Source organism: Moschus berezovskii, chromosome 9, assembly GCF_049115385.1.
Source record: "Moschus berezovskii isolate FMDL1 chromosome 9, NW_MosBer_1.0, whole genome shotgun sequence".
NCBI lineage: Eukaryota > Metazoa > Chordata > Mammalia > Artiodactyla > Moschidae > Moschus > Moschus berezovskii.
In genome coordinates this window covers 20,138,974-20,715,689 of record NC_142468.1, presented here as the reverse complement: position 1 = coordinate 20,715,689, position 576,716 = coordinate 20,138,974, and the positions used below count along the sequence as shown (strand labels likewise).

The following is a 576,716-nucleotide window of genomic DNA, read 5'->3' as shown; positions in this document are numbered from 1 at the left end:
TCATTTGCAAAGACCCTGATGCTGGAAAGGATTGAAGGCAGGAGGAGCAGAGGATGAGATGGTTGGATGGCATCACCGACTCAGTGGGCTTGAGTTTGGGTAAACTCCAGGAGTTGGTGATGGACAGCAAGGCCTGGCGTGCTGTACTCCATGGGGTCGCGAGGAGTCAGACACGACTGAGCGACTGAACTGTATGACAGATGGATTGCCTGAAAGCCTTTTTAAGAAACCATTCAGTTTCAGTGCCCAGTAACCTGTGCTGAAAGGGAAAGGTCATCTTTTAGTCCAGGGTTCCTTTTTGCTGCCAAGGACACTGTATGAATACACAATAACTGGACCCCTGTAAGGATGCTCCAGGTTAGCGCCATCCTGAAGCACAAGCACCCTGACTTGTTTTTATCAGATAGTCACCATCCCAGGACAGCAGTGAATTTAGTCAGATACCAAACAGTGCCCCTGTGCTTTTAATTCTGTTAATGGGTTTGCGCTCACATATCCCCCACCACTGCTTGGTTGTGTACCAGTTAGTAATACAGTGTGTCCTGGTGGGAACTCAACATTGGAACACAGATGGCTTATGTGAGGTATACCTTTATTTAGACACCATGCAGGTTGGTCTGAGTTATAAATGCAGGGTGACTCCTTTTGTACAATTACATTATGAAACTAAATAGTTCTAAAATATTTACTTAAGAAGCCTACGTAGCAAGAAAGAAAACAACCCAATTCAAAGTTCCTGAAACAGAAAATCGGCTTACTATAAAATGAAAGGTAATCTGGGCTTTTCAGATTGGTTAATTCACGTTATTCTGTCTCTGTATATCTGTGATTTTCTCAACTCTGCCTTCATATGTATGCTGACTTTCTTTTCAGACTGGAACTGTCTATTTCTGGACCTCATTCCATACATACTATCATTTAGAAAAAAATACTTCCCACTACCTCCCTTAAGTGGGAAAATCTCCCAAAGCCTTAGCATGTGTCTCCTTGCATCTCATTAACATAAGAATGTAAGATTTGATCTATGCAAGGTTCTTAACCTGCCCCTGTGTCCTGATTTTCTGAACCAGTCACTGACAAGAACAGTCACCATGACTGGCTCAGGCAGATCAGAGAGCCCAGAACCCAGACTCTACTCCACTAATAGCACAGCTGCTATACAGTGTGTGCAGAGGAGTTGGCCAGAGAGTCCACAACAGGTCTGTACATAGCTTTTCAGAACTTGAGTGTTGTTTTCAATACTCAGTACTTGAGTACTTTTCAATACTTGAGTTGTTTTCAGGCCACCTATGAAATAAAGTGTTTCTTTTAGGATGCCTCTGTAGCAGACGTAGAATAAAAAGTCAGCAGGAACTGAGATGGATTAGGTCCAAATGTTTGCTCTCTTTCCTCAGGGATTTCCTTATGTCTCATCATGCTTCTGCTTTTCTCCATGTAAAATTGTTTCCTTCCTTGTTGGGGAAAAAATACTAAACACCTCAGCATAGAATGATCTTTAGAGAAAGCTTTTAATGATGGATTCAGTTTCTAAAGGACTATTCAGAGTTCCTTTTTTTTTTTTTAGTTTGAGACTGGTGCCCATCATCTTAGTTTTTTGAATGTTGAGTTTTAAGCCAGTTTTCACTTTCATATTTCACCCTCATCAGAGACTTTTTAGTTTCTCTTCACTTGCTGCCATAAGAGTGGTATCATCTGCATATCTAAGGTTGTTGATACTTCTCCTGGCAATCTTGATTCCAGTTTGTGATTCATTTAGCCCAGCATTTTGCACAATATACTCTGCCTATAAATTAAATAAACAAGATGACAATATATCACCTTGTCATATTCCTTTCCCAATTTTAAACCAGTCATTTGTTCCATGTAAGGTTCTAACTGTTGCTTCTTGACCTGCATACAAGTTTCTCAGGAGACAGGTAAGGTGGTCTGGTATTCCCAACTCTTTTAAGAATTTTCCACAGTTTGTTGTGATCCACACAGTCAAAGGCTTTAGCATAGTCAGTGAAGCAGGAATAGATGTTTTGTTTGGAATTCCCTTGCTTTTTCTATGATCCAGTGGGTGTTAGCTCATACATCTAGAAGTTCTCAATTCACATATTGTTGAAGCCTAGCTTGAAGGATTTTGAGCATAAACTTACTAGCATGTGAAATGAGTGCAATTGTATGGTAGTTTGTATATTCTTTGGCACTACCCTTCTTTGGGGTTGGAATGAAAAGTCACCTTTTTCAGTCCTGTGTCCACTGCTGTTTCCCAAATTTGCTGACATATTGAGTGCAGCACTGTAACAGCACCATCTTTTAGGATTTTAAGTATCTCAGCTGGAATTGCATCATCTCTCCTAGCCTTGTGTGTAGTAGTGCTTCCTAAGACACATTTGACTTCACACTCCAGGATATCTGGCTCTAGGTGAGTGACCACACCATCGTAGTTATCTGGGTCATTAAGACTTTTTTTGTATAGTTCTTCTGTGTATTCTTGCCACCTCTTTTTAATCTACTTCTGTTAGATCCTTACTGTTTCTGTCATTTATCCTGCTCATCCTTGCATGAAATTTGTTGTTCAGTTGCCAGATCGTGTTGGGCTCTTCCCGATCCCTTGGACTGCAGTATACAGGCTTCCCTGTCCCTCACCATCTCCCAGAGTTTGCCCAAGTTCATGTCCTTTGAATCAGTGATGCCATCCAATCATCTCAACCTCTGTCACCCTCTTCTCCTGCCTTCAGTCTTTTCCAGCATCAGGGTCTTTTCCAGTGAGTCAACTCTTCGCATGAGGTGGCCAAAGTTTTGGAGCTTCAGCTTCAACATCAGTTCTTCGAAGAGTATTCAGGGTTGATTTCCTTTAAGACTGATTTGATCTCCTTTCTGTCCAAGGGACTCTCAAGAGTCTTCTCCAGCACCACAGTTTGAAAGCATCAATTCTTGAAGTTCTGCCTTCTTTATTGTCCAGCTCTCACATTCATACATGACTCCTGGAAAGACCATAGCCTTGAACATATGGACCTTTGTTGGCAAAGTTATGTCTTTGCTTTTTAACACACTGTCCAGGTTTGTCATAGCTTTTCTTCCAGGAAGCAGTCGTCTTCAAATTTCATGACTGCAGTCAACCATCCACAGTGATTTTAGATCCCAAGAAGAGGAAATCTATCGTTGTTTGCACCTTTTCCCCTTTGCCATGAAGTGTTGGGACCAGATGCCATGATCTGAGTTTTAAGCCGGCTTTTTCACTCTCCTCCTCCACCCTCAACAAGATTCCTCTTCGCTTTCTTCCATATCTGAGGTTGTTGATACTTCTCCCAGCCATCTTTATTCCAGCCCAGCATTTCGTATGATGTACTCTGCATATAAGTTAAATAAACAAGGTGACGATAAACAGCCTTGTTGTACTCTTTTCTCAATCCTGAATGAGTCAGTTTTTCCATACAGGGTTCTAACTGTTGCTTCTTGACCTGCATACCAGTTTTTCAGGAGGCAGGTAAGATGGTCTGGTATTCCCATTTCTTGAAGAGTTTTCCACATTTCGTTATGATCCACATAGTCAAAGTCTTTAGTGTAGTCAATAAAACGAGGTATATGTTTTTCTGGAGTTCCCTTGCTTTCTCTATGATCCAGAGAATTTTGGCAATTTGATCTCTGCTTCCTCTGCCTTTTCTAAACCCAGCCTGAACATCTGGAAGTTTTCAGTTCACATAATGCTGAAGCCTAGCTTGGAGGATTTTGAACATAACTAGCACGGGCGATGAGTGCAGTTGTCCTGTGGTTTGAACATTCTTTAGTACTGCCCTTGTTGGAAATTGGGATGAAGATTGACCTTTTCCAGTCCTGTGGCCACTGCTGTTTTCCAAATTTGCTGGCATATTGAGTGCAACACTTTAATTGCATCATTTTTTAGGATTTTAAATAGCTCTGCTGGAATTCCATTACTTCCACTAGCTTTATTGCATGAAGTGTTCCCTTGATATCTCCAGTCTTCTTGGAGAGAACTCTAGTTTTTCTCATTCTAGTGTTTCCTCAGCTTCTTTGCACTGTTAATTTGAGAAGGACTTCTTATCTCTTCTTGCTGTTCTCTGGAACTCAGCATTCATTTAGGTGTATCTTTCCCTTTTGTCCTTGCTTTTTGCTTCTCTTCTTTCCTGCATTACGTGTAAAGCCTCCTCAGACAACCACTTTGTCTTTTTGCATTTCTTTTTCTTTGGGATGGTTTTGGTCACTGATTCTTGTAAAGTGTTACAAACCTCCATCCATAGTTTTTCAGGCTTTCTGTCTACCAGATCTTATCCTTTAAATCTCTTCATCACCACCACTGTATAATCATAAGGAATTTGATATAGGTTATACCTGAATGGTCTAGTGGTTTTCACTACTTTCTTCAATTTAAGCCTGAATTTTGTGTTAAGGAGCTGATGATCTGAGCCACAATCAACTCCAGGTCTTGTTTTTGCTGACTGTATAGAGCTTCTCCATCTTCAGAATATAATAAATCTGATTTCAGTACTGACCATCTGGTGATGTCCATGTGTAGAGTAATCTCTTGTGTTGCTAGAAGAGGGTGTTTGCTATGACCAGTGTGTTCTTTTGACAAAATGCTGTTAGATTTTGCCCTGGTTCATTTTGTACTCCAAGGCCAAACTTTCCTGTTACTCCAGGTATCTCTTGACTTCCTACTTTTGCATTCTAGCCCTCTATGTTGAAAAAGACATCTGATGTTAGTTCTAGAAGGTCTTGTAGGTTTTCATAGAACCATTCAAGTTCATTTTCTTTGACATCAGTGATTGGGGCATACACTTGGATTACTGTGATGTTGAATGGTTTGACTTGGAAATAAACCGAGATCACTCTCATTTTTGAGATTGCACCCAAGTATTGCATTTCAGACTCTCATTGACTATGAGGGCTACTCCATTCCTTCTAAGGGATTCTTGCCCACAGTAGTGGATATAATGGTCATGTAAATTAAATACACCTATTCCTGGCCATTTTAGTTCACTGATTCCTAAGATGTTGATGTTCACTCTTGCCATCTCCTGCTTGACCACTTGGAATTTACCTTGATTCACGGACCTAACATTCCAGATTCCTCAGCAATATTGTTCTTTGTACCATTGGACTTTACTTTCACCAGCAGACACATTCACCACTGAGTGTTATTTCCGCTTTGGCCCAGCTGCTTCATTCTTTCTGATTGTTGTTCAGTTGCTCAGTCATGCCCAACTCTTTTTGACCTCATGGACTGCAGCATGCCAAGCTTCCCTGTCCTCCACCATCTCCTGAAGCCTACTCAAACTCGTGTCCATCGAGTCAGTGATGCCCTCCAACCATCTCGTCCTCTGTCGTCCCCTTCTCCCACCTTCAATCTTTCCCAGCATCAGGGTCTTTTCTAATGAGGCAGCTCTTCGCATCAGGTGGTCAAAGAAGTATTGGAGCTTCAGCTTCAGCCCGTCCTTCCACTGAATATTCAGGACTGGTTTCCTTTAGGATTGACTTGTTTGATCTTGAAATCCAAGGACTCTCTCCACTCTTCCCCAGTAGCATATTTGACACCTTCTGACCCGAGGGGCTCATCTTCCTGTGTCATATCTTTTTGCCTTTTCATACTGTTCATGGGTTTTTCACAGCAAGAATACTGAGGTGGTTTGCCATTTCCTCCAGTTAATCACCTTTTTTCAGAACTCTCCACTGACCCGTCTTGTCTTGGGTGGCCCTACACTGCATGGCTTACAGCTTCATTGAGTTACCCAAGCCCCTTCACCTCAACAAGGCTGTGATCCATGAAGGGGGTTTTGGAATACGATGACTTTTTTTTTTAATTGAATCCCCCTGCCCCCCAACCAAAGAACTTTTATTTCTGTAAAAAATACTTATTGATACTTATTACATTAGAAATTAAAGCAGCAAATGCTAAGGACATTTCTAAATGAATTAATAAACTCATTACATGTTAACACATTTTTATTTTAAATGGTGCTTCCAAATTTTAAAAATTGAATAAAACGTGAATTGTCTGCTTCTACGTACAATGTGTTGTATTGCATTATTTTGATTGAAGTATTGAAGAAAATCTGACTTCTTACATATATGTAGCTGGAAAAGAGGAGTATTTGAATAGCCTTTTCCGATAATTGTTAATATTTTTGTTTCAGTGCTTGACTAAAATGTTAAGTGATCATTTCTTAAAGGTTAATCTCTCTTCTGAGCTAAGTGAGATGAGTGTTTAGATAAATAAAGTGGTTTATCAACTGAAAACCATCCAGTCCAGAGGCTTATGACTCATTTTCTAAGACCTTAGACTTTTTTCTTTTTTTTCAAATGTGGGGCGAGAAAATACTTCACTTGGATAATATCTTTCCCTTTCTGGAAACCAAAACGGTATCCAGTGCCACGAGTTCTAACATGTTCTAGTTAACATCTCTCTTTCTCAACCCTCTGGGAATGCAGGTCAGAAAGAAAACCTGTAAGTTATGTAGGCCATGGGTGAGAGGGCCAAAAAAAAAATGGTAAGTACTGAAGCAGGGAAAGCTCTGGTATCTCCAGGAATTAGATAGTGAAGTGTCACCACCAAGGTAAGCGTTGACTCATCTGCCCGTGGCCAACACAACAAGCATAATTGGGCCTAAAAAATGGAACATCCTCAGCTCTTGTACTTCTGCAGAGCATGAAGAATAAAGTCAAATTTAGGGTGCATTTTTTTCATAATAAAGTTTTCACGAGCATCACTTTATAGCTAAAGCTGCACAGAGTATGTTTTAGATAAAAGTGTAAGATGCCTTGTGAGTTAGAATTAATGTGGAGAGAGGCTCTGAAGAGAGGCAGATTGCCTATTTAAGTATGCTTGGGTTTGGAGTTTTTTAGGCGTTAATACTTGATATTGTCAGAATGTATGTTTTTTAGGAACTTGATTTTTTTTCTCAGAACCTGAATTAAACTCAGAAAGCAGCTAATGATAATGAAAGTAGTAGAAGGCCAATATGTTGATGACAATGCCAGTGTATTGATTTGCAGTTCTGGAGATTGGGGCATTCCCAGCCTCGCTTCAGAAGGTTTGGTCATCAGAAGTTAGTTTATGGACATAGAATTAGAGCACAAGGACCTGCGTAATTCTGGACATCATTTTTTTTCCTGGCTTGGAATAGCACACTTTTGTGTTTTTTCTCCTTTTCTAACGATGGAGTATTTATGTCCGTCAGGTTTAGTGTCTTCACTGTGCAGTAAACACTGTCAAACTTTGGTCTTTGGCTTCCTTTTTCTAGGCTCCAAGCAGACCACGTTTCCTCTGTTGTCACACTCTTGCTTCAGGTGTGTTAACACGACTGTGCCAGGTCCCAGCTTTCTCACACTCAGTGGATTACGCAACACCTTGCCCTTCCTGCTTTGATCGCAGAGAATTGGTCTTACCCACTGGGGTGTGAAGTTTACTAGTTGGAACATGGGCAAGTCCCTTTACTTTACAGTTCCAAAGATATAAATTTACTACACCTCCTACTTCATTACATTTCCAACTAAGAATAATTATCTTCTCCAAATACACCGTTAATTTGGGGAAGGGAAAAATGTCTGCCTCATGACTTTTAGACTAAGAGCAAACATGTTTTAAGAGATTAAAAGCAAAATCCAATTTTTAAAAAAATTGAAGTTCAGACTCTGTTTAGCTTGAAAGGGACAGTTGTAAGTTGATCTTTGATAGTCAGTGTTCAAGAATGGTGGAAGATAATAAATGACACAAACTGATTAGACACAATCTAATAGTGAAAAAACGATGCTGACGTGTCTGTGGCAAAGAGCTGGCATATTGGCACACTTGCCAAACTAAAGATTCTGGAAAGTAAATTATATTCCCATTGCAAATTTCAGCAAAAGGACTCTATATAAAGCTGTAATGACTTTCTTTGAAAACTGTTTATTGAAGTAAGCATGTGAGCCCCCACTGCATGCCAGATAAATTCACAAGAAACCTGCCAACTATTTTTACCATCTTGTAAATGTGGAAATTGAGGGTTAAAAGATAGTTTCCAGGAAAAGATTAAATCATGGTCCTCAGATATAAAAATGTACACATGTTCAAGACTTCATCTGAGGCATTAATCTGGAGAACTAACTGCATGTTGTAACACACTTAAATTTAAAATGTTTTAAAAAGAGCACAAATGTATGTGGAGTAACGGAAAGTTGAATTGTTAACACAGAGACCCTTTTTTTGTTGTTTTGAGAAGTTCATTGAACCTCCACTAGACTGGACAGAATTTACATATCTTACTATCAAATAAGACCTACATTTTACAAAGTTATAAAATAACTCCCACAGAGTCAAAGCCTGGTAAGACACAGGATGATGCATAGTCTTCCATTGATGTTCATGTTTTGTCAACCTCATTTTCAGCAATTGGCCTGAGATAGTACACATAATAAGTGGCATGATGGAGGTAAGAATGGGGGAAATTCCTGGGGAATGGGGGGAGTTGTCCAGGACATTCAAATTGCAAGGGAAGCCCTGAGGAAACCCTCAGCGATTCAGCCTTGAGGCAGTGTTGACTGTGGCAGTAGCTTTTGTGGAAGCAGACCCAAGCCTGGTGTCTTTGCACAGGGAGTTTATTGAGAGTGCTCTTCAGGAACAGCACAGGTGAGGGAACCAGAAGCTGGCTTGATGAACTATTGATGTAATTACAACCAAGGTATTAGTTAAAATCCATGGGAAGACCTGGAGCAGGGGTGGCCCTTCTGAGATGTAAGGAGGATACATCTTGGGGTGGCAAAACTCCTGACAGTGGGGGGAGTCATTATCTCCATCCTGAAGTGGAATTCGGGCAAAGCACCCAGCACCCACCACAGTGCTTGCTCTGCTCCTATCCACGTGTCTTCCTCCTCTACCACCCTCTTGATGAGCACCTCTGCTGCTGCTAAGTCACTTCAGTCGTGTCCGACTCTGTGTGACCCCATAGACGGCAGCCCACCAGGCTCCCCCGTCCCTGGGATTCTCCAGGCAAGAACACTGGAGTGGGTTGCCATTTCCTTCTCCAATGTATGAAAGTGAAAAGTGAAAGTGAAGTCACTCGGTCATGTCTAACTCGTAGCGACCCCATGGACTGCAGCCCACCAGGCTCCTCCATCCATGGGATTTTCTAGGCAAGAGCACTGGAGTGGCTTGCCATTGCCTTCTCCGACCTCTGCTGCTAGATAACCCAACTCCCTCATTCTCGAGAGCCCTGAGTCTCTGGTCACCATGCTCTTCTCAAGCAGTGACTGCTGTACCTGACTGACCATTTTTCATGTAAATTGGGTAAGGGATTACCAAGAGACTCCAGTGCATCACCTGGGTGCCAGGTGTGCCTTTTCACCCCTCATTGCATGGGGGAGGAGCCCTGCCTCTCCTGATTTCCTTTCCACCAAGGAAAGAACATGATGGTAATTTCTTGCTCATTGACTTCTTAGCACAAAGGACCCAAAGTGACTGGGTGATAGCCATAGCTTAAAACTGAATGGGATTCTTGCAAATCCTCTGATGGAAGATTTCCACCTTCGGAAACCAGGTACTTTAGATCCACTGAGCCTAAAGTCGTGGGAGCAGGAAGCACAAATTCTCCAGTGGGGTCATCAGTAAAGATGGTTAGTGGGACCATTCCCACTTCTATTTGTTGGTTCCAAGTCTGGTATATTCCACCAACTGGGGTCACTAGAATGGTCATGAATTTAAGATATACCCTGCATCCTAAAGGGTGGTGCCCCATCCTCACAGGATGTCATTTCAAAGCTGGCACCTCAGCTGCACCTTTAAAAGGTCACTCAGTTGTTCTATCAGACCAGCATCTGACAGGGCCAGTGGACTCTGTGGCCATGTGCCCACTGTTTGACTCTCTTTGCCATAAAGTCTCATGGTCCTATTCAGTGCCATGTGAATCTGACACTCTGCAAACACTCATACAACCATTATGCTGATACCCTGTAAGCAGGAGAGGCAAAATCAATGCCCATAACATGTCAGTGCTGGTCAAGATAATTAGTAATAACAGCCCCATTTAGAGTAAAGGATTCCAACGTAGACAACTTGCCATCAGGTGGATGCTGATTCTCTTTGAGGGGTGGGTATTGAGTCAATACACAATGTACAGCAGTGATCTCCATAGCACTCAGATTAAACATTTGGCAACATCAGTAGTTAGATCATCCTTGGTGAGTAGAATCCCGTTGTGAAAAGACCCTGATGCTGGGAAAGATTGAGGGCAGGAGGAGAAGGGGACGACAGAGGATGAGATGGTTGGATGGCATCACCGACTCAATGGACACAGGTTTGGGTGGACTCCGGGAGTTGGTGATGGACAGGGAGGCCTGGCATGCTGCGGTTCATGGGGTCGCAAAGAGTTGGACACGACTGAGCGACTGAACTGAACTGAGCTGCCATTGCTGCCACTACAGCTGATCTTTTCATGCATACATTTTGCCAGCTCAGCTCAGCTCAGCTCAGCCGATCACTCAAGCCGTTTGCTACTCCCATCAATTCATGATTTTTTTTTTTTCTGGCTTTGGACTTGTTCTATTTTCACACAAAGTAGATGATTGGATAGCCTAATTTTTGCCTCACAGTGATTTTTCTTCATCCCTATTAAAGGGCCACCTGAATGAGGCTCTGTTGCAGCAACAGTCAGCTTTTGGCTTGCATCTACCTACCAAATGGACTCATCTGTGAACCAAACTTGGCTCTTTTCCTTTTGTAAGTCTGTTAAAAGGGACACATTCCCACACCATTGGCCATAGGTATGAATTGAGGGAAAGGCACTCACGCAGCAGTGGTGCACGACGTGGCAGGGAGTCTGGACCACCTGCTCATGTAGCCCACCCACGCCCTCTCTCCCGTCCAAAGCCCTGTGTACCACTTCCATCTTCAAATGGCTTGCTGCCGGACCTACTCAGTCTTATGTCTGACAAGTCACATGGCCAAACAGTCTCTACCAAGGCCAGCAGCAAACCAGGAGCTGGTACAAATGCCATGGCCTTACTCCAGAACCCTAGGGGTCTACATTGTGCCTCTCCAGTCAGGTCTACCATAAACCCTATACAGCATCTTGTCCCATCCCAGATATTTTGAATATCATAAGATCTACCAAATTGTGTTAACCAAGTGGCAAGACTGCTTACATCACATCCTGGCCTGGCTGCGGAGTGACTGTGCTTTGGGCCCGCTCAAAGCTTTCCATGTGACTTGAAGCCAAGTTTGGTTCACAGAGCAGTATTCCTACAATTGGACTTTAGAATCCACATTGATCTATGGGCATTTTGAGTCCTGTTTAGTGATGGGAGAAATGAATTCTTTATGTCAAAGGGGGTGCGCAGGTTTCTGAATTTGTATAGGCTTTATCTCCTATTATACTTGCTCCTTCTTGCTCGTCAAGTCTGATTGACATGTTGTCATCGATGCGGACCAATGTGATTTTCTACAGCACGTCTACACAAACAGCTTTCTTCAGACAGTCTTTTGATGGAGGACAGAAGACCGTAAGTATACAGTGTTGCCCACCTCCTATGAATGCATTCTACTTCTGGCCTTCATTTGCAATAGCGATGGATAAGAATACATTTGCCAGAGTGACCATATACCAAGTGTTTGCATTTGTCTGTTTTTTGTAGGGACTTGACTAGTGAATCAATTGGGAATATGAGAGCCACTGCCCTCTCTTTTATAGCTCTTCTCATCCCCACAGGTCAGTTGTGTCTTGGGTGGAGGGATGGGTCGGGGGGAGTTTCATGGGTTTCTAGCTGGCCTCTCCCAGTGTGGTTGACTAGTTTGTTTCCCTGACTGCCAACTCTGTCCACTCTGATTATACATTCAGGGACAAGGGGAAAGCGCTGGGCAGGTCTAAGAACGCAGTCCTAGTCCTTCACTAGGACTTTATTTGTATTTTATTTACATGGTCCCCGTTTGTCTCCCTGACCTGAATTCTTTAATTTTTTTTATTTTAAGCTGGAGGATAACTGCTTTACAATGTTGTGCTGATTTATGCCATACAATAACGTGAATCAGCTGTAGGTATACATATATCCCCTCCCACTTGAACGTCCCTCCCACCTCCCTTCCCATCCCACCCCTCTAGGTCATCACAGAACACCCAGCTGAGCTTTCTGAGGCCATACAGCAGCTTCCTGCTAGCCAGCTATTTTGCCCATGGTAATGTATACATATGTCACATAATGTATACATATGTATACATATGTAATGTACATATGTCAATGCTGCTCTCAGTTCATCCCACCCTCTCCTTTCCCCGCTGTATCCACAAGTCCTTCTATTTCCTTGTCTCTATTCTTGCCCTGAAGATAGGTTCATCAGTACCATTTTTCTAGATTCCACTGCTGCTGCTGCTAAGTCACTTCAGTCATGTCTGACTCTGTGTGACCCCGTAGATGGCAGCCCACCAGGCTCCTCTGTCCACGGGATTCTCTAGGCAAGAATATTGGAGTGGGGTGCCATTTCTTTTTCCCTAGATTCCACATATATGTGTTAATACATGACGTTTGTTTTTCTTTTTCTGACTTACTTCACTCTGTATGACAGACTGTAGGCCTGAGCTGCTTTCTGACAGGGATCACAAAGATGCTTCCAGTGTCAGCTCAGATTCTGTTTCTGTGTCCAGCTAGTCCTTAGAATCTCTGGTTTTTCACCTGGGCCCTCAGGGAAGGACAGGGAATCATCCTGAATATGCTCTTGTGCTGTTGCAGGACGCTTTCTCCTGAGGGTCTGGCTTTTCCTGGCCTGAAAGCTGACCCAGGTCCAGAAACTAGACAACAGATTTTAAGTTCTTATTGGGGTACTTCCCTCAGCCTCCTTAAGTTCTTTTGATTGTATAGATTGTATGAGAACCTTGTTGCCTGCCTGCCTGTGAACCTTGCCCTTCTGAATGCCATGTTCTCCTAACCATTTCCATGTTCCCTCTGAGTCAGGCCCCCCAGCCACCATGCTGACTCTGCTCCTTATCACAATCATCGCAACCACCTTGCTTCTGATGCCTTGTGCCCTCTGGCCTCTCTTAATCTGACACTCTATCATCCCACTGCTATCAAGGAGTCTTGCTCTATAACAGTGTCTCCTAGCCTCAGCCCTGGCCACAGAGAGCCACCCCCACTGAACTTTCTCAGTCGTGCTGGTGCCTCTCTCACCAGCATGTCTTACTATTTTGCTAAACAAAGTGTCCTTCTGACCCTCCTTCCCGTGGAACATAATTGGTGGGTTCTCTGACCTTTTGTAATAATCCCATTTTAGCATGCTCGCTTCTCTGGGCCTTGGATCCCTTCTCTACCACTTGGCCATGGCAATCCTGGCATTTCTCTTCCATTTAGTATGGATTATTGCTTTTTCCAGGCTTTGGGGAACCAACCTAGCAGCATATTTGAATAATCTTTCAGGGGCTTTGCCAGGGTATCAATCTTCTGTCAAGGAGCATGTTCTCATGTTGATAACGTCTCTCTCTGCCAACTTCATATTCGGTTTCTCTTGATTCGGCAGCCCCCAGACCCAGTCCCATCTATATTCTCCTAGCTTCTGTCAGTTCACACTGGCGGGGCTCACAGCTCCTTCATCCCATAGTCCTTCCTTCCCTTAGCAGCCTCAGCACATCCCTGGCCAGGTGATGTTGTGACCTGACCAGTTATTGACCAGGCAGGGGAGGGTTGTGACTTGACCAGTTATGGGCCCAGGAGGGGAGGTGGGAACAGATTGTCTTCAAGCAGCAGAGACAGACTCACACCTGCAGGCCAGTATTTGGGGATCTGGCAGGGTTTCAAGGTTGTCAAGAACGTCAAGTTGAACTGCAGTGCAGGTACAGCAGGGCCATCATCCGGCCCCACAGGGAGCTCCAGACACGTCACGATCCCTCTCTAAGTCTAGCCTGTTCCCAGGCAGGCCCTTGTCCTTGGCTTGCACACCTGCCAAATCGAGAATTCGGTCCACCCTGGAGCTCTGTTCCCTCCCGCTGCTGCCCTGGGCCAGGCCTCAGCTGCTCTGCCCTCTGGCTGAAGGAGATAGAATCTCTGTGTGCTACCAAGGGTGCCCCTCTAACTGTCTCTTTGCCTTAAATAGGCAGGTAATTGTCCTCAGTTTCTTGCTGTCTTTGGCTGTCGAGACTGCTCATCCTTGGAGGGGTGAAGGGTGCGTTCTGGGCAGAGGGAAGTGTGATGCAATCACAGTGAGGCCTCAGCCCGTCCCACGGGAAGCTCTGGGGCTTCGATGGCCCTTCCGAATTAGCTCAAATTGAGGGACAGAGGCTGGAGCCACCCCTGCCAGCACTGACTTGTTACTGCTTGTGCGTTACCTCCAGGAGCTGACTTAACCTTGGTTAGTTACTTCCTGTGGAAGGAGGGCAGTTCCTGGGGAGGGCTTTAGGTTTGGGCAATCAAGGGGTAAAAAGCACACGGCATCCACTGACCTTGAGTATAAAGAGGAGAGCCACAGACAGGAGAATGGCTCCTGGAAGATGAATTGACAGGATCCTCTGACCCGAGAGCATAGAGGGCTTTCACTGCAGAAACATTCAACATTGCCTCTGTGCTCAGCCCTGTGCTAGATACAGATTATAGACGTGAAAGGTCCTTGACCTTGAGATTGAAACAGATGCCAATGGAGGAGTCAGGACGTGCCAGGATTTCAGTCTGCAGCCCGAGCGGAGGGATGTGGCTAAGCAGTAAAGGAACCCTTTGGTGTAGTTGGAGCCTTCTCATTAGCTTCAGAACTTGTATTTTTCCTCCCTCAAGAGATGCTCAGATCCCCGGCAGAAACAGACAAATTTCCTGGAGCACTGGGAAGGACAGAGCTGCTCCGTTGGTACCTGACCCATCAATGGTCACACACTCACAGAGTCCCCACTCCCCTGCCAGCTTGTCCTGTCTCCCTGAATTGCACTGCATGTGGGGACCGGACATCTCAGTGGTCCACGGCAGGGATGGTACATCCAAGAAGAGGTAAGGCCCTCCCAAGTGACAGTGATGGGCTGAGAGGCCTCATCTTCTGTCCATGAAGGAAATGCCAAGGAAGCCCCGGTGTGTGCTACGTCACTTCAGTCATGTCCGACTCTCTGCGACCCCATGGACTGTAGCCCGCCAGGCTCCTCTGTCCATGGGGAGTCTCCAGGCAAGAATACTGGAGTGGGTTGCCATGCCCTCCTCCAGGGATGCTACCCATGTCCCTAAGGTCTCCTGCATTGGCAGGTGGGTTCTTTACTACTAGCGTCACCTGGGAAGCCTAAGGAAGCCCCCAGTCTCTACAAACAGAATGTAGGAAGAGTCCCCATGTAAGCTGCCACCAGATGGCAGCAGGCGCTCAGCCCAGGCTGGGGAGAGGTTGAGTACTAGGGTGTGTTGGGGTCCCAGAGACAGATGCCAGTAGAGGTGGGAGGAACAAAGAACAACTAGTGACCACGCTCTTGGAGTCTGTTAAACCAGGGGGTCGGCGTGTGGGTAGTTGCCCTGGCTCCGTGTTCTTGGGTTCACACATTTACTGCCTGGTGTCTGTGCCCCTTCCCGCGGTCCCATGAGTCCCTGCCTATGGCTCAGTGTGGACCCTGCAGTCACAAACCTTAATGTGAGGACTGCCCCTGAGAACATCCCAGGTCTTGCTGAGCCTCACAGGAGCTGTCCCTTTGGCTGTGAAGTTGGGCCTTCTCCTGGGACCCATGGGGACACTCTGCGTCTCAGCCCCTCAGTCTCTTGTCTCAGGAGAGAGCAGAGGGGGGCCTCACCCTGATTCCACCTTGACAGGCAGGAACGGGTGACCGTGATAAGTTCAGGTGGCTTCCTGCTGAGCACTGCGTGCTTCTCACACCTCAAAGTCCTGGGCGGTTTCCTGATGATGACACAGGAGCAGCCTCTAGGCCAGGGGAGGAGCCTTGGGGGTCCACCCCCACCGCCATCTAGAACCCCAGAGGGAAGCCACGCTCAGTGACTGGATGGAGTGTAATGTCCGGCACTGATGCAGTAGTGAGGGGAACAGAGTGGACGTGGCACAGGGCCAGGGGTCAGGGGAAGCCTCCACCCCAGGCAGGAAGCCAAGCAAGAAGTGGGTGCTCAGGCCTAGCGGCTGGAGCTCAGGCTGGCCTCCTGGAGCTTTTGTGGCCTTGCCAGGGCATGACCACACGTATGATGCCAAGAAACAGCTGGCGAAGAAATGGATTCAAAGTCAGGAACTGTCCTTCCCCCAACTCCTACCATCCTGTTTCCCCCTGGCCCTTCTTGTCAGAGCCTAGGACAGAGGAGAAAGGTTATATGTGGAGTGGGGAGGGGGGTTGGGAGCTCACAGATGACCCACCAGCCACCGGCTCTGCCCCGCATTGCTCAAGGTAGGCCTGGGGTGCGTTATGCCAGGAGAGAGGGGTGTCCCCCACAAGGAGAAGGGGGCGGAGGTCTGCAGGCTCCTCACAGTAGTGCGCAGGGGTGTGCAGGAGAAGAGAGTGTTCATGGAGGTGTGGGGAGGCTGGAGCCCCAACCCTGCACTCCTGACCACAGCCAAGATCTGAGGGCTTCCTGGGGCTCACACAGACTGGACGGGGGCCTCCCCCAGGGAAACCCTGGACTGTTTGCAGCCAGAGGAGCCTGCTGGGACGTCTGACCCCAAGTAAGACCCCAGATTCTCTGCTCATCTTTGGGGGATCAGGGTTTGTGGTCCAAATTCGTCTGATTGAAGGAAAATAACGTAATATGAAATAGTTAACAAACCCAGGTTTGCAGAGAAAGATCCTTCTGGCTCAACTGACGGCTGTCCACTGCTGTGTGCCCGCAACACGTGGACCTCACCCTCAAGCCGTTTGCTGCGTGAGTGGTCATCTGGGTGCTTCTGTGTCAGTAACCGGCTTCTTTGGCGAGGTGTCGGGAATTCAGGGCATGATAAATCCTCTCCATATAAACTACATAAAAGCCACAGCTGCTATTTATCAAGAGCTGCTCTGTACCAAGTGCTTTACTCCCGGGCTCCTCAGCCTCGGCACTGTGACTTTCTGGGCCCCACATATTGTTGTGATGAAGGCTGAGAGCAGCTGGATAGAGAACCATTGATTTATACTACTCATTTATTTCACCCTCACCACCCTGCACTGTTGCCCCTCCTCATTAAAAAAAAAATTACTTAAAAAATTATTGTGGTGGCATACACATTACATAAACTATCATCTTAGCCATTTTTCAGTACGCAGTTCAGTGGCATTAAATACATCCACTCTGTGATGCAGCAGCCGCCACCATCCATCTCTAGACCTCCTCCATTGTGCAAAACTGAGACTTTACCCATTGAACATGGACTCCTCATCCTCTCCCCGCCAGCCGCTGGCTCCCACCCCTGGGCTTTCTGTCGCTATGAATCTGACTGCTCTAGGTACCTCACGTAAGTGGAATCATACAGGATTCGTCCTTTCACTTAGGATGATATCTTCAGGGTTCATCCACGCTGTAGCATGTGTTACAATTTCCTTTCTTTTTAAATCTGAATGATATCTGTTGGGTGGATATGTCACATTTTGTTTATCTATGCATCCACCAGCAGACCCTTGGGTTGTTTCCACCTTTTGGCTATGATGAGTAATGTTGCTGTTATTACCCCCTTTTGACAGAAGCAAAAATGGAGGCAGAAGGAGTGAAGAAAGTTGCCAGAAGTTCCCCAGCTGGTAAGTAGCAAAGCTGGGACCACAGCCAGGCCGTCAGCTTCAGGGACGGTGCTGTTGACCACAATGAGCCCAGCTCGATGCGTGCAGGCAGCCACCAGGAAACACATCTGCTTCCGTTGTCATCTGATCAGCTCAGACCCATCACTCTTTGCTGGGAACTGACTCAGGCTGAAAATCTGGAGAGATGGAAAGGTGTCGGGAGTTGGAAAATGGTAATTTTTCTGGTTTCTGCATCAGACCGTGAGTCTCATTTTATCCCTGTAAAGCCTAGGTCAAATCAAGAGGTAGAGAGAATTCTTCAGTAATGAGTCCTGTACAGGAAGTTCCCAACATCTCTAGGCTCCCACCGTCAGTAACCACACCGTTCCCACTCAGTTGCCTGATAGGGGATGAGGACTGGGGCTCAAATACTTCCAGGTACAAAGAGAACACCTACTCTGCATTCCTGTAAGGCCTTCCATTTGAAAAAAATCCCTAAACACGCTCATTAATAAATTCTTCCTTGTAGGTTGATTCCATGGCATGAGCATATTATAAAAGATGAATGTGTTCTCTGTAGGGAGGGGAAAGAAATAAGTCATACCGTTGTTTCACCCAGTGCTTATCAAAAATGTCTAATAAAGTTTACAGAATTTAGAAGTGAAACATTTGTGGTTTGGGTCTTTACGTAGAAGTCCACCACACTTCTGGATAAGTCAGCTCTTTGTCTGGATGTCACCTGTTTATCAGAGCTTCATAAGAAGCCCCTGACTTCTTCAGGTCTGCAGGTTTCCAGATACCAGTTTTCTAAAACATAGAACAGCCCGTGGTTTTACCACTTCCCTCGGTGTCCGTAGATTTCATTCTGAGTGAAGACAGGAAAAGGCCCCTATGAAATCTCACCACCGCCAAAAGCAGGAAATGTATGAGCCGAGTCCACAGTCCCTTCGTCTTCGTGCCCACAGCTGAGAAGACTGGCCTGGTGGGCTGGCTTCCTGCCTTCTCTGTTGGATTCTGGAAGATGTAAATGACTCGATGAGAGAAGACAGCCTCCTGCCCTCCCTCCCTCCACTCAGCGTCCACATGGCAGTTTGTAGAGAGAAAGCAAACAGTTGTTCTCTGTCTGCAAATCGTCTGGTTGCAAGGCAAGAAAGTAAAAACTGCAGTTTGCTGTGTCATCTCTGCAACTCTTACAAAAAGCCTGGCATCTGGAAAATCTGATAGCCTGGTTGCAGCATCATAAGTTAATGGAGGCCCCCATACCACCTATATCCTGTGAAATATGAGGGCCCCCTAACCATACAAGACACCTTGTGCTGCTGGGCTCTTGTCTCCTGACTCAAAAAATCTTCCCCTTCAGCCCAGGACGTGTAGTGCTTGCAGTTAACCTGTTGTGGGAACATACAGAGTAAGTATGTGGTTTTCGTCCCCAGTGCCTGACAGATCCTCAAAATCCTTGGAATTTGCTGTCTTATATGCTAATGAGATGATTCATGGTGGTGCGGTGGGGGGCAGATGATGGCTTCGGGATATGGTCTGGTCACCAGAAAAATCAACCATGTGATTAGAGGGTTAGAAATTCAGCCCCACCCCTCACTCCCAATCTGAGGGAAAGGAAATGAGCTGGAGATTGTGTTCAGTCACCAGTGGCCAATGAGTTCATCAATAATGCCTGTGTAACACCACCTTCATTAAAAACCCTAAATGATGGGGTTTGGAGAGATTCCGGGTTGGTGAGCACATCAACAGGCTGCAGAGGGGCGGGGTGTGCCCAGGGCGGGTGTAGACACTTTGCACAGCCCCCCATCTTGCCCTGTATGTCTCTTCCGTTACATTTGGCGGTTCCTGGGTTGTATCCTTCATAAGAAACCGGTAAATGTAAGTCAAGTGTTTTCCTGTGTTCTGTGAATTTTTCTAGTGGATTATCAAAGCTGAGGGGAGAGTTGTGAGACCCTCTGAACTTGGAGCTGGGGGATCGAAAGTACAGGTGGCCCCTGGGACTTGTGATTGGCATCTAATGTGGGAGCTGTCTTGTGGGCCTGAGCCCTTCCCTTGTGGACTGACTCCAGGTAGTTACTGTCAGAATGAAACTGAGCTGTTGGACACCCAGTTGGTGCCAGAGGTTTGCTCGTTGGTGTGGAAAAAAAACCCTCACTGTTTCCTATGAAACTGGAATCTGTTTTACTACCTCCTGTTTTCTCCTTGCAGTTGCATATTTCCTGGAGGCCTGGGTGATCAGCCTAGACTGTTCCCTGCACCCACTGACAGCCAACCACACTGACACTTGAGGCGTGACGGCTCTCTGCCTGGTATTTAACAAAGCATATTTAGCAGCATCCCTGAGCTCTACCCACCGGGTGCTGGTAGCGCTAACCCACCCACAGGTCTCTGACTTTCCGAACAAATGTGATCTTTCCCTCCTGCTGAAGCTGGATCTTAAGAAAGGGTCATCGAGTCGCAAGGAGAGACCTCGGGTCTGGTCCTGGCTCTGGTCCTAACTCCCTCTGTGACTTTGGGCCGGGCAGCCTCGCCTCTGAGGTGGCCTCAACTGTAGACTGAGGGTCTGGCCAGATCAACCCAAGTTGCTTTCAGCAGTTAAAAATGTGACACTGCTGGGCATGTTTCCCTCAGAACGTGGAAATTCAGCTCGTTAAAGGTAATAAGTCAGGCTTTGACCTGTTTCTTATTTCATTAAGGCCTGAATTCCCATCTGTCTGAATGACTTGACCCCCGATGTTCCATGTCACATCCTGAGGTCTGCAGGGGCCTGACAGGGGGTCTGTGTTGGGGTCAGATGCCACTGACAACCTGAGGAGAAGCCACCCTGTGACTTTGGAGTTAACTGCAATAAAGAGTCTCGTGGGCTGAGTGAGGGCACTTTCTCTGCCCAGAATGGTGCCTTTGCAGGATGTGCATGCACGTGTGTGTGTGTGTGTGTGTGTGTGCACGCGCGCACAGGGGGCGGCGGTGGTGGTGGGGGATGATATGGGAGCCCAGAGGCACCGCAGGTGAACACCCAGGCAGGGGTCTGAAGCCTGGCCTTGCTGCCTGCTTGGTCCCTGTAGGGTCAGCAGCCTCACGGTCCAGCCTGCTCTGGGCTGACCACAGTCTGGAGGCAGCAGTCACCAGCCGCTCACCTTTCTGGGGTTCTGTCCTTCAAAGAGAGGCTTCTATCATTTTCAAAGATAGAAAACCTGAGCTCAGCAGGCAAGAATAACATTGCAAGGAAATTCCATTCTCTAAATTAGATAGCACAACACAGAAAGTAGAAGGAATTAAAGTCAATTGCAATGGTGTCTGTGCTACCTGTTATGAGGGTAATGAGAATAGAAACACTTAAGAACTTAGAAAAAAAAGCTTGGTGCTTAGAGATAGTCTCAGCCATTTATATGAAGCATTTCATTTAATTCAGAAGATGGCTGTAAATTTCACTCCCATTTTACAGATTGGGAAACTGAGGTTTTAGACTTGGAACATCTTTCCCAAACATGCTTTCAGTCAGTTCAGTTCACTCAGTCGTGTCCAACTCTTTGTGACCCCATGGACTGCATGCAGCACGCCAGGCTTCCCTGTCCATTACCAACTCTTGGAGTTTACTCAAACTTATGTCCATCAAGTCAGTGATGCCAACCATCTCATCCTCTGTCGTCCCCTTCTCCTCCCGCCTTCAATCTTTCCCAGCATTGGGGTCTTTTCTAATGAGTTAGTTCTTCACATCAGGTGGCCAAAGTATTGGAGTTTCAGCTTCAGCATGAGTCCTTCCAATGAAACATGCTTTAATGATTTCATCCTCCCAGGCATGCAAACCCTCCCCCATAAACTCCGTCACCTTCCTTCGGCAGCAGACTCACTGCGGGAGCATGAAGGTAGCCTTGTTCCCCTGCGTTGGGCCCTTTCATCCCCATCTTTAGTTACTCCTTACCTAGAATCTAGGCTAGACCAGGCCCAGATGCACAGATGAATCAGACACATCCCTGCCCTCGAGGAACTCTCAAGGCTGGTGGAGGGGCTGTCTGGGTTTAGGAACACCTGCCATAGAGCTGAGAATTGAGAAGAGCACAGGGACGGTGGCCCAGAGAAGATGATGCTGGAGACCAAGGGCAGGGACGGGGACTGGAACATTCTCTGTGATGAGGAGCACCTGGGACAGCAGCTCAGGATGGTGAGAAGCCTGCTGTCCTAGGGGAGGTGGAGGAATTCACCCAGCTGCCAGGGTTCAAGGTTCACCTCCACCGCTCACTGCCTTCAGGGTGGGGCTGCTTACTGGCCCCCTGAATTCAGACACCCCCCCTCCAGTTGCACAGTGGGGAGTCTCTGGCTTAGGGCTGTGGTCCGTGAGATGAAGTGAGAGGGCAGAACAGTGCCTGCCCAGAGTAAGCATTATGCACACATTCCTGATGTTGTGACTGTTCTCCCCTGGTGTGCCCAAAGAGGCCAACACCAGGCTGCAGACTTTCTGAATGAATGAGCCACTGAGGCTGGAAAGCAGGATCCATATGCAGGTGTACACGTCACAGGCTTGTGAGCTGCAAGAGTGTGTGGGATGGAGTGGAGCCCCAATAATAAAAATATAGGTATAATTGATGGAATTTCTTCTATATGCCAACGACTTTGCGTTTATTATTTCTCCTCTCTCCCTCTCTCACATACACACACTCCCCTCAAATATTCTAAGCTGTAATTAGGGAAGGGGTGGCCCAGGGAAGTGGTTAAGAATTTGCCTGCCAGTGCAGGGGCACGGGTTTGGTCCCTGGTCGGAGAGCTGGGATCCTGCACGACTTGGAGCAACTAAGCCTGAGCACCACAACTACTGAGCCTGGAGCCCTTGCGCCTGAACAAGGGAGTTCAGGGCTCTCTCCACAACCAGAGGAAGCCTGTGGGCCGCAACAAAGACCCAGTGTGGCCAAGAACAGAGAAAGCGTCATTCCTCTCTACGTAAAGGTGAGGCAGCCGAAGCCAAAAGGCACCTGCGCTTCCCAGCAGGATGTTGTTCTCTTTGCCTAGAATGTGGGGTATTGATGGTGATGCTGTAACTGTTATTTGGAAAGATAATGTTCTCTGCTGCTGCTAAGTCACTTCAGTCGTGTCCGACTCTGTGCGACCCCATAGACGGCAGCCCACCAGGCTCCCCCGTCCCTGGGATTCTCCAGGCAAGAACACTTGGAGTGGGTTGCCGTTTCCTTCTCCAATAATGTTCTCTACAGGGGTTTAATAAACCAAACCAAAGGGAAAGTAACTTTCTTTTGAAGATGCTCATGAGAAGGTCAGGTGGGGGTGCTCCAGAGGGCCCAGACAAACTTGCCTGTGGAGGCCGATTTGGCTGCCTGGGCCCCCAGTACTTGTTCAGGTGGGGAGGGGTGGGGAGGAAGAAGCCCTGTCAAGGGCTAAAGTGTGAGGCAGGAAAGAGAGTCTGGTTTCTTGTCGACAGTGAGTCCAGCCTGGCTTCAAGGCTGGCTCCATCACTTACCAACTGTGCCAAGTTGGTTGACAAGTTACTTGACATTTCAGAGGTAACCTAAATGGAGACAATGATACCAATCCCTAGAATTTCGATAAAGATTGAAGATAATGTATAAAAAGGCTAATCAACATAGGCAAAGGCTGACATTCCATCATCATTAATGCAAATTTTTAAATTATGAAAATTTTAAATTCTTGGGCAAATATTTTATGCTTAGTAATGGACAATATTGGTAAGGGTGTGATCAAGCAGGCACCTTCATATAGTATTGATAGCAGTATAATTATTACAATAGCTGCAAAAGACAGCTAGGCATTAAGAAACAGTTTTTTAATGCATATACTTTTTGATATAGCAATTCCACTGCTCTGAATTAAGCTTATGAATATATCAATTTTAATTAGGATACTGGATTGATTGCTATAGTACCCAAAATAACAGTGGCTTAAATACAGTAGAGACATATTTCTTTCTGGAACATAACAGCTCAGCTTATCTAAGGCTGGGATGATGTGTGTAGGAGAACAGAAGGTTGTGATTCTGTAGTGTTGAAAGGTCTATGTTCCATATTTTTTGCTCTACTATTTTAGAATGCTGCCCTCAACTGCATGGCAGAAGGCAGCACCTCACTACATGGGAAAGGAATGGGGGACATACCCCTTCTCTTTCAGCCACAACCCTAGAGTCCCATTCATCACTTCTGTTATATCCCACCAGCTAGAACTTAATCATATGTTCATACTTAAATGCAGGAATGTTGGGAAATGTAGTCTTTATTCTGGCCAGCCATGTGCTACTAAAATCCAGGGGCTATATGACTAAAGAAAGCAGAGGAGTTTGGTTAACAGAGACCAATCTCCGGTACAACACTCATGTACGTAGGCCTAGATGTAGGTATAAGAGTATTCATTGCAGCATTTTTTATAATTGGAAAAACCCTAGAAACAATCTAAATGACATCTACAAGTCCAAGACTGATTAGAGAATGAAACGTTTACTCAGTGGAATATTATACAGCTATTAAAAATGAAAGCGGCAGATATTTGTCTACTAATGAGGAAAGATATCCAAGATATAGGAAGTGAAAAAAGGGGGTTGCAAAACTATTAAATAAAATGTGAAGATACATATATGTGAATGAGGTGCTCACAATTAATGGAAGTATATATTTCAGAGCAAAATGAAAGGGACAGTCGGGCAAATTTCATGTTCCGTTTCTCATCCTTCTGACTAAAGTTCTTCAGTTCAGTTCAGTTCAGTTCAGTCGCTCAGTCGTGTCCGACTCTCCGCGACCCCATGAATCACAGCACGCCAGGCCTCCCTGTCCATCACCAACACCCGGAGTTCACTCAAACTCATGTCCACAGAGTCGGTGATGCCATCCAGCCATCTCATTCTCGGTCGTCCCCTTCTCCTCCCGCCCCCAACCTTTCCCAGCATCAGAGTCTTTTCCAGTGAGTCAACTCGTCGCATGAGGTGGCCAAAGTATTGCAGTTTCAGCTTCAGCATCAGTCCCTCCAATGAACACCCAGGATCGATCTCCCTTAGAATGGACTGGTTGGATCTCCTTGTGGTACAAGGGACTCTCAAGAGTCTTCTCCAACACCACAGTTCAAAAGCATCGATTCTTCGGCGATCAGCTTTCTTCACAGTCCAACTCTCACATCCATACATGACCACGGGAAAAACCATAGCCTTGGAAATAGAGTAGTCAAACAAATAGGGCGTTCTCCTAGAATGTTAAATAATCCTTGGGTGAGCCCGGTAAACAGTGTTTCAGTGTGGCATTGAAAGGACACACAGATAACCCCTTGGCCTTGTTTTCAGGTTTGGGGTAGTTTTTCTTATGCTTGTCAGGTAACCCTTACAGCCACAGTACCTAGTTGAGGGCAGAGCCTCGTTGGCCTGGGGCAATGACTGAACACATCCACCGTTGTCAGGCAAGCCCTGGAGAAGGTGCCCAAAGTGGCGGCAGGGCAGCAGTGGAGAAGGGTCAAACTTTCCAGTTCTGTCCACAAGGTCCAGTGCTTTGACCACAAGGCCTCAGTGCATGCTAAGTCACTTCTGCCACGTCCAACTCTTTGGGACCCGACAGATTGTAGCCCGCCAGGCTCCTCTGTCCATGGGATTCTCCAGGCAAGAATACTGGAGTGGGCTGCCATTTCCTCCTCCAGGGTATCTTTCCAACCCAGGGATTGAACCGCTTTCCTTGTAGTTCCCTCATTGCAGGCAGATTCTTTACCGCCAAGCCACCAGGGAAGCCCTGACCACAAGGCCCTTCCTGGTTAATCAGACAGTCCTCCTGCCGGTCTGCTCTCCAGGCTCCCCAACTTCTCCCAGCTCAGGGCTCAGAAGATCAGTTCCCTTTTCTGAACCCCTACATGGCTCTGAATGTTCCTCGTGGCCTTTTCTGCCAATGACTTATCTATAATTAGGATGCACACATGTGCTGTCATTTAAGAGTATTGGCTTTTTTTTTTATTTCCTGCAGCCTCTACAGCATCCACAAAGTGCCCAGTTCAGTTCAGTTCAGTTCAGTCGCTCAGATGTGTCCGACTCTTTGCGACCCCATGAATCACAGCACGTCAGGCCTCCCTGTCCATCACCAACTCCCGGAGTTCACTCAAACTCATGTCCATCAAGTTGGTGATGACATCCATCCATCTCATTCTCTGTCGTCCCCGTCTCCTCCCACCCCCAATCCCTCCTAGCATCAGAGTCTTTTCCAGTGAGTCAACTCGTCGCATGAGGTGGCCAAAGTATTGCAGTTTCAGCTTTAGCATCAGTCCTTCCAATGAACACCCAGGATTGATCTCCTCTAGAATGGACTGGTTGGATCTCCTTGCGGTACAAGGGACTCTCAAGAGTCTTCTCCAACACCACAGCTCAAAAGCATCAATTCTTCGGCAATCAGCTTTCTTCGCAGTCCAACTATCACCTCGATACATGACCACAGGAAAAACCATAGCCTTAACTAGACGGACCTTTGTTGGCAAAGTAATGTCTCTGCTTTTTAATATTCTATCTAGGTTGGTCATGACTTTCCTTCCAAGGAGTAAGCGTCTTTTAATTTCCTGGCTGCAATCAGCATCCACAGTGATTTTGGAGCCCAAAAAATAACACTGTTTCCACTGTTTCTCCATCTATTTCCCATGAAGTGATGGGGCCAGATGCCATGATCTTTGTTTTCTGAATGTTGAGCTTCAAGCCAACATTTTCACTCTCCTCTTTCACTTTCATCAAGAGGCTTTTGAGTTCCTCTTCACTTTCTGCCATAAGGGTGGTGTCATCTGCATATCTGAGGTTATTGATGTTTCTCCCAGCAATCTTGATTCCAGCTTGTGCTTCTTCCAGCCCAGCGTTCCTCATGATGTACTCTGCATATAAGTTAAATAAGCAGGGTGACAATATACAGCCTTGACGCACTCCTTTTCCTATTTGGAACCAGTCTGTTGTTCCATGTCCAGTTCTAACTATTGCTTCCTGACCTACATACAGGTTTCTCAAGAGGCAGGTCAGGTGGTCTGGTATTCCCATCTCTTTCAGAATTTTCCACAGTTTCTTGTGATCCACACAGTCAAAGGCTTTGGCATAGTCAATGAAGCAGAAATAGATGTTTTTCTGGAACTCTCTTGCTTTCTCCATGATCCAGCGGATGTTGGCAATTTGATCTCTGGTGCCTCTGCCTCAAGTGCCCAGCATGTAGCAAATGATTAGCAGACGTGATTGATACACACCTCTGTGCATCATTAGAGGCCCCAGGTGCCTTCTGTAGACGTGTTCTTCCTTCCTTCTCTGCCTTTCCTCCCCTTCTCAACTGCCCTTCCTTGTCGCAGCTTTTCTCCACCCAGCCTTCGAGACTCCATCCTATGATGCATCCTCCAGGGAAGTTTCTTCTCCATACTGACAAGGCATCTTCCTTTCCCAGATTTTTCTCTGTACCTGGGCCTCCCCCTCCCCCTGCACTGTCACAGGTCATTCACACTTCATGCTGCCAGCCCAAGGATTTTGGGCTCCGAGAAACACGGGCCAGGTCTTAATCACCTCTGTGCTCATTGCTGTGATTTGCACCTAGTGATGCTAGGCGAATGCTCCTGGGCTCAAAGAATAGCCATGTGAGTTCAGGGGTGGCTGCTCCTGACTTCAGCAGCAAATTCTTCCTGGTTTGCTGTTGGCAGTGCTCCAGGGTCCATCCATCACCTTCAGGAGTTGGGCCTCAGAGGAGTTTAGGGGGGCAGATGTCTGTCCTCTCTTGCACTCATGGGGGACCTGTGGTCAATGGTCAACCTCAGCTGAAGCAGGTCGCTTCCTGCTCAGTCAGCAGCTCATCTCTTTCTCAATTGGGGGAGGGGATTGGGAAAGGCACCTGCTGCCTTTACTGTAGGGCCAGCCTGCAGCCGCCACAGGACACAGAGCCTGGATCTGATGCAGAGGAAAGCATCCCTCAGTGTACTTTTGGAAAGCACATTGGCACCATTGAGCTTCTGCTCAACAAAGGCCAGCCTGCCCTTCCCCTGCATCTGGCTTCTCCAGGGGAAGCAGCAGGCCTTTGTGGCAGAGGAACCCTAGATACAAGTTACTCAGCATGTGGTCCATGGACCAGCAGCATCAGCATAGCCCAGAGCTGCTGAGAGATGCAGAATCTAGGGCAACACCAGACATCCTGAATCAGAAGCTGCAATGAGGGAGATCCCTGAGTCGTGCAAAGGCCAAGAAAGTGTGAGAAGCAGGCTCTAGCCAGCCCCCAGGCTCATCAGTAAGTGATGAGCCCCAGTGGCCCAGGCCCAGGAGCTGAACTTGTAACACCTGCCGTGGAAAGTCCTGACAATTTGATTGGGAGTGCTCTAAGGTCCTAACACTGGAGGCTGGATGGTATTTTGATTGCTTTATGGCAGGAGACCGGAAATGCTTAAATGCTGTTCTTTTCTTTATACACAGGAAAGAGGAATCAATACCCCACTTTATTAATAGTTGGGCTGTGACCCAGTATCCTGTTTGCAGAGCTGGGGTGAAAACTGGTTAGGAGCCTGCACCCACCATCCCTCATCCCACTCCTGAGTCCCCACCTCAGGATGCACAGGAAGACGAAGCTGAGGGCAGAGCTGAACTCCAAGGACTGTAATAAACTGATGAGGATCTGGATTCGGTGAGCCACAGCATCTCCCTTGGAGCACAGGTTGGGTGGGGTGGGCGCGGCAGAAGCAGAGTCTGCTGGCAGAGCGCTGAGCCCTCAGTGGATGTCTTGGCCTTGTCTGTTCGACTGTACACAGAAACCTTCTTTTGAGATACTTTCATTTTCTTGAACTACTTTACTGAGGTATAACTGACATACGATGACATTCACCCATTTTAATTGTACAATTCAGGGACTGTCAGTATCTTTACAGGCTTGTGCACCATCCCACAATCCAATGTCGGAACATGCCCACTACGCCAGAGAGGAACCTGATGCCCATTGCAGTCACTCCCCTTTCCCACCCCTGGCCCCTGGCACCACTAATCTCCTTTCTCTCTCCCCTTCTCTCTCATCTCCTTCCCTAAATGTCCACAACAGTCTGGGTTCAGTCACTTTTCTCACCCAGATTTCCCAACTTCCCCCACAGGGCTCAGCACTGGATGCTTTCTCCTATCAGGGGAAGGAATGATTTAGAAATGCCTGGAATTTAGATTTCGAAGATAATTTAGAAGTTCTTGGCACGCAGTAGACGTGTCACACATATTTTAGAAGGAAAACAAAATATCTGCCTTTTAAGTGTTTTCTGTGCCTTTTGTGAGCATTTTTGTACATTAAATGTTTCAAGTGCGTTTTGTAAGAAGGGGGAGCGGTGAGCTCAAAGGAATGAGCCCTTGAGTGGGGATGTTTCAGACCCGGTGGCCTCCACTAACCACATCAAGCATGAGAGAGCTGATGAGCTCGTTGCTCACCAGGACATGGTGCCTCCTGTCAGCAAGTCGTCAGAGCTAGAAACATGCCACCCAGCTTCCAAACCCTGACTCTGGGCCAGGGCGGTGATGGGGGCGGGGGTGGTCATGGAAGGAGCTCCTGCCTTGCCTGGGCCTCCTGCTGTCACCAGCCTCTCTCTGGCTCTGCAGTTTCCCTTTCCCTGTTTCCACCACTGAGCTCCTGTCCTGTTTCTGCAGCCTTCCGGGCCCTCTGCCGTGGACGTTTATTGCTCTGATTGTCAGGCATCTGCTTCAGCCCTCTATTCAGAAGTCAGAAACCTCGTCCTGCCTTTGGGGCACACTCACCTCCCTGTGACATGTATCAGGTGATCGCCTTTCTACTTCAAACTCACCCTTTCCTGTGGTGCCTTGGGACTCCACACCTTCCCTGCTCACTTATGCAGAGAGGAGGCATTGAAGGGACTCTAAGAAGGGTAAAAACCTGTCTTCTTGCTTCCCTTCCCCCCAGCTTTATTGAGGTTATAATTGATATTCAACATCGCGTAAGTTTAATGTGTACGACGTGTTGATTTTAATACACCCATATCTTGCAAAAGAATTACTACCATAGTGTTGGTAAGCACCAGTATCATCCTTATTTTTTTTTAAACTTTATAGAGGTATAATTTACATGCCATAAAATTCACATGTGTAAAGTGTACCTTTCAATAATTGCTAGTATTATTGACAATTGTGAAACCATGCCACAATCTTATCTTACCGCATTTCCATCTGCCCGTAAAGAAGCCAGAGCTGGTGAGCAATCGCTCCCCACCCGAGACAAACACCAGTCTCCTTTCTGTCTCTGGATTTATCTTTTCTGGACATTCATAAAAACAGAAGCACACAATCTGTGTTCTCGTGCGTCTGGCTTCTTTCGCTTAGTGTAGTATTTTTGACGTTGTTTCGTATACCAGCAGGCAGCAGGACTTTGTTCCTTTTTTACTGTTGAATAGTATGTACTCCAGGTGGAAATACCACGTTTGTTTATCTCTCAGCATCAACACCGTCCCTATGGCAGGAGCTGAATCCATTAGCAGTTTTTCCAACCCTAGTTGAACCAGCTGTATTGTATCCTCTTCAGAGATACCAGGGCTTCCCAGGTGGCTCAATGGTAAAGAATTTGCCTGCAATGCAGGGGACATGAGTTCGATCCTTGGGTTGGGAAGATCCCCTGGAGAAGGAAATGGCAACTCACTCCAGTATTCTTGCCTGGGAAACCCCGTGGACAGAGGAGCCTGGTGTGCTGTATAGCATGGGGTCACCAGGAGTAGTAGGTGTCGCAAAGACACCAACGACCGAGTGACTGACCAACAGCAGAGACGCCAACGGGCTGGCGCCCCCTCCTCAGAAGCCTGGTTCCCAGAGCCCAGGATCCCTTCTTTCAATTTCTGAGCTTAAATAATCTCAATATCTTCCTTTTCTTCCCCGTCCCTAGGGTTTAGCGGCTATTTCAGGCAGTTGCTAACTCCCAAACCCATTAGAATTCTCCTTTTATCTTCCCGTTCCGTTCCGTTCCATTCAGTCGCTCAGTCGTGTCCGACTCTTTGCGACCCCGTGGACTGTAGCCTACCAGGCTTCTCCGTCCATGGGATTCTCCAGGCAAGAATACTGGAGTGGGTTACCATTTCCTGCTCTAGGGGATCTTCCTGACCCAGGGATCGAACCCGGGTCTCCCACATTGGAGGCAGACCAGGGCCTCACTTAACAAATCTGTGAGAGTTGGATTCTAAAGAAAACTGAGCGCTGAAGAATTGATGCTTTTGAACTACGGTGTTGGAAGAGACTCTTGAGAGTCCCCTGGACTGCAAGGAGATCCAACCACCCTAAGGAAATCACCCCTGAATATTCATTGGAAGGACTGACGCTGAAGCTGAAGCTCCAATACTTTGGGCACCTTATGTGGAGAGCCCGTTCATTAGAAAAGACCCTGATGCTGGGAAAGATTGAAGGCAGGAGGAGAAGGGGATGACAGAGGATGAGATGGTTGGATGGCATCACCAACGCGATGGACATGAGTTTGAGCAAGCTCCGGGAGTTGGTGGTGGACAGGGAGGCCTGGCGTGCTGTGATTCATGGGGTCGCGGAGGGTCGGACACGACTGAGCGACTGAACTGACGCATAGAAACAAATTCCTCACCATTCATGGAACTGCAGCTGTTGTGATTTCAACCTGTGGTCTGAGAGGGAACAAACAGCTCTGCTGCCTCCTGCCTCCTCGGCGCCTGTCCATCCAGAGGTGAGCGTGGCCGTCAGGTGGACCACTCAGAGTCCTTCCCTGTGGTTTTGTTTAACTGAAGCTTCGCTAAAGGAGTGAGTGCTGTATTCTCTGTTGGTGATGTGGGTGATGGTCGGCCTGGGAGCTGTCTGAGCCTGGACAAAGCAGGCCTGAAAGGACGCAACTGGCAACAGGGGCCGGAGGGGTGCAGATCTGAGAACCTGCAGAAAATGCCTCCTCTGCATCCTCCTCTGAACTGAATCCCCAGTTCCAAAGGGTGATCCATGGAGAGGGCCTGATTCTGCTTCTCAAGCCTGACTGTGTGAGCCAACCTCAGTGTCTTTCTACTGAACTCCACCCCCTTCCCTCACGCCCCTAACCTAGCCACGTTGGAAGGAAGTTACCAGGCACAGTCTATGCCTCCTTGAAGGCAGAGCATTCCTATAAATTATTTTGAAATTCTTCTGCATGGAAGGTTTTTCTCTCCTCTCCCATTTATTTATGTTTCTAATAATTTCTTTTACTTTTTTGGTGTTACTTTGCAGTCTGTTTTTTGAATTTATTGAAGTATAGTTGATTTATAATGTTGTGTTAGTTTCTGGTATACAGCAAAGTGATTCAGTTACATATATATATATATATATTCCTTTGCTTATTCTTTTCCATTATGTTTTATCACAGGATATTGAATATAGTTCCCTGTGCAATACAGTAGGACTTTGTTGTCTGTCCACCATTCTCTATATAATACCTTGCATCTGCTAATACTAAGCTCCCAATTAATCCCTCCACTACCCCTTCCCCTGGCAACCACAATCTGTTCTCTAATCGTTTCTTTATATCAATATGGACTCATGGAAATTTATTTCATACCTTGGGTTATAATCTAGCACTATAATTTTTGTTGTCATGTTGTGCCAACTTTGCTCACTGGGAGTTCTTTCACTTCCCTGCTCTGTCCCTTTTATAGAATCCCCCATCTCCACCCTACCCCCGTCATTGTGAGTTGGGTAATTTTTGCTTTATTTTGCTTTTTTAGTACTTCCTTACTTTCTGGCACTGCAAAGTGCTTCAGGCTTATCTCGGAAATTTCCTGCTGCAGTCCTGGGATCAGCCCTTTTTCTCCTAGGAGCCCTTGTTCTTTTATTAGACACGAGTTCTAGCCACCAATATCAAGGAGCCAGGTGTGCTCAGGTAGTTAGCATTTATCCCTACGTTACAGAGAAAGAAACTGCAGCTTGGTGAAATTAAATAATTAGCACAAAGTCATATGGCTACTTTACTCCTACCGCTCATTAGAAAGCATTTGTCTGCCTCCCCTTCCTAATTATTAATCTCGAACTAAGCACAGTGTGTCCAGTGGGGCTGCAGGAGAAGAGAGGCTGGACCCACGCTGTTCCTGCTCCTTGTACACTGTAAAGCGCTGTGCTCTCATGGGTGTGGTTACTCTTATTACTGCCTCATGTTGTTCTTTTACGAAAGAAAGTCCCTGTGTGTGCCTGCTCCGGAGCCCCAGGCACATGCCATGGGCTGTTGGGATTTTTTTCCAGCTTCCTCCATGTTCATCCCCAGGGGGACCCAAGGTGCTCAGAGAGTCTCCGGCAGGCGCCAGCAGCCCTGGGGTCACAGTGGGTCAGCACTGCCACCTGCCATCTGGCCTTCCTCTTCCACCTGGGCTGCAACCCCCTGCCGGGGTGGGAAGTGGGGCTGACGCCTGGAAAGTGCTAGAAGGCTGTGCCTCATGATGAAGTGAAGACAGGAGACTCAAGAAATGAGAAGCCGACCAGCCAGAGGAAGTGGGAGAGCTGCAGGCCCACAGGCAGGGCTGGGGTCTCTGCTCCCTGCTCGCTGACTCCTGCCCAGGGCGGACTGCCTCCTCAGGGCAGCCTTGCAGCCCCTGAGCTCATCAATCCTCCGTGGGCCCTCGGGGCTGGGTGGCCTCTCTCCCAGTAATTCACTTCCTTCCAGCCAGGGCTTTCCTCGGCTTCTCATGTTTTACACAGAAGAAAGGCTGTGTCTGAGCCCTGCAGCCTTTGAGAAGCCCCCAGACTCGGACCAGCTCTCTCCATCCACCCCAGCCATGCCATGCCCTCAGCCCAGAAGGTGGCCAGAGGACTGAGTACCACAGTGCAGAGCCTGGGTGTGGGTAGCGATGGAGCCCAGAACTCTGGGATGACTGCTGTGAGCAACATGGAGACCAAACCCCTGCAGGACAGGCATTTATGAGGCAGGTGGCGCCATAGAGGTGTCCTTTCTCTGCTCAAGCCTTCTGTAGTATGGGACAACGTTTCTCTTCCTTCCCCTGTGGCTCAACTGGTAAAGAATTCGCCTGCAATGTGGGAGACCTGGGTTTGATCCCTGGGTTGGGAAGATCCCTTGGAGAAGGGAAAGGCTACCCACTCCAGTATTCTGGCCTGGAGAATTCCATGGGCTGTATAGTCCATGGGGTCTGAGTCAGACATGACTGACTGTCACTTTCTCTTCATACCAAGGGGATACTCCAACAGAAAGAGAGCCAAGGACTCATCAGGCATGAGGGAGACAGACCAATTTTCAAGCAAAGTTTTGCCAAGAAGACAGGGAGCTAGCGGCCAGTGGAAGCAGCAGCTGCAGAAACCTCTGGGCAGAAAGCTGTTTGGGATAGTTCACCCCTCCCAGCAAAAGGCTCTGACCCTAGTCAGCATCGTCTGGGCTGGCAGGGTCTGAGAGGGGGTCCCAGGTCTTCTCCCCTCCCCATTTGGGGATGGAGCCTCCTCCTTGGCTCAGGGCGGCCTGAGGAGCACCTCCTGCAAGCCCGAGGTCGGGATGCAGAGACTGCACCAGCACCCGGCCAGGGCACGTGCCGAGCCCGTCCCCTGTGTTCTCTCTCCTTCTCCGGGACACGTATTCTTTCATCCACACATTCCTTCCTTCTCCAACCATTTGCCAAGAGCCTGCTGTGTGCCGGGCACAAAGTCAGGTGCAAATGCATCTTCCTTTCCCAATCACGTAGGAGTGCCTCTTGCCACTAAAACAGGTGGTTCTCAAGGGTGCTTGGCGTGGACTTCCTCGTCTTTGAGCTTTGGCTTCTCTAGTGGTCCCTGTCCCCCAGCCCTCATCTCACAGCATCACGCTGGGGACTGACTTTTCATGTCGCAGGGGCAGAGGAGAGTCCGCTGTGACAAGCCACCAGCATCCGTGGGGCTGGGAATAACAGAGCCAGGCAGTCCCATTCTCGCTCGCTGTATGGCACCAGCTGCCACTTCCGAGTACCCTGTACCACCTACCACTGGGCTGCAGCTGGGACAGTAAGGAGGGGTCCTGGGGTTGGAGACCAGGGCGAAATTCAAGCCAGAGGAGTGAGTTAGGATGGAGGGAGGGGTGTCGAGTGTCCCTCAGGTGTCAGGGTGGGAGCAGTCTTCTTGAACACTGAGGACAGCATCCTTCCGTGCCAGGCCCACTCCCCGTCTGAGCTGGGCAACCATGCACATGGAACAGGGGCCCAGCAGGGAAAGCTCACACATTCAACACATGGAATTGAGGAGTGAACAGGCGTCTGGGGACAGAAGAATCCCCTGTCTAGAACCCTCTTCAATCCACCCTGTTAAGTCCCCAGGTGTCACCTTCTCAGAAAAGGTTGTCCTGAAGCCTGCAGTCTGTCTTTCCTTTCATCACAGAGGTGACTCTGTGTTCCTCTCCTCCATGGAACTGATCCATTTTTAACTATAAGTGTTTAGTGTCATTATTTGATGGCAAGTGCCGAGAAAGCCGGAGAAGGCAATGGCAAGCCACTCCAGTACTATTGCCTGGAGAATCCCATGGACGGAGGAGCCTGGTAGGCTGCAGTCCGTGGGGTCGCTAAGGGTCAGACACGACTGAGCGACTTCACTTTCACTTTTCACTTTCACACATTGGAGAAGGAAATGGCAACCCACTCCAGTGTTCTTGCCTGGAGAATCCCAGGGACGGGGGAGCCTGGTGGGCTTCCGTCTATGGGGTCACACAGAGTCGGACACGACTGAAGTGACTTAGCAGCAGCAGCAGCAGCAGCCGAGAAAGCAGACATCTCTGTGTTTGCTCATCCCTGCATGTAGCAAGTGGAATTTCTCAGCAATTAATGAAGGTCACATTTCAGGACCCTTTGCTGCACGGTCCCCTATAAGGGCTGGGAGTTTCAGATTGTTCTAGTGGAGCAGGCTGTTAGGAAGCAAGCATTTCTATTTAAACATGGCATGCCGTTGCCCAGGGAAGCCTCAGAATAAAGGAGCTCAGGGTCCAAGACATCAAGACTATATTGTAATTTCTCATTATAAATATTCATTTTGTATTTGATTTTTATTTGTAATTTTTCTTACAGAAGGTTCCCCAGTAAGTGACCCCACAAAAAGTTATATCTGCCCTTGAGATAATTCAGTAACATTTTATTGAGTGAATAAATAAGTCAATCAAAAATAATTAGAATACAATACTGGTGTAGGATAAAACAGTTCACGCGCATCTACTCCCCTCCTAGCCTCCAGGGCTGCCTGGATGTTCCAAATTTAGCCTGACAGCTCAGCTGGGGGGGTCATCCACCCTGCCAAATGCTCTGAGCGTTGGAATCTTAGAAACTAAAGTCCATGAGGAGCCCAGGAACTGGGACCTGCCTTCCCAACTTGCCCCACCAGCTCTCCTGTCACACTGCTAATTGTATGATGTGGCTTGGAAGAGAGCGGTGAGGATCTGAGTTGGCTGCTCCTCCCAGGGACCTTCAGACCCTGGGGGAACAGTAACTGGCAGTATCCTGGGCCAGTTTCAGTTTTCCTATCTCTGAAATGGGTCAAGAATCCTACTTTATATGGGGCTATTGTAAGGATCAGAGTCTCTCTTGAAATCCCACGTGGTTAATATGTAGCAAATGCCAAGTAACGTCTACTCCTCTCCCAATATTCCTTGGAACCTCTCAACTGCCACCTGATGGAGGTGAAGTTTGATCCCATGGAACCAAAGAATTGGCTCAGTGTGGGGTGGTTGCCCACCTGGCTCACCACTCAGAAAACTGCCTTGCCTACAGATTGAAACTTGCTTGGCCATGTGCCTGAGGTGGGTCAGTCCAGCTGCCCTTCTCTCTGTTCCTGCTAGAGTCCAAACAATGGAGAAGGAACCGTGTATCTCACCCAAAGAACTTGTAATAATTAGGAACACTGCGGAGTTGCAAAAGCCCTGTTTCTCCAGGTGGAATGTTGCTCTACAAGTTACAACACAGAGGAATTCTGTCGGTTGGGTTGGCAGGAACTGGGCTTTTGTTCAAGGCTCATGGTGGTACTTCTGCAGTGCCAAGAACTTGGCCAGCCAGGGTCCTGAAATGAGAGAAAAGAGAAGACCACAGGTCCAAGCGTTTTCTGGGCAGCAGAAGAGAACAAATGTGTTTTATGGTACTTCATTGAATAAATGATGGATTTTCACTCTTGCAAAAGCATTTTAACATAGCTGGCTAATTAGGTTATTTCCAAATTTTGCTTTTTGTAGATATTGTTGCCACCAATATTCTTATATATAAATTTTTACTCTATCTCTATCATTGGACTGTATTTCTAGAAATGTCTTTCTGTTTCAAAAGATATGGACATTTTGCTAAGTATGGCTACTTCTGCCTTTTGGAGGCCCATTATTAAGAGAATACCCGCAACAAAATAGCAGGCTTGCCAACATTGTAAATCATTGTTTTGTGATAACTGTTGGTCTGCTGGGTCCCAAATTCTTTTTTCCAAAACGTCATTTAGTGAAAGCTTTTAGAATCAGCTTATACTTTCTGCTTTATTATTCCTAATGACATTTTCTCAGAAGCCTCACTCTTTTGATTTTCCTGACCCCTTACTCATTTGTCATGGAAACATACCCCCATTTGAGATGGAATCCTGTGCTCAAAGGTTACCCCAACATGTTCATCCAGAGCTAGTTTTTCTAAGGGCAAATTTCAGCCAGGCAACATTTACTAAATGCCCTCAGCCTGAGCAAGACATCACTATCCAATGTTGAGCTGGGCCATGTCCAGGGGAAGCTGGGTACCGTGAATCTCATGGGAGGCAGGTAGGTGCCTGTGATGGGGGCTGGGCAGACCAAGACAAGCAGGGTCTGGGAGAGACGCTTGGTTGAATAGATGATGGCAGGAACTGGCCAACTGTCAAAGGCAGGACTACGGGCATGAACGAAGTCAGGAAGCTATTTCCCATAACAAGCAGGCTATTGTAGTGAATGATAAATGCAATAGCTGTGATTTATTGTTTAATGTTTGCCCAACATTTTTATATGTATTTTAGGTATATTATTTTCCTCAATTCTTACAGTAACTGCAGGGGATGTATACTACAGATGGCCCTGACTTAAGATTGTTTGACTTAACAATTTTTTGACTTTACTGTGATGCAAAAGTGATACACATTCAGTAGAAACCGTACTTTGAATTTTAAGTTTTGGTCTTTTTCTGGGCTACTGACATCAGGTTCGGTCCTCTCTCCTGATTCTGGGAGGTTGTAGCAAGCTGCATCTCCCAAACAGCCATGTGGTCACAAGGGTAAACTACTCAAAACCTACCACCATTCTGGACCCAGATAACCATCCTGCTTTTCACTTTCAGTAAGGTAGTCAGTAAATCACATGAGGTATTCAACACTTTACTGTCAAATAGGCTTTATGTTAGATGATTTTGTCCTAAATGTAGGCTAATGCATTTTGAGTATGCTTAAGGACAGGGGAGCCTGGTGGGCTGCCATCCATGGGGTCGCACAGAGTCAGACACGACTGAAGCGACTTAGCAGCAGCAGCAGCAAGGTAGGCTGAGCTAAGCGATGATATTTAGTAGGTTAAGGGTACTTCATGCTTTTTCAACTTGAGGATATTTTCAACTTACAGTGGGTTTACTGACCATAACCCCATTTCTAAGTATAGAAAGATCTGTATTTATATCCCCATTGTACAGAAAATGAGGCTGAGAGAGGTGAGATCACTTTCCTGATGTCACCTAGTGAGTAAGGGGCCAACGTGGGGTCTGAGCTTGTAGAGACATTCCACCCCCTCTCCCAAGGCAGGAGCAATGGCTGAATGAAGCTGCAGTTAGTGGCAAGCACAGAGGCCACGGTGTCAAGTGTGTAGGGCAGAGCCATCTCCCAGAGCTCTTCAGGGTGGACTCTCCAGGGTTCATAAGAATTAGGTCCTGGAACTGTGCAAACAAAATTATTCCAAAATCCTCATAATCTTTACTTACATTCTTCCATCCCAATGACGAGAACCACAGGTCTCTCTCCAAAGCCCTTGGGGAAACTCCTACCTTCCTAGTTCTGTTCTCTTTACACTTCTATCAGACTTTCACGAGGTACATTGACACACTCTCTCAATAAAGTCTTCCTTGCTTCTCCCATCTAATTTGCTCCCCTTTGCCCGTTACAAAATGGGTTTCTTTGCCCAAGACAACAATCATTTTGTCTGGGCAGGTTCATTCTTTGGAGAGCTGGGGGCAGGAGCAGGGGAGGGAGTAAAAACTCACAGGCAGAACTCAGATCCACCGGAATGCTCAGGGGGGTTGGGTACAGCCCAGGAACATTCACATCCCATTGCATTACAAAACAGGGAAATGTACCCAAAGTCAGCGGCTCCTGTGGCAGGCAATTAGCAGCCAAGCCAATATCTATCCCCTCACCTCTTTTTCTTGCAAATACAACCCTGATTTGATTTAACCAAGGGACCAGATGCAGGTGGTGAAAACCAGATTCAGTGATTGTGCTGTGCTTAGTCACTCGGTCCTGTCCGACCCTTTGTGAACCCAAGGACTGCAGCCCACCAGGTGCCTCTGTCCATGAGGATTCTCCAGGCAAGAATACTGGAGTGGGTTGCCATGCCCTCCTCCAGGGGATCTTCCCAACCCAGGTATGGAACCCAGGTCTCCCCCACTGCAGGCAGATTATTTACCGTTTGAACCAAACGTGGTTAGTCTTAGCCAATCATGATCTTCTGCTCTCTTTCACAGGCTAATTGGCTTATCAATCTCCTTTGCAACTGGTGGTAGCCCTGGGATCTGGTTTGGCCAAGGATGCTGTGGTAGGCAAAATAACAACCTCAGAAAGATGTCTGCCTCCTAATCCTCAGAAATTGAGAATATGGTACTTGATAAAGGGGACTTAAGGTTGGAGAGGGAGTTAAGTTTGCTAATCAGCTGACCTTTACATCGGGAAAGTATCCTGGGTTATCCAAGTGGGCCCAGTGTAACCACAAGTGTCCTTTAACATGGAAGGTGGAAGCCAAAGAGTCAGTGTCAGTGTGATGCAGTGGGAGAATGGTTCAGCCAGGCATTGCTGAATTTGGAGATGGAGACAGGCCACACTTGCCCCTAAAAGCTAGAAAAGGTAAGGAAATGGATCCTGCCCTAGAGCCTGCTGAAGGAATGCAGTTCTGCTGACACCTTGGTTTTAGCCCAGTGAAAGGCATTTCAGACTTCTAGTCTCTAGAACTGGAAGGTAAATATGTTGTTTTAAGTCACTGAATTTGGGGTTATTTGTTACAGGAGTCTTATGAAACTACTACAGACATAAGAGAAGCTCTGTTGAGGGGTTTCTGCAAAAACTTTTGCTTTTCTGATTAAAAAAAAAATCACTGGTTCCATTCTTTCTGCTTGAAAATAGACATGATAGCAGGGGCTGTGACAGCCCTCTTGTGACCATTAGGTCACAGCATGAAGATGAAAAGACATTTAATTGAGAGTCAAAACAAACAAACCTGGGATCTTGATTACATTGTTGAGTTACCAAAATAATCTGAGAACTGTGACCTTCCACACTCTGTTAGGTGAGAATGACACTGTTTAAGCCCTGTCAGTTGGATCTGGTTACTTACACAGTCCATCAAATTTTTTATTGTAGCAGAAAATGGGAATGAATCAAAAGAAAAAGGAAATACCATATTCTGAGCACTTACTGTCTGTTATACATTATAGAAAGTACTTATCTGATCTCACTTCTATGACCTAAGTGGGAGAGGAGACAAGGAGGTGGAGGATACAGAGCCCATTCTCAGCCCCGAGGCTTTAGGGAAAGCTAGGTAGCCCCCAGATCTCAGTCCTTCCTTGGAAAGCCTGATCCCTGCCTCTGGAGTCTGGAGAGGAAGTGGGGACTTCTGGCAACCCTCACACCTGAGGAAACAGCCAGACTTTCCTGGGCAGGGGCTGAAATATGGACTCCTGCCACCTGACCTGAGCTTGAAGCCATAGACTGATTTCTGAAGGATTCACTGAAGCCGCTGAAAATTTAGAGAAGCAGAACTAGCACGTCTCTGTGACCTTCTTCAGAGACTGGGGAGCAGGGAGGGAGGGTGGGTCTTGTTCTCTCCAGGCTGAGCAGAAGGCTGCAGTTCAGGGCAGGGCTATGGTGATGGAGACATAGGGCTGCAGCTCCCAAGGCTGCTTCCGCAGATGCTAGGGGAGCCCTTTCACACCGCGTACCCGCTGGAGGGGCAGGAGGTGCTGAGTCTGCCCCCGCCTTAATGCTGGCCAGCAGTGCGGTTGGTAATAACAAAGCAGTCACTCTCCCTTGAGCGCCTGGCAGCTGTGGGTCACAGCTAGGTGCAAAGTAATTAAATAGAGCCCCAGCGTCCCTTCCTGCTGGACAGGATGGGAGCAGGACAGAGATCAGAGAACAAACCTAATACCTGTTTAACACTGTGATACATGATGTATAAGAAAGGTAGGCATTGTTTGCTGTTTGTCCCCGCTTCTGGCCCAAAGCTCCTAAAACCCTTGAAATTTTCTGTGAAGAGAGACGGAAAGGTGTCTCTTGTTATGTTAATGAGGTGACTTTTGGTCCTGCACCTGAGGATGCTGCTGCTGGCTACTGGGAGAACTACTCACTTTCAGCCCCATCCCCCTGACCACGGGGGGAGGGGAGAGAGGCTGGAGGCTGAATCAGTCGATCTTGGCAAATGATTTCATCCAGCGTGCCTGTGTAATGAAGCCTCCAAAGAATCCTGAAAGGATGAGGTTCTTGGAGCTTCCTGGGTTAGTGAACACGTGGAGATACAGGGAGACTGTCTAGCTTTGAAGACATGGAAGTCCTTCCCACATCCCCTGCCCTACTCGCCGCTTCCATCTGACTGTTGCTGAGTTGTATCCCTTTACAACGAACAGGTGATATGGTGAGTAAAATATTCTCTGAGTTCTGTGAACTGCTCTAGCAAATTATTTGAACCCAAAGAGAGGGTCATTGGAACCTCCAATCTATAGCTGGTTAGTCAGGAACATAGGTGGCAACCTGGAATTGTGATTGGCATCTGAAGTGTGTGTGTGTGATGGGGAGGGCAGTCTTATAGGGCTGAGCCCTTAACCTGTGATTGGCATCTGAAGTGTGTGTGTGTGTGTGCGCGCGCGTGCGTGCGTGTGATGGGGAGGGCAGTCTTGTAGGGCTGAGCCCTTAACCTGTGGAATCTGATGCCACCGGTGGGTTGAATGTCAGAAGTGAATTCAACTGTAGGACACCCAGCTGGTGAGGGGCACTTGCTAGGATGTGTGGGACTCCGCCCCGCTCCCCCAGGAACACATGCGTTGAAAATTGGTGGCTAGAATCTTTAGTTGGTGATCAGAAGTGGGATCAGAGTCAGAACACTTTGAATACTCTTGTTAAGGGTCTGCCCTGTGCCAAGTATTTGAAATTCCAAAGAAGAATGAGCGAAGTCCTGGTCTTAAGGACCAACAGTAGATGCTTTCTACTGCTAAACAGTACTACTGCTTCTACTGTGGAGAAACAGTAGATAAGAATGACTCCAGCCAGGCAGAAGGTGAACAGCGCCATGAGGAAGACAAAATAAATTCCTGAGGGGACAGAAAGGATTATAAGCTCACTTCAACCGAGAGGCCCTGGAGAGCTTCCTGGAGGAGGTGCTATGAGGAGGCGGCCACAAGGATGCCACTCTAAGTGGAAAAGATTGTCGTGAGAAGAGGAAACGTGGGAACCCAAATGCAGCCTGACTGCAGCGCAAGGCCCAGGTAGGGTGGTAGCTGATTGTTGGGCTGAGGAGACAGCATAGAGTCGGAAGCGAGTCTGGAAAGCTGTGTGACAAGCCATCTGCTAAGTCGCTTCAGTAGTATCCGACTCAGTGTGACCCCATAGACGGTAGCCCACCAGGCTCCGCTGTCCCTGGGATTCTCCAGGCAAGAGTACTGGAGTGGGGTGCCATTGCCTTCTCTGGTGACAAACCATGGAAGGCCATTAATAGGGAAATAACCTGAATAGAACTATGTTTGGGGGATTTAACCTGGCTTCAGAAAATGAAGAGGGAGATCTGAGAGCCTTCCCGAAAGAAAGGAGTGCCTTGCGATCTTCCAGCCAGAAACGGAGAATGCAAACAATGGTAGGAGCAAGGGGCAGAGGGGACGATGAGGGCCGATGCTAGCCCTAAGGCGCCCACCCTGCCCGCCAGACCCTCTGGTCCCAAGTATGACCAAAAGAGCTCATTTTGCTGCGCAGAAAGGCATACCTTCGTTCATCACCAAGCAACGCTTTCTTTGACAAGACAAACCAAGTTTAAAGTTCTGGAAAGTTAAAGCAACATAAAATATAAAGAAGAATTCTGTCATTATAAAAAAGATGCTTTTGCTTCAGACAGACCCAGAGTGATCTGTACTAGGACTGAGCATTGAATGCAGGGGTGGACGTAGGGTCATGTCCCCCCAACCCCTCCCCGCTTCAAGTCACAGAGCGCCTGAGTGCTCTCTCTTCAGGCCCGCACACTCAGCTGGGAGGTGCCCTTGCCTCTGTTCACGCGTGCATGGACTCAGCTCTGACACCACCCCTCAGGTGGGGGAACACATCCTCTGATGAAGGGGCAGTGACGGGGACACTGAGCAGCACCGTCACGTCTGAGACCAGCATCCAGCGGATGCCACGGTGTGTGAAACCAAGCTTTTGCAGGCTTTTCTCTCTTGGCTATGTCAGGTCTTCGATGTGGCACATGGGGTCTTGCTGCATTATGCAGGGTCTTTTCATTTGTAGCGTTCAGAATTGTGGCATGTGGGCTTAGCTGCTCTGCAGCACGTGGGTACTTAGTTCTCAGACCAGGGATCAAACCCACATTGCCTGCATTGCAAGATGGATTCTTAGCACCAGACTACCACGGAAGTCTCCTGCAGGCATCTTTTGTTGAGCTAAATGACCCAGGGTTACCAGAGTCCGAGCTCATACCACTATTCACATGACAGGCCAATAAATTGAGAGAAGAGTTAGTGGGGCAAGGAGTAGCAACTTATTTGGAAAGCCAGAAAACTGAGAGGTGCTGGACTAGCATCCCAAAGAACCACCTTCCCAAAGTTAGAATTCAGGCTTCTTATATTCTAAAAAGGGGTGGGATAATGTCCTGGTTTTGGCCAGACTCAGAGATGTTTTTCGTACAACCATTTACAGGTGGGCTTGGTCAGGATGTTTCCTGTGAGCTGAACAGAAGAATTTTAACTTAACGCTCATTACCTGGGAGGCAGAGTTTGTAGAGATGGGTGTTATGTTGCTTGTACGCAACATCCCTTTACTGATTAACCTGTTCAGTTCAGTTCAGTCGCTCAGTCGTGTCCGACTCTCTGCGACCCCATGAACCACAGCACGCCAGGCCTCCCTGTCCATCACCAACTCCCGGAGTTCACTCAAACTCATGTGCATCAAGTCGGTGATGCCATCCAGCCATCTCATTCTCTGTTGTCCCCTTCTCCTCCCACCCCCAATCCTTCCCAGCATCAGAGTCTTTTCTAGTGAGTCAACTCGTCGCATGAGGTGGCCAAAGTATTGGAGTTTCAGCTTCAGATTAACCTGTAATAGAGGTCAAAAGTTCTCCCCTGTTACACTCCCACTTAAAGTGGACAACTAAATGGTTTTTAGTGTATCAAAATTTGCACAATCACTACCTCAATCACCTTTAGAGCCTTTTATCACCCAAACTGAAACTCTACCCACTCAGTTCAGTCGCTCAGTCATGTCTGATTCTTTGCGACCCCATGGACTGCAGCACATCAGGCCTCCCTGTTCATCACCAACTCCCGAAGTTCACTCAAACTCATGTCCATCACGTCGTTGATGCCATCCAGCCATCTCATTCTCTTTTTGTCCCCTTCTCCTCCTACCTTCAATCTTTCCCAGCATCAGGGTCTTTTCAAATGAATCAGTTCTTCACATCAGGTGGCCAAAGTATTGGAGTTTCAGCTTCGGCATCAGTCCTTCCAATGAATATTCAGGACTGATTTCCTTTAGGATTGACTGGTTTGGTCTCCTTACTGTCCAAGGGACTCTCAAGAGTCTTCTCTAACACCACAGTTCAAAAGCATCAATTATTCAGTGATCAGCTTTGTTTAGAGTCCGACTCACACATCCATACATGACTACTGGAAAAACCATAGCCTTGACTAGACAGACCTTTGTCAGCAAAGTAATGTCTCTGCTTTTTAATATGCTGTCTAGGTTGGCCATAGCTTTTCTTCCAAAGAGCAAGCATCTTTTAATTTCATGGCTGCAGTCACCATCTGCAATGATTTTGGAGCCCAAAATAAAGTGTCACTGTTTGCGTTGTTTCCCCATCTACTTGCCATGAAGTGATGGCAAATCGCTTCATGTACCCACTAGCTGGTCCCCATTTCTCCTTCCCTCCAGCCGTATGCAGCCAGTCTACTTTCTGTCTGCAGATTTGTTGATTCTTAACACTTCATATACATGAAATGGGGTAATATGTGGCCTTTTGTGACTGGCTTCTTTCAGGTAACTTGTTCTCCTGATGCATCCACACGTGGCATGTGTTGGTAGCCTCTGTAGCCTAATGTTCTACTGTGTGAAATCATCACATTTTTATCCACTCACCTGGTGATGGATGCGGGTTGCTTCCATTTTTCAGAAGTTGTGGACAGTGCTGCTGTGAACATTTGTGAACACGTTTTTTAAGCAAAGATGTGAAGGGAACAAAGGCATTAACCACACACAGCTGTGCAAAGGCCCTAAGTCAGGAGCCTGCTCGGTGTGTTTGAGGAAAAGCGAGGAGGACGAGATGAGGCCAAGAGAAACAGGTGGTGAGTCAAGGGAGGTGCTGGGGGCCGCTTTCAGGGTATGAGTAACGCGCGGGTCCCCGGGTGGCCTTGAACAGGGAGACACATGGCCTGACATCTGTCTAGCCCTCTGTGTTGTATCAGCATGTTTTCTGAGTTCAGGGGAGGATGAGGCTGGAAGAAAGAGGGGGAGAAAGTAAGGAGGGCCCCGAAAATACCAGGAAGGCCCGGGGGCAGAGGGGAGAGGCCACACTCCCCACCACCCAGGACCTGAAGCCTGGCCAACGCTGGGACGAGCCCGAGGCGAGACTGGGCGTCTCTGAGCAGGACAGGCTTCCCCATCCCCATCCTCCTTGGACGCACGCTGATGCTTCTTTCTCCAGAGCGTGCCTCTGAGAAGCACATCCTCTGTCATCCTGCGGTGGGCAGGTGACAGGAGGTGGGCTGCCACTGTCACTCGCTCAGGAGTCCCGCACCGTCTGACATCGGCTCGCCCTCCCTCTGACAACTGCCACCCCCTCCCTCACTCACAGCAACTTGGCTTCCACCCCAGGAACTCTTCGGAACAGTTGTTTTGAAGGCAATCGGCTAAGATGGTTTGAGAAGCACCGTTTTCTCTGCCCATCTTGAGGGGGGACGGCTCCTTCCGCCACTTGGTCAAGTTAAGGAGTGGGGCCGCTGTTCTTTGACATGACTCTGTCCCCCCAGCCTCAGTGACTCTTGAGCAATGTGTACAATTAAAGTAAAAACCCTGGATTTTCCCTCTCCTGCATCCACAGGCTTCAGAGAGTGGAGCCTGGGTCTCTCTGCGCCCAAATGATTCGGTGGAGTAAGTGTCGCCGTCCAAGGGAGAGAAAGTGAAGCCTGGAGTACTAAGCGTCAGTGCTGTTGGCTGGATACTCAACCAGACACTGAATCGGGGCACTGTGCCTTTAAGACAGATGAAAACACATCCTGGGGGGGGTGGAGCCCGGCCCAATTATCCAGGTGTGGGAAGTTGCTGGGGCCTGCCTTTGTTAGGGTCAGGTTTGGTGGTTCTGGTTTGCAGTTCTGGCAGCACCAGCCCTGCTTCCCTACTTCCCTGCCACCACACCACGAAGCTTTGGCAGCGGTGAGCACCCCGCCCACCCACACACCCACAAGCTCTCTGTCTTTCCAAGCCGTGTTGACAGCTATCATTTTCAAACTCCTCTTCAGGCCTTTTTTCTTCTTCCTTTCAAATTCAGGCTCTTCTATGGTTAAAATTATCTCTTCTACATTCTCCCTTTCCTACCTGTCAGCCTGTGCTGGGGGAGCAAATGAAAGTAAGGAAGAAGGCTGACCTTTGAGGGTGAAGGTGAGGTCACCCAGTCTGTTGGCTGAGCAAATGTTTCAAATCCTGTGTATGACTGTGTGTCTGTCTGTCGTCTGTCCTGAGCTAGAATTGGTGACTCTCTGAAAAGAGGGTCCAGGCTTCCCATGCCTCCAACCCCCACCTGGTATTCCAACGGCACACAGTAGGTCCTTGATAATAACGGGCAAAGGTTAGGAAAGGAAGAGTATTGGCAGGAGAACTGGCCAGGGAAGTTACGACACTTGGGTTCTAGCTCCGACTTCACCTGAAGCTTTTTCAAAGCTCCTTAACTTCCCCAGCTTATCCACTTTCTATAAGAGAAGTCAATAATTCCACCCTCACCTCCTCTGGCTACTGTGAGACTGATGAGATAATTGAGCAGACGTTTTCTTCCAAGGACCAAAGAATAGAACCAGCTGGGCAGAAGTCATAAGGGGGCAGATTTTAGGTCAAAATCAGGAAGAGATTTCTATTAACCAAAGTGCCCTCTAGAGGTCCCCTAATTGAGCAAAGAACCTTCTGTTCTGGGAACTGCTCAAGCCAGACAGATGGACCCGCTGACCCCTGGGCTGTAAGGTCCCTTTGAAATGTGAGTGGCTCCATTTTGGTGGATGTAGAAGGGCTTCTGAAAGAATCTCCATGAGGCTGGAAGTAGGTTGGCTTTTCTGCACGTTTCCCAGAAGCCTGGCCAAGTTCAGGTACAGGGGGTGGGCACCAAAATCAGGGGACAACAAACTGACAGCCTGGGCTCTGGTGTCAGAATGGCCTTGCCATTCCCGCCAGCCCTCGGAGTCCAGAGCTGCTGCATCTGCCGAGGGCACTGAGCAAAGACACAGGCCCTTTCTGCTGGGGTCCCCGCCATGGGCTGACTCCAGTGGGAACTGCCTCTCTGGACCCGCAGAGCCCAGGCTCCTCCAGCTGGGCCACATGCTCCCAAGGGAGGCGGCCAATGGTAGGACTGGCCCCTCAAGGAGATGCCAGTGTCCAGAGAGGGAGGCCTGATACCCTCCACTGTGAAATCAGACCCTGTAAAGCTGGTACAGGGGGTGCCTACCCAGGAGACAAACCCACCCTTCCTTCCTGGTGGTTCTTGGCTATAAACTTTGATCAAAAGAAATGCTATCTTGCACATCTTTCCAAGCCTACCCTTCAGCTCCAAGACTAAGAATTAGACCCTCTCCTTTCACCTCCGAAGGGTCCTTTGGGGAGGATTCTCTTCCTTTCCACAAGAATTGACTCAGTGTGACTGGGCGGACAGCTCCTGCCGTTGGTGCCCCTGCAGGAGCCCGGTCATCTTTTCCCTTCCATATACACCCTCTGGTCTCTGCTCGCCCACCCGTCTCGCAATGGAAATTTTCTTCTGTAACTTGGGGAGGATAAAATATTTTTGGCAGGGAAAGGTTCCGAGAAGATGAAGGGGTATCAGACATCCCTTCTCTTGGTTGGTCCTGTGGACTGACATACAGCCCAATTTAGGAGTTGGGGGTGGGTAGGGATGTTACGAACCAGGGCTCTTGGCCTTTCCCAGTCAATAGAAATTGACGAGAGGACAGACCAGAAATTCGAGCAAGGCTCTATTGGGGCCCCTGCTGCAGCAGGAGGGAGAGAGAACAACAGATTCTCTTGCTTGCTCACTCCGAGAGGGGAAGGGGAACTTGTTCCTTATATGGGGTGAGGGCAGGGACGTGTCTAGGGGTCCGGCGGAGGCTTTTGTCCACCCTTTAGGTGCTGGTTTGTGCAAGGGGCATGCTTAGTGCCCTGTTTTTGCTCCAGACTCCTCAAAAGTAGCAGCTGAGTTTTTGGATCTTTGTGTATCTTTGGGGGCCAGAATTTGCCCTGACTGTGCATGCACACAGTCATTTTCAGTCCCATACAGTTTCTTTGCATTTTGTTGCTTGAGGAGTGGTGTTTCAGGTGCAAGCACTGCAGCAAAGGGTCCTGGGACTCAGCTTGTCTAGCGGAGGGCAAAGGTTGAAGTTGAGGAAACCCTGAACACAAGTACAACGGCTCTGGGGCTCAAGAGGTGTGCAGCTGGGACTCCCCTACTTGAAGCCCAGCTCCCTCTGGCACCCCGAGGACTAGACGTGTCAGAATATCTGAGATAGTCACAGGTGTTGACGTGCCCATGGTGGATACCAGCAAGGGGGGAGCTGAGTGGAGCTGGAAGAGGAGAGATGCTGGGCAGCATAGGGAGGGATCTGTACCCCTTGGGAAGGAAGAAAAGAGAGAGAGAAAGTGCAAGCTGCTCTGAGAAGAAGCTTTGCCATGAGGGAAGGAGAGTAACTAGAGTGGAACACATGTTTGGTTTAGTTGTTGTTGTTGTTGTTTTTTTAATGTGGGAGAGACAGAAACATGGTTATAGTCTGAGGAGGAGAAGCTCACAGAAAAGCAGAAGATGAACCATTAGGAGGATGGAGATAATTAGTGGATCAAAGACAGGCGAGGGGAGGGAAGGGATCTTGAACACAGAAGGGATTTTCCTGAAACAGGACAAAGGAGGAGAAAGGCAGGAAGGAGGTGGAGACCCACCCAGGAGCCTTCATCCCACGCCTGAAATGGGAAAGTCCCTCACTGTGCCCTCTGCAGGCGAGGGCTGTGAGGAAGGGCCAGGTCCCAAGTGGCTGCAGTGGGTCTAGGCTGGGGGTGGTGCTGCACAGATGGAGGGACCTGGGGGCTTGAGGATGTGCCAAAGCCACCACAGCCAGGCGTGAGCCTCAGCTGGGACTGCATAGACAGGACAATGGGAAATGGCCCGAGAATGACCAGACTTTCACCACCCCAGGGAGGGCTGGCCTAAAGACTCCAGAGGCCCCCTTCTAGCTCTGTTCCCAGGACACCATAATGGATGGATGTTGGAGAAACTGGAAACTCTTGGGGTTTCCACTGTCTGATTGGTGGATCACCTGGCTTAGTTGATGAAGGTGGGGAAAGCTGACTAAAAACTCACTGTGGCTCTTGGGAAGAGCAGAGTATGTCTTATTGTTTTATTCATTTTGGGCTGTCCTGGGTCTTCACTGCTGCGTGCAGGCTTTCCTGAGTTGTGGTGAGCAAGGGCTACACTCCAGTTAACATGCTTGGGCTTCTCCTGTGGTGACTTCTCTTGTTGCAGAGCATCGGCTCTAGGGTGTGGGCTTCAGTAGTTGTGGCCCACAGGCTTAGTTGCCCTGTGGCATGTGGGGTTTTCCAAGACCCGGGATCAAACCCATGCCTTCCCGATTGGCAAGTGGATTTTTAACCACTGGACCACCAGGGAAGCCCCAGAGTATGTTATTAATTGCGCCACCCACTGCCCCAGAGAGCAGATATTGAAGGCAAAGCCAGTTGCTCAAGACTCATCAGATTGTTTCCTTGCGATGCAGAGTCTAGTAGAAAAATGATGAGAGATTAGTGCTCAGGATATTAGGAGGCCAGCCTGGCTCTCGCCTCTGAGAATGGTGGGACTTTGCTCAGGTCACTGGCCTTAGTTTCCTCCTCTTCTTGGGGTGTATTTGTGGTCATGTTGTGTGGTGAGGGAGCAACTTCACAGGAATTAGAGCAAGAAGAATGAAGGGTCGGGGTCTTGTCTCTTCTCCCCACCCCACCAGTAAGCACAGATTTCCCATGGATTTTAGGAGGATGACCTGCGTGGACCGGTCCACCTAGTGCCCAAGAGCCCTGTGTGCCCCCCGACAACTCCCAACCTTGCTGCTGCCATCGGAAACAGGCAGCAGGGGTGGGGAGTCTGTCATCCCTTGTCACCTGCTTAGGTGGCTGCACCTGCATCTTTGTTGCTGATCTCCAGCCAGCTCCGTGACCAGAACAGCTCAGGCTGTGCGCACCGACCTGGTATCTGAACCCAGATGCGTTCCCAGCTCTCTGGTGGCGGGCGGCCTGTTCTCTGCCCCTCCAGGGATCGATTTAGCCTGTTTCCGTGGCAGCGCAGGTTGCAACGGCAGCCTCTGCCTCCCTGCGAGGCTGGTTGAGTCACGACTGCCCACGCTCACCCTCCGCAAGCCTGGGGAAATCGGCAGGGGTTGCCAGAGTGCTCTGCAGGGCTGGTGGCTTCCTGCCCTGGGTCTCAGGCCCAGTACAAAGAGAGCACTGGGCACAGAGCCCTGGACCAAGCTCACCCACCCAGAAACCTAGTGGGCTTTGCCCACAAGAGCTGTTAGATCTGCTCCGACTGACTTCAGAGTGGATACTTTCTTGCCTGCTGCCGGCAGCTGCAAGGCCTCATGGGAGAGACCTGCAGGTGTTCGGACTGCAAGTCTAGTGGTCCTTTCACTGTCCGACCATCGGCTCTCAAACTTGTCTTTCTCTGCCCACCTCAGCACCCAGGTTGCTTCCGCTCTCCTCCCACAGCCTCCCTTTGTGACACCCATCAGCCCTCTCCTCTGAACAACAGGCCTCATATTGCATTCTTTCCCAGGTCTTCTTCTCCCTGAAACTTACCTTTTCTTCCTCCTTTCCCCTTTTCTAATCTGGGTAAGCTGAAAAAATACAAAACACAAACAAAAAATAAACCCGAGATCATTTTATATCATTAAGGCTAATAGCAGTTATAAGGCTCATCTCAAAGGTATTGCTTTTTACCCTTGGCTTTGAGAAGCAGAACATCTATCTAAGGCAATAGTTTCTCAGAATATAATCCTTGGACTGGCAGCATCACTGGGGAGCTTGTTAGAAAGGCAGAGTCCCCACCAGAGTGCCCTGTGTCAGAGACTCTAGGAATGAGGGCTGACAGTCTGTGTTTGACAGGCCCTCTAGCTGACTCAGATATCTGCTGGAATTTGAAAACCCTGGTGTAAGGAAGTGGAGCTATAGCAATGGGGTTGGAGTGTTTTGGTCCACACTCTGTCTGTGGTCACAGCACAGCTGTCAGTGTCTATTTTGTTTTAAATTTATTTTATTAGAATGTTTTGGCTGCATTCTGGGTCTTCATTGCTGCACACTGGGTTTTCTCTAGTTTCGACGGGTTGGGGCTACTCCCCGATTGTGGTGTGCGGGCTTCTCACTGTGGTGTCTTCTCTGGCTGTGGAGCACAGGCTCAGTAGCTGTGGCACACGGGTTTAGTTGCTCCGTGGCATGTGGGATCTTCCCGGACCAGGGATTGAACCTGTGTCCTCTGCAACGGCGGGCGGATTCTTAACCTCCAGACCACCAGGGAAGTCCAAGTGTCTCTATTTTGTGTGAGCCATACTGACAGGCTTGGGTTAGACAAAGACCCCAGCTGCCCCAACTCTGGGGGCCCAGAGTTTTCCTTGATGACGTCCTCCCTCCAGATTGTTTGTATCAATGGAGAGAAGCTGGCGTGTCTTTTCCTCTGTGGAAAGCGCACCATTACCCTACTTACCACAGAGAGGGCGTTGAGGGGGTCAAAGGAAGCCCACTCATTGGAAATGAACAATCCAGCCATTGTGGCCTGGGACAAGAGGCCCCCAAGCACATTTCTTAAGACCTAAAGAATTCCAGCAGAGGAAAAGCACTGGTGATGCTTGTTAATCAACGCGCATTCCTCTTTCGTCTCTTAGTTCTTGGCTGCGTGGGGTCTTGGCTGCATTGGGTGGAGTCTTTCGATGGACGTGGACCCTCCAGTTTGGGTGCGGGGCTCCGGGGTGTGCAGGCTCAGTAGCTGTGGCACTTGGCTTAGTTGTTCCACAGCATGTGGGATCCTACTTCCCCGACCAGGGATCAGACCCTGGTCCCCTGCATTACAAGGCAGATTCTTAAGCACTGGACCCCCAGGGAATTCCCAAGCACCGGGTCGCTTTGACCCAAGTTGGGTCAGGGAAGCTATCCTGGTTATGCCTGGGGAAAAACTCAGATCCAAAGTTGATGGACCTCTGGAACATGGGTGATCTGCAAAACAGCTGAAGGACCTTGTTAAAGTTCCTGCTCTGGTGTGTTTTCCTGCTCCCCACACTGCTGCTGCTGCTGCTAAGTTGCTTCAGTCGTGTCCGACTCTGTGCGACCCCATATTCGGCCCTGGAGAAGCCCAGGCAGGAACACTGGAGTGGATTGCCATTTCCTTCTCCAATGCATGCATGCATGCTAAGTCGCTTCAGTCGTGTCCGATTCTGTGCGACCCCACGGACAGCAGCCCACCGGCTCTTCTGTCCACAGGATTCTCCAGGCAAGAATACTGGAGTGGGTTGCCATTTCCTTTTCCACTCCCCACACTATTAACTAGCAAATCTTTGTATTTGTGCAACAGTGCAGTTTTCCAGCAGCTTTCCTGTGTGGCTAAGACCTAAAAGCCCCCCGGACACCCAGCCTGAGGACTTGGTTGGCTTCTGGTGCTGCGTTCACTTACGGTAGGGGGTGTGGGATGAATCTTTTGTTCTGAGGCTGGAACGTCTAGTTCTCCCTGCCTGCTCCATCTCGCAGCACATTCCCCCACCCAGCTGCCCCAGGACTGCCTTGCAGGGCAGGTAGTGCTTCCGAAAGGCGTCTGCAGGGAGGATGGGAAGGCTCTGCTACAGCAATGATGAACACAGAGAGGTGGAGGATGCCTACCTTCCCCCGCAGGCAGGAACGGGACCCATTATTTTGAGCTTGCAAGGGAACACAATGACATAAGCTTCCCATCTGGCTCCCCAAACACTTTGGAAACAATTCCATCACAAGTCCGTTTTATGGGGGCTCTAAAGGCAGGCCAGAGGTACCATTTGTCATCTGGAGTCTCCGTCACTCTCACTCAGGCTCTGTCACTGCATGCCCTTCACCCCTGCCAGCTGCCTCACTCCTGCCTCTCTGTCCTTTTCTCTCTCACCTGCCCACCTGCCCCTTTTGCAAACCTCTCCCTAACGTGGGTCCAGCGAGGGCTCCATTCAGTCTAACAAACATTTTTAGAGTGTCCGCTCTGTGCAAGATCCACACTGGGTGTTGGAGATTCAAGAACGAGCAGGACAAAGCCAGAACTTAAGGAGCTTGCTCTCAGTGGGTTTAGTCCAGTCGTGACACCTTCCTCAGATGCCTGCTTCCATCCTGTTCCACCTTGCACCCTCTTCCTCTCACAGGACACTTGTCTTCCTCAGATTCTCCTGTGTGCCAAGAATGCAAGAATTTCCATGCATTCTTTCACTTACACGTTCACATCAGGCAGACTCTATTATGTCTATTTTCCAGATAAGGACATGAAGGCTTAAGAGGTGATATGAATTGTCCAAGCTCACACAAGAAAGGGCCAGCTGGGATCCCTCCTAGATGGACTGCCTTCAAGACCCAGCTTCTTTCTACGCTACTGTGTTGTAGCCACCAAAACTCATGCAGTTGGCTATCCACAATCAAAACAAAAAGAACGAAGAAGTGTCCAGGGCTGTGGCTCTCTCTTTACCTCTCTTCCTTTTGACAGTTGCGGGGGAGGGTTTGTTGTTTTGTTTTCAGTCTAGGGATTTAGAGATCATTGTCTCATATCCTTAGAGCTTTAAAAACTGGATGTTTTGATCATTTCTTCACTCTCTAGGGGGCTTCCCTTATAGCTCAGTTGGTAAAGAATCCACCTGCAATGCAGGAGACCCTTGTTCAATTCCTGGGTTGGGAAGATTCACTGGAGAAGGGGTAGGCTACCCACTCCAGTATTCTTGGGCTTTTCTTGTGGCTCAGCTGGTAAAGAATCTGCAATGCAGGAGACGTGGGTTCGATCCCTGGGTTGGGAAGATTCCCTGGAGAAGGGAAAGGCTACCCAATCCAGTATTCTGGTCTGAAGAATTCCGTGGACTATATAGTCCATGGGATTTCAAAGAGTAGGACACAACTGAGCGACTTTCACTTTCACTCTCCAGAGCATGGTAGAAACCTCTTCTGACACACCACTTGAGCACCGTGGTCTGGCCTCTGTCTCTGAAGTCATCTCTAGGAGTCCTGGAAACAGCATGGATGCTGAGCTGTCTTTTCACATCATTGGAGAGGAGTGTTCAGTGGTCGAAGAAATGGTTCACACTGTCAGTCTACTTTCAGCCTTCACTCACGGCCCTCTCTCACTCTGACCCCCATGGAGATTTCCAAGGGGTCCCAGCCAGGAAAATGGACAGCCATGGAGGGCCATCTCTTAGGTGTCGTGTGATTTGCATGTTGTGTGTGGTTTTCAAGCATCTCACAAACTAGCCAAATATCTACGGCAGGATCCACAGTAAGATTTTCTTATCCTGCTGTTTGAAGCTGTCAAGTCTTAACTCTTTTTGGTCCTTCATGTTGTGTTAGTCGCTCAGTCCTGTCTGACTCTTTGCGACCCCATGGACTGTAGCCCACCAGGCTCCTCTGTCTCTGGGATCCTCCAGGCAAGAATACTAGGGTGGGTTCCATTCCCTTCTCCAGAGGATCTTCCCAACCCAGGGGTCAAACCCAGGTTTCCTGCATAGCAGGCAGATTCTTTACTGTCTGAGTCACCAGGGAAGTGAAGGCCAGGGAAGGCACCATGGGAGCCACTCGCCTCCCCACTCAAATTCCCTGTGCCTCTGTATGGGCAGACAAGGAAGTCAGGAAAAACGTAAGCACTCCTACGTAATCATTTGGGGTCACTCTGCTTTCCCAGGCAGTTTTGGTGCCAACTGTCTCCAGGAACAGTGACTCGGTCTCTCATCACATCGCTCCCCACCAAGGCTCTGCAAAGCCCTCACACCGAACTTGGTTTCAAAGGCAGCCTTGGTGAAGTAGTGATCTGACTCCATCAACCACAGCAGGAAGAGGGCAGATGCAGAGCTTAAGGCGTGGCAGCTGGGGATCCAGGAAAACGCTGGAAGTCACGTGTTGACATCAGGAAAGTCTCCCAGAAGATAGTGAAGCTTAGGACATAAGCCCAGGTGCAGAATAAGGATCTCTGCCCCGAGAAGTCCAGTTCTAGAAAGACTGAGTTACCGGGGAGGTTACAAGAGTGGGAACTCATAAAGTGCAGGATGAAGAACTATACTCAGTTCCAACAATCCAGGTGGAGATTTGTTTTCTCATCCACGGCTTACTTTTGAGAACTGGGGCTTAATATCCAAGTCATAGGACTGCAAAAGTAACTCAGTGCTGAGTGTCAGGACCTGGAGTTGTGCTACTGAAATCTCTCCAGCTAAAGGCAGAAATACTGAACACATGTTTTTGTCTGTCCTGTTCTTCCCCACCCCCACCCACCCCCTGAGAGTACATAATCCACACAATTACCTTCCCCACACGGTTACTACAAAATCCTCAGCTATTCTGTGTGACTTAACTCGGCCCCCATGGCCCTGATTGACTGGCCCAAGGGTGACCTCTGACCCAGGCCCTTTCCAGGGATGTTTGAACTTGGGACCCACACCTTGAGACACTTGCTCTGTGGTGACTCTTGTCATTGCCCAGCACATGTCCCCTCACCTTCCTCTGTGCTCAGACTTCATATGACTCATCTCCTGTAATGGATTCTCTATTGACCAGCACGTTCTCCAAATGGTTAATGTTCCTGTTTCTTTTCCACATATGCCTTACTCTAAAGCCAAAAGATCAAGAAAGACTTAGTAATTTTCTTCATTGGGTTTCACACAGCTTCTTTCAGAGCAGTCAAAGATTCTGATTTCATTCTGAAGCTAAAGGATTCCTTTCAACACCTCAGATCTCTTGCCAACCCCTGGAATCTTCTGGTACTCAGAGATTCTGAGTGGCCCTTTTTATACCAGATACCTGAGCCAAACCTTAGCTAATTTCAGTTTAACTCTTCAAGTTGAGAGTTAGGTGAACTTAAACTGTCTTTTTAAAGAAACAGACTGATTCTGTAATAGAATCATGTTTAGTTATTTTTGTTCTATGCACTTATTTCATCTAGTAGTTTATAAACATTTGGAGGAGACTTAAATGTTAAATATTTTTGCATCCCTTGGCTCATAGCCATGCTGCTGCTGCTGCTGCTAAGTCACCTCAGTCGTGTGTGATTCTGTGTGACCCCATAGACGGAAGCCCACCAGGCTCCCCCGTCCCTGGGATTCTCCAGGCAAGAACACTGGAGTGGGTTGCCATTTCCTTCTCCAGTGTGTGAAAGTGAAAAGTGAAAGTGAAGTCACTCAGTCGTGTCTGACCCTTAGCGACCCCACGGACTGCAGCCCACCAGGCTCCTCCATCCATGGGATTTTCTAGGCAAGAGTACTGGAGTGGCTTGCCATTGCCTTCTCCGCATAGCCATGCACTTATTATATATTCAGTAAATACAAGTTTAATACGTAAGTGAATCATTCAATTTTATTTCTTATGTTAAATATAAAATTGATGATTTGAATATCATTACATAGGTAATCCCACTAGGATACATTTTAAGGTACACTGTTATATATTAGAATGGCTTTATTTATTTTTATTTTCTTATTGAGTAGCTGATTTGTAATGTTATTACTTTCTGGTATACAGCAAAGTCATTCCGTTACATACACATATATACATATTATTCTTCATATTCTTTTCCATTATGGTTTATTACAGGATATTGAACATAGTTCCCTGTGCTGTGCAACAGCTCCTTGTGAACTGTAGCCTGCCATGCAGCTCTTATGTCTCCTGCACTGACAGGCAGGTTCTTTACCACTAGCACCACCTGGGAAGCCTCATTTGGGTCATATTTTAGAATCAACATGTAAGATGTCATATGGAATTTGTCTTTTTCTTTCTGACTTACTTCACTTAGTACGATAATCTCTAGGTCTCTCCATGTTGCTGAAAATGGCATTATTTCATTCTTTTTATGACTAGGCTATGGTTTTTCCTGTGGTCATGTATGGATGTGAGAGTTGGACTGTGAAGAAAGCTGATCGCCAAAAAATTGATGCTTTTGAACTGTGGTGCTGGAGAAGACTCTTGAGAGTCCCTTGGACTGCAAGGAGATCCAACCAGTCCATTCTAAAGGAGATCAATCCTGGGTATTCTTTGGAAGGACTGATGCTGAAGCTGAAACTCCAATACTCTGGCCACCTCATGCGACGAGTTGACTCACTGGAAAAGAATCTGATGCTAGGAGGGATTGGGGGTGGGAGGAGATGGGGATGACAGAGAATGAGATGGCTGGATGGCATCACCGACTCGATGCACATGAGTTTGAGTGAACTCCGGGAGTTGGTGATGGACAGGGAGGCATGGCGTGCTGTGATTCATGGGGTCGCAAGGAGTCGGACATGACTGAGCATCTGAAATGAACTGAATACTCCTTTGTATATATTTACCACATTTTTTAATCCATTTATCGGTAGATGGACATTTAGGTTTTTTCCTGTGTCTTGGCTATTGTAAACAGTGCTGTTATGAACATTGGGCTGCACATATCTTTTTGAATTACAGTTTTGGCTGAATATATGCCCAGGAGTGGGATTGCTGGATCATATGGTGACTCTATTTTTAGTTTTTTGAGGAAACTCCTTACTGTTTTCCATAGTAGCTGTACCAATTTACATTCCCACCGATGGTATAAGAGTGTTCCCTTTTCTCCACACCCTCTCCAGCACTTGTTATTTGTAAACTTTTCAGTGATGGGTGTTCTGACTGGTGTGAGATAGTACCTCATTATAATATTGATGTGCATTTTAGAGTGATTTTATAATAGACCCAATGTTAATAAAATTGGGTAAAACTAATTGACACTTTCCTTTCACATATAACATACCCTTCTGCTAAGAGACCAGTTTCCAACATGTGTCCTATATCGGGAAGATCACCTGTCTTCCCAGTCAAAAGTTGTTTAACCCTTTGATGGAACAGGGAAATCTCACTGGCAAAGCAGAAATGGAGGTTGTTGAAGGGAGTAGGGTGGAGGCGGGGGGCATCCCTTGAACTGTCATTGAGTATTTGCTCTGTCTGCCGTGGGCTAGGGATCAGTTAGAAGCAACTTATGAGTGCTGTCCCCCTGCCCCAATCCAGAAAGCAGGGGTCACAACACCCCTGACAGATGCTCAAGGAAGAACCCATTGGAAGTGGGCACAGAAAGGTCCTACAGAAAGGTGGTGGGTCTGGTAGGTCGTGAGTGGGGACAGAGCAACCCTGTAGAGAGAAGTCGTAGCCCCAGGGTCAGTGTGAGCCCCAAAGCCTGGGACACAGGGTTCCCCCAGCCTCTGCTTTGCTGCACCCAGACTCCTGCACGTGGCAGGATGGCTCTCCAGTGTGAAGTCTTCTTGTAGTCCCCAGATATTTTGTGTATCGGAAGGGGAAGGCAGTCTACTCTCAGAGGAACAGAGGTATAAGGGCATAGAAATTTCTACTGCCTTATAGTCAAGAGAGGACATTAGAAGGCCCAGGGTGGAGCAGAATGTGTTATAAATTTACACCTTAACTCTGCTGCTTGCTGGTGACCTGGGTGAAATACACACACACAGATGACCCTATAGAATTGCAGGTGGCTCAGGGGAAGCATAGAGATGCAGTGAGACACCGTGCTCCCTATTACCTCTCCAGGTCCCAAATACCCGGCATTAGAGTAGGTCAGATGGCAAGGTGGCAAGGACATTGGTTGTTCTGGCCTGCCCACTGTCCATTCCACCTTCTTCTGGTGACACTTGATTTTTCTCTGGGAACCCATTCTTCCCCCCACCCCCTCAAGTCCTTGTGGCCTCATACTCCTGTTCTGGAAGTGGACACCTGCCCTTCCTAGCCAAAAAATGGGTTTTGTCTCCTGGCCATGGTAATGATTTAGGAGAGTGGTGTGTGACCCAGCCCCAACCAATCAGGCCAGGGTAGATGGCTGAAGTTGGAGAAAGAAGCACCCTTTTCCCACGAGGGCAAGCCCAGAGATTTGAGGGTGAGTGGAGAAGAAACGGGTGCTGTGTGGAGAACTGGTGCCCGAGAATAGAACCAACATGGCGGGGATGAGGGTCAAATGAGCAACCCAACCCTTATTCAACAGATTTCCAAGCCAAGAAATTCCCTATTCTTAAACCCCTGGAGAAGGTAACAGCTACCCACTCCAGTATTCTGGCCTGGAGAATTCAGTCCATGGGGTTGCAAAGAGTCAGACATGACTGAATGACTTTCAGTTTTCAAGCCAGATAGAGTCGGCTCTTGATGCAGTCAAGAATCCCCTTGGTGGCCACAACAGCCAATGGTCCCATCAATCAGAAAAGGAAACAAAAGGAGGGACCATTACTGAGGTGCCAACCTGGAAGGACTTCACTTCCAGGCCTTTTCCATTTTCTTCCCTGAGATCGGTGCACACAAGGCAATTCTCCTTGAGAGGCTGCCTGCAAATCCCCAAAACCAGAGGGCCCTCGGTTCCTTCCCTACCTCCCACCCGCTGCGTCCCAATGTCACAGGGGATGGGTGGGTTTCCATGTGTGCCCTTCACCCGCAGAGCCATTTTTAGACCTTGTTTTCTATCGACCAGAAAACTGCTGAAATTAGAAGCCATTTGAAGTGGCTCTTCATCAAGCCCGAGGAGATTTCTGTGGTTGCTATATTTGAAAGCCCGGCAGCAGGTTGTTTGGGCTTACGTCCTGCTGTTATGTAATAAACATAATGTTAAATTTTGGAAGCCTGGAACACGGGTTGGGAGGGAGGAGAACAGTAGCCTCACAATGATGTGTGCCCTGCAGATGCTTTGTAGAGGTTGAGAAGAAGATAATATAGTTTCTGCGTTAAATGGTGTTAAAATAACAACGTGCACAGAGCAGATTTGAATTACTATGTAAATTCCCAAAGGAAACAGTAGGGGGGAAACGACAGAAGAAAGAAAAGAGGTTGTGTATTAATATACGGGAAAATGCAATCAACAGCCAAATAGAAGCTGTTTTTAGTAAGATAAAGAGACTCAGAAATGTGGGCTGATCTGCAGAAAGGATATTGTATTGGTTTTTCAGGCCTTGTAACAGATTACCATACATATACTGGCTGAAAACACTATGAATTTATTATCACAACGTTCTAAATCAGAAGTCCGATCATGGTGTGACTGTGTTCTCTGATCAGGGTCACACGAGGTGAAATCAAAGTGTCCTCCAGGCTGGGACCTCACCTGAAGTGTGAGGTCCTCTTCCAAGCTCGCATAGCTTTAGGCAGAACTTAGTTACTTTTCGGTGTAGGGTCCCCTTCTCTTTTCAGCTGTTGCTGGGAACTGTTCTTAGCTCTTAGAAGTCTCCTACATTTCCTCACCATGTGATTCCTTCCGTGAAAGTTGCTCAGTCATGTCCGACTCTTGTGACCCCAGGGCCTGTACAGTCCATGGAATTCTCCAGGCCAGAATACTGGAGTGGGAAGCCTTTCCCTTCTCCAGGGGATCTTCCCAACCTAGGGATCGAACCCAGGTCTCCTGCATTGCAGGCGGATTCTTTACCAGTTGGGCCACAAGGGAAGCCCCTCCATAGGCCCTCTTGAAACATAGCTGTTAGCTCCTGCAAGGCCCCAGGAAAATCTCTCTTGCATTTCCAATCTCTCTGACTTCTTCCATCTGTGGCTGCTAGACCCTCTTTAAAGGGTTCACCCGATTAGGTCAGTCCCACTCACCTCAAGGAAGGGGTTTACACAGAATATGCACACTATGGGTTGGGAATCTTGGGACCCATCTGAGAATTCTGTCTCCCTTCAGTTCAGTTGCTCAGTCGTGTCTGACTCTTTGTGACCCCATGAATCACAGCACGCCAGGTCTCCCTGTCCATCACCAACTCCCGGAGTTCACTCAAACTCATGTCCATAGAGTCGGTGATGCCATCCAGACATCTCATTCTCTGTCGTCCCCATCTCCTCCCACCCCCAATCCCTCCTAGCATCAGATTCTTTTCCAGTGAGTCAACTCGTCGCATGAGGTGGCCAAAGTATTGGAGTTTCAGCTTTAGCATCAGTCCTTCTAATGAACATCCAGGATTGATCTCCTTTAGAATGGACTGGTTGGATCTCCTTGCAGTCCAAGGGACTCTCAAGAGTCTTCTCCAGCACCACAGTTCGAAAGCATCAATTTTTCAGCAATCAGCTTTCTTCACAGTCCAACTCTCACATCCATACATGACCACAGGAAAAACCATAGCCTTGACTAGACGGACCTTTGTTGGCAAAGTAATGTCTCTGCTTTTTAATAAGCTGTCTAGGTTGGTCATAACTTTCCTTCCAAGGAGTAAGCGTCTTTTAATTTCATGGCTGCAATCAGCATCCGCAGTGATTTTGGAGCCCAAGAAAATAAAGTCTGACACTGTTTCCACTGTTTCCCCATCTATGTCCATACAGAAGCAGAGACCCAAGACATGTTATCTCTTCTTTTTTAAATGTGTTATTTATTTGGCAGTGTTGGGTCTTAGTTGTGGCGAGCGGGATCTTCATTGCGCCCTGAGGGTCTTTCCTGGCAGAGCAGGGACTCTAATTAGGCACTGGGGCTCGGTGGTCGTGGCATGCTCCGAGAGTGTGGGCTCGGTCGTTGCAGCGCGTGGCCTCAGTTGCTCCGCAGCATGTGGGATCTTAGTTCCCCGACCAGGAATTGAACCCACCTCCCCTGGATTGCAAGGTGGATTCTTAACCACTGGACCACCAGGCAAGTCCCCAAAACATGTAATCTTAATACGCTACTGACAAGGACTAAATGTTTACATCTGACCAGAATTCATATTTTGAAGGCTTAACCCGTCAATGTGATGATGTTCAGAGGGGAAGCCTCTGGGAGGCGATTAGGATTATTTGAGGTCACAGAGATAGAGCCCTCCATAATGGGATTGGTGTCCTTGTAAGAAGAGGAGGATAGACCAGAGCGCGCGCTCTCTCTGCCATGTGAGGATATAGTAAGAAGGCAGACATCTACAGGCCAGGAAGAGGCCCTCTCCAGCACCTGAACTTGCGAGCACCTCAATCTTGAATGTCCAGCCTCCAGGACTGTGAGAAATAGATGTCCATCTGTAGTATTTTGTTATAGCAGTCCGAGCTGACTAGGATGACCACAACACTGAAGGCTGCTCTCGGTTACCTCCACATGAGCCTTCTGGAAGACAAGGTATTCACAGGCTGCGAAAACATTCAGGATCTAGGGCTTTCCAAGGACACTCCTTCTTCTACAGCTTGTTTGTGGGTTTGTCCATTCAGTGACTGGGGGCCTCTTCTCCCCTTGGCGCTGTGCTAGATCCCAGGGCCGTGTCTGGGGTGAGACCAGTGAGGCACCCGAGGACAAGATGCAGCCCTGAAGGTAACTGCCCCCTGAGATTCTGCAGACTAGCTTCACAAGGGCACAAAATTTCCCCTAAAGAACACAATTAAGTACAACTGGAAAATTGACCCCTTCTGCCCCTTAATGAGTCCATAAAGGTACAGCGTCATTTCTAACACTATCAAGATAAAATCTGACGCTAGGGTAAATTCAGTGCTCCATTTCATTGAATTATAACTCTGATGAAAAACCACCACCACCTGATGCTCCATCAAAATGTTTGTGCGATTTTCTCACATCCTAGGGAGAAGCCATGAGTCCTGGGAGCATCCTTGTATCTTTTTCACCTCTTGTTCAAGTTTTCTTTCTCATATTTGCTATTTCAGCACCAGCTGGAGCGCCTGTTGGAAGACTTGCATGAACCTCTATTTTTACCCTTACTTCCATCCACAATGGCTCATCTGCTGAGCCAGTCATCAGAATCTGACTTGCCATCCTGTAGGTTGTCCAGAATTTCATCTGACTGAGAAGTCCCTGGCTCTGTTCTGAGTGCCCTGGGAGCCTGGCCGGTCTATGGTACAAAGGCCAGCTGAACCTCGTGACCTCAGCCCTGAAGCAGAGCGCAGGAAAGGAGAACACCCCCAAAGCATCTTGTTTATGACCTTTCAGGCTCTTTGGTGAACCATTCTCTACCCACTATTCTCTGCTCCCCAGCTGGGTGGGAAAACAAGCCACACGATTACAATCTTGGGGCTGGGAGCCCTGCCATGTCCTTGTTTAGATAAACGTCTTTAAAGAACCAAGAACAGCCCTGAGTTTAATTTCCTAGGGCGTTTCTCTGTGCTGAGTGCTCAACTAGAGAGAAGGTTAAACAGAGTACTGAGCTGATGGCAAATATCCATGACCGACTCCCAAACCTCAGCCATGGAAGGGGTTTGAGAGGCTGGATCTTGGGGCCCCTGTGTGCTGCCACAACCCAGATCTGCATCTTCTAGAATTCCTTGCACAACAGCAGACCTATTGTGAGGACTGTCTTTCCTCCTACCCTCATGCCCCAAGCAAGGCAGATGTTTACTTCCAGCACTAGAAGAAGGAGGGGGTGTGGGCAGAGATGGGAGGAATGCTAACCAGAGCTAACCTAAGTCAGATCAGCAGACTGGCCACTAGCCAGCCTCTGCCTTGCCCTCTGGGGACAAGCTGGGTCTCTGTGCCCTGCTCTGTAGGTTAAGGTTCTGATTCAAGGCTCAGTCACTCCCCCTCTGATGCTTTTAATATTATTAATCATCCCTTTGCCAAGAAGGTTACTCATATAGACAACAAAAGAAACTTGAGACTGACCCTTACCTAGAGGCTGCCAGAACCAAAGGAATTTCATGTATTTCTTTCTACCTCAGTTTCTTCATTCAAAAAAGTAGGAGTAATTGTATGACACCACCCTTATGGCAGAAAGTGAAGAGGAACTCAAAAGCCTCTTGATGAAAGTGAAAGAGGAGAGTGAAAAGGTTGGCTTGAAGCTCAACATTCAGAAAACAAAGATCATGGCATCTGGTCCCATCACTTAATGGGAAATAGATGGAAAGACAGTGGAGACAGTGTCAGACTTTATTTTTTTGGGCTCCAAAATCACTGCAGATGCTGATTGCAGCCATGAAATTAAAAGACGCTTACTCCTTGGAAGGAAAGTTATGACCAACCTAGACAGCTTATTAAAAAGCAGAGACATTACTTTGCCAACCAAGGTCCGTCTAGTCAAGGCAATGGTTTTTCCCGTGGTCATGTATGGATGTGAGAGTTGGACTATGAAGAAGGCTGATCACCAAAGAATTGATGCTTTTGAACTGTGGTGCTGGAGAAGACTCTTGAGAGTCCCTTGGACTGCAAGGAGATCCAACCAGTCCATTCTAGAGGAGATCAATCCTGGGTGTTCATTGGAGGGACTGATACTAAAGCTGAAACTCCAATACTTTAGCCACCTCATGCGACGAGTTGACTCACTGGAAAAGATTCTGATGCTGGGAAAGGTTGGGGGCGGGAGGAGACGGGGACGACAGAGAATGAGATGGCTGGATGGCATCACTGACTCTATGGACATGAGTTTGGGTGAACTCCGGGAGTTGGTGATGGACAGGGAGGCCTGGCGTGCTGTGATTCTTGGGGTCGCAGAGAGTTGGACATGACTGAGCAACTGAACTGAACTGAACTGAATTGTATTTGGTGTGCAGGATTTTGTTTTTAATTAGAAGTAATGTATACCAGGCACAGTGCTTTTAAACTACTACCCCCTAAAGAAAGGGTTGCTACTGCTGTTACTGTTATCCCCACCTCAGAGAATGTGTTGTTGATCTGGGCTGTGAGTTTGAGAACTCAGATTGTGTGTAGGGTTGATACCAGTGATGGTGCCTGGCATGGCAGAGGTGTGCAATCAATGAATAAGTCTGGAATTTGAGCAAGGGGCAGCAGCCACCAGGAAGTAACAGCAATTTTCTGCTCTATTTCCTGGGTCAGTGGTTCTTCAATTATTTGTGTTCCAGACACATCTGATGGGACTGACATATTCAGACAACTATGAGTCAGTGATAATTGCTCCTCAATCCCTGTTATGAAAGAACCATGTCTCCCAGTATCTGTAAAAGTAACCACTGTGATCTCACCATTTATTTGGATACCTTTCGGCACTGCGACTGGGGGTAGAATGCTTACTGCCCTGACCTCCCTGGCTAACGTACACAAGAAGAATTCTCACATATTCATTTAACCACCATATTTCTTGGAGACTAGTCTGATAACATACCTTGCACCTTTTCCCAGCACTACAGGCTATCGCCGGGGCTTCCCCAGTGGCTCAGCAGTAAAGAATTCACCCGCAATGCAGGGGATGCCAGTTTGTTCCCTGGATTGGGAAGATCGCCTGGAGTAGGAAATGGCAACCCACCTTTAGTACAGACACAGGAGCCTGGTGAGCTATAGTCCATGGGGTCACGAAGAGTCGGACACGATTGGGCAACTAAGCATGCTTGCACAGGATGTAGCCATGGTGTGTTGGTCTGCAGATCTCGGGCAAGCATGGAACATTGCCCTTGGAATTCCAAGATTTAGCTTTGTAGTCTCTTTTCATCAACAATCAACAATCCTGAAGGTCCTTGACATGTAGTCATTTGTAATTTTACTAAGAAGTCAGTTTTCAAAAATTAGCTACTATACGAGTAATATATGAGTATATATATTGCAAACTGCTTATACAGTAGAGAAATACACAAAGGAAACCTGTAGAAGTAGTCTTTTACTTGTATCAGTCAAAGTAGGACACGTTACACTGCAGTAACACACACACAAACACACACACCCCGCCACCCAAAATCTCAGTGGCTTATTGCAACAAATGTTTATTTCTTATTCACAGAACATGTTTTTCACAAGTTGGCTACAAGCTCTGCTTCTTGCTTTTTTCACCCCAGAACCAAAGTTGATGGGAAAACCTAGCCTCTATCTGGAACGCTGTCAATCTGGTGGCAGAGAGAAGACGACAAGACAAATGAGGCCCTGACTTCTAAAACTTTGCACAAAAGTGACCAACATCACTTCTTTGGCCAAAGCAAGTCACATGGCACTCCTGAGGTCAACAGTGTGGGGATATATCCTCCTGCAGGAAAAAGCACAGATGGGAAAGAAAATGGAGAGTTTAGGGAATGAGAAGACATCTCCTTCTATCTCCTCCTAGGATGACTTCCCACCCAGAGGTAACTGCTCTCAACACTTCAGTTCCCTTTCTTAAATATTTGCCTGTGTGTATGTGTATGAAAATATATATGCACATAAGTGTAGAATGTTCACGTGTTGTTCTGCAACTTGCTCTGCTCTCTTAATCTGCCCCAGAGAACTTTACATGCAGTATATATAAGCCTATCCCCACTCCTTCTAACAACTATATGGTACTTCATGCCATAATATATTTAAATTCTTGGTGTATTTTTGAATGTCTTCAAAATGTTTTTCTATTACAATTAATGTTGTGATATTTATCCTTATGCACATGTCTTTGCGCACGTGTATATTTCTGAATAATAGGTTTCTAGAAATTAACTGTTAAAGCAGAGCATGTGTACAATTTCTGATAGATCCTGCCAATTTACCTTGAAAAATGCCTTCATCAGGGTACACAGATGTCAGCAGTGTGCCCGATTTTCCAAATCCTCAACAATTATCAATATTATTATTAAGCTTTTTCTTCTTTGTTGATCTGGTGAATTTTTAAATGTAGTTCATCGTTTTAATGCATTTCCTTGTTTATTGGTGAGGTCAAGTGTTTGTATTTATTGGCTAATTTCACAGTATTTTCTTTTGTGGGTTGTCTGTTTCCTCTCTTTGACCATTTTCCAGTGGTTGTTTTTTCTTTCACATTTGAATATACTGAATTATACTTTTCCTCAACATTGATCCATCATCTTGTAACTGGAATGTGTATCCTCATTTCCCCCTTGTTTGCTTCTGGCAGTCACTGTTCTACTCTCTGCTTCTCTGAGTTTGACTTTTGAAGATCCTACATGTAAGTGAGATCATACAGTATCTGTCTTTCTCTGTCTGACTTATTTCACTTAGCTTAATGCCCTCAGGGTCCACCCATGTTTTTGCAAATGGCAGGGTTTCCTTCTTTTTGTGACTGAAGATTATATATACCATATTTCATTTCTCTATCCATCCCCCAAAGAAGCTTAGGTTATTTCCATACCTTGGCTATTGTGAATAATGCTGCAGTTAACTGGAGTGCAGACGTCTCCTGGAGATGATAATTTCATTTCACTTAAATATATACCCAGAGATGGAATTGCTGGATTATAGACAGTTCTGCTTTTAATGTTGGGGGGAAACTCTACACTGTTTTCCGCATTGGCTGTGCCATTGTTTTTCATTTTGTTCATGGCAACTTTTTGTTGCAAAGTTTGCCATTTTCACATAATTGAATCTCTGCTTGTTTAAAGTTTTCAGGTTTGAAGTCTTGCTAAGACTTTTCTTAACTCAGAAATTCTCTATATACAGATATTTTAAAGTTGATGTTTTATGTTTAGTTTTATGATGTTTTATGTTTAGCTCTTTGCTCATAAGTTTGAAAGTTTAGTCGCTCAGTTGTGTCTGACTCTTTGCGACCCCATGTACCATAGCCTACCAGGCTCGTCCATCCATGGGATTTTCCAGGCAAGAATACTGGAGTGGGTTGCCATTTCCTTCTCCAGAGGATCTTCCTGACCCAGGGATCGAACCCGGATCTCCCACATTGTAGGCAGACGCTTTACTGTCTGAGCCACCAGGGAAGACCTTCTTTACTCATAAGGAATTCATTATTGGATAAAGTGTGAGGTGGGGTAGTACAGGCTAAACTTTCTCTGCCTTAAAGCAGGTAGCTTATCACCCCAATACCGTTTATTCGATATTTCCTCCTTTCTCCAATTGCTTTGAAATGTACCACGAATTAAATTCTTAGCATTTAAAAATTGTATTCTGTATCTTAAGGCATCAGATTTTATGGTGGAGCTGGTGTACAGGTGTGCACACCTCGGGGAGTGTGAGGTTAATTCTAGCACCCACGGACTGACACAAGCATTTCCTGCTCGTTGTAATTATGCTCACAAACATGAAGACTTCCTTGTGTGTAATGAACGATTCTGATAGCTTGACAACTGCTGATGATGCTTGTCAAGGTACTACTGACCTGGGTCCCTGGACTGTTTAATCAATAGAAATTGATAAGAGGCCAGACTAGGAATTCAAGCAAGACTTTATTAGACGTGAAAAAAAGAACAGCTTCCCTTGCTCACTCTCTGTGGAGGGCAGGCTGGTTCTTTAAAGGGGACGAGGGGAGGGGTGGATCTGTGGGTTGAGTCCAGAGGAGGTTTAGGTGGTCTGCCCACCGGCTTGGTGGTGCCACGTGCAGGGACCATGTGCAGTGCCCTGCTTTTTCCTCTGCACCTCAGAAATGGCAGCTGGTTTGGGGGGGGGGGTTGTACCTTATTGTTCATGATTTGTCCCAACTGCGCATGTGTGCAGTTATTTTTAGTCCTTTATAGTTTCTTGGTGTTCTGTTGCTGGAGGAGAAGTTACCCAGGGGCAAGCACTCCAGTAAAGGGATCCCTCAAAGGGATCTAAAGAAGTGAGCGACCATTAGAGTTAACTGGAGTCTTACAGTAATAGATGGGCTTTCTAGATGGTGCTAGGGGTAAAGAAACTGCCTGCCAATGCAAGATACGAAGCAGACACAGGTTCGGTCCCTGGGGTGGGGAGATCCCCTGGAGGAGGGCATCGCAACCTACTCCAGTATTCTCGCCTGGAGAAACCAATGGACAGAGGAGCCTGGTGGGCTACAGTCCACGAGGTCGCAAAGAGTCAGACATGACTGAAGAAACTTAGCACGCATGCCAAGTAATAGAATTATTAAAGTTTTTAAGGGGTCATTTTCATTTTTCAGTTATTCTTTAACACATTTTACTTAGGGTCTGTCTGGGTTTGGTGATCCTCAGAAATTCAGGGATTCAGTAGTTCTGGGGTGGGTCCCTGGAAGCATTCGGGTTCCACTGTGCCGGGAGCTTTCCTGGTGCCTGAGGTTCTCCTGCAACTGATTCTACCTTGAGGCAGGAGCGGGGGAGATTTTTCCAAGTGTTTCCATTCCACACATTTTGTGAAAGAAAAGGCTGCCCTCTGTGCATCCATTTTTCTCACCGTCAGTAGCTCTAATCCAACGGCAACCTGAGTGGCCCTTCTCCACATTTGAGAAATGCCTCACACCGGTCTGGTCAGAAGCATCTGAAGATGCCGGGGTCAGGGCTGAGGAGTGCGAGTCGTGTTCAGAGAATGGCTGACCTCAGAAGGCAGACGCTTTTAGCCTCCTGTGCCCCGGGGGGTGGACTTAGAACAGATAAGTAGCAGATGAGTTGACAATTACCTAAAGAAGAGAGGAACGGGATACAGCAGGAAAGGGGAGTGGGTCAGAGGTCTGCTCTGTCCCATCCCTCCCTCCTCCCTCTACACGCACACTGGCTCCTCGGTGTCCCAGGACGAGCCACTTCATCTATACCCAGAAGGAAGATTAGATGATAACTTAAAACAAGGTGAGCTGCCTGGGCTGAGGAGACAAAACTGAAAGTTACGTGGAGAATGCGGAGAATGCCACAACAGGTAAAGGAATTGCTGGCTGCCAATCTGGGCCAGGGATCTCCTGGCCCTGGGCTGCCTTCCAGCCAGCCAGTAGGTGTCTTCTCCTTTCTCTAGAGAGCTTTCACCTCTGGAGGGCTTCACCAGGCCTGCTGTGCCCCAGCCAGTGTTTCTCAAACTCTTCCTACTAAACCATCCCCAGATGAGGCATAGCCAGCCCCACCCCAGGCCAATATGATTTCTCTGGCGTCTCCACCTTTATCTTTAACACTGAAGCAAGTGTGTCTTCTACATCATGTGTCTGTGCTTGTTTTGATATCAAAATTGCATTTTCAATTTCATGCCTGACCTCCCCTCCCCCTTCCCATCAGGTCCCAGTATAAAACTCAATGCTGCTGTGTACTTCACAGGACTTATCATGGTTTTAATTAGTTTATGATGTGTGTCCAATCATGTATTTGCTGTCTTTCCCACTAGAGTGTAAGCTCCAGGAGGGCAGTGGCTATGTCTGTCTTGGTGGGAGCATTCTCAGGGGCTGGCCAGTGCCTGTCTGTGGCCTTTAGCCTTGGTGGTTAGAGCCTTCTTACGATTAAGCTTCTGTTTCCTTTCACCAGAAGAAAGGCCTGATACCTCACAAAGGGGTTATTGTTTTCGAAGGGTCCAGGTAAGAGGAGCCATCCATCATTCCTGGGGCCCAGCCCAATCACAATTCCTGGCCCCCTCCCAATGAGACAATGACATCATCTCAGAATATATACAAAGGACAGCCTATTCTGTCAGTCTCTATGTGGAGAATTACTTTACGCAAATTCCTGCTGTATTAGGTACATAATATCATAACTCAGAGTTTCCCAGATTTAGTTCAAGGGCATAGATGATTTGGTTAGGCATTTGATTTTTAGAAATGTCATTTCCAAGAAGAATTTGAAATGTGTCTTCCTGAGGGTACAAAATTACCTCGATTTGGGAGAGGAGCTGATCTCTCAAATAAGTAACTGTAAATTGTGTCAACCTCCCTCACCCATGGGTCTAGTTCTCCCATCTCTTACACAGGGATTTTCCGCAACAACCCTTATCTTTATTGCTCTTGATATCCACAGAGCACTGTTAAAAAGATTTACTGGTTAAAAAATGCAAGTTCCTTAAAACAGCAAAGTGCTTGCTCTAAGTTTCATGTGACGGTGTGGTTAAACAAATGAGTCAGCATTTGAAGACAGTGCTAACGAAAAGTAGTCCGAAATCTGAATTGTGAGGTAGTTATTTTTAATCATAATTGCTTACATTTATTTGCACATATATTATGTCAGATACTAAACTGAGTCCTTTGTGTGAATCAGCTCATTTAATTCTCACAGAAACCATCTGATAGAGGGAGAATTTGATTCCCATTTCATAGATGAGTAAACTGATATTAATAATTGGGAGGAAATATGTAACTCTTCCAGGATCATGCCTAGTGGGGAATTGGGCCAGAGCTCTGGTTCTGACTTATACTGTTCTGTGGTCCCAGCTGTTACCACTGGACATGAATAAGTGTTACCCAGTCAGGTCTGGCTGCTCACAGCTTGAAAATCAACATTCAAGAGAGAGATTTTGGTAGAAAGGAAAGTTGCTTTTAATCATAATGCCAGCAACCTGGAGAGATAGTGGATTCAGTGGCTCCAAAAACCCGACTCTGAAGATTCTGCTTGGCTATGAACATTTTTAAAAGGAAAAGGGAAAGTAATCTCAGCTAAATATTGAGATGGGAGGTCAGAGTTGTTGCCATACCCCACCGTGTGCAGGCTTCTGTGTAGGTTTGTTGGCTTCTTGCAATTTTCTTTATATGCTATTGTGTTCACACAGTTTGTTTGTGGGATTACTGAAGGGAAAGCTAGGGAGGAGATCTGGTCACCTGATAATTATTTATTCCTAATTTCTATTTCTTTGATCCATGGAAAGAACCAACAAATTAGGTGAGTTGTTTCCCTGGTGGCTCAGACAGTAAAGAATCTGCCTGCAATGCAGGAGACCTGGGTTTGAGCCCTGGGTTGGGAAGATCCCCTAGAGAAGAGAATGGCAACCCACTCCAGTGTTTTTGCCTGGAGATTCTCTATGGACAGAGGAGCCTGGTGGGCTACAGTCCATGGTGTCAACTGAGCGACTAACACTGATTGTGTGATCAAAAGATTTGAAAGGTGTGTGAGGGCCAGAGATGAGGAGAGCATGGGGGTGCCTGGTTTAAGGTTGGTGGCAAGACAGAGAGTGCCCCCTGTAAAGAGTTCTTTCGGGGCAAAAGCTGCTGACACAAGCAGTGGACATTTGTGTTTAAGAAAGAAAAAATTTTCACCACTCCAAGTACAAGTGCTGGTTAAGCCTGTCTTGCTCAATCCAGGGCCTTACAGATTTGTTTCAATTAACCAGTTCATAATGATCCTCTCTAAGTGGCTCATTGATTCATTCACTTTTTTTAGGTGATGGAAAACCTGTTTTTCCTCTTTAAAATGTTAAGTTTGTTACAGTTTAACAACCTCCAACTTTGTTCAGTTCAGTTGCTCATTCGTGTCCGAGTCTTTGCAACCCCATGGATCACAGCACGCCAGGCCTCCCTGCCCATCACCAACTCCCGGAGTTCACTCAAACTCATGTCCAAGTCGGTGATGCCATCCAGCCATCTCATTCTCTATCATCCCCGTCTCCTCCCACCCCCAATCCCTCCCAGCATCAGAGTCTTTTCCAGTGCGTCAAGTATTGGAGTTTCAGCTTTAGCATCTGTCCTTCCAAGGAACACCCAGGATTGATCTCCTCTAGAATGGACTGGTTGGATCTCCTTGCAGTCCAAGGGACTCTCAAGAGTCTTCTCCAGCACCACAGTTCAAAAGCATCAGTTCTTCGGCGATCAGCTTTCTTCACAGTCCAACTATCACATCCATACATGACCACGGGAAAAACCATAGCCTTGACTAGACGGACCTTGGTTGGCAAAGTAATGTCTCTGCTTTTTAATATACTATCTAGGTTGGTCATAACTTTCCTTCCAAGGAGTAAGCGTCTTTTAATTTCATGGCTGCAATCAGCATCCGTAGTGACTTTGGAGACCCAAAAAATAAAGTCTTGACACTGTTTCCACTGTTTTTCCATCTATTTCCCATGAAGTGATGGGACCAGAGGCCATGATCTTAGTTTTCTGAATGTTGAGCTTCAAGTCTTTATTCAGTTCAGTTCAGTTCAGTCGCTCAGTCGTGTCCGACTCTCCGCGACCCCATGAATCACAGCACGCCAGGCCTCCCTGTCCATCACCAACTCCCGGAGTTCACTCAAACTCATGTCCACAGAGTCGGTGAGGCCAAGTCTTTATTACAATCTCACAAATACAATTTTCAGAAGTGAGTTTGGCCCATTTTTAAAATGCTTCAAGATCCAAATTTCCATTTGACCAGTCATCAAACAGGAAGTTCTGACTAGTGGTACTCTTTTTTAAAAAACAATTTTTTTAATTGGAGAATGATTGCTTTATAGTGTTGTGTTAGTTTCTGCTATACAACAGTGTGAATCAGCTGTAAGTATACATATATCCCCTCTCTCCTGAGCCTCCCTCCCACCCCCTCAGTCCACCCCTCTAGGTCATCACAGAGCTCCCGGCTGAGCTCACTGTGCTTTAGAGCAGCTGCCCACTAGCTGTCTGTTTTACACATGGTAGTGTACGTGTCACTGCTGCTCTCTCAATTTGTCCCACCCGCTCCTTCTGCCGCTGTGCATTCCCTTCATCTGCATCTGTATTCCTGCCCTGCAAATGGGTTGATAGGTACCATTTTCCGTGTGTTGATATTCAAAGTACCTGTTCAAATTCCTGTTCAAGTACCTGTTCAAATTCCAGTATTTATCTTGCTGCAAACATTTATCTCATTTTATTCTTACAGTCACCCTCTTGGTCCCATTTTTTTCAGAGAAGGAAACTGAGGCTCAGAGTGGATGAGCCCGAGGTCACACAGTTAGTGGACTAAGGATAAGGGTTGACTGCAGGTCTGACATCACAGCCTGAGCTTTTAATCCCTATTCTTTAGTCTCTTTCCTGTGAGGGCCAGGGAGTCTGGAGATAGGGGCTGTAGTAATTCAGGAAGATTCCATGGAGGAAGTGGAGGATGAGTTGGATTTTGAGGATTGCATCAGAAAGATGAGAATTACACTGGGGAGGGACTAAGGCAGAAAAGCAAACAGAGCAGGCTCCCTTGCTTTTGTAGAGGAGGTGAATTAGACCATTTTGCGGTTGACATTACCAATTAATTTTCAGTTCAACACCTGCCTTGCCGTTTGAGCTTAATCTTATTATAGCAGATCTCCTTGCATTCCTTTTGTTTGTGCAGATTTTACACGCAGGGGTTTTAAGTCAATCAGTGAGCATCTGTGCTGAAAGGAATTATATTGTGTGCATAAAAATAATTGGCCCAATTCCTCTCTGAACCAAGAAAAACCTATCTAATTCCTGTCTTAGAGGTAGAGTGATACAATAGAGGAACAAAAGCAATTACCTAACTACCTCTCCTCTATTTTCTAGTCCATTCCATGATGTCCAGGAAAATGAATTTATACTGTTTGGAGGAAAAGCTGAGATCAGCATAACTCGTCTGAATTCAGCGCAGAGACTGTGTCCTTGACAGTCATGCTCAGTGTGCATAACTCTGCAAGGTATTCCAATAGCAGAGGAAACAGCTGAGAAACAGGCTTGAACTTTAATTTTCCACACGTGACATCAAGGTATACTACTGTCTTTTTTAAAAATTATTTCCGCTTTGTATCATCCCACCATGGAAATGCCTCATACAAAATATTCTTTCTGAAACATCTGGACTTTTTTTCCAAGTCACTTAATTTCCCCCAGGTTGTTGACCCTGTGTTCTTGTCTTTAAATCATCTACTTCATTCACCATTTCCATCTTTCTTGTCATTTTTGCAGAAAGTAATTTTTTCAAAGACATTTCAATGTACAGTAGGGGGAAATTACTTCATTTTTATTTAGCATCTCCAAAAACTTGCCCTGTTTCAGAGAAAGCTGGAGTCAAGTGATTTTCTCCTCTGTATATCTGGGCAACTCAGTTTCTCTATTTCTTTTTTTTTTTTTTTTTTACCAGCTGGAATTATCTTACTTTAATGTGTGGGTATTTTGCATTGTGATATTTAATCAAGACATTAACATGAGTAGAAGGTTGCTGATTTAAGACAAGTTTGAGATCCACTAAAATTAATTGTTGTATGTTTGTCCTTCTGGTGGCTGTGGAAGCTTCATATTTTCTTTGGACATCATTAGACGTCTTAGCTCTTGAAGTACAACTTTAATGCTATATGAATTTTGCCATTTTGCTAACACTGGTATGCTTCGTGCATCCACCATTCCACTGGAATTATTTATTCCATTCATATTAATTTTGGTTACAAATCTAACTGATGGAGGAGCTTCTGGGTATTTAGGTCCACATTCTACTTTCAGGCTATATATTCTGTTTTCATAATTTGTCTGTGGAGACCGCCATCTTCTCCTGCAGCCCGACGCACCGCTCCAGTTTCTCTATTTCTATACAAAGATAAACTTCACTGGTAGCAGCCACCTAGCCATCGTTGGGTGGGGCCAAACCTACTCTCAGCTCCAATAGATAGCCCTGCCTGGTCTAGGCTCCTGGAAGTCCAGTTGTCATGGTCACAAGCTTTGGCTCAGAGATGAGCCAGTGCAAAGCTTTGAGCTGCTGTTGGTTGGTTGTGAGAGACAAGCTTTCCTGTTACATGAGAATAAGCGTGAATTCCTCCTACAATCATTAGGAAGTTAGCCCTAAGAGGCAACAAACATTGAGTATAAAAAGGAGAGGTAGAAGAACTTGAGTCCTCACATCATTGGGTCATCAAAATAGTGCCTTTACCTCTGGGCTCTCACTTAGCCATTAAATCTCTTCTTCTTTGTGAGTTCCAGTTAAGTTTTCTGTTACTTACAACCAAAAACCTTTTATCTGATATACCTGACTATTGGATTGAACAGAAACATTATATTACACCTCAAAGGGCTAGATAGACTTCTGTGCTTCCACTGGAGGAAGTACATATTTGATCCCTGAGCAGGGAAGTTCAACACGCCACATGATACAACAAAAAATAAAGCGGTTTATCCAGTCTACCCACCTAACAATAGAATATTGGGTAATTAAACTGCATCTGATGATAATGTATTAGCTAGGACAGACGAGGCTTTTGTAACATTGACCTAACAGTTGGAAACAATCGTGTGCCTGGTCAGCAGCTGGCTTTGCTCTGCATGGTTTCATTGGCTTTTCAGGAACCTAGGTTCCTTCCATCTTTTGGGTCTCCCATCCCTTAGGGCCTCTCATCACCCTCATGGATCTGGCAGAAGGAAAAGGAAGATGAAGAAGACAACCCTGCTTCTTTAAAGCCTTGGCCCAGAAATGGGACAAACTCTTTCCACTTTCCCTTGATGAAAACTGGTCACTCAGGCACATCTAACTTCAAAGAAGCCCAGGAAGAGGAAGTGGATTTTTGGTAACTAGTTCCTAGTCTTGGCCCAGATAGGATATTTTAGGGGATTTCCCTGGTGGCTCAGTGATAAAGAATCTGCCTACCAAAGCAGGAGACATAGGAGATGCTGGTTCGATCCCTGGGTTGGGAAGATCCCTTGGAGAAGGGAATGGCAACCCACTCCAGTATTTTTGCCTTGGAAATCCTGTGGGCCGAGGAGCCTGGCAGGCTGCAATCCACAGAGTCGCAAATGAGTCAGACACGACTGAGTGACTGAACAACAAGGAGATTAATAAATATGCAGGAAAACGCCAACAGAGCATTGTGCCTAGTCAGCCCACATTTTCTAAGGTCGCACGTCTCTAAATGCTTAAGCTCTGTCTCTTTCTGTTCCAGCCCTGTGGCAAGACTCTGTTCTTGCTCTTTTCCAGGCATGTCCATTCATTCATGATGTTCTCAAATGCAAATACACCCTACCATCCCTTGACGAGTGATGTGGATGTCATCTGAAGTTTTTGGAGGGAGACAGAAATGTAATCAAATTCCTCCATGGACATCAGTTCATTCCTCCAAAATTGTCTTCCCTGCTAGTAGGCTCACCTTACTCACTGCTCTTCTCTGTCACAGGCTTCTTTTTCACCATCTCCAGTCCCTGAAAGTGTCTTCATTGCCTGAGTGATTCTACTCTTGGCCTTTGTTATACGTTACATGTTTATTATATGTCCACTCAGCAAAACACAAACCTGATATTAACCCTAAAACCAAACAATATATATTTTCTTTCAGCATACCCCTCAGGGAAGTTGACAAATCATTCACTGAACAAAAAAGTTCTCTTCTTGGGGCAGGTCGGGGTGGGGAGTTGCCAAATAAGAAAATGAATTCTATGTAAAAATTCATTTTCATAGAAAGACTAGAAGGATATTTCCAAAATGTTGACAGTGTTTATCTGTAGGTAACTGGATTGCTAGTGGTCTTTTCCCTCTTGTGTGTTCTTATACTTTAATTTTTGTTTCCCCTATCTTTCAAATTTTCTATTGTACATGATGTATTTCTTTAAGGTAAAAAAAATGATAAAGAAAATTTTCTTTTGTTCAGTCTTGCTTATCAGGAGGGAAATACAAGTAAAAAGCACAATGAGATACCACTTCACCCCAATTAGGATGGGAATCATGGGGAAAAAATAGAACAGAAGCTAACAAGTGTTGGCAAGAATATAGTGAAATTAGAACCCTTGTGCATGTTGACAGGAATGTAAAATTGTGCAGCCACTGTAGAAAACAGTATGATGGTTTCTCAAAAAAATAAAAACAAATATAGTATTACCATATGATCCAGCAACCCTACTTCTCCCCACACAAAAGAATTGAAAGCGAGGTCTTGAAGAGACAGTTGTACACCCATGTTCATAGCAGCACTGTTCACAATAGCCAAGAGATGAAAGCAACCTACATGTCCATAAACAAACGAATAAATAAAATATGGCATATATGTATGATAAAACATTATTCAACTTAAAAGGAAGAAAATTTTAATATATGCACACAGATGATCCTTGAGGATATTATGCCAAGTGAAATAAGAAGTCACAAAAAGACATTGTAAAATTTCACTTATATGAGATAACTGTGTGTGGGTGCTAAGTCACTTCAGTCATGTCTGACTCTTTGTGACCCTGTGGACTGTAGCTGGCCAGGCTCCTCTGTCCATGGTTTCTCCAGGCAAGAATACTGAAGTGGGTTGCCATGCCTGCCTCTAGGGGATTTTCCTGACCCAGGGATCGAACCCATATCTCTTGTGTCTCCTGCATTGGCAGGTGGGTTCTTTACCACTAGCACCACCTGGGAAGCCCATATGAGGTACCTAGAGTGGTCAGATTCACAGAAACAGAAAGTAATATGGCTGTTGCCAGGCACTGGGGAGTCAGGGATGGGCTATCAGTGTTTAACGGCTATAAAGATGAAAGGTGAAAATGTTCTGGAGACGGATGGTGGGGATGGTGGCACAGCAGTGTAAATGTGCTTAATGCCACTGAACTGTACACTTAAAAATGATTAACATGGTACATTTTATATTACATATATTTTTCACAATTTTTTAAAAGATGAATTTGTGTTTCCATAGGCAATTTTACAAGAATTCTTGACTTGGATGGCTTGTGATCTCTTTTGAAAACCAGATAGTTTCCTTGTTTGGGTTTTCCACCTACACAGTATGCCATTTTAAATGCATTTGTAAAAGAAGAAGAAATACTTATTATACCCATATTACATAAGGCTCATGGATTAATAAGATATGACTTCTCCAAAGTTTTGCTATCTAATAAGTGGGCAAGACTGGTGAGCAACTAACTATAATCCACAGGGAAATGCAATAGTGGCCAAGTGCAGGGAGGTGCTGTGCTAAGTCGCTTCAGTCGTGTCCAACTCTTTGTGACCCTATGGACTGAAGCCCACCAGGCTCCTCTGTCTGTGGGCTTCTGCAGGCAAGAATACTAGAGTGGGTCGCCATGCCCTCCTCTAGGGCACCTTCCTAACCCAGGGATCGAACCTGTGGCTCCTGCATTGCAGGCAGATTCTTTACCACTGAGCCACCAGGGAAGCCCTACTATAGAGACACAGGCAGTGAATTCTGCCTGGGTAAAGAGACTTTTCAGAGAAAGATGTGTTTAAACTGGACCTTGAAGAACTCCTAGGAATTTACTAACGGAGAAGAAGGGGTGAACATAGGAGGCACTTTGAAAAGTGACCTAGAGGTGGGGGACAGCATGGACAGAAGGAAATCAATCACCCCAGTCTTGGGGCATCAGGGGATCCTGAACATGCCTGGCTGAACACTGGCAGTGGGGCAAGCTCAGGCCTGGACATGGCAGTGTTGCCTTTCCTGGAGAGATGACCCAGGATGTGGACTGAACTCAGAAAGCAAAGTCCAAGCCAGCCATGTGTCAGGGCCAGAGCTGAGACTCTGGCTGTGTGGTATGATTCTAGAGGGACATGGAGCATGCCACGGCTTCCAGAGCAGAGAAACGGCTCCCCAAATGTGGGTGCCTGATTGCATGCCACTGTTGGTTTTGCAGCCTGACAAGGAAAGGGGTAGAAGTGCTTTCCATTAAATGTAAAAGCTTATGTAACGTATCTTGTTGGCATCTTGAACTTGGCCAATCTACAGCATGTCGCCCCCCAGTACCCATGTGTGTGGACAATGCAGGGCAATGGTGTGCAAATGATGCACAGCTGGCCCAGGCAGGGGGAGCACAGAGCATGTTTGTGAACTGGAAATCTGTGGGTGCCATGTCAGTCATTCTGAGTCAAGGGATGTGGCTGGGTTTGTGGGAGGAGATCGGCTTGTGAAAAGGAGACGGAGGACTTGTAGAATTATATCTTGGACCTGAAAGATGGTCAAGGTCAATTCATTCACTAGTTTGTTGTCAGCTGATGTGGGTCATCCTTGTCATTGCAGCTGCTTCTGCTCTTTGAAGCCTCTGCCATGTGTTGGTCCTGCCTTCTGCTGGGTACTTCTGTTTCAGGCAACCAAAATGATGGTTGTCACACCTCTTCTCCGTATCCTCAGGCTCCCCTAAGAGGAATTTTAACCCTCCTCCCAAGGCCACAAGAGTGTCCAGGATCCATGAATGTTCACAGCCAACTCTCATCTGGCCATGGCGGGGGCACAACGTGTAGGGGACAGGTCATGTGGAGAATCCTACAAGTGTGCCCAATCTCATTTTTCAAGTTCCCAGGATCCTATCACTTTCCTGGGGTCAGACCTTGACTCTCTTACCCAAGTAGCACATGAACCTCCACCTGCTTCCCTTCTTGGAAGCCTCCTTAATTCCCCAGGTGGTCTGACTCACAAACAGTTGGAAATTCCCTGCCTGGGGCCAGGACACCCAGGTTTGGGAACACAAAGCCCTGGCTGCCTTTCCTGGAAGGGAAAGGGAGAAGTTATCTTTCCAGTGTTTTTGCTGATACAGATCAGAGTAGCACAAAAGATAAGTTGTAACTAATTTCTCAGTATCTCACTTTGTTCACATGGATGGTCTCACTTGCCTGAACACCTGGAGACAGGTGAGCTGTGTTGCTCAGTCAGGTGGAGCCATCGGCCCTAACACTTGTTAGTCTGTTCATAAGTCTTTGTTGACTCCTCAAGATGTAACTCGTGGATACTTTTCAGTGGGCCATTGATGGCTACTTCATTTCCTTTTCTTTACATTGACTGCTGCTCCTGTATAGCAGCACCTCCCATCTCATCCCAGCTCTCTCTCTCGTCCACTCCTAGTCATTCTCCTGCAACCTCAGGCACAGAGCCCCGGGGCAGCTGATCTGATTTTAGGGCAGAGTCCCACTGACGGAGCAGGACCTAACATTACAAAGCAATGACTGAGGGCTGGGAATCTAAAGTATGGCCTCCTTTTGTTGTTGTTGTTTAGTCGCTCAGTCATGTCCAGCTCTTTGAGACCCCACGGATTGTAGTCCACCAGGGTCCTCTGTCCATGGGATTTCCCAGGCAAGGATACTGGAGTGGGTTGCCATTTCCTTCTCCAGGGGATCTTCCTGACCCAGGGATCAAACCTGAGACTCCTGCATTGGCAGGCAGATTCTTTAATGCCAAGCTGCCAGAGAACCTCCTTACACTCAAACAATTCTAAAGCTAGTTTTGAACAAGGAATCCTGGCATGCCTGACCCAGAGGAGTACTGTCATTTGTGACAAGCCAGCTGTCCCCAAGCCCCGGTCAAGAACCCCTGGGATCAAATGGCCTGAACTCTGCTAAAGGGACAAGGTCCTTCTTTTCTGGGCTCTGAAATGATTAAGTGGCTCAACAGAAGCACTTTTCTTTGTTCACTGAAGGAAGGGCCTTGTTGGTTGGCTTTTTCTAGAGTGTCCTTTAAGGAAGTTCGCAACCTGCCAGATGCTCTATGTCTGATTTTCCATCTTGTCTGGGTTACTAGTGAAGCTGAAGCCAATCTTCCCTCTGATGTCCAAATGTAGGGAATTGACAAGCTCTTTACAATGGAAGATTTGTTAACATCAGGGCCATTCCTTAGGCGTCAGTTTCCAGCCACTCCCAGCAATCTTTGAGCCTGAACTCCACGTCTGGTGTCTGGGATGTACATCAACAGTTTTAAGACCTCTTCTGCTTGTCAGATCCTGCCCTCCTTGCCCACCTTGCCCACCTTTCCCAGGTCTGGAGGCTCTGTCCTTTAACCTCCTCCTGGCTGTAGCCCCCAGAGAGTTTGCGGGCATGTCACCGTGCCTGCTGCAGCAGCCTATGTGCACGAACAGATATAGCATCCAACAATCTGATTTATGTTTTCCAGATTTATCACATCACTCGCATACCCAGGCAGGCTGATATTTTAGGAGCGTGAATCAGAGTGTCTGGCAGGGTTCCCTCTGCAGCCGAGCTCCGGCTGCAGGCATAATGAAGTTGGAGGGGAGGGGGAAGAACTCAACTTATCGGGGAGCAAATGTGTGTCAGTAACAAGTCTGCCTGGCAACAGCACCAGGAGAGATCCCAGGACCAGAGTTAGCATTTCCACATTGGCGGAGCAACATCACACAGTGCAATTTTCCTCCTTAGTGGGCTGACAATCCTCTTTAAAAAAAAAAGAAAGTAGGAATTTTGGAGAATGCATTCTCCAAAATATTCCCTAACCTGCCACCAAACGGGAAGACTGTGATAAACTGAAATGTCACCCAGCTGGGGCTGTCCACGCAGATGTTATACATGAATAGTAAGAGATGAGCTTCTGTGATGGAATGACGCAAGAAGATGAAGCTGAAAGAGGCAGAACTAACTGACTCTGTGAGACTCTGTAGGACTCTGCTTGGGATAGGGCTCAAGACTAGGGACATTGGGAAATATTCCTTTATTTTTTCCTAATCTCTTAGGTATGTGCTCTACATATAGTTTCCTATTTCTCAAGGAGTCTATTCAGAATGAGGGAAAAAATGGAACAAGGACTGATCCGGCCATCTGAACATGTGCAACTATGTCAAGAGCGGTGGTTCTTTTCTTTTTTCTCACCTCTACATCCCAAAGCCTAGAGCAGCCATAGACGCCAAATAGCAGCTTCCTACAGGTGTGTTGAACAAAAAACATGGACTCTGTACTTTGAGTGCCCTTGAGTGTATCTCTTCCCCACTCCAGGCATCCTTCTTACCATCAGGAAGATGAACTGATCTCTTAGGGATCATCCCAGGTCCAACACTCTAGGCCCCCAAGGTCAAAATGAGTTTTACAGTTTTTTAAAAAGCAGGAACTTAAAAATATTCCCATAAATGTTTATATCTCAAATGCCTGATCTTCAGGCTCAGCTTTATTATCACAGTGTGTGCATACAAGTCTTCAGGCTTGAATGTTCCCATGAATGCATCATTCAGTGGTATCTGGGATACATTTACATTTTTAGCATCAGTGTAATTCTATTTGGTTTTATGCCATAGGAAGTTCAAGCCTGATTCAATTAAGGGGTTTCATAAAGCGAGTTTTTAAAAGGGAAGGACAATGCATTGCACATGTTATATCATTGTACTTTGCATTGTTATCCAATCAGGCATGTTGCGGGGTGGCTCATGCTTCAGTCCAAGAATCTGTTAGCAATACGTAAAGTTGAATATTTTACCATCTTATTTGGAAGCATGGAATTTAAGAGCTGGAATGAATCTTTGAGGTAGGCAGGCTTCACCTACTAAAATAAGGGAAGAGAACTTTGCGTGCATTTTTGCATACCTCTCACCGCCTAATGTAGCTTTCATATTGTCGGCCTGAAAAACAACAGAAAATCCCTGGGTGCTAAACCTGGGAACGAGGCGAGGGTCAGGAGCATCAGCGAGAATGGCATCCAGTCTGAGCGTGCTTCCCTTTCATAGAAAGATTGCAATTCCTGTCTGTCAGAGAAGGGGCAGAGGTAACCATGCAGGTCTGCACAGAGGGAGAATTCTTCCCAGGGAACAGCTGCAGCCGCCTGGTTCCACAAAGCACACGCTGAAGAGAAGCAACCTTCCATGGAAATAGAGTTGAAGTCAATCCAGATTTAACGGGGGGAGAACATTGAGTCAGTTCAGACAGACTGAGGAGTTACAGCAATTAGCTAAAACATCTGGTCTGAGTAAGCAGATGTGGTAGCAGTAGAACCCAGAAGGGAAACTCAAACCGAAAAGGATGAGAAGCCAAAGTCCTGAGATCACCCAAGTGAGTTATGAGATGAGAGGAGAAATCACAGGGATATTTTCCCAAGTCCTACTGAGGCTGTGTAGTTGCGGGGAGACCCCTAGTCTTAACCAGTCAGAAGTGTAAGCTGTAATGGAGAAGGCAGGACTCACCATCAAACCTGAGGGTGAGGGGAAGTTGAATCCTGGAGACTGAAAAGAGATGCTAGAGGCAACCTGGGAGAATTGAGGAAAGGGAGCAGATTCAGAACAAAGACAGTGAGCCTTAAACTTCTGGAGTTCTTTTATGTGATGCTTGATCCATGGCTAGGGTGACCGTTTAAAGGAACTACATCGAAGTTTGGACAAATAAAAGGATTCACACAGGATTATGACAAAATTATTTCCTTTAGACAATGTCCTTAAATATTAGGAGTTAATACTAGAACCACAACTATATGTATCTATCTTCATTTTATTTTGGCTACAACAATGTTACCCCAAAACTGGGTCCATCTCTCGGTGGGTGTCACGCCAGGAGACAAAACAGAGCCAAGATTTGGAGAAGGAATAATTTATTATTCACAGCAAGAAAGAAGAACACCAAAAAAAAAAAAAAAGAAGATCACCAGGGAAGTTTTAAGTTAAGGGTACATGCATGTTTGGGGCTTCCCGGGCACTCAGTGGTAAAGAATCTGCGTGCGATGCAGGAACCGCAGGACATGTGGATTCAATCCCTGAATTAGGGAGATCCCCTGGAGGAGGGCATAGCAATCCACTCTTGTATTCTTGCCTGGAGAATCCCATGGACAGAGGAGCCTGATGGGCTATAGTCCATAGGGTCACAAAGAGTCAGACACAACTGAAGCGACTGAGCACACACGTGCACACACTTGCACACTGATGAAGCGGCTTGAGCAGAGGAGAATTCAACACTGAACTCGGACAAAAGTTGACAGAGTCCAAGTTTTAGTTGACTGAAATCACAGCTGTCAGAAAAGGCCCTTGTCAACATTCCTCAGGTTCTGCCCTAAGGGGTCTTAGGTCAGTAGTTACCATGCTTCACCTAAGTAGGGTCCTGAGTGTGTGCAGAACTCAAAGACGTGTATCAGATTGTGATACATATCCCTTGAGAAGAAGATTGGACTCTGTTTTATTGCTGAACTGTTGCTTCTTGACTGCTTTTCATTTCTTTGTTCCCTCAAGATCATTAAATACAGAGACCCGCTCAAGGGCAAGCATTGTGGCAAGGCTCAGCTCACAAAATGGCTTCTCTTATGTCAAGAAGCCATGCCTGATTCTCTTTCTCTGGGGACCACCCCTCCCTATCTACTAACAGTAACAGAAAACCCAGCAGAAAGAAAGTTTAACATTTGTTATCTGATAAAACAGGAAGCTAGGTGAGATATGGCAATTCCAGGGTTCTTCCAATCAGGGCTCCCTAGCCTTCTGCAAGAACCTAATTCATTCCGTCTGTCCTCTCATCCTCAAAATGGTGTCCTCTTAGGATGGCTCTTCTCATGGCTTCTGTGGTTTTAGGCATCCATGTAGATAACAATGTTCAAGACAGGAAAAAAAGAAAGTCCCTCATTTGTGTAATTTCTTAAGAGCAAGGAATCCCTTCCCAGAAGTATCTCTCACAATTTTTCCTCACATCTTTTCAACCAAATTGCATTACATTCCTATGCAATTGCCAAAGCAATCTTTTGGCAAGAGAAGCTAGATAAACAGGCTAGTTGAGACCGATGAAGATTCATTCTTTGAGGCCTTCCCCTTACTACTTTGAATGGGAGTTTTTTTTTCACTTTCTCTTTCAGGTATTTCATTGTTAATGTATAGAAACACAACTGATTTTTGTATGTTGATTTTGTATCCTGTTCAGTTCAGTTGCTCAGTCATGTCTGACTCTTTGTGATCCCATGGATGGCAGCACATCAGGCTTCCCTGTCCATCACCAACTCCCGGAGCTTGCTCAAACTCATGTCCATCGAGTCGGTGATGCCATCCAGCCATCTCATCCTCTGTCGTCCCCTTCTCTCCTGCCTTCAATCTTTCCCAGCTTCAGGGTCTTTTCCAATGAGTCAGTTATTTGCATCAGGTGGCCAAAGTATTGGAGTTTCAGCTTCAACATCAGTCTTTCCAATGAATATTCAGGGCTGATTTCCTTTAGGTTAGACTAGTTTGATCTCCTTGCTGTCCAAGGGACTCTCTAGAGTCTTCTCCAACACCACAGTTCTTTGGTCCTTAGCTTTCTTTATGGTCCAACTCTCACATCTATACATAACTACTGGAAAAATCATAGCTTTGACTAGATATACCTTTGTCGGTAAAGTAATGTCTCTGTTGTTTAATACTCTGTCTAGGTTGGTCATAGCTTTTCTTCCAAGGAGCAAGTGTCTTTTAATTTCATGGCTGCAGTCACCATCCATAGTAATTTTGGAGCCCAAGAAAATAAAGGCTGTCACTGTTTCCATTATTTCCCCAACTATTTGCCATAAATGATGGGACTGGATGAAATGATCTTAGTTTTCTGAATGTTGAGCTTTAAGCCAGCTTTTACACTCTCCTCTTTCACTTTCATCAACAGGCTCTTTAGTTCCTCTTCCCTTTATGCCATAAGGGTAGTGACATCTGCAAATCTGAGGTTGTTGTTATTTCTCCTGACAATCTTGATTACAGCTTGTGCTTCATCCAGCCTGGCATTTTGCGTGATGTACTCTGCATGTAAGTTAAATAAGCAGGGTGACAATACACAGCCTTGATGTACTTCTTTCCCAATTTGGAACCAGTCCATTGTTCCATGTCCAGTTCTAACTGTTGCTCCTTGACCTTCATACAGATTTCTCTGGAGGCAGGTCTGTTGGTCTGGTATTCCCATCTCTTGAAGAATTTTCCATTGTTAGTTGTGATCCACACAATCTAAGGCTTTGGTGTAGTCAATAAAGCAGAAGTAGATGTTTTTCTGGAACTCTCTTGCCTTTTCTACGATGCAGCGGATGTTGGAAATTTGATATCTGGTTGCTTTGCCTTTTCTAAATCCAGCTTGAACATCTGGAATTTCACGATTCACATACTGTTGAAGCCTGACTTGGAGAATTTTGAGCAGTACTTCACTAGCGTGTGAGATGATTGCAATTGTGCGGTAGTTTGAGCATTCTTTGGCATTGCCTTTCTTTGGGATTGGAGTGAAAACTGACCTTTTCCAGTTCTGTGGCCACTGCTGAGTTTTCCAAATTTGCTGGCATATTGAGTGCTGCACTTTCACAGCATCATCTTTTAGGATTTGAGATAGCTCAACTGGAATTCCATCACCTCCACTAGCTTTGTTCGTAGTGATGCTTCCTAAGGCCCACTTGACTTCACATTCCAGGATGTCTGGCTCTAGGTGAGTGATCACACCATCATGATTATCTGGGTCATGAAGATCTTTTCTGTATAGTTCTTCTTTGTATTCTTGCCACCTCTTCTTACTATCTTCTGCTTCTGCTAGGTCCATACCATTTCTGTCCTTTATTGTGCCCATCTTTGCATGAAATGTTCCCTTGTTCTAATTGTATCCTGTCGCTTTGCTGAATTTATTTATTCTAAGAGTTTTTTGGTGGAATCTTTAAGGGTTTTCTGTACATAAGATCATGTCATCTGCAGACAGAGATAATTTTATGCTATCCTTTCCAGTTTGGATGCCTTTATTTCTTTTTCTTGTCTGATTGCTTTGGCTGGGACTTTCAGTGCTATGTTGAGAAAAGCAACAATGAGAGTGGTCACCCTTGTCTTATTCCTGATTTTAGAGGAAAAGCTTCCACAGTTTTTTCAGTTTGTTTTTCACAGTTGAGTATGATGTTAGCTAAGGATTTTTCATATATGTCCTTTATGTTGAAGAATGTTACTTCTATACCTAATTTGTTGAAAGCTTGTATCATGAAAGAGTGTTGATTTTGTCAAATGATTTTACTGCGTCAAGAGGATCTCATGACTTTTATTCTATTAATGTAATGTATAACATTTACCTTTTGGTTTGTATATATTGAACTGTCCTCACATCTCATGGATAAATGCCACTTGGTCATAGTACAGAATCCTTTAACTGTGCTGTTGAATGCAGTTTGATAGAATTTTGCTGAGAATTTCTGCACCTATATTCATCAAGAATATTGGCCTATAGTTTTCATTTCTTATAGTGTCCTTATCAGTTTTTGGTATCAAGGTAATGCTGGCCTCATAAAATGAATTTAGGAGGGTTCCTTCCTCTTCATTTTTTTGGAAGAATTTGAGAAAGGTTGACATTAATTCTTCTGTAAATGTTTGGCAGAATTTACAAATGATCATCTAGTAAAAGGCTTTTCTTTGTTGGGAGGTTTTGACTACTGATTCAATATCCTTAGTCATTACTAATCTGTTCAGATGGTCTGTTTCTTGATGATTCAGTCTTGGTAGGTTGTGTGTTTCTAGGAATTTATCAATTTCTTCTAGTTATCTAGTTTGTTGATATAATTATTCATAGTTACCTCTATGATTCTTTATATTTTTGTGGTATCATTTGCAATGCTTCCTTTTCATTTACAGTTTTGTCTGAGACAACCCCCTCTTACTCTAGCTAAAGGTTTATTAACTTTAACTTTAAAAAAAATTAACTTTTAGTTTCATGATCTTTTTCTATTGTCTTTATACTCTCTGTTTTATTTGTGTCTGCTCTAGTAGTTATTATTTCCTTCCTTATGCTAATTTTGGACTTAGTTTGGTCTCCTTTTTCTTATTCCTTGAGATATAAAGCTAGGTTGTTTATTAGATATCTTTCTTTTTTAATGTAGGCATTTATTGCTGCATACTTCCCTCTTAGAACTTCTTTTGATGCAGCCCATAAGTTTTCATATGTTGTGTTTTCATTTTAGTTCATCCATTAATCCATTTGTTGTTTAGGAGTGTGTTGTTTAATTTCCGTGTATTTGTGAATTTTTCAGTTTTATTCCTGTCATTGATTACTAGTTTCATACCACAGTGACTGGAAAAGATGCTAGATATGATTTCAGTCTTCTTAAGTTTGTTAAGGCTTGCTTGGTGGCCCAACATGTAATCTCTCCTGCAGAATGTCCCATGCGCACTTAAGAAGGATGTATATTCTGGTGCTGTTGGGTGGAATGTTTTGTATGTGTCTGTTCCATTTGTTGTATAATGTTATTCAGGTCAGAGAAAACTGATTTCACCTTGAAATTAGAAGACATACGCAACATAACGATAAAGATATATAGCCATTTGGTGGAGAATCAGATAGACTCAGTTTTATTCTTGACTCCATTTTCTAGTTGAGAGTCCTTGGGCAGTTACTTAGTCTCTCTAGACCCAGCTCCATCGTCACTATTCCTTTGGCATATAAGTTATATCATGCGAGGCAATGCTGTGAGGGATACCACAGAAATAAATGAGGCATTGGATAAGTCCCCAGAAAAGAATGCTGGTCTCAAGGCTGTGGACAAGAAAGCGGGGGAAACAAATGTCCCTATTTTCTTCTCTTCTCAACCTCTGCTCTCTGTTACTCTTCCCCCAACATGGCCAGACCCAAGAAGAAGCCAAAGGGACAAGAGTGAAAAATGGATGGGGGAAGGGCAAAGGAGACCAGCCAGCACAGTTGTATATACCTGGTACATACTACTAAATGTATGCCTATAAATGAATGTGCTTAGTCACTCAGTCGTGTCTGACTCTTTGTGATCCCATAGACTGTAGCCTGCCAGGCTCCTCTGTCCATGGGGATTCTCCAGGCAAGAATAATGGAGTGGGTTGCCATGTCCTCCACCAGGGGATCTTTCCAACCCAGGGATTGAACCAGGGTCTGCTGCATTGCAGGTGGATTCTTTACCAGCTGAGCTACTATTTTTATTTGAATAATCTTGAAGTCAAGTTTTGGAAAAAAGTAAAATTTCCCATGTATAAGAAACAAGCTTGGTGCCCTAGGCTGTGTGTTAGGAAGGCAGCTGTGCTCAGCCCTGTATCACCAACACTGTACTAGGCTGTGTGTTAGGGACCGTGGCTCCCAGCCTTCTGACTCCTCACTGCTCTCATCACAGATCAAGGCACACTAAAGGAGAACTAGTATCTCCTGAGTTTCCGCTCTTTGAGGAGAGTGGTGAGAAGTGTGTTTTGAACAGTTTCGGCCCATGTAAATGCACTGTGGCTCCCCCTCTCAGACTGTCTGTGCTAAATGAGTTTCTCCCCTCTAACTAAGCTGACCTGGCAGTGGAAGCAGACACTCGATAAACACATCTGACAGCAGCCGTAGTAAAACAACAAGGAAGGCCATCTGTCTTTGGCTGTGATGACAGCGTCAATAGTGCATGCATCTTGAACAGTTTTTCCTGAAGCGATGGCGATTCTAGCCGACCAATCGGTACAGCTACTCTCTCTCCTCTGTTCTCATCAGTGACCAGTGAGTGATGACAGGTCACTATTCCATTTGAAACTCAAGAGCCAAACTTCTGTAGCCTGGTGCAGTTTTCTCCAGCTTGAAGATGAGTCAGTGCCAATGAACTACAAGGGGATCTGATGAGTATGGAGGTTTAAAGGTCCACCCTTCTCACCTCTCCTGTTCCCACCCACTTCACCTTTCTCCATTTCTCTGCACTGCTTCAGATTTTTGCCCTCTTCATCCTCCTTACTCTGTGAATTTGGGTAGGATGAATTCACACAGCCAACCAGACTTCCCTGCCTTAGAGGGGTGCAGCACATTTCCCAGCCACAGAAGAAAACCAGCTTAGTTTTCACAGTGCATCAGTTTTCCTCACTCTAAGTTACTTTGAGACAGTAACCAATATGGCCCCCAATTTTGATTATTTACGACCTTAGGTGCCATTCTTGGTTGTTTATTCCACAAATTACACTCTCTGGTGGGTTGACTCATCACATCGGGATGCCAGGTACTCACCAACTTTATTCCAAGGGAACTAACATGTGAATCCCCTCCCCTGCTTACCCCTTACTCAACTGCTGAATGAGCCAAAGAGAAAGTTTTTTGTTTTGTCTTGGCCTTGAGCGGCATGTGGAGTCTTAGTTTCCCCTAAGCACGTATTGGAAGCACTGAGCCTTAACCACTAGACTGGCAGGGAAGTCCCAAGAGAAAGGAGTTTTAATTGAGTCCCGTTTTGATAAGATTTTTACATGTTGCCTTTAAAATAAACACATAAAAACCTTCCTCTTCTTTTACTCTCCCAGTTTGTAGCAAAATAAATAAAAGATAAACACACTGCAGGGAGAGAGACAGGGGAGAAGACGTTTTTTCAGCAGATACACGTTAATTTGGAAATTTATAGATAATTTCAAAGAGGGGGAAGTTTAGAACAAATTATGTTTCCTGTAAAAGCAGCCATCGCCAGTATTTAATGGATATGTGGAAGAACTTTTTGTCATCTGTGCCTGGATTTATTTGCTTCAATTATCTTGGTGAATGTCAATTTCAACTTTTCCTCCTCCCTTGAAAGAGAGGACATTGTTTATTAAAAAGGAGATCCAGTTCCTTTCTAAAGTATGAGGTACCTGTCATGTCACTAAAGAAAAGCGTCTGTAAGCAGCCCTCTCTGCAGGGGTGGACATAGGATCCTTGCTCAGATAGGATGATTAGATCTTAGCATCACATCTGAATGGGGGCAAGCTTGAATGTCATACCCTTCGAGCAGTGTTTCTCAATTCAGTTTGCACATTCAAATTACCTCTGTGTGTGTGTGTACATACACATACACACAGATTTCCTGGGCCTCACCCTGGAGACTGATTCAATTGGCCTGAGGGCCAGGCATTGGCAGGTTTGAAAAGCTTCCTAGTGAATCTCCTGTGCAGGTTGAGAACCATTAGCTCAGAGTTCTGAGAAGGAATTTTCTCCCATGCCCCTACCTGGATTTGTTGCCCTGTGAGTTTGATAACTTTCTTCTAAAATTCTAAAGGAGATTCTTGAAGTTGGTTACCTGTTTGCAAGTGATAACAACCAACAACAAAAGAGAAAGGAAGTATAACACCTAAGGATCATAGGAAGGACTCTCCTGGTGGTCCAGTGGTTAAGAATCCACCTGCCAATGCAGGGGACACAGGTTCGATTCTTGGTCTGGGAAGATCCCACATGCTGCGGGGCAACTAAGCCCATGCACCACAACTACTGCAGCCTGCTCACTCTAGAGCCCATGCTCTGCAACAAGAGAAGCCCATGCATTGCAACTAGAGAGTAGCCTCTGCTCGCAGCAAGTAGAGAAAGTCTGTACCCAGCAATGAAGACCCAATTCAGTTCAGTCGCTCAGTCGTGTCCGACTCTTCGTGACCCCAGAGCAGCCAAAAATAGTTAATTTAATTTAATTTAAAAAATAAAGGTGATAAAGAAGAAAGTTCTGGAAAGTTAAAATATTAGAATTTGATCACTGGGTAAACAGTGATGCTTCCATCTCTCCTTCCCTGCCCATCCCTACATGCATGCATGCTTGCATGCACATAAAACACACACATGAGTGAACACACACAGAATGACATACTGTAGCTCTATACACAAAACCCTAGCTTTGGCCAACTTGGCACAAAGCACTGAAGCAGCTGATGTCTGTCTGTCAAAATCCTCTTCCTGCTCTTACTGGGCTGTTGGTGGCCTCTACTTACTGACAAGTTCTATTCCATCCTAAGTTTGGAATTCCAGTGCATGTTCTCAGAGAAATGGTGTGATTACAGTGATGAAGTTCCTTAGTCAGCTCAGTACAGCCTGTTAAGCCATAATACATCTGAACCAAAGTGCACAAAAATTCTAGGGCAAGCATTGTGGATTTGGAGAACTGACAATATGTGTCAACCCTGCTCATTCCTGCGACACCGAGGTGTTCCCTGGAAGAATGACAGAGGCAAGAATAGTGACATGAAATGGTAATAATACAGGGAAAGGGGGAGATCAAGAGCAGAACTTTGAGACCTAAGGGACAGATTTCAGCACAATCCCAGGCAAAATTCCGGCAAGTTATTTTGCAGGTATCAATAAGCCAATTCTCAATTTTATTAAGAAAGGCAAAAGACCCAGAATAGCCAACACTACTATAGAAGAACAAAGTCATAGGACTGACACACCCCAACTTCAAGACTTACTACAAAGCTACAGTAATCGAGGCAGAGTGGTGTCAGTAAAATAATTGACCAATAGTTCAAAAACAATTGGCCAATAGTCAAATGAGACAAATTGAGAGCACAGAAATAGAACCATATAAATTTAGCCAACTGGTCTCTGACTAACAATCAAAGGCAATTCAATGGAGAAAGAATACTCTTTTTGATAAATGATGCTAGGGAACTTCTCTCACAATCTACTGGTTAAGACTTCACCTTTCAATGCAGGGGGTTTGGGTTCAGTTCCTGGTTGGGGAACTAAGATCCCACATGCCTGGTAGCCAAAAAACCAGAACATGAAACAAGAAATATTGTAACAAATTCAATAAAGTTTTAAAAAATGGTCCATATCAGAAAAAATCTTTTAAAAAAGTAAATGATGCTTGGAACAACGGCACATCCACGCGCACACACACACAAATTAACACAGATCTGGACCTGAGAACTTTCACAAAATGAAATCAAAGTGAATCATGTTGTTGTTTTCAGTCACCCAGTTGTGTCCTACTCTTCGCGACCCCATGGACTACAGCATGCCAGGCCTCCCTGTCTCTCACCATCTCATGGAGTTTGCCCAAGTTCATGTTCATTGCATTGGTGATGCCGTCCAGCCATCTCATCCTCTGTTGCCCTCTTCTCCTTCTGCCCTCAATCTTTCCCAGCATCAGGGACTTTTGCAGTGAGTCATCTGTTTGCATCAGATGACCAAAATACTGGAGCTTGAGCTTCAGCATCAGTCCTTCCAGTGAATATTCAGGATTGATCTCCCTCAAGATTGACTGGTTTGATCTCCTTGCTGTCCAAGGAAATTTCAGGAGTCTTCTCCAGCATCCAGTTAGAAGACATCAATTCTTTGGTGCCTACTTTACGGTCCAGCTCTCACAATCGTACATGACCACTGGGTAAACCTTGACCATACAGAAGTTTGTTGGCAGAGTAATGTCTCTCCTTTTCAACACACTGCCTAGGTTTGTCATCACTTTGCTGCCAAGAAGCAATCATCTTCTGATTTCATGGCTGCAGTCACCATCCGCAGTGATTTGGAGCCCAAGAAGAGGAAATCTGTCACTACTTCCACCTTTTCCCCTTCTATTTGCCATACAGTAATGGGGCCAGATGCCATGGTGTTAGTTTTCTTTTTAATATTTAGTCTTAAGCTGGCCCTTTCACTCTCCTGCGTCACCCTCGTCAAGAGGGTCTTTAGTTCCTTTTCACTTTCTGCTGTTGGAGTGTGTCACGCACATATCTGAGATTGTTGTTTCTCCCGTCTATCTTGATTCCAGCTTGTAACTCATCCATCCCAGCATTTCTCATGATGTGCTCAGCATGCAGGTTAAACAAACAGGGTGACCGCAGACAGCCTCCTTTCTCAATCTTGAACCTATCAGTTATTCCAGACAGGGTTTTAACTGTTGCTTCTTGACCCGCATACAGGTTTCTCAGGAGACAGGTTAGATGGTCTGGTATTCCCATCTCTCTAAGAACTTTCCACAGCTTGTCATGATCCACACCGTCAAAGGCTTTAGTGTAATCAATGAAACAGATAGATGTTTTTTCTGAAATTCCCTTGCTTTCTCTATAATCCAGCAAATGTTGGCAATTTGATCTCTAGTTTCTCTTCCTTTTCTAAACCCAGCTTGTATGTCTGGAATTTCTTGGTTCGCATAATGCTGAAGTCTAGCATGCAAGATTTAAGGCATGACCTTACTAGCATGGGAGATGAATGCAACTGATGGTCAATTCATTCTTTGGTAATACCCTTCTTGGGAACTGGGGTAAGAATTGACCTTTTCCAGTCCTGTGGCCACTGCTGGGTCTTCCGGATTTGCTGGCATAATGAATGCAAAACCTTGTTGGCATCATCCTTTAGAGATTTGAATAGTTCTGCTGGAATTTCATCGCATCCACTAGCTTTATTAGCCGCAGTGCTTCTTAAGGCCCACCGACTTCACACTCCAGAAAGTCTGGCTCTGGATGACTAACCACATCATCGTAGTAACTGGCTCATTAAGATCTTTTTAACACAGTTCTTCCGTGTATTCTTTCCATCTCTTCTTGATCTATTCAGCATCTACTGGGTCTCTACCATTTTTATCATTTATTGTGCCCATCTTTGGGAAGAATGCTCCCTTGATGTTTCCAGTTTTCCTGAAGAGATCTCTAGTCTTTCCCCTTTTGTTGTTTTCTTCTTTTATTAAACACTGTTCATTGAAGAAGGCCTCTTTGTCTCCCCTAGCTGTTCTTTGGAACTCTGCATTTAATTGCATGTTCTTTTCCCTCTCTCCCTTGCTTTTCACTTCTCTTCATTTCTCCACTATTTGTAAGGCCTCCTCAGATAAGCGCTTTGCCTTCTTGCTTTTCTTTTTTTGGGGGGGTGTTTTCGTTTGCCACCTCCTCTACAGTATTATGGACCTCTGTCCATAGTTCTTCAGGTATACTGTTAACTAGATCTAGTCCCTTGAATCTATTCATTACCTCTACTGTGAATTTATACAGGATTTGATTGAAGTCATACCTGGCTGGCCTAGTGTTTTTCTTGGCTTTCTTTAGTTTAAGCCTGAATTTTGCTTTGAGAAGCTGATGATCTGAGTTACAGTCAGCTCCAAATCTTGTTTTTGCTGACTGTATACAGCTTCTCCAACTTAGGCTGCAGAGAGTGTAATCAATTTGATTTTGGTATTGACCATTTGGTGATGTCTATGTGTAAAGTCATGTCTTGTGTTGTTGAAAGGATATTTGCTATGACTAGTGCATTCTCTTGGCAGAATTCAGTTATTCTTTGCCCTGCTTCATTTGGATCATAGTCCAAAATGGGTCATAGTCTGAAGTTTAAAATATAATAGGAAATTTGGGTGAGCTTGGGTGTGATGATGACTTTTTTGATAAGACACCAAAAAGATAAAATAAAATCCCTGAAAGAAAAAACTGATAATCTGGGTTTCATTAAAATTAAAAATTTTTGCTCTGTTGAAGGTACTGTTAGGAGAATGAGAAGACAATCCACAGACTTGTAGATAATTTTTGCAAAACATACATTTCATGGGATTGTATCCAAAATATACAAAGAGCTCTTAAAACTCAATAATAAAACAAATGACCCAATTTTAAGTAGACAAAAGACCTGAACAAACACTTCACCGAAGAAGAAATGCATGTGGCAAATATGGTATGAGAAGATGCTCTATGTATGTGTGTGCATTTAGTTTGCAAATGAACTGCAAACTAAAATAATGAGACATCATTGCGTATCTATTCAAATGACTAAAATGCAAAGCACACACAACCCAAATGCTGGTGGGGATGTGGAGCAACAGAAAATCTCATTCATTACTGCTTTAGAAGACAATTTAGCAGTTTCTTACAAAGCTAAACAAAGTCTTACCATATAATCTATCAACGGTACCCTTTGTTATTTACACAAGAGTTGAAAACTTGTGTCCATACAAAAACCTGCACACAAATGTGTATAGCAGCTTTACTCATAATTCCTAAAAACCTAGACTAACCAATCCTTTAGGAGGTGAATGGATAAAAAAAATCCTGATACATCCAAACAATGGAATATTGTTTAGCACTAAAGAGAAGTGAGTTATTAAACCAAGAAAAGACACGGCAGAACCTTAAATGCACATTGCTAAGTGAGAAAAGCTGGTCTGAAAAGGCTATACGCATTGTATGACCTCAACCATATAACTCTTTGGAAAGGACAAAACTATTGAGACTAAAAAGATCAGTGGTCACCAGAGGGAGGGATGAAAAGGAGGACTACAGGTGATTTTTAGGGTGATGAAACTACCCTGTATGATATCATAGTGGTGGATACAGGACATTATCCGTTTGTCAAAACCCATAGAACTACACAGTGTAAAGAATGAATCCTAATATAAATTATGAGAGTGAAAGTGTTAGTTGCTCAGTCATGTCCAACTCTTTGCAACCCCATGGACTGTAGCCTGCCAGGCTCCTCTGTCCGTGCCATTCTCCAGGCAAGAATACTGGAGTGGGTAGCCATTCCCTTCTCTGAGGGATCTTCCCCACCCAAGGAGCAAACCTGGGTCTCCTACAGAGCAGGCAGATTCTTTACTGTCTGAGCCACCAAGGACTTCAGTTAATAAAAATATATCCCAATTTTTTAAAGTGTTGGTTATCTTTATATCTTTCTAAATTTGATACACACCAACACTGAGTAGGCCAAACAAACATATCCAAGAGATTCTGGGTTTTCCCCCTGAGTCAACAAAATTCTAAAGTGAGTAGCAAACAACAAAGCTATGTTGAAGTATGGTGGGTGGTGAGCTAGGTATGCCCATCTTCAAGTGACTTCTTTCACATGCTGCTGTTGCGTCGCTTAAGTTGTGTCCGACTCTGCGCGACCCCATAGACGGCAGCCCACCAGGCTCCCCTGACCCTGGGATTCTCCAGGCAAGAACACTGGAGTGGGTTGCCATTTCCTTCTCCAACTCTTTCACATGAGGCAGCTCTTATCAATCCATATTCCTGGAATATCATAAATTATAACATGTCATTGACCTTCTAGGCCACTCATGAGTGGTCAAAACTATGGGTGAGACTAGTTTGCAATGTAGGTAATTCACATTAAATGCCTGTTTGAAGATGAGCCATCAACAGTAGGAGATGGAAAAGCAACTCTCCATGGGACAAAGCTGTGGCTCAGTCAGAAAAAAGACACATCTGCCTGGCTAAAAAGAGAAAAAAAATTATGTATACAATTTTAAATATGTGTATAGTTTACAAATAGAATGAGGGTAATTTTTTGAGAAGGAAGTCACTCCATCTCCAGGCAAGGTCCTAATCAGTTCACTCCAAATAAGCTGAAATCATTTCACCTTCCATGCACTGTGTTCCAGGAGACAAAATGGTCCATGACATTTGCAGACAAGTACATAAACAACTAGTTAGTCACTCAGTCATATCTGACTCTCTGCGACCCCATGGACTGTAACCTGAACAAACGCTTGGATCCTCTGTCCGTGGGATTCTCCAGGCAAGAATCCTGGAGTGGGCTGCCCTTTCCTCCTCCAGGGTATCTTCCCTACCCAGGGGTTGAACCTGGTCTCCCACATTGTGGGCAGATTCTTTACCATCTGAGCCACCAGGGAAACCCAGATAAAAGTCACAGAAGAGGATTCTCTGCAAAGAGAGAGAGCAGGGCATCCACTGGAGAAAATAAAGCTTTCAAGGAAGAGGGATGTTTTGGAGGAGCCTTGAAGGACTGGTAGAATTTTTATAGAAGGAAATCAGAACAAGGGGGACAGTCCAGATCAAAGGGGCATTGTGAGCAATGATCCGGATCAACAAGGACAAATGTAAGTGATGTAGTTTGGCTGAAGTAGGGCACATACAGAAGGATAATGGGAAATATGGCTGAAGGGTGAGATCTGGAAGTTAAGTAGAGATTTCTGAATGTCAGGCTAGAGTATTTGCATTTAATTTGGTGGGCACTTAAGCATTAAGCACTAGCTAGGACGCTAAAATTTTCCTTCTCTTCTCTGTCCTTGGACCTAATACTGATGGAAAATTTCTTCCTTCTCATTTATATTTTTCTTTCTATCCTTGTCTTCTTTGGCTTCCCTTATTCTTCCCTCGCTTCTCTTCTTTCTTACTCTATTTCTGATAAATTTCAGGTCTCCTTCCATCCTACTCCTCTCCTGTAGGCAAGGAGCAATGGCTGCAGCCAAATCTAATTCCATTCTCCTTGGGCCTATTTTTTTTTTCTTTTCATCTAAACTTTTATTTACCAATGAAGAGGTGTGGGATACATGTCGTCACTATTTTCAATGATTTCTATAAACTTTGAGAATAGGAGTTGTAGTCATTTATAATAATATTTTAATTCAGCAGATTGCACTGTTTTAGTTGTATAGATAAGTATTTTTAATTGATCTGTTTGTATTTGTTTTATAAAATCAAATTACAAAATTAAATGAAACATTAAAAATTATGACTGTAAGAGAAAAGATATAGTGTAAAGAATTACTAAATAAACATCACTGCTGCTCAAAATTTCGGGTTGTATTAACAAACACTGAAATTTAGAGAATGAATAAAAGAGGTATATTTGTAGGCTTACTCTTTTTTAAAAATTAAAAAAAAAAAGGTTTATTGGAATACAATTGCTTTGCAATATTGTGTTAATTTCTGCTGTACAACGAAATGAATCAGCTACATTTATCCCCTCCCTCTTGAGCCTCTCTCCCACCCACCCCCATCTCATCCCGCTAGGGGGTCACAGGGCACCTAGCTGAGCTCCCTGTGCTGTGCAGAAGCTCCCCACTAGCTATCTATTTAGACACAGCAGCGTATCCATGTCAGTGCTGTTCTGCCAACTCGCCCCGCCCTCCCCCATCCCACTGTGTCCACATGTCTGTTCTCTATGTCTGTGTATCTATTCCTGTCCTTGGGTCAATTTTTTAAGGACTTTTTCTGGATATTTCTAATAGTTTAACCTAACATATGCCACCAAATAAAATTGAGGCTTTTGAACTGTGGTGTTGGAGAAGACTCTTGAGAGTCCCTTATACTGCAAGGAGATCCAACCAGTCCATTCTAAGGGAGATCGATCCTGGGTGTTCATTGGAGGGATTGAAGCTGAAACTGCAATACTTTGGCCACCTCATGCAATGAGTTGACTCACTGGAAAAGACTCTGATGCTGGGAAAGTTTGGGGGCGGGAGGAGAAGGGGACAACCGAGAATGAGAAGGCTGGATGGCATCACCGACTCTGTGGACATGGGTTTGAGTGAGCTCTGGGAGTTGGTGATGGACAGGGAGGCCTGGCGTGCTGTGATTCATGGGGTCGCGGAGAGTCGGACAGGACTGAGCGACTGAACTGAACTGAACTGAAACAGCTTTCTGATCTCTGACTTTAAAAAATCTTTCTTAAATCTCCAAGTTAACAGCTCCATTAAGAGATGAAAGAACTTTTGCTTTGTGGTTATGAGATGACATATCATCTTGGTGGGCCCAAGGGAGTTTGGTTCCTTTTATTTTCTAGAAGGTGATAGAAATACAAACTTAGAAAAGAAACCAGCATCCAGCCATTAGGTGCAGCCCTCACCAAAAGCAAACAGCTTCGTAGTGGGAGTGTCGTTATTTCCATTTTATTCATTCTGTTATCATTTATCGGGCATCCACTCTGTACCAATACTGTGCAGGTTTAAGGGATAGAATTATAAAAAAAAATGTTTCTATGTAGCTCACCTTCTAGCAGGAGATAAAAAGAAAACATCACAATAGTATGATGATATCTAGGATAGTACTTCTCAGATTTAATGTGTATGCAAAATTACCCAAAGATCTTGTTAAAAATATTTTTTCTTTCAGTAGGTCAGGGGTTGGGTCAGCCTGCATTTCTAATATTTAGTTAAGGACTTACCCATGTGCCATATGTAACTGTTTAATGCATACTATTTATGTTCTTTGCCTTTAATGTGTTTATATTTTCTTTACTGATGTGTAGAGACTCTATATGGCATACATCATTTCAAATTTTCACCCTTTATCACTTGTATTTAGATATTTTCTAATGTTTTTAACATGAGGAATTATTTTTAAAGTTTGTGTAATTATAATTAATAATCTTTCTAAGTGGCCTGTATGTTTTATGTCATATATTCAAAGATTTTTCACCACTACAAGATTATTTTTTAATCCTCCTATCTTTTAATCCACTGGGAAATCATTATGATGCACGGATTGAGGTAGGGATCAAACTTTATTTTTTTCCCAAATAACTAGAAGTCTCCCCAAGGTGCTTATTCGATGATGCTCATAGTTACGGTCACATGATGACGGTGCGCTGGCTAAACCGTGAGGGAAAATGGGGATATCCTCCTGAAAAAGATCGGACCTGAGCTGAGTCTTAAGGAATATGTAGGAGTGAGCCAGACAAAGACTGGAGAATTGAAGTAATTCGTTCCAGCTACAGATTAGAATTTAAGATAAGAAATGACTAGAGATGAGTCTCAAGGGATAAGCAGGGTGGTCTTCAATGCTTACAAATTTGAACTTTATTTTGAAAACAAAAGAATACTATTAAAGTTTTTGAAAGAGAAAAGGTAGCATGCAGAAATTTGCACCTTGGAAAGATTAGTCTGGCAGCAGCTTGAAAATGAATCTGAGTGGGGCAAACCTGAAGACAGCAGAGCCCATTTAAGAGAAAGCTGGCTTTTTGTGAAAGTCATCTGCAGCATATCCCTTGATAAATGAAAGGTTGGGGCAGGTGTGAAACCTACATATTCTACATTTAATTGTTTATTCATAGCTTATACAATGGAGAAGGAAATGGCAACCCACTCCAGTATTCTTGCCTGGAAAATCCCGGGGACAGAGGAGCCTGGTGGGCTGCTGTCCATAACGTCGCAGAGAGTCAGACAGGACTGAAGCGACTTAGCAGCAGCAGCTTATACAAAACCAACAGACAATGTACAGGGAAGTATGAAACCTGCCAATAGGTGGTTTTAATAAGTAACTATTTTAAAGTCCAAATCTCGTGTACTTGAAGTCCAATAATCTCATCTGAAACCTGAGTGTCAGTGATTTCTGTCAGTTCAACTATTGACCCACATAGTTAGAGGAAGTCCAGAGGTCCTTCTCCCACCCAGGACAGGAATCTTTTCCAAAGCACACCCAACAGATGGCCTAGAGAGCCGCTGTGTGAATAACCTTCACCTTCAAAGGGAGCTCCCTGGCCTCCTGTTTTTCTGTTGCAGATCTAAACATAGAAAGTTCTTTCTCATGTTGAGCCAAATTTTTCCTCTCTGTAACTTTCACCAGCAAGCTCTTCTCCCTGAGTCTTTTTTTCCTCAAGGAGACACCATTAGTCTTAAAGAGAGTAGGCATTAAGAAATGCTATCATAATGACATCAGAAAGGCTGAGATATTTAAAATACAGGGTTTTCCAGGTGGTGGTAGTAGTATACCAGTTCATAATGCCACTGAACTGTGCACTCAAAAATAGTTAGGATGATGGATTTTGTGTTATATCTGTTTTGAATAAATTTAAATTTAAAAAATTTTAAAGAATTTTTTAAATAATTTTTTGTTTAAAATACTAGCAATAGCTCACCAGTTAAAAGACTTTAAACTTGAAATGTTGATGTTTTGAACTTGAACTGTTGGTGGTTCTTCAGAATGATACAGACTTTTTGTTCGGCCTCCTTCTAACTCTCTTATTTCCCTCTCCTACTATTGCCGTGGTCTACCCTCATCTGTTCTGTCTTTTAGCCAGAATCTCGGTTTATGTTTAGAACCAGGTCTTTCTGTTTTGGGCTCCACCTTAATTCTGATGGTTCATTGGATCATGTGAACTTGCTTTTAAAAAAAAAAACCTAAATTAGAGTCTAGCTCTATTATTTCACAGCAAAAATTATACTTTAAACTCCGTTGTCCTCATGTTTCTGTAACACGGCTGTAGAGGAGGAAAGATTTTTTAAATATTTTCACTCCAAAATAACAGGATGAGCTTCATTTTTAAAAGAAGAATCTGAGAGAACACTCATGACTGGAGGGAACCAATTATAATAGAATTTTCAACTGGCCCACGTCGTTGTTGTTGAGTCACTAAGTCGTGTCCAACTCTGTGACCCCACGGACTGCAGCACCCTAGGCTCCTCTGTCCTTTCCCTGTCTCCCAGAGCTTGCTCAAATTCATGCCTGTTGAATTGGTGATGCCCAGCTTGCTAATCCATTAACCAGTTATCTGGTTGTAAGACCAGGTTCAATTATGTAACTTAAAAATTTTTGGTCTGCATGAGACGTTAACTATAAAATTTTCTTGCTAAAAAGTGAGCCTGAGTTTTTCCATGGGGATAAAATCTGTCATGACCTCTGCTCATGCAGCAAGCCAGTCCCTGATGTGCTGCTAGGACTTTGAGTCTGCGAGATCACTCTGTACCTGCCACATTCAGCCTCACAGGCTCTATGGCAGCTGCTTCCGCCACAGCCTCAGGAATGCTTGTCATTTACAGTCATAGATAATTTGAGTGTGATGGGATCACCTAGAAGACATCTAACATAGCATTTGACCACAATCTGACAGATTGCATTTAAAATCTAAGACTCTGAATGACATGCAGTCATGCTTCAATCTCTTCAATGTTGGAGTCCTCTATGAAAAATACCAATTTTTAAGCTTGATACAATAGTTTTGTTGCAGGAAGGGGGACCCCTTCCAGGGCCTGAAACTGGGCCCTTGTCTAACACTCAGAAATGAATTGTCCGAGGAGATACATGTGCTGACAAAGCAAGAGATTCTATTGGGAAAGGGCACCTGGGTGTAGAGCAGTAGGGTAATGGAACCCAGGAGAACAACTCTGCCATGTGGCTCACAGTCTCAGGTTTTATGGTGATGGGATTAGTTTCCGGGTTGTCCTTAGCCAATCATTCTGACTCAGAGTCCTTCCTGGTGGTGCACGCCTTGTTCAGCCAAGATGGATGCCAGAGAGAAGGATTCTGGGAGGTGGTCGGACTTGTGGTGTCTCCTTTTGACCTTTCCCGAACTCTTCCAGTTGGTGGAGGCTTATTAGTTCCATGTTCCTTACCAGGACCTCCTGTCATAAAACAACTTATGCAAATGGTTACTATGGTGCCTGGCCAGGGTGGAAGGTTTCAATCAGTGTGCTTCCCCTAACAGTTTGACTGCTTATTCCTTTTCCCGTTTTTTTTTTTTTTTCTCTCTTTTAAAGACTGATGTAAGCACCTCAGAGAGATGAATGTTATTTTCCCATAAAGACATATATTTCCTTAATTTTTATATTCTTAGGAAGTCTTAATTCTTTTCAAAACCACTCTCTTGATCCAGCTTATGTATATCCCTTTCCTATCTTACGATCTTTGCAAGTGGTATACTTTCCAAAAAAATTATTTGAAAGCAAAGTTTGACTTCTAATAATGGTAGAGTAGCTTGGTTGGACTAACTTTCTCATGAGCAATAATTATAAAACCTGAAGAAAATGTTTTAAAAAGCAATTTTTATTACACTGGAGACTGATCAAAAGTAAATGGAGAACAGTCTGCCCTTAAAAACAGAAAATATACCTATGAGATTTGCAAGTTTACAACTTTTTACCTGAACATACTCATCAATTCTCTGTCTTGGGTGGTCAGGGGTAGAGCTTAGGCTGGCAGCCAGAACTAAGGGGGAAATCCTAGAAGAGAGTGAGCTGCAGGAGTGGAACCCCAAATCTGTCTAAAACATCCACACAACTTCTTGATGAAAAGAAAAGAAGGAATGGAAGGAGGGAGGAAAGAAAAAGGATAACAAAAGAATAAAAAGAAAAAAGGAAAAGAAAGAAAAGGCATCAGGTGGAAGCTGAAATAACTGAGTAGAGAATTCAGCTGTTGTTGAGGGCAGGAAAACAGTGTTTGGAACTTGAGTCTAGCCAAGTCAATAAAGATTACTCTTCAAAAGAACATAACAGAATCACGTCTCCACATTATACATTCCTTTACAATCAGCATCCTATTATAAACCACTAGATATGCAAAGTAACAGGAATGTGTGACCTATACTTAGAGGGGAGAAAAGGAATTCTGAGATTATCTAGATGCTCTTGTAATAAATAGACAGGACTAAGGCAACCACTGTTCAAGGAGTTAAGAAAAAAAATGGTCACAGTAAATAAACAAAATAGGATAATTACAGCAGAGAACTAGAAACTATAAAAAACAGAACAAAATGCAAATTTTAGAGCTGGAAAGTACAGTAATTTAAATGAAAAATTCATTGGATATTTTTAACAGCATTTTGGATGCAGCTAAAGAAACAATGAACATGAAGATAGATATTATTCAATATACAGGACAAAAGTCCCAAACATTTGAAAATTAATCAATATATTTATAAAAATCCATAATTTATTTCATAAGGGAAATTTAAAAATATTCTGAATGTAAATATAATGAAAATATAAGATATCAAAGTTCATATGATACAGATAAATAAGCACTCAGAGGGAATTTTGCATCTTTAAATTCATGTATATGAGACAGCAAAAGAGACATAGGTGTTTAGAACAGTCTTTGGGACTCTGTGGGAGAGGGTAAGGGTGGGATGATATGGGAGAATGGCATTGAAACGTGTATTATAATATGTGAAACGAATCACCAGTCCAGATTTGACGCATGATACAGGATGCTCGGGGCTGGTGCACGGGGATGACCCAGAGGGAGGATAAGGGGAGGAGGGAGGTGGGAGGGGGGTTCAGGAAGGGGACCTCGTGTACACCCGGGGCGGATTCATGTCAGTGTATGGCAAAACCAACCAATATAATAATGTAAAATAATAAGTTTTAATACTGGGGTAAAAGCACATTAAAAAAGCCATAAAAAATAAAGAAAAAAAAAGAAATGAAGAGAAAATTAAAATCAATCATCTATTCATATATTGATTAATGGATACATAAAATGTAGTGGATCAATACAATAAAATATTATTTGGTGGTTAAAAGGAATAAAGTGCTGACACGTGCTACAACACGGATGAACCTTGAAAACACGTTGAGTGAAAGAAGCCGATCATAAAAAACTACATATTGTATGACTTCATTTATAGGAAGTGTCCTGAATAGGTAAATTATAAAGGTAGAAATTAGGCTAGTGGTTGTTTAGTGCTGAGGGAGGGACTAGCAAGGGGAGAAGTGACTAACAAAGGTAGGATTTCTTCTGGGGGGGGTTAAAATACTATAAGTTTTTTCTAAATACTGTAAAATTTATTTGACTTTGGTTGTACAACTTGGCGAATATATTTAGAACCATTGTACTGTGCACTTTAAATGGATGAATTGTATATAAATTCTCAATAAAGCTGTTACCAAAAAAAAAAACAACCTAAATCTTTAAGCATAAGAAACTAAAAACAAAGTGAGCAAATTAAACCCAAAATAAGTAAAAATTAGGAAATAATAAAGATAAGAGCACATGTCAATGAAAAGAGATGAACAATAAAGAAAATAAGGCCAAAATCTGGTTCTTTGGAATGATTAGTAAAAGTGGCAAACTCCTAGCAAGACTGATAAAGAAAAAAGAGAAAATATAAATTACCTATATGGGGAATGGAAGAGAGACATATAAGTCCTATAGACATTGTGTGGTTGCATAACTGTATATGTATAGGTGCCCAAATTCATTAAACTATATGCTTAAAATGGGTGAATTTGATCGGAAGCAAGTTAGACTTCAATAAAGCTGTAAAAGAATCAATAGATTAATAGAACAAAGAAGAAAAGCCATGGGATTCTATCAGTTGATGACAATTCTCCAACCTTTGAGAGAGAGGACCCTTGTATTAGTTATCTGGCCGTTGCTTGTTAAGACTGCCCCCATCCATCTCCATCACGAGAGACTGCATATCTTTCAAAGGCCGTGTTGTTTCCTCTCATCAAGGTACCCCATGGTTTGTATTATAATAATCACTTCCACCCTGCCTCTGTCCTTTTTCTTACTCACTTACAAAGGTCCAGGTGGGGACATCCCCGGTTGTACAGAAGACTTTGCTTTCCAGTTCAGGCTGTGCATGTTCAATCCCTGGTCAGAGAGCTAGGATGCCACCTGCCTCATGGCCAACAAACAAAACATAAAACGGAATCAACATTGTAACACATTCAATAAAGACTTTTAAAATGGCCCACATCAATAACAGCAACAAAAAAGGCCCAGGTGAACCTGAAGATTTGCTTGTGCTGGCCACTTCCGTCTTAGCAGGACTCCAAGAACTCATCACTGACTACAGCTACTACAGTTTATTGACCTTGTTGCAACAAAACCACCCCATTCCATCCCATTCAGGGGCTTCTTTTTCCTCCTGTGGCGGTGATGTGCTATAACAAAACAAAGTTCAGTGTCTGCTTCTATGAGTGAACGCCTATCCAAAGAGGATCAAATAGGCAGAGATGGCCCTGTGGGAACCTGCCCTCAGGTCTATGACAAAGAATAGGAAAAGTCTGAGATTTTCTTTAAAAATATTGCCAGAAGTCACAGTTAGTTCCTACTGAATAACAGGAAGAAAAGGTGAAAACAAGTTTCCTTTATTCCTATGTTATTTAAACTGTTGAAAACCATGAAAGAGTAGACTCTTTATGGATGATTCTTAAAGGTTTTCTTAGTGCATAATACTGCTCGGTGGCTTTGTGGTATCTCACCTTATCCTGGAAGACACTGCTTCTACCAAATTCTAGCCTTTGCAATGTTACAGATTGTGGACAGAGTCTTGAGGTACAATTAACAAGTCTTTCCACGTGTTCCCATGTTAGACCAAAGACCCAATGGGAAGAAATTGTAAGGCAGTGGGGTACGGGGTTTAAGACAATGGATTTGGTGTCAGACAAACGTGTATTCCAGGCTGTTTTCTGAATGATGAAGTGACTGGCCTTGGGCAAGCTGTTTGATCTTTCTGAGCTTTAGTTCTTTTTCTCTAGGGTGGGTATAATAATGCTACCTGCCTCATAGGGTAGCCAGGAAAATCACAGATAAAATGATTTTAAGGGCATATGATGGTGTCTGACAAAGAATAAAAGATCTCATGATGCTATTTTTTTCTTCATGTTTATATTTTCTGCTAGGCAAATTGGCACTCTAGAACATTGCTAGTAGGAATGTAAATTGGTACAGCCATTCTGGAGGACCATTTCTGTTTCAGTTTTTAAATCTCATGGGTTTCAACCCTGCAATTGCATTTCTGGTGTCTGCATTAGAGAACTCTTCATAAGTGCATATTTAACTGAAAACTTCAATTTTGTGTACTAATATGCTTTATTAAATGTACTTATAGGAAACATTTTTCTTAGGTCGTACACTGTGTCGTCCTGAACGGAAAGAATGCTTAGATTTATTAAAGAATCAACAAGTTTCTCAGGCTTCCAGGAAAGTCAATCATAGTCTTCTGCTATTTTAGAAATGGAATTTTTTATAAACTCTTAGAATCATAGATTGTAGAATTTTTAAAATCTTAAAAAATAATATGGCTTAAGCATCTCCTCTTATGGGTAAGCAAATTGTGGGGCTCACTGAGATAAGACAACTGCCCCCAGTTATCCAACTAGCTGATAATGGAAGCCCAGCACAAGTTAGTGCCATTGCCAGTATTTGTTCCCAGCACCTGCACTGCCCTTTGCATTGCCAGAGCATTCATTCTTACTTCCTGTCAGTGCAGCAGGCATAGCTAGGTGTTTGTTTAATATCTCATTTTTCCTTCCTAAGATTAAAAGGCACTAACCAACCAGAGTTTCTTGCAACCAGACCTAGTTCTGGCCAGTGAAATACAAACGGAAATCAGCTACTAGTAGAGGGCTCGCTCTACTACGAGTAGAGGGCTTTCAGGAAAGTTATTATTTTCCTGATTAAAAAAGAGCAGGATATATAGCTGGAATGCCATTTCTTTACCCTTCCCTATGTTTCCTCCAAAAAATGAAGACACGCTGTCTGGTGTCAGCTGCCATCTTGTCCCTACAGTGGCAGAGAAAGAATATAGAAGGAATCTAGACATTGGTGACATTGAGAAATCCCTCACCAGCCTCAGATTGGCTCCTCCTGTTGTCTCTTGTTTGGTTAAACTGCTGCAATCCTATTTTCACATTCCCTTTGCTTCCGAAGGAAAACACAGGTTGTGGGATATAAACTCTGCCATACCTAAATTCATTTTGCCTTATTCACTCTTGTCTCAGAGGAGGAAGGGACCATTTTTCTTTCCAAATGTAACCATTTCCACCTCTTTCTGTCTCCTTTCATGTTCTTTTCTTGAGTCCCCGTGTCTCTTTTAATCTCTACTCCTCACTCCAAAAACATCTTTTAAATTTTCCGTCAGTTTTGGCTCCCTTACAAAATGCCATTCTTTTGCTTCACTTCACAGCTTAAAATCTTGGGAGAAGAGACTCCCAAAGCCTGCCATCTCTATGGCAAAAAATGAATTATGGGGGTACTTCCCTGGTGGTCCGGTAGCTAAGACTCTCTATTCCCAGTGCAGGGGGCCCAGGTTTAATCCCTGATCAGGGAACTAGGGGCTTCCCCTGTGGCTCAGCTGGTAAAGAATCCACCTGCAATGTGGGAGACCTGGGTTTGATCCCTGGGTTGGGAAGATCCCCTGGAGAAGGGAAGGGCTACCCACTCCAGGATTCTGGCCTGGAGAATTCCATGGACTCTATAGTCCATGGGTCATAAAGAGTCAGACATGACTGAGCTACCTTCACCAGGGAACTAGATCCCAGCTGCCACAACTGAAAATCCCTCATGCTGTATTGGAGACTGAAGATACTGTGTGCCACAGCCAAGACCCAGCACAGCCAAATAAATAAGTAAATTTAAAAAGTTAATTATGAATACCTGGATCCAACCGACACCTTTCAGTACGCCTCCTATCTGAACTTTGGTAACACTAGACATTGTTGGCCCAGCTTTCCCATCTTGGACTCTGGCATCTCCTGACATCACACTCTCCCATCTCTCTGACCCCATCGCAGCCCAGGCTCTTCCCTGCCCTGCCTTTGGGTGCCGGTGCCCTCAGGTGTCCTCGGAGACTCTCTCCACCTTTCTTTGTGAAGCCTCTCTCACTTGCTAAGTCGCCTCAGTCGTGTCCGACTTTGTGCAACCCCATAGATGGCAGCCCACCAGGCTCCCCCATCCCTGGGATTCTCCACGCAAGAACACTGGAGTGGGTTGCCATTTCCTTCTCCAATCTGTGAAAGTGAAAAGTGAAAGTGAAGTCGCTCAGTCATGTCTGACTCATAGCGACTCCATGGACTGCAGCCCACCAGGCTCCTCCGTCCATGGGATTTTCTAGGCAAGAGTACTGGAATTACCTGCTATTTGCTAATTGTCTACAAAACTACTTACATAGCACCCAGTTGTTTTATTCCTGAACTTTTAGCCATCTTTTGGATGCCCTCCAATACAGGAACTTCAAGCTCAGTATGTCCAAAGCCAAAGCCACAGTTGCCCCATCCCCCTAACCAAACTCCCTTTCAGTAAAGTGCATCATCATAAATCCAGGTATTAAACATGGTCAATTCTATTATAAGCCTAAAATTTTGAAATAATTCTTAAAAATTTTGTTGTACAAAATTGGGCAATGAAAACCATGGAGAAAATGAACACAACATTCAAAGTCTTCATTAGTGACATTTTAAAAAGAGATAGAAACATAATAAAAAATGGCAGCATAGTCTTAAACATGTTCAATGGTTGCAAAACACATAAATAATAGAATAAATGTGGTACTTTCCAAAGACCTGAAGTTTCCTTGTGGACACAGGCTTCAGAAGGCTGCAGTTTGTAGGTTATTGTGAAGTAGTGGATGGATGCTTACTGGAAATCAGGCAGAAGGTTGTACTCAGATATGGATGAGTGTGGCTCATAACCCATATGGTGAAATGAAACAGCTGGTGGATATTTGAGGGTATGAGTGTGTGTGCATACACGTGTATAACATTTATTCCTAAACTAGATGCAGTTTTCTGCTTTCACCTAGTGTTTCTTGAGGGACAAGTACACTCAAAATGTTCCCTAATATCTCAGTAAGGTCAAAACAAATTTGAATTTTCAAACCAAAGACTAGAATTGAACTACTGTGTCCTAATAAACTCTATCTTTTCATCCACAGACACGTGGTCGCAAATTCCCATGCATTTAGCTCCAATAACATCTGTTTCTTCTCCATCTCTGCTGCTCTAATCCAGATGTTCGTCACCTCCCATGGCAACAGCCACCCATGTTCTTTGCACTGCACAGCCCCATCCTGCCCCCATCAAAGGCCTGGCAACTGCCACACCTGCAGTCATATACCTAAGCAAACATCAGTTGGTCAGGGCTTCTGTTACTTAGTCAGTCCATGGTCCCTGATCCGCGGGGCCATTTGTATCATTGTTGTAAGATGGGACAATGATAGCTTTCTAGTAGAGTTGTGCTGAGGATTAAAGGAGGAATCTATATAAACAGCATCAAATCTACAGAAGACATTCAGCAAGTGATTCTTCTTCTTCCCCTTTCCTATTTCTCGATTTACAAATAGGATTTAGGGAATTCCCTGGTGGTCTGGTGACTAGGGTTTTACACTTCCAGTAGCATTTAGCCAAATCCTTTGAGAAGGGTTTAGAAGACCCTCTCAACCTGGATCTGGTAGGCACAGCTTTTAGCCTTGTATTCTCCCAAGTCACCTCCTTTTTGAAATCCTAACTGCCTCCCTCACCCAGAAAAAACTTTGTCTTGCCCCATGAACCCCACCATGCAGTGTACACACACCTCTGGTATGGCATCTCCTTAGATCTGTGTAATAGATGCTGTGTGTCACCTCCTAATCACCCAGAGCTCTCACCCCATTCTCCTTTACTAACAGAAATATTCAGGTATCTACTCCTGCCTCCATGAGACTCAGGGATGGTTACACCATTCTCAGCATTCAGGGTAGAACCTGACTAGTCTGTGCCTATAAAATTTATCATTCCCTTTGCTGATGACTGGAACTGCTGCAGTCATATTGTCTCTAGCCTGGTTTGGACACAAATACACATAAAGCAAGGCAAATCCAAGAGTATTACAGAGAAGAGGAACTGAAATTCACCTGCCGTACTTCTGAACTATTTAATAGTTGATAAAATAAATATCTTCATTGTTCAAGCCAATCTGAGTTAGGTTTTCTGTCGCTTATAGCACAAGACACCTCAATGAAAACTGACATTAGAATTATTTATGAGTCTCTCTCCTCAGTGATGTTGAGAACCCCAAAGAACTTCTTTGATTTTATATCCCCATCACTCGGAAGCACATGCCACTTACTGGATGCTCAGCAAATATTTGTTAGATATATGTATGGACAGATGGATGGATGGTTGGATAAATGAATCTCCTGGCATCCTGCCTGTTTTGTTTTCCAGTGTCTGTTTCCTTCTCAAACATTCTGCTAATTATGGAATCTTGACATTAGATAAAAGGTCTAGGGGATATAAGGTGTTTTGGCAGGAAGTCCAGAAAGCCATAAACAGAAAGGCAGCCAAGATTGGTGTCCTGGGTGTGCCTCAGGGTTATCCAGGCAATGTCCCATAGCTGCTTCCATTCTCAACTCTGGCAAGAGCCTAGAGAAGATAAGCTATATATAGGAAGGTGCCCAGGCATATAATCCAAGTAGCAAGGTCAACTCTGTGTGACAAAATTGGAGAATGATGACCTATATTCCCAAACCACTAAATTATCAACAAGCAGTCACTGAAGGGTCTGAAACACCAGCCAAAATTTCCTTGCAGACAGTAATGTGCTGTGAACCAGCTCTTTGGAAGGAAAGCTATGATCGGTAATGTTTGTCCTCCTTCTGTAAATTCACCCCCATAGCTGATTTTAAGTAACCAAATGCTGAGCAGCTGGCTTGAGGGTATAAACTGGCTCCAGCACACTCTTCCTACAGGGCAGCAGCAGCTCTGCTCAAGGGGCAAAATAAGCATTGGCTGAGGCCCTTGAATTCCAAACCATGTGGGGCTCTGGTTCCCTCTCTCAGGAATGGCACCCCCATCTATCCAGGTACCCAAGGACAAAAGTCAGAGAGAGCTACTCAAAGGCCCCCTCTGCCCACTTCTAAACAGTGACCAGGTCTGCTCTCTTCCAAAATATCCTTCAAACCCACCTGTTGACTTCCATCCCCTCCACTCCTGCCAAATGCAGGCTTTTATCATCTCTGGCCCACACCTGATCTTTTTTTTGTAAATTAATTTATTTTAATTGGAGGCTAATTACTTTACAATATTGTAGTGTTTTTTGCCGTACATTGACATGAATCAGCCATGGGTGTACATGTGTTCCCCGTCCTGAACCCCTCTCCCACCTCCCTCCCCATCCTATCCCTCAGGGTCATCCCAGTGCACCAGCCCTGAGCACCCTGTCTCATGCATCGAACCTGGACTGGCGATCTGTTTCACATATGATAATATATGTTTCGATGCTATTCTCTCAAATCATCCCACCCTCACCTTCTCCCACAGAGTCCAAAAGTCTCTGTTTCTAACATCTGTTTCTCTTTTGCTGTCTCATATGTAGGGTCATCGTTACCATCTTTCTAAATTCCATATATATGCGTTAATATACTGTATTGGTGTTTTTCTTTCTGACTTACTTCACTCTGTATAATAGGCTCCAGTTTCATCCACCTCATTAGAACTGATGCAAATGCATTCTTTTTAATAGCTGAGTAATATTCCATTGTGTGTATGTACCAGCTTTCTTATCCATTTGTCTGCCGATGGACATCTAGGTTGCTTCCATGTCCTGGCTATTGTAAACAGACCTGCGATGAACATTGGGGTACACGCATCTCTTTCAATTCTGGTTTCCTCACACACCTGATCTTCTAATTGTTCTCACTTCATCCACTCTTGCTCCCCTGAGTAAGTGGAGTCATCACATAGTGCCTAACTCATCCTCTGAAAATGCAAATCCAATTGTGTTGGTCCATTGAAGAGAACTTCCAATGACGCACATAGCTTTAGGGCTATGACCAGTCCTCAGCACTCTAGATGCAGCCCCACAGGCACGACCCCTCTTTTACCAGCATTAACCCAATACCCTGGCCCTGGCTTACTAGGCTTCAGCCTCTTTTGAGTTATTATGTTCCCTGCAATGAGTCTGCACTTTTTCATGCCTAGATTTATGCCTGGAGTCTTTCGTGTGTGTGTGCTGGGTCTTCGCGGCTGTACACAGGCTTTCTCTAGTTGTGGCAGGCAGGGGCATCTCTCTCGTTCCAATGCACAGGCTTCTCATGGTGGTGGCTTCTCTAGTTGCAGAGCACAAGGTCTAGGCACGTGGGCTTCAGCAGTTCAGCGTCTGGGCTTAGTAGTTGTGGCTCGCAAGCTCTAAAGTACAGGGGCTTCAGTAGTTGTGGCATTAGGCTTAGCTGCCCCGCAGCATGGAATTTTCCCAGTCCAGGGGTCAAACCCATGTCCCCTGCTTTGGCAGGCAGATTCTTAACAAGTGGATCATCCAGGAAGTCTGCCTAGAGTTGTTATTTGGGTTTTTTGCCTTCCCTGGAAAGCTCTTCCCCTCCTTTCTTTATTTCCTCTATTCCTACTCATCCCTTAAGCCTCAGCTTAAAATCACCTCCTCCAGGAAGCCCTCCCTTGGATTCTCAGACGAGGACCAGATCCTCTTGTCATAGATTCCAAAGCATCCTGCATTTCTGCTTTCCAGTTACCCATTACCTATCTTCCCCACTGGGCCATCAGCTTTCTCACTGCTTATAGTGAAAAATGCTTGACTCTGAAGATGGCATTTTCCACACAGCAGCCAGAGTGGTCTTTCTAAAAGGCAAGTCAGTTCTTGTCGCTCCTCTGTTCAAAATTTCAAATGACTTTGCAGCTCTCTCAACATAAACTTCAAAGTCTGTACCAGAGTCCGATATCTTCTGTCACTCTCGTCATCTCTTACTCTGCTCCAGCCACACTGGCTTCCTTGCTCTTTCTTGACTATGGTAAACATAACCCTGCTACAGGACCTTTGCATATGCTGTTTCTTCTGCAAGAAAACCACAAGGCTCACTCCCTCATTTTCTTCAGATCTCTGTTCACATATTACCTTATCAGAGACACCTTAATGGCTTAACTTACTTAACTCTGATACGTGTTTTCCAACACCACCAAGGAATCTCTGATTCTTAGCAGACACTGATTGGGTGTCCTACAAATTAAGTTCTGATACTATCTAACTGGAGATGGTGTTATAACCCACAGGTTAAGGGCTCAGTCCCACAAGACTGATTCCACTTCACAAGCCAATCACAACTCCAGATTGTTACCTGTGCTTTTGACTGAATGGCTATAAACTGGAGCTTCCTACAGCTTCCTCCTCAGTTTTAATTAATTTGCTAGAGTGGCTCCCAGAAGGCAGCAAAATCCTTACCTACATTTATTACCTTCATTTACCAGTTTATTATAACGGATATTATAAAGAATAAAAACGAACTGCAGATGAAGCAGTACATAAAGTGAGGTCTGGAAACATCCCAAGTGCAGGAGCTTCTGTCCCCATGTAACGGGGATGAGCAGCCCCCGGCATGTGAATGCATTCACCAACTCCTAAACCCATCAAATCTCTCTCTCTTTTATTGAAGTGTAGTTGATTTACAGCATTGTGTTTGTTTCAAGTACACAACAAAGTGATTCAGTTCACACACACACACACACACACACACACACATATATGTCTTTTCAGCTTCTTTTCCTATATAGATCATTACATAATATTGGGTATTGACCTGAGCTCCTCACTAGGTTCCAAATCTCATTGTTCAAGTGTTTTTATAGATCTTAATCTACAGCTCCCTTCTTCCTAGTCCCAGAAGTCAGTGGGAGGGGTTGAAAGTTACATGCCTTCCAATCTTAGTGTCTTTCTGGTGACCATCCTCATCCTGAGGGCCTATCTAGGGGCCCCACACTAAGTCACCTCATTAGCATAAACTCAGGTGGGCACAAAAGGGCTGCCTTTTGAATACAAGAGACACGCCCATCACTCATGACATTCCAGGGCTTTTAGGAGCTTTGTGACAGGTCTTGGGAACAAAGATTAAACATCTCTCTAAGTATACCACATTCCAACTCATCAGCATCACTCCCCTTTGCCTGCTTTTTATACCTTCTTAGCCTTTATCCTGCATGTGTGCTCAGTTGCTCAATCATGTCTGACTCTTTGTGACCCCGTGGACTGTAGCCCACCAGGCTCTTCTGTCCATGGGATTTCCCAGCGAAGAGAATTGGAGTGGGGTGCCATTTCCTACTACAGGGGATCTGCCAGACCCAGGGGTTGAACCCATATCTCTTATATCTCTTGCCCTGGCAGGTGGATTCTTTACCCCTAAGCCACTTGGGAAGCCTTTATCACCACATGACAAATGATTTACTCATTGGTTCATTTGTTTATTTCTGGCTCTTCCCTTCTAGGAGATGAGCTCCAGGAGAGCAAGGACTTCCGTCTATTTCTGATCACTACTGTGCCCCTGCCATCCAGAACAGCACCTGGCTTAACAGTACTTCCTTATAATGCTGTGTGCAATTGCTGCATCCTGGATGGATTCATGGGAAAATCTCAGAATGGCTCTGGTACACTGCTGTTTATTTTTAGTTATACTGCCCTCGGGTGATACATTTACTTGTATTTTCTGGTAAAATCCTTCCAGCATTGGGCATTCTACTTTTCCACTATTTCTTCTTTGTGTGGAAAAAAGAGTCCCCCGGGTCATAGTTCTAGCACTTACCATGCACAGTTAGAAGCAGCTTTTGAGAGGAGAAAATGGAAAGGTTCAGGGACACTGTAAAACCTGCCTGTGGTTTGCCAGGCTTTGAGAAAGAAGAAAAGAGTTTAATACCAAAGGTCAGAGGCATAGTTTATTTTATCTTCTATCCCTCAGAAGAAATTAAAGAACAGGCCCAGGTAATTTCTATCAGTGTGTGCATGCTAAGTTGGTTTAGTCGTGTCCAACTCTTTGTGACCCTATGGACTGTAGCCCGCCAGGCTCTTCTGTCCACGGAATTCTCCAGGCAAGAATGCTGGAGTGAGTTGCCATTCCCTTCTCCAGGGGATCTTCCTGACCCTGGGATCTAACCCCACATCTCCTGAGGCTCCTGCATTGCATCAGATTCTTTACCAAGCCACCAGGGAAGCCCATAAGGGGAATTTGAAAGTGCATAGATTAACACACCCATATCTGCTCAGGATGAGCCAATCAAAAGAGTTTCCTTTGTTCCTTCTTGTCTTAAGGAAAGGAGGGTATCCGAGGGTAGGTGTGGCTTTCCAGGGTTCCTTTGAAAGGCTTTGAAAGAAGCAGATCAGATTTGGAGTGGGAGGTGGTTCCTGTCCACTAGGAAGGGGGAGAAATCAAGTCAGAGACAGAAATAGAGATGCATCTGATTTCTAACATTTCCATGAGAAATGCCAACTCCTGGTTCGCCTAGAACTGAACCACTACCTGCCACAGAGGCTGACTGGATGCTTCTTGGGCCAATTCTACTGGCCTTTGTCCTTGTCAAACTTTGGTTCTGTTCTGACTTGCTGCTTTGGCTGGAGAAGTCCTTTAATGTCCTTCAGGCTCTGCTTTCCTATTTGTAAAGTGCAGCCTGGACTCTGTGGAGTGGAATGCTCAAGGGCACAGGCTCTAGAACTCAACAGTTGGGGTTCTAATCCTGCCTCTGCCAGGTACCAGATTGCTGAATGAGGCATGTTATTTAACTCTCTCACGTATAAAATGAGGACGGGATGTGCCCACCAGTTAAGGTTGTTAGAAGGATTAAGTGATGCCTTAGAACAGTGTCTGGACTTCCAGACTCCTTGGGCAGACTTGGGACAGACAATGTCAGGACAGGCAGGGTCTGGATCCTGGAAGCCATGTGTGTCGTTCTTGTCACCAACTCGTGTATCCCTGGATGAGCTTCTTATCCAGAATCTTTATTTTCTGTCTTTACAAAATGATGAGCAACCATTGCCAACATACCTGCTCAGAGGCTTGTCTGGGTGGGACTGAATCAGTGGGAGCAGGGAAGGGGCTTCCCAGGCAGGTGTAGGGACTGACAGAGAAGCTTGACAATGGTGTGCAAGTTCGCCCTTGGCCTGACTGTGCAATTAGTCCTAGCATGGGGACGGGGACAGTGTTGCCACATGACGATGTCAGGAGATAGGCACACATGTCAGAGATGAAGATTCCCAGACTACAGTCAGAATATGTGCACTCTGGAGGCAAGAAGAAAAAAGCAACAAACTCCCATGCATGCTGTCCTATGGCACCAATACATGTTCTCCAACCACCTGAAGAATTTGCCCGCAGGATACCAATGAAAACAGCGGACTTCCTTGTTGGGCAAGGACCAGACAATGTTTGTGAATGAAGAAAAAAAAGAGGGGGGGGGAAAGAAAGCTTCCAGTTTCCATTGGAAAATGCCATATGTCTCATGAAGGCTGCAGAAGCTCTGGCTGTTGTTCAATGGGAGGGGCTGGTTACAGAGCATCGGGGGGAGCTCAGAGTCCCTCAGAGTGCCAGCTGTGGTCTCAGAGAGCAGCATGAACTAGAGTCAAGGGAATGAGTGATGCTAGGCTGCATTCCAGGAAGACCACATCTCTGCGGGAGGAGGGAAACAGATGCTGGGCCTCTGTGCTCCTTACAGCTGGCAGGTTACACCCCCCTGCCATGGGCACACAGCCGGCTTCTACTGCCCCTACAACAGGCAGAGCCTATAAAGATAACTGCTGAAGCCATCATGTTGTCCACTTGGGGAAGAGACTTGGATTTTAATCAGAGATGGTTGAAGTGCATTAGTCACTCAGTTGTATCTGACTCTTTGCAACCCCATGGACTTTAGCCTGCCAGGGTCCTCTGTCCATGGAATTCTCTGGGCAAGAATACTGGAGTGGGAAAAAAAAAGGAATACTGGCATGTGTTGCCATTCCCTTCTCCAGGGGATATTCCCAACCCAGGGATCAAACCCAGGTCTCCTGCATTACAGGCAGATTCTGTACCATATGAGCCACCAAGGAAGCCTGATGGTTGAAAGACCCATAAATAAATGTGAGGAAAAGGACTCAGAACAAAAGTCCAATGAAGGAGAAGAGGGAAAGGATGGGGATAAAGATAGAAGGAGACGGCATGCAAGTCACAATGGGAACAACTTGTGCTGGTCGCCGAGGGGGAAGAAACTCAGTCCTGCATGAATTAGCAACTCAGGAAAGCTGAGGACACAAGTACAGAATAATGCCAAGACAGCTGTAAAGCAAAATCAACTAGTATAAAATAACGAAAAACCCCAAAGAGGGCTTACACAGAAGGAAGGAATATTTTAAGCAGTTAGTGAAGGCTGCTAGAAGTGAGCTCTGAGCAAGGCAGAGATGAGAAGGAGATGAGAAATGTCCACTGAGAAAGACAGAAGGTTAAGGCAACGTTTCAAAGGAGGTTGACTTTCTTCTTTTAACTCAAGTACAGAAGCTTGAGTGCTAAAGAACTGATGCTTTTGAATTGTGGTGCTAGAGAAGACTCTTGAGAGTCTCTTGGACTGCAAAGAGATAAAACCAGTCAATCCTTAAGGAAATCAACCCTGAAATATTCATTGGAAGGACTGATGCTGAAGCTCCAATTCTTTGGCCAGCTGATGTGAAGAGTTGACTCACTGGAAAAGATCCTGATGCTGGGAAAGAGTGAAGGCAAAAGGAGAAGAGGGCAACAGAGGATGAGATTGTTAGATAGCATCATTGAGTCAATGGACATAAATTTGAGCAAACTCCAGAGACAGTGAGACACAGGGAAGCCTGACATGCTGTAATCCCTGGGGTTGCAAACAGCTGGACATGACGTAACGACTGAACAGTAGCAAAGTAGTTGATTTACAATATTGTGTTAATTTCTACTGTAGAATAAAGTGATTCAGTTATACATGTATATACATCTTTTATTTGTTTTCCATTATAGCTTATCACAGGATATTGAATACAGTTCCCTGCACTTGTAGGAGCTTGTTCTTTACTTCGTTGTTTGCATCTGTTAACCCCAAATTCCCACTCCATCCCTCCCTCAGTTCAGTTCAGTTCAGTCGCTCAGTCATGTCTGACTCTCTGCGACCCCATGAATCACAGCACGCCAGGCCTCCCTGTCCATCACCAACTCCCGGAGTGCACTCAAATTCATGTCCATTGAGTCGGTGATGACATCCAGCCATCTCATTCTCTGTCATCCCCGTCTCCTCCCACCCCCAATCCCTCCTCGCATCAGACTCTTTTCCAGTGAGTCAACTCGTCGCATGAGGTGGCCAAAGTATTGGAGTTTCAGCTTTAGCATCAGTCCTTCCAGTGAACACCCAGGATTGATCTCCTTTAGAATGGACTGGTTGGATCTCCTTGCAGTCCAAGGGACTCTAATTCCCTTTCTCTTTCAAGACCTTCATATAAGCCCATTGTTCAGGCTTTAAGCAGCATAAAGTCGTGCTCTTTCCCAACTGGTAGAGGTCATTACTTGCTCCAGAATTATCTTATGGTCTCAGGTTCTAAAAAGAAAGTAGTTGAAAAGTGAGTGAAAATATAAAAAATGGAGTTGTGACAAAGCAATCATTGTACTTTAACTTCCTGTTTGTCTATTTCTTCCAGCTTCTTGAGAATGGAAACCATGTGTTATACACCCAGCATTCAACTCAGTGTCTGGCACACAGTTAAACCTCCATAAATATTTTCTAAATGAATGGAGACAGGTGAGGAAAAACGGGGAGATGACCAAAGAATTAGATGTGATTATCTGGAAAGCATTTTGAGGAACTGAGTATAAGAACAAAAAAAAACAAAAGCACATAAAGAAGGAAGAGAAGACTGTCTTTAAAAACTGAAGAGGATTAGAAAGACCACCATAAATACATGGTAAATAACAAAAGAAGAGAGAAAGAGAGAAATTGAGAATCACCCCCAACTTGTAAAAGCCACAGGGATTCTGCAACCTAGAGCAGCTGGGTCCTGTGTAAAAGTTTAGAGAAGACAAAGGACTTTTTCAGTTATAGGAGGAGAAACAAGGAAGACACATTCTTTTGTTTGCTTGGGGCAAGATGTGTAATGATTTCAGATGACAGAGAAAACAGAGCTACTGGGTCTTGCAAGCCTCCTGCCTCCTACGCAGAGAGGAAGTTCTTTGTCCTGGAAGGGGAGCTGCAGGAGGTGGTGAGCATGAACAGAAGCCAGGAGTCCAGAGCTCTGAGCATCTCAGGTTGATCTGCATCTCTCAACCCAAGTAAGCTATGTCATCCCAGATGTCAGAAGGAACTCATTGCAGATAAATTTGCTGCTGTCATCTTGTTATCTTTGAAAGGATTGGGGGCAGGAGGAGAAGGGGACGACAGAGAATGAGATGGCTGGATGGCATCACCAACTCGATGGACATGAGTTCGAGTGAACTCCGGGAGTTGGTGATGGACAGGGAGGCCTGGCGTGCTGTGATTCATGGGGTCGCGGAGAGTCGGACACGACTGAGTGACTGAACTGAACTGAACTGAACTGAAATGAAAGACCCGGAAAGCTGCTTTTTTTAAAAAATTATTTATCTGTTTATTTTTGGTTGCACTGGGTCTCCATTGCTGCAAGGGCTTTTTTCTAGTTGCAGTGAGCAGGGGCTCCTCTTCATTGTGCTGCAGGCGCTTCTCATTGCAGGGGCTTCTCTTGTTGTAGAGCACAAGCTCTAGGTACTCGGGCTCCAGTTGTTGCAGCAGGCAGGCTCGGTAGCTGTGGCTCTCAGACTCTAGAGCTTGTACTCGTTAGTTGCGACACACAGGTTTAGTTGCTCGGTGGCATGTGCAATCCCCCTGGGCCAGGGATAGAGCCCCTGTGTCCCCTGCATTGGCAAGTAGATTCCTATCCACTGTACCACCAGGGAAGTCCTGGAATGCTGCTGTTAAACTCAAGAGGAGCAAAGAATAAAAAGATGAAATCTCAATATAGCTCACTCCAGTTGTTTGCAAATTATGTCTCTCAGATCCCTCCTGAGGCTCTTTTTTTTTTAAATGCAGTCTGAAATTACAGAAATCAAATATAGAAAACAGGTCAACGCAAAGATACTCTGGGTGTCATAGGGAAAGGAAGCTGGGAACACCCCCATATTGCCCCCCTCTTTCCCTGGAAAGGGAGTACACCCCAAGGCACTCTAATGAACCCTAGAGTGAAAACCACCTCTTTAGATCAGGAAAGTTGACATTTGCTGAATAGCTCATTCGTTAGCTCCTCTAAAGGAAGCAGCAGACCCTGGAGGCTAGCCAGCAAGGGTTGCCTAGGAGAAAATAAGGACAGACTAGCCTCACTTCCTTTTCCGTAGGCTACGGGTGGAATGCTACAGCAGATTTCATCTAGATTTGAGCAATATGCATCTCAACATCTCTCATGATAATCTTACAAAGTGAAGTCTCTGTGATGATGCCACTGGGTGGATGCTACACTATTAAGACCATCCTCCAAAGGTTGTTGGTTAATGGGTTAATGCAAACCTGGGGGGAATTCCTTTCCTTTTTGATTTTGACTTAAAAAAATTTTTTATAGTTGAAGGGTAATTGCTTTGCAGAATTTTGTGGTTTTCTGTCATACATCAATAAGAATAAGTCATAGGTGCACCCATGTACACCCATGAAAAATGTACAATTAGTTTATTCACCATCACATTGCTAGCAAGTGGAAGAGTGGGGACTGTTCCTAATGATTGCCAAAACTTGGCATTTCGCCAGATGAGGACATTGGTGACACTCATGACATGAAACTATCAAGGATAAGTAATAATTCAGATAATAAAATTGTCATTCAGAAGGTCAACAGCTCAAAATGATAGAGCACATTTAAAATCATGAATGTAAGCAGAATGGAGAACTGAAGGTCTGAAACAAAACAAAAACAGCAAAACAAGCTCAGTTACATAAATCCAAGATGAGAGAGATATGGCTTAACAACAGTGTGTGTAAAGGAACAAGGGGTTTTAATTGAAGATAGACTTGTTATGAGTAAATGGTGAAATACAGCTGCCAAAAATATAAACATGAACTTGAGTCATATTAATAGGCTTAGAGGGTCCCCAACCAAGGCACATCCAAGTCTGCTGGGACCTGCAGTGTTCATTGTCGTACCTACAGGGTTCTGTGCTGGGAATCGCATTATAAGAGGGATGGTGTTAGAAATTCAGTTGAGATGGTAAAAAGTGTGGAAGTAATCTGGGAATACTTATCTTAGAAAGAAGTAGGCAGTGGGAATAGGAGAGCTATTTTCAAGCATATAAAGGGCCACTGCTCAGGTTGCTACTTACAACAGGAGTGTTCTGTGCTTTAGTAGAGAGAACCAGCCTTAGGGACACTTTGGTTTTGTGTGTTTTTAACACTTATGACCAATAGGAGCCCCGGGACCTGGCTACCAGATAGAGTTTCCAAAGCTAGTCTTTGAACAAGTCTTTGGAGAGTTTCAGGTAAAGATGGCAAGAAGAACTGATTCCCTGATTAATATGCAATAATAAGCAAATAATAAAACCTACCCCTCCAAACAAAACCAACCAACTAAACAATAAACATACAAGCAAGCTTCGTTAACAGCAACAAAACAAGGAGACATGCAATGTCTTGCCAGAAATTTTTTAAAGGCTTAAGAATAAAATCCAGTTAGCCAGGGGATGAAGAGCTAAACTAGTAACACACACACAAAACCCCTGCACAGAACTCAATGCTAGGTGACAATAGAACAGTGTTTACCACGTTCTCAGAGAAAAGATTTGTGATTTAACAATTTTATCCAGGTTATCCTTCAAGAACAAAGACAGTAGGCAAATAGCCTCAAGCATGCAAGAGCTCAGTATACTTTACCATGGGTTCTTCTTGAATAATAACTGATCAACAGAGATCAAATTGCCAACATCCGCTGGAAAAGAAGATCATCGCAAAAGCAAGAGAGTTCCAGAAAAACATCTATTTCTCCTTCATTGACAATGCCAAAGCCTTTGACTGTGTGGATCACAATAAACTGTGGAAAATTCTGAAAGAGATGGGAATCCCAGACCACCTGACCTGCCTCTTGAGAAACCTATATGCAGGTCAGGAAGCAACAGTTAGAACTGGACATGGAACAACAGACTGGTTCCAAATAGGAAAAGGAGTACGTCAAGGCTGTATATTGTCACCCTGCTTATTTAACTTGTATGCAGAGTACATCATGAGAAGCGCTGGGCTGGAAGAAGCACAGGCTGGAATCAAGATTGCCAGGAGAAATATCAATAACCTCAGATATGCAGATGACACCACCCTTATGGCAGAAAGTGAAGAGGAACTCAAAAGCCTCTTGATGAAAGTGAAAGAGGAGAGTGAAAAAGTTGGCTTAAAGCTCAACATTCAGAAAACTAAGATCATGGCATCTGGTCCCATCACTTCATGGGAAATAGATGGGGAAACAGTGGAAACAGAGTCAGACTTTATTTTTTTGGGCTCCAAAATCACTGCAGATGCTGATTGCAGCCATGAAATTAAAAGACGCTTGCTCCTTGGAAGGAAAGTTATGACCAACCTAGATAGCATATTGAAAAGCAGAGACATTACTTTGTCAACCAAGGTCCGTCTAATCAAGGCTGTGGTTTTTCCTGTGGTCATGTATGGATGTGAGAGTTGGCCTGTGAAGAAAGCTGAGCGCCAAAGAATTGATGCTTTTGAACTGTGGTGCTGGAGAAGACTCTTGAGAGTCCCTTAAACTGCAAGGAGATCCAACCAGTCCATCCTAAAGGAGATCAGTCCTGGGTGTTCATTGGAAGGACTGATGCTGAAGCTAAAACTCCAATACTTTGGCCACCTCATGCGAAGAGTTGACTTATTGGAAAAGACCCCGATGCTGGGAGGGACTGGGTGCAGGAGGAGAAGGGGACGACAGAGGATGAGATGGCTGAATGGTATCACTGACTCGATGGACATGAGTTTGAGTGCACTCCGGGAGTTGGTGATGGACAGGGAGGCCTGGTGTGCTGTGATTCATGGGGTCGCAAAGAGTCAGACACGACTGAGCGACTGAACTGAACTGAACTGAACTGAAAGTTGAAAAGCAAGACACTAGAAGAGGACTCAAAATGATGTTTAGAAAGGAAAAAGAATCAGAATTAACATTGAATCCTATGGATTTATTCTATAAATGTCAATGTAAATGTTAAAACCTTGACAGGACAAATTTAATATAATCAAAATTCGGTAGCATTCAGAGGGGAACTGGGAACAAGCTATGAATGCATACTAGGAAAGCAAAATATCTAAAATTAAAACATTTTAAGAGCACTTTAACCTGTTAAGTTTTGTTTTGAATAATATATTCATCTCAATTGTAGGGATTCTTTGAGGAAGCAAGATCTTGAGTGGTGAAGATACATTTATCTGAAGTTTGGCGCTTTCCTCTTTTCACTTCAATTTCATTTATTTCCTTTTTTCCTTTTTTTTTGAGTAATATTAAATTTAATGCTTTGGTAAAAATAGCATGGATAGTATGGTAGATACAATAGATTGGACTGTTACATCTCTTCAGTTTCAGTCTACTCTGACTTCTTGTTCTTCAGGGGCTGGAATGATACAGTGGATCTGTATTTTCAGACCCTTTCTCTCTCTTTTTTTTCCACATCATGTGGCATGTAGAATCTCAGTTCCCGGACTAGGGATTGAACCCATACCCCCTATATTGAAAGCACAGAGTCTTAACTACTGGACTGCCAGGGAAATCCCTCTTCAGACTCTCTTGCAGTTCCTAGTCCAACAAAAATTTAGGAGTCACCAATCAAATGCACTTTTGTAGGATGAATTCAGGACAGAGTTCAGTTAGGATAGGTGATGGCATTGGAGCTTCAGCAGTTGCCTTATGGCTCTGGAGCCCACAATTCCACTGGGGGCTCTGACTTCTGCGTTATAGCCAAGGCAACCCCGTGGTTCCTGGAACCAAAACTGAGAAGTAAGGTGATCACTTCTTTGTGGCTGGATTGCACTGGGATAGTATATTAATTTCCTGTGGCTCCTGTAACTAATTGCCACAAATTTTGTGGCTTAAAACAAAAGAAAATTATTGTATTATAGTTCTGGAGCCAAAAGTTTGAAATTGGTATCCCTGGGCTGAAATAGAGGTATCATCAGGTTATTCCTTGCTTCTTCCATCTTCTGGTGGCAGACAGCCTTCCTTGGCTTGTGGCCACATCACTCTAATCTCAGCCTCGGCCTCAGTCACCTTTTTTTTTTTTGTCTGTGTTAAATCTCTCTTTCCTTCTACTTATAAGGATACATTCACTTGTATCCATGTTTTAGGGTCCACCCTGATAATCCTAAATAATCCTCTCTCAAGATCACATCTGTGGAGAGTCTGTTTCTAATAAGGTAATATTGACAGGTTCCAAGGATTAGGATGTGAATATATTTTAGGACTGTCTTTTGGTATACCATAAATGGCATGATCCCGGAGCCTGAATTTGGGGCAGAACCTTCCTGGTTCTCCAAACTCCTAATTGTGGCAGAAGTCGACACTGCCTGACACACCAGTTCTAAAGCATTGTTCTGGAGGTCATACTTAGAGACCCAAGCCAGCAGCCTGCTCCCAGGGCCCTTCCTGAATTCTATTTGTACCCAACTCCCTGTACACTTAAACTGCAAGAGCTTTGTATTACATGCAACTGCTAGTATGATTGTTTACATATTGTTTATATATGATTGTATACTTTTATCTGTACATATACATAGATGAGCTAATCATTCACTCTACTCCAATGCACAAAGAAAAGACACCACTTTGTTTTATTTTTAAATTTTTTTATAAAGTAATTTTGTTTATTTATTGGTCATACCATGAGGCATGTGGGATCTTAGTTCTCCAACCAGGGATTGAACCCACGACCCCTGCATTGGAAACATGGAGTGTTAACCACTGGGCCACCAGGGAATTCCCCCACCTTGTTTTAAATAAATGCTCTGGTGTTGATTGTAAGCTCCTTCACTTATACAGTAATGGTTGTTGTGGTGGATGGAATACAAAGAAGGAGGCACTGAAATTTTACTCCAGGCTCGTAAACTTAACATAATGAACACGTTTATGGAGTTCACTGAGTTCTCAGTCTCTCAGGTACTACTTGCTCCTCTCCAGGGTGGAGTCTGTGGATTGTATGGCTTCATGGTGGCATCAGCGGGGAGGGAAAGACACAGTCCTCCAATCCACACTCAGCTCTTTGGTTACCAGGGGTCTCTGCTTTGCACTGGCAGTTGTAGGCTCTTTCCTAGACTGTGGTTTCTGAGACATCCACCGCTGGCATTTGTGGTACTGGCCTGTCGCCTCTGCTCTTTAAGTCCCCACAACTAGACTTCTGTCTACTGCCTCCAGTCCACAGGTCTTCTGTATTCCTGCCCTCAGACATGTAGGAACTTCTGGGCCCCTTGCAGGACACACCAGGCTATGAGGGAGGAGGAGCATGTCTTCAGGTTGAACTGTCCATCTGGGCCCCATCGGAGGTGGGGGCATGCGCTGCTGCTCTAGAGACTGACAATGTCTTTGTAGGATGGATGCGGAAGCCCACTGGTTCTTGGACTTCTGTTAGCTATCTAGATACTTTAAGATTCCCTCTGTGCACACAAGGCAGGTTGAAAACCAGAACCTTGTGTCTGACCTTCTCATTCTCTGTCTGACCCTTCTTCTCCTAAAATTCCTGGAGTGAGAATTGGGCAGGTTTGGGAGTTTCTTTTTCATCTGCAGCACGTCTGTCTACTGACATGTTCTTCCTAGGGTAGCCAGGCTCATGGCACGGCCATTGCGTAGTGGAGAGACGTCCCCTGCATGCCAGAGAAGAAGCTCTATGATCTAGTTCTCATGTTCAAGGGGGAGATGACATGGCTTAAAAATCCTTTTCTCTCTTGATTACCTCTGATTTTCCTGAATATTTTCTTGTTTGAACTCAAGAGGTCAGGAAAGTTAGCTGTCATCAGTGCTCCCTGATCCAGGTTGTACGTGTTCTTCCCCAGAGGCAATAAGTTATTGGAACTCAACAACTCAACTTTGATGAGGGAAGCCTACTGGGGAACCAATTAAGAAGGAAATTAGAATGGATAAATCTCATATTTAAAAATATTGGCTGTTAATCTATGCACTCAGATATGCCTGTAATGTTATCCACTAAATTTTCATCATGGTTACTTTTAGATTGAAGCAATTGGTAATTATTTTATTCTTTGTACTTTCAGTTATTGCTTGGATTTTTAAAAATAGTTTAATAAAAATATTCATAACAATTTGGTTTGAATCCTTTCTCTGCAACACTATATCAAAAACTGGCATCATATTGACCCTCCATAATTCAGTAGTCACAAATTCATTAACTGGTTGGACATCTGCTGTGCTTCATGTTATACATTAGGCATTAAAAATGAAATAAATAAACATCATGTTTGTCTTCTGGGAAATCTCAATTTCGAAAAGAATTCTAAGTACACAGCTCTAGCACAATCTGATACGTATGATGACACCATTTCTTGACTTTACTTGTCATGAAGACCTGACTCAATTTCATAACACATTTCATTAAACATCCACGTATGAGCTGAGCTCTAAGCAAGGACTGGGGACAGAAGAACGTCATTTCAACTGGAGAGTTTTCCACCAGGAGGTCTCAGGGCTTTCATGTTTACCCTGAAAGTCTGCAGGACAGAGTTCATGAGCTGGAACTCTCTGCACCTTCAACCTCTTGTCGATTGGTCCACCTGCAGGAAGCAAGAGCTGTTGAAAGAAGTCAGCAGCGATGGGTTCTGTGTCATGGATCGAAGAGAACACAGGTGGCGGGATGGGTGGCTGCGTGTAGCTTGGTAGGATCTCCGGCCACCAGGGAGGAAGTAACTAAGGCAGGGAGTTAAGAGTTCTGCTCTGTTCTACACAAGATGATTCTCTTCAAACCTGGTCTCCACATTGAGCTGACTCACCAACTTCCTCTTCCCACGGAGTTAGAGCTGCCCCTCTCCCAACTGCAGTGCTGAGCGCTTGTTTCAAGGTAGATTGTCAGAAACCTGTTTCATTTCTCCCTTCTATTTCTAGGGCTGAGGCTGACTTGTTGAGTCATATTTGGCAAGCTCAGAATCTCTCTTTTCCCATTTTATCCATCTGGATAATACAGTTTATAAAGAGTTCTAGGCATTTTGTTTCGAAAAAGGTATAAGCATGTACAAATAATAGTGTTGTTTACCAGAAGGTTTTTATCAGTACAAAGCTCAATTAAAACATGATCTTACTGCAATAAAAATATTTTTGTCTATTTTATTCTTCGCTGGCATGAAAGCTCTTTGAAAACAAGGACCATGTGTTTACATATTTCTATTCCCAGCACTCGGCACAGTACTATATAATGAAGCCTGGTATTCTCTGCCTGATCCTTGAACCCAGTGGGAAATCCATGCATGTTGATGAGTAGCCTGGAAGTGCCATGAAGTCTTGTGATACATTTGGACCCCTTTTGAGATGTAAGTCTAAGCCAATTAAAAAAGAAACCCAAAAAAACAAAAACAGTTAAAAACCATAAAGGAGGCCCTTTAATATCTCTTTATTGAATGAATGTACAGCTGAAACTTTTCTGTCTCAACATTAGACAATTAATTTTGGTCATTCCTAAGAAGTGCCAGAGTTCTGGAGAAATCTACACCATCTCACAGTATCTGCAATGGTCCATTAATACCAAATGCAAAGGGAGTAAATAGAAAGAAAAGGAAAAGGCAAACACCATGACCATCTTACTGACAAGGAAGAGTATCACTTAATACTATGCTCTTGCCCCAGCTCAGGGTAAATATGCCCAGGTTATCTATTTAAATCACAGCACTCAAACTAATGTAACAGCCTCAACATGGTGTTTAACAAAGAGAAGATACTGCATTTATATTTGATGGTAGCAAGAAGGAAGCAAGATGAAATAAAAGTAAGATACTGTAAGGATGTCACCATAGAAGTTTTGCTAGAACTTAATTGTATCATAAATATTTAGGGACTTGGATTATAAATGTGATTTCTAAATTTATACTCATAAGCTTTTTTAAAAAATCAAATATATTGAAGAGAGCAACCAAAAGTATAATCAATGTTTCTAATTTTATGCAGCTTTATTTGTAACTTTTAAAAAAATCTGCTTCTCCCTAATAGACTAAAAGTGCCTTGAGGTTAGATCCATGTTTTGTTTTGATATGTTCCTTTTTTGCTCTCAACAATTTATACTGAGCACAGGGTTTTACTTCCACTGATGCTTTAATATCAGTAATTTAAATATTACTAATACAGATGAAGGAGAAGTATCTAATTATGAATAAGTTATCAGATGCCTCTCATATATGAGATTGTTCCATTTTTCAGTGATTTATCTAATTTCTGTAGTAAAGCACATCACAACCTGTATTAAATCTTTTTTTTAATTCTACAATTTTTTTTAGTGACTAAACAACAGCAATTTATTAATAGAGTATAATGATTTAAATATGTTAGTTTCTGCTGTACAGCAAAGTGAATCAGTTATACATATACATGTATCCACTCTTTTTTAGATTCTTTTCCCATATATGTCATTACAGACTATTGAGTATAGTCCCCTGTGCTATACAGAAGATCCTTATTAGTTATCTATTTCATATACAGTATATTGAGTCTTGAACTAGAATATAGACTATGCAAAATATGAGACAGACATGTCACACCTACTTTCTGGTTTTGGAATGTAAGGAAATCACTCAATTGGACAGTGAAGATTGGAAGTCTATATATTTGTTTAATTTTGCAGAATTTTAATTTTTAACTATTATAAAAAAATTACCAAAGAGCCACCTTAAAATGTATAGTTTAATGAATTATTATATGGCTGACATTCTTATATCCAACACCAAAGTCAAGAAATAGAACTTGACCGGCCACCCCAGAAACCCTTCTACATATCCTATCCTAATTACAGTTCCTTCATTCTTTCTCACTTTCCTATCCCAAATACCCACTGTCCTGACTTTTATAGCAGTGCTTTTCTGAGAGTGGTCTCTGGACCAGAGGTTTCATCACTACCTGGGGAACTGATAAAAATGCAAATTCTTAGGCCCCATCAGACCTACTAAGTCAGAAACTCTGGAGGTGGAAACCAGTAATCTGTTTTGTGAGAAATTGTCTAAGTGATTCTGTTGTGTTTTTAGTTTGAATTAAGCAAGTAGCAGGGTACAAGATTAACATACAGAAATTGGTTGCATTTCTTAACGTGCATGGGTGTGTGCTAAGTTGCTTCAGTCATGTCATGTGCTACCCTATGGACTATAGCCTTCCAGGCTCCTCTGTCCATGGGATTCTCCAGGCAAGAATACTGGAATGGGTTGCTGTTGCCTCTCCAGGGGATCTTCCTGACCCAGGGATCGAACCAGGGCCTCATGTCTCCTGAATTGGCAGGCAGGTTCTTTACCACTAGTGCCACCTGGGAAGCATTTCTTTACACTAACAAGGAATTATTACAAAGGAAATGTAAAAATAAATCCCTTTCACAATCACATATAGAAAAAAAAAACTTCAGAATAAACCTGAATAAGGAAGTGAAACTACGCTATGCTGCAAACTATGAAACATTAATAAAGGAAATTGAAGATGATTCAGGAAGTGAAAGATTTATATGCTGCAGACTATAAAATATTAATAAAGGCAATTGAAATAGAAAGCTATCCCATGCTTTCAATTGGATTGGAAGAATTAAAATTGTTAAAATGGCCATATTACCCAAGGCAATCTACAGATTTAACATAAGCGCTATCAAATCATCCGTGACGTTTTTCAAATAATCCTACAATCCATACAGTGTGGTACTGGCACAGAAGGGCTTCCTTCATGGCTCAGTGGTAAAGAATCCACCTGCCAAAGTAGGAGACGCAGGTTCAGTCCCTGAGTTGGGAAGATCCCCTGGAGAAGGATATGGCAACCCACTCCAGTATTCTTGCTTGAGAAATCCCACAGACAGAGGAGCCTAGTGGGTGACAGTCCATGGGGTCACAAGAGTCAGACATGACTTAGCAACTAAACAGCAACAACAACAATTGGCACAATTGGATATGTGGATCAGACACATGGATCAATGGGACAGAATAGAGAGCCCAGAAAAACCCACATACTTACTGTTAGTTGATCTTTAACAAAAGAGGCAAAATATATACAATAGAAAAAAATACAATCTCTTCAGCAATTGGTGATTGGTAAGTTGGACAACTGCATGTAAATCAGTGACATTGGAATATACCCTCACATCATACACACCATACAGTAAAATAAATTCAAAATGGCTTAAAGACTGAAATAGAAGATATGATATCATAAAAATCACAAAGAACATAGGCAAAACATTCTCTGACATAAACCCTACCAGTGTTTTCTTCAATCAGTCCCCCAAGGCAACAGAAATAGAAGCAAAAATAAACAAATGGGACCTAATCAAAATTAAAAGCTTTTGCAGAGCAAAGGAAACCATAAGCAAAATGAAAAGACAATGAATGGACTGGGAGAAAATATTTGCAAATGACACAATGGACAAGGGGTTGATTTCCAAAATATACGAATAGCTCATTCAATCAATAACAACAACAAAATAACTCAAGCAAAAAATGGGCAGAAGACCTAAATAGACAGTTCTCCAAAGACCAGATGGTCAACAGCTATATGAAAAGATGCTCATTATCACTAATTATTAGAGAAATGAAAATCAAGGCTACAATGAAATAGGTACCAGCTCGCAGTGGTCAGAATGGCCATCATTAAAAAAATCCAAATAACAAATCCTGGAGAGAGTATGGAGAAAAGGGAATCCTTTTTCCTATCTACAACCCTACACTGTTGATAGGAATGTAAGCTGTTATAGTCACTATGGAAACCAGTATGGAGATTCCTCAAAAAACTAAAAATAGAATTACCAAATAATCCAGCAATCCCACTCCTGGGCATATATCCAGACAAAATCATAATTAAAAAAGATACAGGCACTGCTATGTTCATAGCAGCAGTACTCACAATAGCCAAGACATGAAAACAGCTCAGATGTTCATAGACAGAGGAATGGATAAAGCTGTGGTACATATAGACAATGGAATACTACTCAGCCATTAAAAAAGAATAATGCCATTTGCAGCAATATGGATGGACCTAGAGACTGTCATACTGAGCAAAGTAAGTCAAAGAGGAAATATTGTGTGTCATCCCTTATATGTGGAATCTAAAAAGAAATGATACAAATGAACTTACTTACAAAACAGAAAAAGACTCACGGACTTGGAGAAGAAGCTTATGGCTGTCAGGGGATGGGGTAGGGGAAAGGGATAGTTAGGGAGTTTGGGATGGACATGTACCCACTGCTATGTTTAAAATAGATAGCAGACAAGGACCTAATGTATAGCACATGGAACTCTGTTCAATGTTGTGTGGCAGCCTGGATGGAAGGGGAGTTTGGGGAAGAGTAATACATGCGTATGTATGGCTGGGTCCCTTCACTGTTCACCTGAAACTGTCATAATGTTGTTTGTTGATTGGCTATACCCCAATATAAAAGTTTTTTAAAAATGAAAGACAAATATGTGGTATTTGTCTTATATATATATAAGAAATATGTGGAATCTAAAATATTACGCAAATGAACTTATCTGTGAAACAGAAACAGACTCATAGACATAGAGAACAGACTCATGGGGGAAGGGGGGGTTGGGAGTCTGTGATTAGCAGCACCATACTATTATATCTAGAGTGGGTAAACAGCAAAGTCCTACTGTGTAGCACTGGGGAACTATATTCAATATCCTGTGATAAACCCTATGAAAAAGAATGTGTGTGTATACATATATATGTTTACATATATATGTATGTATATATGTGTGTATGTATACATATATATATGGATAACTGAATCACTTTGCTGTACAGCAGAAATTAGCACAACATTGTAAATAAACTATCAGTTCAGTTCAGTCCCTCAGTTGTGTCCAACTCTTTGCGACCCCATGAATCACAGCATGCCAGGCCTCCCTTCAGTTCAGTTCAGTTCAGTCACTCAGTCGTGTCCGACTCTTTGCGACCCCATGAATCACAGCACGCCAGGTCTCCCTGTCCATCAACAACTCCCGGAATTCATTCAAACTCATGTCCATCGAGTCAGTGATGCCATCCAGCCATCTCATTCTCTGTCGTCCCCATCTCCTCCTGCCCCAATCCCTCCCAGCATCAGAGTCTTTTCCAGTGAGTCAACTCGTCGCATGAGGTGGCCAAAGTATTGGAGTTTCAGCTTGAGCATCAGTCCATCCAATGAACACCCAGGATTGATCTCCTTTAGAATGGACTGGTTGGATCTCCTTGCAGTCCAAGGGACTCTCAAGAGTCTTCTCCAACACCACAGTTCAAAAGCATCAATGCTTCGGCATTCAGCTTTCTTCACAGTCCAACTCTCAGATCCATACATGACCACGGGAAAAACCATAGCCTTGACTAGACGGACCTTGGTTGACAAAGTAATGTCTCTGCTTTTGAATATGCTATCTAGGTTGGTCATAACTTTCCTTCCAAGGAGTAAGCGTCTTTTAATTTCCTGGCTGCAATCAGCATCTGCAGTGATTTTGGAGCCCAAAAAAATAAAGTCTGACACTGTTTCCACTGTTTTTCCATCTATTTCCCATGAAGTGATGGGACCAGATGCCATGATCTTAGTTTTCTGAATGTTGAGCTTCAAGCCAACCTTTTCATTCTCCTCTTTCTCTTTCAACAAGAGGCTTTTGAGTTCCTCTTCACTTTCTGCCATAAGGGTGGTGTCATCTGCATATCTGAGGTTATTGATATTTCTCCTGGCAATCTTGATTCTAACTTGTGCTTCTTCCAGCCCAGCGTTCCTCATGATGTACTCTGCATATAAGTTAAATAAGCAGGGTGGCAATATACAGCCTTGACGTACTCCTTTTTCTATTTGGAACCAGTCTGTTTTTCCATGTCCAGTTCTAACTGTTGCTTCCTGACCTGCACATAGGTTTCTCAAGAGGCAGGTCAGGTGGTCTGGTATTCCCATCTCTTTCAGAATTTTCCACAGTTTATTGTGATCCACACAGTCAAAGGCTTTGGTGTAGTCAATAAAGCAGAAATAGATGTTTTTCTGGAACTCTCTTTCTTTTTCCATGACCCAGTGGATGTTGGCAATTTGATCTCTGGTAAATCAACTCTACTTCAATAAAATAAATTTTTAAAAGAAGTTTGAGAACCACAGTTTTATAGTAATTACTTCCTTGTTTCTCTTTATAGTTTCATAAACAAACATGTACCCCTAATATTGTCCTTTATTCTTGCCCATTTAAAAAAGTGATTTATTTATTTTTGACAGTGTTGGGTCTCTGTTGCCGCATGGGCTTTTCTCTAATTGCAGTACATGGGCTTCTGATTGCTGTGGCTGCTCTGGTTGGGACCAGGGGCGCTAGGCGCTTGGGCTTCAGTAGTTGTGGCTCGTGGACTCAGTAGTTGCGTCTCATGTGCTCCAGAGCACAGGCTCAATAGTTGTGGTTCACAGGCTTAGTGGCTCCACGCATGTGCGATCTTCCCAGACCAGGGATCGAATCCATGTCTCCTGCTTGGCAGGCAGATTCTTTACCACTGAATCACCAGGGAAGCCCCTAGTCATGCGCTTTTTAAGATTTAATGTGTCTTTTACATCTCTTTTAATCTAAATATTTCCCCTTTAGCCCTTTCCTTTCAATCCCAAGATTTCTTTTTCTTACAATTTGTGTATTAAAGAACTCAAGCCATCTAACCTGTAAAGTTTTCCAGGGTTTGCACTTTGCTGATGGAATACATGAATTTGAATTTGAATACATGAATTTGCTGATAAATACATGAATACTCATGGTGCAGTGCAGCATATGCAACATGTCCTCTGTATTTCCTTTAAATTGGCAGCTGGATCTAGAAGCTTAATTGGACTTCAGTTTGATCTCATTGGCAAGCTTATAGGGAGTGTTCTGTTCTTTCATCAGGAGTCACATGAAGTCTGGTTGTCCCTCCTTTTGTGATATGAGAAGCTGATGATAATGTCTAACTCCATTAATTTATCAGGGGCTTTGACTGTGTGGATCACAATAAACTGTGGAAAATTCTGAAAGAGATGGGAATACCAGACCACCTGACCTGCCTCTTGAGAAACCTGTATGCAGGTCAGGAAGCAATAGTCAGATCTGGACATGGAAAAACAGACTGGTTCCAAATAGGAAAAGGAGTATGTCAAGGCTGTATATTGTCACCCTGCTTATTTAACTTCTATGCAGAGTACATCATGAGGAACGCTGGGCTGGAAGAAGCACAAGCTGGAATCAAGATTGCTGGGAGAAATATCAATAACCTCAGATATGCAGATGACACTACCCTTATGGCAGAAAGTGAAGAGGAACTCAAAAGCCTCTTGATGAAAGTGAAAGAGGAGAGTGAAAAGGTTGGCTTGAAGCTCAACATTCAGAAAACTAAGATCATGGCATCTGGTCCCATCACTTCATGGGAAATAGATGGAAAAACAGTGGAAACAGTGTCAGACTTTATTTTTTTGGGCTCCAAAATCACTGCAGATGCTGATTGCAGCCATGAAATGAAAAGATGCTTACTCCTTGGAAGGAAAGTTATGACCAACCTAGATAGCATATTCAAAAGCAGAGACATTACTTTGTCAACCAAGGTCCGTCTAGTCAAGGCTATGGTTTTTCCTGTGCTCATGTATGGATGTGAGAGTTGGACTGTGAAGAAAGCTGATCGCCGAAGCATTGATGCTTTTGAACTGTGGTGTTGGAGAAGACTCTTGAGAGTCCCTTGTACTGCAAGAAGATCCAACCAGTCCATTCTAAAGGAGATCAATCCTGGGTGTTCATTGGAAGGACTGATGCTAAAGCTGAAACTCCAATACTTTGGCCACCTCATGTGAAGAGTTGACTCACTGGAAAAGACTCTGATGCTGGGAAAGGTTGGGGGCGGGAGGAGAAGGGGACGACAGAGAATGAGATGGCTGGATGGCATCACCGACTCTGTGGACATGAGTTTGAGTGAATTCCGGGAGTTGGTGATGGACAGGGAGGCCTGGCGTGCTGTGATTCATGGAGTCGTGGAGAGTCGGACACGACTGAGCGACTGAACTGAAAAATGCTATCATTTCTTTGTTAGCTAGAATACTTTTACATAGATATTTCTCTCATCTATTAATCTGAAGGTACAATTTATATAGAAAAGGCAATAAATGTTTGATTCCTTCCCATTTTTAAAATCAGATTTGAAGATAGTAAGTTTGTTCTCCACTATTCTCCAAATGTGATCAATTATTTTTTAATATCATTATGGCTCATGGATTTCCACATATTTGATAGGTCTCAATGCATTATGATTACAATCATTTTTGAAACTCAAATCATCCCATCTTGAGCCAGTGTGAGTCACTTTAAGTTGACTCCTGAGTCCTTCTGTGAGGACCTAACAGACTTTGATAGTTTCCTTACTATCTGGAATAATAAGATGTTCTAGATCCATCTTCTATCTTTCCTACCCTGGACCTGAAATCCTTAATAAGAAGCCCTGGCTCCTTTTAGTAAAATAGTATTTCATGACCATAGTTGGAGCACTAGAGGAGCTCACTAGAGTGAGACATTGCTTTTAGAACTTTTCAGTAAATGGAGACAGTTATAAAATATATATGTGTGTTTGTGTGTGTGTTAGTTATCTAATGCTGTGTAACAAATTATCCCCAAACACAGGTGCTTAAAACAATAAGCATTTCTTATTTCAAATAGTTTCTCTGGATCAGGAATCTAAGAGGAGCTCACCAGAGTGGGTCTGACTTAGGATCTCTTATGCGGTTGCAGTTAAAATGCTGGCAGGCCTGCAGTCATCTGAAGGCTTGACTAGACTAGAAGATCCCCTTCTAAGGTAGGGCATTCCAGACCAGCAAATTGGGGCTGGCTGTTGGCAGGAGGCCCCATTTCCTTACCACATGGTCCTCTTAAAGGGCTGCTTCAATGTCCTTAAGACATGGCAGCTGACTTCCCTCAGAGTAAATGATCTAAGAGAATAAAGCAGAAACCACTATATCATTTATGATCTAGCCTTGAAAGTCACATTCTGTCATCCCAAGTTATTCTCCTAGTGACACAGGAAGAGTCAGGGGAGCGGAACTGAAGACAGAAGGTCATGAACATCCAGAGGACAGAATCACTGGGGACCATGGTTGATATCTGAAGATAAAATACCTCATATACTAACAGTGACACTTCCATTTCACATATAATACTCAGGGTGTTTTTTTTTTTTTAATGTTATATCTCCTTTCTTTCACACTGAGAACCCTAACAATTATAGCTACTTCATAATTACCCTTTTGTTTCCAGGTTAGTTCAGGTCTTTCAAGAGCAAATACTAAGATAGGATTAGACATGCAAAAGATTTTGGAGAAGAAAAGCCTGGAAAGAAGGAAGGGGAGGAAATAAGAATAACAGGGACAATCTCCAGACAATGCAAGTCTAGGACCTGGGAAAGGGACTGGGAAAGGAAGGAGGATGGGTAGGAAGAGCCTCAGACTATAGCCCAGTCTAAGAGAATTTGGGGCCAGCAGATGGGGAGCCCTTAAGCCAAAAAGGTGAGTTGGAGTCCTGCATTCAAGCAGAAATAGGCCTACACTAGAACTCAGCAGTGGCCACAGGACTGGAAAAGGTCAGTCTTCATTTCAATCCCAAAGAAAGGCAATGCCAAAGAATGCTCAAAATACCGCGCAATTACACTCATCTCACACGCTAGTAAAGTCATGCTCAAAATTCTCCAAGCTAGGCTTCAGCAATATGTGAATCGTGAACTTCCAGATGTTCAAGCAGGTTTTAGAAAAGGCAGAGGCACCAGAGATCAAATTGCCAACATCCGCTGGATCATGGAGAAAGCAAGAGAGTTCCAGAAAAACATCTATTTCTGCTTCATTGACTATGCCAAAGCCTTTGACTGTGTGGATCACAATAAACTGTGGAACATTCTGAAAGAGATGGGAATCCCAGACCACCTGACCTGCCTCTTGAGAAACCTGTATGCAGGTCAGGAAGCAACAGTTAGAACTGGACATGGAACAACAGACTGGTTCCAAATTGGAAAAGGAGTATGTCAAGGCTGTATATTGTCACCCTGCTTATTTAACTTCTATGCAGAGTACATCATGAGGAACGCTGGGCTGGAAGAAGCACAAGCTGGAGTCAAGATTGCCGGGAGAAATATCAATAACCTCAGATACGCAGATGACACCACCCTTATGGCAGAAAGTGAAGAGGAACTCAAAGGCCTCTTGATGAAAGAGAAAGAGGAGACTGAAAAGGTTGGCTTGAAGCTCAACATTCAGAAAACTAAGATCATGGCATCTGGTTCCATCACTTCATGGGAAATAGATGGGGAAACAGTGGAAACAGTGTCAGACTTTATTTTTTTGGGCTCCAAAATCACTGCAGATGCTGATTGCAGCCATGAAATTAAAAGACGCTTACTCCTCAGAAGGAAAGTTATGACCAGCCTAGATAGCATATTAAAAAGCAGAGACATTACTTTGCCAACCAAGGTCCGTCTAGTCAAGGCTATGGTTTTTCCTGTGGTCATGTATGGATGTGAGAGTTGGACTGTGAAGAAGGCTGATCGCCGAAGAATTGATGCTTTTGAACTGTGGTGCTGGAGAAGACTCTTGAGAGTCCCTTGGACTGCAAGGAGCTCCAACCAGTCCATTCTAAAGGAGATCAATCCTGGGTGTTCATTGGAAGGACTGATGCTCAAGCTGAAGCTCCAATACTTTGGCCACCTCATGCGACGATTTGACTCACTGGAAAAGAGTCTGATGCTGGGAGGGATTGGGAGTAGGAGGAGACGGGACAACAGAGAATGAGATGGCTGGATGGCATCACTGACTCGATGGACATGAGTTTGAGTGCACTCCGGGAGTTGGTGATGGTCAGGGAGGCCTGGCGTGCTGTGATTCATGGGGTCACAAAGAGTCGGACATGACTGAGTGACTGAACTGAACTGAACTGTACTGGAGTGTGTCGCCACGCCCACCCCTGCAGTGCTCATTCATTGGCTGAGAGGAGGGGGCGTGGCAGTGGGAGAGCCATAGGGTGGAAGCTGGGGCTGTCAATCAACTGTATCCAGGAATTAGGAGATCTGAAAAAGTTCCTCAATTTCATGGATGATACCGCTTTATTCCACATTATATTCAATGGACTCGATAATAATACTTATATTCTCACTGCTAATATCATCACTGAAAAGAGTTTTATAAAATGCTTTTGTACATGTGTGGTAGGAAGGGCGACTGCTTCCAGGGCCTGCGAGTGGGCTCTTTTCTAATACTTAGAAATGAATTGTTCGAGGAGACATATGTGGTGACAAAGCAAGAAACTTTATTGGGAAGGGACGACAGGGCAGAGAATCCAAGAGAACTGCTCTGTCACATGGTTTGCACTTTTGGGGTTTAAAGTGATGGGATTAGCTTCCCCGCTGTCTCTGGCCAATCATTCTGATTCAGGGTCCTTCGTGGTGGAGCACTCATCGCTCAGCCAAGATAGATTCCAGCCAGAAGGCTTCTGGGAGGTTGGTAGGACGTATGGATTGGCATCTCCTTCTCCTGTTAATCTTTCCCGAATTCTTCATGTTGGAGGTAGCTTGTTAGTTCTGCATTCCCTACTGGGACTTTCTGTTTTAAGAAAACTCATACAAGTGGCTGTTAGCTTCCTTTCCAGGATAGGCAATTTCAGTATTTCCCTTAACACATGCTCATTTCAAAATCCCTCTTGTAAAATTATATCTGTGCTTATGATTCAGAATATAGTCATTGCATCCCCTTCTAACCCTCATTTGAGATGCTTATATATTTACAAATCTTTCTGCCAGACTAAAGTTACAGACATCCTCTTCTTTTACTATTTCCTCTGTCCTTAACCGTAATCAGCAAAGTTAACCTGATTTCAGTGTATTATTTTGTATTTGGTGATCTGGTGGCTCAGTTGGTAAAGAATCTGCCTGCAATGATTGGAGACCCGGATTCAATCTCTGGGTCAGGAAGATCCCCTGGAAAAGGGAATGGCAGCCCACTCCGGTATACTCGCCTGGAGAATCCCATGCACAGAGAAGCCTTGGATTACAGTCCATGGGATCGCAAAGAGTTAGACACGACTGAGTGACTAACACTTCTGTATTTGAGCAAGAATCTGAAATTCACAGTCTGGTTATTTATACTGTTCTAAGTAAAATGTAAATAGGTTTATGACATTTGGTCACAAATGTGACCTCAACGCCCAAACTGGATGATCCAGAGCTGATCTGATGGCTCAGTGGGTAGATGCCTGACCGGTTCCCATTCCTATGGTGGAATAACTCACACCCCCAGGGTCAAAGCAGGAATGCAAAACCTATGTGAATTTTTTAGCTAAAACGTGAGATCTTGAGGAGGATGTGCTTTCAAACAGGCTCCATCCAGGACACCTAGCTATCAGGAGAGTATGGGGGCCGAGGCAGAGCATGGGTTCAACCCTTCTGCTGTTGGAGGTACTTCAGTTGAAAAAGTTTGAGAAGCATTGATCTATGTATAGCTCAGGTATTAGGGGGAATCTTCAGCTCTTTAAACATCATTTAAATAACAATAAGTGAAAAGTCATAATGAAGCTGGTGCAGCAGAGCATTTATTCTGGGAGCACAGGTTTTAATCTGGGTTTTTTGTCTTCCTTCTCCTTTCTTATTCATGGCCCCAGAGTTTTCACAATTCAAAATGGCTCTGTAAATCAGTTAAGTACACCAAGACAAATCCAGACAAACTCACGTTCATGAGGAGAATCCCATTAACATCCCTAAGATGAGGGCTTTCTGCAAGAAACTGCCATTGAAGTAACTTTCCGAGAGTTCACCCTAAGATGTACATGCGGAAGTCAACAAAGGATCTCTGGCCTTCAGTATGAGAACAACTGATGCACGTTTTTCTCTCATTTCCTTGATCTTCACCAAAAATTAAGTGAGTCTGGCCTTCCAGACGCTGGTGGTCTGGTCCAGTGTGATCACTAGGCTGCTGTGGAGTCCACTATGGGGCATCTTGCTGGGCAAGGTGGCTGTCCCCTGGCATGAGGGCAGCAACTCCTCAGGCAGAGGAATTCATGTCTAGGGCAATCATGCTCACTCCCAGTACCTTTGCTTTAAGAAGAATAAGAATTTCTTTTTTTTTTTTAAAGCAAGTGGGCTTCTGGCGTTGGCTCCTGATTTCTCCTCTGGGCTAAATTCTTCCCACTCAAACTGAACACCTCCCACCTGCCAAGAAAGAAAAAAAAATTCTGGTGTTTTTTAAAAAAATTCAGACTTGTAAACTGGAACATGGGGTGATTATTTTCAATACAAGAAGTTTTTTTTTGTTGTTTTTCAAGGAGAAAATTTGCCAGTAGTTTCCTTCAAATAACCAATTTCCTTGGCATGTTTGAAAGGAGATATGACTGACAATGGCATGACTCAAGTGGAGCTTTTGGGCAACACAGCCCATACGTGTCATTGGAGTGGCCTTGCCAGACAAGAACAGCGGAGATCCAGGTGAATCAAGGTTGCATTAAAATAGTGTTTCAAGAATCACAGTGGAGAGAGAGAATCTTTGAATACCCAGTCTGACCCAAAAGTTATGAAACCAGGTTTTGTCCTTGGGCTCATCCGTTCAGTGAATACTTCTTTAATTCCATTCGGCCTGCAGTTGCAGTCAGCTGTAGGAGTTTAGAGTATAAACCTTGGAGGTTGACTGCTTGGCTTTAAGTCCCAGCTGTGCCTGTTACTGTTTCTGTGACCCTGGGAAAGTTTATATAACCTCTTTGAGCCTCTGTTTTCTCATCTGGAAAATGGTTCACGTGAAGATTAAGTGTGATAATATATTTAATATGATAATATATGTAAAACCCAATCTACTAGGTACATACTAAGTTAATAAATACTGTTAATAGCTGTTAGATGAGTAGGATGCCATTTCCTCAAGCTCAGCAAATAAGTGTTCCGTTCTGTTCTGATTACATGATCCATGAACAAAGAGAGGGCTCAATATGCAGTTTCTCCTGATACCGAATTAGCACTGAGAGAACAATACAGTTCAGTTCAATCGCTCAGTCGTGTCCGACTCTTTGTGACCCAGTGGACAGCAGCACGCCAGGCTTCTCTGTCCGTCACCAGCTCATAGAGCTTGCTCAAACTCATGTCCATCGAGTCAGTGATGCCATCCAACCATCTCATCCTCTATTGTCCCCTTCTCCTCCTGCCTTCAGTCTTTCCCAGCATCAGGGTCTTTTCCAATAAGTCAGTTCTTTGCATCAGGTGGCCAAAGTATTAGAGTTTCAGCCTCAGCATCAGTCCTTCCAATGAGTATTCAGGACTGATTTCTTTTAGGATGGACTGGTTTGATCTCCTTGCAGTTCAAAAGACTCTCAAGAGTCTTCTCCAACACCACAGTTCAAAAGCATCAGTTCTTCGGCACCCTTTGTTTATAGTCCAACTCTCACATCCATACATGACTACTGGAAAAACCATAGCTTTGACTAGACAGACCTTTGTCGGCAAAGTTAGTTAGATGACACTCCAAACTGCTATCTTGAGCTAATATCTCCTTAGAGTTCAAATGATCAGTATTAAGCAGCTCATCCAGCACATCACTTCTGCAAGGCACAAAGGGCCTTTGACTCCCCCAGGGGACTTTATGGAGATGCTTGTTAATTAAAATTAGAAAATCTTCAAGTGGTGTATCAAGATTTTTCTATGATTAAGACAACTGGAAACAATGGTAGGTTTTGAGATACTCTGGGGAAAGTTATTTGTGTTGTAACCTATACAAGTGGTTCTCAAAGAGTGGTCCCTAGATTAGAACTAGCACCATCAACAGGGAACTTTTTAGAAATGCACAATTTTGGACCCCATCCTAGATTTATGGTTTAACAAACTCTCAGGTGACACTGATCTATAGCATGGATGACATGTAGATCCGTATTCCCCATTGTACTCTTTAAAAAATATTATTTTTTATTTTATTTTTTGACTGTACTAGGTTTTCGTTAGTGTGCATGGGCTTTTCTCTAGTTGCGGTGAGCAGGGGCTGTCTCGAGCTGTGGTGCACAGGCTTCTCATTGAAGTGGCTTCTCTTGTTACAGATCACGGGCTTTAGGGTGTATGGGCTTCCACAGTTGCGGCTTGTGGGCTCTAGAGCGCGGGCTCAATAGTTGTGGTGCATATACTTAGTTACTCCGTGGCATGTGGGATCTTCCCAGACCAGAGATCAAACCCATGCCTCCTGCATTTTAAGGCAGATTCTTTACCACTGGACCACCAGAGAAGTAGCCCCAATGTACTCTTATCTCCCTCCATCTCTGCCAGATAACATTAACGAAACTGAGCATCTTTCCCATTGAGTCTGGATGAAATCTTAGAGTCCTTTTCAATACAGTGAGTGTCGCCAGTCACTACAAATCAAACTGAGTTGGCATGACTGGTCAGGAGATAGTACTCTGAGGTCTCGATTAAGCATTTTAAAAAATATATACATATATTTGGCTGCACTGGTTCATAGTTTTAGCACAAACGATCTTTGGTCTTCACTGTGGCACTTGACATCTTTAGTTGCAGCACGTGGGATCTAGTTCCCTGATCAGGGATCGACTCCTTGCATTAGGAGTGTGGAGTCTTAGCTACTGGACCACCAGGGAAGTCCTTAAGCATTCATTCTATTATTTGAATTCCCCAGAGGGAAAATTGGGGCTCTACCTTAAGAGATCTGAAGACCCTCAGGACAACAAGAAAATAAGTTTTGAGCTTTAATAATCAAATATCCTCTCTGACATATGCATGCTCAATAACTACAACATAAGAAATTTCCCTCAATTAGCAACATAGGCACAATGTCTGTAGCCAGAAAGCTCAGCTTTGGTGTAATTGCCATTCAACTCATTTCAGACCATGTTAAACGTCCAATTGACACAGCATAAAAGTCACATGCTATCTACTTATTTATCTAGTTATTCTGCTGCTGCTGCTGCTAAGTCACTTCAGTCGTGTCCGACTCCGTGTGATCCCATAGACAGCAGCCCACCGGGCTCCCCTGTCCCTGGGATTCTCCAGGCAAGAACACTGGAGTGGGTTGCCATTTCCTTCTCCAATGTGTGAAAGTGAAAAGTGAAAGTGAAGTCGCTCAGTCGTGTCTGACTCCCAGCGACCCCATGGACTGCAGCTTTCCAGGCTCCTCCGTCCATGGGATTTTCTAGGCAAGAGTACTGGAGTGGGGTGCCATTGCCTACTCCACTAGTTATTCTACTATGATACATTTCCTGAAAAGTAGATGACAAAAAATTTGTATACTGTGGCCCGATTAGCTTCTATCCCTTTGGGTTGCCATCAAAAAAATCCTTGAAAAAAAATCCTATCTTTAGAAAAAAGACTTTGAGATGGCTTTCAGTAGGACATATATATGATAAACCAATTAAAGAAAAAATTGAAAATCAAAAGCTCTGCAGAATTTCAGGCCTGTGCAAATACTAGGACCCTAGGATAATGTGGTTATTGTGGTTGTGCATTATTCTCGGCTCTGAGCTGTAGAGCAGTATGGTAGTTTAAATAATCCACATTATCAGTATAAAGCACAATATTCCCATTCTTCAGAGGAGATGCTTTCCTGGAATATAAGTATCAGAATTCACACATGATGTTACCCGATTTGCTATACCCTGTTATTCTTTAATATTTCTGACAGAAATTTCTCTCTTTACTTCTTTAAAGTAAACCTGAAAGCTTAGTCATCAATATTCAGTGTAGATGGCCATACAGCATGAAATCAACCCATATTAAGATCTGTCCTATTTTATCACTGTTGTGGCATTGTTCAGTGTATGAAACTTTGAAAAGTTTCCTTTTAAAAAATGGAACTTCATTTATCTTTGACCACATTGCCTAATAAATTGAAGTTAGCTCACTACAAATCTTCATTGAATGAGGTCATTTCCTTAATAGCATTTCTGACAGATGGCTGTTGCTGTTCGTAACAGCCATTGACATCCTGGGAATTTAAATAGTCAAAGCAATTCAACGTGAATTTATTTAGCAATCTATTGTGTGTCATAAATGGCATGGCTTGAGCTTCAACACATTCTGGGAGTTCCCAGATGGAAAGAGGATTTGAGCTAAAAGTAGGCCGAGACCAAAACACAATCCTGGTCCGAGTTCCAAAATCAAAAAGTCTGATTTGGAAAGGTAGTATGATGCAGACCTTCATGAGAAACAGACAGCACTGGTTCTTAGGGGTCAAGTCTGAGTCCAAGATCAGGCCATCTGTTCAGACGGCTGGAAGTTATAACGGTGCGATGTTTAGAGAGATTAGCTGGAACTAGCTGAGTTCATGGCTTCTGTTCATAGTTGGATTTCAGTTCTAGCAGGAAACTGGTATGGATACTAGTAAGGTAGGGAGGAAGGCTGTAGCTGGATGTATCTGCTGCTGCTGCTGCTAAGTCACTTCAGTCGTGTCCGACTCTGTGCGACCCCATAAACGGCAGTCCACCTGCCCAAAGACTAATTTCATCCCCAAGCACATTAGACATTGGATGATCCCCAGACAAATTAGACGTGGGCCATAGATGACTTTCATGCGCCACATGGCAGACACTGTTACATGCCTCTCTGGTATCCAGGACCTTTTTCTTCCTTCTTCCTTGTTCTGGGCAGCAATGAACCCAGCCCCAGACAGTGGATTGTGAAAGGTCTAAGAAGCTAGTTATAGCAGTCATGTTTCCTGTCTTCCTAGACTCCCTTGCAGCAGTTTAAGTGTCATGTGGCCCAGTCATAGCCAATGAGACAGAGGAGAAATTTATTTAAGATGCTGTGGGGAAAACTTTTGCTTTTCTTTTAGAAGGAACAGGACTGGCACATCCCTTCTTCCTGATTTGCCTGCAACTTGTAACCTAGAATAAAAGGTAAAGAGAATCATGGGAAGGCCAGACCTGCCATCACTGAGCCAGTAAACTAATGCCAACACCCATTTTTGTCCAGACTGCTGTGATGTAAGAATTATAAACCACTTCGTACAAACTATTGATAGATATTCTGTTTTTCACAATGGAAAACATTCCTAATGGATACCACACTCACTATGGAGATGGAAATCCTAACCACTATCACTTTCAGAGACTGGAGTTGAGCATATGTGTGGCAGAAGATGGGTGTAGACATGGCACACTAAGCCTGGGGCCAGGGCCACGGAAAGGAGAATAGCAGTGATTCTGGTTTAAGAACCTTGTAATATGGCTTGGGAGACCAAATTTGTTACATAGTCTGATCAGATCCCATCTGAAATATCTGCTCTAGTTCAGAAGACCATGCCTTAAGATGGACATTATCTAAGATTAACCTTGGATAATCAAGATATTGGGAAATATATCATAATAAAAAAGATTGAAATAAGAAAATTCTAGCAACAAAGATGTTGATAAGTGAAAGGCATTCTTGCATTAGGTGAAGCATGCGATGTCCTTCCACTTTATTATACTTGGCAACAATTTAGCCATCTCTAGACTCACTCATTGGAGAAGACAATGGCACCCCACTCCAGTACTCTTGCCTAGAAAATCCCATGGATGGAGGAGCCTGGTAGGCTTCAGTCCACGGGGTCACTAAGAATTGGACACGACTGAGCAACTTCACTTTCACGCAATGGAGAAGGAAATGGCAACCCACTCCAGTGCTCTTGCCTGGAGAATCCCAGGGACGGTGGAGCCTGGTGGGCTGCTGTGTCTGGGGTCGCACAGAGTCGGACACGACTGAAGCGACTTAGCAGCAGCAGCAGCGGCAGACTCACTCATCACTGGTCAAAATCTGGGTTACAGCCCCTAATAGCCATATGATCTTGACAAGGCTGTTAAATCTCACTATCTCTCTAATGGAAACATGAACTATAATTGATAACGTTATACTTAGCATATTGGATTGGCCAAAAAGTTTGTTCAGGTTTTTCATATGATGTTGCAGGAAATTCGAAACGAACTTTCTGTCCAACCCAGTACAACTGAAATTTGCTAAGAGAGTAGAACTCAAATGCTCTCACAAAAACAAACAAGAAAACCTCACAGTCTCATACCTTGAAACCTCAATATCCTTATCCTTAAAATGAAGACAATAGTAGTACCAACCTCGTAGATATGTGTGAAAAATAAATGAAATAATTCATGTGATACATTTAACTCAATACCTTGAACACAGTGAATATTCAAGAAATATTGTTGGTATTATTTTCAAAAGTGGTTAAGTACATGAACTCTGGAGTCAGAATATGTGTGGTCAAACCCTAAATTCATCATTTTATGGAAATAGGTAAGTCTGTTTCGTTACCTGTAAAATGGGGATAATAAGAGCCACAACCATCAGAGGATGATTATAAGAATTAAATAGTGGAAGTGAAGTTTTTGGCACAACCTGATAAACGTTGGCTCTTATTATTAGCTATACGTTGAGCAATATAAAAACTGGATTGAATTCTTATTCTCAAAATGCTCATTATTTTACTTTCTAAAAACTAATTAGAGAATTCAATAGTGATGCATGTGCAAGAAGAGATCAGGAAGGGAAATAAACAGCTGAGGTTGGCAAGGTTAGAGCGAACCATGGAGGAAGGTGGATTTCAGGTGGGTCTTCTGTGATGGCCAGAGTGGATGTGGAGGGAATGGAGAGAGGATGGGGAATTACCCGTAGTCTTCATTTTCAGGGGACTACTTTATATACATCATTTATTTTTTCCTTCTCCCGGCCTCATCTTTCTAGAATAAACTGAATGTTTTAATAATGTGCCTTAGAAAAACACAGCATGTAAAATAGTTTCCTATTTCACAATTGCTCATCTAAGCACAACCAGTGATTTTTTTTTAAAGTCATCATACAACACACAGTTCAGATCATGTCCAGACTAAGAAACATAAGAACGAGGAGTCACGGAGCTCAGGGATGGTGTGGAGAACCAATAGGACTTTGACCACATGTGTAAATGATGTTTAATGGTGGCGATAACAGAGAAATGTGAAGCATACAGCTGTTCTTCTTTTTTCTGTGAAGTATGGGCTATAACTTTGGAAAAGAATCTATCAAGAGTTCTTTGAACCAAACAAAGAAATTTCTACTTCTGGAATAAGGAATACTGGCTGCAAAGACTTCCGTAGAGGACTCAAGGACTTCCTAACTTGGCCATGACTATCTGGCTAACCTTATCTCCCAACTTCCTTCAAACACTCATAGATGCCAGGACTGGGTGAGTCTCCTGGTCCCATGCTTTGCTCATTAGCAGCCAGTGCCTGCCCTTGAGCAGGTGCCACTGGCAGGAACCACACCCATTTTTTCAGTGTGCTGTTTTGCCAGCTTGGACTCCTCTTCTTGGACATCTCTATTTTGCTAAAACTTAAAAACCCTGTAAGAGGCCTTTTCTTTCCCTAAGAGTTATTACTGACTTCTCTCTTCTCCAAACGACAGCATTCGCCATCTCTGTCATGATTGGGAACCTGTGTCTTCCAAATACTGGGCTTCTAGGACCCACTTCTCTGGTCCCAACTCCTTTCTCATGTTTCCTTTTCCCTTTTCTGTATGAGACAGTTGCATCAGAGAAGAATAACGCAGGCAAAGCCCAGAGGCCCTAAAGAACCTGGAATTCAGGTTTGTGGGTTAATGACTTGATGGTTGTGTCCACCAGGAAACAACCCTAAAAAGCAGAGGGTGAACCAGTTTCTTCATGATCAGAATGATAGCCATATTTTTGCTCCATGAACACAATATCCTATTACAGCGTGACTATCTTTTCCTGCTCTTGCTAGACATCTCAAATCTTAACCAATTGAGACATATCAGTCTATTAAGCTAAGTGCCTAAATGCCTAACCTGTCTGCTTCAGGGTGAGGCAGCCTCCTAGCTGTAAGGCAGCTGAACCAGAAACATTCTCTTCCCTCTTCCCCCTAGAAGATGATGCATGATGGCTCTGCCTTTTCTTTATGATCCGAGCACACTGTTACATAGGGAAGCCTTCTCTGATTTGTGATTGACAGGTTTGCCCAGGGAGATAGCTGGCCTAATGGCTGCCTTACAGATGAGAACGGAAGTCGTTTGGAATTTATCCCAGTATCACTGAGCTCTGGATCACAATTCTTCTTAGCATGTGCAAGATCTGTTGCTCAAAGAAGTCATCTCTGCTATTTATTTTCCCCTTGAACACTTCAAGCTTCAGTTCCACATCACGATTTATTTATATGCCAGGAGTTGTGAGATAAACAGACATTTGAATTATGAGCAACTGGAGATTATTAGGCAGTGAATTTTCCTCTTTTTTTCATTGTAAGTTATCTCCTCCTAAAACGTATTCCTGGTTTACTATCGCGGAGAGTTCCTGAAAGGCTGGGAGGAGGAACTACACAACACATCAGCTTCCCCTGTATGTTGTGGGCTTATTAATGGCAGGGATTGTGTTAACTTTCTTCTGTATTCCCAGAGTTTTACACTGGCCCTGGGCTCTACAGATGTTTGCTATATAACCTCTGGGATGGATTAAGACGGCACACATTCTTTGCTATTCCTCTCCTCTACTGCATGGGCAAGTGACACCACTTCTTGTCAATAGAATATGGCAGAAGTGACATCATGTCAAGTCCAGGCCCAGGCCTTCAGGGGTTTCCACTTCCTGTCCCCCAGAACACACTGAAAGCCTTATCAAGGAAGTCCCACTCCCCTGAGAGAGCTTTGCTGAAGAAGCCAGTTGGCAATTCCAGCAAAGTTCAGCCTCCCAGCCATCCTTGCTGAGGTACAAACTTGTGAATGAAGACTCCAGACTAGCAGCTGGGTACCATTTGCAATAGAGAATCGCCTGGCTGGGCCCTCCCAGAATTCCCTGACCCACAAAATAATGGGATATTTTTTAAAATGGTTGTTTTAAGCCTTTACATTTTAGGATAATAACTTGTTATACCATAATAACCAGAGCAGAATCCTGAAGGAGGCTCCACAGAGTTTATTCACCTCCCCAGACATCAACTTGTGTCCTTCTAGATGTCATTCACCTGACTAGAGCAGGATGGCATATATCTGAGAAGAGTTGGGCTGATTCACTCCAGCTGCTTATATGGCTCAATAAATGTTGCTTCTCATCTTGTGGGCTGCTGGACAGTGTGGAACAGAGAACCAGACCAACCTTAGGACACAGGGATTGCAAATAGGATTATATCTGGCATTTGGAACCCAAGAGGACTCAGTCATCCTAGTGTTTTTTTCTAAGTGTTGGAAGAGATAGCCACTGAATAGAAATAACATTTCTAACAGAATGGGATAAGATGGAAATTAGACAGAAGACCCAGGCTATTCATGGTGATGATGGAGTGAGAGCCTCTGGACTAAATGAATATAATGACAGAAGGCAGATGCCTTTCCTTTCTCATCTTAATGGTAGGTCCAGAGAAGTTCAGTTCAGTTCAGTTCAGTCGCTCAGTCGTGTCCGACTCTCCGCGACCCCATGAATCACAGCACGCCAGGCCTCCCTGTCCATCACCAACTCCCGGAGTTCACTCAAACTCATGTCCATCGAGTCGGTGATGCCATCCAGCCATCTCATTCTCCGTCGTCCCCTTCTCCTCCCGCCCCCAACCTTTCCCAGCATCAGAGTCTTTTCCAGTGAGTCAACTCGTCGCATGAGGTGGCCAAAGTATTGCAGTTTCAGCTTTAGCATCAGTCCCTCCAATGAACATCCAGGATTGATCTCCTCTAGAATGGACTGGTTGGATCTCCTTGCAGTATAAGGGACTCTCAAGAGTCTTCTCCAACACCACAGTTCAAAAGCATCGATTCTTCGGCGATCAGCCTTCTTCACAGTCCAACTCTCACATCCATACATGACCACGGGAAAAACCATTGCCTTGACTAGACGGACCTTGGTTGGCAAAGTAATGTCTCTGCTTTTTAATATACTATCAAGGTTGGTCATAACTTTCCTTCCAAGGAGCAAGCGTCTTTTAATTTCATGGCTGCAATCAGCATCTGCAGTGATTTTGGAGCCCAAAAAAACAAAGTCTGACACTGTTTCCACTGTTTTTCCATCTATTTCCCATGAAGTGACGGGACCAGATGCCATGATCTTTGTTTTCTGAATGTTGAGCTTCAATCCAACCTTTTCACTCTCCTCTTTCACTTTCATCAAGAGGCTTTTGAGTTCCTCTTCACTTTCTTCCATAAGGGTAGTGTCATCTGCATATCTGAGGTTATTGATATTTCTCCCGGCAATCTTGATTCCAGCTTGTGCTTCTTCCAGCCCAGCGTTCCTCATGATGTACTCTGCATATAAGTTAAATAAGCAAGGTGACAATATACAACCTTGACGTACACCTTTTCCTATTTGGAACCAGTCTGTTGTTCCATGTCCAGTTCTAACAGTTGATGGTTGCAAATGTCCACTGGGGATGGGATGAAGAATAAGAGAAATTTGAGCAGAAAGTGAAGAGGATCTAATCATTCTCTGTGTACTTGGAATCTCTGGTTCAAGTAACTGGAAAACATCTTGCCAGCATTTAAAATCTTTCTGAAAACAACTCAAGAATAAAATAATGACAGGATAGTGGCTTAATAAGAAAACCCTTGGGCAAGGTATTAAGAAATCTCCATTTCAGTCCCCAAACTTTGCAAATGATTTGACTTATTCTAAACTCTATTTTCTTCTTGTAAGATGATGCGAGAGACGCCGGCCCCGGCGGCGCAGACGCGACGCGAGAGACGCCGGCCCCGGCACAACAAACCACGCAAAGAGGTGCGGCCGTGAGGAGCTACCCCACGCCTGAGGCCAGGGCCGGCAGCCGAGAGGAGCTACCCCACGTCCAACAGGCGGTGGCTGCGCGGGCGCAGGAGGGCCGAGAGGAGCTACTCCGCGTTCAAGGTCAGGAGGGGCGGCCTCGAGGAGATCAGTCACTCGGTCCTGTCTGGCTCTTTGGGACTCCACAGACTGTAGCCCGCCAGGCTCCTCTGCCCATGGGATTTTCCAGGCAAGAATCCTGGAGTGGCTGCCATTTCTTACTCCAGGGGAATCTTCCCAACCCAGGGGGTCAAACTCGTGTCTCTTGCGTCTTCTGCATTGGCAAGTGTATTCTTTACCACTAGCGTGGCAAGCCACTCCAGTACTCTTGCCTAGAAAATCCCATGGACGGAGGAGCCTGGTAGGCTGCAGTCCATGGGGTCGCTATGAGTCAGACATGACTGAGCGACTTCACTTTCACTTTTCACTTTCACACATTGGAGAAGGAAATGGCAACCCACTCCAGTGTTCTTGCCTGGAGAATCCCAGGGACGGGGGAGCCTAGTGGGCTGCCATCTATGGGGTCACACAGAGTCGGACACGACTGAAGTGAAGCGCCACCTGGGAAGGCTCCCAAAACTTTCATGCAGGTAAACAAATGCAAATCTCTAAGAAGTTGAGTTTTCTTCAGTTATTATGTTGGGAGTCCATGTCCTTTGGGCCCAAAGTCTTGTACTTAAATTGAACACCTGAGCATGTAGTGTTTCTCTTTCCCTCTTTTTTTTTTCCAAATAATTATATTTATTTATTTTTGGCTGTGCTGGGTCTTCAGTGTTGCATGAGCTTTTCTCTAGTTGCGGTGAGCAGGGACTACTCTCTAGCTCTGGTGTACAGGCTTCTCTTTGCCGTGGCTTCTCTTGTTGCAGAGCACGGGCTCTGGAGCACACAGACTTCAGTAGTTGCAGCAGATGGGCTCAGTGGTGGTTCCCAGGCTCAATAGTTGTGGCCTAAGGGCTTAGTTGCTCTGCAGCACGCAGGATCTTCCCGGACCAGTTCTCAAACCCCTGTCTCTTGCATTGGCAGGTGGATTCTTTACCACTGAGCCACCAGGGAAGCCCTCTCTCTTTTTCTTTAAACTTTTGCTTATATATTTATTAGTGAGGTGTAGTTTGTACTGGTCATAGCAAACACCCTCTTCCAACAACACAAGAGAAGACTCTACACATGGACATCACCAGATGGTCAACACCGAAATCAGATTGATTATATTCTTTGCAACCAAAGATGGAGAAGCTGTATACAGTTAGCGAAAACAAGACCAGGAGCTGACTGTGGCTCAGATCATGAACTCCTTATTGCGAAGTTCAGACTTAAATTGAAGAAAGTAGGGAAAACCACTAGACCATTCAGATATGACCTCAATCAAATCCCTTATGATTATACAGTGGAAGTGAGAAATAGATTTAAGGGACTAGATCTGATTGATAGAGTGCCTGATGAACTCTGGACGGAGGTTCGTGACATTGTACAGGAGACAGGGACCAAGACCATTCCCATGGAAAAGAAATGCAAAAGAGTGAAATGGCTGTCTGAGGAGGCCTTACAAATAGCGTGAAAAGAAGAGAGGCGAAAAGCAAAGGAGAAAAGGAAAGATATAAGCATCTGAATGCAGAGTTCCAAAGAATAGCAAGGAGAGATAAGAAAGACTTCCTCAGTGATCAATGCAAAGAAATAGAGGAAAACAACAGAATAGGAAAAACAAGAGAGCTCTTCAAGAAAATTAGAGATTCCAAGGGAACATTTCATGCAAAGATGGGCTCGATAAAGGACAGAAATGGTAGGGACCTAACAGAAGCAGAAGATATTAAGAAGAGGTGGCAGGAATACACAGAAGAACTGTACAAAAAAGATCTTCACGACCAAGATAGTCACGATAACGTGATCACTGACCTAGAGCCAGACATCTTGGAATGTGAAGTCAAGTGGGCCTTAGAAAGCATCACTACGAACAAAGCTAGTGGACCTGATGGAATTCCAGTTGAGCTACTTCAAATCTTGAAAGATGATGCTGTGAAAGTGCTGCACTCAATATGCCAGCAGATTTGGAAAACTCAGCAGTGGCCACAGGACTGGAAGAGGTCAGTCTTCATTCCAATCCCAAAGAAAGGCAATGCCAAAGAATGCTCAAACTACCGCACAATTGCACTCATCTCACACGCTAGTCAAGTCATGCTCAAAATTCTCCAAGCCAGGCTTCAGCAGTATGTAAACCGTGAACTCCCAGATGTTCAAGCAGGTTTTAGAAAAGGCAGAGGCACCAGAGATCAAATTGCCAACATCCGCTGGATCATGGAGAAAGCAAGAGAGTTTCAGAAAAACATCTATTTCTGCTTTATTGACTATGCCAAAGCCTTTGACTGTGTGGATCACAATAAACTGTGGAACATTCTGAAAGAGATGGGAATCCCAGACCACCTGACCTGCCTCTTGAGAAACCTGTATGCAGGTCAGGAAGCAACTGTTAGAACTGGACATGGAACAACAGACTGGTTCCAAATAGGAAAAGGTGTACGTCAAGGTTGTATATTGTCACCTTGCTTATTTAACTTATATGCAGAGTACATCATGAGGAACACTGGGCTGGAAGAAGCACAAGCTGGAATCAAGATTGCCGGGAGAAATATCAATAACCTCAGATATGCAGATGACACTACCCTTATGGCAGAAAGTGAAGAGGAACTCAAAAGCCTCTTGATGAAAGTGAAAGAGGAGAGTGAAAAGGTTGGATTGAAGCTCAACATTCAGAAAACAAAGATCATGGCATCTGGTCCCATCACTTCATGGGAAATAGATGGAAAAACAGTGGAAACAGTGTCAGACTTTGTATTTTTGGGCTCCAAAATCACTGCAGATGCTGATTGCAGCCATGAAATTAAAAGACGCTTGCTCCTTGGAAGGAAAGTTATGACCAACCTTGATAGTATATTAAAAAGCAGAGACATTACTTTGCCAACCAAGGTCCGTCTAGTCAAGGCAATGGTTTTTCCCGTGGTCATGTATGGATGTGAGAGTTGGTCCGTGAAGAAGGCTGACCGCCGAAGAATCGATGCTTTTGAACTATGGTGTTGGAGAAGACTCTTGAGAGTCCCTTATACTGCAAGGAGATCCAACCAGTCCATTCTAGAGGAGATCAATCCTGGATGTTCATTGGAGGGACTGATGCTAAAGCTGAAACTGCAATACTTTGGCCACCTCATGCGACGAGTTGACTCACTGGAAAAGACTCTGATGCTGGGAAAGGTTGGGGGCGGGAGGAGAAGGGGACAACGGAGAATGAGATGGCTGGATGGCATCACCGACTCTGTGGACATGAGTTTGAGTGAACTCCGGGAGTTGGTGATGGACAGGGAGGCCTGGCGTGCTGTGATTCATGGGGTCACGGAGAGTCGGACACGACTGAGCGACTGAACTGAACTGAACTGAAGATGGGGCCTTAAGGGAACTTATGTGGGCTAAATTGTGGGAGAGGCAATTAAGAAGTGGCTTAGAAAGAAAAAAGAAATAAGGCAGGATTAAGAAATATCTATCAACTCTTGAGAAGTTTGGAATACAAACTCTTCAAACCAATAACCTCTTTTTTAAAAAAAAATTAAGATAAATCACTCTTTTACTATTATATAATGCCAGTAGTCATGTATGGATGTGAGAGTTGGACTATAAAGAAAGCTGAGCACTGAAGAGTTGATGCTTTTGAACTGTGGGGTTGGAGAAGACTCCTGAGAGTCCCTTGGACAGCAAGGACATCCAACCAGTCCATCCTAAAGGAGATCAGTCCTGGGTGTTCATTGGAAGGACTGATGTTGAAGCTGAAACTCCGATACTTTGGCCTGATGTGAAGAACTGACTCATTTGAAAATACCCTGATGCTGGGAAAGATTGAAGGTAGGAGGAGAAGGAGATGACAGAGGATGAGGTGGTTGGATGGCATTACTGGCTCTATGGACATGAGTCTGAGTAAGCTCCGGGACTTGGTGATGGACAGGGAAGCCTGGTGTACTGCAGTCCATAGGGTTGCAAAGAGTCAGACATGACTGAGCGACTGAACTGAACTGAACTGAATGCTGATTATTAAGTTTACATAAGATATGAACTGTGGGGACTTCCCTGGCGGTCCAGTGGTCTTCCACTGGAAGGGGCACAGGTTCAATCCCTGGTCAGGGAACTAAGGGCCCCCACACCATGAGATGGTCGGACAGCATCATCCACTCAATGGACTTGAGTTTTAGCAAACTCCGGGAGATAGTGAGGGACAGGAAGCCTGGTGTGCTGCAGTCCATGGGGTCTCAAAGAGTTGGACAAGACTAAGCAACTCAACAACAATGCCATGCGGGATGGCCAAAAAAAGAAAAAAATAACTGTGGTTAGATAATGAAAGACAGTAAATGAACTGGAGAGACACATAAACCGCAATACTGTCTAAGAATTCAACAGACTGTTTCTGCTGTATCTTGGACTGGGTGTAATCTCCTTACAATGAGAAGAAGGTCAGGCCAGCTGCCCCTCTGGGGTTTGGGGACACAAAGGAGCGCCAGGAAGTGGCCACAGTGGCACTGGTTGAGAGCAGCTCTCCTGGGCTGGTAGGCAGCTATTTCACTGAGCTCAGATTCGTAAGTACATCCTCAAAAGGAGTCATTTCTTTCACCTCACAGGCAGTGCGGATACAACAGTGAATCTCAAACTGCACTCTGTAGCTTTGTAGGGTGCTAAGGACTTAGCAGCAGCAGCAGCAAGGATGTCCAATCCTGGGGGCCACCCAGGCCAACTAAGTCAGAATCTCTGACCCCAGGGCCTGGGAACCTACATTTAACAGGCATTCTAGGAGCTGTCTCTGTGCATCCCACAGTGTCAGGCCCGTTGCTCTGCGCTCCGTTCACGGCTCTGTCACCACACACACAGCATGCACTCCAGCCTCGGTTCATTAGTTGCAGTTCCTTCCCCCAGGAACTCCCCATCCTTCACTTCCTCCATCCACTTGTTCACCACATGGGCCAAGAGCCACTGACTTCATGGAGCTATCCCCACCTTCTTGTTCTCTTTTCCATGAACTCTAATTATGCTACTTAATCCTGTCTTCTTTTCACAGCTATTTGTAAGGCCTCCTCAGACAACCATTTTGCTTTTTTGCATTTCTTTTCCATGGGGATGGTCTTGGTCCCTGTCTCCTGTACAATGTCACGAATCTCCATCCAGAGTTCATCAGGCACTCTATCTATCAGATCTAGTCCCTTAAATCTATTTCTCATTTCGACTGTATAATCATAAGGGATTTGATTTAGGTCATATCTGAATGGTCTAGTGGTTTTCCCTACTTTCTTCAATTTAAGTCTGAATTTGGCAATAAGGAGTTCATGATCTGAGCCACAGTCAGATCCTGGTCTTGTTTTTGCTGACGGTATAGAGCTTCTCCATCTTTGGCTGCAAAGAATATAATCAATCTGATTTCGGTGTTGACCATCTGGTGATGTCCATGTGTAGAGTCTTCTCTTGTGTTGTTGGATGAGGGTGTTTGCTATGACCAGTGCGTTCTCTTGACAAAACTCTACTAGCCTTTGCCCTGCTTCATTCCATGCTCCAAGGCCAAATTTGCCTGTTACTCCAGGTGTTTCTTGACTTCCTATTTTTGCGTTCCAGTCCCCTATAATGAAAAGGACATCTTTTTTGGGTGTTAGTTCTAAAAGGTCAAGCAAAGGAGAAAAGGAAAGATATAAGCATCTGAATGCAGAGTTCCAAAGAATAGCAAGGAGAGATAAGAAAGCCTTCCTCAGTGATCAATGCAAAGAAATAGAGGAAAACAACAGAATAGGAAAAACAAGAGATCTCTTCAAGAAAATTAGAGATTCCAAGGGAACATTTCATGCAAAGATGGGCTCGATAAAGGACAGAAATGGTAGGGACCTAACAGAAGCAGAAGATATTAAGAAGAGGTGGCAAGAATACACAGAAGAACTGTACAAAAAAGATCTTCACGACCAAGATAGTCACAATAACGTGATCACTGACCTAGAGCCAGACATCTTGGAATGTGAAGTCAAGTGGGCCTTAGAAAGCATCACTACAAACAAAGCTAGTGGAGGTGATGGAATTCCGGTTGAGCTATTTCAAATCTTGAAAGATGACGCTGTGAAAGTGCTGCACTCAATATGCCAGCAAATTTGGAAAACTCAGCAGTGGCCACAGGACTGGAAGAGGTCAGTCTTCATTCCAATCCCAAAGAAAGGCAATGCCAAAGAATGCTCAAACTACCGCACAATTGCACTCATCTCACACGCTAGTCAAGTCATGCTCAAAATTCTCCAAGGCAGGCTTCAGCAATATGTGAACCGTGAACTCCCAGATGTTCAAGCAGGTTTTAGAAAAGGCAAAGGCACCAGAGATCAAATTGCCAACATCCGCTGATCATGGAGAAAGCAAGAGAGTTCCAGAAAAACATCTATTTCTGCTTCATTGACTATGCCAAAGCCTTTGACTGTGTGGATCACAATAAACTGTGGAACATTCTGAAAGAGATGGGAATACCAGACCACCTGACCTGCCTCTTGAGAAACCTGTATGCAGGTCAGGAAGCAACAGTCAGAACTGGACATGGAAAAACAGACTGGTTCCAAATAGGAAAAGGAGTACGTCAAGGCTGTATATTGTCACCCTGCTTATTTAACTTACATGCAGGGTACATCATGAGGAATGCTGGGCTGGAAGAAGCACAAGCTGGAATCAAGATTGCCGGGAGAAATATCAATAACCTCAGATATGCAGATGACACCACCCTATGGCAGAAAGTGAAGAGGAACTCAAAAGCCTCTTGATGAAAGCGAAAGAGCAGAGTGAAAAAGTTGGCTTAAAGCTCAACATTCAGAAAACAAAGATCACGACATCTGGTCCCATCACTTCATGGGAAATAGATGGAAAAACAGTGGAGACAGTGTCAGACTTTATATTTTTGGGCTCCAAAATCACTGCAGATGCTGATTGCAGCCAGGAAATTAAAAGACGCTTACTCCTTGGAAGGAAAGTTATGACCAACCTAGATAGTATATTAAAAAGCAGACCTTTGCCAACCAAGGTCTGTCTAGTCAAGGCTATGGTTTTTCCCGTGGTCATGTATGGATCTGAGAGTTGGACTGTGAAGAAAGCTTATCGCCGAAGAATCGATGCTTTTGAACTATGGTGTTGGAGAAGACTCTTGAGAGTCCCTTGGACTGCAAGGAGATCCAACCAGTCCATTCTAAAGGAGATCAGTCCTGGGTGTTCATTGGAAGGACTGATGCTAAAGCTGAAACTGCAATACTTTGGCCACCTCATGCGACGAGTTGACTCACTGGAAAAGACTCTGATGCTGGGAAAGGTTGGTTGCGGGAGGAGAAGGGGACGACCGAGAATGAGATGGCTGGATGGCATCGCCGACTCTGTGGACGTGAGTTTGAGTGAATTCCGGGAGTTGGTGATGGACTGAGGCCTGGCGTGCTGTGATTCATGGGGTCGCGGAGAGTCGGACACGACTGAGTGACTGAACTGAACTGAACTGAACTGAATCCTGTCTTATCTTATTTGGTAACCTGCTTGATATGGATAGCAAATTGCCCTTCATGGCCTAATTCCATTAATTCATGCCCAGGGCAGAAAGATCTCACCTTAAATAGTTCCTCTTCTCTGAGAAGACCTGTCTCCCAGCCATCTTTTATTTTGCATATGTGCTTTTACTTTTTGTCTTCCAGGACAGAGGAAGGATGGGCCTACATGCCACCCCCACCATGGCACTGGGTTTCATTGATTAGATTTCAAGAAGCACAAGCTTTCTTCCATCACTATTGATTGTTCTGGAGGGCTTTTTATCCCTACCTTATTCTCCTCAGCATGAAAATCAATTGAAACTGAAGACTTACTGTTTCTGTTTTCTCCCCAAGTACATAACAATGTGTTTAAAGGCTGAAACTTAGACTTAACACTTCTTACAAAACTCTTCTATCTTGCACATTTATTGTTGCCTACAGGACCTCTTCTACAAGAACCGCCACCTCTATAAGCTTGTCATGGCTCCTCTATGACAATTTGAGCAACATGACCCTGGGCTCCTGGTCACACCTGATTGGGCTAGAGGCAGGCACCTGGTTTAAAGCTGGGTCAGCCAGATCCTTCTCTCTCCAGGTGTTTTGTGAACTCAGGAGATACTTGAATTCTGAATTCACCTAGAAGGTATTTCCCTATGTGGACCAAAAAAGTTGAGGAACCAACCCACAAAAAGAGGGAAGGATGCTCTAGAGGGAGATGCAGAGAGAGAAGCTCGTGAGTGATGGAGCGAGCATGGATGACACTGTACAGCTGAGCACTGAATAGGACAGAGGTTAAGGGTGCAGGCCCTCTGAGTAGCTGAAAATGCAATTTTAATTTACAGTCACCCATTGGTATCTTCAGTTGCTCCTTATCCTCAGATCCAACGAACTACAGATGGTGTAGTACTGTAGTATCTACTGTTGAAAATAAACCCACTTATAAGTGAATCTCCATAGTTCAAACCTGTGTTGTTCAATCATCAACTGTATTACCACCCCTGGGTATCTTCTGAAACTCAGTTTTTGGAATAAAGTTCTTATTTTGTGGTAGCTAGTTCTGGAGGCTTCAGGAAGTCTGGAAAAACAAGGAGGGCATGGGAAAAGGGATTAGTGGAAGGTTTTTAGGTAGCCAATCCACACGGTCTAACAAAATGCATATCTCATTTAATCCCACAGTCATGTGTTTTTTTTTTTTAAAGTCCATCCTTATTACTACTGCTGTTTTAAATGTAAGAAAACAAAGGCTTCTAGAGGCTTTATCCCAAAGCCACTTGATTACTGAGGGTGGAGGTGGAGGTGGGATTTCAGGCTAGATCCTTCTGTCTCCACTAGGCTGAAGTGCCTTTAGGTGGGAACCAATGGGTGTGACACTTTCATTTTTGCTCCCCTAATGTCCGTCTTCCCTGGTGGCTCAGAGGTTAAAGCGTCTGCCTCCAATGCGGGAGACCTGGGTTCGACCCCTGGGTCGGGAAGATCCCCTGGAGAAGGAAACGGTAACCCACTCCAGTATTCTTGCCTGGAGAATCCCATGGACGGAGAAGCCTGGTAGGCTACAGTCCACGGGGTCGCAAAGAGTCGGACACGACTGAGCGACTGGACAGAACAGAACAGAATGTCAGTCTGGGCTAGGGGAATGTGAATGAATTCTACAGCTCAGTCCTGAATCTTTGAATTATCCCCAGGGCTTCCCTTGCGGCTCAGCTGGTAAAGAATCCACCTGCAATGCGGGAGACCTGGGTTCGATTCCTGGGTTGGGAAGATCCCCTGGAGAAGGGAAAGGCTACCCACTCCAGGATTCTGACCTGGAGAATTCCATGGACTGTGTAGTCCCCCGGCCGGCAAAGAGTCAGAGGCGACTCAGAGACTCTTACTTCACTTGGCAGGGACTGTGATTTGTGCTGCCCTCTAGAGGAAGTACGGAGCAAGGAACGCATAACTCCCCAGCACCCCTAGGAGATGGAGGCGATTGTTCTGAGAGGCAGAAGCAGCTGGGAGCAGCAGTCCTGAGAGTTCCACTGCCAGCCGGAGCCCCTCAAGTGGGGTGGCCAGTGCCACGTGCTATGATCAGGATCCACTCTAACAGTGCCAACCTCAGCCACCATGAGTGTGCAGCAGGAGGTGACTGTGAGAAGTGTCCGCCCTACCAGAGGAATTAGGGTTGCCCTAGATATCTGAGATGGGGCTGTGGAATGGGGGTGAGGGTAGGGGACAGGAGAGGTGAGGGGAAGGTGGAATCCACGCTTGAAAGGGCAAAACCGGTGGGAATGAAGAGAGTTTCAGGAAACTTTTTCTTTTTCAGAAACAAAAGATTCTTGTCAAGGAGTATAGAGACTCCTGAAAGAGGATAATGCATCAACACATAAACATTTAGTCCAAAGGGATGGGCCCTTAGCCCTCTCCTTTTGAATTTAAAGAAACGGAAGTCCAGGAAAATTAAATAATATTAGAGTTGAGTTTGAGTCCAGAAATCTACACCAGAATCGTAGATCTGCCTCTCCTTCACTGGGTGATAATTTCTTTGTGGATCTACAGAATAAATAACAAACTACATGTATTGTCCTTAGCCATTTCTCATACTTGAGTAAATGTACTAATCACTATTCCTCACCCCACCTTCCCACCGATGAAAAGAATCAGTGGAATGGAAAGACTTTTAAAAGCTTCATCACTAAAAAGTGATTTGGGAAATTCAGGGTGAGTGCTGAGCTGTTTTTTTGTTGTTGTTCAGTCTCTCAGTTGTGTTCTACTCCTTGTGACCCCATGGACTGCAGCACACGAGGCTTCCCTGTCCTTCACTATCTCCCTGAGTTTGCTCAAACTCATGTCCATTGAGTCGATGATGCCATCCAGCCTTCTCATCCTCTGTCGTCCGCTTCTCCTCCTGGCTTCAGTCTTTCCAGGTATCAGGGTCTTTTCCAATGAATTGACTCTTTGCATCGATGGCCAAAGTATTGGAGCTTCAGTTTCAGCATCAGTCCTTCCAATGAATATTCAGGGATGATTTCCTTTAGGCTTGACTGGCTTGATCTTGCAGTCCAAGGGACTCTCAAGAATCTTCTCCAGCATCACAGTTTGAAAGCATCAATTCTTTGGTGCTCAGCCTTTATGGTCCAACTCTCACATCCTTACATAACTACTGGAAAAACCACAGCTTAGACTAGATGGACCTTTGTTGGCAAAGTGACGTCTCTGCTTTTTAATATGCTGTCTAGGTTGGCCATAGCTTTCAAGGAGCAAGCATCTCACGGCTGCAGTCACCGTCTGCAGTGATTCTGGAGTCCGAGAAAACAGCTGTTTTAAGGTCCTGGGTATCTGTGAACTAGCAGCTTTGCTCTCTCTCACATCTTTGCTCTGAGTAAAGGCTAGATGGCTTTATGATCCAGCTGTGCTGCGTGGTGTGCCCACTGAGGGACACTCTCATTACACGTGTCCCCTGCACTCAGAAACACATCAAGTGTGATTCCTCCTGCAGAATCTCGCTGCGCTCTCCTTGGAAGCCTTGAGGCAGCTGCAAGCTCAAGAGACCCTGCAGTTCCTGGGTCCTTGTGAATGCTGCCTCAGCTCTGGCTGGCAAGGGAACAAGCCAGATGGTTCTAGGAGGCCTCAGCCCACCACTTCCAAGTTATGAGCAAGCCTCTTTTCATTTCTAGGGATTTAAAAAAGACACAGGAGTGGAGAGAGACCTTTTTTCCCACCCCCACCTTCTTCCTCTGACATATCCTCAACCATGAAATCTGATGAAAGGACTAAAGAGACAAGGGTGAGAGGAAGGAAATTTCCAGCTCCTACGAGAATATTCAAGTTATTTAAAAGAGCAGAGAGTTCCCTGAAAGAAAATGCAATTGGAGGGGCGAATAAAAACACTTCAAATGATCCAAAGATGATTTCTTTTACAAATGACTGCTGGAGTCATATGTGCTGATGTCTAGAAAAGGGTCAAAAGGATGGATGAACCAGGACTTTGAGTTCTTCTGGGATTTTTACTGAGCCATAGTAACAACAACAACAAATCAGAAAACAAGGAATGGTGTGAACAGCCCTATGGAGTATATTTCAAAAGAAGATACCTATGAGAGGGATGAGAAAATTTATGAGGGTAATTTTAATTAAAATGTGAGTTAATATGATATATCAGCAATTATAAGCTACTGCCCTATTTATGACTCTATTTCTGACCTCTTCTCTGACCCTTGGATTTCTAAATCTCAAGCTTTAAGCATGCTGTAATCTCCTGGTACAAATTTGAATATGTCTCTGCCTTGATGAAAATCCTTCAATGGCTCCCTGTTGCCTACAGAATAAAACCCAAGCTCCTGAACATGTCACACAAAACCCCTTGTGACTAGCCTTTCTTCTCTCTGGCTCACGTGGGTGCCTAAACCCTAGATTGTCTCTGTACCCCAGGACCCCAAATCTTCATGGCTCAAAAAACTCAAGGAAGTTTCCTAATAGCAAGATGCTTTCTTCCCTAATATCTGGTAAAGTCACTTAGCAATTTGGCCTTTCCATCAGGATGGAGCCCTAATTCTCCTTTGCTGTTAAACCTTGTTCATTTATTCCATAAACATTTATTGAATGCCTTGCTTGTCTTAGAAACTACCCTAGAAAGTGGGGATTTAAGAGTAAACAAGACGACACATAGCCTGCCTAAGAGTTTATACACGGAGAAAACTCTTTGTATTTGTTTCCTGTCGCTGCTGCACCAAATTACTACAATTTTCCTGGCTTAAAACAACACATATTGTCTTGCTGTTATAGAGGTCAGAAGTCCAAGGTGGGTTTCACTGGGCTAAAACCAAGCTGTCAGCAGGGCTGTAATCATTCTGGAGGCTCTAGGGAAGAAGTCATTTTCCTTGCCTTTTTCTTGCTTCTAGAGGCTGCCTGCACTCCTTGGCTCATGGCGCCACCCTCCCATGTGGAGCGCGATCACCTCGCTCTCCTGCCTCTGTTTCCATGGTTGGTGCTCCTTCTCAGTCTGATTCTCCGTCTTCCTTTTAGGATTGTATTAGGCCCACTTGGATCATCCAGGGTAATCTCCCGATGGCGAGATCTTTAACCACATCTATAGAGTCACTTTCTAAGATGTATTTAACTTTTTGGCTGTGGGGGGTCTTCGTTGCTGCATGGGCTTTCTCTAGTTGCGGCAGGTGGGGTGTAGCTAGAGAAAACCCACACAGCTCTGGTTGTGGTGTGAGGTCTTCTGATTGTGGTGGCTTCTCTCGTGGTGGAGCACAGCAAGGCTTAGGGCACCTGGGCTTCAGCAGCAGTGGCAAATGGGCTCAGTTGCTAGGCTCACAGTTCTAGGGCACAGGCTTGGTAGTGGTGGGGCATGGGCTCAGCTGCTCCACAGCACGTGAGGTCTTCCTGCAGCAGGGACTGAACTGGTGTCCCCTGCATTGAGGTAGGTTCTCAACTGCGGGACCACTGGGGAAGCCCCATAAAGTAACTTTTGCCATGTAAGGTAACCCAGTCACAGGTCCCAGGCATTCCGACATGGAGAACTAGTTTGCCTACCTTACTCTGTTAAGCCTTTTACTTTGTCTTTACAACAGCACTATTTGCTCATTCAGGAGCATGCATTGAGTGCCTACTATGTGGCAGACACTGTTCCAGGTGCTCGAAACACACCAGTAACAAAGCAGAAATTCTAGATGAGAGACAGACGGTAAACTAGCAAACAATTAAATGTGGCTGGGAGTGATAAGGACTCCAGAGAAGAAGAAACTTGAGCGAGGAGCCTAGGGAGTGGGAGATTGGAGTGGCTCCTATTTCATAAAGGGTGAATGAGTGTAACAGTCAAGTTCCAGTTAGGAGAATGGAAACCAGAATTGATAATTGAAAAAAAAAAAAAAAGGAATTTAACATCGGGGAACTGTTATACAGGTGATAGGAGGGCTGAAAGGCCAACCAGAATGATGAGGCAATCCAAAGATTCTTAACACTCGAAGGCTGTTGTCACCTTTAGGCTAAAGATATCACCAGAGCCAGGGATAGTTCTTACCCAGTACAACCTGGGGCCAAAGAAGAGATACATTAATATCGGCTACTAAGACAGTGCCTGAGGCAGACAAAGAGGAGGAGAACGTTCTGCCCTTTCCATGTGCTTACGTTCCTCTCCTACTTCTCAGCGGATGAACCCAGCCAGCTGAAGGCCCCAGACAAGGAAGCCTGCGAGAGACGACCCAGGGGTGGGGTGTCCACTCCCAGCAAGATATCAGAGAGGAAAGACGGTAGGTGAGAGCAGGACAGCCAGCCACCAACGAGTGAGCTTGGAGCAGACAGCTAAAGGAGCTTGGAAAGCGAGTCACGCAGACACCTGCGGAAACCGTGTTCTGGGCAGAGGAAAGAGCAGAGGCAAGTTTGGCAGGAGGGTGCCTGTGAATTCAAAGAACAGAGAGATGCAGGTGTGACTGGCATGGGGTTGCTGGGGGTGGGAGGAAGGAGTTGAGGTCAGAGCTCTAGATGGGAGAATAAACAGCTCTCCAGGCCACAACAGGAACTTTGACCTTTTCTCTGAGTGTGATGAGAAAGCCTGAAAGGCTTTTGAGCAGAGAAATAACCTGATCTGAGTTGCTTATGCTCCACACTCTGGTCCTGTGTATCAAATAAAATATTGAGAGAAAGAGAAAGAGCAGGAATCGGGAGATTAGTGAGGGAGACTTGTGATAATCCAAGTGAGAAATGACTTGAATCAGAGAGGGTGCATTGCAGAGGAAGATGATTGCATTCTGCACATATTTCAAAGGAAGAGCCAACAGAATTCACTGCAGGTCTAACGTGTGCTCTGAGAGCCATAGAAGAGTCAAGATGACTCTAAGACTTTTGCTCTGAACAAAAACCTCTGAATCTCTGGAAGGCTACCCTTAAGTGAGGTAGTTCACTGTAGGAGGGCACTGGTTTGGGAGGAGTATCTGGAGCTTTCCAGTTTTAGACATGTGAAGCTGGAGATACCAACGCACAACCAATCTGAGATGTTGAGTTAAAGGTGGATGTTCAGCTCTGGAGTCTGGGGAGGTGTCTGAACTGGAGATGTGGGTGGAAATTTCTGGACTGGAAATTTGGGAGGTGTCAGTATATAGATGGATTTTAAGCTATAGGACTGGTGAGATTGCCATGAATTAATAAGAGACCACAATGAGAAGATGTCTAAGGACTGAGTTCTGGGGACTTCTGTGTTTAGAGGTTCAATACTGAGAAGGCCAGAAAGGTAGGAGAAGAATCAAGACAAACTCTTTTTTTAAAAAGTTGAATTTATTTCTTATGTAGAAAAGACTATTTTTAAAAAACTTATTGGCTTATAGTTGATATACAATGTTGTGTTAGTTTCAGTGTATAGCAAAGTGATTCAATTATATATTCACATGTATTCATTCTTTTTGAGGCTCCCCAGGTGGCGTCAGTGGTAAAGAACCCACCCGCCAACGCAGGAGACATAAGAGACTTGGGTTCGATCCCTGGGTTAGGAAGATCCCCTAGAGGAGGGCAAGGCAAACCATTCCAGTATTTTTGCCTGGAGAATCCCATGGATGGACAAGACTGATGGGCTACAGTCCACAGGGTTGCAAAGAGTTGGACACGACTGAAGCAACTTAGCACGCACACACTCTTTTTCAGATTCTTCAATCATACAGGTTATTAAAGAATATTGAGTCCCCTGTGCTATATAGTAGATCTTCGTTAGTTATCTAGTTTATATATAGCAGTGTGTATAATCCCAGGCTCCTAATTTATCCCTCCCCCCCACATTATTATTATTTTTTACAATTTAAGTATAGTTGATTTACAATGTTGTGTTAGTTTCAGGTATACAGCAAAGTGATTCAGTTATATACATTCATATATTCATTTTCAGATTCTTCTCCATGTGGGCTATTCCAGAATATTGAGTAAAGTTCCCTGTGCTATACAGCAGGTCCTTGTTGGTTATCTAGTTTACATATAGTAGGGTGTATACATCACTGATGACAATCACTCATGACAAACTTAATCCAGAAGCCATGTGAAGTGTTTCAAGGATAAGCGCGATCAACCTCTCCCCATAGGATAAGAAGTCAAATGAGGTGAGGATGGGAATTGCCTACTGGATTTAGCAATGAGGCAGTCACCAGGGACCCTGTGAAGACCTGTTTCCCCTGAGTGGTGAATAAGGAAGGCTGCTCAGAGAGGATTCAAGACAATGGAGGAGAGGAATAGCAAGTGTGAGAAAAACTTTTGATGATCCAGTGGCAAACTGAAGCAGTGGAAAGATACGGAATCTAGGAAATGTTTTATTTTTTACCAGGCAGATAGTACAGCATGTTTATAAGCACTCAGAAATGATTCTACGGAGGGAAATTTTCCTGATGCAGGACAGAGAGGTGACAATTACTGAATCAATGTCCTGGAGTCAAAGAACGGGTGTACAGGTGGCGAAGTTAGCCTTGGCTAAGAATATTGAGGATTTATCCTAGGTGCCAGGAGGACGGAGAGTCCATGCAGACAGATGCCGGTGGGTTGGGAGATAGGGAGGAATGGAGTGTGTGCGAAGTTCTCTTCTGATCGCCTCTTCTGTACTAAGGAAAGAAGCATGGCCGGGGAGTTCCCTGGCAGTTCAGTGGTTAAGACTCTGCTGTGCTTCCACTGCAGAAGGCGAGGGTTCAATCCCTGGTCAGGGAATTAAGATCTCACAAGCTGTGCAACTTGGCCAAAATGTGAAAACAAAACAAACAACGCAGTGTGGCGGTTATCTGTAAGTAATAAGCAGGACGTTTGAAGGAGCAGGAGAAAGTATGAACCAATCCTTTAGACGAGTGAGAGAGTGGACAGGAAGTGTAGTAATGTAGTAGTGTAGTAATGTAGTAAGTGTGGTAATTTGCTAAGGAATGTTCATTGATTATAAAGTAGTTGATGTTTCAAACATGTAATAAATACTTTATCTGAAGGGGAGAATGAGGTGTTCTAGTTCAGTTCAGTTGCTCACTTGTGTCCGACTCTTTGCAACCCCATGAACTGCAGCATGCCAAGCTTCCCTGTTCATCACCAACTCCCAGAGCTTGCTCAAACTCATGTCCATCAAGTTGGTGATGCCATCTAACCACCTTGTCCTCTGTCGTCCCCTTCTCCTCCTGCTTTCAAAATTTCCTAGCATCAGGGTCTTTTTCAATGAGTCAGTTCTTTGCATCAGGTGGCCAAAGTATTGGAGCTTCAGCTTCAGCATCAGTCCCGACTAGTTGGATCTCCTTGCAGTCCAAGGGACTCTCTAGAGTCTTCTCCAATGCCACAGTTCAAAAGCATCAATTCTTTGGTGCTCAGCTTTCTTTATGGTCCAACTGACACGTCCATACATGACTACTGGAAAAACCATAGCTTTGGCTAGATGGACCTTTGTTGGCAAAGTTGTCTCTGCTTTTTAATATGCTGTCTAGGTTGGTCATAGCTTTTCTTCCAAGGAGCAAGCACCTTTAATTTCATGGCTGCAATCAGCATCTGCAGTGATTTTGGAGCCCAAGAAAATAAATTTTGTCACTGTTTCCATTGTTTCCCCATCTATTTGGCATGAAGTGATGGGACCAGAGGCCATGATCTTAGTTTTTCGAATGCAGAGTTTTAAGCCAGCTTTTTCACTCTCCTCTTTTACTTTCAAGAGGCTCTTTAGTTCCTTTTTGCTTTCTGTCATAAAGGTGGTACCATCTGCATATATGAGGTTATTGATATTTCTCCTGGCAATCTTGATTCCAACTTGTGCTTCATCTAGCCTGGCATTTCACATGATGTACTCTGCATATAAGTTAAATAAGCAGGCTGACAATATACAGCCTTGACGTACTCCTTTAATTTGGAACCAGTCCACTGTTCGTGTCCAGTTCTAACCGTTGCTCCTTGACCTGCATACAGATTTCTCAGGAGGCAGGTCAGGTGGTCTGGTATTCCCATCTCTTGAAGAATTTTCCACAGTTTATTGTGATCCACACAGTCAAAGGCTTTAGAGTAGTCAATGAAGCAGAAGATGTTTTTCTGAAATTCCCTTGCTTAGGTGTTCTAAGACACTTAGTATTCAGGTCAGTAGAGTTATATCACCTAGGCTGAAACAATTAAACTCTAAGAATGAAATAGCATTAGATATAATTTAATCTTGAGTGATTTGAGGGGCACTTTGGTCCTTCTTTATGGGTGAGTCATTTCTCTGAATATCAGTTAGTAACGTCCTGTAGATGTATAACCAGTAACAGAGGTTATCATGTGAAATGATAATAGGCTGGATAAACCACATTTAAACTGTAAAACATACAAATATTAATCCATGTTTATAATATTAAAAAGATATATTTTCCTCGCTTGGTAAGACTTTTTTGTGTTAAAATTCATTCCATATTTGGTATGTTAGGGCGTGTTGTTGAGTAGAAGTGAATAACAAGAGGAAATGAATTCAACTGTCCATAGAGTTATAACAAACTAAGAAATGAACAGGGAGGGAGTTCTTATCAGAGGAAAGGTTACACATCCCTGGAGCATGTCGGGGAGGGGGCTGGGCAGAGGTGGATAGAGAGCCAACAGAAGGAGTGGACAGGAAGTGGTTGAGATCTAATCTGTGCTTGACAAACTCTATTTTCCTTTCCCTCTCCTGCTGCCCCTTATCTGTTATTTGGAAACTCCAGGAAGGTCAGGGAAGATGCAGACAGAGTGCCTGATCCAGAGAGCCATGAAGCTGGAACCTCAGCTTTGGTGGATTTTGCCTTTTATCTTTTTCAGAAATACTGGTGAAAGTTTCGCCACGAATTAGGGGTAAATAGTTGCCTAGGGTCTTGAAAGAGTAGTTTCTGGTGCCTAGGACAGTCTCTACTATTCCACTATGCATGAAGGTTAGGGAAATTATCTTTGTAATTTGACTCTAATACCTATCTCTTGAGCCTCATAAGAAACACTGAAAAAAGTTAATAGATCTGGCTAGCACTTGGGTCAGTTATTTCAAATGTATCAAGTGGCTATCCGGAAGCCATAAAACAGGTGGCCTTGAAATTGTACTGTGTTTGTGGATACAGATTGGCAGCCATCCTTTAAGGGCAAAATTATGTTAAAAGTTGAGCCAGGGTGAATGAACAACAGCCTATTTACGATACAGTGCTATGTTATGAAAGATAGTTCCTGAAAACAGATCAAAGGGATTGATGGTGATGCTCCAATGTGTTTCTCTGTAAAAATTTGATGTGACAAATACTGGTCTGTGAATTTAAGACTCACTCTTCTTTCCTTTCTTCCTTCGATTTTTCCTTCCTTGGTTCCTTCCTTCTTCCCTTCCTTCCCTCCATCTTTCCTTCTTCTGGTTACTTTTGGAGGGGTATGGATGTATTTAATTTGGGTTTTTGTTTTGAGTTGGCATATTTATTAAATAACAAGAAATCTGTTTTGAGTTATTGTAAAAGCAAATAAAGAACAATGATTCCCTTTGAAATTACTGTAACATGGTTAATTTTTTTTTTTATACTTGAGAAAAGAGAACTTTAAAAGCAACCTGTCAACATGTAGCTGAACTTGGTGAAACTCAGCTACTTTAAAATGAAACACTTATTTTAAAAATTGTTTGACATAAATGGAAAATATCTGTTGTTACTGAAAATTTGTATAGGTCTAAGAGCCATAGACCAGAGAAGGCAATGGCAACCCACTCCAGTACTCTTGCCTGGAAAATCCCATGGGCAAAGGAGCCCAGTAGGCTGCAGTAAATGGGGTCTCGAAGAGTCAGACACGACTGAGCGACTTCACTTTCACTTTTCACTTTCATGCATTGGAGAAGGAAATGGCAACCCACTCCAGTGTTCTTGCCTGGAGAATCCCAGGGACGGGGGAGCCTGGTGGGCTGCCGTCTATGGGGTCGCACAGAGTTGGACGCGACTGAAGTGACTTAGCAGCAGCAGCAGCAGCAAGAGCCATAGAATTTTAAACTGTAATGACCTAACATGTGGACTACATCTCATTTTAGAGATGAAGAATCAGAAAGATTAAATAACTTCTCTAGGAGATTCAATGATTAGCAACACAGAAAAATTCAAATCCTAGTTTCCTGTCTTTGTCCAGTACTTTTTATCACTAGATCACTAGGTTTCTAATATAAAACCTTTCAGTGACATAACATTTAAGTTTGCACCTAACCTAAAAGAATCTTTATGGGTTTCTAGTTCTTGCCTGGAGAATCCCAGGGACGGTGGAGCCTGGTGGGCTGCCGTCTATGGGGTCGCACAGAGTTGGACACGACTGAAGCGAATTAGCAGCAGCAGCAGCAGTTTCAAGGGACTGATTTAAATAATGGTTTAAAAATGATTAAAAAATAATGGTTTTCCCATATTTATGTAAATAGGGATGAACTTTTAAAATTGAGATATAATTCACATACTATGAAATCTATTTTTACTCATTCATTTTGATATAAAAGTTTAAGCTTAACTTCTAGTTACAGTATCCATTTTACTTAGAGTGAGTATATAAAATCCCCTGGAGAGGTAAACAACACACACACTCCCCTAAAGAAAAATTTCTGCATTTTGGAGTAGGGATGATGGCGTCTTAAGAAGCTTCATGATTCCCCTTCTCCATGGTGAAGTTTTTTTTTTTTTTTTGGAGACAAAGATGGAAAAAGAGAAAGGAGGGATTATAAATACTGAAAACAGATAATTCTGTGTAACAGAAAGAGGAGGACAATTTAACAAAGTCAAAACCAAAACTATGTAGCAGAAACTTACAGTCTAGGCCCAGATACTTTCCAGGGAAGGTGACGGTACTGAGGTACTGAGGACAAGTACAGCTTTTTGCGTTCATTCCCCCGCCCCTCCCCCCCGACATTAAATAAATACCTACTATGTACCGAGCCTGTGGAAGCGCTGATGTACAAAGATGGATAAGGCAGATCCTCGAGGAGCCCAGCTTGGTTGGGGTGGGGGTGGGGTTGGGGAAGAGGTGCGGCGGGAAATAGCGTTTGGAGTGGTTGGAGTAGAGTATGGATTCGGTGGAGGTTGGGGGCTGAGGTTGACAGGAAGGTTGAAAACCTGAATATATGGTAGGAAATTGGGGGTTCACAGATGTGTTGACTTCTGTGGCAGAAATCTGTCCCAGGACCTCTTAAATAATTAGCCTCATTTACCAAATTTGGCCAGATGTCATGATGCTGGTCTTCTACAGGTAACCCTCTGGAAGAGGTTTAAAAGTCCTTTCCCCGCTTCCAGCCCTTGCTTTCCCCACTATTATTAGGGCGTCGGGCAAGGGAAGGTGCTGGTTGGAAACCTGCACCCACGTTGCAGCCTGGGCTCTCTGCAGGAGACAGGAATCCAGGGCTTTGCCGTCGTCATAGCAACTAGGAGTTCCGCGGTCCCCTGCCCCCCCCCATCTTCTAACTCGTTCTACTTCCCCCGCCGTCTGGGCTGAGTTGTCGCTTCTCTCGCGAGATTTGAGCGCAGCGCCGAACAGCACAGCGGTGATCTCACCCGAGACTTGGGGAGGGACGGTGGGAGGGAGCGAAGGAGGGGAAGGAATGGGGCGGGCGATCGGGGAGGGCAGGGGAGGGGAAGGGCGAGAGCGGCGCCGGCAACTTTGTGAGCGAGTTCACTGTGTGCGTGAGCAAGTGAGCGAAAGTCAGAGAGCCGCTGAGTCCCCGGGAGGAGGGTCCCCGGGGAGGGCCAGGTCTGGGCTTCAGAGGCCGTCCGCCCCTCCACCCCGGGCCCCCACCAGCCGCTGCATCCTCTCCCGCCTCCGTGGCTCCCTCCCCATTTCCTCCCCCCCAACCCTCCCGGGCCTCCTCGCCCCCCGTCTTGCAGTTACCTGTCCCCTCCCCCCACTTGGCACGCACCTCCCCTTTCCGCGGCGTCCACCTCGGACCTCCCCCCCACCAGCCACTCCGCACTCACTTTCCGCGCCGGCCGCCCCCTCGGCTCCTTCTTTTGCCGGGGGCAGGCGGGTCGGGATGGGGGGCGCTGAACCTCGGAGGCGGCGCGAGCGGGGACCCGAGCGCCCAGACAATAGTTGATGCCCAGGGACTTGGGGGGTGCACCTCCGCCCCCAACTCCTCCGAGAGCGCAACGCCCCCCGCCGGCTTTTCTCCAGCCTGCATTCCGGGTCCCCTTCGGATCCGGGCTCGGAAGTTGGGCTGATTGCGCCCCCGCCTCCGCGCGGCGCCCGACCCGGCCTCGCAGCTTGCTGTTATCCGCAGAGGAGGCGGCGAGTGAGCGCGCGCCGGCCGTCTACACGGTTTCTCTCTCTTTTTCCCCCCCCAGGGAGAGCGCGCGGCGGACGCGCCCGGACGCGCGGCGGCGCCGGGAGGCCGGGCCGACCGGTAAGTGGCTCCGGCGCCCGGGGTTCGGGGAGGGGAGTTGGGGGGTGCAAGACTGTTGACAGCCCCTACCCCATTTCTGGCTAGGGCGCGGGTCCGGGACACTGAGCAGTACACCGGGAGGCCGGTCAAAGTTTTTAATTTCCGATTTGGTGGCGTGCTGATAGCGCAACCCGGCGGGGGCGAGTCCGAGCTGCACCGCGCCCGGCGCGCGCGCGCGCGCGCACCTTGGAATCCGAATCTGCACAACTCTCCGTCAGGCGCCTGAGCGAGAGGCCGGGAGACCCGCGCCCCGGTCGGGTTGGCTGCGCCCACTCAGCCGCTCTCGTTTCCACCCGGCTGACCCTTCCCCTTCGGTCACCTGGGTGAGCGCTTTGCACGCTGTGCTGGAGGGACAGGCCGAGAGGTTTGATCGTGAGAAAGGGGGAAGAGCAGCTCGGTGCCCGTGGGTGGTTCATTTCTATCCCGGGGGTCTGGTGGGGAGCGAAATCCTAGGATGCTCTAACCTGCTTTTTCTTGGAGCAAGTAAACCACGAGAGGGCTGAGGCGTTGTGAAGGTACTGCAAAAAAGAACTTTTCCTTCTTCGCCCCATCTGTTTCCAACTTCGATCCTGACCTTAAAGGAAATTTGCCAAGCTCCCTATCGCTCCACGGCATTTCTAGGTGTAATCTTGTTGGGCAGGTTGAAATTTCATCGGTTCACCATTTGGAGAGCATAGAGACGAGGGAAGTGGCTCACTTTCAAGGAAGATGTTTAATTGAGTTGTTGGTATTCGTTTTGAAGAGAAGCAAAACTAATGGAGCCTAGGATGCCTTTATCTTACAAATTTTATTTTTCTTGACGGGTATTTTAGAGACAGCACTCAGTGAAATTCTTACTACCTGCTAAACGATTACATTTGTAAACTGGGAGCCTGTGATGCGATGCAAATATCAGAGTAGAGGTGTCGACTTTCATCAGGTTCCAGGTCTGTCTGGATGAACTGGGGTTGGCGTTTCCTCTATAAAGCAAACCTTTCATGTTGAAACTCTGACTCAGACTCTTAAAGCCATTGTTTTTATACTCGTACTCTGTGGGAGTTAAGTGTCAACTTTCTCTCATTTTCTCATATGGAATATTCATCCCAGGCAAAGATTCTCTCACTTAATATTTGGAAAAGTACAGGATAAAGTCCTGTAGAATCATTGTCTGCACCCAGTTTAGTAACAGTATTAATTTTCTATATAATCCGGATTTAATGACCTTCGTTTTCCTCTTTTTCATTTTTTCCAAAGCTCCAGTTAAGCCACCTTTACCAGAATTAAAAAAAAAGAAATCTGATGGAAATAATATAGAACAGTGGTAACAGGAATAGTCTTAAATAAAAGGTTTTCATAAAGCAGTTTATGATCACTGAAGTGTCTATTAGATGACGTGCCAGTTCTTAAGGAGAAAATTAATGTTAAAACATTTTTCCCATGAAATAAATTATTTATACATAGGCATTAGCAACTAGCTGCATTTAAAATGCTTTGGGTGATGATTTGCACATAAATGGTTAGGAGCAAAATAAGAGATTTTGAGGGGTGAATGGTATTTTGTGGCTGATAACTTATTTTCTTATCCCATTATGCTTAAGTAAAGGACTCCTGAAGTTGACTGTATCATTATTCTCTGGTTGAGTGAGAGAACAAGTTTGGCAGGTGGCTCAAGACAGTCAGCAGGTGTTGCTGTTAGCTTCTCTGTGGTTGCTGGTACTGCTCCTTGAGTTTGAAATTGCTGTTCTGGTGCAGTGAACTTTTTAGATCTGAAGTGTCAGGCAGTATTAATTGTGACTTCATCATAGGATTCTGTGATGAGGTTGCTGAACTCCTGGTAGTAATTGCAGTGCTAATTGCAAAGCAGCTCACTCAAACGTACGGTAAGAGTCTTTAACTCTGTCCTTTCCCTGTGATTTCCTGGTTTTCTTACTTTGCTTTTGCATTGAATTCAGTTCAGTTCAGTCACTCAGTCGTGTCCGACTCTCCGCGACCCCATGAATCACAGCACGCCAGGCCTCCCTGTCCATCACCAACTCCCGGAGTACATTGAATTAGATGTGTAATTTTGCTGTAAGTCTCTCCAGCCCTATCCCTGGCCACATCTTGAATTTTTTTTAAAACAACTTTTGAAAAATACCTTCTAGTAACTTTATTGAAGCCATAGATTGAGGACTGCTGGAGATGAGCGATTTTGCAGAGACTTTGGAGGACCTTGGTTGACTGTGGTGAGTTGGGAGACGTGTATCTGTTCTATCAGTTAGAGTTTTTCAATGAATGGCTGTTTTCTATCTCTTTGAGCTGTGAAACAGGAGCATGAGGAGAGGCGGAGCATGTATAAGAGTACAGATCCTCTCAATCTTTGCAATTTAGGGGAATGTATGTAGTGATTGATGATAACATGAATATATGCTTCCTGTTGGTCCTCATTGCCCTACCATCATTTCTATTGGTCCATGTCAGTGTACATATGAAGTATACCTAGCCTGAAGATTTTCAGGTGACATTGCAGATTTGAGCCTTTTGGTAAACTTATGAAATTGGACTTTCTCTAAAGGAGACAGACTAACTCATCCCCATAATGTAGAGCTTTGTTGTTCAGTTGCTAAGTCTTGAGTAGATCTAGTCCTCTGATATAGAATGCATCTTTCTTCCTTTCAACTCAAGTCATAGAATTTTATATCTCCAATTCAGAAAAAAAATTTCTCTCCATAATATCTCTGTATTCCTAATCTTTCGAGGTTGGTAGTAAGTCAAACAGTATTTATTGAGTGCCACTGTCTGGAGGCATGCTGTTGAGTTCTGTGATTCCAGTGGTGGATAAAACTGTGTTCTGGGGCTCAAGAAACTTACAGTGCAGTGGGGCATTTGTAGTGACCTTCCCTGGTTTGATGTTCAGATACCCTGAGACCCCTATAAAAGTTGTGCATAGATGGCAATTATTTTTGAATTATAACTTATTTGAATTAATTTTGGAAATAATGGGGTCCAGTATTTGTCTTTAGAACGTTTGGGTTTCAAATTTTCCAGCTATGGGATATGAAAAAGTAATCAAACCTTTTCCTGAACTATGTTTCGAAAAAAATGTATTTCGAAGCTTCATCTCTTTGCTGCAGAAATTATTGAGAATATGTATATGAAAGAAACTTGTAAACCATAGTTTTATTTGCAATTGCATATTCTTACTTTCTGATGAACAGATTCGTAGATTGTTAGAAGGGATTTTGAGAATAAATCATTTAGCCCTTCTCCATTTTCCAGATGAGGAAACAAGCCTAGAAAGTTGAAGTGATTTTTTTGAAGAGCATAGGAGAACTAGTCAGTGACCACGCAGTGATTGGAAGACAAGTCTTCAGATTTAACTGTATTCTTTTGTTTGCTGTTCCCCCTGTCCCCCCATCTTAGAGTTTATTATGTTAAAATTTATTTACTACTTTTTCCCTCCACTCAAGCGTTCAGTATTTATTAAATGTCTAAAATGAGAAAAAGCAAAACTTAATGAGACAAAATGTACATGAAGGTTGAAAAGCCATGAAACACTGCATTGATGTAGTGTTTGGTAACTAAGCTTTAGAGTAACTCAGATTATGAAGTTGTGGAGAAAGAAATTATTGGTTAAAAATATTTACATCATAGCACCTGTAGTTTGTTTTTTTTCTTTTTTAACTCAGAGGATAATATACTTGTATACACTTTAGAGAAGCCAGACTTAATTTGTAGTTGACCGGTTTTTCCTTTCTTAAACTCATTTTTCATTTCTAAAAAAGTTGTTGTGTCCCCCTTATTTCTGTAACCATGGCAACTTCAGACCTTGTCTCTCAGCTGCAGGTAAGGGTTACTGGGAGGTGAGGCTAGGGAGGGTTTGTTAGGTGGAGGTGTAATTGCACATAAAACAGGAAAATGTTGTAGAAGCTTCCTGTTGAAAATGTGAGTGGTATGTATATAGCCGCACCCAACTTCCACTGGGGTAACCTGAACCAGGAGAGGAGAAACATCCGTGCCACTTGGGTGACTGCCCTTTTGACGTGGGACTCCCCCTTCCCCCAGAAGGGTAAAGCCTTGTGTTGCTGCTTCATTGCTCATGCAAGAGTTGGTATCTGTTCCACGTTCAGTTCAGTTCAGTCGCTCAGTCGTGTCCGACTCTTTGCGGACTTGAATCACAGCACGCCAGGCCTCCCTGTCCATCACCAACTCCCGGAGTTCACTCAAACTCATGTCCACAGAGTTGGTGATGCCATCCAGCCATCTCATTCTCTGTCGTCCCCTTCTCCCGCCCCCAATCCTTCCCAGCATCAGAGTCTTTTCCAGTGAGTCAACTCGTCTCATGAGGTAGCCAAAGTATTGGAGTTTCAGCTTTAGCATCAGTCCTTCCAGTGAACACCTAGGATTGATCTCCGTTAGAATGGACTGGTTGGAATAGACGTGTTCCACTATCACTTGAGACTGACAATCCAACAACCTTCTGTCTTTTGTACTTGTTTTGGTCTGGGAAATAAATTGCCTCATTGGATTTTTGTTTTTTTTCTATGCTTAGCTAATTGAAAGAAAAAAAAAGCCAAACAAAACCCACACACTTTTATAGCACTTTATTTTTGAAGGAAGGGTTTTATACAGACTAGGTTAATTATTCTTAGATTATAGCTCATTTATTCTTTTGGTGGGTTTTATAAGCACTGGAGCGAGTCGTAGAAACATAGAGAAGGTCCCCTTCAGCTTGGATCTCTTAAACACAGGTGGTTTGAGTGCGGGTAAATAACACAAGTGTGATCGGGTTTGTGATCACCTGGGTAAAAGAATGCACAGGGAGTATCTTTTGAGGTTAGGGACCGGTCCACATCCACTTTCTCCTTTTATTTCTGCCTGGGAGGAGTGACGTAACTCCAGCTGTGAAGAGGACGTGAGTGAGTGTTTTCTTGAGGATCTAGAGAGATAACACCAAATGACACAGAGGGACGTCAGGGGCTTCTTTCGTTGGACTTTAGTCAACAGCAGTGCCTTGGGGGGTGTGCCACAGAGGCAGGCGAAGCTGTTTCCCTCGGCCTCTGCAGGTTGGGATGAGAATTTTCAGCCTTTGGATTCCTAATTTGTTACTTGTCATGTTGCACCAAGTTCTCCCTCTAATTAGAATTGTAGTATGCCTAACTTTAAATTGTGGGAAACGGGCAATTACATAATGTTAGATCTCCCTTTTTTCAGTTCAGGAGAGGCATGGGGAGGATGTTTGCTTGTTGGAGAATGCTGACCTGGAGATGGAGAGTTACTGATTTGCACAAACACAGGGGTCACTTAGAGGCCACTGGAGCTGACTGACCAGCCAGCCGTGGTGGCCACTGGCTTCCTTTTTTTCTTTCTCCTCCCCTAGAGTAGGTCCAGGTTCAATGATTTTCAAAGACACCAGGGTGAATTTTGGTTATTCTTTTCTCTTATTTTTTCCAGAAAGCCTTTTACGAAAGCTACAAGTATAGACTATAGGCACTGATTGTTTTTTTTGCGGCTCAGCGTCTTGCTCCCTTTTAGAATGAGATTCAGACGTCTCAGAATGAAGCTATTAAGAAATAAGAAGCAAAGGGCTGTGTGCTGAATGACCACATTCCTATAGTCAAGACTTTGATCAGTATCATTTACGTTGGGTCCTATATTATTTTTTTCTAATTCATTTTTTTGATATTCTCAATTATTTGCCTAGATAGGAGTTACAGTTTGATATATTCTAAGATCTTTGCATTTCCTTTTACAGTCTTAGTTCTCACAATTGACTGACTGTTGGTTTTTATAAGTTTTTTTTCATTTTTTGATGCTTTCAGAGAAATAACTGATGACTAAACTGTGATGTTTCATGCATTTAAGAACAGAGGGTACTTATATGGAGATACTTACAGGAGGTATATATAATTGTACATTAATAGAATGTTGTAAAATTTTCACCCAGTTTGGCTAACTCTGATTCCTTGTTTCACCTGTACATACTTAGGAAATAAATGGAAAGGAGTATTTTCTGTATTTTTGCAAGAAATGTAAATATGTTACTTGTGCGAACCATACTGCCTTTTCAGAGACTTTGAAAACAAGTTGTTCTTACTTTTGAAATGAGGGCTAGTGTGTAGCTTTAATTCCTCCCTTTCCCCTAACCGTACTTCTGTCTGCCCCAACGAAGACCTCAGAAGCTTCTGCCAATATATTTTGCTAGAGTCTAATTTCTGAGTAGCTGGAATTTCGCGTGTAAAGAGAGTGAGCTCTGTGTACATATACATATATTTGGGATGGGGTTTGACTCCTGGCTCAGAATGTGCCCTTGGGAGACTCGTTAGGAGGCTTAAGACTGAATGTGGTTCCTGACCCTCATCTCTTTGCTGGTTTGAGAAGTGCCTGTGATTCTTCCAAGAGCCTCAGTGTTACTTTATTTATTTATTTTAATTAGGATATTAGCATTGATACCTTGTAATAGGAAATGGGGTATAATAGTTGCATGACAAAATAATGTTTCAGTAGACACATGATAGGTTTTGGAGAGCTATAGGATTCACAGAAAAGGCTTATTAAGAGAGCCTCAACCTAATAATCACTTTCAATGGGGTTGTTCTGAAGGCTGTCTTCAAGGGAGCATTTAAAAATAGTGATTTTTTCAAGGGTTTGGATCAGATGTGTAGGGGAGGGTGGAGGCTCGCAGTGGGCTGTGGGGTATTTCTCTGGGTGGATGGGACCATTTAAAAATAGTGATTTTTCAAGGGTTTGGATCGGGTGTGTAGGGGAGGGTGGAGGCTCGCAGTGGGCTGTGGGGTATTTCTCTGGGTGGATGGGTGGTTTGAAGAAACTCAATAGGTTTTTTTTTTTATGCTTCTCCACCACTCGGTTGAGAACACAATGGCTTTTATATCATGTTTGGATTTATGCTTGACAATAAGGTGCATGTGGAAACTTCAGTTTGGATGGGTATAGGAGAGCCTCCGATCATGTGTAACTTGGAAGAAATTTGGAAATGACTGCCAGCAGCTGAAAGTATCAGGCTGCTTAGAACTCCTCCAGTGGAGCTAGAACAAGTAAATCCAATTTGGTGGTTGCATGTGGCACTTATTACTGGGGTAAAGAACACATAGTGTAAGATTTACCATCTCAACTGTTAAGAATATAGTTAAGTCATGTTAAGTATATTCATACTGTTGTGAAACAGAAGTTCCGACTGCTTTCATCTCGCAAATTGGAAACTATACCCGCTAAACAACTTCTCCTTTCCCTTCCTCCATCCCTGGCAATCACCGGTCTACTTTCTGTTTCTATGAATTTGACCTTTTTAGATACCTCATATAAGTGATATCGTGCGGTATTTATCTTTTGGTGACTGCTTTATTTCTCTTAGCATGGTGTCCTCCAGGTTCATTCCTATTGGCATGTGGTAGGATTTCCTTCTCTTTTAAGGCGGAATAACAGTGTGCTTTGTGCTCAGGCGTGTCCAGCTCTTTGCGACCCTGTGGACTGTAGCCCACCAGGCTCCTCTGGCCATGGGATTCTCCAGGCAAGAATACTGGAGTGGGTTGCCATTCCCTCCTCTAGGGAATCTTCCCAACCCAGGGATCTAACCCAGCTCTCCTGCATTGCAGGCGGATTCTTTACTATGTGAGCTACCAGGGAAGCCCAAGAATACTGGAGCGGGTAGCCCATCCCTTCTCCAGGGATCTTCCTGACCCAGGAATTGAACCGGTGTCTCCTGCACTGCAGGTGGATTCTTTACCAGCTGGGCTACCGGGGAATACTGTACTGCATGTCTGCATCCCTTTTGTTTACCCGTCCATTCATCGGTGTGCATTTGGGTTGCGTCTACCTCTCGGCTGTTGTGAATAGTGCTGCTGTGAACGTGATGCTCACGTATCTCTTTGAGACCCTGTTTTCAGTTCCTTTGGCCATGTACTCAAAAGTGGGATTTCTGTATCGTATAATAGTTTTATTTTTAATGTTTTTGATAACCTCTGTGCTCATTTTCATAGAAGGTTATACCATTTTACACTCCCACCAGCAGTGTTTCAATGTTATTGCCCTTCTTTGCCAACACTTGTTATTTTGTTATTATTATTATTTTTTGATAGCAGCCATTCAAATGGGCGTGAAGTAATGTCCCACTGTGGTTTCGATTTGGATTTCTCTATTGATAAGTTATATTAAGCATCTTTCATATGCTTGTTGGCCATTTGCATATCATCTTTGTAGAAACGTCTTAAGTCCGCTCAGTTTTTGATTAGGTTATTTGAGTTTTTGTTGTTGAGTTGCAGGAGTTCTTTATATATTGTGGATATTAGCCCGTTGTTGAGTTGTAGGAGTTCTTTGTATATTCTGAATATTAGCCTGTCATCAGGTGCATGATTTGCACATAGTTTCTCCCCTTTTGTACACCTCCTTTTTACTATGTTGTGTCAGTTAATGCATGAGAGTTTACAGTTTAGATGTAATCCCATCAAAAAGCAATCCCTTTTGCTTTTAGCATTGTATCCAAGAAGTCATTGTCAAGTCCAGCCTCATGGAGTTTTCTGTGTTTTTGTCTAGAAGTTTTATAATTGTAGTTCTTACACTTTGGTCTTTAATCCATTTTGAGTTAATTTTTGTATATAGTGTAAGATGAGGATCCGACCTCCTTCGTGTACAGATATCAGGTTTTCTCAGCTGAATATGTTGAAGAGACTGTGCTTTTCTCTTTCAGTGGTCTTACTATCCTTGTTGAAGACTTGTTGGCCATTTCTTGATGGTTTATTTCTGGACTGTATTCTGTTCCATTGATCTATTTGTCTGTCTCTGTGGTACCAGGACTTCCCTCATAGCTCAGTTGGTAAAAAATCTACCTGCAATGCAGGAAACCCAGGTTCAATTCCTGGGTCGGGAGGATCCTCTGGAGAAGGAAATGGCTACTACTCCAGTATTCTTGCTTGGAGAATCCCATGGACAGAGGATCCTGGCAGACTACAGTCCATGAGATTACAAGAGTTAGATATAACTTAGCGACCAAACCACCATGTCAGTACCACTTTTAGCTTTTTAGATTCATTTTGTAACATATATTGAAGTCAGGAAGTTTGAGTGATACTTATTTTTAACTTTTGCTGTTGTAGGTGTTGAGAAATAGAGACGTGATAGAGAAATTGAGAAAACAATTCAAAGAATTCTTCATTTTTTGGGAGGAGACTAGACCCACTTGAAGAATTAAGTAAGATGATTTAAATGGCAGAATGTAGGTGAGGCAGTCAATTGGCAACTAGTTTAATAAGACCTATAGTCTAGCCCTTCCTAGATTACAAAGTGTTTTCACGGATATTGAGTCCTATGATTTGGGAAAGCTTCAAAAAGGTGATGAACCTTGAATTGATCTTGAAGATTGAATGTGTTACCTCAATGGGTATAAATACTCAAACCATCTGTGTCAGTTCTATCATTGTGCTAAAGAAAATTACCGCCAGAGTCTTTTTAATGAAAGTCTCTGATAGTAATCTCAAGATTTTCAAAGGGGGTCAGTTATTATGAGACCTTTCACTGTGTGGTATTTTTTTCTTTGACACTCTTTTGCCTTTCCCATTCCAGTCCAGTAATTGCTGATTTTCTGTATCTGCTCAATGAATAGCAGTGGGCTGCACAAAAATAGAATACTTAGCCACAGTGCTGTTGTATTTTCTAGGATGTACACAGAACATAAAATTAACCTGGCTGAGTTATATAGGCTGAATTGAAGGAGAGAGATTGGACCCCAAACAGCAAACTCAGTGGCTACTTTAGTAAGTAATTTAGGCTACTTAAGACATACTTTCTCATCTTCTTAATAAAACTATAAGGATATTTTGAAAAAGTGTATTACTTGAGGGGACAATTGGTAGAATTTCTATGGAGGAGAGATGTAGTATGCTTGCATACACAGGCACGGCATTGTTTGGGCATCCCAGGTAGTGCTAGTGGTAAAGAACCTGCCTGCCAATACAAGAGACATAAAAGATGTGGGTTTGATCCCTGGGTCGGGAAGATCCCCTGGAGGAGATCATGACAGCCCACTCCAGAACTGCCTGGAGAATCCCATGGACAGAGGAGCATGGCAGGCTACAGTTCACAGGGTTGCAAAGAGTTGAACACAACTAAAGTGACTTAGCATGCACTCATGCACGCACAAGGTATTATTTAGTGGTGACCAAATGAATCTAAGTCTGCATGGGTGGGTCTGGAAGGAGTAATTTACTTACTAATTTACTCATAAGTATTTATTGACTCCTACTACATGCCAGGTCTTCCCCTGTGGCTCAGCTGGTAAAGAATCCATCTGCAATGCTGGAGACCTGGGTTCTATCCCTGGGTTGGGAAGATCCCCTGGAGAAAGGAAAGCCTACCCACTCCACTATTCAGGCCTAGAGAATTCCATGGACTGTATAGTCAATGGGGTTGCAAAGAGTCGGACACGACTGGACAACTTTCACTCACTCATTCACTCACAGGCCAGGGGCTAGTGGGTGCTTCTAGTGGAAAAAGGATGCACAGCTCCTGCCCTCATGTGGCTGATAATCTTCCAGTGACTGATGTGGTCCTTCTCAGCGTTCCATTCCTCTCATCTGGTTGGATTTTTCCTTTTTGCCAAAAGCCACCTGTTTTACTTTTGATGCAAAACAATTGTAGCTGTTTATTATGAAAATAGTCCTACATTAAATATTCTTCGTGTGGAGGAAGAAAAAAACACTAGACAATTCTGCCTCTTGGTTTCCAAGGAGATCTGTCTTGGCTAAATTTATTTTATCAAGTGCTTTTCTAAGTAACAGAACTAAAGGAAACAGGCTTTAATGAATTTTGCTTAAGGTTTTCCTAAGGACCCAGATAAGGTTTTCAAATCTTTTTTTTTTTCCCCCCTACTTCCAAGCCCACTCCAAGGAAATCTATACACCTAGTTTTGGCTACTTCTAGATTTTTCCACTAATTGTCAGATCTTTAAAGAGTCGTATACCCCTTTTGGGCTTCCCTTGTAGATCAGTTGGTAAAGAATCTACCTGCAATTCCGGAGATCCGGGTTTGATTCCTGGGTCGGGAAGCTCCCCTGGAGAAGGAAATGGCAGTCCACTACAGTATTCTTGCCCGGGGAATCCCATGGACAGAGGAGCCTGGCAGGCTATAGTCCTTGGGGTTGCCAGAGTTGAACACGACTTAGCGACTAAACTACTATACCCCTTTTGAATCTTCAGTCATTTGTTCGTTCATTTAATAAATCTTCATTGTTCATTTATTATGAACCAGGTAACCTTTTCATTTGTAGTAGGAAAGTTGAGGGTTAAATTAAATTTCCTTTGAGACCAAATGTTAAAATTCTGTGAATGTATTATTATGTGAAACTGAAATCGCTCAGTTGTGTCCAACTCTTTGTGACCCCATGGACTGTAGCCTACCAGGCTCCTCCATCCATGGGATTTTCCAGGCAAGAGTACTGGAATGGGTTGCCATTTTCTTCTCCAGGGGATCTTCCCAAGCCAGGGATCAAACCTGGGTCTCCTGCATTGTAGGCAGACCTTTTGCCATCTGAGCCACCAGGGAAGACTGTATTATTATGAGTTAGTGAGATTTAGGGCTTTTTTGCAGATAGTAGACATAGTTTTGAAAGAGCTAACGAAAAATTTAGAATTTTTGTTTTTAACTCAAACACTTTAGTGAGAAAATTATATAATGATGAATAATTTTAGTATTAGTTTCACTCTGATCTGAAAATAATCAACAATTTAACTCAGCTGAGAGTCTGTCTTCGTCATTTTGGCAGGAGACAATTCTGAAGCTAGTCTTTCTGATGTTACTTGTAGCACACTAGAAACTCAATTCCAGTTTCAGGTGATTGGTGTAGTGCCAGTGTGTAGAGATTTAGAAACACTTAGCACCTCTTCTCTTAGGTGCTCACTTCTGAGTCTTTTAGAGCTCTTGTCATTTTTGTGTGAGGTGGTCTTGAGATATGGTGGCCTCATGTCACTGTATACAGAGGAGTCACGCAGAAGGTCAGCTGACCAATGCTGTAGTAATAAGCTGGCAGTTGCCCTTGCTGCCCAATCTATAGTATTTAAATAACCTAGTGTGAGATTTCATGGCTTTATACAATGATCTTTTCATTTTAATTTGTTGTTAGAAAATCAGCATAGGATTGATTATGTGTTATAAGATTGAGTTTGGGTATGTATGTGCACTTAGTTGTGTCCAACTCTTTGCGACTCGATGGACTGTAGCCTGCCAAGCTCCTCTGTACGTAGAATTTTTCAGGCAAGAATGCTGGAGTGAGTTGCCATGCCCTCCTCTAGGGGATCTTCCCGACCCAGGGATTGAACCCGGTAAGATTGAGTTATGCAAATTAAAATTTAAGAGTTTTCCCTCATGTGGATTGTTGGCTGTTATAAATCTGGTCTCCATCTTACCGAAGAACATTGGAAGGTTTGTGTTACCCTGGCACTGTGACTTTGGCCATTTTCCTTTGGGCATCTGGTCCCATCACTTCATGGGAAATAGATGGGGAAACAGTGGAAACAGTGTCAGACTTTATTTTTTGGGCTCCAAAATCACTGCAGATGCTGATTGCAGCCATGAAATTAAAAGATGCTTACTCCTTGGAAGGAAAGTTATGACCAACCTGGATGGCATATTGAAAAGCAGAGACATTACTTTGCCAACCAAGGTCCGTCTAGTCAAGGCTATGGTTTTTCCCGTGGTCATGTATGGATGTGAGAGTTGGACTGTGAAGAAAGCTGATTGCCAAAGAATTGATGCTTTTGAACTGTGGTGGTGGAGAGGACTCTTGAGAATCCCTTGGACTGCAAGGAGATCCAACCAGTCCATTCTAGAGGAGGTCAATCCTGGGTGTTCACTGGAAGGACTGATGCTAAAGCTGAAACTCCCATACTTTGGCCACCTCATGCGACGAGTTGACTCACTGGAAAAGACTGATGCTAGGAGGGATTGGGGGTGGGAGGAGACACAGACGACAGAGAATGAGATGGCTGGATGGCATCACTGATTCGATGGACATGAGTTTGAGTGAACTCCGGGAGTTGGTGATGGACAGGGAGGCCTGGCGTGCTGTGCTTCATGGGGTCGCAAAGAGTCGGACACGACTGAGCGACTGAACTGAACTGAATGTTCAATGAACACCTTCTAGATGGCAGATACTGTTCTCATCCCAGAATATAAGGGAAGCCACCGGAGGGTTTTGTCCAAAGGGATTTGATCTGACATATTTTTAAGAGACAGAACGCTGATGTGTAGAGAGTGGAATGAGGGGTGGGGGTGAAGGTCTAGCCGTGGCCTAGGTGAGATATGATGGTGCAGTAGCAGAGATGAGAAGTGGCTGGATTTTGGACTCATCTCAGGTAGGGTAACGTGGTTTGGTTCACAGGAGGGTGAATGGTGTGGAGTGAGAGAGAGTGGGGTCCAGGGTAACACCAAGGTTTGGGGCCTGAGCAACTGGAATGATGGAGGTGCCATCTATTGAAATGGGGAAGGCTGGAGGAGCAGGTTCGGGTGGGGATTCGAGCTGATTGGTACGTACTAGGTATGAGGTAGTGTGGACCAAGTCAAGTTGGCAGCTGGGCAGGCCTATTAATCCTCACAAGCTTCACTTTTCTCTTCGGTGTGAAAAAGGGAAAGTGTTTGCCCTTCTCAGAATTCTTGAGATTAAATGAGAGAAAAAAAAGTTCAGACTGCTGAAGTAATGTCCTGTCGTGGTGGTATTACTTCTGGAAAGTAGACTGGCTACCATCTTATATACTTTGTGGAACTACTTATGTCATAGGCCAGAATGTAATTGGGGAAAGTTGTCATTTTCCCTCCGAAGGCTGGCTTTCTCTGTGGATAGGTGGAAAAGCATTCTCTTTGATCCTGTGATTCCTGATCCTTTGATCCTGTGACCTCTTTGATTCTGTGATTCCTGAGCAGCTTTTGGGAGAACTTGGTGTCAGGGGGCTTCATTTTGTGTAGAGCTGTTGGGGTGGTAAATGGGTGTGTAGTGCCAGACTTGCCCCTTAGTTAACAGAGCTTTTAGCAAAAGTGACTTTACTTAATATGTGGGAGGATGTTGTAGTGGAAAAGAACCCCAGCTGTTTTCCTTTCTCAAAGTCTTTGTTTTATGCTTTCTATAACTTTGAACAGTTAAAAAATTGGGTCTCATAGACCTGATTTATAAGGGGGACCATTCTCTGTGTTTCTTGATTCAGAATGCCTGTTTATGTAATCATATATTTTTGGTTGTTTAAAATTTTCTTATAGTCAGGTGAAATATGTTAAATGTATATTTGAATTCACTGAATTAAAATTTGTTTAGGATCTAAGTAAAAGTGTTGAAAGTGGCTGATGCTGAAGCTCCAATACTTTGGCCACCTGATTTGAACAGCCAACTCATTGGAAAAAACCCTGTGCTGGGAAAGATTGAAGGCAGAAGGAGAAGAGGGTGACAGAGGATGAGGTTATTGGATGGCATCATATATTCAGTGGACATGAACTTGGGCAAACTTTGGAAGTTTGGGAGGGACTCCCACTGGAGAGGGACTCTCTCCATTCGGGAGATGGCGAAGGACAGGGAAGCCTGGTGTGTTGCAGTCCATGGGTTCTCAAGGAGTCGGATGCAACTTGGGGACTGAGCAACAGCAACAAAAAGACCATCAGTCTTATATTTCAATCAGTGGTATTCTGAATGTATTACTCTTCTTTCTTTAGAGGTAGTAGTCAATAGTTGTAGGTTTGAAGTACAGTATTGACTGATAATTGATCTTTTCCCAGCAGTTAGGATGCTGTTTTAGGAACATCTTCATTTGAGAGATACGATGGTGGTTCTTGGTTCTTTTGATCCATAAGGCAGTTTGAAGAGTAATGCTACTGCTGTTTCTTCACTGCCCTCCTGGTTTACACACTTCATTTGGCATCAGTGGTGTGTGCTCGTTGCAGGTTATGTGATGCAGAAAGTGAAGGTAAAGCCATTTTAAAAGGGTTCCTTTGAGAGCCTGACACATGTAGCGAATATAACTTGATGAATAACTGACAGTCTTTGGGAACTTGGTCTAAAAAATATTCTAGGTATTCAATAGAAAGAGAACAGTAATGGCTCTAACAGTGAAGCAAGGCATCAGGTGAAAGAGGAGAGTGAAGAAGCTGGTTTAAAACTCAACATTCAAAAAACTAAGATCATGGCATCCAGTCCCATCACGTCATGGCAGATAGATGGGGGAAAAGCGGAAACTGACAGTTTTTATTTTCTTAGGCTCCAGAATCACTGTGGACAGTGACTGCAGCCATGAAATTAAAAGATGCTTGCTCCTTGGAAGAAAAAGTATGACACGCTTAGTATATTAATAAGCAGACATCACTTTGGCAACAAATATCTGTTATAGTCAAAGCTATGGTTTTTTTTCCCAGTAGTCATGTTCGGATGTGAGAGTTGGTCCATAAGGAAGGCTGAGAGCCAAAGAATTGATGCTTTTGAACTGTGGTGCTGAAGAAGACAAGGAGATCAAACCAGTCAGTCCTCAAGGAAATCAAATTGGAAGGACTGCTGCTGAAGCTGAAACTCCAATATTTTGCCTACCTGCTGTGAAGAGCCAGCTCATTGGAAAAGACCCTGATGCTGGGAAAGATTGAGGGCAGGAGGAGAAGACAGAGGTTGAAATGGTTGGATGTCATCGACTCAATGGACATGAGTTTGAGCATCTCCTGGAGATAGTGAAGGACAGGGAAGCCTGGTGTGCTACAGTCCATGGGGTTGCAAAGAGCTGGACATGATTTCATGACTGAACAACCAAGCCATCAGGGTTTTTCTGTAGGTACTGTGGAGGCAGAGATTATTTGGGTAGTTCTCTGGTTATCTTTCAAGCAAGAGGACATCTCTCCATGTTAGGGTTTTTATCAGGTTCTCAGATTTATAACATAAGTTGACCCATCTGCTCAATAATTGTTAAGTTATGTAATCTTTTTGCTTTTCCTTGCATCTGCTTATATACATTATTTGATTTAGCATCTAAGAAACTGAACTATAGGTATTCAGTACAGAATCACTTGACATAATTGTCTCATAAAACCTTAAATCTTTGTCTTTCCTTTTGAAGTACATTTTAGAAAGCTTAGATCAGTTGTAAGAAATAATTTAAATAATATTTGTATATTGAGTTCTATATATTTTCCATGCTTAATTTTTTTCTCCTAGAAGGAACACAACTTCCTTAAGACTTTCTCAAAACTTTTGGGATTTCCAAATCATATAATGATTTCAAAATTATTTTTACTGGGGAGATAATCTCTAAGCTTCTGAAGTCACAGTACCTATTTAAGCACTACTGAGGTTTTGTTTTTTTAAAATAACCTTTATTGAGTTATAATTCACTTACTGTACAGTTTTCCCACTTGAAGTATACAGTCAGTCAGTAATTTGTAAGGTAACCCCCACCGTAAACAATTTTAGAACATCTTTGTCACCCCAGAAGAAACTCTAGCCCCATTTCTCCCCAATCCCACCCACCTCCCTGTGCATCCCTAGGGTGCTGCTAACCTGCTGTCCATTTTTCTAGATTTGCTTCTTCTGGACGTTTTCTGTCATACAATATGTAGTCCCTTGTGCCTGGCTCCTTTCACCTTGCTTTATCAAAGCTCTTTAACTTTGGTGGCAATGATACGGATTTCAGATCTACAGAAACTACAGCCTGTGCTGGGGCCAGGGAAAATAGCAAACCCTCCCTTAGCTGTGTTTGTGGAGCGAGGAGTGAACTTTGATGTTTCTGTAAACAAAGCCGCTCTGTGCTAATCCACCACTGCGCTCACTGCTCTCCATTGCCTGCCTCTGCCTGACCACTGCCTGCTTCTTTCATGACCTTTTCCGATACCTCTTAGAAGTTATCTTGGATTCTTGCCTTTCTTTTACCTTGGGTCTGGTCCAGGACCAAGCCTTGCCTTGCCTTTTTTCCCCCTTTTGAATTGACTGTTTTCAACTTGTCCTTTTTGTTTTATTGCCACCATCTTATGCAGACCCTTGACCTTTTTTAAAAATTAATTTATTTTGGCCACAGTGCATGCATGCGAGATATTAGTTCCCCATTGAGGGATTGAACCCGCAAACCCTGCACTGGAATCGCAGAATATTAACCAGTAGACTGCCAGGAAGTCCCTCAGGCCCTTGGCTTTTATACCTGGGTGGCTGTAGCAGGCTCCTTTCTGACCGACGTGACTCTTGCTGCCCCAGACTGTCGGATCATTCAGGTACATGTGCCACCCTGGAGGAATTTAAGTGGTTCCAGTTCATCAAACATACACTCTCCTGCCTGCTTATGACCTTTCTCTTGGCTCTCTCTTTCCCTGTTCATCTGATTTCTTTGCCCTCTCCAGGACTCTGTCTCTGCCTTCACACATGGGACCTCTGCCTTCTCCTCTTCCCAGCTACCCTGACTTCCTTTGAGCGTTTGTCACTTTCGATTTTAGTTCCATTCAATTCGAAAGGTAGGTGATAGGTGAAATCAGTGTGCTGAGGTGATTTAGCAGGAAGGTTTTTTATCCACAGCTTTATCTCTACCCCTTCCCTGCATATCTCGCCCCTCACCATTATCTCACCCTCCTTGTCCCCTTAGGCAATTCTACCCTCTGAACAGTTTTATCTGTAATTTTCTCATTCTTCAGAGCCCACCTCCTTCATTGCCATCTTTCTGGTTGCTGTTACTTTGCTGTCTCCCTTGTCTGGAATACTGCTCTACTGTATTGTATACTTAACGAGCTTACAGTTTAATTATTAACGCATAATTCATCAAGGGTGCTTAACCTGGAGAAGACTCAGAAGGAACGTCATCCCTGTCTCAGGGATTTAAAATAAGTCATAGGTTAGGGGGAGAGTTTACCCTTGTTTTCTCAGACCCCAGAGAGTGGAATAGTGAGTAAATACAGGTATTTGAATGAGTATCAGAAAAGACGTTCCTAGTGGAACTGCATGCAAGTGTGCCAGGCTGTGTCTGTACACCATTGCGTGTATAGGTGGGATCATTCAGGATAGGGTCATTGTAAAGGCTTTCATACATTTCACAGGGGCTCAGTGAGATTCATAGTTCTCAGTCTCCCTTGAAGATCAGAGTCATCTGGACAGCATTTTAAGTGCATGGATACTCAGCCTTTGGAAAGTTCAGATTGAGTTGCGAAGCCAGGCTTGGAAACCTTTGAGGTAGATATACAGCTTTAGGCCTAAGATCCAACGAGTGTTGCATTTGTTGACCAAATTTTTATTGAATGCGCGCATTGTATGGCAGTGTAAAATTGTGAGTTTTTGCCTTCTTAGGACCTTTGGGTCAAGGGGTGCGTGCAGACAGACAGTGAAAAACACTGCCTTCTCCTTAGGTAGGTGTAGATTCTTTCAAGATAGGGACCTTTCTCATTTTGTTTGTTTATATGTCCCAGTGGAATGGGCCCATTGACATTCATTCTTAGGTGGTAAACGGATTCACCTGCTGTTTACTGGTTTACTCCCCTGTTGTAAAACTTGTTATGTTCTTCAACCAATCGATTCCATTCAACTTAACTTTTCTCATGCAAAGGAACCCCTCTGTTCCCAGTTGCATGGCAGGTTCAGCCTTTTGATTTTCTTGCATCCCAGTAATGCAATTTACATTGTCTACCATTTATTGAGTACCTAGTGTGCCAGACACTTCATGTCACATTATTGCTAATCTTTATAACAAGCCTGCAAGATAGATATTAGGACTCTGAGTGGGAGCCAAGATGTTGAGTTCTTGTTACAGAATTTCTTCCTACACATATCAACAGACAGGGCAGCATCCACTGAACTGAGGAATTGTCTTGTATAGTCATCTTTTGGGACCAGATCATTGTAGTCTTGATTTGGCTGTGTGAGTCGAAAGTATTTTATTGTTGGAATGCCAGGAAACCTGTCTACATGTAATAGGGTTGCTGTGACCATCACCCTGCGAGTTAAACTTGTAATTTGTTTTAAACGCTGTGCACCGCTGATGATGTCTCTGATGAAAGGCTGGTTTTTCTTGTGTAATTAAAAAAAAAAATTACTTCTTTTTGGCTGTGCTGGGTCTTTATTGCTGCATGGGCTCCTTGTGGTGAGTGGGGACTGCCCTCTAGTTGTGGGGTGCGGGCTTCTCATTGTGGCTTCTGTTGTTGTGGGTTCTAAGTGCGCAGGCTTCAGTAGTTGCAGCACGTGGGCTCGGTAGTTGTGGGGCTCAGGCTTAGTTGCTCCATGGCCTGTGGGATCTTCCCGGACCAGGGATCAAACACATCTCCTACATTGGCAGGCGGATTCTTAACCACTGGACCACCAGGGAATCCCTGCTGGTGTAATTTTTAAGTATGGTAGGTAGTTTATAGTTTATCATTCGTCCGTGGTGGAGAGTCAGGGATAGTTCTTTGTATCTTAAGCCGTGGTCTGGATTTCCTCGAACCGGCATGTGGCCCATTTGGTGGTCTCTTTCCCTGCATCCATTGTAGGACTTTATAGCCTGTCAAGGGCACCTCCACAGTGCTCCATTAACAGTGGTTATGAATATCTTTAGCTGAAATCTGCCCACGAACTGGTTTTATGGTGGGTTCTTTACTGATTCCATCTCATTTTATCCTCTTGGAATTCCTTTGAGGTAGGTATTATCAATATTTAACAGATAATGAAGCTGGAGCTTAGAATGTTTAAATAAGTTGCATTGTTTTGAGACTTTCCTCTGTTTGCACTTTTCTAAGTGACTTGGGCATGGTTTACATAGGAGTTACACCATTTCTTTCCATTTCTTTCACTTCCTCCTATTGCTTCATCAAGAAAACTTGGGTGGTGCATGAGTGAACTTTTAGCAGTTGAAAAAGAGTGAGCATCTCCAACTCCTGTCCAAATTCTCTCCCCTCCAGTGGAGTCAAGATAACAGTTGTCATTGAATATTCTCTCTTTGGTCAGTTTCCTGAGATGTGGGAAGCCACCTCACAAGGGCCCTCCCACCTGCCAGAGAAGTTGCAGGCTTCTATGTCTAGTACAAGTTGCTGGAGGAAATGTAAATATTTATGTTTGTGGTGAAATAAATATAAATCTGCTCAGAGTTTGTAATCACACATGATTTTTTTTTTTCTAGTTAGAAGTCTTTCACTTTACTTCCCAACTTGAAGGCATGACCAGAAAAAGTGAGAAATGTATTTTCTGGGTGAAATGCTTTCCTTTCCATCTTTCAGCATGAGTTCTGCTGGGAAGTCATCATCTTGTCATTGACTTCCTCCTATTTCCCCAAAATTATCATGCTATCATCACATCAACATCTGTTTTGGTTTGAAATAAGTGTCTTTTAAGAGGCTGGAGGCATATTAGAAATACATAGATTAAAGAGAGGTTAATGGAACTGAAGTTAATTGAAAATACAGAAACAGATGTAAGATCAATCTTAGCAATCAAGTGTGTTTCTGAGAAACACACGTTCAATTGATCAAACAATTAAAGTTACTAGTAGAAGTTAATTTAGTTAACTTAGGTCATGGTGAAAGAGGGGAACAGTTTCACTGCCCTGCTATAACTTTTCTGTTGAGTTGTGGGCTTTGTATATTTTATTGAATCTGGCATACCTTTAAACTTTGCGTTCAGGTCATTTCTCCAAACCAAATATTTGATACTTCTCTTTTATGTTAAATCAGTCCACAAGATTTTCTGCTTTGGTTTATTAGATAAGGATTTGGGGTGGTATAATAAGGTGGTTGGGGTGGGTTTATCTTAATCCCCTGTTTGCTTTTGTATTTAGGCTTATTATTTAATCTTAAGGACAAAGATTCATTTTAAAGAGTGTTATTGAGCTTTAGTTCTATCAGGGCCACAATATGCTTACCAAGTGGATGACAGAGCCCCAGGGTTGTTTAATGAACCCAGTTTCTGGTGCTCTGATTTATTGCAGGATGCCCAAGGATCTTAGGTCTGTTCACCGTCCCCATCTTGGTTTACCACTGCTGCCGTGAATCACCTGCAGTCGTTCCCCTCGTCTTCAGGTTTCAGACTTTTCATATTTAACTGCTTTAACTACCTTTAAAATAATGATACACAACTGCAGTAATCCAGGTTCACTAAGAATGTGTTGCATTCATACCTTGATTTGCTCACCTTCAGTTGACAGAGTCTGTTTCTAAATATTACTTAAATACTCACCATTCACTCCATGACTACTAATTGAGCTTTTTTTGTGTCAGGCATCTGCCGTGGATAGGTACTGTGGTGAGCGTTATGCAGATAATTTAGCAGTCCTGTTCTCAAGATGCTGCCAGTTTGTTGGGGAGCTCAGAAAGAATAAAAGAAAATGTCCAGCAGGAGATGAAGGAAATCATTTCAATGTGTAGTCTTCGTTTTTTATTTTAAAGCTTAGTAGAAAATTGGGAGCAACAGTCAGAACTGTACATGGAACAACAGACTGGTTCCAAATAGGAAAAGGTATACGTCAAGGTTGTATATTGTCACCTTGCTTATTTAACTTATATGCAGAGTACATCATGAGGAACGCTGGGCTGGAAGAAGCACAAGCTGGAATCAAGATTGCCAGGAGAAATATCAATAACCTCAGATATGCAGATGACACTACCCTTATGGCAGAAAGTGAAGAGGAACTCAAAAGCCTCTTGATGAAAGAGAAAGAGGAGACTGAAAAGGTTGGCTTGAAGCTCAACATTCAGAAAACTAAGATCATGGCATCTGGTCCCATCACTTCATGGGAAATAGATGGAAAAACAGTGGAAACAGTGTCAGATTTTTATTATTTTGGGCTCCAAAATCACTGCAGATGCTGATTGCAGCCATGAAATTAAAAGACGCTTACTCCTTGGAAGGAAAGTTATGACCAACCTTGATAGTATATTAAAAAGCAGAGACATTACTTTGCCAACCAAGGTCCGTCTAGTCAAGGCAATGGTTTTTCCCATGGTCATGTATGGATGTGAGAGTTGGACTGTGAAGAAAGCTGATCGCTGAAGAATCGATGCTTTTGAACTGTGGTGTTGGAGAAGACTCTTGAGGGTCCCTTATACTGCAAAGAGATCCAACCAGTCCATTCTAGAGGAGATCAATCCTGGGTGTTCATTGGAAGGACTGATGCTAAAGCTGAAACTCCAATACTTTGGCCACCTCATGCGACGAGTTGACTCACTGGAAAAGACTGATGCTGGGAAAGGTTGGGGGCGGGAGGAGAAGGGGACGACGGAGAATGAGATGGCTTGATGGCATCACCGACTCTGTGGACATGAGTTTGAGTGTACTCCGGGAGTTGGTGATGGATAGGGAGGCCTGGTGTGCTGTGATTCATGGGGTCGCAGAGAGTCGGACACGACTGAGCGACTGAACTGAACTGAACTGAGAAAATTGGGAGGGCACAAGAAAGTTTGAAGAGGAGACAAGTCATCCGTCATTTCTGCCACCCAGGAATAACCACCATGAGCTTTCTCTTGGTCCCTATCTTTTAAAAAATGGCTTCTGAAAACAAGTAAAACACAGATTCTTCCAGTAAAAGAGAGCTTTTGGGTGCAGTTTGATGGGGAGTAGGAAAAGAAGCTTTGGGAAAACTACAGGATTTCCAGTGTTGGGGCTGTGACATGGAATACAACAGCTTTGGAGGGGGGTGTCTGGGAGTCCTCATGAAGAAAACACTGGGGAGCAAAATCAGAGCTGCTTTGACCTTAAATTTCTTTTTCAATGGTTTCCAGGTACAAGCATGTTGGGTTCTGACATTTTGTAACGTGGTAGTTGGCGTTCCAGAAGCTTTTCTCCAACGTTTTCATTTTAATCTGTTCTACATCGGGCAAGGCAGAGCATACTCTCTAGGATGGGATGTGAGAGATGATTTACAAATTACAGTGTGTCCACTGCCTGCCCAGGGTTTAAGGCTGAGAGAGTTTATAACAGGAGAAGCAAAGAAAGAAACAGTGTTATTTTCCAGGGTCATTTATGTACTAGGTCTTCTTTTGGATATATTGTCTCATTGAATTTCCGTAGTTACTGTTTGAGGAAGGAGTTTTCCTCATTTTTATAGTTGAGATTTAGGAAATTCAGAGGCTCAGGTGCTGGTCTGTGATACACAGTGTTTCATAGTAAGTGGCAGTGGTTCATATAGGCTTCGGGACCAGGTATTGGGTTCCATCCTAACAGAGTGACCCCTGGTAATTTCTCAACCTCTTCCTTTTTTCTCCCCCCTACTTTTATTTGCATATGTATATATATATATATTTAGTGTCATTTATTTCCCAGGCCATAAATTCTTGTTTCTTCTGGGATATCTTTCTTTTCTGTGCAACTTCCTCTCTGTTTTAGAAGCAATCTGCTTTTTCAGTAAGGATCATCTCAGTATGGCAGGGTGAGCTCAAGAATAGCAAACCATTTTTAGAGGTCACTTAGGGCTGCTTCTCAGCCTCTTTCTTCCTGTTTGAAAAGGGGACAGTGCTGATTTTTAACTCACAAGGTCAAGATGAGAGGAGACGACATATGTAAATAACACCCTTCCCAGAGGTGGGATTTAGTACCAACAGTTGGGAACTCTTAGGATGGTAGTGGGGTGGCAGAATACACAGCGCCTGGCACATAATAGATGTCCAAGAGCTGTTAGTTACCCATCCTTTTTTACAACCCTCCCAGCCTTTCTGTTTTGCTGGTCAGTTTCCCTTGGAATTTTTTTTTTCCCTTCGATTTTTAAAGATGCTATAGAAAGATATATTTCGCTTGGGTTGTAATGGTGGGTTCTTGGATTTATAAAATACAATTTCATGTGCATTACACAGGAAAATCCCATTTCATCAGTAGTTGTCTTTTTTTTTTTTAATATTTATTTGGCTGCACTGGGTCTTAGTTATGGAGCATGACGTACAAACTCTTAGTTGCAGCATATGGGATCTAGTTCCCTGACCAGGAATCGAACCCAGAGTCTTAGCACAGAGTCTTAGCCTCTGGATTACCTGGGAAGTCCCCAGTAGTCTTTGAAAGGTCATCTTGAACATTTCTCCTTGGTGTCAGATGTGGGGAGGTTAGGGTTAGGAAAGCTAAGAGCTCAGATGCGGGGAGAGGGGAGTGTGAACAGAGGGAGGAGTCAGCTTGCTTATTTTCTCAGTTTAATTTGCTCCTTGCCAGCCTCAGCAAGGTCTGTATTGTAGACAAGTGTGGATGGGATTTCTGACAGTGAGCTGAGTTTAAGAGGGCAGGACGGAAACTTGACGGGACGTACTTGGTTCTCCTTGCATACTCAGGCTTCATTCCATCGTCAATCAACAAACAGTTGGTTGAAACTAGCATGTATTAGGGCACTGTCTGTCCTTGGATTCAAAGGTAGCATCCATTTTCATGAGAGCAAGCTAGGCTAACCGATGAGTAACAGAAAATTACAGGTCTTTTTTTTAAGTATTCTGTAGTCATTTTAATTTATCTCTTTGGGCTGCACTGGGCCTTCCCTGCTGCGCGTGGGCTTCCTCTGCTTGTGGCGCACGGCTTCTCACTGTGGTGGCTTCTCCTGGTGTGGAGCGCTGGCTCTAGGTGCACGGGCTTCAGTGATGGCCACTCAGGGGCTTAGTTGCTCCTTGGCATGTGGAATCTTCTCAGACCAGGGATCGAACCTGTGTCCCCTGCATGGGCAGATGGACTCCCATCCACTGCGCCACTAGGGCAGTCCACAGGTTTTAAGTGCCGGGATAGAGGGAGCTTTGTCAAAACATCTTAACATTATTTTTCTGTGTTTGCTTCTTTTGCTAAACCTTGAAGGCCAGGGCTGTGTGTTTTGTGATTTTGCATTCCCAGAACCTAATCTTAAATGCATCCTTGGATATATGTAAGTTCAAAGCTGACACTGGGATAAGATAGTTTATAAACGGTGCATTTCAACTATCTGTATATTCGTGGAAATCTCAACCCTATGAATAAGTACTTGACTTATTGGTCGTTCTTTTTTTAGAAGATAGAAGATGAAAATTGTCACTAACTGATTCATACTTTCGGTGGAAGTGGCTATTTTGTCTTGGGGTTTTGCCATGATGAAGAGAATCTTATGGCCTGGATTTTTAGGAAGAGATTTCACAAACCTCAGAGAACAGATAGTATACCTCTAAGGCCAGCAGAACTATAAAAAGGAGTATGGTTACATGCAGATGGGTGGGGAGCTCCAGCAAACAAAAGTTGTGATTGTAGGATTTAAAATCTTGCTGATAAGCCAAAATGAGACCTGCTTCAGAAGTCAGCACATCTGTTTAAGGCCATTGCAGAGGAAACCAGATTAAAAACAAAACAAAACCAACTTTATTGATATATAATTCACATACCATACAATTAGCCCATTTAAAGTATACAATTCAGTGGTTTTTAGTGTATTCATAGCTATGTGCAACCATTGCGACAGTCAATTTTAGAACATTTTCATTGCCTCGAAAAGAAACCTCCTGCCCTTCAGTAATCACCCAGCCACCTCCCCCACTTCCCTGCCCCTGACGTAAGGAGCTGCTAATCTACTTTCTGTTTCTGTAGATCTGTCTGTTCTGAATGTTTCCTATAAATGGAATCATATATGATCTTTTGTGACTTTTTTCCCTTACTATAATGTTTTCAAGATTCATTCACCTCGTACCATGAGTCAGTACTTTATTGCTCCATGATATTCCATTGTGTGGATATATGACACTTTGTTTATCTATCAGTTAATGGACATTTGGGTTGTTTCCACTTTTAAGGTATTAAAAATAGTGCTGGTTTTCATGTGTAACCTTTTGTGTGTACATATGTTTTCATTTCTTTTGGGTCTATACCTAGGAGTAGAATTTCTGTATCATGTGGTAACTGTTTAACCTTTTGGGGAATTACTAAGACTGTTTTCCAAAGGAGCTGTACCCTTTTACATTCCCACCAGCAGCACATGAAGGTTCCAGTTTACCCACATCCTTGCCAGCACTTGTTGCTATACTGTTTGGCTTTTTTAATGTTAGGTGGCACTAGTCTTAAAGACTCCACTTCCAGTGCAGGAGGTGTAAGAGATGTGGGTTTGATCCCTGGGTCAGGAAGATCCCCTGGAATGGGAAATGGCAACCTACTCCAGTATTCTTGCCTGGAGAATTACATGGACAGAGAAGCCTGGCGGGCTGCAGTTCATAAGGTTGCAAAGAGTTGGACATGACTTAGTGACTAAATTTTCACTTTTTCACTTCAACCAGAGTGAGAATGGTTTCTGTCCCTTCAAAAATGTTGAACTTTCAGTTCCCATAGGGTTGTGGCATTCTTGGTGCCAGGGGCACAAAGTTGAATGTCAGGTTCCCAGTTTAGGAGGTCAGCTTGCAGCAAGTATTCTTTGTGCACGCACACACACACACAAACATATATATACACATTTTTTATTGAAGTGTAGATGATTTACAGTGTTGTGTTAGTTTCAGGTGTGTAGTAGAGTGATTCAGATATATATTTTCCTTTTCAGATTCTTTTCCATTATACAAGATAGTGAATATAGTCGCAAGATAAGTGAATGTGGTTCTCTGTGTTACACAGTTCAGTTCAGTTCAGTCGCTCAGTCGTGTCCGACTCTCCGTGACCCCATGAACCACAGCATGCCAGGCCTCCCTGTCCATCACCAACTCCTGGAGTTCACTCAAACTCATGTCCATCGAGTCGGTGATGCCATCCAGCCACCTCATTCTCTGTCGTCCCCATCTCCTCCTACCCCCAATCACTCCCAGCATCAGTCTTTTCCAGTGAGTCAACTCGTCGCATGAGGTGGCCAGAGTATTGGAGTTTCAGCTTTAGCATAGGACCTTGATATTTGTCTGTGTTTTGGTGTATATATGCTAATCATAACCTCCTAATTTATTTCTCTCCACCCCTAACTTTGTTTTCTGTGTCTGTGAATCTGTTTTGTAAATAAATTCATTTGTATTGCTTTTTCTTTTTTTTAGATTCCACATATAAGTGATGGCACATGATTATGTCTTTCCATTACTTCATTTAGAATAATAATCTCTAGGTCCATCCATTTGCTGCAAATTTCACCCATAGTTTTTGAATGGCTCAGTTGTGGAGGAAACAGTCTGATAAGTAATTGCCAGATGTACGCAGAGTGCCTCTAAAGCTGGTTGTGAGATGTTTTGTGACATTGTGATGGAGAGTGGAGGACATCTTTGAGGAGGTGGTAGTGCTTTTTAGATCTGCACAGACTGAGGGGAAGTGGATGGGGTGGGGAGGGCAGGTAGATGCTGAGACTTGGGTGTAAGAGAATTTCTGCTGTACAGAATGAAATGATTATGAAAAAGCTTTCTGGAAGTGGGAAGGTGTTGCCACTGTGTGGCCTCATAGTGGAAAACTTTGCATATCATGCTGAAGAGTTGGGAATTTAACTGTCAGAAGAAAGTCTGGAAAGATTTTAAATATCCAGGAAGCAGAATGGTCAGATTTGCATTTAAAACATTTGCTAACACATAATGTGGAAAAGGGCTTTCCTGGTGGTTCAGATGGTAAAGAATCTGCCAGCGGTGTGGGAGACTCTGGTTTGATTCCTGGGTTGGAAAGATTCCCTGGAGAAAGGAATGGCTTTCTTGCTCCAGTATTATTGCCTGGAGGGCTACCGTTCCATGGGACATAATTCCACAGCCTGGAGGGCTACAGTTCATGGGGTCGCAAAGAGTCGAGCATGACTGAGTGACTAACTCTTCAAATGTGGAAAATAAAAAGTACTCATCTGAACCTTGGGAGACAGAAAATTCTTAGAAGAGTGAGGTTAGGGATTAGCTGGACCAGAAGACCAAGAAAAGGAGCAGATTTTTGAAGAATTTGGAGAGACTGAAACAAGTCATTCTGTGCTAATCTTGTTTTCTCTCTAAAATAGATTTTAAGAAGGTTTGATAGATTATTAGTCAAGGGACTGCAGTCTTCTGATTGCAGCAGAGTGTTCAGTTTAACAAAATGCTGTCCTGGTGAAAAAGATGGAGAATATGACGTGGCTATTTGATGGGCTTGTAGCTCATTGAATGAGTCAACTTAAAAAACGGTGGATTTAATAGATTCGCATCAGCTGGGAGGGAGCTTTTCCTCCTGTGACGTTGCAGTCTGTACTTGACTTCTGTTGGTTATGACTTTCAGCCTTTTTTTTTTGGCTGCTGCTGGGTCTTCGTTGTTGGGTCTTCAGGCTTTCTCTATTGCAGTGAGCGGGAGCTCCTCTTCATTGCAGTGCACGGGCTTCTCATTGTGGTGGCTTCTCTTGTTGAGGAACTCAGGCTCCAGTGCTCGGGCTTCATTGGTTGTGGCTCGTAGGCTGAAAAGCACGGGCTCAGTAGTGGTGGCACATGGGTTTAGTTGCCCCACTGCGTGTGGAATCTTCCCATACCAGAGATTGAATCCATGTCCCCTACATTGGCAGGTGGATTCTTAACTACTGGACTACCAGGGAAGTCCTCACCTTTCATCTTTGGCTAAAATGGTTTTCTTGTTGACAAATATACTCATGAAGTAAAACTAGAAAGGTACAGTAATGTTGTCGTTGACAGAATCAAGGTTTTCAAGTATGCATATTCAAAGACGTGCAATTGGTGGGAGGAAGGCAGAAGTTTTATCCTTTAATGTTTAAAGCACACAGTACGTAAGTACATAACAGATACACAGTGTAATAGATATATAGTCTGTCTGTGATATTAAAAGTTTCATGTGGGAGAATGATTAGGAAAAAAAATGCCTAAAAAATCTCTTTTGGCAGTGACAGTGAAAAAGGTTGAGAAACACTGCTTTATAGAGAATTCGAGGTTTGGAATAGTAAATAAAATCTTACAGAGGAGGGTATGTAGAGATACCCTAGAATTTATACATTTAGTAACAGAAACTTGAAGACCTCATTATAGGATGGGAATATTTCTTGATGTATACGTTTATGTGAAGGGAGAAAAATTAGAGTTAAGTTTCTTTGGTAATTTTATTTGACCTTAAAGTCGGTATAAGTTGTGTTTACAGGATAGATATGGTAAGAGAAAAGTTGATGTTAGCCTTAGGCTTCATGTGTAAAAACAGACGTTATGGGTTCAGTGTTGTACTTAACACTGGCTGGAACCTGATCTGGAGATGGAAAAATCTTGAACATCCTGAGGGTGATCAGAAAGATGGGCGGTCTCGAAATCAGGTTGAGAATTACACGATTAGAACAGCAACTGGCTTGCTGCTTAAGTATACCATGATGACTGCAAGAATTTATGGCTTGAATCCACAAGCATAATTAAATTGGGCAAGGCTGTATCATTAATAAATTAATTAAATCACTGTTTATTGAGTGTCTGCTCTCTGCCAGGCCTTGTTTTAGGCAGTGGGGGCTCAGTATTCAGGAAAAAGGACAAAATACCTTTGTACTTATGAAATTTGTAGTTTAATGAGTAGAGACGGATAGTAAACAAGATAAGTTTGTAAAACAGACCTGGTATGTAAGATAGTGTGTTAGATATGGACAAGTCCTAAAGGAGAAAAAAATATTGGGGAGTGGTGGAAATTTTAGATAGAGAAGTCATGCTGGAGAAGGCCTTATTGGGAAGGTCACTGAAGAGAAAACCCCTCTGTTGTAGTATGAACAAGCATAGAGAAAAGTGCAAAAACGACAAGCTTGCAGTGGGGTGAATTTTTACAAAGTGAATGCAGTGATGTAGCCAATGCTCATATTCAGAGCAGACTATTATTAGTCTCTCAGAAGTCCTGGTTTCCCTTTCCCAGTCAAAGCATTACCCCCTGACTACTAACACTGTAGCTTACTTTGTGAAGGCCAGTTTCTGTGCTTTATTTTATCCATTTATTTAAATATTTATTTGGCCACACTGGCTCTTAGTTGCAGCAGGATCTTCTGTCTTTGGTTGCAGCATGCAAGCTCTTAGTTGCGGAATGTGGTATCTAGTTACCTGACCAGGGATCATACCTGGGCCCCCTGCATTGGGAAAGTGAAGTCTTAGCCACTGGCCCACCAGGGGAGTCCCCTGAGCTTCATTTTAATATGATCGTGCATAATATATTCTTTAGTTTGTTGCGTCTTTCACTCAGCACTGTGTTTGTGAAACGCATCCATGCAAGTGTGTGCAGTTCATTCATTTTCGCTGCTGTCGAGCATTCCTTTGTATGACGTTACCACCTGTGTTTTCCTGTCTTTGGTTAGTGCTGCCATGACATTCCCGTATATGTCTGTTTGTCAAGACATCTATGGGGATGTAATAGGAGTGGAATTGTTGGGTCATGGGGTATGAGTATATTCACTTTACTCGATACCGAGAAGCAGTTTTTCTCCAGTTTGCATGTCTCATCGGCGGAGGCCGAGAGCTCCGCATTCTTAGCAACACTTGATATTTCCTGCCATTTAACTTGAGCTGTTCTGGTGGGTGTGTAGAACTATTTCGTTGTGACTTTAATTTGCATTTCCCCAAAGACTAAAGCAGTCGAGGACTTTTTCATGTGTTATTTGACCATTTTGATGTCACTTTTAGGGGTGATGGAAACTGTCTTCATTGTGATGGTGAGAAGTGGTTGAATAAGGACCACTGGGGAAGTCCTCCCCTGAGTTTTGATACCTCCCATCAGCCCCCATTTCCACCATCACCAGTCATCTCCAATTTCACTGACCTTTTTCTCATTTTCACCAACCTTGGTAAAGAATCTGCCTACAATGCCAGAGACCTGGGTTTGATCCCTGGGTTGGGAAGATGCCCTGGAGAAGGGAATGGCAGCCCACTCCAGTATTCTTGCCTGGAGAATTCCATGGACAGAGGAGCCTGGTGGCTACAGTCCATGGGGTCACAAAGAGTTGGACATGACTGAGCAACTTTTCAAGGACACATTTATGAGTAAGACTGACAGGCTTATGCTCATGGCCTAGATGTGGAGTGTGAGAGAGGAGTCAGGAATGCCATTAGGTTTTATTTTCTTTACTTTTCACCTGAGCAGCTGGAGGAAGGGGAGTTGGGATGTTGGAGATGGGAAAGGTGAAGATCTGAAGCAGTTGGTACCCAGACTTTGGCATTTTATGCACGTAATGGACATGAGTTTGAGCAAGCTCCAGGAGATGATGAAGGACAGGGAAGCCTGGCATGCTGCAGTCCATGGGGTTGCAAAGAGCCGAACATGACCAAGCGACTGAACAACAACGCACGTAATTAGGATTTTTTATTTGTTAGCATTTTATAAAGAAAGGCCATTTATATACAAAAAGAATAGGAAGGACATAATTTCATAATAAAGGGCAACCCTTTAAATAAGATAGATTATGTAAGACTCATGAACACGTTCTTTTTTTATCCCCTCATTTCTCCGAGGACTTACACATGCCAGTATCGTTTTGCAGGCCAGCTTTGGGAATCACTGATTTGTGGTATTAGGTACACATCCCTTGATTTTGATAGTGTTACTAACTGAACATTGTATCTCTGTCCTTAAATTTCCAGTAAAGATTAAATGGAGTTAGACTATAAATGAACTTCCCAGGTGGCGCTAGTGGTAAAGAACCTGCCTGCCAGTGTAGGAGACATAAGAGATGTGGGCTCTATCCTTGGGTTGGGAAGATTCCCTGGAGGAGGGCTTGGCATCCCACTTCAGTACTTTTGCCTGGAAAATCTCATGGAGCCTGGTGGGCTGTACAGTCCATGGGATCACAAAAAATCGGACATGACTGAAGTGACTTAGCACCCACGCATGCAGACTCTAAATGTGAGAAACCATAAAAAACATCATAGTAGGCCATGTGTCATTTCTAGCCCAGAAAGACTTCTTTCTTTTTTCTTTGAAGAGGGAGAACCAGATGCATCCAGAAGACACATATGGCTCATGTGTAATCATAGTAAAGCTTGGTACTCATCATAGTAACTTCTTTCCTCATAGACTATGAAACGATTGTTTCAAAGATTTTGTTGTGAAGTAGCCTCACTCTTAAGGTTTGTAGTTTTTAATTTTTTTTTTTTAAAGCAAATTGATTTGCCTTGTCCTGAGGGAATATTAGACTTACATTTTAACTTTTCTATATTCCCATTCTCCCTGAAGTGAAGTGAAAGTGATAGTTGCTGGGTTGTGTCCCGTTTTGTGACCCCATGGACTGTAGCCCACCAGGCTCCTCTGTGCATGGAATTCTCCAGGCAAAAATACTAGAATGGGTTGCCATTCCCTTCTCCAGGGGACCTTGCTGACCCAGGGATCAAACCCAGGTCTCCTACCTTGCAGGCAGATTCTTTGCTGTCTGAGCCACCAGGAAAGCCGCCATTCTCCCTCCCAGCAGTGTTATAAAAGTGCACTATAAAGTATTTGATGAGAGCAGTTCGGGGCAGCGGGAGGGGGGTGTGGCCCTGTAGTAACAGAGGTGAAGCTAGCTACTCTGAGTGCCTGTATACCTGTGCTCCAGAGCCATGTTGGCACTGACTTTGGTGGACTGTCTCGAATCTTGTGCTTTGCTTTGAGTTGAACGCGTGCCAAATTGCTTCAGTCATGTTCAACTCTTTGCAACCCTGTGGACTTTAGCCCGCCAGACTCCTCATCCATGGGATTCTCTAGGCAAGAATACTGAGGTGGGTATCCATGCTCTCCTCCAGGGTATCTTCTGACCCAAGGCTCGAACCTGGGTCTCCTGCATTGCAGGCAGATTCTTTACCATCTGAGCCACCATGGAAGCCCACTTTCTATTTGGCACAGCGTTGAGACACCTTATGAATAGTATCAATGTGTAAGTGATCTTTTATATGAAAGTTTTGCCTGTGACTCTTACCTGAGAAAGATTTTGTGTGCTCTCATATACAGAGTAATTTGATTATTCAAGGATATTGAGTGTCCTTTGTGAGATCCTGTGGCCATCTTAAAGAACAGTATTAATAACAACTGATTACATTTCCCCTCTTTGCTAACTGATTTTATGGGACTTAATGTCTTTCTACCAGGAAAAGAATTTTAGCGTGCATAATCACGTCTCAGCGTTTCCAGTCTGCTTTTGGTGTTAGGTAATAATGTCGTATTTTAGTTAGTTGATGTGTCTGTGATTTTAACATGATTATCTGGCCCCCTGAGGGATGGGAGAAAATAAGTGAAAAGCTCATTGCTGCTTTGTGAGGTAGGTTGTGCCTTGGCACCAAGTGCTGATGGCTTTGGCATTCAAACACAGCATTGGATCACCTGTCTGCAGTTTAGAGATGTTCTCAAAGTGCTGCCTGACCCTACAGGAAGCTCCATAAACTTGAGCTGATATAGGAAGTGATGTTTATTGTATTTTGTTCTCAAATAGCTGGCCAAGTTACTATCATCAGACTATTGATAGAAAATTAATTAGGTAAAAAAATCATTTTCCTCCTTTTGCATGGCAGAGATGATGAAATTTAAGAGAAAGTACATATGAGGAGAGGCTGGAGGTGTTGATTGTGGATTTGAGTCTTGGCTCAGAGCAAAGCTCTTTTGATTTATAGTGGAATGTTCTGTGGATTCCTTGTGTCTCTCGGTCTCAGCTCTTGTATGGGGAAATAATGAAAGGAATGTGTGCCATGTGAATTGGTCAGGGTTTTTAGTTACAGATTCTGAGATCTATTCTAGTTAGTGTTAAGCAGAAAGAGGTTGATGAAGGGTGCTAGGTAACTTAGAAAATCATCAGGCGAGCTGAAGAGAGAGACTGGGTATGGCTGGCTGTCCACCCTGCACCATGAAACCCGTCCTCCCAGGAGGCCCCCGCTTGGGTCAGGATACTCCACATCAGAAGCCAGAGCCAAGGTCATCTTGCTTTTGTCTGCGAGCCAAGTAGGTGCCACACGCTCTGCCACCCACCTCACTTTTTCCCCCATATTACTCCCAAACTCCATTCTGAAGGAGCCCCACATGGTGTGGTTGATGGAACGGTTACTGACTTGAGTCTTTGGACTCTTTAATCAGAAGAAGTTGATAAGAAGCCAGAAGAGAAATTCAGGCAAGGCTTTGTTGGGACTTGTATTGTGAACGAGCAGAAACAAGGAAAAGGTTCCCTTGGTTGCTCTCCAAGGAGGGCAGGGGTGAGGGTAGGGGTGGAGCAGTGTCAGGCCGGAGGGCTGTCTTAGGTGGTCTGCTTACCCCCTCGGTGGTGCCGTGAGAAGGGATTCTGCAGGGCCCTGCTTTTGCTCTTTGCATCTCAGAAATAGCAGTTGGTTTGTGGCCTTTTTGTATTATTGTTCATAATTGCCCCAAACTGCACATATGTGCAGTTATTTTTAGTTATAGTTTCTTTGTGTGCTCTTGCTGGAGACTTCTGTCCAGGTTTAAGTATATCCCAGCCTATCTCAGAACTAATTAGTAAGTCAGGCTGTACCAGGGGAAGAGGATGCAGGAAACAGTGCTCCATTCCCAGGATTGTTTATTTGCTTTTTAAAATTCTGCAGTGAGAAGGTGGGCTCTTCAGGGAACTATTAAACTGTGGTGAGAATGGACCAGAGATTTCAGCCCTCCTGAATAACAAATGCTCATTATAGCACCTATTTGAAATAATATCATAGTCACTAGACTAATGGGTTCCAAATAACTTTTAAGGAAGCTTGCTATTTAAAAACATAACTTTGTTTAATTGGAGGAAAATTGCTTGACAATGTTGCATTGGTTTCTGCCACACAGCAGTACAAATCAGCTGTAATTATACACATATCCCCTCCCTGTTGAGCCTCCCTCCCCCCATCCTGCCCTTGGAGATCATCACAGAGCCCCAGGCTGGGCTCCCTGTGTCATTCAGCAGCTTCTCACCAGCTATCCATTTTACACATGACAGTGTAAATATGTTGGTGCTTACTTTCTGCATCAGTCACTCTCTCCCCCATTATGTCCACAAGTCTGTTCTTGCATCTGCATCTCCGTTCCTTCCCTGCAAATAGGTTCATCAGTACCATTTTTCTCGATTCTATATATATGTGTTAATATATGATGTTTGTTTTTCTTTCTGACTGACTTCACTCTGCATAATCTGGGTTTATCCACCTCACTAGAACTGACTCACATTCGTTCCTTTTTAATGGCCGAGTAATATTCTAGTATGTATGTGTGTCTGTGTGTGGGCATACCACATCTTCTTTATCCATTCATCTATTGATGGACATTTAGGTGCTTCCATGTCCTGGCTGTTTTAAATAGTGCTTCACTGAGCATGTGTCTTTTAGAATTGTGGTAAGAAGATGCTTTTAAAAATTGAAGGTAGTGATGCATAAAGAATACATAAAACTCACAGTTTCACTCTTGTGTTACTTTAGAATTTCTTTATTAGTCTGGTCAAGCAAGAATATGTAGATAGTAAACTCGGGACAAGTATATCATCTTTTTGCAGATTCTTTTGCTCTTGGTGAACTAGTCAAGACCCATTCTTGTAGCTATTTTGATCAGAAAGGGAGAGTGGAGATTTTATACACAGGTCAGTATGAATTGACTGTTGTTACTAGGGGCTTCCCAGGTGGTGCTAGTGGATAAAGAACCTGCCTGCCAACCAGGAGACTTGGGTTCAGTCCCTGGGTTGGGAAGATCTCCTGGGGAGAAAATGGCTAATCTCCTGGGGAGAAAATGTCTACCCACTCCAGTATTCTTGCCTGAAAAATTGCATGGACGTAGGAGCCTGGCGGGCTACAGTCCATGGGGTCCCAAAGAGTTAGATATGATGGAAGTAACTTAGCACACACTGTAACTAGAGGAACGAATTAAAGTGTATGGATCTGTGACAGTGGGTTAGCAGAGTCACAAAGCATAGCATTATTATATTTTTTGATACAGGGTTCTTTACCAGAAGTTTTTTTTCCTAAAATGGACTTATGGACTTATCCCTAGATGGGACTTAGAAATCATTTGGGTCAGCTGAGAAAACCACGTGCAGTGCCTTGCTCAAGGTGGAGGAGCAGAGGTCCCACCATGGTAGGACAAGCTCAGTGCCTCCTGGGTTCCTGTACTGAAATTTAAGTCCTGACTTGAAGCCAGGCCATCTCAGTGGGGTTGTTGATTAACTCTGGTGCTTTTTTATGTGTCCAATGAGTGCTTGGAAATTTCTTCTTGAGTTTTGAGGAATATGAGTCACAGAGATAAGCGTTTCGTTCAGAACAGCGCTTGTGAGGGAGGGGAGCACTCAATGAACATGCCTAACTGAAGATGTCAGTTTCACTTGCTACCAGGTGAGCTGCAAAAATGAGGGGGGTTTACACATAGCTTCTTACACTCTTCTGTGTAAGTTTGCTCATACACAACTCTTCTGATAAGGAGCGTATTTCATACATAATTTGTACAAGGTAAAAGTTACTAGTAAAATGAAATATGGTTCACTTCTCAGCTCCTTCAAGTCTTGGCTCAGAGATGTCTGTAATGAGTCTTACCCTGACCTATTCTATTTAAGGTTGCAGCGCATCCTCCCTTCATTCATTCCTGAATCCCCTTATTCTGCCATCCTGGCCTTTTTCTTTTTAAAACTACAGATCCCCTCTGATACTAAATGTATATCTCCCATATTGTTTGTCTCTGTGTTGTGTTTATTGCCTGTCGTGTATTTCCTCCATTAGACTACAAGCTCTGCAAAGGCAGTCTTTTGTCAGTTTGTATATCCCCAATAGGAAGAGTAAATAGTGCCTGCTAGGAGACAGAAGTTTGATCCCGGAGTCGGAAAGATCCCTTGGAGAAGGAACTGGCAACCCACTCCGGTATTTCTTGCCTGGGAAATTCCATGGACGGGGGAGCCTGGTGGGCTATAGTCTGTGCATGATAAGTTGCTTCAGTCTTATCTGACTCTGTGCGACCCAGTGGACCCACGAGGCTCCACTATTTATGGGATTCTCCAGGTAGGAATACTGGAGTGGATTGCCATGCTCTCCTCCAGGTGATCTTCCTGGGCTATAGTCTGTGGGGTTGCAAAAGAGTGGGACACAACTTAGCAATTAAACAACAAACCATAGTATATATTCAGCATATATGTGTTGAATGAATGAATTTGGCAAAAGTGGCTACTCTTTAGGATTCCTGCTAGTAAAATGACAGATTCTCAATCCCAGTGATTATTTTATTTGTGAACTCATTGGGAATGGCAACATCTTCAGTTGGTATATAAAGAAAATAAATTATTTTAAGTGTGTGAGTTGTGTTACATACAGTGTTCTGAAGCCTTCTTGCTTATTTGGCAATAAACAAGGAACTTGGATTCAGATGAAAAAAATCATTACATTTTCAGCTTGAAGCAGTGAAACAAATTCTTTACATATTAGAATCTAGATAACTGATAAAACTGCACACCAAAATTCTCAAATGTAAGTTTGAACCATAGCTGGTTTTAAACATGATTAACTTAAAAGGTTTTCATTTTCAGCACTGAGACCAGAAAAAGGGGGGCAGGTTTCAGAGTCTGAGGTAGCCTAGTAATTGCTGGGAGCCTCCTGGTAATTTCTAGGACATTTTGTCATTTACAAATGCTCATTTTTGTTATTTAAAGAGATATTTGACTTTAGAAATTCAAGAGAAATAACAGTGTTAATTAGGGAAGTCAGACGGGGGGTTATATAATAACCTAGAGAAGTGGGAATGGGTGGGAGGTGGGAGGGGAGACTCAAGAGGGAGGGGACATATGTACACCTGTGGTTAATTCATGTTGATATATGACAGAAATCAAACCAATATTGTAAAGCAATCATCAGTCAATTAAAAATAAATATTAAAGATGGTAATTAATGTCTCAGGAAGTTGTTAAGGAACCTAGAAAATACCTTAAAAATCAAGTATTCTGACTTTTTATATAAACTTAAGGACAAAGCCTGAATTATTTGCCCAATATCATACAACTTATGAGTGGTAGAATTGGTACTGATTTTTGTCACCAATTTTCACTGAAGTATCCTTAATAAGAGAGGAGTGTATAAATCTTTCTTTGGAGGTAACCCAGGAAACACTATTGTGGATTTGTTTAGAGACTTATATTTTTTCTTAAAAATTTCAAAAATTTATACAGACATTTTAATTTATACAGATTATTTTCTCTTAATGTGTGTAGGCTTTGTGTGTATCTGCATGTGTGCAAAAATGTGCTTATTTGAGGAATCGACTTTTGGAATTTGAGGAAATGAGCAGAATGAAAGAACACCTTAGATTATTATTGTCTTAGAAGTGTTAAAAAAATCAGAGTTTTAAAGAAAACTGTAACAGGGAAGTAGCTCTACTTGATCTGTTCTGAAGGTAAATATATGGGGAAATTAATTATAGTGCAGTGGAAATATTTTATTTAGAAAATATTTTAAACCTCAACTTGAGAAAATCGGGTTGCTATTTTTGTCGTTTCAACATTCTGTGTAAGTGCAGTCAGATACGATTCGTATCTTTGTGCTAAAGATACTGTTTTGGAAGGGATCAGTTTTTAAAAAGAGAGAGATGGTTTGTATATAGAATTTGAACATATTTTTTCCCTGACCATAAAATTAGACTGCACTTATATAGAGAAAGACAACCAATCCCACCCTACCCTTTCCCAGCAGGGAATACTCTGAAAGTTTTTAGTTCTTGATCTTTTATGTTCATTGTTTCTTTTGTAACACATGGTTAAATGAGATATTTATTATGCAGTCCAATTGTAACTTGATTTTAATATGCTCCAAAATATTGTTTCCACAGCTAATTAGATAGCAGGATGTGAAAGAAAGATCACAGGGCTGGCATTCAGGAGGTAGTGACTTAATTTTATCGGTAAAGGGAGAGTTTTACAGTGATGAAAGGATATTGGGGTCTCTTTCAGCTCCCAAGAGTTTATGAGCTCTATTTGCTCGTAAGCTGCTTCAGTTCAGTTCAGTTCAGTCGCTCAGTCATGACCGACTCTTTGCGACCCCATGAATCAACAGCACGCCAGGCCTCCCTGTCCATCACCAACTCCCGGAGTTCACTCAAACTCATGTCCATCGAGTTGATGATGCCATCCAGCCATCTCATTCTCTGTCGTCCCTGTCTCCTCCCGCCCCCAATCCTTCCCAGCATCAGAGTCTTTTCCAGTGAGTCAGCTCTTCGCATGAGGTGGCCAAAGTATTGCAGTTTCAGCTTTAGCATCAGTCCTTCCAATGAACACCCAGGACTGATCTCCTTTAGAATGGACTGGTTGGGTCTCCTTGCAGTCCAAGGTACTCTCGAGAGTCTTCTCTAGCACCACAGTTCAAAAGCATCAATTTCTGGGCAATCAGCTTTCTTCACAGTCCAACTCTCACATCCATACATGACCACTGGAAAAACCATAGCCTTGACTAGACGGACCTTTGTTGGCAAAGTAACATCTCTGCTTTTTAATGTGCTATCTAGGTTGGTCATAACTTTCCTTCCAAGGAGTAAGCGTCTTTTAATTTCATGGCTGCAATCAGCATCCGCAGTGATTTTGGAGCCCCAATAAACAAAGTCTGACACTGTTTCCCCATCTATTTCCCATGAAGTGATGGGAAGCTGCTTAGTACCTTCAAAAATGTACTTTCTAAAATTTAAATGTACAAATAACATGCACATTTCAAGTTGTTCATTGTCTCCACACAAAACAGTTCTCTCAAGATGAGTATTTTGGGAGCCAGTGTTCCCTGGTTACGTCTGGTCAGTGGGTTTTTCTATCTGACTTCCAGAGGCATCACTATGTAAGAACTTGCTGATTGGTCACTGGTGGCTTATAGCAAATTCGTCTCTGATAAGCAGGGTGGATTCTGTGAGCCTCTTGACAATTTTTAGACCACCTCCTGAGACACGAGGGACTTTCAGACTGGCCTGCAATCTCATGGAACTGGAACTTGAAGTCTCTGAAATTTTATTGTCTGGTACTTGCAGATTTTCTTGATTGCAGGTGTCGGTGTTGGGAGGCCTGTGTGACAAGTGTGTACACGATGGTCTTGCCATACTAGTACCACCCTAAAGGCATGCTGTTGTGTGTGTTTTCAGTTATGTCTGTGCCACACTAGAAAGTTTACTAGTGCTAGGAGGAGGGGTAGCAGTCCCCTACAGAATTATGAATTCACATGCCATTCTGCAGAGGTATATGTTTAGAAGTTCAAATATGGTTGGTATCTGTTGGCAGGCATGATTCAACAGCTAGTGAGTGAGTGAGCAAGAATTGCACTTCGAGTGCAGATAACCAGGCTGTGGTCCCTAAATACGCAATTATAGCTTAGTAGCCAGGAGAGTCACTTTTCAGAAATCATAGCTCTGAAGTGAGAGAGAGCTTTACAGCCCCTGAATTATTTTGTGATTTATTATTTTGTGAAATCACATTTTTCATATCTTCTTGATTTGAAGTTTTGAAGAACTTGTCAGAGTGCTAAAATATAGTCTGGACAGAATAAGTCCAAGGTTCCCCAAAGGCTGACTTTGAGGCTGAAGAAAGCCTTTATTCCCCCTTTCATTTCACTAAGGTATGACAGTATTAGAGCAGATGGGAGCGAGCGTTTGAGCTTAAGTTGTGTGAAAACTTCAGCAGCCAATTGGCTGACTCTTAGGGTAAGGCAGGAAGAACCACCCACGTTTTCCATTTTGGATTTGAGTCACAGAGAACAGGTTTCCTGCAGAAACCATTTGGCTTTAACAAGTGTACGGAAATTTCATCTTCGATCAAATTGATGTTTTTATCTTCATGGTGCATGTTTCACATTAATTATTTTCCCTTTACAATCCATAGGTTCAGTAAATTTGAATCTCTGACTATAAACTAATTTCCCAGGATTTTTGTCTTAAGAGGTAGATGAAAAGGATTATACTTTCAGGTAAGGATCTAGTTTTACTTTATCTTAATAATACACAGCTCCTTTGACTGAAGTTTAGTGTTCTCCTACTTACCCCCCTCACATGAATAGAAGTGTAGGCGAATTTTTAAAAAAGTGGCAAATTGAGTTCTACAGACAGGTTTCCACCTGTTTGTGATGACCTAAGAGGTGTCAGTCTGCTACTTCGAGCAATTAGAGAAGCAATATGTAATGGTGATTAAAACACACACGTGTTCATTTAAAAGGGCTTGTAAAACTTTTAAGTTTTTTTAGGGGGAGGAAATCATCTTTCTGGTACTTACCACTTCCTTCCTAGGATTGATTGATCAATCTATCATCTGTTTTCTATTTTAAAGCTTAAAGACATGGATAGTTTTAAGATTAATTTTTCTATCTCTGTGGCATCCCAAAGTACTATTAGAGTTCTGGGCATGAGAATATTATCGAAAAAGATCTGTACTCAAAATAATTTGGAATTTATGAGGCTAGTATTTAGGACTGAGTGTTCTCTAGGAAGAAAGAGAATTGTGCAGACCAAAACAACCCCCCCAACCCTCCCAACCCAAATCCAAAAAAAGTCACATGGCCTAGAAAAAAATAGGCTGAGTTGGGATTATCATAGTGGTTCTGGATGCAAAGTGAAGTGAAGTGAAAGTCGCTCATTTGTGCCTGACTCTTTGTGACCCCATGGACTGTACAGTCCTTGAAATTTTCCAGGCCAGAATACTGGAGTGGATAGCCTTTCCCTTTTCTGGGGATCTTCCCAACCCAGGGATCGAACCCAGGTCTTCCGCATTGCAGGCAGATTCTTTACCAATTGAGCCACAGTGAAAGTGCATTTCTGAGATCAATAATTTGGCTTTTTAATCTGTTACTTAATTTACCTGATTGATTTTGAGGTATGGAATCACTTCTAAATTAATTTTTGTACCTATTTAGAATGGTTACTTTTTAAGTTTAAAATATTTAAAACTCAACTGTAAGTTGTTGGCATCATTTGAAGCAGGACAAGACAATTGAGTGAATAATGCAAAAATCACTTAGTAATGCATTGTAGGATGGCTTTTGGTCCAGATTTAGTTTCCTAACTATATTGCTAGTTAAAGTTCGCAGAACATTAACACACCAATAAAGCAACAGCTCAGTAGAAAGACGCTGTCTTGGGATTTAAAACAAGCTGCAGATGACATGTGGACAACATTTCTTTCAAGTGCATCCTGGGATCAGCCTTCCCTAGACCTTTACAGTAACTTCTTATTTATCTGTGGCTGTGCTGGATCTTTGTCACTGCGTGGGCTTTCTCACATTGTGGTTAGCAGGGGTTACTCTCGTTGCGGTGTGTAGGCTTTTCATTGCAGTGGTTTCTCTTGTTGCAGAGCCTGGCTCTAGGTCGTGCAGGCGTTAGTAGTTGTGGCTCCCGGGCTCTAGAGCACAGGTTCAGTAGTTGTGGCTCGAGGACTTAGTTATGTCTCCTGCATTGGGAGAAAGAGTCTTTACCACTGAGCCACAAGAGAAGCCCTGCAGTAACTTCTTAAGTAATTTCCCTGCACCGCTCTTTGTAAAGTTGGATCTCATTATTTTCTGCTTAAAACTCTCTGCTGCTGCTGCTAAGCTGCTTCAGTCGTGTCCGACTCTGTGCGACCCCATAGACGGCAGCCCACCAGGCTCCCCCGTCCCTGGGATTCTCCAGGCAAGAACACTGGAGTGGGCTGCCATTTCCTTCTCCATTGCATGAAAGTGAAAAGTGAAAGTGAAGTCGTTCAGTCGTGTCCGACTCTTAGCGACCCCATGGACTGCAGCCCACCAGGCTCCTCTGCCCATGGAATTTCCCAGGCAAGAATACTGGAGTGGGGTGCCATTGCCTTCTTCGGTTAAAACACTCTAGGGCCTCCCTATTACTTGTAGCAGTGATTTTCAAACTCAAGACACCTTTTATACTGTTAAAAATTGTTAAAGACCCCAGGGAACTTTTGTTTCTGTTGATTATATCTATTTCTATATACTGTACTAGCAATTAAAATGGAGAAAAGTTTAAAACACAAGAATGTACACGCTTACATTCTCATTGTGCCACGTGATGACATCATCAAGTCATGCAGCTTCTGGAAAACACTCGTGAGAGAGTGAGAGTGAAAACAGCATGTTATTATTGTTTGAAAGTGTGATTTATGGAGGTATAATTGTGGTGCTGGAGAAGACTCTCGAGAGTCCCTTGGAGTGCAAGGAGATAAAACCAGTCAATCCTAAAGGAGATCAACCCTGAATATTTATTGGAAGGACTGATGCTAAAGCTGAAGCTCCAGTTGGTCACCTGATGAGAAGAGCCAACTCATTGGAAAAGACCCTGATGCTGGGAAATATTGAAGGCAGAAGGAGAAGGGGATGACAGAGGATGAAATGGTTGGATGGCATCACCAACTCAATGGACATGAGTTTGAGCAAGCTCCAGGAGATAGTGAAGGACAGGGAAGCCTGGTGTGCAGTCCTTGGATTTGCAAAGATTCGGACACAACTTGGTGACTGAACAACAAAAAAGCTTACAGTGTATTCCACACTTTTTAGTGCACAGTTCTCTGAGTTTTGAGAAATTCGTATGGCTGTGTAACCATAATGAAGATAAAGAACATTTCTGTCACCCCCAAATGTTCCCCACCGTTAGCCGCAGCTCCCTCTGACCTGTTTTCTAGCTCTGTGGTTTTGCTTTTGCCTAAATATCGTGTAAATGGAATCATACAGTCTGTAACCTTTTGAATCTGGCTTCTTTCATTTAACATAATGCATTTGAGATTCATCCATGCTGTTGTGTGTATCACTAATTTGTTCCTTTTTACGACTGTCTTACTCCAGTGTATGAATATTTATGTTCATACATAGACAAACATTTGAATATGTTTGTCTGCTTAACAGTTGGAGGACCTTTGGGTTGTTTCTTGTTTTTTGGTGGTGGTAAGTCTTAGTATTATTACTAAAATAGTTTTAACCTCACCGACTCCCTGAAAGGATCTCCAGGATGCCCCGGGGCCCAAGACCTCTCTCTGAGGACCTCTGGCTAGCCTGAACCACTTACTTGCTGGGTGCGGCGTGCTCTCTGTTTGGAATGTCAAGAGCTTGCTCAAGGGTCTGTCCTGTACTGCTCTTTCTAAACCGGCTTCCCACCATTACCCCTTCATGCCCCAGGGCTGGGCTGGTCACCGCCACCTGCTTGGCTGTCATTTGAGTACGTGCCAGCTTCTCAGCTTCTTGAGGATGATGTCTTTCCTCTACATCCCAGCACATGCCAAGTACACAGAAGATGTGCTACTTACTTGTTGGAAGGAATAAATACTGTAACAGTCCCTTACAGGTATAAAGCATTTTATTGTTTATATGAGGCTTTTCCATGTATGATGACTTTCATCCCTCATTTCAACTCCATTGAAGCACGTAACACATGAACTTTTTTTCTAGACAAGAATATTAAGTCTTAAAGCTCTAGTCTTAACCAAACTACACCTTAGAGGAGCTTTTAATCAATGTACCAATGCCTGGAGAACCCATGGACAGAGGAGCATGGTGGGCTACGGTCCATGGGGTCACAAAGAGTTGGACACGACTGAAGCGACTAAGCACACGCACTAATGCCCCAGACCAATTAAGTTCTAATTTCTGGAAGTGAGGCCTATTAATATTTTTTCAGTAGTGTCATTGTTTAATCTCTTGTGTAGCCATGGTCGAAGAGTTTGACTCACTGTGTAGTCTTAGTGGTGATGTAGTCAAGATTAGAACCAGGTTGACTCCCATTCTAAAGCCTTTTCCTCCACATTATGAACTCTCACATGAAGGGAAGTGCTGTGGAGCTTTAGAGAACCTCAGTATAGACACCGGCATTTCAATTTATGGAGGGACTGTAGTGCAAGAGGGCTTCCCTGAGAGCTTAGTGGGTAAAGAATCTGCCTGTGATGCAGGAGACACAGGTTTGATTCCTGGGTCGAGGAGATCCCCTGGAAAAGGAACTGGCAACCCTTTCCAATATTCTTGCCTGGAAAACCCCATGGACAGAGGAGTCTGGCGGGCTACAGTCCATGGGGTTGCAAAGAGCCAGACACGACTGAGTGACTAAGCACACACACATGTAGCCCAAGAAGCTCAGCACTGAATTTAGCCATGTTTCTGTTTGGACTCTGCATTTATTAACTGTAGATTAGTCAATACTTGAATCTGTTCTCACTTGTAAAGGGAAGATACTACCTTAAATTCTAAAAGCTATGATGGGGATCAAATTAGGGTGTTAAAGGATTTATTTAAAGGATTACAAAATCCTTTTGTAAACTTTGAAGTGCTGTCTAATACTTATTTTTACTTGATTTTAGCCTAGTGTATTTATTGGCTAGCTTTCCTGGGGGTTCATAAATTATACAAGTTATATATAAATAGGGTCTCACTGAAATAGTCAAATAACAGAATTATACAGAGTAAAACCAAGAGGTCACTCTTGGTCGCATACTTTCAATCCTTGGTGTACACATTTAAGTGCATAAATATGTATGTATGTAACGTAAGTTATTTTTTCAGTTGTCTTAACATAACTAGAGTCTTACTTTATATGTTTTTCTTTTCTAAAAACTTGACAACATGTCTTAGAGTATTCCATATTAGGATATATAAATCCTTCTCCTTTTTATAGCTGCATATTTTTTTCATACATTTCCAAGTTGATGGACATTTGGCCTGCTTTCCACTTTTTTGCATTTATAAAAAATGCTAATTAACATTCTGAGCTCTTATTAGAACATTAGTTTATTATTATTCAAAGATTTATTCTGTTTTCAATACTGGGAGATGAAGTAGTGAATGTTTTATGTATGAGATCTTAGACATTACCTACTCAAGTCAGACTAGGACTAAAGGGGACTTATCTGGTGGTCTGCACTCTCAATGCAGGGAGCCTGAGTTTGATCCCTGGCCAGGGGACTAGATTCCACATATCACAGATAAGAGATCCTGCATGCCACGGCTAAAGATACCATGTCACAACGAAGATCAGAGATCTTGTGTGCCACAGCTAAGACCTGACACAGCCACATAAATACATAAATATTATTTTAAAAAGGAATAGAACTAAGCTTCTAAAAAAGAATCATGGTAAAGTATACTAGACCTTGGGGAATTTTTTGTGTGTTCTTGTATATTTTTAGGATATTCTTATTTCACTGTTTGGATAGACTTTTAAAGTCTAGTGTGTGTATGACTTAAATTTGGGTATGATTTCTAGATACTCCTAGCTATGTTTCCAGAATTTCACTGAATCAGAGATGGTGCTTTGTATCTATGACATTACTGTTTACTTTCTAAATGACTTATATTTGTATATTTTAATACCAGTAATCATTTACATATATAGAAATAGTTTGTGCTCAGCAGTATCCCATTTTGTAGAAAATATGTATCAATAAAAATAGTCTATTAATGTAACAAGACAAATGCTTATTGAATGGTATTTTGGAGTGAAAAATGCTGCTAAATGGCAAGTTGATCTTGAATTCTATTTATTATCTAACAGTGACCTTGATTAAATAATGCTTTTCCTCACTGGTAAAATAGATCACTTTATGCTTAATCAGCCATCATTCTTGAGGAACATTAGTACGAATAAGAAATACTTGGGAAAACATTTGGCACAGTGATCTAGTTGAGTTGCAAAATGAAATTCTAGTAATACTTCCTTTACATTGAGTAATAAGGAGAACATTTCCGGAAGGGTTTGTTTATTCATAACAAATCAAAAATTAAAATGATCTGTCTCTATTGATGAAAGTACCAGAAGGCATCTTTCAAGTTTTTTTATACACACTGAAATGTATTTATGTTCTTATAAATTTATTCTAGGCATAATTGAATATTAATTTAAGGGGCCACGAGTGTTTATTTCTCAGTAGTGGTTATTGTAAGTGGACTTTCAGCAGAGATACAGTTTTACATACAGTCTTTGTGTATTCTTTCGTCTCATCTTACTTGAATGATAATGTCAAACAGGTCTAGGTGTATGGTCTGGAGCCCACTGATGCCGAGTGTTGGCTCCTTATTCCTTCCTGGGTCTCCTTAATTGGTCTCTCCTGTTCAAGTCTGAAATTCGGCGACCAAACGGTGGAAACAGATCTTTTGGTGAACTCTTGGACTTCCAGACTGAAATCTGTATTTTATTAAGAAGTGAGAAAACATGATACATCACAGTGAAGACATTGTCATACTGTCTCATTCCTGGCTTTTCATTTATAAGCCTTTTTCTAAAAGAAATATATTTGCTGATTGACTGACAGAAAGAGTGCATTTACTCACTCTCCTGTGAGGACTTATTCACTAAAAATTAGTCTGGCACCCTAAGCGTGGGTTTAGATCACAGGAAGCAGCTGAGCGGTGGTGACTTTTGGTTGCTATTGATCATGCAAGAAGTTTCAAATCAATAACCCTAGTGTAATCTACTCAGAGCAATACCTTTAAAAAATGTTCTCAGATTCCTCTTTTCCTCCTGTTTCTAGAATTTCTAATTTGTTTGGCTAGATCCAGAAACAACATTGTCCTTTATTGCCACCTACTTGGAGCTGCTTTCTGAGATAACACACTCCACCCTTCAGAGGAATTCATTTCTTTTTCCAAAATTAGGAATTTGTTATTTTTATCCATGCCCCGTATTTAGATTTCCAGCTTTTAGAATTTAAATACTCATGTACTTTCTGCCCTCGGGACTAAGAAGCACTGTATAAGGATTTCCGTCCTCACCCCTCTGCTTTTCAATATGGGAACATCACATTCGCTGGTCTAGTATTTGTTTTGCATGTGTATTTCAGTGTGATCTTAGCAAGTTCATTCAAGCAGTGGTTGAACTGAGGTTAAGTGCGTTACGGTTGTTTGGCAGGATATGGCCATAAACACTTCGCTTAAAACACAGAATGGCCTGGGGTGACTGTAATGTTCAGTTGCATAATCACAGATTACAAACTCAGGAATGAGCACATGGCTGCATACATCTTCAGTGAGGAATTGCCCCACAGGATGGAGTCTACTTTAGAAACTATCTGTAGAGTTCCCTTAAGTGTTTTCTTAGACAATTATATGAATATTATGCATTTAATTAGAATGCTTCTGATTGGGTAGAACTATGAATAGTTCCCAGGGTTGCCAGAAAGTCTTCTGCTTAACATCTATAGGAATATTGAGCATATTTTTCTAAATTTTATCAAAATTTCTATCCCCTTTTTCCTTTCCCTCCTGATGTTTTTTGCAAACGATACCCTCAAAAGTAATTCATGCTCTAGAGACTGGATGGAGGGGAGTCCTCAAATATTGGTTATGTGTCCATTCAATGCGTCTCTGCTGTGAATGCCAGGAACTGGTCTTTGGAGCTCTTAGGGACTGTAGGAGAATACTCCAGGTTACTGTGGGCAGCTGAAGAACTGAAAGGCCTTTTTGGGCGTATTATATATTTTTTGAAGCTGATGGGAATATATTGAGGAAGTTTTTTTTTTTTACTTCCTTAATTACCACTTGTAGTATTTATAGGAAACTGAATGTATTTGATACAGAATCAGTGTTTCTGTAGTCTTAACTTTTACTAAATATTTTTATTGAACTATTTATTCTTCAGTTTATAAGTAGTTTTTAGTTATTTGTAACTGCTTACATACATTTCGTGTGTGTTTTATTCACACTGGATTTTTCTCTCTAAACTTGTTTACAGAAACCAAATTCAGTTAAAAATATTTCCTTGCTAGTGGCCCCAAGGTTGGACACTCTAGGTTTTTATTTCAAGTGTTCGTTTTAATTTTAATTTTTAGTAAAGAAGTAATATGCCTGGTTTAAATAGTAAAATAGTTAATAGTAATACAACCTTGGAAAAAAATTCTGTCCTCCAACCTTTCTACCTCTCTTCAGAGGCAATCATTTTCAAGTTTTTGTTTTTTTAAGCTAGTTCTTTTGGCATTTATTGCCATGTATCTAAATAATTTATTTTTACTCTTTTCAGCTTGACTTTCCAATTCCTTTTGGGATCTTTTATTTTCTGGATTCTGTGTTGTCATCTTTCTTTGTTCATTTCCTCACTTTGGGAGGGAGATATATGTATGTGTGTGTATGTGTTTGTGTATCTCAATATATACTACTATTCTTATACCCACAAATAGGGCTTAAAAATAAAAGTTTATTTTCTAGATTTTTGCATCAATTTTATATTCTGCAATCTTGCTAAGTTCATTTATTAGTTTTAGTAGTTGTTTTGTGGATTCCTTGGAATTTTCTATTAAAAATGGTCATAGAATCTTCAAATAAATTTTACTTCTTTTTAGTCTTTATGCCTATTATTTATTTTTCTTGCCTTATTGCAATGGCTGGATTCTCTGGTATAGGATTGACTAGAAAGTACTAAATGTGAGCATTCTTGCTTTAGTCTTTATCTTGAGGGAAGTCTTTCTTTCACTTCTGCTACTTTAGGCCATGGCTCATACTTCTGTTGCTGATAAGCAAGCCTGCTCAGTTTTCTGGTTAAGCAAACTTGCTTTCTAGAGTGATCATTAACTTTTTCCCATACTTTTTTCTTAAAATCCCCTAATGGGATTAATTGTTTAATAACCTACTTTGTCCTTTTGCTGCTGCTGCTAAGTCACTTCAGTCATATCCGACTCTGTGTGACCTCATAGGTGGAAGCCCACCAGGCTCCCCCGTCCCTGGGATTCTCCAGGCAAGAACACTGGAGTGGGTTGCCATTTCCTTCTCCATTGTGTGAAAGTGAAAAGTGAAAGTGAAGTCGCTCAGTCGTGTCCGACCCTTAGTGACCCCATGGACTGCAGCCTACCAGGCTCCTCCATCCATGGGATTTTCTAGGCAAGAGTACTGGAGTGGCTTGCCATTGCCTTCTCCGACTTTGTCCCTTTACTCTGTTCCTATTATTGGAGCTGGTGTTTCTGATGTTCTCCTATGGATGGTGAGCTTGATCTGTGACATTTCATTGAAAGTTCTCAGATGACAGTTTCTATTGATCTTTACTTTCATTATGTTTCTCCCTTAAAGAATTTTCTAGTCCTTAAAGAGTTTTCTAGTCTATAAGTTTGAAGGAGGCTGGCTGTCTGCTATTAACTTGATGACCCATATTTTTAATATAGACATTCACTCTGATTTTCAGTTACGCCTGATCAAATCCTCTCATTGAATAAACCTCAGACTCGAGCTGGTAAATTGCCCAGTTACTGGGTTTAAGAATTGATTATTTATTAAGACTCTAAAACCAATTCTTTTTGTTTGGGGCTTCACCCTTTATGTAGTAATCCTTTCTTGAGTTCTGTGGCTTGAATAGTCTTTCTTCTTCCTAGACTATTCCTGGATTTTCTCCTTATCCCCACTAGTTAGGTTTCAGCTTTCTCCAGTTTGCTAAGTCAGTTTTTTACTTATGCATTGGTTTTCCATCTTTCAAAATTTTGTTGGCATCTCTCTTAAATTATTGTTTCTTCTCCCATTTTTTTTTTATTGTTATTTCTTGAGGGAATGGAGGTAAGCATATATTTGATCATACATTTTTATCCTTTAGGTACTTTTTGGTTTTAATACAGTGAGTCTTTTGATTGGCATATATTATTTTTAACCTGATCTTTAGGTAAAATACTAATTCAGTGTTATCTTTTGCTGTCTGTGGGGAAAAAAGAAGTGTGTAGGTGGATGCATTATGTATGAGCTGCTGATTTGAAAACTAATGTATTTCCTTCTATGGATTTCATTTACATTAGAATGTCTTAGTGGTGTTTACTTTCTTTGTGCTTGGTTTGGTAGACATTGAGTAATAATTTGTGTGTTTCTCTTTTTCTAGTTTTCATAGTCATTTTTTGTTGAATGGCTGACAATTGCATAAAATGTTATAAATGATTATCTTCTGTTTTTTTGAGAATCTGTCTTTTTGAGAATTGTTGCCATATTCTTTCAAGTGCCTTCTTTTTTGAAAATGAACACATTAGGTATGTTATGTTAAATAAAGAGTTTGTAGACTTAAGATTCAAAAGTCACTGAGTTACAGGTTTAATCTGGGTAAACCATTTACATACATTTTCAGTTTCTTCACTTGTACATGAGAAGTGTAAACTTCATATGGTTGTTGACAAGAAAGTATTTAAAAAATTACAAAGTAGATTATCTGTCAGGGCTTTCCAGGTGGCTCAGTGGTAAAGAACCCACCTGCAATGCAAGAGATGTAAGGAGACATGAGTTTGACCCCTGGGACAGGAAGATCCCCTGGAGGAGGAAATGGCAACCCACTGCAGTATTCTTCCTGGGAAATCCCATAGGCAGAGGAGCCTGGTGGCCTACAGTCCACAGAACTTGCAAAGAGTCGGACTCGACTTAGTGACTAGCGTGTACACAGGACAACTACCTAAAGCGGTGTATTGAGTATAACTGATGTGTTCTTGGGTAGTTAGGAAATAAACTGTTTGTTTTTATACTCTCTTGTAGATGAATGCTTCTTGCTGATAACTTTTAGTTGAATATTTTTCACAGTGTAAAACTTGTCTTATGTTTTCATAATACTCATTTCGTAATATCTCCATGCCCAGATCCAGTCTTGCATGAAAACAGAATAAACAGCTACCTAAATGCTGTTTTTGTTATTACTTACAGGATGCTCAGAAATTCATAGACCTCTGACTTGCTCCATGTTCAGCCTGGTACTTTGTGGTGCTTTCCAAAGACCACTGTTCCGAAATTATATCTTGAGAGATGCTGTTTGCCAGTGGTGTGCTAGCTCACTGTAGTTTATCTGGAGGACAGGACTTTAGGGAAGTAAGATATAAGTCTGTTAAGTTTCTTGGAAGGAAGGGTAGAACAAATCTAAAGCCTTAAGCTGTGTGAAAAATTATAGGCCTCGATAGAGAGCCATAACTGTTACCTTGGGAAGCAAGGACATGATCTCAAGTGCAGTAGGGATAATGTGACTATTATGTAGTACTTTTAGATCTAACCCTGTCTGATCTTCTAATCATCATCATGCTTCTGTGGTTATGGCCATGAAAAGAAGTGAAAGTGAAAGTCGCTGAGTCATGTCTGACTCTTTGTGACCCCCATGGACAGTCCATGGAATTCTCCAGGCCATAATACTGGAGAGGGTAGCCATTCCCTTTTCAAGGGATCTTCCCAACACAGGGAACAAACCCAGGTCACCTGCATTGCAGGTGCATTGCAGGCAGATTCCTTACCAGCTGAACCACAAGGGAAGCCCAAGAATACTGGAGTGGGTAGCCTATCCCTTCTCCAGCGGATCTTCTGGACCCAGGGATAGAACCGGGGCCTCCTGCATTGCAGGCAGATTCTTTACCAACTGAGGTATCAGGGAAGTGCATAAAATCTATGGCACTTGAAGACCAAAGATGTAAATACTAGTGGCTTGGCAATACTTGCATGCTGCTTATGTAAGCCATTTCAGGTGTGTTTCACATGTGAGGAAAAAATGGAAGTTTTCCCAGTCTTAATTGGGAGAACTGGGGAAAAAGAAGTTAATAATTGGCTATTACTGTAGCACAATTGGCCTTTGGACAAAGTATAAAGCATTCATCCGTGTGTCACTTATTTAAAAAGTTTGGAATCCTCCCCACTACCCCACCCCAGCACTTTTGTTCAGTGTATTTAGAAGCAGCTGCCTTATAGAGGAAGTGGTAAATTTATAGTGATTTTGTTGATTCTGGGATAATGGTGATCAGTATATTAGAAAAAGATTTTGTTTCTTTTTTTAAAAATAGAAAATATAGCTATGTCATATATATATATAACACAGTCATATAGCGATGAACTTTTATATTTGTTGATATAAGGTCCTGTGGCTAAGATACCATGCTCCCATTGCAGGGGGTGTGGGTTCAATCCCTGGTCAGGGAACTAGATCCCACATACTGAAGCTAAGCATTCCCATGCTTCAGTGAAGATGCAACTAAGACCTGGCATAGCCAAATAAATAAATTTTTTTTAAAAAAGGTGTAAACAACTTTAGTGCTTGAAAAGTCATGAAGATACTGATTTTAGAAGCTAAGTTCATTGCATTGCTTTTGCTTATGGCCTTTTTGGTCTTAGAAATATTCAAAATAACCTTTATTATTAAGTAGCATAATTATTGGAGAAGGAAATGGCAACCCACTCCAGTGTTCTTGCCTGGAGAATCCCGGGGACGGGGGAGCCTGGTGGGCTGCCATCTGTGGGGTCACACAGAGTCGGACACGACTGGAGTGACTTAGCAGCAGCAGCAGCATAATTATTATTTAAAAAAGTAATATTGCTGTTGATTAAACAGACTTACTTTGGTACTTTGGTGACCATGTGATTTTATGGATTCCTGATGGACTTTGTGTTTGCTGGTCTAGTTGCTCCTTCTTGCTTCCCTCATCTCTGTGCATGAATTTCTGGAATGACCTCACTTCTGTCCTGTGCCTAATTCCTTCCTTTTGAATCCATGATATCCAGTGTTTTACTGTGGAAAATCGTTGCATATATATTTTAAAGACCAGGCAGTATTGAGTTCTGTTTTATCTTCTTTTCTCTTTTTTTTGGTCTTAATTGTTTAAGGCTCTTCTTTTTGAAAAGTCAAAGTAAATGAAAAAAGAAAAGCATAGTCTTTGAATTGCTTGAATGTGCTTTACTGTCAAACTGTTCTTATTCTAAGAGGAAACCCATCCTAGTTAACTTTTTCCTCTGTTAATTAAACAGGATTTTAGTCAGGGTACACTTAGCAGTAATTCTGTTTTTGAGTGAGGTGGGTGTTGGAGGAGAGTGGTTGCTGTGTCTTCGAGGGCTGTGTCGCTAGAGACGAGGGGCACCAGGGAGAGGAGCTGTGCATAGTGTGCCGACACTGTTACTGTGGAAGTCAGGTGTTCTGGGTGGTTTCAGCTAGCCTTCCTTTGCACGGGTGGAAGAAGGCAGTAGAACTCGGACAGAAAGGCTTTAGAATTTGGATAAGCAGTGAAAATGACGTTGCTCTGGAGGCTTTGTCCCACCTTTTGTCAACATGTAACAGAGAAGCTTCAATGGCCTAAGCAAATTTACCTTAGAACTTGTTCAGAGTGAAGAAAGAAGGGGGAAATTTGCTTACCCAGCAGCCGTCCAAAGATGACTCAATTTTGTCTGTGGTCGATCACTCTTAAGATCACCATCTTTTATTGCCTTTTCTTTAGGATTTATGAACAAAAGAGCTATGTAGAATTGCATCAGGTTTCTCTCTGGATGAGGGTTTTTATTTAGAAGAATGAGTTGGTAGATGTTTTAGTAATTTTAAAAGTTCTTGTCTGTTCTTGACTTAATTAAAAGGGAGAGTGTTTTAATTTGTTCGACAACAAGCATTGAGTGCCCGGATATAAAAAGGACCGTGTTCGTTCTCCAGGGAAGATGAAGATCAGTGAGATGCAGTCTGAGTTCTTAAAGAGCTACAGCCTTATGGGGGAATCAGACGTGGGCAACATGGTAATAAAATGACGAGTGCCCCAGGAGAGGCTGTCTGAAAACTGCGGGCGCTCAGAGGAGGGAGGGAGACACACGTTTCTTCAGTGAGTGAGCGGGTAGCAGGCTTCCCATAGGCCGTGGCACGTAAGCAGTGTCTTGCTGGGTGGGATTGGGACATACAAAGAATTCTTTAGATGAGGCATGGGCAAATGTTGAGGATAAGAATTTCAGATTTGCCACAATGTCTAGCATGGAAAAGTAAATAATAATAAGAAAAGAGAGACTGCCGTAGACATGCCCATCCCCCTCTCCCCAGTCCATTTCCAGTTTTTCAGTTCTTCACTCCTGTAGTACCTTTTCTGTGAGGCTTTCCTCAGTCACCGGGAAGAAGAGCCCTCCTCTGGACTCCCTGGGCTCTTTGTTGACTTCATTTTTTCCTCGTTTAGACTGATATTCTTTGAAGATTATCCTTCTTGCATCCCTGGTGTTAGGCTCATCTTTGTTGCTGAATAAAACTCAGATAAGTCTGATTGAAAGGGAGGGTGGTAAATTTTCAGATGTCATGCTGACTTTTTTTTTCATCGCTCTCCTGAGTTACAGGTATTAGAAATACCTAGAGAAAGAGAAAAAGTAATATGTGAGATGAAACTTTGGTTGGTTGGGTTGCTGTGAGAATGAAGGAGAAAGATGACTCTGGATTTGGGGTTACTGGGATGATTTCTGTGAGAGCTGGGCTTGGGGCTTGGCCCTTCCAGAGGTGTCACATGTAAGTTGGCCGAGGGGACAGGGCAGGCCGGCTGAAAGAACGGCATGAGCTGAAGACACAGATGGGGTCAGATGGAAAATAACACTGTCAGCCGTGAAACGTGAGCCTCTCAGCTTCCTGCTGTACCCAGCTGTGCGTTTTACAGTATAGAGAAGCCCTTGAAAGCCCTGGTTTTCTTTACAATCTGCCAGAAAGATGTATGGGCAGGCAAAACATTTGCCCTATTGTGGTTTGAATTGAAGGTACCTTCCTAACATATGAAATGGAAAATTCAAATGCTCAAGTTACCTTTTTTGGTAGGAAAAGTGCTATTGAAGGGTAGACTCATTTGATCTAAATTAAACTTACCCTCCAGAAATTCTTTAAAATCTTAGAGCAAGGAATTTTACGTGTAATGGCAGTTAGTCAGCCCGACTTGAGTTTCCTTTGCCGGTCTCCTTAGGCCAGAAGAGACTTTGAGATTGCTGTCATGAGCTTGTGTTGTTGAGTTCAGCTTCTTGCTTTTATCTGGGAACATTCTGCTTGTGATGTGGGGATCCAAAGGTATTGAGGGGAGTCAAGGTTAGTCAGACTCGTGGAGAAGAAAACGCTAAAGAACTCTTATTGTAAAGGAGGGCAGTAGAATCCAGAGAGTGGGAGTCTTGATTGAGAAACTTCTTCCAGCAATTGGAAACCCTTTACAGTGCTTTAGAGGCACAACCCCAAGTACTAAAAAATGATGACTTGAAACTGCTGATGCCCAAGATTGAAAGCTTTTCTCCCTCATTAAGTTCAGATTATAAGTAGTCGTGTTTCTCAGAAGCACCCAGCCCGGGAAGGGCAGTCTTTCCCAAATTGGTCAGGTCGTGGTCACCGTTTTACTGACTGATTATCCTGGGGACCAGAGGCCCTATCTTTGATGGAAGGAAGGACTAAAGGGAAGGTGTGTCTAGCTGTTGTGCATGTGGATTCCATCCCAGAGTCTTCTCTCTGCAAAAGTTTTCTACTGATTACTGAAGATTTTAGGGCTATGGATGTTTAAACATAAGCTCCATGAGGTTAGAGACATGGTCTTATTCCCTCGTATATGCCCAGGGTCTAGAATAGTGTGCTGTCAAACAGAAATATAATGTAAGCCCCGGTATGTTTAAATTTCCTAATCACCATGCTGGACATGGAACAACAGACTGGTTCCAAATAGGAAAAGGTGTACGTCAAGGTTGTATATTGTCACCTTGCTTATTTAACTTATATGCAGAGTACATCATGAGGAACGCTGGGCTGGAAGAAGCACAAGCTGGAATCAAGATTGCTGGGAGAAATATCAATAACCTCAGATATGCAGATGACACTACCCTTATGGCAGAAAGTGAAGAGGAACTCAAAAGCCTCTTGATGAAAGTGAAAGAGGAGAGTGAAAAGGTTGGTTTGAAGCTCAACATTCAGAAAACAAAGATCATGGCATCTGGTCCCATCACTTCATGGGAAATAGATGGAAAAACAGTGGAAACAGTGTCAGACTTTGTATTTTTGGGCTCCAAAATCACTGCAGATGCTGATTGCAGCCATGAAATTAAAAGACGCTTGCTCCTTGGAAGGAAAGTTATGACCAACCTTGATAGTATATTAAAAAGCAGAGACATTACTTTGCCAACCAAGGTCCGTCTAGTCAAGGCAATGGTTTTTCCCGTGGTCATGTATGGATGTGAGAGTTGGACTGTGAAGAAGGCTGATCGCCGAAGAATCGATGCTTTTGAACTGTGGTGTTGGAGAAGACTCTTGAGAGTCCCTTATACTGCAAGGAGATCCAACCAGTCCATTCTAAAGGAGATCAATCCTGGATGTTCATTGGAGGGACTGATGCTAAAGCGGAAACTGCAATACTTTGGCCACCTCATGCGACGAGTTGACTCACTGGAAAAGACTCTGATGCTGGGAAAGGTTGGGGGCGGGAGGAGAAGGGGACGACGGAGAATGAGATGGCTGGATGGCATCACCGACTCTGTGGACATGAGTTTGAGTGAACTCCGGGAGTTGGTGATGGACAGGGAGGCCTGGCGTGCTGTGATTCATGGGGTCGCAGAGAGTCGGACACGACTGAGCGACTGAACTGAACTGAACTGAATCACCATGCTAAAAGAAAGAGATGTTTAATTTTAACAATGTATTTAACTCAAGTATCTAAAATATTATCATCTGAGCATGAAATCAACATACAAAATCGAGATATTTTACATTCTTTTGTCCACACTGAGTCTTCAAAATCAAATGTCTAGCAGACCTAGAAAACAGACTTGTGGACACAGATGGGGAAGGGGAGGATGGGACAAACGGGGAGAGTAGCATTGACATATATACACTACCACGTGTGAAACAGACAGCTCGTGGGAGCTCAGCCCTGTGGTCTGTGATGACCTGGAGGGGTGGGATGGGGTGGGAGGGAGAGAGGTCCAGGAGGGAGGGGATATGTGTATGCATATAGCTGATTCACATAGTTGTACAGCAGAAACTAATGCAACATTGTAAAGCAATTATACTCCAATTAAGAAACAAATTTTGAGTCTGGTGTGTATGTGTGCTGCTGCTGCTGCTGCTAAGTCACTTCAGTCGTGTCTGACTCTGTGTGACCCCATAGATGGAAGCCCACCAGGCTCCCCTGTCCCTGGGATTCTCCAGGCAAGAACACTGGAGTGGGTTGCCATTTCCTTCTCCAATGTGTAAAAGTGGAAAGTGAAAAGTGAAAGTGAAGTTGCTCAGCCGCGTCCGACCCCTAGCGACCCCACGGACTGCAGCCTACCAGGCTCCTCCACCCATGGGATTTTCTAGGCAAGAGTACTGGAGTGGCTTGCCATTGCCTTCTCTGGTGTATGTGTGCAGCATGGATCAATTTAGACTAGAGCTGTTTTGACACATTGATCCATGTGTGACGTGTTTTGACACATGGAGTGTTTATGACAAGGTATGTGTACATATGTTTGAAATGATCCCTTTGTTTGTAACCATTCTCCCTCTTCAGACATTATTCTCTAGTAGGAATGGGTCATTATTTGCTACTCTAGCGCACGGAAAAGAGTCTTATCTCTTATACAGAGGGAGAGTGACTTAACCAATGTAATAACCCTTCAGTGCATACGTTATTGGAATTAGCGGCTTTCTTGTTTCTCAAACTATTAAAATAGTTGGTTTTATTGTGCTTTGCATGGAAATAAAACCCTAAAGCAGATACTTTGGGTATGATTCAGTGTGTTACGGTTGAAATGCTGGAGAGGAATTGAAGTTAATTATCAGTATGATTTTATAGAAACTTTGCATTTCAACACCCTTTTGGAGAGAGGCCAACGCTGATCACTTTTGTTCCCAAATCCTACTCTGCAAAGTGTGTTAATGAGACATCAGTGCACAAGACATAGTTTATCCAAAGTGTTCAAATATTTGAATTTGTGAGAAATACTTTTAGTTTGCAGAAAATGGCATTTCTTGAGAAAAAGACCAGCCTAAAATATATAAAGCTTTCCCCAGAGTCAAAAGATACGTGCAAAGTATTTTGTTTACTGTTAATCAATTTAAGATGATATACCATGAATTTGAAAAAAGTAATGCGAAAGTTATTCAGTAAGAAAGTGTCTCTGCAGGTCTTTGTCACAACAAAATCCACTGCCTTGATTTTAATCGACGCAAGCTGTGAGCAGAGAAGTTAATTCTAATTTGTGTTGCATATTTGGGAGATTATTCACAAGGAATTTTCTACGAAACCACGTGATTATCGTCTACCCTGGGCCTAAGAATTTGAGAGTAGCTCCTACACACACTTTGCCTTCTCTGTTCATAGTCTGGGAAAGCTGTGAATTCACAGAAGTAGACTTTTAAAGTGACCGAAGCTTACCCTTCCTGTGCCACATTCCGGACTCCAGAGGCACTTTGGTGGCTTGCAGAGTCACACCTGCTCTTCTTTCCTAGAAGGGAGACTTAGAATCTGAATGGATGGGGAACCTGAAGGTCCTTCCTGCAGAAGGTGGCAGGCTCCTGATGACACTCAAGTGCAAGAAATGACAGGTGACCGAGGGTCTGGGACAGAAGCACCCAACCCTGGATGCACATCAGAACCTCCCCGAGGTCCTTTTAGGACCTCACAGCTGCCCCACACCCATCGGTTTCACATCAAAGTCTCCCTCATGCTACCTACATTTCAGCCAGGATTTTAATTTCTCATCAGATACCTTTCTTGAATCTGTAATCATGGGGTGTCATGTATATATTTTTTTACCACCTCACCTGTTTATCACTAGTGATTTCTGATGAGTCTCCAAACTAGTCAGGAAGGTTGGTTGATTTTCAAGGCAGGGATACTCAGTAAGGGATGAAATAAGCTGACTCCTCTGCAACAAGTTCTTGAGGCAAAGGGACCCCGAAGAGGTGGGTAGGTGGTGGCAGCTGGGAAGAAGAGGCCATGTAGGCAGAGCTTAGAGGCAGTCAGGCCACAGACAGAGATGGGTTGTACAAGGTGTCTTTCTGAGATGGCTCGGTGGACTGTGGGTGGCTTTAGACCATCTGGACTCTGTGCACTTGTGCATAATTGATATGCTTCCCTCTAGCCATTCTTTGAATAAGGAAGAGACATGATTGATGACCATTGCTCAGCGAACCTTTTGCTTCTATTTGGACAGCTTTTAAGACAGTACTGTGTGTAGGAGGTCTGAAATTTATTTAAACTGGTAGCTTTTTCCATCACTGTTTTATGTTGGCTGAGATACAGAAAGGTACTTTAAAACTCCCATTTCACATTTCTAGTAGATGGCAGGGCACAAGCGAGACACCTTGTGTTTCAGAATACTTAATGGTGTTTCCTTCTTTTGTTTTAGTAAAGAACAGTATTTTGTGGCATTCTTCTTAACTTGTTAACCATAGATGAAAGTATCTGTTGATTCAGAGAAAGACCTTTGTTTATGTTCTTAATGTTTAACTGAGATACGTTATCAGGAGCCCTTCTATCCCTCAGTTTGATACGCAGCATGGTGACGCTCATAGTTCATTGTTCGAAGGGCCCAACCGAGAGTGTAGAAGGGAACTGACGTTCTGTGGACCAGTGTGGTCAACGATACTAGCTTCTGGTTTTTAGTACTACCTGCAAATATAAGTCCTTTCACACATTTGTCAAGGCTCGAAAAAGTAGATTAGAAAATAAATACAATTTAAGGGTGTGCAGAGGGATTATTTGTAATATTTCTTAGGGACCTAGATTTTTTTATTCAGCACTCCTTCTGCTATACCATGATTGTATGAAGTATGACACTGAAAAAAACAGTCCAGAAACTTTTTGTGATAAAGCCTGAAGATTTAAAGTTGCTAAAGCACTTTCTTCCGCAATAGTTAAGAAAATCTAAATATTACTGTCCAGATGATGAAGACCTTTGCTATAGAAAACTTAGAGACTGCAATAAAGCGTAAAAAAGAAAATAAAGATCATGTAATTCTATAATGCAGCAATAGCTACTATTAACATTTTTAACTATTTCCTTTTAGGGGTGTGGGATGGGAACACATTGTTTTGTATCCTGCTTATTAATTTATTATGAGAAATTTCCCATATAAAATTCTGTTCTTCAGAAACATGATTTTTATTGGTTGTTTTGTTGCCCAAATATTTTCTTTATTTTCAATATTTGATTGAAACACCATTTAGAAATCGACTTGGATGATTTTTCCCCTCCATGACACCTTTCCTTCACAGAGGAAGTTCAAAGATCTCCATTGGACTTCCATGCAATGTTGATTTTAACGTCCCTATTTCATTGAGCGACTCACTAGAAAAGACCCTGATGCTGGAAAATATTAAGAGCAGGAGGAGAAGGAGATGACAGAGGATGAAAATGGTTGGATGGCACGACTTTCTCAATGGACATGAGTTTGAGCAAACTCTGGGAGATGGCAAAGGACAAGGCCTGGCGTGCTGCAGTCCATGGGGTTGCAAAGAGTCAGACACGACTTAGCAGCTAAACAGCAACAAAATCATACTGACCATAACTTGCCTCATGTAATATTTTTTCTACATCTAATTATTTAACATTTATTGAACCAGTCCTTTGGAACAGGTACTGTGCTAAGACCCCATAATACAGTGGTACTGGAAAGGAAATAAGCGAAACATCAAAAGACAGTTTTGTACCTGTATGCAGGTGTGTTAGTCTGTGGGCTGGAGAGATGCAGACTTTACTCAGATAATCCCACAAATAAATGTTAACTTATAACTGTGATATGTGATTTGAGGGAGAGTTGAATGGTGCTTACTTTTTGATAGCAGGTTTATTAATATGACCCAGGTCCTGTGTTTTTGTAAAGGTTGGTGCAACCAAGAGATACCTTGTCCACTTGGAAACCCCACATGCTTTTGGTGCTCTGCCACGGCTGGAGGGCACATGCGGTGTTTTGTGCCCAGCTCTGACCAAGTGGACAACGTTCTATGGAGAGGCCCACTCAGGAGAAGATTTTAGAAGGGATTTCAGTAATATCTGACTAGAAGAACTATAGCAAGTGTTGGGGGGAAATGAAGACACAGAACAGACATTGTAGCTGTTGTCTGGTATATTGCCATTTATCAAGGTTTGTAGAAAGGATACTGGTAATTGATGGGAAGTGACCCTGCTCTACTGGTTTCCTTTTCATTCTAAGATTTCACACTTTTTAAGATGATCTGAAGTCATTCGATATCTGCTGGGGACCCAGAGGACCCTGAGGGTGGTGTACAGCTGATGTGAATGTAGTTGTCCACTCCTCTCCCTGTCCAGTGACCCATCTCGCCTCCAGGCATGAGGAAGCGACACAGGCTGGAGGACCTCGGGGAATGCTGTGACTCCCAGCAGCCAGTATCCTCCTGCAGATGCTTCAGGAGTCCTCAGAATCTGGAGGCTCAAGTCCGAATGCCTTGATGTGGCAGACGGCCACCGTGCCTCCTCTCTGTTGCGTCTGCTCGCTCCTTGTCGCTGGGCCTTGTCTGCTCCAGGGGTTAGAAATCCCTCGTGGGCTGCGACTTCTTGTCTTTGGCTGCTCTTCCCTTTTCCTTAATTCACTTCATCTTTCTTAAGCACTTCTCTTTACTGCTGAGTAAGTTCTTCTTTAGGACCACTTAAAGTTAGCGTCTGTAGCATTTTTTGGCTTCCTAGAGTTAGTTTGGGCCTTCCCAGGTGGCCCAGTGGTAAAGAATCCACCTGCCTGTACTGGAGACCCAGGAAACCTGGGTTCGGTCCCTGGGTTGGTAAGATCCCCTGGAGAGGGAAATGGCAACCCACTTCAGTATTCTTGCCTGGAAAATTCCATGGACAGAGGAGCCTGGTGAGCTACAGTCCATGCGGTCGCAGAGTCGGACATGCCTGAGTGACTGAGCACGCACGAATAAGTTACGTACTTTACAGCGTGTACCTCTGTTACCGTATTTCTGAGACATTTTTGTTTAGCTTGTGGCAGATGACCATCTTGCCTCCTCTAGACTGTAAAGTCCTTGGAGACTGGGACTGCGAATTCTACTGTATTTGACTTTCCATTGCCAAAAAGGCACTCAGTAAATGACACATCCTGGGCATTCACTAATTTTTGAGTGGATGGATTTGATTCTGATTTGCTTTACCATATTGATGCCTTATTGTGGCTAAGGTGCTTAACATCTGTGAGGTAAATAGTTGAGATTTTGATTGGCTGAGTAAAACTTTGAGAAGTGCAAGAGTCTGGACTCCTTGAATCCTTTATTATAAAGATGCTCGTAGAGAGGCTATTATTATATTGTGAGACATTCCTAGTCTTGACAAGACCACTTTGTGTTTTGGGTGACTTTCTTTTTAAACTCCTTCAGTTCAGTCACTCAGTCGTGTTCGATTCTGCACGACCCCATGAATCACAGCACGCCAGGCCTCCCTGTCCATCACCAACTCCCAGCGTTCACTCAAACTCATGTCCATTGAGTCGGTGATGCCATCCAGCCATCTCATTCTCTGTTGTCCCCTTCTCATCCTGCCCCCAATCCTTCCCAGCATCAGAGTCTTTTCCAGTGAGTCAACTCGTTGCATGAGGTGGCCAAAGTATTGCAGTTTCAGCTTTAGCATCAGTCCTTCCAATGAACACCCAGGATTGATCTCCTTTAGAATGGACTGATTGGATCTCCTTGCAGTCCAAGGGACTCTCAAGAGTCTTCTCCAGCACCACAGTTCAAAAGCATCAATTCTTCGGTGATCAGCCTTCTTCACAGTCCAACTCTCACATCCATACATGACCATGGGAAAAACCATAGCCTTGACTAGACGGACCTTTTTTGGCAAAGTAATGTCTCTGCTTTTTAATATACTATCAAGGTTGGTCATAACTTTCCTTCCAAGGAGTAAGCGTCTTTTAATTTCCTGGCTGCAGTCAGCGTCTGCAGTGATTTTGGAGCCCCCAAAAATAGTCTGACACTGTTTCCACTGTTTTTCCATCTATTTCCCATGAAGTGATGGGACCAGATGCCATGATCTTCGTTTTCTGAATGTTGAGCTTCAAGCCAACTTTTTCACTCTCCTCTTTCACTTTCATCAAGAGGCTTTTTAGTTCCTCTTCACTTTCTGCCATAAGGGTAGTGTCATCTGCCTATCTGAGGTTATTGATATATTTCTCCCGGCAATCTTGATTCCAGCTTGTGCTTCTTCCAGCCCAGCGTTCCTCATGATGTACTCTGCATATAAGTTAAATAAGCAAGGTGACAATATACAGCCTTGACGTACTCCTTTTCCTATTTGGAACCAGTCTGTTGTTCCATGTCCAGTTCTGACTGTTGCTTCCTGACCTGCATACAGGTTTCTCAAGAGGCAGGTCAGGTGGTCTGGGATTCCCATCTCTTTCAGAATGTTCCACAGTTTATTGTGATCCACACAGTCAAAGGCTTTGGCATAGTCAATGAAGCAGAAATAGATGTTTTTCTGGAATTCTCTTGCTTTCTCCATGATCCAGCGGATGTTGGCAATTTGATCTCTGGTTCCTCTGCCTTTTCGAAAACCTGCTTGAACATCTGGGAGTTCATGGTTCACATATTGCTGAAGCCTGCCTTGGAGAATTTTGAGCATGACTTTACTAGCGTGTGAGATGAGTGCAATTGTGCGGTAGTTTGAGCATTCTTTGGCATTGCCTTTCTTTGGGATTGGAATGAAGACTGACCTTTTCCAGTCCTGTGGCCACTGCTGAGTTTTCCAAATTTGCTGGCATATTGACTGCAGCACTTTCACAGCATCATCTTTCAAGATTTGAAATAGCTCAACTGGAATTCCATCACCTCCACTAGCTTTGTTCATAGTGATGCTTTCTAAGGCCCACTTCACTTCACATTCCAAGATGTCTGGCTCTAGGTCAGTGATCACGTTATCGTGACTATCTTGGTCGTGAAGATCTTTTTTGTACAGTTCTTCTGTGTATTCTTGCCACCTCTTCTTAGTATCTTCTGCTTCTGTTAGGTCCATACCATTTCTGTCTTTTATCGAGCTCATCTTTGCATGAAATGTTCCCTTGGAATCTCTAATTTTCTTGAAGAGGTCTCTTGTTTTTCCTAGTCTGTTGTTTTCCTCTATTTCTTTGCATTGATCACTGAGGAAGGCTTTCTTGTCTCTCCTTGCTATTCTTTGGAACTCTGCATTCAGATGCTTATATCTTTCCTTTTCTTCTTTGCTTTTCGCTTCTCTTCTTTTCACAGCTATTTGTAAGGCTTCCTCAGACAGCCATTTTTCTTTTTTTGCATTTCTTTTCCATGGAGATGGTCCTTAAGAGTTATCAAATTATTATAATCATGTTTTCAGGAATGACCACATTTTAATCAGGACTGAAAAAGGGTGAAATGGGGCTAAGAGAAAATTGAAAATAATTTTTTTTTTTTAGGTAATTGTGGTTAAAAAGTGATAGACATTTATAGAAGATACTAGCATTTGGGAATGAAGGAAATCTGCAGTAAGAAATGTCCCAAATTAAATTGGGTTATACTGTGGGCAATTAAAGCACAGCCTATGTTCTAATATGGTGTGGAGCTCATACTTTGCTAAAGCTAATTTTAAGATGCTATCAGACCACATTTAGGCTTGCAGGATTTGCTTTAAAAAGAGCTTCGTAGTTCAACATCAGTGGTCTGCTTAAGCTAGGGTTGATCAGACTCTGGAAAATCTGATATGCTTAAAAAGTTTTTGAACATTGATGTCTACTAAAAAATCAGTTGTTAAGTGCAGTCAGAAATATATTTCCAAGCAGACAAGAATTTTATAGTGTGATAAGTGAATCCTGTTCCCAGTGGCAGATTTCTAGGGCAGTTATTATCTTCAGAAAGCTTCTTGGTGCATCAAGACTGGTGATGGTGAAACTGATCAGATATTCCCGCAGGTGGAGCTTAGGACTTGCTACCCAAGTTGTGTTCTTTGTCCCCGCCATCCTAGATTTCTTCAGGAAGTTTTTCTGCTGGATACTGATCCTTTTTTTCTCATAGCTTCTGGCTGATTCTAAGCAAAATAGGGTGAACCTCTCCTGCTGCCCTATATAGCTTCAGTTCCTCTGTTCACCAAATTGCATCATATTCATTTCTAAATGTTGATTCATTAACAACTATTATTTTGTAGATAGAGATTTTATAAATGGGTTTAAATTCTTAGATTATTATAGTATTGATCGATACCCAGATTTTTATTTATAAGCAAGAACATTTCTGACTTTTCTTATCTCAGAAACTCTTTGGTTTGATGGTCCCCCCCCTTTCCAAATCTACTCTCAAAGTATATATTATATATCCTATGTAAAATGTTCAGTTAAAATCAGCAGTGAATAGAATGACTGTCATCCAAAAGCAAATTCTTTAGTTGAACATTTGAGTTTGATGACTTAGATTCATTTTTTAAATACAGTATTATTTATTATTTATTTTTGTCTGTGTTGGGTCTTCATTGTGGTACACAGGCTTCTCACTGTGGAGGCTTCTCTTGTTGCTGAGCACAGATTCTAGGCACATGGGCTCAGTAGTTGTGGTTCATCACAACTGAGTTGTGTCTTAGTTGCTCTAGTACATGTGAGATCTTCCCAGACCAGGGATCAAACCCGTGTCTCCTGCATTGGCAGGTGAATTCTCAACCACTGGACCACCAGGGAAGTCCCTGGATTCATCTTTGATGTGGATTCGTATTGCCAAACAACCAACCATTTTAGATATTTCTGAAGCTTATAGTTGAATAATGTGCTCAAAACACCTTCTAAAGTTAAGATACATTCCTTTCTGGCTCATTAAGGAGAAAGGTAACCTGTTATTGACTTCACCTGATAGATAAGTAGTAACTGGAAAGTTAGTTAAGAAAATTTATGTGATTTTTTTCCCAACCGACTTAAAAGAGGAAATATATGTTAGAACTTGTTAAAAAATGATTTTCACCTTTTCAGTTTTGGATTAGAGGTTTGGGAGGTTTCATCATGTTTTGTAATTGGACTGTATTGTATGATATGATGCTATAAAGTATGCAAGAGAAACCACATGAGGACATAATTATAGCCAAATGTGTGGTTATCTTGGTCTTTTTAAGAGGTGGAGCCTTAGGAAATTTTTCTCAAAAAAAATCCTTAATGATGCATAATTTCATCAAATTAAAAATACTTCAGATATTATCAATAATGTAGCTTTGACAGAATAGCAGAGAAAGGCATGCCTGTTTTTGGCAAGTGTGAAATTGTTGAGCACAGAGCATATACTAGTGGTTTTATATTTCTTTGCACTGTCAGAGTCCCATTCCCTTTCTCAATCCTATGTGGCTCATTTGTTGTTTGGTCGCTAAGTCGTGTCTGACTCTTGTGACCCCATGGACTGAGGGATTCCTAGGTGGCTCAGTGGTAAAGAATCCGCCTGCCAGTGCATGAGAGATGCAGATTTGATTCCTGAGTCAGGAAGATTCCCTGAAGGAGGAAATGGCAACCCATTCCAGTATTCTTGCCTGGAAAATTCCATGGACAGGAGGAGCCTGGTGGACTGCTGTCCGTGGGGTTGCAAAGAGTCGGACAGGACTGAGTGACTGAGCATGTATGCGTGTGTTCAAAGAAGCATGCTGTGTGTTGTCAGAGAAGAAGCACTGTCAGAGTCCTTTTCCCTTTTTGAATCCTTTGTAGCTCATTTGTTGTTGTTTAGTTGCTAAGTCAAGTCTGACTTGGCAAAACCGTGGACTGTATAGCCTGCCAGGCTCCTCTGTCCATGGGATTTCCCAGGTAAGAATACTGGAGTGGGTTGCCATTCACTTCTCCAGTAGATCTTCCCTACCCAGGGATCGAACCTTTGTCTGTTGCATTGGCGGGTGGATTAGCCTGTCACAGAGCCACCAGGGGATTCCCCATGTAGCTCATGCTGTGGTTCTTAATTCCTCTCGTGTGAGCGGTGCCTTTGGCTGGATAGTTGACGGTGGCTCCAGAGCTGTCCTCCTGTGGACTCCACTGGGATTCCTTTCACTTAGACCCTTCCCTTGGACTTTAGCCTTAGGACCAAGACTGTCCTCCTGCCCCTTCCAGCTGTTCCAGAGAGTGAACTCCTTTCTCCCAGTAAATTGAGAGGTTTACATTTAATAAGTGCTGCTACTGCTCATGTGCTAGGTACTTGCTAGGTACACTTTGTATGTTATTTCAGTAAAGCCTTTTTACAACTTCAAGATTAAGGAATTAGTCTGTGCATTTCCACCATGGAGTAGTAATCTGTCCAGGGACACACTAAAGGTAAGCCTGTCCAGGTGTGATGACGAAGCTAGTGCTTTCCCCACTGTCCCATGATATCCTGTGTTTGGAGAAAGGAGCGCAGTGGCTAGGAGACCATTTCTTGCTCCCTCCCTCCTAAGCTGCAGGATCGCTTTGGTCTCAGTGGGTAGGCGAACGTTGTTATTAAAAATATCTACTCATCATCCACCACCTCTCCAGTCATCTCATAAATGTTTATGGAGTATGTGTAGTGTGCCTTGTGCTGGTTGAGAACCTGGAGAGCAGCTAGTTACCGAGCCCTCTCTGCCTTCATAAAGTCTTAGTCACTCAGTCGTGTCCAACTCTTTGTGACCCTTCGGACTGTAGCCCACCAGACTCCTCCGTCCATGGAATTCTCCAGATAAGCATACTGGAGTGGGTAGCTGTTCCCTTCTCCACAAGATCTTCCTGATCCAGGGACTGAACCCTGGTCTCCCACATTGCAGGCAGATTCTTTACCAACTGAGCCACCAGGGAAGCCCCTGACTTCATAATGCTTATATCAATTACCCACAAAAATACTCTACACTGGGTTTGGTGTGGGAGAGCGTGTCTGCACTTCTTAGCCCAGTGCCTGACTTAGAGGAAGTTCTCAACAAGTGTTTGCTCTTTTGCTCCTTTTAACCTAATTTTTATGCCTTCAGCCAACTATTGTTCTTTGTTCATTTCTGGTTGTTCTTTGAATCGTTGACTTGGATCTTTGTGTGTGTGTGTGTTTTCCCAGTTCAAGATCAGTCTCTTAATCTTTAGAAACTAGCATGTTCCATAAAGAGATTTGGTCTAAGTGATCAGTTACTCTGATTTTGAATATTAAGCAGGTGGTATGTGCTACAAACTTTCAGTTATAAGGTGAATAAGTTCTGAGGATAAAATGTATAATGTGGTGGCTATAGTTAATAGCACTGTATGGTACAGAATTTCATTTCAATAATTGAATTTTTTAAAAAGTTCTACTTTCAGGAAGAAAAAAAAAGCTAAATATGTGAAGTGACGGCTAATTAACACAATGGAAGGAATCCTTTCACAGTGTATACATTTATAAAGCTATCACCTTGTACACTTTAAATATCTTACAATTTTAGTTGTTGATTATACCTCTTAGAAAGAAAAGGTGGTATGGTAAAAATGGAGTGATATTTTTGCTAAGAAGTTGTCTTTTGGTTCTTGTATTAGGCATTAATCCTAATTACATTGTATAGGTAGGTATACCTTTGTGTTGTTTTGAGTAGCATTGTCAATGATTTACCTTATATTAAATTGTATGTTTTTTAAACGGTGTACTGTCTTTGAAAATGTGATGTAATGAGTTAATATTGAAACTCCCAGAGCATGAACCTTAGATTCTCTTATGAAATTCATTGTCTGTTGTTGTTGTTGAGTTGCTAAGTCACGTCTGACTCTTGGTGACCCCATAGACTGCAGCACACTAGGCTCCTCTGTCTTCCACTCTCTCCTGGAGTTTGCTCAGATTCGTGTCCATTGAGTCAACTTTGCTATCTAACTGTAGCATCAGTTTTTCATGATGGAGAATCTTGAGTTAGTCCTATTTTTGGGATGTTTCTTCTGTAGGATATCTCATATCTTTTTGATAAATTCAAGCTATTTCCTGATAGATTTTCAAGGTAAACTCAATTGACAAACTTCAAAATGCCCATTTAGAGCCAAGTCTGTTTCTTGAACCAGTCTTTCTATGGCTAATGAATGATTTCAGACCGTATTGAAGGAAACTATTAAAAACATCAGAGATTCATTAAATGTTCAGTTCAGTCGCTCAGTTGTGTCTGACTCTTTGTGACCCCATGAATCACAGCACACCAGGCCTCCCTGTCCATCACCAACTCCAGGAGTTCACTCAAACTCATGTCCATTGAGTCAGTGATGCCATCCAGCCATCTCATTCTCTGTTGTCCCCTTCTCCTCCTGCCCCTAATCCCTCCTAGCATCAGAGTGAGTCAACTCTTCACATGAGGTGGCCAAAGTATTGCAGTTTCAGCTTTAGCATCAGTCCTTCCAATGAACACCCAGGACTGATCTCCTTCAGAATGGACTGGTTGGATCTCCTTGCAGTCCAAGGGACTCTCAAGAGTCTTCTCCAGCACCACAGTTCAAAAGCATCAATTCTTCGGCGATCAGCTTTCTTCACAGTCCAACTCACATCCATACATGACCACGGGAAAAACCATAGCCTTGACTAGACGGACCTTGGTTGGCAAAGTAATGTCTCTGCTTTTTAATATGCTATCTAGGTTGGTCATAACTTTCCTTCCAAGGAGTAAGTGTCTTTTAATTTCATGGCTGTGATCACCATCTGCAGTGATTTTGGAGCCCCCCAAAAATAAAGTCTGCCACTGTTTCCACTGTTTCCCCATCTATTTCCCATGAAGTGATGGGACCAGATGCCATGATCTTCGTTTTCTGAATGTTGAGCTTCAAGCCAACCTTTTCACTCTCCTCTTTCACTTTTATCAAGAGGCTTCTTAGTTCCTCTTCACTTTCTGCCATAAGGGTGGTGTCATCTGCGTATCTGAGGTTATTGATATTTCTCCCGGCAATCTTGATTCCAGCTTGTGCTTCTTCCAGCCCAGCGTTCCTCATGATGTACTCTGCATATAAGTTAAATAAGCAGGGTGACAATATACAGCCTTGACGTACTCCTTTTCCTAAAATGTTACCTTGGTAGAAATATTCATTTTGAGAGTAGTGTATGATTCATTTTATGGCAGTGCAATTTCCTACTTGGACAAGTACCACTGACCTCTCCAGTCCTGCACGACAGAGATTTTAGTTGACTTTAATTTTATTTTTCTGAGTTACCCCATCTGGTAATACCTATCCTACTAGAAAATAAAGTGAATTTTCTTTCTGTTCACTCCCTGTTTTTCTCATCATTTTGTTTTCTTTAGTGGACTTGAGTGTAATAGATATGAATGTTTAGAGTTCTAGGAAACATTACCCGTCGTGTGTTGTCAGTGTTCTGAGTCTCTCAGATTCCCTCTTTTCTCTGTGCCACTCAGCTAGTTCAGGTTCCAGGCATTTCTCACCTAGAAAACTGCAACAATTTTGATATTAGGATTTCTGTATTAGTGCCTGTTCTCTTGCAGGCTGTATTCCATTCACTGTTGAAATTTTCTTGGGGGAAAAATATAGATGTGTCTCTGTGTGTCTGTGTTTGCACACATCTATATGTACACTTTTGGTTCTGATTCTGACAATCCCTAATAAACCTTTGGTAGTTTCTTTGCCTCTAGGGTAACGTAGGTTCTGTAGCCAGTTGTTTAAAACTTTGTGGAATGGTTTTAGCCTTTCATCATGAGCTGCTTCAACCCTGCTGCCCCTTCCAGTTGGTTCCAGAGAATGAACCGCTTTCTCTGCAATTTGTTGGTAGTGTTGCTTTGTTGGCGTTATTTGCCAGGTGTGGTATTCAGACTTTGTTTGACCCAGGCAGCCTTTTAAATGTATAAGCCACTATTTCATCTTGTTTGAACATCTTGTCTAAGTAAATAATGAGGCAGTTCTACTGTCTAAGGTACAAAGTTTGTTTTCTGCTTTACAAGGTGTGAAAAATTCCCACAAAGAATATATATATATTTTTCTTGAATGGCTTTTGGCGTAAATGGAATTAAATGACTAAAATTCAGTTCTTCAGATTAATTTGTTGAAGGTTATTATTTTCCAATTTAGGTAGTATTTGAAGGTTCTGAACTATTTTTGTATATAAAATTAAGCTTTCTAATTCATCGTTAGAATTGTAACATTCTCTTTTGCTGTGATAAATGTCCATTTATTTGTAACCTTGTGAAGTGATGGATGGTAACCAAACTTAACTATGGTAATTGTTTCACAGTGTATACATATATCAAATTATTACATTGTACATCCTAAACTAATACAATGAAAAAGTGAAAAAATGAAGGTGTTGGTCACTCAGTTGTGTCCAACTCTTTGCAACCCCATGGATTGTAGCCTGCCAGGCTCTTCTGTCCATGGAATTCTCCAGGCGAGAATACTGGCATGGGTAGCCATTCCCTTTTCCAGGGGATCTTATCGACCCAGGTATTGAACTCGAGTCTCCTGCACTGCAAGAGGATTCTTTACCATCTGAGCCACCAGGGAGGCCCCAAACTAGTACAGTATTAAATGTCAGTTATGTTTCGGTCAAACTGGGGACACACATACATACTCTCACTCAGCTGACCTGCCTTTCTCTCTACAACGAACAGATCGCAAAGCTTCATAAGGCATTAATACCATCATAAGTTAAAAACAATAGTCACTTCTATTTCAACTGCCTGATAGAATAACAGGTCCTCCAAGTTTAATTTGAATGCTTACTTTTCTGTATTTAAAAGCAAATGTCCACAACATAACAGTAACTTTGAATGACATGCTGTGTGCTGATAACTAGCACAGTTATAGGACGATGAGATTCAATGGTCATCTCTGTAATCATTTGATAATTGATCCCACACAAGTTCATGGATGCCAGAAATGATGTTGAAGTAGGCATCTGGCTCCCTGGTTTTGTAAAGGATGAGGCCAGAGCTAGAAGACAGCCACTGAATGGACAGTAAAGCCAATTCATCTCCTGTGGCTCTTGGGGAAAATTTCCAGCAGCCTATAGAGTTTAAGTGTTTCTCTGTATGTTTGATATTTAAAATGTGTTGCCACGTTTTTGTTTACTGAAATACCACGTGCACAGCAGCCTTTCCTGTCCTTATTCTCCCCCCGATTTCTTTTATTCTGCCTCTTCTTTGCCCATTAGAAACTTATTTGTTGTTATTGCCATTGAGTTGGCCTTTGACCTACATGTTCTTTTGCCATCCTTGAGTTTGTACCTACTGGCACTTTGGTTTATGTTACTGCTGTTTTTACATCCGCCCGCCCCCCCCCCCCCCCCGCCAATGATTTAGGTTTTAAACTTTTTGAAAAGAAAGTCTGTATTTGTACTTACTATCGTGAAAGTGTGGTTAATGAGGCCTGTGTGAATAGTTTGGTAACTACTGCTGCCTCCTTTTCCCCAGATCTGGAATAAGTAGCCATCTTTAAAATACATAACATGTAAGGAGGCATTTTTGAGAGTCCTTCACATGGGTGATGAAAGGTGACTGAATATAACTGTTTGTGTGTGTGTAGATGTATGTATCTCTATTTTGATGTTCTCATTTGTACATTGTGGATCATTTGTCTGTATCCCTCTTATCCTGAATGTCTTTCTTAGTTCCAGAGAGCCTTCCCTTGTACTTCTCTCCATCATTTTCATATTTTCTTCTTGATTTTAATTTTTAGAAGCACCTCTTTACCAGCGTGATGTACCTGCTGTTGTGTATATGTAAAATTTGAAAAATATTATCCAAAAGTAATCTTAGTCATATGGTTCTCTTACCCCACTTCACCTCCCTTCTGAAGAAAGTTGCATGAATCCTCACCTTTATCAGTTTATATTTCATTTTATATCATGGAAGTAATATCCTTTTAATTTTGAGTAATTTTATTTTGAGGCCATAGAAGATGAGTTTACTGGTGAACCCTCCCCAGCTGTGTGGTGTGTTTGCCTATAGTCTAAAATTTTTCTAAGTTGACATTTGAATGGCTTACTTAAATATCACTTAAGCTCACTGCAGCACTGTTTACGATAGCCAAGACATGGAAGCAGCCTAAGTGTCCATTGACAGATGAACGGCTAAAGAAGATGTGGTACATATGTACAATGGAGTATTACTCAGCCATAAAAGAATGAAGTCATTCTATTTGCAGCAACATGGATGAACCTAGAGATTGTCATGCTGAGTGAAGTCAGGCAGAAAAAGACAAATATCATATGATATTTATACGTAGAATCTTAAAAAAAAATGAACAGACATACAAAATAGAAATAGACCCACAGACATAGAAGAAAAGCTTATTTTTTTCCCAAAGGGGAAAGAGGGGAGGTAAAAGTAGGAGGTTTGAGATTAACATATACACCCTGTACGTGCTCAGTCGCTTCAGTCACGTCCAACTCTTTGTGACCCTATGGACTGTAACCCGCCAGGCTCCTCTGTCCATGGGATTTTCCAGGTAAGAATACTGGAGTGGGTTGCCAGACCCCCTCCTCTGGGGGATCTTCCTGACCCAGGGATGGAACCTGTGTATCCTGTGACTCCTGCATTGCAGGTGGATTCTTTATCGCTTAGCCACCAGAGAAGCCCAACATATACACCCTACTATATTTAAAATACCTGGAGGAGGAAATGGCAACCCACTCTAGTATTTTTGCCTAGAGAGTCCCATGGACAGAGGAGCCTGATGGGCTACAGTCCAATGGGATCGCAAAAAGTTGGACACAGCTAAGTGACTAATGCTGCTGCTGCTGCTAAGTCACTTCAGTCGTGTCCGACTCTGTGTGACCCCATAGACGGCAGCCCACCAGGCTCCCCTGTCCCTGGGATTCTCCAGGCAAGAACACTGGAGTGGGTTGCCATTTCCTTCTCCAATGTGTGAAAGTGAAAAGTGAAAGTGAAGTCGCTCAGTCGTGTCCGACTCTTAGCGACCTCACGGACTGCAGCCTACCAGGCTCCTCAGTCCCCCAAGAAGGACCTACTACTTTATAGTACATGGAATTTTGCTTAGTATTTTATAATGACCTATAAGGGAAAAGAATCTGAAAAAGTGTGTGTGTATATATATATATATATATAAACAATCACGGTATTCTGGGATTAGGGACAGGTAAAGGCTTCCCTGGTGGCTCAGAGGTTAAAGCGTCTGCCTCCAATGCGGGAGACCTGGGTTCAGTCCCTGGGTCGGGAAGATCCCCTGGCGAAGGAAACGGTAACCCACTCCAGTATTCTTGCCTGGAGAATCCCATGGACGGAGAAACCTGGTAGGCTACAGTCCATGGGGTCGCAAAGAGTTGGACACGACTGAGCGATGGAACGGAACGGAAAGGTGACTCACCTTTTATCTGAAAGTTTTTAAGGTGTGTTCATAGGTCATTTAAAGGGGGGAAAATGACTCCCTTTCAAGTTTATTAAGCAACAAAACATTATTTAATCTTATTTTAGGTTATACACTTTTATTATAAATTTCCATAGTAGGATCAGCCTCATAGTAGGGGCCTTATCTATTCTTGTTAAATGAATATCTAATGACTATTAAGTGTCAACTTGTTACTTGTTTAAAATTATATTTAGTGTTGCAAGGGCTTCCAAATAGATTCCATCATTTGATCCTTGTGTAATCTTATGGGTTAGGTGGGAGAGGGATTTTCTTTGTTTTATAGGGACTTAGTAGAATCACGTCCATGCCACTAAAAGATGACTCCAGGGTTTGACTTTAGGACTTTCACTCCTAATTCCATGCCTTTTATTCAGCGCTCTGTTATTTTCCCATGTTTATCTGAAGATATTTCAGTACTTCGTATTGCAATAGTTATTCATTTATTCAGCCGAGTTTTATTGAGGGAACAGTTTTAAGTTCTAGGCCTTTGTGGCTGAATCTTTCTACTCTCAAGGAAGACTGTCAGTAAATAAGTTGATGAGGTAATTATTGTTCCTGTAATAGTAATGATTAACACATAGTAGGTGCTCAATAAATGTTTATTGAATGAATGAGTGAGCAGAGTGATCAAAAGGAAATAAGTGAGTGTTGCATTGTATATGGGTAGATTGATGAAGGAAGGTCTTTCTGGGATGTGACATCCAAGCCAGGGAAAGAGCATTTCAGATAAAAAGACCAACACAGGCAAAGACAAGCAGAGAGCTTGTTTTTTTTTTTAATTTATTAATAATTCATTTTATTTTTGGTTGAACTGGGTCTTTGTTGCACACAGGCTTTCCCTTTGTGGCAGGCGGGGGCTACTCTTCACTGAGGTCCGCAGGCTTCTCATTGCAGTGGCTTCTTTGTTGCAGACGCCATTCTCTGGGTGCGTGGACTTCAGTAACTGTGGCTTGTAGGCCCTAGAGCAGGGGCCCAGTAGCTGTGGTGCCCGGGCTTAGCTTTTCCACGGCATATGAAATCTTCCCAGACCGGGGTAGAACCCATGTCCCCTGCAGTGGCAGGGAAAATGGGTAGAACCCATGTCCCCTGCAGTGGCAGGGAAATTCTTATCCATTGCACTGCCAGGATAGTCCAAGCTTGGCTTACTTACGAGGATGCCAAAGATGGCCAGTTGAAATCAAAGAGAAAGGGATCAATTACGTAGGGCCTGGTGGACCACGGTGAGAAATTTGAGTTTCGTTGTAGTGTCCGGAGACAGCTTTCCATGTGTCTTGTGTTTCTGCACTGTCTACCCTTGTTCTGGATGGCCTTTTCAAGGATAATTTGTATGGTTATCAGCCTTGGAAGATAGTGTGTCTCTCTCCAGAGCAATAATCAAGCACCCTGTTGTCTAGTGTAGTAAAGACACCGTCTCCTTCTAGGGAAAAGGTCAGATGGGCTTACTGCCCATTGTTAAAGACTCAGGTTCATTAAACTCAGGGTTCCTCTCCTGATAAACAACCCAATGCTGTGCAGGTGTCATCTGGCCTTCTTTGTGTTAGTTACCTTGTGGGAAGCTGATCCCTAAAATGCTGAAACTCTGGCTATTTCTGTTGCTGTGGGTAATGAAATCCTGTCTCTGACCCAGGAGTCTCCTGTCTTCTGCCAGCGTCTGTACAACTGTGGCAGGCTTAACTAGTTAACTTGAAATTAGGGCAAAATCTTACACCCTTCACATTTCTTAGCATCTCAGAACATGACAAGTCCTGGGGGATTTTCAGCGGAGGAATCGAATATAGTTCAAGTTTTTAAAAAGTCAGTGTGACCACTGTGGAAGGTTATCTCGGGTAGAAAGGTGAATGAGGGATCTGGGGCAGCTGTCTGGAGAGAACAGTGGCTGAGACCAGTGTGGTGACGTGGAGGTGGGGAGGACCGAGGAATTCTCGGTGGTCTTTAGGAGGTGGAATTTTTAGGTCTCGACAGAATGGATATGGGATGTGAAAGAAAGGGGTGGAGAATAAATCCCAGGTTTTCGCTTTGAGGAAATGGATAGAGGTAACTTGAACTGAGATGGAGAAGCTTCATGATGATAATAAGCCTGTAAAAGGACTTATTTCTTTTGTCATCACCGCTTTAGCCTTTTTTTCCAGTCACTTTATTTGCTTGACTCTGTATAGAAGTTTTATGCTTAGAGTTACAAGGAAAGGAAGAATAAGAACTTGTTTGTACAACTTAGGATCAAAGAACTACTGGTATATTTTTCTGGGAAGAACATTTTTCTTGTGTCTTCACCAATTGTCAAGTTTGTTAACGTTAAAAAGTTCAAGTCCTATAGTCCCTCAATAAGTGGGTTGTCTCAGTAACAAGAAATTAGGTTAGCTTGGGAGAATTTATTTTTCAAATAGGCATATTGATTTTTACCCAAAATTCATTGTCTGCGAGTTTACAATGCAACTCTTTAATGGGTTTCAAGGTTTTCTCTTTTTGATGTTAAAGTAACACAGTTTTTTCTTATGTATTTTGGGCTTTTCTCTTTTAATTCTCAAGAATGACGACTGCTCGCCTTGTGATCACATAAACTTAATACAATAGGATGGAAGAAACAAGTGCCTGTGGATTAATTTATTCAGTTTGTCATTCTCACTGAAAAATTCCTTGGGATAACTTCTTGTCTGTCTGTCAGATGTGGATTTCAACAGCATCTGATTGCTTTTCATAAAGAAACTTAAAAAAAGCCTTGGCCCTAAAGAGTTCTTTTAAATGCCTTTCCTTTTCATCTAGTGGGATTTATCTTTGTGTGTGTGTTTTTCACATGCTTCTTGTATTTACAAGATGATTTTACGTTTCTTAACCTTTTTGTGTGGTGCACGGTTTTAAGCTGCAACATAGAACTTGACTGAGTTTTGAATTATCTTTGTACCATCCACCACATGTCCTCCTGGGCTTCCCTGCTGGCTTAGCTGGTGAGGAATCCACCTGCATTGTGGGAGACCTGGGTTCAGTCCGTGGGTTGGGAAGATCCCCTGGAGACGGGAACAGCTACCCACTCCAGTTTTCTGGCCTGGAGAATTCCATGGACTGTATGTATAGTCCATGGGGTTGCAAAGAGTTGGACATGACTGAGTGACTAAACAACAGTTTATACTCTACAGTGGAAAAACTTCTGCAGTTTAAAGATAAACTTAGAAAACGTGAACTAAGATCATAAAACTATTAGTGATAATCATAAGACTTCTCCAGGCAGTGTGACTTGTTATTAAAGACCTCAGTAGACTCTGGAAATGCAGTTACAATGTAGTTATTTCTGACTTTTTGAGAAGATAAATACAGTATCTTTTCTTTGTTTTCGTTTTATGGAGACCCTCACTGGAAGAGTCTCTGATGCTGGGAAAGGTTGGGGGCAGGAGGAGAAGGGGACGACCAAGAATGAGATGGCTGGATGGCATCACCGACTCTGTGGACATGAGTTTGAGTGAACTCCGGGAGTTGGTGATGGACAGGGAGGCCTGGCGGAGAGTCGGACACGACTGAGCGACTGAACTGAACTGAACTGACCTTTTGAGGTTTTTACTAGTTCTAACTCTCGCTCCCCCACCTCCCCCACCCCTCGCCATGCAGACCCCAGGTAGTGGAGTGGTATTTAAGCTTCCCAGGATGTCTCAGTCCTTCCTTTTGGGGTAGTAGTATTCTTCTTTCCTATCCCGTGATATAAATTCTTTAAAAAGACTTGACGTTTTATCACTAATTTGACGTTTCATGCCATGCACTAAGTCATGTACAGTTGCACCGTCTTTAGGTTGTGGTTGGAATTTCATGAGTAGATTGCTCGTCTTCTCTCTCTTGTCCTTTGATTTCAGAACAAAACCAAAGGTCAGTTAGTAGTAAGATTTTACCGGGGCCCTCTGAGGGCAGGTTTTATTAGGTGACTGAATTGAACCAGCATTTGTAAGCCTGCGGAATGTGATGGAAACTCTTCCCTAAAGGATTGCACTACCCTGGCAGTTGAAGTCTCAAGTATGGGCCAGATTTGTGCCTCTGCTGTCTGTCCTTGCCTTTAGGAAGATTTTTAACACCTCTGGTTTTGGGCCTCTGTTTCTCCTATACCCTGGAAACCATTCTGGAAATGGTTCAGAGACACAGAAGGAAGGAGTCTTACCCTCAGAGTCATTAATTCCATTTCTCTTGCCCGTGTTCTTTCGTCTGTTTGAGGAATAGCAGAGGGCTCAGGTGAAAGCATTCGAGTCAGACCTGGCTTTGCATTTGAGCCCTTGTTTGTTAGTTGTGTGACCACAGACAACACGCTTACCCTTTTTACGCCTCAAAACTCAAATGTAAAATTGAGGCTGTGCTAAACCACTGTGCTTTGTGGTTTGGTGAAGCACCATGGTGTCTGTCAAGAAACGTGTGCTCAACGTTGCAAGTTCACACTAAGCACTGGAGCTGGGTCAGTACTCGAAGCTGCTGTGTGGGTCCCCTAGGATCCCACCCTCCTGCTCCTCTGGAGGGGACCGCTATCCAGAAGTTTATGTGTAACACTCCCTTGCTTTTAAAAACAAGTATATCTGTACACAATATAGTTCAGTTCAGTTCAGTCGCTCAGTCGTGTCCGACTCTCCGCGACCCCATGAATCACAGCACGCCAGGCCTCCCTGTCCATCACAATATAGTAGTCCCCCCTTATCTGAAGTTTCTCTTCTTATGGTTCTAGTTACCTCTGATTGTCTGTGCTCTGAAAATATTAAATGGAAAATTACAGAAATAAATATTAAAGGGAAAATTCCATTAAGTGGAAAAGTTAATCAGTTTTAAATTGTACACTGTTTTTTTGAGTATCGTGATGAGATCTGGCTCCATCCTGAGCCATCCCACCCTGGATCTGAACCATCCCCTTGTCCAGCATATCCCTCCCTGTTAAAGTCACTGTGTAGTCGTTGCAGTTATGAGATTGACTCTTGTGAAATTGCAGTGCTCCTGTTAAAGGTTCCCTTATTTTTACTTGATAATGGTCTCCAAAGTACAGGAATAGTGATGCTGGCAGTTTGGATGTGCCAGAGATGAAGGGCTTTCTTTAAGTAAAAAGGTGAAGTTCTTGATGTAATAAGGAAAGAAATACGAATTGAAGATTTGTGGCAACCCCATGTCAGGCATTTGCTTACTTTGAGTCTCTGTGTCATATTTTGACAATTCTCAAAATATTTCAAGGCTTCCACCAGCAAAAGGATTATGATTCCCTGAAGACTGAGATGATAGCATTTTTTAGCAATGTTTTAAAATTAAGCTATGGTAATACATGGTTTTTTTAGACATAATGCTATTGCACACTTAATAGACAGCAGTATAGTATAGATATAACTGTTAAATGCACTAGGAAACCAAAATGTGTGTGACTCCTTTACTGAGATACTCAATTTATTGCAGTGGTGTGGAGCTGAATCTGCAGTATCTCTGAGATGAATCTGTATAGCGGTCAACACTATCCATGGTTTTAGGCAGCCACTCGGGGATGTGGAATGTGTCCCTCGGGAATAAAAAGGGACTACTGTGTGTTTTTAGCTTTGCCTGTTTGGGCTCTGTGAGAATGGCATCCTATCAGATGTTGTCTCTGAAGAGTACTTTATCACTGCCAGTGAGTGTAGAACTCTTGGATCTCCACCTGCCTTTGCTGATGGGCATGGGGTTGGGGTTACAGTTTTTTTGTGTGTGGTGTCTGGCTGGTGTAGGGTGATTTTTATCTGTGGTTTTTTTTTTTTTTTTTTCTTTTTTGTCTATCCTAGGCTTCCCCCTTACTGGCCCTTTAGAGCAAGGCTTCTGATACTGGGTCAGAGGTAGGGACAGTATGTGACATCCCTGGGGGATGAATCCAGTAAGGAAATAGAAATTGATAGGAACCAGATATACCATTTTATAGGAAAGGAAAGGGGAAAACCAGGACAAATCTTGCAGTATTGGATTGGAATTCAGGGTGTCTGTATGAACTCATGGTTTTCAGTAGACATGGATATAGAAAGAAATGAAGAAGTAAATGTGTGTGCATTTAAGTGTGTGTTTTCATTCACTTAGATGACCTTGGAATGGTGATAATACAATTGCAGTATGCACACCCTGATCTTAGTTTCTAAGTACCATTTTTCCCAACTAAAATGGTTGAAATTATTGGACTTAAGAAAACACTTTTTGGTAGCTATCATCAAATAATTAATTTGGCCAAGAATTTTCAATGGACAGCAATCAAGTATTGTGTAAAAGTTTGTTGAGAATTAAGATATATAGTCTGAAAATATCACTTCACAAAATACTTATTAATTACAAAGAGGAAAAGAGTCATTTTACAGTGGGGAAATCTGGCAGAGAGCACCCTAATCAAGTAATTTAAGTTTGCACTGCCAGTCAGGGTGAGAAAAAAAGGAAATAGCATACCACCTGGTAGGGTACAAGAAGAAGACGGAACTCTTCTGTGGTATTCCTGCTGAAAAGTCATAACTTGAAACTAGTCATCAGGAAGTTATCAGACAAACCCAAAGGAAGGGACATGCTACAAAACTGGCCTGACATCCACAAAATTGTTGATGAGGTCATGAAAGTCAAGGATAGTGCGAGGAATTCTCGATTGAAATAGAGTATCGAGCTTCGAAAAGTCAGTGCAATGTGACATCCTGGATTGGATCCTTTTACTAAAATGGACACTACGGGGTGACTGGAGAAAGTCAAGGCTGGTCTGTGGATTAGGTGACCGTACTGTGGATTTGGTGACTGTACTGTTAATTTCTGGGTCTTGATGGTCGTAATTATTGCAGGTTTGGAGGAGAATGTCCTTGTTTATAGAAATGACTCACCAAACTCTGTAGGGTAATAGACCATGATGTTTGCTGCTTACTCTCAAGCGGGCTTCCCTGGTGGCTCAGCCAGTAAAGTGTCTGCCCACAATGCAGAGACCCGGGTTCGATCCTTGGCTCGGGAAGATCCCCTGGAGAAGGAAATGGCAGCCAACTCCGTAACTCTTGTCTGGAAAATCCCATGAATGGAGGAGCCTGGTGGGCTGCAGTCCACAGGGTCGCCAGGAGTTGGACATGACTGAGTAACTTCACTTTCTTTCTCAAGTGGTTTAGGGAAATTAAGTTATTCTAGTCTTGCAGCCTTAAAAAAATTTTTTTTGGTAGGTTGACCTGAGATTATTAAAGAGAACAAAGAAGACCTCTCCTGTGAGCTGACTTTTTCAAAACTGTGAGCTTATCAAGCCAGTCATATGTAAGGTTGAAGAGATTTCCTTTCTCATACTGTCTTGTCTGGCAACTGCCCTTCCTGTGCGGCTTCCTGTTATATCTCGATTTGTCTTTTGGTATTCCGGTTTTAAAATATTCACCATCATCTCCTTACTGTGTTCTTTTCCCAGTTCATTATTTATTTGTCTTCACCTGTGTTTTGCTTTGGTGCAAAAAGCAAAACACTCCTTTGCAGGAAAGTATGATTTGCAGAAACTTTGCACTTTGCTGTTTTGCAGTTCAATGATAATGCTGTATTTAATTTCAGCTGATTTTCTGTGTACTGTTCTTTTCTCCTCAGTTCTCTGGTGAGCTGTTTAAGCTTTTTGCTGCTGCTGTTTTGCTATACTGCCTCTGCCTTAGTGCTGAGCGTGTTCGTGTTCAGACTTTTAGTAAAATGTATTGGGCTGGTTGATTGCTGTCTTAGAATTTAAGTATTCAGAAAATATAAGAAGGTTTAGGGGAAACTGACAAATTCAATGCTGTACTGATCCATAATCTAGCCGTCTAATGACTGTGTGTTAATGGTTAGCCCCCAGAGGTTTAGTATAAAGGCCCTAGTCTAAAAATTTGTGTGGTTCTAGATAGAAGTAGGATGCTGTGGGGGAGAGGGTTTATTGTTACAGCAGCCTTTCAGCTCATATTCCATGTAAGTTATCTATTTGATAGAATCTGCCCTTCCTCCTTAGTACGAAGAATCACAGTTTAAGCCCTTGAATTGTGCACACCCCCCCACCCCACCCCCTGCTTTCTTTGGTGGAACTAAATCTGTCATAGGGCTTGTTTTCCTTAGATAGGTTGGAGGACAAGCTTCTCTTCAGCAGTTACACTAATTTTCATATTTCTGAGAATGATCGAGGAAAAAAGCTTTTAAAACCTAGAGTGGTAGTTACATTGCACTTAGAACACTCCCACACACACAGGCTTTTCTTCAGCGTTTTTTTTTTTCTTGCTGCTTTTACAGTGTAGGTGGCCTTCTCTGGATTGCTTTTGACAGGAAATTGAGCAACCTTTCTTTTTTGGAACAGAGTATATTTTACTGCTGAGAGAGAGAGAGAAAAAAGGAAATGTTTATGTTTTGAAATTTAATTATGAATTTTTGTTTGAAGCCCGATTTAAATCTAGAAAAATGAAAGGAGGGCTTAAATTTAAGATTGTGCTCTAATATTTCTGAACCTTCCTGTTCAGTTTTGGATTTTCCTTTCTTCCTTCCCTGGAGAAAGGAAGGAAGACCCCCAAATTACTTTGCTTATAAAGCTGGCGCCATGGATGGGTATTAAGACGTTTATCACTGCTGTTCTGCTTTTGTCTGAAGCTCTCTTTCTTCCCCAGTGGTCTTCTGTTTGTAGTGGAGGTAGGGTGGGCTCTCCATTGAGTTAATAGGCATCTTGAGTCTAGACTATGTGTTCGCCCTACCTTGGGGAAAGCATGTCATTCAGCAAAGCTTCCTAATCATTTGGCTTGTTCTTGGATGCTCAGGGCTGGGTGGGGAGCTCCAGATTGGAACCCTGCCCCTGGCACACATTCTACCTGGACCCCTGAACCCCGTGGTGCTTTGAGATAGGAATACCAGTCCACCCACCAGTTATCCAGGTGCTCGCTGCCTGGGGTGATTTGGGTGAGTTTGATTGACTAGTTCCTTGATAGCACTGGGGATTCAGGGGAAGAAATGAGACTGTAATTAGAATATATGGAAATGTTGTCCAGTTGGAATGCAGTAATTCTGGTGGAATCTAAGTGTGTTTGGAAATCACGTCCTTTCACTTGAGTTTGAGGTTGGCATGTTTGTTCATGTAGCTAAGTAGGTTATAAATGTCAGGTATGTTTTGTTTATGTAATTAGCTGGTTTTAGCTTATTAATTAAGATAAAAAAACAGAGTACATATTTCAAATATTTCAGGCTTCCTTTCCCATTGTGTAGGTGCAATTTGTAGGGCAGGCACGTAAAAACTGCAGGTTTTATTATCTGGGGTATCTGGTGCTCAGAATATTCTTTATAGGTTCTTTTTCCCACAGTCTTTGTCTGATGTTTATACCACTGGTTATGGTAGGGTAGGAAGGACGTGTTGCAGGGTCTTCTGGAACTCTGTTTTGCTGTATTATGTAAGATCATAGTGCAGGGACAGGGTAAGCCCTCAGCGAGTGTTGTTTTGAATGCAGTTAACATAAGTTTTGAAGTCCCTTTATATTTGGATGAATGAGTGATGGGAGTCCAAGGTGACAAGTTGGGAAGATAAACTTACCCCCTTGTCTTCAACAGGAATTGAAAATATCTGTGAGTGAAATTAAGTTTTGATTCTTCTTACTCTTCTAGTCTTCCACTTTATATGTTTAGGAACAGGGTTTGGAAATTAACCCAGTTTGAAATAGTATTCACTTCCCCAAACATTAAAAAACTGATTTCTTGGAAGCTCTTTTGTACATGTATAGTCTGGCTTATTTTAATATTTTTAGAAATAGGCACATGTACTGGGGTTTCCCTGGTGGCTCAGATTGTAAAGAATCTGCCTGTAATGCAAGAGATGTGGGTTTGATCTCTGGGTTGGGAAGATCACCTGGAGAAGGGAATGGCTACCCACCCTAGTATTCCTGCCTGGAGAATCCCATGGACAGTGGAGCCTGGTGGGCTACAATCCATGGGGTTGCAAAGAGTCAGACACAACTGAGTGATTAACACTTTGCACTTTTTTCACTGTGGATTTTAATGTTGGGCATGTTAAAGTGCTGCATTCAATGTGCCAGCAAATTTGGAAAACTCAGCAGTGGCCACAGGACTGGAAAAGGTCAGTTTTCATTCCAATTCCAAAGAAAGGCAATGCCCAAGAATGTTCAAACTACCACACAACTGTACTCATTTGATACACTTGGAAAGTAATGCTCAAAATTCTTCAAGCTAAGCCTCAACAGTACATGAACCGAGAACTCCCAGATGTTCAAACTGGGTTTAGAGCAGAAGAACCAGAGATCAAATTCCCAACATCCATTGGATCATAGAAAAAGAGAATTCCAGAAAAATATCAACTTCTGCTTCATTGACTACCCTAAAACCTTTGACTGTGTGGATCACAACAAACTGTGGAAAATTCTTCAAGAGATGAGAATACCAGACCCCTGTACCTGCCTCCTGACAAACCTGTATGAAGGTCAAGAACCAACAGTTAGAACCAGACATGGAACAACAGACTGGTTCCAAATTGGGAAAGGAGAATGTCAAGGCTATATATTGTCACTCTGCTTATTTAGCTTCTATTGCAGAGTACATTATGCGAAATGCTGGGCTGGATGAGTCAAAAGCTAGAAAAAAGATTGTAGGGAGAAATGTCAGTAACCTCAGATATGCAGATGACACTACCCTTATGGCAGAAAGAAAAGAGGCACTAAAGGGCCTCTTGATGAAAGTGAAAGAGGAGAGTGAAAAATCTGTTTTAAAGCTCAACATTCAAAAAATGAAGATCATGACATCTGGTCCCATCACTTCATGGCAAATAAATGGGGAAACAATGGAAACAGTGACAGACTTTATTTTCTTAGGCTCCAAAATCACTGCAGATGGTGACTGCAGCCATGAAATTAAAAGATGCTTACTTCTTGGAAGAAAAGCTATGACCAACCTAGACAGAATATTAAAAAGCAAAGACATTACTTTGCCGACAAAGGTCCATCTAGGCAAAGCTATGGTTTTTCCAGTAGTCATGTGTGGATGTGAGATTTGGACCATAAAGAAGGCTAAGCACTGAAGGTTTGATGCTTTTGAACTGTGGTGTTGGAGAAGACTGTTGAGAATCCCTTGGACTGTAAAGTGATCCAACCAGTCTATCCTGAAGGAAATCAACCCTGAATATTCATTGGAAGGACTGATGATGAAATTGAAACTCCAATATTTTGGCCACCTGATGGGAAGAGCTTAATCATTAGAAAAGATCCTGATGCTGGGAAAGCATGCAGGCATGTGTCACAGTCCATGGGGTCACAGAGAGTCAGACACGACTGAGCAGCTGAACAACAGCAATGTATGTCTGATGCCTGCAGCCACAGGAAACGTCTAAGGGTTCTAGTTGAGTTTATATATAACTTACGTGAAATGACCAGTGAGAGGATTGTGGAATTTCTAAATCATCAGAGTATTTGGTTGCTTTGGAACAGATTTTGCCATCGCATCACTGTGGGCATTTTTGGATTGATTGAGTGTACTGTCCTGAACCTTATAGATTGTTTAGCAGCATCCCTGGCTTCTACCGATTAAATCCAGTAGTGTATATCCCCTTCCTCTGTTGTGACAACCAAAAATATTTTCAGACACTGCAGGATGTCCCTCAGGGTATAGAACTGCCCCCTGTAGAGAGCCACTGGTTTGGAACAGTGGTTCCCACAGGCAAGTCTGTCACCAGCTACATCAGAATCACCTTGTGGGGGGCACTTCTTACTCATACAGTTTCCTGGGTTTCTCCCCAGACTCTGATCAGATTATGTGGGGTGAGGTCCTAGATTGGCAGTCTGCATAGAGGTTGAACAGCCAGGTTTAAGAATTTGTTCTGTAAAATGACACAAAGGAATTTACTTAACAATACAGAAAGAAAACAGAAAGAGACTCTCAGACTTAGAAAATGAATTTATGGGTGGCTGGGGTGGGGGATGGGGGATGGGATGGTTAGGGAGTTTGGGGTGGTCATGTACAAACTGCTGTATTTAAAATGGATAACCAACAAGGACCTATTGTGTAGCACATGGAACTCTGCTCAATGTTAATGTGGCAGCGTGGATGGGAGGGGAGTTTGAGGGAGAATGGGTACATGTATACGTATGGCTGAGTCCCTTCACTGTTCACCTGAAACTATCACAACTTTGTTAATTGATTATACCCCAATTTTATGGTATATAAATGTAAATTTTATATTGTACAATATAAAAAGTTAAAAGAATGTTGTGCGAATAGAAGAGGCTATTGGTTGGCTTAAATTTAGATGTATGTTGACTGCACGTAAAGAGATTACAAATTATAGAGAAAAGTTTTAGAGGGAAAGTATAAGATTTCACAGTTGTGACTTGATTGGTAGCTATGATTTCCCCCTTTATTACTATTTTCAAAATTTGAGAATAATCTGATCGTACTGAAGTTCGTAATTATTTTACTCTAGGTTTTGTGAGAATACCTCAAGTTGGAGTTGGAAGGAAGATTTACCACGACTTTGAAGTGGAATCAGGTGAGTTGGTAGATTAGTTGCAAAGGATCATTGAACTCAGAGTTTATTGTTAGAAAACCTGCCACTTACCGCAAAATTTTGATTTGGTAAATGTGGATTCTGTATCTTTCCCCACTGGTTTTTCCTCCTTTGTTGTTCTATAGCTGAGAGGCAGGAACGGGGACGATAGGAGACTCTTGTTCAGTTTTTAGTCATTGATTTCTGAATTCGTTTTTGTCATTATACAGTAAATTATTTTTCTGCAACTTAGTAATATTTTTGTTACATGACTATTTTCATTCCATCAGCATTTCAGAACATCTGTGTTTCTTAAAATTTGATGGGAGGTTGTACCCTAACCTGTGTCTAAATAAGAATCATGTTAACCCTGATGCATTAGTGTATAATTTGGAACACCAAGCTCCTGAAAAATTGAGAGATGGCTGGATGATCTGTTGAATTGACATTTGCCATTGATTCAGAGTGATTGCATTTGGTTACTGCTGGGTAGAGACCCAGTTCTGTCCTGGGCTTATCCCAACGTTTAGTGGATATTTCTCAAATGCTTTATTCAGTTGTCAAAGGACATTCTCATTGAACAAAATAACAGTTTAATTTGATAGAAAGAGACTTTTCTATAGGCTGGAATGCTGTAATATGCTAAGCTCCTAAATTCAGATAAAACAAGTGATTTGGCATTAGGTAGGTTGCTTTGGTTTTGTTACTTAACCTTCCTCTTAGCCAGATGCTGAAACAAAGAGTTTGGAATTTTTTTTATCACTGCTTTGTCATAGTAAATTGCCTAAGGAGCCAGCTCTTCTGGAATACTGCATTCTATGAAGGACGGTCAAGGTTATCTGAGCATCTCACCTCTGCAAACCTTTGTGCAGAGCTGAGGGCTTCTTTTCAGATGCCCGCTGGGTAATTGGAGCCCTGATTTCAAAGTGGCTTGCTATTTCTGACCTTCCTTGAATTTCAGTAAGAGAAAGTGGAAAATGATTATCTCTGAAAATGTTTTTCAAGTACATTAGGACACTTTCCTGTTAGCATTGATTTGACCATTCCCAGAATCATTCTTTAAGAGGTGGGAATCCAAGAAAGATTTTTAGATCTCTGTGATTTTTAACTGTTTGAAGAGCTCGAGTTTTTTTTTTTTTAATCAGTAACACAACAGAAAAACTACTTTGAGAATGTAGCTGTTTGGAACCATCAAAAACTGCTGAATGGTGAAGCAGACAGCCTGCAGGGTTGCTCCATGTAGGGAGCTGTGGCTCATGTACTTTGCAAAGGATGAAAAAAATCAGTGCATATTGTTGAGCGCCCTCTGGTTCTCGCCTCAATCTTGGAAGTTGTTTTTCGAGATTTACTTTTTTTCCCCTCCTCAGTACGTGTGTACTGTTGAAATGTGCACCTTCAGTATACTCCCTGTATGTCTTAAAGTATTTTAAACACTCTTAAATAAGGATCAATTCCTGGTTGGTACACTTGAATATGTTAAGTTTGAGGGTTACTATGAGGCCAAGCTTGTGTAGCTTTTATGGTGGAGCAGCCACACCCTGTCTTTTGATTTCAGTTGAATTTTTAATGGTGGTAGTATCTGATGATGCTGGTACAGAACATCCGTTAGGTGAGGTGGGAGAGTCTTTGCTTATGCATTGATACATGCTGGAGCTACTCGGACAGCAGAGGGGAAGGAGCCATGATGGAAAGGTTCTCCACACCTGCTGGTGGCCTGACTGTGGCTTTCGAAATCCATACTTCTTTCTTAACTTCTATTTAAGGAATATCCAAAACCATTCCCTTCCTGCAAGATAAAAATCCAAAAAGAAAAAAATGCCCAATGAAACCCAAACTCACAATACCTTGTATTTTATATGTGGTCCTGTGTGTATCTTGGAGAAGGAAAATGGCAACCCACTCCAGTATTCTTGCCTGGAGAATCCCATGGACAGAGGAGCCTGGCAGGCTGCCGTCTATGGGGTCGCAAGAGTTGGACACGACTTGGCGACTAAACCACCACCATGTATATCTTATTAAGTGCATCATTTTTATACTTTTTATTTATGTTTTGAGTCGTGTTGTTCTGGAATAGAACTGAGAAAGCATACTTTTTTCCTTTTCTTAAATTAAAAAAAAAAATTGCTGTGTTTTTTCTAAATACCCAATGAGAAACAGTAATGTTAATCGAAATTGATCTCTGACTAAATTATGTGCTTTACACTAAAAGCATTTGAAACATTTGAATAATTTTCTCAATTGTATTTTTCTTTGGGTTTTTCCATTCTTGTATGGACAGTTATTTACTCATAGCTGAGTGAGATATTTCTTACATTTTTTCCCTTTGTTGTGGTGTGGTTATTGGATGCTAGGCTTCTGCTTTTCATGAGATAATCACTAAGGAAGTTTTTTTTTTTTTTAATAATTGTATTTATTTATTTTTAACTGTGCTGGGTCTTCATTGTTGCATGGGCTTTTCTCTTGCAGTGAACACGGGCTACTCTAGTTGCAGTGCATGGACTTCTCATTGCAGTGGCTTCTTTTTGTGGAGCAGAGGCTCTAGGGTGCCTGGGCTTTGGTAGTTGCAGCACGTGGGGCTCAGTGGTTACAGGCTCAGTAGATGTGGTACACAGGCCCAGTTGCTCTGTGGCATGTGGGATCCTCCCATATCAGAGATAAGTCTTGTGTCTCCTGCATTGGCAGGCGGGTTCTTTACCACTGAGCCACCAGGGAAGCCCCTGAGAAAATTTTATAAAGCTCTCCACTCCTTTTTTTTTTTTTTTTTCAAAATAAAAAAGAATAACACGGGTCACATTTACTTAGACTAATAGCTTGTGGATATAATACACAAAAGTAAAGACATCCATCTTGTTGTTTTATGGGAAGTCCCAACCATTTAGTAAGTTTAAAAAGGAAAGAAAAAAAAAGTGCATTCTCCTAGACTTTCCTTGGTGTTCCGTGGAGTGGTAGCAAGAAATCTAATAATCAAAATGCTTTACATCAATTATCAGGATGATAGACTGTCGATAGCAGATTCACAAAGGAGTTAAAAAATGGAAGCTTGGAAAACATTTCCTTCCTGGCTGTCCATCCTGTAGATTCCTTGTCTCATCCATTGATGCAACCTCTTTTCTCATTATTTCAACAAATTATGTCTACCCTAAAACATGAGAGAACTGCTCCTCATATCCAGTACAGTTTTCTCTTTAAACATAGCCCAGTGACAGACAGTAGATTAACTGACAACAGGAGTTTGAATATATTAATGCAAAGAAGAGCTCAAATATTTACCTGAATAGATTTTTAGATTCTGAGGCTCATCCTGAATTGGAGTTTCACAGTGGGATTGAGGATACAAAAGGGAATCAATATTTTCAAATGTATACCAGCTTAAATTTTATTTTATTTTTAAAATCTTTATCTTTTTCTGAATTTTTACTTTATATTGGAGTATGTGCATGCATGCTTATCACTTCAATCACATCCAGGTCTTTGCGACCTCATGAACTGTAGCCCACCAGGCTCATCTTTCCTTGGGATTCTCCAGGCAAGGATACTGGAATGGGTTTCCACGCCCTCAATCCCAAACTCCTAATTGATCCGCCCCCATACCTCTCCCTTTTAGTAACCATAGGCTTGTTTTTTAAGTCTGTGAGTCTGCTTCTGTTTTGTAAACAAGTCATTTTAATCATTTTAGATTTTTTTCAGAGAAATACTAGCCGAAATTTTATTAACTAAAAGTGAAAGTCGCTCAGTCATGTCCGACTCTTTGTGACGCCATGGACTATACAGCCTGTGAAATTCTCCAGGCCAGAATACTGGAGTGGGTAGCCTTTCCCTTCTCTAGGGAATCTTCCCAACCCAGGGATCGAACCCAGGTCTCCCGCATTGCAGGCGGATTCTTTACCAGCTGAGCCACCAGGGAAGCCTATTAACTAAAAGCTAACTATATTGTAATACGAAGGTAATAAAAATTTAGAGTAGCATAGGAATGAGTGCAGAGTTTTCCTTTTACCTTTGGCCATGACTAATTTGATTTGAATTTTGTATACCCAGGGATCACTTCAACATTTTTTCATTATGCTAATTTGTTATTTAAAGGCTGCTTCTTTGTTCTTAAAAAAGAAAACATTGTAACAACCTGTAGAACTGTTGTGTGACCCCTTCACATTTGCTAATCCTGGCATCACCTTTTCCTTTTCAGTCAGAAAAAGTTTTCCCTGAATTCTTAACCTTTATCTTCTTTAGAACCTGAGAATACAGTTTCCACATCTAATAGAGCATTGCCTCTTCTGAATTTATTCTAGGGATGAATAGAACACATGGGAGCAGGAATTAAGTTATCTTTGGAGGTGTGTCTTGTTTCTTAGTACTTGCTCATTTTCTGGAGGCCCTGTATTTGTATGGATTCGATTCTTTACAATGATACCATGTTACCCACTTTGTTGACTGTCAATAAATTAAAATTTGCTAATGAAGTAGTATTGAGCTTCTTACATAAGGAGTCAGAGAAGAGAGAAGCAAGAACACGAACTGTGTGTGCGTGTGAGTGGAGGTCATGGTGGGATGTATGCAGAGCTCTGCTCTGTTCATGCCTTCCCTTCCAGCCTTGAAAACCCAGGCAGGTGAAAGCATTCGTGAACACCTGGCTTCTGGGAGCAGATCACAGGATAGAATGGGAAGTGAAGCTTGGGGAGAGTTTGCACCTGCCATTTCTTCATGATTCACTGATGTTTCTCACAGGGCTTTGGAAACTCTTAGGTGGTGGAGCCTTAATTTAAAACCTGGGCTTTGTATTAATGTTTGTCAGGGAAACCTGGCGTGCTGCAGTCCATGGGGTCGCAAAGAGTTGGACACTACTGAGTGACTGAACTGAAGAATCTTTTAGATATAAAAGGAAATTGTAAATGTCTTACCAGTTTTTGAGTGGCTTTTGTCAAAATCCCTTAAGAGCCAAATTCAAGTCATATCACAGGTGAAGTCTTAGGTATAGCGATATCCTGTAATGCTGTGCTTTGGGCGTTTTGGTACTTCTTCTCCTAGGAGGAGGACTTTATTATGTCTTTTTGAAAATGGCTTTTAAGCATTTCACATTTTAAGCAGTTCACATCTGCACAGAACATGCTAGAGTTTCTAGTGAGTCTGTGAGAGGTTTGGGTGTACAGTCCTTCCAAATAACATCAGCCTTTTCAGAGCAGGGGATGTTTCTCAAACTGTTGTTTGTCTCTGCACATGGCTAGCTCTGTGTTCTTCCCGTAATGGTTTACTTAATGAAAATGGACTGATCAGTGCTCTGGAAGAGTCTTCAGTAGGTAAATAATGAATGGTTGCTCAAAAACTAATAGACTTTGATTTTTTTTTTTTCATGGAGTCATTAAAAAAAAAATCTAACTCAATTCAGTGACTGACTGCTTTCTGCTACTGACTGATGTTTTTCTCCGCAGTCAATTGGGAAATAAATGGTTTGAGAAATGGACCAGGTAACATTTGATGGGTTTAGGGACCTCTGGGCGTGTTCTGACCTTAAAGCTTTCATGGTTACAAGCAGTAGGATATTTATTCTACTGCTATTCCTACTTGTTTTCTCTCTGAATTTATTAGTGGAAAAGTTAATTAAGTGTATACCTATTTAATGCCTAATATATAGAGACAGCTTTTTGCTTAGTGTTGACCAGGAAAAAAATACACACACACACAAAAAGAAATGCTTCTTGTTTTTCTGGAGGGGGAGATAAGATATAATTAATAATCAAATGTAATTAGTCGTTTAGTGGAAGTGTATGTAAAATGCATTTAGGTGTCAGTGGAGGGAGAATTAAATCCATAGAGGTGGCATCATTAGAACTGGGCACTGAGAGACCTAGCCATCTTTCCATCCATCCATCCATCTACCATCCATCAATACATCTACCAAAAGAGTAACATTTGTTTTTCACATAATCAAAATAATTCATATGCACTCTGTAAAATCTGGATGTTCGTAAAAGGCCCAGTAGTCAAAGTAAAAATCACCCAGTTCCCACCAGCTCACCCAGCTGCTTCCACCCAAAGACAGCTATACCAGCAAGCATTTTCACTTTTTATTTGTGAGATTTTTCAAACATTCACAGAAATAGGACAGCACAACAGCCCCCTATATACTCATCAATCTAGCTTCAACAAGTACAGGCATCTTACCTTTCTCGTTCCATTTATCTTCTTCCTGTTTTTATGGTTTAAAACCTTTTTTTGTGTATGTGTGTTTTAAAGCACAGACCGAATATACCATTCAACCTATAAATATATCACTAAGTATTTTTTAACAGAAAATGACTTTGAAGTGAGTCACAGTATCATTTCCCTTAATGAAATGAATGATTATGATTTAATATTATTTACTTCTAGTTTGTCCTGGAGTCCATGTTCACCTTCCTCCTTTGTCTGAAAATGGTCATTTTACAGTTTGTTGGAATCAGGATCCAAGCCTGATGAACACATTGCATCTGTCACTTTAGAGACTTTCTTAATCTGTAACATCTTCCCTTCTCTCCTTTTTGTTCGTGTAATTTGTTGTAGAAGAAACTGGGTCGTTTGCTCTTTAGGATTGCTAGCATTTTAAGAATTTTCTTTCATTTTTGTCCTTCGTGACTGTATGTTTTGAAAGCAAAGTTGGGTCATCTTTTGCATGCTGTTTTAAACAGTAGTATAGGAGGACATTTTGGTATTCTTTATTCTATGATTTGGAGAAGGAAATGGCAACCCACTCCAGTATGCTTGTCTGGAAAATCTCATGGACAGTGGAGCCTCGTGGGCTGCAGTCCATGGGGTCGCAAAGAGTCTGCCACGACTGAGCGGCTAACACACTAACACTATTCTATGATTATTTTTTCTTTTCTGTTAAATCTTATGGCATTAAAATAACTAAAAATGAGAAAGATGCATTTGATTGTATTTAAAGTAAATCTTACTTTGATTACATGTACTTTTACAACAAATTGGTCCTTTCTCTTTTTCCTTCCCCTCCCCCCTTTCTCCCTGCCTCCATCTTTCCTCACTTGAGCAGCAGTTACAGATAGATATAACTTTGGTGAGGTGGTTCCCTAAATTTAGAGCCATTTTATTTTCCCTGAGGAATAGAAATGCGTGGTTGTATAAATGAGATGGTTCACTGATAGGGTCGCAAATAAAGGGAGTAAATGGTGCCCATGCAAGGCCCTGATTTTCTGGAGAGTCCCTACCAGAGGGGGGCTCTCTTTGTTATTGTTAGTGTAAGCTGACTTTTATTAAAAGTTAGGTTTGCATTCTCACATTAATGTTCGTCACTGGTGGGAAAGGATTCTTAGTGGCTAAAAGGGAGCATGACTGTTTTCATTTAGTGATGTTAACATTATTTTGTCATTTCTATATTAGGTCCTTTTTCAGTTACTGTCAAGTTTTTAGGCTGTAGAAAGAATATGTATACAGGCTCCCGCCAGTAATAATGTGTTATACTAGCTGAAGCTTCATGTGGCCATTAAGTTGACAGAGTCTTCTGTTCTTCATCAGATAAAAACCCCAGCTTCATTTATGATGTTTTGGTTGCTGCTGGTAGTTTCTCTTCTTTTATCCCTGATTAGATTTTAATTTAGCAGTGTTTGCAGAGATATCTGCAACACAGAGATGTTGTGCCTTGTTCTGTAATCCTGCTGTTTGATAACCTAGTAACATCCTTGCAAGGTGTTTTTTAAAATTAACTTTTTAATAAAAGTAATAAATGAGTTTATAAGATTTACCCCCTGTCTCCTCTTGCTGGTTCCCCAGAGGCAAACACTTTGTTGATTTGGTATTTATAATATAAATGTATTTTGTGTTTTAAGACTTCCCATTAACATGTTTCAGAGATCTGTCCGTGCTGGTTGAAATAAATCGAGTTCATCGTTTTAAACCGCTGCTTATGTTATGTGGACTAATCATGGGAAAATGCCATAGTTTTTCTGCCACTTTCCTGCTGCTGATCTTCTATGTTGTTTCCAGTAGTTTCTGATTACAAATAAGGCTGCAAAGAGTATCCTTGTCCTTGGCGCTGCGTACGTGGGCGTATGTTTCTCTAGGCAGTTGTCCGGTCATGGGGTATTGTAATAGATACTCCCAAATTGTTTTACTACCAGAGTGGCTCCCATCAGTAGAGACGGTTTAATCTAAATATGTGTTCTTTAATTTCACATATTTATCTAGAGAAATGGGATGGGGCCGGGGCTAAATTTGAAGAGCTGACTCACTTACAAATAAGTAGACCTCACTAACTTCTAAATTTGGTTATGAAGTTTTAAGGCTAGTTTTATTTATTGGACTCTCTTGCTGCCAGATGTGAATTTATACATATGGAATTCTGCAGTTAAGTAATGACAGGTCAATTGTCATAATGGCTGTTGAGCTTTTGTATAGAAATAACAACTCGTTGTAGAATCTGCATTGAGGGCTGTCTTCAGTGCTTTTGAGGATGGGTGGCTCCTTCAATTTATTGCTCACCCCTGTTCTAACTGCTGAGGAACGTGTTGAATGTTCAGGGTGACACCGACCTCGTTGTGGACTCTGCAGGAATGCATAATTAAACGAGGGCCACTGCTGCCACAGGAAGACATACCATTCTTTGTCCTGTGGTTTCCCTTGAAGGGCTTCTTAGAGGACACTCTTCAAAGTAAAGAATGTTCTATGCCCTTTCCTTTCCTTTGTCTGGCATGACAGGGAAGATAGATACAGTTCCTTTATTCCTTTGCTCTCTTAAGAAAAGAACATAGCCATTATTTTATTAGGTGGTTATGTTCAGGAACTCGGATTTTTAAAATCAGTTTCAGTATTGTTGTTGTTGTTTAGTCGCTAAGTCATGTCTGACTCTTTGCGACCCTATGGGCTATATAGCCTGCCAGGCTCCTCTACCCATGGGATTTCCCAGGCAAGAATACTGGAGCAGGTTTTCATTTCCTTCCTGCTCCAGGGGATCTTCCCGATTCGGGGATTGAACTCATGGCTTCTGCACTGGTAGGCAGATTCTTTACCAGTGAGCCACCTGGGAAGCCCGTCTTAGTATCATGCCCCCTCTTTCTCCACAGTAGTTATCATGCATATTATTTTTAATGTCTAAAAAGCCCTGTAACCAGAGGTCCCATCAGGATGCTGAGCCTCTCTCTCTTCATCTATCAAATGGGCTCCTAAGCCACGCACCTTGAAGGGCTATAGGGTGTTCGGTGCCAGCGCAGGGCCTCCGAGGAAGTGAGCTGTCCAAATCACGTGGTCTGCCCTTCCCCTGAAACATAGGAGCAAACCAAGCCTCAGGGTGTGAAGTGACATATATTCTCCCCTTCAGTTTGTCTTAATGACTAAGATAATCTCTGCCGCACATCACGTCACACTGTGTCTCTGCTTCTTGAGAAAGTACAGTGGTAGCTCCTACGCACATCTTTCTTCTTGCCTGGCATTTCCTTTTCTTCTCTCCACCTGTCAGGCAGCTTTCCCTCCTCTGAAACGTGTTCAAGTTCCTTTACTGAGGGAGGCTGTTCCGGCTAACCTGACAGATGGATATTATCTCATGTCCTCATCCCCTGAGATGTGTCTTTCACTGTGGACTTTTGAGCTCATTTGAAGGTTTCTTGGAAAACTCTTCTCTCTCCCCATATTATTTAGAAATCACCTGTACTGTAAAATGCTGGTTATTTAGGGGAAAATAACTGCTTTAGAAGACAGCTATATTTGTTAGCAGCACAATGTTATTTCTGTGTTTTGAAAGGGAAAATTTCAATGGAAAGAGATAAGCTCTCAATGTGCATTATACAATGCTTTTATCATGTTGCTGCTGCTCATAGACCTCTGCTCTGCCTTTTACACAGTCATCTTTCAGCCCAGTCAGTTCGAACTAAGGATTATGTTAAATAAACAAGAACAAAACTCTCCTCTGATCAATCATGTATCATTGCCTATGGATAAGTTTGCCTGTGACTTTCCCCCAGTGTTCCCATCTTTTTTCTGTGCTGTAAAAAGTGGTTAACAAAATAAAAATAAAAAGATCAAGTAGAAATATGCACCTGTAAGGATAGCTTGCAGATGTTATGTGTGGACTAACCAGTACATGAAAGTGCAGGTGAAAGCCAAGTTATAAACTTCTTTAGTCTTGAATATGAATGAAGGCACAATGCAGCAAATGTTTCGTTGTACAGCATACATATTTTAATTTCATTTCAACAAGTTGAATCAATCCTTTTTTCCTTCACTTGAGAACTGCTCATATATGATGCTGGCTCATATGTAGGCCACTCTGGAAATAGGGGTGTGGGTAAGCTTCTTCTCCCAGTGCACAGACCAAACGGGTCTGTTGATGTGTGAGTTTGTGTGAAAAGACTGCAGTGCCTTAGTTTATATTTGGGGTGTGAAGGAAAAGAGGTCTGATAGAATTTGAGATCCAGAAGGAGCCTTAACTGTCATCTGTTCATTTTGTACCTTAAAAAATAGGTATTCATAGAGATCGGTGTCTGCCCTAGGTTTTACTGCTCTATGGTGTGGTGTGTAGACGTAAGGCTCTGAGTTGGTGGAAATGGGACAGCACTGCTAATGCTTTGGGGCCAAATTCATTAGCATTTCTTTACCCATTCAAGGACCTCAGAATATTTCCTAAGTCATTTGTCTTTTGTATTTTGAATGTTTGGAAAATTAGATGTTGATGGGGTTGGAGGCTGTGTCAGACTTTATTTTTTTGGGCTCCAAAATCACTGCAGATGCTGATTGCAGCCATGAAATTAAAAGACACTTACTCCTTGGAAGGAAAGTTATGACCAACCTTGAAAATATATTAAAAAGCAGAGACATTACTTTGCCAACAAAGGTCCGTCTAGTCAAGGCTGTGGTTTTTCCAGTGGTCATGTATGGATGTGAGAGTTGGACTGTGAAGAAAGCTGATCGCCGAAGAATTGATGCTTTTGAACTGTGGTGCTGGAGAAGACTCTTGAGAGTCCCTTGTACCGCAAGGAGCTCCAACCAGTCCATTCTAAGGGAGATCGATCCTGGGTGTTCATTGGAGGGACTGATGCTGAAGCTGAAACTGCAATACTTTGGCCACCTCATGCGACGAGTTGACTCATTGGAAAAGACTCTGATGCTGGGAAAGGTTGGGGGCAGGAGGAGAAGGGGATGACCTAGAATGAGATGGCTGGATGGCATCACTGACTCTATGGACATGAGTTTGAGTGAGCTCAGGAAGTTGGTGATGGACAGGGAGGCCTGGCGTGTTGTGATTCATGGGGTCGCGGAGAGTCAGACATGACTGAGCGACTGAACTGAACTGAACTGGGGTTGGAGGCTAGGATATTTTTCTTTGGACACTCTGTTTTAAAAAAAAATTTATTGAAGTATAGCTGATTTACAGTGTTATATTAATTTCTTCTGTACAGAAAAGTGAATCAGTTTTTTATGTGTGTATATTCATATATATATATATACTTTTCCATTATGGTTTGTGATAGAATATTGACTATAGTTCCCTGTGCTATACAATAGGACCTTGTTGTTTATCCATCCTATTATGTATAGTAGTTTACTTCTGCTCACTCCAAACTTCCATTCCTCTCCCCTCCCACTTGGCAACCACAAGTCTGTTCTCTTTGTATGAATCTATTTTTGTTTTGTAGATATGTTGATTTGTCTTGTATGTTTGATTCCACATATAAGTGATACCATCTGGTATTTTTCTTTCTCTTTCTGACTTCTTTTAGTAAATAATCTCTAGGTCCATTTGTGTTGCTGCAAATGGCATTATTTCATTCTTTTTGATGACTGAGTAGTATTCCAATGTGTGTGTGTGTATGTGACAAATTTGTAGCATACTGTACTGTGCTTTCATTCTGTTTCATTCCAGTTTATGATTGTAGTTTATTATCCAGTCTTTTATTAATGGACTTTAAGTTTCTCTGACCTTTTAACATTGTTAACAGGGCTGCTGTGGCTGTCCTTGAATTTTTAAGTGTATAGATTTATGAAGAGGAGTTTCTGGGTTGAAGAATGTTGTTATTCAGTTGCTAAACTGTATCAACTCTTTGCAACTCCATGAACTGCAGCTTTCCAGGTTTCCCCTCTTTACTATCTCCTGAAGTTTGCTCAGACTCATATCCATTGAGTCGATGATGCCATCCAACCATCACATCCTCTGTCATCCCCTTCTTCTCCCGCCCTCAGTCTTTCTTAGCATCATGGTCTTTTTCAAAGAGTCAGTTCTTCACGTTAGGTAGCCAAAGTATTGGAGCTTCAGCTTCAGCATCAGTCCTTCTAGTGAATATTCAGGGTTGATTTCCTTTAGGATTGACTGGTTTAATCTCCTTGCTGTCCAAGGGACTCTCAAGTCTTCAACACCAAAGTTCAAAAGCATCAGTTCTTCGGCGCTCAGCTTTCTTTATGGTCCAATTCTCACATACATACATGACTACTGGAGAAACCATAGCTTTGACTAGAAGGACCTTTGCTGGCAAAGTAATGTCTCTGCTTTTTAATATACTGTCTAGGTTGGTCATAACTTTTCCTCCAAGAGCAAGCGTCTTTTAATTTCATGGCTGCGGTCACCATCTACAATGATTTTGGAGCCCCCCCCAAATAAAATCAGCCACTGTTTCCAGTGTTTCCCCATCTATTTGTCATGAAGTGATGGGACCAGATTCCATGATCTTAGTTTTCTGAATGTTGAGTTTTAAGCCAAATTTTTCACTCTTTTCTTTCACTTTCATCAAGAGACTCTTTAGTTCTTCACTTTTTGCCATAATGGTGGTGTCATCTGCATATCTGAGGTTATTAATATTTCTCCGGGCAATCTTGATTCCAGCTTGTGCTTCATCCTGGCCAATGTTTCTCATGATGTACTCTGCATATAAGTTAAATAAGCAGGGTGACAATATACAGCCTTGATGTAATCCTTTCCCTATTTGGAACCAGTCTCTTGTTCCATGTCCAGTTGCTTCCTGACCTACATACACATTTCTCAGGAGGCAGGTCATGTGGTCTGGTATTCCCATCTCATTAAGAATATTTCACAGTTTGTTGTGATCTACACAGTCAAAGGCAAAGGCTTTAGTATAGTAATTGAAGCAGAGTAGATGTTTTTGGGGATTGAAGAATATGAATCCTTGTACTGGTGTAGCCACTGTGGAAAACTGTATGGAGTTTCCTGAAAAAAGAACTACTACATGATCCAGCAGTCTTACTGGTATCTATCGGAAGAAAGCAAAAACACTAATTCGAAAAGATATATATGCACCCCTGTGTTCATCGCAGTGTTACTTACAGTGGCAAGATATGGAAACAATCTAAGTGTTCATCAGTAGATGAATGAATAAAGAAGATATGGTGTAGATACAACAGTGGGCTATTACTCAACCATAGAAAGATGAAACTTTGCCATTTGCCATAACGTGGATGGACCTTAAGGGCATTATGCTAAGTGAAATAATGCAAAGACAAATACCTCATGCTTTCACTTATATGTGAAATCTAAAACACAAAAAAACAAAACAAAATCCAGACTCATAGAGAACAGATTGGTAGTTGTCAGAGGGGAGGGGATTTGGGTTGGGCCAATTGGGTAAAGGCGGTCAAGAGGTACAAGGTTCTGTGTATAAAATAAGTCATAGGAATGTAATGTACAGCATAGGAATATGGTCAATAATACTGTATTAACTTAGTGTGGTGACAGATGGTAACTAAACCTTTCGTGGGGATTATCTCACAGTATATACAAATGTCGAATGACTATGTTGTACGAGTGCGACGAATATATATTGTATGTCAACTATAATTCAGTTAGAAAAAAAAAAGCAAATGCCATTCAGCTAAAAAGGGACCCTGCCAAGAATAGAAAAAAAAAAAAAAAGCATTACCATCTGTCACACATTTATGTCTTTTTGGTATAAAATTATTTCCCCCACTAAAAGCCACCTCAGCACTAAGAATGTGTATCTTCACATCTTTGATAAGTATTGCTAAACTATACTCCATAGACATAAATTTATATTCCTATCGGCTGTGTATACCTGCCTTCCTCTTTATTCTTGCTGGTATTGTGTGAATAAACCTTTTGGTCCTTGTCAGTTTCATAGCTGAACAAGGGGATCTCGTGGTTTTCCTGTGAGTTTTTCTCGTTATACATGAGGTTACACATACTGTTGGGTGTTTAAGAGTGGTTTTTCTTTCTGTAAATTGACTCTTGTGATCTTTTGCCCATTTATCTAATGAGATAAACTCTTTATGTAAAAAAAAGAAATTAGCTCTTTGTGATAGGAGCTGCTGATTTTTTCCCCTGTGTTTATATTTTGTCACTTATTGTAGCTTTTGCCATGTGTAAACTTACCACTTTTGGATAATCAAAATTTATTCATCTCTTATTTTATGGGTTTTGGATTTCATGTCCTACTTAGAAGGGTTTTACACTCTCAGAGAGGATAAACAATATCTCCTGTTTTTTTTTTAATACATTGTAGTTTTCTGAATGTTTATATTTTTTGATCAATTTGGGGGGAGTTGTGAGTTGATATCCCATTCTCTTGTCTGTATCATTTATTCAGCAATTTATCTTTTTTGCCTTGATTTTGAATGTCACGTTTTATCCTATATCAAACTCTCTGAAGTATTTTTAGAATTTTTATTTTATCCTTGATTTTATGGTCTACTCATGAACCAACTTCACACTTTTGTTACATATTTATAACATATTTTACTATCTGGCAAGGATTAAAGCTAGTTTCCTTTATTAATCTGTTTTCTTAATTACTCTCATTATTCTTGCTCATTTATTTTCCCATATGAACCTTAGACTCAGATTCTGAGCTTTCATTTATGATAAATTTACACATTCATTTAGATTGTTCTAAAGCATTGATCCTCTTGGAATTTGTTTGGTATAGCGCGAGTATTTCTTGTCTTCTTCATTTTTTCAGTTGAAGTATAATTGACATTTGACATTGTATTACTTTCAAGTGTGTACAACATAATGATCTGACATTTACGTCCATTGCAAAATTATCACCACAATATGTATAGTTAATGCCTGTTACCATACATAGTTACAAACATTTTTTCTTTTCTCTTGTGATGAGGACTTTGAGGATCTGCTCTCTTAGCAACTTTCAGGTTTGCAGTATAGTGTTATTAACTATAGTTGCCGTGTTGTATGTTAATCCCCCTTGCTTACTTATTTTATAAATAGATGTTTGTACCTTTTGACCCTCTTCACCCTCATCACTCTCCCCGTACCCCTACCTCTGGCAACTCCAGTCTGTTCTCTGCACTGATGAGCTTGGTGTGTTTGTTTTTGTCTTACATTCCACATATAAGTGAGATCATATGTTATTGGTCTTTCTCTGACTTATTTCATTTAGCATGATGCTCTCAAGGTCCATCCGTTTTGTTGCCAATGGCAGTATTTTGTTTTCATGCCTGATTAATATTACGCACACATACACGCGCCTCATCATCTTTATCCACTCATGTATTGATGGCAATTTGGTTGCTTCCGTATCTTGGCTATTGTAAATAACGGTGCAGTGAACATAGAGGTGTATATATCTTTTCGAATTAGTGCTTTTGCTTTCTTCAAGTAAATACCCAGATGTGGAATTGCTGGATCACATGGTAGTTCTATTTTCAGTCTTTTTGCGGAATCTCCATACAGTTTTTCCATAGTGACTACACCAGTTTACAGTCCCACCAGCAGTGCACAGGGTTCCTTCTCCACATTCTTGCCAGCACTTGTTATTTGTTGTCTTTTTGTTAATAGCCATTCTGATAGGTGTGAGATGATACCTCATTGTGGTTTTGATTTTCATTGCTGTGATGATTAGCAATGTTGAATATCTTTTCATGCGTCTCTTGGCTATCTGTATGTCTTCTTTGGAAAGATGTCTATTCAGATCCTCTGCTCACTTTCTAATCAGGTTGTTTGTTGTTGTTTTTTTTTCATGTTGAGTTGTAAGAGTTCTTTGTGTATTTTGGATATTAATCCCTTATTGGGTATATTTTTTGCAAATATCCTCTCCCATTCAGTAGGCTGCCTTTTCATTTTGTTGATAGTTTCCTTTGCTGTGCAGAAGCTTTTTAGTTTGATGTGGTTCCATTCTGCTTTTTAAAAAAGCTTATTTTTAAAAGATTAATTAGTGATAATATAAAGGGCAGTTACTCATATTCTTTCCTATCAGGACAAACTACTGTTTTCTTATATTTTCTTCCGTTTCCCCTACAGTTTTGATGGTGATGAGTCATGTTTAGGGTCTTTGTTTTATTATACTGTGCATTCTGTAATTAGCACAGTGCCTTGCAAACCGTAGGTAAACATTTTAAAGAACTCGCCCAGATGCTGGGACTTCCTTGGTGGTCCAGTGGCTGAGACGCCATGCTCCCAATGCAGGGGGCCTGGGTTCGGTCCCTGGCCAGGGAACTAGATCCCGTATGCCATTATCAGGATGGAAGTTCCCAGGTGCTGCAACCAAGATCTAATGCAACCAAATAAATAAATAAATAAATATTAAAAAAATAAGGAACTTATCCACACTGATGTGGGATCCTTGCTAGAAAGTAATTTGGGAGTATTTATTAAAATTTAAGATGTAGGCATGCCTACCTGGAACCTTCCATCTGCATTCCTGAGCATCTCCCCTACGGAAAACAAGTGACTGTTAACAGTGAGGCATTGGCTCCAGGGCCAGTGGCAAGCACTGCTTTTGGCAGTACATCTGTCAGCCTCGTTCTTCTTTCCCTTTCAGTCGTTAAATTCTGTTGACCATGTGCGCTCTTGCAGGACTGCTTCATAGCCCACGCTGAACTCTTTAAATTTGACTCTCCACCTTTTTAATTTAAAAAAATCTTTGCAACTTAGTCCTTCTTTAGATGAACATGTTAGAACTGATCCTTGACCCTTTCTGTGCTGAAAATCACCATCGCAGGCACTGTCGCTGATGGCGGGTCCTTTGATGAGTGTGTGGGGAACAGAAATGCTTTCGGTCCTCGTGGCCCTCCTCCTGTTCCCTGTCCTGCTCAATCAGCCTGAGGCGTCCTCTTCACAAGAACAAGTCGGTCTCCATCCACTTCAGCCCTCTTTTCTTCTGGTCTTCATTCCTTTTGGGAATGCAGTTTCTTCATCCTTACCTTGGATCTCAAATCTGTACGCCTGTATCTTTGAAACCTCTATTTCTATACTAGAGGAGTCCTTCATTCAGCAAACATGTATGCACAGTGTGGTGGAGAGACGTGATTGCTTTAGTACCAAATCGACTTGAATGAAAATTGCAATGGAACACAGAATATTGTTTTGTGCAGAGCCCTAGAAAAAAAGTCCCCTTCATTATCTCATCATCAAATTGAAGGGAGAAAGGAGAGAACCGCCTGGTAACCTGGGAGTTAAGGGAAGCTAGGAGGTAGACTTCGGAGAAGGCAGTGGCACCTCACTCCAGTACTCTTGCCTGGAAAATCCCATGGACAGAGGAGCCTGGTGGGCTGCAGTCCATGGGGTCACTAAGAATCGGACACAACTGAGCGACTTCACTTTCACGAAATGGAGAAGGAAATGGCAACCCACTCCAGTGTTCTTGCCTGGAGAATCCCAGGGACGGGGGAGCCTGGTGGGCTGCCATCTGTGGGGTCGCACAGAGTCGGACACGACTGAACCAAGTTAGCAGCAGCAGCAGCAGGAGGTAGACTTGGAGTGCTGAAGCCACTCAGCAGTGATGAGATTGGGTCATACTCTCGTGTGTCTCTGTCTGCAGCACGCGTGCCTCCCTTGTGGACCAGCTGGAAAGAAAACTGTGGGCTGGTTACTATGGGAATTGATGGGTGCTCCTGGCAGTGGGAAATGGAAAGTTCTTAGAATTGATCCAGAAATCCCAAGAGGGCAGAATTCCACCCCCCCACCCCTGCCCCCGGCTTCCGTACATACTTTCTTTGATTTGATCAGCTCACTCACTCTTAGCTTGGGGAGGACATTTCCAGCAGCTTGTCCCTGGTGTCCTAAGGAGAGTTTGAAGGGGGCTCTCCCAGGCAGACTGCACAGAGACAGAGGGCTGCACAAAGGCCTGCTGGTTTCCCATGAGTTTCTGTTACAACACTTGGCTCCTTGGGCTTCAGTGAACTCAGGGCTGAATTGATGCTTCTGTTTCTTTTTACGCTGTCAGAGAATGTGCTCCAGACAAGCAGAGAGGAACGTCAGTATGTCATTCCAGAATCACCGTCTTTTCCCCTTTACTGCTGCCAGCCCTCACTGAAAAAGGGGGTAGGATGGGTAGCATTCTGTTTCTGGTGTAGGTTTGCCGATTTTGAAATGTTAGAGATAGAAAACAGATGTTTTAATGAGGTGATACCCATATTGGAAAAGAGTGAATTTAAAGTGTATTTTGTAAGTCAACTGTCATTAATTTGATTAATCAATAACTTTAAAAAGCTCTACCAGAGTGTATGCCAGCTTGTTTTTATAACTCCTCATGAATATGGAATGTAAAGCGTTGATTTGTTTTTCTAAGAAAAGCATTTGGCTTGGGGAGAGAAGAATGTTAAAGGATTGTGAACATTATAAAGTTCGAAAGGACAGTTTTTTCCCCTTAACATTTTTGGTTTCAGTTCACTGTTTTCTGTTGTTTCTGAGTCTTTTACTACTAATGAAAACCATATCCAGGGAGCATGTTTTCTTCTGATTTTAAGAGATGTTGTTGACTTCCTTCCCGAAAGGTAAGAAGGAGGTCTAGATCTCTTCAAACCTTGACTTTGGGGTCTTGGAGGGGAGGCATCACTTGAATTACCTTGTGATTTGGATGATACATTTCTAGAGGCTTTGACACTCCCTTTTAGTTCATTCAGTTCATGTTCTCTGGTGGGGAGGAAGGACTGGAAAGGAAGACCAGTCACACACAGGCCTTGCCCTCCTCAAGCTCCTGGTCAGGGAGGGAAGATGATGGGAAAAATAAAGTCCAGGGAAGGGAAGGGTGTGGGGAGTTGTGTATGAGAGGTGAATTGGTGACGCGTGAGGATGCCTCCAGAGTTAAGCAGCTTTTTTGGGGAAGGTGCAGGAATCACTGTAGAGGAGGTCACAGTCTGGCGCCAGGGCTGTACTCCGCTGCCAGGATTTTGGGAAGTCCCAGCTATTATGACGTGAGCAGGAGCCTAAAGAACAAGCAGCATCTCAGCAGGCGTTTTCCTTTGTTTTTCAGCCTTGGAATCTCCCAGCGCTTAGATTTTATTGGTGTGCGTTGATTTATACTGATGAAGCACTTCGTATTAAAAATGCTAGGGAGTCTAGGCTCAGGCCATAAAACTGTCATGGGAGGCGGAGCGTCCGATGGCGAAGACAGGCAGTAGTGACAGAGAGGAGCAGGAGCACAGGTGTGGTGGAGCCTGGAGAGAGGAAGGGTCGCTAATCCAGTGGAAGGGGCGTGGGGGCTGAAGGGGACTGAAGGGCCCAGGGCCCAGGAGCCGAGGTTCTGCAGCGACTCGCGTATATGTGTTACTCTGCTTTGAGGATGTGATCAAAGATCTTGAGGTGGGAGGTGATCCTGAGTCAGGTGGGTCCAGTCTAATCCCATGAGCCTTTAAAAGCAGAGAGGTGGTTCCACTGAAGTCAGAAAGAGTTGGTTGGCTAAAGAAAAAGCAGGCAAGTCGTCTGAGCTGCTGTTGCGGCTTGAAGGCCAGGAGTCGGGGAATGTGCCAGGCCTCCAGGAGCTGACGCCTGGCAAGGAAATAGGGCCCTCTGTCCTACAGTCGAGTGGAACCGGACTCAGCCAACCAGAAAAGAGTGACCACGCTGGCAGACTCTCCCCAATGCCTCCGGGTTGGAACACAGCTAGGCCAACACCTTGATTTCGGCCTTGGGGGGCCCAGAGCAGGGAAACCAGCCAGGCCTGCTGGGCCTCTGACCATGGAACAGTGAGATAATGAACTTGCGTGGTTTTGAGCTGCTAAATGTGTGCCAGTTTGTTTGGGCAGCTGCTGCTTCACGGGCACGGGTGGTGGTAAACAGTTTGGGGCCTGGGTCCGTAGGGGCCTAGGCCTCCCACTGCTCCAGGCCCAGTTACTCCATCCTGCCCAGCCTGTGTCCAGGAAAAGCACAGAATTGAGATTTCAATGATGTTTTTTCCCAGAGCACATAAGGAGCCCACTCTGTGGGCATTCAGCAGATGGGCACTAACAAAGACTCAAAAGAGACCACACTTTAGGCACAGTAGCATGGATGCAGGTTGCGATTATAAAGGGTCAGTTCAGTTCAGTTGCTCAGTCGTGTCTGACTCTATGCAACCCCATGGACTGCAGCACACCAGGCTTCCCTGTCCATCACCAACTCCCGGAGCTTATTCAAACTTAAGTCCATTGAGTCGGTGATGCCATCCAACCATCTCATCCTCTGTCGTCCCCTTCTCCTCCCGCCTTCAATCTTTCCCAGCATCAGGGTCTTTTCCAGTGAGTCAGTTCTTCACATCACGTGGCCAAACGATTGGAGTTTCAGCTTCAGGATCAGTCCTTCCAATGAATATTCAGGATTGATCTCCTTTAGGATGGACTGGTTAGATCTCCTTGCTGTCCAAGGGACTCTCAAGAGTCTCCTCCAACACCACAGTTCAAAAGCATCAATTCTTCGGCACTCAGCTTTCTTAATAGTCCAACTCTCACATCCATACATGATATGAAAAACCATAGCCTTGACTAGACGGACCTTTGTTGGCAAATAATGTCTCTGCTTTTTAATATGCTGTCTAGGTTGGTCATAGCTTTTCTTCCAAGGAGCAAGCGTCTTTTAATTTCATGGCTGCAGTCACCATCTGCAGTGATTTTGGACCCCCCAAAAATAAAACAAGTGTCAGTGCGAATTTAAAGCAGATGGAAGATATGCATGGAAAAAGGTAAAGTGAAGAGTGTGTCTGGTAAGAGAGTAGTTTAGTTTGCCTGGAGTGATGGCCGGGTGAAGAGGTATAGAGGGAATGAGTTGGAAAATTAGCTTGGAACTGACTTATCTAGGACTTGGTATACCTAGGTAAAGAATTTGGACTCTTTTTTACATGAGATACTGAGAAACCATTGATGGATTTGGGGCAGGTGAAGATGGTTGCCCCAGAGGTGAAGAATGTGATTTTTTTTTTCCACAGTGAATTTGAATTTTATCTTTAGTTATATCTTTGAATGAAAGTGAATGCCTTTTAAATTCTTTAAAGATAGAGCTAGGAGAAGTTAAAATTCAGTAGGAAAAGAATTTAAGTTTTACTGTCTGGCAAAGTGGGCTTCCCTGGTGGTTTAGCTGGTAATCTGCCTGCAATGCAGGGTCAGGAAGATTCCCTGGAGAAGTGATAGGCTACCCACTCCAGTATTCTTGGGCTTCCATGGTGGCTCATATGGTAAAGAATCTACCTGCAATGAAGGAGGCTTGGGTTCAATCCCCCGATTGGGAAGATCCCCTGGAGGAGGGCATGGCAACCCACTCCAGTGTTCCTGCCTGGAGAATCCCCAAGAACAGAGGAGCCTGGTGGGCTACAGGGGTCTGTGGGGTCGCAAAGAGTCAGACATGACTCAGTGACTAAGCACAGCACAACACATCTAGGAAAGAGGGCTTCCCAGGTAGCGCTAGTGGTAAAGAACCCGTCTGCCAGTGCAGGAGAGGTAAGAGACGCGACTTCAATCCCTGGATTGAGAAGCAACTTAGCATGCATCTAGAAAAGATTGTAAAGCCTGGTTGTATTTTTTTTGAACTCTAGTTCTGATTGTATAAATTTTCATAATCTTGTCAGCTTGGTGGGCTCATGGCTATGAGATGACCGGAAATATGATATTGTCATAGATCGATTTGAAATAATGGCGTTTCTGTGACTGACTTTATATACATAGAAGCTAAGTCTGCTGCAGATGAAGGTTATTTATGGGTCTGCTTCAGATCCAAAGTCTTGTATAGGGAGTCTTTCCCATGGGGCCTAACTCTGGCCAAAGCATTCAAATGAGACCCCTGTACGGCCTTCCCTGGGCTGGCTTTTCTAGTCCCAGAAGAGTCAGTTCCAGCCAGATCTCTGGGGGCCGCTGTGCTTGTGTTACTGCCCAGAAGTTCCCAAAGGACTTTGGTTAAATCTTTAGCCAGTTAGATTATTTATAAAGATAGAACCATTATACTGCCGTTTGGAAAGGCTTATACTTTTCTACTTATCCATAAACATTTCCTGATTTATTAGTATTAGTGCAAGGAGAGAATTTGTTTAAATGAGCTAGGACTGACTGTGAAGCACAGTTTTCATTGAGTCCTGTGGTGGCACAGGAGGGTGCAGTCCCTGAGATTTTTCCAGTCAGGTACATGTTTTGTTCATCATTGTCTCTCCATGGCTGAGTAGATAATGGTCTGTGGGATACAGTAAGTCCTAAATCAATGCCTGTTGAATGAATGTTGGATGAATCTTGGGCAGTTGTGCCTGTGGAGTCATTGTAGTTGATAGGAAAACTGCTTAAGTTTTTAATTAAGACTCTACTTTGGGTTCTGTTGGTTTCGCTAGTGATACAGATTTTTAGATACTCTTTTGATATGTTGCTTCAAAATGTAACACTTTAAACTTCTTTTTGTATAAAATAACCAAATAGAATCAAAGTTACTAAAAATATAAAATCTTTTAGGTTAAATTAAACAGCAGAGAGCTTTTAGTATTGGCATTCTCTTCCATTCTCTTTAGAAAGGGTCACTACCCTAAATTAAGATATCTCCTTTCTAGCCAAGATTTCATTTACTTGACTCAAAGCCCAGAGTAGAGATGGAAATGCAAGAAGGTTTGCCAGAGCATATAACAGTAATGGGATTTTTTTTCCCCCCTTAGCAACTTGAAATTTATTTTTGTAATTCTAGTAATTAATTATGAAAAAGTGCTATTTTGTTAACATTTAATAATGAGAAGTTTGAAATAAATATGTACAAGTATTAACTATGATTTGTTTTTCTGATTGAGTGATGATAACACAGTAAGAGGGAAATGTATTTACTTGGGGATTTGGTCATCCTAAGAGAGCCTGCTTCTGACTTTGACATTTTCTTCAAGATAATGTAGCATTGTAATATGGCATGTTGCACATGAGGTGATTGTTGCAATTTTCTGGGAAGCTTCTGGACATGATTTATCTGGGAGCCAGTTTATAGCAGCAGGTAGGGAGATAAATTTTGTGCTTACAGCTCTGGAGTTCAAAGAGTCCTGAAATTTTATTTTTATACTATAAGGGATGTCACAGTGTCATCTGCCTCTGAAAACCTTTAGCCCTTCATAATTCCATTTTATAATTTTAATTTTATAATTATAATCCTTTGTGTCCATAGAGAGGTGGGAAGTGCTGTAACGCCACCCTTTGTGAACGCTCTGGGCACCTAAGAGTTGGTTGTGGGTATTCCTTTCTGGCACATGAAGGGTTTTAATTGATGCATTATACATGAGACCTTAGTCATATTGTGGGTTCTGTCTATTTTTAGTATTTTTTCATAAGGAAGGAATTTTTTTGGCTAATCAATACATTGGTTTTGAATCTGATTAAATTTAATTATTGATGAAGAATTTTGCTTTTTGATATTCATTCCTTCAGACGGGCTTTTGTTGGGTAAACATAAAATTGGCTTTTCATGGAAGCCCCTTGTCAAATTGAAGCAGAGGACGTTGCAGACATTTCATGTACTTGAGATGATGTATGCAGCAGAACCTTTGGAAAACCAACAAATATGCTTGCAGAGTTCCTTTTTGGACATTCTCTGTCATGACTAAACAGTTTCTCTTGATGGTAACAGTCTTGTTATGCTAAGCAGCTTAAGCAGAATAATTTCTGTTAAGTAGAATTCAGACTTTTAATACCAAGTAAACTCAGGATCTTAAATGCTGTTTACAGATGTCTGTAGCCATAGTTGCCTGTACACTGGTGCCACCCTCTCCCACCGGAGACCCACTGTCATCCTCCTGATGCTGAAAAGAACTTCCACAGGGGACAAGACCACCACTTCCCTGGTGGTCTGGTGGCTAAGACGCCATGCTCCCCATGCAGGGGCTCTTGAGTTCCATCCTTGGTCAGGGAACTAGGTCCCACATGCTGCAAATAAGACCTGGTGCAGCCAAGTAAATTAAAAAAAAAAAAAAAAAGAACTGTGCAGGGACCCCCACCTCCATGAGCTCTATGGAATCCATCCTTCCTTTGGCACCTGCTGAAGTGCTGGCAGTGGGAAGGGGAAGAAGAGCTTAGAGTTACAGTTTCTATCTCTTGGACCATAGGAGATAAGTAACATGAAATCTAGACAATCTTGGAATCATGTTTCTTTGGTTATCAGTTACTGTCCTGGCAATCCTGCTATAGTCGTTAAAACACAACGGAACAAGACATTTTAGATGTCAGTGGTATTAGAACTGACATCTGGTATTTAGTTTTTTTACACTCAGATACTCAGAACCAAGGGGTCTAGTTTCTGTATGTACTTAGCAGGTGCATTAGGGACAGAGCCAGGCAGTTCATGTCCCGGAAAGTAATACCCACGACACCCTCTTAGGTGCCCCGAGTGTCCATAAATAGTGTAGAACTACAGAGCTTCCTTCCTCCCTGTGGACACAAAGAATGACTTTATTCACTTCAGTGGGACCAGTTTAAAATTCCCAATCAAATTAGCATTCATTCGGAAAAAAAAAAAAATGAAAGTATGCCATTCAGTACTTTTCCTTGGGGTGGTGGGAGAATGCCCTGAAATCAGAGCAACTTCAGAAGACAGAAGTTTAAAAAACTCCCAGACTCTCTTGATTCACAATTCTTGGGTCAGGGAGTGGATATGCATCAGACTTTTTCAATGCCTGAGACTATTTTCCACTCACAGTTCCCAGGTTAGTATTTCTTTTGCTCATCCTGAAAGATCAGGAGATGTGTTGATTTATTTATTTACTTGCAGATTGTTCTTGTACAATACTTAGCAGAACTGTGAGAAACCAGAGTGACCTCTTTTCCTTTGGTTCCTGGCAAATGGTGTTGACATGAGGCCCCATTGAGCCAAGCCCAGGATGTGTGTGCTGTTCACTCCTCTTTTTGCACTGAGAGAACAGGGTTTCCATTTTTGTAGCAGTGGTCCCCAACCTTTTTGGCACCAGGGACCGGTTTTGTGGAAGACAGTTTTTCCATGGACCAGAGTCAGAGGGATGATTTATGGATTATTCAAGCAAAATACATTTATTGTGCGCTTTTTTCCCCCCTATTATTATTACCTCAGGTCCATCTTAGATCTTCAGGCATTGATTAGATCCTGGTGGTTGGGGACCCCTCCTTTAGACTTTATCCCACCATACTGTCGAGTCACAGCGTTTGTTTTGCATAAGAGAATCTTGAATAATACCAGACACTTTGGGAAAATTTAAAGAACTGATGATGTGGTCCTCGCCAATACATAATGGGATGCGGTGCTACGGGCCCTTATTCTGTGCCCATAATAGCATCGCCAACCCAGCCAGCACCTGTTGATGCCCAGGGTTGTAAGGCTGAGCCAAAGCTAGCAGACACCAAGTTTAACATAATTTATGATGCAAACTTTATCTGGGGAGAGAAAACTTGCTCGTCATTGCAGTCAGTGGAGGACAACGCACAACCTACTTGCTTCATTGACAGGTTTTCCTTATTCCAAAGCTAAAAGGAAAATCCACTGGGGACTGGAAGCAAAGGAACTGGTCCATTAACAGTTGGATGACAGATATTTCTTATCTGAATTACTATTGCAAATACATTTTCCTTCCTGGTTGTTGTAGTTGTGTCAAACAAAATAAGTCCTATCAGTTCAGTTCAGTTTAGTCGCTCAGTCGTGTCCAACTCTTTGCGACCCCATGAATCACAGCACACCAGGCCTCCCTGTCCATCACCAACTCCCAGAGTTCACTCAGACTCATGTCCATCGAGTCGGTGATGCCATCCAGCCATCTCATTCTCTGTCGTCCTCGTCTCCTCCCACCCCCAATCCCTCCTAGTATCAGACTCTTTTCCAGTGAGTCAACTCGTCGCATGAGGTGGCCAAAGTATTGGAGTTTCAGCTTTAGCATCAATCCTTCCAGTGAACACCCAGGATTGATCTCCTCTAGAATGGACTGGTTGGATCTCCTTGCAGTCCAAGGGACTCTCAAGAGTCTTCTCCAGCACCACAGTTCAAAAGCATCAATTCTTCGGCGATCAGCTTTCTTCACAGTCCAACTCTCACATCCATACATGACCACGGGAAAAACCATAGCCTTGACTAGACACCTTCGTTGGCAAAGTAATGTCTCTGCTTTTTAATATGCTATCTAGGTTGGTCATAACTTTCCTTCCAAGGAGTAAGTGTCTTTTAATTTCCTGGCTGCAATCAGCATCTGCAGTGATTTTGGAGCCGGAAAAAATAAAGTCTGACACTGTTTCCACTGTTTTTCCATCTATTTCCCATGAAGTGATGGGACCAGATGCCATGATCTTTGTTTTCTGAATGTTGAGCTTCAAGCCAAACTTTTCACTCTCCTCTTTCACTTTCATCAAGAGGCTTCTTAGTTCCTCTTCACTTTCTGCCATAAGGTGTCATCTGCATATCTGAGGTTATTGATATTTCTCCCGGCAATCTTGATTCCAGCTTGTGCTTCTTCCAGCCCAGCGTTCCTCATGATGTACTCTGCATATTAGTTAAATAAGCAGGGTGACAGTATACAACCTTGACGTACTCCTTTTCCTATTTGGAACCAGTCTGTTGTTCCATGTCCAGTTCTAACTGTTGCTTCCTGACCTGCATACAGGTTTCTCAAGAGGCAGGTCAGGTGGTCTGGTATTCCCATCTCTTTCAGAATGTTCCACAGTTTATTGTGATCCACACAGTCAAAGGCTTTGGCATAGTCAATGAAGCAGAAATAGATGGTTTTCTGGAACTCTCTTGCTTTCTCCATGATCCAGTGGATGTTGGCTATTTGATCTCTGCCTTTTCTAAAACCTGCTTGAACATAAGTCCTATAGATATTAGGTAAACATAAACTGAATTTACAATTAAAATCAAATAGGTTTTCATGCCTTATTTTAAAAAGGAGTCCTTTTTGCTAAGTAGAAAATAGATGCTAATTTTAGCTCATTTGGAAAATAAGGGACAAAAAGAAACCCTCATTTATATTTCTAATGTTCTTAATTAAAATTATTAAAATATGCAGGCCATATGAGAAAGTCCATTGCCCATTACTGAGTTGATCATGCAGATGAAGAGGGATGGCATGTATTCAGAAAACTTCAGAGGACAGAAGATGTCTGTTTGGTATTAGTGCTCTCCCAGTACTGACCACAAGATGAAAATAGTCCCAGAAGCTTTTGTGTTTGTGTGTTTAAAGTTGCAGAAGCCTGAATTGGAAACTTTACCTTCTGTTGACTTTTATGTTAGCGTGTAGGTGAAAGGAAACTTTGTAGGACATGATAATAGGAAGAGTAATCAGATGACTCAGTGGTAAGGAATCCTCCTTCCAGTTCCAGGAGATGCACGAGACGAGGGTTTGATCCCTGGGTCGGGAAGATCGCCCAGAGAAGGAAATGGCAACCCACTCCAGTGTTCTTGCCTGGAAAATCCCATGGACTGAGGAGCCTGGCGGGCTACAGTCCGTGGGATCACAGAGTCAGACATGTCTGAATGACTGAGCATGCATGCAGTGCTTGAAAATTGCTTTATTTCAGTGTTCATGGTTGAAATAAAATGCAGTTTAAATCTGCTGTACTCTGTTTGCTTGTAATACCTAAAACAAGCTTGTGGTGCCTTGATGCATTCGGGTGTTTTTTTTTTTTTTTAACCACTTGGAGATTGCCTTCAGAATGTCGGATACTTCCCTCAAAGTTTTGATGATTCTGCCGGTCTAAGGCTCCCGGTATGGTGTTTGGTGTTACTGGGTAGTGGAAAATTACTGTGCATTTTACTTTTTACCCAGCTGTTGTGGGAGTTTTTACAAAACTATATTTTTGATTTTGTTGTTGTTGTTGCTGCTGCTGCCAAGTCGCTTCAGTCGTGTCTGACTGTGTGACCCCATAGACAGCAGCCCACCAGTCTCCCCCATCCCTGGGATTCTTCAGGCAAGAATACTGGAGTAGCTTGCCATTTCCTTCTCCAGTGCATGAAAGTGACAAGTGAAAGTGAAGTCGCTCAGTCGTGTCCAGCTCCTAGCGACCCCATGAACTGTAGCCCACGAGGCTCCTCCGTCCGTGGGATTTTCCAGGCTAGAGTACTGGAGTGGGTTGCCTTTGCCTTCTCCCAGCTGTTTTTAATGTCTGTTTACAGCTCACTGCAAAAGTTCATTGTTTTCCAGTATTTGTGGAGGCCCTCTGGTCAATGACAGTATATGGTATTAGTTCTGTGTTCTGTGGCTAAAGATGCTTTTGTGTGGCCTCCACGATAGCCTGAGGAGGAGGAGGGTGGAACAGGTGGCCTCATCCCATTTTTCAGGTGACTGAAGGAGCTTGTCTGATGCTGTTTGGCAGTTATATGGTGGCTGCCATTCTTGTTTCTTTAAGTACTCTTCCCTTTGTTTTATTTTTATTTGCCTGGTTGTTTTTCCTATGATAGTAACTACAACCGCATCAATGATTAGAATAGTGTAAGAGCTGACCTTTATTGATCCATTGCCCCATGGCACAGTGTCCTAAGTGCTTTGAGTGTGTTGACCTTCACTTCAATCCTGTGGAGTAGGTATTACCCTCTTTTTAGGGATGATGGAACTGAGAAGTAAGTTGTAACACTTACTTTGTGGGGTAACTGAAGATCTTAAGTATGTACAATTCTAAGTAAGTACTAAGCTCTCATTAAATGATAGTAGTTATGATTACAGTGTGTACTCAGTTGTCACTCCTGCATATACATCACTGTCTTCATTAGCCATTGAGCTCGTTGAAGGCTGTGCCTCTGCTATGTTACTGTTACTGCTGAGTAATCTATTAAATGTATATCTGACTATATTCTGGGTTTTAGTTTTGGTATCTGTTATGTGAGTGACTGAACTGAACTGATGCTTAGGTTGGAGATGTATTCAGCCCCACAAGACTTTGTGTTCTGAGACCTTGACGCACTGAAAATGGTCTTTGTTCTACTCTAGCTGCTGGAATTCTGTTTTCTGAAGGTTCTGACATTTACAGCAAGAAGAACATGAACTTTCTAGATGAAATAGAGAACTTTCTGAACTTGGCTGAAGTAGAATTTGAGAAAGCTGAAAATGTTCTTGTATTAGGATGTTCTGTTTCCCTTGAATTGTAGCCCAGAGACACTCCATACTTGCCTGCATTTCAAATCCAATTGTTTAAAAAAAAAAGTGACAACAGTATAAATGTAGTTGTTTACTTTCTTTATTTTTTCTTGTTTGAAGTTAAGCTGGGAGAATAAGGCCATTAGTATCAGTGAGATATTTACTCTTTGAGTCAGTCCTTTTCTTCCAAGGTGAGGAGTTCCTGATTGATTCGAGATTGTGGGCAACCTTCATGGAGATGGAGGTCCAAGGGATGCCAAAAAAGCTGCTGCTATTTTGATCCTAGGGGTTTGATCTTTGGTTTGCCCTGGCTGTGTTTTTAATTACCATTAATAAACAAGACTTTACCTGGAAGGAAGGGATAGGGAAATTTAGAATTCTAATTGTTTGATTACTGTAGCTCAATGTGGATGTGATTGGCTGGGAGAGTAAGCTCCATTTAGCTTTTTTTCCCTCCAATCAAATGAAGTGATGTTAATTCTCTTGGGAAAGGTGGTCGAGATAGTGGATGGAACTCCATCTGGTGAGTAACTGACTCCCTTGTCCCTAGGGAGCTGAGTCAATTCTTACAGGTCTCTAGGACATAACTAACGTGAGACCTGAGGCTGCAGTTCTGGCAGTGGGAAGTCTTCTGCTCAGATACAGGGCACCTGGAGGTTGTGGTGATTTTAATAGGCAGTGATGAAATATCGATATGCTTAATTCTATCTTAGGAACTAAGAATAGCTTAACTAGCAGAAAATGACAGCCCCTGGATGTAGAGTCATAACCACTGACTCTGGTTTGAAGGTGGGGTGGGGAGCTGTCTCAAATAAGCATGATTTGCTGGGGGTGCCAGTTTCCTGCTACTGTTCTTTCCTTATATGTTCTGCGGTATGTGCTTTATTGGTATTTGCCAACAGAAACCCTGTGGCAGTTGCTGGAAGATTGATGAAAAATATATGGGAGAAAAAGCTCATCAATTTAATTTGTTTTGTGAACAGGGAAGAAAGTATCTATTATCCTATTTTTTTAAACAGGTAACTTTCTTCTAGTTAACTTTTTAATCATTAAAGCGTATATGTTTACTGTAAATAATTAAGCAACAAAACTAAAAAGACAAAGGAAAAATTACCCAAATCCTAAACCCAGCAATATATTTTACCGTTTTGTTAAATATCCTTATGTATTTTTTCTGTACACATATAAAAATACATGTACATATAAACATTTTTATTTGGTTTTATATTCTATTTTTGTTTTGAGTCATGATTGATTTTTGATCATTCCTACACTGATGTCATAGATTTAATTTATTTCTCAGGGTGCCCATTTCTAGCTGTAGAGTGTTTTCTGTAAGACTCTGAACTCACTTATACAAAATCCTCAATAATCTTTGTAAGAAAGGTGTCTATTAATTAAGCAAAGCTTCAAAGAAATTATTTATTCTGGGTAGCTAAGTTTTCCATGTAGTTAAGTGTTCATCTAGCTAATGATTACTAAGATTGCTTAAGCAATGTTGTTGAAAAAATTTCCAGAGTTGTACACTTTTAGCATTGTTAAGTGTATGCTTTGGCTCTGGGAATTTATTTCTAGGAATGTTTTAATGAAATACAGACATGTGCAAACATGTCTGAAACATGGTGTTTATTCATTGCAACATTACAAATGAAGACAGAAATTTGAAAATAATATGAATGATTTATGGCTATATCCAATAATGCAGCTATAAAGCTTTCATTCTAAATATTTGAGAGAAAAGAAAATAGTTACAGTATAATAAGGGGAAAATGCCTGTTAGGAATTGTACACAGTGCCAGTTCTATGAAGAAAAACCACTTTATTGTGTCAAATATATTTGTGTTTTTTTATAGTTAAATAAATAGGCACATGCACTTATAATTACCTTGATGTTTTTCCTATAAAAAAAAATAAGGTGTAACATTAATATAGAAAAGTACACAGATTTTAAATTTTCATCTTTGATAAGTTTTTGTGAACAGTCAGTTCAGTTCAGTTCAGTTCAGTCATTCAGTCGTGTCCGACTCTCTGCGACCCCATGAATCACAGCACGCCAGGCCTCCCTGTCTATCACCAACTCCCAGAGTTCACTCAAACTCATGTCCATCGAGTCAGTGATGCCATCCAGCCATCTCATTCTCTGTCATCACCTTCTCCTCCCGCCCCCAATCCTTCCCAGCATCAGACACATGTGTAAATATCATCTAACTTAAAAATGAGAATATTACCAACATTCCATAAACTCATTCATAGTTTCTCCCATTTCACTACCCTTCCTTATCCACCACCATTATGCTAACTTACATCACCATAGATTAGTTTTCTCTGATTTGGAACTTTATAGAAAACTCTTTGTTTTTTGGGGCACATATGTGTACATTTTTGTTGGGTGTCTCTACCTAGGACTGGGATTTCTGAGGTTGCATGTGTGTCTGTTCAGTTTTGGTAGATAATACAGAACCTTTTACTGAAGTAGTTGTACCAGTTCATTGTCACTAACAGTGTTTGAGAGTTCCAGTGGCTCCACGTCTTCATCAACATTAGCTTTTAGTGTTTAGTTTTAGCCATTCTAGTGGGTACAGAGTGGGATCCATTGTTATTTAGATTACATTCTCCTGATGACTAGTGAGAGTTAGCACTTTGACCTGAAGACCCTCCCTTCTGAGGAAATTTTTTGTTAGCTATTAGATCTTATACTAGTTCAACATCATTTCCATATCAACAGAAACTGTTAATCTTCTGGTGTGGAGGATGTGTTGTGCTCCAAGTTCCAAGTTCTCAGATCACCAGACTGAAGACTGCTGAATCTTATATCATTTAAGTGGAGCAGTCACTAATAAGCACAACTTGTCCTGATCCTGTCCATCAAGATTTTCCTGCTTGATGATCGGTTTAATGTGACTTTCTATTCTGTATTAAGTGAATGTTTCAAATTGTGAAATATTTCTAGTTATCTGTTCTTTTTGCCGTGTGATTGATTAAAATGTTGGTCAAAGAGTTCAGTGTAAGAAATTTAAAGGAAAAACTTCCTGGCTTTAGTGCAGTGATTTTCTTTAGACAAGTATATCGAGAATGACTCACCTCCTCCTTTTTTTTCTCAGTAACTTCTAAAACAGTCTCACTCTACAATAGAAAATTAAAAGTAAATTTAGTAAGGATGGAGAAGCATCTGAGACTGAAGTCTGAGTCTAATTCCTACGTAGAATATTTTTAGGAGAATTGTAATCCTGGAATCCAGTTCCTAACTTTTAATATTTTCCTGATCATGAAATGAAACTGAGAGATCCATCAAATTGTTGGTCTTAGAACACAGAGGCTTTGTGGTAGAACTTCCATCTGCCATTTTGGACTATGGAGACTGAGCAAATCCTTTGTACTGGGCTTGGGACCAGGCATTGTCATACAGGTTTTCACATTTAGTCCTATCAATACTGTGAGGTAATGTCATACCCATTTTATGTATGAGCAAGTTGAGGTTGAAAAAGGTTAATGGAGGCTATATAATGAGTAAAGGTAAGTGGAAATTCCCTTAACTCTGATTTTTATGATTATACTGATGCAAACTTTTAGTATTTAGGACCTTTGGTTTAAACTCAACAACCCTCTGTCAACTCTGTAGATGTCCTGGGATACCAGTAATGTATAAAAATAGAGTGGTAGTGGTTGGATCTCAGATGAAGGCCAAGTAGAGTATTTTATGGAGAAATCTGTTCTAGCTTCACTGTTTCCTTTCCTTATACTGTTGTGTATACTGAACTGAACTGAACTGAAAAGGCTTCCAAGCATCCCTCTTGATTAAAGATGCATATATCAGTAAATGTAACACCACCATCTGCAGTGATGAAGTTAGAGAAGTGTATGGCTGAATGTCAATCTTAAAAAAAAAAGAATGCATTTATTGCAGTTTATTTTGAGCCCTGCAGCTCCTGTAGGGTTTTGTCTTCAGTTCACTTCAGTTCAGTCGCTCAGTTGTGTCCAACTCTTTGCGACCTCATGAATCACAGCACGCCAGGCCTCCCTGTCTGTCACCAACTCCTGGAGTTCACTCAAACTCATGTCGATCGAGGTGGTGATGCCATCCAGCCATCTCATGCTCTGTTGTCCGCTTCTCCTCCCGCCCCCAATCCCTCCCAGCATCAGAATCTTTTCCAGTGAGTCAACTTGTCCCATGAGGTGGACAAAGTATTGGAGTTTCAGCTTTAGCATCAGTCCTTCCAATGAACACCCAGGATTGATCTCCTTTAGAATGGACTGGTTGGATCTCCTTGCAGTCCAAGGGACTCTCAAGAGTCTTCTCCAGCACCACAGTTCAAAAGCATCAATTCTTTGGTGATCAGCTTTCTTCACAGTCCAACTCTCACATCCATACATGACCACTGGAAAATCCATAGCCTTGATTAGACGGACCTTTGTTGGCAAAGTAATGTCTCTGCTTTTTAATATGCTATCTAGGTTGGTCATAACTTTCCAAGGAGTAAGCGTCATTTAATTTCCTGGCTGCAGTCAGCATCTGCAGTGATTTTGGAGCCCCCCAAAATAAAGTCTACCACTGTTTCCACTGTTTCCCCATCTATTTCCCATGAAGTGATGGGACCAGATGCCATGATCTTTGTTTTCTGAATGTTGAGCTTCAAACACCCTCTTCCAACAACACAAGAGAAGACTCTACACATGGACATCACCAGGTGGTCAACACTGAAATCAGATTGATTATATTCTTTGCAGCCAAAGATGGAGAAGCTCTATACAGTTAGCAAAAACAAGACCAGGAGCCGACTGTGGCTCAGATCATGAACTTCTTATTGCCAAATTCAGACTTAAATTGAAGAAAGTAGGGAAAACCATTCAGATATGACCTAAATCAAATCCCTTATGATTATACAGTGGAAGTGAGAAATAGATTTAAGGGACTAGATCTGATAGATAGAGTGCCTGATGAACTCTGGACGGAGGTTCGTGACATTGTACAGGAGACAGGGACCAAGACCATCCCCATGGAAAAGAAATGCAAAAAAGCAAAATGGCTGTCTGAGGAGGCTTTCCAAATAGCTGTGAAAAGAAGAGAAGTGAAAAGGGTTTTGTCTTAGGTAAGTCATATCTGAACTTGGTCTCAAGGGACCTGAATTATTTTGGAGATCCAAGATGTATAGGAGGATAACCTTAATATGAGATAGAAAGGGAAACCGAGGAGAGGTAAGTTCAGGCAAAGTGCTACAGGAATTCATGGCAACAGGACATAACTTTTAGGTCAAGCCTATCAACAAATGCTTTCTGGAGAAGGTGGTCTTGGAAATGTCCTCAAAGGTTGGATAGAATATGGTTACTTAGAAATTGATATCTGGTTGGGGTAAAACCACTATAGACTCTATCTTTTTTATGACTCTGAATGAATATGAATATGCTGGTCAAATGAATACTGTAAATAAAATTTAGACAGAAACTTACCTGTCAGCAATAAAATGGTATGTGTTGTAAAGCCACAGTGTATTGGATGAAGATTAGACAAAGCCCCTTTTAGCTCTGGCCTTGTCTACTTATGGCGATGGCGTTTCCAGGTGGCTCAGTGGTAAAGAATCTGTCTTCCAGGGCAAGAGACTCGGCTTTGATCTCTGGGTGGGGAAGATCCCCTGGAGGAGAGAATGGCAGCCCACTCCAGTATTCTTGCCTGGGAAATCCCGTGGACAAAGGAACCTGGAGGGCTATGGGGTCACAAGGGTTTGCAAGAGTTGGACACCACTGAGTGACTAACACTTTTCACGTTTTTTCAGAAGCGTATGCTGTGAGACAGGACACCTAAGCCACATTTTCACACTTTCCAAGGATGCTTTTCTCCTTGCAAGGTTAATGTTCTTACTGTGTTAATGTTTGACTGAGTTTGGTAGGGAGCACGAAGTAGATTGATCCTTCACAAGTGAATGCATAAATGAACTGTATGAAATATGTATGAAATACTGTATAAAATATAGTGTGGTGCCTTTTTACTAAGTTCATATTTTCGTCATGCACAGGTACTTGTTTGGTTAGTTACAACCTGCCCCAGAAAATCATTGTGGAATGACTGCAACAAGTTGATTTAAAGCCAAGAGGAACTGAGTATGCAGATTTGTGACTTTACATGAAAATCTTCAGCACACGCAAATGATTGTCTGTGTGCCATTGTTTATGTGAATGATTGCTTACAGTGGTTGATCGTGAATGATTGTTCTTGTTCCCTTCCCCCCACACCCATTCCTTTTCTCAAATTATTTGGACCAGGAAAAAGAAGGGCTCATTCCCACTGCCTGTATTGCTAGTTTAAAATTTAAAGTTCTCTTGGTTTCCACAAAGTTCTTGGGATCATGAGATAAATTCCTAAACTAGAAATCTTTAATTGGTATGTTTTTTGATTAAATCTGGTTGTTTTACATAATAACTTTTAGTAATTCTGAATCTTCATTGAAGAAATTTTAAATTAACTGTAATAATAATAGTTACTATTAGAGTGTTTAATGTGTACTCAGAACTTTGCTAAAGATTTTCCCTTTCATTGTTTCTTTTAATCCTCATATTCATCCTATGAGATGTTGACAGATATCCTCATGTTACTAAGGACTAAATGATTTCTGTAAGTCACGTAACTTGAAAGTGGCTGAGCTGGGATGTACCCAAATAGGTCTGTCTTTAGTGTCTGAGCCACTATGTTGAATTGTTCTTCCCTGTTTTCTCTAAGTATTTATGCCTCTTTCCTCACATACTGTGGTAGTAGGATGCATTCTTGTTTTAGCTTAAAACAACATGCTTTTGGTTGTCAGGAGTCCTTTATAAAGTAGCAGTTTTTGTTAGTTTGACATCTTTGCAATTATCAAAACTCTTTCCTTTACTATTGTTTTAATGATACTTAGAAATTGTTTTCGTTTTAACAGCTAAAAGGAAAAACTTACTTTGTTTTCAGATTGGCAGTTCAGTCTAAACAGATTCTAACAGTCCTCTGAGACAGAACTCTGGTGTTTAGATATTTCTCCTATTGATTTGTGCAGAACAGCATCTCAAGTTGTCACGTGGTGTAACTGGAAGGGCGCAGGGTACAGATATCAACAAAACAACCCGTTTACACTTGAGGTCAGATAGAGAAGAGAAGAATAGATGAATGAGAAAGCATGAGGGCACATTAACTGATCTGTAATTTATAGTTTTGCTCCTGAAAAACTTGCAATAAATATCAAAAAAGTTATTGTTATAAGTAGTTAACGTCTCCATGTTAAAAACAAAACTATCAATTTCATGTCCTGTAATACTACATGACATGTTGGTTTATTATATGTTGGTCTGCCAGCACTTGTGGGGTTGGGTGGTGTGCTTTACGAATCCAACTGAATGATACGTCTAGACAGAACCAAATGTATAATTGTGTAAAATCACAGCTCAGAAATTATGGCTGAAAAGCTTTAATAATTATTGGCAACTCTCTGCCGTTTTAGATCACTCTGTAGCCTAATTTTCTTGGTGTATTGCAGAAGAATTAAAGTTTATTTTTAGACAAAACAAATGATTACAAAGTGGTATGATACAAATCCAGTTTTTAAACTGAAATGTATTTTCCACGCAAATATATTTTTCTTGATCTGGAGAATTGGATAAACCCAAATAAGAATTACACTTCAAGCATTAAATTTGGGTAGAAGCTTTTTGAAACCAACTTAATAGTACAAAGCTGCCACTTTTCAAAAACCATATTTCTTTTATTTAAAAAATTGTTTTGTGCTTCCCTGGTAGTCTAGTGGTTAAGAATCCCCCTGCCAATGCAGGAGACCTGGGGTCGAGCCCTGGTCCAGAAAGATCCCACATGCTGCGAAGCAGCTAAGCCCGTGTATTACAACTATTGAGCCTGTGCTCTGGAGCCCACAAGCTGAAACTGCTGAGCCCCTGGGCTTGCAACTATGGAAGCCCGCATGCCTAGAGCCCATGATCCACAAGAGAAGCCACAGCAATGGCTCATGCACTGCAATGAAGAGTAATCTCTGCTTGCCACAGCTAGAGAAAGCCTGCATGCGGCAATATAGACCCAGCACAGCCAAAAATAAAATAAATAAAAATAAACATAGAAAATGTTCTTATTTTTGGATTTTTAATATAATTGCATTTTATTTAAAAACTTTCTAAAATTTTATATTGGCGAATAGTTGATCTACAACATTATGTTAGTTCCAGGTGTACAGCAAAGTGATTCAGTTATACACACACACTCACCCACCCACCCACACACACACACACACACATTCTTTTCAGATTCTTTCCCCATATAGGTTATTACAGAATATTGCATAGAGTTCTCTATGCTATATAGTAGATCTGTTTTATGTATAGTATCAATAGCATGTATATGTTAATCCTAAACTCTTAATTTATTCCTCCTCCCAAATCCATATTTCTTTTAAACTAAGACTTCTTGGCATTCTGAAAGCTTTATTTTAAAATAGCTCAAATTGCCCTGTCATCTATCTAATTTGTATTTTCTGTCTTTTTCCTCAAGCAGTTTGTTAGGCAGTTGACTCTCCTACAGCTACCTAACCCTTAATTCTGTTTTTATTTTTAATTAATTAATTTATTGGCTACTTGGCATGTGGGATCTTAGTTCCATATGAGAGATCAAACCTGTGCCCCCAGCACTGGAAGCATAGAATCCTAACCACTGGACCACCAGGGAAGTCCCCCCTAATTCTTGACAGGAAAGAAATGGCCAGCATCTCCTCTTCCTCTGTTGAGCTGTCCCCTCCAAAACAGGCCATTGTGTATATACTGCAGTGAACATTTTATTACTGAGTTTCACAAGTTCCTTATATAGCCTGGATATCAGTCCTCTTTGTTTTAGATTTATATTTTCCATTGATTTCTCCTCATTTTTTTTAAAACAGTGTCACCTCATAATCAGAAGTTTGTATGATGATTAAATCTAATTTATTAATTTTTTATTTTATGGTTATTACTTTCAGTGTCTTAGAAAGCCTTTCCCTACTGTCCAATCTTGAAAATATTCTCCTATGTTTTCTTCTGAAAATTGTGATCCATCTTGAATTAATTTGTCCACATGCTGTATTATTGACATTCAGTCTTTAAAAGATACTACCTCCATTTTTTAAATGAAGAATTTGGCACTCCAGATACTATATATAATAGTAAACATGAGTTAGAAGTTTGGAATATTTTAAATATGATCATGGTGAAGCTAGGTTAGGAGATACATACAGCATTTTGGTCAAAACCGTTTTTCTGATGCATCTCCACTGTTGTTTAAGAAAATATTGTTATTGAAAAATGAACAGTTCTGTTGGTAACTGGGTTTATCCCCATAATGAAACCAGTATTATTAAATGCAGATTAAGACTGAAACCTTGGTATGCATTTATTTTATCATATAGAGATGTTGTGTTTATGTACAAGTGTTCTATGAAGCTGGCCCAGTGGGATTTGCTTGTTGAGTCAAGATATTTTATCATATTGCGACAAGAAAGAGTGAAACTGGTTTAACTGTTTAACCTGGCCTAATTAATTGGCTTTCGAAGACACAGTATGGGGCACAAAATTGCTGTCAGTTTTCCCAGGGTCATCCCTCTTCTTAGTATTTAAAGTTTCTTCTGACATTTCTTTAATGTCATCAATACCATCATCTAAGTCCAAAGGAGATTGTCAAGAATTGATGTTGTTTTGTTAGTATATATCAAATTAGCCAAAAAGTTTGTTCAGGGTTTTTAGTAAGATGGTACAAAAACTTGAATGGATTAACTTTTGGCCTACCCAGTATTTTGTGTGTTTGCTGTGTTAGCATGCTGCAAGCGTTGTATTTCTCAGAACAGTCTCATTTTAAAGAGGAAGTTAAAAAAGAGTTTCACAGCCACAGACTTGGGAGTGGTATGTGGGGAAATACACTGAGGTGCTCTGGCTAATTTTCTGAATGGTGGCTTCTCATAAGTCCTTACAAGTGTCTCAAGTCCAAATAGGTAACAGGACAATATACTGGTAACTCAGTTCTGAGATGTGTGTGGAGTCCTTTGAGGGAAGGGAGGGGCTCCATGCATTGGCTATATGTCCAAGGTACTGTGCTATGGGGGTGTTCAAAGATGATTAGGACAGGAAGAAGCTAATGTTACCCCTGAGGGGAACTCCATTCAGTTAACTGGGCTGCTGCCCATCAGTATGTACAATCGAACTCATTTTAAACTTCCTGTTTATTGGGAGAAGGGAGGCTGCCCCTTTGTTTTTAGCTGAACAAGTGAACACAGTGAGGACTATTGAGAGACATCACTTGAGGATACAGAGATTCCATCGCAAAGCTAATGTTGCCCTGCTGCAGATGGGCTTGTGTCCATGTAAACAGCAGAGGAAACAGGCCAGGTTCATTGTACCCTTTCAGAGTGGCCTTCTCATTAAGGAGACATTAGCTTCAGTTGATAGCTCTCAAAGAAATTAGGACAGTTCCCAGGCTGCTTTTTATTTATGTAGATAAACAACAGGCATTAAGAGAACCATGATGAAAGCCACGCTAATAAAATTCACTGTGTTCTAATTGTGTCCTCTTGGCAAGATGATATTTTTTAAATCCAAGCATGGTGCCTAAAGTGGTGATTTGTATGTATGATGAACTAAATTAAATAATTTTTCTTAAAAAGTAATTGTTTTGCTTAGTGTTTGCTACTTTTTGGTTTAAAACGGGTGTTTATAGTCTAAAGCATATTGACTGATTGGTTTTTATAAACTCCTTCATATCATGCACAGGAACCCAATTTAATGGCCGTAGTTATTTGTTCTTTCAGTATATTTTGATGCCAGTTTTCTTTGTCATATTTATTCTCTCCATTTTGATCATTGTAGTTATGCTGTGTGAATGCTTTTGACCTATTGATTCGTTATTAGTTTATGTAGTAGTTAGTGGTTTGGTTTGGGATATAAGTCAAACTAGCTTGGTCTTATCACTCATAGGCAAGATTTCAGAAAATTTCTACTGAAAAATTTTCTGTTTGAAACAACACTTAACTGTCATGTGAAATCAAACATTCCAGTCATCACCAACTTACTTACACTGATTACTATTGGTGGGGGATTCTTTGAGTCAAAATTGTGTGTAGATATTTACAGGTATCCCATCAGATGCTAACCAACTCCAGTACCCTCACCTGGAAAATCCCATGGACAGAGGAGCCTGGTAGACTGCAGTCCATGGGGTTGCTAAGAATCAGACACGACTGAGCGACTTCACTTTCACTTTTCACTTTCATGCATTGGAGAAGGAAATGGCATCCCACTCCACTGTTCTTGCGTGGAGAATGCCAGGGACGGGGGAGCCTGGTGGGCTGCCATCTATGGCGTCACACAGAGTCGGACACGACTGAAGCGACTTAGCAGCAGCAGCAGCAGCATCAGATGCTGCCTTGTCCAAGTGTGTGTTGACTTATTCACAGGTAAAGGACTCTCTTGTCTTTGTAGATAGCAGGTTGTTTGAATCAAGTAATAATTTGCTTAGCTATTTATACATTAATTATGTTTAGAAAGAAATCCAAGGAGAAGCATTAATCATTCACTATTTGTTTGATCAGACGATGGCATTGACATTCTTACTGTGTAATCATAAAATAGCTAATTTTGTTATATTCGATGCCAAGAACAGATGTACTTCTTAGAATAAACAGTATGCAAGGCCCAAATCTAAGTGCATTATTTAGAAGCACATCAAAATCTTTGTATTTTTTGTGATTTAAAAGAGTAATTGCAGTTTGCAGTGTGTCAAATTTTCAAAATAAAATATGTGATGACTGCCACAGCGCAAAAACTGAAGAAGCAAAACTTGGCCCGTAAGTTTTCAAGTGTAATGTGTTATTTTGAAAGAGGTGTTTTCATGTGTAGAGATTTTGTGCATTAACTCTAGAACCGGACTGCCTGGCTGTAGACCTTCTCTCTTCTGCTACTTGCCAGCTTTGTGATGTTGGGCAAGTTACTTAACCTCTCTGTGCTTTAGTTTCCTCTTTAGTAAAGTGGTAAAAATCGTGGTCATGGCACGTGTCTCATAGGATTGTTAGGAGGATGATAGAAGCTAATAGAAATGAAGTGCTTAGAATAGTGCGTGACACATAGTAAGGACAAATAAACAGAACTCTAAAGACTGAAACAGGTGGATGGGTATGTTACAGAGGCTTCTCCACTTCTAATTCTTTTAAAAAAGAATTATTAAAAGTTGATTTTCTGATCAGTCAAATGGTATTTGTAGGGTGACTTTCATGGTAAATTTTGTTTTAGAATTTGCAGGCCATGTAAAAGGAATAAAAGGCCTGGACCCACTCTGAAAGCTTGTTCCCTCTTTAAATAGGTACCCAAACACAGATGTATACAAATGAAATTGTAACGTAGCAACACGTAAATGAAAAGATATGAATCTTTTTCCAGTCAAAACAGAGGTGATGAAGAAGTCTAAGAGGTGGATTTGGGCCTTGGAGGACAGGAACTCTAAAAATCTGTCGTGAATAGTCTCAGCTTTGCGACTCAGAAACAAAATCAAACACCTCACTGTGTTCATTGTTCCCTTGCAGAGCTGGTCGTTGATTTAGTTGAGTCCCCCTGTTTTTGTGTAAACATTTCCCTGGTTTTCACTGGTAGCACTTGTTACTCCATAGTGAAAACCTGGCACTCCAGCCTAGAGTCCTGGCTCTTCAGGTCTTTTCCCATTTTCAGGCCCTTGTGGAATGCTCTGGAATGCCCATCTCTCTCACCCCAGCCTCCCTGCGACTGTACCCCAGGCTTCAAAGTCTCAGCTCCAGGGTACCTCTTCCAGCCACCTGAACTGGTCCCCAGGTTCCCCAGCTTCAGCCTTAGTGCTTAGCTGTTAATCTGGTAGTCACTCAGTCTATGCAAAATCTCTTTGCAAACTGTGAAGTATGGTGCAGACGGAGGGAGCAACTGTGCCCTCTTTCTCGCCTCATTTTTTTACCTGTTCTGTGTTTGTCCTGTCATTCCTCCTTACACACCCCTCGGCGTTAACTGAGAGCGCCAAGAAGTCAAAAGTTCATGTGAATCTGTCTTAGCCTGCGAAACAAACAACTACAACAAAAGCAAAGCAGGGCGCAGGGAGCTGTAATGAATGAGCGAGTGAACCAAAGGACGCTCTGCCAGGGGTGGGTACCGAGGGCGTGGGGTAACACGGTTCTCACAAGAGGCCCTGTGGTTAGTGCAGGCCAGGAAGCAAGGAGGACTTCAGTGCGGGTCTGGACTGGACACTGGTCATCTTTCTGAACCCCTTTGGCCATCCACATTCTCATGTGAAAAATGAGGAAGGCAATGTTACTGTACACTTCACGGGGTGATGTTTATGAGGGCAGATGAAGAGATGCTTGTGGGAAACCTGTCAGGTGAGTTTTAATGTACTTACTGGTTGGTGTTTCCAATAAAAACAAACGTCAGGGGGAACTTTGGACCACGTATTAGATATGTTCATGCGTCACGCCTAGCTGTGGCCAGGAGGTTGATGCAGTTGGCAGGTAGGCGCTGGAGCTGAGGGGGAACCTGGCTGATTTGACAGCTTCAAGGTCTGGGGGCAACAGCCTGGGTGCCTGACAGGCCCCTGCCAGCATGAGCTTAATGAAGTGATACCTGAATCTTTGTAAGCACTAGGGTCTTCAGATTGGGGCAGGGAAATTAAATGATAAAATCGGTGAGGTAACATTATTTCACTTCTGTGGGAAGTTTACCTTGGGGAGCTTTCTGGGTGGGGCCTTCCATGACTGCATTTGTGATGAAGCTTTGAACTATATATATTAAACCAGATGAGTTACCAAATTACAGACACCCCACTACTCTCTTTCTATCTCTGCCCTGGAAGTTTACAGTAGATTCTGATAGGTAAGGGTTCATAGAAGGAGGAAGCCACGTGTGCAGCAATAGCTTCCTGGAGTGACTTCAGGATTTTGAATCTGGGCAACTAGACTTAGAATTTTCTGACTGCTGAGACTCTTTGACATTTTAGCTGCCTCCAAACTAGTCCTGGGCTTTCAGGTGACTGTGCAGTTGGAGACATGGCAGGAAGTCTCTTGCTGAAAGTTTTTTTCCATACCCCAAGTGAAAAAACTGCACATCGCTGATATTAACTCAGTCGGGTCCTCCAAACACTTACAAGAGATTTGTTGTATATAAACCAAAGAAGAAGGGACCCAGGAGGTGACTGTTTGGTGGGTCTGCTTGTACATCTGTAGACATTTACATTAGGGGCTGTGTTCTCATGGTCTTGGTTAAATTACGTAAACTTTTTGGACCTTAAAGTTCTCATCTGTAAAATAAAGCTGTTGGGGTAGTGGCCTGCTGTCATTCCGCAGCTGTGAGTCTTGTACTTTCTTAAAATAAGTTTACTTATTTATTTATTTGGCTGTGCTGGGTCTTCATTGCTTTGTGAGGGTTTTCGCTAGGTGTGAGGAGTGGGGGTACTTTCTGGGTTTCTCACTACCGCGGCTTCTCTTTTGTGGAGTATGGGCTCTAGGGTGCGTGGACTCCGTAGTCGTGGCCTGTGGGCTCTAGGCCGCAGGATCGGTACTTGTGGCGCATGAGCTTAGTTGCTCCACAGCATACAACATCTTCCTGGACCAGGGGTTGAACCCACGTCCCCTGCATTGGCAGGTGGATTCCTATCCACCGTCCCCACTGGGGAAGTCCAGGTTATATAGAGTTGTAAATTTGTGGGTCTTCACTACATACATGATATTTGAAGCTTCGAGTCGGGATGAGATCAACTGTTGGCTGAATGTAGATAGAAAAGGGAGGAGGGGTGGAGACCAAGCCTGAGATCCAGCATTTGCACTTGGGTGGAAGAGGGGAAATAGGAGAGAGACCGTGGCCTGTTGCCCTTGGCCTCCACTGAGCAAGTCTGTGTCTGTGCACTGCTCTTCTTTAAGTTCAGGGGCAGTCTGTGTTGTGTGAATTTATTCCACATCTGCATATATTACCTCAGGGCTAATAAATGGCTTTTGAAACATAATGCTTATTCTCTCAGGGTGCTGAGGGATGAGAGCTCCCTTTGGTGACCTCTGCTTCCTTCTGCTGCCAAGTTCATGGTTGTCTGCAACGCCAACACCTTCAAGTGGCAGCCACCCTCTAGACACCCACATCCTTTGGGGTAGGCTGGTTGTGTTGAATGTTGATCATGAATCAGTTTTGTTTATAACAAGAACCTGTTTTTGTCTGTGGTACTTGTTATTATAATTGCATAATTAAAATTTTATGTAATCTGATTAAATGTGAGCATTATTTTTCTACAGAAATATGCTAAATACTTTGGAAAGCCTCCAAAGGCACGCCTCCAAGAAGAATGTTAAGTTAGATATGGTCATGGCAATCTAAAGGATTGCAGGAATAAGTAAACTTCCATAAGGATTTTTTAGCTTGCGTCTTGAGAGTCTTTCAGTTTGTACTCCACTCTAATAAAAAAGGGTAATTGGAAGTTGAGGATGATGGTTTTTTTTTGTGGGGGGTGTGTGGTTTGTGTGAGAATGATAGCCTAACCGTCAATCTGGAGACTGATTGTTCATGAAAAATACATTGACCCTACATCAGGAAATTGATAAAACAAAATGGATCATGTTAGTGTCAAATGAAATGGCCAAGGTGGGATGTGGGTGTGTTTATGGGCTGCTCTTAAATCAGCTTTGTTAATTTCCAAACCAATTATTAACCTATTACCTTGGTTAAGTGGGGTTTTACTGCATGAACTTTATAAACATGAGTTTTACAGTATGTGCCAAAAAATTTCAAACTGGTTATGTCCTACCGTCTAGGACTTAATTCCACATGAAACAGTTTTATAAAAATTTCAAGAATGTTTATTATTGCTTTAGTATTTATAACATAAATATTTGGTACAGTCATATGGTGAAACAGTGGTTAAATGGTGACACGTACATGTAGAAGACTGTCATACTGTGATTAGGCATCCGAGTTTGGAAGAACATCGAATGACAGAGAAATTTGCACAGGATCATGTTAAATTACAGAGGACAGAAAGCACTTTACATAATATCTCAATTTTAAAAGCTATTCAATACTAGCAGTTTATCTCTGGGTGATAGGATTGTGGGTGACTTTGAGTTTATATTTTATACTTATTTTGAATTTTGTAATATTCTACTTAAAGGGGTGTAATTCTTGTAATTACATAATAACTTTATTACAGTAATGGATGACTTGAAACTTTATAAAGAGGTCTTTTGAATTTGTTGCTGTTGAGAGTTAGTGCTTCGTACAGTGACTTACTAGGAGAGAACATGAATGAGAACAGTAAAAACTATTTTTAGTCTTTAAAATAATAATTATTTACAATTAAGTAATTAACAAGTAAAATTGCCTTTCTTTCTAAAATTAATTACATGCAAAGTGCATATACATAAATAATTACTGTTCATTTGTATAATAAAGATTATAATATATTAATACTTATAGAAGTAAAACCACTTTGATCTTCATAATTGCTGTTAATCTTTCATAATAATCTTTATAATAACCAAGATAGTCAACCAAAATAGAAATTTCTTCATTTTGAAAATAAACAGTCTCAAAAATGGTTGTTTCCCTGGCCCCAAATTACACGGTTAGTAATGGTAGATTTTGAACCCAGATTTTCTGATTCTGAATCTCTTGGTCTTTCTGCTCCTGAAACTGCTTCCTAGTCTTTTCTCAGTCAAGTTACATATGGAAAGAAGGGGTAGTGGGAATCTGGCTTGAAAGTTCTGCTTATTGGTAGAAGGTTAGATAAACTGGGTGAGGTATAGGTTTCTCATTGAAACAGAAACTTGAGAGCAGACATGCTATCACAGAGAACCTAGAACTGTGTTTTCCCAAATGGGTGGGTGTGTATGAGTGCAGGAAGTAAATATTAGAGCTGTTAATAAGCTACTGGGGCTTCCCAGGTGGCTCAGTGGTAAAGAATCCGCCTGCCAATGCACATTGGGTTGGGACGATCCCCTGGAGTAGGAGATGACAACCTGCTCCAGTGTTTTTGCTGGGATAATCCCATGGACAGAGGAGTCTGGCAGGCTACAGTCCATGGGTTTGCAAAGTCAGACATGACTGAAACGACTGCGCATGTAAGCACACCTGTTAATAATCTATGAAGAAATAAACTGAAATTTATTAAACATTGGGGTTGAAACTAGGGCCCTTCCTGGGGTCCTGGGTCTGAGCATGTGTGCCACTAAGAACCCAGCCCTCCTGGGGATTGTGGGAGCCTTCCACAGCCTAGAACGTGGGGCAGGGCTGTCACACCTGTTTGCTTTCCCCCTATTGTGACATTCTGTGTTTACTTAGTAGACTTACAGATTAGGTTAACTAGTTTTAATTAAAGCAACAGCTACAAATTTGACACTTGGTTTGCAAAGATGCCTAAAGAACTGTGGTATGAAGGTGACATTGGTAATACGAACACAAATGGGCTGTAAAGAATTGGCAGAGTAAAGGCTTTTCTCTGTACACGCTACTGTCAACTTAGAAATTAGCTGCAAAGTGAATTTTGTGTAAGAAAATTCAGTTATCTTTTTTCGGACTCACTGTGCATTTCCATAGACCCCTGAAGTGGAGGAGATGGTGCTTATGGCCAACACTAGGAGTGTTCTGAGTACTTAAAGGGAGCAGTGGATAGTGTTCACTGGGGGTTAATGGTTATTTGCATGCAGTTCATTTCCTTTTGTAATTCTTTCTATTCAGCAACCTTTTATGGATTATCTCTCATGTACCAGGCACCATGCTACTGTGATGAAAAAGACAGTTCCCTTAAGCAACTCACTGTCTAAAAAGGTCTCAATCTTGCTCTAAAATTATAGAATGAGAGTTTTTTCAGTTATCAAGGATTCGTGGAGTATCTCTTGCAATCCTGTTACTGTTTAGGTGAGGACACCTCTGCTGTGCTTTCCACGGTCAGAACCTAGGAACCATTGGAGTCCCTCCCCTGACTTGGTATCACCAGTCTTCACGTATGACATCTGGTTTTTCCTTTCTTCACTTGTCTCTTTGCAATGACCTTCTCAAGCCTGCTTCTCTAACTGGCTTGTTTGCCACTCGGCATAGCTAATACACTCCAGCCTGAAAAGAAACCTTTCACTTTAGGCTTCAAATCATATTAAAATGGGAAATTTTTCTTCAAAAGAAGTTGTGAGTGAGGATGAACTTCTCTTTATTGCTTTTAGTTTGAATGCAGAGGTCTTTGCTGACTAATTAGACTAACAGAAATCATAGCATCGTAGTCAACAGAAAGAAGAGTGCGGCCGTGGTGGTGTCATGGGACATCACCTTTCCCTTCTGATGTCTAGCAAAGAGCCGCACTGCCTCTGCGCGAGTCAGGCTTCAGTCATCCACAGTCCGGTGCTCATTTTTAAGTACTGCCTGAAAGAACCCTAAGAAGTACCACTTTGTAAATATTAAGAATGTAGTATATGGTTTAGGCTCGAATTGTCAGAAAGATCTCCTGGAGGAGGAAATGGCAACACACTCCAGTATTCTTGCCTGGAGAATCCCACGGACAAAAGAGCCTGGAAGGCTACAGTCCATGGCGTCTGTTCTTGCTCGGACACAACTGAGCGACTAAGCACACATTATAATCAAAGCAGGCTTATTAAATGTTTTATCTGTTCCTGTGCAGAGTTTTTGAGCAAGTGAAACAGATCAAAGAGGAGGCTCTCCCATTTAAAAATAACCAGACTCTCCTTATGTTTGTAACTGAATTATTTTTGTAATAATTGGTGAGAGCAATGTGATCTGAAAGTTTACTGTATCTCAACCACCCCCACCCTCGATTTTAGTGGTGATGGTGAGATATTATATAGATAGAGTTGCTAAGAAGTAGGGTTTCCCTAAAAGTATTAAAAATGAAGTCATAATGTTCACAGTCATCATTTATGGCAAATTAGGAGTAAAAGAAAAGTTCTACTGTTTTCACATTTCTGTATAGGGAACCTTCAAGAAGTAAAGAAAAATAGGAAGAAAAAAATTATCCATAGCTTCATCATTAAAATAAAATTTCTGTTTTAAGAATACCTTTTAAAGTAACACATTGGTGATTATTGTATGCAGGCGAATGGCCAGTGCTAAATCATATAGAGCATACTGAACAGGAGCGTCCATGGAAGTGAGGAGGGCTGACACCCGCGTTACCCTTTTAGTGGTGGTTATTTTCTTTAACGTGAAAGTCACTCAGTCATGTCCGACTCTTTGCGACCCCATGGACTGTATAGTCCATGGAATTTTCCAGGCCAGAATATTGGAGTGGGTAGCTATTCCCTTCTCCAGGGGATCTTCCCAACCCAGGGATTGAACCCAGGTGTCCCGCACTGCAGGCAGATTCTTTACCAGCAGAGCCACCAGAGTTATTTTCTTGGAAATAGGCAAAAATGACTGTAAAAAAATGCTTTGAGGAAATGGAAAACTAACACAGTGACAAAAATAGTGCAGAGACATGTATTAAGAAGATGATTTTACCACAGTGTTTTGAAACTGGGGTGGATCATTTCGGTTTAGCAGTGCCGTTTAGAGCTATTCCTCCCTTCTGCTTGCTTAATTGAGAAAAGCCTCATTTGTAACATGAGGCTTATAGAAATGAGGCTCAGTTGCTGGCAGGTTGTGAAGGCATCAACCAGTTGTAGTGGTTGTGGTAACAGTGCAGATGTTCTCAATGAAACTGGTTTCCTTGGCCTTTTCCTTTTGTATACATGGCTCTTCAGGTTTTCAAGCAAGTGGTGTGTGCATTAAGTACTTCCTGTTGAGGAAATGGAGGCAGTGTGGCAAGCCCTGTGGGGACAGAGATGAGACCCGATTGTGGTGGGCAAACTTCAGATGATTTCAAGTTCAACGTCTGTGTCCCTGTTGATTTACCTGCTTTGGAACATCAACAGCTCAAAAGCCAGATGCTTATGTGACTAGCTCTGTTGGGCTCTACTGAGTACTGGCTTTCCGGGTGTTTAGCAGTCATACTCATTGTGGCTGAGCAGTTAATTTTGAAAAGAGATGATTTTGTGGTGTTTTTTTTAAATGTTTTATAAATAAACTTGGTTTAAATAATAATATGACATTATTCCATTGTCCCATTGTCTATAAAACCCATCTCTTTGGCAATGTGCAGTATAATATTTACATAATTTAATTATATAAGATGTTATTATAAATTTGAGGTATTTTTATGTTGGTTAAAAAAATAAATAAGAAACAAAAGTTAAGTTGCCTTTTTTTTTAACGTCACATAATTCTTCGGGATTTAACATGTGTAGATTTGTGTAACTTCTCTCACAACCGTTCCATGTCCTCAGAATGCTCCCTCATTCTCTCCCCATATGTGAATCCTGGCAACCATTGATGGTTCATCCCTGTAGTTTTGCCTTTGCAAAGATGTCATTTAAATGGAAACGTTGTTGTTGTTGAGTCACTTGGGTATGTCCAACTCTTTGTGACCCCACGGACTGTAGCCTGTCAGGTTCCTCTGTCCATGGAATTCTCCAGGCAAGAATACTAGAGTGGGTAGCCATTCTCTTCTCCAGGGGATCTTCCTGACCCTTGAATTGAACTTGGGTCTCCTGCATTGCAGGCATGTTCTTTGCCATCTGAACCACTAGGGAAGCCCAAATGAAGCCATGTAGCATTCTTGCCTGGAGAATCCCAGGGATGGTGGAGCCTGGTGGGCTGCCATCTATGGGGTCGTGCAGAGTCGGACACGACTGAAGCGACTTAGCAGTAGCAGCATGTCTTTTGATGCTAGCTTCTTTTGTGCAATAGAATGCCTTTGAAATTGTCATCCAAGTTGTTGTGGGTATTGTTAGTACGTTCCTTTTAATAGCTGAGTAGGGTTCCAACTATTAAGAGCATTTGGGTTATGCTAGTTTTCAGGTTTTACAAGTAAAGCTGCTCTGAATTTTTGTGTCTTTACATGGACATACCACAGTTCAAAAGCATCAATTCTTCGGTGCTCAGCTTTCTTCACGGTCCAACTCTCACATTGGGGGCGGGAGGAGAAGGGGATGACAGAGAATGAGATGGCTGGATGGCATCACCGACTCGATGGACATGAGTTTGAGTGAACTCCGGGAGTTGATGATGGACAGGAAGGCCTGGTGTGCTGTGATTCATGGGGTCACAAAGAGTCGGACACGACTGAGTGACTGAACTGAACTGAACTGATGGACATACACTTTCCTTTCTCTTTAATAAACATCAAACTGGTGGGCTGCCGAATGTGGGGTTGCACAGAGTCGGACACAACTGAAGCGACTTAGCAGCAGCAGCAGGAGTAAAATGGCTGTATTATTTTGTAGGTGTCTATTTAACTTTCTAAGGAAATTTCAAGCCATTTTCCAGAGTTAACTGTATCAATTTGCATTCCCTCCCTGTATCAATTTGCACATGAGAGAGAGTTTCAGGTGTTTGGCATCTTTGTCATTGCTTAGAATTGTCAGTATTTTTATTTTAGCTGTATTAGTAGATGTGTAATCTTGTCTCTGATTTTAATTTGCATTTCTGTAATGTTGAGCATTTTTTCTTGTGCTTCTTTGAAACTTACCTGCAGCCTTTGTCATGTGCTTACTTGTAACCATTTGTATGTCCTTTCTGGTGAAGGGTCTGTTCAAGTCTTTTGCCCATTTTTAATTGGGTTGTTTCTTTTCTTTGCTTAGTTTTGGAGGTTTTGTTTTTTAACATATTCTGGATACAAATCCTTCATTGAATATGTGATTTGCAAATATTTTCCCCAGTCTGTACCTTATTTTTTCATTCTTTATTAATAGTATCTTTTTCAGAGCAAGAATTTTTAATTTTGAAGAAGTGCAATCTATCTTTAATTTTTTTGATGGATTATCCTTATGAATTACCTTTGCATCGTGGTCAGAAATCAACTGGCTGTGTTTGTATGGGTCATTTTCTTCATTACTTCCTGTTTCCCTTAGGTTCCCTTTCTTAAAGTCCTCCAGATGCAAAGGTGGGACTTTGGAATGGGGCCTTGCGTGTCTCATGACTGCCTTCATTCTGAAACAGGAGGCGTGAAGACAGAATGCAAACAGCAATAGATGTTTTACCTTTGCATCCAGAGCCGTTGGTGCTGATTAGAGAGGAAGAAAGCTTCCTTTCCCTCAGAGGGTTAGTGGCTGTGGTCCCTTCTACCTGCCACCACCTTAGGTTTGCCAAGAAGCAAGGAAATGGAAATAAAGAAGCAAAATGGGATATTTCCCTATTCTCTCCAGGGTTAGGAATCCCCTTTCCTGCTTCTTAAGGTGGAACTTAAAAGGATTTGCAGATTTGCTTCCTCTGTCTACATCCCGGTGATCACTTCCAGGTGTCTGGTTGCCCTGAGTGCAGGCTGGGGCATTTTGGAAGAAAATGCAGAGAAACCTGTCAGTGGTTTGGTGGTGTTTTGAGTTTAGCACTTCTCCCCCATTCTGCCATCATCATGTATTTTTCAGAGCCCTCAAATAGCTGCTTCACGTATTCTGTCCAGGTGTTAGAGCTGCACTCAGGCGAGAGAATGAGAGGCATGTGCTTCAGTCATCTTACCTTGGAACCAGTGCCCCTCTCTGTTGTTTTTTAAATACAGAATTTGAAGTAATGTTTTGCATAAGTTGCATAAATCTTCAAACAATAGCTATTGTCTAGACAAAAGTTTTTGTAAACTTTTTTTCTTAAGTCATTGTCTTGGCTGAATTGATTTACATTTGTAAATATGAGAACAAAGTGGAAACCTTCCAGTTTTTTGGAAATTCTGTGTTAAGATCTCAGTGGGCTCTTTCTGTTGCTCCTTTTCCCTACTGAAAAATTGACAATTGAGGGTAAACCTTTCAATTCCATATGCCAATTTACCTTTAGTGTCATTTGATTTTTGTTGCAGGATGACACCTGGATGCACCTGGAAACCTGGAATCATTCACTGATCTGTTAACCTTGTAGCTCTTTGATGTAACCTTTGTTACATCAAGAATTGATTTTAAGCCCTCAATGAGCCGACTTCACTCTGAGCCTCTTGCATAAGCTTTAAGAGGATTTAGGGAAGTCTGAAAAAGAGGGGCTAATTATTAACATATTCGTTCTCTACTGACTTTAAAAAGATGTGGACTAACTATAATTATCCAGACAGCTGGTGAAAAACAAATAGAGCTCAATGGATTCCTAGTGGAAACAACTACATGGTCTGGAAATTAGCTAATTTATTTAAAGTAATTATTTATCAGTAGAAATTCATTAAAAATTAGGGAGAAATCAACTGTAGGTGATCGTAAATATCTTGAAATCAACCTCAAGAGGCCATGTTAATGGGATCACAGCGGGATATAGAAGTAGACAATTAGAATGGCCCAGTTGAAGGTAATTAAGACTAACTCATGTGCCATTTAAATTATAGCAAGTGACAATAGTATTTGAAGATGGAAGATAGCTGAAAAATTGTAAGATATTCCTTTATAGATATATCACACTGGTTATTATTAAGTAAGTAAGTAACTTTTGGTTGCTTAGTCGTGCCCGACTCTGCGACCCCATGGACTGTAGCCCACCGGGCTCCTCTGTCCATGAGATTTTCCAGGCAAGGATACTGGAGTGGGTCGCCATTTCCTTCTCCAGGGGATCTTCCTGAACCAGAGATCGAACCCAGGTCTCCTGCACTGCAGGCAGATTCTTTACCGACTGAGCTACAAGGGGAGCCATTACTGGTGTCTTTATGCTTTTAGCATCTGCTTTCCACAAAATGGTCAAGTCTTAAGGCTGTATCTTAAATATTGCCTCTCTTAGTGCTTGCATTAAATCCAGCCCATGATTTTTATACCTCCTACATACCTAGCAGAAATGCTCTTTCAGTTCAGTTTAGTTCAGTTCAGTCGCTCAGTCGTGTCCGACTCTCTGCGACCCCATGAATCACTTATAAAATGTAGTTAATTTTTAGTATTTAATTTGGACTTCTCAGTTTTTTCCTCTGAGAATTGTGTCCCATTCGACGAGGCAATATCAGAGCTGAAAGGTTAAGAGCAGAGCAAGACTCAGGAGCTAGACCACGTGAATCGAAGCCTAAGCACATGTCTCCTCTCTGCCTGTCTGAACACCTTGCCTGGGTTATCCCATGTCATCCTTGGTAGGACTCTGTGAAGCTGGTCCTGATTGGGAGGGGAGGAGCCTTGCTTTACTCTTAATCTTTCAGCTGTAAGATTGCCTCAAATGGGGCAAAATTCTCAGAGGGAAAGGCTAGAGAAGTCCAAATTAAATACTAAAATTTAACTGTACATTTTTATAAGTGGTAAAGAGCAATTTTGCTAGGTATGTAGGAGCGTTAAAAATCATGGGATGGGTTTAATGATTAGCCAGCTTAAACGAAAGTAAGAATCAGAACAGTCTCGGCTTTATGATTCATTATGTCGTCAGGACATTTCTTCTGCCAGTTTTCCCCCTGTCAGCTTGATGTAAGTAACCACTTTTTATCACCACCCTTTTCCTGAGTATGTGTCTTCAATAGAATTGTGCCATTAATCCAGTGCCAGAGGACTGAACCCAAAGGAAGATTTAGAAGAGCTGAGAGGAAGCAAGAATTTGGTGCTTTTTTCATATGGGGCATTGAGGATCCTGATTGCTTAATCTTTTAAACTTCTTGAATGATATGGAGATGGGTCCTTATTGTATTCAAAAGAGATGATTCTTTCTCTTCATCTTCCTTCCCTCTCACCCAAATTAAGTGTCATACACCAGTTGGTTGAGTTTATACTTCTAAGAGAGAATAAGACCCTTAGGGATTGAGGAATGGTGTTAACATCCTGTCCAGATGGATATTTGTGCCTGAGTGTTCATGTTTATACATATTTTTCTTTGTGAATGTACAGACAGCAGCCAACTCAGAGTCAGCCAGACAACTTGTGTGGTATTCTTCCTTTTTATGAACAGTTTCAGTTGATAACTAAGCACAGATAAGAGCCCTCTTTAATGCCCACAGAGTTGTTTTGCTCCTTTTTGGTAAGTGACTTCATAGTTATACGCCAAAGACACACTGAATCATTGGAAGTCTTAAAAGTGGTCGAAATTTAGGGGCTGTCAGAATTTTCTTCTTTACTTAAAATCTAAGCACTTATTTAAATAGTATTTTATCCGCATTGCATAGACAGATGATGAATGGTTGAGATGAAGTTTTTGTTTCCGTTACAAGCAGTTGATCGTAAATAGAGGCATTTGGCTGTGGAACTGAGAAAAGGGAATGTTCTCTGTGGTATCTTCTAGTGAAGTTGAAAATGTCCCACGTTCACCTTTCATTCACATTGTACCATTAGTGAGAATTTCTGAGTAATTCTGAGAAAACCAGGCCATATGATTCCTGTTCTTTTGGAACCATTGATACCTTTGGGCGATACACACAAACTATATATATATATAATATAGAAAACACATATATGCAAAATCTCCGCAGAAACCAAGGAAAGTGCAGCTTAATTATAATTTCTTGGAAAATCTTATAACAGCTTAGCTGAGCTCAAAATGTGAATTCTAACTCTGTAGCCTTTTTCTTGCTCACTTGGACTGATGGTTTACCATCCCATTCTACCCTTCCCGTACGTGGTTCATTTTACACATTGCTACCATGATTTCCATACAAAAAAAAAAGCACATGAAAATGTGTCCCACTTAAAACATCCCAGGCTCCTCACAGCCTGTGGGAGAAAGTCCAGCATTATTCATTTGGTCTTCCAGCCCTCTGATGGGAACCTGGACAGCCACATTCTCCACTGTTTCCGGCTTTGAACCTGGTACTTCTTTTTTTTCCCCTTTAACTTTTTTTTTTTTTTTTAATTGGAGGATAATTGCTTTAGAATGTTGTGTTGGTTTCTGCCGAATCGGCAATTAGAATACCTATGTCCCCTCCCTTTTGACTGTTTCTCCCACCCTCCACCCCGTTCTACCCCTCTGGTTGTCCCAGAGCACTGGGCTGAGCTCCCTGTGTTATACAGCAACTTCTCACTAGCTGTCTGTTCTACTTATGGTAATGGATATGTTCCAGTGCTCCTCTCTCAGTGTGTCTGCCTTCTGCTCCCCCCGCTGTGTCCGAAAGTCTTGAACCTGGTATTTCTGACATACCATGCTGTCTGTCTCACCTCAGGATGCTGTTCCCTTTCAGCACTTTTCTAGCTTCTTGTTCGGTGAGATTTTACCCAGGAGACGACTTCCTTCTGCCGCCCTAGGTTGGGTGGTGGCTCTGCCGCTGCCCTCCTGTAGCACTCTGCTTTTTTCCTTCATTGCCTGTTATGAATTATATTTGTCTATTCGTGAGAGGGAGCTATGAATTCCTTGAGAGCAGGAGAGCATGTCTTAATGTATGTGTTTCCTCAAGCCTGATACAGAACCTGACCCATGGTAGATACCATCCTCAATTCTCTGGTAAGTGTTAAGGCAGCATTGCGTGAATGATGGAGTTGCCTTTCAGGTAATGGGCTCCCATCACTGACAGTGTTCTAGGCAGGAGCTGAGAGAACGCTATTACTCAGAAGTTTTGCTCTCATTTTGGCATTTTCCTTGATACATTTAGTTAGCTTTTTTAAAATTTAATTTTTTATCTCTTATTTATCTTTGGCAGTTAAATAAGTAAAACCTTTCTAGTAACTGTTGTTGTTTAGTGGCTAAGTCATGTCTGTTTGTGACCCCATGGTCTGTAACCTGCCAGGCTCCTCTGTCTGTGGGGTTTTCCAGGCAATGATACTGGAGTAGGTTGCCATTTCCTTCTCCAGGGAATCTTCCAGAACCAGGGATGGAACCCACAGTTCCTGCATTGGCAGGCAGACTCTTTACCACTGAGCCACCAGGGAAGTTCTTCTAGTAATTAGCGTTATAGTAATAGCTACAAAATGCCTAATGTGTACATTAGCACTAATTTTTCCAACAATGCTAGAAAGGAAATGATAGTATTACTTTCATCTTACAGATATAGGAACCAACATCAGAGTGAAGGAAATTAGTCTGTCGGAGGTTTTACCTCCAGTTAGTAATTTTTAGAACTAAGATTCAGATCTAGGTTTGAATGTAGACATTATGTGCATTTCACTTTGCTGTTTTGCCCATAAAGAAAACGGATGTTTGTGTAATGATTCAGCATAGAGCAGGGAGTCCATAGTTGTCTGGTGGTGGTGGCTTGACAATAGACTTGTTGTTAATTTGGCAAAAGTGTTCTAAATAGAAACAAATACTTTTTTTTTTTTTTTAAAAGAAGTGAACAGAGATAAAAATGGATAAAAATATAAAAGAGAGATAAAAATATAAAAGATTATATTCTGTTTAGTTTCTTCATTTGAATTTCATTTCTAACTTCAAACAAAAGCTGTACCTTGAGTTAAGATGGAGAAGGTAATCCTGACTTTTCTGTAGTCAAGACAAGAGTCCCCTCCCCCACACCACCCCAGCTCCATGGAATTATTCTGTTTTTTTAGACATAATCCATGGCACATTATGCTAGCTATTTTGGTGGTGGGGGAGGAGGAAGGGAGCAATGCTATTTCCACAAGAATAGTGTAATGTGTCTCACGTTTGTCAAGCAAGTCACTGTAAAGCAACTATACCTTTAAAAAACATGACAGTGGTATCAAGGAAAATAAGAATGCTGTTACATTTAAATCTCTGTGTGATTCTCTGATTGTTGACAGTGGCTGCCAGAGATTAGTTTAGATCAAGGACCTCCAAATTGAATCTTTCCTAACAATTTACCAGCTTACAAAACACAGTGAAGCTTTTTATAAACAGCTTGTGTTGTGCCATGTTATCGATGTGTAGCTTTCCAGTCCCCCTTGTACACTGCCCCAGATATCTGCTCTCTGGGGCTTATTCTACTAGCCCCTCTCACTCTCCCCCCTCAGCTCCCAGAGTGGACGAGAAATTTCAAGAACCACATGTCTTGTGTCCAAAGAGAAAAAATTTAGAAAAGATTTACTGATTTAAAAAGGTTGTTTAATAAGAAAGTAGAATGTGTGACTTAGGTGAAAAACGAGAGAATCAGGAATTACGGTTTAATACTGTACATCTAGTTGAAATGGCTTTTTTTTTTTTTTTTGGCCAAATCTCACCATGTATGCTTTAAATATTCACTAGCATCTGCAGTGAAATTTGTGTTTGTCTAGTAGAAACAGGAATCTAATTAAACAGGGCTTGATTTTCTCACATAAAATGTCTGTAGGGGAACTGCTTGGATCTGGGAAGGTTTCTGCCATGTCCCATGTCATTGGGTGAGTCTTGGGCTCCTTCCAGTTTTTAGCATCCTGAGGATGAGTCCTCTGTCCACGCAACCTCAGGGAGCTGTTGGCGCTCCAGCTGTGATGTCTGCAAGAGGAGGGGAAGGAAAAATTGCAGAGGGGCTTTCTGGAATCTCCTCTCTGACTTGTACTTGGAATTCCTTGGCCACCACTGTCTTCATGGAGGCTCCAGTGTGGTGTTTAAGTGGGCACATTGCCAGGCCAAATAAAACCAGATTTCTATGACTAAAGCAGAAGGGGAGGGGAGTGGAAATTAGGTTTGAAAGAATTGACTCTGCCGCCAAAGGCAAACTTTATTTTTTAAGCCATGAATCTGCCTAACCATCTTTTCAAAGTTGAAAGGGAAACACATTACTGTCTGGATATTTAAAGAAATATTTTGGTTTGGGCGAAATTTTTTTTCCCCAGTCCTCTGCTATGCTTTTGTAAAATTCCTAATATCCTTTTATTACTCTCTAATAAATAATCTTTTAAAATTATAAATATTAGTAACCTGGGCGTAAAAATAGAGGAGTGTTGATATTGTGTCCTTGAGATTAGGAGATACTTTCATGCCTTTCCTAAAGCCACGTGATTTAGAAATAGTTATGAAAAGGCACCAGGTGTTTCTCTCAAAGTCTATCTTTTATTTATTTATGTTTTTGATTCTTATGGACTTTTTATTTTTTTCCCCTTGTTGGTTATCCAGTTTAAATATAGCCGTGTTTACATGTCTGGAAAAGACCCTGATGCTCAGAAAGATTGAAGGCAGGAGGAACGAGGGACAACAGAGGATGAGATGGTTGGATGGTGTCATCAACTCAATGGACATGAGTTTGCGCAAATTCAGAGATAATGAAGCACAGGGAAGCCTGGGGTGCTGCAGTCCATGGGGTCACAAAGAGTCGGACACAACTTAGCGACCCAGCTTAGCTGTACTGAACATGTCCATCCCAAACATCCTTAGCATCCCTTCCCCCATCCTTCCCCTTGGCAACCTTAAGCCCATTCTCAGAACCTATCCTTCAGATATTAGTTGAGAAAGCTCAGTCCCTCAGATGTTTAAAACTACTTAGGGTCGCTGTGTTCACTGGTCTGGTAGCAGATTCTGCCACGCTCTTCTGATGAACTGTGTGTGGTCTTTCTTGTCTCTGGATGTTTTTGCCTGGTTAATTCTCTGCTTGAAACCTTCCACCTACACCTTTCAATCCAGAAAAATTCTGTTGATCGTTTAACTTGCACTTCACTGCTCAGCCTTTCCTGTCCTCTGTACCGCCACCTCCTGACTGGTCTCTGCTGTTCATATCACTGAGAGGAAGTCCAGCAGTGATGGCTGTGGAATAAATGAGATCCTCGGAATGAAGCACTCCAGACTGCACCTGGCTCCCCCCGGGAAGCACACATCATGTATACTCATCATTTTTTCACATTGCATTGTAATTGCTTCTGTGCTTTTCTCTTGTTTTTCCATTCCTTGAAGATGGTTCCTATGTTTTGGTCATTAAAGTTATTGCTGGCATTCCTGTACAATGTGTGGTGCTCAGCAGACATGTAATGAGCGTGGGTGGGTGGGTGGGTGAGCAAGAAGAGACAGAAAGGCGGGAGCTCCCCAATGCCCACTTGCCCTAGCTCAGCCCATGGAAATACGGGATAATGAGCTTTGTATATCCCAGAGGTAAAGAGCAGGACCCCTGACCTGGCCAGGGAGCTGCTCTTTGTCGTACCGAGTGATCTGGCCCTCTGGCAGATACCAGGGTATCATTCAGAATCATGGAATTATCAGTCACTTGTTGTTCAATTGCTCAGTCAACTCTTTGTGACCCGATGGACTGCAGCACGCCAGGCCTCCCTGTCCCTCACCCTCTCCCAGAACTTGCTCAAACTCATATCCATTAAGTAGGTGATGTCATCCAACCATCTCATTCTCTCTTGTCCCCTTTTCCTCCCACTTTCAGTCTTTCCCAGCATCAGCGTCTTTTCCAATGAGTTGGCTCTTCGCAAAGTATTGGAGCTTCAGCCTCAGCATCAGTCCCTCCAGTGAGTATTCAGAATTGATTTCCTTTACGATTGACTGGTTTGATTTCCTTGCAGTCCAAGGGACTCTCAAGAGTCTTCTCCAACACCACAGTTCAAAAGCATCAATTCTTTAATGCTCAGCTTTCTTTATGGTCCAACTCTCACATCCATACATGACTACTGGAGAAACCATAGCTTTGACTAGATGGATCTTTGTTGGCAAAGTAATGTCTCTGCTTCTTAATATACTGTCTACGTTTGTCGTAGCTTTTCTTCCAAGGAGCATGTATCTTTTAATATCATGGCTGCAGTCACCATCTGCAGTGATTTTGGAGCCCAAGAAAATAAAGTCTGTCACTGTTTCCATTGTTTCCCCATCTGTTTGCCATGAAGTGATGGGACCAGATGCCATGATCTTAGTTTTCTGAATGTTGAGTTTTAAGCCAGCTTTTTTACTCTGCTCTCTCACTTTCATCAAGAGGCTCTTTAGTTCCTCTTCACTTTCTGCCGTTAGGGTGGTGTCATCTGCATATCTGAGGTTATTGATATTTCTCCCAGCAGTCTTGATTCCAGCTTGTGCTTCATCCAGCTCAGTATTTCTCATGATGTACTCTGCATACAAGTTAAATAAGCAGGGAGACAATATACAGACTTGACATACTCCTTTCCCAATTTGGAACCAGTCCATTGTTCTGTGTCTGGTTCTAAACAGAGTTGGCTCCCTTTAAGTAACTTTTCTTTGCTTAATTTTCCCAGAACATATATGCTTGTGTCTCATTGATCTAAACTGTGAAAGTGGACTCATCTAGCTGTAAGGAGGCAATGAAAGATAGTTCTTTAATTAGTTGTCTTGCTTTCGTCAGGTTCATTAGGGGCTCTGTTAGAAACGAGGAGAGGGTGGACACTGAGTAGCAACAAGCAGCCTCAGCTACATTGCTCGGTAAAGTGTTCTTTGACTGAATGCATGAAAATGAAGGTGACTTGATGGAGTCAGGGCTCCTGGTGCAGATACTGTGCATTTGCTTTTCATGTTCGATACTTTTGAGCCTTAAAATCAGATTGATCATCTGTGGGTCTAGAAAATGAAATACTTGAATTTGCTTTGCTCTCTAAATCACAGTGTTAGTCTCTGTAAGCATGGTGGACTGGCCAGAATGGTACTCTAATGAGATAGGTTTTGGTTGTTGTGTGTTTGTGTGTGTGTGTGTGCGCATGTGTGTATGTATATGTGTATATGGGTATGCTTGGTATTTTACTTCCGTCTATGATTGGCAGTATCAATCCTGAATTCCTGTGATTTTGGTTTAAAGAAATAGGTGTATAACTTAGTACTTTCATATTTATGGATTTTTTTCCCAGAGATTTATCTGTTTTCTTTTTTCACCTCTGCCCTGTCGGTGATTTTCCTAATGTGAATACTAAAATTGATAAGACATAATTTCCTAAGTGATACATATTCATATATTAGTGCCACCCTTTTTCACTATGATACTCTTGAAATACAAGTTTTTAAAATTGTAAAAGTTCTGTTTTGAAGTTTGCTTTGAGAATGCTACCAATTTCCAAAATTATCGTCAGTTGGTGCCATAATTGTTTAACTGATACTTTGATAGGATATTCATGGTTTTCTTTTCATCTTTTGGTTTCTGAGACGAAAATCTAAAAGAAAACTCTTTCTTCATTGTCAGTGAGGCCATTTTGGAAGGGATTGCCCTGTGAACTTTCTGAAGAGAAATATGCTGTGAGGAACCTTAAAAATAGGTTTTTGTTGGCTGCTTCTTTGGTACGATGTTCAGGTACTCTGCACACTGTTGAAAATATGCTCTATTCCTTCATTCTGTTGCGCTGAGCAGTCGGAAATTGGTTTCCCCCAATTATCTCAACGTGAAGAATGGCCTGCCTTTATTGGTTATGTGAAGGAGTAAATTCCAGGGACCCTCAGCTGCAGGATGGTGCTTGCTTCACAGCTGCTGCTCTTCCTTTGTGGAGGCTGCCAGTTGCTAAGAGAAGGCTTTGTCTGTTGTGTATAAAATGAACTTTGTTTGGACCTCCCTCAAGCAACTTAAAGTGTGTTAGAGTCCAGCTGGACATTCCTCACCAGATGATGATTTAAATGCAGGTCAAATTTAGAACTCAACTTATATTAGTTTAAAAATAGATGTGGCCTTTAGAAAGCTGACCTCTGGTACATTTGGGGCTTGGGGATCTGCTCGGCCATTTCTCGTGAATCACACAGCTGTTTTAGACTCTGAAAGGCAGTGCACAGTTAGGCTAGATCGAGCCAGTGTCCTTCTAACTTGGGATCCCCCTCTTCCTGCCACACTGGCCTCTTCAGCCCATATGCATGACTTCCAGTAAATTCATGGCAAGATGAGAATATGTGGAATAGATAGAATCTGACTCCTGTACATTAATTTTGTTAGAGATTTTCTAGTTTGACTCTGCAAGCTCAAGAAGACAGAAAGAAAATCTAAAAGGTTAATTTTAAGGTAATAAGACTGTTCATTATATGGTGTATCCTTCAGTTTTATCGAGTCAGACATTTCCCTCAGGGGACAGGGTAAATGTCGGCAACCCTATAGATGAGAAAGATATGACTGCTGGCAGCTTTTCTCTGGGGCTGAAAGACAGTATATCAAATGATGTTATGTACCATTTATGACATGCAAATGAATTATTGGTTATGTAGAATATGGAGTCACTCTTTCATGTCTCATTCATCACCCCCAGGTCTAAAAGTTTACATGAAATGTGTTCAGCAGAAAAGTTAATAGGGTAAGGCTGGGGTTGGGGAGGCATTGTTGCCAGCTTTTTTAATTATCAGAGAAACAGACATATTCCATGAATATATTTGAATTGCCTAAAATTTTTGTCCAAAAAATCAAAGCGGTGAGGTTAAAATTTTAAATACTTGAGTTATTTAGACTTCATTAAAAAATAACCATTAAGAGGAATTTTTTTTTCATTATGATTTAAACAGGCAAAGATCAACATTTTTTTAATACAGTTAAGATTTTTGTTTGTGGTCATCTCTTTTCATATAGTCTTAATGGTTATCCTCTCTACTGACACCTTTGTATGATAAAATGCAGTTTGTTTAGACCTCCCTCAAGTAGCTTAAAGATTGCTCACTGGACATTGCTCACAGAATGGTTAAATTAAATATTCTTTGAGGCTGATACCCCTTTTAATGAATTAGTATTCAACATTGAGCCTTTCGGTACATTAGCAACTTAAAATTTATTTTATGATCCACCTGTGGTAGTAATGTTATTATTTACATCAAATCAAGTGTCTTTTAAAAAGGGAAAGTGTGCTTGCTTTTTATTTAGAAAAGGGCAGAATATATTGCATATACTCTGTGTGTGTGTGTATAGTCCATGTTATTGTATTGATAGTAATTTACATATTTCTAATAGAGAGATACTGTGAATATTTTTGCATTGCAGAAGTAATGTTTGGACATTTTAAAGATTACTATGTCTATGCTAGCTAGAAATGTCATCCAGTGACATTGTTGAACACATTTGTGGAGGCATTTATCATTTTTTCTTTGTTGTGCACCTATTTGGACAAAAGCAAAGCACTTACTTGCTGTAGTCATTTTTCATTATAACATAGCTGAAACCAAAACGGTAGTGTTTCTTTCAAATAGGCAACATAAGGTATGAGTATCTACCTAATAATGCATTACAGGAAAACTTTTCAAAGTCAGTATTTTAATAGGAGTCAAAACGCCTGTTCCTCATACTAGGAATTTTGTTCATTTAAATTAGTAGCAATAATATTTATATATTTTTTAATAATTCTCTCAGTGCTTAAGTAATAAACACTCCTTTTGATCCTCAGTATCATTCTTTCAAATAGACAGGGTATCCACATTTAAAAATGAAAAGGAACCAAATCCACATATTGGATACATTTCTAACCAATTGGGAAAAAAGTGCCCGCTACACGGAGATTCTCAGCAGTCTCTTATCCAGTAAAGAGATTGTTTTCCCAGTAAAGTCTTCATTACAACAGAAACTCAAGCAAAATGAAATGTGGCTCTTGGAAACTGAGCTGTCTTTGGGAGCAGTTCTCTGAAGGTTAAATTTCAGTTGTTCCCATTGGTGGTGATCATAATTCATTTGCTTTTCTCCTTGAGTACCTTCTTTGTGTCAGTCATCATCCTGTGAGGCTCTGGGGACATTGTATTTCCACAAACTGACACCACATTTGTCTTCATGGAACTTAGGGCTTAGTGGAAGAGACATGAACAAATAGTATGGTCACACAAGTAAATACATTCGTGTAAACCAGTAGGTGCTCTGGAAGTAACATACCCATGTGTTTCCAGTAGTATAAAGAAAACCTGATGTTTTATTTAAACACAGACAAACACATGCATGAAGCAAGAGATGGGGTTTGTGAGCTACATTTCTTGCAAACTGTACCTAAACGCAAATTACTTGGAAACAGTGAAAATGTACCTGATCCTCATTTAGCTCAGCGCATGTATGGGGTGAAGTGGGAGGGGAGGCGAAAGGGGCATGGGAGAAAGTGCTGCCAGCACAAATGAGTGGGAATTATCCAGAATAGGACTTGGGAGGCAGGAAGGTATTTCAGACAAGCCCCAGTCCTAGACAGGAAAGCTGAGTGTGTTTGACAAGCTTAAAGATTAGTGTGGCTGGAGCATGTAACTGGGAACACAGTGGCTTCAAAGTTGGAAAGATCTGCTGGATTATCACACAAGGGCTTTTAGACCATGTCAAGGATTTTTAGTTTTACACCCAGGGTAATGAGAAGCCTTTGAATGGCTTTAGGCAAGGGTGTATCGTGTTTTGCAAAGGCCTTTTGGTTGCTGTGTTGAGAGTACATTAGTCGGTGGCCAGGGTAGAAGGGGCAAAATCAAAAATTATTTTACTGTAGTAAGGATTTACAGTGTGTGTTCATTTTTGCCATACAACAACGTGATTCTGTTACACACACACACACATATAGTCTTTTTCATATTTTTTCCATTATGGTTTATCACAGGGTATTGAATATATTTCCCTGTGTTATACAGTAGGACCTTATTGTATGTCTATTCTATTTATACAGTTTGCTGATGCAGGGTTTCTTACGGATATTATCCTGAGATGTAAGGGAGTTGACTACTTAAAAAAAAAATCCTCCCTAACTAAAGCTGGAATTTTTGCTTCTTGCTTTTGGATGACCTTTAGTGCTCTTACCAAGTAGAATGTGAGCTCCTTAGGTCCTGAGGTTTGGTCTTATTCCCTGTGATGTGCCCATACCCTTGAGCAGGGCCTAACATGGAGAACGTTCTCAATAAATATTTCTGAACTGACCGATTGATGGCCTGAGAAAAATGCACTTATGTTTTCTGCTCATCTGAGTCTGTCAGCGCCTTCTCCTCTGCCACCTGGCGGTTCAGGCTGTATTTAAACCTGTTTAATGCCCACAGACGTTGCAGCCAGGTCCGCATAGACCTTGTCCTTGACAACGGGCCTTTGTTTGGATACTTTGGGAATTACTGGCTACCACCAGGGCTGAAAGTGAAAAGAAATGGTATATTAATTTAATTTTTCGGGCTAGCAGCCTGATGGCACAGCGACAAAAAGGACTTGGCAGTAAGGAAGAAATGTGGATTGCTGGAAGTTTCAGGGGAGGTGAGGCACACCGGAGTATAGAAACATGGCTTTATTAGTTCAGAAGTTTTACATTTCAGAATAACCATTTTTTCCCAACAGTATGAAGGTTCAACTTGATGTTTTATTAAGAAGAAGTGAGAAGTGGGGTTGAAGGCTACATTTTTTAATGTGTAATTGAGGATTCCTTTTATTTAGGATAAATCTTTGACTTTGAAACAACTTGACAGATAAAGCTATTTAGTGGTGTGAGCATCGTTGAGGCAGATAGAAGTTTTATTCTGGGATATAGATCATTTTAATATTAACTCTGGTATAAATGATTTCTCTTCTCTGGTTCAGCCTTGGAGACCGTATGCCAGAGCCAGGCTCCTGCATTTGGTCTCTCTTCTAAGGGTGGCATTTGAGGAAGCTATGCTGCCTCTGCCCTTCAGGTCAAGAATTGTGGATAAATCCTGAAATGTGCTTCTCCCTTGCCTTTGGTTACTAAGCTTCACCAAGATGAATCTGACAGTGGCTTTAATTGCACTTGTAAAGCTTGAGATACATGTCTTCATTTTCTGTCTGATTGAAGAAGGCTTTTTCATATGTCTTCTCCCTGTTTGTTGTCCCATATGACTGGGACTGAGATCCTTTTTATTTCTGTACCCTTCTCCAGTTTCCAACTTACTTCTCGTTAGAAGAGCACGTCTATGATGCTTGCTTTATTTTAGGTTGCTGGATTTCGTTTACTAATTTAATTTGTGTGTGTGTGTGTGTATATATATATATTCAAGAGGGATATTGTTCTGTTTTCTATTTTTGTGATATCTTTGGCTTTAGTATCAGGATAATATTGAATTTATAGAAGGAGTTGGGAACAAAAACAAAAGAATGAGTTGGGAAGCATTCTCTTTTTTTCTGTTTTCCATAAGAGTTTGTTAAGAATTGGCTTTGTTCTTTAAATATGTGATGGAATGCAGCAGTGAAGCCTTCTGGGCCTGGGATTCTTTTTGTGGGAAGATTCATAATTGCTAGTTGAATTTCTGTTACAGGTCTGTTCAGATCTTCTGTTTCTTCTTGAGTTGGTTTTACTGCTTTATATCTTTCTAAAGATTTTGTCCATTCCATTTAAATTATCTGATTTGGTGGTATACTGTACTGTGCTTAGTTGCTCAGTCATATCTGACTCTTTGCGACCCCATGAACTGTAGTCCTCCAGGCTCTTCTATCAATGGGGGATCCTCCAAGCAAGAATACAGGAGTGGGTTGCCATCCCCTCTTCCAGGGTATCTTACCAGCCAAGGGATTGAACCCAGGTCTCCCGCATTGCGGGACGATTCTATACTGTCTAGGCCACGAGGGAAGTCCAAGAATACTGGCATGGGTAGCCTATCCCTTCTCCAGGGGAACTTCCTGCCCTAGGAATCCAACTGGGATCTCCTGCATTGCCGGTAAATTCTTTCTTATAATATTCCTTTATAATCTTTTTCTATAGGGTCAATAGTGATGCCTCCTCTCTCAATCCTGATTTTGTTAATTGGTGTCTTTTTCATTTTTTTTGTCAGTCTAAGTAAAAGTTTGTCAGTTTTTTTGACGTTTTAAAAGAATCAACTCTGGTTTCATTGTTTTTTCTCTTTTTTTTCTGTTTTCAGTTTCAGTGATTTTTGCTTTAAACTGTGATTTCCTTCCTTTTTCATTCTGTGGAGTTTAGTTTACTCTTTATCTAGTTTAAAGTGGAAGAGAATTGAAGTTTTTATTTTCTAATGTAGGCCTAAGTTTAAAACCTATAAAATTATGTCTTTAGCTAGACATCCTCTACATTTTCACTTTTTTTTGTTTTAATTCACTGCAAAATATTAATTGCTTGATAAAAATTTATTTTCTTTAATCCATGGGTTGTTTACAAATTATTGTTTGATTTCCAATTATTTGGAGGTTTACTCGATTACTTTTGTTTTAATTCTTTGGCGTCCCAAATGTATTTTATTTTATTTCAGTCCTTTTAAATTTATTGAGACATGTTTTATGACATTGCAAATGATCTCTCTTGCATCTTGAAAAGGATGTGTATTCTAGAGTATTTTGTAGATGCCAGTTAGGTCACTGTGGTAAATCAGTTCAGTTCAGTTCAGTTCAGTCGCTCAGTCGTGTCCGACTCTCCGCGACCCCATGAATCACAGCACGCCAGGCCTCCCTGTCCATCACCAACTCCCGGAGTTCACTCAAACTCATGTCCACAGAGTCGGTGATGCCATCCAGCCATCTCATTCTCCGTCGTCCCCTTCTCCTCCCGCCCCCAACCTTTCCCAGCATCAGAGTCTTTTCCAGTGAGTCAACTCGTCGCATGAGGTGGCCAAAGTATTGCAGTTTCAGCTTTAGCATCAGTCCCTCCAATGAACATGGTAAATAGTGCTGTTCAAATGTTTTTATCCTTTATGATTTTTGTCTGGTTGTTCTATGATTTAGAGTGGGGTGTTGAAATGTCTTATTGTTGAATGGTCTCTTTTTCCTTTTGGTTTTGTCCAGTTTTGTTTCATTTGTTTTGGGGCTCTGTTGTTAGATTGCATATACGTTTATAATTATTATATCTCCCTGATTAATCAACCCTTTTGTCATTTTAAACTCTTTCTTTTTCTCCAGTAATATTATGTCTTAAAGTCCACTTTGTCTTAATTGTAATAAAGTTGGTTCTAGCTTTCTTATGATCACCGCTTATGGTATGTGTTTTTCTGTCTTTGAAGGCTGTCAGAATCAGTCATGTGTCAACATGACAATGTTGCAAAGTCATCCTTTCTTCAAACTGCTACATTTTCCTAGCATTTTATTTGTATATATGTGAGCTAAAGGAGCACCCTCTTAAAATTATCACATAGTTTTGAACTCATGTGTCCAGTTCTACAAATCTTTAAACACTTTTAGATTTCTTGTAACTTCCACGCCAGTCAGGATTGGGAACAGTTTTGTGACCCTAAAACACTCAGACTATCCCTTTGTGCATAGTCCCCTCTCCTCTCCCCCCCTCCATGTCCTCTGGCAGCCACTGGTCTGTACTCTCATCCTAGAGTTTTGTCTTTTTGAGAATGTCATCTAACTTAATAAATTAGAATGCCAAACAAATAGAGTCAGACAGTATTTAACTTTCTAAGACTGGCTTCCCTTTGCTTAGCCTGCCTTTGAGATTCATTCGAATTGTTGCATGTATCTGTCCTTCCTTTTTACTGCTGAGTCTTCCATTGTGTGGATGTGCCAGTTTGTTTATACATTCACCCATTGCAGGACACTTGGGTTGTTTCCAGTTTGGATAATTATTTGTAGAGAGCTGCTATAAACATTTTTGTTCAGGTTTTTCTGTTAATGTAAGTTTTCATTTCTGTTGGGTGGATCCTGAGATGTGTAGTTTCTTGATCAGAGTGTATGTTTAAATTTAAGAGAAGCTTTCAAGCTGTTTTCAAGAGCAGTTGTATCATTTTGCATCCCCAGCAGCAGTGTTTGAGAGTTCTCCTTGCTTCACATCCTCCCTAGCACTAACTGCCAGTATTTTTCATTTTAGCTATTCTAACAAGTTTGTAGTCATCGTGGCTTTAATTTGCATTTCCCTATCAGTGAATAATTTTGAACGTCTTTTATGTATTTGCCATCTTTGTATCTTCTTAGGTGAAGTGTCCTCTTTAAGCTTTAAGTTTCCTATGTAAGGACTTCTGAGAAAAATTATTTTAAGTACACTGAATATAATCATTTCTTGATACTAGAGTTTATTGTCATGGACTCTAATTACACGATGGATTTGGAATCACCGAGAAGCTTTGGAGGCCTGCTGAGTCGTGTTGTACTCCTGTCTCTTTCAGGCTTTACTTTTCTACTGTTGGTGTGCCTGATTCTGGCAGCAGTCCCATTTCCCGTCCCTTTTCTGGTTTTCTGCTTTTATGAAATGATCATGAGGAAGTCTGTTAGAATTGTGTTTGGAAAAGAATAGTGGAGTGCCTCTCAGTAAATGTTGCAGGAGCTCTTCTCTAAGTAAAGTACATAAACTCTGTAACATCTGTTTTAGTGCCTTTCAAACTAGAGCTGTGAAATTAAGACAAGGGGTTTGTGAATGTGTCTTTCTATGTGCACCAAGTGTTGTTTATAAGTTGAATAAATAACTTGCAATATCCAGTCTACTGTGTTTTAGAAATAATGTGGATGCTTCTGGGCAACTCTGGATTCATTACGATCTTTTTTTTCTCCTAGAGTAGTTGCTCTCCCATCTTTTCCTTTTTATTGGCCATTGTGGAATTAGTAGAGGTTGTCATAGGGAGCTTTCCTGATAAGTTAGATATTGATGTTCATGTCTAGTCAGGACAGGATGAAGTGTGCTTTTAGTTTTCAGTTTAACCGTAGGTGATTAGTTAACCAAATGTTCTACCAGGCTTATATCAATTTTTGATGATGTGATATGGGATACTTTTGTTGAAAGGCTTCTTGTGAAAGTTAAGATACTGGCAAGCTCTTTGAATTCTTCAAATAAGGGGACCTGTATGAATTGTTATTAACATCAACCTAAACTAAAAAGTGACAAGAAAATGTGTATTCTTCAAGTGATTGTTGCATAAATGAGATGCTTATATCATGGGTTCCTTGGCTGATTCTTTTTCCATATTTGTCATGTCATTTTGATGTACTTATTATAAATAAAGCTTGATTAGTGGCTTGGTGGATCAATATTACGATAGCAAAGGAAGCTGTTCTTATGTCTGTAGTTTATATAAACAGCATATTCTTGAGCAGATTCTTACGTCTCTGAAGTACTTTGTTGTTTTGCATGCCTCATACTGTCAGGAAAGTTCTTGTTCAAAGAATATGTAATTATATCATAATGTGATTTGTTATACAGATATTATATCTTTAAATTATCAAACACCTTTATTTTCCTCCGTTGTTGTTGATTTTCATTTCAAGATGTGAAATGTCATAGTAATTTCTTCTGTATTGCTAGCAATATAGCAAATGTACAAAAAAAAAGTTGATGTACTAAATTATCAGCACCTTCATTTTATTTAAGAGATATTTAGGTCAGGGATATAATGTATTTTGAGGGTCCTTTTTGTCACATTTACTTAGATTCCCAAATTTCTTTGCGGTATTCAAGTAAAACTTGTCTTTCAGAACCATTGTTCAAAATTATTTGAATGAGACTAGAAATTTAAAATTTGGAGAGACTAGACATTTAAAATTTGACTGGAAGGGAGTTAGTAATCTGTGCTGTGCCCCACCAGAAACCTGGGATCCAGTTTCTAATCGTTTTATATTAAAATGACCCTTACATTTTTTTTATTGTGCAATTGCCTATCCTAAGTTTGTTGCAAATGAAAATCTGTTTATGAACTATTTAAAGTGATTCACTTCCTAAAAAATAGTTATTTTTGGCTGTGCTGGGTCCTTGTTGCCTCATCGGCTTTTCTCTAGTGGAGGCAAGTGGGAGCTGCTCTCTAGTTGCAGTGTGAGGGCTTCTCTTACTGCAGAGCATGGGCTGTAGGGCGCATGGGCTTCAGTAGTTGTGGCCTGTGGGCTCAGGAGTTGCGATTCCCAGGCTCGATAGCACAGGCTCAATAGTTGTGGTGTGTGGGCTCAGTTGCTCCGTGGAATGTGGGATCTTCCCAGTTAGGAATCAAACCCATGTCTCCTTTGTTGAGCCTCCAGGGAAGCCCAGAGTAATTCACTTTTAAAAAAATAAAGAAGCCAGTATATTAGTTGAAGGTAGCCAAAATTTGTCTGTTTTTGCATTTGGATTCCTTTGAGATTAACCATAAATGGCAAAATGGATACATCAGATTACTCCGAAGTTAAGAATTTCTCTTCATCATAAAACATTGTCAAGAGAGTGAAAAGGCAAGCCATACAGTGAAAGGAAGATATTTGGAGTATACTCTATATATGTCAAACAGAGGATTCATATCCAGAATGGATAAAGAACTATGAATCAATAAAAGCCAGACCCTCCTTTCCAACACTTACTGTCCTCTTGGCCAAGACTTAAGTTTTGAATAGACAGCTCAAGAAAGAAGATGCTAAATCATTTCTTAAAAGATAAATGCAAATTAAAACCATAATGATGCACTATTGCATTCTCACCAGGATGATGAAAGAAAAAGACTGCTAATTCTGAGTATAGAGCAGCTGGAACTCATCCATACTGTGGTGGCTTTGCTGTGCTCCATTGTGTCCAACTCTTTGCAACCCCCCAAACTGTAGCCCACTAGGCTCCTCTGTGCACGGAATTTTCCAGGCAAAAATACTGGAGTGGGTTGCCATTTCCTCCTCCAGGGGATCTTCCTGTCCCCGGGATCAAACCTGTGTCTTTTGCATTGACAGGTAGATTCTTTACCCGCTGCAACACCTGGGAAGCCCACTATGTGTGGGAGTATAAATTAGTACCACCTTTGGATCCAGCACTTCCATGCCCAGATGTGTACAAATCCAACAGAAATGCACGCATTTTTGCCCCTGAGAATGTGTCCAACCGTATTCATAGCATCATTATTTGTACTCATGCCAAAGTAGAAAAAATAGAAATGTTCTTTAGTAGTAAATGGAGAAACATATTGTGGTGTATTCATGTAACACTACTAATGCTTCCTGTTTCAACGTAGATGAGATTCACAATGATGAAGGAAAGAAAACAGCATACTCTGTGACCTCATTTAAATAAGTTACTTTCCAACCTCATATTTTCTTGTGCTGTAAAATGTTCAGTTTGAAAACAGGCAGAACCAGTGTGTGATTGCTGGCTTTGGAAGCTATTAAGGTGGCTTTTATGGTGTTAGTACTGATGCTAAAGCTGAAACTCCAATACTTTGGCCACCTCATGCGACGAATTGACTCACTGGGAAAAGAGTCTGATGCTAGGAGGGATTGGGGGTGGGAGGAGACGGGGATGACAGAGAATGAGATGGCTGGATGGCATCACTGACTTGATGGACATGAGTTTGAGTGAACTCCGGGAGTTGGTGATGGACAGGGAGGCCTGGCGTGCTGTGATTCATGGGGTCGCAAAGAGTCGGACACGACTGAGCGACTGAACTGAAATGAAATGAATGTTCTTTCTTGTTTGAGTACTGTTTCCATAGGTGATTTCACTATATGTTAAAGGTGTACACTTAGGATTTGTATATTTATATGTGTATTTTAATTTTTTAAAAAGGTTTACTTAGGAAAATCCATGGAGCATAACTTTGGTTTTTCTTCTACACGTTGCATCCTGAAATGGGAATGAGGAAATAGAATTCTTTGGTGTTAGCCATAACAGTTCCTAAAAATTGTTTTGCCTTCAAGGGCTGATGCTCTTATTTGCCAATTTAGGTTTTACTGCTTTAAGAATCTTTGTGAAATCTGAATGGTTGGAAGGGTCAGAAACAACATTTCTTAGTTACTGTTCAGTTGCTCAGTTGTGTCCAACTTTCTGAGACCCCATGGACTGCTGCACACCAGGCTTCCCTATCGTTCACTATCTCTCAGAGTTTGCTCAAACCCATGTCCATTAAGTTGATGATGCCATCCCACCATCTCATCCTCTGTCATTTTCTTCTCCTCCTGCCTGTAGTCCTTTCCAGCATCAGGGTCTTGTCCAATGAATTGGCTCTTCACATCAGGTGGCCAATGTATTGGAGTTTCAGCTTTTGCATCAGTCCTTCCAGTGAACATTCAGCATTGATTTCCCTTAGGATTGACTGGTTTGATTTCCTTGCAGTCCAAGGGACTCTCAAGAGTCTTCTCCAACACCACAGTTCAAAAGCATCAGTTCTTCAGCGCTCAGCCTTTTTTATGGTCCAACTTTCACCCCTGTACGTGAATGACTACTGGAAAAACCATAGCTCTGACTATACGGACCTTTGTCGGCAAAGTGATGTCTCTGCTTTTTAATATGCTCTCTAGGTTGGTCATAGCTTCTCTTCTGAGGAGCAAGCGTATTTTAATTTCATGGCTGCATTCACCGTCCACAATGATTTTGGAGCCCAGGAAAACAAAGTCTGTCACTGTTCGCATTTTTTTCCCCATCTATTTGCCATGAAGTGATGGGATTGGATGCCATGATGTTAGTTTTTTGAATGTTTAGTTTTTTTTTTTTAATTTATTTGTTTTTAATTGGAGGATAATTGCTTTACAGTATTGTGTTGGTTGTTTAGCCAGATTTTCCCTCTTCTCTTTTACCTTCATCAATAGGCTCTTTAGTTCCTGTTCAGTTTCTGCCGTTAAAGTCATATTATCTGCATATCAGGGGTTATTGAGATTTTTCCTGGCAATCTTGAATCCAACTTGTGCTTCACACAGTCCAACATTTCACATGATGTACTCTGCATACAATTTAAATAAGCAGGGTGACAATATATAGCCTGGTCGTACTCCTTTCCCAATTTTGGAATAAACTATAGTGAATTTATTAATATGAAAATGTATCTGTGTTTAAAAATTTTTACAGAGAACTGAAGTCTGGTGCTGATAAAGCCTTTTTAGTCCAGAGACATCTCTGTTAGCCCAGAGAAAATATTTTTCACTTGCAATAATGCAAATCCAATTATGGTCTAATGTCGTTCTCAGTTAATGGTATGTTTTTTATTATCTCATAAAACTCCTCTAATGCTTACTATATTGTGCCACATTATAGGTCTTTATATTTCTTTCCCCTGTATACTGTAATTTTCTTGAGGACAGGAACTGTTTTATGTCCTCTAACATAATGCATTGCTTATACTAAACAGAAAATGTTGATTGTCTTTACATTTTATTGAAGAGTGATAAAATACTAGAGGTTTTGAATTCTACTGCATATCCCCCTTTTCTCTTACTTCAGGCAGAATTAGTTGCAATTTCTTGTATGATGATGTTGTAACATCTGTCCTGGTCAGTGGTCTTGAAATTTTATAACCATCATAGCTTCTGACCGCCAGTGAAAAACATGTGCTTAATATATATATATCAGAGTGGTGAACTTTGCCAAAGTTTAACCACAAACAGTGTAAATAATAGTATTTAAAAATGGTAAGATCTGGAGTTACTGTGTTTGATAGAGTTCTTTGCAAGTTACAAAGTTACTACAATTAGAAAATCTGAAGGTATTTTCTGGCAATGTTACTATTTTGGCTTTGATTCAGAGCCCCTGTTTATATTCAGAATCACTTTAAAATGTTTTGTGAGTAAGTCACTGGCCCAACATAAGTTGATTATGCCGAAGAAACATTTTAAGATGCTAATTTCATTGATTTGGTTTTCTTTTGCATGTCCAATAGAATATCAGTTCAGTTCGGTTCAGTCGCTCAGTCGTGTCTGACTCTTTGCGACCCCATGAATCGCAGCACGTCAGGACTCCCTGTCCATCACCAACTCCCGGAGTTCACCCAAACTTATGTCGTCCCCTTCTCCTCCTGCCCCCAATCCATCCCAGCATCAGGGTCTTTTCCAATGAGTCAACTCTTCGTATGAGGTGGCCAAGGTATTGGAGTTTCAACTTCAGCATCAGTCCTTTCAATGAACACCCAGGACTGATCTTCTTTAGGGTGGACTGGTTGGATCTCCTTGCAGTCCAAGGGACTCTCAAGAGTCTTCTCCAAAACCACAGTTCAAAAATATCAATTCTTCGGCGCTTAGCTTTCTTCACAGTCCAACACTCACAGCCATACATGACCACTGGAAAAACCATAGCTTTGACAGGACAGACCTTTGTTTGCAAAGTAATGTCTCTGCTTTTTAATATGCTGTCTAGGTTGGTCATAACTTTCCTTCCAAGGAGTAAGTGTCAGGGTGTAATAAATCTATTAGCTGGCAAGTTTGGTTTACCAAAAATTTCAAGAAGTTTGTAGTGTATGTCAATTTGGAGTGGTTTATTGTTGTGGTTATGGTAATTGCCAGAGAAGCTTGATCCTATTAATTGTTTCATTAAGTCTGTATCTTAAACATTGCTTTATCTTTTAACATAAGCTACTTGTTGAAGTTAAAACATCAATGAAATTACTAGCAAAAATTGTTGCTATCAGTTTAGCAAATATGTGTACTTGTTTAATCGTAGAGTCTTTATTTTAAAATAATTTTAGGTTTACAGAAAATTGCAAAGATGTGAAAAATTTTAAATGCCTAACTGATAGTTCCTTTAATTCAGTTCAGTTCAGTTCAGTTCAGTCGCTCAGTTGTGTCCAACTCTTTGCGACCCCATGAATCACAGCTCGCCAGGCCTCCCTGTCCATCACCAACTCCCAGTCCAGTTCACTCAAACCCATGTCCATCGAGTCGGTGATGCCATCCAGCCATCTCATTCTCTGTCGTCCCCTTCTCCTCCCGCCCCCAATCCTTCCCAGCATCAGACTCTTTTCCAGTGAGTCAGCTCGTCGCGTGAGGTGGCCAAAGTATTGGAGTTTCAGCTTTAGCATCAGTCCTTCCAATGAACACCCAGGATTGATCTCCTTTAGAATGGACTGGTTGGATCTCCTTGCGGTCCAAGGGACTCTCAAGAGTCTTCTCCAGCACCACAGTTCAAAAGCATCAATTCTTCGGCTCCTTTAATTAGCATTGCTATTAAAATTTAATATCTTTAATAAAATATTCTTGCCTCTGATTTTTGTTGATTAGAAAATTTTGTTTGCATGAAAATTTTGTATGTTGTTATATGTCACTAGATGTGTTCCATTGTCTCCTAGTTTGCAGTGTGGTAACTAGAATAGAATTTGTATTCTATTGTGTGAAAAAAAAATTTTTTTATTGTGTGAAAATTATATACATCTTAATTACATTGAATTGGTTCACAGACCTTTTCAGGTCTACTATATCTTTCTACTTCTCTGTATATTCATTATATTAATTTTTGAGAGTTTGATATTGAAACTCTAGTTAAATATCTTAACTTATCCTAAATTATCCTTAAATAAATTTTAGGATAATTAAGGATTATCTTAAAAATCGTTAATTTTTAACTAAAAATAATTGTAATATGTAGTGGAACTATGTGTAAGATTGTTCTATATTTTCCAAGTCTCCTATAAATATATTATTATACTTTCATAATTTAAAAAATTAAAAAAATGTGTTTTAATGTAGATTATTTTTAAGTGAAAGTGTGCTATTTTAGTTGTCCTTTCCCCTTACATATCACTTTTCTCATGCTATAAAATGGCTATCAATCACATAGAGAGCTGTAAAACATATATGTATGTGATTTATGCTCTACATTTATGAGCATGAATAAACTTGATTGAATCAGGACCACGGGGATCATTTAATTATAGAAACAGAAAGCTGCCTGGTGGAACGTTCACAATTTTATATTTTTGTAAAGGAAAAGTAGTTTCAAATTGCATATGCCAAGTTTCTCTTCCCCTCTCCTCTTTTCTCTTGTAGTTATATAATGTGAGAGAGTAGTTTGTAAGGACAGAGAGATACCACATTTTCTTGAATTTAAGATACCTTCAATTGTAAGACATATCATTATTCTAGTATCTTTAAGGAGGAGACCTTGGCTTTTAAAACTAGTGGTATGATGCCAATAATTATTAGATGCATTCTAATTTCAGCAATGTTAAAAACGAATAAAAATGTGAATTTTAGATCCATGCAAAACATTCATCACTCTAACACGATTATTTTGTTTGGGGTTTAACTTAGGACCTCTGGCATTTTTAGAAGTTAATGTGAGAATCATTTATTTAAATTGCGTTGCTTGCTTTTATGCTTAAATACTGTTTGGTGACATGTTCTAAACAGTGTCTCTTATTTTAAGAAGGTATTAAAATTTTCATTTAAGTGTTTTCTATAGACAAATGTGAGTACTCTCAGGGTCAGAATATTAATAAAAAGCCAGGTTCCTTTCATACAAGTTTAGTACTTGTACCACGTGCCCTCCAAGAGCTATTTCATCATATTCCTTTCTTCTCTCCTGAATTTTCAATTTTTCTCTTTACTGGTTACTCACTCTTCTTCATAACCTACAAAAATTGTTCTCAATCATGATTATTCCCCAAACTACTGTGTTTCTTTTTCCCCCAATGTTACTGCTTATTTCTTCTTTCCTAGCATTGCCTGATTTACAAACTGCCTCACCTCCATTATATATTAAACAATTCTCTGTGTAAGTTTTATGTCTCTAAATCTTTCTTGTTGAAGTTCTTCTTTTTAAGGTACCCAGTACTTTTTTCATTTTCTGAAGCTGGTTATTTTAAGTTCAGTTGTTAAACCCCATCTTTCTCTATACTCTGTGGCTGCAGTTTTTGTCTCTGTGTCACTTTTATAAAATTGTGAACGCCAGATTCTCTTCCGATTTCACCTACTCTATTATTAAGAGAATATTGAAGTGTGAAAAAAAATGCTCTATTGATCTGTCTTTCCAGTATATATATAAATTTAGAGATTATAGTATGGATGCACTTTGATTCTCTATATAGTAGTGTATCTGTTATTGGACAGTTTACTTGTTTCCAGAGTCTTTATTTTGTTTCACATTTTATCAGAGAGTATTTTCATTCATATAACCTTTTCCTTCTCTTGTATTATTTACATAAGATCTATTTCTAGGAGTACCACTGATCACTTAGCCATCAATCACAAGGGTTATGAGCATTTTGCTGAACACTAACCAGTTTTATAGGTGCCATCCCAATTTACAGGGCCACAAGGCATTTAAATTCAGGCTTATTAGTGTCTAATCTACAAAAAAATTTTTACTAAATACTGAATCGCTGTGCTGTCTACCTGAGATTAATGTAATAGTGTAAATCAACCATACTTCAATCAAAAATTTTCAATAAGGTTAAATTTAAAAATAGTTTTGCTAATTCAATAGTTATAGAAGTATAAAATATTACCTTGCTAATTTATTAGTTATAAAATGATGGCTACTTCATTTTATTCTTAATGTTTATTTCTTGATTTTTAATGAGGGTGAGCATTTTCATGTTTTATATTGAATTTCTTTTTCCTTATGAATTCTGCCCATACACTCTATCCTGTTTATCTAGTAATCTCGTACAAAAACTTATTACAGAGGAGCCTGTCTTAGATTGCAGGATTTCTAAATTATCCTCTTTTTAAACTAACTGTGCAGAGATATTCCTCCATATTCAGAGTCTGATGGCTTTCGCCACTGTGATGCTTAAAGTTCTTTATGTCTTTTAACGTTAAATGGACTTTTTTCCCCCTGCCATCATTACATAGAAATTTGGAGGAAATCTTAGTAACTTTTTCCTTTTATTAATTGACCTGTTTCATTATTATGATAATACAAATTATTCTCTGACAACAGTTTGTTGTTGAACTGTGCCTAATGTATTTTTCTGCCGCTGCTCTTTACTTAAAAAATGCTTTTCATGAGTAAGATGCAACTTAATCTAGATCGCATGTGATAACTCTGGCAAATGAAAAATGGCTAAATAAATGGACTCTCACCTCTTTCTTTCTTATTTATTTACGGCTGCACCAGGTCTTTGCTGTGTGCGGGCTTCCTCTGCTTGTGGCAAGCGGGGGTGCTCTCTAGTTTAGTTTGGTGCTCGGGCTTTCCATCACAATACCTTCTCTTGTGGAGCATGGGCCCTAGGTGCACAAGCATCAGTAGTTGTTACACATGGGCTTCGTTGCCCCGTGGCCTGTGGGATCTTCCTGGAACAGGGACTGATTCCCTGTCCCTTGCATTGGCAGGTGAACTCTTAACCACTGGACCACGAGATAAGGTCTCACTTCTTTCTATAGTGCAGGCCTCACAGCCTGCCAGAATTTTTGCTGTAATCTGTGCACCATCAACTGAACTCATTTTGAACTCCTACTTGAGCCTCTCACTCTTTGAACCTGCCCTTCACTTGTTCTTACTGTTGTTCTTGTTGTCAGTTGCTAAGTCATGTTCACCTCTTTGCAATCCATGGACTGTAGCACGCCAGGCTTCTCTGTCCTCCACTGTCTCCCAGTGTTTGCTCAATTATGTCCCTTGAGTTGCTGATGCTAGCTAACCATCTCATCCTCTGCTGCCCCATTGTTTTGCCTGCAGTCTTTCCCAGCATGAAGGCTTTTTTGCCTGCGAATTGGCTCTTCACATCAGGTGGCCAAAGTACTAGAGCTTCAACTTCAGCAGCAGTCCTTCCAATGAATATTCAGGGTTGATTTCCTTTAGGATTGACTAGTTTGATCTCCTTGCAGTAAAAGGGACTCTCAAGAGTCTTTTCCAGCAACACAAAATCCACAGTGATTTTGGAGTCCAAGAAAATAAAATCTGTCCCTGCTTATACTTTTTCCCCATCTATTGGCCATGAAGTGATGGGACCCGATGCCATGATTGTAGTTTTTTTAACGTGGAGTTTCAAGCCATCTTTTTCACTCTCCTCTTTCACCCTCATTAAGAGGCTCTTTAGGTATTCTTCATTTTCTGCCATTAAATAGTATCATCAACATATCTGCTGCTGCTGCTAAGTCATTTCAGCCGTGTCCGACTCTGTGCAACCCCATAGACGGCAGCCCACCAGGCTCTGCCATCCCTCGGATTCTCCAGGCAAGAACACTGGAGTGGGTTGCCATTGCCTTTTCCATAACACATCTGAGGTTGTTGATATTTCTCCTGGCTGTCTTGATTCCAGCTTGTGAATCATCCAGCCCAGCATTTCACATGATGTACTCTGCATGTAAGTTAAATAAGCAGGGTAACAGTATACAGTCTTGACATACTTTCCCAATTTGGAACCAGTCTGTCGTTCCATGTCTGGTTCTAACTGTTGCTTCTTGACCTGCAGGTTTTGCAGGAGGCAGGTTAGGTGGTCTGATATTCCTATCTCTTTAAGAATTTTCCACAGCTTGTTGTGATCCACACAATCAAAGGCTTGGCATAGTCAGTGAAGCAGAAGTAGATGTTTCTCTGGTATTCCCTTGCTTTCTCCATGATCCAGTGAATGTTGGCAGTTTGATTTCTGGTTCCTTTGCCTCTTTGAAAACCAGCTAGTACATCTGGAAGTTCTCAGGTCATGTACTGTTGGTGCCTAGCTTGAAGGATTTTCAACATTACCTTGCTAGCATGTAAAATGAGCATAATTGTACGATAGTTTAAACATTCTTTAACATTGCCCTTCTTTGGGATTAGAGTGAAAACTGACCTTTTCCAGTCTTGTGACCACTGCTGAGTTTTCCCAATTTGCTGACATGTATTTGTGTGTGTGTGTATAGTGCATCACTTTAACAGCATCACCTTTTAGAATTTTAAATAGCTCAGCTGGAATTCCATCACCTCCACTAGCTTTGTTCATAGTAATCTTTGTAAGGCCAACTTGACTTACTACTCCCAGTTGTCTGGCTCTAGGTGAGTGACCACATCATCGTGGTTATCCTGGTCATTAAGACCTTTTTTGTATAGTTCCTCTGTGTGTTCTTGCCACCTGTTTTTAATCTCTTCTGCTTCTGTTAGGTACTTGCTGTTTCTGTCCTTTATTGTGTCCATTCTTGCATGAAATGTTTCCTCGATATCTTCAGTTTTCTTTTAAGAGATCTCTAATCTTTCTGGTGGCCCAGAGGTTAAAGCGTCTGCCTGCAATGCGGAAGACGTTGGTTCGATCCCTGGGTGAAGAAGATCGCTTGGAGAAGGAAATGGCAACCCACACCAGTATTCTTGCCTGGAGAATCCCATGGACGGAGGAGCCTGGTGGGCTGCCATCACAGGGTCGCAAAGAGTCGGACACGACTGAGCGACTTCACTTTCACTTTCAGTCTTTCCCATTCTGTTTTTTCCCCCTGTATTTGTTACTATTAGCCTTTCTTTTACTAACTTGAATTATGTGCATTTCCTAAAGGTCCATCCACAGTTACTATCCCCTTTTATAGATTCTCTTTTGTGAGTGCAGCCTTTTTCCATGTTAACCTATTTCAAACCCAGCTTAAACCCCAGCTGTAGCCCTGTCTTCTCTTACCAGCCAGAGACCCACACTTTCAACTGTTTCTTGATTCTCTTGTGTTACAGCAGATTCACCAGCTTAAGAGCCTGGTCAACAATGTAAATGAGTAAAAAGCAGGTCTTTGAGTAAGAAAAAAAAATGTTTTTCTACACCAAGAAAAACAGTGGTGTTAGTGGGGTGATAAGTGGCCATTGACATAGACTCAGGGTCAGGAAGGCACTCTTGGGAGATGGTGGAGAGCAGGAGCCTGCAGACCCCATGCAGGCTGCTTGGCTCTGGCCTTTATTGCTATCTGGGAATGTTGGGCCCAAAGTTACCAGACTCCCAGTTTCTCGAGAGAAGCTGTAAATCAGGATTTGCATGGTAAATACCGTGAATTTTCAAGGATGGGTTGAATTTTTGTTAAGTACTGCATGGGTCAAAGAAAACATGCCCATGGACCAAGTTCAGGACACAGGCTTTTAGTTTATAACAATGTCTTTCTGTAAAGACACTTACGTTGTATGTCATCATTAGGTTCCCCCCATCCCCCCACGCTTTTTTATTTCATTGTTCATTTAATGGGAGAACCATCCATTTGGTTATTTAAGCCAGGAACTTCCGAGTCACCATGGACATCTTCTTACCTCATTACTTCTTTATTTTGGAGGAGTGTTTTGGGTCAAGAGATAAATAAGCTTTTTATAAATTATTGGAGATTGGAACATGTTTCTTAGCAGAAAGGAAGAGGATAATGGGCAGAGCCCAGAATGTCCACTGGGATGGGATCCAAGGTATAGAATCCAGCTACAGAGTTCTATGATCTGATACTGATCACCCTTCATACTTTTGTTTCCCAGTTTATCAGGTTGGTAAGGAATCTGCCTGCAATACAGGAGACCCCGGTTCAATTCCTGGGTTGGGAAGATCCCTTGGAGAAGGGAAAGGCTACCCAATCCAATATTCTGGCCTGGAGAATTCCATGGACTGTATAGTCCATGCAGTTGCAGAGTCAGACACAACTGAGTGACTTTCACTTTCACAATCTTATTTTAACCCCAAGTAATCATTTTATCTTTGATTTTTAAAATGGATATCATATTTTCTTGAATTTTTTGAAGAACTTTACTCTTTTAAAAACATGTTTGTTTTCTCATGGTAACTCTTTTTCTTTAGGTTCTTGAATTTAGTGTACTTTTCCATGTTGCTGCTTTCCTTAGAGTGGTGATTGTGTAGGGGAGGTAAAATAGGGGGAAAGATTATAAAAAAAAAAAGTTTAACATGTACATGGGGATTTTCATAGGAAAATAAAGACCCAGAGAACCAGTTAGGCCTAATGTTTATATATCAAGTTGAACAATGAGTACCGATTGTGAAAAAAATAACAAAGGTATGTAGGGGGAGGTTAAGGGAAGATAAGGTTAATTTTTAAAATATTTGATTATGCAGATTCTTCTCAGCCTTGACTCCCTGTCTCTGGTGATCAAAATGTTCTTTTCCTGCAGGTGCAGGGAGAGCATATTTCACAGGGGAGTGAGTTTTTTTATCTCCTGTTTTCAGGAAGAAAGGGGGGAGGTCAGAGTGCCTTTCTTGCGCCTGTTGTTTTTAGTGCCTCTAGCTCAAAATAGTCGGTATGCCAAAGTGGTATGTTTTGGAGTAGCAAAATCTAACCCGCTTCAGTTGCTTATGGTAGACTTGTTTGCAGTAAGCGAGGGGACCAGAAGGTTGAATTCAGCATTGCAGACGGCCTCTCCACCTGTGCCTGTGGGCTCCAGTTCACGGGTGCCATTGTGGGTGGGCCAGCCACATAGGGTAGAGTGGACTTCCCCAGAAGATATGTGGGTTCCTTGCCTTCAAAGTGCTGGTAAACTGCAAGTCATCTGGAATGTTATCCACCTTTTCTAGTCCTCGAAATCACTGTGGGTGTTTCTTTAGTGCCAAGGATCAGTGTGGTCTTAATCCATTGGCAGTAGGTTTTAAGCTGTAGCATCCAGTGTTGTCAGACATCCAGTTTGAATACTCCCACTTCAGGTTCTTGGCGAGAATTCTGTTTTTAATGACAGTGTAGTATGTATGGTCATGGTGAGATCTGTGCATGCTCAGCCAACTTGTCTGTAAGGCTGTGCCCCATTCTGAGTAGCTAAATGTGACGATTATGATTTGAGCCTGTTTCCTTCCTGCTTATTTTGAGTAAAAAGATCTGTATGTTGGCTGACTTGGAAGAATCTCGTAAAGAACCTGGTTCTTCAGCGTTCAGGCCAGGTGCATGGTTGCCGCTGTAAAGAGGAAAGCAGACGTTGCCTTCTGATGGTCCATTGTGCTCTGAAGGAAAGAATGGAGCATTCGTGTGGCAAAATTACGGCTTAATGAATTTGGTGATTGTTAGACTGACACACGTAGTATATACCCTTGAGAATGGAAGTTTCCCTTGACGTGTCTGTAGTGTATTCGATTGCATTTCATGTCTTCTGCTAACCTGTATAATTTCTTCTTACATAAGTAAAGATTGTCACCTCTGCTTAAAAATAGAAATCTTTTCTGCGGGCTCTGGGATTGCTCTTTTTCGAAGAGCGTTGTTAGAAAGCAAACAAAATGAATTAGAGCTGAATCAGTTAGAACTGCCAGTTGATGTCTCTTTGGAACTTGCCATCTGTTTTAAAGGTTTTGTACATACACCCACCTGTATAAAATGTGGACCAAGATATTCTAAATTCTGAACACTATTATATAACATTTAAAATCATGGAGAATAGATTGTATCTTAGATGCCAAATTTAAATGCATAGCTTGTGATTTTTCCAAATTGTTCAAGTTGGTTAATTTTATAAGATATGAAAAACCTTTTGGTTTGAGGATACTTAAGAGGTTCCTGGGAACACTTTACTCTAACCTTGGCCAAGTCAGTTTAGAACATGGTGTCATCAGAGCTCTTGCTATCAGAGGATAGCAGGTATAACTCAGAGTGTTTTACTTACACGAGTGTTTTGTTTTTAAATGTGTTGTATTGATTTGAAAAGATGGGGATTTTTTTGTTTGTTTGTTTGGACGGGAAGAGATAGAAAGTTGTACTATTTCTAATATATCTTTTTAAATGAATTCATAGTCTAATTGGTTTTGGTTCTTAGAAGTAATCTCACTCATCTTGGTAGTGGAGTAACAGTAACGTTTTTTTTCTTTAAATACATAAAGAAAAAAATTTGAAAAACCATAATATAGATGGTGCCTTGGCAAGTGTTTTCAACAGATGTTGGGAATTTAAGTATGGTCTTCTTTAAATAACTAAACGAGATCTGTGGTTTTATTTTGTTAATCTGGTGTTTGCTGTGGACTCAATATTGTGTTTAAAACTATAGAAAGTTGTACTGTACTTTTGGAGGACTTAATTGTTTGCATCTTGGAGACATTCAACAATTCTAAGGAAAAAACTATGGGAAGGTTTTAATGACTGTTAATGGGTTTTGATCCAGCCTTCTGTGAGCTTGTAATCTAATTTTTAAAAATTAGGTTTATCGCTAATCTTTTTCTGAAGAAGTGTCTAAGGATATTATTCCCTTGACTTTTTATCTGCTGGTGCATTTAGCATTAGAGTTCACTGATACTATTGCAAAGTCATACTTTGTTTGGCTTCTTTGGTGGCTCAGACAGTAAAGTCTACCTGCAGTGCGGGAGACCCAGTTTCAATCCCTGGGGTGGGAAGATCCCCTGGAGAAGGAAATGGCAATCCACTCCATTGCCTGGAAAATCCCATGGATGGAGGAAGCTGGTAGGTTACAGTCTGTGGGATTGCAAAGAGTCAGACACGACTAAGTGACTTCACTATACTTTGTTTTCCTATTTATTCTACTGTTGGAATTTGGGGTGTTTGCAGTTTCCTGTGGTTGTGAATAATTGTATTTGTCTCTGAATGACGGTTCTCCGGGTGACCATAAACTCAGGAGTGAAATTGCTTGCTGATTGAGTATGTCCATGCTGGACAGTTTTCAAAGTGATTGTTCCAGCATGTGACTCCCAGTGGATTCTGAATGTTTCCATTGCTCACCATCTTTGCCACACTCTTGACATTGTCTGACTTCTTAAATTTAGTCAAACTGATAGGTGTGTAAAGATGTTTTTGCCTTCCTGTAATTACTAAAGGCACAAAGTATTATTTATGTAAGGAGCTTTTGTATTTCCTTTTCTTTTATAATTTTTTGTTTACTTTTCCATTGGATTGTCTTGCTTCCTTACAAATTTTTAAGAGATGTATCCTAGATACTTATATTTTGCTGGTTATGTATTTTCTAACTTGTGGTTTATCCTTATATTTTCTTTATGATCTTTTTTTAATGAACCTAAGTTCTTTACTGTGGAGAACAAATTTACTATTTTTCTTTATGGTTTTTCTTTCTTACGTTGTTAACCTATTCTGAGACCATAAAATCTACTTTTATTGTCTACTAAAATTTTTATAATCTTGCCTTTTACACACATGTCTTCAGTTAAATTGGAAATGACTTTAACACAGAGAGTGGAATGGGATTCAATTTAATTTTTCCCCATGTGGATAAACATGTGTGCAAGTACCAATATTAAATAATTCAACCTTTTTGTGTTTATTTGTAGTTACTGCTGTGTTGTAATTGATCGTTGGTAGGGTAAGTCCCTTTCTACTGTTGTCTTGCGGAGTGTCTTGATTCTTCTCAGACCTTTGGCTTTTCATGTAAATTTTATGTATAATCGCTTTATTGAGTTCCTTAAAGAATCCTATGGATGTAGATGTGTGTGTATGTATATATGTAGAAACACATACATACATCTGTCCCTCAGCATCTGTGGGACCTTCACAGATACAAAATCTGAGGATGCTCAAGTCCCTTATATAACAAAGTGTAATATTTGAATGTAACCTGTGCACATCCTCCCTTAAATTTTTCATTTCTAGTTTACTTGTAATACCTAATGCAATGTAAATGCTATGTAAATAGTTGTGAATAACATCTACATGCTGTGGAGGGCAAATTCACATTTTGCTTTTGAAACTTTCTAGACTTTCCCCTCCAATACTTTCCATCCATGTTTGTCTGAATCTGGGTGGATGTGTAACCCATGTCTATGGAGGGTCCACTGTATTTCCTAGCCCTGTCACTAAGAGTTCCTGAGAGTAGTCCTTGAGAGCAATAAACACATCTAACATCTGGTCTTGAATTCTTTATGTTTTTAATTGAAGTATGATTAGTATACAGTTATAGTATTTGTTTCAAGTGTACAGCATAGTGATACCACATTTACGTACTTTATGAGTGATCACCGTGAGTTACCATCTGTCACCATTTAAAGTTACTATGGTATTATTCACTATATTCCCAATCCTGTACATTCCATTGTTACGACTTACTTATTTTATAACTGCATGTTTGTACTGCTTGGTCACCTTCACTTACGGGTATTGGCCTATAATTTTTTTTTTTTTGGGGGTAATGTCTTTGGTATCAGAGTAATGCTAACTTTGTAGAATGAAGTTAGAAACTTTCTTTCCTCTTCAACTTTTCAGAATAGTTTGAGAAGGATAGGTTTTAACTCTGCTTTAAATGTTTGGTAGTATTCGCTTTAGGAAGTCGTCTAGTCTGCTTCTAGATTATTGGGCTTCTATTTATTGGAAGGTTTTAAAATTACTAATGCAGTTTCATTACTAATAATTTGGTCTACTTGAGTTTTCTATTTCTTCCTGATTCTTGGAATATTGTTTTAAAAATTGTATCAATATCTTCTCGGTTTTCCGGTTTGATGGCATATGATTGTAGTAGTCTCATGATCCTTTATATTTCTGTGGTATCAGTTGTAACATCTATTTCCTTTCTGATTTTATTTATTTGGAGCCTTTTTCTTCTTTTCTTGATGAGTCTGACTAAAGGTTTGTCAATTTTGTTTGTCAATTTTGTTTATATTTTCCAATTTTGTTTATATATTTCATCTCTTATGTTGATCTTTTCTATTTTTTTGGTCTCTATTTTTTTATTCCCACTCTGATCTTTGTTATCTCCTTCATTCTAGTAACTTTATCTATATCATTGTAAACTTCGTTCTTAAAATTGTTTTTACTGTGTCCCATAATTAAACACAACTTTCCAACATTTAATTTGTCTCAGGGTATTTTTTTATGTCTTTATTGCCCTATTGATTGTTTCATAGCATGTTGTTCAGTTGCCATGTGTTTGCTTTTTTTCCGGTTTTCTTCTTATTTATTTCTAGCTTCTCACTGTTGTCTTCGGAAAAGATACTTGATAGGACTTCACTGGTCTTAAATTTTTGAGACTTCTTTGTGGCCTTTTTCACATTCTTTTCTTATAAAGGTTATTACAAAACGCCTTTCGTATATTTTCATTTCTAGTTATGACCTTTTTTTTCCTTTTAAATTTAAGTCTCTCTAACATTTGTTGAATGGCAAATTAAGTGGTGATGAACTCCTTTACCTTCTGCTTATCTGAGATGCTTTTAATCTGGATGATAACCTTGTCAGGTAAAGTATTCTCTAAGTTGTTTCCTTGCAGCACTTTGAACATATTGTACCACTTTCTTGTGGCCTGTAAAGTGTCTGCTAAAAAATCAGCTGATAGTCTTATGGTGATTCCCTTGTACATAACTAGTTATTTTCTCTTGCTACTTTTAAGATTCTCTTTTTATCTTTAACTTATGACATTTTAATTATAATGTGTCTTGGTCTTTGATCTCTTTAAGTTCATCTTTTTTCATACTCTCTTTTGCTTTTTGAATTTGGATATCTGTTTCCTTTGTCAGGTTAGGAAAGTTTTCAGGTAAGTGCAGAAGTACATTCTCTCTTTGACTTCTGGGACCTGTATGATATGAGATGACTGGATGACATCACCAACACGATGGACATGAGTTTGAGTGAACTCCAGGAGTTGGTGATGGACAGGGAGGCCTGGCGTGCTGTGATTCATGGGGTCTCTAAGAGTTGGACACGACTGAGCGACTGAACAGAACTGAATATGAGTGTTACTTTGTTTGATGTTCCAGAGAGTCCTTAAGCTGTCCTCATTTTAAAACATTCTTTTGTTTTTGTTCTTCCATTTTGATGATTTCTGCTACCCTGTTTTCCAGATCATCGATTTGTTTCTCTGCATCATCTAATCTGTTGATTTCATCTAGTATAGTTTTCGTTTCAGTTATTATATTCTTCATTTGTGATTGTTTCTTATTTATATTTTCTCTTTGTTGAAGTTCTTACTGTATTCACACATTCTTCTCTCAAGTTCAGTGAGCATTTTTATGACCAATGCTTTGAACTCTTTATTTAGATAAGCTAATATCTTGTGTAACTGTAGTAAACGTATCAAAATCAGGAAATCAACATTTATACAGAAATTTTAATTGAGCTACAAACCTTATTCATATTTTGTCACCTATCTTCAGTTCAGTTCAGTCGCTCAGTCGTTTCCGACTCTCCGTGACCCCATGAATCACAGCACGCCAGGCCTCCCTGTCCATCACCAACTCCCGGAGTTCACTCAAACTCATGTCCACAGAGTCAGTGATTCCATCCAGCCATCTCATTCTCGGTCATCCCCTTCTCCTCCCGCCCCCAACCTTTCCCAGCATCAGAGTCTTTTCCAGTGAGTCAACTCGCTGCATGAGGTGGCCACAGTATTGGAGTTTCAGCTTTAGCGTCAGTCCTTCCAATGAACGCCCAGGATCGATCTCCTTAGAATGGACTGGTTGGATCTCCTTGTGGTACAAGGGACTCTCAAGAGTCTTCTCCAACACCACAGTTCAAAAGCATCAATTCTTCGGCGATCAGCCTTCTTCACAGTCCAACTCTCACATCCATATATGACCACGGGAAAAACCATAGCCTTGACCTTTGTTGGCAAAGTAATGTCTCTGCTTTGTAATATGCTATCTAGGTTGGTCATAACTTTCCTACCAAGGAGTAAGCGTCTTTTAATTTCATGGCTGCAATCAGCAGTGATTTTGGAGCCCCAAAAAATAAAGTCTGACACTGTTTCCACTGTTTTTCCATCTATTTCCCATGAAGTGATGGGACCAGATGCCATGATCTTTGTTTTCTGAATGTTGAGCTTCAAGCCAACCTTTTCACTCTCCTCTTTCACTTTCATCAAGAGGCTTTTGAGTTCCTCTTCACTTTCTGCCATAAGGGTAGTGTCATCTTGATATTTCTCCAGCAATCTTGATTCCAGCTTGTGCTTCTTCCAGCCCAGCGTTCCTCATAATGTACTCTGCATATAAGTTAAATAAGCAAGGTGACAATAAACAGCCTTGACGCACTCCTTTTCCTATTTGGAACCAGTTGGTTGTTCCATGTACAGTTCTGACTGTTGCTTCCTGACCTGCATACAGGTTTCTCAAGAGGCAGGTCAGGTGGTCTGGGATTCCCATCTCTTTCAGAATTTTCCACAGTTGATTGTGATCCACACAGTCAAAGGCTTTGGCATAGTCAATGAAGCAGAAATAGATGTTTTTCTGGAACTCTCTTGCTTTCTCCATGATCCAGCGGATGTTGGCAATTTGATCTCTGGTTCCTCTGCCTTTTCTAAAACCTGCTTGAACATCTGGGAGTTCACGGTTTACATATTGCTGAAGCCTGGCTTGGAGAATTTTGAGCATGACTTTACTATCTTAGTAATACTTATGTCAGGACCATGATCCTATCTAGGATCCAGCATTGCATTAGGTGTTATATTTCCTTTGTTTCCTTTCATCTGTGCTGTTTGTCCAATGGTGATTTTTCTAACTCCATCATTTTTCTGTACACTTAATTAATTGAAATTTTCTTTCAAGAATGAGCTTTCTCACACATTTATTTTTGTATTCATTGTATTCAGTTACTTTCTTTTATTAACATGGACTCATGGGTATTTGTTTTATCCTGTGAGTTTCAGGTATTAATTTAATCTTTTATATTTTTCCTCAGTTTGTCCCAGATTTGTCCCCTTCAGGTTAGTTCCACAGTCCTTTCGATAAATCCATCTTTTTTGAGCATGTTTTTTACACATCAAAACATCGAACATATATGCAGAAAGAAATATCCAGGGACCTGTTACTCCCCTTCTGTTCTTTGTACTCCATTCTCATTTCCCCAGTTCCCACCTTGATGGTTCCATAATGCCTGTGAGATAAAATTAGTTACACTGAGTTCATGGTGTAATTGAGAAGTTCCTCCATCATCTCAGTCTTCGTTTGTCCTTCTACATCATGTTCTGGCAGCCTCAGATTTCCTGCTATTTCTCAAGAATTACTGGCTCATTCATGCCTCTGCATATTCTGGCTCCCTGCCTGGAAGGATGCTTTATTCCTCTTCTTGTTTTGCCCGTTTTTAATTGTTCAAAACCCATTTATTTCATTTTTCCCTCCTATATAAAGACTAGTTTTCCTCACCCTCCTCTCCTGTTTTCATTTCACCTCTCCTACATTTAATAATTCTCTTCTGTTAAGTCATGGCACTTGTAAATATTGTGAAACTTTTGTGACATTTGATTTAAATTATTGATGTATAGGCTTTTCATCTTTTTTATAACTGTGAGCTCCTTAAAGGCAGGAACTTTGTCTTTGGATTTTTAGCGTCTAGTTCGTTTTCTTCCTTGATAGCTCAGTTGGTAAAGAGTTCTCCTGCAATGCAAAGAATGGTAAAGAATCATAGGGCTTCCCTAATAGCTAGCTCAGTTGGTAAAGAATCCAGCTGCGATGCAGAAGACTCTGGTTCAATTCCCGGGTTAGGATGATCCACTGGAGAAGGAGTTAGCTACCCACCCCAATATTCTTGGGCTCCTCTTGGAGTCAACTAGTGAAGAATCTGCTTGCAATGCCTGGAGAAGGAAAAGGCTACCCACTCCAGTACTCTGGCCTGGTGAATTCCATGGACTGTATAGTCCATGGGGTTGCAAAGAGTCAGATACGACTGAGTAACTTTCACTTTACTCCTTTTCCTTCACATATCAATTATGCAGTGAATATAGTACAGTGAGTGGATTTCAGTTCTTTTCATTTCTTCTTTACTCTTTAATTTCACTTATGATATAATCCTATATTAATATAATGTGGTGCCCATGATCTTGTTACCTCTGGCATTTTTGTGTTCTCTGCCTCTCCTCATATATTTGGGCAAAACCTTAGTAATTTAATGGCTTCCTGTGATTGCTGGGAAGTCAACAATATCTAATTACATTTTCTAACACAGTATAGAGGGGTAATATGAAATCAAGGTACAGAACTTGTTACAAATATGCAGACCTAAAAAGTGCAAGACTGTATTATCTGTCAGATCTGCTTCTTCACTTAAAAATCTGAAACTTTGTGCCCCTTTAACCTATTAGATTGGAATAAATTGTTATGCTGGACACAAAATCCTTTCAACAGTCTTTTAAGAGCCCTGGTCAGCTTTTAAAATGTCATTATTTTTGTCCAAAGTACCAGTTCAGTAACCTTGCACATTGTGTTTCTAAGCTGTTGCCTTTACTTTGTATTCTGTATAGATTATTCAACAGACTGTGTTAAAATGTAGGGGCTTTTTTCCATCAGTGTCTCGATCCACCGTCTGTTACTTTCCTTTCTCCCTCTCACTCGTGTGTGTTCTATTTAATCGTAGTTCATTCTCCACAGTTCTGCCTGGGACTCAAAACAGAGGTTTAGTTGTAATGTAGTTAAGAACAAAAAGAAAGATAAAAGTGCATGCTCAGTTGTGTCCAACTCTTTGCGACCCCATGGATTGTAGTCCACCAGGCTCCTCTGTCCATGGAATTTTCCAGGCAAGAATACTGCAGTGGGTTGCCATTTTGTACTCCAGGGGATCGAATCTTCCTGACTCAGGGATCAAACTCGCATCTTTGCATCTCCTGCATTGGCAGACAGATTCTTTACCACTGAGCCAGACATCACACTAAACAAAGGGGTATTGCTTCAGGGCTGTACTTAGTGAGAGTGCAAGGCTGACAACTGCACCCAGAGTGTTTGATGTCCTGGGCAAGTGAGCTATGAGAAAGCATTCACTTTACTGACCTATATGCTTTATAAAAGAAAATTAAAATATTTCACTGTTGATTCAGGTATAACACATATAAAGACAGATGCATCGTAAATGAGCACTCTGATGAGTTTTCCTACTTGAGTATAACCAGCAAACCACCATTCAAACCAGAGAATCCAGTATTACTAGACTGCCAGAATTCCCCCTTACTCCTCCCCGGCCAGGCTTACTGCCCCCTCCAAAGGGTGACTACTATTCTGAGATACATAGTTTTACCTACTTCTGAACTTGAGTCATATAGTATATTCCCTCATATATCTGACTTCTTTGTCTTAATATTATTTTTATGAGATTCATCTGTGTTATTGTATTAGTTATGGTTCATTTATGTTCATTACTGTATAGCATGCAAACTGTTTCTGTAAATAGTTTTATTGAACACAGCCACACCCTTTCATTTACATACTATCCCTACTTCTCTACTCCAAAGGCAGAATTGAGTGGTGGTCAGAGGAAACAGAGACCATGTGGCCTGCAAACCCTAAAATATTTACTGTCTGACCCTTTGCAGGGGAAAATTGACTGATCCCTGCTATGTCGTATACATTATATGAATGTTCCACTAGTTGCTACCGAGTTTTGGTATTACAAGTAAGGCTTTGTTGAAAATATATGTCTTTTGGACCTATATATGTGCATTCTTAGTAAATATTTCCCTAGAAGTAAAATTGCTGGGCCACAGTTTATATTCTGCTTTATTAGATATTGCTAAACAGTTTTCCAGTTCACACAAGTAGCTTATGAGGGTTGAACTGCTCTATAGCCTAAGACTTGGTGTTGTCTGATATTTGCATATTAGCCATTTGGATCAATATGTAATTTTACCTCATTGTGATTTTAATTTGTATTTTCGTGGTAATGAATGATGTCGAACACCTTTTCATATGCTTATTGGCCATTTTTTGTATCCTTTTAAGATAATCTATCTTTTTCTTGGGCTTCCCAAGTGGCACTAGTCGTACAGAACCTGCTTGCCAGCGCAGGAGTCATGAGATGTGGGTTCGATCCCCAGGTCAGGAAGATCCCCTGGAGGAAGACATGACACTCTAGTCTAGTATTCTTGCATGGAGAATCCCATGGACAAAGGAGCCTGGCAGGCCATCTGTGGTCCATAGGGTCGCAAAGAGTTGGGACACGACTGAAGCTGCTTATTAGCACACACATCTTTTTCTCATTTTGTTGGAGTTTTTATATATTCTAAATGAGTCTTATATGTATTTAATACATATATTCAGCAAATATCTTCCTTTCTGATACTTATAATAATGCTTTTGTTGTATTTTTATGAACCTGAAGGGGATTGGAATATGTCACCCCAAAATTTGCCTCTGTCTTTAAAATTATTTTGGGCTGAAGGAAGTCAAGACACAGCAGACAAAGAAGAGTTTTTTGTTCTCCTCATTTATGAATGCAGGGCATGACTTTCCATTTGAGAAGGTGCACCCATCTCCCATACCCGGGAGAAGAGAACGATTCTTCCAACTCCAGACACTTAAGTCTGTGTAACAAATCTTACTAAACAAGTATGCATTTCCTAAATCTTACTAAACCATGCATTTCCTAGTCACCTTCCCACAAGTTACCATCCTTAGGCGTCTAACCCCCCTTTTTCCTGTGTGTAGTCACTTCTTCACTATTTATTACCCTTTGTTAAAATGGTATATACCTCCTCTTTAGGTTTTCATTTTCTGTGGCATCCCCATTCCCGTAAAAACATTAACATCAAAGGACTCTCAAGAGTCTTCTTCAACATCATGATTGAGAAACATCAGTTCTGAGATCCATGAAAGGGTTCTTTTACAAACCATAACTAATTCCAGCAACATGGCAGATTCTTATATAAACGAGAAAAGTGAAATTAGGCATGGTATTATAGATAGATGAGAGTGGCTATCCTCAGCCTTGTCAAGGCACATCATCCCCAGGAAAAACCACAGCATCATTAGAGTTTTATGTTTTTAAAGCCCTTCTGAATTGAATGTGACTTGCTGTATTGTTACTTGTCCTGAGGTCTGGATAGGGACAAATTTCTTACCTTTCACTTTTGAATATTAAAAGACATTCCAGGGTTTTAAAGTCCCCAGTTCTGTGGCTGTGTTTCTTTAGCATTTCAGGGTATCTGAATATTCAAAGATTTTACTAAGATACAGTGTCAGATATCTGAATGGATATATGCATTTACTAACACCCCCCCACCCACCCCCAAGACCACTTTCTTAGATCCTTGAGTGTAGAAATTTAGAAATTGAAGCTGGTTTATCTAGCTTTAAGTTACATTGGACTCAGTAGATTGGATGTGTGTTGTAGGCGTTAGACAAGATGATTTTTGAGGTTCGTTTAATAGTTGTTTTTGTTTCAGTGTTACAAGTAGCAGTCCAGGGCAGTGTTAATTTGTTTAAAATGCATTTGTTTGTTGGTGTTCAGATTTACAAAAGATGCAGATAGTTTCAACTTGAAGATAGTTCAGTCGCTCAGTCGTGTCCAACTCTTTGCAACCCCATGAATCGCAGCACACCAGGCCTCCCTGTCCATCACCAACTCCCGGAGTTCACCCAAACTCATGTCCATCGAGTCTGTGATGCCATCTAGCCATCTCTGTTGTCCCCTTCTCCTCCTGCCCCCAATCCCTCCCAACATCAGAGTCTTTTCCAATGAGTCAACTCTTCACAAAGTGGCCAAAGTATTGGAGTTTGAGCTTTAGCATCAGTCCTTCCAATGAACACCCAAGACTGATCTCCTTTAGGATGGACTGATTGGATCTCCTTTCAGTTCAGTTCAGTTCAGTCGCTCAGTCATGACCGACTCTTTGCGACCCCATTTATCACAGCACGCCAGGCCTCCCTGTCCATCACCAACTCCCAGAGTTCACTCAAACTCATGTCCATCGAGTCGATGATGCCATCCAGCCATCTCATTCTCTGTCGTCCCCTTCTCCTCCCGCCCCCAATCCTTCCCAGCATCAGAGTCTTTTCCAGTGAGTCAACTCTTCACATGAGGTGGCCAAAGTATTGGAGTTTCAGCTTTAGCATCAGTCCTTCCAATGAACACCCAGGATTGATCTCCTCCAGAATGGACTGGTTGGATCTCCTTGCAGTCCAAGGGACTCTCAAGAGTCTTCTCCAGCACCACAGTTCAAAAGCATCAATTTTTCGGCGATCAGCTTTCTTTATAGTCCAACTCTCACATCCATACATGACCACGGGAAAACCATAGCCTTGACTAGACAGACCTTGGCTGGCAATTCTAATACCACAGATGTTTTTTCTAATCTCTATGTTCAGCTATATACTTTTAAAGGCTGGTTTACTTCTTTCCAGAAAAAAAAAAAATAAGATTTTGTCAAAGTTATACAACTATTTTTAATGAGATTTCTTGTGTACTTAACTATTTTTTCTTTTCCTTTTTTTTTTAGGTTATAATTGTTAATGTGGATGCTATTGTCCAAATTTCTGTAGCTATGGCACAAGAATATAGTAAGTATTGTACCATACTTCCTGTGACCTACATGCTTTATAAAGTTTTGACTTTCTTTTAAGTTTCTCATTGGAGCAGTGGGAGTATTGAAAGAGGTTTTTAAAACTCTACCTTTTCATTTGGTCATCTGATTTTTATGTCTCTAGCTTTTATATATGTACAAATGTACAAATACATCATGATTATGATGTTAATCTTCTGCTAACCACAGAATGATTGGCTAATACTAGCAGTCAGATATTAGAGTTGAGTCCATATTATGCATTCCATCTACCACCCATATTTGGGGTTGAGGAACTGACCAGCTCCAGGGTGGGCCCTGATTAGGAGCAAGCCCATCCCTGCTGTGCCCATGCACGATTCACTCCTTGGGGAGGAGGCATCAGCCAGTGCTGGGCATTAACTGGGCAGAGGGCTGGCTTCAGCAATGGTCCTGTAATCTGGCTCTAGCTAAGGAGACTCCAAAGCAAGTTTGGCAAGTGCTTCTGGCAGAAGTCTTCTCATACTTAAAACATAGCTACCGGAAGCGCCTGCCTCTTTCTGTCTTCTTCTGGATGTTGTTATGTGCTGGTGTGAGGTCTGGTGTGGCTCCAGGCTGAGCAAGAAGTCACACAGGGTGGAAGACAGAGAAAGCAGCTCTGAAGCCTGTTTCTCCTCCAGGAGTCCAAGCATTTGAGCCAGCAGCATTTCCTTTTTGTTTAAGCCAGTTTAAGTTGGGAGCCAAAACATCCTAAGTGATTCACTTCGTCTCCATTTTATTTTTAGTAGTCCATTAGTTTCTCCTTGGTAAATGTGGGAGTAATTGCAAAGGGAGGCAAAATAATGTAATCAGACTCGACTGGCAGGCTATGTTGATGTTGACTGGCACCCTCTTCACTCTGAACAGTTCACAGGTAGTGGTTTTGTATTCAAAGACATGAGAAGGAAATACACTGTATTCAGATTTTCTCTTTTCTTTCCCTGGAGGTTTTCCCTTTTAATCAAGCCATTTGGACTGTGAACACTGTGAAGGGTCATGGCCTACTGGTCAGGAAACCATCCCTTTGTGTAGGTGTATGTTTGGCAGTGTGGTGCTTTCCCTGGTGTTTTCTTGGAATAGTCTATATTCATATTTCTAATTGCTTGCTTTTGTTCTTCAAAAATTACTGTGAATCTCAAATATAAGAACTCTTTAAAGGATGATATGACAGATATTTATATATATCCTCCTACAACACTCTAGGCAAATAGAATGTTTACCTATCCATGGAACAGTTAAAACCATATGATCATCCTCTCTCATAGCAGTGCCCTTTCTCCACCTTCGAAGAACTACTTTCCTGGTTTACATCTTTATTTTTCCCTTGCATTTGTTTTTGCTTTTACCACGTATAGATAGGATGATTTTTGTATGCTTTTTCACTTCAGGTATATGTAGATACTGTGTGTTTTGTTGTTGAAAATCACAAAGAAGTTGAGAAGAAATTCAGGATCATAGAAAGAAGCTATAAATGCATTCTTAGACACTTGTGCAAAGATCTGTTACAAGGCATCTTGGTGATCCATAATGAAATGTGTTAGATTTTTATTTAATTATTTATTTTGGCCCCACCATGCGACATGTGGGGTCTTAATTTCCTGACCTGGGTTTGAACCCATGCCCCTGCAGTGGAAGCACGGAGCCCTAACCACTTGACCTCCTGGGGGATGCCCCAAAATGTGTTTGATTTTAAATGGTTGATGAGTTTAATCAACATGCTTATCTTCTTGAGTCTCATGCTTGTTCTGCTGTTGAGTTCACTGTCTACACCCGTGCCTGCACTCCTTTAAAGGTTTGGCAAGTGTAGGCCCTACTGAGTCATCAGTGAGCTTTTCAGAGTGTGTAGGCTACGTTTTCATTTAAATTCCTCCATTCATCCTGTGGTCAGAATGCATGCTTTTGGCAAACTTGGGTAAAATTTTGCATTCTTCTGCACTCTGACAATTAATTATCCATCTTCCTGACAAAATTGACTTCTCTGCTCTCTAAATTTGTCAGCTTGTCAGTTTCTACTTTGTACTGGTGACAGCAGTTATAGAGGAGGTATCCACTCCTGTGAACAGGTTATGAAGCAAGGTGCTTTGAATCATGGTATCACATTATTTCCCATTGTGCCCCAGCATGAATCTTGGTGGGCTTCTCAGGCAGTTCAAGTTGTAAAGAATCTGCTTGTCAATGCAGGAGACACAAGAGGCCTGGTGGGTTCATACTGTATCAGAAAGATACCCTGGAGGAGGGCGTGGCAACCCACTCCAGTATTCTTGCCTAGAGAATCCCATGGACAGAGGAGCCTGGTGGGCTACAGTCCATGGGGTCGCAAAGAGTTGGACGTGACTGAAGCAACTTAATAACACACACGCATGAATGAGTCTTGGAGATGATTTCATAGCATCCTTGTTTGAAACATTTCTCAAGTCATTTAACTTCTACATTCAAAAAACCCGTTCTTCACCCTTGTTCTTGTTTGGGATATTGCTTCCACAGGACTGAATAGCCATTGCTCCTCAGAGATCATTAATCTTTTCAACTTGGTAGCACAGTTACTGATAAAATGTCAGAGAAAGATTTATGACAATCGGAAGAGGATTTCCATTTTCTTTTCCTGAACAAAAATGTAAACTGAAAAGGTTTTTTCCCCCTTAATTCATATAGATTGTATTCTCACTACAGAAAGGGAAACAATAACCTCTTTTGTAGAAATTCAATTTTATGTTTTTGTGCTTTGTGCATGTATTTTTTTTGTTGTTAAAAAATGGATCCTTATTTTAATTTTATTTAAATGTAACTGTCTTTAGCTTGTTTCCTTATTTGTGGGCCTAGAATCCTGAAATGGCAACCCACTCCAGTATTCTTGCCTGGAGAATCCCATGGACGGAGGAGCCTGGCGGGCTATAGTCCATAGGGTCACAAAGAGTTGGACACAACCGAGCAGCTTCACTAATGTTAGAAGATTATAGCTTTCAAATGGAAACAATCAGTGAGGCCCCTAGGAAAAGAGCTAGTAAATCTCTTCCATTGAGAGATGACCAGCCTTCAAATGGAATGCCATTTGTATAGCAGGCCAGATATAGACAGGAAATACAAGATATTTAAGCTACAGTTCCACAATATATTTTATATCCATTTTTTTTGTTTGTTTAAAAAACTTGTTTCTTAAAGGGAAAAAAAATCACGTTGTTGACATCAGTTCAGTGAACTGATGTTTTTGTTTCTTGTAGAAGGATGTCTTCGTATTTATTTCTTAAAGGAATCTGTAGACTTGGCTTGTTTTTATGCCTCAAAATGAAATGGTGCCTTTGTGGGGGATGCTCCACTGGGCTGAGGGAACTTCTAGACAGTGACTCAGATCTGTAATTAGGTCTTGCTTTCCGCACCCTTGTTGACTTAAAAGCTCTGGCCATAGACCATTTAGTCTGGGGAAGCCATACGTGAATCATCTAAATTGACACAAATTATCCAGAATGCTACTAAATGTTTTCTACTCTTTATTGTGATTGAGGGAACTAGAAAGGGAGACTTCTTTGAGTTTGAAGGTATTCTCAAGGGTATGTATACACATTTGTGAAAGCAGATCTCATCCTTAGAGTGAAAAGCAGTAGGATATTTGACAGTTGTGGACAGTTCTCATTTTGCGGGTCTGTTTTGGAACATTCCTCCAGGCTTTCTAGCCTTTCCTTTGGGAAGAAGAGAGCAACAGTTGTGTATTTCCCAGCTCCAGTTTGTTCTCGTTCCCTTGTCTTTCAGGAAGGGAGATCCAGTGGCCGTCTTGCTGCCAATGGTCTCAGCTTAACTCCCACAGCACGGTCGACATAGTTTAGTTTATATTATGTTTGTATTTAGTTTATGTTATGTCTGTTTTGCATCTTTTAACTTGAACCCCCTCATCAATGTCTTTCATATTTAGGATGGAATTTGCTATCCTTTTCTTCTCTTTCTTAAAAGGATAAATCAGCAGACTTACTTAGACCTTTGTCAGTTACCTGGCAGTGAAGTGGGTTAAAGTCGTTTTTTTTGTCTTCACTGAATAAGTTGACTTTCTTTCAGTTTATTTTAGTGAAAAACATTAAAATAATCAAATTAATTCTACAGTGGCGGACATTAAAATGTAAGCCATTTAGGAATAAAGATAAAATGAGGGCTTTTCTTAGAAAGTAAGCCTTTTAATTAGTTTTTTCTCTCTATGGGTTTTCTCTGATGGTGCATTAAGGATCTTGTCCAGCACTTATTACCTGATTGTTTCTGCCCTAAAGAGAAAAAACAAGCACATTTAGCCAGTCAGTAGCTAAAAGACCAGATTTTCAACTTGTGATGTGAATTGACTTTTTACTACGTAGATAAAGCTTTGCTTTCATGTTGAAGTATCTGTGATTGGGCCTTTCAGAGGAATGTATCTTTTGACAGGAAGTAGAAGAAAGCCATGGCTCCTTGTGTAATTTTGTGTTTTGCAGGCCTTCGTACTGTTCTGCATCTGTGGGGTCATGTGAGTTGGGCTATCTTTGTTGGTCTAGGGCATTGCTGTTGGTTATATACTGTCATAGTCATTTTGGAAAGTCAGGTGTTCAAATTATAAAATTATGGTTAGCAAATCTGCTGAGTTAAGTTGGAAGATTTTAAAGTGAGTTTCTAAGAAACTGGTTGGTGAAGTATTCCTAATTACATGATTACTTAAGCTCTTTCCCCTGATATAAATCACAAAGGACCTTCATATTAGCAATTTAGGCTGTGTTTAAAAAGGATGCCTGGTCACTAAAAACTGCAATCCTGTTTGTCATAGGATTTGTTTAGTACCCAATTAACCTTTCACTTAATCTCTTTTTAGAATTAGAAGCCAAGAGACCATGCTTCAGTGCCAAACACAAATCACCCAACCTTATGGCCCTTAGTTTGCACAATGTGTAAATAGTTGGGTCATGAGCTAACACCTAACTAGAGGGGCGTGAAAGGTTTACCTCCAGTGGGACTTCAACATCACCTTATGGCTTCTAGGTTCAGTTCAGTTCAGTTCAGTTGCTCAGTCATGTCCGACTCTCCGTGACCCCATGAACCACAGCACGCCAGGCCTCCCTGTCCATCACCAACTCCCGGAGTTCACTCAAACTCATGTCCACAGAGTCGGTGATGCCATCCAGCCATCTCATTCTCGGTCGTCCCCTTCTCCTCCCGCCCTCAACCTTTCCCAGCATCAGAGGCTTCTAGGTTACAGTGTGTCAATTATTTCTTCTGTGGCAGTCAGTATCTCTAGTCAACAGGTGCAGTGACAGGCCAGGTCAAGAATTCAAGAGTTCTTAATGAATGTAGAAATATCTGGAGTTTTATGCTTGATGATATCTTATCCCCACAGTAGCAGATGCCTTCTAACTTTCTGGAAATGAAATCTCAATCTTATAAATGAATGGTGCTACTGCTAAGTCACTTCGTCGTGTCCTACTCTGTGCGACCCCATAGATGGCATCCCGCCAGGCTCCCCTGTCTCTGGGATTCTCCAGGCAAGAACACTGGAGTGGGTTGCCATTTCCTTTCTCCAATGCATGAAAGTGAAAAGTGAAAAGTGAAAGTGAAGTTGCTCAGTCATGTCTGACTCTTCGTGATCCCATGGCCTGCAGTCTACCAGGCTCCTCTGCCCATGGGAATAAATGAATGCTAATCCCTGGCAAAAGCTTCTCACCATCTTTTTTTTTTCCTCTCTCTTTTCAAATTAGTTAAACAGAATTAGTCTGATCTGTAGGGTTAGGTGCCCTCTCTGTACTCTGCAAAACTCGCTAAACAATGTATGAAGATATATATCTCCTTTCTCTTGAGCCTCCCTCCCACTTGGTAATCCTATTTTATTACTGCATAGTGGCTTCATTTTAAAGATAGAGACATCAATGGATATCCATCCACTCTGCAAGTGCATAGAGCTTGTTGGTTATAAAAGTTCAAGCCAAGGCCCAGCAGCATTCATTGTGGCTAAAATTCTGTTCTTTCATGATATTCTGCTAATCATTTTGGAGTCATGTCCATTTAGTTGTTTTTGTTTGAAAGTGAAAGTTGCTCAACCGTGTCTGACTTTGTGTGACCCCATGGACTATACAGTCCATGGAATTCTCCAGTCCACAATACTGGAGGGGGTGGCCTTTCCCTTCTCCAGGGGATCTTCCCTAAGGGATCAAAGCCAGGTCTCCTGCATTGCAGGCAGATTCTTTACCAGCTGAGCCACAAGGGAAGCCCAAGAATACTGGAGTGGGTAGCCTATCCCTTCTTCAGTGGATCTTCCTGACCCAGGAACTGAACTGGGGTCTCCTGCATTGCAGATGGATTCTTTACCATCTGAGCTATTGTTTGAAGCATTAAGAAAATCTGGGCAGAGGGTGAGATGGTTAGTAGCATCACCAATTCAATAGATGTGAATTTGAGCAAAAACTTCACTAATAGGTCAGTCAGTAAAGAGTCTGCCTACAATGTAGGAGACCTGGGTTTGATTCCTGGGTTGGGAGGATCCCCTGGAGAAGGAAATGGCAACGCACTTCAGTATTCTTGCCTGGAGAATCCCATGGACAGAGGAGCGTGGCAGGCTACAGTCCATGGGGTTTCAAGAGTCGGACAGGACTTAGGGACTAAACCGCCACTACTGGAGATAGTGAAGGACAGGAAAGCCTGGTGCTGCAGTTCATGGGGCTGCAAAAAGTCAGACGTAACTTAGCAATGGAACAGCAGCAATTCCAGCAAATTTAAAAAATAACTTTTCCAAAAAGAATATGTACCTACAAAAATGCAGGAATTATATCTGAACATAAAATGAAAATAACCATCTGTAATTTTGCCATCGAGAAGCAGTTGTGATCAACATGCACTAGTAATGTGCTCTCATAGAACACAGAGCATGCCATTAAAAGGCGGGGGGGTGTGGTGGTGACCCATACCAGTTGTTAATGAAGGACTGACGTGGGTGGTGGCACACAGAAATTCTTAAATACCTGTAATGGTATGTGTTAAACATAATATCACCTAAACTGCAACTATTTATATGAACAGGTTGTTGACATTTCATTGAAGGATAAAGAGGGAGCCTCTTTAAGACAAGCTGGGCTCTGGCCTATCCTGGTTAACTTTTGTTTTTAATGATTTTTAGGGAGAGAGTTTTGGTGTAGGGTATGTTTCTCTATGTATGCCTGTGACTTGCTTTTGTTTGATTTGTTTAAGTGAAGGAGCCTTGTAAAGTAAGCTAACAATATAGGAACAGTAGGAGAACACTGTGTTTTTAAAGGAAATGTCTGTTCCCTGATAGGAGAGAAAAGGCAAGAGACTAGGCTGCATCTGGTGATTCTCCAAGGGTGATTGAGTTCAGGGTCCCTCCTGGACTTGTTTGTAATGCAGTGTATCTCTCCCCTGCCACATTCTGTCCCGTCTACCCCTTCTCTTTGCTCCCTCCCCCATCCTGTAAGGTCAACAATGCAGCATTGCAAAACACTGCACTGACTCACATCTCCAGTATCCCACTTCATGCTTTAGTTTACAGTAAGTCCGGGTATTGTCTGGTTTTCAAATCACCACACCACAAGGAAACAACAGGCATCTCCCTGGATCTGAAAGTATTTGCCCTTTGTGATGTTTTGATCATTTCTGAGGATTTGTTTGCTGGCCTCTTTCTCTGAGGCTCAAAATAACTTGGTATGTATGCCGCAGCCCTCTTAGCTTCCAGAGGGCTTCTTTTAAGTGCCTGTCCTTAACAGAAGCATTCTCTCTGAGCAGTGATGCACTTCAACCAGTTGGCCAGTAATGAGCCCCAGAGTTTCTTGTCCTGAAGCCTTTGTGGTGTAAACAGAGCAAATGATGAGCGCTTGGTCCTTTGTCCTCTCTTCCAGTACAGAGTGTAGAAGTTGTTTTAAAGGAAGTCTGCATTTTGTGGTATCACTGGGTTTTGGCCCTGTGTCCCTTTAGATTTTAGCCTGGAATTCTTTGGGAAACTCCACCCCTGGAAGAAAAGGAGGATTTTTAAAAGAATTGAGTCTGCAGCTGTTAATGTTGGTAAGAGCACAGCACTGTCTTTGGAGATTTTTTAGTTATACAGCAACAGCTTGTGGGATTTTACTTTTGCGGTGGCAGTCGCTTGCACTGAGAGGCTGATTTGAATTGTATTAGTCAAATAGCTTCATTGTAAATTGTTTTCTGACTTTGTATTGTTGTAAAACACTCAAACTTTGATTCCCTGATGTTATAAGTGTGTTTTTAGTTTGACATCAGATTAAGATCTTTGCATTTAAATGGTTGAAGAAAGCAAATTTTAATTTGTTTTCAAAATATTGTTATTAATAAATAGTAATACTATCTTTTCTACCAGTTTTTCTTATGGGTAGCTTCATAAGACATTTCAATTTTGCATGATTGTTTTCAATATTCTGAACTGTTGTCTTTTTATTCACAAACTTAGGGTTGTATATATCATTTGACTTTCTTGCATAACACTCATTAGATTTATTTCAAATTTGTTTATTTTCAAGTCCAATGCTAAAGCTATAAATAAATAACCATCCTTATTTTTAATCTGCATTTTGATTCTTAACAAGTTATAATACAGTCTCTCTGTGAATGGGTTCCTGATTCTGTTAAATTTACTACTGCTTCACAAAGATAGCTTGCTAGGTATTTGTTTCACATAAGATTTCAATGTAATCTCTTCTTGAAAAGGATTTGGATTAAGTCATTTATTATTGGTTTCCCAATCTCATTTTCATTCCTTCAAAATGGGTTATCTTTTTACTTCTTCCACATTTCCTTCCTCTTTTTTTGATGTGAAAGACATGAGGTGGACCATAAGAAGAGATTTTGACTTTGTTCTAAGTGAAAGATGGGAATGAAGTCAAGTTCAGGTAGAGAACGAAGGGTCAACCTTATGTGGGAAGAAAATTAGAGAAGAATTCAGGTGAGAAATTTGTCGTCTTAAAACTTAACCCATCACAGTAATGGCTACTCTGCCATTATTTCTTTAGCTGCGTCTTTGTTGGCCCAAATCATACCAGGTAACTCCCATCTTCTGAGCTTGGTCTTTGTTTTTTCTTAGTAGATGGTCAGTTAACAGAAAGTCTGACTGACTTGCTGACTTGTTAACTGCAAGAAAAAAATAGGCTCACTCTCTTCTTAAAACCGCCATTCTAATTTCCTACCAGTGGATTCCTCCTTTAGGGATTCTGTGAGGAGGTCATGATATAAGTTGAATACCCTCCTTTATTTTTAGTTGAATTTTCTTCCCTAATATTATGTAGTAGATTCCTTTTTTTTCTAGAGAAGTGTGAGATATTATTTTCTCTTCAGTTTTCAAAGTAAAAGGCTCCCCTGTTGCCTCGTTTCCAGAGAGGTGATTTCCAACCACTCCTTCGTTGAGTTTTTGTGGAACATTTAGTCCTCCGTAAACCGGTGGGATTAAAATTGTGTCCTGACATTTTGCTGCATTCTTTGAGATTCTTGGAGTGAAGTGGTCGTGTGAAACCATAGTTGGGAGTCACTGTGTGGGCGTCCGTCCCTTCAGCTGTCCCGTGGCAGGGAAGGCGGTTCACCCCTTACATCAGAGTGGGGTCTGGGCTACAGTGTTTCTCTTCTGCTTCTTCTAGTTTTCTTTTTGTCTTATTGCGACGTCTCTAAATTTCATTGTCAAGTCCACTTTCTTCCAAATGTTACAAAATAGAACCAGAGCCATGATGTGTTTTGGTTTGTGTCTGTTTTTGGCATTTCTGGATACAGAAAGGGCAAGGTAGGTCCCTTCTTGCACATTTTGATGCTTGATGAATAAAAAAAGAATAAAGAGTCTAGTTTATTTATGTTGATATATGGCAGAAACTAACACTATTGTAAAGTAGTTATCCTCCAGTTAAAAATAAATAATTAAAAAAATAATAACAGCCAAACTGTAATATCTGTTTTGGGTGGAAGACAGTGTTAAAAATAAAAGTGTATATTTCTTTAAAAAAAAAAAAAAGTCTAGTTTCTTGATAAGTAGTTACTGTCCTTTCCAGACTCCTCCTTTTTTTATTGTTTATTGCATGTAGCCCACCACTAACTGCAGTCATGGGATGTTGCTTTCACATGTGATCCACAGGATAGTTTCAGATAGTTTCTTAGTGACTATTGTTTGGCACAGAAGAAGATGCACTTATTTCAGTTTTGTGAGTTTTTCCCTCCAAGTGCATAGGGCCACGTGCTCTTTGGTGCCAAGATGCTTCCTTACAGTTCTGAGAGGACTTGGCCTGTTTTCCCAAATGAGATAATGAACACAAAAATGCTCTCTAGTAAGTTACAAAATGTCATGAATGGGAGAGGATACTGTTGTTACCGTTATTCTCTCCTTGGGTGGCCAACTGTAAATACTCTCTGTTCCTTTCATGACCTCCATCTGAGATCTGGTTGCATCTGACATTCCTGTTTCCAGGGAATAGCTATTTCTTGATTAGGCTGACTTTTACCTTCTTGGACCTTTTGCAGAAGAAAAAGCTCCATGCATTGAACAAATGTAGCTTAACAAATATTACATTCAAGCAAGTGGTTAGTATTTCATAATATTTACAAAGAAAGGAGTCCCTGCCCTTTATATACAGAATAAGTTTCTATTGGCAATGACCCTGAAGTTCCTGGCCCCATGAAAAATGACTGGTTCTGGGAGTCACGGTTTCTGGGTGCCCGTCTCATTTCTTACTCAGCAAGAGGACACTTTCTCTGACAGATGGACTTGTAGTTTTTGTTGAGCTTTCATAGAGAATACAGCGTGTGTGTGATTTAACTCCTTGCCCTCGAGCTTTTCAATTTGTGCATGTCGATGTTCTTGTGGAGAGGGGTGGGACGTGGATCACGAGAACTTCCAGGGAGAATAAAGGTTGGCGGGGGGCATTTTCTTCCTCTGCCTCCCATCGTTGCTGGAAAGTGGAAGTGTTGTGGTGAGCTGCTGCTTCTGCCGCAGATATCTGAGCCGGTGTCTTATTCGTGGGGTGATGCCAGCTTGCATGTGGAAGCTGGCCTAAAACTGCTTCTTCACTGGCAGCAGCTCCTCATCAGAAATGCTTTCCTGCATTTCATAGTAAACCAGTGCTGACTCTAATGGGGAATTCTAAAAAGACTGTGTCATGGAGATTTGACATTCCTTGAAGCTGGTCAATAGCTTACCTCAACAAGCCTTTTGGAATTGTTTCAAAACACTAATCGCATGCTGACAGCAGCTTGCCCTGTTGAGGGGAAGAGTTGGGCTGATTATTGCGCGTATTCTTGGACTGCTTGATTAGAGGGGCGTTTCTTAGCTTAACCTGTCTGTTCTTTCCTTTCCACTGTATATGGAACTTAAATTCCATGAAAGACTGTATTGTAAGTCCTAGAATTTGCTTTCCAGAATTTTGGATTTTGTAAAGTACAGTGTTAGCTAAGGCAGACCAGAAAAGTTGTGTCAGTTATCTTGGAAGTGATCTCTTTGTTGAATAAGGAAAAGAAGGATACAGTAGCAGTGGAAACACTGATCCAATGAAAACATTTTAGCTCTTCTTAGGATACCATTCTCCGCCTTCAAAGGAGAGATATTTAAACTTACCAGTTACTTAGGCGTTTAAAAAAATTCAATTCTCTCTTGAATTTGTTACAGTATTGCTTCTGTTTTATGTTTTGTTTTTTTGTCCATGAGGCATATGGGATCTCAGCTCCCCTACCAGGCATCGAACACACACCCCCTGCTTTGGAAGGTGAGGTCTTCACCACTGGACTGCCAGGGAAGTCCCTACACAGGCATTTTAAGTTGTTTGAAATTAGGGTCAAGTCATGCATTGTTCAAAAACGGGGACTGAAATTGACAGAGCATAGAAAGTCCAAGTTGTCGCTTCAACAGAAACCAGACCTTGTTCGTGTTATATGGACTATGATTTCTTATCTCCATCTCTAGCAAGAATGATTCATACTCCACATGAGGTAAATTATCGCCTTTATTGGGCCATTTGTTAAAAGTTCCACCTACTGGTGAGTAAATTAACCTAGAGAGCATGTTCTGTGTTTAGAATGTTTGACTAATGTAAGGAATCCAGTGTTTATTAGTCTGTGACATACATTTTAAGGATAAGTAAATAAAGACCCAAATGCATAGTTATTTGTTAAAAATAACAAAATAAGTCATTTGAAGAGCAGGAAACAGATGGGCTCTCGCATCCTTCTTTCTAGAAAAGCTAATCCGTGTTGACACAAGGCATACATCATTCCAAAGAGAGATTCTAGTCTTTTGCCAGATATTCTTTCTTTATTTTAGGCAAGTATGATTCCGATCACAACAGTTATCAACTCAGGTCTCTCCATTCAGTACATTTTCCATAAGGCAACACAGAGGAATTAAGGTTCTTTCCTTGAATTAGGAACCTTAAAGGTTAAGGGAGAGGACGGAGTTACAGGCAGCTTTATGGCAAGCCTGTGCTGTGCTGGAGGATAAGCCTACTTCCCAGCACCCAACGCCTTCCTTTGCTCTGTCCTCCATGCTTGATGAGCTCCTATGCCTTCCCACAGTTGAACTCTCCACCCCGTCTGTCTTGTGGACCCCTCGCCTTCTCCAGATGGAATCCTCCAGTCCTGTCATTCCCGTCTTCTCCCTGCCCATCTCTTCATGCATTTTCTTTGCCTGTAAACATTCTTCAGCTCTCTTTCTCCAGCACAAATGTTCCCACCCTCTCTCAGATCTCTCATTCTCTCTTTCTTGTTTCCAGTGCAGGAAAAACAAGAAGTGGGGCAAGGGGAAGAACTAGTCCATCAGTCTAAATCCCTTAATTCTTCTAGTGTTTTGGGGGTTGTTTGAGGGACGCTGATTTATAATACACTTGCAGTAAAATGCATAGATCTTAAGTGGCCTAAGATTTGGGTTGTTTCTAGTTATTATTGGCTGTTATGAATAAGACTGCTAGAAACATTTTTATAAAGTCATCCTGTAGACATCTTATTTTCATACCTCTTGGGTAAATACCTAGGAATAGAATTGTTGGATCATAGACTAGATGTTTGATTGACAGTATAAGAAGCTGCTAAACGTTTTTCCAAAGTGGTTGTGCCATTTTATGCTTGAGCGAGTAATAATTTGTGAGCCTTCCAGTTACATCACATTCTTCTAGTGTTTAATAGTTAGCTTTTTGTGTGTGTGTTGGAAGGTGGAGATATTGACTAATATTCTTTGAACTGAGATGGAACTTTGAGACTCAAACAAAACAGGCAGCTCCAAAAAGTGCAATTACGAAGTTTCTTGTCAATTACTGGGGGCTTCCCTGGTGGCTCAGACAGTAAAGAGTCTGCCTGCAATGTGGGAGACCTGGATTCAATCCCTGGGTCAGGAAGATCCCCTCAAGAAGGAAATGGCAACCCACTCCAGTATTCTTTTTTTTTTTTTCCACTCCAGTATTCTTGCCTGGAAAATCCCATGGATGGAGGAGCCTGGCAGGCTACAGTCCATGAGGTCACAAAGGTCGGACACGACTGAGCAACTTCTCTTTGTCAGTGACTTACTAGAGAGAAGCAAGTCCACACCTCTAGGAACCGAGGTGGTTCTGTGTGAGCAGCCGGCGTTCTTCCAGTTTTCATATCAGACAAAGGCTGGGGTAGAGCAGTAGGGCACCTGCCTGGCTTGGGTGGCTTCACTGGGAAGACTAAAGCTACATGACCCAGAAACAAGAGGGCAAGTGGGACTGCAGACGTGGGAGGGAGCTGGCAAAATGGAGTCAGTGTGGTTCAGCCACACAGTGTTGGGTTTTTTTTTTTGTGTGTGTGTTATTGTTTTGCTTTGTTTTGTTTAAGTTTAGCTAATTCTGGTAGGATGAGTCCTCCTGCAATGTGGGAGACCTGGATTTGATCCCTGAGTTGGAAAGATCCCTTGGAGGAGGGCATGGCAACACACTCCAGAATTCTTGCCTAGAGAGTCCCATGGACAGAGGAGGCTGGTGGGCTACAGTCCATGGGGACGCAGAGTTGCACACAACTAAGCACAGCACAGTAGGATGAATATCTCATTGTGATTTTTAATTTGTGTTTTTCTGATGATTAATAATTTTGATTTGTGTTTTCCTGATGATTAGTGATTTTGAATATCTTTTCATATGCTTATTGGGTATTCATCTTTTTTTTTTGCATTCTCTCTTGATTGTTTTTCTGAAATATTATTGAATTATTGTTATTGATGTGTGAGGTTTTTAAATATGTATTGCCTATACATATTTAAATAATGTGTAAATGTGTGCAGATATATAACATAGACATATATATGTATGTAAGCATATATTTATATTCATTTTTGATTTTTAATTGAAATACAGTACAATATTACATGTTTCAGATGTGTAACATGGTGACTGATAATTTTTAAAGATTATACTCCTTTTATGGTTGTTATAAAATATTGGCTGTGTTTCCTGTGCTGTATAGTATATCTTTATAGCTTATTTATTTTATGTATAGTAGTTGGTACCTCTTAATTCTCTACTCCTGTCTCGTCCCTCTCCCAGTCCATCTACCCACTGGTAACCACTCGCTTGTTCTCTGTATCTCTGAGTCTACTACTTTTTTGTTATATTCACCAGTTTGTTGTATTTTTTAGATTTCACGTGTGATACCATATAGTATTTGTCTTCCTCTGGCTTATTTCATTTAGCATAAGTCCGTCCATGTTGTTGCAAATGGGAAAATTTCATTCTTTTTTATTTTAATGTCTGAATAGTATTGCATAGTGTGTGTGTATATACATACATATGTATATATACATCATATCCTTTCTATTGATTCATCTGTCGATAAGACATTAGGGTTGTTTCCATATCTTGGCAATTGTAAATAGTGCTGCTATGAAAACTGAGATACATATACCTTTTTGAATCAGTGTTTTCGTTCACACAGCCTCCCCCACCCCCGGTTATATACCCAAGAGTCAACTTGCTGAGTCATATCATAGTTCTATTTTTAGTTTTTTGAGAAACCCCCATACTGTTTTCCAAAGTGGCTGTGCCAATTTACATTCCCACCAACAGTGTATGAGGATTCCTGTGTCTCTGCAGCCAGACCAACATTTGTTATTTATATTCTTTTTGATGGTAGCCATCCTGACAGGTATGAGATGAAATATCATTGTGGTTTTAATTTGTGTTTCTCCAATGATTAATGATATTTAGCATCTTTTCATGTGCCCGTTGGCCATTTACAATTTCTCTTTGCAGAAATGTCTATTCAGGTTGTCTGCCACTTTTTTAATTGTGTTGTTTGTTTTTTAATATTGAGTGGAATGAGCTATTTATGTATTTTGGATATTACCCTTTATTTGTCATTTGCAAATATATTCTTCCATTCAGTGTGTTGACTTTTTATTTTGTTGATGATTTCCTTTGCTGTGTGAAAGTTTTGAAGTTTAACTAGGTCCTATTTATTTTGGTTTTTATTTCTTTTGCTTTAAGAGAGAGAGATTTTTATTTTTAATGGTGTCTCTTGATAAGCAGAAAGTTTAACCCAATTTATTATTTTTCATGGTTAGTACTTGGTTGTGAGTTATGCAAGAAGTCTTTCCCTATTCAATAGTGAGAAGGTGTTTTTTTGTGTTTACTTAAAGATGCCTTACGGTTTTATCTTTACATTTAGGTTGATAACCTATCTTTAATTTTTTTGTATATGAAATAACATAATTATTGAGGTGTTGTCCAACCCCCACCCCCCACCCCTGGTCTGTATATCCATTAGCATTTGTTTGCTAAAAGATTTTTTTCCTCTTATAATGAGTTGTCTTGGTTGATAATCAGTTAGCCATACGTGTGTAAATCTGTTCCTGGACTGTTTTTTGTTCCACTGCACTATTTGTCTGTTCTTATGCCAGTTATACACTGTCTTGAGTATAGTAGCTGTATTATAAGTTTTTAGATCAAGTAATTAAGCCCTCCAACTTTGTTCTTGCTTTTCAAAATTGTTTTAACTATTGTAGATCCTTTGTATTTTCTTAGAAATTTTAGAATGAACCTGTCATTGTTTTTTGTTTGGTTCATAAAAGCCTGCTAGATTTTGATTGGGATTTCATTGAACCTGTTTTTTAATTTGTGGAGAACAAACATTTTGATAATACTAAGTCTGCTTTCCACAAACCTCTCTGTTTAATTCTCTCAATGTTTTGTAGTTTTCAATATAGAAAATTTTCACTTCTTTCATTAGGTATATTACGAATTTTCATTGACATTTTTTCTCATTCATTTATTCTTATATCAAATATTTATTAAGTAGATATTATGTGACTGATTTTCTTATGCTCCCAAAATGATAGTTTTAAAGTTTTAAGATTTAAAACAAATTTTTCTACTTTTCACTTGCTAGAATAGAAACATACAGTTGCTGTTTGTAAATTGACCTTATATTCTACAAGACTCCTAAATTCACATGCTAGTTCTAATATTTGTGTGTGTGTGTTATTGACATACATAGTCATTGCTAGATGTCTGTGAACAGTGTCAGTTTTACTTCTTCCTTTTCTATGTTTATACCTATTTAAATTGCTTTTCCTGGTCTGACTGAAGTAGCCAGAACTTTGAGCTCGAGGTTGACTGAAAGTGTTGAGAACAGAATCCTTGTCTTCTTCCTGATCTTAGGGGGGAAAAGTACTGTATTACTCTGTGGTTTTTGCTCTTAAAGTATTGTAATTCTGTGGTCTCCTTATTTCCAGATACCCAATTCTCAAGATTCTCAGCCTGCGTATTCCTGGGCTTTCTTCTACTTGTGACAGTTTTACACTGTCTTCTCTGTTTTCTGCCTCGTTTCCCAAGGAGTGACTCTATTTTTTTCTTTTTTTTTAAATTCTTCATCTTGGTTCTCCTCCTTCCATGAAACATAGCTTCTTTTTTTACTGACTTCTTGTCTTTTCATGCATTATTTTTTTATTTTTATTTTTTGTTTTTGCATTATTTTTTTAAATAAATTTTATTTATTTATTTACTTTTGGCTGTGCTGGGTCTTCATTGCTTTGCACAGGCTATGCTCTAGTTGTGGCAAGCAGGGGCTGTTCTTTGTTCTTTGAGCTTCTCACTCAAGTGGCTTCTGTTGCAGAGCACAGGCCCTCAGCACATGAAGTTCAGTGGCAGGCTCGGTGGCTGCGGCTCACGGGCTCTAGAGCTTGGGCTCAGTAGTTGTGATACACGCGTTTAGTTGCTGTGCCCCGTGTGGGATCTTCCCAGACCAGGAATGAAACCTGTGTCCCCTGCATTGGCAGGTGGATTCTTTTTTTTTTTATTAATTTATTTATTTTTAATTGAAGGATAATTGCTTTACAATATTGCTTTAGTTCCTGCCGTACGTCAACATGAATTAGCCGTGGTTACACATGTATACATATCTGTGTGTGCATATAAAAACACACACACACACACATATATCCCTCCCTCTTGAACCTCCCTCCCACCTCCCATCCTTCCCCACCCCTCTGGGTTGTTACAGAGCCTTGATTTGAGTTCCCTGAGTCATACAGTAAATTTCCATTGGCTGTCTGTGTTACACATGGTAGTGTATATGCTTCCAAGCTACTCTCTCTGTTCCCCTCACCCTTTCCTGCCCCGCCCCGCCCCCCGCCACCTGTGTCCTTAAGTATGTTTTCTGTGCATCTCTGTCGCGGTCAGGCGGATTCTTATCCACTGTACTACCAGGGAAGTCCACTCATTCATTTCTATATCACACATTTATTAAGTGGGTGCTTTGTGACTCAGCTGGTATCTGGGGCTGGACAGGTTGATGAGACCTGACTTCCACCCCAAAAGAACTCACCACGAAGCACGGGAAGTGCTTTGAAGACTTGGGTTCCTTGGAATTCCCTGGTAGGCCTGGCTGTCTCACCCGGTCTGGTGCTCAGAGAGAAGGCCTGCTGGGTGCGTTGATGGTGCTGCCTCTCGTCCTTCCTGTGCAGAGGCCCAGGACTCGGGGCTGGCTCTCCTTTGCTCCTCCTCAGCATGTACTCACACCTGTTCTCGGTTGTTGCCGTGTCATCTCTCTGGGCATCGTTTCCAAGTCCAGCCAAAAGAACAGTTGTCAGAATTACACTGTGGTGCTCACTGCTTCGTGCCCTATGTGGTTTTATGTGAAGTGTTCCCTAACAGCTCTTAGCACTGGACGGTGGTAACATGTTTGTCTCAATCGTTAGAGACGCTGTAGAATTTTATATGCATCAGAAGCTTAAAAATAATTTCAAAATAAAGAGCCCAGTGAAAAATTTTTTTGTTCATTTGTATCTTATATTTCATTGCTGGATAGATTTTTTTGAAATTAATTACGAAAATACTTTCAAGGTATATGGATGTCCCAGCATAATTTTTTGGTGCATTATTCCCATGGAGGCCTCTTTTCCCTCTCTGCCTTGTGACTGTGGTCACGGCAGGCGCTGTCTTTGGAGAGCACGTGTCTTTGAGTGCCCTGTCTTCAAGGTTCCTCCCTGGAGTTTTTCATTTCGATTTTTTCACCCAATGTCTGCTTTTCTCTTTTTGTCAGAAAGCCTCTTATTAAAAAGCTTTGCTTGTTCTTACAAAGCCATCTTGACATCTCAGAACTTATTTTTTTAAAAGGAGGTACAATCTAAAGATTAATATATTTTCAGACCACTAAATTTTAAAGCTATAAATAGTGTCTTAATGCTAATGGAATGGATACATGAAACATGGTTCAGTGATTTGATGGAATGAAGGTGAAGCAATTAAATGTTCTTATAAAGATATAAATTAAATTATGTATTTCTTGTTTCAGGCAATTGTATTTGCCTTCCGTTCCGTTCTGTTCAGTCGCTCAGGCGTGTCCGAAACTTTGCGACCCCATGAATCACAGCACGCCAGGCCTCCCTGTCCATCACCAACTCCCGGAGTTCACCCAAACTCATGTCCATCGAGTCAGTGATGCCATCCAGCCATCTCATTCTCTGTCATCCCCTTCTCCTCCTGCCCCCAGTCACTCCCAGCATCAGAGTCTTTTCCAGTGAGTCAACTTGACGCATGAGGTGGCCAAAGTATTGGAGTTTCAGCTTTAGCATCAGTCCTTCCAATGAACACCCAGGACTGATCTCCTTTAGAATGGACTGGTTGGATCTCCTTGCAGTCCAAGGGACTCTCAAGAGTCTTCTCCAGCACCACAGTTCAGAAGCATCAATTCTTTGGTGATCAGCTTTCTTCACACTCCAACTCTCACATCCATACACGACCACGGGAAAAACCATAGCCTTGACTAGACGGACCTTTGTTGGCAAAGTAATGTCTCTGCTTTTTAATATACTATCAAGGTTGGTCATAACATTCCTTCCAAGGAGTAAGCGTCTTTTAATTTCATGGCTGTAGTCAGCATCCACTGTGATTTTGGAGCCCCAACAAATAAAATCTGCCACTGTTTCCCCATCTATTTCCCATGAAGTGATGGGTTAGTATCCATTAAATATATCTGTGTAGTTTTACCATCCTTAAGTATAATGTCAGAAGTCTATAAACCCAGTTATGCCATGGGAAGTACGCTATGAGCATTTTGTTCAGTGAATTTCTATCATTTACAAAATTTAAATTTCTTTGAAAGATAAATGAAATTTTATCAGATTGATTTTTAAAATTTATATCCTTCTAGAGAGGAGAACGGAGAAGGCAATGGCAAGCCACTCCAGTACTCTTGCCTAGAAAATCCCATGGATGGAGAAGCCTGGTGGGCTGCAGTCCGTGGGGTCGCTGGGGGTCGGACACGACTGAGCGACTTCACTTTCACTTTTTGCTTTCACACATTGGAGAAGGAAATGGCAACCCACTCCAGTGTTCTTGCCTGGAGAGTCCCAGGGACGGGGGAGCCTGGTGGGCTTCCGTCTATGGGGTCACACAGAGTCGGACACGACTGAAGTGACTAAGCGGCAGCAGCAGAGAGGAGAAGGCAATGGCACCCCACTCCAGTACTCTTGCCTGGAAAATCCCATGGACAGAGGAGCCTGGTAGACTGCAGTCCATGGGGTCTCGAAGAGTCAGACATGACTGAGTGACTTCACTTTCACTTTTCACTTTCATGCATTGGAGAAGGAAATGGCAACCCACTCCAGTGTTCTTGACTGGAGAATCCCAGGGACGGGGGAGCCTGGTGGGCTTCCGTCTATGGGGTCACAGAGAATCGGCCACGACTGAAGTGACTTAGCAGCAGCAGCAGCAGAGAGGAATGTGGTGATCATAGAAGGTGTTTATATAGCAGATAAAATCATTGTATATGAGTATGTTTTATACATATATAAAAATGATATTTTTAAGTGCCCTGAAAATGTAGTTATCAGCAGTCAGTCAACAGGAGAATCAGTGTTTTAATGATGTTTTACATTAGGTAGCTTGCATTTCTAATATTGTTAGTTTAAAAATAAAATTCATATTCAGTGTAAAAGTGAAATGAAAAGGCATAATTACATAATGAGACATTGCTTATCCTATTAAATCATAAGCCTTTGAGTCTTACTGTTCTGATGTTTTTATCATTGTTTTTATTTTTTAATTCAACTATGCATTTTTTCCCCTTTATATCTAGTTTAAAATGCTTCACTTCTGTTAAACTTAAGAGTTAAAGGTGAATCTGCATGTGTTTTTAAGTGCTAGAGAAAATTTTGGGAAGTCCTTTTGAAGGGTGACCTTGATGGTTCCCTTGGCCCTATAGAGAGCCCCACTGTGGGGAGGGTCCATTTATCAGTAGATTAGGATTTACTAGCTATCAGTTCAGTTCAGTTCAGTTCAGTTGCTCAGTCGTGTCCGACTCTTTGCGGCCCCATGAATCACAGCGTATAATTTATCCCAATTAATAGCTTCTTTCTGAAATTCTACATTTCGGTTATCTTTTAGGCAGAGTATTTTCTAGTAAGAGAGCTTCTTTTAAAAAAATCTTTAATATATATATTTTAAATGTCCTGCATCGTCTTGCACTCTCTAGCCAGATTACTTGCCCTTATAGGTGTAGAGCTGTCCCACGGGGGAGCCAGGTAATTCTGCTGCGGCCATTCCAAGCCCCAAGATCACTTTTGATACTTCTCATGTTTCATTTTCTTACTGTCTCTGCCTGGATTGGATAAATAGGGCTAGATTTTACAAGGTCTGCTGCAAACATTTGATATTTTCAATTTGATATTTGATATTTTCAATCACAAGTTGGCCAATTGGGAGGCTTCTATTTAGTTACTTAAACTAGGTCACCAGACACATTGTATTAATCCCATCGTTTCAATGGGCCATCTGTTGAGTCACTCTGGTAATTGTTCCTTTTCTAAATACCAATGTACCCTAGTTCAGTTGCAGCCAAGAGTGTTAGGAATCTTTTCACAGAGACTCGTGCACTGAGCTGTGGGCCCCTCTCAAGTGAAACTTGCCCTTAGAGAGTTTTTATTGTCACCTTACTTCTTTCTGTGTTCCTTTTCCTCATTGTGAGTTTTTGGTTATGGTAGTTGAGGGTAATGTTTCTTGAAGATAATTAGAAAAAGAGAGGGGTGGGTTTGGAAGTAGGAAAAAGAGGTCACACATTTGTGAGTAGCAGCCGTAGGATTGCTTTGTGATGAAGCTTTGGGGAAGAGAAGGGAAAGGATGATCGATAAACAAACCTACTCTGTATATTTGGGCTTTTCTCCGATGCCTGGGAAGGATCTGACATGGCTGTCAAAGCTGAGGCTTTAAGCTAAGTGGCTGTTCACCCAGAGCATCTGAAATGTACATTTTACTTTGTGTTTCTAATTTTCTGGCAAGATCTAGAAAGTAAGAGTCTTAATTCTGAAAGGCAAAGGCAGTGTAGATGGGGAACTATACTGATGCAGGCATTTATATGTTACCTGTGAAAAAGAGAAATGCTGACTGTGTCCTGTGCTCTCTTCTCTTGTCCCCCATGGTGATAACCATCTAGTTCTGTGACTTTAAATGCCACCCATATATCTCTACACTTCCCAATTCTGCGCCCGCAACTCAAAGTTGCTTTTAGATTAGTGTTTCAAACTGCCTTTCTGATAGTTCTACATAGATCTCCAATAGATAGGCTCAGTATAAACTCTTGGTTTATATCTGGGATGATCAACTCATCCTGGTTTCCCAGGACATTCTTGGTTTTAACACTGAAAGTGCTACATTCTAGGAAGCCTCTCAGCCCCTGACAAAACGAGGATGCTTGGTCATCCTGTTTATAAAATGCTTCTTGCCCACGCTGAATATCTCTGCAGAATCATGCACCCAGTTGCTCAAGCTAGTCATTAATGAGTTATCCTTGTTTCTTTCTAGATCCATCAGCATGTCATGTTTCTAAACCATGTGTAATCTGTATTCCTTGTTGTTTCTGCCTTCAGAAGTACCCAACTCTGTCCATTTCTCTCCACCTCTGCTGATCCTAACTTAGAGCAAACCATTTGTATTTTCTGCCGGCTCATGTGCGTAACAAGCCCATGGCATCCTGTGACCACTTCACATTGTTCTTACCAAGGTCTCCAAGCTTCCTTACAGTCTGAAGCCTTCTGTCTTTTCTACCCTGTGTCATCCCTCCTGCCCCCTCCAGCCACACTGGCTCTCTTTACCTTGGACATGTGAAGTTTGTTCATATTTTAGAATCTTTCTACTTGCTCTTCCTTCTGCCTGGAGCATCCTTTCTTTGTGTAGCTGATTCCTTCTGGACATTTAGGTCTTATCTTAAATAACTTTCTTCAGAGAGGCCTTCCTTGACCAACCAGTTGATGAGAGTATTCAATCAGCCATCTTAGTCATGTTACTTTCTGAATTTGTTTTTCTGCATAACACTTTTCATTCTCTTATCTCTGCATTACTTATTGATTGGTTTGTTCTTGCGCTCCCCTACTAGACTGTAGGGGAGTGAGGGCTTTTCTGCTACATTCACCATCCTAGCCCCAGGCTTTAGAACAGTTCACAGGGTGGGTGGTCAGGAAATACTATTAGTTGAAGTAAAGAATAATTACCTCAAGCCATGTTAAATGTGGCACTAGTGGTAAAGATGCTAGCAAAGTAATGCTCAAAATTCTCTAAGCCAGGCTTCAACAGTACTTGAACTGTGAACTTCAGATGTTTAAGCTGAATTTAGAAAAGACAGAAGAAGCAGAGATCAAATTACCAACATCCACTGGATCATGAAAAAGCAAGAGAGTCCAGAAAAATATCTACTTCTGCTTCATTGACTATGCCAAACCTTTGACTGTGTGGATCGCAATAAACTGTGGAAAATTCTGAAAGAGATGGGAATACCAGACCACCTGAATACCAGATTTCTGCCTCCTGAGAAATCTATATGCGGGTCAAGAAGCAACAATTAGAACTGGACATGGAACAACAGACTGGTTCCAAATCGGGAAAGGAATACATCAATGCTGTATATTGTCACCCTGCTTATTTAACTTATATGCAGAGAACATAATGAGAAATTCTGGACTGGATGAAGCACAAGCTGGAATCAAGATTGCCAACAGAATATCAATAACTTCAGATATGCAGATGACACCACCCTTATGGCAGAAAGTGAAGAGGAACTCAAAAGCCTCTTGATGAAAGTGAAAGAGGAGGGTGAAAAAGCTGGCTTAAAACATAACATTCAGAAAACTAAGATCATGGTATCTGGTCCCATCACTTTGTGGCAAATAGATGGGAAAACAATGGAAACAGTGATAGACTTTTATTTTGGGAGGTTCTAAAATGACTGCAGATGGTGACTTCAGCCATGAAATTAAAGGATGCTTACTTCTTGGAAGAAAAGCTATGACCAACCTAGACAGCATATTAAAAAGCAGAGATATTACTTTACCAACAAAGGTCTGTCTAGTCAAAGCTGTTTTTTTTCCAGTAGTCATGTATGGATGTGAGAGTTGGACTATAAAGAAAGCTGAGCAGCAAGGAATTGATGTTTTTGAATTGTGGTGTTGGAGAAGACTCTTGAGAGTCCCTTGGACTGCAAGGAGATCCAACCAGTCCATCCTAAAGGAAACCAGTCCTGAATATTCATTGGAAGGACTGATGCTGAAGCTGAAACTCCAATACTTTGACAACCTGATGCGAAGAACTGACTCATTTGAAAAGACCCTGATACTGGGAAAGATTGAAGGAGGGAGGAGAAGGGGACGACAGAGGATGAGATGGTTGGATGGCATCACCGACTCAATGGACTTGAGTTTGGGTAAGCTCTGGGAGTTGGTGATGGACAGGGAGGCCTTGCGTGCTGCGGTCCATGGGGTCGCAAAGAGTCGGACATGACTGAGTGACTGAACTGAACTGAACTGATCATTATAGAACATTTAGCAGTGTCCCGAGCCTCAGCTCACTTAGATGCCAGTAACATTCCTTACCAAGAGGTGACAATCAGACACTGCCACATGTCCTCTTGGGGGAAAATTGAAACCATTGTTAAGCAATTATGTTTACTTCTGTGTTCTTTACACTGGGAAATTACTAATGCAAAAAGAAAAAAAGGCTGGTGGGGTTTTTTTTTTTTTTGGCAGGGGGAGGGGGGATGTATGTGATTTTTAGAAAACTATTACAGAGAAAGAATGTTCATCTTACATCATTACTAAGTCATAAGAATCTATTTTCAACTTGTATGCCTCTGTAATTCCACATTAAGCTTTGCGTTAGAAACCCTGAAATATTCTGAGGGAATTTGTTCTTTCAGGGTTTCTATATTTTTCGCCTGCTCCCATCACCATGGAGCTAAAATACTTTGAGAGACATGTTAGGTTAAAAACAGTCATGACAGTAGAGGAAAAAATGTTTTTCTTCGGCTTTTTTCTTTTTTTCTTTTCAGTTCTTCCTTAACCCTCAGTCAACTGAGTAGGATGGTCAGTTTGAATGTTCTTAAAACAGGGCATCAGGGTAGGAAAGGTATCTTTTCCAGAGTATTTTTTCTCCTGGAAAATGCCAACATAATTTGCTTTGTGATATGATATGCTAAGATAAGGGAAAATGTACCAGAACTATGTAGGTGGGCAGGCCTTTTTACTTGGTCTACACCCATTTTATAGATTTATGTGGTTAGGGCTCCTGTACGTCTTGTCGAATTTTTTTTTTTTTCCATGTGGAAGTCAAATACCAAAATGTGTTCTAGTTTTTAATGTAGAACTGATTGATTCTTGTAATAAATGACCTTCTTACCAGCTTTCTTAAATTGTGAACTTTGCACACTATTGTGTAAGGAATACTAAGTTACCAGAGATAATCTGTTAATTGAAGGACTTGAGTTTCTCATCTCCTTAGTGGAGGGTGCATGGACTTCAGCAGTTGCAGTGTGTGGGTTCAACAGTGTGGTTTATGGGCTCTAGAGCACAGGCTCAGTAATTGTGTCACCCGGCTGAGGTGCCTCGCAGCATGTGGAATCTTCCCGGAGCAGAGATCAAACCTATGTTCCCTGCACTGGGAGGAAAATTGTTAACCACTGGACCACCAGGGAAGCCAAAGTACTTCCAAATATACCAAGAATTAATATCAAATTGATGAGAGATGTTTTTCACCCTAATATTTATGAGCAGTAGCATCTTCTGTTAGCTTGAAGGAACGTATCCTACTGTGTTATTTCTGTTCAGCAAGGGTGGTTTGGAGAGTTCTTCTGTTTAGAATGCTGCATTTTTCTAAACAATTAATATCTTTTGATATTAATTATCAGTCCAATTGTGATTTCACTGTGTTGAAACCCTCAGACAGTTTCAGGAAGTCGAGATGCCTTGTTTCTATTTAAGCAGTGTTACTGTTTCTCTCTGCACAGATGAAAACATGATACTGAAATTTAAGTGGATGGTCTTAAAGTAAATTGTGGAATGTAAACATCAGAGACTTAAAAATAATTGCAGTGATTAAAAAACAGTTTAAAAACATATCTGCTTTTGTGATACGGGCTAATGAGAAAGTCTTTTTCTGTTGTATTAAGTGTTCAGCTTCTTATCAGTTAACCCCCAATTTATAACATAAGGAGACAGTCTTTGCATTCTTGAGTAAACTCACCACAGGGGACCTTCTGTATAAAGAACTAGAGGGTATTTTTCTCTGTGCATTTGTATGTTGATAAGAACAAGGTTTATAAACTACAATATCTTCTGATTTTATTCTTATAAAAAATTTTAGCAACTTTTTGGGTGTTTTATTTCTTGCTCCCCTTAGCTGCTGTACCCAGATTACCCCTACTTTTTGCAATATTAAGAATAATAAACATAGATGCTGAAAAGTTACTGCCTCCCTAAGTTTCAGTATTGGTACTCTGGATGTGTGTATACATATATGCATATCTACACACATACATGTGTATTTATGAGTGTATATCTGTGTATGTGTTTGTTAATTTTTCTGTATAATGTTTGTTCCCTCCCCCCCCCCCCCCCGTTTGGCTTTAAATTTTGTCAACAGGTATTTCTAAATACCTACTCTGGGCCAGGCTCAATGCTGGGAGCACAGTGATGACTGGGTAAAGACCTTGTCTTCTTAGAACCTGTAGAAAAGCTGGAATTTACAGTAGCGTATGTCGCTAAGGGTCGGACATGACTGAGCGACTTCACTTTCACTTTTCACTTTCACACATTGGAGAAGGAAATGGCAACCCACTCCAGTGTTCTTGCCTGGAGAATCCCAGGGATGGGGGAGCCTGGTGGGCTTCCGTCTGTGGGGTCACACAGAGTCGGACACGACTGAAGTGACTTAGCATAGCATAGCATAGCATACAGAGAAAGATAATCATCACTGTCAACATTACAGCACTGAAATACTACTTATTGGTGGTATCCTCCCCATCAGTGTACGTGTTGTTGTTAGGTTTTTTCCCCTCTTTGCATTGCTGAGGTCCTGCTGTTCATAGTTTTTGAACTTAACATGTTTTCTCGTAAAAGCACCAGTTTTGGTGAGTATATAGTATTTGTGGACATTCCATAATTTATATGGTATAGGGGTGTTTAGGTAGTCTACAGTTATTTTTCATTGTAACTAATGCTGTGATGAACACCTTCTGCATATAATTTTGTCTTTTGGAATATTTACTTTAGACATTTCAGGAGTGAAATGACTGGGTAAAGGTATATAAGCATTTTAGAGGCTCTTGATACATATTCCTAAAAGTTGTTTTTAGTTTTTTTTTTTTTTCAATAACTTGTTTTCACTTCCTCCCAGTACCCAAAGAGTACATTTTGTAAAAAAGGAAAAAACAACCCCTCACCCCCCAAAACCCCTACTTCTTTTCATTTGTATTTATTTATTGAATAGAAGCATTTTTCAAATGTTTAGCCAAATATTTATTGCTTTCTTTCGTGAATTGTCTATTAATACTTATTTTCCCACTTTTCTTTTGGGGTTTTAGTGTTTCATCTTGATTGACAATGACTCTGTAAATTCAGTATTTTACAGAGTATTATGTTTATACTTAAAATGTGTATTCAGTGCATTAAACCTCTGTTGTAGTTTTCTTACTAGTTTTTGGTTTGCCTTTTAATATATAGATACTTTAAACTTTCATGTAAGCAAATCTATCAGCTTTCTCTTTTATAATTTTTTCATTGCTTTTACACATGGAAAATCTTTCTCCATTTATGTATCATATTTTCCTCTTGACATTTGATTAACTTTTTGGCTAAGTTCTTTGTACTCATTAGTTCCGTAAGAAAGTAAGTTTCTTATTGACGAGCCAGTAGGACTTTGCTGCCAGAGGCGGCTGCTGCAGGTTGTGTTTTTGCACTTGTCTGCGTGGAGGGGCTGCTTACCCTGTTTATTCTTCTGACTTTGCTCTGACACTCGGCACTGGTGGACCTGTGTGACTCATTGGACCATGGTTCTGTTCATCTTGGGTCTTTGTGAAAGTACTTTGTTGAATATAAAGGATGGAAGTGAACAAAATAAAATTAAACCAAAGTCATAATTGACTCTTAGTCAAGGTCATACTGTGTTTTAAGAGGCCCTGAAATGAAAATTGACTTTCCCTAGGTTGTAACAGATATAAAGAAAGCTACCTCACTCACTTTTCCATGCTAGAAATACTATGGATTGTAATGTTAGGCTAGAATTGACTGCCAAAAAGAATGTAAAATATTATTTCTGGCTTATTTTATGATGATAACTACCAATTTTCTAATTTGTACAAGTTGTTATTTTAAAATATGTAACTCAGTTGAAAGGAAAATACTTCCAACTTGCTGGAAAATGAATACTGCTAAACTATATCATAGGTAGTTCTTAAAGTATTGGTTTGTGATATGTAAATAAATTGTCTTACGTGATTTTTAAGCCAAAACCCCACTTTTAGAACTAATATTCTTGATGGCATTCCAGGTCGAATAGGTTTAAAAATATCTCATTGAATTCAGAGCCTGGGTACTGTATATTGCTTTTATATCATATTTGTCCATTTTCTCTCCCACTAAATGCAGACATTTTTAGGGCAGTAACTTCAGCATGTAGAACAGTGCGTCAATTATTTGTTGAGTAACAGATGCTTGTTGAGTGAGTATCAGGGCATAGTCTGAGAAAGAGAGGAAAACGCAGTACTTCTGCTTGAGTGCCCACACTGTACCAGGCATTGTCCTAGACACTCACTGTTCTGATAACCATATAGAGAGCCTTGCTTTTCTAAAGATGAACCCGATTTTTACCTTTTTTGTTATTTTCTGGAGACATTATGAGCACTAGATTATTACAGGACTGCAGAAAACTGCCCAAGCAGACACGTGGGGAGCTCCAACATGTTTGAAGGTAGGAGTCTGTCAGGAGCCTCAGTGAACCACTCCACATGTTTTCATTTAACCAACTGTAATCAGAAGTGATGTGGACGGCTGGTGAAAGCCATGGATGCCAATGAACTAGCTTGCACATACTTGAAGGTGATTTGCTTATGAATGTTTAGTTTGTGGATTCAAATAAGCTAAGTCACCTTTCTGAATTTTCTGAATCATTTTTTGGGAGATTTTTTTTTTTTTGGATATGGACCAGAGTCCACATTTTAAAAGTCTGTATTGAATTTGTTACAATATTGGTCTTGTTGTTTTTTATGTTCTGTTTTTCTAGCTGTGAGACATGTAGGATTTTAGCTCCCCAAGCAGGGATTGAACCTGCACCTCCTGTATTTGAAGGCAAAGTCTTAACCACTAGCCTGCCAAGGAAGTCCCTAAAGCATTTTGTATGTATGCAAACTAGCAGCAGACATAAATATTTTCATTTTCTATTTAATCTTAACTGCAGCTTTACTTTTTGTAGAGAGAGTCACAGTATGACAAAAAAAAAGTTTATAGTTTTTCTTAATAATATGCATTGTTTATAGTCTCCCGCCCCGCCCACCCCGCCCCCCAGTGGCAAAGGACTCCCTATGAAAAATTTTATACCGAGATTGTGTTAGAGCATCAAAAAGATTCAAGGTTTTATAATTTAGGGCAGTAATGATCTTATAGAAATATCAATGTAGAATATTGTGCGCTTAGTTTACCTGACAGGTAAATATAGAGTAATAAAGAGAAAATTTTCTTTTTTTTTTTTTACCAAAGGATTTGGACCTAGTTGCTGATTCATCTCTAGAGTACTTTGATCTGTCTTTAAAAACAAAATAGAGTTTTCTGCATTTTCCCCCTACCAAATGTAAAATTAAATTTTGGAATTTCCAAAAGCAAGTTTCTTAACTATTGAGAAAATGAGACGCCAACTCCCGTTGAAGTGGTAAAACTGTGTAAAACTTGTAAATTTGTTTTTTGTGTGAAGATTCACTTCATTTTCCTGAGCCAGATTTGATGTGGAGAACTGTTTCTTGAATACTCATTAAAATATGGGCTGAAAGAATGAGAGTTCTTCTTTAACACCCAAAATTTATTCTTCATGTGATGATTTTAAAATAATTTTTAGTGGAGTCTGATTTCTGTAGGAACTAAGTTTAGAGATGCATCTGAAACATCTTGTCATCTACCATTGATTTATTCATTTGTTTCTTCAACACTTAATTCTTCCTACAACCACTTGTTTAAATATCTTTGATTAAAATGTTGTCTACTTTTGGTAAAAAGTTAAATAGCAAGTATTTGTGAATAACAGTTGCATTAACCAGGGCTTCCCTGCTGGCTCAGTGGTAAAGAATCCTCATGCCAATGCGGAAGACACAGGTTTGATCCCTAATTTGGGAGGATTCCACAAACCATAGACCAAATAAGCCCATGTCCCACAACTATTGAGCCTGTGCTCTGGAGTTCAGGAACCCCAACTACTGAGCCCACACACTGCTACTGCTGAAGCCTGCAGGCCCTCGAACCTGTACTCCCCAACAGGAGAAGCCCCTGCACTGCACCAGAAGAGCCCCTACTTGCCGCAACTAAAGAAAACCCCACACAGCGACAAAGACCCAGCACAGCCAAAAATAATAAATAAAAATCACATCTGTCTAGTCAGATTTATTTGCTATGCTATGAATGTCAGCCACGGACATTAGAAATCTAGTCTAGTGACTTAAGCCGATGGAAAGAAACAGCCGCAGAAGTCCACGCTGCAGGGCTGGCGCGTGTGCGCCTCAAGGATGCCACCGGGGACGTGGATCTTTGCCCTTCATTCCCTTGGTATCTCCCTCAAGCTGGCCTCGGTAGGGTAACGTGCCATTGCTCTTCCAGGCCTCCCGTACTCCAGGAGGAAGAAGCGCGAAGCAGAAGGTGGCAGGCCTAAGGGCTTGCTAACCCATTCTTTCACTTTTTATCAGGAGAGCTGAAGTTACCTGAGAAGTTGCATGTTACAGACATCTGCTTCCTTCTCGTTAGCCAAAACTAGATTAGATAGTTATCCCTAGACCAGTCACTGGCCAAGGCACCAGAGAGTCCTCAACTGCTGTGGAGAATTCCTGGTTTCTTCCCTGGGAGAGTGGAGAGGATCCCTGCCAGGGTGCTCCACGACAACCTGAACAAATTGAGAATCTCCAGTTTGGGAAGAACTGGGAGGGATGACTTTGGGGTAGGTAATGGCTAGTGTCTGCCACAGCTGCTGAAATGAGCACAGTATGTACCAGGTGAGTTTAGAAGCCCTACGCATTGTCAGTTTCCTCAACCCCTCAAATTTCCTGTAATAAATTAGATTTTTTTCAAAAATGTATTTCAGATATTCTTATTTAGTCAGAATCCATCTTGTTTGTGAATGATTAGTGTCTTTCTTAATATTATGATGAGAAAATTGGGAGCTTAGTCATAATACTCTAAAATTGAATTTTGGAAATTTTTTGAAGGATTTTTACTTTTAGATTTTTTTTTCAGTAGCCATCTGAAAGATTAATTTTGTTTTATTTATGAGTAAAGCACCTTGAAGGTGATTCTTCTTCAAAATGCATGGACAAAAAAACCCAAAATGCATGGACAGTGATCATATATAGAGAGATATATAGATATTCTTTTTTGTTTTTATTTATTTTTAAAATTTTTATTTTTTTAAAGCTTTTATTGGGGTATAGTTGCTTTACAGTGTTGTGTTAGTTTCTACTGTAGAGCAAAGTGAATCAGCTATGTGTGTATATATATCCCCTCTGTTTTGTATTGGAGAAGGCAATGGCACCCCACTCCAGTACTCTTGCCTGGAAAATCCCATGGACCGAGGAACCTGGTAGGCTGCAGTCCATGGGGTCGCACAGAGTCGGACACGACTGAACGACTTCACTTTCACTCTTTTCACTTGCCTGCATGGGAGAAGGAAATAGCAACCCACTCCAGTGTTCTTGCCTGGAGAATCCCAGGAACGGGGGAGCCTGATGGGCTGCCGTCTATGGGGTCACACAGAGTCGGACACGACTGAAGTGACTTAGCAGCAGCAGCAGCCAGTGTTCTTGCCGGGAGAATCGCAGGGACGGGGGAGCCTGGTGGGCTGCCATTTATGGGGTCGCACAGAGTCGCGCAGAAGCGACTTAGCAGCAGCAGCAGCAGCTGTTTTGTATTTCCTTCCTATTTAGGTCACCACAGAGCATTGAGTAGAGTTCCCTGTGCTATATAGTAGGTTCCCATTAGTTATCTGTTTTATACATAGCATCAATAGTGTATGCATGTCAATCCCAATCTCCCAATTCATCCCACCCTCCACTGCCCGCCTTGGTGTATGTCTGTGTGCATAGCCAGTTGCTTCAGTCGTGTCCGACTCTTCAACACCGTGGACTGTAGCCCACCAGGCTCCTCTGTCCATGGGATTCTCCAGGCAAGAATACTGGGGTGGGTTGCCACGCCCTCCTCCAGGGGATCTTCCTGACCCAGGGATTGAACCTGCGTCTCCTTTACTTCATGTGGATTCTTTACCCACCAAGCCACCTGGAAAGCGCAGGCATCTATTCATCTCTATGTGTGTGTCTCTATTTCTGCTTTGTAAATAAGATCATCTGAGGCTTAACATTATAAAATGTTTCCCATGATGTTTTATGCTGTTTTAAAAAATTGCTTTGATGTCTTAATTTGCTTAACCATCTTCCAGTTGTACATTTGGTTTACTTCCATTTTGTGTTGCTATTAAAAATGCTGTAATTTACATCTTTATTTGTATGGATTAATTTTAATGTCTTTGTTTTTTAAAGAATTATCACATTTTTAATTTTTTAAATTTATTTATTTTTAATTGAAGGATAATTGCTTTACAGTATTGCATTGAAGTGAAGTCGCTCAGTGGTGTCCAACTCTTTGCAACCCCATGGACTGTAGCCTACCAAGCTCCTCCATCCATGGTATTTTCCAGGCAAGGGTACTGGAATGGGTTGCCATTTCCTTCTCCAGGGGATCTTCCCAACCCAGGGATCAAACACAGGTCTCCCGCGTTGTGGGCAGATGCTTTACCATCTGAGTCACTAGAGAAGGCCCACAGTATTGCATTGGTTTCTACCAAATATCAACATGAATCAGCCGTAGGTTTACCCATGTCCCCTCCTATTTCCCTCTGCATCCCACGCCTCTAGGTTGTTACAGAGCCCCAGTTTGAGTTTCCTGAGTCATACAGCAAATTCCCTTGGGCTATTTATTTTACCTATGGTAATGTAGGCCTGGCATGCTGTGATTCATGGGGTCACAAAGAGTCGGACACGACTGAGCGACTGAACTGAACTGAACTGATGGTAATGTATCAGAGAAGGCAATGGCACCCCACTTCAGTACTCTTGCCTGGAAAATCCCATGGATGGAGGAGCCTGGTAGGCTGCAGTCCATGGGGTCGCTAAGAGTCGGACACGACTGAGCAACTTCATTTTCACTTTTCACTTTCATCCATTGGAGAAGGAAATGGCAACCCACTCCAGTGTTCTTGCCTGGAGAATCCCAGGGACAGGGGAGCCTGGTGGGCTGCTGCCTATGGGGTCGCACAGAGTCGGCCACCACTGAAGCGACTTAGCAGCAGCAGCAGCAGCAGCAACATGGTAACGTATGTTTCCATGTTACTCTCTCCACCCCTCCCACCCTCTCCTTCTCCCTGCTCAGCTGTGTTCCTGAGTCTCTAGAACCCCCATATTTTAATGGCTTTTGAAGCAGTTAGCTAGTTATATCCCAGTGGCATTGTAGTGAAGAATTGGTATTTCTTTTTTTATGATAGTAAGGTAAAATTTTCTATCATATTTTCTTTCTCTTATGAGCCAGCTCTTCCTGTTTTTTTTCCAGTTACATTTCTAAATAAGAAAATATGTTTTGTACATTGTAAAATGATAAATTTTCACTAACATTTGTTAGCCATAACTGTCACTTCACAAAAAAGTTTATTAACATTTTTTGAACAATTTTGTGCAAGCTCTTTATATAAGTAATTATATACTTTATCCCTAATGTATAGTATTCAGCTCAGCTGGCAAAGAATCCATCTGCAATGTAGGAGACTCCGGTTCGATTTCTGAATCAGGAAGATGCCCTGGAGAAGGGATAGGCTACCCACTCCAGTATTCTTGGGCTTCTCTGGTGGCTCAGAGGGTAAGGAATCTTGCCTGTAATATGGGAGATCTGGGTTTAATCCCTGGGTTGGGAAGATCCCTGGAGGAGGCCATGGCAACCCACTCCAGTATTCTTGCCTGGAGAATCCCCATGGACAGAGGACCCTGGCGGGCTACAGCCCATGGGGTTGCAAAGAGTCAGACATGATTGAGGGATTTTATTTCTTTGTGTGCCTGATAATGTACTAGACCCTGGGGATACAATAATTGATATAACAGCTATCATGTCCTTGATATCAGAAAAATAATTGTTCTTTGCCTCATTTTTTCCCTAATATTTGTGTCATTTTAAGTTGTAGAGAATTATCTAATCTTTAATAGTCAATTGATTTTCTTTTTGATTCTTTAAAATATGTACCAAAAACAGAAACCATTCTTTCAGAAATTTGTATAGGATTTTAAATGCCGTATGTTTGTTCTTGTTTCAGTTATTTATGTGGAATATTAACGGATTTAGTTGTACCGCCCCAAATTTCACTTGTGTATGTTGATAAAATGCAAGTTATTGTAGTACTTGAGAAATAGTGATTTCTCAATATGTAAGTTACAACAGTTAAGTTTTCTTTAAAGAATGTTGAGAGTGAAACACTGTTCAACTTAGGGGTCATTGGGTTAGTTGAGTTTCCCTGGTGGCTCAGAAGGCAAAGAGTCTGCTTGCAGTGCAGGAGACCTGCGTTTGATCCCTGGGTCGGGAAGATCCCCTGGAGAAGGAAATGGCAACCTGCTCCAGTATTCTTGCCTGGGAAATCCCTGTTGGGCTATAGTCCATGGGGTTGCAAAGAGTTGGATATGACTGAGTGACTAACGCTACTTATTTGGGTTAGATAACCAGCTGGTTTTTACTTCATGTTTTGTTTATTTTGCTTATTTTTTCATAAGCAAGTGGAACACATGATTTCTTAATTAAGAAATTTAAATTTCTTCAAGACAGAGTTAGCAGCAATCCCTGTGTCTCCTGTATTTGGGATGTATTTTATTGATAATTTTTTTGTTTCTTCATTAGCTATTTTTTATTCTGCTTCGGCTATTGTATTTTTTAATAGGAAATCATCTATGTCATTGCTTATCTTTCATTTTCAGATTTTTAAAAATATTCGCTAATGTATATATTTAATGTCCAATTTTTTTCCTCATAACTGCCAGTGTGATTTCTGGGGATATAAAGATTTTACTGTCTTTATCAAAGAATAATGTTTGAGATGCCTTTACTTATTCGATTATTAATAGTATGTTTATAATTTATTAACTTTTACTTTTTTCTTTATTAACATTTTCCTGTACTTTTCTGAGCTTTTGAGTTGATTTCTCAGTTTATAGATTATACTAGAAGCTATACATTTATCTCAGTTTGTGATTTTGGCTTAACAGGTTGGAAATTTTGCGTTTCATTTTTCAGCATTGTACATGATTTCAATATGTTGTGTTTCAATATGCTGTTAGATGTAGTTGTCTTGTTTTTATTGAACACTCCTAAAATTTAAACTGTGGTCCAAGAATATAGACTATGTGTTATAAAATACATTTTAGGTTTTTTAAAATAAAAAACCTTCATGTTTGCTCAGTTTTTGTACATGGAAAATTGACCAGCCAGTTGACCCCGTTTTTAGAGTGCAGAGGTCAGTATAAGTTATATTTGTTTACGTTCATCCTTTGCTTTCTTCTGTTGTTACTGTCTGCGCACTGGGTCTGTCTGACATTGTGTGACGGCCTTGCTCCTTTTTCGCATCATGCTAAGTCAGGAATGTTGACTTCTTAATTCATGTCTTCCCTGATATTTTTAAAACTGAGACTCCTGGCATTTTTCCCTTTCCTGCTTCATTATCCTTTGTAGCACTTTTCAGCATGTCAAAAATAAGTAAATTTGTTTGTTTGCCCTCAGTCTTTGTCCTAGAATTTAACTTCAAGAAAAGCAGAGAATTTTGTTGCTTTTATTCAGAGCTTGGGTGTGAAGAATATTACCTGGTGTAGAGTAGACGCGCTATTAATATTTGTCTCACTAATAACTGGATGTGATTATTTTCAGCTGATTTCTCCTATATCTCAGTTTTTGCCTTGATTTCATATGTTAGTACTTTTTTATATAAATTGAATGATACTTTGTTTTTTAAAGTTTTGCTTATTTAGGTCTGGGTCTTTGCTGCTGCTTTGTCTAGTTGTGGTGAGCCAGGACTGCTCTTCACTGCAGTGCATGGGCGTCTCATTGCAGCGTCTTCTTTTAAAGCGGAGCACAGGCTCTAGGTGCACGGGCTTCCGTCGCTGCGTCACATGGGCTCAGTGGTTAAGCCTCCCAGGCTCTAGAGTACAGGTTCAGTAGTTGCTTCTCAGGATGTGGGATCTTCCCGGACCAGGGATCGAACCTATGTCTCCTACCCTGACAGGCAGGTTGTTTACCACTGAGCCACCAGGGAAGCCCCATTTGTTAGTACATGATATAAAATGTTATTTTATTGCAAATATTTCTTTCTTTCCTTCTGGCCTCGCTGCGTGACTTGAGGAATCTTAGTTCCCTAATACAGGAGACCTGGGTTTGATCCCTGGGTCCGGAAGATCCCCTGGAGGACAGAATGGCTGCACACTCCAGTATTCTTGCCTGGAGAATTCCATGAACAGGATAATTCATGGGGTTGCAAAGAGTTAAAGACCACTGAGCGACTAACACTTTCACTTTCAACCAGGGATTCAACTCACACCCTTGGTGGTGAAAAAGCATGGAGTCTTAACCACTGGACCACCAGGGAATTCCCTACAGATATTTCTTTTCTCATAGCATCTAGCTTGATATTTTTTCTTTTAATCATGATACCCAATAATATTGCTTCCTCTGGTTTTTTTAAAATAGTTTTTTGTTACTATCTCCTTTAAATTTTTTTTCTGTCTTCTTTTGATGTATACATCTTCAGAGTAACATGTTGGATTCTGGGAATTTTTGTTTTATTACCAAATGAGGTTCTTTCAATAAAGTGAGGTAATTTGCCTTTGCTTCCACACATATATTACAAAGTTTTCTTTTTTTTCCCGAATCTGAGATCTTGTGTGATGGTTTTAAAGCTATGACTCCTTAAGAATTATAACCAACTGTCCCTGACACATTGGTCATGATTTGTTTCCTTTTGTATCTTTATATGATTGGGAGTATAATTGCAGGATGAAGCTATTTCTCATGGCCTTGGATCCACATTTCTTAATCCCATTATTACGATTCTGTATGCTTCATAGTGCAGTGTGTTGGGTTTTTGTGTGTTTTTTTAGAATTTTTTAAAAGATTTATTTATTCTTTTGGCTGCCCAGGATCTTTGTTGCTGCGCACAGGCCTTCTTAAATTGCAGCCCAGTGGGGGTCACTTCTTGTTGCGGTCCCCTGGCTGCTCATTGCGTGGCTCCTCTTGTTGCGGAGCGCAGGCTCTCAGGTGTGCAGGCTTTGGTAGCTATAGCACGTGGGCTCTGTAGTTGTGGCGCTCAGGCTCAGTTGACCCACGGCCCGTGGGATCTTCTCAGACCAAGGATCGAACCCGTGTCTCCTGCATTGGCAGGCGTATTCTTTACCGCTGAGCCTCCAGGGAAGCCCTGTGCCGTGTGTTTTCCTTCAGTCCTCTCTGCGGTAGCGCGTGCTCCATTTTCACTCAACTACTCCCTCCAAGCTCTGCATCCAGTCCCATCCTGTTTTACCTTCCAGGTTCAGCTCATCTGTTTTCTTTGTGAAGCCTTCTCTAACTCCACAGCAAATCTTAGGTACTTATCTCCTGTACTTTTACTTCACTCTGTATGTTTCTGGTTACTTTCTTCTTACAGTGCACCGTGATTTTAGTCTCTGACACACAGTCACTGCTCAATAAATATTGCTGCCTATGTACTCTTTTCTTCCCTTCTTCTTTCTTCATACTATTTTCTTTTATAACTTACAGTGTATTTGCCCTGTTTTCTTTTCTATACTCCAGACCCACTTTTCTGTGGTTTCATGTGATTAAATGATTTAATTTTTATGAGTCTTTTTTCAAATACAGAGGCTTGCTTTGTTCCAACACACACTCCACGCAGAAATATGAGCAGTATTTCTTCCCCTTCCTTGTTGTCATCAATTCTTGTCTTTAGTTTCCCTGTTCTCTTCCTCACCCCTTTCTCCACTCAATGTAGTCATTTAACTCTAAAATAAGTACTAGTTAATTTTTACGGGTTTTTATCCCTACTTTTCTGTGCTTTAGTTCTTCAGTTAAAGGCACCATTTTTGTTGTTTTCCTTTCACCCCCTCAATCATGCCCTCTATCTCTCACTATTTAGAAAGAGTATTTAGATTTCACATTAGCAAATTTGCAAAAATGAAAAGTTGTTGAACAGAATGTGGAGAAATGCGCTGTCTCTTGGAGAACATTGATTCTTTGCTACTTGTTTGTATTTTCTCTTTTGGAGTTTCTATTTGGAAATTTTCATTTTTATCCTGGCGTCTTTCACTTTCACAGTAACCCTCCTGTCTTTTCCTTTTATTTCTCTGACAGTTCTGCTTTCATTTTATTTCTCAGTTTTCGTTTTAGTTGTACCACACAACTTTCTCAGTTGGATCAGGATGTTATTTTTGCCTGTTCTCTTACTAATTCACTAGATATTGGAGACCTAGTCTTAAGGAGACTTTCTGAAGTCATTTCTTTGTGTGCTCTTAGGTGGAAAGATCCCTGAATATGGTTTTGGGAAGACAGTGGGTAGGCCTGCCTTATAGTTTTACTGAAGGTTCCATCGTTCACTTATTTCATAACCAAATCCAAATTAACAGCATTTTAAAAATGCTCTTGAAAATAAAATCCATCTTTTTTTCCTACTAAAACCATGCCATAGGGAGTATAAGAACACCCTAAAGAGACTTCTTGCCATTTGTTTTAGTGAATATGGTGGACTGAAGGGGTGCGGTGGGTAGAGCCCTTTAGGTTGTTGTTTAATTGCTATCCGACTCTTTTGTGACCCCATGGACTGTAGCCCGTGAAGCTCCTTTGTCCATGGGATTTCCCAGGCAAGAATACTGGAGTGGGTTGCCATTTCGTTCTCCAGGAAATCTTCCCAACCCAGGGATCAAACCCAAGTCTTCCTGCTTGGTAGGCAGATTCTTTACTGCTGAACCATCATTGCCCAAATAAATTACCACATATGGTAAGATTTATTCCTCCTTTAAATATTCTGGCATATTTTCATGACTTTCTAACTAATCTGTCACTACTTTTAATAAAAATTATAGAGTGTATATATTTTCTTTCATATTACTTCCAAAATCATATGTGTTTTTTCGAAAATTACTATGAAACATACTTATAAATGAGAAAAACCTTCCTTCCAAAAAATCAACTATTTTTATTTTTCCAAAGTCCTTATCCTTTTAGAAAGTAGAATATAGCCTTAAAAAAGTGATCTTGTTACATCTTAAAATTAAGCCATATTAACTACTAGCCAATTCAATAAGACAAAAAAAGGGAAAGTTATTTTGCCAATGATATAACTGTGTAACTAAAAAAATTAGAATCATTGAACTTATATTAATGCTAATAAGGGTTCAGTAAGATTACTGGATATGAAATAAATTTTAAAAATCTATGGCTTTTTAATACACTAGTAACAATGTATTAGATAAAGTGATTACATGATTGATCCTAGTCGGAATAATAAAATATTAAAATGTACCTCAAATAATTGTAACAAAAGATATGCAGTTCTTTTATGGATTAATAGATTTTAAAGAAGATCTAAATAAAGAGGCACTATATATGTTACTGAATGAGAAGACTCAATACTATAAAGAATTTAAAGTTCTCTAAATTACTTTATGAATTTGATGCAGTTCAAAATAGAACAAAGCAGCGAAACCAAGAGAGTTTGCCGTGAAACATGACAGAATGATTCTAAAATTAATTGAAGGAGTAGAATTAATGGGGTCAGTAGGATTTATTATAATGCTAATATTTGAATCAGTAGTGAATTGGCATACAGATAGAGAATAGACCATTCAAACAGAAAAGAGACTTTACAAAGCGACCTTTTCTGTCTTTCTGGTACTGATGAACCTCTTTGCAAGGCAGCAGTGGAGACATACGTAGAGAACAGACTTGTGGACACAGCGGGGGCTGGAGAAGGTGGGATGAATTGAAAGAGCAGCGTTGAAGCACATACATTACCATATTAAAATTAGATAACCGGTGGAAATCTGATGAACGACGCAGGGAGCTCAAAGCTAGTGTTCTGTGACGCAGGGAGCTCAAACCTTGACAGGTAGGATGGGACAGGAGATGGGAGGGAGGTTCAAGAGGGAAGGTACATATGTAAACCTATGGCTGATTCACATTGATGTATGGCAAAAACCGACACAATACTATAAAGCAATCACCCTCCAAGTAAAAGTAAATACATTTTTTGAAAAGAGAGACCTTCATGTTAAAAAATTTCAATGCATGTATAAGAAAGTATGGCTTCCTGGGTGGGTAAGCAGTAAAGAATCCACCTGCCAATGTAAGGGAGATACAGGAGACACGGGTTCCATCGCTGGGTCAGGAAGATCCACTGGAGTAAGAAATGGCAACCCACTCTAGCATTCTTGCCTGGAGAATCCCATGGACAGAGGAACCTGGCTGGCTATAGTCCATAGAGTCGCAGAGTCAGACGTGACTGAGCAATTGAATGTGCGCGCGCGCACACACACACACACACACAGTCGCAGAATCAGACGTGACTGAGCAATTGAATGTACACACACACACACACACACACACACACCCCACCCCAGAAAGTATACCTTAAACAAAGGTAAAAGACAAGCTTTAGAATGAGAATGCTTTCAGACCTGTGTGTCTCATGAAGGATTAGCATCCATAGCATGTAATGTGTGCATGCATGTGTGTGTGTGCTTAGCTATGTCTGACTCTTTGTGACCCCATGGACTATATAGCCCGCCAGGCTCCTCCGTCTGTGGGATTTCCCAGGCAAGAATACTGGAGTGGGCTGCCATTTCCTACTCAAGGATAGTATATAATGAAATCCTACAAATCAGTAACAAGACAGAGATCTAGAAGAAAAATGGGCAAAACATAAATAGGTAAGACCAATATGAATTTATTTATTTAGGCTGTATTTATTTATTTATGGCGGTGCTGAGTCTTTGTTGCATTGCAGGCTTTTCTTCAGTTGTGCAGAGTGGGGCCCATTGTCCAGTCACAGCGTGCAGGCTTCTCATTGTGGTAGCTTCTCCTGTTGCAGAGGCTCTAGGACCCACGGGCCTCAGTGGTCAAGGCACATGGACTCAGCAGTTGCAGCTCCCGGGCTCCAGAGCACAGGCTCAACAATTGGGCATGTGGGATTTTCCCAGGCCAGGGATCAAACCCACATCTCCTGCACCACTGAGCCACCAGGGAAGCCCTCCAGCATGAATTTAAATTCCTAATGGTGATCAGGGAAATGCCAGTGGAAGAGGACAACACGATAACTCTGTATGTGATCATACTGATAATTTAAAGGTGAAAATGTGGTGGCAAATGTTTTATATGTGACTGTTGGATTGTAAAATTGTTACAGCCACTTTGGAGAGTAGTTTGATAGTATCCAATAATGTTGAAAAAACCACTGCAACTTAAGGTTTCAGCAGTTCCCATTCTAGAGTTCTCTGGAGAGCGTTTAACCCATGTTCACAGAGAAGATGTGAAAGGAATGGCCTTTGTAATAGCAAACATCTGAAAGTAACCTAGATTTCGGTCAACAAGCCCAAGTATGTACACAGAATGTAAAGCACACGAAAGTTGTTGAAAAGGATCTGTATCTTTTTGTCACACCATGATGAATAAATCTGGAAGACTCTTTTGTTTGAAAAAACCAAAGTTGTGAAAGGATATGTTCCCAATGATGTCGTCTGCTTAGATTTCATAAATATATGAATACTTGAGGGAAGGGTGCCTTACATCTTTCAGAGAGACGTTTCCCTGGAGAGACTGAGAAGAGAATGGGATTGAGCGTTGATATTTTAGAACATTTATAGAACATCTTATTTCTTTGTGAGATGAAGCAAATTTTTCCGAATCTTAACATTTGTTAGATCCGGATGAGCAGTACTCATTCCCCTTTGGGAGGGGAAGAATTAACTGCAGCATGTATTTAACTGGGGGCTGCAGTGCTATTAGTCTGAACTGGAAACTTTCAATTATGAAATATTTCCCAAACCCTTTGCCATGTTACTCAAAGAACAGAAAAAGACACAAACATGCGAAGTCAGACGTGAGCAGCAGAAATAGGAGCCGATTAGCATTATCAATGTTGTTTTGGTCAGCAGAGAAAGAAAGATGTATTGAAACTGACCAATATGGAGAAAGCTGCATGTGAAGACCTTTCGAGAGGAATTCCAGAAAAATTGACACCTTTACAGTCCCAGTGTCAGAGGCTCCAAGTAGCTGGTAAGATTGCACTTGGAGGTGGAGCTGGTTGTAGGTATGTAGTCAGGTCCCTTCCATAAGCTGTTGTAATTGTAAAGTCTTTGGAAACAAGGAGAAATTATTTGAAACTTTTTGGCTGAGCTTGGTTCCCAGAATGCTGGAAGCCAGGCAGAAAATGGAACCATTCTTCCGTAGAGAGAGTGAAGCGCATTCTAAAAATGACTTCTAAGTAGTGGCATTTTTGGGTCCCCCCAGTATAGGGGGAAAACCGTCTGTCTGATTTCAGTAGAAAAGGAATTTTTGGAAATAGTATTTAGTAACTTGCTGAATCACTTGGAAGGCTATATAACTAGGTTTGGGAAATGGGTAAGCACAAGGGAAGCCAAGTGGCCAAGACGACACTCAGATCACTCTAGAAAGCGGAGTGGTGCTGCCCCCGAGAATGCCACGTCCAGCTTTGCATCATCACCACCAGCATTTTCATGAGGGTGCCAATGCATTGTGGCTGCCACTGACGCCTCCAGCTTTCATGTAAATAGATTCATAGCCTCCTTGCCCTCTGCAGACACTGCCTTTCAATTCAGAGTCCAGGGTGTGCACATCTCATTGGCCGAGAGGCAGGTTATGTCTGCACCCTGTCTGTAAGAATAACTTGATTAATTGCAGTATGGCACTTCTGAGCTTCTGTTGTGGAAGGCAGACTCTGCATAAGGCAAGGAATTTCCCTGGATATAGGAAAAGATTACTCAGATGCTGCTGCTGCTGCTGGTAAGTCACTTCAGTCGTGTTGGACTCTGTGCGACCCCATAGACGGCAGCCCACCAGGCTCCCCTGTCCCATAGATGGCAGCCCACCAGGCTCCCCTGTCTCTGGGATTATCCAGGCAAGAACACTGGAGTCGGGTGCCGTTGCCTTCTCCGACTCAGATGCTAGGCAGTCATAATTATAGTTCCTCTTATGTCCAGTTTCCCCAGGTAAACCAACTGGGTCCCCATCCAGTCCGCTCCAGGAAAGTCTACTTAGTAGTCACCAGGCCCTGCCCTCACACAGATATTAAATGTAAAAGGATAGCCAGTGATAGCAGACAGGAGACAAAGCCTTCCACGTGAGGACAAAGCTCACAACAAACAGAAGAAAAGGAAATTGGGAAAATATAGACAATGAATATGAAAAGAACACTTTAGAATTAGTCTAACATTAGCAGGGGTAAGACAACGTATCATAGTCATTAAACAACAGATTTTTTTTTTAACAGAAGAAACAGAGGACACAAAATTTTTTCAAATTTGAGTCCAAGAATCAATATGAAAAGTTAAATAGTCTTGTTGGAAAATGAAGCTCAAAACTTACCAGAGTACCTAAATGAAAAGAAATGGGGCAGAGTGTGAGAGAAAAGATAAGCTGTTGAGAAAGTACAGTGTCCTTTAAGTAGAACATTTACAAAATGAAAGCAAAAAAGAAAAGAAATTATTACAAATCAAATAATGAAATAACATTTCGCTTAACTGAAAGAGATGTGTTTTAATACTGAAAAGGCCTATTGGATATCCAATACAAGGACTATAAAAAGACTTGCTTTCCAAAGGCCACTCCAGTATTGAAAAGATGGTCCTAAAAAATTACTGGAAAAGAAATTGTATAAAAGATCAGGAATCGGAATATCGTTGGACCTTTCAGTTCCAACAGTTGAAGCTGGAAGATAATGAAATAATACCTTAAAAATTCAAATGGTAAGCATTTACTGTCTAGAATTTTGTTGTTGCTTAGTTGATAAGTTGTGTCTGACTCTGCGACCCCGTGGACTGCACCATGCCAGGCTTCCCTGTCCTTTACCATCTCCTGGAGTTTGCTCAGACTCATGTCTGTTGAGTTAGTGAGGCCATCCAACCATCTCATCCTCTGTCACCCGCTTCTCCTCCTGTCCTTAATCTTTCCCAGCATTAGGGTCTTTTCCAGTGAGTCAGCTCTTCGCATCAGGTGGCCAGAGTATTGGAGCTTCAGCATCAGTCCTTCCAATGAATATTTCTGGTTGATTTCCTCTAGGATTGACTGATTTGAACTCCTTGCAGTCCAAGGGACTCTCAAGAGTCTTCTCCAACACCACAGTTCAAAAGCATTAGTTCTTCAGCGCTCAGCCTTCTTCATGGTGCGACTCCCAGATCTGTACATGACTTCCAAACCACCAGTCATATTAAGGCTGGACATGCCAGGACACAAAACTCCTAACACCTAAGTACTTCTTAGGCAGTTGCTGAATGAGGGTAGGGGTCCATCAAAATGAGCGAGTAGACTAAGAATGAGGAAGGTAAGGAGATCTGGGAAGCATGGAATTCATCCCAAGAGGGGAGAGAAGGAACTCTCAGGATTATGATGGTGATATGTTTCTGGAGTTGCCTGAGCAGTAGCCCTAGAGCTCAGCTGGAATGGAGTGTGAAAATGGAGCGCTCTAGGAGGGAGGTCTCTAGGAAAGAGACGTGGAATCGTTAGGGCACTTGTGGCTTTTGACCACGTGAGAAACGGTTATGAGGAGAAGGGGGTTTTTGTTTGTTTTTGTTTTTTGGGGAATGGTGTGTGTTTTTTTTTTTTCTTAATGAGTTTTGAAATAATTAAGGGTAGGTATATAGAAACTAGAAACTAAGCAAATGAAAAAAAAAAGCCATTATTAACTCCAGGAAAAACAAAATAAGCAATTGAGCAAATATAGCTATAGTAAAGTAAATCCTGATGTATATGTGTGATGTAACTGTGATACACACATAAACACATATACATCTATACATGCATGTTTACATAATATAAAGCAAGGGAAGGGGGAGCACACTTTCTGGAAGCATGCTTATTTCTCATCTTCCAAAACAGAACTTCAACAGAAAATATCTAATGTTGATAAATCAAGAAATAGCACCTAAGTCTGTTATTTAGGATCATGGAGATGCTGGAGGAAGTAGTGCTGTGAATTGAAAGTGATTGCTCTTAGGAGTAAAGAAGGTGCTGAGAAGACTGCTGTTTGGTTTTTGTTTTTCCCTTAAATGCCTGAAGTTCTGTTTGCCTGTAACTAGTGTGTGTATTGGAGAAGGCAGTGGCACCCCACTCCAGTACTCTTGCCTGGAAAATCCCATGGACGGAGGAGCCTGGTGGGCTGCAGTCCATGGGGTCGCGCAGAGTCGGACATGACTGAAGCGGCTTAGCAGCAGCAGCAGCAGCAGCAGCGTGTGTATTCCTTTGACTAAGATGTAAGTGAAAAAACACTGAGTCAATAGTACAGTAGCACCTTAGTACCGCAGGCTCTCCTCCTTACAGATGGCAAAATCACTTCGCGGTTTTTGTTGTACCACTGTTTTCTTGTAGCTTTAAGCCTCTCTTAAAGGCTTAGATGCGTAAAGTTAAATAAGATGCAGCCCCTGGCTTGAGATACTTGTGGCTTAGGGGGCGTTATATCAGGAAACTTCAAAAAAAATAGCAGGATGTCCTTTGGAGACCAAGGAAAAGCGGGGAGTGTTGGGTACTGTAAGAGGAAGAGTGGGTGCTTGTAGCTCCCAGAAATGGGAAATACCTGGGGCTTGTGGAAGGAACAGAGATTAGAGAGGCTGGTGTGAGTGAGAGGAGGAATCCTGAGTACAGCAGAGGAATCTCTCTTAAGATACTGAGCAGCAAATCCATTTGCAGATGCTAAGAGACTTTACAGAGCCCCGCATATGACTGTTCTCGGGTTTACCGACCGTTTTTTCTTTTCCTGAAAGGATTCTACCAGTTTCCATTGTTTCTAGCAACACAAGGAGATCTCTTAACTGTAGCTCCAATAACAGCGGGAGGATTGACATTCCTAATTTTTCCTAATAGGTGTAAAATGATGCAGTGTTGTTTTGATTTATATGTCTTTAGTTGCTTGTTATAACCTATGATTATTATAACACTAGTTAGGCTCTTTTCATGTACTCTGTTAAGAGATTTTTTTGTTTTACTCCAATATATTCTTTCCTTTAAGCCTGCTTTTTGATAGTTTTGTCCAAAAAATCCTTCAAAATCAGTTGTTTTGTCAAACTTTAAACTGACAGTCCTTCAAATTTTTTTTTTTTTTTGCTCATATGAGACAGGTGAGTGCAGAGTTAAATCATGATTTCATTAAAGTAGATGATCCCGCTCTTGATTTTTAATCATCCAGAAATTACCTGCAGTCCTCTCAAGGGATACTGTTTAAGAAAAAAAAAAAAAGGTAACATGTCAGGGGATGGGGCAGAGTGTGGACAACTTCCTGGAAGAGATGATACCCAATTGCAACCTTGATGGAGGAGAAAGAGTTAAATAGGACACACAGGGAAGGGTAAGCCCAAGAAAAAGAAAAAGAATTGTGTCCAGTTGTGTATCAGCAGACGTTGCCACTTGCTTTCTCCTGAAGGCATTCAAAGTGTGTTCAAACACTTGCAACTGGTTCTCTTACCCTTTTACTGGAGCTGCATGTTCACAGAGTGCAGAGAGCCTGTACTGTTAACCAGGAAGTTCCAACATGCATTTGGAAATTTTTCCTTTTGCCTTGAGAGCAGAGGGAAGTTATTGTGAGGTTTTGAGCAAGAAAGTGTAAGTGTTGGGCTTGCCTGCATGCACTTTAGAAACAGTCCTGCATAGGCAAAGTGATCACATTTTAAAGTGTGATAACACAGACACACAGGACTACATTTTCAGATTAAATTTATCATGTCGAGCTAGGGGATTATCTTTCACTTTGCCACAAAAATGAAAAAGGGTGGCCAAGAAACAAAAAAAGACTTCTGCTACAAGGTTTTATCTTTGACCATTTGGTCAGTTTGCATTTTACTGAGCTTTTTTTTTCCTAGTTTGTAAATGAATGTTTAAGTGATAAAGTTAATAGGTTTATGAGTAAACCCTTATTTAGAAATCAGGGGTTTTTAAGTTTGAAGGCAGAAGTAAAAATAATTTTATTTGAATGTTTTATATATAAAGTGTGTGTAGATTTGTGTATGTACATAATTACTAAAACATTACTAAAATTTTTACATAATTAGTAAAAAAAATTTACATAGTTAAAATAAAACTTGGAGGATTGTGGTATGCATTGAATTAAAGTTATTTCATTTGCTCTTGCCTTAATTTTTGTTGACTAGTTGCCAGAAACATTTGTAGAGGGCTCCTATTTTCAGAACCAGTATAAGTACATAAAAGATTGAAAATGTGTCAGCTATGAAGGGATTCATCCGGTACTTTATGTCAGGTTGGCAAGGGAGGTCCTCCCCCTCTCCTGAAAGTAAGTAGATTCTCTCACTCTTGTTTTCTGGTTCTGTCGTATTGAACAAGTACTGGAGTAAGTCTCTTCAGCTGTGAGCTGTTCCCTGGGCTGTTTCCCTTCTCCCCTTCTTGTTCAATGCTTGTCTTATTGTGTGTGCTCCCAACCCCCACATGGAGTCTGGAAGAATTCATTAACTTTTAGGAGTGGCTGCCTTTGGGGTTGGGATTGGGATGTCTTGAAGGAAGACATATTTTTCACTTTTTCAGCTGAAAGTTCTTTTTTTTTTTTTCTAAACAAGAAGCACATTCATTTATTAAAAAATCAACTTTGAAAAGAGGGGGCAGCAAAGAGGAGACTTGTGTATGGGAGAAGAATTATTTGAGGGTAAAACAGAAAAATTAGTTTGACCATCATTAATTTGATGACAGATTTTAATCTCTGGTTTCTGTTGTCTTTCCCAGGTATGCTGTTAACCACCCTCCTTCTGTTTTCCTGTGAATTAATTAAGTTGCTACAGTTATTAATAGCAAAATCTGTTGTGCATCAGTATTTCGTGTGATTGTGCCTTATCTCATTCTAACTGACTCACGTCTTTTAAGAGATTTGCTCATTTTTATGGGTTTTTTTCATGCACTTCGATGAGGAGTGGATCGAAAGGAGGAAGGTCAAAGCGCCGTTATTTTTCACTCACTGCTGTTGTGAAGGCTAATCTTAAGAGAGAATGATGAAGCTGAAATCTTTATTAAATTTCAGTGGTGGGGAGGTGTTTTTTTTTTCCTGTCTCCCTCAACACAGTATTTATGAGATAACCATAATTATGTTTTAGATTGCAATATAAATTCTGTTAAGGTACCAACTAATTTCTAGTTCATCTTAGCTGGGAGCATGTGGCTTTTCTTGCAAAATAAATTCCATTTCAAGGATACTGAGCTTAGGTGCTTTGGAGATAAGGATTGGATGGCTCTCTGTCCTCCAGAACCTAATATCCACTTGAGGAGAAAAAGCCCAACCATGTGTAGAGTCAATTGCAAAAAGTAGTATTAACAGCGGGAGAGGCATTTTAATAAGGAGGGTGGATGCGTTGGTGCCAGGAGCAGGGCTTAGGGGTCAGACCCAGCAGTGACCCAGTCTCTTCCGAGCAGCCCTGGATGGTGGTGGATGATACCTGCCTGCAGATGGATGTGGGGAGTAAACCAGGTAGTTAGCACACAGTAGCTGGTACAGATGGATGCTCAGACTGTAGTTACAGCTGGGGGCAGGAGATTATTGAAGAAGCATGTTCTGGAAGGACAGCCCGGTATACCAAATAGGGCAGGAGTCAGGGCATGAGGAAACCTGACTTCACACGTGGGCTCTGCCCCAGCTGTTTCACCATGGTGGACTTAACAGGTTCTGGCCCTGAGACGCCTTGTGTGGAAAATGAAAGGATCAGACAAGCTATTCATTCTCATAACTCACAATTCTAGATGCTGAATGTAAGGTCAAGAGGGACACCCTCGATTCAGGTTCAGCCATTGTGGAACTTTATAAAAAGGTGCTGGTTTGTAGAGGGCAGACCTGTTCCTGCTCTTAGAGATAGAAGGAAACCAGGAGAGGGTGCCGCTTAATTCTGAGCTCCAGGCCCAATTCAGACAATAATGGGGTTGCAATTGAGGGGCCTCTGAAAGTGACCTGACCACTGCAGCATTTTTCCCCCACTGGGTGTTGAGATTCATGTCTGGATTGGGCTTCAGAAGTAATACTCAGGCTATAAATAGAGGCTTTATTTTTCTTTTATAATGTGTTTTCAAAGTAGTTTTTCTGCTGTAATTTCTCTAACTGCCAGCTCAGTATTTATTAGAGAGAGAGCCCTCCACATTTTTATGTCAGTGTGCTTTCCTTCTCTGAAAGGGTTCGCCTCCCCAGGGGCTTATGAAGACTCAGGGGATGCTCATGGGTCATGGAGTGGACAGGATGGCAGAGTCCCGTGCTCTCTGAGCACCGTGGGGAGAGAGTTTATCCTTAGAAATAAGTGGAGAGGGAAGCCGACGAATAACCCACCAGCAACTGTATTTAGGGAAACACTAAGGCATGGTAGAGTGATTTGGTGTTTTAATTTTTTTCCTTTTAAGCTCTCTGTCCTTGCATGTGATATTTTAAAATCTGCTAAGTGAAACACGGTTACTGGTGATACTGTGATTAACAGTGATTAGGGTATTAGGGTTGTGCTTAGAAGGAGCTTTCTGTTTACCCATTGTTTTTAGTGGTAAAGACTCTGCCTGCCAATGCAGAAGACGCAGGAGACGTGGGTTCGATCCCTGTGTTGGGAGGATTCCCCTGGAGTAGGAGATGGCGATCCATTCCAGTATGCTTCCTTGGAAAATTCCTTAGACAGAGGAGACTGCAGGGCTACGGTCCACGGGGTCACAAAGAGTCGGACACGACTGAGCACACACACAGACACCCCTTGTTCTTACTGATGTGACTTTCTGTGCTTTTTCTGTGTCTCAAGTGCAGTTTCTTAAATTCTTTTGGGATTTTAAATACTCAAATGAGAAAACCTTGATGTCTTTGACAAAGCCAGTTGTGACATTCTGTCTACTGAACCCTCTGGTCCTCTTCCAGTTAGATTATAGGGACTTGAGGGTGGAAATGTTCCCTCTTTGCTTTCTGTTTTGATAGGACTGGCTTAGTGTAGAACGCCAACAGCTGGTGCACCCGTAGCCCATGTGGGCAGCCTGAAAAGCTGTCCTTACCGATGCACACTCTCAGCTGCGGTTCATCATATGTGGATCAGAGGCAGTTTTCATGGCTTATCTAGTTTAAATCTGACTTAATGCAGTTTAGACCGTCTCTTTCCCTCCTGCCCTCAGAGAAAGTCAATACTACTAGATTCTTCCTTTCCAGGTTAAATGTACAGTTTCCTCGAGCCATCGATACCTCAGGACAATATGATAATATTCTCTAGAGTGTTGGTCTGCAGGCTGTACGGTGACCTTCCAGTTTAGCCCGAATGTCTGCAGGAGGAAGGTTGTAAGGTCAAAAGCTGAGAAGCATGGAGTAGGGAAAGGCTACCCACTCTGGTATTCTGGCCTGGAGAATTCCATGGACTGTACAGTCCATGGGGTTGCAAAGAGTCAGACACGACTGAGCAACTTTCACTTCACTCACGTGTACGTGGGAAAGTAGATGTATTCCAGGAAAGGGCAACGAGTGATGAAGACTTCGTCTGTGCTTTGTTTAGGCAGCATCACCTCTTTACCCAGGTCACTGCAACCTTGTGAAAGGGTGAAATGGAGACTCTTGGGTAGGAGGGGGCTTTTGTATCAATACTAAATATAAAGAAAGAAGCATTAAATACACATAAAAAAATGAGGAATGCAAGCAATTGTATTAATCATCTGTATGGAGTAATTATTCAAATCCTGTAAATACTGCTAAATCTTATAATCTTCAGTACTTTCTATTTTATGGAGCCCTCTTTGATTCCATTTTAATCAGAGGATTTAGCACAAGATCATCTTATTGGAAGGACTTGACATCTGTTGCATTTTGACTTGTTTGGTGATTTGAATGGTTTGAGGTTTTACGTGGTGCTGTATTTAATAATTAGTATTCAAGCGTGTGTTCATCACACAACATTCTCAGATAGTTTATTGTTTTTAGTAACAGAATGAGTTGCTTTTTTTCTCCTAAACTTTCTCTTCTGTTATAAAAGTTACGCATGCTCATTTTAGAGAATAAATAATATAGTTAAATACTTAAAAAAGGAATTATTTATAATCTGTCTACAGACAAGTATTATAACTCCCTTGGTGAATTTCCTTTGGCTTGTTTATATACCTATACGTAACTAAAAAAATAACTAAATTTATAATGTATAAACCATTTTGTTTGTATCCTGAGTTCTTCTGAAACTGGGCCTGTTTGTCCTCGGTTACATTCAATAGAATGCACAATATAAAAATATTTTAAAAAAAATAAGTCCATGGTCAAATCAGTTAAGAAACATCTTAGTTTAATAGTTAAGTGCTTTTTTTAAAAAACTGTATATTTCATGGAGCCTTAATATACTAACATGTATTATCAAATCCTAATGCAGGTGATAGTGTGTCCCTTCCTTATTTAATTATGGAAACCTTTCTTATGAATTAATAACTTGAAGGATTTGAAACACAATTTAGGGAAAGTTGACAAGCCTTTCTTACCGCATAGTAGAAATTTATTGGTTGTCTACTCCCGGTCCATTTCTCATAGCCCTGTTCCCCAGATCCTATTTGGTAATTAGATGATCAGTACTAGATCACAGTTTGCCGGATTGATGAGTAGCTTTCTAATTGATTTTAAATGAATATTAATGTACAAATTACTTTTTTAAAAACGCTCACCTCTTTCATGGATCTAGTCTGCTCTCTTAATACCCTGGGTGCCAGCCACAGAATCTGCATTCCCCTGATGAGCTCTGATTTCTTTTTCTTGAAAGTATTCATTTCACCTCAGTCGCTCAGTCGTGTCTGACTCTTTGCGATCCCATGAACCGCAACATGCCAGGCTTCCCTGTTCATCACCAACTCCTGGAGTTCACCCAAACTCATGTCCATCGAGTCGGTGATGCCATCCAGCCATCTAATTCTCTGCCATCCCCTTCTCCTCCCGCCCTCAAGTATTCATTTGCTGTACCTCAAATGCTATTTTTCCTCTAATAATTCTGGTTCACGGTTACCTTTCTATTTATTACGTTTTACCTTTTACCTCTTTACTTTAAGCTCCTCCTGATAAGCTCCTCCTCTTGGCATTATATTAACTGCTTATTCCTTGAGTTTTCTCATATTCAAATATAAGAAAAATGTTCACATTTATTTCTGTTTTCCTTTATTTTGCCAGCGTTTAAATCATTTTCTTACCCATCAGTAATTCTTACCATGTGTCTGGCTCCAAACCTTTTAAATTTTATTAAAAAAATTTTTTTTCAAATCCTTTATATTTTATCACCCCTCTTCTGCCATCAAGCTTGCTGCCGAATTTTCATGTTGTTTCCTTCACCTGCAGCTACACAGGGTATGTTCAAGCCTTACTAGACCTTTGAAATGTAACCTTCTTCGTCAGACTTTTTGTTTGGAGGGTTCAGTTCAGTTCAGTCGCTCAGTCGTGTCCAACTCTCTGCGTAGTTGAGAGCAAATGTTATTCTTTGTTTTGCTCCTTACTCCATCAAAACAAGCACATTTTAAATTGTTTTCTTATCTCTAAACTCAAATGTAAGTTCATCTGTTTATGTATGTTTTGTATCTATAACTTCTTTATTCACTTTGGTGATTTGAGGGCAAATTATTTGAATCTACTTCGTCTCCATCAGTGTTGTCTTTTTTAGATAGTGAACATTTGGAGAGCAGGAACTAGACTTATCAACTCATGTCTTCCCAATCCTTCCTGATTTTTGTTGAGGAGATAGAACGGAAATGAAAGAAGGGGGAAATTCCAATCTAAAAAGTTAAATGCTGATTCATAAAGCTTAAATTATCCAGGACGTTGCATGGGGATGTTTGTACGTGTTTCAAGGCTGATTTGAAAAAGTGAGTTGTCCCTTCTATCTGAGATGTTACTTTTATGTAATGTGACTGTAATTCAGGAAAGCCAAGAAGGGAGGTAAAGGAAATCATTGGCTTTATTTGGTTATCATAGCTAATCTAAGGTCCAAACACTGTGATGTAATATTTCTGTTTTAAAATAAAGTTTCCTGTTATATTCTAAAGAATATTTATGGATATTTTAAGTCTGTGTATATAGCTTAATAAACTATTTACATTGACACTTTATAAATATTCACATTGTTTGTCTGTGTAATCTCAGGATATTTGTATAGTTATTCATCATCAAAATTTCTTCTATTGCCTGGGATCATTGAGAGTTGGCCCTGTATCTGGGGCTGTGCCAGTTAAGGGACCTACTAACATCCCAGAATGCTACATCTTTTCATGGGCTTTCTAGGTCGCTCAGTGGTAAAAAAAAATCTGCCTGCCAATGCAAGATATGCAAGTTCCATCCCTGGGAAGGAAGATCCTCTGGAGGAGGAAATGACAACCCACTCCAGTATACTTGCCTGGAAAATTCCATGGACAGGGAAGCTTGGCAGGCCCCAGTCTGTAGGGTCCCAAAGAGTTGGACACAACTAAGCATGCACACTACATCTTTTTAGGGAATGTACCATATCATACTGTAGATTATTTCAGGGCAGGAACTGTAAGTTGTTGTTACTTTTTGTTTTCTTTCCTTCCCACATCTTCTTGTGTAACCTTTAAACTACTTTTATGCCCTTGGCACAAAGAAAGTTTCCCATGTTGTTCTTTTCCTTTGGTTCCTTCAATTATTTATTGTTCTCACTTCCTTATCACTCATTTATTTCTTGAAATTTTTCCATTTTTCTGCTTAATAATTCATGTTGAAAATGGATAAATAAGGAAGATATCAAATGAGCACTTGCATATATTTTACCTGTAGTTTAAAAGAAAGGGTCATGAGAAGAGATTAGGAGGTAACGGCATAGAGATAATGTATTTAAAGCTGTGGGTCTCTGTGACATCTCCAGACAGTACTGGCCACCATGCAGCTGTCTCTCCCAAGCAGTTTCCTAATTCTGCTTCGTTCAGTTGCACAGGCAACTGATCCAGCCAAGTCAACACCCTGGTTTCCAGAGTAATATTTTTACTCCAGTGTCCCCAGGCCTGCGATCTCATCCTAATGCGCTCAGTGCTCAAATGCATCCTAACACCCTTTACAGCACCTTCAAAAATTCTGAAGACTAGTAAGAGAAGTAAGCCAAGGATACTACCCTGGAATCGCTTGCTTTTAAATGGAGCCACCGGTGATCCTGAGGAGGGAGCCAAAAGAAAGAGGCACCGGAAATTAAGAGGAATGTGTTCATCATGAAGGCCTAGAGAAGACAGAATTTCAGGAGGGAGAGAGAGGTCAAGAATGTAAATGTCTCAGTGAGCCAGGATGACAGGGGCTGTTTTTACACCTGTAGCCTCCCTTGGAGGGAGGGCGGTTTCCTCAAATGTCTCTAGCACCAAGTGTGCGGTCCATGCTCAGAAGTTAATGCAGAAAGACTGGGGGTGATTTACCGGAGAGGAGGAGGCACTTCCTTTGAAAGAATGGTCTCATCAGAAAACTGTGGTATGTTATGTGGTGATTGACCTTGAATGATGGAAAGATTTTCAGTTAGTACATTGTATCTTCTCCTTAGCTGATAGAGTTTCCAGGAGCTTACAGAACTAAACAATGAGATTGATATTCTAGCTAAATGGATCCACCATGGACCCAAGTACTACCTAGAACTGTAAAATTAAGCATATAACAAGGATATTTCTTAAATAGTTTACTTTTTCAACAGATAGATGACATGCTATAAATTAGTAATGCTCTTCTACTTAATTCTATTTTTTTTTTACCATATTTTAGTGATGCTTAGGCAGTTTAGATTATAACTAAGAGAATTGCTAATCATTGTTAGCATATGTTTGCTATTTCCATTAACCCCAAGGAATAGGTTTTAGGTATTACTGATGTGGTGTCATATTACACATGGATGGAATCATTATTTTCAATTAGTACTTGAATAAATACAAAGTGTATATATTCTGTAGATGCTGGTCTGTGTCTAAAGTTCCTATTGTGCCTGAAGGGCTTTGTTGCTATAAATAAGGATGGGAAAGAGAGGAAAAGAGAAAAGGGAAGAGAAAAGGAAAGAAATCTCCATGACAAGAAAACAAAATCTGTTTTTTAACTTAGTTGTCCCATCTTGAACCTCCTCAGATTTTTCAGGTCGTTAAACTGTGGGCACTCTCTCCCTTCTGTGCCCAAATATATTTTGAAATTAAAAGATAACACTGAGTTATCATAATCAAGATGTAGCAGGAGTCTTGGCATTTTTTTTTTTAATTACAAACAAATATATCTCTGTAAGATAGTATATTAAGAAGCAGAGACATTACTTTGCCAACAAAGGTCCGTCTAGTCAGGTCTATGGTTTTTCCCGTGGTCATGTATGGATGTGAGAGTTGAACTGTGAAGAAAACTGATCACCAAAGAATTGATGCTTTTGAACTGTGGTGTTGGAGAAGACTCTTGAGAGCCCCTTGGACTGCAAGGAGATCCAACCAGTCCATTCTGAAGGAGATCAATCCTGGGTGTTCACTGGAAGGACTGATGCTAAAGCTGAAACTGCAATACTTTGGCCACCTCATGCGACAAGTTGACTCACTAGAAAAGACTCTGATGCTGGGAAAGGTTGGGGGTGGGAGGAGAAGGGGATGACAGAGAATGAGATGGCTGGATGACATCACCGACTCGATGAACATGAGTTTGAGTGAACTCCGGGAGTTGGTGATGGACAGGGAGGCCTGGCGTGCTGTGGTTCATGGGGTCGCGGAGAGTCATACACGACTGAGCAACTGAACTGAAGACTTTTTAAATAATTTTATTTATTTTTGGTTGTGCTGAGTCTTCGTTGAGTGAGGACTTCTCTCTAGTTGCAGCGAGTGGGGGCCACTCTCTAGTTTTGGTGTGTGGGCTTCTCATTGCATTGACTTCTCTTCTTGTGGAGCCTAGACTTTAAAGCACACGGGCTCAGTAGTTGCGGCCCCCAGGCTCTAGATCCCTGGCTCAATCATTGTGGCACACAGGCTTAGTTGTTCCACGGCATGTAGGATCTTCTCAGATCAGGGATCGAACTTGTGTCTCCTGCATTGGCAGGCAGATTCTTTACCACTCAGCCACCAGGGAAGCCCACTTGTGTAAAATTTTTAAAAACCTGTTAAAAAGACCCAGGAAGCATATGTGATACTTCTGAACAGGAGTCCTATAGTAGTGACCACCAAGAGCAGGCATTTCCAAGTCAGTGTTCAGTTCAGTTCAGTTCAGTTCAGTCGCTCAGTCGTGTCCGACTCTCCGCGACCCCATGAATCACAGCACGCCAGGCCTCCCTGTCCATCACCAACCCCCGGAGTACACTCAAATTCATGTCCACAGAGTCGGTGATGCCATCCAGCCATCTCATTCTCCGTCGTCCCCTTCTCCTCCCGCCCCCAACCTTTCCCAGCATCACAGTCTTTTCCAGTGAGTCAACTCGTCGCATGAGGTGGCCAAAGTATTGCAGTTTCAGCTTTAGCATCAGTCCCTCCAATGAACATCCAGGGTTGATCTCCTTTAGAATGGACTGGTTGGATCTCCTTGCAGTATAAGGGACTCTCAAGAGTCTTCTCCAGCACCACAGTTCAAAAGCATCGATTCTTCGGCGATCAGCCTTCTTCACAGTCCAACTCTCACATCCATACATGACCACAGGAAAAACCGTTGCCTTGACTAGACAGACCTTGGTTGGCAAAGTAATGTCTCTGCTTTTTAATATACTATCAAGGTTGGTAATAACTTTCCTTCCAAGGAGCAAGCGTCTTTTAATTTCATGGCTGCAATCAGCATCTGCAGTGATTTTGGAGCCCAAAAAAATAAAGTCTGACACTGTTTCCACTGTTTTTCCATCTATTTCCCATGAAGTGATGGGACCAGATGCCATGATCTTTGTTTTCTGAATGTTGAGCTTCAAGCCAACCTTTTCACTCTCCTCTTTCACTTTCATCAAGAGGCCTTTGAGTTCCTCTTCACTTTCTGCCATAAGGGTAGTGTCATCTGCATATCTGAGGTTATTGATATTTCTCCCAGCAATCTTGATTCCAGCTTGTGCCTCTTCCAGCCCAGCGTTCCTCATGATGTACTCTGCATATAAGTTAAATAAGCAAGGTGACAATATACAACCTTGACGTACACCTTTTCCTATTTGGAACCAGTCTGTTGTTCCATGTCCAGTTCTAACTGTTGCTTCCTGACCTGCATACAGGTTTCTCAAGAGGCAGGTCAGGTGGTCTGGGATTCCCATCTCTTTCAGAATGTTCCACAGATTATTGTGATCCACACAGTCAAAGGCTTTGGCATAGTCAATGAAGCAGAAATAGATGTTTTTCTGGAACACTCTTGCTTTCTCCATGATCCAGCGGATGTTGGCAATTTGATCTCTGGTGCCTCTGCCTTTTCTAAAACCTGCTTGAACATCTGGGAGTTCACGGTTTACATACTCCTTGGAAGTCAGTGTTACTTACTGTATTTTAGTGTTGACCTATAACTTCACAGATACTAAAAAAAGACAGTCCTGCAGTCATCTATATTCTAAGGGAAATGAAATATGGCACGAATGAGTCTTTACCCTGGGGGATTGGTGCACTGGCCTTTTAGAGAATGTCAGTTCTGGGAACGATAGGTGATTTATTTGGATTTCTGTGAGTTTGTGAGAGACATTGAAAACATATGATTTTCATAAGAATCTATTGAGAATTATTTTGTATGTCAGTGTATTCTTTCTTTGAAAGCTATTTCATTGAAATAAACAGCTTATTTTTTCCCTAGTTACAAAATAGCTCATAAATTGTGGTTTGGGGTTGTCAAAAATTTTTTTTTTTTCTTTCTTTGAGATGGGCTAGTGTTTACTTTGCGTTTTGGTTCAGTTGCCCAGTTTCCTTCCATTTTATAAGGAGCACTTCTTGAACCTTGGCTGTGGCCACATGGTCTCTTTCAGACGCAACAGTTAGCACATTATTCCACTTGAAGGTTTACAGTTCAAGAGGAGCCTGGACAGTTCCCAGATATACAGTCAAATTATAGCAATCTGACGGTAGAAGTATCTAGAGAGGTCGAAAGTCAGATTTCATTGGGTAGCAGTGCGAAACTATTATCCCTTTCACAAAAGATGGTGAAGAGGAGCCAGAGGGAAAACAATTGGCGTTTCTGTGTGGGACTGGTCTAAGCAGCCCGTGCGAGCCCAGCTGGAGCTCCTTTGGCCCTGTGTTCTGCAGGCGGCGTGCATTTTTGAAACACCCCTAAATGTTCCAGCCTTTAAATAGCAGCAAGTCTTCTAAAATGATGCTGCATAGCGCAGGAGAAATTAAAGCGGCTGCCTGGGAGGCAGGAAGCCGACTAGCGAGATGCTTAATTATCCTGGAAGTAAGTGCTTGTTGCTGGGGAGCGGAGCGCAGCGAGCCCGGGTCGGCCTGGGTGTCAGCGGTGATTTGTAGACAATGCGGCCCTGGCAGCGCAGTGCTGGATCAGCAGCATCTTTGCAAACATGCATTTGGCAGGAATTTAAAGGCCACCTCTTGTGTCATTTGTGGAGCCTTGGTAAAGGGTCCTCTGCCTTTATTTTCGGGATGTACGCAACCATGCAGGATTTTGTGCTCAGAATTTGTGCCTCTTGCCTCCTGATTGACGTTCTCCTGAGGAAGTTGGTTTTCTTTGCCCGTCACCTGGAAGGATGTTAGCAGTTCTCTGTCGTCGACTGGGGGATATGGAGAGAGGTCTGCCCACAGCAGCTTTTGGTTTCTGCTGTCTTCATAAATTAGCACTGAAGGGTGGGGTGGGTTGCAGTGAGTAAGGAAATGCAGGCATTTTGTTAATTAGTGAAACGTTTGTAGCTTTAAGGGTAGATAGAAGGAAAGAGAGCTCGGGAAGAGGTGGTGGAAAATGCTGGCTGCATTCTGAAATTTTGCTCTTTGGGGTAAGTAGTAAACTAGAGGGAATTACAGGAGCATGCTAATGGGTGGAATGGCTTGGGGAAAACCATGTTTATTTTCTCTCTGTTGTATTTGCTCTTGCCAACTCTGTTAAGCCTTTGTAAAGAAACAGAAAACTAAGTTTGAATTTTGAAATACAGAAGAGGTTAAAAAGTAAGTGTTGTGACATATTCAGTAATATAATTTTTCAATTTTTAGTCTTGTTAAAAAGCTGTATGTTGCTTTAATTATCGAACTCTATTGGTTATGCCGTGAACTTCTGGTCAGCACAGCAGTTCATGATAGTCTACACTGTTAGAGGTCGCTGGAGTCTGTTCGTGGTCTGTACTTGGGCTAATGTCCTGGAACAAGATCCCTCACCGCCTTCTAATGATATGAAACAGTTCAGTTAAGCTGAATTATTAATAGTCTTTTAAAATATATGTAATTTAAATGATGGATATTATTAAATGCTTTCAACTCTGCTTTACTAAAAATATGGGTTGTAAACTGGGAGCCACAATCCGTTAGTAAATCTTTTATTTGCATGTGTCTGGTTTTGGTAATTGCATATTTATTTTTAGATGTATTTATTAAATGCTAATCCAAATTGTCCTTCTCTCTTTTAGAGAAAGCATGGGATTATGGCAGTCACAGAGTCCCAGTGATACAAGTTCCATTCAGTTCTTTCTGAAAGAAACCCATCTATCAAAGTAAAGCAAAGGAACTCTTGTGGATTATAATGTTCTAAAGATCTGGATTTTCAGAGATTTGAAAATAAGGAGTTATTTTAACCTTTTAAATGAAAAAGATTAAGATCTCGTGCAACTGCTGTATTTTCTGGAAGCCATTCAGCAAAAGGGAAGTGCACATTTAAAACTTAGGTATGATGGTCCTTTCTGTGGGGATTTAAGTCAAATTGCTTTTGCATCATGACAAGCCTGAAACGGTCGCAGACAGAGAGGCCAGTTGCCACTGAAAGGGCGTCCGTTGTGGGCGCAGATGGCACCCCCAAAGTCCACACAGACGACTTCTACATGCGACGTTTCAGGTCCCAAAACGGCAGCTTAGGGTCATCTGTCATGGCTCCTGTAGGGCCCCCCCGAAGTGAAGGTTCTCACCATATAACTTCGACCCCCGGAGTCCCAAAGATGGGGGTTCGGGCAAGGATTGCAGATTGGCCCCCCAGAAAGGAAAACGTAAAAGAATCTAGCCGTTCAAGCCAGGAAATAGAAACCTCAAGTTGCCTTGAGAGCATGTCCTCCAAAAGCAGTCCTGTGAGTCAGGGAAGTTCTGTAAGCCTCAATTCCAGTGACTCAGCCATGTTAAAAAGCATACAGAACACGCTGAAGAACAAGACACGGCCATCGGAGAACATGGACTCCAGATTTCTCATGCCGGAAGCCTACCCCAGCTCCCCCAGGAAGGCTCTGCGCCGGATAAGGCAGCGCAGCAACAGCGACATCACCATAAGTGAACTTGACGTGGATAGCTTTGATGAATGTATCTCGCCCACCTACAAGACGGGGCCATCGCTGCACAGGGAATACGGTAGCACATCCTCAATCGATAAGCAGGGAACGTCCGGAGAAAGCTTCTTTGACTTGTTAAAGGGCTACAAAGACGACAAGTCTGATCGAGGTCCCACTCCAACCAAGCTCAGTGACTTTCTCATTGCCGGTGGGGGCAAGGGTTCTGGTTTCTCCTTGGATGTTTTAGATGGGCCCATCTCACAGAGAGAGAACCTCAGGCTCTTTAAGGAAAGGGAAAAACCACTCAAGCGGCGCTCCAAGTCAGAAACCGGTGACTCGTCCATTTTTCGTAAATTACGCAATGCCAAAGGTGAGGAACTTGGGAAGTCGTCGGATCTTGAAGATAACCGATCGGAAGACTCTGTCAGGCCCTGGACATGCCCGAAGTGCTTTGCCCACTACGATGTCCAGAGTATCTTATTTGACTTGAACGAGGCGATTATGAACAGGCACAATGTAATTAAGAGGAGAAACACCACCACAGGGGCTTCAGCAGCCGCGGTGGCATCCTTGGTCTCAGGGCCTTTGTCCCACTCAGCCAGCTTCAGCTCCCCAATGGGCAGCACAGAGGACCTGAATTCCAAGGGAAGCCTCAGCATGGACCAAGGAGATGATAAAAGCAATGAACTGGTGATGAGCTGTCCGTATTTTCGGAATGAGATTGGTGGAGAAGGGGAAAGGAAGATCAGCCTGTCCAAATCAAATTCTGGTTCCTTTAGTGGATGTGAAAGTGCCTCCTTTGAGTCTACACTCAGCTCCCATTGTACAAACGCAGGCGTGGCAGTACTTGAAGTGCCCAAGGAAAACTTGGTGTTACACCTGGATCGGGTGAAAAGATACATTGTGGAACACGTGGATCTCGGCGCCTACTATTACAGGAAGTTCTTCTATCAGAAGGGTGAGTAGAGATCTTTAATTTTCTTTTGCCATACTTTCTGAAAAGGAGTACTGTCTGTCAGGTTTTATAAGGCAGTGTGATGTAAGATTTGCCTGAATGCCTTCTCTTGATGATGAGAGTTAGCTGTTTGTTGCAGTGTATTTTCGTTTGCATTTTGTGAGTTACTTTCTCCTTTTAGATATATTAAATATCTTGTATACAGAATATTAATTTTTTAAATTAAAAAACCTTTGATTCAGTGGATGAAATTGTAACATTTACATAGAAGACTTGCTATGTCACCTTAAGGGATAAATGTCATATAAAGTTAAAAATATTTTAAATACAGCTTTTAAAGGGTTTCAAAAGCAATCTTAATGCTGGCTTTTTATTTGTTTAGTACTTTTACAATTGGTACAAGGTCATTTCTTTTCTCCCTCAGTGTTCTCATCACTCAATGACAGTTATAATACATTCCCATTCATTTCATAGGCATTTTAGTGAGAATTTTATTATTTGACAAAAATCTCAGAGTTGGGAATCAAACCTTGGGCTTCTAGATTTGAGTATAAAAGGCACTGGAGTGAGAGGTACCATTAACATGTTGATGACTTCTTTTTCTGCTTTGGGGGAAAATATATATCTATATTGTTGGATTGTACTGTCTATATACAATTTTATCTCATGCTTTTAAGAAAACTCTGTGAATGCACTGACAGGTAGTTTAAATGAATGCTCACTGAGACAGAATGTGCACCCGTGGTCCTCTAGCTAGCTCAGTAATCTCTGCATTGAGACCACGTGAGAGGCCCCCATATACAAGCTACTAGAGTGGTCTTTCAATTTCCCACCTGCTGTTTGGGGGTTTTGAGTCCTTTTGAGGTTTATTCTTCCAAATGAAGTTTGATTTCTAGTACTCTAGCTGCATGACATTGCTTACTTTAAAATCAAATTTATTGTAAGGTTATTGCATGATCGGTCGTATTCACAGGGTTTATTGATCAAAGGAGCCTTGTCTCATTGCTTAGTATCCATGTCTCTTAAACATCTATGGCAGAGGTCCTGAAACTAATATGATAATGAAAATCCTGACTTCGTTGGTAAGCGATCTTTATTTTCTCAGAGAACTTTGTGGAGTTCAGATTTCAGAAATCCTTTCTTTCTTACTCTGTCCTTCAGGCTACAGAGTGTTTTGACCTTGCCATCTTGGTATTTGGGGCCAGATAATTCTTTGTTTGTTACATCCTATAGTCTTACGCATTCCGGATATAAGATGTTTAGCAGTGTCCCTGGCCTCTACATCCCAGATGCCGATAGGTACCCTGACTTGTGATGACCTAAAATGTCTCCATTTGGATATTGCCAAATGTCCTCTAGGAAATTGCTACCTGCTGAAAATCCCTGTTTTACTGAGCTTGGAGAAGTTTTCCACAGGTGTTTGTGAGCTGTCTGTAGAGGAGGCCATCTTCCTAAAGAACTGACATGCCAACACAGGAGAGAACATGTTACTTACAATCTTACATACGTGTTAATAGTAGTTGGCTCCTTTTCCTAGTTCAGTTCAGTCGCTCAGTTGTGTCCGACTCTTTGCGATGCCGGGAAGGCCAGGCCTCCCTGTCCATCGCCAACTGCTGGAGCCTACCCAAACCCATGTCCATTGAGTCAGTGATGCCATCCAACCATCTCATCCTCTGTTGTCCCCTTCTCCTCCTGTCCTCAATCTTTCCCAGCATCAGGGTCTTTTCAAATAGGTAAGCTCTTCACATCAGGTGGCCAAAGTATTGGAGTCTCAGCTTCAACATCAGTCCTTCCAGTGAACACCCAGGATTGATCTCCTTTAGAATGGACTGGTTGGATCTCCTTGCAGTCCAAGGGACTCTCAAGAGTCTTCTCCAACACCACAGTTCAAAGGCGTCAGTTCTTCAGCGCTCAGCTTTCTTTATAATCCAACTCTCACATCCATACGTGACCACTGGAAAAAACATAGCCTTGACTAGATGGACCTTTGTGGACAAAGTAATGTCTCTGCTTTTTAATATGCCGTCTAGGTTGGTCATAACTTTCCTTCCAAGGAGTAAGCATCTTTTAATTTCTTGGCTGCAGTCACCATCTGCAGTGATTTTGGAGCCCAGAAAAATAAAGTCAGCCATTATTTCCCCATCTATTTCCCATGAAGTGATGGGACCAGATGCCATGATCTTTGTTTTCTGAATGTTGAGCTTCAAGCCAACCTTTTCACTCTCCTCTTTCACTTTCATCAAGAGGCTCTTTAGTTCTTCTTCACTTATTGATATTTCTCCCAGCAATCTTGATTCCAGCTTGTGCTTCTTCCAGCCCAGCGTTTCTCATGATGTACTCTGCATTAAGTTAAATAAGCAGGGTGTCAATATACAGCCTTGACCTATTTGTTTTCCTATTTGGAACCAGTCTGTTGTTCCATGTCCAGTTCTAACTGTTGCTTCCTGACCTGCATAAAGGTTTCTCAAGAGGCAGGTCAGGTGGTCTGGTATTCCCATCTCTTTCAGAATTTTCCACAGTTTATTGTGATCCACACAGTCAAAGGCTTTGGCATAGTCAATAAAGCAGAAACAGATGTTTTTCTGGAACTCTCTTGCTTTTTTGAACCTCCAGAGGATGTTGGCAATTTTATCTCTAGTTCCTCTGCCTTTTCTAAAACCAGCTTGAATATCTGGAAGTTCATGGTTCACATATTGCTGAAGCCTGGCTTGGAGAATTTAGAGCATTACTTTGCTAGTGTGTGAGATGAGTGCAATTGTGCGGTAGTTTGAGCATTCTTTGGCATTGCCTTTCTTTGGGATTGGAATGAAAACTGACCTTTTCCAGTCCTGTGGCCACTGCTGAGTTTTCCAGATTTGCTGACATATTGAGTGCAGCACTTCCACAGGATCATCTTTTAGGATTTGAGATAGCTCAACTGGAATTCCATCACCTCCACTAGCTTTGTTCGTAGTGATGCTTCCAAAGGCCCATTTGACTTCACATTCCAGGCTGTCTGCCTCTAGGTAATGCAGTCACATTAATGATGAACATTTTGAGCACTTACTGTGTACTAGAAACTTACCATGTGGTTTGGCGTGTATTTTCTCATTTCAGTGTCTCCATGCCCCCTGTGATACAGATATAATTATTGAAGGCATTTTCCAGATGAGAAAACTGGGGTTTATGTGACTGGTTTCAGTGGTTAAGCTGTCATTGAAATTAATTTTATTGGAGCCAGGATTTCACCTTTGGGGTGTCCAACCAGAGTCATGTTCTTGGCTGCTTTGCTCTTCTCTCTACTATATTAGACTAAAGGAAGGAGAATGTTTTTATCTTTAAATCTGGTAGAATTTTGTTCAAAGTATTTTGTCTTTCAAAAGTAAGGAACAAAAATGTGAACACCTGTATTCCATGGTAATCCAGTTTAGATCATAATGCTTCATAAATTTAAGAGCAATTAATTCAAAGAAATTTCTTATTTAAATCCTCTATTTATAGACAGACCATACCCTCTTATCTAACATAATTGGAACTGTTTAATTGAAAAAATCATTAAGACAGGGAATCTTGCAAAAGTATACATACTCAAAATATCTTATTTTCACTAAGCTATGTAATAATAATAAATATATATTTGCTAAATTTTAGTGAGGCAAAGAGTGATTCTTTGACAGTAATTCTGCTATTTTGAATTCTACATTGTATTAAGAATATAAACATAAACAGTAGCAAAACACTCTGAATCTTACAGAATCTTAGATTTAAAATTTTTTTCTCCTCTTTTTTTATAGGTCTTGCCCCACATCTAATCCAGTAGCTTTCCTTTTAATGACTTGCTTTTATGACGTCTTTCCAAAGCCTTCAATTTAGTTTTTAATAAGAAACAAGATTTATCTCTTGTGCTCATATTCCATCAACTTTCATAATATTTAATTAAATTTCATAATTACAATAACAAGTCCACTGGCATAAACTGGTTTGGGAAGACACAGCTTGACTCTTAGTCAGCATGGAGTCCAGCTGGTGGGAGCAGGGAGTGTGTGTGGCTCCAGAGATTGCCTGCTAGTGCCATTGGGCATTTATCATCGGGGTTTACAGAGGAAACACAGAACAATAGTTAATACATGAAACTGGTACAGGAAGGCAGTGTCAGAGAGCACCTGCTGTGTTTTCTTGTGCCATGCAAATTTTCAAATCAGGTAGATCATTTATTACAAGGAAGGTACAACAGATGTGAATCTGAATAACTTGAAGCTGAAATTAACCCCCTTAAACTATAAACTATAACTGTGTATTATAAACCTTATGTAGTGTCTGTACTTTTCTTAAAATTTATTTTATTCATGTATAGTTGATTTGCAATGTATTAATTTCTGCTGTGCAGAAAAGTGAATCGTTTATACACATATGCATTTTTTTCATATTATTTTCCATTATGCTTTATCACTGGATATTGAATATACCCTGTGCTATACAGTAGGAACCTGTTGTTCATCCATTCAGTATATGATTGTTTTCATCTGCTAATCCCAGACTTGCACTCCATCCCTTCCCCACCCCCATTCCCTGGGCAACTACACGTCTGTTCGCTGTGTCTGTACATCTGTTTCGGTTTCTTAGATAAGTTCGTTGGTGTCATATTTTGGATTCCACATATAAGTGATAGCTGTACTTTTCATCACAGTGTAAAATATAGTTAGACAAATATTCTATCATGATTTTTAATACATAGCTTGATTCACTGAAATTAGTACACTAACTCGTTTTTCCTAATCAGAACCTGGAAGAGAGTACATACATGACAAGGTGTAATTTCTCTTCCGGCAACAGGGCGTAGCGCTTCTGACCTGATTATCAGTCCAACCTCTTAATCACCAGATACTAGGTTTAATGAATTCCTGATTTCACTGAGGCTAAGTCTCTGGGGGAAAAATTCACATTACTGAAGTGTGTATTGTTGACATGATATGTAAAATTTAAGTGTCTTTGACTGATGAAGCTGCCATCACTTTTTAAATATTACGTTATTTTTATGAACTTCATTATTTTGCAAATTTAGACTTTAGAGGGTATTTGTCTCCACTTCATGAGCCCAGTCCATTGCTGGCCCAGCAGAGCAATCCTCCCGTTGTATGCATCTGTTGAAATAAGCAACAAACCATCAATTTATTCTTTCTGGTCCTTCCCACTTCTCTTTGCTGTTTTGCTAGTGCGTGTGATGGTTCTAACTCACCAAGGATTAAATGACGGTAATAACATAGCTAACATTTATTGTGTTATTACTTTGTGCTTTGTGCAAAGCTCCTCACATAATGCTCATAGGACCCCGAGGCAAAGTTGTCATTGTGATAAGTCCAAGTGATGCAACCACATCTTTCCTGGAGAGGCACAAATGAGTCAGTACGCAAACATCAGAATTAATCTGAGCCTCTCCCTTTGAGTGCATGTGTAGTTTGTGTTGAGTCTTTACTTAGTCACCGTGATTAAAGTAGCAGCACAGGACTTTTTCAGTTCTGCACTGCGTATATAAGGGTCTGAGACACATCCTGCCTGAATCCCGTTGGAACAGTGCGCTAATGAAAGAGAGGAGCCCAAGGGCTGCTTTCGCTGTGTTGTTTGTTGCTCCACTGATCAAAAGTGTTGATAGGCTCATCTGATGCCAGATGGGATGTCACTCTCAAAGTCAGGTTACTGAAGATGCTGTGATGGGGCCAGGCCTTCCCCTCTTGCCCAGTGGCCAGAAGTAGCTGCCATTATCAGGTCTAAAGAGCATCTCAGAATATTTTCTCATTCCTGGAAGGGATGAGCACTAATGCTCTGCACCTGCTTACTCTTCTTATAACTTGAAACCACCAGATTTGATTGTTCTGCAGTTTACCTTCCTCCTCCTATACACCACCGCCTCACCCCACCTCACCACATGTGTGTTTGCACACACACACTCACACATATACAAGTCAAGTTGAATAGGACGCTGGACTCCTGGATTATTAGTTTGAGGCCTAGTTGGATTTTGGTTGCTACTGTCATGTCCAGTTTTATTTCCCTTTCACTCTTTTCTAATCCACCATCTTTACCATTTCTTTAGAATATATGCTCTGAACTGCATTTGTACTTGAAGTGGCAGCTTTAGTGTTCTATTACTGTCTCCAGTTTTGTTATTAGGCACTGTTCTGCAAGTTCAGGTTTTTAAATGTGTATCATTACCTATTGTAAGTTTTAGTGGATATTGTATGGTACATCTAGAACATCAGAGGACACCTTAAAGCTAAACTTTTTGTAAAACTCTGTGCTTCTTTTGTTTATTTCTTCTGTAACTGTAGCAACATTAAGTTTGAGTATAGTACTATGGAATGCCTTATAACTCAGAGTTCTGAAAGGGTAACTAGTCTATGGTTAGCTTTTTGTGAACAGTCCTATTGCAAGTATGTGATAAAACTCCAGAGTCAGCAAGTCTGTTCTGCTAAACCATGTTGTTTTCTGTATTCTTGAACTTAACAGTTTATTTCTGCCAAAACTAATGGGTAAGATTTTATTCATGTGTAATAACTTACTGTTTTCATGCCCTTGTCTTTCATTTCTTACTGAGAGCATATAAACTGTGTTTTATTTGTTTGAAGGCAGCTCTTTAGTTATGTAATCCTTTTCAGGGAGATTTGGGGCACTAAATAACTTCCTGAGAAACTCATCTAGAAGTGTTTTGCTGCTGTTTCTTTACCTGCTCGGGGCTTCTGGTAGCAACCATTAGGTAGGAAGGTGTGCATGTTTGCTCTTTGGAAAACAAGCATCCTCTGCTTTCTCGGCCGTGATCTCCCAAGCTCCGTCACTGATTGAACTCTGATCTGTGTGGCATCCAGGAGTTCATTTCCCTGAGCCGTCTTAGTTCAGAGGCTTGTGAAAGCTGATTAAAAGGGCATGTGCCTCTCTGTTTAGTTTTTAAAATCAAGCTAGACGGTCCAAAGGCCACCTTTGCTCAGACACTTGACTTTATTCAAGGTCATCTTGTAAAGATCCAGTCATACAAAAATGGAGTGTGCTTTTGCAGTGAACTGATGATGGAGATACTGGCCTTTTTGTCATCCTTCGGCCTTTTAGAAAGTTCCACGTGAGAAATTTATTTTAGAATTTGATGCCAGGAATTGTTTTCTGGGTACTACCAAATGCCTGCCTTTCTGATGATAGGTGTGTTTGATTTGTTTACTTGTTTTATTTTATTTATTTATTTTTTTTACTGTATCTGCTATTTTACTTCACCTCCCAGAAGAAAATTTGATGCTCAACTGTGCACCCTTCATTAATAACCTATTGTTATCCACTTGGTTTTTATTTTCCTATTTCTGGTTCATTAGCACAGTTTACGTATTTCCTTTATAATGAATGGCTTCAGAACATTCTTTTTAGAAAAAGTAATTAGTCTTCGTTTATATCCAAATAAAAGACCTCTGTTCCCAGGCTTTTTCTTCAGTTCTGGCCACATTCCTCACCAGCTTTTACCTGCTTCCACTTGGTTGGTTATCTAGCCGGCAGCTTGAAACCTGGGACACAAATTTTGACTGCTTCTCTGTTTTTCTCCCTGAACAAGCCTACACTCATCGTGGCCCTCGTGCTGTAAATGCCACCACTGTCATCAGTGTCTTGGATTGGAAACACTGGTGCTGCTTTGATGCCTCTCTCACTGACGTTACCCTCCGTCAGCTGGGAGGCCTCTTGCGTCCCCCTCCACATTGCTGCTGATTTCCTCTTGTCTGTCTCCTGTCCTGGTCCCAGGCCTGTCCCTTCCGGCCCTCATTGCCGTTTGACGCAGTTCTTGGCCACTGTCTTAGTCTGTTCATCTCTGGTCCCCCCTACTCAAAATTCATTCTCTTGTCTTTGCCAAATGTACTAGGCTACTCACAGAGCAATTTGCATCTTACATGATTGCATTGATATAATTTAATCATGGAACAGATACGTTACTGATCAGGTCCTCTGAGAAGCAGATGCTGGGACAGTATTGGCATGCAAGTGGTTTGTTGGGGACCTGGGGCCATGCCTGTGAAAGAAGAGGGGAGAGGAAGCAGAATTTATCAGGGAAGGTCTTCAGGCCACAGTGCAGGTCTGCCACTATGAAAGGGAGAAGAAACGAACGTGGGCAGGGGAGCCTCAGCTCACTGTGACATGTGGCAGAATCTCAGCCAATGCCGTGAAACAAAAAGGAGCAATAGAGTGATTCCTTGTTGGGCAGTCAGTTCCCCTCTGGGCACACTCAGCCCTGGGGCTGCCCAAGAAGAGTGTGTCTGGGCTGGAAAACTACAGAAGATCCGAAGATACTTCAGCCGGAGACTTTCAGCTAATGGCATTTCATGTGGCTGAATGGGTTGTGAGCCATTTCTGGAAGGGAGATGTTAGGTATTGCATGTCTGGGACCGCGATGTGTGCATGAGTGCCTTCATCATACTCGGCGTGGTTTAGGACGCTTGGAGTGAGAAATAAAATGAAACTTCATGGAGCTTACATTCTGGTGGAGGGAAACAGACGATAAATCAAACAAAAGCATATACATGCTTACTATGAAAGTTAATAATGCAGAGTTGGAGGTACTAATTGATCTCCTAATCTCAGTATTTGATTGTAATCGTCTTTATCTTTTCTTTATTGTTGTCATTCTTGGTTTTAAATTCAAGTATAGTTAATTTACATTGTTGTGTTGCTTTCAAGTGTACAGCAAAGTGATTCAGTTATACATACATTTATATGGATAGATACACTTTTTAAAATTCTTTTCTGTTATAGGTTATTACAAGATATTGGGTATAGTTCCCTGTGCTATACAATAGATCTTTATTGTTTGCTTATTTATATATAGTACTTTGTGTACCTATGTATTTCTTACATGCAGATTTATTACCCAACTTCCTATTAATCAGTGCCCTTAACATTTTTAAGTAGTTTTAAAAATTAACAAGTGTACATTCATATATGTATTCACTTATTGCATGATATTTTTAAAGCATCTAGTCTGTGTCAGCTATGGTGCTTGGAGGAGAACAAAAGCAAATAAACCTGCCTTCATGGTATTTGTAGCTTGCCCTGAGTACTTCTGAGACAAATGAGAAGCTTTAGAACATCAATTTTTTTCCTAGTCTTTTTTGGGGGGCGGGGTGGGTTGTGCCATGCAGCTTGCAGGATATTAGTTACCCAGCCAGGGACTGAACCCATTCCCCAGCAGTGAAAGCACCAAGTATCCTAATGACTGGACCACCAGGGAATTCCCTGTTTCCTGATTTTTAAAAACCATTTAACAAAATCTTTTATAATGTCTTTATTTCTTCTACCTGGAACTCCATGGGTAGATGATGGAACCTCTGGTTTTATCCTCCATTTTTTTCTTTCATAATTTCAATTTCTTTTTATTTTCTATATTAATTTTATCTTTTGGTTAGCAATTGATATGTACCTCTCTATGTTCTACTCTCCAGCCCTTTCATTTTATTTTAGTAATTGTAGTTTTTTTTTTTTGCCAGGAATTCATTATTTTTGTTTCCCTGTAGTTATTGTTCTAATAGTTTATCCTTATTTTATATACGCCACATTTCTCCATTGGTATTCATTTAAATAATTTTTTCCCTTGCATGATCTGTGTCTTCTCTGTTTGTCTTTTTTTTTTTCCCCTTTTATGCTGTTGGTTTTCCTTGGTCCGTTGATCGTTGCCACAAAGGCCAAGGCAAATTGTTATAGGTGGCAGGCTTCCCTGCAGCGCTGTGTGTCTTTTCCCCTACCTGGTCTCACCTTCCAGGCGGGAAGTGAGGGCTGGCACTGGAAAAGTAGGTGAGACCCTAACAGGGAAGAGTGTATGGAGCGAGAAGGTAGTGAACGCAGTGCTCAGTACCAGCCCACGTGGGTGCCAGGCTGGGAGAGGTTTAGCCTCCGCCCTTCCTGCGTGGAGCTGCCTTTTCTCCCGTTGGTGCATCAGGATGGGTGGTCTTCCTGCCTCTCCTGGGCTTTTGAGTCACCCTCTTCTTCCTAAAGGTGCAGGGGCTTTCAGTCACCCTGTGTCCCAGTTTCTGCCCAACACTTTCTGTGGTTCCCTGGTTTGTATCCAGTCTAAGCAATCCTTGAAGGCAAGGACCGCAACAGATTAGGCTAGGCTCAGCAATTATTTCACAATTGGAATGTTTGGTACTGATGCAAAGTACCAAGTTTATTGAGTTGGGGAGCCAGTGTATCTTGTATTCATAGCATCAGGTAGATGCAGGGAGGGCCCCCTGTGTATATGACCTTGTGTTACAGTCTGGACACCGAATAATAAGTTGCAGTTCCTTTTCCTCTCTTTTCAGGAAATGAGACCACAGACAAGTCTGTGTGTGGTCATAGTGGTTTTGTGGAAATTAACCAAGACCACCAGTTGATCCCCATAAACCCAAAACACCATTCCAGACACTGATTTTTACTAGTGTAAACCTTCTTAGACACAAGTGATAGATGCTGAAGTCAGTGGATGACACCTTGAGAAGAAACAACAGTAGAAGCAGGATTTATGGCATCTCAAAGTATCTCCCAACAAAGTATTTATAAATCATAAGAAAAATGAGAGTGACTTTAAAAAGAAAGAGAGAGAGAGTGACTTTACAGTGAACAAACTGGTACGTGCCACCTTAATACAAGGAACTCTATAATGGTCTTCATCACGAACCTTATGAAATGATGCACTGAGGTTACATCATTTCTGTGGTTCTCGTCCCCAAAATGCATAACCTTAGTTTAATTACGTGAAACCACCCGACAGACACACCCAAGCTGAGTGGCAAATACTGTTCAAAAGTGTCAAGGTCACAAAAAGTAAGGAACTGTAGCATACTGCACGGGGCCTAAGGAGCAGTTCAGTTCAGTAGCTCAGTCGTGTCCGACTCTGCACGACCCCATGAATCACAGCACACCAGGCCTCCCTGTCCATCACCAAATCCCGGAGTTCACTCAAACTCATGTCCACAGAGTCGGTGATGCCATCCAGCCATCTCACTCTCGGTCGTCCCCTTCTTCTCCCGCCCCCAACCTTTCCCAGCATCAGAGTCTTTTCCAGTGAGTCAACTCATTGCATGAAATGGCCAACGTATTGCAGCTTCAGCTTTAGCATCAGTCCCTCCAATGAACACCACATGAAATTAAAAGACGCTTACTCCTTGGAAGGAAAGTTATGACCAACCTTGATAATATATTGAAAAGCAGAGACATACTTTGCCAACCAAGGTCCGTCTAGTCAAGGCTATGGTTTTTCCCGTGGTCATGTATGGATGTGAGAGTTGGACTGTGAAGAAAGCTGATTGCCGAAGAATTGATGCTTTTGAACTGTGGTATTGGTGAAGACTCTTGAGAGTCCCTTGTAATAACAGTTAAATGCAATCCGGGATAATGGGTAAGATTTCAGAACAAAAAGGGCATAGTGGAAAAACTAGAGAAATTTGAGTATTAGAATATTAATTTCCTGATTTCTGATTAACAAAGATTGTACTGTATGTAGTTATATAAGATGCTAACATTGGAGGAGACTGGGTTAGGGATCAGTTCAGTTCAGTCGCTCAATCCTGTCCAACTCTTTGTGACCCCTTGGACTGCAGCATACCAGGCCTCCCTGTCCATCACCAACTCCCAGAGTCTACCCAAATTCATGTCCATTAAGTCGGTGATGCCATCCAACCGTCTCATCTTCTGTCGTCCCCTTCTCCTCCCACCTTCAATCTTTCCCAGCATCAGGGTCTTTGCAAATGAAAAGACCTGAAAAGCCTTTTCAGCTCTTTGCATCAAGTGGTCAAAGTATTGGAGTTTCACCTTCAACATCAGGCCTTCCAATGAACACTCAGGACTGATCTGCTTTAGGATGGACTGGTTTGATCTCCTTGCAGTGCAAGGGACTCAAGAGTCTTCTCCAACACCACAGTTCAAAAGCATCGATTTTTCTGCACTCAGCTTACTTTATAGTTCAACTCTCACATCCATACATGACTACTAGAAAAACCATAGCCTTTACGAGATGGACCTTCGTTGGCAAAGTAATGTCTCTGCTTTTTAATACGCTGTCTAGGTTGGTCATAACTTTCCTTCCAAGGAGTAAGTGTATGGAAACTCTTTGTACTATATTTAAAACTTTTCTGTCAGTCCAGAAGCAGTCAAGATAAAATATGAAAAAGAAAACCTTCAGGTACAATCAGTAACAGCAGCTAACATAGGAACTATCCACATGGAAATGGGAATGCTTCCTCAACTTTCTGTGTCAAAGTACATCAGAGCAAATGCCATGCTATTGATTTCTGTATCCCAAAGAATTTCTCTTCTTTGTTTTGCAGTCTCAAGGACATAAGGGCCCTTTACCCTTTAGATCTGTTATTTCAGTACAAGTTGATAACTTGGTAAATCTCATCACCTGTTTTTCAAATGCATACCTCATTGTTAATTTCAGATACCAGGGAGCCACCAAAAGTTGGTGCTCCGCAAACATTTCTTTTGTCCTACCAATTCCTTTGCTCATCTTCTCATGGAGCCCCCTCCTCTGTATGGAGAGGCCATGCATCTGAACCTCAGGACAGCAAGAGGAGAGACTTGCATAGCTGCATTCTCAACAAGTAGAAGCATTCAGTAATGTAGAAGCATCAGCAGAAGCAGGCTCAACTCAGAGACAGTCCAGAAGCAGGTGGGCTCTGCTGAGTTTTTGAGACACATTGCATGGTCTCGCCCTCATGAGCTACGGTGACTTCTACCTTGACTGAACTTCTTACTGTTTCAGAACTTACTTTCAAATATTTCAAAAGCATTTTACACAGACCTCTTGCTGCAATGTCCCTGATAAGGAGGTACAAAAGGTTTGGTTTTTTTTTTTTTTTGTAATATATTAAGACACTGAGTTAGAAACAGGTGTTTCATTGTAATTTCTTTCATTTGGATATTAAATACTTTTTTTTCCCCCTGAGCTGGCTTTTAAATTAGTATGAACTAATAAAAAGCTTGAAGAGTTACATTAATATGCAACCTTTTAAAATATTCTTTTTACTCAGTGACCATTTATAAACCATTTTTATAAAAATTGCCATATTTGTAGAAATACTTTTTTTATACTTTTAAAAATGTTCCTATTATAAAAGATATAGATTCATTACGGAAAAATTAGCAACTATAGAAACTAAGGAAATTAATCATGTGTGATTACTGGTTACTTCTTTTTTAATACATATATACTCATTAATTAAACAAGATAAGGATCATTAAATAGTTTTATATATTTTTTTATAGTTCCATGATTGACTTTGCCATCGTTTATTTAAAGTCTTCCAGCTGTTATTAAATTCAAGTTTTCTACTTCCTTATTATAAATAATTCTTCCACCAGGTCATCGTTAAGTGTTTTTTGGTACTTAGGATGACCTTTGGGCACTTAAGATGCCACTTAACCCCTTTGGCAATTTGGTGAAACCTATGGACTCTCCTTAGACAAATGTTTTTTAAGTGCATAAAAGTACAAAGCAAACCAGGCATACTAAACTACAGTTACAAGAGTATTAAAAATTTTGTGATATACTAACATAGATGCTTCTTTTTTATTACATTAACAAAAGGATCTAGCATCCGTTCTGATAACTACCATAATTTCAAAGTTATGGTAAAGTGATGAGAATAATTGATATTTTGATATATCTACAACAGTAATATGATATGAAAACATCTCTTGATTTCTGTAGGTGTCAAAGTCACATGTGCAGCTGATGCTGCTGTAGTTGGTTGACTCCATTTATAATTAATGGAAATGCTACATTTCATTTAGAAGGTAGTAAAAATAAAGATAAAATTTTTTTTCATTCAAGTTCATGAACCCCCTAATTTCTTTCCATAAACAAGTTTACAAGACTCTGATCTTACATAAATGTTCTTGTTATGTAACTTTCCCCCCCACATGTCCAATTATTTATGTAAGGTAGAGTCCCATACGGAGAAGGCAATGGTAAGCCACTCCAGTACTCTTGCCTAGAAAATCCCATGGATGGAGGAGCCTGGTAGGCTGCAGTCCGTGGGGTTGCTAAGGATCGGACACGACTGAGCGACTTCACTTTCACTTTTCACTTTCACACATTGGAGAAGGAAATGGCCCACTCCAGTGTTCTTGCCTGGAGAATCCCAGGGACGGGGGAGCCTGGTGGGCTTCCGTCTATGGGGTCACACAGAGTCGGACAAAACTGAAGTGACTTAGCAGCAGCAGCAGCAGCAGAGTCCCATAAGTGAAATGGTGTGAATTTTATGGGAACCTTGATTTTTATTGCCAAATTGTTCTTAAGAAAGCTTAAGCCAAAAAGGTTCTACTCCTATTTTAAGATTGTGTAATGTTTATGTTTAACATTTTCTTGGCTACCTTGAGTATTTGCAATTTTGATTTTAGAACATTTATTGTCGGTCCAAAACACTTCAATTTCATTGATCACAAGTAAGACTGAATTATTTAAATAGAATTATTGGCTATTTCTCATAGATAATAGTCAATTAAAAATCTCCCATTTTGACAGTGTTTCTGTTTTTCCTTTGTTTCAAATAGAGTTTTCTTCGTACCTTTTCCTTTCATCATTTGAATGCAGTTCATTAGTGTCAGCCTTACTTCTGTTAAAGTCTACTTTTTATTGGCAGGTTGCAGGGCTTCTGAGGGCTGCTTAGTCATGTGAGGCTTTAAGCCTAACACCATGATATAATTTTGTCAAATAGACCACCCTAATTTTTAAGAGCTACCTATGGAAAGAAGAATTGGAACTTCAGAGTACTGTGCACTTGTAAATGTGGACAATTACTCTTATGCAACCATAATTACAAGCTTAGTGGAATGCTTTGGGAGAGAATTCTGGACTGTGGCCAGTCCTGTGTAAATGTCCCCATCCATTACTCTGTCCTGCTTTTAATTATGATGCATAGTCCTAGGCTGTTTAGTTCTCATGGAACCTCCGTCTTTATAATTAGGATGAGCCCTTCGGAGACCAGAGACGGAACCTCTGAGCGGTGCTCTTCTTGGGAAGAGCCATTCTTCAAACACACGAATCCTTATTACCTCTACTTTGGCAAATCTGTGTTTTTCATTTTTAAAGAAGAATATACTGTTGTTGCTTGTGTTTCCTTTTTCATTTAATTCTTTTAGATCTGTTCTCTTTTTCTAACCTAGTTGTCAGTCATGCTTAGATGTTGTAAGTTGCACAAAAACAAAACATATGAACAAACTGAACTCAAAAGGCAAAGATAAGTACCTTAATAGGAGCATGTGCTATGCTGAGTGGCTTTCCCAGTTGCATCTAGATTCTCGGTCTAATGGAGATATTGAGAGTAGAATTTAGGGTATTGACTGCACTGATGCTGACATACTTGTTGCCCACCACGAAGACTATTTTAAGGAAAAAAGAATTTAAAATATTCAAAGTGGTAACATGATTTTAATTCCAGCTAGTAAAGTTGTTGTCATTCCATTCTTTGACCTACTAATAGATGAGGCCCATGTATCTCTGCTTAGTAGTATCTTTAGGACCCCTGTCATACAGTGAATTAAGATGCCTTTTTTAGAGGAAATGGAATAGTTTTCATTTCTCCTTCTACATAGTCATTTAGGGTAATTAAGATTAGCATGAATTGAAAGAGACACGTGTACTCCAATGTTCATCGCAGCACTGTTTATAATAGCCAGGACATGGAAGCAACCTAGATGTCCATCTGCAGATGAATGGATAAGAAAGCTTTGGTACATATACACAAGGGAGTATTATTCAGCCATCAAAAAGAATACATTTGAATCAGTTCTAATGAGGTGGATGAAACTGGAGCCTATTATACAGAGTGAAGTAAGCCAGAAAGAAAAACACCAATACAGTATACTAACACATATATATGGAATTTAGAAAGATGCAAATGATAACCCTGTATACAAGACAGCAAAAGAGACACAGATGTATAGAACAGTCTTTGGGACTCTATGGGAGAGGGTGAGGGTGGGATGATTTGGGAGAATGGCATTGAAACACCTATGTTGTCATATGTGAAACGAATCACTAGTTCAGGGTCAATGCATGTTATAGGATGCTCGGGGCTGGCATGCGGGGATGACCCAGAGGGAGGATAAAGGGAGGAGGGAAGTGGGAGGGGGGTTCAGGAGGGGGAACTTATGTAAACCCGGGGCAAATTCACATCAATGTATGGCAAAACCAACCAATATAATATTGTAAAATAAAAAAAAAAAAAAAGAAAGGAAAAAAAAAAAGATTAGCATGTGACCATTTTGATGACTTTAACATATGTTGCTATCAGTTCAGTTCAGTCACTCACTCGTGTCCAACTCTTTGCGACCCCATGAATCGCAGCACGCCAGGCCTCGCTGTCCATCACCAACTCCTGGAGTTTACCCAGACTCATGTCCATCAAGTCAGTGATGCCATCCAGCCATCTCAGCCTCTGTCATCCCCGTCTCCTCCTGCCCCCAATCCCTCCCAGCATTAGAGTCTTTTCCAGTGAGTCAGCTCTTCGCATCAGGTGGCCAAAGTATTGGCGTTTCAGCTTCAGCATCAGTCCCTCCAATGAACACCCAGGACTGATCTCCTTTAGGATGGACTGGTTGGATCTCCTTGCAGTCCAAGGGACTCTCAAGAGTCTTCTCCAACACCACAGTTCAAAAGCATCAATTCTTCGGCACTCAGCTTTCTTCACAGTCCAACTCTCATATCCATACATGACTACTGGAAAAACCATAGCCTTGACTAGATGGACCTTTGTTGGCAAAGTAATGTCTCTGCTTTTTAATATGCTGTCTAGGTTGGTCATAACTTTTCTTCCAAGGAGTAAGCATCTTTTAATTTCATGGCTCCAGTCACCATCTGCAGTGATTTTGGAGCCCAAAAAAATAAAGTCTGACACTGTTTCCACTGTTTCCCCATCTATTTCCCATGAAATGATGGGACCAGATGCCATGATCTTCGTTTTCTGAATGTTGAGCTTTAAGCCAACTTTTTCACTCTCCTCTTTCACTTTCATCAAGAGGCTTTTGAGTTCCTCTTCACTTTCTGCCATAAAGGTGGTGTCATCTGCATATCTGAGGTTATTGATATTTCTCCCAGCAATCTTGATTCCAGCTTGTGCTTCTTCCAGCCCAGCGTTCCTCATGATGTACTCTGCATACAAGTTAAATAAGCAGGGTGACAATGTGTAGCCTTGACGTACTCCTTTTCCTATTTGGAACCAGTCTGTTGTTCCATGTCCCGTTCTAACTGTTGCTTCCTGACTTGCATACAGGTTTCTCAAGAGGCAGGTCAGGTGGTCTGGTATTCCCATCTCTTTCAGAATTTTCCACAGTTTATTGTGATCCACACAGTCAAAGGCTTTGGCATAGTCAATAAATTAATTATCTTGCTATAATGCTTTCTAAAATGGTTGGTACCAATTCATGGTGTCACCAGCAGTGAAGGAATGTATTCCAGCCCTAACAAGGACCATTTTTCCATTCAGAAGTGTTGTTGCTAATTTTTTGAGGCCTGAGATAGTAACTATTTTATTTGCTTTCTGTTTCTTTGATTTCTGTGTATCAGTCTATTTCCCCTATTTAAATTTCTAGATTGACAATTCTCCAGAAATAATTTAAGCCATGCACCTTGTGGCTCAGCTGGTAAAGAATCCTCCTGCACTGTGGGAGACCCAAGTTTGATCCCTGGGTTGGGAAGATGCCCTGGTGAAGGGAAAGGCTACCACTCCAGTATTCTGGCCTAGAGAATTCCATGGACTCTATAGTCCATGGGGTTGCAAAGACTCGGACACAAATGAGCGACTTTCACTTTATAATTATACAAATTATATATTAAAAAAGATTTATTTTTGTTCACAATTACAAACAGTCCAGATTATGCTGGTCTCTGGAAATGTACAACTGAAATGCTAATATGAAATCTGCGAATATTATGAAAACCAGTATAAGCAATTCAAAAATTGTTGGTTGAAGCCCTATAACTCTTGTGACTTTATTTTTTTTTTCCTTCTTTGCAGTTAAAATGCCAGGCTTTTACCTTTTTATGCCTTGTGCCCACATCCTTATCTGCAGCTCATAAATGGGTAGTGTGACTGTACTTGATCCAATCATTTGGAGCTTTGAACTATTGACTATGTTCCCTCTCTAAGAATGTGAAAGTGTTATTATTTATTATTGTGACTGTGTCAGCCAGAAATCTGGCTATTTGTGTGGAATGTTCTAGTAATAGAACTACTCATTGGTGTTCTTGGTACTATCCTTGTTTAAATGTAAGAACCAGAACTAATAAAAACTAAGGTTAAAAGTTTGTTTAGGTGCTAAAGATGAAAACTAAAACTGAAGGTGAGGGGAATCATCCCTATATGGATAAAATATGCACATTTCTCCCTTTAAACACAGTGAAACCTTGGCAATATAGTACATCAGAAAATAAAGCCTTCTATGTGATCTGGCTAGTCAGTCCCTTTAGACATCACATTTTATTTAACTATCTTTATTCTTAATACAATTTTAGAAATGTTTGGGAATATAACATTATATGTAATGCTAAGCAAATGAGCTTTGGAATTGATACTTAATATGTTTGAGTTCTGGTGTTGCTGTGTACTTACTGGTTGTGGCTGGCAAGTGACTTATTCTCTCTAAATCATAATTGCCACATCTGTGAAAAAGAAGGCCATGCCTGTATTTTCATAGTTGACATGAATGTTAGAGTGCTTGGCACAGTGCCCCACCTCACTGCATTATATCATTCTAATGTAGTGATTGCAGTACTGGTTTTTGGCATTCCAGTATGCTGGCGGAAATATCATTATTTTTGGTAGTGTAATCCCCGTATTTCAATTCATCCATCAGCAGATTTATCCACCCTACTTGAGTCTCCAGCCCCTCTTCCCTCCCCCTTTCCTTCCTCTGTCTTTCATCATCAAAGGCTTCCTGGCCTTTCTTGAACACTTATCATCTGCATCTCCCCCATACTTGGACCCTCTCTCCCCCTTCAGTCCCTCCACCCGCCAAAAGACAGAGCTGATTGTAGGTATGACTGGAAGAGCTCTCTGCATTTGATGGATACCAAAGCTGATCACCGAAGAATCGATGCTTTTGAACTGTGGTGTTGGAGAAGACTCTTGAGAGTCCCTTATACTGCAAGGAGATCCAACCAGTCCATTCTAGAGGAGATCAATCCTGGATGTTCATTGGAGGGACTGATGCTAAAGCTGAAACTACAATACTTTGGCCACCTCATGAGACGAGTTGACTCACTGGAAAAGACTCTGATGCTGGGAAAGGTTGGGGGCGGGAGGAGAAGGGGACGACGGAGAATGAGATGGCTGGATGGCATCACCGACTCTGTGGACATGAGTTTGAGTGTACTCCGGGAGTTGGTGATGGACAGGGAGGCCTGGCGTGCTGTGATTCATGGGGTCGCGGAGAGTCGGACACGACTGAGCGACTGAACTGAACTGAACTGAACTGATGGCGCTAGCAGAGGGTTGAGGTGCAATACATGGCTGATGGGAAGAAATACACATGCTGCAGCATGGAGCCAGTGCAACGTGCTACCCCAGGACTGTGGTCCCAAGAGGAAAGCAGTGTAGTCCAGTGAACTTGAAGGACAGGCAGCAGCAAGGACCAGACTCAGAATCCTAAAAGGCTAGATTTTAGTAACAAAGAGTCATTTGTCTTGAGATCAAAGTTTAAAGACTCAAAACTTGAATTGAAGGTAATTTGCTGAACCAAATTTCTTTGTTGGCAAATTACACTTTGCATCCGAATTTTGAAGTGAAAAAGTTGTATTTACATCAGAAGGATTTTTTTTTTCTATAGTTTTGTAATCCTCAGGAACAGAAAAAAAAGAAAAGGATGGTGGACCAAAAAACAAGGCATTTATTGTAAGAATAATTCTTACTCAAGTTGAAAGACTTTTTGAACAAGCAGAGTCTGATCATGACAGTCGTGAATTTAACACAGGAAACCAGAGCAGTATCTCCATCTCTGTTGATGGAACTGAAATAGATGAAGGCCAAATGGAAATGCTTGCTTGGAAATAGCAGCTAGAGCTCTTTTTCAATAAAAGAAGATTGATGGTCCTGAACAAACACACATATATATTTTTAAAAGATCTTCTCAGAGTTATCAAACCAGAGATGGATTTTTTGAACACAGGGTCTGAAGAAAGTGTTAGAAGTTAATTTATAAATGGTCTCATCAGCATTCCCTCAGCTCAGAAGTGTACTTCTTCAGCAGCTAGGTAAAGCACACAAAATCTAGCCAGGGCTTGATGATGACACACAAAAAAGTTTAAGTGATTCATTCTTTAAAATCAACCTTCTGCATTTTTAGGTAGGATTAGTTTCTTTTTAAATAACACTGTATTATCTGCCAGCTTATACTACAATGATTGTGTTCAGTATTTGTATTTTTATAAATTCATGTTTTTCTGTAGTAACCTTTCTAAATGTTTGCAGTTACAATGTATTACTTGGTTTCCCTAATTTGTATTTCTCTTACCAGTCTTAAAGTATTATCATTGCTATGTAAAGTACACACTTTGATTTTGCTCCGGTGTTCAAGCACTCTTTGAGAAGATGTCTAAATAATATTTCAGATGCAGCCCTGAAGGATGCAAGGACTTAGTCAAGTAAAGAGGAGCTAGTTGGTGGAATGTCCTAGACAGAGTGTTTCAGCTGAGACAGGCCCAGTGAGTTGACAAGTTCAGGATGGTTGGTTCTCAGAGTGTAGACGGATGAAAGGTCCAGGTTGAAACTGGAATGACAGGCTGGTAACAGGCCACGGGGGCCCTTGAGAAAGCTTGAGTAGTATCCAAGGACTGGTGGGAAGCCAGCGGAGGGTTTGAAACTTAATAGTGATGGTCAGGCTTGCATCTTGGAAGCCAATCACGAAAAGCTAATCTGTCAGAAAACTCACAAACATCCGGGCGAATGATGATGTGGATAAATCAGTGGCAGTGGGATGGACGAAAAGTAGGTGGATTACAGAGCTCTTTAGGAGCCAGAATTCAGCGGGCATGACAGGGGGTCAGGCATAAGCAGCTAGCGGAATGTGGTAGCAGTTACTCGAACCAGGGTTGCAGGGAGAGCTGTATTGGTTTGTGTGGAAGGTGATAGATCCACTTTTACAGATGCCATGGGACAAACAAATTGTGAGTTTTATTTGGTAAAGAATGGGACATCTTTTAAATGTAAAGATCTAGGGCTCACAGATGTCTGGAGTGGACACGTGGACTCTTGAGAGTAATCAGCGTTGGGAGAGGACAGAAGATTCTAGATGGGATGAGAAAGAGAAACTGAATAAGAAGAGTCGCCAGTGGAAGAAAAACCAAGAGAGGGTGGTTTCAGAGAAGCCACTTTCTAGAAGAGTGTTTTTAGGAGGAAAAAAGGAAATGCCATTGTCAAGTTATGATGAGTTTGAACAAGATAAGGACCCAGAGTTTCTGTTTGTTTCAACTTTAAGGCTGACTGGTGACTGTGCAGTGGCAGTTAGATGATAGGAATCCTAAAGTGAAGAATTAGGTATCTCATTCAAGAAGTTTCTAGTGGAAGAAAAGAGAAAAGAGGTAACCTGGAGGTTGGTAAGGAACTGAGGGCAAATGTTGCTGTTAAAGATGAAGGAGACCTAAGCCTGATTAAATGTTGGACTGTGAAGAAAGCTGATCGCCCAAGAATCGACGCTTTTGAACTGTGGTGCTGGAGAAGACGCTTGAGAGTCCCTTGGACTGCAAGGAGATCCAACCAGTCCATCCTGAAGGAGATCAATCCTGGGTGTTCATTGGAAGGACTGATGCTAAAGCTGAAACTGCAATACTTTGGCCACCTCATGCGACGAGTTGACTCACTGGAAAAGACTCTGATGCTGGGAGGGATTGGGGGCAGGAAGAGAAGGGGATGACAGAGAATGAGATGGCTGGATGGCATCACCGACTCTGTGGCCATGAGTTTGAGTGAACTCCGGGAGTTGGTGATGGACAGGGAGGCCTGGCGTGCTGTGATTCATGGGGTCGCGGAGAGTCGGACACGACTGAGCGACTGAACTGAACTGAACTGAACTGAAGCCTGATTGAACGGTGATGGGAATGAGCAGGTAGAGAGGGCAAGTTGAAGATACAGGGAGGGTGATTGGGCATCAGTGTCCCTGGGAAAGTGGAATTGAGTGAAGGCTAGAATTTTGGAAGAGACTGGGTTTGTACTATAAAGCAAAGGAAGTAAAAGTCTGGATCCGGGTAAGTGTCTGTGAGTGAGAGTGGAAAGTGAGGCAGTTGCTTCTGAAAGGGCTCTTTATTTTCTTTGTGATATGTACAGTATTATCTGCTGAGATTGAGAGAAGGTAGATGGCGGGGAGTTTGAAGAACAGAGAATATTTGAAACATCTGTACTGGCGAAGGGGGGCAAGAGCTGAGGACAGCTTGAGGGAGGGTTGAGGTTACTGATGGTAATTGGTATTGGCCCTGTGTCTTTGTGAATTTCTCCAGCAGCAAAGACTAGCAGTCTCACCTGCCCTTTCTGAGCTTTGCGGGGTGTGTTGAGGAGTTTCTGGTGAGTCAGGGGTAGAGTACAGGATATAATGAGTGTCACGGTTATCTTTGACATGTCCACCGGTGTTCTGTGCTGCGGGGTTAAAACAGTCTCTGAAGTTTTGACGTGTGTGAAGCTCTTTGCTCCTCAGTAAATGTCCCCAGACCGCCATCCTGTTGCTCTTTCAGTTCTCATCCGCTTTTTTGTACTGTTTCTCTCCCTTCCCTTTTTGTTTTCTTCCTTATTGTCAGTTGTCTGTCACACTGCTGTCTGCATGCAGGTTTCTATCAGCCCTACACTCTGGACTTTGTCAACATCTGGAATTATCAGACCTCTGAAATCAAGCTGTGGGCTTGAAGACCAGACAACCACGCTTTTAAAATTATGCACAAAGTAAGAGTAAATAACTTCTGAGTGTGATTCTCACATGCTGTGCTTTGAGGGTGTACATAAGTATTTGTACATGGATTTTGTGATGTTTATTGGGTTGTTTATCAGCTGTCCATATGAGATGCTTATTGCCTGTGTTACCGTTGTGTTTCTCTTATTTTGAATTTCCATGGATTGTGATAATATTCTTAGATAGCTCATGGTATTAATGATTTTTTTTTTAATAATTATTCTCTGGTACTTGCAAAGCATTTTCATATGTATTACCTAAATTTAGGACTCTATGATTAGATATTTTATGCTGTTATTTCTTACTGTTCTCATGGATTTTCAAATACATATTATGTATGAGAATAACGTGCATTTTCAAATATTGATGTATTTTGTATGAGAATAACCCACCATGTCACAACTGAGTCATTTAATCATATCACATGTAAATGAAATAGAGCAATGTAAATAAGTATTTTGGAGGTTTGAAAATAAGTTATCTACTCTAAGTTTTCATGTATTTGGGTTTTTTTTTTTTTTTTTTTTTACTTTCTCATCTGTGAACATCTTTTGTTTGTATCACGTTTAATTTTTAGGTGTACAGTAAGTAAATAGCACTTTTTACCTTTCCTGTTACTTTTGACCCCAGCGTTCCTTCTTGTTAGGAGGAAGATAAAGTCAACACCAGTCATTTGGACACTTGCCCCCACCCCAAAGGTTGTTCTAAAGTTTGGAGTCTGGAGAAATGCCAGACATTGAGGAGAGGGCCCTGAGTTGCCATTAGTCACCTGGTCACCCTGGTGGCCTTGGAGAGGCCCTTATTCCTCACATCCCTCCAGATGCAGCAGTTCTGCTGGATGCCTTTGATTCTTACTCTGCGGGAACCATTGGTGAGGCCCAAAGCCCAGGGTGTGGGCTTCTGCCTCCCAGGGGCACTCTGAAGCTCTTTCGTCTGAGCTAAGACTGTCTTAACCTGGGCAGTGTGGGAGCAGAATGCTGCCAAGTAACTCTCAGACATCTGTCCTCTCTCCAGTCCGGGGAGATCTGTTTTATTTATCTGTTTAGGCCATGCTGTGTGGCATGCAGGATCTTCTCTTACACAGGGATGGAACCTGTGTCTACTGCGTTGGGATCATGGAGTCTTAACGATTGGACCGCCAGGGAAGTCCCTGGGGAAATCTTTTTTAATCTGCAGGAAATCCATCTATCCTCAGACTTTGTTCTCAGTAAGGTTGGGGGGGGGCGGTGGTGTTGGTTGATGTGGTTTTTAGTTGATGCAGTTTTTATAAAAGCTAGGAAGCCCTGATGCAGTATAGCCTGTTTATTGGGCAGTAACACAAATTTCTTTTTAAAGTTAAGTAGTGAGTTGCAGAGTACTAAAAAAAAAAAAAAAACCTCAGCAGGCCACCTCTGTTGTCTTACCATCTCTGAGACTAAACCTACATTGATTGCTCAGTCTTTACTCTCATAATTCAGTGAAGGATATTAATTTTTGTTAAATATGTTTATATTTTATTGATATAATTTCTGAGTGATTTAGGAAGTGGCTTATGACACTTTTTAGTGTGCTGTAAATATTCTAATTTTGTTTTGTCTTGTTATACCAAAGAACACTGGAACTATTTTGGGGCCGATGAGAATCTTGGTCCAGTGGCTGTCAGCATTCGAAGGGAAAAACCAGAAGAAACGAAAGAAAATGGATCTCCCTACAACTATCGAATAATTTTTAGAACTAGTGAGGTAAGTCACACATAAGACTTGAGGCTTAATTTAAGTGAGAAAAAAAAATAGAGCCGTAGCAGTAACAAAGCAATTAAATTTAATAGCAAATGGTTGCAAATGTCTGTCGAATAAACAAAGACCCCTTTCATTCAGTCGGATGGTGATGGGGGTGGACATAATGATTAGATCTGGACCCTTTCTTCCCATCTAGCTTTGGGTAGATGCAATAAATGAATGGGAATTTTGATTCACAGAAAGATATGTTCATTAAGTGTGACCCAAGGAAACTGGAGTCCTCAGAATCCCAAATTGGATATTACATATCCTGCTTGGGCAGCCGGAAGGCACTGAGCCAACTTGAGGAGCCAGAGGGAGTCAACTAAAACTTAACTCACTTTTTCAAACTATTATTGTGGAAGTTTCTTGACCCAGGAAAAAGAAAAGGGACTCTTCTTGGATTTTTTTTCTTTGCCATCTTGGACCTATTCTCAGAGGCTTAAAATAAAGACTTTTGAACTGGAGGCTGTCTAATTGTGGGTAAAATGGGTCCTTGGAGTTCTTTACGGAACTAAGTCCACAAAATATGTGAGTTTCTATTTTAAAGTGAAATTCAGGTTAAAAAGAGAAAGTGAAAGAAAGTGAAGTCACTCAGTGTGTCCGACTCTTTGTGACCCCATGGACTGTAGCCTACCAGGCTCCTCTGTCCATGGGATTTTCCAGGCAAGAATACTGGAGTGGGTTGCCATTTCCTTTTCCAGGAGATCTTCCTGACCCCAGGATTGAACCTGGGTCTCCTGCATTGCAGGCAGACGCTTTACCATCTGAGCTACTAGGGAAGTCTAAAAGGAAACATTAAAGAAAATAGCCAACAAAGCATTAAAAACTCTGGTGGCAAAGATGGTAAAGAATCTGCCTTCAATGCAGGTTTAATGCCTGGGTTGCAAAGATCCCTTGGAGAAGGGAATGGCTACCCACCCCAGTATTCTTGCCTGGAGAATCTTGTATACAGGGGAGCCTGGCGGACTGTAGTCAATGGGATCCCAAAGAGTGGGATGTGACTGAGCAACCAAATACATATACGTAGTATTCAAATGTTTATATATAATATATATGTGTATTTATTTTCAGAATAAAATAAAAGCAAGCACTAGAGTTTGTCATGTAGAGACTGTTAAAGCTCTGCCTGATTTCCAGATTCAAAAATGACTTCATGAACAAGTTTGGGACTATGAGGGATTTTTTTGTTTTCTTTCTAAACATGTGTATAGTTATGCCAGCTATCAATTTATTGCCTCTCTGAGCCAAATCACTTTAGGATTGTTGTCATGCATTAACGCCTAATACCCCCTTGAGGTAGGTAGAAAATAATCGTTTGAAACTAGTTTAAATAGGACATTTGGCTTCATTTCCCCCATTGAATACAAGACAGGTTGCAGGGGTTGGCTTCACTTAGTAATTGTTTCTCAGCTTCAACTCTGGGGAAATTAAAAATAGGATTTTTTAAGGCACGGCTTTAATATCTAACGTGTTATGTTGACTGGCCCGAGAGGAATGAAGAACTCACATACTCTAGGGTCCTTTTTCTCTAAGCCAAAGCTGATCATTAAGCAGGGTCAGTTCTTTCTTTTGTTGAACATGAAAAGCACAGAGAACACACTATGTTTTTGAAGCTGGATGTAGGTAGTTCCTCAGACCCCTCCAGCTTTCTGAGAGCCACACTTTCCTCCTCCCGCCCGTTTCTGTCCTTCTGTGCTTAACCTTTCCCCGCCTCCTAAGGCCGCTCTGATTTAAGTCATCGTCATTCTTTTGCTTTTCTCTATTTTTTTATTTCATTTCAGTTCCTTCTTGCTCCTATCCTGTCGTTCTTCATGCTGGAGGTTGAGGCTTTCCAAGGTGGCCCTTTCTTTCTTTCTTTCTTTCTCAGATCCTGTCTCTGCTGTCCACGATTGTCCCTTCCCGCTTGCCTTGCCTGCATGCCATGGCTGGTCACAGCCTCTCTCTCCAGGTCAGCTGCTGACCTAAGTGAACGTGGTCCCTCTGCACCATGCTCGTTTTCATCTGTTTCCTTGCCTCTCCCTGCCTCAGCCTCAAATGCTCCACCTACACCTCCCTCCTGTAATTACAGTTAAATCACACTTAAGGATTCCCTGGTCCTTTTCCTACCAACCCATTGGATGGGCCCCGGGGGCCATTTCCTTACCCTTTGATTGAAATATCCAAGTCAAATGTTGTTTATGGTTCATTACCACCTGCTCTCATGTTCAAATTAATGTTTAACCGATGACAACCCTTTTATTAGAGTTTTTCAGGCCAGAGACCTGGAGGTCCTGTTCAACTCCTCTCTCCCACCCAACCCCGCCCCCAGATCTGGTCTCACCACAAAACTGGTTGACTCTGTCTTCAAAATGTGTCCAGAATTCAACCTCGCCTCCCATCTCACTGCTTCTGCCTGGGCCCAGACCACCGTTATCTTCTCTCTTCTTCTGCATCTTCCTTTAGGTCTGCATCCTCTCAAGCCCAGCAGGGATCCTTTAGAAACGTAGTACAGATCTGTGATTCCTCAGTTCAGAATCCCTCTAGGATTTTCCAGCTTCCAGGGAAAAGCCCTTCTCCTTCCTAGCTGGGTAGTCCAGGCACATCTGTCTCTGACCTTGACCTTTTCCAGCCGCAGTGGCCTCCTTTCTTCTGGGCAACCTGAGGACAGCCCTGCCTCAGGGCTCCAATGGTCCCTATCCCTCTGTGCTCAGTGTTCTTCCCCAGGTGTCCTTGTGGGCACTGGCCAACGGATGTAAAATTTCTACTGTCTCATATCCCACTTCCAGGCTTGTTTTTTTTTTCATGAACACCACTGTCTCACACATTGTACTTACTTATTGTATTCATTTTGTGTCTTCCCCCTACTTGAATATAAGCTCAGGGATGTTGAGGACTCCTGAGTTGTTCATGGCGGGTGGTGGTTTAGTTGCTAAATCGTGTCCAACTCTTGTGATCCTGTGGACTGTAGCCCTCCAGGCTCTCTGTCCATGGGATTTATGAATAGTCCTCCACCACTTCATCCCTTTCTTCCTCCCTCATATTTATTTAATTCATTACCACTGTCTTAGTGTCATTTTTTTTTTCTTTCCAAAATAGAAATAATCCTTAAGGGTGGTTTAGTTGTAATATCTTTATGAGACTTTTCAAAGAAATACACTTATGAAAATCCTTTGATAGAAATATCTCTGGATGTTGGTGCTGATCCAGACAGAGCTCTTGCACTTTGTAGGATGGACAGTTGACTGACTATTTAATAAAGTAGGACTTAATTCTTATGCCTTGGAAGGGATTTCTCGTGCTATTAATTTCCCTTCAAGAAAAAAGAAAGCAGTTTCCAAAGTGACATTCCAGTTGCTTCATAAATGGCGTCAAGATAACAGAAATACAGACAGATATTCTTCATTTTAATAGAAACAATCATTTCACAGTATAAAGAAGCCAAAAAAAAGCACTTTACACATATTTGTAAGTGTGGCTATTTGTTTATGAACAAAATCTCTGGCTTTTAAGCGTAGGTGCACGGGCATATAGGAGGAATCTCAGCAAAACGTACTGGTAACACTGGTGGTTCAGGTATAAAAATGAGTCATTCTTTTTCTCATCTGCTCAGACATTTCTTGAGGTGGGCTGCTATCTTTCTGTGGTCCAGGATTAGCAGTGCTTCCTTAGCATTCCTGGTCTGGGGCTCTCTCAGTTGGAAATCCATCCAGCCTTTGCAACTTCCTGACCCTCGACAGGCATTATCTCATGAATGTAGGAGCACAGGAGTTATTCAGCTATTTCTATTGATGTAAGAAATGAAACAAAAATCATTTCTGTCAAATTAGATATTAAGTCACAGAAAAGGATGTTTTTTTACCCAAGTGTTATTTGAAACAAACTATAAATGAAAGAAAAGATACTAATCAAATGAATAGACTACAAATATCCTCAAGCACCTTCTTCTTGTCTTGAGAGCCAAAGGTTGGTGAACTTGGCTTTTCCTACCCTCATCTCTCTTTTCCTTCAGCTGGCACCTGTTATTACTTCCCTGGTGATTCTTCCATTTTCCCTGGTAATTCTCTGTCACACCATCTTGCCTGTTACTTGAACAATACAGCTTCTTTCAAACTGTATTCTCTGCCTGTTGTTTCTTCCTTGGGCAGTGGCAACTGAATTTTCTTACGTCATCATCCCCACGCAAATAGTTTCTGAGATGGCCTGTTGGTTCTGGATGAGATGCTCACCCTTCAAGGTACACTCTGCTGGGGACTCCGGCCCACCCACAGCCCTCTCGGGCTCACTTAGATCCCGCTCAGCTACACTGGTCTGTCTTTCCTGCTCACGCCCTGCTGTTTCTCATCTCCACACCTTTGCTCTCTGACATTGTCTTTCTTTACAGTTTTTCCTTGAAGGCCCCTTTTTAGTGCTACACTTTTCCATGGGGGCCTTTCCTTATGCCCTGAGCCATGGCAGTCCTTTCTCTGCTTTTGTTATAGAATATGACTTTGTCAGATTTTTCTTAGTACATATATCCTCCTGGATGGATATTTTTTACCTCTCACCGTCTTTTCACACCACACTTGGTCTTCAACATTTACTCCCTTTGCAGTATAATGCCTTGTAACCTACATGCTTAATGGAAATTCATTCAACTTAATGGTTTTGTCTTTAAGTCACCATAGAGTGTTTAAATTGTACTAACAACTCTGTCACGTGAAAATTCCTGAACGTGAAAGCTACTTTTCTTCAACAGATCATCATTACTTAAGGAAATGTCTTTGCTTATGTTTATATTTCATAATAATAGCAGAGTTCTTAAGACATGGGGGAAAGCACAAATCACTTTAAATGCTGTAGACAGTGGATGCTGTACTAACTATAATCATTGTCCTATCATAGCAGCATTTGGGGTTAGGAATAGTTTAAGCTTGTCAACAGTGCATTATGAAATTTAAAACTCTTCCCCTGCCCTTACCTCTTACAATTCAAAAAGGTATAACATCCAAATTCTAAGCATTTAGTCTTCAGATAGTCTCTGGGACATCTCCTTAATTTCCTGGTATTTATGTAAGTGACACTGTATAGCTATATGGAGACCTTGGTCTTCCTGAGCTCTTCAAGGAAACGTGTACTCTTTGGTATTTAAGGACATGTCCTCAGAAAGCCTAATGATGAGTTCCATTGGACTTGCCTGGGTCTTCTTGAAAGTACTGGGCTCGTTTCTCATACATAAAGTATCTTACATCACTTCCCTCATCCTTTCTCCCTCACTGGCTCAGCTGATCAACCGTCACCTCCAGCTCCCTAAGGGGGACCTCACACTGGTGTATTTACTCATCTCACTGGACATGTGTCTCTCTTTCAGCTCATGACGCTGAGAGGGTCAGTGCTGGAGGATGCCATTCCCTCAACGGCAAAGCACTCAACAGCTCGGGGGCTCCCCCTGAAGGAGGTTCTGGAGCACGTGATTCCTGAGCTCAATGTTCAGTGCCTGAGGTTGGCCTTCAACACCCCCAAAGTCACAGAACAGCTCATGAAACTGGATGAGCAGGGGGTAAGTGTGGCTTCCAGGGGAGGACATTTCTGTTACTGAGGCTTCCCACTAAGCTTCCAGAATAAGACCTGAGTAGTTCTTTTTTGAGTGGGAAAACTGATACCATTTATTACAAAGGATCTTCTCTTTGCAGTTACTCATTTTCTTTTTTCTTAACTCACTGAACATTTCTCATCTGATGAAATTCTCTATGTCAGGATTGACTGATATGGTACTTAAACAATGTTCAACTCTTTTGGTAATCTTCCATTAATGCAATGAATTTTTCAGATACACCAGGAATAAGTAATAGCAGTAACAGTAGCTGATACTAATGAACATATTCACCAGGCTCTGTTTTAAGTACCTTCATATATTATCCCAACTTATGTCCCAGCCCCAGGAGAATGGTACCATTTTTATCCCCACTTTAAGGATGAGGACTCTGAGACACAGAGAGGTTAAGTCATAAGTCCAGGTTCACACAGTTAATAAGTTCAAAGCATGTACTGGGAACCTGTATACCATACTGTTCTTAAAAGCTTTAATTTTTAGTCTCAGTACCACCAGAGATGTATTTTCGTCAAGATTTTTAATTACAAAATGCAGAATTTTAAAAATCTGGATCCTAATAATATGTAGCACAATGAAAATACTCAAGATTTTCTCACCTCCATACTTCCTAAACCTTAATGTGAGGTCGTTGATCCAGATACAAATGAGTGATAGGATAATTCATAGAGAGGGGACAGAAGAGTAGAGAATGCAAAACTGTAATCCACTAAGTGGAGAGTGTATCCACATTCTAGTTGGAATCATTTGAGCATATGGGTTAGTTTTGTTAGACGTTGTATTTATATACTCTTATTTTAACTCTTTCTTTGAATATTTTAGCCATAATGTGTCTTGACTGAGTGGTAATTCCACTGCATTTTTTTTAAAGAGTCTTCCAAAAGTAAAATTGGTCCAGTTATTGAATTCCATTCTATGAACAAAATTTGATGGAATTTTCTTAATTAGACAAAAATTTGAATGTTATTAAAATGAATTATAGTGCAAAGTAACAGTTGCAAGGTATGATTCAGTCTTTTAACTCAGCTGATGGGAATATATTATTCGATATTAGATATAACTTTTCTAATCATTGCTCCTTTTGTCCATTCATCTTAAGCACAGCTAATGTCTATACCATATGTATATTTCACATAGACTGTGAGTATCCATATTTATAACATGTAAATTTGAGCACTTTGAATGCTCGGGGCTTCCTGGTGGCTCAGATGGTAAAGAATCTGCCTGTAATGTAGGAGCTGCCCGGGTTCAATCTGTTGGTCAGGAAGGTCCTCTGGAGAAGGGAATGGCTACCCACTCCAGTACGCTTGCCTGGAAAATTCCATGGATAGAGGAGCCTGGCAGGCTATAGTCCATGGAGTCGCAAAGAGATGGACACAACTGAGTGACTAACACTTTCAGAAGACAACTGATACATAAATTTAACTATTTTGGGTGCTGTGTTCCCCAATAATTATTTTGCACATTTATTCTAACAAAGGAAGAGTAGAAAAATGACGATTAGATTCAATTTTAAAGGTTCAGGGGAAACAACATTTAGACATTGATAATACAAGGGATGAGATTTTGGGGCTTCCCAGTGGTGCTAATGGTAAAGAACCTGGCTGCAAATGCAGGAGACACAAAAGGCACAGGTTCAATCCCCTGGATTTGGAAGATCCCCTGGAAGAGGGCATGGCAACCCACTCCAGTACTCTTGCCTAGAAAATCCCATGGACAGAGGAGCCTGGTGGGCTACAGTCCATGGGGTCACAAAGACTCACATATGACTAAAGCTACTTAGCATGCACATGTACAGTATAATCATATACTGAACATTCTAATTTCAACAGATTAAACAGATTATTTTGTGTAAAGGATGAATTTTTTTCCTTTTCACCCTAGGTTTTACTTAAATTAAAAAATGATTGCCCCAATTATAGATATTTTATGGGCTCCCTGGCACGTTTCATGCCTCTGTTAGTCTTTACAAAATATTGGAGCACAGGTAGTGCTGCTCTGTGATAAATGCTTTATGGTTGCATCCACAGGACGTCCCTGGTAGCTCAGTTGGTAAGACCCCGGTTCGGTTCCTGGGTCAGAAAGATCCACTGGAGAAGGGATAGACTACCCACTCCAGTATCTGTGGGCTTCCCTTGTGGCTTAGCTGGTAAAGAATCCTTCTGCAATGTGGGAAACCTGGGTTTGATCCCTGGTTTGGGAAAATCCCCTGGAGAAGGGAAAGGCTACCCACTTGAGTATTCTGGCCTAGAGAATTCCATGGACTGTCTAGTCCGTGGGGTTGCAAAGAGTTGGACATGACTGAGCAACTTTCACTTCCACAAGGAAAGATGAAAGCACTATAATGAATTTAGCTTAAAGGTACATTTATTTAATTCACAAAACTGCCCATTATTCTGAAATGAAGGGCTTCTTATTTTTGTTGTTTTTGTTCAGTCACTGATAAGTCATTCTGACTTTTTGCCACCCGATGGACTGCAGCATGCCAGGCTTCCGTGTCCTTCACTATCTCCCAGTTTGCTCAAACTCATGTCCGTTAAGTCAGTGATGCCATCCAACCATCTCATCCTCTGTCGACCCCTTCTCCTCGTGCCCTCATCTTGGGGGATATTAAACTGTTTATCCCTTCCTTCATAAATTATTGTTGATCATATGTGTTAAATGTTTTCTATAGTGCTTTCTCAGTGAAATTACAGTTTGGCAGTCTAGATAAGTCTCCCCAATTTTATTTTGGAAATGTTACTAGGCAGTAGAATCTAGAAGTTTAAAACCTGCTATTCTGTGTGAGCAGCTCCATATCTGAACTCAGGGATTCCACTACTTGGCCTCTCTCTCTGTTTATGTATTCATAGAATTTAAAGCCCAGGATTATACTGATAAAAGACAGAGGACACACATACTTAGGGGCTTAGTCTGGGGAGTCGTATTTTTGGTAAGGAAATTTTATTAATGCCTTGGAATCCTTTTGAGAAATTGATTGTTCTGGTGACTTTACAGATAACAGATTTTGAAAAAGGAGTGCCTCTAGGTGCTTATAATGTATTTGAATCACTGCAAAATGTTTTTAGTTTCCATCTATGTCATCATTTTTTGAAATTTCATGCTTTGTACATCCTTATATTTAAAGAGATTCAGAGTTTGAATTGTGTGTTAGTTGCTCAGTCATGTCCAACTCTTTGTGACACCATGGACTGTGGCCAATGACTGAAGCAACTTAGTACACACACGCATCGTATGAATGCCAAGAAAACTGAACTCACTGAAAGGAGCCTCTATATCTCCCTTTAAATTTTATTTAAATAATTCCTTTAAAATCTTTTCTACTTTAACAGCTCACATAATTATTCTCAGATAAAGAAAACACTATTTGCTTGCTATATTGTGGCATTTTGCCTTTCAGATCTTTGGTGCTTTTTTTTTTATTTCATTTACCATTTTTAAAAGCTAAAATGAACAGAAGAACAGATGTAAGTTATATCTATATGATATAAAAGATAGCATTTCACAGAAATATAAAAATTTGTTTCTCATTTGACTAGACTCTGATATTTATGTGGGAAGTGAAGTTGACATTTTAATTCCCCGAGTTTTAGGAAGTGATCATGTGCTTTGTGGCTTACCCATGGTTTCACATTCACCCTCCTCACAACTTCCTGGGCCTTTCACTATTGATTGATGTCCATTTCCATTATCATCTAAAGGCCAATCAGAAGATGAAATAACCTGCCAATGATTGCACATTGTCATGAATTTAGAACAGCTTGTGACTTAGCAAATTTGAATTAACTCTGGATTTAGTTTTCCCATCATGGTCCTGGATCTTCACTTATGAGATAATTGAGAGCATCTCTTATGATGAAGACACTTTAGATAAGTATAAATGTTTACTTATTACACTGTTTTAAGCTCTTTACCAGCATCATCTGCTTTAACCCTCACGGCACCCCTGGATGGTAGGTTCCAGTTATTGGTCTTTTACACTTGAGAGGAGTGAGGGTTTCAGAAGCAGTACTGTTTTGCCTTAGGAGTCCTGAACGCTGGATATGCATTTGCATGGTACTAACTTTGGCTTTTAAGATTTGCAAGTTTTCATCTCTGGCTCAGATGGTAAAGAGTCTGCCTGCAAAGTGGGAGACCTGGGTTCGATCCCTGGGTCAGGAAGATTCCCTGGAGAGGGGAATAGCAATCAACCCCAGTATTCTTGCTTGAAGAATTCCATGAACAGAGGAGCCTGGCAAGCTATAGTCCATGGTGTTGCAGAGTCAGACATGACTGAGCTACTAACACTTTCACTTTTTGCACATATCAAATTATTTGGATCTTCCAAACTATACTGTAAAGTATTAGGAATTTCATTATCTATTGCCAGCTTTCTAATAATATGGGTAATTCAGTTACTTTTAGATTTGCCGTATCAATGCTGTTTTTCTTCATCGGTCATTAAAAAACACCTTTATCTCACCTACTCCGTGCAGTGGAGTGAAAAGATCATTCTACCAGCAGTGAAAGTGACATTGAAAGTGGAAAGAAAGTGAAAGATCATTGTTCTAGGCCCTGTTTCAAGGATCTCACGCGTGTCAGCACTTAATGCAATGCGAACACTGAATGATGATAAAATAGTAGCTCGTCAGTAGCCGTTTACACACATTATCTCACTTCATCTTTCTAAGTGCCGTGCTGTTATGGATGGTTTAATATATTGTTCTTTTATAGGTAAAAAGCATCACTTTTCAAATCCAGTAAATGTTCAGTAACCACTCTTTACAGATTTTTATTAATAAATATTATATGCTAGTAAGACACAGGGTCTTTACCTGTGAAGGAAACAAAGTCATAGATTGCTATAATAAAAGGTGGGTTTAATATAATGAGTGTAATAACAGAACTACTAACAAACAAGCCAGTGGGGCCAAGTCACGATTAATCAGATGGGTCAGGATGAAATGAACCTTTCATCAGTCCAGAAAATAAGCAGTGTGGTGGTCTAAACTCAGAACAGTGAGAACCAAGCCCAGCAGGATAGGAGCTTGGGATGTGGGTATGGGACAGCAAGCAATCCCGCAGAGCAGGAATGTCAGGCAGTTATAAAAATAGATATTTTTTTATCGAACAGTGACTAAGCCAGGAACTGTGAAGCAATTTACATGAATTATTTTAATTAATCCTTAGAATCCTTTGATGGAGATACTGTTATTCTTGCTTTGCTGACAAAAGTACTAAGGCACAAAGAGGGTGAAGGACCCCCCAGATCACACTTAGGATATGCTGGAGGCAGGTCTTAAATCCAAGCATTCAGACTCCAGAGTCTACTTTCTTACCCAGCACACTCTACATCCCATCTTCCCATTCTCTCCCCTTGAGTAGGAGAAGAAACTGGAAATATGGCTCCAGGTTTTATTGCTACCGGCTGCAGAGCCTAATATTAAGTATAACATGCAAAACCCAAGATCAGAGTGGAACTTAAAAATAAAGTAAAATTGCCAGTCTGCAGTAGAGAAAATTGGAAGACCCGTTTTCATTAGGAAATGTCAAGTTTCATGTACATAGTAGTGATTTTATCTAAATCAATATCTCCACTGTTTTTCTAGATACTTATTAAAAATACAAAGAAATGAAAACATTTATTGGATTCTCTGTTCTTTAAAATGTTGCCCTTCAAATTATTGAAGTTAAAGGGGTAAAGTAATCATATCTAATTAGGTCTGCAATATACATCTCAAGAATAGATATAAGGAAAAAAGCAATCTTTATTTGATAATGAATAGTGCTGTTCTTTTGATTTAGGGAATAAATGAAATTCTTTGCTGACTTAGCCTGTGCATTGCCCTGTTGCATTATTTTATTGATGATAAATGAGTTTGACCAGCCACTTTCTTCTTTGATTCAGGCATCTAGAGTTAAAGAATGAGCCGTAGGGAAAACAACATTGTCTATGAATGAAGCTTTGGCAAAACAATTAACACTCCTGAAATTTCTTCTTCTAGATTATGATATCTGTTAATGCATGTGTAAAGACCAGAAGGCCACCAGATTGGTTCCATATGTACATTATCAGGAAGCATTATACATGACAGTCATCAGATCAGGGAAAGAAGCCCATGGCATTGGTCTGTTTCTCTTGTCCGCACACAAGTAATAATTACTCTGCATGGGCTCATCCATGCTATTTGCCTGGCTGAGGCTGGGGTGGGTGACTGAATGGAGTCCTTCCAGAGGTTGATGATTAATATGACTGAAAGCAGTAGTGTTTGGAAGATGTTTGGCTTAGTAGGACTGTAGTTTATAGTGAAGTAACTCAGCATGGCTAAGACCTGCAGTAAGGACTCTTTGGTTCACAATCCAAAAAGACTGAGGAACTGATTGTAGATATTTCAGTCTTCTTGATTTTAAACTGAATTGTGCTTTAAATTCAGCTTTAAAAGTCTTGTTTCCTTCCTGTGGGACTTTTCATAATTAGCTATTAATGATACCATCACATGGGCCAAAAATCAAAGTGTTTACATTGAAGGATCCCATTTCTACCCTGTTCGTATCTCTCAGCTCTCTTCTCCCCTCTAGTTTCCACTTTTATTAGTTTCTTATATATTCTGATGTTTCTTTATACAGATACACCGAAAATGCATATGTAGTCTTATTTCCCTTTTTCTTATACAAAATATAACATGCTATACACATTTCCATTTTCACTTAGTAATATATTTTGAAGATCTTTCTATGTCAGTACACAGGAAGTTTTCCCATTGTTTTTATGGCTGCATAATATTCTGTTTAGTTGCTGTACCAAAGTTTATCTCTTCAGTTTCTCTATTAATGGACATTTAGATGGATTCTAGTCTTACTGTTACAAACAATGCTGCAATGAAGAGCGTATTCCTATATAATTGAAATTCATCTTAATATCAAATCAATGCAAGTACATAAATCATCCATTTAATAGCAGTTGCTTTCTATTTTTGTGAGAACTTTTACAAAACATATTATGGAATATTTATATAGAATGTGTGTATTGAATATTTCCTTTATATGTGTATAGAATACAAAATGTGTGTCTAGAATATTTCCTTTACATTATGCCAAAGATAAAAATAGAATCTGTGCACATGTATATAAATAATTTTGACAGCATTTCAGACAGATTTTTAAAAAAATGATTTTCCTACCCAGTATCCATATGTCATTTTTTAAAGCAGTTTGATTTTTGTTAGTAAATTCCAATGAGGATAAAGTTTCTAACTAGCATTTTTTTCACTCCCAACCCTGAATTTTTCCAGTCTCTGTCATTCATTTTGGAGGACAGTACAGTGGTAAATCTTTAGAAAGTAGTTAAAACAGTTACCATGTTTATGAAGAACAAACCAAAGTAAATGCTGTCAATATGAATTGTGAGGATTTGAAAAATGAGCAAGGTCTTCATATCTAATGGAAGAATAACTTGTCTCAGATCAGTCTACCCACTGAGAGTAATCAGTGCTTTTAAAAAATAGATTTAGACTTTTGCTTCTAGAAGCATGGAATAGATGCATTTGCTAAGTTCAGCCACTGAATATAAAGCAAACATGAATCTGAAAGGTGAAAAGAGGGAGCAGACTGGCTGGGGATCTTGGGATGAGAAAAGCCATAATGGCCACAAACAATAAAAACTGAAATAAGAGGAACTTCTTCAACTTGATTAAAAAACAAAATACACCTATAAAACCCCTGAAGCATACATCATAGTCGATTAAAGACTTAATGATAAAGACAAAGATGTATACAGCCACCATTGCTATTCAACATAGTGCTAGAAGGTCTAGTCAGTACAATAAGGCAAGAAAAGGAGGGCATGTGGATAAAGGAAAGGAAAACATGAAAGTGTCCCTATGTCAGATGACATGATAGTCTGTGTACAAAACCCCAAGAAATCTACCAAAACTTGTTAGAACTGCAGGCTGTGTCCAGCATGGTCGTATGATTCAACATCAACTCACAAAAATCAGTTGGATCTCTTTTAATGAACATGGGGAAACAGAAAATAAAATACAGTACTGTTTATCATCCTTCAATAAAAAATGAAATAGAGAAACCGAAAACAGCCGCACACAAATATATCCAACTGATTTTTGACAATGGTATAAAAATATTCAGTGGAGGAAAGGTAGGCTTTTCAAACAAAGGTGCTGAAACAATTGCATAGACAAAATAATGAACTTGACCTAAACCTCACACATTATTCAGAAATTTATTTAAATGAATCATAGGTTGAAATGTAGAACTTTAAAAATCTGTGACAAGAACATAGAAGAAAATCTGTGACCTAAGGATTAGTGAAGAGTTCTTAGGTATAATATCAAAATCTTGGTCTAGAAAAGAAATAATTGAGAAATTTAGGTTCATCAAAATTAAATCATTCTGCAGCACTTTTTTCCTGGGGCATTTGCTGATTTGTAAGAGTCTTGGGGCTTAAGTGTGGCCCAAGTACAGATTAAAAGTTAGGTGACTACTGTTTGGGGGGGCTTCCCTGGTGGCTCAGGGTTTAAAGTGTCTGCCTCCAATGCGGGAGACCCTGGTTCGATCCCTGGGTTGGGAAGATCCCCTGGAGAAGAAAACGGTAACCCACTCCAGTATTCTTGCCTGGAGAATCCCATGGACGGAGAAGCCTGGTAGGCTACAGTCCATGGAGTCGCAAAGAGTCGGACACGACTGAGCGACGGAACGGAACGGAACGGACTACTGTTTAGAGTTTTCATTGATTTCATGGGACCCGCAGAAATAAAAAACAGAGGTCAAGGATCACTGGAGAACTTGGATTTGCTTTTAAAATATCAAATTGAAATTCTAGAACTGGAGGGGGAAAAAAGAAAACCCCAGAAGTTAAAGATCTCAGTAAATATTTTACAGAGCACATTAGACACAACAGAAGGGAAAAATGATGAAGTTACCAGAAAATGTTTAATTGAGTAATGTAGACAAGAAAACATGAGAAATACAGAAAAGTGCCTAAAAATCATGTGGGCCATAGTGAATACATATGTGTAATGGAATTCCCAGAAAAGAGGAAGAGAAATTACAGCAGTATTTGGAGACATCATCGATGTCTGAAGAAATACCCCTAGAGAAGTTTCCAAAGCTAATGAAACACACACAAGTTAAGACAGAGTCAAGGAACTCCACCTGTGGTAAGCAGGGTAGATACAAAGAAAGTCAGATGTAGGTCCATTGTAGTAAAAATTGCTGAAATTAAAAGAAAAAGAGAACAATCTAAAAATAGAGGGAAAAGTACATTCAAAGAAGAATATGAGACAATTGGATTAAAATTAACCATTTCCTGAGCTGTGAAACATAAAAGGTAGAAGCCACACTTCTAGAAGCTGAAAAAGAATTCTCACTAGGAATTTTACCTAGCGAAAATACTCTTTAAAACTGTAGACGGACAAATTTACAGTGGGAAAAAAATTGAACGGTGATTATCTGAGACTGTGGGTTGATACAGGCATATACAGCAAATGGGAACCAGGGGGCTTGGGGTGAAAGAAATGTTCTGTATTTTGACTGAGTAGGGGTTTGTTAGAAATCATTAAACCGTATGCCTCAAACAGATGCAGTTTACTGTCCAGAAATTATATGACTTGAAAATGGAGGCAGATTTCTATTTCCAGCCAAGTTTAAAAGAGAAGAACTAGATTTACTTTCCCATCTGAAACAACTTTTAGAACTAGGCAAACCAGTGAAACAGTGGTTTTATGATGTTGGAGTCACGCAACAAAGGACAGCAGGAACCAAATGAACAGTGAAAATCACACCAGCTTTCAGCCTGAGTTCCCAGGTTGCACAGCCAGGAGGGGCCACCCAGGCGAAGCCCAGAGGTCTCCCTGCGCGAAGATTGAGATGGGAGTCCAGGGAGATAAGGATCTGCTGAGCTGGATACTGGTGCTTTACTTGCCCAGTCGTGTTGACACTTTGTGACCCCACGGACTGTAGCCGGCCAGGCTCCTCTGTCCTTGGGGATTCTCCAGGCATGGGAGTGGGTTGCCATGCCCTCCCCCAGGGGATCTTCCCGACCCAGGGATCAAACCCAGGCCTCCCACATTGCAGACAGTTTCTTTACCATCTGAGCCACCAGAGTAAATGTGAGTATTTGAGGAAAGTATTTGCAGCCAGGGTAGGAACCACCCTAAGATTGAGCGAGGCAAATCCTCAGACCTCTGCCTGGCTGAGAACAGTGTCTGCTTTCAACAGGCAGCCTGAAAAACCTCATAGTTCCCATGGCATTGGGTAAAGTCTTAGAATAACTTTGCCTCAATAATGGGACAGGATTATCCTCAAATTAAACAGTACTCTGATAAGACCTATGAGTTTAAAAGGAAAAAGGATCAGATTATTTCCAATTAACTGTCCCAAAGCAAAGCTCAAGCACCCCTCAAGGGTTCATGGCCCACACACTTTGAGAACTGCTAAATGATGAGACACCTCATAATAAAAGTTTAAATCCCCAGATTAAAGCTGACAATTTTAAAAGGTCTTGTAAGGAAGGAAGAAATGGGGGTTTTTCTCACGATCTATGCCACCCCCAGTGCTGCCTTCTGGTTGTGACTCCAGGAAGAAGAGGTGAAAGTACAGAACTTTTTGAGAGGTCTCTGAGAACTTGGGTATTCAAACCTGTTTCTATTGACAGAGGGCCTTGACTATATCATGCATCTTTCCAGGAACTCAGGACTGTATAAGCCAGATTTTGCTGTACCTGCTTCTATGATTCTGTGTTAAAGTATCTATTTCATGAGAAGGAGAGCAATTCTGAATACTGTTGCTCCAAGCTGTAGGAGTCCATATCACTTTTGGAGGCTGCTGAAAGACACTTTCATCTCAAACAGAACCTTAGTCCTGTTGGATTGACTGTAATCACTTTTTACAATACAAACACTTGTTGAGAGTCCAGACACTTCTCTCAGTGCTCCATGTGAACAGCTGGTATGGAGTTGATATGCGAGCATGGAACTATAGAGCATGACTCCATGAATATCCGAAAGCAAAACCCTAAACAGTTGGATGAACCCAACCTGTTTCCAAGATGGCTTCTGGCATCATCATAACTGTTTTAATCGTTGCAGAAAAGTATTATCTATTCATAGATGTGTTTGTGTCTCAAAAAAATCCTGTTTTGTATAACATCATAACAATTCAAACCCTCCCCAAACCATAGCTCTAACTCCATTTCCAGTTGCTCTTTCTCTTGAAGTGTTCCTTATTATACTTATATAACTCCTTCTTTATAGCTTCTCGTGTTCTGGGCAGGGAACAAGGTTGCTAACTAAGGATTCCCGGACCCTGAGTTCAGAGAATGACACCTCCCTTGATTCCATTGCAGCAGAAACAAGGATACAGTAATAGTGTCACCTTCAAGGATGGAGCACTGACATTCGGCACCATTTCAAATTGGAGGAAATTTGACATTCTAACATATTTCCTAATCCTCTTAAAGGAGCTTTCCTTTGACAACAAGCAAATACCAGTCTGTTGTATCTGCGGGTGGAGTCACCAGAATTTGAGAAACCCACCTAAAGAAGGCAGTACACTGTCTCGTTGTCCTTGCGTTCTGCTCCTGCAGTGGTTTGGGGGAAGTTTCCTTACTTATTGTCTCTCCAAAGTGAGCTCTTTTGTATATATAAATAAGTGAGTCCTTTCGAATGTTGCTCAGTGAAATCCTAGACCTTTATCTAAGAAGTTTAAAAAGCCACCCACAAATCCAGGGTCACTGAGATGCTTTCCACTGAACAAGGTGACTTTTGTTTTACATTTTGTATGAGAAGGCTGATCTGGGAGGCACAGAGCCAAATAGCAAATAACTTCAAGCTCCTTCCTTTCTCCAGATTGCTTCCTTTCTTTGGTAGCTCTCCCTGCAGGGAGAAAGTAAGGAGCTGGCTGTGTTAAGGACTTCTTTTGTAACAGACACAGAGCCTACCGCTACTTTTTAATTTGTTGGGACCTAATAGGATACTCACCTTACTTTGAAAGCCAAGATGAAGGCTCCACCTGTGAGAGTTCCCTTCTAACTGTTAACTCACATTCAGACCTTTGAAGGAGCCCAACTGTCAATGGCATGTGGCAGGTTTTACTCTTAACTTCTTATTCTTCTTTTTTAACTGCATGTGGCATACCAAAAAAATGAACTAAATTGTAAAAGTGTTTCTGTTAATAATTAAAATGAAGGAGCAATAATGCAAGGTTGTATGCCATTTTTTAAAAATTCCAACATGGGTAGAAACAGTTACTTGGAAATTTCAGATTTGGAACTTTGCTGTGCACTCACTGCAGTAGGCAGAGGAGAGTCAATTCTGCACGATTACAGAACTCCTAAACAGCTCTCATGTCCACGGGTCATGTAAAAGCTGCTGAACCTTCCTTGTCAACTGAACCTTCCTTGAGGAGGGGCTAAAGCAAGCAGAAATTCCCTGATAACATTTTCTAGTTAACCACCATTCTAAACCATTTGATTTAGAAAGTTGAAAAGAATTGTTTAGGTTCACAGTCCTTTGTGTAAAACACAGGAGCAGATACGTTTCAGAATTCAGAAAGGTCCAGATTTAGAAGGGTAATAAAATGCATGCTCTTAGAGCAAGTTCCAGTGGAATCTGGGGCAGCACCCCACCATCAAACACATTAGTATTTCCAAAGGTATGAATATTCACAGAAAGGAATAAATTAAACAGCATTCACTGTCAGCTCATAGGAAGTTTTGCTGCCAAATACATTTGCTTAAGGTTGGTTTATACCTTTCAACTATGGAGTTGCAAATAAGAAGCTGTGGACATATGTTGGAGTGACAGAAATACAGCAAAACAAGCCTGATTGAATCCTGGTTATATTGAATAGAGCCAAATCACAGAGTTGACAGTTTATGATCTTGTGTGTCTCTTACTGTTCCCTTTTCTGAACTTCTCTTTTCTTATTGGTCATATGGGGTAATATTTGCAGGCTTTTGTGAGGAAAGCTAATGTAATTTAATCACTAAACAGTGATTGGCAGGTAGTGGCTATTCAATAAATGTTAGCTAATAAAATTTTGCCTCTTCCCCCTTTTATGAGATAAAAATTTATTGATAACAGTTGTTGCGGTGCTAGTCTGTAAATAGGCTTCACAAATATGGATTGCCCTGATTTCACTGGAGAATTAAATGTCTAAATTTTAATATTAAAATTCATTTCTTAAATGACTAATACAACTTTAAAATTTGTTTATAGGATGACTAAATTTTCAATGAATAAATGTTTTGATTAATGTTGTATTTAAAGTTCTTGAATGCTTTGTTTTAATTGTGATTAGAGACTCATCGTTGAGAAAAATAATTTGAAAAGTACAGTGTTGATAATGCTCATGCTGTCACAAAGATATAACCAAGGTTTATAACTTAGTATATTGGAAAAATGGCCTTGGGAGATAAGTCTTTTCCAATTTTACCTCCCAAAATTTTAAAAGAACTTTAATGGTCTTTTAGGGCAAAACAGTTTAAAGTATATTTTGTAAAAGAAATAAACCCACAGACATAGAAAATAAACTTGGTTGTTTATTCACCAAAGTTTGTTTGGTAAACTTATGGTTACCAAAGAGGGAAGCAGAGGAGGGATAAATGTAGGAGTTTGGGATTAACATATACACAGTACCATATAAAATAGATAACCAATGAGGACCTACTGTATAGCACAGTGAACTCAATGTTTTGTAATAACCTGTAGGGGAAAGGAACCTAAAAAAGAATGTGTGTTTATGTGTGTGTACAATTGAATCACCTTGCTATACACATGAAACTAACACAGTGTTGTAAAACAAGGGTTTTTCTCAAAGGCATCTTTTGTAAAGTAGACCTTTACTTTTAAATTCATAAGGCCTCCTTTTTTTAAAAGGGAAAGAACAAAAGCAGAAGGATTTCAAGAGAATAAAGAGGTTAGCTACTTGATGGGCATATGCCCTACAGGACTTACTAGCATTTAAGTGGGCAGAGTGGCTCTGCCTATATTTATATGCGTTGTATCACCTGCCTTCACAGCTGAACTATCAGCAGAAAGTAGGCATCATGTACTGCAAAGCTGGACAGAGCACGGAAGAAGAGATGTACAACAATGAATCAGCCGGCCCAGCCTTTGAGGAATTCCTCCAGCTGTTGGGAGAACGCGTTCGGCTCAAAGGATTTGAGAAGTATCGTGCGCAGCTTGACACCAAAAGTAAGAAATACTTATACCCTCCTACCAGGCTTATTGTCCTCCTGCTGTGTTGATGTTCGCCTGCTAAGTTACCCGTAAAACAGCACTGCCACTAACCATAGAATACTGCTGGTGATGGGGAGGGGAAGCCAGTCTCGGAGGATGTGGCTTTAAGACAATTGAAGACCATAATCGAAGCATTTAGGATTGCAGTGTGAAAGAAAGTAGTGCTTTCAGAAGTGTGGAAGGCAGGAAGCAATGGATGGAGATTGTGCAGAATTCCTCCTGGATAGTGTTACATAAGCGTCACTGTATTTAGCTGAATGTTAGAGTGACTAAAAACTCCTGCAACTTAACAACCATCTGATCATAAGCCCCAGAAGTCTTGACTTTCATCAACTCATTTCATAATCCTTGTCCGTATCTGTGTAGTCAGCCATTGTAGGGTTTTCTTAATCACTTTTATATTTTACTGTCTTGAGATATTTTTGTTTATTTTCTGCTTTTACTGTTCATAGTCTAACTTAATCTCCAAGCAAACAGGCTTCTTAGCTTTGGTATTAGTTTGGCTCATAAAATGTGTTGATTAAAATCACACTAGTGCGGCAGTCTGTTTATCTACAGCTCATGAACATAGAGGTTTGTCCATTCCCTTTTCCCAGGAGGTTCATAAAAGAGGTTCTCAAGTATCTAGAGTATGTTGACTTCTGCTGTGTGTCTGTGTGGAAGCAAATTTTAAAATTTATCTCAATATCCATCCATAGACACCTGTGACCTGTTTTTCTTTGAGAGGGTCTTTGGATTAGCACATCTGTATTGCAGTCTATAGTAATCACTCTGATTTTCTGTACAGGAAATTAAATAAGGAGTCGAGTCATGAAAACAGAAAAGCATTCATAAACTCCACTGCAGGGAAGAATTTCCTGTTGCCATGGTTTTGCTGTTGCCAACTTGGAAACAACATGCAAGAGAGCCTATGAAAAACCATAAATAGCCTAGACTCTTAAATATTATTTTAACGTTCCATACTCTGCTTGCAACTGCAGAAAATATTAAATCCCAATATGCCCTTAAATTCTTTTTATCAAGATATTCTGACATTTCCTTTGTAATTCATTCACATTGTCCCAGTTTGTTATGTTATGTAAATTATAATTACCACAAAGAGCTATTAAAAGGGTCTGGGAAGAAAATGTAATAAGAGCCTTGATTCTATCAATGAATGGTCAAATTGGGAGTTGGTAAGATTATTTATCATTTCCTGGTCCTTCCCTATCTCCTGGATTTTGCTCAAACTCGTGTCCATTGAGTCCATTTATTATTTGTATATTTACAAGTTCCTAGCCATCTCTTGATGAAAGGACAATGTGAGAAATGTAGATAGCAGGGCCATTCCTAAGCAATGTGGCATCATGTAAGGCAGTGGAATAAGCAAAATAAGCACTTTGCAGATTTTGCCCCAATATCCCAATAACTGCAAAGACCTTGATTATTAAACTGCCTCTAGTGGCACATTTTACAGTTATGTGATACATTAGTCAAGGACAGGTTCCTTTTCACTGAGCTACTCTCCTTTATGGCTCCTTGTAACCTTCTGAGGCATAGCTCCTGAAAAGGAGGGCTCACAGGTTCCTTTTCTGTCCTTTCAGAGGGTCATTTCCTAAAGTCATTGAAAAGTAGGAAAGTGTTTCCACTCTAAAGCTTGAAGAAGACAGTATACATATTTATTTCTCTCACTCCCGGCTGAGAAGGACTGTTAGCGTCATCACTTAAAGGGGCATTAAACAGTAATAGACCAAAAGACATAGGGATCAACCAGCCCCTGCACACCCCAGCAGCTTTCTACTGGCCATGACACACCCAGAGATGAGACTTTGGTGTGCTGTGAGATGATCTCACCACATCGTACCTAATCTTAAATTGTGTTAAACTCTTTCAATATATTGCTTAAAAAGAGAAAATGCTTCCCAGAACATGTGTTCCTAAAGGTTCTCTCCCTCTCTAAGTGACAGTGTAGTTGTCACTTGGAGCTGTGGATTTGTAGTCGTAATCAAATCCAGACATTATTTGCCAAGCTCATTTTATTTTTCTGCACCTTATCTTCTGAATCTCCAATTATACATATATTAAGTCACTTACTAGTTGTGATTTAATTTTTAACATTTCCCCCTCCCCTGCCCTCCGTGTGTATATTTGGGAAATTCCTGTTAATGTTTTCAAGTTCACTGTGTTTTATTTACTTCCACTGTTTCTTAATCTGCTGTCAGTCAATCTAGTGAAATTTTTCTGTCAGATATTGTGATTTTCAAGTCCAGAAGTTGCATTTGGGCTTTCTCTTGTTTGTTTTTTTTTTTTTCCTTTTCTCCATCCCCCCCCCCTTTTTTTTTTTTTTGGAGTAATCTTATATTTTCCATATTCTTCTCATTAGGTTCATGTCCTTTAAAGCCTTGAATGTATTTATAATAGCTGTTTCAAACTATATATGCTAGTGCCATCATCGCTGTCATTTGGGGTCTCCTTTTAACAGATTCTCTCATGCTTTTGAGTTACATTTTATTTCTTCATATGTCTGGTTATTTTTGATTGGATACCGGACATTGTGATTGTTTCATCACTGAGGATCTGGATTTTGTCCTCTTCTTTAAACAGTGTTGTTTTATTTTGGTAGGCAGTTAAGTTAGTTACAGAACAGTTTGATCTTTATGAATTTGTTCTTATGCTTTTTTAAAGCACAGTTAAAAAAAAAAAGTTTTTGTTGTTGTTGTTCAGTCACTAAGTTGTGTCTGACTCTTGGCAACACACCAGGCTTCCTGGTCCTTCACTATCTCCTGGAGTTTGCTCAAACTCATGTTCATTTTATGTCCTCCAACCATCTCATCCTCTCCCACCCCCTTCTCCTTTTGTTGTCATCTTTCTCAGCATCAGGGTCTTTTCCAATAGTCAGCTCTTCACATCAGGTATGAGGTGAATATTCAGGCTCTTTAGTTCCTCTTCACTTTCTGCCTTTAGAGTGGTATCATGTGTATATCTGAGATTGTTGGTATTTCTCCCAGCAGTCTTGACTCCAGTTCGTGAATAGTCTATACTCTCTGGCTAATTTACTGCTCTTACTAAGGCATGACTTTCCTTGCACCTGAATACCAGCATATTCAGCGAAGTATCTCTGCTATGGCTGGTCAGAACTTCAGTGTCTTCCAGCCCTGTGTGAACTGTGAGAATTGTTTGGCTGACAATTCTCTGGTAGTTATTTCCCCAATAGTTTTTCTTTTCTTTTTTTGAAATTGAGGTATAATTGACATACAACATTATATTAGTTTTGGGTGTACAACATAATAACTCAGTGTTTTTGTATATTCCAAAATGGCCATCATAATAAGTCTAGTTATGTATCACCATACCTAGTTATTTTTTTTTTCTTGTGATGAAAACTTTTAAGATCTACTCTCTCAGCAACTTTCAGCTATTCTGTGTTGTGTTATTAACTCTAGCCACCGTGATGTACCATGATGCACCCTGATGTTTTTTCTTTCCCTGGCTTTTGGAACCCACTCTATGCTTGTGCAGCTTAATATTCAGCCCAAGACTCAAGGGAACCCCTGTGCAGATTTCTGAGCCTCTTTCACTGTGTAGTTTGCTCCTCTTCAGTATTGTGCCCAGCAAATATCAGCCACACCTCAGCCTTCCAGGCCTCCAGCACGTTTTGGCTTCTCTCTTCAACTCCCTACCCTGTGCTTGTTTTGAAAGTACCTTCCGGTGGAAAGCTGGGTAGGATCATAAGGCTTATCTCCTTTGATACTTCTTCCTCAGAGATCACTATCCAGTGCTGCTGGTGTAAGATATCTTGAGGGAAAAAAAATGTTGTTTCAGATATTTTGTTTATTTTTCTGTTTATTTACAATAAGAGAGCAGGTCCTATACCACGTACTGTTATGGCCAGAAGCAGAAGTCCTAGATACTTTCTATGTGTCATCTCATTTAACCTCCGCAAACTCTGCTAGATGCCAGTCATCCCCATTTTACAGACTAGGCTTCTTTAGATTACCTGGGTGCCCAAGGTTAAGCATTGAGGTGGGAGACCGTACCCTAGTGTTGTGGTTAATGACATATCCAGAGAAAGCATCAGTGTAGAGTTAAGTACAGTGAGGCCCAGAGCTGTGCTTTGTGGCTGTGTCATCCCCTCTCTTATTACTCAGGTAATCTCATGAGATAGCTCCACTTGTCATGTATTCAGATTTTGGCGCTTTGGTAAAAGAAAGAGAGGCTCAGGAAAGGAAGGTTTGGTCAAACTGTTGAACCTTTTCTTCTTCTTCCCAATTTTCTGTACAAAGTCCCAATTTCCCATTTCATAAATAAGGACTTCCAGCAAATAAGCTACAGTTGTGTCAGGGGTTGGAACAGTTCTGTAGTGAAAAAATCTTTCCAGATTGAATTTTATTCTCCTTTTTTGTTTCCTTATTTGGATGGCATAACCTCTAGATAATTGCCATCCCCTCCCACTACAGTAAATACAAAAATAAGCTTCCCACCAAGCAGTTTGTTATTTGAAAGCTGGAGACCACCCTCATTTTAAGTTGTGTGTGTGAATTATTATTTGGGAAATTATTTCCTGAATAAGGCGCGTTTGTCAAGTCAGCATGCAGAAGACTTAGAAACGCTTGCAAAGCCATTCCTTCAGAGCTCTGCCTTCATTCATTTGCCACAGTTTTAGGGAATGCATGTTGCTTCCCCCATTTTTCAGCAGTGTTATAATGATCACTGAGATTCAGGGTCTTAGAATAGATGTAAGACTTTTCATAAAGAAAACAAATCCTATATTTCGGAAATTTAACCTTTGATAAAAGAATAAAACCAGCATTATTTAAATACTTTGCACATTTAAAGGACTGTTTGGAGTTGTGGAGACTAATGAATGAAGAACAGTTTTTTTACCTCCTTCACTTTGAACTGTGTTATAGTATCAGGTTTTTCTCTTGAGTGTTACTGAGATGCAGTTGGCCAAGAAATTGAAATATGTAAAAGGTCCTGTTTAAGGCAGCTATACTTTTTATCTCAACTGCACAAAATTCTAAATTCCAAAGAGCGTGTTTCGTAAGCAGCTTTTATCGGCTGCTACTTTCATAGACATTGTTTCACTCAATCCTCACAACAGTGAGAATATTGAGGGGCAGAGAAGTAAGGTGACTTGTTTGTGGTTATTTAGCAAATGATGCTGGAGGCGTTGGAATTCAGATCGTCTTACTTCCAAGCTGGAATCCAGATAATTGCAGGTATTTTGCAAAGTGCTCTGTATGTAGAAAATAGACTGATTCCTAAGTACCCACCCCACATCATTGCTTATCCTTTTCTCACAGGATGTTAGTGGTTTTAAGAAGCCTTTGATTCCAGGCGTGTACGTATGCACGCATGCACACTTCTTGAACTGACACATTGTGAATTCTCCTGTCACAGCAAAGGGTGGTATTACAGACTCTTCTTGATCCCATCCTCAGTGAAGTAAGCCACCTCCTGATGATGGTTAAAGATACACTGAAAAAATGCAAGTAAATATGGTAGATGCCAGAGCAGATGGGATTCTTGCTTTTCCCAAATACTTCGTTAGTGAGTAGATGGAATAGTACTGAAGGGCAGATGCGTGTCTCATCTAAAATGCATGCCAGTGTTCCAGGTGTCAATACTGGTTCCCGACTGTGCTCCTTCCAAGCGTTGACCTCGCATCCCCAAACTCTGAGGCAAGCTTACATACTAGGGAGAGCTGGAGTCTTTAAATGGATGGTCCTCAGCAGCCAGCTGATGATTATTCCATTGGTATTTCAAACTATGGATGATAAGCAGTCCCGCTACCTGTCTGGGATTTCGTCCTGTGCATTTTATGTGGTGAGGACCTTCACAAACTGAGCTTAACTTTCTTCATTCTGTTGACTTTCTTAGTCTGCCTGTGTTTAGTTCATGAGATTGATTTTCTCCTTGTAGTCATAAATATTTTAAAACTAGGAACTTGCACAAAATCAAATTCCTTAGGCTTGTTTTCCTTTATCTAGCTTTTCTCAACTCAGACGAATCTGTTGGTGACCAGGAAGTGATTATATAAAAGTCGAATTACTTTTTCCTGATTCAGATTTGTACACATCCACCTTTATCATCCAAGTTTTATCCCCCTTAAGGCAAAAGACTTTCACCAAAAGAAGTCAAGAATGAATATGACATTGACCATATCTGAAACTGCTTCTGCAAACTTATTAACCTCTACATACCATCTTTCGGAGAAGGCAATGGCAAAGTATAAGTGCTCTTGTAGGATTTTATCACTTACCTACACCTTTTCAAAGCAGCTGAAAAGAATATTCTTGTCATTCCTCATTTACTCAGGGCCTTCTTATCATCTAGTTTGAATATTAAACATTTTACTTTCTATGACTTAGTGTAGAGGGCTGACCTTATTACTGAATATACAACACTCAGTGGTAGTATAATTTGGAGGCAAATCACGTGATTATCAAGATGACCTATAAGATGCCTGAATTTATTTTTTAACTTTTAAAGCTCCATACACATATAAAGGAGCATTATCTTCTTTTTATCCCTCTTCTATAAGCATATTTTCCGCTTAGAAATTACTTAGTACATGTTCTTTTCAACCAGAGAAAAAAGGATTTTTGTCGCAATGATCATCTTCTGTGATTTTCTTTCCTTTTCATTCTGTTTAATTCCGATGCCTTATTCTTCAGAGAATATAACAAACCTTCATTTTCCATTTTCTCCGATAAAGTTTAGCAATGCTATTGTGTACATAGTAATTTCAAGATTTTGGAACTCCTTTCTTCTCAGGAAAGAAAATTTAATTGTTTTAACCCTAGTTTCATCACTAAAAGTTTTGAAACGGCTTCCAAACTGTTTAAAATTATCAGCAAGGCTGGGATTTTCAAAGGTCCCCAGAAGAAGACTGGTCACATAGCATCTGTTGCATAAAATGCATAAAATGTAGGAAAGAGAGAAAGGACAATAAATATAAAACAAATTCTCTTCAGGATGGTCTTCACTCTTCTTTCATGACAGCAATGCCTTTAGAATTAGAAATACATATAAAACAAAATGTAATAAAAAATCTGTTTTTTTTTAGTTCATTAATTTTGCTTAAAATTGACTTGAGAGGCACAGAAGTACTCATCAGGTTGACACATTGACTTGAAAGTTGTAAAATGTGCCTATCAAGTTCTGGAGCTATTTATACCAAGAGTCTTTAACAATGGATACCTTCTTGGTACTCAAGACCTGTCTTAAGTTGGTCAGTGATTCATTGTAGTTAATTTGTAGTTTTTTGTGGTAGTGGTCATTAACATTTAGAAGATATTTTTCTTGGGGAGTTATGTTTGGTGTGTATTTTTGCAGTTTTTCAAAAGTAGTCCTTGCTTTGTTGTACATTTATCTTGATTTTAAAACTATTGTCATTTTATGCCCTCTTCAAAATTAAGATCCTCTAAGAAGCTCAAGGTTGAAACTCAGGGCTCTGGAATATCTTAGCAAATCTCTGCAAACTGCTGTTGTGGTCTATTCTTGGAACAGTGCCTAAGGGCGGTGCAGCTACTGGGTTAAAGTCCCCTAAGGGTATTTATTAAAATAGATCATTCTGCCCAGCCCCACACCTACAGAGCAGTATTTCTGGGCATGGGGGATGGGAAGCTGCCTTTTAAGCAGCTCCCCAGGTGACTCCAGGTACACTCCAGTTGGAGAACTGCTGCTTTATGGTACATGCCAGAAGCTTTGACTTGCTGCCTCATCCTCTAAAATGCTCCTAAACAATATGGTTGATGGAGGGTTGAGTTTACCCAGAATGAATACACTTCTGTTCATTTTGCCTGTAAGTCCAGGTCCTAATTCTCTTTGGTTTCCAAGTGTTTACAGATGCATTGATTTGTCAACAGTCAAGGAAGTCAAGGTTGTTGTTGTTTTTTTTTTTTTCAGAAGGAAAGTGAGTGCAGACACACGCTGTCTTACACTGTTGCTGCTGCTGCTGCTGAGTCGCTTCAGTTGTGTCTGACTCTGTGCGGCCCCATAGACAGCAGCCCAGACATCGCTATAGTACCTTTGTTACTCAGTGTTACAATCTTGTTAAGTTTCCGTCTATTTGTTAAGAGCAAAACAATGTTTCTCCTGCTTGAGTCAAAAGTATTGGAAAAGAGGTCCTGAATTTGAAGTTTGGGCAGAATTCAGGGGTCTGTGAACTTGGGTGGGAAATAATTTTACATTTATTTTTACTGATCTCTAGTTGAAATTTAACGTTACCTTCAATTATGAATCTAGGCAGCAAATCACAGCAGTATAGACTCCACCTGTGATTTTACCAATCGAAAGTATAGGTATTTTCATACCATATTGTTGTTGGAGGTATCTCAAGATACTGCTTATGCACTTCACTAGGTCAAAATTATAGTAGTTATTTGACCTACTGCTAAAACTTGTTACAGAAATTTTATGCTATTTCATCATTTTAAAATTATTTTGATATCAGTATTTTTTAACCCATTGATTTCTGTTGAAATTTGTGTATTTTGTCTTTGTTGTTGTTTAGTTGATAAGTTGTGTCCAACTATGTTGTGACCCTGTGGACAGTAGCCCACCAGGCTCCTCTGTCCATGGAATTTTGCAGGCAAGAATACTGGGGTGTGTTGCCATTTCCTTCTCCAGGGAATCTTTCCCACCCAGGCATCAAACCCATGTCTGCTGCATTGGCAGACAGATTCTTTACCACTGAGCCCACCTGGGAAGCCCATATTTTATTATACCTATGCATTTACAAATATTCTTCTAAGAAGGAATCCGTTGGCCTCCCTAGACTGCCAAAGGGGGATCAGATATAAAAGATGGGTAAAATCTCCTCTACCAGATCTCGTCTAGGACTTTTTCATCCCAAACCATTTCCTGCCACACACACACACACACACCCCGCTTTCGAGATGTCTCTCTTAAATGAGCTGTTTTTCCCATTCTTATGATTGTCTCTCTCTCTCTCTTTTTGCTGTAGCTGACTCCACTGGAACCCATTCTCTGTACACAACTTACAAAGACTATGAGATCATGTTCCATGTTTCTACCATGCTGCCATACACACCTAACAACAAGCAACAGGTAAGAGTCCCTTGTGTTTCCTGTGTTTCTCTTCACCCTTGTTTCATTTCCCCCAGAAGCCTAAGTGGCAGGTTTGTAAAATCTTAAACCAGAATTTAATGTTGCACATGTCACAGCAGCAGGAAGCTTTGTACTTTGTGTGGAAGTAATAACAAATGAGCTGAAAACAAATGAAGAGACATAAATTCTAGGTTAACAGCCAGCTGGATGGCTTTGTGAATTAATCATTTGCTTTTCACCCAGAAGGATTGAGGTTTTCCTGAAATCTGAAAAGAACAAGTTGAAGTCATGGTGATTAGATGACTCTGCAGGGTTGCAGAGAACACACATGAGTGGGTGAAGTTTCATCTCAAGAGGCCAGTGTACGGGCAGGAAAGTACTAATGTCTCATTTCAGATTTCAAAGGAGGTTTCCTCTACTTACTTGGAGAAAATTCAAAATAAATGTCAATGGGATCTCAGATAAATGGTTTTTGGTGTTGTTGTTTCTTTTTTTTTAACATATCCTTCAGGGAAAAGCATAAGTAACAATTGCATTTGAGACATTACTTTGCCAAGAAAAGTCCGTCTAGTCAAGGCTATGGTTTTTCCCGTGGTCATGTATGGATGTGAGAGTTGGACTGTGAAGAAAGCTGATGGCTGAAGAATTGATGCTTTTGAACTGTGGTGCTGGAGAAGACTCTTGAGAGTCCCTTGGACTGCAAGGAGATCCAACCAGTCCATTCTGAAGGAGGTCGATCCTGGGTGTTCATTGGAAGGACTAATGCTAAAGCTGAAACTCCAATACTTTGGCCACATCATGCGAAGAGTTGACTCACTGGAAAAGACTCTGATGCTGGGAAGGATTGGGGGTGGGAGGAGAAGGGGACAACAGAGAATGAGATGGCTGGATGGCATCACCGACTTAATGGACATGAGTTTGAGTGAACTCCGGGAGTTGGTGATGGACAGGGAGGCCTGGCATGCTGTGATTCACGGGGTTGCAAAGAGTCGGTCATGACTGAGCGACTGAACTGACTGACTGACCTCATATACAGATTTCTTTTGAAAAGATCTAAAAGCACAATGCCTGTTACTAAAATGTACTCAATGAGATGATAAAATGTGAAAACTAAGAAATGGCTGATGATTACAGAGCAAGATGGAAACTGACAGTATTGTTTTAAAGAGTTTGTGGTGGTAGTTGGTTTTAAAAATGTTTTAAAACAAATGATACCAAATTGAAGCTTAAAAGACCCAGAGAGCTAATAGACTCTACTTTCAATAGCTCTTATAAACACAGCAGTCTTAAATCACTTCTGACCTTAAAACAAACATAGATTTTGTTATTGTCAATTGTTGTGCTAACAGAACACAGGCCAGCTGCAGAATGAATCATATCCTCTTTCACAGAATTTAACAAAACAGGGATCAAATCTTAACACGTCGTCACTTAAGTTTGGTTACATCACACATGTCAATAACAAAATTTTACCTCTCTTGATTCCCAAAGTAATCAAGAGTAGGAAACAAAGCAATGAGTCAGCTATAAATCTGAAATAAACCTATTTTAAGATAAATTCCCTCATCTGGAGTTTGTTGACTGTTTTATGCACATTCCAAATGCTAGATTTCTTAGGGGAAAATACCTTGCTAAGAAAAATATACTAAACTCATCTGACCAGACAGTAGAGAGATTGTAAAAACATTAGCAAATTATCTTTAAGGGGAAGATGAAGCCTTATTCTACCTGATTACTCAATGGAGAAGGGCTTCCCAAGTGACTCAGTGGTAAAGAATATACCTGCCAATGCAGGAGATGCAAGTTCCATCCCTGGGTCAGAAAGATCCCCTGGAAAAGGAACTAGCACGCCAATATTCTTGTCTGGAAAATGTCATCGACAGAGGAGCCTGAGGGGCTACAGTCCATGGGGTCACAGAGTCTGATGCGACTTAGGGACTAACCAACACTCAGCAGAGAAAAGTAACAAGGGGGAGTAGGGGTAAAACATTGAGTGACAAGAATCAGTTGTTTATATCCAGCTAAATAAGTTAAAGTGCTGAGCTGATTAGTTGGCATTTAAGTGGACAGCTATCTAAATTATTTAATTTGGGGTCCAATCAAAGCAAAAGTATTATGGTCCTAAATCAGAATGAAAGAAAATAATTGGTATTCTGCATATTAAGAAATTTTAATTCTCTAGTTAAAGAATTTATTGTAATCTACATAGATTACATTATGGTTAGAAAACCAGGAAGAATGTGTCTTAAAACCTTTTTGCAGGTATTGGTTTATAAACACTGTCTTTTTTTTCATTATATATGTTGCAAGATGGATAGATGGATTTATTTCTGTGTGGATCCTTTAGTAAGTAATATTGCATATCAAGCTATATTTTGAAGGAAGGATGATAATGCATCAGAAAGCAATGACATCCATGCAGGAAAGACATATACATAGATTGTATTTGAGTTTGATGTGTTCAAGATCCTGAATAGATTAATAATCTTTGATAACGGGTATATTTTATTTAGCAATCAATAGGGAGTAGCCTTTATTTATGTCACATGTGTTAATATAGCATGTTTAGAAATGAAGTAAACAGCCTCGTTAGAAGATAATTTGGGATGCTTTAAAATTCCTAAAGTTAAAACTACATTTCACGAACTTCCTAACTCCCAGTTCTCAACCCTAATCTAATGCTGTTGTTTCTCCAGTATTGGTCGGCAGCCAATACTTGATCATTGATTTTACTGGTATGTAATCTGTGTAAGTTAAAGTCACTGGAGAAATTTTTCTTTTGGATTTATAAATATAAGTTTATCTCTAATGAATAGTGTATGTAAAGGCCGTGTTTAGTTGTTCTCTTCCTGGTAGGAGCCTCCGTGTAATAAATATGAGTAATGCAAATTTTGTTCAGTTTTTCTTCACATGATTGAGCTAAACTGCTTAAGGACCCCTCCCAGAGAGGCACTGACCTGCGATGATTCATTTGGAGGGCCTGAAATTGAAAGCCACCTTCCCTGAACACCTTTTAATGTGAAACAGAAGGTGGTTTTAAACAGCTTTCACTGTAATTAAAGCAGTTATTTAAACCTGAAATTTAACCTGCTATAAAACTGTTAGAACATTCTGGAATATTATTAATTTCTGCATCTTCAGCTTGTGCCACAAAAAAGTATTATCAGAAAACACCTTAGCCCCGTTTCTTTAAATGAAGCTAATTGAATCAGAACATAAATTGTGTTGTAATTACTTCAGCCATTCTCATCTTTTAAAAAAATCTTCCCTGTGGCAAGTTTCTTTCTTATACAAACGTGGAACAAAACTGTTGTTATGGAAACTGAGGATTTGGAGATGCTGGGACTTGGCGTAATATACTAGAGATTGGTTAGATCTATTTGAATGGACTATGTATTTTATGCAAATTTCTGAATATTCATTTCCATAGTCTTCCTTGGAGGAAATGATAAGACACGCTAAAATATTGACAATTACTGTGTAGATTTCCTCCCCTAATATGCACTGATTAATAATGAATGTTTTAAATACAGTTACATAAGGGTATCAAAGAGGAAAAAGCAGAGCGTCATCATTTACATTGTTTGCTTATGTTTTCTTTTAGCTCCTACGGAAGCGGCACATTGGAAATGATATTGTAACAATTGTTTTCCAAGAGCCCGGAGCACAGCCATTCAGCCCGAAAAATATTCGATCCCACTTTCAGCATGTTTTCGTCATTGTCAGGGTTCACAACCCCTGCACTGACAGTGTCTGTTACAGGTAATGGCTCCAGAGGTGGCTGGATGGGCGTTGGCAGGTGGTCACATCGAAGGCCCCCTCCAGCCCTTCTTTCGGAAGTGGCAATGGGAAGTCTATCGCTATTTATTTCTGCCTTTAAACTGTGCTTGCGGATGGCCAAATTCACAGGATGACGTAACCTGGTGGCACTGACATTCCCTATGCATGTTGGTTAGACACCTGCTGTTTCCATTCGCACCTCCTCCTTAGGTGGTGTCCTTCATCCACACCATCTGGTCAACAGCTAATTACTCATACTGCTCATTATATTTTGCTTTTGCCATGGCAGAAGCAGAGACGAATGATCATAATAAGTAGGGAATAGTGAAAGTGAAAGGTGCTCAGTTGTGTCCAGCTCTTTGCAACCCCATGGACTGTGGACTATACAGTCCATGGAATTCTCCAGGCCAGAATTCTGGAGTGGGTAGCCTCTCCCTTCTCCAGGGTGTCTTCCCAACCCAGGGATCGAACCCAGGTCTCCCACTTTGCAGGCAGATTCTTTACCAGTTGAGCCACAAGGGAAGTCAAATAAGTAGGGAAGAGAAGTTTAATTTTTAAAAAATTATTGCTATTATTTTAAAAAACCCAAACCTTTGCTTCAGGCTGACTTGACTCACTGTAACATTTCTGACTTCAGTCTTAGAGGCTTTGTTAAATGTTTGATGGAATTGTTTCCATGTCCCTCAGTGATATAGTCTTATGAGTTACGGAATTCAAGATCTACCCGCAGTGGCCTCTACGCGAATCCTGGAGGGGATTAATGTTGAAGAGAGTAAGAACCCGTGATGCTGGATTGACATGAGTGTCATGCCAGGAAGATGTTTTGAGGATGTTCTAGCATGAGTAAGATGTCCTAAGGGGAATCTGTCCTTTCAGAATATGAAAGTTTATTGTATTTTTGCATCCCTGAAATTTGGGAGACAAGGCTTTGTTAATTTTGAGCAGTTGTTTTTTATTTAATGTAGCCATCTATATAGAAAGTGTCCAACCTAGGCTGCTATTTGGTTTGTTGTGAAATCTACAACTGTCTAATCCTAGGGGTAAGGCAGGTTAATTATAGGAGAACAAGCAAGTTCAGGGAACAGAACAAGTCCAGGTTACTCCTACTGACTGCCATCATCCCTGCCCATTCCACAGTAACTATGTCTGATGAGCCCCCGTTATAAGCCCAGCTCTAGTTTAGGTATCTTATTTGTATTATTACCTCATTCAATTTTTAAAACCTGTGAGGTGGCTTCCCTGGTGGCTCAGATTGTTAAGAGTCTACCTGCCATGTGGTAGACCCAAGTTCAATCCCTGGGTCGAGAAGATACCGTGGAGGAGGAAATGGCAAACCACTCCAGTATTCTTGTCTGGGAAATCACATGGACAAAGGAGCCCAGCGGGCTACAGTCCATGGAATCCCATAGAGTCGGACACAACTGAGCGACTTAACACTTTCATGAGGTGGGTACTGTTTTATTCCCCGTTTTCACATAAGAAAACTTAAGTGCATGGGGATAGGTAACTTGCCTGAGGTCAGCTGGTGCTGGGCAGAGTGTAGGTTTGAATGCACCAGGTCTGATTTTAGAGTCTTGTCTCTTAACCATTCTGCCCTGCTGCCTCCCTCCATGCCATGAGAAATAGGGTATTTGCTGCCCCTACTGCCAGCCTGCAGGCTGTTCCAGAATTTCTCAGATGCCAAGTCTATGTGAAAACCCCAAACCAGGGAGGTCTGTAGTTTCCTAGACTCGGTGGGTAGAAACTCAAGCAAAGGAGGCCTAGATCTGAAGCCTCTTAGCAAGAATATGGTCTCCAAAAGCTGCGTTAGTTAGGTGTAGAAGGAAAGAATTAATGTAGAACATTTGACTGTAATTGGGATGGATAACTGAGTTTAGAAACTACACCCAAGCAATGGAAGTGTGCTGTGTACTGGATCCCTGCAAAGGATTTCATAAGACTTTGTGGATAGAAAGCTAAATCCTGTTTTGAATCATCTCTAGGATGTTTGGGGAATGGAAAGCTATGTACTTTCTTTTAAAAAGAGAGTCTTCTTTTAAAGGTCTTTGTCTTAGTGAATTGCTGTCCAGTAGAAATGTAGTGCAAGTCACATATTCATTTTGTATTTTCCAATAGCCATACTTTTTAAAGTAACAAATAGGTAAAATTAATTTTAACAGTAGGTTTTTGCCCAGTGTAAAGTGAAAGTCCCTCAGTCGTGTCCAACTCTGCGACCCCAAGGACTGTATTTTGACCCAATAATATATATTATTTACCTGCGATATACAAATGTTATAATCTCAACATATAATTTTTAAATTTTAAAAATTATTGAGAAATCTTACGTATTTTTGGACCAAGACAAATCTCGAGTGCATTTTTGATTTACAGCTTACCTCAGTTAGGATGCTCAATTTTCATTGGAAATAATATGGATTTAGATTTAATGAAATTTGCAGTTGGAAAAGTATATTCATGATAGCTTATTCCAAACATAATTTTAAAAGACTTTTGGAAAACTGAATCAAGTGACAGTTTTTAATTTTTAATATGATTTAATACTCCTTGACCATCCCAGCCACATTTTCAGTGCTTAATAGCCACAGGAAGTGTGTCCAGTGCAAGTCTGAATACAGTGATATAAGGATTTGGAAAGATGTCTGAGCCTTCTTCAACACTTGACTGGTGGAGGAAGTGATACCTATTTTATTCTTTTCAAACTCTCCTCCCTAGCCTGAGAATCATGATTTTTGCTTGCTCTTTTTTCTCTCTCTCTCATTTTTAATCTCTTTCCTGGAGACCACATATTCTCAGCCCACCTTGTGATGCTGGTTGCCTTTGCAGGAGGACACTGGACAGCCCAGCTCACAAGACATGGGCTAGTCCGGAATTCCCTAGTTGCCAAGCTTGCTTGAAGGCTCAGTACACTGTGAATTTTGGAACTATAGTAGTGATCTTCTCCTGTTAAAAACTTTGGGTACATGGGTTTTTCTCAGTCCTTCTCAAATTCAGGTAGACATATTTCCTGGGGTATGTTGTGATGCCAGATGTTTATAGGCCCAGAATAACTGGGGTACCTCGCTTGTAGTCTTTAATGCTTGGGAAAGGGATGTGAAGGTTTATTTTCTCATGAAAATGTAATAGGCAATAGAATGGAAAATTTGTAACAAATTTAAGATAAAATGTGGGTCTTCAAAGAGTTTTCATACATGTGGGGTTTTCTCATACCCCAGTCCCTCGCCCAAAGTACTAGGGATATGAATTCATAGACCTCTTTCATTAGGGATAAGCTTGGGGATACATTTAATTTATACAAATTTTATTTAAATCTACTTTTAATTTTATCTGTAAGAGATGTAGTTAGAATATTCACATGCTTTTCCTCATTTAAAGTCTCTTGTTCCCAGCTTTCTCCACTGTGAACACTCAATGTTTATTTACTGACATCTACTTGATGCCCAGAGTGTGGACAGTAAGTTCCTCGAAGGAGTGTCTTGCTGTAATTGTGTAGAGAAGAATTGTGTCTTGCTGTAATTGTGTAGAGAAGAATTGTGGGGTCAAGACAGGCTAAAGGTACAAAGAGTGTTTAGCTGGGAAAATAGGATTCAGTGTATGTTGTGTAGCACAGATGGTGGAATTCAGTGGCAAATCAGAAATAATTCTATGAGTCAGGGAGTGAACAGCGGTACAGATGGACACATAAACACAGGAAGGACGCTGGTAAGCACAGTAGGAAGGCTGTGATGTTGGAGAGATTAGTGGGCTGCAGAGGCCCTTGAAATCCTCGGCCTTCAGACAACAGTATATAAATAGACTATAGACTTTTAGGAAAACTTACCCATTGTCAACATGCAAAGTAATTTATATACAAAAATGCAAATTTAGAGTTTATTGTTACTTATTTATTTTTCACTAGTTCTTTGCAGCCCTAATCAATATATGCTAGACAGTATTCTAGGCTCTAGGATTCAACAGGGGAGCAGAGAGGGGGAAAAAAAAAAATCCCTATAGTGAATATGGAAATGAAAGACAGAAATAATGCATGCTGTATCACCCTGGGAACTATAATACAATGTTTATACAGGAAAAACTGACTAATCCAAGTTAATTCCAGAGTCTAGTTAACCTTGAATAGTAGACATAGCCAAGAACTCAATCACTAAGTCTGAGTACTAAAGCTTATCCCCATACCTGATAAGAGGGCCCTCTGGTCTCTATTATTTTACTTGTATCATTCAGTTCAGTTCAGTTCAGTCGCTCAGTCGTGTCCGACTCTCCGCGACCCCACGAATCACAGCACGCCAGGCCTCCCTGTCCATCACCAACTCCCGGAGTTCACTCAAACTCATGTCCACAGAGTCGGTGATGGCATCCAGCCATCTCATTCTCCGTCGTCCCCTTCTCCTCCCGCCCCCAACCTTTCCCAGCATCAGAGTCTTTTCCAGTGAGTCAACTCGTCGCATGAGGTGGCCAAAGTATCATTACAAAGAGCTTAATTGTCTGATTTCAGTTGACAGAATAGATTAGAAGCAACAAATCACAAAGATGAACCATTTAGTGGCAAGGATGTACTGAAAGCATCAGTAAGTGATGACTGATAAGGGAGATATAGAAAAATGAGTCACGTTTAATGTACAGATTTAATAAGCATAGCAATCCAAGGTCATGTGACTTGGGACCAAACAACCAATGTACGTCATTCACCCCAAGGGCCTCAATTTATAAAAACACAGTACAGAAATTTTACGACCATTTTTTAAACAGCTAATGAATGGATGAATCTAGGCATTGATCATCAAAGGCTGCAGATATCATAAAAAGAGACGAATCTGTCTCACAATGGAAGAGCACACCCCCCTCTAGGAATCAGTCTTACCCCTCTGTCCGAAATTGAATATGAATCTGATCAAACATCTAGAGAAGCCAAGTTGCGAGAAATATAAAAGACCACAGAACATGTTTTTATTCAGGAAAATTCAGCCTCTGGACAACTCTGGGACACATAGTCCAGTTTCTTCAACAAATAAATAGCAAGAAATAAAGGGGAGGTGAAGTGAGAAAAGTAGAGGAGCATTAACAGAATTCAAAATTTTAAGATAAAATTAATTAATTGAGCCTTATTTGGATCCATTCAGGCAGACTCTTTAAAAATTTTAGAACATCTTTAACAGTTGAAAGTTGCTTTTTGATGAAATTAAAGAATTATCGTTAACTTTAAAACTAGTGTTGTAATAACTAGTTTTAGTAAATACTCATCTTCAAAACAGATGTTAAATTGTGGTCAGGAGCTATGTTTAGGAAGTAGATATATATATATGTTATTCCTCTCAGGAAGATTTCCATGTTCGGTGGTTAAGATGCAGTAAATGTTGAAATGAGTTAGTATGATGTAGTACGGAAAGCACTTTGAACCAGACCAGACCGTTAAACATCTCAGATCTTAAATTTCCCTTTCTGTGCCGTCGAAGACTGCTTGACCCCCTACCTAAAAACTCCTAAGTATCTGGTACAGGCAGGAAAGTGTGGTATATATGCACATTAAATGACCATGCTTTTCTTCTTTCCTTCTCTTGAATAAAAATAAATATGCAAGCTTCAACTGTGTGTGTCACGGTTGAAAAATCAACTGTGTCTCACACAAGAAAAGTCAAAATGGGTCAAGTGGTGAGATTCTTTCAGAAAGTCTGTTCCCAGCCATCGTTAATCAGCATCCTTCTTGTCCCGTGTGGCTGACCTTTCTATGACAAGATTCTGAAAATGTCACTCTTGGTGCTGAAAACCATTTAGGCAGTGTTGAGAGTCCCTGGCCCAGCCTACCGCATGGAGTGCTTTAGGTCTGGCCTCTCTTACCCTCAGTGTCCGCTGGCCCCTCTCCCAGTCCTCCCATCAGGTTCCTTAACAGGTTCCTCTCTGCACATGCCACTCTGGGCAAGAGTGCCTCTTCTCACACACACCCTGGTCCGCCTTCATCCAGGAATGCCTGCTCTTCTTTTCTCTGCGAGGGCTCCCCTGACCTCCCAGGACTAGATAAAGTATCTTTCCTGAGTGTTCCAGTAGCATGCCAAACTCACCCCAGGAGAGCGCTCAGCCCAGCAGAGGTAGCGCCACACCAGGCTTTGAGCTTCTGGAAGACTGAACCTGTGACATCTCACCCTTGGTCCTGGCATATAGTCAGGTGTTGGTGATTGAAGACTGTAGGCAGTAGAGATCCCCAGGGAGGGGACGGTTGGTGCCCATTTGTTCTGCTGCTCATCTTCCCTGTCCTTTGCCAGGGTCTGCTTTCTTGGAAAGCTCCCCAAGCTGGCAGTCTGATCTGAGCTTCTAAGTGCAACAGTTTTGATGCTAAGGTCCCCTTCCTTTTAAGTGTCGTTCTTTATTGCTGTTGCCATGTTGCTTCAGAAGTTCAAGAGTCTTACTCTTCTCTTTTTCATTGAGACCTCTGTTTAGATGTCTCTGCAACATTCCCATGTATCAGCTTGCAACTTCTTCCAGGGTCTTTGATGCCAGCAAAGGCCCAGGCCCACTGGCCCATGGTGATCTCTTTAGCTGTGTGACTCTTCTAGACGGTCCCTTTTGCAAGCACCTTAAGAGTAGGAATTTTAAAAACATAGCCCCAGGGAGTAAATGTGGTCTTGTCACACTGCTGGTTATCCAGAAACTCAGATTCCCATCCTGGCTCACTCTAACAAGCTCTGGGCAAATTGTTGTACTTCTCCTAGTCTGTTTCCTGGAGAAGTGAAGAATGTGTACCAGCTGTTCAAACGGAGGTACAGGGATGTGCCAAACGACAGAGTGAAAGAGAACACCTTCCTGGTCCCTCAGTGGCTTCAAGATGATGGGAACAGAACAGATTTTTGTGTTAAAATGAATATAGATACTCTTCAGTGGAATGCAAAATCAAGATGAATGTTAAGATGAAACTCAAGATTCTGTTGACAAGAGTCTGAGGAACCCTGACTTCTCTTTAAGTATCCTCCCCCAACCCACTGCTAACTTTCCATAACCCTTTCAGCCTTTGATCTTCTGTCTGTCATCCAGATAACCCACTTGAGTAGATAACCCTCCTAGTCCTTGACAGTGCTGAGCATGTAAGGCATGGCTATGATTTTAAAGAATGTATTATTTCTCAAGAGGTACAGTATTGCATACTAGGCTAAGTATGGCCAAGAAGCTTTTTGGAATGTGCTTTTAAAAATAGCAAAAGCCATTTATAATTAATTCATCTCAAGTATCTATGTATAGCACACTGAAATTCTAGAAAGGCTTCTTTTCTTATGAAGGCAAAAAAAAAAAATCTTTCTACTTAGCTTAAAACAGACCTTATTATCAAGAGTTCAGAATTGGTGGCATCTAAATTAATGAGCTTTTAACCTTGTAGAAAACCTTGAAAGTTAGATTTACCCAACATAAAGCCCTTTGTTTGAAAAGAGCATTCTAGGGTATCATCTTCCTCATCTTCTTCTTTAAGGATTCTATTTCTAATGATGCAAAGCTGATTTTAGTGTCTGTAACATTTACCTCCCTACCGTGACAAATCACTGATAATTATATGTTAAGGGTTCAGGTTTTTTCCCTCATAGTTCATTCTTGAGTCTTCTAATTATCGGTGACTTTTCAATGTATGTTTGTCTAACATTCTATTAGCTAATAAATAGATCTGTTAGACAACCCATGAATTTAAGGGGCAAATGGATAGATGGTGCCCATATCAACACCTTCTGCTAAGCATTTTTCTCTCCTTGTTTAAAATCTCGTTTCTTGAGAAAGAATAATGATGTGAAATTAGCAAGAGAAGAAATTGTCCATTTAAAAAGGAAAGATATTAAGTATTTCTGGGTACTTCTGGGATTCCTCTTAGAAAAGCAAGTGAATCTGGATTTTCGCATCATCTGCTTGACTTGAAAAAAAAAAGATCAAATTAAAATTATACAGCTGTCAGCATTCAAGCCAGACAGTTCACATGAGACAGGAAAAATTGCCTTTCTAATACTGATGTAATTAGCTATCGTGCAGATGGATGTTTCTGTGAATTCTCATCTCCAGTTAGAAAACGGGATGTTTCCTGCCACCTTTCTTTGTCATGAAATGAAGTAGGTAGTCTTTTTTTTTTTTTCAATAAATTTGTTAAAAGCCATTTTCAGAAATAGGCCATCTTGTGGCATATTCTGACAAAATATATAATTTGTCTCCTGAGGATGCTGATTTTTATTTATTTATCCTACTTTCACAAGCAATAATCATTTTTGGAAAAGCGAAGCCAAGTATCTTCAAGCAAACCCTTGAAATAAAGAAAAAACTGTGCAAGTTTAATTTGAAAGTTGCATGCTCTTTGATTATGTCCTTTCGATTATGAGAATTCTAGAGAAACAGATTTTGTATTCTTAGTACAATTGCGTAATTGATTCACTTTTAAATAATTGGGTAATTTGAGAAGAGGGTGTTTGATCTGTTAGAATCATCATTTCCAGTCCTCTCAAATTTTGCTCAGGTCCTGGAAGGAGATCTTGAAATATGATATAAAACACACAACCACCCCTCTTTCATTTAATTCTTGTTGTTTTAGAAAAAACTTAAGTCTTTTTCCTTTTGAGATTAAAAATAATAGATTAGTATAGATACTTGTAGATCCTTGTCTTGGACCCAATTTTAGCAATATAGATGCAAAGGAAGTGACTGGAACAGGCTTTCTTAACTCAGTCTTGCTTAAAGGAATGGGGAAAGGAACATATTTTCCTTACCAATTGTCAGAATCAAATACCAAAGGTAGAGAATTTGGACCAAAGAATAGCTTCATTTAAAAATATGATTTTAAAGCACTGTTGGTATTACCACATAAAAATTATAATCCTTTTCTATTATCCAAATTTCAAGTTTCATTTTAAAATTGTGCTTTTGGGAGAATTCCCTGGTGGTCCAGTGGTTAGGACTTGGCACTTTCACTGCTGAGGCCCAGGTTCAATCCCTGGTTGGGGAACTAAGATCCAGCAAGCTATTTGGTGCAGCCAAAGCAATTTAATAAAAGAGAATTTAAAAAGTAAAATAAACTCATGCTTTTTGATCTGGTTTCTTAAGGCCTGACACATAGGAAAAAATAATATGTTTAATTTTTTTTTTATCCATTCCTCTTCTTTGTATATATATCTTTGGATATTTGCATTAGAAGATGACTTCTATGGTCATCCTGTCTAAAATGGGGACTGCATTTGTGTTCCTACAGAATCTATGTTGTTGTTTAGTCACTAAGTCATATCTGACTCTTTTGAGACCTCATGGACTGTAGCCCACCAGGCTTCTATCCTGGCAAACATCCTGGAATGGGTTGCCATTTCCTTCTCCAGATCTTCCCAACCTAGGGATCAAACCCGTGTCTCGTGCATTAGCAGGTGGATTCTTTACCACTGAGCCTCCTGGGAAGCCCCTATAAACCTATACTTGTTCTGAAAGGTGTTTATAGTAACCACCCCTCCCCACTTGGGAGTAATCACTAAGTATTTTAAATGTTGTCTCTTGTAAAGATTATTACAGTTAAATCATTTTTTCATGGAGTTATGGTTGATTTGTTACCTGTTAATGAAAGTTTTTACTTTAAGTTTTTGGGTATTTTGCCCTAGAAAAAATGTTGTTTCATAAATCCTAAATATGATTGAATGGAAAAGTATGCTCATGTTAAGCAGAAGTGTGTGTTGTTTCTTGTGGGAAGATGAGAGTTATTTTCCTTTTGAAGAATATCTTTGTCATTGAGACAGTGTATTTTATTCTCCTGCTGTGAGTCTGAGAAATATTGACCAGCCTCTTTCTCACTAATCTTTATCTCTTTAGTGTGGCTGTCACCAGGTCCAGAGATGTGCCTTCTTTTGGACCTCCCATCCCGAAAGGGGTCACTTTCCCTAAGTCAAATGTGTTCAGGGACTTCCTTTTGGCCAAAGTGATTAATGCAGAAAATGCTGCTCATAAGTCGGAAAAGTTCCGGGCCATGGCAACACGGACCCGCCAGGAATACCTGAAAGACCTGGCAGAAAAGAATGTCACCAATACCCCTATTGACCCATCCGGCAAATTTCCGTTCATTTCTCTGGCCTCCAAAAAGAAGGAAAAGTCTAAGCCGTACCCAGGAGCCGAGCTCAGTAGCATGGGAGCCATTGTGTGGGCCGTCCGGGCCAAGGACTACAACAAGGCCATGGAGATAGACTGCCTCCTCGGGATCTCCAACGAGGTCATCGTCCTCATCGAACAGGAGACAAAGAGTGTGGTTTTCAACTGTTCCTGCAGAGATGTGATAGGGTGGACTTCAACCGATGCCAGCCTCAAAATCTTCTACGAGCGAGGCGAATGTGTGTCCGTGGAAAGTTTTGTTAACAATGATGACATCAAAGAGATTGTCAAAAGGCTTCAGGTCAGTGTTTTTCTTCCACTTCCCTTTCATCAAGCTTTCCATGCAGGCAAGAGCCAAGTTACAGAATCCCGTCCTGTTTTATTAGGTCCTCTGAAAACTCCATGGTGGGAAGGAACCTAGAGTTTATGTCAGGCTCGCTTCCCATCATTTTTTTTCAGCAGGACAAGTAGCAGAACAAGTGGGGGAAGACACACTGATGTGCATCTTTGTTGGAAACTCATTTGCATGTGACCTGATCCCATTGCCATGGTGACTGATGATGTAGCCCAGCCAGTCTGCTTCAGCTGGTGAAAACAGTTGCTGGATTGAGTATCTGCTGCTTTGAATGTCTTAAGGGCAAAATGAATAGCAGAACACCCATTTTTCTTCACTGCCAGCTCCCTGTAGGTCTCTGTTAGAGGTTTCTTTGTAACTTCAGAGACGCCATTGAGTTCTTTGGACGCAACAAGTGTGTTCCTTTGGGCCTAATGAATGGAGATTAGTGAAGGCAAAATAACCAGCCTGCTCTTCAGCTGGCATTGGGGTATTCAGAAATAACCCTGCTGGCCATGCATACCACTTAAGACCCTAGTGGGTTCATCAGACTGTGATGTCTTTTGTGTGTTTGTCTAGTTTGTGTCAAAAGGCTGTGAATCGGTGGAGATGACTCTGCGAAGGAATGGGCTGGGACAGCTCGGCTTCCACGTCAACTACGAGGGCATCGTGGCAGATGTGGAGCCCTACGGCTATGCCTGGCAGGCAGGGCTGAGGCAGGGCAGCCGGCTGGTGGAGATCTGCAAGGTGGCCGTGGCCACTCTGAGCCACGAGCAGATGATCGACCTCCTGAGAACATCGGTCACAGTGAAGGTCGTCATCATCCCCCCACATGACGACTGCACCCCGCGGAGGTAGGTCTGAGAGTCCAGGGCCATTGATGTACCGTGGAGAACATTCCCCAACTGGGTGGGGGTGTAGGGGGGGCGTGTGAAGAGCGCTCGGTTACAGGCGATGTTGAAAGTTCCCTCCACGGAAGGTCTGACTCAGGACACAGCTCCCTTTCAGCATGTGGCAACAGCAGCTGGAAAGAATCACCAGCTTGGACCATTCCCAGGATTTACATCCCTGGGTGTATAAAGTCACCATCACAGACAGAGAAGTCTGGTAAATATCCCCTTTAAACATCTTGCACCAGTAGCTGAGAAACATGGAGTATTTGATGTTAAGAGACACTCAGCATGACAAACTGTCAGACGCTTTTCTTTTGTGTTCCGTGACCCTGATTCTCCTGCGTCTCCCGTTTGTAGCCAGTTGCTGTCCGCAACTCTTGAAGTACTGTTTTTGACCCCTGCTGTCTCAGCCTGGAGGGCTGAATGTGACTTCCCAAGCTTTTTCTTAAGTGCATCTGCATTTGTCAGAGATCGACTTCAGACAAGCTAGTCCCGCTCGTGATGCCGGGGCAGTGTAGTTCCCTGACTTTACAAAGGGGAGCCCAGGAGCTCCCCGCCCCTCCCAGCTTCTGCCAAGCCTGCAGCACTGTTGAAAATTTAATTTCTCTGTCTCTGGGGAGATTTCCTGATGGAACAGATTTAATCAACTGTTTCTTTTCTCCTTTGAGCATGCACATGCTATTTTTGCTAGTTGTTTTTTTTTTTTTTTCTCAATCCGTTAGTTTGGTTTAAACCCGTTATTTTCTAAGAGTTTCTCTTAAGCTTTGGCAATTAATGCTTAGGCTTCCTAAGGCCACGACAATATTCTTATGTTATTTTTCCCCCCAAAACATGACCAGTCCTGCACCTGAGCTTTTTTAGATTTGTGAATGTCAGATGGTAGAATGTGTAGACAGTTAGGATGGGTTATTTGTGCCCTTTAAAAAGTAAGCAGCCATGGCAGTATCGGTGTACTTCAGTTCTTCAGACCAAGTGTTACAGACCAGACTGTGCTCAGGATAGCATTTTGTACTGCTTACCTCCTAGGTAGATGTGCCGATATCAGAATGTGGTGAAAATCCCCTTCTCTCCTAGTTGTAAGAACTGCTTCCTTTCTGATGACTGGATTTCCCTGGAAACCAAAATTTATATCCAGAACTTTTTGTTTTAGCTATTTCGATGGCAGGGAGGGTTTATTCTGAAACTACCTTCATTTCCTCAAGTACATAGTATTAATGTTAAGTATTTTGCTTAACTGTAATTCAAGAATGACTCTTGAGTACGATCAGAAAGGCAACTGGGTCTTTGCAGCACTCTCGAAGTGCTCTGTGATCCTTTCTCTTTCTTTGGTCTGTTTTCCATCCCATAGTCTCTCCTGGGAATTGTCTACTGAAGAGTCTATATATCTGAACAGGCGCTCATAAACTGGAGAAAATAACCAAGCTATGTAACTTGCTTGGGCTTCCCTGGTAGCTCAGCTGGTAAAGAATCCACTGACAATGCAGGAGACCCCAGTTCGATTCCTGGGTCGGGAAGATCTGCTGGAGACGTGACAGGCTACCTACTCCGGTATTCTTGGGCTTCCCTGGTGGCTCCGTTGGTAAAGAATCCATCCGCAATGTGGGAGACCTGGGTTGGGAAGATCCCCTGGAGAAAGGAACAGCTACCCACTCTAGTATTCTGGCCTGGAGAATTCCAAGGACTATATAGTTCATGGGGTCGCAAAGAGTCAGACACGACTAACTTTCGCTTTCACTTTTCATGTAACTTGACAGCCTTAGGAACACACAGTACAGAGTTACAGAGGCTGGTCTATGGACTGATGTACCCAGAAGGAAGCCTGTTGATCGTCAGACGCCACCTGTCTGCCCAGGGGTCTTTCCTCGTGTTTCTAGGCTCTTCAGTTCATGGGGAGAGGGAAATAGATGGGTATGAGAGAGGAAATGGGGTGGAATGGGCAACATTACTGATGCTGAACTCTGAATAGTAGTTACTAGAAAGATGGGTCCATGACAGCAGGTGGTTTGACTGCAGCAAAGTACTAGACTAGATATATTTGCTGTGGTGTATTGGTAAAAACAAGTAATATTTGCTGAGTTATTACTTAAATATGCCAGGCCCTAGAAAAAAGCATTTTTATATGGATTAGCAGATTTAATCCAGGTAACAACCCTGTGAAGTAATAGTATTAATATTACTCCTAGTTAAAGGAAACTCACAGTCAGAAAGGTTAGTAACTCCCCAGCCTCATCTGGAAAATCCAGGTCTAACTTGAGAGTCCAAACTCTTAGCTTTGTATGCTTGGGACAGAAATCCTTTCCCTATGTACCAGTGGAAGCAGAGATATCTTAGTAAACTGGCTTTCTGGGGAATAGAACCTTGGTTTGTAGTATTTGCTGATTCCCATGGTACAGATATTCCCGCTGTGGCCGATTTCAAGCGACCAGTATGTCACCCCTGAATGCACACGCGGGATAGATGCTCAGAGTCTGATCCTGCAAACCAGGGCCGGCCGGCTCCATTACAGCCTTTGTGGATGAGCTGTATTTTCCTTCATCACCCCTTACGGCTTCTGGAGCATCACTGTCATCCTCTAGTAGCCGTGGAGCCGGCCGTGATGGGACAGAAGAGTGTTAGGAACCTGCCTCCATGAAGGCGTGGGACTGGGGGCTGATTAGTGCACTGCACAGCCCCGCCGGCCTCAGAGATGCACTCTGGCCCTTTCACTAGCGTTTCCACCTGAGATGCCACGACCGACCTTCTAGGTGGGTCTGAAGTGATGCCCTGCATGCCTCTGGAGGACCAGAAGCCCGCTCTCGCCTTCCCTCCCTTAGAGACTACTTCAAAGGAACAGCTGAAGCATTAACACCTTGCTACAGTTTTCAGCAAAATAAGATAATGCTCTTCTGTCACTTTTTTTCCCCTCTCCTCCGCACTTCACACTCCCACGACTGTTTTGCTCGCAGCTAATTACTCTGCTCTTTGACTAGTCACTCTCCTCTCTGTCAGCTGGTGCTGCTGCTCCAGGACCAGGAAGAGCAGGCCTCCTGGAAACACGCTGCCCTCCTTTGCCAGCTGCGTGTTTCTCAGGGTCCCCTGGACCTGAGGGTCACAGGGCCCAGGCTCTAGCTTGGGGATTGTATGTAATCACCAACATCCATGTATGCTCACATGGAGGCATCACTAGTTCTAGAAAGGCAAAGCTTTTTTTTTTTTTTTTTAATGAAAAGGCCGTTTAACAACAATAAGATGGGGCTTCAGCAACACCTATAAAGTCCAACTCTTCTCCCTGTCCTAAGGAAATAAGCAGACACTCCATGATTATTCCCACAGGAAAGTGTATTAAAGAGCAGATGGGACAGGGGAAGTAAAGCAAAATTCCTGAGGCCCTACTATGTAGTAGATTAAAAGAAAAGTCTCCATGACAGCCTCATATCCATTGAAACAGTGAGCAGAATGAGGGTTTCAGAGGTTTAGTAACTGTGCAGAGAGTGAACATGGGCAACTTGGGTGATGGCATGATGGAAGCAGTCCTGGCAGAAATAGGTTTGGGATTTAGCTGTGGACTTCACCAGAAGGCTCCCCCCAGGGAGTGAGATGTCGCACTGCTGGAGGGATCCCCCACCCTGTCCATCACCAGTGGGAGTGTATGACCAGCTGTATGTCTTGGTTTCCGTGACCACTGACTCGAGCAGTCATTCTTGTGGCAAGATGAGAAATACCTAGACAGAGGACTCAGTTGTGATACTCTGAATGGTAGTGTATGGGAGTGGTGGGCCTTCATTCTGCTGAGGGCCACCAGCCTTTGGATTTATTTTTTTAATTGAAGTATAGTACTCTTGCCTGGAAAATCCCATGGACAGAGTAGCCTGGTAGCTGCAGTCCACGGGGTCGCTAAGAGTCAGACACAACTGAGCGACTTCCCTTTCACTTTTCACTTTCACGCATTGGAGAAGGAAATGGCAACCCACTCCAGTGTTCTTGCCTGGAGGATCCCAGGGACGGAGGAGCCTGGAGGGCTGCCGTCTATGGGGTCGCACAGAGTCAGACACGACTGAAGCGACTTAGCAGCAGCAGCATAGTTGATTTATATTGAGTATTATTTTCAGATGTACAGCACCACGATTCAGTTAATATGTATATATATATTCTTTTATATATATATATATATATATATTCTTTTTCAGATTCTTTTCCCTTATAGGTTACTACAAAATAATTGAGCATATAGTTCCCTGAGGAAAGCCATCAAGGACCATTCAAGTGGAAAAGCTTAAAACAAGTTACCTAAAAGGACCAAATTATTTTTTAAGTAAGAATCGATTGCAAAGGTTTTTTCCTCATTTTAAAAAACAAGCATTGCAAAGTGCAGCAGCAGCATCCTGCTTTAGAGTGAGAAGGGCTGTTAGAAACCATCTGGTTCAAGTCTCTAATTTTTTTAGATGAGGAACTTTGGTTCAAAGAATTTTTTTTTTTCCCCCACGCCAAAATCACATGGTTTATTAGAGACATAGCTGTCCCCAAGCACCAAACTTTTCTGATTCAAGAGTCCAGTATTGTGATGTTCTGTTCAGTACTCAGACCTGAGAGTTGTTATAGTGGAGCCAGATTAGTGCTAGCCAGTCATGAGCTGTAAGCATCAAGAGTTTTTGTTGTTCGTTGCCAGATTTTATTTGGAGTAATACAACACGAATCCCTTTGTGAATTTTCATGCATATAATGAAAAGCCAGCTTTTATCTTTGTCCTTCAGTGTACTGCCCACTTCTGGATTCCATATATCATTCTTATATCTTACAGAGATGAGTAAGGAGCAGAAGCTAGTGGTGGCCTGCCACCATGGAGGGCAGTCAGAAGTGGCAGGATGGCAAGGGTTTAGCACTGTGAAATCTTTGCTTTGCAGTCTCTGTAAATGCATCTTCTCTCCCTGCTTTGGCCTTATCATACTTGATTCTATAATTATGGAATATGCAAAAGGTTTATAGTAATATGCTAAGAGTGGTGGGGATGAAAAACAGACTATAGAGAAGACAAAATCTGTGGCTTAATGGGATCTTTTGACCAGTTTTAGTTTTAAATGTGATGCAGCTTAAAGAGTACTTGAACTGGAAGAAAATAGAGTAATTATCAACTGCAAGTCTTTCATTTTACAAAGAAACTACGGCCCCAAAGCTGAATCTGTCTATTTGGTATTATGTTATTATTGTTTCTATTTTATTTTCTTACTTTTCTATCCTGATGCAGTATGGGCTGCAATCAGCCTATGAAGGTATAGAATTAACATTTGGTGAGGGGAGCTCTGTGTATGTGTGGAAGGGGGGGGTGTGGAAAGAGGGAAGGTAAATTGAAAACATGGCCTAGGGGGAAATTTTTGAAAAGTTAATACCCCAGGATGCATGGTAAAGTTTGGTACATATTCTGTACTTGTGTTGGTTCCTAGCAGCCAACAGAAAGGAGCGTAGATGTTATGGTCCATTGAGTTTATAAGTTAAATAGACCATCGCAGAGGAGAAGCAAAGCTCACCATGATTTTGAGGTGGAGAGAAACTTTTCCATGTATTATCATAAATTTGTGTTAATATTCTTTTGGCAAACTACAAACATTCTTACGTTATATTTCCTGATCCAGAACCCTGGATAATGTACGATCAAAAATGAAAGATTCATATATACTACAGTAGCACCTGTGTTAACAGTCAATCACATGGTGATGGGCATATTTTTGTCAGAAATATTGAATCAAAGCTGAATACTGTATCAGAGCCAAAGGTGATAATCCCTCATTTCAGAGAAAAGGGTTCATTATGTAAGAAGTCAATAACTTCTAAAAGTAATGTCAAGTGGGCCATACAGTGTTCTGCAAACTGCAGGGCGTAACTCTTAAATAGATCATGAAATCCGTTTAGGAGGTTGTACCCAGTATATTTTTTTCTTTAATGAAATGGATTAACACAGAATATAGCAGAATGGAAGCTATCAGAGGAGGGTTGTATGTATTTATGGTTGTGCTGTATCACAGTGTGAAATGTACTTGTCACCCAGATTGTGGTCCAAGAAGTTCAAAAGCCATTGTCATCCAGGCATAAAAGGAGCACAGCAGAGTCTTGGGCATAGGGTCGGATTAGGGTTGACCTAGGCTTTGGCAGGAGTTGGAGGAAGTGGCAAAGAAGCTCCAAGCAGAGGTGCCCATTGGAGGCTTGGGCTGAGACAGGAGGGCAAAGTGACATCGCTCAGTCGTGTCCAACTCTTGGCGACCCCATGGGCTGTAGCCCACCAGGCTTCTCCGTCCATTGGATTTTCCAGGCAAGAGTACTGGAGTGGGTTGCCATTTCCTTCTCCAGGGGATCTTCCCAACCCAGGGATCGAACCTGGGTCTCCTGCATCGCAGGCAGACACTTTAACCTCTAAGCTACCAGGGAAGCCCAAGGACCCCAGCAAATCCGTGTGCTCCAGAAGTAGCACTTTTCAAAACCTGTGACTCTCATGGGGATGAGGGAGAGTATGTTTGTGATTGTTGGGAGTCTTACCCTGAAATACACGGGCAAGGTCATGAGAAGGGGGAACTGTTCATCATGCTCATTTTCCCACCAACAAGAGCCCCTTCCCCAGATCAAAACCAGGCCTTCAGCTGGAGGTTCTATGGACGTGCATGTCCAGTACAAGAGCCGTAAGTCACCTGTGGCTACAGAGCCATTGTAACGTGGCCGGTCCCAAAGGAGTCGTGCTCTTAAGTGTAAAATGCACTCCAAATTTACAAGGATATAAAATGTCTCGTTAATTTTTTAAATACTGATTTATTGATCACTTGTTGAAATGATAGCATTTTCAATATATTGAGTTAAATAAAATGTATTCTTGAATTGACTTCACCTGTTTCATTTTGCTTTTGTAATGTGTCTGCTGGACATTTAAAAATTGCATATATGGCTTCTGTCGGTGGCTCATACTGTATTTCTGTTGGACAGTACTGGTCTGGACTTTCCTTATGCTGCCTCTAAATTTCCTCTTAAAGGAAGGACTGTTTTGCTGTTACTCTTAACCTTTCCTTTCGAGATTTTTCTACATGCTTCTCAGTCTTCAAAATGTCTTTAGGAAAAAAAGTCTTTTTTTTTTTTTTTTCACTTAGTGCTGAAATTCAAATGCACAGTCTGAGTTAGTGCTTTGATGAGAATAGATTTTTTTCCCCTAGTAATTTGCCTATCAGTCAAGTCAGTAATGGATTGAACCTTCCTTGGTTGTTTGGGGAAAGGGACTAGAAAGTGGGTTCCTCCTTTCTTAAGGTTTGGGGGTTGGGGTGATGGCACAGAAAGAGGGTAAAATGATGGGAAACAGCTCTGTGCCTGCCGTTCATCTCACTCATGCTGCTGCCTGGGGACTGCCCTGCTATGAGAGATTTCTGGCTTTCAGGGGGGTGGGGAGGAGGCCTGATTTTAGATTATGCTTTGTTCCCCGGCAATTTGATGATTTTTGATTTGATAATTGCTAATTTCAATAACTGGCACTTTTTTTTTCTCCTCCTGAGCTAAATTTGGCTCTCAGTTTGGATTTCAAGATTTCTCCCTACTTATTTTTGACTGTCGGGATCCCAAGAAATTCGAAACCCTTTTCGACCCTTAATCATAAGGGAAGGATCTAAAGCTTCCTTGTGATTAAGGATGTAAAGCCGCCTGTTTCCTCCGAGGCCCCATCTTAGAGGTCTGCTCCCCTCCAGATCCTGTCCTGGCACCTGCCCTCCCCAGGTCTCAGTGCCCACTCTACCCCTGCTCCACCTGCACCCCCCACCCCCACCAGGGTGACCATAGGTCTCATTGTCTGTCCAAGATTCCATATCTCAGGTCCAGTATTTGGAACTGAGCAAAGGAAAATATGGGTATAATACTTCCGAGGATTCTGGTTTTTGAAAGGAAAATGATTGTAGGACCTCAGGATTGAAAGATGGTTTGAAACCGAAAATGAAGTGTTTGACACGTTTTAACTGATCATGAGAATCCGTGTGGTTCTGCCAACAACAGAAGCAATATTGACGTTTCTTCTCTCCGTGCCCTCGCCCTAGGAGTTGCTCTGAGACCTACCGCATGCCAGTGATGGAGTACAAAATGAATGAAGGGGTTTCCTACGAATTCAAGTTTCCCTTTCGAAATAACAACAAGTGGCAGAGGAATGCCAACAAGGGGCCTCATTCACCTCAAGTCCCGTCCCAGGCGCAGAGTCCCATGACCTCGAGGCTGAACGCCGGGAAGGCGGATGGGAAGATGCCTCCTCCGGAAAGAGCCGCCAACATCCCCCGCAGCATCTCTAGCGATGGGCGCCCGCTGGAGAGGCGGTGAGTGTGTCTTCCTAGGTTTGCCCTGAATCTCTGCCCCAGATTTAAATATCCCCAGGCCCAGAAGTAGCAGTGTTTGAGCTACCTGTATTTTACTAGAAATCAAAAATTAAAACTAAGATGCATGCACTAGTGGTCTTCAAAGCATGATAGCGTTCCAAAGCCAGCAGGATAAATAAAGATATGTTCCAGCAAAGCATTTGGCCCTGTGTAATGGCATCTGGGCTTCGCTCTTTCATTTTGCTGTGATACCAACGTAAATCATCATTGCACACTTAGGAGCCATATGAACTAGAACTTGGCAGTCTCTTTGAGGTGACATTGACCATATCATCATCTTTGACAGTCTTTGACTTGTAGGGGATTAGTGATACGATTGTAGCAACAGTGAAGGTTTTTGGTTGAGTGTCTGTGTTTGTGTTACTTTGTTATAAAGAATTGTGAGAAAGGAAAGTGGCTAGTGTAGTACAAACATACTTTTCCACTGCTCTGAATGCAGAAGAAAGTAGTGGATGTTAGAACACTCAGCCCTGAGTAAAGTAAAAGGAGCGGGGATTGAGGGACCTCAGAAAGTAACAGACCAAGGTTGGTTGTTAAATGGAAAGTCACGGTGGACTCCCTCACAAATCATAACTGGTTAATTCTTTCTTAACCAGGATGCCCTAGCATTTTTGTCTCAAATTCACTATAAAATGCAGCACCATGAACTAAGAACCTAGGGCAAAAATTAAAATAGAGTAAGTACTCTTAATACAAATGGACTGTATAATTTTAAGTCATTGTACTATAAATTCAGATACTCCAAATTACCTCGACTACAGTTTAATTCAGTAACCTGCTAGTCCTCTGCTAGAAGAAGCTGACTTCTGTCTGTACATGCACTGCCCTTCCCCGTCATTGTGCTTGTCTTGATCACATCTCTGCGTATTTTTGTGGTCCCCACACTACAGAGGGGATCAGGAACCCCCAGAGCTGGCAGGGAGAAGTCTCTGTTCCAGAAGCTGCTGTGGGAAGAAGAAAAGTCCCTATGGAGCCAAAATGTGAGCCTGACTCCAACCAGAACAGGGCGCCAAGGAAAATGTCCCAGTGATGCTTCAGAAGTCATTGGTTCAGACTGAGAGCAGAAAGTTAGAGGTTTTCAAAACCACACTGTGATGTCTTTTATCTTAAAAGACATAAAACATTGTCACTTCACTATTTCAGAAATACTGGAATACTATGTAGAAATAATCTGATCAAAATAGACAACCAAAAAAAAAAACCCTAGTTGTCTTTCTAAAATTCCTTGTGTAATCCTGGGGATTTATTTACAGAGCCTTGCTATTTATCTCAATAAAAGATTCCTCTCCCAGAGTGGCTACATTCCCATCTGGACTCCTCTTGCTTTCATTATTTTCGGGAAGGGAAAGCATCCAAGTGATCGCTGAATAAATTCTTTGTTCTGCACATTCCAAACTTGGCTCCTTCTGAGGTGTATGTTAACTGGAATTCATGATTTGGCCCACATTTTGAAAGATGAACCTAGGAAAACGTTGTTTAGAGAAGGACCTTTTGTTCCTCTCAGTGCTATTTTCTTTCTTTCCAAGACAATCATCAGGATTTTACGAGTGAAATTGGTTTCAAGTTATTTTCTATGATATTCCATATAATAAAATAGCAGAATGTATTTTGATTCCATGTTGAATTTAATCTCTGCAACAGAAACTAAAGCTTATGGCTGAATGTACTGACCTCTGAAAGTGAAAATATTTTTTGTAGTTTATTATCCTCTTAGGATGCAGGCAAGTGCTAGAGAATGCATCACTCCATTTATTGAAGTTCTTTCTGTGGGTGTTTGTGTGTACCTTTCCCATAACTCTACTCAAAGGATAGGGAATTCTCATGCTCTCCCTGTAAGACTGTAATAATAGCCCTGTGGCTCTCCAAGGCATAAGATGAAAGTGGCAGAAGTGAGGCTACCAATGATTTTTGGAAAATTTAACCTCTACTTAAGTCCTCTTGGTTTCAGATGTCCTTTAAGACACTGGACTAGGATTTCAGATCTAACGATGGAGAGCGTGTAAACGCTAAGGTCTAAATTTTCAGATTATTTGTCTCCTCTTCATTTTAAAGGGTGTGGAATTAGGTGCCTGTTCTTCTCTTGTAAAAATTTAAGAGTTTGATGTCCTATCCCATCATTCCTAACTTTCAGTAAAGCAGTATTTCTTATTTAAGTTTTAACTTTGAGGTATACATAGAAGGTATTGTTTGAGAAACTTTATATTGCTGCTGTTTGCCGAATGAGTATTCAGTAGACTCCTGACCTTCACCAGGAATACTTCCCAAATCCTCCATTAAGACCTAGAGTCATAAAATAGACCTGAGAATATCATTTCCTCCATGAAACATAGTAAAATAAAACTGAAATTTTAAGCATTCCCTTCCTAGTTCTACTGAGAAAAGTCACCTGACTGCAACATGGACGTGATGCTCCTGGCTGGCCATACCTCCCCATCTGACTCTCCCCCTTCATCCCAGTCCTGCCCCTGGGTACCATTTGCTTTTGTACCTAGCCCGTCTGTAGAGTGAAACGGACCTTTCGGATGAATCACAAGTGGTCAAAACAGATGCCGTGGTCTGCCATTCCTTGAATCTTACCTTACTGATAGTGGCATAAGCCTGATACTGAGACTAAAGGATGGTCCATTGCTATCAGTATAGGATTGGTTCCAGAACCTCCCTGGATACCAAAAGCTGCATCGACTCAAGTCCTGTAATTAACCCTGACATCCTCGGCAGGTCCACAGATCATGAACGTAGTAGTATATGTATTGAAAAAATTTTCCTGTAGAAGTGAGCCTATGCAGTTCAAACCCATATTGTTCAAGAGTCAGCTGGTAGGTTGGTTTCATTTATTTTTCTCCCCCAGGTCAGGCAAGTTGTATTAAACTGTAGAGAATCAGCTTATTTAGGATGAAATGTGCAGCCACCTCAAGCCTACCTGCTACACAAATCTGCCTACTTCATTCACCACGGCTGGACACAGCACAGTTCATTTTAAATGAAAACCGAATATACTGCTTATAGAAACTTAATTTACTGCTTGTAGAAACATAGTTTTCTTGAATTATATGCAAGTTCCCAGACTTAAAGGTCATTAGAAACAATTAAAAAAAATTACTGGTGGAACAGATTATCCTTTCTCACAATTTTTATGACAAACTAAAAGGTGTTGGTATTTGGAGTTTCTAACAAGAATTAAATAACTGAATTTTGCCCTCTATACATTGATTAGAGAAACTGATATAATAGGAGTAGATGATCCATTTGCTATCTAAGTAAAATAAAGTCTGATCAGATTTGGTTTAAATATAGGAGCTTTATACTATCTAGGTGGCCTTTCAAGTATAGAATTTTATGGTATTTGTGGGAGAAGTTCTTATTGACAGAACTATTATTTTTGTTGAGTAGCTAAATTGTGTCCGATTCTTTGTGACCCCATGGACTGCAGCATGCCAGGCTTCCCTGTCCATCGCCAGCTCCCAGAGTTTGCTCAGACTTAATGTCCACTGAGTTGATGATGACATCCAACTATCTCCTCCTGTGTTGTCCCCTTCTCCTGCCCTAAATCTTTCTCAGCATCAGGGTCTTTTCCAGTGAGTTGGCTCTTTGCATCAGGTGGCCAGAGTATTGGAGCTTCAGCATCAGTCCTTCCAATGAATATTCAGGGTTGATCTCCTTTAGAATTGGCTCTTTTGATTTCCTTGCTGTCCAAGGGACTTTCAAGAGTCTTCTCCAGCACCACAATTCAAAAGCATCAAGAACTGACAAAATTAATATTTAACAAAAATAGATGATATAGTGCAATCTCTGTTTTGGCCTCAAATTTATCTTGAGTGTAAGGATAGTACTGAAATTAAGTTAGCTGGCTGTGGTACACTGAACTTAACACATTACTGTGTTTAAACATAATATGGGATTAGTAATAAAACCCTGTTCTGTGTTAATATGCTCAGAAAAGCTTAAGTATTTCAGGGGCTTTGCATAAACAACAGGCATGTTGGCATATAAAAGAATTTTCCTTTCTCCTTTTTGTAGATGAAGTATTGCCAAGCTTTCTATAAATATTTAATGTCAGATCATACTGAACCAATGCTCCTTTTGCATTTTACCTGGATGCCATCCTCTCCCCCTTTCTCCACTGCATTTAGCTTTCAGCAGCTGGATGGAGTGTTGCTTCGTAAACAGAGTTACAGCTGGCTACACTTGCAGCCTCCCTAATGCCCTCCTCTGCAGATGTCTGCACCATGCAGGGCGTGAAGATCGTGCCTAGAGGATACTGTTGAAACAAACGCAAATAGTTCTTCTATTTCTGTTTCAGTATCCATTAAACAAAAACTCACCTTCCCCCACCCCTAGGCCCTTACCAGTCTACTTTCTGTGAATTTTACTATCTTGGTGCCTCACATAAATAGAAAATTTACGTTAGTGGAATCATCCACTGTTTGTCCTTTTGGGACTGGTTTATTTCACTTTAGCATAATGTATTCAGGCTTCATTCATGTTGTAGCATATGTTGAGTTTGCCTTCTTGCTTATTAGCTCAGGTTGGTGGATCAGATGGGAAAGAGTCTGCCTGCAATGCGGGAGACCCGGGTTCAATCCCTGGGTCAGGAAGGTCTCCTGGAGAAGGAAACGGCAACCCACTCCAGTACTGTTGCCTGGAGAATCCCACGGATGGAGGAGCCTGGTAGGCTACAGTCCATGGGGTGGCAAAGAGTCAGACACGACTAAGCGACTTCAATTTCACTGTATCAAAATACCATAGATTCAGTGGCTTATACAACAGACATTTACTTGTGGAGTCTGGAAATTCCAAAATCAAGGTTCCAAAAGGTGTGGTTTTTGGTGAGGACCTCTTCTTGGCTTGTAAAAAGTACTTTGCTGTGTCCTCACATGACAGAGAGAGGAATCTCTGGTTTCTTGCTCCTCTTATAAGGGCACTAATTGCATCATGGGGGCTTCACCCTTATGACCTCATCTTAGCCTAATTACGTCCCAACGGCCCCACCTCCTAAGGTCATTACCCTGGGGTTAGGATTTCAACACATGAATTTGGTGAGGAGTGAGGGTGGGGGGGATCCCCAGGTGGCACAGTGGTAAAGAATCCACCTGCCAGTGCTGAAGCCACAGTAGACAGAGGTTTGATTCCTGGGTCAAGAAGATTCCCTGGAGGAGGGCATGGCAACCCACTCCAGTATTCTTGCCTGGATAATCCCATGGACAGAGGAGCCTGGCAGGTAAAGAGTCAGACACAGCTGAGCACACATGCACATGGGTGGGGAGAGGGGCACATTTAAGTCCATACCCTGTCCCTTTTTTAAGACTGAGTAATATTCTGTTGTATGTGTGTACCACATTGTTTATCCATTGATCCATTAATGGACACGGGTAAATCAGTTTATTTTTATAAAGTTAAAAAGCAGGTAAAAGTGAAACACTATAATCTGATAAAGCCATAGAATTGAAGCTTAGATTTCAGTAGAATTTTTGCTTTTTATTGACTAAGTTTAGAATACTGGTATAAAAGTTATATTGTGAGTAAAGCAGTCTGCTGTTGACTCAAAGTGAAATGCGAGTTGTTCTTGATGAAATTTCCTACCATTGGTTTCAGTTAGGTTGGAACTGAATTATGGCCACTTTATTTGTCAGCCAGGATGAGGTAGAAAGCGGAGAGCTAGCTATACTCAACTTAAACTCCGTTCCGTTCCGTTCTGTCGCTCAGTCGTGTCCGACTCTTTGCGACCCCATGGACTGTAGCCTACCAGGCTTCTCCGTCCATGGGATTCTCCAGGCAAGAATACTGGAGTGGGTTACCGTTTCCTTCTCCAGGGAATCTTCCCGACCCAGGGATCGAACCCAGGTCTCCCGCATTGGAGGTAGATGCTTTAACCTCTGAGCCACCAGGGAAGCCCACCAGGCTCTTAACCCTCCTTTGCCCTAGCTCTTCAAAGGAGTGCATGCACTCTGGCATCCACACTGGCATCACTTTAGATGATTTGCAAGTTCACACTTTTGGAGTGGACTTTGCAGGGGTCGCTAGTGGTAAAGAACCCGTCTGCCAATGCTGGAGACCCAAGAGATGTGGATTCGATTTCTGGGTCGGAAAGACCCTTTGGAGGAGGGCATGGCAACCTACTCCAGTATTCTTGCCTGGAGAATCCCGTCAACAGGGGAGCCTGGCAGGCTACAGCGCATGGAGTCCCAAAGAGTCAGACATGACTGAAGCAACTTAGCACACACTCATGCATTTTTAGATTAGAGTATGAAGGTGTTTTCTATTCAGGCATTCAGGAAAGGGACGCAGTGGCCTGAGCCTGGCACACTTCCCAGCTCCCTTTCTTTTACAAACAGTAGAGTGACCTGGGGAACAAGCCCAGGGTACTATAAAGCCGAGGTACTATAGTTACTCTGTTCAATCTGAGCTCGTCGGACAGGCCTGGTAGTTGCTATCTTCCTTGGCGTCATTTTGTGGGTGCTCTTCTAAACACAGCTGCCTGCGGGTGAAAGGGGACTCTAGTTCCAGCTGGGGACTTAGGGGTGAGGGTAGAGCCGGCCAGACCAGGCTCATGAGTGAGTCTGCAGCTGATCCAGGTCATGCGTGTGGTGAGTCTGTGTGTTTCCAAGGAGCAGGTTGTGCCATCTTCAGCACCGGTTAATCGCGGTGAGACAGAGGATGAGTTCAGGAGGCCTGCTGTGCTGGGAACAATCGTGGTGAGCTGTGCAGTTGTGGAAGGAAATGCTGCAAAAACCATCCAGTGAGTTGGAATAGCCTGAGAGATGAGCTTGAAAAAAGCGGTTGTGCTCTGGGAAGAGCAACAAGGTGACTGGTGGGCATGTTGTTCTGTGTGTCAGAGAGTTGTTCTTCTGAATGTGTCCAGCAGTGGGGTCCTGCCCTCTTATCCCTTTTAAGGGAGTTCTGCCTTAGGAACCACCCAGGGAGGCCTGGCCTGCCCACACCTTATGGGAAGGGTCTGAAGGGTCCATAGTGGCCCTGAGGCTTCCTCCAGAAGCACCCCTTGTCCACCGCCCACACCTGACAAGGGGCAGGCCTTCCCAGAAGTCAGATGTGACCCGTGTCCTGCTGTAGCCCTCACTCTTGTGAGAAGGCAGCAGGAGTCCTAGGCCCTTTGTCCAATGAGGGCACGTAACCCAAACAGACACTTTTACCATCAGGAATTTAAATAACTCTCAGGGGTTAAAAAAAAGGTGTATCCTGCTCCCTTATATCTGAAACCACTGACATTTTTCATTAAGATTTGTCGATTGCACCACACATGTTAAATATATGGAAATGAGCGATGCTGAAGACAGGTAAGTTACCCAGACCAACCCCCACAGTCATCAGTGTGAAATTTTCCCATAAGCCTCTTGTTGAGTACCTAGGATAATGACCAGTCTGACCAAGGTCTGCCTCCACTCGTGGAAATCCCTCAGTGTGGCGAGAAAGTGGCAGTCTGCCATCTGCCTATTGTTGAAATATTGGCCGTTCCAGTATTCTTACATGGAAAATTCCATGGACAAAGGAGCCTGGTGGACTGTAGCCAGTGGAGTCGCAGAGAGTCCGCCATGATTGAGTGAGCGTGAACAGAGAAGCTTAGCGCAGTTGTACAGAGCGGGTGGGGGTCTTAGAGACCCCTTGAGGAAGGTGCACTCCAGCACAGAGGCCATCACCGCATGCTGCATTTTGGCTTCTGCATCCCTTTTTGTGTAATGCAATGGGATTGAGTTTATTTTTAGTTTCTTCCAGTTTTTGAAAGCCTTGCATGATCCAGGAGACCACTTAACTTCTCACCAAAGGATTTGGTTGTGACTCTCTTCATGAAGTATTTGAACGTCGGTGAAGGGAAGAACCAATTAAAATCAAAGAGGCTAGTATTTGTGGTGGACTAATAGATTCTTTCTACATGGAAATCCCATTAATTTTAGGCTCATTTCATCAGTTCTCTTGTGCCTTGGCAAAAGATAAAGGACAGTATTTGGTCATCGTCCGCCATCTCAGGGGCTACAGGGCCAGCTCTGACCACACTACTGCTTTGCTGCAGAACATTCTAGACTGCCCTGTTGCCTAATAGATGAACTTTGTGCTCCCTCAGTTTACCAAACATGGGCCCACCCAACAGACACATTTGTCCTCCTGGTCACAGCCTGCACCAATCTCCTACCTGTGTCAAGTGTTCCAGCCAAAGATACCACTGTGGTGGCCACATGCGTCCTCCTGTTCCTGTGAAAATCCTTTGTTTCTTCCAAAATGAATCTCAAATGGATTTCCTCACAAAGCTTGCTTTTCCCATAGGATCTGACCTCTAACCTGCCTGAGCTGCCTCTGCATTCAGTTTGCACTGCCCTCATGACAATAACATTCTACTTGCATTTTGCTTAAGAGCTACAGGCAGCTGTTTTTTTTTACTGAGCTCATAATCTGTGCCACGCTCTGATCAAAGTCCCTTATGTTGAGTTTTCTCAGTTGATCCGCCCAGCCACCCAGTAAGTTGGTTGCTGTTTACTCCTTTTACAGATAAGAATGCCCGGGGATTGAGAGATGAAATCATCTGTGCAGAGTCCTGGCTGGTTTGTGCTGAAGCTGAGATTAGCACCATCAGAGCCCCTGTGTTAGCCACCATGTCGCAAGAATGAAATCTACCACCGTATATAGGTGGTGCTGAAGAAATACTTGCCAAGTTTGAAAGTGAGAATTAGTAAAAAGTGACAAAGAGAATGAGTGAAATGAGTAACCACTAGTATTTGTAAACTAATAGAAGTTGATTTTGTTGTAGATTATTAACGTGCATCTCATGTAAAGCATTCATAGCTCAATTGGTAAAGAATCCACCTGCAATGCAGGAGACCCTGGTTTGATTCTAGGTCAGGAAGATCTGCTGGAGAAGGGATAGGCTACCCACTCCAGTATTCTTGGGCTTCCCTTGTGGCTCAGCTGGTAAAGAATCTGCCTGCATTGCGGAAGACCTGGGTTCAACCCCTGGGTTGGGAAGTTCCCCTGGAGAAGGGAAAGGCTACACTCTCCGGTATTCTGGTCTGGAGAATTCCGTGGACTGTATATATATAGTCCATGGTGTTGCAAGGAGTTGGACACGACTGAGCGACTTTCACTTTCACTACTAAAAATATATCATTAAAAAAAAACCCTAAAGACTCTACCAGAAAACTACTAGAGCTAATCAATGATTACAGTAAAGTTGCAGGATATAAAATCAACACACAGAAATCCCTTGCATTCCTATACACTAATAATGAGAAAATAGAAAGAGAAATTAAGGAAACTATTCCATTCACTGTTGCAACGAAAACAATTAAATACTTAGGAATATATCTACCTAAGGAAACAAAAGACTTGTACATAGAAAACTATAAAACACTAGTGAAAGTAATCAAAGAGGACACTAATAGATGGAGAAATATACCGTGTTCGTGGATTGGAAGAATAAATATTGTAAAAATGAGTATACTACCCAAAGTAATTTATACATTCAATGCAATCCCTATCAAGCTACCAACAATATTTTTCACAACTAGAACAAATAATCTCACAATTTGTATGGAAATACAAAAAACCTCGAATAGCTAAAGCAATTTTGAGGAAGAAGAATGGAACTGGGGGAATTAACCTGCCAGACTTCAGGCTCTATTACAAAGCCACAGTCATCAAGACAGTATGGTACTGGCATAAAGACAGAAATATAGATCAATGGAACAAAATAGAAAGCCCAGAGATAAACCCACGCTCCTATGGACACCTTATCTTCGACAAAGGAGGCAAGAATATAAAATGGAGAAAAGACAGTCTCTTTAACAAGTGGTGCTGGGAAAACTGGTCAGCCACTTGTAAAAGAATGAAACTAGAACACTTCCTAACACCATACACCAAAATAAACTCAAAATGGATTAAAGATCTAAATGTAAGACCAGAAACTATAAAACTCCTAGAGGAGAACGTAGGCAAAACACTCTCCAACATAAATCACAGCAGGATCCTCCAAGACCCACCTCCCAGAATATTGGAAATAAAAGCAAAAATAAACAAATGGGACCTAATTAAAATCAAAAGCTTCTGCACAGCAAAGGAAACTCTAAGCAAGGTGAAAAGACAGCCTTCAGAATGGGAGAAAATAATAGCAAATGAAGCAACTGATAAAGGATTAATCTCCAAATTATACAAGCAGCTCCTGCAGCTTAATTCCAGAAAACTAAGTGACCCAATCAAAAAATGGGCCAAAGAACTAAAGAGACATTTCTCCAAAGAAGACATAAAGATGGCTAACAAACACATGAAAAAATGCTCAACATCCCTCATCATCAGAGAAATGCAAATCAAAACCACAATGAGATACCATTTCACACCAGTCAGAATGGCTGCTATCCAAAAGTCTACATGCAATAAGTGCTGGAGAGGGTGTGGAGAGAAGGGAACCCTCTTACACTGTTGGTGGGAATGCAAACTAGTACAGCCACTATGGAGAACAGTGTGGAGATTCCTCAGAAAACTGGAAATAGAACTGCCATATGATCCAGCGATCGCACTCCTGGGCATACACACCGAGGAAACCAGAATTGAAAGAGACACATGTACTCCAATGTTCATTGCAGCACTGTTTATAATAGCCAGGACATGGAAGCAACCTAGATGTCCATCTGCAGATGAATGGATAAGAAAGCTTTGGTACATATACACAATGGAGTATTTCTCAGCCATCAAAAAGAATGCATTTGAATCAGTTTTAATGAGGTGGATGAAATTGGAGCCAATTATACAGAGTGAAGTAAGCCAGAAAGAACATCAATACCGTATATTAACGCATATATATGGAATTTAGAAAAATGGTAACCTGAACCCTGTATAAGAGACTGCAAAAGAGACATAGGCATTTAGAACAGTCTTTGGGACTCTGTGGGAGAGGGTGAAGGTGGAATGATTGGGGAGAATGGAATTGTAGCATGTATATTATCATAAGTGACCAGTCCAGGTTCGACGCATAAATTTTCCTCTGTTCATTTCTTTGCATTTGTGCTTTTTTAATAAAAATACTTTTAACTGTAAAGAAAAAAAAATTATAAAAAAATAAATAAATTTTGAGAAAGTCACAAAAAAATAAAAATAAAATAATTAAAAAAAAATACTTAGGTCTTAAAAAAAAAAGAAATACTTGCTAGATAAATGCATTCATGTCTACATGCTAAGGGGGCCCAGCCACATGCAGTCAGGGGCAGCTTCAGGTACGTGCACAGGGCCCCACACTTAGAAGGGTCCATGCTGGGTTTAATGCTCTGCTGTTGCTGTCTTGAAAGTTTTAGTACGTTTGAACAAGGAGACCTGAAGTTTCATTTGCACTGGGCCCCACAAATGATGTAGCTGGTGCTGTCTGCAGTCCGTTTTTATCTTCTGTTCTATAGAGTCACCGTTAGATATAAAATTGACTCATCTCTGGAGGCACCCACGATGTGTGCTGGGCTGTAAACCTCTGAAGGCTTTCCAGCAACTGGGAAGTGATGATCCATTTATCTCAGTGTGATGAACCACGGTATTTTCCTAACTGTACGAGAGTTATTCATGGTTGTAAACTGATCTTGTCCCAGGAGTCTCGTCAGGACAGAATTTCAGTGGTCCGGTCTGAATAGCTGGTAGGAATTGTATGGTCAGAAGCCAGGGATAGCTCTGGTTCACAAAGTTAGGAAGAGACAAAAAGACGAAGGGGTGAGTTGCTCGGATTCGAACACAAGTTGTTCAAACTCTAGTCTGAATACAGCAGCCAAGTGATGTTACGTTGAATCATTTTAAAGAATTTTTTTAACAGAATTCTGGGAAGAATCCCGGTTGATATGCATTGCTAAAGACAGACTTGAACTGAATCCTGTTCCCTGGGTTTTAATTGCTAAGTTATGGTAAAATGCTGTGCTTAATTATGGACTCGGATATCTAATTTGTCAGTCATCGCTGCTATTTAAAACTCTCTTGGTGGTTCTTGCCATCATTCCACTGTTTGCACTTGAGTTACAGAGAGCCTTATCTCCTTGGACACATCCAAGCAGTGCAATCCCTTTGGAGTAGAAGGCAGGAAATAGGGGCATAATTGAACCCATACATAACTATGCAAGGAAAAAAATTTAGCATCAGTTACGCAGATACTGAGAGTTTCTTATCTATAAATTGATAAATCAGACTCAAGAGATCAATTTAATAAGAGCCTATCAATATTAACATTATATGTGTAGTCCTATGAGTTGATTCATGGGAAGGGTGTGGTGGGATGTGGGTTATTTCATTAGATAGCTGGATTTTTTTTTTTTTTTTGGCACTTCTCTTTTCCCTTTTATCTTGATGTGAGATGGCTTCTGGAAAAATGAAGAACTGATATTGATCTTGGACCATTTCTTCCGAAATGTCTATTCCAGCCAACTGTCTGTTTTCATTGCAATGAAATGTGCTGCATATAAATGGAAAGCTGGCGTTGAGTGTAGTCCTGCAGACTATGGGAGTATTGTCTGTCGGTCTGATGATCGTTGACTTTTTCCAATTGCTGCATTCTTTGAACAGTCCAAAAGCCCCCAGTGTTTTATTTCTGCAGCGGGAAGTCATAGCCATAGAAAAAATTTAAGATTGGTTACTTTAAAAACATTTAGTTATTTCTCAGCTAAATTGATAAAAATGTAGGGAAGAGAATCTACTGAAATAAATGCCAAAAAGGTTTTTAGATACTTCCTTTCTAACCGTGAGCATAGCATTCTCAAAGAAGATTATTTCTTAAATTCCACAAAATCAAAAGATGTCACGGCAAGTGATAGATATATTCATCTTAGTCCTGTAAACCTATTCAGTCATTAATAGGGGTTCGTTAAGACAGAGAAAGTAGAAAGATCTGTGTTTATCTCAAAAGAAAAGACAAGACTTGTGGTCCCCTCAGGTAGAGTTGGGGGCACGGGCTTGGAGGTTCAAGAGGCTAGCGTGCTGACTTCCTCTGTGAGCCAATTTGGGGGTTACTCTTTTTCAAAGTATCAAGACAGCAACCAGCCAAAATTCCAGTAATGATCAGCCGTGGTCTCTAGCAGTAGACTGCCAATGCCAGGCAGGCAGGAACCTCCCACTCCCTGAACGAGATCTGTTTTCCAGTAATATTTGTGAGCTGGTATCAAATTCAGAGTATTTGGAAAGAATACTAAGTCATCAGAATAAGGGCTAATTCTGATTTATTATTATTATTTTTTTTTTGCCTGCCCTACATACGTCCAGAGTCATAAAAACATTTGGGTGGCATTCCATCAGTTGCTGTATGTATGTTCTGTGTGTGTGGTCAGTCCAAAACAATGCCACTATTGAGTTAGTAAGTGCAGAAAAGGCCTGGGAATGAATGCTGGCCTTCTGGAAATGCTTTTTTTTCACTTTGGGATAACTCCAGTAACCAAGTAGAATTTTCTGATATATCTGCCAAATAAAAGAGCTGAGTTTGAGAAGTAGCATAAGATATTTTAATGTACGTTTTGGAGAGCAGGGTAAGAAAAGCAAGCTCTAAATATAAATACGAAAGTTACATCTTGACTTTGGCTATGGAATCTTGTTGTTACTTCCTCATAGAAGTGAAAGCACTCACCATGAATATAATTCAGTGGTGTTACTTGTTTATCCCAAAAAGAGTTTAAAAATCTTCAGGCCCCCAGACATTGCATTGGCCCCAACAGTGTTCACGTTTCTGCTGTCATCTCCCTTCTTTTCATCTTTATGTAACTCCTCCTCTTTGCATTAAGAAAAGCAAAGCAGCATCAAAATCAAACTGTAATTGAAGTTTCTCTGTATTGTGCATGCGAGCTAAGTTGCTTCAGTCGTGTCTGACTCTTTGTGACCCTATGGACTATAGCCACCAGGCTCCTCTGTCCATGGAATTCTCCAGACAAGAATACTGGAGTGGGTTGCCATGCCCTCCTCCAGGGGATCTTCCCAACCCAAGGATGGTAATTCTGTCTCTTAGGTCTCCTGCATTGGCAGGTGAATTCTTTACCACTAGCGCCACCTGGGAAGCCCTTCTCTGAATTAGGTGCATCTAAAAACCAAATTCTTCAGGCAGAAGTGGTTCATGATGTTCTAGTTTTCTTCTTTGAGACATTACTTTGCCAACAAAAGTCCGTCTAGTCAAGGCTATGGTTTTTCCCGTGGTCATGTATGGATGTGAGAGTTGGACTGTGAAGAAAGCTGATTGCCGAAGAATTGATGCTTTTGAACTGTGGTGCTGGAGAAGACTCTTGAGAGTCCCTTGGACTGCAAGGAGATCCAACCAGTCCATTCTAAAGGAGATCAATCCTGGGTGTTCATTGGAAGGACTGATGTTAAGCTGAAACTGCAATACTTTGACCACCTCATGCGACGAGTTGACTCACTAGAAAAGACTCTGATGCTGGGAAAGGTTGGGGGCGGGAGGAGAAGGGGACGACAGAGAATGAGATGGCTGGATGGCATCATCGTCTCTGTGGACATGATTTTGAGTGAACTCCGGGAGTTGGTGATGGACAGGGAGGCCTGGCATGCTGTGATTCATGGGGTCGTGGAGAGTCAGACACGACTGAGCGACTGAACTGAACCTACTCCTTCCCTTCTCCCCCCCTCCCCCCACTCCAGTTCCTTTCCAGTTACTTCAGGATAAAACCGTGAGAAATTTGGGAGCTGTTTTAATGGAAAAGAAGGAATAACAGAATCACACCTGATAACAAGTTTGTCACTGAGGAGAGAGTTGGGGCTCCCCAAGAGAGATATGCCTCTTGGACATAGACCAACTTTGGGGGTCATATTTTGGGGTGTCTGTCCTTATTCTTTTTCTGCTAGAAAAGCTTCTGAGTGTGATTCTGTTATCCCTTCTGTCAGTTTCCTGTACCTGGAGCCCTTTGCTCTGTATCAGAAGGTACGTAGGTTCCCTGTAGGAAACTGCCATGTTTCAGTGAAGGTCCCAGGGCTTCAAAAGTTTGTCTTCAGCGTTAAGACCCCTTTATGTGCAAATCATCTGACCCTGCAGACCCCTTGCGAGCTGTCTTATTAAGCACAGGAAACCCATCTTTCTCTAGAGAATAGCAATAGCCTGGCGCAGAGTGCAGTGGACTCAGAAATTCAAGAGGCCTGGCTTAGTGAAAAAATGACTTTAATTCCCCTCCCTCAAGTATAAAATGGAAATGACGTGCCCTGCTGCCCCTTTACAAGAGCCAATGATCTGGACCAGCATTTGCTTCTGAAATAAAATATCGTTGTTTTAGCTGATGTCAAGATTTAGCTGACAAATTGTTATAGGCTTCAGCCTCACTTATTAATATCCTGCAGTTGCCCCACTGCCTACTTGAATGAAGCAAGTAGAGGGCAAAAATCATGTCTCTCTTGACCATAAAGCTCTGTTTTCTGTGTCAAGCCAGTCTTCGGGGTGAGGGACCCATAATTTTAGAAAGAGATGTACTGGGGGCTAGGCAGAGCACACTTCTGCTGTGTTATCAACTCAGTCATCCCAAAGAAATTCAGCAAACTGCAGTTCTAGGCATGTTTCCGTGGAGGGTTTTTGTATGGCGACACTACTATCAACCAAATTTATACATACTAAATAGCAATATCTGGATATTCATTCCAGACCTTTAGTAATAAAATTGGAAAACAAAGAAGCGTACAAAGAATGTACCGGTCTCACTGTGGTCCTATACTCTGGGAGAACCAGTGGGGAAATTGAATTAATTGCCAGTTAATGTCACTGGGACTCATTATATTCTCTGGGCTGCCATACTGCAAAATTGCATAAGCATTTCAGCCCTTGAATTCTGGCAGCTTTTGGAAACGTACATGTTTTCTTTTCTCCCCCCTGTTATTTTTTGACGCCCCCGCCCCCTTCAAGGCCTTTTTCCAGCTGTCCCCTTAAGGGAGTAGTTTCATGGGGAAGTTTCTTTTGTGGGCTTCCAGCTGGCTTTATTTGCACTGTCTCCACAAAGTGGCTGCGTTTGTCGCATTCATGTGATATTACCCATCACGTTGCCTTGGGATTTCCCCTTTGAGTTGCTGACTTCACGTTTTCTGTTTGCACACACAGGCTGTCTCCTGGTTCGGACATCTACGTGACGGTCTCATCCATGGCTTTAGCAAGATCCCAGCCATGTCGCAACTCCCCCAGCAGTCTGTCTTCATCCAGCGAGACTGGCTCTGGAGGGGGCACCTACAGGCAGAAGTCCATGCCCGAAGGGTAGGTAAAGTCAGCATCACTGTCTCTCCTCCCAGGTGTAACTCAGACGTGCAAAATAGTTTCCATTCAGCCGGACTCAGTTCACGAAAGAGCTAAAGGGGAAATGTAGTTACTACTCCACATTAAAAAATGTTTTCATGGCTAGTTCCAACCACTTCTTAGAAAGTTTATCATTCTGTAGTCTCTAAGGACTCAATGGCAAAGAAATCAAATTACATCAATTCCTCCATTATATGTGTTGATCTTGTTTCATCATGTGGATTTTGCCACTTCTTAAAATTTCCTCCAAAGTGAACTGAGGAGTATACTGCCTGCGCTGGGTAGAGTTTGTATTGATGTTAAAGTAGAGAAAATATTCATTCTGTCCAAAGCTTAAAAGGATTTTTCTCACACTCTAGAAATCGATGATTTCAGCCTGTGGGTTGTTTGGGAGCTTTTCTCTCCATCTTATTTGAAAACACTATAAACACCCAAAAGTAACTGTTTGCTTCTGACAAGACTTACAAAGGAAAAAGCTAAGTGTACTACAGATTGTAAAGGCTGCTAAAAGTGGGGGGGAGAAAATTGGCTTGTCTGAAGCTGGAAAGGAATTAGAAGAAAACACCACATGACACACAGAAACCGACTTTGCTCAGAGGGAGGGTAAAAGAACCGTCACAGACAGGCCTCCTGCCGAGGTACCTCGGAAGGACTCGAAGCCACTGGAAATTCAAAAATGGCATGTGGGGGAAAAAAGGATGCTTCTGTTCCAAGTTTTCTCCAAATTATTTTTAACAGATGCACATATGATTTGTTTACTTTCTTGAGATCTTACCATGGTATAAAACAATTCTGCTTATGAGAATAGTTTCATAGTGGGTATTTTGTTATCCTATAGTCTTTTGTTGGCTTTTACAGCTGTTAAGAATAATTTTGTTGATATTTTTGCTAAATGTTTATGTTAGCAGAAAGTAAGTAATAAGAAACTACAATAAAACATACTTCCCTCCCCAGCTCTCTCCCCAAGGAGTCCGTTGGTAGCATGTCTAATTACTTCAGTGACAATTAGTAAAAAATTCTAGCTCTTATTGCAGGCCCCTGCAAAAGATTTTATGAGTTAAGTAGTAGTATTATCCCATACCACAAGCCCAACTGATTATTTTTTGTTTTGATTAGTAGATTTTAAATGGCCTTGTTTGACTTCAAAAGTAAGAATTCACTGCAACTTCAGTGTATTTAATACAGAAAGTGAAAGAGGAGAGTGAAAAAGTTGGCTTGAAGCTCAACATTCAGAAAACTAAGATCATGGCATCTAGTCCCATCACTTCATGAGAAATAGGTGGGGAAATAGTGTCAGACTTTATTTTTTTGGGCTCCAAAATCACTGAGGATGCTGATTGCAGCCATGAAATTAAAAGACGCTTACTCCTTGGAAGGAAAGTTATGACCAACCTAGATAGCATATTAAAAAGCAGAGACATTACTTTGCCAGCAAAGGTCCATCTAGTCAAGGCTATGGTTTTTCCTGTGGTCATGTACGGATGTGAGAGTTGGACTGTGAAGAAAGCCGATCGCCGAAGCATTGATGCTTTTGAACTGTGGTGCTGGAGAAGACTCTTGAGAGTCCCTTGGACTGCAAGGAGATCCAACCAGTCCATTCTAAAGGAGATCAGTCCTGGGTGTTCATTGGAAGGACTGATGCTAAAGCTGAAACTCCAATACTTTGGCCACCTCATGCGACGAGTTGACTCACTGGAAAAGACTCTGATGCTGGGAGGGATTGGGGGCGGGAAGAGACGGGGACGACAGAGAATGAGATGGCTGGATGGCATCACCGACTCGATGGACATGAATTTGAGTGAACTCCGGGAGTTGGTGATGGACAGGGAGGCCTGGCGTGCTGTGATTCATGGGGTCGCAAAGAGTCAGACACAACTGAGTGACTGAACTGAACAACAACAAAATCATGTTTCCTTCTTCTCTACATTGATATATACTCTCAAGGCATGCTAAACTGTAATTTGAAACTAATTTTTGGTGATCATTAGTGGTAGAAACATGGCTCCATGTTCACACTATACCATTCTTTAATAAGGTTATAATTATTTGACTTGATGTTCGATACTAAGCGTCCCATAGCTGGCACGGAGGGTTTCCCCCATCACTTTTAAGGTTAACTGGTGAATATTTACTGTACTGTGTAGCATCCGTTTTATCTGCAGTGAACCTTTACAGGAAGATGCTAGTACAGTGGTTTCCTTTGGATCCCAAGTGAATTGTCGTCTGTATCAGTGACGCAGGAGACTTTAGTATTCACTGTCTGATTGACACGTGCTCCTCATGAGCCAGGGTTTGATTCTGAAGTTGCACTCACCAAGGGAACAATCTTTAGATCTACTGTGTAACTTAGCCCAGTAAAAGTAAATAGGTCCAGGGTGACAGTGAAGCAGGAGTGTATGGAGTCTGCTGTGAACTCATTAATGTTAAACTTGGACAAGCTCCAAGGTGTGAGATAGTAACCGCAGGCCCATATACACTGATTGTCCATAAATGTCATCCGCCCCTTTGCCGCCCTCCCTGTGCTTCAGCAGACTCAGTGTCCGCTTATGTGTGGAGTGTGCCACCCACTTGCTGGTGTAAGGATGTGGAGAGCATCCAGATCAGTTGAAAGGCACGGTTTCACGGGCTAGTTAATAAAACTGCTCTACTTGGGTGAAGGGGGAAAGGGCCCTTGCACAGTTTAGGATGTGAATAAGAGAGAGTTAAAAGCAACAGTGATGAAAAGACAGGCTGGGGTCTATTCTACCTCCCTTGGAGATGTGTTTTGAGGCCACATACCCTGAGGAATGTGGGCAAATTGGCATGTGCAGAGGGATGGGCTGGGCGGATACGGAATTGGAGGATCGTGGTGTGAGCAACGTAACCAAGGCTGTGCAGCCTGCAGGCGAGCACCATGGAGTCGGGGGGCCACGATGGCTTTCTCCCAGCGCTCTTTGATGAGGGATTAAAGTTGCCTCTGGGGGTAACTGAGATCAATAAGTGAAAAATCATAGAGAAGAAGTTTCCAGCCCCTTGTAAGGAAGGTATTTCAAAGCTGTCAGCCTGCCCTGGGGAACTACAGACTGACTCATGAAGGTTTCTTGGTCATTGAATGCATTTTGTGTATCAGCCAAATGATTACTTAAAAACTCCTTCACATCGGAACTGTTGACTCCGAGAGTATTGTAAAGTGCTCCTCCAAACAAAGAGACAATTAGGTTCTTCAAAAAGAGGCACAGTGTAAAGTTAGAACAGGTTTTGTCTGAACTCCTCAAGGATGGGGCCTTCATAGCCCTGATGGCCTGGCACACAGTGAAAGAGGCAAGTGTATGAGAACTAAAAGCAAAAGTTCATTGGGTGAAACTTTTTTCAAGGCAGAGTTGAAAAACAGACAGTCTTACTTTATCATTTTTTTAAAAGCAGACAGCCAGAAAAGCATTTGGCTTTCAGTTTATAGAGAGAGGTTTAAAAAGTTGTCTTCGGTTTCCACTGCTACCAAAAAGTAAAACTAAGATTCCAATTCACTTCTTACTTTGATCTGTGTGCCTTTTTGAAAAAAAAAATTAGTGTACTTAAAATAGGCTCATTGGAGCCAACTGGAGGATATTCACAGTTCTAAACAAGGACCCAATTTAGGAAGTAACAAAGACCATAATTAGTGAATTCTTTTTTTTTTGATGAGCCCTTTCACTGAAATTTTCATCAAGTTTTCATTTGTTTTTAATAATGGAGGTAACTTTGGTTAGTGATGCTTATGAGTTAAGCTTGTAAATGACTGTCATTTGTGCAAAAAGTAACAAGGGAGATATTACAGTAGGAGTTTTACTAAAATATTTCATAGCCTTCCCTACGTTGCAGAGGCTTTTATATAAGTTTTTCTCCCTGGATCCTTATAAGAGTTGCCATTTTAAAAATAAATAAAGACAGAACTTGAGTGACTCTGGGTGGGAAGCTGAACTTAGCTACTGATCTTCCTCCTCCTAATCACCTTCTCTTTGCAACACACTGATTGGTGGTTCGCCTCACACGTTTATCAGTTTGTAACAAAGCCACCTATCACATGCATCAGTTAATTCAGGTCCTGTTTTGTGATTTATTGTATCGATTACTTATAAGTTCATTAGTACCCACAGACAGATTTTTAAATTTCCATGTGAATCTTTGAGTATTATACCCTGGCCCCTTTTCCTGGACTCTGTCAGCATTTACTTTGCTGATGTTACTAATCAAGGCATATACTTTAATTAAGCATATATTATATTATTATTCTACATAGGAAAAGTTATTAATAAAACACACTCATTAAATAGATAAATGTTCTTTCCAGAAATAGACATTTGCCTTTATATATGCCAGCTCACCCACTTCCAAATTGCTCTTCCAAAGGCAGTTTGAAATTTATACATCTGGAAAGTGGTCCCTATATAATGTAAATGATAGCAATCTTTGTCTTTCAGACCTTAGTGTAAGAGCTTCAGAAAATACTTGTTCCAAGAATGAGTGCCTTAGTGTTGTAGCAGATTACTGAATTAAGAGAAACCGCTGGAATGTGCCAGTTGGACACCACGCACAGAAGGAACACTAGGATGGTGACGTGTTTCTTTTGGCTGTAAATGACCATCAGAGCTTAACTACACAAGGGCCAGAAAGTTTTGGTTTTTTACTGTATCTGTTTTGGGTTGGCTCAGTGCTAATGACTCCTGTCCTTGTTCACAGTTTACATACTCAGCATACATACTCTGCTGAACAGAGGGGTGTGTCCCGACCGCAACATCCACAGTTCTGGCATCCATGTGTGCGTGCACGAGGATGAGTACAGACCTGTGAGCACAACTAGTAGTACCTGTCATTAGAGTTCCGTGCGTTACACCCAGGACTACCTTCCTGTGTGGATGAGGTCCCTGATGTTGTCTTTGCCTCTGGGGAAATCCCCCCCAGGTTTGGAATCAGCCGCAGATCCCCCGCCTCCATCGACAGGCAGAACACCCAGTCAGACATTGGTGGCAGCGGGAAATCCACGCCCAGCTGGCAAAGAAGTGAAGACAGCATCACCGACCAGATGGGTAAGTAACCAATTCCTACAGTAAGCAAGTTGCGTTTATACCCAGGTGACTTTGGCTACCTCTGGTTGATGTCATCACTGCATTCTCTTCTCTGGTACAGCCCTGGGTCAAAAATAGGAATGAACATTAAGTCTGTTAATGTGTGTACAAGTCAAAGCAGCAATTAAGACCTGAGAGAAAAGTCAAGGAATTCTATTCATAAGTGACCCTGACTTTGAAGACAGAAAGTACATAGGAATTATTTTCAGCACCAAGGTTGAAATGCCAGAGTACTAAGACACTTACGTGCTAACTCCATCCCCCGTATTGTTTATTTATCTGTTTTTGCCTAGTATAAAGGCCCTGGGAGATTAGTTGATATTCTTAATGTTGAGTTTTTAAAAATTTAAAAGCTGTGTACAAAATGGGAAAGAGATATAATTGTTCTCTAGTCACCTCTTGAGGATGCCTTTCTTCCCTTTATAGGCTGCCCCCCACCCCCCCACTCTGCTACGAGGCTGTCAGCTAAGGAAACGTCTTAGGATAAAACCAGCTGAAAGGGAAAGATTTGCATGAGTGAGCCTTCCTTTGGGTTTCTGGCACATGGCCCTTTCCCTCTCCCTGTCTCTCTACACAGTTCTCTGATGACATCTAAATGCTAGTTGATACAATAACATTTTGCCATGAAACAGGATTGAGTTTCAACACAGTAGAACCAGGGATTTAGTATCAACACAGTTGATACATCAGGGACTTGAATCTGGACTGTTAAAGGTTTTTCCCTTTGCCTCTATCTAGTAGCTTTCCCATCAATGTGGAACAAAAAGAGGGTAAATTTCAAGGCTGAAAACAGATCCACGTTCACAGCAAAGACCTCATTGTTTTATCCTCTCTGCAAACGCATCCTTTTGTTCTGTTTTAGTGACTGTGCCCACGTTTCCGTACCTGGCGGGGGAGGGCATCCTCAGTGCAGAGGTGGGGACCATGCTGGGACTCTAAAAACCCACTAACGTGGAAGGGGGTGGAGATGCATCCAGTTAAGACAGGAGTTGAAGAAGAGAAGCAAAATCCTCAGGTTCTGAAGATAGGCTTTGTTCCACCCCTTCAGTGCGACGTGCGCCTCGTTATTGAAGCCATCTGTCATTCCCTTCTCTCGTCCCACTCCCCACCCCCCACCGAAAACCTGAGCATATTCGGATCCACTGTTCCGCTCTTGACAGAACGTTTCGAATCCCATATGTTTTGATACCGTTGAGATGGTAACGACACATGTGAACAGGATCCCTCCTTCAGCATGACTTTAGCAGCTTTTTTTGGCTCCTAGTTGCAGGCTTTGAACAAAGCTGCCAGCGGGCCTTTGTGCACTGTTCAGGGTCACGCTTCCCGCTCATGTGAAGTCATACAGGGAACGAAACAGTATCTTGGGACTGGAAAGGGTAATTACAAGGTTCATCCCAGGCCCATAGTCATTCTTCCTCTAGTCTTTTTTTCCCCTTGCATCAACTTCGGTTTGGTGGTATCCCACGCTTCGTAGATAAGGTTCTGAAATGAATACCGGTGAATCTTTTTAACATATTGGTTCATCCTTTTAGTAAGGTTATACCTTTTCTTTAAAAAAAAAAAGATACTCCTAGAGCCTGCCAGAGAAGCCTTTTGTTTTTTTATAACCAAGACCTTTCTCGATCCAAAATCTAAGGCTACAAAGAAAATGTTCAAATAAATTTTTATAACTTTTGATATGCTAGCATCCCAGAAGGATAACCCAGCCCTTTCTGCCTGGCATTTCAGAAGGAATCTGGGGCTTAGCTGACACAAACCTTGCTAGGGAGGAATCAAGACACATAACTGTTACATTCTCGTTCCTCAGTACACCGTATGGACTGGATAAGGAACTGACCTTCCTACACTCGATTTGTAAGAACACAATTCTCTAACGACCTTCAGGTCACTGGTTAAAAGCATCAAGCAGATTCTTCCTCATTAGCCAGGCTCCCTGTCTTTGTCCATCAGGAGAGGATAAGCTGATTCCCAGGGGAGACCCAGAGCCCAGCTTGTTGAATTGGCTCACTCAGCTCAGTTTGTTTTTCCTGCTTCTCCTCTTTTGGACGCAGTTGAGAGTCAGAGAGGACACTGCTCAGTCCTGTGTGTGTTAGGAATGGCGTTGCACGATTGTTGCCATCAGCTCTTAGGTGTGTTAAAGAGGTGAAGTCACTTACCTTTCACCTTTGGAACAACCCCATCCTGAATGCCAGCGGAGTCCAACAGGAAGCAATTGTTTTAAGTAAACTAGTCGCTGTGTGTCTTTTCTGTTGTGCTTAGCTTACAGTTATAGAGGACCTCAGGAATTCAATTCTTTTGTCCTCGGGCAGCATGAATATACAGGTAAAATATGTCCAAAGTGTCATGGTAAGTAACGTGCAATTGCATCCATGCCTGTCTAGGTAACGCAGACCAAGCGAGGTTAGCCACACTCTGCAGTGAATGGATTTCATAAATTTAATCCATATATTCGAGACTTCCCTGCCTCCCCAAGCCGAAACTTGATTCCTGACTTTGCCGCATTGTTCATGGCCTCTGGTTTGGTGGCACTTGGCTCTGCTCATGTGTGTGGTCTGCCACACTGTCACCAGCTGCAAGCTTTACCCATCAGCCACTTAGCTCTTGACATGCTGTCTATTGTGTAAACTCTCAATGAGCTTCCCGCTGAAATTCCGAGTTTGCTGGCCAGTGAACTGAGAGGTGCAGGGGCAGGCCGTCCTCATTTGTCAGCCTGTTCCCGCGTCTGTTCAGTGCCTGCACCGTAATGTCCTGTGCTGTGTTCCAGAGCCGACCTGCCACCTCCCAGCAGTATCCAAGGTACTGCCAGCTTTCCGAGAGAGCCCCACTGGGAGACTAATGCGTCAGGATCCGGTGGTTCATTTGTCTCCAAACAAACAAGGGCACGTAAGTTAACTGTGAAGTAATAAAAACGGTGCAGTAAAAACTGATGCAATGGACAGGAACTCGGGCAGACTTTGGGAGATGGGGAGGGACAGAGAGGCCTGGTGTGCTGCAGTCCATGAGTCACAAAGAGTTGGACACAACTGGGAGACTACACAGCAACAACAAATAAAAATGATAGATTCCTAGCCCTCTGCCTTTCTTGCAGAGTGAAAATGGTGCCGGTCTGCTCTCTCATTCTTCCACGGTGTCAGAGTGGAAGTCATCCTAATAGAAAGTGGGCATTGGCTGCCATAGCCCTGAAATTTCTACTACCAGTGGCCTTAAGCTTTTTGTTGTTGTTTAGCTGCTAAGTTGTATCTGACTCTTCGTGACCCCATGGACTGTAGCCTGCCAAGCACCTCTGTCCAGGGGATTTCCCAGGCATGACTTCTAGAGAGGGTTGCCATTTCCATCTCCAGGGCATCTTCCCGACCCAGGGATTGAACCAGAGTCTCTTGCAATGCAGGCGGATTCTTTACCCCTTAGCCACCTGGGAAGCCTGGCCTTAAGCTTGTTTTGAGGTTAAATTGAAATTCCTCGTTGGGCTGCACCTGCTACCCCCATGGGTTTGGATGGAAGGCCATGTGATGCAATCACAGACAATCCTAGTGTCTGGAATAGAAATGAATGTACTTGATTAAGATTTTATTTACTTACACAGTTGCCAGCGTGAGATATGAATGGTTGGACCATCAGTCAAGGAGATAGACAGCGTCCTGACAACTCGTCCTACTGCTTCTCTTTCCTTCCAGGGCTGCGCTGATTATTGTCTCTTAACCATAATTATACACAGTCCCCCATCACTTACAGGTAGAATTGGGAATAAGAGACTCTCATTTCCTCTCTCTTTAAATGCAGTGGATTTCCTTGGTCTGTCTGTTCACTGGAATGTGTATGTTTATATTTATGTCATTTTATAGAATGAGGACATAACTGAATTTAATATTCACTGATTTAATGAGGGGACTCAATTTTTTTTTTAATTGAAATGAGTTTTGAAGTGTAAACTTCACAGGTTCATGAGCAAGCATCCTGTACTGGGCTGTGCAAGAGAGATTTACTGATGAAATGTGATGCTGTCACAGTTCCACTTGTAAATGCAAGATTACCCCAGTCCATCTGTCAATTTCCCCTCCTTCATTAACACTTTTTATATTGATTACATGCTCAAGTAGTATTTTGCCTAGATTTGGTTAGATTAAAAAATATTCTCAAAGTTAATTTCACCTGTTTCTTTTTCTAAAATTTGGCTAGAGCACTTAAAATTCCAGATGTGGTTTGAGTTATATCTACGTATAAATCTGTCACATACTCTACACTCTCAACACATCTGAATGTGGACTGGCCACATTTTAAGTGCCCAGTAGCCATACATGCGGAGCAGTCAATGGCAACCCACTCCGGTACTCTTACCTGGAAAATCCCATGGATGGAGGAGCCTGGTAGGCTGCAGTCCATGGGGTCGCTAAGAGTTGGACACAACTGAGCGACTTCACTTTCACTTTTCACTTTCATGCATTGGAGAAGGAAATGGCAACCCACTCCAGTGTTCCTGCCTGGAGAATCCCAGGGACGGGGGAGCCTGGTGGGCTTCCATCTATGGGGTCACACAGAGTCGGACACGACTGAAGCGACCAGCAGCAGCAGCAGCCATACGTGGCCTGGGGTTAGCAGATTCTGTAGCCCTATAGCAACTGGGCAAAAGAAATGATGGCCTTGTAATGCAAGTAGTTACTGAGAGAAACCAGAGCAGCACCAGTGCAGTAACTGGGAAACCATTTTTCAAGGGGAGATCTTTCACTTTGATGTCTGCCCTCCTCCAGCCCCCTTCCCGCAGCCGGTAAAGACACGCACACATCTTCCCTCTTCTTTTCTTTCAATCTCTACCAAGTATCTGAACTGTCAGCCCTCTAATTTAAATACTGTTTTACTCAGATATCCTTTGAAATCATATTTCTTTGATAAACTGGAAACTCTTTCCGAGCAACCAAGCCACTGTCCAACAAGCATTCTGCCCGCATTTTTAAAACTGAGGTATGATTCACATTGTTCACATAGCGAAACAGTCACACATTTAAAATGTACTGTTTCGTGGTGTTTGGTACATTCACAGAGCTATGCAGCCAGTACCGTGCTTTAAGTCCAGAACATTTTCATCACCTGAAAGGACAGCCTAACTCTTCACCCCCTCCAGGCCATTGACAACCACAGCCTTACTGTCTGTCCCCGTGGATGTGCCCGTTTTGACATCTCATATGAATGGAATCACATGGTGCGTGGCCTTCTGTGTCTGGCTTCTCTCCCTCAGCATGTCTTCAAGGTTCATCTGTTGTAGCGTGTGTTAGTACTTCGCCTCTTTTTATGACTGAATAATATGCCATTGTATGGCAATAACAACATTTTTTTAATCCATTGATAGACATGAGAATGATGTCTACTTTTTTGGCTATTAAGAATAATGCTGCTTTAAAATTCATGTGGAAGTTTTTCTTGTTAGCATAGGTTTTCATTTCTCTTGAGTATATAATTGCAGCTGTTTTCCCACAGCAGCTGCCCTGTTTTACATCCTGCCAACAATGCCCACCATCCTTATTGTCTGCCTTTATCCTAGTGTGTATGAAGTGTTACTTCATTGTGGTTTTGATTTGCATTTCCCGCAGAGTCAGACACGACTGAGCAACTAAACTGAACTGAGCTGAATGACTAATGATACTGAACATCTTTTCATATGCTTGTGGACCGTTTGTATATCTTCTTTGGATGAATGACTATTCAAATCCCTTGCCGATTTTTTATTGGGTTATTTGAAGCACGGAAGTTTTTAATTTTGGTGAAGCCCAGTTTATCTGTTTTCTCTTTTCATTTTTTTTTTACTTTTGGTGTCCTTTTTAAGAAATCATTGCATAATCCAGTGGTTTGCATACCTAATTTGTATACATAATCCATGGAGATGTATACTTGTATTTTCTTCTAAGAGTTTTATAGTTTTAGCCCTGACACTTATGTCTTTGACTTTTTTGAGCTTATTTTTCTATGTGGTAAAGACCCAACTTGATTCTTGTATGTGGATATCTAGTTTCTCAAAACTGTTTGGTAAAAAGAATATTTTCCTCCATTGAATTGTCTTGGCACATCTGTATAAGTTTTACCTCTTAGCACTCCTTAGCGGAGAAGGCACTGGTGACCTACTCCAGTACTCTTGCCTGGAAAAATCCCATGAATGGAGGAGCCTGGTAGGCTGCAGTCCATGGAGTCGCACAGAGTTGGACACAACTGATGCGACTTAGCAGCAGCAGCAGCACTCCTTCGAAAAGCTGTCTCCCAAATAGATGCTATATGAAGAAAGAAAAGATATCTTTTCTTTCTAAGAAAAAGTCTTATATTCTGCCTTCTGTTTACTCTGATCGATATGGTCTTTCTAATTATAAGCCCCTTGGAAGTATCACTTTCTATTTTAAAACCGAGATATTAGAAGACTCGAATGACAGTTTTGACTTCGCTGGTGGCACAGTAAATTTCCGCCTGCAGTGCAGCAGACCCAGATTCAGTCCCTGGGTCGGGAAGCTCCCCTGGAGAGGGGAATGGCGACCCACTCCAGTGTTCTTGCCTGGAGAATCCCATGGACAGAGGAGCCTGGCAGGCTACAGTCCATCGGGTTGCAAAGGTCGATATGACTGAGCGAATAAGCACACATCCAATGACAGTTTAGGGTTGGTTTGTTTTTTTTTCCCCTGATTAAGACTCTCTCAATACTATAGTTGCTTCAGCATAAGCTAAACAAACTAAATAATGAAAAATGGATTCTAAAACAGCAAAGTTTCCAGCACGTCTTGCTGTGAAATCTTCTGAATAGGTTTTTCCAGGTACCCCAGCCTTGCTTTTTGTTATCATAGAGGCGTTTTTGTGTCTCGAGAACCCCCTAGGAAGACATAGTTCAGAGACATTCCCCCAGTATTTGTTTCCTGCTCTTCAGGAAACCCAACCTGTCGCTAAGGAGCCCTGCTTTCCTTGCAGTCCGACAGCCACTACTCGAGCCACTCCAGCAGCAATACCCTGTCCAGCAACGCGTCAAGCGCCCACAGCGACGAGAAGTGGTACGATGGGGACCGCACCGAGGCCGAGCTCAACAGCTACAACTACCTGCAGGGCACCTCCGCGGACAGTGGCATCGACACCACCTCGTACGGCCCCAGCCACGGCAGCACGGCCTCCCTGGGGGCGGCCACCTCATCGCCGCGCTCGGGGCCGGGCAAGGAGAAAGTGGCCCCGCTGTGGCACAGTTCCAGCGAAGTCATCTCCATGGCAGATCGGACTTTAGAGGCAGAGAGCCACGGCATGGACCGGAAAACCGAGTCCTCCCTGAGCTTGGACATCCACACCAAGAGCCAGGCCGGTTCGAGCCCTCTGGCCAGGGAGAACCCCACTTTCAGTGTCAATGACGCTGCTTCCCACACCAGGTAACCGCCCCTTCCTCTCCCCGGCTCCTGCATCCAGTTTCCAGCCTCTTCTCACTTGCCTTCCATCAAGAGTATATTTTTCAAAAAATGGTGTGGGCGGGGGGGAGCATCTTTTGCACAATGGTGGTTAATTTTTATATATTTATTTACCATCCAAATCCTTTATTTCTACCATCCTAGTGCATTATTTTAAACTGTGAGAAAAGTTTGCAGATCTGTTTTTTTGTAGCTGTATTTTATTTTATAAAAACATGCCTAACTGCATACCAGAATGAGAGGAGAATTTTGTCCTGTGGCTTCCTGCTTGTAATAGAGAATGGAGAATGAGACAGTGTTTTGAAGACATAGAAAATCTGGACCATATTTTTGAAAGGAAAGGGTCTTTTCCAAGACTAGCAGGGCATATCGTGTATGAGGCTGGACGCATCCTTAACGCTATCAGAGGACATCGCCTATCCAGTGTTTGCACATCAATCTGTTTTTAGTAATTGGCTCCTGACAGTGATGTGTTGAGGGCGAGGGGTGTCCAACAGGAAAGCATGGCTAAAATTAGACAAAGCCCATCTACCTTTCAGAATAGAAACGTACATGTTCCCCTGTATCCTCGGCGATCACGCTGATAGGCAGGATAAACACTGTTTTTCATTTCCTCTTTGGGGTTTGAGCCTACAGTCCAAAATATGACAAGATATTCATCCTTTTAGGGAGGAAACATTCATCACTGTCTTTGGGGGCCTGTTAATCTCTGTGGTGGTTTTTCCTTTTACCTTTTTTTGTTGTCAGTCATTGATCAGCTGGTGTGATAGCATCTAACCTTGCTGTCTTCCAGTCCTCCTTTACTCTTATGCCCTAAAGAAAAGCAGCAGAGAAGTTTCGTTTTGCTCTTCCAGTGGGACTCCAGGCACATAATCTGTCAGTAAACCCCAGGTAGTCTTCACGAGAGAGGACATCCTTGACTTAATCTGGATTTGTTTCACTTGATCAGTTAAACAGTCAACTTCTCCCGTTGTCTGTATTGTTACTGATAAGATTCACACACTTCCCATCTTTTAAAATGATGATGGTATGAAGCATTTCCTGAGTTTTATCTCTGTTTACCACTACCACGTTGCAGTAATAAAAAGTGATTGTGACAGGCCTGGAAACTGCATGGCCCTCTAAGCAGAAAAGCAATTGGGAAAGTCATCGCAGGATTCTTGGGTAACATGTATCCAATTTCCTGTCCATAATTCAGAAAATAGAATGCTTGGTACAGATGGATTAAGGAAGTGTTTGGAAAACAGAAAGCCAGGCATCGAATACCATGATAATATAGACATAGAATCACTTGACTCAGTTATGTGACTGGCTTGCTGTTTCTAGCACACCCACTGACTCATTAAGTACAGCCTGTGCACTGACTCAGAACATTTTTCAGTTCACAATAGTTCCTCTGTGGTTTTCAGGTTTACCTTGACTCCTAGATTTGGTTTTCAGTTCTTCATTCTGAAAAGAGAATGTCTTTTTTGAAATAGTACTCCATCTGGGGAATGTATCTTTGATCTAATTGGATGGCAGAAGAAAGACACAGGTCTTGTCTAGAATGGTATCACTCTGGAGTAAAGTTAAAAAGTGCTGGGCCTCTGAAGCCGAAGCACAGAACGTGGGCTATGGAGTCTAACAGATCTACCAGATCCCAACGGAGGTACAAAACCCTCTCTGAAGAGTCGGCACCTGGGATAGCATTGTCTGAATGTGCTGACTGCAGCTGCCTGAAGGTCTTAAAGGATTAGCCACATTTTCTGCTTCCAACTGATCATGCAGAAATCATTGAAATCATCATTTAGAAATAGCTCTTCTGTTGAGAGTCAAGGTTGCTCAGGAAGAATGTGGCCTTTCAGGGAGGATGGCAGGGCTTCCCACCCACTGGTAGGTTGAGTCACATTTATTTGCAACTCCGGTAAATACGGATGCTTTGTGACTCCAGTTTGTTGATATTGGCAGAGGGAGCTGGATAATCAGAGCTTTAGCAGACTTCCTTTTCTGGAGGAAAGGGGGGACTTAGCCACCAAATGCACATTGCTCAAGAAACTGAAATCACTGAAAATTAGAGTGTTTGTGTCCTCGGAAGACAGGAACAGCAATTAATGTGGAGATCTCTTGACAGTGCATAAAAGAGCTTGTACCTGGACTTGGTGACAAAATCTAAATTACAGTGATTAAGCTGCACTGCACATTTCTGCCTGGGCTGTGTTCCTACTGCCTCTGTCCTCCAGTCTGCCTGTTGATGGCTGTGCAGGTTTTGTGTGGCCCTCCCATGAGAACTGCTTATAATGTAGGTTGGTAATTACATAGGGTTATTCTATCTGGATGTCATTGAGAGGAGCCATACACATTGAAACTTTCTACAATTAAAAAGTCTATTAATTGCTCTTAAGTGTTACTGCTAGAATATACGTTGTCTTTGAAGCTTGAAAATTTAGGGAGAGATCTTTTAAAAAGAAATTTGTTTTTGTAATGGGTGCTTCACTTACAGGTCTTAAAGCACTCGGAAAAATGATTTGTGGTGAGCATAGGAAAGATGAAGATGGTTTCAATTTTAGTATACTCTTATCAGCTGGGTTCACTTTGTCTTAGAGTTCTGGTCTTGGAAGTAGGCAGTGTCTTTGTGTGGTGACCGAAGACTTCCTTGGTTTATAGAACTCTCATCCTGCTGACCACCAGCCACTGCTGATGGCAGAACCAAGTTCGTGACCATGTATTATAAGCTAAAGGGAATTCCCTGGCAGTCCAGTGGTTAAGACTTTGTGCTTCCACTGTAGGGGGATTCCATCCCTGGTTGGGGAACTAACATCCCAAATGCTGCACAGTGTGGCCAAAAAAAAAAAGTTAAAAACCCCACCTTGGACTTGGACACACGTCTCGTTTGTAACATCCTGACCTGACCTGTTTTGAGTGTCCAGACTTCTGTTCCCCACCCCTTATTACCAGCTGTCTTGCTTCCCACAGACCCCCTCAGAGCCTTCATGCCAATTAGTATCCACTTATGTGATCACATGGTGTGGGTGATGTGTCACCCAGAGCCAGACATCCTGGGGTGTGAAGTCAAGTGGGCCTTAGGAAGCACTGCTGTTAATAAAGCTGGTAGATGCAATAGAATTCCAATAGAGCTATTCAGAACCCTAAAGGACGATGCCATCAAGGTGTTGCACGCACTATGTCAGCAAATCTGGAAAACCCAGCCGTGGCCACAGGAATGCTAGTAAGGTCATGCTTAACATCTTGCATGTTAGGCTTCATCATTATGCGAACCAAGAACTTCCAGATGTCCAAGCATCCACGCTGGGTTTAGAAAAGACAGAGGAAGCGGAGATCAAATTGGTAACATTTGCTGAATCGTAGAGAAAGCAAGGGAATTCCAGAAAAGCATCTGCCGCTGTTTCATCAACTGCACTAAAGCCTTTGACTGTGTGTATCATAACAAGCCGTGGAAAGCTGTTAAAGAGATGGAAATACCAGTCCCTCTTACCTGTCTCCTGAGAAACTGTATGCAGGTCAAGAAGCAACAGTTAGAACCCTGTATGGAACAGCTGATTGGTTCAAGATTGAGAAAGGACTGTGGCAGGGCTGTCTGCTGTCACCCTGTTTGTTTAACCTATGTGCGCACCACATCATGAGAAATGCTGGACTGGATGAGTTACAAGCTGGAATCAAGATCGGCGGGAGAAACATCAATAATCTCAGATATGCAGATGGTACCACTCTAATGACAGAAAGCGAAGAGGAGCCGAAGAGCCTCTTGATGAGGGTGAAGGAGGAATGAAAGAGCCGGGTTAAGACTAAATATTAAAAAACTAAGATCATGGCATCGCCCCATTACTGAATTTCAAATAGAAGGGGAAAAAGTGGAAGTAGTGACAGATTTCCTTTTCTTGGGCTCCAAAATCACTGTGGACAGTAGCCGAAATCATGAAATCAGAGGACAGTTGCTTCTTGGCAGGAAAACGATGACAAACCTAGTCAGTATATTGAAAAGCAGACATTACTCTCCCAACAAAGGTCCATATAGTCAAGGCTGTGGTCTTCCCATTGGTCACATATGATTATGAAAGCTGGACTGTAAAGAAAGCAGAGCACCAAAGAATTGATGCCTTTGAACTGTGTTGCTGGGGAAGACTCCTGAAAGTCCCTTGGGCAGCAGGGAGATCAAACCAGTCAGTCTTAAGGGAAATCAACCCTGAATACTTGTTGGAAGAACTGATGCTGAAGCTGAAGCTCCGGTATTTTGGTCATCTGATGTGAACAGCTGACTCATTGGAAAAGTCCTTGACGCTGGGAAAGATTGAGTGTAGGAGAAGAGATTGTCAAAGGAAGAGATGGCTGGATGGCATCACCAATGCAATAGACAGAAACTTGGGCAAACTTCCGGGAGATGGTGAGGGACAGGGAAGCCTAGTGTGCTGCAGTCCATGGGGTCCCAGAGTCGGACCCGACTGTGTGACTGAAAAACAACATGTGATCACATATACATTTGGGGAGAAGGATCAGAAGGTTTATTAACTATAAATTCAAAAAAATTTTTTAATTGGGATATAATTGCTTTACAATGTTTTGTTAGTTTCTGCTGTACAACAAAATGAATCAGCTCTTTGTATACATATATTCCCCTCCCTCTTAGACCTCCCTCCCACTCCCCCAATCCCACCCACTTAGGTCATCACAGAGCACTGAACTGAGCTCCCTGTGCTGTACCACAGCTTCCACATGCTATCTGTTCTATACATGGTAGTATATATATGGGCTTCCCAGGTGGCTCAGTGGTAAAGAATCTGCCTATCAATGCAGGAGACACAGATTCAATTCCTGGGTCAGGAAGATCCCTTGGAGAAAGGGGATGGCAACTGACTCCAGTATTCTTGCCTGGAAAATCCCGTTGACAGAGTATCTTGGAGGGCCACAGTCCTTGGGATCACAAAGAGTCAGATATGACTGAGCACAGCACAGCGTATACATGTCAGCCTCATCTGCCAGTTCATCCCACTCTCTCCTTCCCTGCTGTGTCCGTGCATGCTTTATCTACTTCTTTGTCTCTATTCCTGCCCTGGGACTAGAGTCATCTTCCATTTTACTTGATTCCACACGCATGTGTTAATATACAATAATTTGTTTCACTCTTTCTGGGTTAGTTCACTCTGCATGACCAACTCTAGATCCATCCACATCTCTACAAATGACCTAATTTCATTTCGCTCCTTTTTACGGCTGAGTAATATTCCATTGTATAAGATGTTTGGTTCAGTCGCTCAGTTGTGTCCAACTCTTTGCAACCCCATGGACTGCAGCATGCCAGGTCTCCCTGTCCATCAACAACTCTCAGAGTTTACTCAAACTCGTGTCCATCAAGTTGGTGATGCCATCCAACCATCTCATCCTCTGTCATCCCCTTCTCCTGCCTTCAGTCTTTCCCAGCATCAGGATCTTTTCAAATGAGTCAGTTCATCGCATCAGGTGGCCAAAGCATCGGAGCTTCAGCTTCAGCATCGGTCCTTCCAGTGAATATTCAGGACTGATTTCCTTTAGGATTAACTAGTTTGATCTCCTTGCAGTCCAAGGGACTCTCAAGAATCTCCAACACCACAGTTCAAAAGTATCAATTCTTCAGCACTCATCTTTATGGTCCAACTCTCACATCCATACATGACTACTAGAAAAACCATAGCTTTGACTAGACCGACCTTTGTCGGCAAAGTAATGTCTCTGCTTTTTAATATGCTGTCTAGGTTGATCATAGCTTTTCTTCCAAGGAGCAAGGGTCTTTTAATACCATGGCTGCAGTCACCATCTGCAGTGATTTTGGAGCCCAAAAAAATCAAGTCCACATCTTACTTCATTCATTCATCTGTCAGTAGACGCTTAGGTTGTTTCCATGTCCTGGCTGTTGTAAATAGTGCTACAGTGAACATTGGGGAATATGTGTCTTTTTGAATTATGATTTTCTCAGGGCATATGCCAGTAGTGTGATTGCTGGGTTATATTTTTAACTTTTTTAAGTTCTATTTTTAATTTTTTTAAGGAACTCCGTACTGTTCTTTATTTATTTATTTATTTATTTTATTTTACAATATTATATTGGTTGGTTTTGCCATACATTGACATGAATTCGCCCCGGGTTTACATAAGTTCCCCCTCCCACCTCCCTTTATCCTCCCTCTGGGTCATCCCCGCGTGCCAGCCCCGAGCATCCTATAACATGCATTGACCCTGAACTAGTGATTCATTTCACATATGACAACATACGTGTTTCAATGCCATTCTCCCAAATCATCCCACCCTCACCCTCTCCCACAGAGTCCCAAAGACTGTATCAATTCACATTCCCACCAAAGTGCAAGAGAGTTCCCTTTTCTCCAATCCTCTCCAGCATTTATTGTTTGTAAGTTTTTTGATGATGGCCATTCTGACGATTTTGCTTTGCATTTCTGTAACAATTAATTGGGCTTTGTAGGTGGCTCAGGTGGTAAAGAATCCACCTGTGAATGCAAAAGATGCAGGTTCTATCCATGAGTTGGGAAGATCCCTTGGAGGAGGAAATGGCAACCTACCCCGGTATTCTTGCCGGGAAAATTCCAAAGAGAGAAGAGCGTGGCGAGTTACAGTCCATGGGGTTGCAAAGAGTTGGACGTGATTGAGCATGAATAAGGAAGGAGAAATTAATGATGTGGAGCATCTTTTCAAGTACCTCTTGGCCAGCTCATATACATGTTTTTACTGTCCTCCAGTATAAGAGGATTTCTTACCCAGTGTGTTCATCCTAAGCACCTTTGCATAGTATGTGCCATACTATATACTATGAGCCTAAAAGATAGATGCTCAATGCCCCAGCATTATGGATGCTCAGTACATTTTGATGAACAAATAGGATTAATTTCTTCCTTAGTCTTCCCACTTTTTCCTGATGTCCCAAGGTCCTTAGAAACCAGTTTGAAAATAGCATAAATCCTTAACTCCTGACTCCTCTGGAAAACTACTACTATGTTCCAAAGCTCATTGTATAGATGTGTCAGAATTTGCCCAGAGCTACAGTGCTTCTATATGTAAGTGCATATTTAAGAGTGTACATAAAGTCCTTGTATAGCCTGAGTTTTTCGGTAAAGTCACTCCTACATAAGATTTTTTACCCTGCAGAATATAACATGAAGAGACTTCATAGCAGCTTATCTACAAATATCATTGGAAATCTGGATATAAGCTGCTAGAGCCAGTGATTAAAGGCCGGGAAAAATGGCTGCCCACAGTTGTTAGTACAGTTTAATTTCATGAATGGGTTTTTTCTTCTGGTTGACCTAATAAGTTAACTATTCATGCCAGAAAAGGTGTATGTTTCTTGAGAGTAGGGTAAAGAAGGACTTCTTATATTCAATTTACATGGAAGATTAAGAAATGCCTCAGGTTACCCTGGCATAGTAACAATCTATGTATGAGTGCCTGTGTGTGATGTGTTAGAGCTTATGAGTTTAAATTTTGTCCTCTGCCTTCTTTGGCACCCTGGGTGAAAAATGGGCCTTCCTTCTTTGTTTAGAGATTATTCTGTTGTCTTTATCTGTAGTGTTTCCCTCTTAAATCTCTTCTGCCTGGAATCTTTTTAAATTACTAACAATTAATGTCTCTCTTCTACATTTTTTTCTTAGAGTCAGACTGAATTATTTTTCTAAGTTTAATGGACTTAAACTTTAAAGTGAAGCCTCTAAAATTCCCCAGGACTCCTCTCCAACATGTGGTTGGCTCTACCTACCATGTTTATGAATCGTTTTCTTTGATAATTCTTGCTTATGGTCCCATGAACGTCAGGGTTCTATTTTATTTTGCTTTGACACATCAGAACTCCAGGTAATCTGGCCTATCTTGCCCCATTTCCATTTCTTATGAAAGCTTATGAGAAAGGGTGATTATTTTAGCCAGAACATTGGTGGTATTCAGCTCACCTCAAAGACTGTGAAAATCAGAACTACTGTGGCTGAAGTTTCAACACTGAGAAAATGAGAGCTCTCATCAAGCCCCCAATATCAGATTTCTTGATGCAGAGGTCATTAATAGCAAGGAGAGAGATTCCATAATTTCAGAGTAATCTGAGTATGTCACTGCCCTCACTCTTCAAAATTTTGTCCTGTATCTGCCTATCTGAAATTCCTCTGGCTGCAGGTTTTTCTGAGCTGTCTTTTCTAAAGATTGAAGATTTTTCAAGTCTAAGATTATGAAACATGTCTATGCCAATAAGAGACAGTTTGAAAATAATGTAACACCGTATATATGGTAATAGCCCTTCACCTCCAGGCAAGTCCGAGAGAAATGTAGGCGAAATGGATTTGGATCCTGAGATTCAGGTTCAGGGCTCAGTTCTGTCACTGACCAGCCATAGGGCCTTTGGCCAGTCCTACCGTTTCACCAGGCTTGTCCCTTCCATTCATATGCTCATTTGCTGAGTCGTGTCTGACTCTTCGCGCCTCCCATGGATAGCAGCCTGCCAGGCTCCTCTGTTCATGGGATTTTCTAGGCAAGAATACTGGAGTGGGTTGCCATTCCCTTCTCCAGGGCATCTTCCTAAACCAGGGATTGAGCCCGTATCTCTTGGGACTCCTGAATTGTCAGGCGGACTCTTTACCACTAGTGCCACCTATCTGTAACTAATTAATACCTAGTTCCCTTACTAAATGGTTGTTTCTGTGTTTGTTGAGGGTTAAAAAAAAAAAAAAAAAGGTTATCAAAGGTTGCAAACTGTAGATGTACTTTTAAGACGAAAGGTTTCTGTCGTTTCCTCCCTAAAGAGCTTTCTATCACTGAGTGTACTTATCTTGCTACTTTTCCTTCAGTAAACATGTATCTCCCAAGAAACTTTGCTCCTCGAGTTTCCTGCTTTTTCTTTATCCTTTTTAGATGCCGGTTCTGGACATGATACTCTTCTCGGCTATGCCTAATAAAATGATAATATTCATAGTTACATCTTGTTAGCTCCCTATTAACTAGCTCAGCATTGTGGACTTATTCAGCTTGAGGTCCGCCATGACCCCTGAGGTCTCTTCTGCTAGGTAGGCCTAACCAGTCATTTCCCAGTGCCTTATGTGTCCATGTGTTCTTGCCCTTATTCACTATCTCCCTCCTATAGGTGAACAGTTTTCTTTACAGCAGTCACTTGGATATCCCCTTTGCCAGCTTCATCATTCCTGCTGCATTTCTTTTCCCCTCAGTCCTTTAGAATTAGTGTCTTCGGAGCCCTCCTAAAGTGCAGGGCCAGAATCAGACAGAATTGGCTAGTGCTGCACACAGTGAGGGGAGTCCTCCCTAATCGTTATCCTCCACATTATCTGTCACCCAAAAGATTGTTTGTTATCTGTACAAGTAATCACAGGAAACCCGATCAGCCTCCCTTCCCTTGGTATCAGGCCAGCTTCCAGCCTTTGGGCAGATCTTGCCACAGCCGCTTGACAAGTGACTAATTGCTGCTCTCCCCCTCCTGAAAATACCATCCCAGGCGCTGTAAAATCCACCCCTCTCTGTCACGCCTGGATAGGAGGGGACTCCCAGTGTTTTCTTCGGCAGCTGTCAGTGGTACAGAGCGGTGGGCAGATGTTTTCTGTAGGAGGTGGTGGCCTCGTTCATGACCCAGAAATTGCAGAACGGTTTCCCAGGCCCTCGTAGCTTCATCAGTTGGGGCATTGACTCCTAACCTGCAGGGTACCCTGTCCTGTGAGGGTCATCCCTTCCCAAGATCAACAAGCAGATGTAGCTCCTCCTCTGCAGAGTGGCGCCCACCATAACTGGTGCCCTTTTGGGAAACAAGTCATCCAGCATTGTCTTCTGTAAAGTTTGACTGCAGCTGGGAATGTGGATGGTCGGGTTGCAGCACATTTGTTCATGGTTTCCTTTGAGCAGCAGGTCAAGAAGAGAAGTTTGGACAGATTCAGACTGTCGCAGATTCTCAGGTGCCCTGTTGCCTCTTCTCTCTCTATGAGACGAATCGTGCATGTGTGTGTCCTCTCTTCCTTTTCAAAATTCATGTCTTACGCACCCCTGCTTCATAGCAGCACTGTTTACATTAGCCAAGACATGAAGCAGCCTAAATGTCCACTGACAAAGGCATGCATAAAGAAGATGTGGTATATTATACAATTGGGTATTACTCAGCCATAAAAAGAAAATGAAATAATGCCATTTGCAGCAACATGGATGGACCTATGATCATACTAAGTGAAGTCAGTCTGGCAGAGACAAATATATGATATCACTTATATGTGGAATCTTAAAAAATGCTACCAGTGAACTTACTTATGAAACAGAAAGAGACTCACGGACAAGAAAATAACATGACAGTTACCAAAGGGGAAAGGATCGGGAGGGATAAGTTAGGAGTTTGGGATTAATACACTACTATATATAAGCTTTAGCATCAGTCCTTTACTGGAAAAGACTCTGATGCTGGGAAAGGTTGGGGGCGGGAGGAGAAGGGGACGACAGAGAATGAGATGGCTGGATGGCATCACCGACTCTGTGGACATGAGTTTGAGTGAACTCCACGAGTTGGTGATGGACAGGGAGGCCTGGCGTGCTGTGATTCATGGGGTCGCGGAGAGTCGGACACGACTGAGTGACTGAACTGAACTGAACTGATATATAAGCTAGATAAACAAGGACATACTGTATAGCACAGGGAACTCTATTCAGTATCTTGTAATACCCTATAGTGTAAAAGGACCTGGGAAAGAATATCTCTATATATATGAATCACTTGATGGACACTTGAAGCTAACACAGCATTTTAAATCAACTATTTCTATTAAAAAAATTTTGTTTTTAATTCATGTCCTGGAATGACCAAATAAATCGAATATTGGTCCATTTTTAAGAAAGGGAAGAGACCCTATACTTCATGTAAGAAAGAAAACTAGTGTCTCTTCATGTGTAATCCAGGAGCACTCTGACTGAATTCCTGGGCCTCCCTGATGGCTCAGCTGGTAAAGAGTCCGCGTGCAGTGCAGGAGACCCGGGTTCAATTCCTGGGTCAGGAAGATCTGCTGGAGAAGGGATAGACTACCCACTCCAGTATCCTTGGGCTTCCCTTGTGGCTCAGCTGGTAAAGAGTCCACGTGCAGTGCGGGAGGCCCGGGTTCAATTCCTGGGTCAGGGAGATCTGCTGGAGAAGGGATAGGCTACCCACTCCAGTATCCTTGGGCTTCCCTGATGGCTCAGTTGGTAAAGAGTCCGCGTGCAGTGCAGGAGACCTGGGTTCGATTCCTGGGTCAGGGAGATCTGCTGGAGAAGGGATAGGCTACCCACTCCAGTATCCTTGGGCTTCCCTGATGGCTCAGTTGGTAAAGAGTCTGCGTGCAGTGCAGGAGACCCGGGTTCGATTCCTGGGTCAGGGAGATCTGCTGGAGAAGGGATAGGCTACCCACTCCAGTATCCTTGGGCTTCCCTGATGGCTCAGTTGGTAAAGAGTCCGCCTGTAGTGCAGGAGACCCGGGTTCGATCCCTGGGTCAGGGAGATCTGCTGGAGAAGGGATAGGCTACCCACTCCAGTATTCTTGGGCTTCCCTTGTGGCTCAGCTGGTAAAGAGTCCGCCTGCAGTGCGGGAGACCTGGGTTCGATCCCTGGGTTGGGAAGATCCACTGGAGAAGGGAAAGGCTACTCACTCCAGTATTCTGGCCTGGAGAATTCCTTGAACTCTATAGTCCATACGGTTGCAAAGAGGTGGATACGACTGAGTGACTTTCATTTTCACTTTTTCCAGTTTAGCCATACACACAGCTCGACTCACATTTTTCTACAGAAAAATAGCAGAGACTGCACTTGTCACTTCTAACATATCTTCTCTTTTTGTTCCATATTATTGGCTCATTACCTTCTTACACAGCTCCTGGGGAGAGATCTAATCGGCCATGGGTACAACTAGATTGCAGCATACTGAATTAATACGAAATCTCCAGGATAATGAAAGAGCTCGGCCGCACAGTTCCCCTTTGAAAGTATGACGCTGACAGCTTCATTTCAGTTGTTTGTAATTAAAGCTACTTCAGAGATTACTTGGGGAAGTGTGTGGAGGCAGGTCCCTCTGAGTGGTTCAAGGCCAGGAGGGTTGGTCAACTTCGAGGAGTCCTGCCACCACCCCCCCACCCATACACACACACACACACACACACAGAGCTGGGCCTGGAGAGGTGGCCACAGAGGAGGGAGGGGACAACCCACTGTGGAGTAGGGAGAGAGCTGTGGGCTAATGGACTTGTTCTTTAGCTCTTCAGAACATGGGAGTCCTTTGGGGGTTGTTAAAATACACATTTCTGGAGTTCAGTGAGATGGGACGTGAGCCAAGGAATCATTATTTACATCCACACTTGCAGAGGGCCGAAGTTCACGGCCGCAGAAACACTATTGGGGTGCCATTCCCCTCTTGATCATGACTGTGTGAAGCTGGATTTTGATGAAGTCATAGTAATGTGGTAATTCAATTGGATTCAAGCAGTTCTCAATGGGGGTGTACACTTGGGGGAGATTTTTGCCAACAAGCACAACTCAGGCGTCACTGCAATTCTGTTATATTAAAATCTTTGGAATTAGGGCCTCAGTTCAGTTCAGTCACTTGGTCGTGTCCAGCTCTTTGTGACCCCATGGACCGCAGCATGCCAGGCTTCCCTGTCCATCACTGACTCCCAGAGCTTACTCAGACTCACGTCCATTGAGTCGATGATGCCGTCCAACCATCTCATCTTCTGTCATCCCCTTCTTCTGCCTTGAGTCTTTCCCAGCATCAGGGTCTTTTCCAATGAGTAAGTTCTTTGCATCAGGAAACCAAAGTATTGGAGTTTCAGCTTTAACATCAGTCCTTCCAATGAATATTCAGGACTGATCTCCTTTAGGATGGACAGGTTGGATCTCCTTGCTGTCCAAGGGACTCTCAAGAGTCTTCTCCAATACCACAGTTCAAAAGCGTCAATTCTTCGGTGCTCAGCTTTCTTTATAGTCCAATTCTCACGTCCATACGTGACTACTGGAAAAACCAAAGTTTTGGCTAGATGGACCTTTGTTGGCAAAATAATGTCTCTGCTTCTTAATATGCTATCTAGGTTGGTCATAACTTTCCTTCCAAGGAGCAAGGGTCTTTTAATTTCATGGCTGCAGTCACCATCTGCAGTCATTTTGGAGCCCAAGATAATAAAGTCTGTCTGTTTCTATTGTTTCCCCATCTATTTGCCATGAAGTGGTGGGACCAGATGCTATGATTTTAGTTTTCTGAATGTTGAGTTTTAAGCCAACTTTTTCAGTCTCCTCTTTCACTTTCATCAAAAGGCTTTTTAGTTCTTCTTCCCTTTCTGCCATAAGGGTGGGGTCATCTGCATATCTGAGGTTATTGATGTTTCTCCTGGCAGTCTTGATTCCAGCTTGTGCTTCATCTAGTCCAACATTTCTCATGATGTATTCTGCATATAAGTTAAATAACCAAGGCGACAATATACAGCCTCCACGTACTCCTTTCCTGATTTGGAGCCAGTTTATTGTTCCATGTCCAGTTCTAACTGTTGCTTCTTGACCTGCATACAGATTTCTCAGGAGGCAGGTCAGGTGGTCTGGTATTCCCATTTCTTGAAGAATTTTCCACCGTTTGCTGGAAATTAAGGCCTAAGAATGTGTATTTTTAAGACTTCCAAGTGATCGTCCTGTGATGACGAATTAGAGGACAAATGAACTAAAGTGCTCACCTTCATGCTGTGAGTTGTACGTAGTTAAGGAAGAACTACCGATGCATCAGTCAGTTGTTTTTGCTTTTACCTTTGTTCCCAAATCTTATCAATTGTTAAGTAGGGTGGTGCTTGATTGTAACCATTAGTGAACAAAAGCATGCTGGCATTTCACACCTGGGAGCTAGTGTCAGTTGTCCTGTTCACAAATAAAACCAATAATCAGGGCCTGTGGATAATTAAGCAGTTATCCTTTTAATAATACACTTATAAACTGAAACATACTCTGTAGAGTAAAAATAAAGCAATATCCAGTTTTATATAGTAAGTAAAATACACTGTGCAAAAATATCCCATGTATTTAAAACAGATGGCTAGTTTGTGGTTTATTCAACAGTTTCCTTCAACAATATTGAGTACCTATGTGAAACGAATCACTAGTTCAGGGTCGATGCATGTTATAGGATGCTTGGGGCTGGCGTGCGGGGATGACCCAGAGGGAGGATAAAGGGAGGAGGGAGGTGGGAGGGGGATTCAGGAGGGGGAACTTATGTAAACCCGGGGCAAATTCATGTCAATATATGGCAAAACCAACCAATATAATATTGTAAAATAATTTGCCTCCAATAAAAAATAATTACTTTAAAAAAAAAAAGAAAAACTAAAAAAAAAAAAAAAACAATATTGGGTACCTATAATGGTCAGCAACTATTCCAAACAGATATAATAGTGAACAAATCAAACAAAAATTTCAGCCATCATGGAATTTGCATTTAAACAGGGGCAGACTGTCCTGACCCTGTCCACTTGTGAATGGCTGTAAGAAAAATGAACACATCCTCTCCCCAAGGCTGGCCATTCCAGGAGATTTGTAAGATTAATGATCTTTTTACTTTATTTCCTCACACCCCCACCTCTATTCTATAAAAGACATCCAGACTGTAATAAAACACTTTTTTTTTTGAGACACTAGTGTGCCATCTTTGCGGGTAGACAGACTATAAGCAAGATAAAGAAATTAAATACATAGTGTGCTCTGTAGATACTAAAGAGAATCCCTCTATGCAATTAGTATTTTACTGGGAGTCTACTGCATTCTGGCCTTGTTAAATATATTTACAAAGATATCCCTGCCTTCAAAGAGTTTATCATCTAGTACAGCGACTTATTAAATGCTTCTCAGAGAGATTATGGTAGTAATTTAACTTATATAGTGCAGGACAGAGCTCCAAAACTGTATGTGCTGTACACATTACTCTTGCCTTTGAAGTTCCTTAGCCTTTTCTATAACTCTGCCTTTTGTGCAATACATTCATTATGGCTAAAAACAGCATAGCTGTGTCATGAAACCTGGGGGAAAGATGTATCAATTAACAGACTGTGCAATTTACATTCTTTTCCCATGGCTAATTATTTCTATTTGACCATACATTTAGTCTTTGAAAGCCCCAGGGTTTTGAATACCGATGTTATCACATCAACATACTTGTTGCTGAGAAACATAAAATGAGGGCAATCAAATGTACCTCTGGTATAATGGTTTTCAGGGTATGAGATCAGGGCCGCCACATCATCCCGGGAATAAGTTAGAAGTACGAATTCTTGTGTCCCCAGGCTCCCGAGTCAGAATCTCTGGGGTGAAGTCCTCTAGTCTGTATCTTGACATGGTGATAAGGGAGAGTGGCTCGAGTCATTCAAACACATGTCACTCACTGGTGGATACTGATCAAAGCAGGTGAAGCAAGTGCGTGATTATCCAGGGTGAGTGCACTAGGTCCTGATTTCATGGTTTTGCTCCTTTTTGGAATATGCTTCAGACACTGACCAGGGTTGAGGCTTGAGACAGCTCCACATCTGGGTTATGAATGTGTATGAGGTGGGTATAGTAGGTGTATATGAAGTCAGGCTTCCCTTATGGCTCAGCTGGTAAAGAATCTGCCTGCAGTGCGGGAGACCTGGGTTCGATCCCTAGATTGGGAAGATCCCTGGAGAAGAGAAAGGCTACCCACTCCAGTATTCTGGCCTGGAGAATTCCATGGACTGTATAGTCCTTGGGGTCGCAAAGAGTTAGACACGACTGAGTGACTTTGGCTTTCACTGTCATAGTCAGGTGAAAGAAATCTGCTAACCAAAGATTAGATCTTGTCACTAGGTAACTAACAAATAGTGGCACACCTGTCACATGATGTTAAAGTACCCCAAAGGCTTTCAGAAACTTCTCGGGGTTGATGCTCCCTGTGTGGATAACGCATTTGCGGTTAACCTAGATATCTGGTGTCATAACCTATGGGTTTGCCTGCCTGTATCTTTGTGTCTTTCACCATCCCCTTGTTTCATCTTTCCACTTTGTCTCTTTTGCATAACAGAGTCCTACTCTTATTATTCTGTTCTTACTGGCTTAATATACTGCACTTGTGGAAGAGTTCTGCATTTCTTTAATTCTTAAAGCAGACAAATGGAGTATCTGTTATCAAGAGGTAAAAGCTAAACGAGATTGCATTGGTTTTAAAGTTATGTTGCCCTTGGAGGTTTTATCAAGGGTCTTCTCTTTCCCCTTCTCCCTAAATAGAAAAATCTTTGGGGAAAAAATTGTTAGAGGGATTATTAGAGTATGGCTAGGCTTTTTTTTTTTTTAAGTCTCTATTGAATTAGTTACAATGTTGCTTCTGTTTGATTTTTTTGGCCAAGAGGCACTTAGGGCCTTAGCTTCCTGACCAGGAATCTAACCCATGCCCCCTGCACTAGAAGGCTGAGTCCTGACCACAGGACTACCAAGGAAGTCCCCTTCGTTACTCATTTTTAAGATGATATTTTTTGTAAAGTTTGAACCTGGTTCCTCCTTTTCAGTTGCAGAAATAACGGAGATGGTTATATTTAATCTGATGTTTTAAGGCCCAGTTAGTGTGGAAAACCCTTGAGATCACCTTTGCCCTGTGTCCTGTTCCTCCCCCAACTTAGTTCTGCTCTCTCCAATCTGTTGCAGAGCCTCAGGGACTGATTCGGCCTTCTCCTTTCAGGTCATCTATTTTTGCTTTGTTTTTGTGGACGTGTTTTCATTAAAGTGTAACAGACATACAGAAAAAGGCACAGACCATCAGTGTACATCAGAGTGGGTTTTCCCACAGTGCACTTACCCGTGTCATCACTACCCAGATCAAGTTGGAACTTGACCAGCATCCAGACACCCTTCCTCCCACATGTCCCACTCCCTGTCACCTCCCTCTCCTCCCCAGCTGAACACAATCCTGAATCCTAAAGTCACACACTCACCATGCCTATCTGGGGGCGTCACGTCAGTGAAATCATCCCATATGTATTATTCTGTGTCTGGTGTCTTTAAGTCAACATTACGTTGGTGAGATTCGTCTGTGTTGCAAAGTGTTTGTTTATTTTCATTGCTGTATTATATATCCATTGTGAGAACACACCAGTTATTTTATCCATTCTGTTATTGAGCGTCTGGAGTGTTTCTGTTTTGAGGGTATGACGGGTTCCTGTACATGTCCTCTGATACATGTATGGATGTACTTCTTTTCAGTGTATACCTATCAGGGGAATGGCTAGCGTAGGATTTACATATATTCAGCTTCAGCAGAGGCTGTGAACCGGTTTGCCAAAGCGGTTGTAACCAGTACCCTCCTGCAGTGTGCGAGTGCTGATTGCTTCACATCCTTTCTGGCATTTGACTGTCTTTTTAATTTTAGCCACTCTCGCAGGTGTGTAGTGGTCCCTCTTTGTGGAGTTAATTTGCATTTTCCTGATAACTGATGATGTTGAGCACCCATATTTAATGGCTTTTAGATATCTTCTTTTGTGAAATTCCTTTTCAGGTATTTGCCCATTTTTCTGTTGGTTTGTCTCTCGTGTTAATTTTTAGGAGTTAATTATGTATGGATAAGAGCCCACTGTTGGATATGTGTTTTATGTATATTCTCCTGCTCTGTGTCTTTGGATGAATAGACGTTCTTAATTTTAATGAGTTTCAATCATTTTGTTTATGATCCTGTTAAAGAAACCTCTGACTCTGTCATAAGGATATTCTTCCATGATACAGTCTAGAATCTTTAGATATACATTTAAATTTAAGTGCAATTGGAATTGATTTTTATGCAAGTTTTGAGGTGAAGTTCAGGATTCATCTTCATATATGTATGTGTGTGTATATCACACACACACATATGAAAATAAATATAATGTGTGTGTGTGTGTGTATATATGCACACACTTTATATATATATATATAAAATCTCTGGACCATTAGGGTTTTACTTTTTGTTGTATTTTGTTTTGTATTTTTGCTTAGTTTTTATAGTGAGCTTTTTTTATTTTGGAGTCATTTTTATTTATTTATTTTTAGAGTCATTTTTAATTTGCAGACAAGTTGCAAAGAGAGTCCAGAGAATTCCCATGTACCCTTTGCCCATTTTCCCCTGTTCCCATTATCTTACATCACTATCATACATTTGTCACAGCTAAGGAGTCAGTGTGAATGCATTCGTATTAACTAAAGTCCTTGCTTTATTCAGAGCAGGACCATTAGGTTTTGACCAGTGCAAGTGCTATTGAGGAATGCTTTGAGACCACATCCTGCTAACTAAACCTTCAGTAACCAGCTCCACTGGAGTGACTTGTCTTAGATCTGAGCCTAAGCTGAAGAACTCAGCTGGGCTCAAGAGATATGAACGTAGGTCCCATGAGACCACTAGGAAGGAACTACGGAAATCCTGCAGTCAAAGGCCCTCCAGGTCTGACATCACCTTAAACTTTCATTTCCAGTTTTGAAAATCCTGCCTGAGTTTTGAAAGTACAATAAGCAGTCTTCTCCTTGAGTCCTTCAGGACTTTAGCTTTGTAACTTCTAACCAAAGTTTAAAATACACCAGTGATGAGCAGTTTTTTCATTTTCAGTCATCATGCCTAATATTACATCCCTAGGATTTATTTATCTTATAACTAGAAGTTTGTACCTTTTGAACTTTCTTTAACCACTTCACCCACTCTCCAACCTCTACCTTTGACACCTACTCTGTTTCTAGGAGTTTGGTTTTCTAATTTTATAAGGAACCTCCACATTGTTTTCCACAGTGGCTGCACCAATTTACATTGCTGCCAACAGCAATGTAATGCACAAGGGTTCCCTTTTCTCCAGATCTTCACTCACACTTGTTATTTCTTATCTTGCTGATAATAGCCATTCTAACAGGTGTGAGTTCTCATTACAGTTTAGGTTTGCATTTCCTTGACGGTTAGTGACGTTGAGCATCTTTTCCTACACCTGTCGGCCATCTGTGTCTTCTTTGGAAAACTGTCTATTCAAATTTTCTGCCCAGTTTTTAAAATTCAGATTGTTTGCTTTCTTTGTTCTTGAGTTGTATGAGTTCTTTGTACATTTTGGATATTAACCCCTTATCGGTACATGATTTGCAGATATTTTCTCCTGTTCAGTAGGATGCTTTTCCACTCTGTGGGTGATTTCCTTTGCTGCCCAGAAGCCTTTTGGTTTGATGTAGTCCCTCTTATTTAGTTTGGCTTTTGTTGCCTTTGCTTTTTGTGTCAGATTCAAAAGACGACTGTCAGGGAGCTTACTGCCCATGTTTTCTTGTAGGAGTTTTACTGTTTCGGATCTGCATTCAGGTCTTTAATCCATTGTGAGTTAACTTGTGTGTGTGATGTAAGGCGGTGGTATCGTCTAATCTGATAAACAGCTTTTTAGAGAGTGTTACTACCAGGTGCCGGGGGGAAGGAGACCTCAGGGTGCCCCTTTGGCCTTGGACGTGAGCATGTGGAGAGCTCCATGTCTGACTCAGTCTTCTCTCCCCTCTTGAGCTTGGGCCTGGGGAATGTCACTGTGCCCGAGTTCTGAGCAAGGGAGGACAGGCAGCTCTTGATACTGCCTGGCCTTTTATTGCCAACTCCCCCCCACCGCCCACACACACACACAGACAGATACAGAGACAGACAGACAGACACACACACACACACAGACACACACACACAGACAGACACACACACACACACACACACACACCCCTCTGCGAGACATCTCTGTACCACACTTCAGCAGTGCTAGTGTGCTTCAGAGTGTCCCTGACTGTCTTAACTATTTTTCCTTTTCAACTGAAAGTGCAGAAGCAGCCCCCGTCACCATGTTTTACTTTGACAGTAGACATTTAAATTGAAGCGAAAAGGTGAAGGAAGGCCCGCCAGCCACATTAATATTTTGTGAAATACTCATTGTTCTGTGACCGGGCCGTAACCCCTGTCCTGGACGATGCTTTTGCGGCTGGTAGGCCGGCCCCCGGAGGCACACACAAACCCGCATCATTTCTTCTCTGTCCTGCCCCTCCGCAGTACCATGAGCTCGCGACATTCTGCCAGCCCGGTGGTCTTCACCAGTGCCAGAAGTTCGCCGAAGGAAGAGCTTCACCCGGCCGCCCCCTCGCAGCTCGTGCCTTCCTTCTCGTCCTCTTCGTCCTCCTCCTCCGGCCCTCGGACTTTCTACCCCCGCCAGGGCGCGACCAGCAAGTACCTGATTGGATGGAAGAAACCCGAAGGAACCATAAACTCCGTGGGGTTCATGGACACCAGAAAGTAAGGACTCTGCTGCTTCTCTTGCTGTGCGCTTTGCATTTCACAGGACAGCGAACAGAAAAGCCTGGGGCAGTTTCCTGCAAGAGAGGAGACCGGGAAGAGGGTGGTTTGCTCGGGAAGTTATTTTTCTTCCCACGTGAAACGTGTCTTAAATTGTTTCTCTGCCACATTCCTTAAATAAGATGTATTGGAAAACCTTCAGATTTGAGAATCTCAAAGTCTCCTAGGAAAGAGTCTGTCTGAAGAACAAACTTCAGAATAATCGCCCCTTGGGTGTTAAGACCACACTTGTCCCTTTGATGCTATTAATCACAGCCTTCCTGTGTAATTCCTAACTGGCCCAGGAGGGACTATTAGAAAGTAAGTGACCACCTTGGAACATAAAGAACTTTTGACAAAATAGCACAGTTTATAAAGGATTCAGTCAATGACATTGTTTTTGTTTCTATAGAGATTGCATTTGGGATTCATACCCTGTGGTCTTTTTATTAGTAAGTCTGTTGCTAATTTTGGCTTAGTGGAGTTTATAGTTTCCTGTGAGAGAGTGATTTGTTCATCAGGCTTTTTATTTTGTATTTCAAACTGGTCTTGTTTCTCTAACAAGCACTTATCCGAATAGATTCTTAATATAATTGAACAGAAGTAATTCTCCTTTTCTCTCTTCTAATAGCTCTCCATTGACTTACTTCTTTCAGAGCCCATCACACCCTTGAGTCCACCTCGCCCACTTAACCTCTCCCCTCTCTTCCCCTTCTTTCAAGGCGTCATCAGAGTGACAGCAATGAAATAGCCCACCCCAGGCTGCGCGCCTCCACCAGGGACCTCCGGGCGTCCCCGAAGCCAACCTCCAAGTCTACCATTGAGGAGGATCTCAAGAAGCTCATTGACCTGGAAAGCCCAACCCCTGAATCCCAGAAGAATTTTAAGGTACAAGGCAGGTCTTGGGGTGTACGGCAGTCAGGGAAAGACTGGACAGGGCAGTTACATTCTCCAGGAAGTGGTGGTTCCCACCTTCTCCTCATCAGACCCCCGCACCTTCCCTCCATCACCCAGCCATCTCAATGTTTAATTCATGTGTTTTCCAAATGTCCTGTCCCTGTGGCCACATGTCTTGAGTCTGGGTTTATAGTAAACTTTCCCCACCTCCAAGGCTCCTTTTCTGCCACTGTATCCTCCTTATGATGCACAAGCTATGCTTTCTTGACATTATCACTCAGACAACATTGCTTCTTGGAACTCTGCAGACACACCCACAGCTCCGTTGTTGGGTGGCAAGTTTTCTGAAAGGGCTGTAGTGCCTTCTGTACAAAGGGTCCACAGTAGCCCCCAGGGTGTCTCCTGCCCTGCGTGTGCCCACAGCACCTGCACTCTGGCCTCACATCTGCTCCCTGCCCCTGGCCAGCAAGCCTACCAACCATACACTGCTTGCCGTTTAGTCCAGCAGACTGAGTTGGCACGTTTACCTGCAGAACTTTCTAGACTTTCTTCAGAAAGCCTTCTCTCTGCTCTCAGAATTCCAGACTAGAAATGCCTTCTCTAGAACCCAGACTCCCCTCCCCATAGAGTCCCAAACACTTGCTCAGAGTTTGTGGGTATGTCAGTGGCCAAATGTTTGCATGACCACGTGGAAAGATTATTTTTCTACCCACCTCAGCTTGGGAGGACCCTTCAAGCCCACCTCAGGCTGTGCTTTCTTGTCTCTATAAAGTGTGCCATCTCACTCCCAAACGAGCCAGCAGCTGGTGTTGGCTGAGCTGGGCCCAAACGTGTTGTATTTCACACTTAGCATAAGGTTTTCCTGTCTGCAGTGTACTGGGTGGCCCCACGAGAAGAGAGTCCACCGCTCCAGAGGGTCATGGGTGCACACTTTGATGTTTTCTGTTCTCGGTGTTCTCGGTTAAATGATTTGTAGTCTGTTTGAAGTGACTAAAAAGCTTAGTTTAAGAGGACCTTTGAGAATTGATGGAAAGTGGAAGCTGACATATTTCCTTCACCACTTACCATCCTCGGAGGGCGAGAGCCGTGCCCAGCATGATGAGCCGTGTGGTCTTGTCTCATCCAGGCCTCCTCGTCCCCATTCTAGTTTCTGTGCCCACACACGTTCCTCTTTGTGTGCGTGTGCAACGCGTGTGTGTGCGTTCCTCTCGAGAGGTCAGGTATACATCTGAAGCTGACAGATCAACGTCTCCAGAGATGAAAGGTACTCCAAAGACCATTCTGGAGTTTTGCAGAGAAATCACTGAGTTATTAACATAAGCATTAACATCATAAATCATTTTAAAGACTTAACATTCTGGATTTCTATTATTTCTGTTTTATAAGCCAGCACTTAACAGTTCTGACTCATCACCCAGGGCACAAATGGTTTCCTTAGCAACCCCGCAAAAGATAGTGCTTGAAACTTCTTTATCCATCAGAAACCAAAGAGGCGTATTAAAATTTTAAACTACCAGTTTCAAAATTATTTCAGATTTTTCCTGAGGTTAAAGGAAAATAAAATCTGCCCTGAAAGGAATCTTTCCTCCAATCCTTAGTTTAACATTCTTGGAAAGGGGTAAGCTCAGAACTTTCTTTCTTTTGATTTACTCCTGCAGTGAAAATAATTGAAAGCAAATGTCTGTCTTGCCCTTATTCCAGGTCTCGGCTTTTCTTTCCAAAGTGAACTACTTTAACATTCCTATTTGAAACAGGAGTGCACATGCTTTATGTGGTGACTATATTACCATGAGACCCTCTGCAAAGAAAGTGCTTCTGCTGGTTGAACTATTATGGGGAAAAGGCTGGGAGCAGGAGCTGGAAAAGTGCTCCGTTCTCTCTCTCGTGTCATCCTTTTTCATTTGGCTTCAGATGAGTTCAGCTAAGTAGCTCTGTGTGTCTTCTGAGACTTATCCGAACGACGTGCCTCTGCTGTGTCAACGAGGCCAGTGCACCCTTGCAAGGTCTCCCCGGCCACGCCTGGCTCAGGGCTCCAAGCCACTGCGTCAGACTCCAGGGTACAAGGAGTAGCCTACTCTGGGCGGCGATCCTTGGAACCCACTCACGCCACATTGGCAAGAGCTACCTGTGAGCCACCATGAATATCAAATGACGGGTTGTTCCCAGGCTCGTCTGCCAGCAGAGGGAGACGACTGCTGCAGGACGTGGGCACGCTCTGCTGGGCAGGCTGGAGCTGGGAGGTGGGTGGCTGCGAACCTCCAGGCAGCTGCTGTGAAACTCGTATCTCAAGGAAGATGGCAGAGCTGTAACGTTCTGAGAAACCTCATTGGCAGGCAGAGCTGGGATCACCGATTCTCCCTGAGGGCTGAATGCAGTCCGGCGAGTGAACAGAACAGTAGTGCAAACCACGAGCCCTGCTCTCCAGCCAGCACTCTCAGATACAGACCAAAGGAAGAGGCGTCACGCGGGGCCTGGTGTTTAGGAAGAGATGGTACTTGTTTATCACCAGTGCAAGAGTGATCCATTTCACCGAGAGCCGGGGCGTGTGAAAAGAGGGAGGAGAGGAAGGAGATGGACCCTGGCGCAAGAGCCCACCTCTCTAGGCCTGGCTTGATCAGACCTGATCAGTGGTGCCCAAATGATTTTAAAGTTCAAAATCCTTTTATTTCCTACTAACAGTTACACACGGAAGCCCAGTACATAGAACTGAGATGGCAGAATTTCTCTGATGGCAAGGGTGGGGTGTCTCGGGCTCCTGGGTCCCCCCTGAACACCTCGTTTCCCCAGGCAGTGATGCCAGGAAGAACTCTTAGGGCTCCTTGGAACAGAGTTGAAATCCCTCTTCCTAGATGCTCTCTAAAATCCTGAGTCTGCCAACCCCTGCGTTGTGGTTCTTTCCTGGGGCTGGCAGCACAGGGCAGCACCACTCAGCGATCTCAGCATGACCTCCAGGGAAGGCAGAGGGTGCCCTAGGAAACTGGGTAGGCGCCCACACCTTTGAGGCTAGAATTGAAGGGGACTGAGGGCAGGAGCCATCGCATGTGCTTGGACCAGACTAGTCCTGCTCTTTTTTAATAGAAAGCATCTAGGCAGACCACTTCCTTCCCTTTCCTCCCTTTAGCACAAGATGTTATAACTTAATAAATCATGCTGTCCAAAGGATCTCTTCAAGTAGCTATTTACCTTGAAGTATATTAATATTTCCCAAAGAGGCTGAAATTAGAACTGGAAAAAATTTTCTCCTCTGTAAATTTATCAGGGTGGGGATATTCACTGGAAAAGGAAATCCCTTGGCCAAAACCAAAGGTGCCAAAAAAGATGGAGAGCAGCTTTTTTAATAGATCTGAGATCTGGGCTGGTAGGCAGGAGCTTTATGTGACAGTTCTGGAACCTTGGACAGGTGGAGCAAGATGGTCTGCTTTCTCTTAATTTACAGTTGGCAAGCCATTTAACCTCTCTAACACCCGCTCTTGTGGGTGAGATGAGAAAGGAAATCATTTCCATACCAAGTCCCTGCCTTCTTAAAGACCCACATAGCATTTATCACAGCAGCTTAGTTTTCAAGGTAAGCACATATGTACTTTGGGTTTAACTCATCGTGAATTTTAAAAAGTGAACACAATTGGCTACACTTGGAGCTCATTTACAATGCATTTGATTAATAACTTTTTCATATGGATGTTGCAGCTGTGCCTGCCACATTGTGGACAGCTTTGACTTGATCAGCCCTTGGCTTGGTGGATGGAAGTGTGTTAGACCCCAGATCCCATTGAATGAGTCTGAGCATCAGCTCTGTTCTCAGCCTCCTAGATGGAGCTGTTCCCGTATCATTATCTCTCTGTCCCTTCAAAGCGGCATGGAAAGTTTCATGGTGGCTTCCTGCCAGCAGTGACTCAGCCCTCCTACTCACCTCCTCACCTGTTCCCCACATCGTTCTCCCTGCCAAGGTGAACAGTCTACTAAGAGGAGCTGAATAAGGATAACTCCGTTAACAGACCACATACTCTGTTGGCTTGCAGGATGCTGGCTGTTTCAACATTGTTAATGTGTCTGTTTTTTCCTTCATGAATGGGTTTCTCAGAAGCTTGCTGTTTGCACAAAAATCTCAAATAAAAATCTAATCTGGTCACAAAGGCAAAAGACGTTAACAAGAGATAAAGCCATCCGGAGCTTTTATCATTTTTATGTAACTGTATATATACTTGTTTTTTATAAAGATAACTTCCCTATTTTTATTTCACCAATAGAAATCCATCTTAAAAAATAATCTCCCAAGATCATTAAAAATAATATTAGTCATTCGAGCTTTCAAGAACCACCTATTATTTGAGTGACTGTATTGTGAAGATCAAAGGCTCTTGTTGCCTGGCAAACGTGCATCACTTGACAAGCTTCTGAGGATACCTTCCGGTGTCGTAGCTGTTTCCTTGGGGACCATAACATAATTTCGGAACACCACTGATGCATGCCATTGTGATCAGTCCAGCATTGCTTGGAATCCTCAAAATAATCTTGAGTGCTTCTGTGCCCCCATTTTATAGACAAGCCCCCATTTCATAGATGAGGAATTGGGTTCCGAGCGATGACGTGATTTGGTCAATGACATGGGATTCAAATAAAATCTGTTCTTAAAGTCTTGCTGTAACCATGACACAGTAGTGATGAACCCGCTTCGTCCCATATCTGAATCTTGCACTGAGCACTCTTCGGCTGCAGCAACATGCTGGGCGGTGAGGCTGTGTCGACCAGGAACTCTGATTTTGCCCTTGGGGATGTAGAGATGGGGGACCCTGAGGCCTCCTTTCTGGGCTTCAGGATTTGAAGGGTTGTGTCGATGAGAGTGATTTTGTTAACCCACCCATACCGCACCCCAGGTTGTGGGGTGTGACCCAGAAAATTGACTTCTGCTGTCCTGCTGCTGTTTTTCAGTTCCACGCACTCTCCTCTCCTCAGTCTCCCTTTCCCACCACCCCCACGTCCAGGCGGGCCTTGCACAGAACGCTGTCCGACGAGAGCATCTACAGCGGCCAGAGAGAGCACTTTTTCACCTCGAGGGCTTCACTTCTGGACCAGGCCCTGCCCAACGACGTCCTCTTCACTAGCACGTGCCCTTCCCTCCCCACGTCTCTCCCGTTGCGGAGGCCTTCATACACCTTGGGAATGAAGTCCTTACACGGTAATCCTGTCCTTAGCTGCCGCTGACAGCCCTGCTGATGATGACCCATGTCCCCCAAAACACCTGCCCCTCAGCTTGCTCAAGGATGGTAATTAGAGGAAGACATGCTTGCTTGCTCAGATTATCTGGGCTCCCTACCGCGCCATTCAGCCTCTCACCTAGAATCCCAGCCACAGGGTACGGACTCTGAGCCTCACCAGACCACACGACTCATCTTGGATTAGTTTCAGGTGTCCCAAACAATGATTTGATATTTGTATATATTGCGAAATGATCCCAAGATTAACCTCTGCCACCGTACATAGTTTCAAAGTTTTAAACTAAAAGTTTTAAAAAGGTTTTAAAAAGTTTTAAAAATTTAAGTTTTAACAGTTTAAAAAGTTTTCTTTCTTTCTGATGAAAACTTTTAAAATGTACTTTTGTAGTAGCTTTTAAATATGCAATACAGTATTAGCAGTAGTCACCATGCTATAGATTATATCCCCATGAATTCCTTATTTTATAACTAGAAAGCTGTACTTTTGACTCCCTCCAGCAATTTCTACTACCTCCACCCTACTTCTGGCAACCACCAGTCTATTCTCTGTAATTATGAGCTCACACCTTTTTAGATTCCGCACATAACCACACATAAGTGAGATGGATCATACAGTATTTATCTTTCTCTGACTTTTTTCATTGGCACAGTGCCCTCACTGTTCATCCGTGTTTTTGCAGATGACAAGATTTCATTTTTTAAAAAAATTTTTATTGGGTATAGTTGATTTACAACATTGTGTTAATTTCTGCTACATCCATTCCGTTCTGGCGCTCAGTCGTGTCCGACTCTTTGCGACCCCGTGGACTGTAGCCTACCAGGCTTCTCCGTCCATGGGATTCTCCAGGCAAGAATACTGGAGTGGGTTACTGTTTCCTTCTCCAGGGGATCTTCCCGACCCAGGGATCGAACCCGGGTCTCCCGCATTGGAGGCAGACGCTTTAACCTCTGAGCCACCAGGGAAGCCCATAGCAAAGTGATTGTTCTGTATGTATATTCTTAGAATGTAGTTCCTGTGCTATACAGTAGGACCCTGTTTTTATCCATTCTGTGAGGAACAGTTTGCACTGGAGCAGTGTTTTAAATCTCCTCCCTTCCTGGTTTGCTTTCTCCCTGCATCGTTCCTGCACCCCTAGCCCACATCCGTGACTACTGCGCTTCATCTCAGTCCTGTTCCCCACACAGTCCCCCTTCTCTGGGGCAGACATCCCTCAAGGATCACGCCAGCTTCTCTCCCCTCCCTCTTTATAGGAGGCCCACCTACAGCGTGAACCTGGTTTCTCTTTGCTCTAAAAGGCCACCCTCAGTGGACCAAAGTAGACACATGAACTGACCACGTTTTACCATCTGGACACTAGGAAGTGCCTCCTCCTGGTGACCTAAATAGTAACCTTGTTTTCTCCCCTTCTCTCCCTGCCCTGGGACCACTCTTCCTGCACGCCATTCCTGGTACAACTTCCTGCCTACGTCAGATACTTCTTTCACTTCCCCACTTTTTTTTTTAACCTTTATAGTGATAAAAATAAACCCTCTGGGAAGTTTTTGTGTGCATGTGTCATGTCACGGTAGGCGCTGTCCTCTGGAAGCTCACATGCTAAGGGAACAGCTGGGACACCTGCCTCCCACCCGTCCTTACTGTCCTGCGGAGGAAGCCTAGAGTTGAAGGGCTGGCCCTGAGGAAGGGAAGGGGAGCCCGCCCTCTGCAGCCCCTTCCCTCTCCTGTTGCTTTCCTGACAGTTAGGCAGCAGCCTCAGTGATCCCATGCCCCAATCTGAGCGGTCCTTGGTGGGCTGCTGTCCGTGACCTCAAGGGTGTGACTGCCACTGGGATGCATTGGGGAGCAGGAAACTTCTTTCTTTTTCCAAATGGAAATTTAGGACCCAGAGATTAAAAAAAAAGCAGAAAGAGTGTGTATGACATAACAAAACTGTCTATTCCAAAGACTCTGAAAAATGTGTGTGTGTGTGTGTATATATATAGAATCACTTTGCTGCACACCAGAAACTAACGCAACATTGTATATCAACTTTACTTCAATTTTTTTTTTCATTAAAAAATTATTCCAGCTTCTTACCCTTGGTGGGAGCAAGTTTAAATAGAACTGAGCCTTTAATATCAGGCAGTATTTGTTGATTTCCATTTTCTCATAATTTTGGTAATTTTAAGCACATTAATAACTAGCAGCTGCACTGCAGAGCAGTCCTTTATGTAATCTGCAAGGGAAAGCAAGCACTAAATATACTCCGGTTTATAGACTATCATAATTGGCAAAACTTTTTAACTCCTTGTAAGCAGTTACTTCCAGAGTCGCTTACAGATTTTAACGGAGAGCCTCGCTTTTGGCTCCGTGTCTGGGTGGATTTTAGTGTCATGGTCTCATTGTGACCTTTCCCATGGAGGCACCCGCTCTGCCCTCACAGCTTCTGCCCCCATGGAGCATCTGCATTTCCTGAGCTCTGTGTGCGTCTCCTCCACCTGTATGAACCCGAACAGTGGCAGGGTGCCCTCCACTGCACAGAGGGACTCATTGCACTCATTCTGCCCATCCCCAAGCTAAGCAGTGACTGGGTGTTACTATGGATTGATATTTGTGTTTTTAAAAATTTTCACCTTGGAAGGGGTTTGGGATGTTGGACTGCTGTAAATCGAAAACTGATACCAAGAGTTGCTTAGCGTGTCCTTGGGAAAGAGAAGGATACCAACACCAGTGAACCGATGTTAACTCCACTGAGCGATCCAGCACCCACTGTCACATGCTCTTATTTGGTTTTCACACTATCCTGGATACACCCAACTGCAGAAACCAGTGGACCATCCCTGGGACACAAGGCAGACACAAGCCAGGGATATGTCTGTCCCTCAGCAGTCCCAGGGACACAGAGAGTCCACATGGAGGGAATCAGATCCCAGGTTCCAAGGCAGATAAAAATTAGCTTCACGGTCCCCTCAAACATGCATCACCAAGCCTCCTGGTCTGGCTGCAAAATGCAGCGCTCTGATGAAGTAGGTCCCTTCACCCCAGCCTGAATCCCTTGACTCTGGGAGGAAAAGTGAGGTGCCAAAACTGCCCTGGGTCTCTCTGTTAGACAAGTAGCTCCTGCAAAAGCAGCCACATTACCTCAGTACAGAACTAACTTTTCCCAGAGCCACACCATTAGAAATGGGACACTGGGAAGTTACACAAAAAGGAATTAAGATTGAAGGAAGTCAGATAGAGAACCCACCTACCATAAGAGATGTAAGACACCTGAGTTTGATCCCTGGGTGGGGAAGATTCCCTGGAGGAAGGCATGGCAACCCACTCCAATATTCTTGCCTGGAGAATCCCATGGACAGAGGAGTTTTGCAGGCTACAGTCCATATGGTCACACAGAGTTGGACATGACTAAAGTGACTTAGCACACAGGAACACAATTAAGTCATGAGTAATTTATGAAATGCTTCTGTATAGCATTTTCCAGATATTTTTGCAGATAAAAGTATATGATGAAATCTCATTTTGAGATTGTCTTTTACAAAAGAGTACCACAACAATGCCATACTCAATAACAGATGTTATATTTTAAAAGTATAAAAACATTTTGAAAAGTTGTATGTAATCTCCTGCCCTGAATTACATAAATAATTTAACTTCAGAAAGAAAAAAAAAAGATCAAAGGAAGTCCGTTCCTAGTTCTGCTCAGCTTTAGTGTGACCACTAATGGTCTGTTAGACTAGAAACTGATTCCAGGTAACAAATGACTTATCTGCTATGGTTACAGAGAATGGGTAAAACTTTGAGTGGGTCTCCAGTGGGGCTGAAGCCTCTTATCCCTCATCCATTCCTGCAGGAGAGTTCTCGGCCTCGGACAGTTCCCTCACCGATGTCCAGGAGACCCGCAGGCCGCCCATGCCCGACCCCGGCCTGATGCCCCTGCCTGACGCTGCTGCGGACTTGGATTGGTCCAACCTGGTGGACGCCGCCAAGGCCTACGAGGGTGAGTCCGCGGACAATCCTGGCTGGGCCACACGCAGGTCAGGAGCAGTGTCAGTGCTCATGACTTGCTGACAACACACGCATTTCAGCACAGCCAGAAATCTGTTGAGCTACAGTTCTCAACCACTCAGGGCCCACACCGTTAATTTTAACCAGGTGGAATCCAGGGTTTCCTCTAAGTGGGAATTCGTAACATGGATGCCTCACCTCCCCATATCTGGGAAGGGCAGAGCTCAGCGGCATTGCAGCTGTCACTTAACTGAAAATAGCATGTGTCCAGGGAGCGTTTTTCATCCCATTGTGAAGACATCATTGCTCAGCGCACAGTTGCATCTCTTAGGATGCTTGTTCCGGCCCCTCTGCCCTTCTCACTCATCTCTCAGGGGAGTGATGGCGTGTACTTTCTGCCTGTTTCATCCCCAATCAGCCCACTGGCAAGTGCTTGCGTTAAGCCAGTGGCCCTTTAAATGCAGGCCCTTATTAGATAAGTGCTGGCCTGATCTGCTGAAATAGAAAAAACAAAGTGATGCTGTCCATGTGGACCTAACGGTTGTCATTGTTGTTAGTCTCTCAGTCATGTCCAGCTCTTTGGGACCCCATGGACGGTATAGCCCTCCAGGCTCCTCTGTTCATGGGAGTTTTCCAGGCAAGAATACTGGAGTGGGTTGCCATGCCCTCCTCCAAGGGATCTTCCTGACCCAGGGATCGAACCCAGGTCTCTTATGTCTCCTGCATTGGCAGGCAAGTTCCTTACCAGTTGTGCCACCTGGGAAGCCCAGTATAACAATCTCTAGGTCCATCCATGTTGCTGCAAAGAAGTTTTGTTTTTTTAATGAGAAAAACTTCTAAAACTTGATTTTGTTTCTTGGCTCAGGCTTAAAGTGAGTGTTTTTTGAAACAGGTGGTGTGAACCTAAGCTAAAGCCCACCAAGGTAGCCAGGAGTCTTTTTGGAAAACATACTTCAAGAAGCTCAGTACTACCTCTTTAATATATTTTGTGCTGTCACCGAGTGGAAAGCATTGGTCTGCAAATTTGGCACAAGGCCTGTTTCCAGGGAAACAATAGAATGCAGCTTTTATAAGCAAGGGAAAAGCTAGAACAGAAATCAAGTCACAGAAACTATTTTTAAAAGAGAATTCATAATGTTACTATCCTCTTCCAGTTAAAACAGTAAAAAAAAGAAAATTTCCTACAAGGGAAAAATTAAGTTTCCAATGCATTCTTGCCCCGTGATTAGGTCTGACTGTGCGTGTCGGTCATTTCTTGGTGTTTGACAGAGAGGGCCCAGGATGTGGTCCCACAGTGCTGAATGGTTTGACAGAGAGGGCCCAGGATGTGGTTCCACAGTGCTGAATGGTTTCTCCTCTCCTCTCTAGTCCAGAGAGCCTCGTTCTTTGCTGCTAGTGATGAAAACCATCGGCCTCTGAGTGCTGCATCCAACAGTGACCAGCTTGAGGACCAGGCCCTTGTCCAGATGAAGTCATACAGCAGGTTAGTCACCCGGTGGTGAGGGCGCCACTCTACACCATGTGTCTCCCCCACTAGTGTCAGAGAGCAGGCATGGGGAAGGGGCGGCGGAGGCCACACCTGAGAGAAGCTCATCACTGCAGTGCCAGACGTTTCACTTTTTAGTTAGACTGCTTTGTAGCCAAATACTCTAAACACCCTTAAACTGTTCTTGATGACTTAAAGTCATCATTATGAGTATTCATTATTTAATGCCATAATACATTTATGCCCTCAGGGTTTATTAAGTAAGAGAAATTGTGCTAAACATCCTTGGGCTCCTATGCGTTTCGTCTTTGAGTCTGTCCATTTTGAAGCTGTCAGTAGGTCATGCTTGTAAATGAGCCTGCATCTTAGCAACTCCCAACATTCTGCTTTAGACCTACGTAAGATTTATGTAAAATAAGTAAGAAAAGCTATAACTGAATTAAGAATATGGACTCTGGCTTCTCCTATTAGAGGCTGACTTTTTCACTTTCCTGCCAGTTTGCAAATGGTGAAGCTGTTGGATAAATGTGTGATGTTTCTATATGTAAAAGCATCCCAACAGTCGTAGTAAGCCCTCCTTGATACAGAATAATTTCATCAGTTTGAAATCTCTTAAAACCTTTTGAGGATGATTAAGAATCCAGGTGTGGGCTTCCCAGGTGCCTCAGTGGTAAAGAATTTGTCTGACAAGCAGGAGACACGGATTCTATCCCCGGGTTGGGAAGATCCCCTGGAAAAAGAAATGACAGCCCACTCTAGTATTCTCGCTTGGGAAATCCCAGGGACAGAGGAGCCTGGTGGGCTGCAGTCCATGGGGTCACAAAGAGTTGGACACAACTTAGTGACTAAACAACAACAAGAATCCGGGTATCTATAAAACTTGGTCAGAAACAGCCAGTAACGGGAAGAGGGAGGTTGGCATAGATTGCACAGATATACTGGGGACTTGCGCCTGAAGACTTCTTAAGCAAGTCTGTAAGGAAACCCTCTTCACAGAGAAAGTATCAGAGTAATGGATCTTTTGTTGTGAGTGTAACAGACAGATGCTTCATTTATCCTGTTGTTGGGACAGTTAGGGAGGTAAAGTGGTGGTTAATTTGGCTGTTGGGAACTTTTTAAAAGAGGAGAGCCCTAAATGTCCCTTATTAGGGTGAAGAGAAGTCTGAGTGAGCAAAGACTGTTCTCGTGAGAAAGGGTTATTAAACAGTACTTTCCCTGGTGGCTCAGACGGTAAAGCGTCTGCCTACAGTGCAGGAGACCTGGGTTCGATCCCTGGGTTGGGAAGATCCCCTGGAGAATGAAATGGCAACCCATTCCAGTACTCTTGCCTGGAAAATTGCATGGACTGAGGAGCCTGGTAGGCTACAGTCCATGGGGTCGCAAAGAGTTGGACACAACTGAGCGACTTCACTTTCAGTTTTCACTTTCATGCATTGGAGAAGGAAATGGCAACCCACTCCAGTGTTCTTGCCTGGAGAATCCCAGGGGCGGAGCCTGGTCGGCTGCCATCTATGGGGTCGCACAGAGTCGGACACGACTGAAGTGACTCAGCAGCAGCAGCAGGATCTATAGAAGCCTAAGATGAGGGTGATGACTGGGTCTTTGTTCAGTGTGGATGAGCAAATGCAAATGGAGTTTAATGTTTTTAAAGTTGATCAGTACAGTCACAGACACAGAACTTATCTTTGCAAACCTTCAGAAGTCAAGATAGGCTACTGAGAGTTACTGACAACCTGCCGTGGCCACGTCAGCCCTCCCGAGATGGGGGGGAGTGGACTCAATGGCTTGTGAAGGATAGTCGTGCCCCAGCATCAGTGTTTTCTGTTCAGAACCACTCTTATTCTGTCACATCTTTGGCTTTCCAACGCATCCAGACTGGCCTGTGAGGTTGTGGATTTCAGCTGACCACTTCCCTTTTAAAATCCATTCACTGTCAGGTTTTAATTGGTCATCCTGCCTTAGAAGTTGGGAGATCATTATCATTCCATTTTATTTACAGTCTTGTGGCATCCATGCTGGGCCTGCTGATGTAGAATAAGCAGAAGACATGGACAGAGATTATTTTAGGTCAGGAAATTCTAACTTGAACTTTTGATTTTTAAAGTAAATTTACTTTAAATAAGCTGTGTCCATGTCTTCTGCTAATTCTACATCTACAACAGGCGCATGGTGGCATGGAATGTTTTTGGTGTTAGAAACTTTTTTAATTAAAAAACAAAATATAAAGTACCTCTTATTTCATGATGCCAAGAGTTCATTCAGTCGCCAGCTCTTCCCCCCTTGACCTCTGGAAAGAGGCAGCTGCCTGTTGTCTCCATGGGAGCCTTCAGACTCTTTGTTTGTGGGAGGCTGAGGTGGTGTCTTTGGATAGAATTCACCCAGAAACTTTTGGAGGCTTGAATTCATGTAGAGAAGAGTCAGTGAAGAAGAGTTGATAGGTCTCCCGGCCCTTGCCCAGCTGTGTGGTCTGTCCAGCCAGTTACACGTGTTTCTTTCCCGCTCGCCTCCTCTCTTTTTGGTGATCACTGGCTTAGAAGCATTTTTAGCACTGAAATGAAATGGGAGAAAGTTGTGGGCCTTAGAGTTTGCTGATCATAATAGTGAAGAACTTAAGACACTAGTAGTAAAGAATTCACCTGCCAATGCAGGAGACCCAGGTTCAGTCCCTGGGTGGGGAAAATCCCCTTGAGGAGGGAATGGCAACCCACACCAGTGTTCTTGCCTGGGAAAATCCTATGGACAGAGGAGCCTGGTGGGCTATAGTCCATGGGGTTGGAAAGAGTCAACACAACTGAGCAATTGAGCACACATGCATATGACAAACTTCTGAAAGATGTCGTCATATTTTTTAAATATTTAAAGATATTTAGTCTTAAGAGATGGACACAATAACGTAGCTGCCACTGGGTTGAGTGGCCACAGGCTTTACTCACCTAGGTTGCCCCAAGATAGGGCCTGAACTGACCTTGCCCCCCACCCCCAGCAGGTACACACAGAGGAGGAACTCTCTTCTTAAGGCCACTAAAGAGATCCCTTTCACTGTTTGACAGTGTATCTGCCAGAAAGCCCCTCTTGTGCTGCCAAAGAGACCATTTTCATTTATTGTCCCGTATTCTTTTTGTCACAAAGATGCAGAATCTTTAAGGAAGCTATTGATTGGCTATAGTTCACGCTTGTATTACCTTTTGTTAAAACTGCCATTTCCCTTTTTTAAAAATGAAAATGTACATTGTGTCACCATACTGAGTAATTTGACATTGAAAACCATTTTATAAATACAGCCAAGTCCTTTAAAAAAAACAAAAGAAACACCAGACAAACCCAGCCATGGAGAACTCCTGCCTACATGGTCTTTTGTCTCTTGTTCCCAGCAGTAAAGATTCCTCTCCCACTCTGGCTTCTAAAGTGGACCAGCTGGAAGGTATGCTGAAGATGCTTCGAGAAGATCTGAAGAAGGTAAACATATTCTCCAAGCAGGTTATCCTGTCCACGCAAGCTGCCTTGAACTGAGAGAGCCCTTTGTCAACAGTTTCAGTGGAATAAGTTGTGGGCGTTCTCCCTGCTTTCTCAATACACACGTTTGAGGGGTCTGCTTGAAGCTTGGTTCCCACTGACATGCGTAGTGCAAGAAGGCTTTCATTGTCATGTGCATACAGAAAAAGCATTCCCTTTTTTGGAAAATGCCTTTAAACCTCAGCCAGCCCCCTCTGGGCCCTATCCCAGTCTCCCAGTGCACACACACATCCTTAGTGTTATTCAGGCTCTTGCACCAAAAGAACCAGTTGCTGTTCCTTTCTTGAGTGACTTTACATTATTAAGACAGCAGCCCCTAGATCAGTCACCTAGAATGTAAGACAGCCCTTATAGCTTGAGACATTAAACTATGCACTCATGTATTTACATTCCAAAATAAACCTGTAGTAGCTGTCTCTGGAAGTCCTGTTCCCTGGGTGAGGACATCTTAACATACTATTGACCAGGGATGTGTCAGTATTTTTTAGAGTGATGCAGTTAACATCACCATATACAAGTTAGTCATTGTCATTCACATTTTGCTCTGTTAGGTTTTTGTTCCAACCTTGTGTATATTATAAATGCAAGTTTATTTCCATAAAATTTTCAAAAATGATGCACTGCGTAATTGAGTGAGGAAGAATTTTTCAGTGAATTTTATGCCGATACTGTCCCTGATTGTCCTAGCGACACACATACTAGCATCTCAGAAGATACTAGTTCTTCAGAATATAGTTCTGATTCAGACGATGTGCCTATTAGACCAGCAAAAAGACCAAAAACCTTAGTGATTGATTCTGATATGGAACATGAAAATGAAACCCACGGTGCTGGAAAAGACTTTACAGGTGTGTCAGGTGTAACTATTGAATGTAATAACCTGCAGAGTGTCAGTGAAATAATTTTGGGTCGGCCAGAATAAAAATTGCCAGCCATAGGCTTTAGTTCCTGCAGAAATCCGCCAGTCAATAATTAAGACCCAACGCCAGGCCCTTTGTCAGCTCTTTAGTGGAGTGAAGGGTGCACACAGATCCACAGCCACGCCTAGCAGCTGGGCAGAGTGGGACCACCCTCTTAGTTCTCCTGCTCTGCTCGCCCTCCCAGGAAAAAGAAGACAAAGCTCACCTTCAGGCCGAGGTTCAGCACTTGCGAGAGGACAACCTGAGGCTGCAGGAGGAGTCCCAGAACGCCTCGGACAAGCTGAAGAAGTTCACGGAGTGGGTCTTCAACACCATCGACATGAGCTAGGCCGGAAGAGGCGGCCGAGGGGTTGCCTTCCCCTTAGTCCCGCCTTTGGAGGCATCCTCTGAGCTCCCGCCCCAGTGTCCGACTTTGCCCCCTTCTGGGGAGTGCACCGCCTGACAATTGCAGATCAACAATCATTATCTGCCTTTTGTAGAAAAGAAAATGAAAAAGGTAAATAAAAATTTTAAAAAAGTAAAATAAAAGTTTAACTGCTAAAATGTGAATGTCTTTATTTTTTTGCACAATATCTTTATCTGTTATGTATTTAAAAAGAAGCTGGGCCTAGGACCCTCCCAACCCCCCGACACTGGCCCATCTGCCTCTATTTCCATCAGCTCTTTCTTATCTATTTCAGGTAACCCAAGCTTTCCTTTGTTATCCTGACAAATGTCATTGTTCCTAGGAAAATAAAGTTTTTAAAAACTGCTTATTTGGGGAGGGGGATTTCCTTACCTTTGTTGCTAAAAATGCCTGGGGAGGGAGGTGCTTTCAGAAAATGCCTGCCTCCCTCAAATGGCTTGTGCATGAGCTAGTGATATCTGTCCCTGTCTTACAGAGATCAGCAGGATTGGGGTTACTTAACAAATCAGTGACCCAGAGAGAGGCAGAGACGGAGCCTGCAGGCCACGCCCCTTTTCCATCTTGCATTATGACATCACTACTTCTTCCTACCTTTCCCTGGGAAAATGGTCCTAGGTGCTGTGTGCTCCTCTGAGCCGGAGCCCTTTGTTTGGCTTAAGTGAGTCCTTCTGTATTAGAATCAGCCTTTCTGACACTTCGTGGGTCCAAACAGTAATTGGTTACAGAATTCCTCCAAACTAAAAAAATCTTAAGATTTGTATGCATTTATGGTCAAAAGGATAGTTTCTGTTTGAGATTTTTAAAGTTATCAATGTGGCAAAATTGTATTTTTAGCTCGTTCAAAATGATCTTACTGATGAACTAGTAAATCCTTCTCTCCAAAGCAAGACTTTACCAGCATTTGTAACTAGGAAAAAAATGAATGTTGAATTGTGAACTTTAATACTTACTTGTTAGGAGCAATGACTGTGGTGATGGAAAGGCCTTTTGAGACCTGCATGTCCCAGTGTACAATTTCCGCCCAGCATTTCCTGCATCCTTGTGTGGCCAGCTACAGGGTTCTGCTGCAGAAGTGATTGGCGCGCTACTTTTCTTGTCTACTGATGGAGCTGCTTTGGGCCCCTGGCCACTGTTCCACGGCTCTTGGTCCTGCACAGAACAGAGACACTGGGTCACTAGTGTTGAGAGGCCCCGGGAGCCCCTGGTGGCCTTGTTTCTTGCCTTCACAGTTGTCGCCAAATTGTCCCCTGCGCCCTTCACTGGTGACTCTGGTCTAAGAGAATGTTCAGCAATCCAGCGGTATCTGCTCTGAAGTTCCCTGCCCCAAATAATCTCCACCCAGTCCTCTCTCCATCCCTGAAAAAAAAATGGGGTGGAGTTCCCCTCTTCTCCCCCAACCCGCATCACCACACTTTTATGCTGCAGTTTCATTCATAATTGTGGCTTCTTTATGGGATTTTTTTTCTTTCTGGTGACATTTCTCTCATGGAAATAGGAAGATTTCGGAGTGCTTTGTAAAGATCTCAGTTGTCTGTCTCTTTCTCTCTTTGACTTGTATGAAGGAGATTGTACATTGCCTGATATCTCTTTGTAAATGAGAAATAGCACTAACATCCAAGCATTCTGAAGTCTTGCTTATCCTTCTGAGTTTAGTTTTTATTTTGTCTTACATTTTGTTTGGGGACTTGGGGCAAGCTATTTATTAGAGTTTTGCAACAGAGTTCTTGTTTGAAGCCTTTAAAGACTACTTGTAAAATTCAAATAATAAAATTCATTTTAAACACTCTTTTAAAACGCCTTGGTATTATTGCTTGAGGTAGTATTTGAAAGACCACCCAGTATATCTCACTGACCCTCCTTGTATCCTTATTTTTCCATCACACTCCATATCACCCAAGATGATTCTTGAAAGTTTGTCCCTTTTAGAATTTGAAGTTCTTTTTACTCTCTATTCACATATCCATAGAGAATTCCTGATGTGCCTTTTCTGCTTATGATTTAATATTTGCAGAGCACTTTATAATTAGTTCCCTCTTCATTATCCATATGTGGATTTTCCATACCAACATTGTCATTCCCTGAGACCAACACATTTTTGGACTCGTCTACTGCATCTCCCCAGCTCTCAATGTTAGATGTTATATGCTCAGGGAATACAAATGCCTGTTAATATTAGACTGTGCAAAATGTAATTAGGAAAGTTAATCTGCTGAAAAAATCATAATGCATTCCAAAGCCAAATGGAACCAAATTTTTAAAATCTGCCATGCCACTGTTCCTCTCCAGTGGTGCAGCTAATTGGCAGCAGACACAGTTTCTTCCTTTTATTTGGTTCGACAGTTCTACAAATTCTGGAATTATAAGACAAACTAAGAGTGGGGGCCACAGGACACCCCAATTAGCAAATTAAAAAGCAGGGGGGTTTGCTTGTTTGTTTTGTTTTACCCGGTTTAGAGGGTTTACACGCTGTTTCTGAAGGGCTTGGGTGTGGGTTGCCGGTTTCTGGGAGAAAGCGCCATGGACCTACATTGACGGAGGATCTTCTGAGCTGACTGGAGGAGCCGGTTGGTTGTGCTCTTGAATCTGCTGCAGGTGGTAAACAGATGGGGTTGGGTTGGATTACTAACTCTGTGGGTGGAGATATAAATGGTAACACAAGAGCAAAAGAAATCGGCCCAGCAAGCTGAGGCCATTTGCCTCTGGCTGATGGGGAACAATGGCCTGAACAGACTGCAGTCGCACAGTGGATATGTGTAGCTCCCTGGTGCTGTCTCCCAGAAGGAGCAAAAGGGAGCTTAAAGTGCGTGGTGACCCACTTTGGTCAGAAATGGGCTTAAACAGTGAAGACTTGGCCATTGTTAGATGAGCTGTGTTACTTTAAAAGAATAATAGCACAGTATTATTGGTTACCTTTTCCCTGTATGAATTACGCCACTACTGAGCTGTCCATAAGGGATCAACATACTCTAATAAAGACATTTGGCTTGGACTCAAATCCGATCTGCGCTTCCCTGATGGCTCAGCATTAAAGAATCCGCCTGCAATACAGGAGACGCAGGAGACATGGGTTCAGTCCCTAGGCCGGGAAGGTCCCCTGGAGGAGGAAATGGCAACCAACTCCAGTATTCTTGCCTGGAAAATCACATGGACAGAGGAGCCTGGCATGCTGCCGTCCAAAGAAAGGGTCACAGAGTCAGACACAGCTGAGCATGCACGTGGACCCCGTCCATTATGTAGTAGCGGTGTCTTCAGGTAAATTACCTGATAGCTTTGAGTTCAGTTTCCTATCTGGTAAAGTTATTATTTTAAGGATTAAGTGGGATCGTGTGTAAAGCCAGTGGCTGGCAAATTCAAGGCACTCAATAAACATGTCTTTCACTGTCCTCCGTCTCCAATATGTTAAGGCTTTTATGTTGTTTTTCTAGGAGAGAGTCCTGACATGTTAATCGGAGAAGGATGGAAGAGCCAGAATGAGTTTGTCCACTCTGCTTAACGTTGGTCAGGCGCTTTGAATCCTTTGCGGCGTGTTTTAGAACAGGGACTCTCAAACTGGAGCTTGCATCACCATCACCTGGAGGGTTGTGTAAAACATGGGTCCCCAGGTTGCATGCCCAGGGTCTGTGATTGAGCAGGTCTGGAGTGAGAGCTTAATATTGTTTGCAACTTCCAAGTGATGATTTAGAAGCAGGGTTTTTGAGGAATAGTATTAACAATATTAATATTCATGCCCATTAGTAATTAAATAGATGCTACAGTACAAGGCTCTTAACTCATTACTAACCAGGGATGTATTAATGTCTTTTGTTACCCAAATGTTATTGACTGGAGACGTTTCAATATTCACTTACATAACAAATCGCCAACCCACAGGCATTAGTTTTTTGCAAAAATCCCCCAGTTAATAATATGTTAACCATGTCCAGACACCTGAGTATTATTTTGACAGGTTGGCTGACACCAGTTGCAGGAGGAAACAAGTTATAGATAAAGAGATTTTAGGCAAAATAAAGAACTTTCTTTTTCTACTAAAAGATAATTTAGAGCCTCCTTTGCATGAAACTTGCTGCCATTTGACTATTTTAAATTTATATGTTACTTGAACATGACTGGAATGTCCTGACCACCATGAATAATAAGAGACCACTTACCAGGTCAGCAAGGAATGACCTTGGTGATCTTGAGAGCTTAGAGAGGTTGAACTTGGGAGCCAGTGGGAGAACCTTCAGTCAAATGCACAGTGTGTCCTCACAGGCATAGAAAGACTGGGAGACTCAGCCCCAGGCTGGGAGCGTTGAATCCCAGTCACGAACGTCCAGATTCAGCCCAGCCTTCTCACCCTAATCTCCAAGAACCTATCAAACCTAAAAGTTACTAGACAGCAAATTTCCCGGTTGCCCTTGTACCTGCTCCAAACTTCAGAAATCTTGACCTAAACCCTCTGCTGCATCCCAGCCCGTTTTCTGCAGCAGTGTCCAGAGAGAAGGAAAGGGCTGCTCTTTTCTGTGTGTGCTTCAGGTAGACTGCAGCTCAGAGACTTGACACTGGCTGCCTTTTCGGAGATCATCGTAACCTTGGTTTTAGTTGCAGCTTTGTCCCCTCACCGCTCTCCTTTCCTCTCACCTCCCTCGTCTCCCCAGTGGAGAGAGTCTGCCAGTGTCATGCTCCTTTGTTTCCTTGTCAGAGTAGCCCTTCTGGTCCTCCATCCTTAAAAATCCAACATCTCCCCTTTCATGCCTTAGGAAATCTGAGCCATACCTGGGACCCAAGAGAGCTTTCCCCTTCCCTGCCTCTCATAACGCCTCTCATCAGTCTTCTCCATGCTTGCCTTTGGTCCTGTGAACATGCTTGTCTCAAACGTCCTTCCGTTACTTTCTCTAAATGAGCACCTCACTGTGCCCCTTAAAGAGCTGCTCTGCCAGAACAGCCCCACCTTCAAATACATGCTGTTCATTTTATCCTCCAAGTTGTCTCAGGACCTATGGGTCTCCTGGGCAAAATCCCCAAAGCTTTGGGTATCTTACTGTGTATTGTTAAATGCATTCCTTAACAGGGCTCATCTCATGTTCTAGGGATGCAGGCATCCCTCCTTAACCAAAGTGCCCTGAATCTCTAACGAGGCTGGTGGTAAAGAACCTGCCTGTGAACACAGGAGATACAGGAGACACAATTTCAATCCCTGGGTCCAAATGATCCCCTGGAGAAGGGCATGCAACCCACTCCAGTATTCTTGCCTGGAGAATCCTATGGACAGAGGAGCATGGTGGGCTACAGTTCATAGCATCTCAAAGAGCCAGACACAACCAAAGCGACTTAGCAGGCATGCAGGAATCTCTAATGAGCCCACCCAACAGCACTTCTCCTATACATCTCTATAACTCAGCATGTAGGAAAAGAATCACAAAATGGCTCTCCATCAATCAAATCCAGCTGCCTAGGCAAAAGTATAAATGTCTGGGAGGGTGTGGGTTCTGTCACTCAGCACTGACACCTCCACTCCCTACTGCCCTCATACCTCCAACTCACTGCACACATTTATGTAACTTGATGGTGGGTAGGTGGACATCTGAGTGCATGCCTCCAGATCGCTCGTGCCAAACCCAAGAGAGTCATTTCTTTCACCAAGCCTAGCCCCCACCACTGCACACAGGCACTCCCACCACACCCCTACCCTCACCTATTCTGTGTTCCTACCCTCACCTATTCTGTGTTCCTGGGAATCTAAGCTCTGAGAAAACAAATTTAAGAAAGGAGTTTTATTCAAGTCCAAACAGCAAGCTGCTGCTGCTAAGTCGCTTCAGTCGTGTCCGACTCTGTGCAACCCCATAGATGGCAGCCCACCAGGCTCCTCTGTACCTGGGATTCTCCAGGCAAGAATACTGGAGTGGGTTGCCATTTCCTTCTCCAACGCATGCATGCATGCTAAGTTGCTTCAGTCGTGTCCAACTCTGTGCGACCCCATGGACAGCAGCCCTCCAGGCTCCTCTGTCCACGGGATTCTCCAAGCAAGAATACTGGAGTGGATTGCCATTTCCTTCTCCCAGTAGCAAGCTAGCAGTAGCTTATTAATAAATTTGCCTGGAGGCAGTTCTTTGGTCCCTTGTCACAGTGAAGAATGGGAATGGATTTGTAAATGACCTAGTAATTTTTCTGAGGAGCTTAGGGGTATTTGAACAAGTTACTTCTCTTAAGCCACTTTAGCATTGCTCCACAATCTTAAGACAATGAATATGCTTAGCAAACTCTTCTGTTGTAGTTAGTACAAAGATAAATTCAAACCTATGTAGGCACAGATTAATTAATGCATGTATCTGACTTTTTTGACCCCACGGACTGTAGCCCTTCAGACTCCTCTGTCCATGGGATTTCCCAGGCAAGAATACTGGAGTGGGTTGCCATGTCCTCCCTCCAGATGATCTTCCTGACCCAAGGATCAAACCCACGTCTCCTGTGCCTCCTACATTAGCAGGTAGATTCTTTACCACTGAGACACCTGGGTATATCAAATTAATGAGGATATGCCTATTAAAACATGCACTGCAAATGCAGTCTAGTTTAATATTAAAGATTCAGCTGGAGTATGAACATTGAATTTCATATACAGGCACTGGGAACAAGCAATTCTACCCCAAAAGAGAAAAGATCCGGTGGAGGACAGAGGGGTTCAGGGATACAGAACTACTGATCATTATCTTTAAATACTTGACACTGTGGTGTGAAGGAGAAGCCAGCTTTGATCTCTGTGGTTCTAGGGGGTAGAAAAAACAGATTGGTGGATGCAAGTTATAGGAAAAAGATTATGTCTCCAAGTTAGTTGATCAATGGTGATTAAGTGGTTTCCTGGGCTTGAAGCCAAGAATTAAGTGAGGCCAGGAACCATTTTGCAAAGATGCCATCTCATCACCTTTTCTAGTAGATTCTGCTCTCTTTAAATAAACTTGGGGTCATAGACTCAAGGTGGAAAGGGATCTTCAAAGTTACATTTCTACGTCCCTTCCCAGTAGTCAATCTCTTCATCACCCAGCCACAAGTTAAGGTACCTGGGTGGGTTTGAATACATCCAGTGATGGGAAGCTCACTACTTCCTGACATAGAATATTTTATCTTTACATTTCCTCCTCTTCTGAAAAACTGCTTCGTTTTATTCAGGGAAAATCCATTTCCCTTTCATTTTTGCAACTACCCCCAGCCCTACCATTTTGAATTACACAAATATAAATTTCCCTTCCCAGGTAATAATGATCAATATGTTGAAAAATATCAAGTCTTCCCAATATTATTTCTTCCCCAGGATAAGAATTCTGTATTCTCTCAATGTGTCCTCATGTGCCATGGTTTCCAGCCCCTTCCGTTCCACAATTTAATCACATAATATGCATTAAAGACAATTGCCATATATGTATTTGCTCACTGACTACTTATAATAGCTTTAATTTTGGCCACTTTACAAAAATAAGAAACTGAAGCCTAGAGAGATCAAATCACTTGTTTGCAGTAGAATATCTGGTGAATGGTAGAGCGGGGATTTAGACCTAGGCCTCTAATTTCAGAGCCAGTACATAATCTGTACTTTCTCAGGTGTGTTATTCCCAACCTATGGGCTCCCTGCATGACCGGGTTGCATAGATCATTGCGCCAAAGGGATCTAGAAAATAAGCATCACAGACACTGGGCTATAAGTTGTGGGGGTGGGGGAGGGTGGCTAGGAGCCAGGGAAGACAACAGAGTGTCCCTAAAAGCCAGAGGACTACAAGGAAACCACCTCCCCTGGGGACCCTTTGGCAGAGAGGAAACTTTAAAGTGCTTCAGCAGCCAACACAGATGTTCTGGACTTCCCAGGGGGTCCAGTGGTTAGGAATCTACCTGCCCATACAGGGGACACAGGTTTGATCTCTGCTCCCGGAAGTTTCCACGTGCTGCAGGGCAAATAAACCTGTGCACAACTACTGAATCCCACATGCCTAAAGCCTGGGCTCCAGAACAAGAGAAGCCACCACAATGAGCAACCCTCACACCGCAGCCAAGACTAGCCCCTGCTGCCACAGCCAGAGAGCCCTCACACAGCAGCAAAGACCTAATGCTGCCAAAAATGAAAATACACACCAAAGAAACAGAGACGGCCTCCCCAAAAGTTTCAATTCAGAGAAACATCTTCATCTAATCGCAGGCCAAATCTGGAGGTAAAGGGGCTTTGAGAAGCTATACCAATGGTTCCTAGACTTAAGAATGCATCAGTGCCACCTGGAGAGGTGGTCCAATTTCCAATTCCTGGACTCCAAGCTCAAAGGTTTAGTATTAGGTTTGGGGTGGAGACAGAAGCTTCACTTTAATAAGCATTCCAAGTATTTATGGCATGGATGGCTTCTGAACCATTCTGAGAAACTCTCCTCTCAGCTTTCAAAAATTCTTGGCCAGCTCTTCTGAATAAAGTGATGGCATGTTAATGCCAGGTGTTACAGGCAAAGGGGTCATCTGGCTTGAGATACCTGGACACCTTGGCGCTCCTCAGTAGGCAGAGCCAAAAGGATAGAGTTATCTTTTGGGCAGCCATTTGTAAAGTGGTTGAGAATTCTCAGCCTCACCTCACCCTACTCCCAGTTTTTCCTTTTTTTAAACCGAGAAGCATTGGCTTAGTGGAAGCCAATTAAAATCTTTGTTTTAAAACCAACTTCTAAATATTGTATCTAACACTCTTCCCTCCTTAGGATAAACTGCAACAATGTTAACTTTACACCCTGGTCTAATCACATCTCATTACTGATGTTGCTGTAATAACCTGCTACCAGCTTTGTATCTTTACCAGCGAGCAGATAGAAGTCATGGATTTCAAAGTTGGTCCCTGTTTTTAGCAATTGAAAGTCAAAGAAGAGACTTTCAGCTTATACTTCTAAACCCATCTGTTGGAAAACCATGCCCAAGGTCTTTGCAGTCTGTTTGCTAAAGCGACAGACTGAGAAGAACAAAACAAGCTCAGCTCCCAAGTATAAACCTAGGCAAAAGTCCAATCCTCCCCACTGCCTGCCAAGGCTGCAACAGGACACCTGGGAGTCGGTGTTACTGACCAGGCTCTCTTCCTTCAGCCAGTGTTCTAGTTATCTATGGCCACTTAAGCTGCTTCATACCTAGTAGTTCCAACCACCACTAATGTATTATGTACCATTTCACGGGTCAGGAGTTTGGGCAGGGCTCAGCTGGGTGATTCTTCACCTCCACGTGGCATTAACTGGGGTGACTCAGGCATATTCAGCTGGAATGGCTCGGAAAGCCCAATGTGACTTCACTCACATTCCTGTCCCTCAGTGGGAAAAGTGGAAGACTGAGCCCAGCAGGGCTAGCTCCCCTTTCCATAGTCTCAGAGTTTCTACCTGTCTTCTTTCTAGCACAGTGGTTGGTTGTTAACATGGTACTCAGAGCTCCAAGAGACCAAGGTGGACAGGGCCAGTCATCTTAAAAGGCAGGTCTAAAAATTGCTTACTGTCACTTGCCCATGTTTTCTCAAGCCCAGAGTCATGGGGAGGGGAAACAGACACACCCTACTTCTCAGGGAGAGGCTGGTCAAAGAATATGCACCGTCTTTTTCTCCCATAGGCCTCTTCTCGTCTGGTTCCCATGGGTTTAGAGCCATTCTACCTTAAATCCTCTATACCAGAATACAAGGCTCCAGTTCAAGATGGCAATGGAAGAGGATCCTGAACTTGCTTCCTCCCTTGAACACACCAAATCCAAAACCCCACACTAGATTAGATGAATGACTCCTACACATCAGGCAAATGAGAAAATTCCACATGGGAAGGAGAGGCTGGACACGTCTCACTATACACCCGCCCTGCAGCACAGGATCAGGAGGAAACTCACAAACCTGAGCTTCTCCCCATGGAGCCAAGGGTTTGGACACTGCTTTTGGCTCCCAAATCATTAAGACCTGTGCCTTAGAGATGAATCCCCAAAACATCTAGCTTTGAAAGGCAATGGGGCTTGTGCCCACAAGACTCACAATGCTATAGTGAAGTGAGAAGCAGTCCTTAAATGGATCATGTGAGGCTGACAACTGAAAAGCACCCAGAGGTTTTTTTAGCTTATCTTAAGGCAATGGCCTTGAGGTCTTATCTTAAGAACTTCCCGGGTGGCTCAGACAGTAAAGTGTCTGCCTACAATGTGGGAGACCCGGGTTCAATCCCTGGGTTGGGAAGATCTCCTGGAGAAGGAAATGGCAACCCACTCCAGTATTCTTGCCTGGAAAATCCCATGGACGGAGGAGCCTAGTAGGCTACAGTCCATGGGGTCGCAAAGAGTTAGACATGACTGAGCAACTTCACTTTTACTTTGAAGGCAGTGGCCTGAGGAGCAGGCATCTAACTTAACTCACACATCTAGGGGTCTGCTGAAGTACTCTGCAAAGATGGGAGGCAGCTGTTACTATTGATATCTTTGTGTTTTCCCTCTGCTTTGCTCCAACTGGTTAGCATCTCCCAGAAAGGAGCTTATACCCTTGTCCAGCACCCCTGCTTTTTGTGGCCGCTGCCCAGGAGACTCCACTATGTCTCCTACCTTGGGTGGCCAGTGGAGTTTATGTTCATGGGAACCACAAGACTAACAAATGGAGAAAGAGTTCTTACCTGGCTTTCATTTGCAGGGCACAGCAGAGAGGTGACAGGTGGAAGCGCCCAGCCTTTCTGTGAAAGAAGCCTGTTGGCTTGTCTTCCTAGTTAAAGCCTGAAGGGTAGCTTCTAATTAAACACACTTCTAATGGCCAACTCTAATCCTCTCCAGAGACCTTGGGAGACAGGCACTATCTTCACAGTCTCCCCGTGCTGTTCTCCAGAGCACCATTATCTCCGGGAATGGAGTCTGTATCTGATGCCCCAGTTTTTATATCTGGTACTCTGTCTTTATGGCTGTTACCCAGGGGATGCCCCTTGATTGCCTGGATCCAGTGGCCAATGGAACTCGTGTTCATGGGTTCAATGGATTGGCAGCAAAAAAAGAAAGAGAGAAAGAAATAGTTCTTAACTAGCTAGCAAGTTTCAGCGCAGGGTGAAATGCCCATCCCCAGTCTTCCCTGTAGAGAGGTATATTTGCACAATTTAAAAGCTGCTGCCTGAAGGTCTGGCTTCCAATTAGCCAGAGCAGAGGTGCTGACTGAAATCCTCATCTTTAGAATACTGGCAGATCTTTTCACACCCTCAACTATTAGAGCCTGTTTAAAATTTAAAAAGCATCTTGGACAATCATAAAGGTTTGCTCTGCGAAATAGGACAGGGTAGAACAGTAAGGTTCATCCACCACACGAGGCCACTCCTTAAAGACTGAAGAGGTAGCTGCTTTATCTAATGCACAGAAACCAACACAGTCAAGAAGGATGAAGAAACAAAGGAAAATGTTCAAAATGAAAAAGCAAGGTAAAACCTCCGAAAAAGACTTGAATGAAATGGAGATAGGTGATCTGCCTGATAAAGACGTCAAATATATTGTCTTAGAGGTGCTTATGAAGCTTGGGAGAAGAATGCATGAGCAAAGTGAGAATTTCAGTGATGAAATTGAAATTTCATCAATTTCAGTGATGGAACATATAAGAAATACCAAGAAGTCACAGAGTGGAAGAATAGTTACTGAACCGAGAAACACAGTAGAGGGGTTTGACACACAGGTGATGCGGAGAAAAAGATCATTGAACTCAAAGACAGGGCAGTAGAACTCACCCAATCAGAGCAGCCAAAACTAAAAGTAGCTTAAGGGACTTATGGGACAAAGTCAAGTGGACCATCATTTGTATTTTAAGGGCCCCAAGAGAAGGAGAGAGAAGAGGAAGAAAACTTTTTTGAAGAAATAATGGCAGAAAAGTTTCCTAACCTGGATAAGGAAACATATATCTTAGTTGAGAGTCTCAAATAAGATGAACCCATGGAAACCCACACCTAGGCCTACATTACAAAATGTCAAAAGTTAAGAAAAAAGAGGGAGGGAGATCAAGATGGCAGAGCTCACCTCCCTTCCATGAACACATTAAAGATACATCTGGAGTGATTCTCACTGAAGGCAAACTGGAGATTGGCAGAGAGACGCATATGCAACCAAGGCTATAGGAAGGGAAGAGAAGAAATCAGGTCAGGACCTGCACCCCTAGGAGGGGAAACTGGCCTCCTGGGGAGTGAGCCATTTGATTCCCACATTTCACACCCCAATGCTAGGGTTTGCCACTGGGAGGATGAATTACCTTTTGTTGTTGTTCGGTCACTAAGTCAGTTGTGTCAGACTTTGCAACCCCATGGACTGCAGCATGCCAGGTTTCCCTGTCCTTCACTATCTCCCAGAATTTGCCCAAACTTATGTCCACTTAGTCGGTGATGCTATATAACCATCTCATCCTCTGCCTCTTCCTTCTCTCTTTTCCTTCAATCTTTCCCAGCATGGGGATCTTTGCATCAAGTGGCCAAAGTATTGGAGCTTTGGTTTCAGCATCAGTCCTTCCAATGGATATTCAGGGTTGATTATCTTTAGGATTGAGTGATTTGATCTCCTTGCAGTCCAAGGGACTCTCAAGAGTCTTCTCTAGCACCACAATTCTAAAGCATCCGTTCTTCAGTGCTTAGCTTTCTTTATGGTCCAACTGTCATATCCATACACGACTACTGGAAAAACCATAGCTTTGACTACAAGGACCTTTGTTGGCAAAGTGATGTCTCTGCTTTTTAATACACTGTCTAGGTTTCTCATAGCTTTCCTTCCAAGGAGTGTCTTTTAATTTCATGGCTGTAGTCACTGTCCAAAGTGATTTTGGGAGCCCAAGAAAATAAAATCTGTCACTGCTTCCACTTTTCCCGCTTTTACTCACCATGAACTGATGGGACCAGATGCCTTGATATAAGTTTTTTGAATGTTCAGTTTTAAGCCAGCTTTTTCATTCTCCTCTTTCACCCTCATCAAGAGGTTCTTTAGTTCCTCTATTTTCTGCCATTAGAGTAGTTGGCTGGCTTGAGAATAGAGGGACTGACAGTGGAGCTATAAGAAATTTAGATTCTGCTATGAAAAGCATGCACACGCTTACTCCTGAAAGAAGGCAGAAGAAGCAGATTGAAACTATCCAGGACTCTGCCAGTTCCCTGTGGGTTTCCCGTGACTGCCCTCACACACACCCAGCCTGAGTTGAGTACCCACTCCAGCCCACACTTGCTCTGTTGGTGCAGCTCCACATGGGGGCAAGGCCTGTGGCAGTCAAGGGGAGTACCCTTGAGGGAGCTGAGTGGTGGAAGCATCTCAGACCTGGCACAGCATCTGTACGAGGTGAGGGTGTCCATTGCTGGTGCTCACAGAGGCAGAGGGTTGGGAGTGGTCCAGAGCTCTGATTGGTGCTGGAATTGCCAGAGCCTGCACCCACATCCATGTCAGACACCCACTGTGGCTCCTCTTGCTCCAGCAATGCTTCCCTTTTGCCAGTGCTTGGAGGGAAGAGAGCACACACTTAGAGGGAATGAAGTCAACTTGGACCTTGTCTTCTGTGCCTTTGTTTCAGCAGCTTGGGACCTGACCCTACCCCCCAACAGGGTGGTGTTGGCCTCTGAGCAGAGAAGACCTGCTCATATCTGGCTCTGGCCATAGCCCTTCCATCTCCAGTCCTATCTCCTACCAAGGTGATAGCTACCAGCCCACCCTGAAGAGGACAAGACCCATGCGCATGTAGACCCAAAGACTCTAGGAACACACAAAGATTATACAGGGACACCCCTCAAGACCAGGATGGGCAACTGTTTTACCTAATGTCATAGACACGCAGAAAGTTAAGCAAACTGAGAAGACAGAAGAATTTGTTTCAGTTGAAAGAAAAGAGACAACCCCTGAGAAAACAATGAGCAAAACAGAAATAAACAATATACCAGGGCTTCCCTGGTGGCTCAGTGGTAAAGAATCCACCTGCCAATGCAGGAGACGTGACTTCAGTCCCCGGTTCTGGGAAGATCCCACGTGCCCTGGAGCAGCACAGCCAAAAAAATAAATAAATAAATAAAATTATGAAACACAAAACAAAAACTCAGGTCAAATAACAGGTTTAAAAAAAAACAAACAATTTTCCAGCTAGAGAGTTCAAAGCATTAGTTATAAGAATACTAATTGAATTAGAGAAAATAGTAAAAATGTTTACAAGGAATTCATTAATATTAAAAAGAACTACTCAGAACTGAAGAATAACTGAAGTGAAAAAATGCACTAGAAGGAACTAACAGCAGACTAGATGATACAGAATGCATAAACGATCTGAAAGGTAGAATAATGAAAATCACCCAATCAAAACCACAAAAACAAATTTTAAATAATGAGAACAGTTTAAAGGATCTCTGAGACAACATCAAGCATACTAACAATCACATTATAGAGGTCCCAGAAGAAGAGAGAAAAATGGGTCAAAAATGCATCTGATGAAATTACAGCTAAAACCTTCCAAAACCTGAAAAAAGAAATGTATCAAAGCACAGAAATCAGAGGGTCTCACACAAATGAACCCAAACATTCATAAAAAAGAATAAACATCTATAGAAAAGAATAAAATTCTGCTATTTGTGTCAACATGGATAAACCTGAAGAGTCTAACAGATGCTTAGTGAAGTCAGATAGAGAAAGAAAACTAGTGCATGTTATCACTTACATGTGGAATGTAAAACATCTTTTTTTTTAAAACCACAAAGCCAAAAACCTAGAGCAGATACACAAATGATGAAAGAAATGAAATTAAGCATACCGCTACAGAAAATCAAATTACAAAGGAAGCAAGCAAGAGAAAAAGAAAGGAACAGGAATTACAAAACAGCCAGAAAACAATTAACAAAATGACAATAAGTACATCAGTTCAGTTCAGTCGCTCAGTCGTGTCCGACTCTTTGTGACCCCATGAATCACAGCACGCCAGGCCTCCCTGTCCATCATCAACTCCCAGAGTTCACTCAAACTCATGTCCATCGAGTCGGTGATGCCATCCAGCCATCTCATTCTCTGTTGTCCCTGTCTCCTCCCGCCCCCAATCCCTCCCAGCATCAGAGTCTTTTCCATTGAGTCAACTCATCATATGAAGTGGCCAAAGTATTGGAGTTTCAGCTTTAGCATCAGTCCTTCCAATGAACACCCAGGATTGATCTCCTTTAGAATGGACTGGTTGGATCTCCTTGCAGTCCAAGGGACTCTCAAGAGTCTTCTCCAGCACCACAATTCAAAAGCATCAATTCTTCGGTGATCAGCTTTCTTCACAGTCCAACTCTCACATCCATACATGACCACGGGAAAAACCATAGCCTTGACTAGACAGACCTTTGTTGGCAAAGTAATGTCTCTGCTTTTTAATATGCTATCTAGGTTGGTCATAACTTTCCTTCCAAGGAGTAAGCGTCTTTTAATTTCATGGCTGCAATCAGCATCTTCTATGATTTTGGAGCCCAGAAAAATAAAGTCTGACTCTGTTTCCCCATCTATTTCCCATGAATTAATGGGACCAGATGCCGTGATCTTTGTTTTCTAAATGTTGAGCTTCAAGCCAACCTTTTCACTCTCCTCTTTCACTTTCATCAAGAGGCCTTTTTAGTTCCTCTTCACTTTCTGCCATAAGTGTGGTGTCATCTGCATATCTGAGGTTATTGATATTTCTCCCAGAAATCTTGATTCCAGCTTGTGCTTCTTCCAGCCCAGCGTTCCTCATGATGTACTCTGAAAAGGAGTACGTCAAGGTTGTGTATTGTCACCCTGCTTATTTAACTTTTAACATAGACAGACTAAATTCTCCAAGAAAATACAAGACCCAACTATATGCTGCCTCCAAGACTCTCACTTCAGATTTAATGATACAGACAGAATAGGAAGGGATAGAAAAAGATACTCCATGAAAATGGGAAACAGAAAGCTGGGTGGGATATCAATGCTTAAATCAGACAAAGTGGGTTTTAAAATGAACTTTAATATGAGACAAAGAAGATCCTGACTTAACTCTAAAGGGATCAATTCAACAAAAACATTTTTAAATACTTATGCACCCAACCTGGGAACACTTAAATATATAAGGCAAATATTAACAGACCTAAAAAGCAAAATAGATTGCAGTAAAATAGTAGAAAATTAAAAACCCCACTTACATCATTGGACAGATCATCTAGACAGAAAATTGATACAAAAACCCAAAACTTAAGTGTTACATTAGACAAGATGGACCTAACAGATACATAAGAATTCATTCAAAAGCAAAAGAATACATGTTCTCTCAAGTGAACATGAAACATTTCTCCAGGATAGGTATGTTGGGCCACAAAGCAAGTCAGTAAATTTAAGAAATAATCATATCATATCAAGCATCTTTTACAACTACAAAACTAGAAATCAGTTACAAGAAGAAAATTAGAAAATTCAAATAGATGGAGATTAAACAACATGTTCATAAACAACCAAATTGCCTATAGCCAGATACATCAAAAAAAAAAAAAAAAAAAAAGAGAGAGAGAGGACTGAACTAAAATCAGAAATAAAAGAAGAAACATTACAACTGATACCACAGAAATACAAAGGTTCATAAAAGACTACTATGAAAAATTATACACTCCACAAACTGGACACCTTGAAGAAATGGATAAATTCTTAAAAACAAGCCACCTACCAAGACTGAATCATCAAGAAAGAGAAAACTGAACAGATCCATTACTAGTACGGAGACTGAATCAGCAACCACCAACCCCCTAACATACAAAAGACCAGGACCAGCTTC

The 576,716-nt window shown here is 42.1% G+C and overlaps 1 protein-coding gene and 2 non-coding genes across 11 annotated transcripts; 2 read left to right on the top strand and 1 right to left on the bottom strand.

Annotated features, from left to right (window-relative positions):
- The first annotated feature begins 172,950 nt into the window (after positions 1–172,950).
- Positions 172,951–561,792, top strand: SIPA1L1 (signal induced proliferation associated 1 like 1). Of its 9 annotated transcripts, none has more exons than XM_088839488.1 (24): positions 172,951–172,989; positions 173,639–173,697; positions 260,625–260,690; positions 356,014–356,074; positions 415,780–417,580; positions 442,079–442,209; positions 447,575–447,763; positions 461,832–462,006; positions 471,005–471,108; positions 474,713–474,870; positions 484,687–485,260; positions 485,873–486,147; positions 494,217–494,486; positions 510,583–510,732; positions 515,689–515,813; positions 518,617–518,735; positions 522,789–523,231; positions 543,289–543,528; positions 544,290–544,455; positions 549,394–549,640; positions 553,508–553,654; positions 555,031–555,145; positions 558,520–558,604; positions 559,766–561,791. In XM_088839488.1, exons 5-24 carry the CDS (start codon positions 416,083–416,085, stop codon positions 559,907–559,909), a joined length of 5,355 nt encoding a protein of 1,784 aa, XP_088695614.1. In that variant the 5' UTR covers positions 172,951–172,989; positions 173,639–173,697; positions 260,625–260,690; positions 356,014–356,074; positions 415,780–416,082; the 3' UTR covers positions 559,910–561,791. The 9 variants fall into 9 exon arrangements, with proteins under 9 accessions (XP_088695614.1, XP_088695616.1, XP_088695615.1 ...); XM_088839490.1 differs by having other exon boundaries at positions 172,962–172,977; XM_088839489.1 differs by having other exon boundaries at positions 172,989–173,048.
- Positions 483,770–483,841, top strand: TRNAE-UUC (transfer RNA glutamic acid (anticodon UUC)). The gene has a single exon. It is a non-coding gene; the product is annotated as a tRNA-Glu (tRNA).
- TRNAR-GCG (transfer RNA arginine (anticodon GCG)) lies at positions 492,511–492,582 on the bottom strand. The gene has a single exon. It is a non-coding gene; the product is annotated as a tRNA-Arg (tRNA).
- Positions 561,793–576,716: the final 14,924 nt, after the last annotated feature.

Bases quoted from the DNA above. Each gene is read 5' to 3' on its own strand.
- SIPA1L1 (XM_088839495.1), top strand. From the start codon at position 416,083: ATGACAAGCCTGAAACGGTCGCAGACAGAGAGGCCAGTTGCCACTGAA. The intron at 471,109-474,712 runs GTAAGAGTCCCT...GTTTTCTTTTAG, and splicing joins CACCTAACAACAAGCAACAG to CTCCTACGGAAGCGGCACAT. The intron at 515,814-518,111 runs GTAAGTAACCAA...TGTTGTGCTTAG, and splicing joins CAGCATCACCGACCAGATGG to CTTACAGTTATAGAGGACCT.